General features: G+C 45.2%; 151 protein-coding genes and 6 non-coding genes across 157 annotated transcripts; 72 read left to right on the top strand and 85 right to left on the bottom strand.

Moving 5' to 3' along the window:
• Nucleotides 1-4,681: 4,681 nt before the first annotated feature.
• CLUP02_09772 (uncharacterized protein) lies at nt 4,682-5,125 on the bottom strand (the record flags this gene model as incomplete). Its single annotated transcript, XM_049288750.1, has 1 exon — nt 4,682-5,125. The coding sequence occupies one exon, from the start codon at nt 5,123-5,125 to the stop codon at nt 4,682-4,684; it is 444 nt and encodes a 147-aa protein (XP_049145894.1).
• Nucleotides 5,126-7,407: 2,282 nt separating this feature from the next.
• CLUP02_09771 (uncharacterized protein) lies at nt 7,408-8,283 on the top strand (the record flags this gene model as incomplete). Its single annotated transcript, XM_049288749.1, has 1 exon — nt 7,408-8,283. The coding sequence occupies one exon, from the start codon at nt 7,408-7,410 to the stop codon at nt 8,281-8,283; it is 876 nt and encodes a 291-aa protein (XP_049145893.1).
• A 1,006-nt stretch (nt 8,284-9,289) lies between these two features.
• Nucleotides 9,290-13,714, top strand: CLUP02_09770 (uncharacterized protein; the record flags this gene model as incomplete). The annotated part of the gene is made up of 7 exons (XM_049288748.1): nt 9,290-11,278; nt 11,430-11,609; nt 11,665-12,013; nt 12,069-12,421; nt 12,473-12,904; nt 13,149-13,233; nt 13,293-13,714. 7 exons carry the CDS (start codon nt 9,290-9,292, stop codon nt 13,712-13,714), a joined length of 3,810 nt encoding a protein of 1,269 aa, XP_049145892.1.
• A 7,449-nt stretch (nt 13,715-21,163) lies between these two features.
• On the top strand, nt 21,164-23,408 carry CLUP02_09769 (uncharacterized protein; the record flags this gene model as incomplete). Its single annotated transcript, XM_049288747.1, has 5 exons — nt 21,164-21,538; nt 21,598-21,854; nt 21,931-22,079; nt 22,142-22,476; nt 22,542-23,408. The coding sequence occupies 5 exons, from the start codon at nt 21,164-21,166 to the stop codon at nt 23,406-23,408; spliced, it is 1,983 nt and encodes a 660-aa protein (XP_049145891.1).
• A 7,665-nt stretch (nt 23,409-31,073) lies between these two features.
• On the top strand, nt 31,074-31,581 carry CLUP02_09768 (uncharacterized protein; the record flags this gene model as incomplete). The annotated part of the gene is made up of 2 exons (XM_049288746.1): nt 31,074-31,145; nt 31,249-31,581. 2 exons carry the CDS (start codon nt 31,074-31,076, stop codon nt 31,579-31,581), a joined length of 405 nt encoding a protein of 134 aa, XP_049145890.1.
• A 1,133-nt stretch (nt 31,582-32,714) lies between these two features.
• Nucleotides 32,715-34,369, top strand: CLUP02_09767 (FAD binding domain-containing protein; the record flags this gene model as incomplete). The annotated part of the gene is made up of 4 exons (XM_049288745.1): nt 32,715-32,895; nt 32,951-33,357; nt 33,411-34,013; nt 34,070-34,369. Coding segments are annotated over 4 exons (1,491 nt in total), but the record flags the coding sequence as incomplete, so codon positions are not given.
• A 931-nt stretch (nt 34,370-35,300) lies between these two features.
• Nucleotides 35,301-36,933, top strand: CLUP02_09766 (uncharacterized protein; the record flags this gene model as incomplete). Its single annotated transcript, XM_049288744.1, has 5 exons — nt 35,301-35,423; nt 35,489-35,530; nt 35,586-36,313; nt 36,365-36,543; nt 36,611-36,933. 5 exons carry the CDS (start codon nt 35,301-35,303, stop codon nt 36,931-36,933), a joined length of 1,395 nt encoding a protein of 464 aa, XP_049145888.1.
• A 1,114-nt stretch (nt 36,934-38,047) lies between these two features.
• On the bottom strand, nt 38,048-40,466 carry CLUP02_09765 (uncharacterized protein; the record flags this gene model as incomplete). The annotated part of the gene is made up of 3 exons (XM_049288743.1): nt 38,048-39,037; nt 39,115-39,991; nt 40,243-40,466. The coding sequence occupies 3 exons, from the start codon at nt 40,464-40,466 to the stop codon at nt 38,048-38,050; spliced, it is 2,091 nt and encodes a 696-aa protein (XP_049145887.1).
• A 1,235-nt stretch (nt 40,467-41,701) lies between these two features.
• CLUP02_09764 (uncharacterized protein) lies at nt 41,702-45,429 on the top strand (the record flags this gene model as incomplete). Its single annotated transcript, XM_049288742.1, has 9 exons — nt 41,702-43,162; nt 43,548-43,675; nt 43,892-44,209; nt 44,267-44,283; nt 44,405-44,640; nt 44,698-44,757; nt 44,826-44,958; nt 45,025-45,263; nt 45,397-45,429. The coding sequence occupies 9 exons, from the start codon at nt 41,702-41,704 to the stop codon at nt 45,427-45,429; spliced, it is 2,625 nt and encodes an 874-aa protein (XP_049145886.1).
• Nucleotides 45,430-46,074: 645 nt separating this feature from the next.
• Nucleotides 46,075-46,260, top strand: CLUP02_09763 (uncharacterized protein; the record flags this gene model as incomplete). Its single annotated transcript, XM_049288741.1, has 1 exon — nt 46,075-46,260. One exon carries the CDS (start codon nt 46,075-46,077, stop codon nt 46,258-46,260), a length of 186 nt encoding a protein of 61 aa, XP_049145885.1.
• A 116-nt stretch (nt 46,261-46,376) lies between these two features.
• Nucleotides 46,377-47,388, bottom strand: CLUP02_09762 (mitomycin radical oxidase; the record flags this gene model as incomplete). The annotated part of the gene is made up of 3 exons (XM_049288740.1): nt 46,377-46,654; nt 46,724-46,926; nt 46,985-47,388. The coding sequence occupies 3 exons, from the start codon at nt 47,386-47,388 to the stop codon at nt 46,377-46,379; spliced, it is 885 nt and encodes a 294-aa protein (XP_049145884.1).
• A 643-nt stretch (nt 47,389-48,031) lies between these two features.
• CLUP02_09761 (uncharacterized protein) lies at nt 48,032-49,287 on the bottom strand (the record flags this gene model as incomplete). Its single annotated transcript, XM_049288739.1, has 3 exons — nt 48,032-48,641; nt 48,710-48,850; nt 48,938-49,287. The coding sequence occupies 3 exons, from the start codon at nt 49,285-49,287 to the stop codon at nt 48,032-48,034; spliced, it is 1,101 nt and encodes a 366-aa protein (XP_049145883.1).
• A 286-nt stretch (nt 49,288-49,573) lies between these two features.
• Nucleotides 49,574-49,909, bottom strand: CLUP02_09760 (uncharacterized protein; the record flags this gene model as incomplete). The annotated part of the gene is made up of 3 exons (XM_049288738.1): nt 49,574-49,672; nt 49,741-49,762; nt 49,845-49,909. 3 exons carry the CDS (start codon nt 49,907-49,909, stop codon nt 49,574-49,576), a joined length of 186 nt encoding a protein of 61 aa, XP_049145882.1.
• A 238-nt stretch (nt 49,910-50,147) lies between these two features.
• CLUP02_09759 (uncharacterized protein) lies at nt 50,148-50,612 on the top strand (the record flags this gene model as incomplete). Its single annotated transcript, XM_049288737.1, has 3 exons — nt 50,148-50,184; nt 50,255-50,498; nt 50,558-50,612. 3 exons carry the CDS (start codon nt 50,148-50,150, stop codon nt 50,610-50,612), a joined length of 336 nt encoding a protein of 111 aa, XP_049145881.1.
• A 258-nt stretch (nt 50,613-50,870) lies between these two features.
• CLUP02_09758 (subtilase) lies at nt 50,871-54,079 on the bottom strand (the record flags this gene model as incomplete). The annotated part of the gene is made up of 9 exons (XM_049288736.1): nt 50,871-50,967; nt 51,040-51,284; nt 51,343-51,430; nt 51,493-51,601; nt 51,655-51,764; nt 51,823-53,138; nt 53,194-53,308; nt 53,362-53,519; nt 53,573-54,079. 9 exons carry the CDS (start codon nt 54,077-54,079, stop codon nt 50,871-50,873), a joined length of 2,745 nt encoding a protein of 914 aa, XP_049145880.1.
• Nucleotides 54,080-54,888: 809 nt separating this feature from the next.
• Nucleotides 54,889-65,250, bottom strand: CLUP02_09757 (uncharacterized protein; the record flags this gene model as incomplete). The annotated part of the gene is made up of 30 exons (XM_049288735.1): nt 54,889-55,369; nt 55,429-55,802; nt 55,890-55,930; nt 55,987-56,349; nt 56,422-56,555; nt 56,623-56,654; nt 56,704-56,741; nt 56,813-57,022; nt 57,077-57,215; nt 57,398-57,460; nt 57,867-58,056; nt 58,123-58,176; nt 58,255-58,633; nt 58,718-58,861; nt 58,897-59,037; nt 59,161-61,026; nt 61,137-61,578; nt 61,654-61,827; nt 61,878-61,945; nt 62,035-62,213; nt 62,396-62,468; nt 62,533-62,564; nt 62,620-63,015; nt 63,082-63,256; nt 63,322-63,698; nt 63,772-63,792; nt 63,852-63,972; nt 64,026-64,059; nt 64,112-64,892; nt 64,955-65,250. The coding sequence occupies 30 exons, from the start codon at nt 65,248-65,250 to the stop codon at nt 54,889-54,891; spliced, it is 7,818 nt and encodes a 2,605-aa protein (XP_049145879.1).
• Nucleotides 65,251-65,309: 59 nt separating this feature from the next.
• CLUP02_09756 (uncharacterized protein) lies at nt 65,310-66,441 on the bottom strand (the record flags this gene model as incomplete). Its single annotated transcript, XM_049288734.1, has 6 exons — nt 65,310-65,529; nt 65,627-65,680; nt 65,745-65,771; nt 65,864-66,056; nt 66,139-66,332; nt 66,398-66,441. The coding sequence occupies 6 exons, from the start codon at nt 66,439-66,441 to the stop codon at nt 65,310-65,312; spliced, it is 732 nt and encodes a 243-aa protein (XP_049145878.1).
• A 7,115-nt stretch (nt 66,442-73,556) lies between these two features.
• CLUP02_09755 (uncharacterized protein) lies at nt 73,557-75,323 on the bottom strand (the record flags this gene model as incomplete). Its single annotated transcript, XM_049288733.1, has 4 exons — nt 73,557-74,549; nt 74,618-74,960; nt 75,026-75,092; nt 75,149-75,323. The coding sequence occupies 4 exons, from the start codon at nt 75,321-75,323 to the stop codon at nt 73,557-73,559; spliced, it is 1,578 nt and encodes a 525-aa protein (XP_049145877.1).
• An 847-nt stretch (nt 75,324-76,170) lies between these two features.
• Nucleotides 76,171-77,587, bottom strand: CLUP02_09754 (uncharacterized protein; the record flags this gene model as incomplete). The annotated part of the gene is made up of 3 exons (XM_049288732.1): nt 76,171-76,725; nt 76,804-77,099; nt 77,182-77,587. The coding sequence occupies 3 exons, from the start codon at nt 77,585-77,587 to the stop codon at nt 76,171-76,173; spliced, it is 1,257 nt and encodes a 418-aa protein (XP_049145876.1).
• Nucleotides 77,588-78,002: 415 nt separating this feature from the next.
• CLUP02_09753 (cupin domain-containing protein) lies at nt 78,003-79,106 on the top strand (the record flags this gene model as incomplete). The annotated part of the gene is made up of 2 exons (XM_049288731.1): nt 78,003-78,305; nt 78,360-79,106. 2 exons carry the CDS (start codon nt 78,003-78,005, stop codon nt 79,104-79,106), a joined length of 1,050 nt encoding a protein of 349 aa, XP_049145875.1.
• A 3,509-nt stretch (nt 79,107-82,615) lies between these two features.
• CLUP02_09752 (uncharacterized protein) lies at nt 82,616-84,347 on the top strand (the record flags this gene model as incomplete). Its single annotated transcript, XM_049288730.1, has 3 exons — nt 82,616-83,132; nt 83,192-83,272; nt 83,341-84,347. 3 exons carry the CDS (start codon nt 82,616-82,618, stop codon nt 84,345-84,347), a joined length of 1,605 nt encoding a protein of 534 aa, XP_049145874.1.
• Nucleotides 84,348-84,479: 132 nt separating this feature from the next.
• Nucleotides 84,480-85,586, bottom strand: CLUP02_09751 (uncharacterized protein; the record flags this gene model as incomplete). The annotated part of the gene is made up of 1 exon (XM_049288729.1): nt 84,480-85,586. One exon carries the CDS (start codon nt 85,584-85,586, stop codon nt 84,480-84,482), a length of 1,107 nt encoding a protein of 368 aa, XP_049145873.1.
• A 2,031-nt stretch (nt 85,587-87,617) lies between these two features.
• Nucleotides 87,618-90,234, bottom strand: CLUP02_09750 (phenol hydroxylase; the record flags this gene model as incomplete). Its single annotated transcript, XM_049288728.1, has 8 exons — nt 87,618-88,691; nt 88,753-88,988; nt 89,049-89,571; nt 89,639-89,650; nt 89,709-89,883; nt 89,969-89,995; nt 90,064-90,127; nt 90,216-90,234. The coding sequence occupies 8 exons, from the start codon at nt 90,232-90,234 to the stop codon at nt 87,618-87,620; spliced, it is 2,130 nt and encodes a 709-aa protein (XP_049145872.1).
• Nucleotides 90,235-94,863: 4,629 nt separating this feature from the next.
• CLUP02_09749 (uncharacterized protein) lies at nt 94,864-96,466 on the top strand (the record flags this gene model as incomplete). The annotated part of the gene is made up of 6 exons (XM_049288727.1): nt 94,864-95,016; nt 95,069-95,295; nt 95,354-95,493; nt 95,543-95,595; nt 95,666-95,707; nt 95,774-96,466. 6 exons carry the CDS (start codon nt 94,864-94,866, stop codon nt 96,464-96,466), a joined length of 1,308 nt encoding a protein of 435 aa, XP_049145871.1.
• A 3,514-nt stretch (nt 96,467-99,980) lies between these two features.
• CLUP02_09748 (uncharacterized protein) lies at nt 99,981-103,731 on the bottom strand (the record flags this gene model as incomplete). The annotated part of the gene is made up of 8 exons (XM_049288726.1): nt 99,981-100,985; nt 101,059-101,214; nt 101,271-101,318; nt 101,392-101,451; nt 101,526-101,698; nt 101,758-102,188; nt 102,232-103,559; nt 103,684-103,731. 8 exons carry the CDS (start codon nt 103,729-103,731, stop codon nt 99,981-99,983), a joined length of 3,249 nt encoding a protein of 1,082 aa, XP_049145870.1.
• Nucleotides 103,732-103,993: 262 nt separating this feature from the next.
• CLUP02_09747 (uncharacterized protein) lies at nt 103,994-104,494 on the top strand (the record flags this gene model as incomplete). The annotated part of the gene is made up of 2 exons (XM_049288725.1): nt 103,994-104,136; nt 104,344-104,494. 2 exons carry the CDS (start codon nt 103,994-103,996, stop codon nt 104,492-104,494), a joined length of 294 nt encoding a protein of 97 aa, XP_049145869.1.
• A 189-nt stretch (nt 104,495-104,683) lies between these two features.
• Nucleotides 104,684-106,489, top strand: CLUP02_09746 (uncharacterized protein; the record flags this gene model as incomplete). The annotated part of the gene is made up of 4 exons (XM_049288724.1): nt 104,684-104,707; nt 104,892-105,108; nt 105,180-105,509; nt 105,564-106,489. The coding sequence occupies 4 exons, from the start codon at nt 104,684-104,686 to the stop codon at nt 106,487-106,489; spliced, it is 1,497 nt and encodes a 498-aa protein (XP_049145868.1).
• A 595-nt stretch (nt 106,490-107,084) lies between these two features.
• Nucleotides 107,085-107,522, bottom strand: CLUP02_09745 (uncharacterized protein; the record flags this gene model as incomplete). Its single annotated transcript, XM_049288723.1, has 2 exons — nt 107,085-107,393; nt 107,454-107,522. Coding segments are annotated over 2 exons (378 nt in total), but the record flags the coding sequence as incomplete, so codon positions are not given.
• A 2,249-nt stretch (nt 107,523-109,771) lies between these two features.
• Nucleotides 109,772-110,277, top strand: CLUP02_09744 (uncharacterized protein; the record flags this gene model as incomplete). The annotated part of the gene is made up of 3 exons (XM_049288722.1): nt 109,772-109,893; nt 110,020-110,087; nt 110,162-110,277. The coding sequence occupies 3 exons, from the start codon at nt 109,772-109,774 to the stop codon at nt 110,275-110,277; spliced, it is 306 nt and encodes a 101-aa protein (XP_049145866.1).
• Nucleotides 110,278-110,326: 49 nt separating this feature from the next.
• CLUP02_09743 (uncharacterized protein) lies at nt 110,327-111,620 on the bottom strand (the record flags this gene model as incomplete). The annotated part of the gene is made up of 6 exons (XM_049288721.1): nt 110,327-110,375; nt 110,433-110,555; nt 110,626-110,895; nt 110,954-111,020; nt 111,074-111,115; nt 111,224-111,620. 6 exons carry the CDS (start codon nt 111,618-111,620, stop codon nt 110,327-110,329), a joined length of 948 nt encoding a protein of 315 aa, XP_049145865.1.
• Nucleotides 111,621-112,465: 845 nt separating this feature from the next.
• On the top strand, nt 112,466-116,388 carry CLUP02_09742 (uncharacterized protein; the record flags this gene model as incomplete). Its single annotated transcript, XM_049288720.1, has 8 exons — nt 112,466-112,490; nt 112,559-113,044; nt 113,112-113,192; nt 113,317-114,154; nt 114,811-115,366; nt 115,428-115,576; nt 115,628-116,091; nt 116,168-116,388. 8 exons carry the CDS (start codon nt 112,466-112,468, stop codon nt 116,386-116,388), a joined length of 2,820 nt encoding a protein of 939 aa, XP_049145864.1.
• Nucleotides 116,389-116,643: 255 nt separating this feature from the next.
• Nucleotides 116,644-119,083, bottom strand: CLUP02_09741 (endoglucanase-6B; the record flags this gene model as incomplete). Its single annotated transcript, XM_049288719.1, has 6 exons — nt 116,644-117,107; nt 117,171-117,891; nt 117,976-118,072; nt 118,158-118,265; nt 118,391-118,444; nt 119,055-119,083. 6 exons carry the CDS (start codon nt 119,081-119,083, stop codon nt 116,644-116,646), a joined length of 1,473 nt encoding a protein of 490 aa, XP_049145863.1.
• A 1,062-nt stretch (nt 119,084-120,145) lies between these two features.
• CLUP02_09740 (uncharacterized protein) lies at nt 120,146-121,942 on the top strand (the record flags this gene model as incomplete). Its single annotated transcript, XM_049288718.1, has 5 exons — nt 120,146-120,301; nt 120,366-121,091; nt 121,147-121,339; nt 121,396-121,492; nt 121,573-121,942. 5 exons carry the CDS (start codon nt 120,146-120,148, stop codon nt 121,940-121,942), a joined length of 1,542 nt encoding a protein of 513 aa, XP_049145862.1.
• Nucleotides 121,943-122,211: 269 nt separating this feature from the next.
• CLUP02_tRNA157 lies at nt 122,212-122,276 on the bottom strand. Its single transcript has one exon. It is a non-coding gene; the product is annotated as a tRNA-Lys (tRNA).
• Nucleotides 122,277-122,487: 211 nt separating this feature from the next.
• Nucleotides 122,488-125,331, top strand: CLUP02_09739 (glycosyl hydrolase family 26; the record flags this gene model as incomplete). The annotated part of the gene is made up of 7 exons (XM_049288717.1): nt 122,488-122,559; nt 122,624-122,841; nt 122,991-123,211; nt 123,273-124,282; nt 124,340-124,531; nt 124,599-124,612; nt 124,641-125,331. 7 exons carry the CDS (start codon nt 122,488-122,490, stop codon nt 125,329-125,331), a joined length of 2,418 nt encoding a protein of 805 aa, XP_049145861.1.
• Nucleotides 125,332-125,985: 654 nt separating this feature from the next.
• On the top strand, nt 125,986-129,486 carry CLUP02_09738 (ADP-ribose pyrophosphatase; the record flags this gene model as incomplete). Its single annotated transcript, XM_049288716.1, has 10 exons — nt 125,986-127,776; nt 127,851-127,913; nt 128,055-128,189; nt 128,264-128,340; nt 128,373-128,683; nt 128,747-128,762; nt 128,818-129,025; nt 129,071-129,127; nt 129,186-129,386; nt 129,460-129,486. 10 exons carry the CDS (start codon nt 125,986-125,988, stop codon nt 129,484-129,486), a joined length of 2,886 nt encoding a protein of 961 aa, XP_049145860.1.
• Nucleotides 129,487-129,619: 133 nt separating this feature from the next.
• Nucleotides 129,620-131,313, bottom strand: CLUP02_09737 (amino acid permease; the record flags this gene model as incomplete). Its single annotated transcript, XM_049288715.1, has 3 exons — nt 129,620-130,494; nt 130,551-130,710; nt 130,774-131,313. 3 exons carry the CDS (start codon nt 131,311-131,313, stop codon nt 129,620-129,622), a joined length of 1,575 nt encoding a protein of 524 aa, XP_049145859.1.
• Nucleotides 131,314-134,691: 3,378 nt separating this feature from the next.
• On the bottom strand, nt 134,692-139,574 carry CLUP02_09736 (hsp90-like protein; the record flags this gene model as incomplete). The annotated part of the gene is made up of 11 exons (XM_049288714.1): nt 134,692-134,792; nt 134,868-134,985; nt 135,044-135,079; nt 135,144-135,213; nt 135,290-135,336; nt 135,572-135,741; nt 135,795-135,912; nt 135,964-136,399; nt 136,448-137,574; nt 137,629-139,438; nt 139,531-139,574. 11 exons carry the CDS (start codon nt 139,572-139,574, stop codon nt 134,692-134,694), a joined length of 4,077 nt encoding a protein of 1,358 aa, XP_049145858.1.
• A 180-nt stretch (nt 139,575-139,754) lies between these two features.
• CLUP02_09735 (uncharacterized protein) lies at nt 139,755-141,520 on the bottom strand (the record flags this gene model as incomplete). Its single annotated transcript, XM_049288713.1, has 8 exons — nt 139,755-140,144; nt 140,284-140,449; nt 140,510-140,553; nt 140,626-140,785; nt 140,856-140,992; nt 141,019-141,179; nt 141,224-141,339; nt 141,420-141,520. 8 exons carry the CDS (start codon nt 141,518-141,520, stop codon nt 139,755-139,757), a joined length of 1,275 nt encoding a protein of 424 aa, XP_049145857.1.
• Nucleotides 141,521-141,602: 82 nt separating this feature from the next.
• On the top strand, nt 141,603-143,173 carry CLUP02_09734 (uncharacterized protein; the record flags this gene model as incomplete). Its single annotated transcript, XM_049288712.1, has 7 exons — nt 141,603-141,664; nt 141,728-141,838; nt 141,902-142,067; nt 142,130-142,311; nt 142,370-142,739; nt 142,806-142,925; nt 143,003-143,173. 7 exons carry the CDS (start codon nt 141,603-141,605, stop codon nt 143,171-143,173), a joined length of 1,182 nt encoding a protein of 393 aa, XP_049145856.1.
• A 64-nt stretch (nt 143,174-143,237) lies between these two features.
• CLUP02_09733 (glycosyl hydrolase family 20) lies at nt 143,238-145,607 on the bottom strand (the record flags this gene model as incomplete). The annotated part of the gene is made up of 4 exons (XM_049288711.1): nt 143,238-144,107; nt 144,169-144,421; nt 144,478-144,971; nt 145,086-145,607. 4 exons carry the CDS (start codon nt 145,605-145,607, stop codon nt 143,238-143,240), a joined length of 2,139 nt encoding a protein of 712 aa, XP_049145855.1.
• An 82-nt stretch (nt 145,608-145,689) lies between these two features.
• CLUP02_09732 (uncharacterized protein) lies at nt 145,690-146,615 on the bottom strand (the record flags this gene model as incomplete). The annotated part of the gene is made up of 5 exons (XM_049288710.1): nt 145,690-145,717; nt 145,775-145,936; nt 145,999-146,096; nt 146,247-146,385; nt 146,476-146,615. 5 exons carry the CDS (start codon nt 146,613-146,615, stop codon nt 145,690-145,692), a joined length of 567 nt encoding a protein of 188 aa, XP_049145854.1.
• Nucleotides 146,616-146,800: 185 nt separating this feature from the next.
• Nucleotides 146,801-148,155, bottom strand: CLUP02_09731 (uncharacterized protein; the record flags this gene model as incomplete). Its single annotated transcript, XM_049288709.1, has 5 exons — nt 146,801-146,951; nt 147,160-147,275; nt 147,381-147,628; nt 147,772-147,807; nt 147,972-148,155. Coding segments are annotated over 5 exons (735 nt in total), but the record flags the coding sequence as incomplete, so codon positions are not given.
• Nucleotides 148,156-148,542: 387 nt separating this feature from the next.
• CLUP02_09730 (uncharacterized protein) lies at nt 148,543-149,383 on the top strand (the record flags this gene model as incomplete). The annotated part of the gene is made up of 3 exons (XM_049288708.1): nt 148,543-148,877; nt 148,935-149,114; nt 149,209-149,383. The coding sequence occupies 3 exons, from the start codon at nt 148,543-148,545 to the stop codon at nt 149,381-149,383; spliced, it is 690 nt and encodes a 229-aa protein (XP_049145852.1).
• A 261-nt stretch (nt 149,384-149,644) lies between these two features.
• CLUP02_09729 (uncharacterized protein) lies at nt 149,645-150,398 on the bottom strand (the record flags this gene model as incomplete). The annotated part of the gene is made up of 4 exons (XM_049288707.1): nt 149,645-149,774; nt 149,843-149,985; nt 150,042-150,106; nt 150,185-150,398. The coding sequence occupies 4 exons, from the start codon at nt 150,396-150,398 to the stop codon at nt 149,645-149,647; spliced, it is 552 nt and encodes a 183-aa protein (XP_049145851.1).
• An 8,825-nt stretch (nt 150,399-159,223) lies between these two features.
• Nucleotides 159,224-159,980, top strand: CLUP02_09728 (acetyltransferase; the record flags this gene model as incomplete). Its single annotated transcript, XM_049288706.1, has 2 exons — nt 159,224-159,756; nt 159,806-159,980. The coding sequence occupies 2 exons, from the start codon at nt 159,224-159,226 to the stop codon at nt 159,978-159,980; spliced, it is 708 nt and encodes a 235-aa protein (XP_049145850.1).
• A 602-nt stretch (nt 159,981-160,582) lies between these two features.
• CLUP02_09727 (beta-xylosidase) lies at nt 160,583-162,441 on the top strand (the record flags this gene model as incomplete). Its single annotated transcript, XM_049288705.1, has 2 exons — nt 160,583-162,239; nt 162,296-162,441. The coding sequence occupies 2 exons, from the start codon at nt 160,583-160,585 to the stop codon at nt 162,439-162,441; spliced, it is 1,803 nt and encodes a 600-aa protein (XP_049145849.1).
• A 709-nt stretch (nt 162,442-163,150) lies between these two features.
• Nucleotides 163,151-164,089, top strand: CLUP02_09726 (short chain dehydrogenase; the record flags this gene model as incomplete). Its single annotated transcript, XM_049288704.1, has 1 exon — nt 163,151-164,089. One exon carries the CDS (start codon nt 163,151-163,153, stop codon nt 164,087-164,089), a length of 939 nt encoding a protein of 312 aa, XP_049145848.1.
• Nucleotides 164,090-165,955: 1,866 nt separating this feature from the next.
• On the top strand, nt 165,956-167,103 carry CLUP02_09725 (endopolygalacturonase; the record flags this gene model as incomplete). Its single annotated transcript, XM_049288703.1, has 2 exons — nt 165,956-166,431; nt 166,491-167,103. The coding sequence occupies 2 exons, from the start codon at nt 165,956-165,958 to the stop codon at nt 167,101-167,103; spliced, it is 1,089 nt and encodes a 362-aa protein (XP_049145847.1).
• A 502-nt stretch (nt 167,104-167,605) lies between these two features.
• Nucleotides 167,606-167,880, bottom strand: CLUP02_09724 (uncharacterized protein; the record flags this gene model as incomplete). The annotated part of the gene is made up of 2 exons (XM_049288702.1): nt 167,606-167,704; nt 167,773-167,880. 2 exons carry the CDS (start codon nt 167,878-167,880, stop codon nt 167,606-167,608), a joined length of 207 nt encoding a protein of 68 aa, XP_049145846.1.
• Nucleotides 167,881-168,024: 144 nt separating this feature from the next.
• On the bottom strand, nt 168,025-173,008 carry CLUP02_09723 (SNF2 family domain-containing protein; the record flags this gene model as incomplete). The annotated part of the gene is made up of 3 exons (XM_049288701.1): nt 168,025-168,191; nt 168,243-172,824; nt 172,883-173,008. The coding sequence occupies 3 exons, from the start codon at nt 173,006-173,008 to the stop codon at nt 168,025-168,027; spliced, it is 4,875 nt and encodes a 1,624-aa protein (XP_049145845.1).
• A 290-nt stretch (nt 173,009-173,298) lies between these two features.
• Nucleotides 173,299-173,742, bottom strand: CLUP02_09722 (uncharacterized protein; the record flags this gene model as incomplete). Its single annotated transcript, XM_049288700.1, has 1 exon — nt 173,299-173,742. One exon carries the CDS (start codon nt 173,740-173,742, stop codon nt 173,299-173,301), a length of 444 nt encoding a protein of 147 aa, XP_049145844.1.
• A 356-nt stretch (nt 173,743-174,098) lies between these two features.
• On the bottom strand, nt 174,099-174,905 carry CLUP02_09721 (uncharacterized protein; the record flags this gene model as incomplete). Its single annotated transcript, XM_049288699.1, has 2 exons — nt 174,099-174,546; nt 174,577-174,905. The coding sequence occupies 2 exons, from the start codon at nt 174,903-174,905 to the stop codon at nt 174,099-174,101; spliced, it is 777 nt and encodes a 258-aa protein (XP_049145843.1).
• A 4,298-nt stretch (nt 174,906-179,203) lies between these two features.
• Nucleotides 179,204-181,189, bottom strand: CLUP02_09720 (ABC transporter; the record flags this gene model as incomplete). Its single annotated transcript, XM_049288698.1, has 3 exons — nt 179,204-179,330; nt 179,389-180,530; nt 180,623-181,189. The coding sequence occupies 3 exons, from the start codon at nt 181,187-181,189 to the stop codon at nt 179,204-179,206; spliced, it is 1,836 nt and encodes a 611-aa protein (XP_049145842.1).
• A 1,220-nt stretch (nt 181,190-182,409) lies between these two features.
• CLUP02_09719 (uncharacterized protein) lies at nt 182,410-183,592 on the bottom strand (the record flags this gene model as incomplete). The annotated part of the gene is made up of 4 exons (XM_049288697.1): nt 182,410-182,507; nt 182,672-182,678; nt 182,751-182,970; nt 183,066-183,592. The coding sequence occupies 4 exons, from the start codon at nt 183,590-183,592 to the stop codon at nt 182,410-182,412; spliced, it is 852 nt and encodes a 283-aa protein (XP_049145841.1).
• Nucleotides 183,593-183,646: 54 nt separating this feature from the next.
• CLUP02_09718 (uncharacterized protein) lies at nt 183,647-185,904 on the bottom strand (the record flags this gene model as incomplete). Its single annotated transcript, XM_049288696.1, has 8 exons — nt 183,647-183,815; nt 183,886-184,032; nt 184,143-184,223; nt 184,263-184,384; nt 184,530-184,584; nt 184,671-185,297; nt 185,350-185,579; nt 185,644-185,904. The coding sequence occupies 8 exons, from the start codon at nt 185,902-185,904 to the stop codon at nt 183,647-183,649; spliced, it is 1,692 nt and encodes a 563-aa protein (XP_049145840.1).
• Nucleotides 185,905-185,955: 51 nt separating this feature from the next.
• CLUP02_09717 (uncharacterized protein) lies at nt 185,956-186,448 on the bottom strand (the record flags this gene model as incomplete). Its single annotated transcript, XM_049288695.1, has 3 exons — nt 185,956-185,983; nt 186,039-186,329; nt 186,369-186,448. The coding sequence occupies 3 exons, from the start codon at nt 186,446-186,448 to the stop codon at nt 185,956-185,958; spliced, it is 399 nt and encodes a 132-aa protein (XP_049145839.1).
• Nucleotides 186,449-186,933: 485 nt separating this feature from the next.
• Nucleotides 186,934-187,026, bottom strand: CLUP02_tRNA156. The gene has a single exon. It is a non-coding gene; the product is annotated as a tRNA-Ala (tRNA).
• A 373-nt stretch (nt 187,027-187,399) lies between these two features.
• Nucleotides 187,400-187,995, bottom strand: CLUP02_09716 (uncharacterized protein; the record flags this gene model as incomplete). Its single annotated transcript, XM_049288694.1, has 2 exons — nt 187,400-187,873; nt 187,957-187,995. The coding sequence occupies 2 exons, from the start codon at nt 187,993-187,995 to the stop codon at nt 187,400-187,402; spliced, it is 513 nt and encodes a 170-aa protein (XP_049145838.1).
• Nucleotides 187,996-189,813: 1,818 nt separating this feature from the next.
• Nucleotides 189,814-190,478, top strand: CLUP02_09715 (uncharacterized protein; the record flags this gene model as incomplete). The annotated part of the gene is made up of 3 exons (XM_049288693.1): nt 189,814-189,891; nt 189,990-190,168; nt 190,232-190,478. 3 exons carry the CDS (start codon nt 189,814-189,816, stop codon nt 190,476-190,478), a joined length of 504 nt encoding a protein of 167 aa, XP_049145837.1.
• A 16-nt stretch (nt 190,479-190,494) lies between these two features.
• Nucleotides 190,495-190,819, bottom strand: CLUP02_09714 (uncharacterized protein; the record flags this gene model as incomplete). The annotated part of the gene is made up of 2 exons (XM_049288692.1): nt 190,495-190,660; nt 190,737-190,819. The coding sequence occupies 2 exons, from the start codon at nt 190,817-190,819 to the stop codon at nt 190,495-190,497; spliced, it is 249 nt and encodes an 82-aa protein (XP_049145836.1).
• Nucleotides 190,820-191,330: 511 nt separating this feature from the next.
• CLUP02_09713 (oxidoreductase) lies at nt 191,331-192,547 on the top strand (the record flags this gene model as incomplete). Its single annotated transcript, XM_049288691.1, has 2 exons — nt 191,331-191,374; nt 191,500-192,547. The coding sequence occupies 2 exons, from the start codon at nt 191,331-191,333 to the stop codon at nt 192,545-192,547; spliced, it is 1,092 nt and encodes a 363-aa protein (XP_049145835.1).
• An 821-nt stretch (nt 192,548-193,368) lies between these two features.
• On the top strand, nt 193,369-193,771 carry CLUP02_09712 (uncharacterized protein; the record flags this gene model as incomplete). The annotated part of the gene is made up of 2 exons (XM_049288690.1): nt 193,369-193,446; nt 193,511-193,771. The coding sequence occupies 2 exons, from the start codon at nt 193,369-193,371 to the stop codon at nt 193,769-193,771; spliced, it is 339 nt and encodes a 112-aa protein (XP_049145834.1).
• Nucleotides 193,772-199,314: 5,543 nt separating this feature from the next.
• Nucleotides 199,315-199,876, top strand: CLUP02_09711 (uncharacterized protein; the record flags this gene model as incomplete). Its single annotated transcript, XM_049288689.1, has 2 exons — nt 199,315-199,516; nt 199,587-199,876. The coding sequence occupies 2 exons, from the start codon at nt 199,315-199,317 to the stop codon at nt 199,874-199,876; spliced, it is 492 nt and encodes a 163-aa protein (XP_049145833.1).
• Nucleotides 199,877-200,072: 196 nt separating this feature from the next.
• CLUP02_09710 (tannase and feruloyl esterase) lies at nt 200,073-201,724 on the bottom strand (the record flags this gene model as incomplete). The annotated part of the gene is made up of 3 exons (XM_049288688.1): nt 200,073-200,408; nt 200,464-201,204; nt 201,260-201,724. The coding sequence occupies 3 exons, from the start codon at nt 201,722-201,724 to the stop codon at nt 200,073-200,075; spliced, it is 1,542 nt and encodes a 513-aa protein (XP_049145832.1).
• Nucleotides 201,725-202,277: 553 nt separating this feature from the next.
• CLUP02_09709 (uncharacterized protein) lies at nt 202,278-205,195 on the top strand (the record flags this gene model as incomplete). Its single annotated transcript, XM_049288687.1, has 11 exons — nt 202,278-202,380; nt 202,554-202,669; nt 202,771-202,837; nt 202,922-202,999; nt 203,054-203,182; nt 203,245-203,273; nt 203,351-203,381; nt 203,429-203,708; nt 203,759-203,885; nt 203,936-204,832; nt 205,007-205,195. 11 exons carry the CDS (start codon nt 202,278-202,280, stop codon nt 205,193-205,195), a joined length of 2,046 nt encoding a protein of 681 aa, XP_049145831.1.
• Nucleotides 205,196-205,238: 43 nt separating this feature from the next.
• CLUP02_09708 (ankyrin and HET domain-containing protein) lies at nt 205,239-210,373 on the bottom strand (the record flags this gene model as incomplete). The annotated part of the gene is made up of 16 exons (XM_049288686.1): nt 205,239-205,466; nt 205,554-205,938; nt 205,975-206,147; nt 206,223-206,277; nt 206,316-208,083; nt 208,152-208,569; nt 208,680-208,751; nt 208,809-208,881; nt 208,935-208,957; nt 209,019-209,106; nt 209,296-209,433; nt 209,507-209,740; nt 209,831-209,965; nt 210,068-210,103; nt 210,171-210,208; nt 210,275-210,373. 16 exons carry the CDS (start codon nt 210,371-210,373, stop codon nt 205,239-205,241), a joined length of 3,963 nt encoding a protein of 1,320 aa, XP_049145830.1.
• A 109-nt stretch (nt 210,374-210,482) lies between these two features.
• CLUP02_09707 (uncharacterized protein) lies at nt 210,483-211,089 on the top strand (the record flags this gene model as incomplete). Its single annotated transcript, XM_049288685.1, has 2 exons — nt 210,483-210,695; nt 210,733-211,089. The coding sequence occupies 2 exons, from the start codon at nt 210,483-210,485 to the stop codon at nt 211,087-211,089; spliced, it is 570 nt and encodes a 189-aa protein (XP_049145829.1).
• An 8,491-nt stretch (nt 211,090-219,580) lies between these two features.
• On the bottom strand, nt 219,581-221,404 carry CLUP02_09706 (uncharacterized protein; the record flags this gene model as incomplete). Its single annotated transcript, XM_049288684.1, has 2 exons — nt 219,581-220,531; nt 220,583-221,404. The coding sequence occupies 2 exons, from the start codon at nt 221,402-221,404 to the stop codon at nt 219,581-219,583; spliced, it is 1,773 nt and encodes a 590-aa protein (XP_049145828.1).
• Nucleotides 221,405-244,649: 23,245 nt separating this feature from the next.
• CLUP02_09705 (uncharacterized protein) lies at nt 244,650-244,844 on the top strand (the record flags this gene model as incomplete). Its single annotated transcript, XM_049288683.1, has 1 exon — nt 244,650-244,844. One exon carries the CDS (start codon nt 244,650-244,652, stop codon nt 244,842-244,844), a length of 195 nt encoding a protein of 64 aa, XP_049145827.1.
• A 63-nt stretch (nt 244,845-244,907) lies between these two features.
• Nucleotides 244,908-246,669, top strand: CLUP02_09704 (uncharacterized protein; the record flags this gene model as incomplete). Its single annotated transcript, XM_049288682.1, has 2 exons — nt 244,908-245,690; nt 245,743-246,669. 2 exons carry the CDS (start codon nt 244,908-244,910, stop codon nt 246,667-246,669), a joined length of 1,710 nt encoding a protein of 569 aa, XP_049145826.1.
• A 2,124-nt stretch (nt 246,670-248,793) lies between these two features.
• CLUP02_09703 (sugar transporter) lies at nt 248,794-250,801 on the bottom strand (the record flags this gene model as incomplete). The annotated part of the gene is made up of 7 exons (XM_049288681.1): nt 248,794-248,931; nt 248,982-249,172; nt 249,242-249,540; nt 249,610-249,888; nt 249,947-250,021; nt 250,105-250,495; nt 250,555-250,801. 7 exons carry the CDS (start codon nt 250,799-250,801, stop codon nt 248,794-248,796), a joined length of 1,620 nt encoding a protein of 539 aa, XP_049145825.1.
• Nucleotides 250,802-251,403: 602 nt separating this feature from the next.
• On the top strand, nt 251,404-252,967 carry CLUP02_09702 (uncharacterized protein; the record flags this gene model as incomplete). The annotated part of the gene is made up of 4 exons (XM_049288680.1): nt 251,404-251,735; nt 251,802-252,008; nt 252,063-252,306; nt 252,371-252,967. The coding sequence occupies 4 exons, from the start codon at nt 251,404-251,406 to the stop codon at nt 252,965-252,967; spliced, it is 1,380 nt and encodes a 459-aa protein (XP_049145824.1).
• A 2,682-nt stretch (nt 252,968-255,649) lies between these two features.
• CLUP02_09701 (uncharacterized protein) lies at nt 255,650-256,435 on the top strand (the record flags this gene model as incomplete). The annotated part of the gene is made up of 1 exon (XM_049288679.1): nt 255,650-256,435. One exon carries the CDS (start codon nt 255,650-255,652, stop codon nt 256,433-256,435), a length of 786 nt encoding a protein of 261 aa, XP_049145823.1.
• A 579-nt stretch (nt 256,436-257,014) lies between these two features.
• On the bottom strand, nt 257,015-258,820 carry CLUP02_09700 (isotrichodermin C-15 hydroxylase; the record flags this gene model as incomplete). Its single annotated transcript, XM_049288678.1, has 4 exons — nt 257,015-257,374; nt 257,479-257,767; nt 257,831-258,378; nt 258,434-258,820. 4 exons carry the CDS (start codon nt 258,818-258,820, stop codon nt 257,015-257,017), a joined length of 1,584 nt encoding a protein of 527 aa, XP_049145822.1.
• A 653-nt stretch (nt 258,821-259,473) lies between these two features.
• Nucleotides 259,474-259,558, bottom strand: CLUP02_tRNA155. Its single transcript has one exon. It is a non-coding gene; the product is annotated as a tRNA-Arg (tRNA).
• A 575-nt stretch (nt 259,559-260,133) lies between these two features.
• Nucleotides 260,134-261,141, top strand: CLUP02_09699 (zinc-binding dehydrogenase; the record flags this gene model as incomplete). The annotated part of the gene is made up of 1 exon (XM_049288677.1): nt 260,134-261,141. One exon carries the CDS (start codon nt 260,134-260,136, stop codon nt 261,139-261,141), a length of 1,008 nt encoding a protein of 335 aa, XP_049145821.1.
• Nucleotides 261,142-261,666: 525 nt separating this feature from the next.
• Nucleotides 261,667-263,004, top strand: CLUP02_09698 (uncharacterized protein; the record flags this gene model as incomplete). The annotated part of the gene is made up of 5 exons (XM_049288676.1): nt 261,667-261,834; nt 261,900-261,922; nt 261,975-262,091; nt 262,196-262,752; nt 262,802-263,004. The coding sequence occupies 5 exons, from the start codon at nt 261,667-261,669 to the stop codon at nt 263,002-263,004; spliced, it is 1,068 nt and encodes a 355-aa protein (XP_049145820.1).
• Nucleotides 263,005-266,297: 3,293 nt separating this feature from the next.
• On the bottom strand, nt 266,298-266,531 carry CLUP02_09697 (uncharacterized protein; the record flags this gene model as incomplete). Its single annotated transcript, XM_049288675.1, has 1 exon — nt 266,298-266,531. A coding segment is annotated over one exon (234 nt), but the record flags the coding sequence as incomplete, so codon positions are not given.
• Nucleotides 266,532-283,609: 17,078 nt separating this feature from the next.
• Nucleotides 283,610-286,050, top strand: CLUP02_09696 (acyltransferase; the record flags this gene model as incomplete). Its single annotated transcript, XM_049288674.1, has 11 exons — nt 283,610-283,661; nt 283,686-283,735; nt 283,790-283,911; nt 283,981-284,067; nt 284,144-284,170; nt 284,269-284,383; nt 284,417-284,468; nt 284,563-284,794; nt 284,863-285,106; nt 285,174-285,622; nt 285,690-286,050. 11 exons carry the CDS (start codon nt 283,610-283,612, stop codon nt 286,048-286,050), a joined length of 1,791 nt encoding a protein of 596 aa, XP_049145818.1.
• Nucleotides 286,051-288,661: 2,611 nt separating this feature from the next.
• On the bottom strand, nt 288,662-290,646 carry CLUP02_09695 (uncharacterized protein; the record flags this gene model as incomplete). The annotated part of the gene is made up of 5 exons (XM_049288673.1): nt 288,662-289,039; nt 289,302-289,321; nt 289,929-290,330; nt 290,464-290,521; nt 290,608-290,646. The coding sequence occupies 5 exons, from the start codon at nt 290,644-290,646 to the stop codon at nt 288,662-288,664; spliced, it is 897 nt and encodes a 298-aa protein (XP_049145817.1).
• Nucleotides 290,647-290,723: 77 nt separating this feature from the next.
• CLUP02_09694 (uncharacterized protein) lies at nt 290,724-295,628 on the top strand (the record flags this gene model as incomplete). The annotated part of the gene is made up of 25 exons (XM_049288672.1): nt 290,724-290,791; nt 290,848-290,893; nt 291,049-291,238; nt 291,332-291,372; nt 291,443-291,522; nt 291,588-291,624; nt 291,717-291,850; nt 292,040-292,094; nt 292,181-292,240; nt 292,385-292,407; nt 292,506-292,674; nt 292,739-292,994; nt 293,050-293,306; nt 293,471-293,614; nt 293,737-293,777; nt 293,803-293,928; nt 294,006-294,132; nt 294,172-294,252; nt 294,351-294,443; nt 294,502-294,573; nt 294,667-294,712; nt 294,913-295,017; nt 295,104-295,200; nt 295,249-295,416; nt 295,580-295,628. 25 exons carry the CDS (start codon nt 290,724-290,726, stop codon nt 295,626-295,628), a joined length of 2,565 nt encoding a protein of 854 aa, XP_049145816.1.
• A 1,126-nt stretch (nt 295,629-296,754) lies between these two features.
• Nucleotides 296,755-297,570, top strand: CLUP02_09693 (uncharacterized protein; the record flags this gene model as incomplete). Its single annotated transcript, XM_049288671.1, has 1 exon — nt 296,755-297,570. One exon carries the CDS (start codon nt 296,755-296,757, stop codon nt 297,568-297,570), a length of 816 nt encoding a protein of 271 aa, XP_049145815.1.
• A 1,074-nt stretch (nt 297,571-298,644) lies between these two features.
• On the bottom strand, nt 298,645-301,610 carry CLUP02_09692 (uncharacterized protein; the record flags this gene model as incomplete). The annotated part of the gene is made up of 8 exons (XM_049288670.1): nt 298,645-298,759; nt 298,807-299,696; nt 299,754-300,002; nt 300,059-300,316; nt 300,439-300,960; nt 301,033-301,375; nt 301,428-301,469; nt 301,510-301,610. 8 exons carry the CDS (start codon nt 301,608-301,610, stop codon nt 298,645-298,647), a joined length of 2,520 nt encoding a protein of 839 aa, XP_049145814.1.
• A 1,380-nt stretch (nt 301,611-302,990) lies between these two features.
• Nucleotides 302,991-304,688, top strand: CLUP02_09691 (uncharacterized protein; the record flags this gene model as incomplete). Its single annotated transcript, XM_049288669.1, has 3 exons — nt 302,991-303,010; nt 303,664-304,221; nt 304,400-304,688. 3 exons carry the CDS (start codon nt 302,991-302,993, stop codon nt 304,686-304,688), a joined length of 867 nt encoding a protein of 288 aa, XP_049145813.1.
• Nucleotides 304,689-307,929: 3,241 nt separating this feature from the next.
• On the bottom strand, nt 307,930-308,088 carry CLUP02_09690 (uncharacterized protein; the record flags this gene model as incomplete). The annotated part of the gene is made up of 1 exon (XM_049288668.1): nt 307,930-308,088. A coding segment is annotated over one exon (159 nt), but the record flags the coding sequence as incomplete, so codon positions are not given.
• Nucleotides 308,089-313,375: 5,287 nt separating this feature from the next.
• CLUP02_09689 (uncharacterized protein) lies at nt 313,376-313,570 on the top strand (the record flags this gene model as incomplete). Its single annotated transcript, XM_049288667.1, has 1 exon — nt 313,376-313,570. One exon carries the CDS (start codon nt 313,376-313,378, stop codon nt 313,568-313,570), a length of 195 nt encoding a protein of 64 aa, XP_049145811.1.
• Nucleotides 313,571-313,707: 137 nt separating this feature from the next.
• CLUP02_09688 (uncharacterized protein) lies at nt 313,708-313,905 on the top strand (the record flags this gene model as incomplete). The annotated part of the gene is made up of 1 exon (XM_049288666.1): nt 313,708-313,905. A coding segment is annotated over one exon (198 nt), but the record flags the coding sequence as incomplete, so codon positions are not given.
• Nucleotides 313,906-314,555: 650 nt separating this feature from the next.
• On the bottom strand, nt 314,556-316,328 carry CLUP02_09687 (5'-nucleotidase domain-containing protein; the record flags this gene model as incomplete). The annotated part of the gene is made up of 1 exon (XM_049288665.1): nt 314,556-316,328. One exon carries the CDS (start codon nt 316,326-316,328, stop codon nt 314,556-314,558), a length of 1,773 nt encoding a protein of 590 aa, XP_049145809.1.
• A 728-nt stretch (nt 316,329-317,056) lies between these two features.
• CLUP02_09686 (uncharacterized protein) lies at nt 317,057-326,902 on the top strand (the record flags this gene model as incomplete). Its single annotated transcript, XM_049288664.1, has 11 exons — nt 317,057-317,135; nt 317,177-317,411; nt 317,521-317,677; nt 317,743-317,840; nt 317,894-317,981; nt 318,107-318,209; nt 318,314-318,426; nt 318,489-318,626; nt 318,693-318,866; nt 326,498-326,621; nt 326,721-326,902. 11 exons carry the CDS (start codon nt 317,057-317,059, stop codon nt 326,900-326,902), a joined length of 1,491 nt encoding a protein of 496 aa, XP_049145808.1.
• A 37-nt stretch (nt 326,903-326,939) lies between these two features.
• CLUP02_09685 (uncharacterized protein) lies at nt 326,940-327,888 on the bottom strand (the record flags this gene model as incomplete). The annotated part of the gene is made up of 2 exons (XM_049288663.1): nt 326,940-326,987; nt 327,055-327,888. The coding sequence occupies 2 exons, from the start codon at nt 327,886-327,888 to the stop codon at nt 326,940-326,942; spliced, it is 882 nt and encodes a 293-aa protein (XP_049145807.1).
• A 670-nt stretch (nt 327,889-328,558) lies between these two features.
• On the bottom strand, nt 328,559-331,138 carry CLUP02_09684 (fungal specific transcription factor; the record flags this gene model as incomplete). The annotated part of the gene is made up of 6 exons (XM_049288662.1): nt 328,559-328,820; nt 328,856-329,715; nt 329,785-330,605; nt 330,669-330,775; nt 330,860-331,043; nt 331,102-331,138. 6 exons carry the CDS (start codon nt 331,136-331,138, stop codon nt 328,559-328,561), a joined length of 2,271 nt encoding a protein of 756 aa, XP_049145806.1.
• Nucleotides 331,139-331,714: 576 nt separating this feature from the next.
• Nucleotides 331,715-333,355, top strand: CLUP02_09683 (iron transporter; the record flags this gene model as incomplete). Its single annotated transcript, XM_049288661.1, has 4 exons — nt 331,715-332,060; nt 332,127-332,296; nt 332,350-333,066; nt 333,128-333,355. 4 exons carry the CDS (start codon nt 331,715-331,717, stop codon nt 333,353-333,355), a joined length of 1,461 nt encoding a protein of 486 aa, XP_049145805.1.
• Nucleotides 333,356-336,646: 3,291 nt separating this feature from the next.
• Nucleotides 336,647-336,880, bottom strand: CLUP02_09682 (uncharacterized protein; the record flags this gene model as incomplete). Its single annotated transcript, XM_049288660.1, has 1 exon — nt 336,647-336,880. A coding segment is annotated over one exon (234 nt), but the record flags the coding sequence as incomplete, so codon positions are not given.
• A 3,660-nt stretch (nt 336,881-340,540) lies between these two features.
• Nucleotides 340,541-340,750, bottom strand: CLUP02_09681 (uncharacterized protein; the record flags this gene model as incomplete). Its single annotated transcript, XM_049288659.1, has 1 exon — nt 340,541-340,750. One exon carries the CDS (start codon nt 340,748-340,750, stop codon nt 340,541-340,543), a length of 210 nt encoding a protein of 69 aa, XP_049145803.1.
• A 491-nt stretch (nt 340,751-341,241) lies between these two features.
• Nucleotides 341,242-343,735, bottom strand: CLUP02_09680 (uncharacterized protein; the record flags this gene model as incomplete). Its single annotated transcript, XM_049288658.1, has 7 exons — nt 341,242-341,275; nt 341,591-342,077; nt 342,185-342,284; nt 342,337-342,468; nt 343,138-343,320; nt 343,403-343,460; nt 343,533-343,735. 7 exons carry the CDS (start codon nt 343,733-343,735, stop codon nt 341,242-341,244), a joined length of 1,197 nt encoding a protein of 398 aa, XP_049145802.1.
• Nucleotides 343,736-344,351: 616 nt separating this feature from the next.
• CLUP02_09679 (endonuclease/Exonuclease/phosphatase) lies at nt 344,352-345,278 on the bottom strand (the record flags this gene model as incomplete). Its single annotated transcript, XM_049288657.1, has 1 exon — nt 344,352-345,278. The coding sequence occupies one exon, from the start codon at nt 345,276-345,278 to the stop codon at nt 344,352-344,354; it is 927 nt and encodes a 308-aa protein (XP_049145801.1).
• Nucleotides 345,279-346,008: 730 nt separating this feature from the next.
• On the bottom strand, nt 346,009-347,202 carry CLUP02_09678 (uncharacterized protein; the record flags this gene model as incomplete). The annotated part of the gene is made up of 6 exons (XM_049288656.1): nt 346,009-346,204; nt 346,275-346,399; nt 346,494-346,607; nt 346,775-346,827; nt 346,916-347,109; nt 347,171-347,202. 6 exons carry the CDS (start codon nt 347,200-347,202, stop codon nt 346,009-346,011), a joined length of 714 nt encoding a protein of 237 aa, XP_049145800.1.
• Nucleotides 347,203-347,317: 115 nt separating this feature from the next.
• Nucleotides 347,318-347,761, bottom strand: CLUP02_09677 (uncharacterized protein; the record flags this gene model as incomplete). The annotated part of the gene is made up of 2 exons (XM_049288655.1): nt 347,318-347,446; nt 347,510-347,761. The coding sequence occupies 2 exons, from the start codon at nt 347,759-347,761 to the stop codon at nt 347,318-347,320; spliced, it is 381 nt and encodes a 126-aa protein (XP_049145799.1).
• A 668-nt stretch (nt 347,762-348,429) lies between these two features.
• On the top strand, nt 348,430-348,828 carry CLUP02_09676 (uncharacterized protein; the record flags this gene model as incomplete). The annotated part of the gene is made up of 3 exons (XM_049288654.1): nt 348,430-348,464; nt 348,523-348,585; nt 348,651-348,828. The coding sequence occupies 3 exons, from the start codon at nt 348,430-348,432 to the stop codon at nt 348,826-348,828; spliced, it is 276 nt and encodes a 91-aa protein (XP_049145798.1).
• Nucleotides 348,829-348,860: 32 nt separating this feature from the next.
• CLUP02_09675 (uncharacterized protein) lies at nt 348,861-350,067 on the top strand (the record flags this gene model as incomplete). Its single annotated transcript, XM_049288653.1, has 2 exons — nt 348,861-349,222; nt 349,278-350,067. 2 exons carry the CDS (start codon nt 348,861-348,863, stop codon nt 350,065-350,067), a joined length of 1,152 nt encoding a protein of 383 aa, XP_049145797.1.
• A 153-nt stretch (nt 350,068-350,220) lies between these two features.
• Nucleotides 350,221-352,305, bottom strand: CLUP02_09674 (FAD binding domain-containing protein; the record flags this gene model as incomplete). The annotated part of the gene is made up of 4 exons (XM_049288652.1): nt 350,221-350,394; nt 350,453-351,355; nt 351,405-351,810; nt 351,875-352,305. 4 exons carry the CDS (start codon nt 352,303-352,305, stop codon nt 350,221-350,223), a joined length of 1,914 nt encoding a protein of 637 aa, XP_049145796.1.
• A 1,845-nt stretch (nt 352,306-354,150) lies between these two features.
• On the bottom strand, nt 354,151-354,701 carry CLUP02_09673 (uncharacterized protein; the record flags this gene model as incomplete). Its single annotated transcript, XM_049288651.1, has 3 exons — nt 354,151-354,278; nt 354,329-354,483; nt 354,532-354,701. The coding sequence occupies 3 exons, from the start codon at nt 354,699-354,701 to the stop codon at nt 354,151-354,153; spliced, it is 453 nt and encodes a 150-aa protein (XP_049145795.1).
• Nucleotides 354,702-356,182: 1,481 nt separating this feature from the next.
• CLUP02_09672 (polyketide synthase) lies at nt 356,183-365,863 on the bottom strand (the record flags this gene model as incomplete). Its single annotated transcript, XM_049288650.1, has 8 exons — nt 356,183-357,569; nt 357,775-357,874; nt 358,143-363,323; nt 363,513-363,830; nt 363,895-364,377; nt 364,605-364,728; nt 364,777-365,296; nt 365,433-365,863. The coding sequence occupies 8 exons, from the start codon at nt 365,861-365,863 to the stop codon at nt 356,183-356,185; spliced, it is 8,544 nt and encodes a 2,847-aa protein (XP_049145794.1).
• A 580-nt stretch (nt 365,864-366,443) lies between these two features.
• On the top strand, nt 366,444-367,646 carry CLUP02_09671 (uncharacterized protein; the record flags this gene model as incomplete). The annotated part of the gene is made up of 5 exons (XM_049288649.1): nt 366,444-366,735; nt 366,809-366,934; nt 366,993-367,132; nt 367,183-367,506; nt 367,560-367,646. 5 exons carry the CDS (start codon nt 366,444-366,446, stop codon nt 367,644-367,646), a joined length of 969 nt encoding a protein of 322 aa, XP_049145793.1.
• Nucleotides 367,647-367,954: 308 nt separating this feature from the next.
• Nucleotides 367,955-368,767, bottom strand: CLUP02_09670 (uncharacterized protein; the record flags this gene model as incomplete). Its single annotated transcript, XM_049288648.1, has 1 exon — nt 367,955-368,767. One exon carries the CDS (start codon nt 368,765-368,767, stop codon nt 367,955-367,957), a length of 813 nt encoding a protein of 270 aa, XP_049145792.1.
• A 273-nt stretch (nt 368,768-369,040) lies between these two features.
• On the top strand, nt 369,041-369,965 carry CLUP02_09669 (thioesterase; the record flags this gene model as incomplete). The annotated part of the gene is made up of 3 exons (XM_049288647.1): nt 369,041-369,302; nt 369,356-369,852; nt 369,912-369,965. The coding sequence occupies 3 exons, from the start codon at nt 369,041-369,043 to the stop codon at nt 369,963-369,965; spliced, it is 813 nt and encodes a 270-aa protein (XP_049145791.1).
• Nucleotides 369,966-370,198: 233 nt separating this feature from the next.
• On the bottom strand, nt 370,199-371,273 carry CLUP02_09668 (uncharacterized protein; the record flags this gene model as incomplete). The annotated part of the gene is made up of 4 exons (XM_049288646.1): nt 370,199-370,495; nt 370,553-370,689; nt 370,750-370,878; nt 370,931-371,273. 4 exons carry the CDS (start codon nt 371,271-371,273, stop codon nt 370,199-370,201), a joined length of 906 nt encoding a protein of 301 aa, XP_049145790.1.
• A 498-nt stretch (nt 371,274-371,771) lies between these two features.
• On the top strand, nt 371,772-373,687 carry CLUP02_09667 (uncharacterized protein; the record flags this gene model as incomplete). Its single annotated transcript, XM_049288645.1, has 6 exons — nt 371,772-371,882; nt 371,970-372,135; nt 372,248-372,347; nt 372,405-372,624; nt 372,686-373,383; nt 373,447-373,687. 6 exons carry the CDS (start codon nt 371,772-371,774, stop codon nt 373,685-373,687), a joined length of 1,536 nt encoding a protein of 511 aa, XP_049145789.1.
• A 442-nt stretch (nt 373,688-374,129) lies between these two features.
• CLUP02_09666 (uncharacterized protein) lies at nt 374,130-374,928 on the bottom strand (the record flags this gene model as incomplete). Its single annotated transcript, XM_049288644.1, has 2 exons — nt 374,130-374,761; nt 374,823-374,928. The coding sequence occupies 2 exons, from the start codon at nt 374,926-374,928 to the stop codon at nt 374,130-374,132; spliced, it is 738 nt and encodes a 245-aa protein (XP_049145788.1).
• A 902-nt stretch (nt 374,929-375,830) lies between these two features.
• CLUP02_09665 (uncharacterized protein) lies at nt 375,831-376,705 on the bottom strand (the record flags this gene model as incomplete). Its single annotated transcript, XM_049288643.1, has 2 exons — nt 375,831-376,498; nt 376,681-376,705. 2 exons carry the CDS (start codon nt 376,703-376,705, stop codon nt 375,831-375,833), a joined length of 693 nt encoding a protein of 230 aa, XP_049145787.1.
• A 629-nt stretch (nt 376,706-377,334) lies between these two features.
• CLUP02_09664 (uncharacterized protein) lies at nt 377,335-378,281 on the top strand (the record flags this gene model as incomplete). The annotated part of the gene is made up of 2 exons (XM_049288642.1): nt 377,335-378,092; nt 378,152-378,281. The coding sequence occupies 2 exons, from the start codon at nt 377,335-377,337 to the stop codon at nt 378,279-378,281; spliced, it is 888 nt and encodes a 295-aa protein (XP_049145786.1).
• Nucleotides 378,282-378,411: 130 nt separating this feature from the next.
• On the bottom strand, nt 378,412-380,256 carry CLUP02_09663 (uncharacterized protein; the record flags this gene model as incomplete). The annotated part of the gene is made up of 6 exons (XM_049288641.1): nt 378,412-378,660; nt 378,711-379,040; nt 379,093-379,341; nt 379,397-379,727; nt 379,789-379,914; nt 379,994-380,256. Coding segments are annotated over 6 exons (1,548 nt in total), but the record flags the coding sequence as incomplete, so codon positions are not given.
• An 867-nt stretch (nt 380,257-381,123) lies between these two features.
• On the bottom strand, nt 381,124-382,239 carry CLUP02_09662 (polyketide synthase; the record flags this gene model as incomplete). The annotated part of the gene is made up of 1 exon (XM_049288640.1): nt 381,124-382,239. The coding sequence occupies one exon, from the start codon at nt 382,237-382,239 to the stop codon at nt 381,124-381,126; it is 1,116 nt and encodes a 371-aa protein (XP_049145784.1).
• A 1,136-nt stretch (nt 382,240-383,375) lies between these two features.
• On the bottom strand, nt 383,376-384,541 carry CLUP02_09661 (TOXD; the record flags this gene model as incomplete). The annotated part of the gene is made up of 3 exons (XM_049288639.1): nt 383,376-384,035; nt 384,092-384,221; nt 384,276-384,541. 3 exons carry the CDS (start codon nt 384,539-384,541, stop codon nt 383,376-383,378), a joined length of 1,056 nt encoding a protein of 351 aa, XP_049145783.1.
• Nucleotides 384,542-385,168: 627 nt separating this feature from the next.
• Nucleotides 385,169-390,615, top strand: CLUP02_09660 (polyketide synthase; the record flags this gene model as incomplete). Its single annotated transcript, XM_049288638.1, has 5 exons — nt 385,169-385,716; nt 385,771-386,284; nt 386,340-386,463; nt 386,513-386,625; nt 386,677-390,615. 5 exons carry the CDS (start codon nt 385,169-385,171, stop codon nt 390,613-390,615), a joined length of 5,238 nt encoding a protein of 1,745 aa, XP_049145782.1.
• Nucleotides 390,616-397,905: 7,290 nt separating this feature from the next.
• Nucleotides 397,906-398,250, top strand: CLUP02_09659 (polyketide synthase; the record flags this gene model as incomplete). The annotated part of the gene is made up of 1 exon (XM_049288637.1): nt 397,906-398,250. The coding sequence occupies one exon, from the start codon at nt 397,906-397,908 to the stop codon at nt 398,248-398,250; it is 345 nt and encodes a 114-aa protein (XP_049145781.1).
• Nucleotides 398,251-398,606: 356 nt separating this feature from the next.
• CLUP02_09658 (uncharacterized protein) lies at nt 398,607-399,851 on the bottom strand (the record flags this gene model as incomplete). Its single annotated transcript, XM_049288636.1, has 4 exons — nt 398,607-398,903; nt 398,968-399,153; nt 399,205-399,488; nt 399,557-399,851. The coding sequence occupies 4 exons, from the start codon at nt 399,849-399,851 to the stop codon at nt 398,607-398,609; spliced, it is 1,062 nt and encodes a 353-aa protein (XP_049145780.1).
• Nucleotides 399,852-400,119: 268 nt separating this feature from the next.
• CLUP02_09657 (cytochrome P450) lies at nt 400,120-402,319 on the top strand (the record flags this gene model as incomplete). The annotated part of the gene is made up of 6 exons (XM_049288635.1): nt 400,120-400,306; nt 400,430-400,842; nt 400,910-401,009; nt 401,073-401,141; nt 401,207-401,800; nt 401,895-402,319. Coding segments are annotated over 6 exons (1,788 nt in total), but the record flags the coding sequence as incomplete, so codon positions are not given.
• An 8,279-nt stretch (nt 402,320-410,598) lies between these two features.
• CLUP02_09656 (uncharacterized protein) lies at nt 410,599-412,532 on the bottom strand (the record flags this gene model as incomplete). Its single annotated transcript, XM_049288634.1, has 7 exons — nt 410,599-411,075; nt 411,127-411,333; nt 411,401-411,540; nt 411,628-411,662; nt 411,734-411,755; nt 411,815-412,112; nt 412,170-412,532. 7 exons carry the CDS (start codon nt 412,530-412,532, stop codon nt 410,599-410,601), a joined length of 1,542 nt encoding a protein of 513 aa, XP_049145778.1.
• A 1,851-nt stretch (nt 412,533-414,383) lies between these two features.
• CLUP02_09655 (uncharacterized protein) lies at nt 414,384-415,364 on the top strand (the record flags this gene model as incomplete). The annotated part of the gene is made up of 1 exon (XM_049288633.1): nt 414,384-415,364. The coding sequence occupies one exon, from the start codon at nt 414,384-414,386 to the stop codon at nt 415,362-415,364; it is 981 nt and encodes a 326-aa protein (XP_049145777.1).
• Nucleotides 415,365-417,016: 1,652 nt separating this feature from the next.
• CLUP02_09654 (peptidase S41 family protein) lies at nt 417,017-419,657 on the bottom strand (the record flags this gene model as incomplete). Its single annotated transcript, XM_049288632.1, has 4 exons — nt 417,017-418,933; nt 419,001-419,144; nt 419,232-419,517; nt 419,584-419,657. 4 exons carry the CDS (start codon nt 419,655-419,657, stop codon nt 417,017-417,019), a joined length of 2,421 nt encoding a protein of 806 aa, XP_049145776.1.
• A 3,083-nt stretch (nt 419,658-422,740) lies between these two features.
• CLUP02_09653 (glucan 1,4-alpha-maltohexaosidase) lies at nt 422,741-423,787 on the bottom strand (the record flags this gene model as incomplete). The annotated part of the gene is made up of 1 exon (XM_049288631.1): nt 422,741-423,787. One exon carries the CDS (start codon nt 423,785-423,787, stop codon nt 422,741-422,743), a length of 1,047 nt encoding a protein of 348 aa, XP_049145775.1.
• A 42-nt stretch (nt 423,788-423,829) lies between these two features.
• Nucleotides 423,830-424,225, bottom strand: CLUP02_09652 (alpha-amylase; the record flags this gene model as incomplete). The annotated part of the gene is made up of 1 exon (XM_049288630.1): nt 423,830-424,225. One exon carries the CDS (start codon nt 424,223-424,225, stop codon nt 423,830-423,832), a length of 396 nt encoding a protein of 131 aa, XP_049145774.1.
• Nucleotides 424,226-425,584: 1,359 nt separating this feature from the next.
• On the top strand, nt 425,585-436,078 carry CLUP02_09651 (peptide synthetase; the record flags this gene model as incomplete). Its single annotated transcript, XM_049288629.1, has 6 exons — nt 425,585-425,714; nt 425,773-429,114; nt 429,847-432,500; nt 432,597-434,556; nt 434,622-434,675; nt 434,748-436,078. 6 exons carry the CDS (start codon nt 425,585-425,587, stop codon nt 436,076-436,078), a joined length of 9,471 nt encoding a protein of 3,156 aa, XP_049145773.1.
• Nucleotides 436,079-436,524: 446 nt separating this feature from the next.
• On the bottom strand, nt 436,525-437,757 carry CLUP02_09650 (uncharacterized protein; the record flags this gene model as incomplete). The annotated part of the gene is made up of 1 exon (XM_049288628.1): nt 436,525-437,757. One exon carries the CDS (start codon nt 437,755-437,757, stop codon nt 436,525-436,527), a length of 1,233 nt encoding a protein of 410 aa, XP_049145772.1.
• A 1,361-nt stretch (nt 437,758-439,118) lies between these two features.
• On the top strand, nt 439,119-439,844 carry CLUP02_09649 (uncharacterized protein; the record flags this gene model as incomplete). The annotated part of the gene is made up of 1 exon (XM_049288627.1): nt 439,119-439,844. One exon carries the CDS (start codon nt 439,119-439,121, stop codon nt 439,842-439,844), a length of 726 nt encoding a protein of 241 aa, XP_049145771.1.
• A 1,602-nt stretch (nt 439,845-441,446) lies between these two features.
• On the top strand, nt 441,447-442,217 carry CLUP02_09648 (uncharacterized protein; the record flags this gene model as incomplete). Its single annotated transcript, XM_049288626.1, has 2 exons — nt 441,447-441,773; nt 441,816-442,217. The coding sequence occupies 2 exons, from the start codon at nt 441,447-441,449 to the stop codon at nt 442,215-442,217; spliced, it is 729 nt and encodes a 242-aa protein (XP_049145770.1).
• A 333-nt stretch (nt 442,218-442,550) lies between these two features.
• Nucleotides 442,551-444,938, top strand: CLUP02_09647 (uncharacterized protein; the record flags this gene model as incomplete). The annotated part of the gene is made up of 1 exon (XM_049288625.1): nt 442,551-444,938. The coding sequence occupies one exon, from the start codon at nt 442,551-442,553 to the stop codon at nt 444,936-444,938; it is 2,388 nt and encodes a 795-aa protein (XP_049145769.1).
• A 35-nt stretch (nt 444,939-444,973) lies between these two features.
• Nucleotides 444,974-445,438, top strand: CLUP02_09646 (uncharacterized protein; the record flags this gene model as incomplete). The annotated part of the gene is made up of 3 exons (XM_049288624.1): nt 444,974-444,993; nt 445,165-445,224; nt 445,342-445,438. 3 exons carry the CDS (start codon nt 444,974-444,976, stop codon nt 445,436-445,438), a joined length of 177 nt encoding a protein of 58 aa, XP_049145768.1.
• A 100-nt stretch (nt 445,439-445,538) lies between these two features.
• On the bottom strand, nt 445,539-448,006 carry CLUP02_09645 (GMC oxidoreductase; the record flags this gene model as incomplete). Its single annotated transcript, XM_049288623.1, has 3 exons — nt 445,539-447,260; nt 447,425-447,629; nt 447,933-448,006. The coding sequence occupies 3 exons, from the start codon at nt 448,004-448,006 to the stop codon at nt 445,539-445,541; spliced, it is 2,001 nt and encodes a 666-aa protein (XP_049145767.1).
• A 1,194-nt stretch (nt 448,007-449,200) lies between these two features.
• CLUP02_09644 (uncharacterized protein) lies at nt 449,201-451,525 on the top strand (the record flags this gene model as incomplete). The annotated part of the gene is made up of 5 exons (XM_049288622.1): nt 449,201-449,257; nt 450,219-450,780; nt 450,842-450,959; nt 451,014-451,075; nt 451,131-451,525. 5 exons carry the CDS (start codon nt 449,201-449,203, stop codon nt 451,523-451,525), a joined length of 1,194 nt encoding a protein of 397 aa, XP_049145766.1.
• Nucleotides 451,526-453,397: 1,872 nt separating this feature from the next.
• Nucleotides 453,398-453,478, bottom strand: CLUP02_tRNA154. Its single transcript has one exon. It is a non-coding gene; the product is annotated as a tRNA-Gly (tRNA).
• A 785-nt stretch (nt 453,479-454,263) lies between these two features.
• Nucleotides 454,264-456,095, top strand: CLUP02_09643 (C6 zinc finger domain-containing protein; the record flags this gene model as incomplete). Its single annotated transcript, XM_049288621.1, has 4 exons — nt 454,264-454,714; nt 454,799-455,109; nt 455,201-455,337; nt 455,408-456,095. 4 exons carry the CDS (start codon nt 454,264-454,266, stop codon nt 456,093-456,095), a joined length of 1,587 nt encoding a protein of 528 aa, XP_049145765.1.
• A 141-nt stretch (nt 456,096-456,236) lies between these two features.
• On the bottom strand, nt 456,237-457,931 carry CLUP02_09642 (uncharacterized protein; the record flags this gene model as incomplete). The annotated part of the gene is made up of 1 exon (XM_049288620.1): nt 456,237-457,931. One exon carries the CDS (start codon nt 457,929-457,931, stop codon nt 456,237-456,239), a length of 1,695 nt encoding a protein of 564 aa, XP_049145764.1.
• Nucleotides 457,932-460,659: 2,728 nt separating this feature from the next.
• On the bottom strand, nt 460,660-461,504 carry CLUP02_09641 (uncharacterized protein; the record flags this gene model as incomplete). The annotated part of the gene is made up of 2 exons (XM_049288619.1): nt 460,660-460,899; nt 461,187-461,504. The coding sequence occupies 2 exons, from the start codon at nt 461,502-461,504 to the stop codon at nt 460,660-460,662; spliced, it is 558 nt and encodes a 185-aa protein (XP_049145763.1).
• Nucleotides 461,505-462,597: 1,093 nt separating this feature from the next.
• CLUP02_09640 (tubulin/FtsZ family protein) lies at nt 462,598-464,390 on the top strand (the record flags this gene model as incomplete). Its single annotated transcript, XM_049288618.1, has 7 exons — nt 462,598-462,609; nt 462,690-462,713; nt 462,787-462,812; nt 462,893-462,934; nt 463,003-463,057; nt 463,157-463,941; nt 463,997-464,390. 7 exons carry the CDS (start codon nt 462,598-462,600, stop codon nt 464,388-464,390), a joined length of 1,338 nt encoding a protein of 445 aa, XP_049145762.1.
• Nucleotides 464,391-464,623: 233 nt separating this feature from the next.
• Nucleotides 464,624-467,362, bottom strand: CLUP02_09639 (uncharacterized protein; the record flags this gene model as incomplete). Its single annotated transcript, XM_049288617.1, has 4 exons — nt 464,624-465,708; nt 465,949-466,513; nt 466,601-466,754; nt 466,884-467,362. 4 exons carry the CDS (start codon nt 467,360-467,362, stop codon nt 464,624-464,626), a joined length of 2,283 nt encoding a protein of 760 aa, XP_049145761.1.
• A 499-nt stretch (nt 467,363-467,861) lies between these two features.
• Nucleotides 467,862-467,933, top strand: CLUP02_tRNA199. The gene has a single exon. It is a non-coding gene; the product is annotated as a tRNA-Thr (tRNA).
• Nucleotides 467,934-468,400: 467 nt separating this feature from the next.
• Nucleotides 468,401-468,976, bottom strand: CLUP02_09638 (uncharacterized protein; the record flags this gene model as incomplete). The annotated part of the gene is made up of 2 exons (XM_049288616.1): nt 468,401-468,739; nt 468,809-468,976. The coding sequence occupies 2 exons, from the start codon at nt 468,974-468,976 to the stop codon at nt 468,401-468,403; spliced, it is 507 nt and encodes a 168-aa protein (XP_049145760.1).
• A 1,563-nt stretch (nt 468,977-470,539) lies between these two features.
• CLUP02_09637 (uncharacterized protein) lies at nt 470,540-472,322 on the top strand (the record flags this gene model as incomplete). The annotated part of the gene is made up of 4 exons (XM_049288615.1): nt 470,540-470,731; nt 470,858-471,349; nt 471,398-471,671; nt 471,721-472,322. The coding sequence occupies 4 exons, from the start codon at nt 470,540-470,542 to the stop codon at nt 472,320-472,322; spliced, it is 1,560 nt and encodes a 519-aa protein (XP_049145759.1).
• A 925-nt stretch (nt 472,323-473,247) lies between these two features.
• On the bottom strand, nt 473,248-473,354 carry CLUP02_tRNA153. The gene has a single exon. It is a non-coding gene; the product is annotated as a tRNA-Met (tRNA).
• Nucleotides 473,355-474,513: 1,159 nt separating this feature from the next.
• CLUP02_09636 (uncharacterized protein) lies at nt 474,514-475,893 on the top strand (the record flags this gene model as incomplete). The annotated part of the gene is made up of 1 exon (XM_049288614.1): nt 474,514-475,893. The coding sequence occupies one exon, from the start codon at nt 474,514-474,516 to the stop codon at nt 475,891-475,893; it is 1,380 nt and encodes a 459-aa protein (XP_049145758.1).
• A 900-nt stretch (nt 475,894-476,793) lies between these two features.
• Nucleotides 476,794-478,335, bottom strand: CLUP02_09635 (26S proteasome subunit P45 family protein; the record flags this gene model as incomplete). Its single annotated transcript, XM_049288613.1, has 4 exons — nt 476,794-477,300; nt 477,353-478,159; nt 478,223-478,282; nt 478,333-478,335. The coding sequence occupies 4 exons, from the start codon at nt 478,333-478,335 to the stop codon at nt 476,794-476,796; spliced, it is 1,377 nt and encodes a 458-aa protein (XP_049145757.1).
• A 1,246-nt stretch (nt 478,336-479,581) lies between these two features.
• Nucleotides 479,582-481,227, top strand: CLUP02_09634 (ubiquitin-conjugating enzyme; the record flags this gene model as incomplete). The annotated part of the gene is made up of 6 exons (XM_049288612.1): nt 479,582-479,637; nt 479,793-480,058; nt 480,145-480,473; nt 480,574-480,845; nt 480,931-481,094; nt 481,151-481,227. 6 exons carry the CDS (start codon nt 479,582-479,584, stop codon nt 481,225-481,227), a joined length of 1,164 nt encoding a protein of 387 aa, XP_049145756.1.
• A 1,149-nt stretch (nt 481,228-482,376) lies between these two features.
• Nucleotides 482,377-483,858, bottom strand: CLUP02_09633 (succinate-CoA ligase; the record flags this gene model as incomplete). The annotated part of the gene is made up of 5 exons (XM_049288611.1): nt 482,377-482,966; nt 483,084-483,172; nt 483,243-483,369; nt 483,480-483,508; nt 483,692-483,858. 5 exons carry the CDS (start codon nt 483,856-483,858, stop codon nt 482,377-482,379), a joined length of 1,002 nt encoding a protein of 333 aa, XP_049145755.1.
• Nucleotides 483,859-484,678: 820 nt separating this feature from the next.
• On the top strand, nt 484,679-484,926 carry CLUP02_09632 (uncharacterized protein; the record flags this gene model as incomplete). Its single annotated transcript, XM_049288610.1, has 2 exons — nt 484,679-484,860; nt 484,905-484,926. 2 exons carry the CDS (start codon nt 484,679-484,681, stop codon nt 484,924-484,926), a joined length of 204 nt encoding a protein of 67 aa, XP_049145754.1.
• A 1,826-nt stretch (nt 484,927-486,752) lies between these two features.
• CLUP02_09631 (peptidyl-tRNA hydrolase) lies at nt 486,753-487,355 on the bottom strand (the record flags this gene model as incomplete). Its single annotated transcript, XM_049288609.1, has 1 exon — nt 486,753-487,355. One exon carries the CDS (start codon nt 487,353-487,355, stop codon nt 486,753-486,755), a length of 603 nt encoding a protein of 200 aa, XP_049145753.1.
• An 800-nt stretch (nt 487,356-488,155) lies between these two features.
• Nucleotides 488,156-489,352, top strand: CLUP02_09630 (hob3; the record flags this gene model as incomplete). Its single annotated transcript, XM_049288608.1, has 7 exons — nt 488,156-488,168; nt 488,271-488,321; nt 488,381-488,426; nt 488,500-488,573; nt 488,645-488,792; nt 488,848-488,906; nt 488,958-489,352. 7 exons carry the CDS (start codon nt 488,156-488,158, stop codon nt 489,350-489,352), a joined length of 786 nt encoding a protein of 261 aa, XP_049145752.1.
• A 552-nt stretch (nt 489,353-489,904) lies between these two features.
• On the bottom strand, nt 489,905-490,642 carry CLUP02_09629 (Dcp1-like decapping family protein; the record flags this gene model as incomplete). Its single annotated transcript, XM_049288607.1, has 1 exon — nt 489,905-490,642. One exon carries the CDS (start codon nt 490,640-490,642, stop codon nt 489,905-489,907), a length of 738 nt encoding a protein of 245 aa, XP_049145751.1.
• Nucleotides 490,643-490,893: 251 nt separating this feature from the next.
• CLUP02_09628 (endonuclease/Exonuclease/phosphatase) lies at nt 490,894-496,888 on the top strand (the record flags this gene model as incomplete). Its single annotated transcript, XM_049288606.1, has 6 exons — nt 490,894-491,251; nt 491,327-491,430; nt 491,493-491,590; nt 491,742-494,841; nt 495,033-495,148; nt 495,214-496,888. The coding sequence occupies 6 exons, from the start codon at nt 490,894-490,896 to the stop codon at nt 496,886-496,888; spliced, it is 5,451 nt and encodes a 1,816-aa protein (XP_049145750.1).
• A 128-nt stretch (nt 496,889-497,016) lies between these two features.
• Nucleotides 497,017-498,679, bottom strand: CLUP02_09627 (methyltransferase domain-containing protein; the record flags this gene model as incomplete). Its single annotated transcript, XM_049288605.1, has 9 exons — nt 497,017-497,056; nt 497,120-497,539; nt 497,589-497,726; nt 497,809-497,846; nt 497,911-497,948; nt 498,010-498,139; nt 498,196-498,218; nt 498,297-498,477; nt 498,545-498,679. The coding sequence occupies 9 exons, from the start codon at nt 498,677-498,679 to the stop codon at nt 497,017-497,019; spliced, it is 1,143 nt and encodes a 380-aa protein (XP_049145749.1).
• Nucleotides 498,680-499,830: 1,151 nt separating this feature from the next.
• CLUP02_09626 (uncharacterized protein) lies at nt 499,831-501,210 on the bottom strand (the record flags this gene model as incomplete). The annotated part of the gene is made up of 1 exon (XM_049288604.1): nt 499,831-501,210. One exon carries the CDS (start codon nt 501,208-501,210, stop codon nt 499,831-499,833), a length of 1,380 nt encoding a protein of 459 aa, XP_049145748.1.
• Nucleotides 501,211-502,357: 1,147 nt separating this feature from the next.
• CLUP02_09625 (uncharacterized protein) lies at nt 502,358-503,824 on the bottom strand (the record flags this gene model as incomplete). Its single annotated transcript, XM_049288603.1, has 3 exons — nt 502,358-502,570; nt 502,841-503,098; nt 503,303-503,824. The coding sequence occupies 3 exons, from the start codon at nt 503,822-503,824 to the stop codon at nt 502,358-502,360; spliced, it is 993 nt and encodes a 330-aa protein (XP_049145747.1).
• A 1,815-nt stretch (nt 503,825-505,639) lies between these two features.
• Nucleotides 505,640-506,833, top strand: CLUP02_09624 (uncharacterized protein; the record flags this gene model as incomplete). The annotated part of the gene is made up of 2 exons (XM_049288602.1): nt 505,640-505,663; nt 505,763-506,833. The coding sequence occupies 2 exons, from the start codon at nt 505,640-505,642 to the stop codon at nt 506,831-506,833; spliced, it is 1,095 nt and encodes a 364-aa protein (XP_049145746.1).
• Nucleotides 506,834-507,255: 422 nt separating this feature from the next.
• On the bottom strand, nt 507,256-509,693 carry CLUP02_09623 (endoribonuclease L-PSP; the record flags this gene model as incomplete). Its single annotated transcript, XM_049288601.1, has 12 exons — nt 507,256-507,369; nt 507,433-507,554; nt 507,614-507,806; nt 507,909-507,998; nt 508,063-508,268; nt 508,375-508,512; nt 508,628-508,646; nt 508,701-508,771; nt 508,879-509,057; nt 509,121-509,215; nt 509,268-509,403; nt 509,494-509,693. The coding sequence occupies 12 exons, from the start codon at nt 509,691-509,693 to the stop codon at nt 507,256-507,258; spliced, it is 1,563 nt and encodes a 520-aa protein (XP_049145745.1).
• Nucleotides 509,694-509,877: 184 nt separating this feature from the next.
• CLUP02_09622 (adenosine/AMP deaminase) lies at nt 509,878-512,057 on the top strand (the record flags this gene model as incomplete). The annotated part of the gene is made up of 5 exons (XM_049288600.1): nt 509,878-510,055; nt 510,112-510,987; nt 511,057-511,574; nt 511,630-511,816; nt 511,939-512,057. The coding sequence occupies 5 exons, from the start codon at nt 509,878-509,880 to the stop codon at nt 512,055-512,057; spliced, it is 1,878 nt and encodes a 625-aa protein (XP_049145744.1).
• Between the last annotated feature and the right edge of the window lie 3,809 nt (nt 512,058-515,866).

The raw sequence follows: 515,866 nt of genomic DNA, 5'->3' as shown, positions 1-515,866 counted from the left end.
CCTCGCGTAGGCGCTCTATAACTACTTATAATTAGCATATTTAATACGTATTAAAATTAAAATACTATAGGCTAATATATAAAAGAACGGCCGTAAGTACGACTACGCCCTTATTATTACTAAATTTAAATAGGTAAATATCCTATTATTATAAGAGCTATAGTATAATACGAGTAAACCGCAAAATATTACTAAATCTTACCCTAGCTTTACCCTATACTCGCTAATTTAGAACTAAGCTACGATTATTAATAAACCCCGGGTCTTTATATACGTTTATTAAACCCTCTTATACCTAGTAGCGTTCGATATTATAAAGCTCTCTTACTAAGACTTATTTAAAATACGTATCTTAGGGTATTATATCTTTAATATTTACCGCGCCCTTAATAAAAAGTATATATTAATAATACTTAACTACTAAACCCCCCCGTAAAAGCTATTTATTATAGAGAATTTAAACTCTTATTATATTAATTAGTAACCGGGGACCCCCTTATATACCCCTAGGAACTACTTTATTAACTAGATAGACGGTTATTATTTTATTATACTAAACCCCGTAAAGGACCCTATTTATAAAGCGGGTAATATACTCAACCTAGCTATTTCTAACGTCCCCCTAGCCCGGACCTAGATTACTAGCTATATATATACTAAATCGGACTATAATACCCTTATTACGACTATCCCCCTTCCCGCTAGCTTAGGTAATACGTATTAACTAAGAAAGAAGAAGTAGAGGATTAAACTAAAGAATATATTATAGTTCGTAAAGAGGGTTAGAGAGCTAACTTAGGTAATATATACTATATACGATACTATATAAGACCTCGATTTAGTTACGGAGAGCCTTAACGACGTACTTCGGTATGCCTATACTTCCTCCTCTACCCCGTGCTATATAAGGAGTAGGGGGACGAAGTAGTAGGACGAATTATATACTAAGGCTAATAAACGCTTTAAAATAGCATACGTAGCCGACCCCTAATTTCCTATTATAATTTTAGCTAATTAGTAGCGTAATAATACTATATAGAGGGCTAAGGCCGCTATATAGGCTAGAATAGTCTCCTTTATTAAAAAGGATTTAGATATATACTAAATTATAAGTTAAAACTGGCCTAGGCCTTAGGTCTAATCCCCTCTTTTATAAAATAGTAAGAATATAGTTACTAAACTTACTAAGAAGGTAATGCTTTTTTAAAAAAAGCTCTTAGAGCGTATAATTATAGAGGACGACGTATATTTTAACCTTATAATACGCCCTCGTTAGCTATTACCTTAAGATCTTATTATTTATTAATACGAAGTAGACGATGCGGTACTTAGCGTAGGAAATACTACCCTTAGTATAAATAATATTACGGTCTTAATATTATAAGCTTACTAACCGTATATTAATAACTACGTCCGTTACTTTTACTAGGCCTATCTCGTACTTAGGTACTACCCTAAGGCCTAGCGAGACGCTAAAATAGTAATAATACCGAAGCTTAACTAGGATATACGTACTTATAAGGGCTAGCGCCCGATCTTACTCTTAGCGACCCTAAGGAAGGGGCTAGAGCGCCTTATAGCTAGGAAGATATCTTATCTTACTATTACTTAAGGCGTACTTAACTTATAAATAGCCGGGGCACTACCTAGGCAATCGGCTATAGATATAGCTAGGGTAATAGCTTATAATATATAGGCTATTTTTAATAAGAAGCTAGTTATTATTATTATTATAATAAATATTAAAAGAGCCTTCGACTTAGTATTATATAACCGGCTATATAATCGGCTCTGGGCATAGGGTTAGTTTAAAAATATTATTACCTAGGTATAGTACCTTAACTAGTTATACCGAGCCTCGGTCTACTATAAAAAATACTAAACTCCTATATCCCCCCTCTTTTACGGTTTATTATAAGGGTTACCGATCTTACCTATCCTCTTCTTATTATATACTAAGCAAATCTATTAAATTAGCCCGGAGTCCTTTAGATTCGGTTATACTAATAATTATATAATACTAAGTATTAAGAGGGACCTTACTAAGGCTACCTCCCGGGTATAGTAGATTCTAAACGATATTATTACTTAGGGTAGGGATAATACTATTCAGTTTAATCCTAAAAAAACTAAAGTCCTTTATTTTACGAAGCGGACCTCGCTAAGGGCCGGAGATATCGCCCCCCCCCCCTATTTACTATAGTAATAAGGAGATTAAACTATATAAAAAGGGTATTATAAAGTAACTAAGTATTACCTTTAATAAGAAGCTGCTTTTTTATAGCTATATTACTAACTACCGAAGTAAAGCTAGGTTTATAGTTAGTTATATTAAAGGTTTTAATAAAGTTTTTAATAGTATGCCCCCCGCTACTATATATAAGGCGATCTATATTATCGTTATCCCTAAGGCCCTATATAGCGCTAAGCTATAGTACCCTAGCCCGACCTAACCTACTTTTAAAGTTAGGGTTAACTCCGAGATACGTACTTAACTAGAAGTCTAATACGGGCTAAAGTTAGTTATTAGGACCCTCTAGACCCCTATTAATATCGCTTTAAGGGGCTCCCTTTTAATATAGTAGATTATATTAGTTATAGTACTACTACGTAAGGCGAGTACTTTATTAATAAAGCTTCTCTTAGAGACCGCTATATTATTAAGCTTTTTATACTAAACTATTTTTATTCCCTAGCTTAAAGGATTTGGGATTATAGGCTACTGCGTAACCGTAAGAACCCCTCTTACTTAACTATACTTATTTAAGTAGCTAGTTAAATTAAACGTCCCCTACGACTAGCCTTACTACCCCGCAACTTCTTAATTATAAGTAACTTTAGTAATACTTAAGAAGTAACTAAGACAGAGGAGATATAAAGCTATTATAAATAGTACGAATCTCTTTTTATTATATATATTATAGCTTATATAAATAGGTTATAAATAACTCTAGAGGCTATGGGCTTTAGGTATATTATTTACTAAGGACCGTAACTAATTTATTTTAGGTACTACCGCCTCTCCCGGGCCGAGGTCTTTAACGTTAAAATAAAAGGGGCTACTACGGGTCTTTGCGCGGCGCTAGGGCTTAGGAATAAGTCTACTATAACTATTATAGTCTACTTAAATAATTAGGCCGCTATTAAGTACCTAAATAATACCCCCCTCTTATCTTTTTAATATACTATTCTTAAGTTTAAAGAGCTTATTAAAAACGCTAGGGTCCCTGTTACTTCTTACTAAACGCTTAGTTATAAGGGTATTATAAGGAACGAGATAGCGGACCGGTTAGTTAAAAAGGGTATTATTATAAGTCCCCCTAACTTACTTATACGCCCCCTAACTATTACTTATATTAAGCGTCGTACCTAAGAGAGATAGTTAACTATACTTTAGGGCTAGTAAGAGGATTACTAACTAGACTCTTATAGGGCCCTCGCTTTACTTATTAATAGTATAGCGAGCCTCGAGCTAAAGTTATTTATATAACGCTAGCTTTACTAGCTCTTCTTAGCTAGGTCCGGCTATAAGGACTATGCTATATACTATTACTTATATAACTACGATAATACTAACCTCTACTATTTATATAAAAGGGAGAAGGTACCCGATTATATTTATTATTACCGTTTAGTCTCGCGTAGGGGTATATTATAGTTCGCCTAAGCTAACTTCGTCCGGTATTAACTTAGTAAAAACTAGTCTATTTATATTATACTACTATAGAGCTCCCGGTTCTTTACTAATATTTACTTAAAATAAACTAATATTTATTAAAATCGGGTTAGCGCGCGCGGAAGTGGTTACGATAATACTAAACTTATATTTATTATTAAATAGTACGGCTATAGTAGAGGTCTCGGGGTGCCCTCCTTAGCCCTTATATTAATAGACCGACGTAATAGGACGTATTATATAGTTCGTATCCTAACTAACTATTTAAAGCAGACCCTTTTAAGCTAAACCCCCCTACCGTAATAAGTTTACTAATACGGCCATTAGCTCCCCTAATAAATATTAATTTTATAAAGCGAGTACGTTAATATAGCTCGTTTAACTAAGATACGTAATAGGTTATATACCCCGTCGGCCTTACGAAGCTTATATCTATATATAGCGGTACTAATAATAATATTACTCTTTATCTACGTTATATTAACACTTTACCTTATTATATAATATATTATATTACTTTATAATACGATATATATTATATACCTCCTCCCCTTACTTTATTACTTTATACTATACTACTCTCCCTCTACTTACTAAAAGAACTAGACTCTTTATTTTAAATAGTAATACCTACTATAATACGATAACAGTCTTTTTATAAATATATAAAACACTACTTAGTTAGTTTATTATATTACTAGCATAATACTTAAACTTTGCTAAGTATATTTACCCTAGGTTATAAGATATTATAAGGGGCTATACTTAGGTAGAAGGGTTAATCTTAGAGTATATATTATATTATCTTATAAGAGGGTATTATATAGGCTCTACGGGGCACGGTATACGGTCTTATAATTTTAACGTAATATAGTCGCCTTTTGCCTCACTTAAGGACATCACGGCGTAAAATAGTACAAACAAACAAACAAACAATGGGTAGTCATAATCTCCAATCCCAGCCTCTATTGTTATCTGTTGTCTTCGTTGTCGTTCGTTAAGAATTTAGTTCGCCGTCGGGCCGTTGTTTGCAGTGTACGCCGGGGGCATCGCATCCGACGCGTTGTGGGCATCCTTGCCGGTGCCTGCAATTCCGTCGTTGGCAACATATCCTCCGCTAAACCCGTATCCGTTCATGTCCCCCCCGCTGGGCGCCGGGACGGTCGTGTTGCCCGCCGTTGCCGCATCGGTGACCGGAACTCCGCCCACGTACTTCTTCATCCCCAACTCGTTTTGCGCCCGTCTCTTCCTGCTGCGGCTGCATTTAATAATGGCGAAAATAACGCCGGCAATGGTAAGGACGATAACGACAACAATGGCTGCGATTACGCCACCCCCGATTGCTCTGGCCTTGTTCCGCGCGTCGTTGTAGTCGTCGTCGAAGTTGCGCGCCGAAAGGAAATGGTGGATGGCGCTGTTGGCTGTTTCTGAGAGCTGGACAGCAGGCATTTTGTGGAGATTGGAGTTTATCTTGGTGGAAGGGTGATCTTGTTTGGTGGAAAGACGTGAGTTGTTGTTTTGGGTGTACGCAGATATTTGACGAGGCAAGGCAAATCGAATTCGGATGTTATTAGGAACCAGAAAAAAACTGGCGATTTATCTTGGATGCAGTCAGCTTATAGACTGGTTTTCCCGTAGCTTCGCGGCGAAGGGACCGCGGCGACTCGCTGCATTTATCCCATGATAGCGGGAGGATTCCGGGCGCAGTCGGCGCAAGAGTTCGCAGGGCTCGCAGGGCTGGACCGCCTGGTTGAGAAATTCTCATGTTTTTGAGACACCTGAGTGAGAGCCGGAGCTGCGCCGTCGGCCGTTAATCTTACCTGGAAGCATTGAACGAATGAGAAACGTGCTGGTAATGCCAATTACGTCGATGTGCCTAGGCGAAGTTGTGTTAGCGTGAGAATTATTGTCTTACAAGGGCGACTTAAAAATAAGCACTGCCTCGATGTTACACTTGCTGCCTAACGTGATGTTGCCTAGATCTTTCAATACAGATCTCACCTTGAGCAGGTGCCTGAGCACCTGGGTGAAGGTAAATGCAGCACGATCAAGTCCCTCGCCATGAAGAAACCAAGACTATCTGCCTGTGAAGAGCATTTAACTACCTTATCCCAGCACAGGCTTCAAGTGACTTGATACAGCGGCGGCGCAAGTAAATGTTGGCAGGGATAAGTCTGGCCGCCCACTTAAATGAGTGTAATTGTTACCCACATCACGATTCGCTTGCCATAACTTTAATTGCCGTATGCTCACAATGTGACATGCGCTTTGATGACTGGACAATATCTTCGGAGACCTGTAGAACTAGATGCTCACTCAATGTGGAGTAAATATCGTCTAGTTGACGGCGGATTGTTTATTGTCTTCGGCCCCGATTGCGCAAATTGTAACTCCGAAACCACGATCTCTCCTGCTCCTACTCCTCAAACCTCGGTAGTCCCGGGGCTCCGTTCATGACCTCCGGTTAGCCTTAGTCGATTTCCGACAGTATTGAATTCATAGTATTACTCAATCACTAAAATCCCGTTCTTTCAAGATTATTTCTCCTTTCTATATCAATCGAATGTTCTATATTTCTTTCAGCGTGGAACTGGGGGTCCTTCCCCTTTTGACAGGTTAACGTCAACCGTGTTTTTGTTGGAGTCTTGAGCATGGCTAGGTATCCCATCAACTACGGGACATCGACAGTGTAAAGACAGAAGCAAATGTTGAAGATCAAAATGAACAGGGGTTAAGCTTATCTTTACTCCGACTACATCCCTAAGTTAAAAAAACGAGTGGTAGAGGAAATTTGGGCCAAATTCGGAGATAATCTGCCTTCGCCATATTGATGGGGTAAAACTTGATCGTCTTCAGGACAGCACTTGAGCTTAGGTATGTGCTGCAGATACAGACTGTGAGTATACTACACCTATGATAAATTATCAGCGCCAGGCGGCCAATGTTCAAGGGTTCTAATTTCAACTCAGTGCAATTATTTAGCTAATCAATATCACCTTGGGCACCGGACGTCCATTGAACATTGCTAGAGACTTATGAAGAATATTGTTCGAACAGTAGGCACTTATTTTCCTGGCCAGTTATATCTTAAGATAAGTATGATGTGTTGATAAAAGCTATCCGTGTATCTACAGTGTACCTAAGTATCTTGAGGGTGAGTATCTACAGGCACAAATATCCTATCTTGAGTAAGGCAAGAACACGAGTGGATGTTCGAACAAAACCATTCCCGTCCTTGGGTATTCCGCTGGATTCTTTGTTATCCACCTCAACAATGTGACGTGATATCATCGCTCTTGTGCAAACGCAGCAGTATTCAGGTAATTGTGCCTTCCCGTTTCAAAGAGCTTGTGTTTTCAGGTAGGAGCTACCTAGCCAGTGAAAAATGAGGAAAGAGCAAGAAAGAATAGTTGCATTCCTTGTCTACGTTCTCTGTTCTCTCTCGTCTTCCTCTCTTCCAAGCATAACCAATCTCAGCTGTTTCGATCCTTCGCCAGAAGGTTCGCGGTCCTTATCACCGGAGGGCTGGAACAAAGTACGCTCATTCTTTGCGCCTGTACCTCATGAGATTTACTGACTCTGAAATCTCCAGTTGAAAATCAATCGATGAGCGTTTAATCGCTTGAATTGCTCACATACGACGACCTTGGACAGCAACCTGGCCGACTGAACCTCTACGAACGCACCTTCGGCAGCAAATTTCACCACCACACATTCGAGACTTCCACATCATGGCGAACCAATCAATCAGCGACGTGAAGGAGGGATCAGTGGTGCTGTCTATGGACATCATATTGCTCATCGTCGACCATCTAATCGCCGACGCCAAAGAAGCCGACAAAGGCATCGTCTGGTGGCTCGCCTACGTTCACGAAACACCTTCAAAAGTCGTCTTCCTTGAGGATTTCGTCGAGAACGGACGCGAGAAGGTCAACCTCAGAGGCCGCTTTCGCAGACTTCAGCTTCCCTCACAAATCAATCGCATGAGTCGGTCGCTGGTCCATCGAGAATTCCTTCGTCATCCGATGGGCAAGATCTATCGTACTTACGTCTCTGAACGACTTCCAATTGACGCTTGGGTTCTCCCTACTATTGATCGCTTCATTCTGCTCGTGGCAGACAAGGACGAGGCAAACATGCAACTGGCTGCACTCTCGCTTCGACAGTCTCTTCATCTACCTACGCCCCAGGCACCACCGCTTATTGACTGCATCCGTCGGATTCATCTTCCCCTTCGGCAAGAATTCGGTGCGGCCCTTACTGTCCTCGCAGCACTTCCGAGTCTCACTGAACTTGCCATTGTGGTTGGCCAGTGGCATGACATTCATACGAAGACCACCCCTGACCCAAGTCACAAGAAAGCCCTCAGACGCATCAATCATGCCGCTTTTCCTGAATTAGCTGAGTGGGAGGAGGAACACGCCGACGATCTTCAGACCTTGTGGTTGCCTTTTCAGAAGAGAGGCGTGCGCTTCTTCGGCAAGATGATTGAGCGCAGTGGCTATGTGATGGAGCTTACTCTCAAGAAGAATCGCCTGTATATGAGATTGTGCCACCCTTTCAAGCGCCCTCGAGTCTGCTCACACTGTAAGGCCATCCGAACATGACCTTATTGCTACCGAATATTCCTCATAACTGCGCAACCGAGAAACGAGACATGCCTGAGCGATGGAGAGATGGGAGTTGGCTTCCTCTCGTCGGACTCTGCCTTGAGTCATCGGCAGATGACGGCAGGCTAGTGGAATTAAGAGATCATGCAGGATGGAGATTAGTGAGATAGGGAGGGATAGCTCACTTGTGTTTTACGACTTCCATGGCGAGTCCGATGTTAGCGACCTGTAGTTCCATGAGTTTCACCCCGACTTGTTGAAAAATACAACGACCTCACATTCTACACATTAGTTCCCTTCGTTGTGCAAGATTTATCTCGGAACTTATGATAACCCTCTATTTCTGTATGGAACACTGCTTGGGAGGTCCAGCCGCCGCAAAAGCCATGGTGGCTGTGCCAAGAACAACAGAACCAACAGCGATGACACCCAACGGCACGTCATCCTGTATTCATAACTTTCGGGAATTTTGCCATTCGGAGCCGAACTCCGTCCTTGCGCATGATTCAATCACTACAGCGGGTAGTAATGGCCTTTGATTGGTCGTTTCAAACTCTTTTTTGGTGAGAATGAGATCGCATCGGCCGTATTGATGACGAGTTATGCAGGTCAAGAAGTGATAGCCTAGCTTGGGGGTACCAGTGAATACCTCACACCCAGAGCGCAAGCACGTCCAACGGCTTCCTGCATGCTCGCAGGAAATGGATCCTCATTCTACAGGCTGTTTTCCGGTCTCGCCGGTGGGACGGCTTTTCAGCTCATGGCATGCTGCACCTTGGCAGGGATTCATAGAAATCTGGTCAAGTGCAACTGTGCAACCAACAACGCCGTAAAGGACTGCAGTGACATTTCATTTATCCGCAGGTAAATGACGGGGGGTCTTATGGGTCACGGTCTCCTGGAGCATAGCAGATATCATATTTGATGGCGATGTCCCGCGTCATTTCGACGGTTGCGCTCCCGCACCTGTGCTCCAGGAAACCTGTCAGCATCTGACAACGAAATGACGACCAGTGACAGGAAAAGCCCCGTCCCTGAGGACACGTTTATCAACCACCACTCTAAGCACAACGGCAACGACAGCCCTAAAGACAACCAAGAGCAGAACAGAAGCTCGTCCTCTAGCGATAACACTACGAATCCTGGAGTTGCGACCCCAGTAGCACCAATTATCAGTGAAGAGATTCAGGTGTTCCTCGATGATGGCGGGGAAGAGAAGACCACAAGTCCCAGTGCGTATGCAGCTGCGGTCAAACCTGATGAAAGTCCAGAGCAAGGCGATCACGACTTGATAACAAAGGATATGCATCAATTTCTCGATGACCGAGACATGTGGGATGGTGATATGGAGCATGTCGGCACGAAGAAACTCGATGAAATGTTGCGCGGGCCTTGGAGGGACCACATCAACGCCAAAGGAGACTCTGATATGACAGCCCTACATATTGTTGCCCGAAATGGACTTACGGAAGCAGTTCGAGTGCTCATCAGCGCCGGCGCAGAGCAAGAGGTCCGAGACGAATCGGGTCACACTCCCCTCCACACAGCATGCTTGAGAAATCAGCCCGGCGTTGTCAAAGCTTTACTCGAGAATGGAGTCTCAATTAAGATCTTAACCGAGGCAGAGAACTCGACTCTTTCGCTCGCAGTTTTGAGCGGCGCGGAGGATATCGTGGAGCTTCTCTTGGAAAACGACAGATCGATACTCCAGTTCTCCGAGGAACACTCGCATCTGAATCCACTTCATCTCGCAGCTTACCACCGCAACCCTGAGATTGCAGAAATCCTGCTAGCCAATGGCGCTAAACTCAATATTGTTGACGAGTTTGAGAACACTCCTTTGATGGTAGCAACGGATAGGAAGGTGGAGTCCATCATGCGAATGCTGCTTTGCCCACGAACAGAAGATGAAGATTTGCAGCTTGATGTTCCCGACCAATACGGATTGACGCCACTCATGCTTGCTGCTAGTTTGGGATATGAGGTAGGAGTTCGAGTCTTGTTGGACTCCGGTGCTGACTTGGGAGCAATATGCATAAAGAGCTGGGACTCCCATGAAAGCAATATGCGCACTGCCTTGGATTATGCCATCTTACACCTCCAGGACAACATCGTGGAGCTAATTCTAGCCGAAGAATATCGATTCAGAGTCTCAAGAAAGGCCGCATTCGCAGCGCTGAAATTAATAATTGAATGGGGCACCCGGCATATGGTGAAATCAATCATTCACTATTACGCCTCTGAAGGCATGAACGCAACCTCGGTGTTTAAGGCGGAAATTGCCCGCTTTGATCCAAAAGGTCAGCTTTTCGAAGCTTTAATGTGGACAGCTGGCAGATCAGGCGTATACGATGTTGGCCGGAAACTCATCATGGAAAGACTAAAGCTTTTCCATCACCCGGTCGGAAACTGGAACACAGCTCAGTGGACTACGCTCGAATGGGCAGCTTATGCTGGACTGCCCTCTGTCTTCTGGCTTGAATGTGCAGCCTCACCGCGAGAGGAATCAACGCACCGGGCACTGGAAACCTCGAAATTTATCATCGACAAGATACAGGCTCAGATCGACCGAGAAGAAGATAGAGACGCTTCAACAGACCACCCAGCTCACTGTCAGCAAGGTATAAGAAATACCTTCAATGACATCTTTCTTGACCCACCCATCGGGCTGATGTGTACAGACGATCCTACTTTCACTCGTCCGACTCTCTGGCACAAACTCCCTCCGTATGCGAAGGAGCTTGACGTTGCCATCGTTCAGGTTTACAAGAATGTGAACCAATCTGGGATAATTCGGAGGTATCGACCGTTGACAAAAGCCATTTACAGCCATGGTCCGCAACGTATCATGCTCGAGATGATACAAGAAGTAAAAGGGATTCTCGGTGTGCACTCCTTTGGCAGGGAGACAGGACCATTGTATGATGTTCCACGACCAATCTACGTCGACAACGAGCCCAAGTTTACTTGGATTCACTTACCATCTACCAACGTCAGTACTCAGACATGCAAAAAGGTCGGATTATTGTACGTTTGAGAATATGGCTGATAGGCTTGACAATAGGTTCGATGGATGAATGTAAAGCCATCATATTGTCCCTCTTCAATTACTGCCCGTAAAGTCCTGACTAACGATCTGCTAGGACCTGCTCCAACGAATCATGTATGATATGGAAAGCGATGCAAGTCAATTCTATCAGGTGAAGTCGTTTTTCAGAGACAGCTGGGTTGAAGTGCCGGACAAGATATCTGCCTCGCGTATGATGAGGCCTCGCTTTGTGGAAACAGTCCAAGAGAACGAAACACCTGCATCGGCGGTTTATGTAAGCCAGAACTTTGCCTGTGTTGAAACGGCTGTGTTCTGACCCATTCTTGAAGATGCCGTATCTCTCCTACGCCACTCAATGTCGCGAAGAAGAAGGAGAGGAACCTTTTAGTCCGACTCCGGATGTCGAAGATGATCCAAAGAACGTTTTGCAGGCTCTGCGTGCGGAGAAATACAAGTATGAACAACTGCTGAGCACATACAAACCAGGAGTTATCCACGGCTCTTCCACCCTTGACGAATGGTATTACCATTTTGCATCTGATCAGGAAGCTTCCAAAGACCGAAAGGCACGCAACGAATCCCAGGTTGTCACTAAGGGCTTACCAGGCAAGATTGAGGACAAAGACTTTTGGCCACTAATCCGAGTTAACCAGCTATGGATTTGGACAATCGCAGATAGTATGTCCGGAGGCGCTCTCCTCATTTCTCACTACCTCAGCTGACACGTTCTCAGAGTGGCTGATTACAGCCTCTTCTCATCCAATGGATGGGAAGAAAAATGTGCTCTTGGAGGGCGTGGTTGACCATCTTACAAAGCAAACGGAATCCGGTGGTAGTCGCTCCCTGCCGGGATCAACGGCTGAAATGAGTCGGCTCATCATCGACTTCTGCATATCATCCTATGAGACTCTGCCAAAAGCCTCACGTAAGAGTTCATCCACTACCCTTGGAGTCAATGGTACCGCCGAGGAGCCTGCGCTTCAATCCCCGACTTGGCAGTTCGCGCCTAACCCTCAGTCCTCTGTGGAGTACCCGCCAGAGCTCTTGTCCATGCGTCAAATGTTTTCGAACTCCATCAACAAAATCGTACGTGAAGAATCACGTTGGGATCAATTGAATTGGCTAAAGGTTAATTAGGGTATCGACGAAGCAAATCTGTTCGCAAAGTTTAGCTCAGAAGCTGGCGAAATACTAGCCACAATGAACGACGAAAATGAAATCAAAGAATTTCAGGTTGCTCTCGGAATAAAGAAACCTGGCGTGGAGAGCTGTCAGGCGGTCATTGACGACAAATCAACTCGAACAGATACCGACAATGAGCTGGAAAGAAAGAGGCAAGCACGCATAAAGAACAATTTAGTTGCCATAAGAAAGGCAGAGGATCTATCCAGCCGTATCAAAGACATTCGGGACGAACTGAACATACTCAAAGCGGTCGCACAATACCAACGAGATGTTCAGCGGGAGATGCAAAAGCTTCCAGGCTCTCAAGAAGCTGGTCTTAGTGCCTCCCACGTTGTTAATGACATAAAGGAAATGGACAAGGTGGCAGACCGAATTCAGACTTCGGTAAGCATGTTTGCAAATCACTTGACTCTATCCTAATGTCCAAACTTGCAGGTCAACAACACTCTATCACTTCAGCAGACGACTGTATCGCTCGAGATGAGTATGGCAGCTAATGACCAGTCAAAATTGTCAATGAAGCAAGGAAAAACGTTGATGGTTTTTACCGTAGTTACAATCCTTTTTGTACGACACACCACCAGAGTCGAGCTTTTCTAATTACATGTACTAACGTGTTCCATTCCAGCTCCCGCTCTCATTTCTGACTTCCCTGTTCGCGATCGATGCGAACTCTTTCATGGAGGCACTAGGCTGGATTTTCGTCGTTATTTGTAAGAAAATCTATGTCAATGAATGTCTGCTAGATTTTTCTAATAGGGTGAGAACCTAGTCTCCGTCTCGATTGCCTTCTTCATTCCCCTGGCAGGCTATGCTATCTACTCCGATCAAGTTGTCCAACATTTGTCCGCGGCTTTCCGGAAGGCTATCCGAAATACGAGTGATAGTGAAAGTTCAAAGTCAGCTATCCCAAAGCGGAGTCTTCCCAGTTCTGAACAAATATCAAGATCGGGCCATGATGGTACGATTCTTGAGCTTCAATATCCCCCATTGCAACGAGAACCAAGCCTCATACGGAACTTCAGAAGACAGGAGTCTGGAGAGATTGGTAGTGACGGGAGTTCATCTTGGGGGCTACGGGGAGAGGACTCGTGGCCTTCAAACCAGGAAAGACGCGATCCTGACTTGTTGTCCCGGAGCTGGAAACGTAGCGAGGGCAAACACGTGGAATCACGGGGTCTGTACACTGTGTAGGTAAATGAGAATCTTTTGACGCCCTGTAACTAAGGTCGTTGGGGCTTTATTGTCAAGTGATCTCGAGTCATATTGAAAACGTATTTGAAGAGTCTAAACTCTCACAGAAGGATCTGCCTCAGTGTACTTGTCAGACGTCAGTCCAACATGTAGGCTGAGCTATAATAAAATAGTGTTTGTTTGTTTGTTTGTTTGTACTATTATATGCCGTGATATCCTCAAGTGAGGTAAAAGGCGACTATATTATATTAAAATTATAAGACCGTATACTGTGCCCCGTAGAGCTTATATAATACCCTCTTATAAGATAATATAATATATACTCTAAGATTAACCTTTTTATTTAAGTATAGCCCCTTATAATATTTTATAACTTAAGGTAAATATACTTAGCGAGGTTTAAATATTATATTAGTAATATAATAAACTAACTAAGTAATATTTTATATATTTATAAAAAGACCGTTATTATATTATAATAAGTATTATTACCCAAAGTAGAGAGTTTAGTTCTTTTAGTAAGTAAAAGGAGAGTAGTATAGTATAAAGTAATAAGATAAGGGGAGGAGGTATATAATATATATCGTATTATAAAATAATATAATATATTATATAGTAAGGTAAAGTGTTAATATAACGTAAATAAAAAGTAATATTACTATTAGTGCCGCTATATATAGATATAAGCTTCGCAGGGCTTACGGGGTATATAGCCTATTACGTATCTTAATTAAACGAGCCGTATTAATATACTCGCTTTATAAAATTAATATCTACTAGGGGAGCTAATAGCCGTATTAATAAACTTATTATAATAAGGGGGTTTAGTTTAAAAAGGTCTATTTTAAATAGTTAGTTAGGATACGAACTATATAATACGTTTTATTACGTCGGTCTATTAGTATAAGGGCTAAAGGGGGTACCCCGAGACCTCTACTATAGCTATATTATTTAGTAATAAATACGGGTTTAATATTACTATAACTAATTCCGCGCGCGCTAACCCGATTTTAATAAATATCGGTTTATTTTAAGTAGATATTAGTAAAGAACTAGGAGCTTTATAATAGTATAATATAAGTAAATTAGTTTTTACTAAGTTAATACCGGACGAAGTTAACTCGGGCGAACTATAGTATACCCCTACGCAAGACTAAATAGTAATAATAAATATAGTTAAGTACTTTCTCTTTTTTATATAAGTAATAGAGGTTAGTATTATTATAGTTATATAAGTAGTAGTATATAGCGTAGTCTTTATAGCCGGACTTAGTTAAAAAGAGCTAATAAAACTAGCGTTACGTAAGTAACTTTAGCTCGGGGCTCGCTACGCTATTAATAAATAAAGCGAGGGCCCTATAGGAGTTTAGTTAGTAATCTTCTTATGAGCCCCGAAGTATAATTAGCTATCTTTTTTAAGTATAATACTTAATATAAGTAGTAGTTAGGGGGTATATAAATAAGTTAAGGGGATTTATAATAATACTTTTTTTAGTTAACTAGTCCGCTATCTCGTTCCCTATAATACCCTTATAGCTAGGTATTTAGCGAGAGGTAACAGGGATTTTAGCGTTTTTAATAAGCTTTTTAAACTCGAGAATAGTATATTAGGAGGATAAGGGGGGGGTATTATTTAAGTACTTAATAATAGCCTAGTTATTTAAGTAGACCGTAATAGTTATAATAGACTTATTTTTGAGCCTTAGCGCTGCGCAAAGACTTATAATAACCCTTTTTATTTTAATATTAAAAACCTCGGCTTAGAAGAGGTAGTAGTACTTAAAATAAATTAGTTATAGTCCTTAGTAAATAGTATACCCAAAGCCCGTAGCCTCTAGAGTTATTTATAACTTATTTATATAAGTTATAATATACGTAATAAAGAGAGATTTATATTATTTATAATAGTTTTATATCTCTTTTATTTTAGTTACTTCTTAAGTATTACTAAAGTTATTTATAATTAAGAAGTTATAGGGTAGTAAGGCTAGTTATAGGGGACGTTTAACTTAATTAGTTACTTAGGTAAGCGTAGTTAAGTAAAAGGGGTTTTTATAGTTATATAGTAGTTTATAATTACGGATCCTCTAGGCTAGGGAATAAGAGTAGTTTAGTATAAAAAGCTTAATAATATAGTAATTTTTAAGGGAGTCTAAGAGAAGCTTTATTAATAAAGTACTTACCTCGCGTAATAGCGCTATAATTAATATAGTCCGCTATATTAAGAGGGAGCCCCTTAAAGTAATATTAATAGGGGTCTAGAGGGTTTTAATAACTAACTTTAGCCCGTATTAAACTTCTAATTAAGTACGTATCTCGGAGTTAACCCTAACTTTAAAAATAAGTTAGGTCGGGCCGGGGTACTATAACTTAGTATTATATAGGGCCTTAAGGATAACGATAGTATAGATTGCTTTATATATAGTAGCGGGGGGTATATTATTAAAGACTTTATTAAAACCTTTAATATAACTAGCTATAGACCTAGCTTTACTTTAGTAATTAGTAATATAGCTATAGAAAAGTAGCTTCTTATTAAAGGTAATGCTTAGTTATTTTATAATACCCTTTTCGTAAGGTCTAATCTTCTTATTATTATAATAAATAGGGGGGGGGGGGTAATATCTCCAGCCCTCGGTAAGGTCCGCTTTATAAAATAAAGGACTTCGGTCTTTTTAAAATTAAACTAAATAATATTATCCTTACCCTAAGTAATAGTATTATTTAGAATTTATTATACTTAGGAAGTAGTTTTAATAAGGTCCCTCTTAATACTTAGTATTATATAATTATTAATATAACTAAATTTAGAGGACTCTAGGCTAATTTAATAGATCTACTTAGTATATAATAAGAAGAGAATAAGTAAGATTAATAACCTTTATAATAGATTATAAAAGAGGGGGGATATAGGAGTTTAGCATTTTTTATAATAAACTAAAGCTCGGCGCGACTAGTTAAAGTACTATACTTAAATAATAATATTCTTAAGCTAACCCTATACCTAGAGCCGATTATATAGCTAGTTATATAGTATTAAGTCAAAAGCTCTTTTAATATCTATTATAATAATAATAATAACTAGCTTTTTATTAAAAGTAGCCTATATATTATAAGCTACTACCCTAGCTATATTCGTAGCTAATTACTTAAGTAGTGCCCCGGCTATTTATAAGTTAAGTACGCTTTAAGTAATAGTAATATAAGATATTCTCTTAGTTATAAGGCGCTCTAGCCCCTTCCTTAGGGTCGCTAGGAATAAGATTAAGCACTAGCCCTTATAAGTACGTATATCCTAGTTAGGCTTTAGTATTATTACTACTTTAGTATTTTATTAAGCCTTAAGGTAGTACTTAAGTACGAAATAGGCTTAGTAAAAGTAATAGACGTAGTTATTAATATGCGGTTAGTAAGCCCGTAATATTAAAACCGTAATATTATTTACGCTAAGGGTAGTATTTTTAATATTAAATACTATATCGTTTACTTCGTACTAATAAATAATAAGATCTTAAAGTAATAACTAACGAGGGCATATCGTAAGGTGAAGATATACGTCGTCCTTTATAGTTATACGCTCTAAGAGCTTTTTTTAGAGGAGTATTGCTTTTTTAGTAAGTTCGGTAACTATATTTTTATTATTTTATAAAGGAGGGGATTAGACCTAAGGCCTAGGCCGGTTCTAACTTATAATTCGGTATATATCCGAATCTTTTTTAAAAAAGGAGATTATTCTAGCTTATATAGCGGCCTTAGCCCTTTATATAGTACTATCGCGCTACTAATTAGCTATAGTTATAATAAGAGATTAGGGGTTAATTACGTATATTATTTTAAAGCGTTTATTAGCCTTAGTATACGATTCGTCTTACTATTTCGTCCCTCTACTCTTTATATAATACGGGGTAGAGGAGGAAGTATAAGTATACTAAAGTACGTTATTAAGGCTCTTTATAACTAAATCGAGGTTTTATATAATATCGTATATAATATATATTACTTAAGTTAGCTCTCTAACCCTCTTTATAAACTATAATATATTCTTTAATTTAATCCTTTACTTCTTTTTTTTAATTAATATATATTACCTAAGCTAGCGGAAAGGGGGATAGTCGTAATAAGGGTATTATAATCCGATTTAGTATATATATAGTTAGTAATCTAGGTCCGGGCTAGGGGGACGTTAAAAATAACTAAGTTGAGTATATTACCCGCTTTATAAATAGGGACCCTTATAGGGTTTAGTATAGTAAGGTAATAGCCGTTTATTTAGTTAGTAAAGTAGTTCCTAGGAGTATATAAGGGGGTCCCCGGTTATTAATTGATATAATAAAAATTTAAATCCCTCGTAATAAATAGTTTTTATAGGGGGGTTTAGTAATTAAGTATTATTAATATATATTTTTTATTAAGGGCGCGGTAAATATTAAAAATATAATACCCTAAGATACGTATTTTAAGTAAGTCTTAGTAAGGGAGCTTTATAATATCGAACGTTATTAAGTACAGGAGGGTCCGGCGGACGTATATAAGGACCTGGGGTTTATTAATAATCGTAGCTTGGTTTTAAATTAGCGAGTATAGGGCAAAGCTAAGGTAAGATTTAGTAATATTTTACGGTTTACTTATATTATATTATAGCTCTTATAGTAATAAAATATCCGCTTATTTAAATTTAATAATAATAAAAGTATAGTCGTACTTACGGCCGTTTTTTTATATATTAATTTATAGTACTTTAATTTTAATACGTATTAAATACGCTAGTTATAGATAGTTATAGAGCGCCTATACGAGGCGCTTTTATATTTACTTTTATTCTTTTTTTTTAAAGTAGGCTCTTCGTATTCTAAACTATTTTTAGGGGGGAGTTTAGAGCCTTATTTTTTAGAGGGGAGGTGGTTATTACTTTTTAAAATAGAATTTATAATACTATTTAACTTTATAATAGTTAAATAGGTTTATTCTCGTCCGCTTAAGTAGTTTTTAATATTATATATAGTTATATTAATAATTATAGACCCCTAAATAATATCCTTAGTAAGTCTCTCTATTTTAATATTTATAATCTTATTTTAAAGCTAAGTACTTAGGGACTTTATAAGGTCTAACTTAGGGATAGGGCTTAGGGAGAGGTTAAGTTTTATAACTTACGTATAGAGTTCTTTACTTACCTTATATAAGAGTTTTTTTTATTAAAAAGTTTAGTAAATAATAATACTATTTTTTTTAAGGGCGTATAGGGTAGCTCGTATAGTTATTTATATATAGCCCTTAGTAATTTACGTACTAAGGGACGATTATAATATAATTACTATTATATCCTAGCTTTTTATAATAATAGTAGCGTTAAGTTTTAGTATAGTTTTTAGAGCTATACTAATTTAAGTAAACTTAGTACTACTTAAAAAGGGGTCGGTAAGTAAGTAGCTAAGTTATTACTAATCTAAAAATATTAAAGGGCCTTTTTATTAGTTTTAAAAAGGATATAATATAAGTTATATAGGGGCCGTTCGTTAGGCTAGAGGTCTAGTAATAGAGGGGGGTTATTCCCATTATTACTTTAACCTCGTTTTAAATATACGTATTAAAGTTAAGGGGTTACTTATTAAGGCCAGGGATCTAAGTCTTAATATTTTTAATAATATAAATAAACTAAATCTCGGATCCTTTAATAATAATTATATTAAAAAGTTTAAATAGCTAAGTATAGCGACTAAGTATAGCTTATTATATTCCTAGGGTTTTTAAAATAAGTATATAACTAGTTAGAACCTTAGTTACTAAGCTAATATTTTTATTTTTAAATAAGTAGTTTTTAATAACTTTTTTATAAATAAACCGTACTTTTACTTAGTAACGGGGATTTTTAAAGTCGAGGTAAATAAAAATACGGGTATTAGGGGAGGGAAGTGCGTTTTTAGCTCCCTCTCGTAAGTTACTTATTATACTTAAAACTCGAGCTATAAGCCCCTAGGGCTAGTAACTAATAAGACGCTAGGTATAGTAACTAGAGCTTTAAAAGAGTGCTTTAGTAAAAGAGAGGCCTATTATAATTTTATAATCTAGCTTATATTAAAAAGTTCTAATAAGTAGTATTTAAGGTTTTTTAAAAAGAGCCTCGAGCTTAGTAATATAATAGTTTATAATAATAGTATATTTAGAGTTTTTTAGTAACTAAAAGGACTCTTAAATAGCTATAAGGGTAATATTTTTTATAAAATAGAGGCTAGATAAATAGGTCCTAATCTTACTAATAATCGTAATTTTATTAAAACGCGCTTTATAATTAAGGGGGGGTTAAGTTATTATTATTAATCTAAGCTAAGTCGTAGTAATAAATACGTTTAGCCTAGGTCTCGTAGTTAGAACCTTCGTAATTTTAAGGGTTATAAGTATTACTTTAATAAAGTCCGGAATATAGCGTTTTTTAATTAAGGACCGAAGTAGTATAGACTAAACGATCGTAATAAAGCCTAAGAGAGTACTAAAAGTATTTAAAAAGGGTAGTAATTATAATAGTATATAGTAGCCGTTACTTAAGCTAGTTATAGTTAGTATAGGAGAAAAAGGGGGGTAGAATAGGCCTTATTAAGGAGGTTAGTGTAGTAGAGTGGCCCGCACTAACAGTGCGTGCTAAGAAAAAGTATATAGGAGGAAGGTTATGATAAAATAGTGCGTTAAGACTGAGGACATTGAAGATTGTAAAAGTGTTGTGTATAGCTTAAATCAAGTACAGGACCATTTAGTCAAAGCATGTTGAAAACAAAGATGCGCGATTCCTACGATGCAGAAGTTGTCCATGATACGATGGACGTGATGAACGGACACCGCGGTGACCCCAAGACCCCCACACACTAGCTCCGCAGTTCAAGAGACGAGAGTTTACGGCAGGGCTAGAGTTCAGGCGTGAACGGCTGCAGATGACTGATGCGTTTGATTCGAGAGTAGGGACGAATAGAGCATGTACACAACGCCTTGCGAAAGGTGAGGAAGGACAAGTCTCGGAGTCTAGGTCTAGCTGACGAGCGGCTTCTTCTCCGCACAGACAGCAGTGAAAGCTATGGAGAAGAAGGAATTCAGAGAACACCGAACACCGGTCGCTTCCGGTCGCTGCTTGTATTTATTACTCACTGTGATATTCTAGTGTGACGGCCGCGGAGAGACGTCAATTCCGCCAGGAAGCTCGCCGGCCACGATTGGCTAAGGCCGTTGGCGCGTTGGAACAGAATGGATCGGACGAATCTCTGCCCATTTTGAGATGGTAGTCACAAAGCTAAGAATGAGACACTTCCCCTCATTCATGCCACCTGGTCACCTACTTGCTAGCGGCAGTCCCAAGCTTCATCAACCAGGACAGAATCTTAGGGGTAAGAATTTGCGTCTCACCACTCTTCTTATCTGACCAGGTGAAGTTTGTGTCAAGCTGACAAAGTCTACAGAGAAATCATGGCTGAAGTGTATGAAGAATACCCGCTCAAGGCGGATATACGTACAATGATGGCCGAGACACCTCTTCCGATCATCCCCGAGGGGATGATAGACCCTGCCAACATGACCGGAAGCACGACTACCAGCATCGCCCTCGATCTCTTCGGGAAACTCACATCAGCACTGAAGGCTAATGATGTGACTGCTCTGGAAGACTGCTTCTTCGCGGAGCAGGCATACTGGAAGGATCAGCTAGCACTAACGTATCATCTTCGAACATTCCAACAGGCGGGCGTCATTGCAAGCAGCCTACTAGAGACAAAGATTCTCCGAGGAGTAGCAGATATTGAGATTGACGGAGTTGCAAGTTTCGCGCCGGTCACTCCTACCCTCGTGAGTCTTTATTCGAGCCATTTCGTTGGAAGACGGACTGACTGACCCATGACGCGAAGCAATTCATCGACTGTAATTTCACATTCAGCACAGCGTGCCCTGCTGCTCACTGCCATGGCAAAGTTATTCTTCTACCCCACAAGCGCCAGAGTGAAAACAAGAAGATAGTGAGCTGGAAAATTTGGGTATTGAGCACCAGACTTGAGAACTTTGTCCACTATCCCGAAAATTTGAGTTTGTTGCGGGGTCCTGCAAAGCAGCTGGGCATTCTCAAACAGTTCAAAACCGATGTGATCATCATCGGTGGCGGCAACAGGTAAGCTCGAACGAAATATCGATTCCATCAACGAATTCACATTAGCTAACGAGTACGTGTACTTGAAATGATGTAGCGCAGTGACAGTCGCTGCTCGGCTGAAGGCTTTGGGTGTCGAGAGCGTCATGCTCGATCGGAACCCCACCCCGGGAGACAACTGGGCTCTTCGCTACCACGCAATGAAGTTCCATATTCCAACAGCGATATGCACCATGGCGTACCTAGGTAAGCGTTGAGTCCGAACTGCGGAGTATTCCAGTCATACTCACGTTAAGCAATCTGGTTAGAATACGCAAAAGAGCAGCAATTTCCACACTTCCTCACTAGAGAGGAACTTGCAAATCAGGTGAAGCGATACGTGGAAATATTCAATCTGAACATTCTCAACTCGACCAAGGTTATTTCGACAACATACAGCCAGGCTTCAAAACTCTACACAGTGACATTTTTGTCACCCACCGGTCAGCGTGTTGCGGTGGCCAGGCACATAGTTCAAGCAACAGGGATAGGATCGCAGAAGCCTCATATGCCGCCTATGGCTGATGCTGATCTTTATCGGGGTGTCAGTGTTCACTCTACTGCCTATCGTAACGCCAAAGACTTGAAGATGCTTGGTGTCAAGGTCAGTCAAATGCTTCGAATCGGACGGCGATAAATTACTTGATTGACCCGTATTTTCTCACCTAGTCTGCTCTGGTCATAGGCTCAGCAAACACCGCGTTTGACATTCTCGAGGATTGCTACGCTGCCGGTCTGGCGACCACAATGGTTGTTCGCTCCCCGACTTACATCTTCCCAGTCGCGTACGTGTGCGATCCTGCAGCGCATGGAAATTACGAGAAGCTTGGCGTGGAAGCAGATAAGGATTCCATGGCGATGCCCACTAACATCGACGCTCACATGGTGCGGGGACACTTCTCCCACCTTGCCTCTCAAGAGCCGGATCGCTATGCCGCCCTTGCCAAAGCCGGATTCCCCGTCTTAGACAGCCGCTCACCGGAATGCTGCTTGATGGTCAATTTGTTTGAAAAGGCTGGAGGACACTACCTCGATGTGGGCGGCACGGCGCTGATAGCCGAGGGTAAAGCAGGTGTCAAAGCCAATGTCGAGCCCGTCGCCTTCACTACCACTGGACTCAAATTCTCTGACGGTAGCACACTTGATGCGGATGCCGTGGTGTGGTGTACGGGATTTGCTGACCGAGACGCGCGTACGACGGCGGCAAACATACTGGGGGCCTCGACAACGAATGACATTAACAATCCGTCAAGAGGAGACCAAGACGGAAACAGCGGAACCCTTGGACCTCGAGAGATCGCCGCTCGACTTGATGCAACCTGGGGTGTCGATTCGGAAGGAGAGGTTCGGGGAGTGTGGAAACGGCAGTCCCGGCTTGACAACTACTGGGTTATGGGTGGTGATACGAGGCTTCAGCGATGGCATTCACGGACTTTGGCATTGCAGATCAAAGCTGAACTCGCAGGTATTCTGCCACCAGCCTATCGGGATACACCTATTCCCAAGCGCCGTTCAGGTGTTTCCAGTCGTCTCTAGTGGCCCATCTTGTTTATAGGCTCATTCTGTTCCTGTTGTCGCATGAAAAGGTTGCTATTGGAAAGTCACGTCCAAACTAAGGGCAGTCGAGATGAAACTCGAGAACACTTTCTTTGACCGAAGAGCTTTCTACGTTTATGTCGGATTGGAAGTCTAATTCGACCGCGGCATATAGCCGACTGCGCAGGGGCCAATTGGGGGCCCTATTTACGATTATCGTAGCTAGCCTAACCTATAGTTAAAACCTCCTTTTTCTACCTACTACGTAGATATTTATATAGTTTAATTAATCTCTTCGTTAACTACGGTTCGAACTAACTACTTTATAATAGGGATACTAATACTAATTAGTAATTAAATTCTATTATCGTAAATTAGTAAGGTATCTCGCTATATAAAAAAGACGACCTCTTAATACCGCACGGGATAGGAGATTTATATTAATTAACCTTACGGAAGTAAATAAAAAAGGGGGTAATTCTTAAATACCGTACGGAATTAAGTAATTGTAGCCTTTTACTACCTACGAGAGGTCGACGTTTACTATATTAAACTACGTTAATTAACGGAACTACTTAAGTAACTAGCCTTTTACCGTCGCCCCGAGTAGCTTTTTTATTAAACGATTTTTTTATAGCCGGCCCGCAATTAGAAATTAACTAGTTAAATTAATAAAAGTATAATATAAAAAAGCACCGCGCGATCGAAAAAGGGGATTTTTAAATATAAACATTTTTACTTAGTAACGAAGGTAACCTTATAGGAGTTATTAAGCTAAGAGATTTATAATATATAGGAAAGTTTATTATTACGAGGACCTTACGAGTACGACCTTAAGCCCGCGATTTAAATAACCTCCTCGTAGCTCCCTTAACTACCCCCTAGGTATTACTTAAGAATATAATATAAGGGACGGTTTAACGAGGGAGGAGGGAATTTAGAGGTCTTAATAATATCGAACTAAGAGTATTACGGATCTTAGAGATTAACTTAAAAAAAAAGTAGCTACTCTAAAATAGTCCTACGACCTCTCGCTAAAGTTACTATTAGCTTAAAAAAAAGCTAAAAAAAACGAGGATCTAAGGGGAAAAGAAAAGAATCCTCTAGAGGGCCGCTAAAGGGCTTCTTTTTTATACTAGCTCCCGGCGTAAGATTACTAATTTTAAAAAATTAACTAAGGAAGCTATTTAGAGATTATAGAGAGCACGAGGCTTAGGAGGCTAGAAGTATACGGGATAGTAAAAATCGGTAACTAATAAAGATCCCGAGACTAATCACTATATCTTCTTATAGTAATATAAACGTTTACCGCTACTATTATTAAAAAGAACTACTAAAACCTACCCTTTTTTATTAAATAAAAAAGAGGATCTTAGTAAGTACGATAGCTAGCAATCTAAAAGAGTAGTAATAATTACTAAAAATAGTAGAAACGAGAATAATAACGAGACGGTAAGAGGAAGCGGGAATTTTTAAAACCTTAATAAATTCGTCGGGTAGTAAAAGTACGGATTTATTATAACCCGCGCGCGGATTAGATATATTTTTATTAAAATTAAACACGCTAGTAACTATTAATACGGGTATAAGCTAGAGTACGACCCTTAGCGAGTTAGGGTAAAGAAAAAGAGGATAAAACCCGATCTTAAATAGAATCCTAATCCCTTATAAGTAGGTAAATATTAACCCGGATTATTAGGGGACGTAGATATATAGAATCGCAGATTAGCCTAACGATAAGTAAATTAACGCAGTATTAATCTATTTAACTAAGGTTTATAAAAAAAAGGGGCTATAGGGGCAACCCCTATTCTATAAGATCGTAAACGACCTTAGTTACTAGCTAGACGAATAGTTCGTAAGCGCAAGCCTAAGAATTATAAAAGTAGTTAATAAATTCCTCTACGGGCGAGGGGTATTACTAGTATAATTATAATCGCGAGAGCTATATAAAATACTAGTAGCGATAATTATAGAAAAGGAATTCGTATTATAGAACTAGGTATAAGTTAATAGAGCGTATAATCGCTTTAATAAATTTAGAAAAAGGGTAAACGACCCAGATTTCCTCCCTATAATTACTAACGGAAATCTATCGTTATAAAAGGATATACCGGGGTAAAATATAGTACTAGAAGTACGATAATTAATAATTCTGCCTATTTTAATTTATAACTCGTTACTGCTATTAATACGAAATTCGGCGCCGATCGGTTAATAAGAAAGGAGGTAAACGACCTAAAATTACTAATAGTACGTAGCGACGTAGGGATCGTATATAAATACCGAAAATCTAATAGTAAATACGAGGCAATTTATAGACTTTAAAAAGATCTTTCTAAAAGAGAAATTATATTCTAGGGGGAAGTATAAGGTCTTATAAAAAACCCTAACGATGTTTTACGATTATTATAAAAAAGTCGGAATTAGGGAATACTAATATTATTCGGTAATTAATATCGTACTCATAAGCAAAGCCTCTAATTATTATTACGAAGCGGTACGTAATCTTAATTAAAACGACTTTTTTAGTATAATTAACGCAATCCGAAGCCGCTTCGAGACTTACGATAAGAACCTAGAGCTCCTATCTAAGCTACGAGCGATTTTTTTTATATTTATAGCTAGGATAATAGAGGGTAAATCGCGAGTAAAGATCCTCGAAGAGCTTATCGATCGAATCGATAAGCTAACGAAAACCTAGCTAAATAAGGGGATAAATAAGCAGAAAGTCGGATATTTTTATACCGTAGTTTAGTATATACTAGAGGTAAAAATCACCCTATACTAGGCACTTAAAGACTACGAAACGCTCTACTTAAGGCTAAGATCTAGCTTTAATATTAAAATAAAAATGCCGCGCTAAACCTACTTTTAAGTATACGACGGCCCTTATTAATAATATTAAGTTAATCGAACGTATAATAAGAAAGGAAAAGAGGCTAGATATAGCAATCGTTAATAAGGAGGCTTAGATTCGTTAAATAGGTAGAGATTTAACTTACGGGCAGGGTAATAAAAGAGGTAATACTATATTTATAAAAAAATAGATATTAGTTAAGTAACTACTCCGAAGAAGAGCGTACTAAATCGTACGAATAGTATAGAAAGTCGAGGGTAGTAAATAGTAAAACTAGCCCTCGTTAGTTTAACTAATTCTTTATTATATATAAAAGAAGATCTAGGGGTATAGAACCTAGCGACGGTAGCTAAAATAGCGACCTAAAGCATATACCCCCTATAGGAAATTCGGAAGATAAAGAAGATCTTACCCCCTATACTAACGAATTAGATTACGACGAAATCGACGATATTAACTACTCTTTTTTCGCCCCGTTAGCCTCTAGAGGATATATAAAGCTAAACGAATAGAGGGTAGTAGAAGTTTTTAATAAGTAAGCTTTTATTTATAAATAGTAAGGGAAGGTCCTTTAAACGACGGATACGGAGGCGGCCGAAAGGGCGAATTTAATAGGGCCGAAGCCTATTATCTTAACGATTAAAGAGAAGACGCTATCTCTCTTAATATTTAAAAAAAAAAAGAACATAGTACTAAGCATATCTAGGGGCAGCTAGAGGGGTCCTTTTTATACTACTTAGATCCCTTAAATACTAAGCTCGTATAAGTATTTTACGTAAGCGAAAAGTACGGCCTAGACGATTTTTATAAGATTATCTTAGATACTAAGGTATCGTAATAGTTAACTAAAAGAAAAGGGCAATTCTAAGCGCTATAAAAGATCGTATTAGTAACGCTTAATATGTTAACGGCGGGTATTATAAAGATTAGTTTCGGCCTAGGTAAGGAAATCGTCGCCCTAGGTATAGTAGAAGTAGAGATATATTTTAGAACGATAACTTTTTATATTTTACTTATTAATACCCTATTTCTCTTATATTTAAAAAATATATATCGACTAGGTATTATAGTCGATAATACGAGGAATAGAATCTCTAGCGGTAAGTACTTTAAAGTAGTCGAACGATAATAGGGGTATACGTTTATAAAGCTTATTAATAATACGAAGTTAATTAATTACCTAACGGAAAGTGAGCTTAGAAAACTATACCGGAGATTTAGGTACCCGTTAGTTACGAGGCTATATAACCTCCTAAAGTAATTAGGTAATAATAATATCGAAATAGGGGCGCTAGAGTAGTTAATAAAAGTATATTATTAATACTAAATAAATGCGCAGAGCCTACGCAGATTTAAGTTTAAATTACGTAATAAGCTCAACTTTAACTAGGAAATCGTCGTTAATATTTTCTATTTAAACAGTCGGCTAGTACTATATATAATCGACGTAGCTATATCTTTCTAAGTAGGGTAATTCCTCTAGGATCTATAAATAAAGATAGTATAGGCAGCCCTGCGAAAAAGCTAGATCGATATATACTAAGGGCCGCTAAACGGCATTAGAACCGACGCTAGTACTAGCTTTAAGTTAGTAAAATTTAGGGATAATACGACGGCCTATAGTATATAGCTAAAAGTCGTACTTATTAAAGCGTACTATAGTATTAGAAAGGTAGAAAGGGTATATTAATAGTTAAAAAAGGCGTTTAGAATTATTAAAAAGGAAAATCCGGATTCTATTAATAACGAATACCTCTAGATAGTACTTAAATACTATAACGATACTATAGGGCCTAACGGACTTATATTAACGCTATTAGTATTTAGAGTATATCTAAGAACGACCTTAGCCTCGCTACTATTACTAAGTATAAGCTAACGAGCCCGAGTAATTAAAAAAGTAATGCGGGTACTGTGCGAGGTAAGTATAAAAAGGTAAGTTAATAAGGTAATTATTATACGTAATGGGCCCGATATAGGGGATAATCTAAATATGCTACTAAATTTGGATATATAAGTATAGTGCGAAATTACTTAATAGTAAGCTAAGCTATATAAGTTAATTTCCGTTAACGAGCGCTCTTATATAGTCGCGAGAGATCGTAACTAGCTACTTAAAGTATTAATTACGGTAATTAGACCGTACTATATAGATCCTAACGAGGTAATTTCTAACTTATGAAAAGAAGAAGAGCTAGGGGAAACTATATAACCCGCGGTAGAGGCATAGGAAATTATCTTTAATAAAATCGTTATAGTAGTATTAATAAACGACGAGGAAGAGGAAATTGCTAAAAGGGTACTAATACTACCGGCGAGACGTTATAAAAGACTACGACGGTAAGCCCTAACGCGGTAATTTATTATTAGTAACGAGGTAATTAATACTTTTTATATAGTAAAAGAGAAAGCCGATTTCGAGCTAGCGGTTAAACTACGTAAAGAAGGCATAATTATAACTATTAGAAAGCCGTATAAGGGATTAGATTTTATTAAAGTAAATACTCTTTGCGATCGAGGGGTCTATCGATTTATCCTATACGACCTAGAAAAATATATAAACCTCTATATATTTAAATTACGAATAGTTCGTAAGATTAAAAGGAAAAGAATACCCTAGCCGTACGAGAAGTTTAGATACGTAATTTAGGGGTATAGCGACGTTAAAAAAGCGACGCTACTTATATAATTGCCTATTATATAGCGCTATAGCTAACGATTAATAATAGTACTAATAGTATTATTATAGAAGAAGGGATACGAGATTTAGAGCCGTAATATTACCTAGGCCTATACCTAATCGGCCATAGGGCTTATAAGGAAAATCCTAGCCTATTTACTAAAGGAAATAGTTAGTAAGTACTTAGAAAACACGATTATTAAAGTGCTTAAGCTACTATATAGGCTCACAGAATCGGGTACCTATTAATAAGCTACTTACTACAATTTTTATATTAATTAACTATTAATAGTTACCTCTATATATAACCCGTGCTTATTAGTCGCGGAGTACGAAGGCGACTAATTTAGGATCGTTAAAATATAGACCGACGATATATTAGGCCTATTCGATATTAATTTTATAAAAAAGGAAGATAAAGAGCTTTAAAAAGCGGGCTTCGTAATAAAGCTAAAAGAGGTCTTTATAATAAATACCCCCCTAGTATTTAACGGCGGGATTCTTATAATTAAAAGGGAAACCGTCGTTTTTTAGTAAAAGGGGTAGGGCGAGAAGATTAACCTTATTAATCTAAATATAACTAACGTTAAGAAGCGGTATAAGGCTAAGCTCGCGCGAGGGGTATATATTATAAGTATTTATTAGCCTAAAGCGACGTTTAATTATATTAAAATAACGTAGGCTATAGATCTAACCGAACGGGACGTCGAGGTACTTAATAAGCGGCTTAAGTAGTAGTAAACGAATCTCGATCGAGGTCTCGTTTACTACCTAATTAACCTTATGACTAGTAAGCTCTACGTCTTTATTAATAAGTTATTTACGAATAATAACGACCTTATTTTATAATTAGGGTATATTATTATCCTAGCTAACGAGAGTATAGGCGAGAGCGAATTTACTATATATAATAATATAATCTACTACTCGTTAATTAAAAATAAGCGGGTAATAAGAAGTGTGCTAGTATCGGAGGTTTATAGTATAGTTAACGACGTTAACCTCTCCTATACGATTTTAATAATACTAAAGAAGATTACCGATCGAATTAGCTTTTTACTTATTTTAACGGTTATCTATACCGATTCCTACTCGCTATACGAATACCTTATTAAATTAAGAACGACGAAAGAAAAGAGGCTTATAATCGATATTATAGCCCTTAGGTAATCGTATAAAAGGTGCGAAATACTTAAAATCTATTAAATTAATAATAAAAATAACCTCGTAGACGCTTTTATAAAAGTAGTACTAAATAAGGGATTAGAGTAATTCGTAAGTAATAGAAAAGTTACTATATAAATAGAGGGATAGGTTATATAAAAAGAGTAAAGAAAAGGGGGAAAAGGAGACGACTTAGTAAACGGGCCTAAGGTCGAATTATACCTCTAACCGTAGTAGTTAAATCGATAAAAAAAAGAGAAAGTTAGTATCGGATTAGAAGTCTAATTCGACCGCGGTATATAGCCGACTACGCAGGGGCTAATTAGGGGCCCTATTTATAATTATCGTAGCTAGCCTAACCTATAGTTAGAACCTCCTTTTTCTACTTACTACGCAGATATTTATATAGTTTAATTAATCTCTTCGTTAACTACGGTTCGAACTAACTACCCTATAATAGGGATACTAATAGTTTATATCTTCCTTATGTTGGTTTACATTGGGTTAAGTCACGGCGAAGATGTTTGATTACTTGAGAGAATAGTTTTCATTGGATATTGTAGGTTTTGAGAACGAGGCTCGTAATTCCAGGAAGTAAGAGATTGACAAAAGAACTTATGCATGGCCCATGATTGTGTGTTTCGAATCATGTGGGTTTCATCCTTGCTGAGGTGCCTTCTTTGATCACTGCCGCCAATCAAGTGGTGTCAAGACCCAACGAGAGCGAAGGATCTGCGGGGTTTGATTACAAGAAGTCAAGGTCGTCAGCTCAACATCGTGCATCTTCGTCGTGTCAGCAGCCACTACCAAGGCTTAATCATCATGTGCGTGCATAAATAGGATACTTGATGTATGCTTGAAATGGCACACACCACACCCCCAGATTCTTGTCACATACTCTACCACCATAGTTTAGCTTTTTTTCAAGTCCGAAGTCCCGATCGGAGCTCCAAGGTTGGCCATGTCGTCAACAAACGGAGGTATCACCGAACAACAGTGCGAACATCTCGTGGAGCTCCAAAATTCATTCATCGTAAGAGCTTGTTGCCGACTGCAGAAAGTTTCTCCACAAATCATTAATCATACGACAATAATGAATTGTTATTTCCCAGCGCTGACCTAAAATAACGAAGTAGACCGCACTACGAACGAAAGTCCCTTCGCATGCTGATGCCCTAGAGTGGAGGTACCGCCATACTATGACCGACTTCATGTGGCGCCAAGTACCCATTGAAGACACGCAGTGCTGCCTTAGACAGCTTGTGCAGACTGCCGATGAAGATAGAATCCGGAGTATCTTTGCCAAGTTTCTCACTGCGCCCACGGAATTACCGGATCAAAAGACCGAAGCTGCAGATACTCTCTGTGAAGTTTTTGGCATTGCACGACTCATTAAAACGAACGGGAGAAAGACGTATGAAGTATGGTGCGCCTCGAACAACATCATGCGGGAGGCAGAAGTATGTTGAATGAATTTGCTCTATACTTTACAACTCCGCCAGGTCAGACATATTGTAGAGGATGAGCGACTGGGCTGACAACTACACACTACAGATCTGTTTCGAGGAGGAAGTCATGGTTCTTGGCTGACAGTATTCCCAGTGGAATTGAAGTCGGAGAAGAGGCGATGGCCATGCGCAAGCAGGTGAAGATATTCGAAGCCTCGGAGCCAAAGTTGAGCGAGTTAGTTAGTGTCGTACAAAAACGGATCCGTAATTGCCGGCCAGCAATTACGCCTTATTCACCACAGTTAGTAAATACTATGAGCTCTGTGATATGTCTGAGGAAGAGGTTGAGGCATCAAGGCGTTGAGTGGGGGGTTTCCTCCCTGACATAGGTTATTCCTTAGCAGTACAGGGAGAATATGCAACCGTGACTTGGGTGATTAACTCATTCCCCTTGGATGAATAAGTCGATAGTTCGTGCTGTTGGATAAGTATGAGTGGTTCGCATGGGGCCATATCTGTCAAAACCGGAAATTCTAGGTCCACGATTACCTGCGCCATGATAATGGACCTCCGCGCATATGTCATAAAGACTTAATGCGGAAGCGGAAGTAATAGCGGGTTCGGAATCAAATAAAATCTCGAGGTATAACTCCGCAGACCTTGCTCGGGTTCAACCCGATGCCAAGTCCGCGGAATCTCGCCTTTGTTGTTCGCAACGGAGTCCGCAATGCGAATGCGCAACTGACATTGCGACCGTGCGGGAGAACTACACCAGAACAAGTCACTTCATATGCGCACATCGGCGCAGCTTTGTATGGTTGAAATGGAGATATATGGAGCTGAGACCCGGGATCTCAACGCACGCTCTCAAATCCGATGAACCGCTGGTAGCGATCGGGTTCGTAACGTTTCTACATGACTATAGGGTGCAACGTTAGCTTCATACTAACCACTGCAGAGAAAGACATACCAAGACATTTGGATATTAAGGCTGGTTCATGCATGTTTATTACACTTTCGTCAATTTCAAAATAGTAACCACACTATAGGCATCACTAGGGCATGTGAACTGTATAAATATGGAAGGCAACTCGCGATGCAAGAAGTTGGTTTGGAAGGATAATAGTCTCGACTGAAACTTTCAATCCCTACAGAAAATCTCGCTCCTGATAACACGATGCTTCTTTCTTTTTTTTTTTTTGCCGTTTCTAGCAGATGTCGGAACAGTGAATGCTCAACCAGCGTCGACCCAAGATGTCTGCAATACCTTGAGCAAGCTGTACTCTGATTCCACGATTCTTCCGAGCACAAGTCGATATGACTTTGAAAACACCTGTAAGAACCACTTCGACTCAGACGCTGGTAGTATTATGCTTACACTCGACTCTAGACTCGTGGACATCCACCGCATGGCTTGGGCCCGCTTGCGTATTTGCCCCGTCCTCTGCGGAAGACGTCTCGATTGCGGTAAAGCTGTTCACCCAAGTAAACGTACCGTTTGCAGTCAGAGCCGGTGGCGGCATGACTGTCGATAATGTGGCAAACATTGGTCCACAAGGCATCCTGATATCCAGCACGAACATGACTGTAATAGATATCAATGATGACCATAGCCTAGTGTCGGTGGGACCTGGTATCCGCTGGCCACAGTTCTATGCTTACCTCGACAACTTCAATCGGACCGTCGACGGCATTCGTCTTGGGAATGTTGGTGTTGTTGGCCTGCTACTCGGTGGCGGAATCGGATTCTTCTCTTACGAGCATGGCTCTGTGTCTACCGAGGTTCAGGCTTTCCAGGTACTACCTCCACCTTCAAATCTGATAAGAATCTAGAAGCTGACTTCTCAAAGTGTGTACTTGCAAATGGAAATATTGTCGAGGCTAGCCTCACGGAGAACTCGGATCTCTTCTGGGCGCTGCGAGGTGGTGGAAATAACTTCTGCATCGTGACAAGGGCCGACCTCCGTACCCTCAATGTTTCTGCTGTTGACATCGGCTCCGTTTCCTATGGAACAGAAAGTCAGAAAGAGTACTTGAAAAGTATGGTGGACTTTGCGCATTACGCAGACTTTGACCCCAAGACTGCCGTGGAGGGCCAGATTCGCTGGAGCCCTTCGACCAACCCGCAGAAGACTTTTGACGCCTTCATCTTCCACAGTGGAGAAGACCTTCAAGCCGGCCCTCAGAACTTCACTGCTCCCGGCCTGATTAATTTGACGGCACCAGTCCTCCCGGTCACTGGAGGAGAAGTAGTCCGCCAGACAATGGGAACATGGTCCAACGCCGTCGATTATGCCTCTGATGCCGGCAGGAGGCAGCTGTGGCACTCAGTCTCTATACCCGCAGATGCTGATCTCTTTAATATTTTCGTCGACTCGTACTTCAACGGCATCGCCGAGCTTGACAACATTCCGGGCTTTTCACAGCCCTGGCCATCATGCCTATCACCAAGAGTCTTCTAGAGAAGAGTGAGGACAACGGCGGGAACCCTCTCGTGACTCCAGGCCAGGAATACCAGCCTCAGATGTGGTTGGTCGAGAGCGCTTCATGGCCCGACGCCGAGGACGATAAGACGGTCTTCGATGCTCACCAGAAAGCAAACGAGGACATCAAAAAGAATATTCGCGCTGCCGGTTCCGAGCTTCTTCCTTTTGTTTTCCTCAGCGCCGCGCAGAAGACCCAGAGCAATGATGTCTTTCCTGGCCATGGTGAGGGAAACTGGCAGAAGATGAAGCAAATCAGGGCGAAGTATGACCCGAACCTTGTCTTCACAAAGCTGGTGCCTGGAGGTGCCAAGGTTGAGTATTAGGGATCTTAGGAACCATTTCAATGGCTCAGTCTTACATACTGACTTACGTTATGTAAATTATTGAGACATCTACCACATATGTGTACAACTAGACTTTCCTAGCTAATTACCCTAGGCCGGTGACAGGCATGCTCTTGACTTCTGTATAAAAATCTACTTAACTAAGAAATCACTGAATGCCGTATTGGCTATTCACTTATCGCATTCAAATAAATGCCGACTACTGATTTTGCCTGATATTATGCAGTCATATTAACAGGAAGACGTACAAGTACGAGAGCGGTCTCACCGAGGGCGATTACAAAGATCGAGGGTCGAACTTGGGGCAAGCGACCGAAAGATCAACTCAGTGAAGGGTAGAATCTATGCCATCCTTGTGTTGACAGTATGTCGCCGACAGGATCAGGGCAAAGGCGAAGGTCCCAACTGAAGCCGTCGGCTAGTCGCGAACAGCTTTCCAACTCAGAGTCAATACTGAGGTAGCCTGGACCAGTAGGCTGGTTCGAATTACTGATCACATAATCAACGTGCTTATTGGGTCCCACACCCGGGGATCAAGGCGGGGCATCTTGCGAGCCGAACAAAGCGCGAGAGTTGGAAACTACAATATTGTTTGACTTCAATCGAATCTGCTAGGGAAGATCATCGATCAAACAAACGGAAAGACAGGAAATGCGAGGAAATCCGAGATAATTCGATTTAGAAAACTGAATCAAGCCTCCGAGACCCCGTTCGAGACCGCTTGTGACTCATTGCATTCACCGAATGGGTGCCGATAGATGCTCTGATCTTAGTCTGGAATACATTTGTAAGCAGTCTGGTCGTCACTCATTTCTAGACTCGCTCATTTCTAGACACAATTTAGAGCGCACGCGTGATTAAACCTAACTCTGCATCGAACTTGATTGTATTACGATAATATCACTTGACAATGTCTACCAACCCAACTTCTACCCGCATCGTCATAACTCCCGAGAACACAGGTCTTTGGGCAATCCGGCAGAGCGATGAGGCAGCAAAGCGAACTAGTGAGCTACTAGAGAAAGACTTGAATGTAAGAGGGAGAGCTATTCAGACCCAAAAGAAGAGTTTGATCAACTGCTAACTCATCTCCACCAGCTTCATCATGTCTTCCTCAACCAATCCGGTTTCCATGACCACGTAAGTCGGGCCCGGGCAGAAAGAAGGAAGGCGAAGAGTCTAACAGCTCAACCAGATGCTTCACCATATTCTCGCGCTCTACGGTACCGGAGCCAACGAGGTTCAGATCCAGAAGGCATTCGACCTGCGCCACGACCTTCAACGCCCCGTCGAGCCTCGCCATGATGAGGTTGTCTCCGAACTCCTGACTGACTGGAGCTCCGCACACAAGTATCTTGGGAAGGATGAATATTACCCGGATTTCCTCGCATACTTCCAGAGTAAGATTGAAGCCGACGGTTACGAACAGGTCGTTCGTGAAACACTGCTCAAGCGCGACGCTGCGTCCAACAACATGTTCCTTCGCCTGCACGGCGGTGTTCTACACTCTCTGATACAGCTCATGCATGGTCTTGAATGGAAGCAGCCTACGATTGTCGCAGAGGGTCTTGCGCAGACTGCGGTCCACGGTACTAGTTCGCTTGACGACCTTCTGCTGCCAAGCGAAGCCGCTGTTGAGCAGAGCACGCAAACCACGAAGATGCCAACCATCCTTGATTTGTTCGAGGAAGTGCGGACGTCGTCTGCTTTGAAGGGTGCTGCGCGATTCCAAGATGATAGCAAGATCAGGGATGGAATTCTACAGAGAGCTAAGGAGCCAATGCTTGAGATTCTGCGCAAAGTGCGTGTCTTGGATGACGAGCTAGAGGAAAGGACGGCAGAGATGTTCCACGCCATCATTCTTGTCGCTTCTAGTGCGGCTATTCACCCGACTAAGCACGTCAAATACGACTTCTTCCTCATGTAAGTTTCCCCTCCAGTAGCAGTGGGTCGACAAGATCTGACGTTTCCTAGGCACCATGTAAACTCTGCAGTGTTTTACCTGACGACGCTGTCTCAACCATGGCTTTCACGCGAGGACAAGAGGCGCCTTCTTGAGTGGAAGATCCGCATGGACCTGATTGAATACACAGCCCGAGGACGAACCCCGATAGATATAGGACTTATCACATCGTATGAACCTAAGGTTCCAGGTGAAACCTCAATCAGAGGCAAGTTCATGAATCTTTTAATTTGGATTGAACACTGACACATATCCAGCGATCGGTAACCGATTGCAAGACTTTGGTGACGACGGGCATGGCATCAAGCAGGCGAGGGCAACAGCGCTTTGCCACGAGCTACTCAAGTCTTACGAGGACAAGGCCTGGAACCAACTGAAAGGTGATGATGTGTGGAGAAAGATTCAGCATATGGTTGTGGACGCCCTTGAGGCTCCTGGTGCACTTTATGCGCGGTCGACTGGGTATGAGGAGGCCTGGGTGGACATGCCACCCAAGTCGGCACTGCGCCGATCTGACGAAGAATTGCGTGCTCTGCAAACGGGGAGTGGTGCTTCAGCTGTTGCATTAGCGTCTTCGTGAGCTGGATATACACAATTTGATGAGACTCCGTGGGTATTTCTCCTTCCAAATATCCGAAGCGTCTTGGAGATAGCCACTACGGTAACTAGACAAACGAGCGTTGGATTCTTTACTTGATGATTGAAATGATTAACTATTCTTTCATGATGAGATCTTCAACCACAGGAGTCTAAGTGGAAAGGCGTCACTGTTGTAACTTCAGGGCAGCTCGAGTGACGGCTTCGAGATACGCCGTGGCGGGCATGTTGGCAGAGTCGCACATTACGCGAGACTTGATCAGGAAGTCTAAGCGCTAAGTACGTTCCACAGTTGAAATGGCTCGAACGGCAGTGTGTTTGGCCGCAATTGAATATCGACAAGCTGTATAGATCGTCATCGACAGTCCACCCCAGCCAAAGTGGTGACTGGTAGCATCACTGAGATAGGGTCTTCCAGTAACAGTAGTTGCATACGCTGTTGCAGGGTAGGAGCTAGGGTTCCCGGCGCATTTATTCATCACGGCACTAATGTAGCATCCGCGGGCTTGTACATCAGGTTTTGTTCGAGGGCTGAGTCGCCGTGATGATGAGACAGAAGACCTCCAGTAGCTTTCTCTGTTGTGAATCACAAGCAGTGGCTTCCGGCGTCGACTTGTTGAGGAACCTATGATAGAATGCGTCGTGATCCTCCAGCTAGTTCCCCACCGTTTCGTCTGCGATACATCTTCGGCAAATTAGTCGAGGCCAGATCGTTCAGAGTTAGGGATCAATGTTGATTGTCCTGTGAAAGTGAGTTCCCATAACTGGTTCACCGTTTCTACGCCAGGGAATGTGCCAGCTATCCCGACTACCACGACTCCATGTGATGGGAAGTCTGCAAAAATGCGGCTATCTTAGAGTTTGCACCAATTGGTATACATCCACTGACTTTATGACGCAGCCAATTTGACCATCAACCGAGGACCTCACTGAGGCGTACAGCTGGTCCGGGAGCCACAGATCTGGCGCATCATCATCGAGTAATTAAACAAGCTGTTCAACTTTGGCGATGTAAGTGGAAAAATGATACTATCCATGTATTGACGCATCAACAACGAGGCCGACTCGCGTATCTAACGACAAGTCTCAACTACGGTCTACGTCGTGAGGTATATCAAGGTCCCCAACTCGGTCGTGGTCTCCTCCCCTTCGAGGCTGAGGGAACTCACGAGTTGATATATACCGCCATAGTCGCCATCAAGACCTCGGAGAAGTCCCCGGTCAACCGCTCTTACCAGTCGTTTCATGAACAAGGCCATCGAGGTACCTTGAGGCGTCTTCCTGCCTTCTTCTGCTTCAAGTCCCTCCACAGACGAGAAGCAGCTTTGCGGAAGCGTGAGAACACCAGCCAAGTAATACCATGCCAGCGCGCGATCTCTGTAGAGTAGGGCCATGTCGCCTTTCTGCGGATCATGAATAGTATCACTTAGCGTCGCGCGCCACCCAGGGTAGAGGACCGCAAGCGCACTACGAATCTCCTGCGCCCGCCCATGGAAGAAAAGTTCTAGCGCAGTAGAATTGGCCATTTGGCGGCGTCCGAGTTCGTACTGCGTTTTTGCCTGCCACGCGTGGAGGAGAATCCCGTGCGTAACAGCGAACTTGCCCATGAGCGTCTGAGGCATATGCTCTTGATCGGCCAGGCCGCGGAGGACAAGTTCCATGACTACAGAGAAGACGGGTGTGCGTAGCTGCTGGTGCCCGCCGGCGTGCCTGAGGCGGCGCCATTCCGCTTCGTTGGGCGCTTGGAACAGCGCCTCGGGCTCGGGTAAGTGCAGCTGCATCTCGCACGTCGGGATATGGGGCACCCCCCCTTTTAAGACGCTTCGGAGACAATCCAGGGCATACAAGACGAAGGCCAGCCTACGGAAGTTCTCTGCATCTACCCAGTCTATCCACCGTGGGTCGGGACCAAGGTTTTTCAACCGGGAGCCGTCAAAGATGTGCGCGCGGCGAGCTAGAGAAACAATGTCCTCAAAGGGGATGGCACTGCCTGCGCAATGGGTAGCGTTCATTGGATTCTCGAGCATGATCAGAAGCCAACAGGCCTGTAGCGTAGATACCGACGGCTCTTTTGCATTTCCCAGGGCCTGATCATGCTTCAACTCAGCAGTTGGTCTCAACCATGAGAATGCATGGAGAGCAAGTTTGACGAGTCTTGACATACCTTGTCATTCTTGATTATAAAACGGTACGCCGCCACCAGCAAGCTTTGAAATTGTCGCGGCTGCAAGCCTAGGGACGGCGTATACGCCGCCGTAAAAAGGAACATTGCTAGCACGATAGACGTCGAGGCGGATGCAATACTGAAGGTTGGCAGGTGTGTGACCGGGGTCTTTTGGTGGTGACGAACAAAGTAGGAGTTCAAGATCATGCCCATGCTCCGCGTTTTGAAGAGATTGTGGATCCCCGGCACGTCCTCGCAAGCTGTAGAGAGGAAGTCAACGATCACCATGCGGTGGTGTTCTAACGGATCCAGCTGAAGGAGACTTAGTCCGAGAGGGGCTAGACCCGGATCGACAGATACCCGTCGCGGGTCAATAGATGCCAACTCATCATGGGGGCTTGTAGCAGCAACGCTGTCGATAGGAGGTTCGTTCGCCGTCACGTTTGGGCCGAGTGTGACCTCGCCGGGGGCCGTCCAAAGCATTTCTGGCCCACCCGTTGTCCATGAAAAGGTAGAAAGTACGTCGAACGGCTCGTCCGTCGCGGCGAATGGGTCAATGGTTGGTATCCAATGTTGTTCAGACATGTCATCCATAGGCAAGATGAGAGAAAAGAGGGTGCCTTGGCCATTGCTTGCCGGGCCCGGGCTTTGCGCTGAAAACGGCGCGGAGGCAGAGGCAGAGGAAGAGGCAGACCCCGCGCTCGTCTGCCCGACAGATGCGGATGTCTCTCTAGAAATCAACAGCTGATCAGAAGCTGGGGAACTTGCCGATGCCTTGCTGCTTGAGCATGCTGATAGAGAGCCGTTATCCTGGACCCTCGACTGAGCAGCGTCATCCGTAGCATGCCGAAGCATCCGACGATGCGCAAAGACGCACCTTGACGGGGTTTGAGAGCACCGGCTGCAAGGCTGTTGTCCATCGCATCTAGTCTTGCGATCCCTACATGGATTGCAGGCTCGGTTCAGGGGGCGAACAGCGGAACGGGCTCCCGGAACGGCCCGGCTGCAGGTGGTAAGATGCCGGATCAGAACGTCTCTTGGAGTTCGCTTTAGTTTGTGGCTTGATTGAACAGCTTGAAAGTAAGAGGGAGAGGTAGTAAAAGAATATGTCACGATGACTTGGCTTACCGGCGGCCAAACGAGGTACCGCAAAATTCGCACACCCATTGCTTGGTGCCTCCGTGTGAGGCGAGATGCCGCTGAAGGTGTGCTAAGCGAGTAAAGGTCTTGTTGCAGACGCGGCATTTATTTGAGGTCGGAATACGGTCGGCACAAAGACTGTTGCCCTTTTCACTGGCAAGCTCTGCCCTCTGAGCCACGACACTTGGAGCAAGGAGATCACGAGATGGCATGGCTCGAAATCGCCAACGGCCGGGGGAACTAGGAAGGCTTCTAGATGTTGGAACATAGAGAAGGGGTCGGCAGACGGGCTGGAGAAGGCAGCGGGACGGGTCACGGGCGGCCCTGCTCCAGGATCAAACGAAGATGATTCACAGGCGGCCAAAAAAGCGGCTATGAACCTCGGTGGGATGAATAATCATCACGCCAGTACGGCAAGCCCCAGTAGACATTTGCAGAGACATTTGGGGATTCACTGCTGGGTGGGCACTACACCGCTTTGTTTCACTGTCTTCTCATCAAAATGGCTCAAAGTCCACTTATCGGATGTCTGCAAGAGCAAGGTCTGGAGGTTACTTGGATTTGCTCGCGGTCGCAATCTGCAAGGGAGCCGGCCTGGTTCCGAGTGGACGAGTTGGCCAGTGGGGCAGTGAAAGCAGGGCAATCCGCGATTGTTCGATAATTGTGACCGAACTGAGGTCAGAGCGAGGCGATTACTCGCGCTGCATCAGATGTGCATCGTATGAAGAAGACCCAGGTAGCGACGGTTGTGGGTGGACAGCATCAAACATTCAGCTGCGGCGACATTGGAAATCATGGGGAGTGGCTTGGGAGCCCGGGCACGACCAGGCGAACGAAACCCTACTAATGTATAAATGGCCCGGCGTCGTCAGGCCGGGATTCAGGTTCGGGATCCGGAGCTGACTTACATCCTGCAGATCTCCCAGGCAAGATTTCCTCCCAGTGCCACTTTCATCATTCATGCTACCTCTAGATTCGAAATAATGATCAGAGCAATCATGTTAAATAGTGTACAAGTAGCCGTCACGAGGAAAAACAGGGGTGACTTGCGAAGTAATGTCTACCTTAACTTATGGAACCCCTGTAAATATATTGTCCGCCTTCACGGGACCGAGAGCTGTGTTCCGAGATACTACCATGTCCGTCGCGGGGGGTTCCGGACGGCGGGTAAGTGCTACGTCAAGACATTTGTCCTGTAGTACACATCAGCTATGTGACCTCCTAAGTTAAGTCAAGAATGTGGGTAACTTCCGAACGCACCTGACTGGCAATGGAATTCACCCACAACTCCACACAGGATTCTCATTATATACAGAGTAATCAATCGACGCTTCAGGGCGACGAGAATGGAAGGGGGCAACTCAGAAAAGCACATCTACAGCAGACTCATTGCAACTACTTTGGCAGGACGCCTTTACTTCCCAGTATTAACCCTCAACCCAAAATCATGGCGGAACCTATCAAAGTAGACTACCTCGTCGTCGGCGCAGGCGGAATGGGAATGGCCTTCGTTGATACTTTGCTCTCGGACACCAAAGCTACTGTGGCACTCGTCGATCGCTATAGCCGCCCCGGAGGTCACTGGACCACGGCCTACCCTTTTGTGAGGCTACACCAGCCCTCCGCCTTCTATGGTGTCAACTCAAAGAAGTTGGGCAGTGGATTCATCGACCAAGTCGGCTGGAACAAAGGCCTACATGAACTGGCTAGCAGCGATGAGGTCTTGGCATACTACGATCAGGTTTTGAACCAACGCTTCCTACCGTCTGGACGAGTCCAGTACTTCCCCAACTGCAATTATCAAAGCGGCGGCAAGTTCGTCTCCATGATATCGGGCAAGAGTTTCCACTTAACTAGCGGTTTCACCCGGATTGTGGACTCCACGTACATGCGCGTGAAGGTGCCATCTATGGGTCCTCCATCGTACCAGGTGGCTTCCGACGTCTCCTTTGTGACGCCAAACTCACTATCGAGGATTTCGCAGCCCTTCGCCAACTTTACCATCGTCGGCGCCGGCAAGACGGGCATCGACACTTGCCTATGGTTACTTTCGCGAGGAGTCGACGCCTCGAAGTTAACATGGATCATGCCACGAGACTCGTGGCTTTTTGACCGCAGCGAGAGTCAGCCAGGCGCCGACTTTGCCACGAGGACCCTCAGTTGTTTTCCCGCGCAGATGGAGGCCATCATGATGGCCGCATCTGTGAGCGATCTGTTGAAACGGCTGGAAGAAAAGGGACATCTCATGCGCATCAGCGACGACGTCTGGCCAACCATGTTCCGTTGTGCCTCCGTGTCTGTGACCGAGCTCGAGCAGCTCAAGAAGATCACGAACATTGTCCGCCAGGGCCGAGTCGTCAGCATCGGGCTTAACGAGGTGAAGTTCGACAATGGGGTCAGCTACCAGCCGCAGCCAAACACCCTCTTTGTCGACTGTACGGCGGACGGACTGGAGAAGCGTGAAGCAGTCCCTGTTTTCAACGGAAATTTGATCACTTTGCAGTCTGTCCGTAAATGCCAACAGGTCTTCAGCGCAGCCTTCATCGCCCATGTCGAGACAGCTTACAGCGATGATGAAACTAAGAACAAGCTCTGCCGCCCCATCCCGCATCCGGATCAGGATTTTGACTGGCTTCTTACCACATACCTCGATTTTCAGAACTCCCTGCTCTGGACTGCCCAGCCCAAAACCACAAAGTGGCTTTCCCAGGCTCGTCTGGACTGGATCGGCGCCTTACTAGCATTTCCCCGTACCGACGACGACCGTGACTCCGAATCGTCGATGAAACAGCAGGTCTCGAGCTGGGATATGGCTCCGCAGATCCATGCGGCGTGCGAGAAGCTCAAGGCTTTGCTTGCCCAGCTTCCGTCGAAGGACGCGGAACGAGTCAAGGAGCAGATCAATGGCGTTTAAATGTGAAACATATAAGGCAGGTCCTACGAGGCGCTGGGTGCCGCAGTCGCTTCCGTTCTCGTCTCAAGCCGGACAGCATGGTGTGCGTCGGTGGTAAATCTTCAAGTGTAAGCATTGTAGATTGTAGATTCAGCGTTGATCAAAAGCTTGTAATCGTAGCCCGAGTCACATGTAGATAAAGCCTCTCAAAACTGGCCAGTTGCGCTCTTAAGTAGAGTAGCCTAATACAGGGCAAGCTGAACTCGCTGCTTTCCTTTCCCACCAGCTTGCGCGACTACATAAAGCCCGTGTTTACAGGATCTCTGAAGCCTAAGAGTTCAAAGTTGCCACGCAACAGCAACAGATTCGGGACCCGTAACACCTCGTCCGTCGGTCCCAGGTCGGGTCTGAAACTTTCGAGAACAAGTCAGGGAATCTTAGTCCAGAGTTTCTCGATCCTGAGTTCAAGATAACCTTTGACGCCCAGCTGACACTGATAATTGAGCCAGGACACGACAGCAGACTTAAGTCAAGCTCATTATTACGCACATCAAGAGCTTTCCAAACTATCGACAACATCTTACTGACGGGATCCGAAGGACGCAAGACAACTAAAGACTTGCTGCTTTGACTTTCTTTCCCCCGGATTAGCAGTTACCGTTGCAGTAGCTCTTGCTCTTGGGGTTCTTGATGCAGGTCTCGTTATTTCCCGCCCACCGTATCATCACATCATTTGGGGGGCAGATCCGTCAAGAACCTTGCCGGCGCAGTCTCTCACCGCGGACTTGTACCAAAGAGCGGCGTCGGAGCAGGCGTCGAGGACGAAAAGAGACTTGAGCTGTGCGGCGACGTCCTCGTCGCCGGCCTCGAGGTAACATTCTATCTCGGAAACGACTTGGGCCCGGATCTTGTCGAGGAGGGTACGCCACTGCGCATCGGTGCCCGGGCCGTAGGCGGTGCGGTAGGTGGTGAAGCCCCAGCTACCGCAGAATTCGCTCACGTCGCCTCCGGCGGTCCAAGAGGTGCCCGCCGGGGGGCGGAAACAACTTTTGAGGATTGCGGGTAGTTTGGAGATAGCCCTGGTGTGTGTGTGTCTGACTGTGACTGATGTATATGTAGGGGTGTTGGATGGGATTGTGAGTCGGACAAGGCTTGGCCGATGGGGTTGTACACTAGAATCAGTAGATTGGTATGGCAGCCGATGCCTGGAGGGGAAATGAGTCCATGCGGTTGTGTTGGAAGTCGTCTTGTTGGAAGTCGTTGGGACAAAGATGCGTTCCACACTTGTTTCCTTTGCTATCGCCTCCCTGGCCACCGCCGCTGCCGCGCGGACTTCACGCCGCCACCCCGCCCACGTCCGCCGGCAGACCGGCCCCGTCGCTCCGAGGACCGCCTCAGACTGCGCCTACTACGACACCGCCGTCGACAGGTCCTACAACTGCGACTTTTTCCAGATCGAATGGGGTCTCTCGGCTCCTGACTTCCTGGACTATGTAAGTTTCCCCTACCTTAGACGCCAATGACCACCAACCGATGACAGCAAACTACAGAACCCCAGCGTCGGCGCCGACTGCTCCGGCATCGTCGTCGGAAACTCCTACTGTGTGGAGGTCAACTACGGTCTCCCCCGTCCAACAACAAGAGTCACAGCAACCTTGCCCGCGACCACCACCATCAGGCCGTCTCCGGCGACACGTGCCAGGGCATCGTCAACAAGTACGGTACCTTTGACCTGAACCAGTTCTACGGCTGGAACCCGGCAGTGGGCAACACATGCTCAGGACTCTGGCTCGGTTACTACTACTGCATTGGTAAGTCCATCTCTCTAGACAACGACTCTTTCACACAAGTTCACACGACTGAATCAGCCGTCACAGGCACCCTAACCACTACCAGCACGACCGCCGCCCCGGCCCCTCCCGCCGAAACCTGCAACCCATCCGCGCCTACGCCCACGCAGCCGTCCGCTATCTGCGGCTGCAAGAAATGGCACCTGATCGGCAGCGGCAACACGTGCGACGCCATCACCAAGCAGTACGGCGTCACTCTTTCCGACTTCACCAGTTGGACCCCCAGTGTGGGATCCACGTGTACCAGACTGTGGCTTGGATACTACGTATGCGTAGCCAAGGGATCGATTGCATTCGCTGGGATATTTAATGTAGTTCCCTTCTCTTCGTTTATATCCCTGTCGATATGCCTATTGTCTAGCGAATTCTGGTTGTGAGAGTTACATGGTGCAACTCTAGGCTTCTACACTAATGCTCTACTTTTGGTTCTGATCGGTTGTGGAGTGGAGGGTGGGTACTTACCGATTTGGCGGTTGTTATTGCGGTGGACTTTGAAGTATGGATGTTCATGAAGTGAAATGGGCATCGACTTTCACATCGTAGACACGATGGAGTTATGCACATTTGATAACACCCAAAAGAACCTCGCTTGGGAAAACGTGATGGTTGATCATCGAAGATTCGTTTGTAGCATTCTGGATTAACACGAGATGAGGATGGGCTATCAGAGCAAAAGCCTCAAGTCGTTTTTATTTCACCATTCACTCAAACCATGGAGTCATCCATGGGATATGATCAGAAATCTACAGGCCGGATGGAATAATTCATGAGTATGAAAGGGATGAATTCTCACCCTAGACGTCAAATTGAGCTAGGTATGTTGAGCCAAGTCAAGACAGCTCTCTGAGATTTCTCGACCTCCAAAAAGTCCATATAGAGGCGAGAACCGCGCCTAGCCTGGTGACTTAACCCATTGATATCCTTAGTTCCGATCTCCAAAGGTGAACGGGATTGGACCCTAGACCAAGTTCGCGCTTCGGACTCGCGTCTCAGGTTGTCTCTCCTCCCCAAACCACCACATACGACCATACCCATTGGAAAACTCGGGATCCCGTCCGCTCTCCCATAGATAAGCCAATGAGGGCCGGATTAGTAGTTGGGTCGGTGACGACCAGCGAATACCTGAGGTTGTATGTTTTTGATCTTTTTGTTATGGTTGGTGACGATGTGAGGCTCAGTGGAGATGTTTGTAGATTGGCGGCGTCGATGGTGCATTGCAGAGTCTGTGCGTTCTGTAGGTGGCTGAGAACTCTCAGTACTTGACTGAAATGTTAATCATTCTTTGTTCATAATTCGAAATAGATCGATAAGTCCAGAACGTTGATGAATTGTTTACATGAGATATGAAGCTAATGTCGTTCAACCTCTGGCAGATTATTCTAGGCGCCTAGCTTGTAACCGCCAGGCATAAGATGTTGAAACGTTCCCTCCTTGTCGTACTTCTGTGAGATAGCCTTCATCTTCTTGACGTTCTCCTCTCCGCAAGTGCTGATGACATCGGCGGTCTCGGCAGCGTTGTTCATCCACTGATTCAGCATCAGAGCATCGCGCTTCCGAGCCAGCTCTGTGGCCTTGGCCAAGAAGTCAGCGTCCATCTGAAGGGCCGTTGCATCATCGTCGGCGTTACCCCAGCTCGTTCTCAGGTTGAGCGCTGCGGCTGGTTGATTAGTTCACTATTTGCGTAATAGACAAGGCCCGCCATTGTCAAAAGTGTAGTTGCACTTACAGTTCTGGTTGACCTCCTGCCAGCCACCCGTGTTGCCGCCCTTTCTATTAGACTCTTGTACAGCGTGAGGAGTGACGGGGTTCCAAGAAAAGCCGATGATGTGGTCAGCAAGAGTCGAAGATGCGTAGTGAGAGAAGAATAGTTCAGAGACCTCCTTGTAGAGCTCCTGGTCCGCCTTCACGTTGATAATGCCGCGACCAATACTGCAGAAAGTGTACACGTAAGCATCTTTCTAATAAAGAGATTAGATCTACTACTAACCGCTGGGTATAAACTGCCAAAAACTCGGGTGTCACGGCCTTGGATGCCTCGGCGGTGAGAGTGTTGCGAGAAAAGTTTGTTGCAATGGGGCCCACATCAATCAGATGTTGAAGTGCTGTGGGATAAGAACTTGTGAAGTTGACTTTGCCAGTGAAAGAGTTGAGGTCAATGGTAGTGAGGTTGATTGCGGGGATGACCATCTCCATGCAGGTGACCATGAGCTGTGAGTCGTCGAGCAGCGCTCCAGTTTGGATCTCACAGAACGCATCCAGGGCAGCGTCGGCTTGGCTCAGGTTATACGAGATGGTGCCAGAGAAGATCCCGTTGGTAAGAGGGAAGGTCTTCGTATCAACACGCTTTGTGTAGATGACTTCTCTCCGCTGATTGTCAACTTTCCCGCGCATAAACTGACTCCATCGATCGAGCTTTCCAACCACTCATCATAGACTCAACACTGATGAATCGTAATGGGTCAGGGAAGCGATTTTGTCTACTCCCTCCCATGAGGGCTCGCCACACCTGATGGAACCAAGGTGCCCAGCTCTCCGGCGGCCAACATCAATAAATTGCGACTGCACGTGCTCTGATCCGCGACACTACGATCTTGCTCCTCGACGAGACGACCAGTGTCCTTGATACAGAGAGGTCCACGCTGCGCTGGCTGATGCTGCAGAGCGGATTGACAGGACCACTATTGCTATGGCTAAGTCCATCTAGAGTGTCTTGGTACTACTAAGGTCGCCGATTTGATCTACGTATTACACAGGGCCCAGGGGCCCCCTTCAGGAGATGGAAACACACTAGGAAATATTCTCAGCTGAGGGTTTGTACCACAAGATGTGCGAGACACAGTCATTGGATTAAAGAGTTGTAGTGGATGATTTCAGAATGGATGGTAATCTGGCCAACTTCATCGACTACGTTGCGCATCGAACGTGGTTTCCGTATCGTACTCAAGCTGTTCCCACCGACTAAGGTAGCGATCTTTAAAACTCTGCTTAGGTCGACTTGTGCTCTTCCCCTGGGGAAATTCCAACAGATCTGTGCTTAACTTCCTCGCGTCACGTCAGCCAAGCCGTTGAAGTCCTTCAAGAACGCCCATCGACCCTTCTCATGCCAACCCTTTGACTTCCATTCGTTGATGGTCTTTGGAAACATGTCGACTATCTCGGGAATAGAATCATCGTGTGCCATGGTAACAAACACATTGTCGTACCCGTCCATCTCTTGCACCTTGGCAATCGTTGCATCCGCAGCTCCGTGATCATGAGTGTACTCGGCATATCGAGGGTCTCGCGTAATTGTATAGAATGGAGCTCCACAAAGCCCGCCCTGAGGACCTTTGTGATCATCAGACGTCAGCCCACGACAAGGGGAAGATGGTCCTGAAGTCGGCGAGCCAAGACGAAAGTCGCTTGGGGTTTTGCGGCGTGCAGAAGGTCGGAACTCTCCACAGTGATGGCACGAGTCGGCACCCATGAAGACGAATGTGTCCGGGTTGCTTGTTGTCCGGGCTAGCGCTCCAACATGGCCGATGCTGTGTCCAGGAGCATCAACGATGTAGAACGAGCCGTCACCGAAGTAATCGAAAGCTGTGAACGGACCAAGAGGGACACAGCTGGCCTTTTCAAAGTTGACCTCGTCCACTGATTTCCCACTATATTGACCATTCTCAGCTCTCGATACGTTTTAAGTACCTTTTGGACATGTTATACATCAACTCACCTCAGATCGCTGGCTAGCAGTGGCGCCAGATCATCGTCGGGATAACCTAAACGGAAAGCATCCACGAACCCCGGGCCAACGACAACTCGTGTAGTATCGGGAAACAAACTGAGATCTCCGACATGATCCCAATGATGGTGACTATATCCAGCCCATATTAGGATGTCCTTGGCGGGAACAGAAAGAAGTACCGAATCAGGCACATGGGAAGTTATTAGGGATACACACCTCAATACCACAGCCTCTATGTCGCCTGGAGCGATTCTCTCGCGGTTCAGAATATCAACGATATCCTCTTTCAGTTTGATTTCAATCTCGTCGTTCTGAATCTCTGATAGCGAAACCGGGCTGAGTTTGTGCCAGTCCTTTCGTAGACCGAGGTCGAAGAGGACTTTCCTGCCGGTAGAACTCTCGATCAGGAAGACGAGACATGGAAGGTCGTTGAATGTTTCATGCTCAGGTATGATAGGCTCAACATAAGGCGCTGTAGGCACTCCGCGAAGGAAACAGTTGTTGAGGACGGACACCTTGACTGAGGCGCCGGACGGGCATGGGAGGTTATGCGGCAACGTTTCCATTCTGCCTCTTGCTATTTTGTCTCCGGGTGGCCTTCTCTTCTGAGTTGCTGCAAGAGGCTAGAAGCAAGAGTTAATGATCTATTGTCAAGGAGTGTGTGTTGCGTATAAGAGAAACAAACCGAGGAGAGGAAATCAATTATAGGTGATTTACGAGATCCGTTTCAAGACTGAGGTGAGCATACTACCTCGTACTTAAGTACCTTCGACGGTCCGCGAGTGCAGAGCCATTTCAGTAGCATTTTCCAATGAATGGAGGCCCACCGCTACAGATAAGCCCGCCACACGCTCAGAAGTACACGCTCAGAAGGTTCTTGTCTCGAGCACCCAGCTTCCACTCGCAAGGAGCCAGTAGATAAGGGTAACTGTGTTTCCGGCAATTGTCCCACTTAGAGCAGCATTTGATCCAATGAAAGGAGCGCTTTAAGTAGTCTTCAGCGCCGCCGAGGTCGGCACAGCCGAGTCAAGCATCCTCTTACTGGGGCGTCGTCAACTAATTCGGCATAGCACGCAGGTTGAAAACTACCCCACACAGCTTTGCCCCGCTATCCGTCGACTACATCGCCTGAACTTTCCCATAGGGGTCAGAATATGGCTTCACTTTCCCATAGGGGTTCGGGGACATGCTTCAGAATTTTCAACAAATTTGTTGAGATAAGGATGTTCCGGTGGCTCCCGGATAATGAAAATTTCACACAAGGTGGTTACGACCGAAAATTAGTCAGTTCTCAACAGAAAAGGGAGGGGTTGTCACGAATATCATCCTGATACCCAGCTCCATCATCGTTCCAATTTCATCTCCAGCTTGAGAAGTCACAACGCTTTCCACTCGCCAGTATACCGATATACGAAATTTCTCAATAATGGCGGATCGCTACAAGCTTGCATACTCCGTGCCACGTGAGTAGAGCCTTAAGGCCTAAAATACTTCGAGAATATGGCTCTTGCTGACATCGTCACGTATGCTCAGGTTCTCATTTAGATGCCACTAAGGCAGCCATCTTTGAAGCTGGTGGCGGTACCTACGATAACGGCAAATACATTCATGTCGCTTTCGAGAGCCCAGGCACATGCCAGTTCATACCTGTCTCTGCTGCGGGAGCTACCCCTCACACCGGTAACACCGATCAACTCGCGCAGGTACCCGAATACAAGGTCGAGATCCTGTGCGTCGGGCGCGATGTTACGAGAGAGGCAGTTTCTGCCTTGAAAAGGTACTTGAGCCCAGCCACGGGCGATTCAAGGGCGCACTGGATGCTGACAAAGGCTGCAGAACGCACCCATACGAGGTGCCGCCATATGAGGTGCATAAACTCGAAGACTTTTGAAGCACAACTTCATCATCGTACATCACGTCTAAAAGAAGCGGAAAATCAGCATGGAGACTCAAGATTAATGTAACCGATGCTTATGGTCGGGAAGCAGATCCTTTCTTGGTAGCAAAGTCGAAGGAATTTTGTTTGATGATAATTAGGTTTGAGGTTTATAGAATTGATTTCTTTGATGTTAAAGCTCCCAGAACCCGTACAATCGCAATCCACTGTTAGAGCATGAAGCTCTAGATGTTCGGCAGAGGCACATGTGGCCTAAAGAGGCAGCACAGTAATGGCGGGCGTCTGCCAAACGTCCCAGTCTTCTGCAACCTCGGGCTCTCCAAAGGGCCTCAAGGCAGCAATACGGAACCTGCGTGACAAGAATTAGGATTATGTGATAACAAAGGAATAGGTATGCCATCGACTAAGAATAGGCTCTTACTTGTATGATCCAGGCTGGATGTGTGAACCGTCGGCGAATCGTCCGAGCCAGTAGTAAATACCTCTTCTTGCACGAGGTTGCGAGTAGAGAGGAAGGGAGAAAATGTCGTCCTCGTTATCTTCACCTGGAATAAACCAAGCTGAGTTGGCAGTTCCGTTCCAAGCGGTTGCTGAGCCGACGAAACCCTTCTGACCAACAACAGGAGGGTATGACCATTGGGCTTCGCTGTAATTACCTGAGAAAATCTGTGCAAATCATTAGCTCGACATTCCCATACTAGCTACGGACATGATCTTGACTTACGTCCCAGCGGAACTCCTTGGTTCCCCAAACAAATTGAGTGAATAATTTAGGGAAGTCTTGTGCTTCTCGGGTGAGGTTGAAGGTGAAGCTAGCAGATGTATGTCAGCTCCCGTACCAGATGTAGACGTCCGTTGCTGTTTGGCAACTTACTTTGACTTTTGTTCGAGCTTGATTGCATTCACGCCAGAGGTGAGATAAGGATTGTTCCATCCGTAGTCCCAGACGTTTTCAATCGTTTCCTTTAAGTCGGAGGCAACGCCTACAGTTTCATTAGTTTAAGAAGATCAGGCACCTGTGGAGAAATAAACTGACCGAAGTAAGGAATACCAAGTTCCTCTCCGTTACTACCGCTGACAAGAATCTTGCCACTGTACACTGGCAACTTATTGGCATCTGCTCCCTCAGGAACGCTAAATGTGAACCTATTATTCCTCGTCAGCTGTCGTCTCATGGTGGCATATTGTGAGGATGAGATCATACTCTGTTGACTCGGTCTCTCCCGCTGCGATAGTAAACTCCTGGGGCAGAGAAACCTCGGGTGTAAGCTTGAAAGGATCAAGGTCCGCGTAAAGAGGAATCCCAGGAACCGCAAACTGAGTCTGCCCTGGTACAGAGGGGGTGTATGCCGTGTATCCACCAGCATCCTGCACCGAGAACTTGTACGTAACAGTCTCTGTGCCACGATTCGTGATCTCCACCGTGTGCGTGCCCTTGAAGTGGGCTGTATCATTGAGCTCGAACTTGCGGCCGTCGAAGCTGAGCTCGGTAGTGTACCCAAGAACCTTTTGCGCATCAACAAATCCTCCACCGACTTGTGTCGTTGGCGCCCAGAAACCATAGTCAGTCGAGGTAGTCGCCCAGTCAGCCCACGGTACGGCGTGCGCAGTCGACGTAATGCGCGCGACAAGGCGGCGCGCCCATTCCGGATCATCCTTGTGCGCGGCCCGACCGCCGAACTTGCCCACCCACAACGCGGCAACACCGCTGATATAGGGAGTCGCCATGCTCGTGCCGCTCAACACACGGTATTCGTTCGTAGGGTAGGTGCTGAGGATCTTTGTGCCCGGGCCAGCGACGTCGGGCTTGAGGGCGAGGTCGTAGGTGCTACCCCACGAGGAGAATAAGGATGGCCGTCCGCCTCCTGCGTTGCGGAGACCAACGTAGTGGGCAGTGGAGATGTCGAAGGAGGCGGTCACGTTGCCGCCGTCAAGGATAGCGGCAATGATGGCGTCACCAGCGTTTGCTTCGATGGCTCCGGTGAGACCTGTAAGGTTAGAGCTTACGGCGTTCTTGTATGGGCCGGCGTCATTGTAGAAGAGAACGTAGCGGGCACCGAAGGCCGCGACGTTAGTGTGCTTGACGGTGTTGGTGCAGCCGCCGGTTCTGACGAGAACTACAGTATTGTTGAGTGAGGTTGTGTTCGCTGGGAGAGGCAGGCATGCGTCATTAGTGATTGAAGAGTTGAGACTTATGGGTTTGATGGGCCAGTCGACGATGGTGTCTGGGAAGAAGCCGGATCCGGGTATGTAGGCGATCTCGGTCTTGTTGGAGTTGCCCTTCAAGTTGAACTTTGCGGAGAAGGCTTGGGCAGGGAACACTCCCGGGTCAGAAGATGCCACGGTCAAGACGTGCTCGCCAGATGCACCGTTTGCCATGTCGAAGGGGCCATCCTGTCCAGAGTTACCAGCAGCAAAGACGACAACGACGCCGTTGTCGACAATTCTGGACGCGACGACAGCGAGAGCATTGGTTGTGAAACCGCTGGTTTCTCCAACACTGGCACTGATGATATCGGCCTAGGCGCAGTGTTAGTCGATCTCCCATTGTAAAAGGTATGTCCCATCATCTTACACCAGAGTCGTACGCCTTGAGGAAACCTTCGATAACTGTCTCCTCGTTTGAGTAGCCACTGCTGCCAAATACCTTGAATGACAACAACTTGGCTCTGGGAGCTACGCCAACGAACCTGATCAGAGTTAGTTGTGCTTCTTGAGCAAGTAGGAACTTGGAGCTGCTTACTGGTCGCTTTTCCCAGCAATGATACCAGCAACATGAGTTCCGTGGCCATATCTATCCATGGGGTCGTCATCCGGCTGAGCTGGCGCATCAGGCCAAGCATCGCCAACAAGGTCGTAGCCTCCAGCAACGGTAAAGTTGGGACCAATGCCTCCTCCCAACTACATTCGATTAATCATCTGCAACCAAGCCTGGTTAAAGTCGAAGTACTTACTGCAGGATGGGTGTACTGAACACCACTGTCGACAATAGCAACAATAGCCCCTTCGCCCAAGACTCCATCCTCGTGAAGCTTCTCAACTCCAGTGAGTCCATGGACGGAGTAATTCAGCGCCGCCGCATCATCGCTGTACGATTCGCCCTCGACGGTCGGAAGGATTTGCATGACCTGAGACTTGTAGACCGTTGCAACAACAGGCTCGTCGCCGTCGTCAAGCGCACTCCTCACGGACTCGGGGCTGCATCCTCCATCGCACTCGACTGTGACGGCAGGGAAAATGTCTGAGTCGAACTGCTTCACGACACGGAGACCCGGAAATCCAGCAGCAACTTTCGCGGCGACGCGAGAACCGTGGGCGCGCGACTTGTACTCGACGATGTACCGCTTCGGCGCAGGATCGCTGGGACTGGTGGTGTCATTGAGAGACCGGGGTGTGAATTGATGAAGAGCATCTGCGGCTCCGAAGAGCAAAGCTGCGATGGCTATTCCTGCTGCGCGCATGGCTGCGATGGGAAACACGATCCAGAAACGAGTGTAAAAGTCGTGCAGATGCTACAACAGAGAGTGCACGACTACCTTGGGACGGCCATCGTGGAATGATTAAGTCTTTCCGCATCTCTTTGAAGTATCCATAGACCTTATTTGCCAAGGAGCACGGCATGTCGTTCATCCCACCTGCCCAATAAGGTCCGCCGCGCATCTTTAATCCTGTGGTGATTCTTGTCACATTGCAGCGGGAGTGATCCACTGAGGTGACATTGAACGACGCACCCATAGGGCGATTCGGTGTTTTTTTAAGGCAAGCAATATCGAGAAGCAGGGGATGTTGCTGGAATTTCGGGTCTAGCGGGATAGCGAGATGAGTGAATACGAGCTTTTAACGTTAAATCATGGTCGTGACCAGGGGCAGCTTCTGACCTTAACGCGGAATGCCGGATGGTGAAAGTCTTAGCCTATGTCATCGCTCTGGTATTGATTAAACACCATCTTGTCCAGAATGGCATTCTCTCACGATGTTAAGCGGACCAATCCGTCTCGATGTGGTACGAATAAGGTGCGGGCAGTTGAGGGGCTTGTCCAAGGAGGGATGGCAGACTTGCTGAAATCGCGATCAACGGACGCGGATCCCTGCAAGCCAAGAAACATCACGGCTCTCAATTGCAATCTCCAACGGCCAACATGAACAGGTACGAGAAGATCATCGCGAACTTCTCCACGGCCAGCTAGCGTCGGACAAATATGGTTATTACCGTTTCTTAAAATACAAAAGCGTAAAACAAAGTGGTATCTGGTTACAATGGTATGTTCAATCATGCTTTATCCGTTCGTATCGCCAAATCTCCTTCGAGTTCGACAGCCGACGCCTTCATCCCCTGCTCCAGATCTGACGTCCCCGCAGAACTATGTCGTGAGATTTCCGTATGCTGCGTATGCATCGCCGAATCCCCTCCAAAGGTATCGTGGTTTAGCTGGATGGTACTACCGTCAGACACCGCCCGCGCGTGGCCATGCTTCACGCCCCCGTTTCGCGCTTCCTTAGAACCTACGGTCGCGGGTATCTCTTCGGACCCGGGGCCACGCTGTCGGCCGACGTCGCCGCGGTTGGAGCCCAGCATGCGGGGGAAGAAGCGCATGGCGAGTGGTTTGAGAGTGATGAGACTAGCGCAGACGATGGCTGTGTTTAATTCTACGACGGACCATTTTGCTATGCCTGGGCTGTCTAATGTTGGGTCGCGAGAGTATTTCGCGACGATGAGGGATGGTATACGGAGGATGGAGACCACGCAGATGCTGAGATGGATGTTGGTCAGATGGATACGTTGACCGCACGAGTACTCGGAACCACTTACAAAAAGCCGAGCGCAAAGATGAGATATAGCCCAATCTTCTGCCGGCGAGACTGCTTGATCTTGGGCAGAATCGGTAATGGCAGGATAAGAATCGCAAAGTCGGTAAGGATATTCAGAGCGGCATTGACGAACCAGGCAATGCCCTGGCTGAAGCAGACGCCAGTGACGGCACGGTCCCAGTTCTTGGTAATGGGCACGCAGAAGAATATCGAGGATAAGACCGTCCATAGCGACACGCACACCACGAAAAATAGGACCACGTAGCATGCCTTACGGTAATTGAGGTCTCTAAGGATTCTCAGGTAGAGAAGGAGGATCGAGACTTTGACGCAGGCGAGGCCAGTGTTGTAGAATATTATAGTGAGGTATGCCCACTATGTTTCGGGGTGATTAGCTGGATTCTTTCGTACAAACTGATTTTAGAGTTATCATGCCTTGAAAAAGGTTTGTTGCTGATAAACGCTGAGAGTCGAGAACTCCTCGGCCATGCCCGTCTTGACCTCTGCGTTATGTCAGTCATACCATTACCATGCTGTTGGAGAGTGGGTATTGACTTACGAAGGCACATGCCAATAGAAGTCGCCGCTGAGAAAAGCTGTTTAACCAGAGTATTAGCCCAGTTCAAGTTATCGATGCCCAGGAACCCCAGATGCCTGGTATCTTGGTTGCCTTGGCACCTGCCCTTCACCTCGACATCAGGCCGTGATCTCGAGACTTGACATACCCATGCGATGAATATGCACCAGTCCTCCTTTCCTAGCAGTCGCGCGGGATATAATCGTGCGAAAAACCGCAGGCCGACGATGAGACCAGCGAGTCCGACCGAAATGGTCGCGCAAGCTATGACGGCCTTCCCATGGGGAGCGAACCCCGGCGCGCCTCCGTCCTCAATGATGTCCGATTCCACTTCCATATCCATGTCTACTTCGTGATGCGACCGAGCCGTGGCCGTCGCCGTGGGGCCGTGCGATCATCGCCGCGCGGGTCCGCCACGCTCGTCCGACAGGGGTGGCCGCTCGCGAGCCGGACTGATGTTTGCGTTGCGATCCAGTTCCTGTAGTCCCGTAGTCCCGTAGGGCTGCGTTATGATCGTGGGTCCTGGCCGTGAACTATTGTGGGACTCGTTTCTGTCTCTTGTGTTTGGGTGAATGAATGAAACCCAGGAACAGTAGGGGAAAAGGGGGCAGATGGCACGGCATATCAATCAAAGTCGCAAGATTGTCAGGCTAATCCGATGTTGGGAGTCTCTTTGGGTTAGTTCAAGTCATAGCGAACAGGTCCCGGAGGAGGCGTCCCATCCAGCCCTGAGAGAACTGCAAGGGCAGTGTAACACGCCACAGAAAGAAGGCGTCCCCATCCGTCTTCCAAGTTAGTACGAATTTACCGGTTACACCAAGAAAAGGTGGACTAAGACAGGCTTGAGCGGGACGAGACGAAACCAAAGTGACGATGAGGGTGGTGGGCTTTCCTGTTGGTATGAAGTGAGAGGCAACTAAACTCCGTTTCGATAGTGTAAAGCCGAAAATCCAAGTTGATGGGATGGAATAAGATTTGCCAATCGTGGATTGCTTGATTTGCTTAAGAACGCGAGTCTCTAGGATAGGAAGTCTATGGTGGAGGGGCAGAGTGGAAGACAAGAGTCACTCACCTGCAGCCAAAGCCAGGAAACATCCGTGCCTCTTCCAAGGTGATGCCACCAACTGCAGGACAAGATTAACGGGCATATACCAGGCGCGAACTCTCCGCCAACATTCAAGCTTCTCTGTGGTCGAGGACGTGCGAATCATCTGAAGTCTGTCTCCCCCCACCCATCCCCCTCCGTCTTGCCCCTCCCAGTATTGTACCTACTTCATCTACCGTGTTACCGCAAGAGGTTGCCTGGCGCGGTAGAATTGATAGCAATTGGATCGCAGATTGAAGGAGATTTAAACTCCCGTCATGCCTAAGATTTAAGAATCAAACAGGGCACTGGCCCCAAAGCGGTGGGATGGGGCGTCAACGCACAGGCTACGATGGAGGGAAACAGGCTAAGCTGTTTAATGATTAGTTGGAATAATCAGCCGAAATGGGATGAAGAGGTCTCGGATATTTAGTGGGAGCTTGTGGAACTAGGATCATTGCTGGTGTCTATTCTCGGAGTATGTGTGTTCCGCACCCACACGCTGGGTATCCCGCACCCATACTAGGCTCGTTCAGGCAAGTAGTGGGCAGCACGTGATTACATTGCCGAACGGCAGTCACGTGCTGCGCTCTCGGCGCGCCTTCCTTTTGTTTTTACTTCTATTTAGACGCGTATTTCCCTCGCCTAAACACCTCATTTTTAAACTATTTTCAACTCAAGAAAGGTACTTTTTCTAATACCAAAATATGGGCTCTAGAGACGTATTTCCTCTGAGCAAATCATGACTTTCAAAGTCGTCGTTTTGAGAAACGCGTACAGCCAGTATCGGAAAGAGGGTATAGCAGAGGAAGGTGCAGCAGAGGAAGGTACAGCAGAGGAAGGTGCAGCAGAGGAAGGTGCAGCAGAGGAAGGTGCAGCAGAGGAAGGTATAGGAGACCAAGGCGGGACGCACCTTCCATTCTCCAGAAATTTCCGGAATAATAGTAGCTCCGGGCCAGAAGTGGCTGCTGCGGCGGTGCAATCACGTGCTGCCCACCACTTGCCTGAACGAGCCTAGTATGGGTGCGGGATACCCAACGTGTGGGTGCGGAATACACATACTCCTATTCTCGAGGTCGGCGTCGATGCTTTAAGATTAGGTCATGTTTAGGTGCGGATTTCGCCTGAGTCGCCCGCGGTTCATTAGGTTCGTCTTTGCCAAAAACGTGTTTCTTCGCTGTGATGATGTGTGAATGAGACCGGACCAGAGCCTCCATGATCGCGAGCGGGCTGTGCTATCATAGAGCAGGTAGATCTGGCGCCCGCTCCGAGCATACAGGTCCCAAATCCGGGCCGGATGGTCTTGAGGATCATCTCTTGCTCTGTCCCGTTCACTGAGTGCACATATCAAAGCAAGCACTGACCCCTTGCCGCGCGTGGACTCTGGCGATGAAGTGGTGTGGTGTAGGGTTTCCCATGGCCGCATAGCTCTGAAGATGGGATCAAATACCTTACTCTGCGGTGATTGATGATGTCGTTCATTACTCGGTGATGGGGGGACCGATACCGAGTTGTTCGGGTACCGGTCGCAAGACGTCGGCCGAGCTTTCTTTTGTGTGTGAGTGCTAGTGGACAAAATCTCTCGATGAGTACTCCGTAAACGTTGATCAAATTGGATGATCTGCTGACTGATATCTTGATCACCAGTATCGCTGGTCATGTATTCAAGCTCCAATCCCACCACATCAGGTTGGGATGGCTGAGTGAGAATTCTGAGAATCATCACTTCGATCAGGATCGAGGGGAGCCGGCACGGCGCGTACGCAGCACCACCTACGTAGCGTCGCACTTGAGCTTTGGTGGTCTACGTTGGTCCGCCTCGAGACAATATCCTGCCGGAAGGGAAGATGAAAGACATTTAGCGCTAGACACTTTGAAGATTTGATGACAGATTACTGGTATCCGGTTAACATACAATGTCGCAGCACGCAAACTACAAATATCAATGGCTCATTGGACAGGGTCTAGAACCAGGGTCCGTCTCCTTCGTGTCACACGCCACATACCAGACAAACACTTCTTCACTCTTTACAGCCCACCCCAAGTCGTTCCCTCGCTGATCGAGAACTCACCCTGGAGATCTCCGACCCGGACGCCATATGTCCCCCGTTCCAGCCTCCAAGCCTTCTCCGCCTCATCCCAGTAGCTGCACGCGATCTTGGCGTCGACCTCAAGCTCCACCGCGACCGACTCGCCAGGTTGCACCAGAACCTTCTTGAAGGCCTTGAGCTCGCGCTCCGGTCGCCAGACGCCGGTCGGCGTCTCCTTTGCCGGGTTAACGTAGAGCTGTACGACCTCCTTTCCGGCGCGGTCTCCCGAGTTGGTCACCTTGACAGAAACCTTGAGCTTCGCGTCATTGTCTGCCCCAGTCACACTAGTCGTGAGATCAGAGTACTTGAAGGTGGTGTATGAAAGGCCGTATCCAAAGGGGAAGCGGGAGCGCTTCGCCGCCTCGGCGTGACGATATCCCATGCCCATACCCTCAGCGTAGCGGAACTTGTGGGTGCCGTCCTCCTGCTTGGTAGCGGGGAAATCACCATAGGTGGGGGCATCCTCGAGCGACTTGAACCACGTCGTCGCGAGGCGTCCGCTGGGGTTTGTTGCGCCGGTGAGGATATCCGCTGTCGCCTGCGCGCCCTCCTGGCCGGGGAAGTGGGCGTTGAGCACCGCGTCAACGTCGTCCACGACAGCGCTGATGTCGATGGGGTTGCCGCAGTGCAGCACCAGGACGGTCTTCTTTGATACGGCAGCGACGGCCTTGATCAACGCCGCTTGGTTTTCCGGAATGCGGATGTCTTCCAGATCGTAACCTTCCGACTCGTATTGCTCGTTGCGGCCGGCGTAGATGATGCTCACATCCGAGGCCTTGGCGAGTTCCACAGCCTCGGCAATGGCGGCCTCGTCGGAGCGGTGCTCCTCGAAGCCGATTGATGCCGCGTAGGGGGTGGGCTCGCCCTTGACCAGGTGATCCCAGGACTTGTTGACGAGCTTGACATCGTAAGCCTGACCAGCGTTCATCTGCAGCTGCACGCGCGTCTCGAGCTTGACGTGGTTGAAGATGAACTGCTCCGTGGCAATCTTCTTTTGAGGACCAGACAGAATCTCCTTGCCGTCAACGACAAGGGAGAAATCTCCGGTGGCCTGCACCGCGAGAGTGTGTTCGCCAGTCGTCTGGGGCGTCAGCTTGGTAAGAAGCTCGAAGCGAGAGCCAGGGACCTTAAGTCCGGCCTTGAACTCGCCCAGCATCCAGACGTTGGCCTTCTCCTGGAACTCGGTGAGGATCGGCTCCGGGGTGTCGTCGTTGTAGTACTTCACGTCGACGCCGTTGCGTCCGTCTTGTGCTGTGAGCTGCGCAGTGGGAGCAACGGGAATGACTCTGCGTGTGCGAACACCGGCGTGGTAGCGAACGCTCTCTTCCCCAGAGAAGGCCTCCTTCAAGACCTTGAACGGCGAGTGGCGGTACTGGGGCGTGCAAGACGCGCTTCCACCGCCAGTCACAACGGGAGATCCAGCAAACTCGCCAATGAGGGCAACCTTGGGCTTGTCTGCGGGGTTGATGGGCAGGGCCTGGTTATCGTTTTTGAGCAGGATGATGCCACTCGCCGCGAGCTCCCTGGAGATCTTGTTCGTCTCCTCGTTAATCTCGGATCTTTCAGGCTCGTCGCTGAAGCTGGTCCGCGTGCGGTTTCGCAGCTCCAGCATCTTGAGCGCCCTGGCATTGATCTCCGCCTCGGTTATTTGGCCCGATCGTACGGCCTCGGCGAGTCTCTTGCCTCGGAATACGGGGAAGGGCATCTCAAGATCGAGACCGGCCTTGACAGGCTCGACCACGTTGTGGACGGCGAACCAGTCGGACATGACGATGCCCTCGAAACCCCACTCCTTTCTCAAGACGCCTTCGATGAGGGGACCGTGTTCGCTGCAGAATGTGCCGTCGACTTTGTTGTACCTGTGCCAAATCGTTGTTAGTACAGACTTTCAAGCTCCGTAGATGGCGCAGATATGTATCCGTAGAAAGAGCAGAAAGAGCCTTACGCAGTCATGACACCAGTAGGGTTTGAAGTCCGCAACAAGTGCTGCCAAGCAGCAATGTAAATCTCCCTCAGCGGTCGGCTGTCAGGCGACGCGTCAACATCGTAAAAGTGTCTCAGCGTCTCCGAATCGTTGCAAACAAAGTGCTTGGGGCAGGCCCCGAGACCCTGGCTCTGAATACCGTTGACGATGGCACCCGCCAGCTGTCCAGACAGCAACGGGTCCTCGCTGAAGCACTCAAAGTTGCGTCCCGCGCGGGGGTCTCGGTGGATGTTGATCGTCGGGCCTAGGACGACTTGAGCGCTCTTCTCACGGCCTTGGTGAGCGAGGCGCTCGCCCAGGCGGCCGAGGAGCTCGGCGTCCCATGTCGATCCAAGGCAGGCTGTGTTGGGGAAGCACGCTGTTGTGAGGTCGGCTGTGATCCCTGAGGGGCGCACGCCGGCGATCGAATCTGCTACCTATGGGTGGGAATGTCAGCTCGCTTCTTCGTTTCTGCGCCGGGTTTGCGCCATAGGGTCTTGGGACAAACTCACTCTGATGGGAGGAAGGTTCAAGCGAGCGACGCCTGCTGCCGTGGAAAAGTCACGGCCAGACAGGAGAGTGATCTTCTCCTCAAGCGTGAGCTCAGACAGCAAAGTCGCGAAATCTCTGTCGTCAACCTGAGAACCCATGGTGGCGAATGTGAATGTGAATGGTAATTTGAAGATCTGACAAGGTGGTTTCGGGACCTTGAAGGTGACAGGTTAGAGAAGATTACTCGTTCGATCTGGAGGTCGCTAGAGAATGTGTTGCAGTTGCTGAAGAAAACCTCAATGGCAGCTCTGGCTTTTTAGATGAGAACTCTCAAGGATCGCAATTGTTATTGTCCCATGCTACAAAAGATCGTGAACCCCGGATTCCGACGTCTAGCTTACCACACTTCCCCATGTGATGATGTAAAAATGTCGGCCAAAGGCGACCGATCTCGCCGACCCCGGAATCTCCCCTCCTCCAAGAGTGCAAGGCTCCCCGCGAGATCAGATCGGTTTCTCCAAAACCCCCCACATACCGCCCCTCAGTTGTCAGCATTAGTGTGGTGTGCGGCGGCTTGCCCCTCGATGAGGCTCCGTGTCACCTTCGGCTTTTCCGGAGAGTCAAAGGGACCCCCCAATTATTGTCGGCTTTTCAGCGTTGTGGGAATCTCCGGGGTCATATGCACGCTATTTAAAGTCCAAAAGACGCGTTTGTGGCAATAAAGGCCGGCAGTTCTCCAAAACAACATCGCCGAGTTGTCACATTGGCCCAGTCTCGCTGGTAATAGCTGAGGCTTGGTCATTATGTGTATGATCATCTCGTAAACACGACCGGTCTATCGGCCGAACAGGGTCAAATGTCAACAAAGGCACCATATTGACTGAAGTAATTATGAGTACGCTCATGCGAGCCTTCAAGATGTTCGGAGTTTCTGGCTGTGAAGATGTGTCATCATTGTTCTATTTTTTCATTTCATCGGCATCTACTGCATTGATCTCGGATCATCGAGCGCCATAAACAGCGAATTTGTCCCCTCAAAGTCCGCGAACTGCATTGCGAACCCAAAGTCCATCTCGTTGTCGAGAATGTTCAACGGGCCCCAGTAATGATTGAGTTGGAGCATGGCATCAGCCGGTGGCATCGCGGGAATCTGTAGATCTGCGGGGGTCGACGCGGAAAACTTTTTCTCCGCCTTCTGGATGGCCTTGTGTAATAACTTGGCTGACCTCAGCGCGACAACGCACTCGTCCATGGTCTCGAGTATTTCAATGGCCATGCCAACTAACTTCAAGAGAGGCTGCACCTCGGGCTCTGTCGCTTCTTGTGTCACGTAAACTAGGATCATGGATGCTGCGAAGACAGTGTATGTTGTGTTGTAAAACCTGTGAGACCGTGGAATTAGCAGGGCGGCTCATTTACCGATCGCAAACAGTATGGAAAGTACTGACCATGTGCGGAAAAAGTCATGATGCTGATACGTCTGATAGATGATTTCAATGGTCTGCTTCGCAGACTCGAGGCAGAGGTGAATGCCTTCCTGCGAGCCCGGAATGGAGGCCCGCTCCGCCGAGGTTGACGTGAGAATAATCGACCCAAAGAGGAGTATCCTTATGTTGAGAAACCCTGCATGGCATTGTCAGATACAGCCCAAACCTCAACCGCAAGCGAAACCGGGGGGTAAAACTCACGCATAGTCAAGACAAGCCTCTGCCTCTTCATCCACTGAGCCTCCTTGACGCTCTTCAGCGAGCGCGGCTCGACGGATGTGGTAGGGCGGATAGGCTCAGACAGACTTTCCGCCCATCGCTGCAGATCCTGGCCGATTTGGTGCGCCAGGTGGACGGTTCGTGGTACCGTCGTCTCCGGGAGATAGATCCCCAAACAGATGCTTCGGATGATTTTGGAGTAGTCTACCATACTTTTGATGATGGCGCATGAGGGTGGGTCTACCAGCTCTAGACTGCCGGAATATTCTGTGTCTGCTTCGCCAATGACAGGGAATAGTCGGTTGTGATATAAATCTGCGCCAAGTGTATCTGGTCTACCCATCGAGAAAGACATTTCTCTGAGAGGGAAGTTAGCATGTCTTTCTGCCTTCTCGGCACGAGCCGAACTTTTACTCCGGCTAGTATTCTTACGTTTCTAATGAATAGAGACCCCTGTTCAGATTTGTCAGTCATCTGCAATTCTCTAGACTCTCATTGCTCGGCATCCTTACCACCACGTTCTTGACTCGGCTCTGAGCTCAGCCGGTTCCTTCTTGACGTCGGGTCCGGGTTCTCGATTTATGCCCATCGCAAGCGCCGTTCTCACGGCAAGACCGACGTACATGTATGCCCCTGTTCAGAAGTTAGTACAGCAGAACAAGTCTCCAACAGCTTCAAGCACTCACAGTGAGCATTCAGCTCGTTCTGGCACACTTTGGCCTTTCAACAACGTCAGCGTCGAGCATCCTCAGTCGTGAAGCCCTAGACTCACCAAGAAGACATAGCATTGAACCATTTCCAGGTCCGTAACCATCCCCAGCTGATCGCACCGCCTCTTCGCCTCGTCAAAGAACTTCCGGCTCCACTGCAGGTTCTCAATCCCATCAATCGGTTCATCTTCCCGGACGCCAATGAGTGCGCCCAGCGACAATATGCTGTAATAGAGTGCAATAAAGCTGGAAGGCTCCCGCGCAACGTCCGGCTTCGACCACAGCTCCTCGCACCGGTCGAAGAAGATCTTCTTGTCGAGAATCGGATGGACAAAGTGTATGCTGGAGAAGAAGCTCTGGAGAAAGTGCCGGCACTGCGGGTAATGCGTCACCGGTCTCGCGGCCGACCTCGGCTCGGTGGCGGCTGCGGGCGTCTGTGTTTGGTCTGCCGAAGGCGAAGAGAAGGCCGGGTTGTGCAGGCTTGAAAGAAGAGTCCCGGCGTCGGAGTCAAGATCCGGGGAGATGACTGGTTCATCTCCTGTCCGTTGGACGTGTGATAGGAGAGCGACGGAGGATGAGCTGCCGTAGAACTCAACGTTCCGCGTGTGCCGGTTGACGCCGGAGATCTCTTGGCCGGCCGCGTTCCGTGACCGGGCGTTCGATGGTGAGCCGGCGGCGGTGCTCCGCGATGGCCGTCTCCGGAGGCTGCAGTCCGGGGAGAATCCCTCTGATATCTCGGGGACGTTGGCGATGACTGAGGCATTGTCATCGACCGACTGAGCCTTGACGGACTCGGCGACTGCGGAAAGGCTCTTGACCTGCTCTTCTAGTTGTCTCACATATCTGATAGGTGCCGATGAGGTAAGCTAAAGAGATCAAAGTTAAGTTGCCAAGGGAGCGCATACTCTGGAGTGTAGAGCCTCCTTGACATATCCTGGCCTTTGTAGACACATGTGGCATTCCGATCTAGTTTCCCGCGGTTAGCCCTAGGAACTCTTCCTATTGAGGCATTTTTGCCGGCAGAGATTTCATCATCGTCGTGGACAAACCTACTCTTGCAGTAGGTGCAAGGATACAACTCATCGCACTTGTTCTTCTTCGCCCTGCAGAGATCGCATGCGCGGGCGGCCCGGGGGCGACGGACCTTGATCCCCGAGTTCTGCGTCGTCCGCTGGGTCTCTGCAGCAGCAGCAGCGTCCATTGAACCAAGAACAAATAAGTAAACAAGACTGAGGTAGAAAAAAAGGTATCAGGCCAGAATCAGATGTTCGATGACTTCAGAACCGGAACACCCGCCGTCTTTCGTTTGTCGATGGAGATCTTTTTGGTGGATGGGAAAGCTGGGTATGCGTTATGCAGGAAAAAGGTGTGAAAACAGCCCGCCTGCTGTGCTCGCCGCGCGCATCCGAAACGCTGCCGGTGCCGCAGGAACGTGGGAACGCGCGCTCCAAACGATCGACCTCCACCCCCGCACAAAGTGCTACGACGGACGGCAAGCAGATGCGGGGAATGTTCTGTGGGGTAGAGTAGTAACGCCGGGGAGAAGGTTCAGGGAGAGAGGGCAGCAAAGAGGCTACGGATAGAGACTAGGAGGAGGGGGCTTGGGGGTGAGGGAGACGGATCGAGGGAGACTGGGGGAGAGGTTCTTCAAGCAAATTACATGTGTCTCTATTGGTAAGCTTGGTCAGCCGACACCCTAGTCTCCCGATCTTCGGGGAGGTCCTGTTGAATCAAGCATTCTCAGCTTGGAACAGATTAAAACAAGAGCTTTGTCACTTTGTGATAGTATGGAGTTGACTCAGGAGCAACCTCACGTGGGATTGGGCTGTGATGACGGCAATGCGACTGAGTCGCGCACCAAAAAAAGGGGGAACCGATGGTCCAGGGAGACAAAGTCATAACTCGGCGTACTATCAATGAACCATTTCCATTCGATTTGGTCTCTCTCCTTCTCCTGGGTTGTATCAGACGAACATTGAGTATCAGTATTCACTGCTTCTCTGCTCCCTAGACTGACCCATCCATGCCTTCTATCCGGCCAATTCGAGTCAACTCTTTCTGCTATTCTCACTTTTTACTGCTTACTAACGTCGAGTTCCCCTCTGTGCGGGGTTACAGAATCTCCACTCGTAGCCGGGAATTCCGGTTTGTTTACGTCGGCTTTGCCGCCAGTGTTGCATCGATCGAGAAGGGCCGAAAACGTGCAGATGTCCAGAACTCACTGTCACAACAGAAGGTTGATCAACAAGCGATTGTGGATTCATGTTCAGCGATTGCAGTACACTTTTTTGAAGCAACTGCGGCGAGACCCGCTTAAAGAGTTTTTTTTCCTCATTTCCAGTTGTCACAAAAAGCGGGCCCACTCAATGTAGGCAGCATTAACCACATCCATATCTCGTGACATACCCCCTAGACGCCTAGAGCCGTCATCCGTGTAATGGACGTCTGTACTACGCCTTAGCCCTGTAGATGGCAGCCTCAGCCCCATAGGTAGCAGACTAGTTAGAAAACCTGGTATTTATACTACGCCTTAGCCCTGCAGGTAGTAGACTAGCTAGAAAAACTATGCCTATACGGAGACTCGAACGGTTGCCTCTCGCTTTTGGGGTACACGACCTGTAGATAATGCGGCACTTAACCATTATAGCAATAGTAGATAGGAGCTGGGCTTATAACTATTACGAGTTATAGTACGTAGTAATGGGCATACGGAGTATAGTAAAAGTAGCTTAATTATTAAAGTGGAAATAAATAAAAAGAAAAGGTCTATATATATAATATCTAAGATAGACACGTGATTTAGTACGTAACGGGCACTTTATAAGGTACGATTACTATCCTTATTACGTAATATACTCCCTAATTACTACCGCTAGGGAGCTATTATACTTAAAATAGAATCTTTAAATACCCTTATAAAGGCCTAATTTAGTTAAATATAAATAAAAGAAAATTAAGCATAAGGGATACGCGTTTTTTAAACCGCGTTTATTATAAATATATCTTTTTATTTAAAGTAAATAGAATCCTAACTTAGAATAGCGCGTATTTTATTACTTTTAGTATATAAATTATTAAGGGCGAGGCTACTTAGCTACCTTACGTATATCTAAATTCTCGCGGCGTTACTTAGCTATTATTTTTCTTTTTCTTTTTAACTTCTCATAATTATTATAAATACCCCCGTTTATTATACGCGCACGCCTACGCCGTCAAATCGTTTATTAATTTTATTTTAAATATAAATATTTAATATATTTAAAAATAATAATAAATTTCGCACAATTTTTATAATACCTCTTATATATATATTAAATAATTTACTAAGAGTTTAAATAAGTAATAATACTAACGAGCCCTTCTAAGTTATTACCCCCCCCTACGACCTTCTATTTACTTACTAAGGCCCGGCTACTAAGCTCTCTCTCCTTAGTTAAAAGGATATTAAAGTTATTAGTTAAGATACCGAGGACTTTATTAAGTTCGAGGCTCTCCTTAGTAACCGTAATAAGGGTAATAATAAAGTAAATAATAATAATAAGAGTTTTAACGGGCTTTTACCTATTCCCCCCTCGGAGTTTAAAAATAAGGATAAGACTAGTTCGGATAATAAGCCCTTTAAAAAGGGTATATTATATACTTATTATTTTAAAAGTTTATATTTAATATTATTTTAAAATTTAAAAAACACAAGGCTAGCTCTTTTTAAAAGGGTGGTAAAAAATAAAAAAAAACGCCGAGAGGCTAAGGTACCCCCCGTAATAAGTATAGTTCTTTTTACTATTCTAGGCCTATTTAACGTATACCTTTAGGTATTAAGTTTTTCTAAGCATAGCCTAAATTAATTATTTTTAACTATTTTAACTATTTATAATAGCTTCTTACGTATTATAAAAGTTAAGAAGTATACGGAAATATTCGAACTTAGCTCGTAAAAAGTTTTTAGTAAGTCTATTTATTAATATATTTTTTATTAATATATAAATAACTTCGAAGCTACCTTTAGTATGCTCTTATCTTAGCTATATATTTTATATATTAATATAGTAAAGTTAAATAGCTATTCTTTCTCCTTCCCCTACGATAAGTCGAATTATTTACTAATTATCGTAATTAACTAACTATACTTTTCTTAGGTTAAGGGTAATATCCTTAAAAAGGCGCTTTAGAGCTATAGTCTTTTTTATAGTTTCCTTAAAATAAAGAAGCTTAGCTTTAGTAATTAATATCGTAACCGTTACTTAGTATACTAATTTTTATTAAATTAGGCTACTAAAAAGGAATATTATATATTCTTAAAATAATTGTCGTATTACCTCGTTATTTATAAAGCTAGTATTTTTAGTTAGAAATAATAATTACGTACTTAGTATATTACCGTAATAGAGCATAAGATATTTTATTATATAAAGATATCGGATATAGTAGTCAATTACTTTAATATAGGTTATGCTTAGGTTAGTTAGGAACTATAATAATTACGAGTAAGTAAAAGCGACGTCTAATCTAATTATAATAGCTATATAAAGCACACTCCTAACCTTTTTTTAATAACTCTTTATTTCCTTTTTTATTACCTACCCCTCGTTTAGTTTAAACTCTTTTTAAAAAAGAGGAGTAGCTAGATATAATAAATCTATAAAGTCGAAGCGCTTAGTAACTCGCTTAATATATACGTCGTAAATAAAATAAACTTTATAAGTAGTACGGTTTTATAAAATCCGCACTCTAAAGAAGTAATTAATTAGTCTATTTTCTTTAAAGTTAATATATTTTTTTATACCGTTAACGATCCCCTAAGCCGCCTTTTAATTATCTTAATAATATAGAATAATAAAATTATTAACGTAGAATACTAGTATTACCTTCTTATTTACGGTTTAGTAAATATAGATCTCTTTATAATTATATATTATATTTATATTATAAAGTATAGAAGTAAAAGTTTAGAACTAGAGAATTAATAAGTTTCGGAGGCTATATAGAGCGCGTTAGAGTTTATTTATTTTATTAATAACCTTATGTCCCTCTAGGAGTTTAATAATTACTAGCTTCTCGCTCTTAAGAAGCGCGTTAAGGAATATATTAATAGTATTATATTAGTCTATTTTAAGGTCGAATTAAGTAGCTATTATTATTATAAGCCTAAAGGCCTTTGTAGCGAGCGTTAAAGCGTACGTATTTTATAAAGGGTTAAGTAGTTATATGTCCCCTCTTATATATATACATACTTTTACCTTACTAACCTCGTTATTAACGTCGTATTTATAAATATATACCTACTTTAATAAAAGTAAGATCCCTTATTTAAAATTATAGTCGACCTCTTCTTATATACTAATATCCCTTAGCTTTTTTATTTTTACGTTTATAGTATCCCTAAGTAACTTTTATAATTATAATAAGAGATATTTAATATTACTAAACTTCTTTAGTAAGCTCTAGAAGTTAATTTTAATAAGTCGTGGTTTTTAAACTCCTCTAGAGCGCTCTAAGTAAGTCCTATAAACTACTCTTTTTATTACTTAATAAAGTATTATATATCCTATACTACTTTCCTCTATAGCTTTTTATTAATTAAGTATAAAAATAGAGAAAAAGTAGTCCTAGAGACGGTTATAGTAATTATTATCTCCTATATTTAAATATAAGAGCGTTACGAAAATGTTATTATCGAAGCGTTATAGAGGTCTATAGGCCCGGTTTAAACGTCTAGGACCTAACGGAGCTTTACTTAGTACTTAATAAGGCAGTTTTTATAAGCTCTATTCTTATATAATAATAGAGGTTTATTATAAGGGTTCCTTACTAATATTAACTTTAGTATTAAGAATTACTTCTTTATAATTAGTACCTCGTTTACTGCGTACTTTAGCGTTTTATTAAGAGCTATTAAGAATTAAAGGCTTAAGAACCTTTATAATATATATAAGCGCTTATAAGGAGGACTATGGACTATATAAAGCCGTTTATAACCTAGTTATTATATCCCCTTCCTTACCCCTACCCCCGAGCTTGCGCAAGGGGGTTATTTTAGGGGTTAATAATAATAATAAGACTATATTAGCCTCTTTAGCCTTATTTACCGCACTTTAAAGTACGTCTATTTATTACTTAGCGTCCTAAATAGTTAAAAATTTAATAGTAATACTATCCTTAACTATAGAGTTATTTTAAGTATTAGTATTTTTAAAGTCTAGATCTACTTCCCCGAGTGCTCGAACTAACGTATTATTAGTATTAAAAAGTTCTTATATTTCTTAGATTATTAGATTTACTTACTCGCTTACGATAGCTTATTCCTCGTATATAGGATTATAAAAAACTTCTTTATTAAACTTAATATTTTTTATAATAAATACCTACTTAAGGGCGGGTACTTAGACCCTATATAGGTTATGCGTTTTTAGTATATATTTAACTAAGTATTTTATATACTCGTAGGGAAGTACTTTAAACTCCTTTTAATATATACCCCTCTTACGATCCTTATAAAAAGGGTATACTTAGTAACTATATATATAGAGGCTACTAAGATATAGGGTAATTAGTTTAGAATCTTATACTTAGTAACCCGTTTATTATTAGCGTTAATACTATTTTTACTAATTAATTTTTATTATAATAAGTAAATCTCCTTTATTAGCCTCCCGTAGGGTAATATTATAAATAAAGATTATTATTAGTACTATTTCGTCCTATAGATTTATAAAGAGGTTTATAAAAAGGTATATCTTACGAGCTTTAATAATTATAAGTTAACTTACTTTTTTAACATTACTTACGGGTTCTTTTATATATAAAAATAGAAGTTCTATTCTAATTCTTAGCTCGCTATATTACGTTTTATATTCGTATTTAACGTTTATAGTTAAGAGAGCGGTCTTATTATTATTTTTAAAGAAGTAAATTAGAGTCCTTTTTTAATAATAAATTACTACCTCGAGGCTCTATAGTATAAAAAGCACTTCCTCCTCTATTTTTATCCTTAAAAAGAACCCCCTAAGCTACTTACTATATTTATCAGAAGCTATAAATATATATTATTATTGATTAAAAAATAGTTCGAAATAGAAGAGATCTTAGTATATACGGTACTATAGCTATAAGGCTTTTTTTAAGGGTAGTCCTCTTAAGACTACTATCTTAGCTTTAGATAATATATATACTTTATACTTAACTTATAATAGAGGTTTAATACGTATACCTCGAGTCTTATATAATAATTAATAAAAAGCATTAGGTCTAAGATAACCTATTTTAAGGTACTAGAGGAGCGCGCTATTAAACCTCTTATAAGTATATTAATATAAGTAACGGAATTTTCTATAGCTAACTAGTAGTATAATACTAGCTAGGCTCTATAGGATACGCTTAAGGTTTATAAAAAAAGGATAGGATTAGAAAAGCTTATATTTAAAGAAGATTAGATTATTCTTTTAAATAAGCTACTTTTTAATAATACTCTTATAAAGCGTTTTTTATTATAAAGTATAATTTAAACCGTAATACTAGAGTACGCTTTTATTTAGTAAAGTTTCTAAGACTATATTAATATAAAATCCCTTAATATAAGCGACGTTCTAGAGCTTTAGATCGTAGGTTCCCTTTCCTTTAGGTCTATTTAAAATACCCTTTATAATACGAGTGCCGCATATAATAATAAGTAATATAATAGTTCTTAATTTAACGTAGTCTTTATTACTTAATAATACGTAACTCTCGGGTTTAAGTAGGCTCTTGTTATTAATTAAATATATTACTCTATAGCTATTTATTACCGTGCTCTAAAAAAGGGGGTAAGCGCTACTTATAGGGGTGCTAAAAATTGCGTTTATTTTTAAGTCCTAACTCTTTATAAGTATAGCGACTACGTAGCCCTCGTCCTAGTTTATTAATAAGCTCGTTATAAGTTAGTTAGAGGATCTTTTTAGAAACCTAGGTTTTTTAGGGGTTCTATCGTTCTTTAGTTAATTAGCTTTTTTAAGCTTATTATAGAGTAATTTTTACTTACTTAATTTAATAGCGGCGAGGACTTTTTCTATATAGCTCCTTAGTATTCGTATTAATAACTTACTAACGTTTCGGCTTATAAATACTTATTTTAATTTTTAATATACTATAGGGTGCTACGGGTGTGCGCGATTATAAGGGTATATAATGTTACCCTTATTATTTATATCGTTAACTAAGTTAGAGCGTTTAGTAAAAGTAGAGTAAGCCCTTTTTTAACCTAAAGGTCGTTTAGTATATACGTCCTAGGTTACTAAGCTAAATATATACGTAATCTCCTCGAGGGTCCTTATGTGCGTTCCGAAGGCTATTAATTTGCTAAAGGTTTTATATATACGTTAGCCCTATATAGGGTTAAGTTTAGACTTAATTATAATTAAGAAGTTAAGTACGGCGATCTCTTTATTAATTTTTAAAATATTATACGTTTTAGTTCGGAGGTAAGTAAACTATTACTCTTTATACTAATATTAGGGGTTAATTCTAGTCCTCGCTTTATTAAGAGCTTATTAATATTCCTCTCGAACCGCATTCCTTACTACTAGTTCGGGGGGCATAAATTCCTATTTTAAATACTTAATAATTCGCTATATATTAAACTTAGCGCCGTTCTTAATAACTTTTTAAAATACGTATTTATATAGTATAGCGTTAATTAATTTTACTAATTACTAAGCGAGGACTTTAATATACGTATTAATAATATTACGTTCGTAAGCTATAAGTTACTTATATTTAGTATCGAGCTCTTATTATTTTTAAATATTCTTAAGTATATAGATCCTTTTTATAAGTATGGTATAAGGATAGATTTATTTACGTAAAGTAAGTAGTATAGCTAGCTTTATAAAAAGAAACCCGGCTTAGTTCTATAGGTTACTTATATTTAAAAAAGTTAAAAGGTTCGTATTAAGAGTTATATTTAGAAGCTATTAATAGAGGATTTCTTAGTTTCTTTAGTCGTTTTTAAATACTTTATAACGGGCTTAGTAGGCTCGTAGTTCTTTTTTATTACGGGTTATAATTAATTATTTAAATTCTAAGGGCGAAGTAAGCACTATAGAGGGGTCGAGGAATATATTAGAATTTAGAGTATTTAGGTCGACGTACTTTTAAACCCCGATACCCTTACTTATAGCGCAAAGTACGTTAAACTATTTAATTTAATTATTATAGTTAGTTAGTTTAGCTTAGGCTAAAGTAGGTACGAATAAGTCGGTTATTTTAAAGAGATCGTAGGAATCGTGTTAATAAGTACGTTATCGTGGTATGGGGTTTTAACTAAGAGCTAGGCTCATAACTGTCACAAAAAGCGGGCCCACTCAATGTAGGCAGCATTAACCACATCCATATCTCGTAACACCAGTTCTCTACCAAAACAGTTTTCGATACTCAAAACAAAAGTCGTCCCAAAACAGGAGATAGGGCCCATAACTAAACGCACACACACGCGTCTGTTGGTAACATCCCGCGGGCCGCGGACACACATACAACTCACTTGGTGTCCATAGGACCCAGGTTGAGCTTGTGGCTTTCAAACTTGCGCGCCGAGATGCCCTGCTCAAACATGATATCCAACTCCTCAAACGTGCGTCCCTTGGTGCCCGGAACATCAAAGTAGAGAACCACCAACATGAGAATGCCCATGACAAAGAAGATCCACCCAATGTGACCGCCCATGTTGAGCTCGTCCTGGTTGAAGAGGTACGGCAGGATGATGGTCCAAATGGTGGACACGATGGAGGAGAAGGCGAAGCCGATACCAAGCGACTTGGCGCGGAGCTTTGAAGCGGAGACCTCACCGGCCACGGCCATGGAGGCACCCACTGCGGGTCCGTAGGAGATGGAGGTGAATACAAGCGAGACTCCAATCGTCAAGAGCGAGGCGTTTGTCTTGGGGAATGCGGCAGCGACACCCATGGTAAAATACATGGCCACGCAGATAGAGACGCCAAAGAACAGAAGTGGGCGGTGGCGGAGTCTGCCCATCATGATGGAGTTGACGATGGCAGAGACGACACCAGCCGCGATACCGACCTGGACGAGCAGGAGGACAGTCTTGCTAGAGAGGCCAGTCTGGTTGAGGAAGTAAGGGGCGTTGGAGGACAGCACGGCACCGGCAACCTGGGGGATGTAGAAGCAGATGAGGATGATGCGCGTGCGTCTCCAGTTGGTGCCCTTGAAGCAGTCTAGGTAGGAAGCGGCCTCCATCTGCAGGCGACGTTCGGTCTCGACGTTGTCGATGATCTGGCCAAGGCGCGCATCGATATCTTCGTTCGGGCCGGAAAGCCTCTCGAGGGCCTTGCGGGCAGCGTCGTGCTTGTTCTTGAAGACCAACCAGGTGGGCGATTCGGGAACGAAGGGGAGACCGAGGAGGATAAGGCCGGGGAATGTCCATGCGGCAGCGAAGACGACACGGAAGGCGGCCTTGTCCATAATAGCAACGCGGGAGAAGCTGGCAGCGATGGCACTGAGCATGCCAAGGTTCTGTTTGCGTTTTGGTTAGAGTTATGTTCCTCAGGTTATACTTATTGCAGGATGTTGATAAGACTTACGAGCATGATGGTGTTGATAGACAAGCAAATGCCTCTAACGGGTAGGGGTGCAATCTCGGAAACATAGGTTTGCGTGGTAGAAGTCAAGAGACCGACAGCAAATCCAGTGACAATCTTGCCGCCCAGGAATTCCGGTGGTGTCACGGAGACGTAGCTGATGGCAATGCCGGCAGAGGCGATGATTGATGCCAAAGCGAAGACGGAGCGACGACCGAACCAATCTTGCATGTAACCGGCGAAGAGAGAACCAAACAACATCATGACATTGTACATCGCACTCCAAGCAGATTGCCAGTAGGCGGGAATAATGAGTGTTCCATTGACTTCAGATGCAAAGGTCATCCTAAAGAAACACAGTAGTTAGTTTGTGATTACTCGTTGTAGTCTTCAGGGGTTTGAGGGGCTTACTGGAATGCCGGCATGGCCAAGCATACTGAGAGTGCCAAGTTTTCGAAACCAATCAAAGTTGAGCCAACTGAATTCCCAGAGTTAGTTAAGTTGACAAGTTTTCCATCAAGAACAATTACTTACAGTTGGCGTAAATAGTCCACAGCAACACCCTTGGGTTGTCCCAAAGACATTTCATGAGGCTCATGTGGCGATCAGCCTCACGCAAAGCCTCCTCATTGTGCTGAACGTCGACCTTGTCGATTATAACATCGCTTTTGCGAATGTCATCGCGAGGCGAAGTAGGTGATGAGTCCATTGTGAATTAGAACTCTACGACCGGTTGATCGTTGCTGGGTTGCTTCTGTCGGCGATGGAGTTACGCCGACCCGGAGTCTGGTTCGGAGATGTGCCTACGTTCCAGCGTAATGCACAGCGGCAGGGGTGGCAAAGAGGTCTGAAGTTGTCAAAGACGGGATGTCGGTGACTCGGATTGCCGATTTGAGGATGTTGATGGGATGGGATGTCTGTCAGTCGATGCCAGAACGCAGATGGGCTGATGGATAAAGTAGGCTCGGAGGGTTATATCAAACTTTGACCGACTTTGCAGTTGCACTGAGGACTCCTGGCGAACGCTGGAACCGGGATCGAACCGGGCAAGGGTCGGAGTTCCCGGCTGCACCCCAGACTTTCTTCAACACTTTAGGGTGGCGGGGACCCCGGATGGTGCTAACTCGTTTTGACCGGCACATGAAAGAGTGGGTGGCTTAGGTTTCTGTCACGCTTGACACGTAAGTGTGCAGCTGATGCACTATGTTATCCATAGTATTTCTCTTCTTGGTCGAGTATTGGATTTGCGTGTCAGGTTTTGCGTTGTTTACTACCCGCTGTCAATTCGACCGAGACACACTACAACTACAGACACACGTACGGATCATCCGAATTCACGATTGAGTTTCGTATAGTCTGAACTTCATGCATGAACTCGATGACTGACAGTTTGGATGATTTACGGCTCAAAGGAAGCTGTAAGTCTCACTTGGCGCAGCCAACCACATTTCTCAATCGAATTTGCAATTTTCACGTAGTTAGTTTTTGAGCCAGATGAGTCCATTTCATATTGACCACCTTAGCTTCCGCTAAACTAACTCCTTCTTGCCCCTGGCTCACTTTTTGACCAAGCTCTCCAAAAAGTCAAAGCCTTCTCTCTGAAGATTCCAAGTTTGGGATCCCACCTTCATCTTGGCGGCAAACGTATGTTCCTCGCCCGGAATTTCCCTCAATTCAGATTTGACCCCCTTTTCCTTCAGCACCTTGATCAAATCTTGGCTAAGCTCAAGGGGCACCATAGTATCCGCCTGTCCATGCACGATGAAGGTCGGCGGGAAAGACGGAGTGATGTTTCTGATGGGGTCGACCGCATCCCAGTTCTTGTCAGGAACAATGGTGTTCATGACATTGCCGGTGGCTATTTGTGTCATCGCAAACGCCTGTCTCGGGTCATCAAAGTTGGGCGGCCCTGGCGCCTGACCTTCCAGTGACACTCCTCCAAGAATTGGCACTGGGTCTTCGTCAAAGACTTTGTTCAAGAATTCCTGTGTGAGACCTTTGGGCAATTTTGCTGCTACGTGCGGCAATGGTTTCTCCCAGAACGCGTGGGTGAAGTTGCTAGGCCCGTACATGTCATAAATACCAGCAACGGGGCGGTCAACTCCAAAGCCCTGTAAAGTGACCATGGGTTAGCATGGACGAATCTGGTAACTGTAATGACTTGCAGACACTAAGTTGCATGAACTTACCAAGGCAAGGGATAGAGTGCCGCCAGACGACGTCCCAAATGCAAAGACATGGTCAGTGTCAACGGCATATGATCCATCAGCATTAGCGTCAAGGGCCTTCTGAAGACCACCATCATACACCCATCCCAGGAGGTCACGACAATCTCTCATCGGCCCATCCAGAAGCGTGACTTGAGGGCACAGACGGTGATTAGGGGCTATGACAATCCAGCCTCTGCTAAGGCAGTCAGCTACTTGGTCCTTGTTGACCATCTTGGAGGAGCCGAGATGGAATGCGCCTCCGTGGATATTGATGACTAGACACACGACTGTTAATCCGAAGTGACTCCATTGGACCTTTGGTGTGGCCCGCCATGCAAGGGTTGTGAGTATACATACCAACCGGACATTTTGCCTTGTTGGTTTCCCCAAGCGGCGGGGCATAGACATCCACATCGATCTCTTGTGACCCTATGGTCTTGTAGACTGCACGGAAAGAGGCTGGGCTTGCCATGACGAAAAAGTTGTTGGTTTGTCGTGTTCTTGGCTGGTAAGGTGGCTTTGTCTCAGTGGCCGTGACCTCAGGAGTGACAGCAGCAGTGACAGCGGCAGTGATAATTAGAGAGACGCAGAAAGTGCAATCAAAGAAAGTCCGGGGTAATGATGTGGCGGGGGACAACCTAGATAGCTTAACAATGGGAAGCAAACTGGAGACGCGGCCCACGAGGCTCGCTAGAATCTCCCACCGAGCCGGGCTTCCGGGCGGCGGAGACCGCGTGGCGACGTGAACGTTGGCTACGCCCATTGACGATTGTTCGAAACAGCGGAAATTCCGCTACTGTATCGGGGCTGTTCCGGATCTGTTCCCGGGATATCCGAACTCCCGCACTGACGAGCCGAACTGGGGGGCCTTTACGAGGGGCAGCAAAACGTGTGGTCCCGGTGGGCGGCGTCAAATAGTTTCCCGTCGAACTCGAAGTAGAGTTAGAATGCGGGGAAGCGAAGCTCTGTAAAAGGCTGGACTGGCGCCGCTTGCATCCCCGGAACGTGAAGAGAGCCCATCTTCAGCAAACCCCCTCAACAACTCCAAAGTCTCCAACTTGTGTGTCCACGATCCAGAGATCTAGACCCTTGACAAACGCCCCCACTCACATTCTCTTACCCAGCATCTTTCATTCTCTCTTCGTTGATTGGACAATCCCACAATCACTTTGCCCATCATGAGCATTCCCGTTCTCTCCACCCCTCCTGATGCCAGGACGAGCTACATTATCGACCAGCTCGAGGGTGAGCGCGTCACGATCCCCGGTAGCAAGGGTGTCTTCAGAATTTTGGCCTCGTCAAAACAGACCAACGGTGGCATCGCCGTCTTCTCAAGCGGTGCCGTCCTCTCTGATGCGCCTGGCTTCCACTGGCACGCCGAGGCGCACGACGTCTTCCTAGTGACCAAGGGATACCTGAAGCTATGGAACGGCGACAAGTGCAGAATCATGGGTCCTGGCGACTTCGCCTATGTTCCCCCTGTAAGTCTCGCCAACACTGCGCACTCGTGGCGTTCGCAGCTAATTCGATGACAGAAAGTTGTTCACAACCCCGAGCTTCTCGGGCCTCACACAGAAACCCTCGGGCTGGTTGCACCGGGTGACTGGGTTGATTTCTTCCGCTACGTCGCGGAGCAGTATGAGGGTATCATTGTGCCAGAAAATGACAACCGTGACCTGAAGAGCCTGTTGATTCCCAAGGTCATGGCCGCAAAGGATCGGTTCGACGTAAACTTTGAGCGCAACTACACCCCTCCTGAAGTCGCAGACTGGCAAGAGTCAGAAAATGTTCTCCCCGGCCCCTTGGAGCCGTACTTCCTCCGCGCCAACACCGGCCCCAGATACATCCTGGGTGGTGTGCTTTCCAGACCCTTCATCAATGCCTCCCAGTGCAGCGGCAAGTTCGCCATCACCAGCCTCGAGTCTTCCAAGCTATATGAGAAGTCCCCGCTTGCTCGGTGGTTGACGTTCCCGGAGGTGGACCACTGCTTCTGTGTCCAGGAGGGTCTCCTGAGAGTCAAGCTCAAGGAGTCTGGCTCATGGACAGAGGTCCGGGAGGGCCAGACCCTCCTGGTCTCTGCAGGACAAGCGTTCACATTGGAGTACGGCTCTCGGTTTGTGAGATCCACCGTCTTCACGAACGGCCCGGGTATCGAGACTCTCATTCAAAATGCTGGCGAGGCCTTCTCAAGTTTCGTCTTACCGGAGGAGAGTGCTGCTTGGCAGGAGGAGAAGATCAAGGAAGCCGGTGCGGCATTGGGTGTTGTGGTAGAATCATTGTAATTAGCTAGATGAATGTGCTTCCAATACTTACAGTTGGGAGACTTAGGAAAATGACTTATGAACGTTACCCTATGTACTTGTTACGCACCTTCGACAACTGCAAGTGTGACTTACATTGGAATACCCTGTGTTTATATAATCTTGGAATACACATGATCACCCTCATAAGTACTAAGTCGACCCACCCCCTTTTGGCCACCCCCCCCTTTTGGCCACCCCATCAAAACATAGTATCAAAACATCGCCACCAACTACACTTAATTAATTAACTATCTTCTATTGCTATAATAATATAGTTATTATTCTCCCTAGGTAATTCGACCCCTGCGAGTCGACTAGGACTAACTAGACGGTTACTAAAGTCCTCCTAAGCTCTCTATATATCCTAGATATTCGCAAACCTAGTATTTAGGTCTATTAATATACTCTTCTTTTTCCGCGGCCTTAATTAGTTAACTTTAGCTTCTAGAACTCGAATATAGTACTAAGATGTTATTAAATAGTAGGCCTGCTCGCTAAATACCTTTTTTACTTTTTTAAATAATAGTCGTTAAGTATTATAGTCTAGACTAAGCTCTATAAATAACTTTAACTAATCGTAGAGCTCGCTAGCCTTCCTAGGTATTAACTAGTTAATAATAAACGCCGCTAATACCTAGTTAATAGCTTTTCTAATATTACTAGTTACTTACCTAGTATCTGCGGTCTTTTTAGTTAGTATAACTAGGTTAGGTAGGACTATTAGATTAGTAAGTAGTCTGGCTATATTAGGGGGATATAGTCCAGTTACTTTCTACCTACTTTATATATTTAACGACGTTAGACTAGCTAAACGAGCTTTTTAATAATAACTTAAAAAGTACCGCTTTTTAACGATAATAGAATTATTTACTATGTCCTCCTTACTAAGCTCCTTCTTATACTTAGACTTAATAGGTCTAAAGATAGCTATATCTAACGGCTAGAGGATATAAGAAGTATATAATAATAAGAACAATAAGTAGACGTTATTTTTATAGTATTCCTATATAAATTCTATCGTCGTATAACTCCTATAGCTATTTAGAACTAATAGTTAAGGCTTATTAAGTATACTAAGCCCCCTAAGGAGGGGGGTCTTAGTCTATAATAAGAATACTATTTTTAACTACTTAAGAGCAGTCTTATTAGTCGTCTAGCTATTATCTATTACTATAAACTCCTAACTAATATAAGGGTTAAGTTTAAGTAGAAACTACTACTACTATACCGACTTTCCCTTATATATAACTAGTAGTTTAATAGCTCGACTATTAGTAAAAATACACTCGATTATAAACACCTAAGCACGCAAACTAGGCTCTTTTTTTCGTACTACTATAGTCTCTACCTTACTTAAAACTAGGCTATTAAATCCCTTGCCCTCTAGGATACTAGTCTTATTTATATTATACCTATTAGCCTATTTAATATCGCTAATCTCTAGTATATTAAGTAATCTAAACTATAACTTAATTATATTAGTAATAGCCCTATTTAGACGCCTCGAATCGATAGTACGACTTCTCTAGACCTTAATTAATAAGTTCCTCCTTAAGAAAGCGTCTATCTATTTCTTTTTAAAAGGATTTATATCCCCCTAGGATCTTAGAACTTGCTTAGCGAATTTTATAAGTTATTCGTAAGTTAGTATAACGCCTAGATTATGCTAAATACGAACTTACTAGGCTAGCTAGTCTTCTTATTATAGAAGAAGCCTTTAGAGGTCTACGAATACTATTACCCTCGTCTAGTAGCCTCTCTTACGGTTACGAAGAGTTGACCTTAGAACTCCGAACTTAATTAAGGCCCGATTAACTAAGAGACCTCTTCTAATAGCCTTAAGAGCCTAAATAACTTCATTTTCGGTATACGAGACTATTATATATCGATAAATAAGTATATAAAAAAGAATTGCATTTGGACGATTTTTGTAATTATTATGGTAGTTTAAAAATCGTAGGTAGGGTTTTAATGCGGTGGCTGGGATGGAGAAATGGGGTGGCCAAAAGGGGGTGGGTCGACTTAATTGAAATGTTAGCGACCTACTGTACTGGTCTTGTCCATACCATTCAAGACATTATTCCAATCCGTCCCATCCTACTCATTGTAACATAGCCTCGTTTCACCCGACGGCTTGGCATATTCAGCAGTACCTTTCTCGAAATCTTCATTGATCCTAATTGAATAGTAAGCTATAGTATTGTAAAATATTTCGAAAATCTTATAGGTCGGAACTCAACCCCTCCACGACGCGGGAGGCCGACCGACGAGGGTTTCATCGTTTCTCAGCTTGTGTGAGTGGGACATACTGTAATTCGTGCAGATGCAGGTTAAGAAGCAGGGGAGACTTTCTGGCATTTCTCGGTGTCATATCTCATGTTGGATGGCCCAAGATCTGCCGACATATGCGGCGAACTGTCAATGACGACAGTTGACATCGGCTGCCTGCCGGCTGCCTGCCAATCTGCATTTGAGTCGCGCCAGATTCGGTGAATCATCCCGTGACGCCATGTATGTGTATTTGGTTCAAGGTTAACTGGGTTTACCGTGAAAACGACCCCATATAGACCATATCAACTGAGTTCTTTTCATCAGCACAGCAGGCGCATTCCTAGGTTGGTTCCTCCGATCAAACTCTGGCTGGAGAGGGGAGAGAAGGTCAACACTCAATCAGCACAGCCTACTCGACGACAGGCTCCGAGTTCGACTTCCAGCATGAGCACCGAGAGATGTAGCCACACCGGTAGTGAACTTTTTTTTTCTTATTTGTAGGTCCATGCCAATACCATGTACATAGTACAATACCGGTGTTTCGAAGCCTTGCCAGGTGTTGGAGATAGACATCTGAATCTCTCTGCATTTAGTATATGCCCATATCTGTCCTTAAGCCAGGTGTGGATAGCCAAACCTCACATTTGAACTTCACGCTAATGCAGGAATAAGCGAATGGTTTCTCTGGTCAGTGGTAATGATGTTGAGCCTGTCACTGCGGATACTCCTGCGTGGCGACCCAAGTTCGACCGCCTCATTACCTCGGGTCGTGAAATGGGCGTGGCTCTGCTGTAGCAGGGGGCTCAGGCAGGCTCTCAGGACTAGTAGCCACTGACCTGATTTTGGGGCTTACACGCGATTGGATAATCTGAGTGTCCTTCCAACAGCATCATGCGATATCACGAAGCATGTAGATGTTCATGGAATCGATGTTGGTGCTGCGTCAGTGAAAGTAGAAAAATGTTGACATGTCGGGGGTATATTCCTTTCTCGTTGGTGTGTACTAATTCTTCAATGATTGGACATGCCCGTGATGATAAAATCGTGAATAGAGGCGTGTCCAAGATATAAAAGGCCCGGATTCTCGACCACTTCGGTCGTATATTTCGAAACTATCTTTCATCCATCAGCACACTGATCTCTTCCGGACAATTCGATTAGATCTTGTCAGTCCTATTTCCCTAAGCTACTCGTCTTACTTGAAGACCGTCGCAACAATGAACCAACAAGCCACTCCCGAGGTACAGCCCGCTGGCGTAGACCAGTGCCAACTCTTCTACGAACCCATCGTTCTTGAGCAGGCTTTACAAGTAGCTTGTCGTGCCGGTCAAGACGTCTTTAACGGTACTCCGAAGGTAGAGAACGATTCCCTTGCCAGTCAGGTCCAGGTCTTCCGCTCGTTTGTAGAAAAGTTGGCCCAGGCATGCGACAATGAACGTGGCGGTCAGACAGTCACTTCATTCACCGTCCTCGAGGGAGAAGACGGCCCAGAGTACGTCTTCGGTTCTAATCACAGAGACGCCGATGAGCTGTCTGAGACTCAGCAGTTCGCCGAAGACCTACTTACTTTGGTGGGAAAGAATCCTACTGGTCTCAAGCCCAAGCCTCTCGCCAAGCAGGTCCTTTGGAAGATACTATTGTTCAATCTGCCACGTCTCGATATCTACCTGAACAATGTTGGCAAATATCTGGACGCTTGCATTGACGACTGTGAAAGACGGGGGGCCCCGGAAGGTAAAAGACCTGTCTGTAATCGATTCCCTTCTATGAAACTGACGTTTAGTGCGTTATAGTCCTCAAGTCGGAACTCCTGGTCCTGAAGAACAAAACAGACTTTCCACGGGATCTTACATCTGGGAACGTTCAAGACAAGTGTAGGTCAATCAAGAGAGTGCGGTGAAATGATTCAGTCGAATGCATAGCATAGCTAAGCCGAGTACAGTTCTGAGTGATTGTGAAAAGCTCATCAAAGGAGTTGTGGCTATCAAGAACACTCAGATCGATCAGGCCATCATGAGAAACGCCAAGGATGGAGAAATTTCCGAGTCAAAATACTGGTCCGAGTTGCGCCACTATCTCGGACGACTGCTCTCCTTCCGCCGTGCGACAGATGCCATCATTGGCACTCATGAGCGCCTACCGAAGCTTTTTCAAGACTTCAAGTTCACAGCTGTTCCGTCAAGCGAAGATGCTCGAAGACCATTGACGAAGTCCATGTCCATCACCGCGGCATCCATAATCAAGAACATGATTCCAGATGATGATGAGGAGCAACAAGAGTTCCTTCAGCACGCCGTCGAGATGCAAAAGTTCGGTCTTGACAGCATCATCCAGAGGCAAATCGGCAAGCGCACCTTCAAGCCGCGTGTTCATGCTGAAGTACTCGTTCACAGCTATCTGTTGAGCCGAGATCTACAGCATCCAAGGGACTACTTCAACAGTTGGAAGTACATTGGCAGCAGCAAACCTACTTGCAGGCTCTGTGACTACTATTTTGACGCGCACCCCGATCGAATGCAAGTGAGGAAGACCCACGACAACCTGTATCCCAACTGGCGTATCCCAGGAGTCTTTGAGGGCGCGGACTCTGGCGTCCTCGACGCCAAGACGCAGCGATTGTTTGAAAAGATTATGGAGAGCGTGCATGATGATGTGAAGAGGACACTGGAACAGAAGCAGCCCAATGGAAGAAACCATGATTCGAACACTCTCACCACACTGCCGGAGGGCTTAGCAGGTTACCCGTACAGTGACACCACGAGCGTGAGCGAAGCTGCCTCTCAGATGGACGATATGCAACTGAACGCTCGTGCCGAAAGCGAGAAGGATCAGGTGGCTGACTATGGCGATGATGGATCCAGCCTGGTTGGAGATGCAGATGAAGAAGTTGTCGGTAACACAAGTGGAGGTGCACCATTGGAGGCCATGCGTACTCAGATTGCGGCTTGAGATGACTGCCTCGGCTGGAGCGGAAGCTCATAGAGATTGTTGATTTGTTCTTGTGTATTTCAGAAAAGGCTGTAACCCAAATTGAGAAGCATCAATAACTACCTAGGTCTACTAGTGTAAGTGCTCAAACAATTACCAATCCTCAGGGGCCGGGGTAGCAGTGGGAGCATTATAACCATCACCGCTGTCAGTGGTGGTGCGGATCCGGGTCTCGAAGCCGGAGGGAGAGCTGCCGCTTCCGCTGCCGCTGATTCCGGGAATGGGGAGGCCAGTGGGGATGATGCCGCCGATCCCCCCACTTCCTCCGTTACCGCTGCCTCCGATGCCGGGAATGGGGAGGCCGCCGCTTCCGCTTCCGCTTTCGCTACCACTGCCGCCAATACCCGGGATAGGAAGGCCGGTAGGAAGGGCACCGCCAATGCCGCCATTTCCACCACCAAGAAGGCCACCGATGCCTCCCTCGCCTCCGCCAGTAGGAAGAACGAGGCCCTTATCACCGCCACCTCCCAGGAGACCGCCAATACCGCCCTCACCACCACCAGGGAGGCCGGTGGGGAGAATGCCTCCAATGCCGCCGCTACCACTGCCACTGCCGCTTCCACCTGGGAGACCTCCAAGGCCGCTTCCGCCGCCAAGGGGAAGACCGGTAGGAAGAATACCTCCAATGCCGCCGCTGCCGCTGCCGCCGGCGCCAGGAAGACCACCGAGACCTCCTCCACCGCCACCGAGAAGGCCAGTAGGCAGGATACCACCAATACCGCCGGCGCCACTGCCACTGCCGCTGCCACCACCTCCGTATTCTCCATCGCTACCACCGCCGATCGGAAGCCCGGTAGGGAGGACATTTCCTTTGCCACCGCCAAGGATGTCACCAATGCCACCTGCGCTACCTCCTCCGCTACTTCCTCCGATGGGCAGTCCGGTGGGGAGAAGGCCACTGAGACCACCGCTACCACCGCTACCACCACCAATGCCGCCTGGGAGGCCGCCAATTCCACCTCCACTGCCGCCTCCGATGGGTAGCCCAGTGGGAAGAATGCCGCTGAGACCACCGCTGCCGCTGCGGCTGCCGCTGCCGGAGCCAGGGAGTCCGAATCCACCGCCGCCACCAGATTTGCCGCCGGTCTTTCCTCCGGATTGGCCACCAGTGGTTTCAGTAGGGCTATCATAGCCGCCTTTGTGGGCTAAGGCGCCAGCCGAGAAGGCGGCGAGAAAGGTTGCGAGAACTGTGCCCTTCATTTTGAAAGATTGTGGATATGACTTGGTGTCGCTGAAATATTGATCTGAAAATGATGGAGATAGTTGAAAGGAATGAGAGTGTAAATGAATGTTGAGCTTCGTGCCAAGAATAAAATGGAAGACTTGCTTCGGAATTGAGAAGAATGAAGGAATGTTTGAGGCTGTGTTGCGATGATGAGAAGAAGAATGGCAATGACAATAACTTGCGGAAGAAGTTCTCGACTTATATACATCTATCAACAGATCTGGCTGGCCACTGTCTTGCCACTCCCAGGTGGGATAAACATTTGTCAACACTCAGGGAAGACTGCAAATCACCGATGGAAAGGTAAGCTTACTGAGCTAAGAGTAATGCGACATGGTTGAACACTGAAAATAGCGTCATGTGGAAGTTGACCCTGGGCAGTTCAGCGAGACTCAACGTCCAAGTCGACATGGAATGAGCGCTCAGACAAACCGAGGTCGCAGCGTTTTCCTCATTTGCACATACTTGCGCTATTAGTGGGGGGCATGGTTGTTTGATGGATGTTGCTCAATTCTAGTGAATTCAGCTAGTAATCCTGGGGGTGGAGCGGGAAGCGGCACCAGGCTGGGATGTTGAACGGGAAGCGCCTCGTGTGGTGATGCTGGCGGCGGGAGAGGCAAGACTGCTCTAGATCCTAGCTCCCTCAAGTGCTCTGGATGAGTTCTACACCAGGGCCAGGCACGGGAATTCCCCTGGGAGTTGAGGGTGTGATGATTTCGGTCAGTGCGGGTGGCTTGAATCATCCATGCGCTGTGGCCAGTTCCAAGTTTCCCCCGATCTTAAGAGTAAGCTTTGTGATGAGGGTCGACTAAGAAGAAGATCGCCCACTGTTTCGAGTCGAAAGCGGCGTCTAATTCTCCGAACAATATCGAGGCGTTTCTTTTAAATGAGAAATGAGGCAATTGACCAAGGCTGTTTCAATATGATACTCTAGGGCGAGTGGGAAGCAGCGCACATCTCCCGCGAAGCATAGTCCTTTTGATTAAGGCTAAGGGTCTGTGATACTTTAGCGGCGTTCTGCAACAGGGGGAGTGCCGTCTTGGCCATCGGATGGCAGGCGTCGCGCTTGAATGACACCAGGGACATGAAGAGGTCTGAGTCTCAATATGAATTAGCATTTGAGTACTAATCCGGAGCATAGTTGCGACGAACATTGTGAAAGAACCGCTTTCCAGGGAGACTTCCTATGCTGTTAGCATTCCTTGGGTGACCATCACCGAAGCGCGTTATTGAGCGATACTCGCTACGGAGTACCTATGGTAGGTAGACTGACATGGTTTTCAACTGAGGTGACTTGTACAACAGCTCAACTAAACCACTGCCCACACACGAAGGATTGAACCCAGTTCAACGCCTTCTGGAGTACCGTTTGACATCTTCATTCTTCACTATTAGCCCAATAATCCCCACAGCGGGGAGCTTATAAGGTTCAATGTTAGAGTGAGGGGAGCGGCGCCTTGTAGTGAGACAAAGCTAACAGAGCTAGAGCCCCTGAAGCTGATCAGCCAACGCACGGGTAGCAGGCCCGGAACATTCCGAATGTTGGCCATTGTTGAATTTGGCACTGCTTACTTTTGTCACTCTTGTAGCATTTGTTCAAGATGGTTCCCAGTTATGGAAAAGAATAAGATTGAATTTAGTAATCATAAGATATCTGTAAGTAGGCATAGAAAGGCTTTGTTGCCGATTGAAAGTTGCATGTCAATTTGCAAGGTACCACTATGCGATGGCTTGTACCCAGACGTAGCATGAGGCCTGTATTCTTTCGACGGCGAACTAAGTTTGAAATTCTGTCCAGAAGCCAACCTGACATTTGATGATATTGTTTGGGCACGGGAGCAATGCGGTCTTTTCGGTCAAATTTCAGGAGCAAAAAGTTTATGTAGTCTGTTCACCAACGACTTATTATTGTCTCCGATGTAGGCATTTGTAGGTATTGGTGATACATTATCTAAACGACCTACTAACAGCCACTTGAATACAACTGTCGACGACTCTGAGCCAACTTACCGCACTGGCAATGAAGTTCCGTTCGTGCCATTCACCCCATTGGGAGCGGGCTGGCCCAGAACCAGACATCCCTCAAAGTACTTTTGCAAATCATCAAAGTCTTCGAGCTCACCAATCCACGCAACATACTGGTCAGGTCGTACAACCACAACGCAACCCCTCTGCTTGTCGACGCCATAGTTCTTGTAGGCATCTCCAAAGCCCTCATGGTAGCTCTCGTCATCGACGTACACTTTATTGTAGTCCCAGCCAGTATGCGAATTAAAAGGATGCAAGATATCGGGGAAGTCTCTCAGCAGTTCCGTATCGGTGCGCTTCGCAGAGTGAATGGTCAGAACCTCAATGACGCTATCGATAGGAGCCTTTGCAGGCGTAACCTTGCGGAGGAAGTTGTTGGGGGCGTCGAGAGCCACGCAGAAGTTGTCTACGCGGGCTTTTTGCGACGGATCAAGAATGTTGCCCGCAAAGAGCACGACGCGGAAACGACCGTCAGCCTTGAGAATCTCCTGGAAGTGCCAAGGGCGAGCGCAGGCTTGATTCAGGACCTTGAAGCTGTTGAAGCGCATACCGACGGGGAGACCAGTGGCCAGCGCCTGCTTCTTCTTGAAGTCCTCTTCAGAAATGGAGGCGACAGACTTGAGCACCTTGCTGCCATCACCCTGCTTCAGCGAATCGCCTGCCTTGACGACCAGGTTACTGGCACCGTAATCAACAGAGAGACCAGACGCAAATAAGTTGCCCTTGAGGAATGCATCCTTGAAGACCTCCATGCTGACGCCCTCCTCGTCCAAAACGTCCTTGGCGGGGCGGCCGGAGAAGAGACGGCTAAAGCGGTGGTCGAACTCGATGAGGTCTTGAGCAACGCGGCGTCGCTCGCTCTGGTAGGTATTTAAAATGTCGCGCTTCGCGATACCCTTGGCGGCCAGCGCAACTTTCCAGCCGAGATTGTATGTGTCTTGCATAGAGACGTTCATGCCTTGGCCGGCCTTGGGGGAGTGGGTGTGTACAGCGTCTCCGGCGAGGAAGACACGGCCGTGGGCATCGTACTCGGTACCGACTCTCTGGCCGATCTATTGCAACTAATCAGCAAAGGCCATGATGATAGTAAAATGCGCCCGGTAGGCAACTCACCTGGTATGCGGTCCACCAGTCGCAGTACTCATACTCAATCTTGTACGGGCTCAGAATCTTCTGCGCTGCGCCGAAGATGAGCTCGGGTGTGATTTTGGAGCGGTCTGCTCTTCCAGACGCATCGGGGGCGACCTCCTTCAACTGGATGTAGAGGCGGACAAGCTTATTCTCTCTGGGAATGACCATCAAACTGCCGTTCTCGGCGGAGTGAATGGCACAGCGCATGCGTATATCGGCTGCGTAGCTTCAGGTATCAGCCTCATATCCACGTCAAAATGTCTAGGGGAATAACACACGGAAGTCAGTGATGGGAATGATGTCCATGACACCCCAGATGAAATCAGTAGCCTCTCCATCCAGCTCAAACCCAAGAGCTCTCCGAGTCCAACTGCGGGCCCCATCACACCCAATGACATACTTGGCGTGGACAATCTCACTCGCGCCGGCTCTATCCTGGGCCTTCTTGATCAAGTCCGCCTCGTCATCGTCCCGGATCAAATTACTCCGGAACAGGCCGTCAGGGATCTTGCTCGCGTTGGCAGCTTGAGGAGGGGTAGACTCTTCCTCGTTAAGGGTCCGAAGCTTGACAGTCACCGGGTAAGCGGCGTCATCGTCCACTTTGGACAGGTCAATCTCCAGAGACTCGGGGAGGACCCCCCGCTCGACCTTGATCGCATCCTTGGAGTGCTTCTTGATGTTCTCCAGGAAAAAACGCTCGATGCGGCCTTGCTGGAGGACAATTTGCTGGAAGCGCGAGAGGCCAACAATGGTGTCTGGGATTCTGTCGCTGCGGCGAATTACACCATCATTGCCCGGGTTCTACGAATTGTGAGTATTTGTTCTTGCCAACTGCCTTGGGATGATGGTGATGATGATGGTCACATACCCACATGCAAATCTGATAGAACAAGTCAGCGTGAGACATTCAGTAACAGAGTGGTACTTAGCATCCATACCTCAATCATGTGATTGGCTTCCTTCCAGGCCCGATCCGCGAAGCCAAGCGAGTCAAAGATCTCCAGACTGCGACATTGGAGTCCATCGGCCTGGCCGCAAAAGATCTTTGTGTTTCTCTTGTCAACAATGCGAGCGTTGACGCCGCAGTGCGCCATCCAGGCGGCTGCCATCAACCTGTGCCGGCATTCACCCTCGTCAGTCCGCTAGGCATCAAGGGTTTAGAGAAAAGAAAGCGTCATGTCACGCTGTTTGAACTTACCCCGCAGGGCCGGCACCGATGATGAGCCTATGAGAAGTAACGTTAGTGAAATGTTGTTCATGCTTATGGATGATACTTTTGGTGAGGACGCTTACACATCTATGTTCGATTCTGGAGTGGCCATGTTTGCTTGGCTTGATCCGGCACGGCGTTTACAAACTTGAGTATTAAAGTTTGGCGTTTAGGGAGTGTAGGAATGCGAGGGAATCAAGACAAGAGAGTGTGAGCTGTGCGTTGAAGACAAGACGAAGCGGGATGGTTCGCATATGCTCAAGTCGCGGGGTCCGTCAGCATCTTGACTCGTCTTCGAGAGACCCCTTGATGAGCAGTCTTGGCTGGACCTCCACACTCCCATCTAATGAGCTCTTCCTCTCTGCCAGATCAGCCCAATGGGTGCAATGGTTGGTCGAACGATGGATTTGATGCGACAGAGGAGTAGGATGCTACCACCACCACCTCCAAAAAGACTGCGGGGGTCTTCAACGGCGCGCTGGTGGGACCTTGGGCAGCGGGCTCGTCACTCCAGCGCCCGGGAACGTCCCGCCGACAAGGGCTCGGTGTTGAAAGGGCCCTGGGGTCATGGGAGGGGGACGATCTGTTCCCCTTTCTGGCTCGAGTCAGGACCGAAATGGAAAAGCATGATGCTTGTCCGTGCGCCATTCATATGGACAATGGGGCCGGCCCTCTTCCAACGGTTGGAATGGCGCGCCGTTAAACGTGGGGGCTCGTTGATGATCCATCAAGACTACGACGACGAGGACCGGCGGGATGATACATGGCCTGAATCCAACAGAGCAAGGAGATTGTCTCTTTGCAAATTACCTAGGTGGGGAAATTACGCAGCGCTCAGCAAGCAAACATGATAAATGAGTTCATTCGAGTTCCAACGGCAAACCGAACCGTTGGATGGGAGACAAACTTGACTGCACTAACATTGCTGCAAAGGTCTCAGGGCCCGGCTCATGCCGGATTCCCCGGATAATTGATATCTGACATTTCATCTCGCCACCAGCTGGCTGGTAACATGTCTGCGCCAGGCAGTATTTCTTTTTGCCAATACCATGGTCGAGGAAATGGCTAAGCGATGTGCTTCAGGTGATATCGTCCCCAACGGCCAGCCTAGATGCGACTGGAGGAATGTGCGCTTCTCGCCGACGTTGGCGAGACGGATTCGCAACCCGTGGAGACCACGGAACGGCCCCCCCACTAGCCCGCCCGTTAGTGGTGAGTCCTTTGTTGGGCCAAGAAAAGCAAATGGTAACCATAAATTGTGGACGGTGATGCATCCTGGGCCCGCGGCGTATCGGCGATCCCACCGGCAGTTACGTTGAATGGCTGGTTGAGCCTTTGAGGCGATATCTCTGCATCGCAGAAACGAGATTATGGGACAGGCACATCGAAGGATGTCAGTGATTACTCTTCTAGCGATTCGATAACGGTCGGACTATTGCCGCGACAAGGCCCAGATTGACGGGCGTACTGTTGCGCGAGTTAAGAGTCCATTGTAACGCTTATTCGGGGGCAGACGATGTTGTCTCTCCATTAAATGGATCATCGAACCCTTGGGCAGTCGTTTCCACAATGGAGAACAAACCCTGGGCAGAATTATCTGCAGATTCTCGCATAAACAGTATCTTGATTCGTGCTATGCCACGTCTGTATCCACACAACTACCACCTTTTTACAGCTTAATTAAGTCGACCCACCCCCTTTTGGCCACCCCCCCCTTTTGGCCACCCCATTTCTCTATCCCAGCTACCGTATTAAAACCCTACCCACGATTTTCAAACTATTATAATAATTATAAAAATCGTCTAAATATAATTCTTTTTTATATACTTATTTATTAATATATAATAATCTCGTATATTAAAAATAAAGTTATTTAGGTTTTTAAGGCTATTAAAAGAGGTCTCTTAGTTAATCGGGCCTTAATTAAGTTCGGAGTTTTAAAGTTAACTCTTTATAATTATAAAAAAGGCTATTAAACGAGGGTAATAGTATTCGTAAACCTCTAGAGGCTTTTTTTATAATAAAAAGACTAGCTAGCTTAGTAAGTTCGTATTTAGTATAATCTAAGCATTATATTAATTTATAAATAGCTTATAAAATTCGCTAAGTAAGTTTTAAGATTTTAGGGGGATATAAATCTTTTTAAAAAAAGATAAATAGACGCTTTTTTAAGGAGGAACTTATTAATTAAGGTCTAAAAAAGTCGTATTATTAATTCGAGGTATTTAAATAGGGCTATTACTAATATAATTAAGTTATAGTTTAGATTACTTAATATACTAAAAATTAGTAATATTAAATAGGCTAATAAATATAATATAAATAAAACTAATATTTTAAAGGGTAAGGGATTTAATAGCCTAGTTTTAAGTAAAATAAAGACTATAATAATATAAAAAAAAGAGCTTAGTTTGCGTACTTAGGTATTTATAATTAAGTATATTTTTATTAATAATTAAGCTATTAAACTATTAGTTATATATAAAGGAAAGTCGGTATAATAATGATAGTTTCTATTTAAACTTAACCCTTATACTAGTTAGGAGTTTATAATAATAAATAATAGCTAGATAATTGATAAAACTATCCTTAAGTAGTTAAAAATAGTATTTTTATTATAAACTAAGACCCCCCCCCCTCAGAGGGCTTAGTATACTTAATAAGCTTTAACTATTAATTCTAAATAGCTATAAAAGTTATATAACAATAGAATTTATATAAGAATATTATAAAAATAATATTTACTTACTATTCTTATTACTATATACTTCTTATATCCTCTAGCCGTTAGATATAGCTATTTTTAAACTTATTAAGTTTAAGTATAAAAAAGAGCTTAATAAAGAGGATATAATAAATAATTCTATTATTATTAAAAAGCGGTACTTCTTAAGCTATTATTAAAAAGCTCGTTTAGCTAGTCTAATATTATTAAATATATAAAGTAAATAGAAAGTAATTAGACTATATCCCCCTAATATAGCTAGACTACTTATTAATTTAATAATCCTATTTAACCTAATTATACTAATTAAAAAGACCGTAAATACTAAGTAAGTAACTAGTAATATTAAAAAAGCTATTAACTAAGTATTAGTAATATTTATTATTAACTAGTTAATACCTAAGAAAACTAGCGAGCTTTGCGATTAGTTAAAGTTATTTATAAAGCTTAGTTTAGATTATAATACTTAACGACTACTATTTAAAAAAATAAAAAAAGTATTTAATAAGTAGGCCTATTATTTAGTAACATCTTAGTACTATATTCGAGTTTTAAAAGCTAAAGTTAACTAATTAAGGCTATAAAAAAAGAAAAGTATATTAATAAACTTAAATACTAAGTTCGTAAATATCTAAAATATATAAAGAGCTTAGGAGGACTTTAATAACTATTTAGTTAGTCCTAGTCGACTCATAGGGGTTAAATTACTTAGGGAAGATAATAACTATATTATTATAGTAATAGAAGATAGTTAATTAATTAAGTATAGTTAGTAGCGATGTTTTAATACTATGTTTTGATAGGGTGGCCAAAAGGGGGGGGTGGCCAAAAGGGGGTGGGTCGACTTACCACTCATTGCCGTCGTTGGAACTAGAAATGACTCGTCGCATTGTATTATCACAGTGGAGACACTCTGGCGAAAACACTCCAAATGGTAACCCAGCGTTACAAAAGGGGTGAATAGCTCCCGACATTACGAGGCGTTGATCAGTGCTCCTACGACCGGGGCTCCGAAAGAAGATGGATTGATATGCTGCACCTCAGGCATCCGAGCGACTGGGTTCCTGACAGGGTTTCGATGCGGCCAAGAAGTTGAGGTTGACATTCCTACAGTTCCATTGGCCCGCGAAGGAATACAGAATGTGACAGAACAGAAGTGCGGTATATCCTTCTTACACCGCAAGCGAAGTCGGCTGCAGACGCAGGAAGCGCGCAACGCGGGAAGACGGCTCCAAGTTCATGGGAACTTGTAGTATATCGTTTCATGCAATATACCAAGGACAACTGCAGGGGAGCCACATTGGATGTTGAAGACTATGCTAGTCCAGCCACCAGGGTTCAAGACATCACTAATGATGAATGACATTCTTCCGTCACAGTCCGCCAGTTTTGATGGAGAATTTCCATTGACGGGGCTCGATTAGTGAACTCTCTAAAACTTAGCTCCAGTATGGATTGGTTCAGAAATCGTGGTGGCGTAGCGCCACAGGTCATATCTTCGACCAACGGCATGGAGCGATTAACGTTTGAACTTGTTGCTCTGAGGAGGACCAATGTTCCCGGCTGGCTCTCCGGTTCCCCGAGCAAACCTTCGATCGGACGGTTTGGTCCTCATCGTGTGGTACTCAGAGTGGGAATCAACTGGGGTACTTCTCTTATGCCACTGTCGTTATCGAAAGCGGAGCTGGCTCCGTGACGAAAACCCCCTGATCCTTTGGGGGTGAGAGTAAACGGTTGACGGAGCAGTCCGTACATTGACGCCGTTCGTGCCTTGACCACCTTCAGTCCTATTGAAGAGGTGAAATGTTCATCATAAGCACCTAATTGAGACCTTCCCCTGCCATGGCCTCACGATCGGCATGGTCCTTGCTGGATATTGGGAACACTGAACCAGGAGCACCGGACAGGGAACAAGCACAAGGTCCTCAGGGAGAAAGAAGAGCAAGGGCACATGAGCGATTCAAGCTGCCAGACGCACGGGGCTACAAGTCCAGTTCCATCGATTCGGTTTCTGTTCAGAGTCTTCCTCGGGTAGTTATTTACACTTTGTGTTTCCCGCTTGATCTCCTTTCATCGACTTAGCTGCTGGTTCCGGCTATGCTTCCTCTGTTTCTACCTCAGGCGGTTCTTTTCATTAAGGTTATTGTTTGTTGACAAAATGTCCGCCGCCGAAGCAAATGCGTTCATTCAGGAGGTCTGGGGCTTGCAGGGTGCTGCCTATCTCGTGGTCGGATTACGATATTACAGCCGAGCCTCTACATTGGGGTGGCGGAAGTTTGCTTGGGATGATGCTCTGATGCTTCTGGCAATCGTAAGCATAATCGTCTCCAAGTTGACTAACATTTGACTAAGGCATCTACTAGCTGGTATATACTGCGGAATCAGTGGCGGCATATTTTGTCGTTGCGTACTGGAAAGGGTTTGCCAACAATGGCATGACCGACGACCAACGAGCTGCTCTAGATCCAACATCGCCAGAGTGGCTCTTGCGTGTCAACGGCTCCAAGACACATGTCATTGGCCTTCTACTATACACAACTCTGCTATGGTTACTGAAGGCTTGTTGGGTAGTTTACTACTCTCGTCTTACGTGAGCGAACCTGCAAACCCTTTTCTAGATCGTTCACTTTGGTGCTGACATCTGCCAGTGATGGGGTTCACAAGATGAAGCGAGTCATCTTCTGGGCTATGATTATCATGCCCATAACCTACGTTGCATGTCTGTTGGTCGCATTCATGAAATGCATTCCGTTTCAGAATCAATGGCAGATCAACCCTTCACCTGGGAGTAAGTGTCAAGCATCATATCGTAGATTAACTGAACTAACCAAAGAAAGACTCGTGTATGCCTGCCGTTTCTATATTGCAAACTACCTTTGTCATGGCCATGGTAAGTTCACTACACTTAAGGTGCCATCACGCCATATTTTCTCTACATGAGGTCGCTAATACTGCAGCAGAACACGGTAACAGACTTCTACCTCATGGCTATTCCTCTTCCGGTATGTTCTCAACTGAGACGTAGTTGATTAGATTAGCGAAGTGTGAGCTGACTCGACATTTCACAGATGGTGTGGAAGTCCCATCTTCCCTGGAGGAAGAAGGTCACTCTCATGATCATGTTCAGTGGTGGCTTCCTTGAGATGACGTTCGGTATCCTTCGTTGCGTCTCGATCCTTACAGTAAATGAACCCGATCCACGCTGGTTCCGAGAGTCACTAACCAAATTGCTTTCCCAGGTTGGCGACACCGATCCCGCTCAATCAGGCTACTGGTCTGTCCGAGAATCTTTCGTTTCCGTGGTCCTTACCAACATGCCCATGGTCTATCCCCTCTTCAAAAGCGTTATCGACAAGAGCCGTAATGCTAGTACCAACAAGAGCGGCGCTATGGGCGATAGCCAGGGGTACCGCTTGGGCAGCTACCCAGGCAAGCAGGGACCCCGAAGCCACCCTCTCTCCATCCCTAATGAGACTACATGGGGCTCAGACGAGCACATAGTCTCTAGCAGTGTGGAGAAGAACACTGCTGGTGGCGAGGAAGCCTCGATTGGCTCTACCGATAAGCCTCAGAGCCCTTACTTGCCTCAAGGATCGAACATTGCGGGAGTTGCAGCAGAGCCCGTCAACAGCAATCGGCAATCCATGAGAGCTAGGCGCCATCAACCTGATGTTGACCCCAACAAGATTGTCGTCACAACGGAATATACCATCTCGAGAGCAACACCTGACCCGCAGGGGCCTAGGATGGGGAGATACTAAAGAGACAGTGATAGGAAGCAAAGGAAAACCATCTGAGGTTATGGATTCCAAGTAGTAGCCACCAAACGTAATACGAGAATACCTAGTGCTATAATTCGCACATCTATACGGCTGAAGCGCATACTTTGCCCGAGCCCTATCCCCCTGCATGTCGGCTCGCCTCTTCTAGGTTGACAAGGCGCAGAGAAAAGCCACCTCTGATCACACGCTGCAGATCATCTTTGCATTGTGATGATTCATGAGACAGTTTATAATGGATTGGAAGTGCGCTTCGCGAGCTACTGATTTAGGTCTGCTTCCTGTTCTCCTTTTTTACGCGTATCTTACCTCAGCTTCCATCTCGCTACTCATGCAGGGTAAGGTCAAGGACCAAGATGGGATATCCCGTAACGCTTTGGCATGAGGTGAAAGGCAAGATTAGGTGACAAATCATCCAGAGGAATTTGACATTCTCAAAGGGTTCATTTCTTTAGTAAAATACTATGTCGACAGGCCGCGCAGTCATACGCGAACGTATTTCAAGAGTGTTCGCACAGTCGCCCTTTTCAGGCCATTGATCAAGTATGCTTTCTTGTAGAATTTTATAAGATAAATGATATTGTGGAAGGCCTGGCTACATTAACAATATTGAGCAGATGACCGCGTTCCCAGCTGGGAAAAACCTTCGTACGCAAATCTCGCGCTGCCGCCCATGGACTAAGTCAAAGCACCCACTTTTGGGCACCCCCCCCTTTTGGGCACCCCCAAAAATCCCTCCCAGCCACCACATTAAAACCCTACCTATTATTTCAATTCAACATAACAATTACAAAAATCGTCTAAATGCATTCCTTTTTAGCACAGTTACTAATTAATAAGTAATAGTATTATATACCGAAAATAAGCTCTAATAAGTACTTAATACTATTAGAAACGGTCTCTCTATTAAAAGGGCCTCGATTAAGTTCGGGGTTCCTAGGATAATACTTTAGGGTTAAAAAAGAGGCTACTAGACGAGGGCGAGGGTATTTATAGAGCTTTAGAGGCTTCTTCTATAGTAAGAAAACTAGCTAGCTTAGTAGATTTATATATAGTATTACCTAGGTATTATACTAACCTATAAATAGGTTAGGGAATTTACTAAGCAAGTTCTAAGGTCCTAGGGGGATAATAAACCACTTAATAAGAAATAGATTAACGCTTTTATTAAAAAGAATTTATTAATAAGGGTTTAAAAAAGTCGTTTAATTAATTCGCGCTACGTTAAGAAAGCTATTACTAATATAATTAAATAATAGTTTAGATTATTTAATATATTAGAAATTAGCGGTATTAAATAGGCTAATAAGTATAATATAAATAAGACTAGTATAATAGAGGGCAAGGGAGCTAATAGGCTAGTCTTAGGTATAGTAGAGGCCATAGTAGTGCGAAAAAAAAGCCTAGTTCGCGTACCTAGGTAACGATTGTTAAGTATATTTTTATTAATAGCAGAGCTATTAAACTACTAGTTATTTATAAAGGAAAGTTAGTTTAATAGTAATAGTTCCCTCTTTAACTTACTATTTATAATAATTAGAAGTTTATAATAATAGATAATAGCTAGATAACCGACGAGACTACCCTTTACTAACTAAAGGAAGTATTCTTATTATAAACTAAGACCCCCCTTATTAAGGGGCTTAATAAGCTAAACTAGCCTCGATTATTAGTACTAAATAGGTATAGGAGTTATATAACGATAGAATTTATATAAGAGTATTATAAAAATAACGTCTACTTATTATTCTTATTATTATACGCTTCTTATATCCTCTAGCTATTAAATATAGCTATTTTTAGGCCTATTAAGTCTATATATAAAAAGGAGCTTAGTAAGGAGGATATAGTAAATAATTCTATTATTATTAAAAAGCAGTACTTCTTAAGCTACTACTAGCTTACTCGTTTAGCTAGTCTAACGTCGTTAAATATACGAAGTAAGTAAAAAGTAACTAAACTATAGCTACTTGATATAACTAAGCCACTTCTTAACTTAATAATCCTACTTATATAAGTTATACTATCTAAAAAGGGCATAGAAGCTAAGTAAACGACTAGTAATACTAATAAACTACTTAACTAAGTATTAATAACCTCTATTATTAACTAGTTAACTTTTAACAAGGCTAGCGAGCTCTACGATTACTTAAAGCTATTTATAAAGCTTAGTCTAAATAATAATACTCTAGCACGTATAGCTTTAACGAGGTAATGCGGGATATTCTTATAAAGAATATAAAAATGAATATTCATATAGAAGCAAGAATATATGAGTATAGGGGATATAAGCGTATATAAAAGAGGTTTTTGTAGTAAAGAGAGTAATATAGTTGAATTACTATATGAGAAGTTGCTTGCTTAACGAAAGGTCTAGGTAGGCAAATACACGCCTATATATAGGCATAAAAACCTCCTACTAGAATATTCCATTGCTTATTAATTATGATATAATTAATAAGCGTATACGTAAGTGAATGCGTAATCGTAGTACGTAATTCCGCCTCGAGTAAATTCCAGATTATTCAGTTACCTTCCAGTACTTTCCATTGCTCACGTAAGCTTATATAAGCAGTATTGCTTACATAATCAATACCTATAATAATCTACAGAAATCGTAGATTAATATGGTATATAGTTTGCTTACGTAATATTGATAATAAGGCGAATAATAAGGTAAACAAAGTTACCTTCGTAACAAATACTTAATAACTACTATTTTAAAAAGTAAAAAAAGCTTTTAGAGAGTAGGCCTACTAATTAGCTATATCTTAGTACTAAGTTCGAGTTCTTAAGGCCAGGATTAAGCGCATAAGGCCTAAAAAAAAGAAGACTATATATTTAGACCTAAATACTAAGTTCGTAAATATTTAGAACGTATAAAAAGCTTAGGAGGACTTTAGTAACTATCTAATTAGTCCTAATCGACTCGTAGGGGTCGAATTACCTAAGGAGAATTTTAATTATATTATTATAGTAGTAGAAGGTAGTTAATTAATTGATTGTAGTTAGTATTAATATTTAGATACTATGTTTTGTTAGGGTGCCCAAAAGGGGGGGGTGCCCAAAAGTGGGTGCTTTGACTTACTTGCTGATCTTGGGTATATATTACTTATCTTATTTAGCCTTAGTCAAAACGATAATGATCGCGTGCTGAGATTGATTGTATGTTTCGATTGCCCCTATGTGTTTGATTTGATGCGGGAATGTGTTTTCATCATCTTGTATGTGAGGTATGTATGGTGCAAAGTCACCCGCAAAATACTCGGTACACGCGCTAGGATGACGCCAAGATGTAATGATTCAATACGTATAGTATAGGTGAAAGATACTTGTGAATGCTAAAGAAACTTGTGCTCTTGAGGCATTGAAATATCCGCGAATGAATGAAATCACTCGGGATCCTCGGACTATGCATTTCTGGACACGTCCCCCCTCAAACGGAGTCCAACGTTCAGCCCACCTCCTTCCAGTCTATCAGGCGCGATTAAGACATTTACCATGGCGATGAACCTGTGGGGCCCTGAAAATTGGGGTTGCCGGGCATCTGTGTATGAGAGGCTGGTTGATGGGTGGTGCCATACTCCGCCAGTTGAGGCAATGGCCGAGGCGTTTGCTGTTCATAGTTGTTGGGGACGGAACCCGCCACAAGGCCAGTTTGAGGATACGTCGGCTGTGACTGTTGATGTATTTGAGGCTGAACCCCTTGCTGCGGAGGGAACATCTGCTGGCTTGGGACCTGTATCTGCGCAGACGAAGGCTGTTGTTGTAGGAATCCTTGATGCGACTGTTGCTGATGCTGTTGCTGATGGGGCTGCGTTGTTGTTTGCCAAGGAGAGGCCGAGTACGCCGATTGATGAAAAGGGTCTTGCGCGACGGCCTGAATTCCTGCCGCTTGCGTCGATCCTCCAAACTGCACATTCGGTCTCTGCGGCTGGGGAGCAGAGTTGGCTGGTAAGAACGGATCAACAACTTGACTGTCTACCCAGGGAGCCGCTGGCCGTGTGCCCGGGTCACGCCCAAACTCGTCACGACGAATTCCAAAAGAGCGGTTGAGGTCTGCATCCGTCTGACTAAGCTTCGTCTTGTAGATATACCGACTGAACTGATCCGAAACCTCTCCGACGCGACGGAAGTTCTCCACTGTCAGATGAATTTGCTGCCCCGTCTGGGTGTGGTAGCCTGCAAGTGCAATAGCACTCTGGAAAGCGTTGCGAATCTGACGCCCGTTCCAAACAGGCCCTCGCTCTGGAAGTCCTTGGATGATCCATATTTGCTTCGCAAATTTCCGGACTTCTTGTTCATCAATCTGTACACCGTTCGCCTTCACCTTCCTGATGTGGCTAATCCAAATTCTTGCCGTTTGATGCTCTGAGAGTGGCGGATAATAGAGCGACATGTGGATACGAGATTTAAAGGCTTCGTCAAATGTCCCAACCCGATTGGTGGTCAAAAACAGAATACCCTCATAGTACTCTAGAACGCGAAGAAATACTTCGACCTAGTCAGCCGAGTAAAACTCCCTGGAAATTGCGCGTCTTGCGTTCATGTTTTGAATGGCTCAAAAATCTTACCGGATACCAGAGCATTCCGTTGCATGTCGGTGGTAGTTCTCTGGGCAAGGAATATATCTGCTTCATCGAGAAGTAGTACGCAATCCCAAGCGTGAGCCAGACGAAATATCTCTTGTAGTTTTGACTCAACTTCATATGGCTCGAGGCCCAGATCACCTGTTACGTTTTGTGAGTTTTCAAGGCCTCAATACTCAGGGACAGTTTGCGATTACCGCATGTAATAGGTAGCAGAGGCCGGTTGTAGGCCTGAGCAACGCATTCTGTAAACCAGATGTAAATATCAACCTCAGTACCGGTCAAATGTCCAGTCAATTTATCATGCTGTCAACTCACCGGCTGTCGAAGTCTTTCCCACACCAGGCACGCCATGTAGCAATATGATAACCCCCCGGCCTAGATACAGAAAAGAAATATGTTAGCGAAAGATTCGCCCCTCAAACATGGTTTAGCTAGCCTTTGTCCTTCACAAGGTCCAAGTGCATTCTGCGTGAAGTGTCTTGGGAAAAGTGTGAACTGATTAGAGATTGTACGAGCTCTTTGTGACCGGTAGGTAGCTCAAGATCGTCCCATGGTTCCGGAGGGTTTGAAATCGGTAGAAGGAGGTCGTTTCCACGGATATCATGGACAATTGGGAGACATGCTTGATGTTCAGGTTTAGCATTGCGTACCTATGATCTCTGGGAGCATGTTTACACTCACCCCACTTTCTGTTTCGTAAGATGAAAGCGAATACTCTATTGGGTAAGAGCAATTGATCATCACCAGATGGTGTATATATAACAGTTTCCCACTGTCTCCATTTGCGTCGTTCCGAGAAGATGAATGTCTGACTGCCTGTATCAGTATCCCTGAGAGCAGCCGATCCCCGTTTATTGAAAACCGGCGCCAGCTCGCCAGCTGTATTTGGCGCCTTCATTCGATGTTCTGGGACAGTAAGCCATGTCGGAACTTCCTCGAGGGCTTTTGCCATGTCGACGATGACTTCACTGTCGATCCTTTCTGCATGTTCAAACGCACTTTTAGGTGCTTCTCTTCCCATTGCAGCGAGCTTTTTGGCCTCTGAGCGTGAGATGGAGACTTCTTCCGGAGAAGTGACGATGCCGGGCTCCAGTAGAGGCAAGTTCCATGAACTTTTTGCCACGTGCCTGGACTGCCCCCCGGTCAAAAAGCGACTGATCTCTCTCGGCCACTTTGATTGGGACAACTAGCAAGTTCATGATATCCTGGACACCCTCGAAGTCAGAAATCGTGAAAGACTGCCAAACTGGAACAAACCGGTCTCCGTTGAAATCAAGGCAGAAGCATTCGATGAAGAAATGATTAAAGTCGTTGGTCAGGGGAATCTCAAAGCCGGGACGCGAACGCGACCAGCGGCCGCCACCGCGTCCCATGACCTTCCAGACCTTCTGTAGAACTCTGTGATCTCTTGAGATAATCAAAGAGCCTTCGGGGAAGATGTACCAAAGTTCAGAGAACCTGATAGGCTCAGTCATGTTGGTAATGCGTTCGACCTGGGGTTGTAGTGTCTTTTGCATAAATTCTTGCAAACATCGGAGATCTAGAATATAGGCTGTCAACTCCCGGATGTCTGTAGGAGGATCATGACTCGGATCCGCTGCCACAAGTTCGTCCAAGACTGTCTCGAGGCTATCATCATTGAGCTGTGCAAGATATTCTTCTTCAGATGCGTCTTGCTGTAGTTTGCGTGCACTCTCAAGAATATTGATAAGGTTTTGAAGCCTGCCCCCGAGTGTAAGCAGGACTTTGAAAGGCCGCAGAATATGTAGCGATTGCTTTGAGTTGATAGGCCGCGAGATGCCTTCTTCAGCTGCAGATAGAATGAATCTCATCAGACGATTAGAGTTCACTCGAATCCTCTCAGGGAGCTGAGCCTGATCAGGTACGATAGAAATAGCTTGTCGATGCAGATCATGCTGTTGACGCTGAAAATCTTTGGTGGCTTGGAGTTCAACCCTTGTTGGCTCATTAGAGGGAATGTCGATTGCAAAATACTCATGTCCTCGGGAGTCGCTTGCAATCTCCAGCCAGGGACCATAATTGAGCTTTGGGGTACAAATTCCACTCCGGTAATAGGAGTCTGTCGTAGAAACTGAGCCCCGGCTACTCTGAGAAGAGCTGCTCCGGATTGAACCTGAGCCTGGATGCCCTGATCTTCTCCTTGAACGGCCCCGCGTTGCTGGTGATTGTAATCTTCTGCCGTCGGCATTCTCGTCCTGAATGTTGGGGCGAAGGGTTTCAAGTGACACCTGGAGACGACTGTAGTCTTCTTGATGCTGCTGCATTGTCATTTCGATCGAGGCCATCTCATCTCCTGATTCGATTGATTCAACTTTTCGAGAGAGATTTCGAAGGCGGTTTTCCATTGCCTTCAGAGAACCTAAGCTCGATTCAATGCGTTCCTTGACTCGAGGCCTCAACAGCTCCGCATCCACTTGTTCGGGGCCATTAACATTGATGCCTGTCACATTTTCGACTGTCGACTGTTGGTTTGTTTGGATCGAGCTTCTTCTTGACTCTCTCTCGATATGCCTTGTTTCTCGTATGCCCTAATAATCATAAGAAACAGTCAGTGCGTGAATATTTGTACATTTCGCAAGCACAAACCTCCATGGTGTCACCAGTCCCATCGTGGTCTTCTCCGACAGCAGACATTGTTGCGCAGCCTTTGTGTCGGATCTCTTGCTCAACTTGTGAGACACTTGGTTCTCTGGATGAACGACAAACAAGTGGGGATGGCAAAGTATCCTCGATTTTCAACCAGCTCAAATGTAGGTGCAGCTACAGAAGTACGTATTGTGAGAACCACAAATAGACATAGCTCAGCCTGCTTGAGGTTACACAGAAGAACCAACTTGGCCTTGGGTGCATACGTTCGCGTCAGCTCATTCTTCATGTAGATAAGCAAGCCTGCATAATGACCCTGATAGGACAACCCTATCAGAAGTGGTACCGAGACGCCACTGGCACCCTCCTCGAATGCAATCCCCATCATGTAGCCAACCAGGCACTTACCCGACCGCCTTGCTACCAGTACGGCCCAGTCTTTGATGAAAACGCGTAAGCACCTAGGTCCTAATGCGTGGATGAGGACATCCCGACAAACGAAGAATCAGGCTACAACCTATACGAACGCTGGCAGGCCCAGAGGTTAATAAAGATAACATTACCTCAACGCGCCAGGCGCTTCCTGAATTGATCAGTGACATTCTATCGACTTCATTGATTTTTGAATATCGCCGCTTGTTAACCAGCTCGCTGGAGCAGAGTACATCATATGGCCGCCACTAATATGGCATCGACGGACGCTAAGGAGTATGGACTATGGATCAGACATCATGCATCTTCGGTAGACGCTGCATGGGCGTGGGAGGATGTTGTGAAGGATCGAGAAGTTACTCCAGCTTCAAAAAAGTAAGTCAATCAGTTTCTAAGTACCAACGGTTCAGTAATGCTATAATCTGAATTACCTTATCGTAATTGACGTATATCTGGGGTAGGCTTGAAGGTAGGAAAGCAAAGTTTGATCAATATATAGAAGGATACCTCCTGAGATCCTCTGACTCGGCTGCAAAAAGTATACTTCGAAACACAGCCTCTTGGGAGGATGTCCTCGTGGAAGCTAAGGCTGGTTGCGATAAGTACAAGAAGCAGAGAAACATATTCGGCTACAGAAATCGACTGTTTACGACCTCTGCACGTCGCATTGAGTTTTTGATAGAGTTGTTGCCAAGCGGAGACTATTCAGGGACACTATGCGGTGGTCTCAAGTTGATATGCAGTGCAAGTCATATGCCTTATGAATCTCCGCGCAGCCCTCTAATGTAACAAAGGCTGCGAAGCGTCATCACGAGCTTGTCGACATTGTTTTGAATGCCTTGGATACCTTGTCGCAAGAAATTGATGCGACGAAGATCTACGTTCGGCTTTACGCAAAGTCCCCCCTTCTTCAAAGTGCAGTTGAGACACTGTATGTTGCAGTCCTAGTGGCGATCGAAGAGATGATCAGATGGCTTGAAGATCTCATGAAGGGTACGTTGACGAAGTGACCATAATATTCTATTGTACTACTATCCTGATCATCTTCTGACGGACTGTCTTAGACTTTGGCGGGTTCAGGGCATGGCTCAAGTCGATCTTCGCCGGTGACGACTACGGTTCTGAACTCCGAGAAAAGATTACCACCAGCATTGAGGAAGCTTCGACACAATTTGACGATGCAGTCAGAGAATCCTTTCATCTTAAGTTTGACGGTGTTGCCGAGGACATAACTACACTTGGCAATTCCTTTGACAAATTTCATCAATTGCAGGGAGATGAGTCGAAGAGGAGGGCCGAAGAAGCTAAACGACAAGAAGCAGAGGCGCAAAAGTCCTTTGAGGCATTGAAATCAATCGAGAATTTCCTTCATGACAGGGCGCAGGAGTCTAAGTGTATGGCCCGCATTTCACAGCGTCGGATTGCTAGGAACTGACGTACGTCAACAGGGTGGATGAAAGAGATCGAATCCTTGCGGGCAGAACTCAATTTCCAACGTCAACAGCAGGTTCACCAGATCACACACCACTACCACCTATCGATCCCCAAAGTCACGATATCACAATTACTTTCGGCGCTTGGATTCGGGTTATTGGCGACTGCCGAGGCACATGCTGCCTTTGCTATACAGCGAGACTCGGAGTTCGTGTCCTTCATGGGCAAATCGCTGAACGCACAAAAGCAAGGCCGTATTACCTCCATCACGCAGGACTTCAGATTTCAAGATTGGTTCAAATCTATGAACTCTCAAGTCTTGACCGTTTGTGGCATGGATTTTGACGCATTACATACCGATGTTGTCTCGCCCTTGAGCTACATGTGTTCCATACTGGCTCGGACACTTTCCCGCATCAATTGTGCTCGCCCTCTGGCATTCTTCTGCCGTCTACACTGCGACCCAGACGGTGCTCTTTCTGGTCCCACTGGTTTGTTAAGGTCATTGATCTCACAAATTGTTCTTTCTTCATCGGATCAAATTGAGTTGGGGTTTCTAGCAGAGGCAGACTTGCAAACCATTCGAAGTCATGATCTGGAAATCCTATGGGGCGTATTCGAGAATATCGTAAACCAATTGGGATCCGGAGTTATTTTTTGTATGATTGATGGTGTGAACTTTCTGCAGAGTGAGTTGCACATCCGGGGAATGTATCTGGTCATGCAATGGCTAGGAATGCTAGTGAAGGACATACATGCGCGCAACAGCGGGCTTGTATTCAAGGTGATGGCGACGAGTCCAGTCGGGAGCGAGTATTTCCGCGTGTGGTTTCCAGGTGCCATGGAGATTTCCTTGTCGGGAAGCTTTTTGTCTGATGGGCTGGAACTTAACGAGCACAGGATGACATCGTTTGCGCAAGGCTCATTTTCATCTGCTTGAATCCTGAGCCGAGGAGGGGGTCTTGACGCTAACATGTCGCTTTACGTTCCCTCAATCTTTTGAAGTACTCTCATAAGCAAACACATTTGTCTAGTATCGAAATTTTGTCACCTAGCAAGCCGTAAATATGAGGAACTGTAACCTCGACTCAGTAATGGGTCATGTCTTCACGACCGCCGGCCATGCTGATCTATCATGTCTCAATGTATCGTAGGTCTCGTACTAATAAGTTTTGTTACAGCTGAGCATCGCTTAAAATCAGTCTGCTATCGGATTTGGGAACTGTATCAGGGACAGATGTCGCTTTGATCGTCAAGGCGTACGAAGATGTCAGCCCAGCGTTGCACTTAAAGTAGGTAGATGATTTGCCCCACGGCATTAACATCGCAGATTTGTCCCAGATAGGGTTGTAATCAAATAATCCCTCGTTCATTGTGAATCCAACTAATTACTGGTACTCAGTGGATTGATTGAATACTACAATTTCGACACTTTCTGCCGCTGGTCTTACTCTTAGACGATTCTTCGGATCTCCTCAGCCTTATGTTCCTGTCGCTTCGTGCTCAAGACCATGAAATAATCATCTTGACCATTTCTAGCAGCTCACGGCGGGCGTGTCTCCGCGATCGGCGTCGGTCGTAGCAGGGCATCCACTGATGCACTTCCGGCAGACCTGTCCGCTACCCTCGGGTTCCGAGCTGCTGCAACTTCCATCACAGCGGCCGGCGTCGAAAGACTTGTAGTGGCAGTCGTAGCAGTCGCGACGCATGAGGTTGTTCTTCTCAGAAGGGGTGGCAAGGACGCCCGAGGTAACCAAGGTGATTGCGGCGACGATGGTGGCGAACTTCATGGCTGCGGTTCGGAGGCAATATTTCGACAAGTGTATAGACAGGGTCTTCCTTTTCTATGACAAGGATAAGTTGGTCAAGTTCTCCGTCAGCTTTGCTTCAAGTTGGAAACCTACCTTAGAGCAGACGTCGGAAATGACAATCAAGGAGTAAAGGACGTGAAGGTTGTGATGTCGTGCCGTGTGACTATAAATTGAAAGTCTTGCCAGCTTGGAGATTTATAGTCCAACTATGATTGCTTCTTCAATTGAGGAAAGAGCAGTAAGCGATCGCCATTCCTGAAATAGCATCAGGTGATGGATCGAGTCAGTCCTCATGTTTTCCTCTAGAAGCTGTTCCACGATCGACAAACCTTATTCTGAAAAGTTGCCATTCATAGCTCTGCATGTGGATATTTTCTGCAATGAGTCTTTTCACTTTAATTGCCAATTCAAGCACAGTACCTTCAATACGCGTACTAAGTCGACCCACCCCCTTTTGGCCACCCCCCCCTTTTGGCCACCCCATTTCTCTATCCCAGCCACCGCATTAAAACCCTACCTACGATTTTTAAACTACTATAATAATTATAAAAATCGTCTAAATATAATTCTTTTTTATATACTTATTTATTAATATATAATAGTCTTATATACTAAAAATAAAGTTATTTAGGCTCTTAAGGCTATTAAAAAAGGTCTCTTAGTTAATTAGGCCTCGATTAAGTTTAGAGTTTTAAAGTTAACTCTTTATAACTATAAAAGAGGCTATTAAATAAGGGTAATAGTATTTATAAACCTCTAAAAGCTTTTTTTATAATAAGAAGACTAGCTAGCTTAGTAAGTTCGTATTTAATATAATTTAAGTATTATACTAATTTATAAATAACTTATAAAATTCGCTAAGTAAGTTTTAAAATCCTAAAAAGATATAAATCCTCTTAAGAAGAGATAAATAGACGCTTTTTTAAAAAGGAACTTATTAATTAAGGTCTAGAGAAGTCGTACTATTGATTCGAGGTATCTAAATAGGGCTATTATTAATATAATTAAGTTATAGTTTAGATTACTTAATATACTAAAGATTAATAATATTAAATAGGCTAATAAGTATAATATAAATAAGACTAGTATCCTAGAGGGTAAGGGATTTAATAGCCTAGTTTTAAATAAAATAGAGACTATAATAATATAAAAAAAAGAGCCTAGTTCGCATACTTAAGTATTTATAATCGAATATATTTTTATTAATAGTTAAGTTATTAAACTATTAATTATATATAAAAAAAAGTTAATATAATAGTAGTAATTTCTACTTAAACTTAACCCTTATACTAGTTAAGAGTTTATAATAATAAATAATAGCTAGATAATTAATAAAACTACCCTTAAGTAGTTAAAAATAGTATTCTTATTATAAACTAAGACCCCCCCCCTTAGGGGGCTTAGTATACTTAATAAGCCTCGATTATTAGTTCTAAATAACTATAAGAGTTATATAATAATAAAATTTATATAAGAATACTATAAAAATAACGTCTACTTACTATTCTTATTACTATATACTTCTTATATCCTCTAGCTATTAAATATAGCTATTTTTAGACTTATTAAGTCTAAGTATAAAAAGGAGCTTAGTAAGGAGGACATAGTAAACAATTCTACTATCGTTAAAAAGCGGTACTTTTTAAACTACGATTAAAAAGCTCGTTTAGCTAGTCTAACGTCGTTAAATATATAAAGTAAATAAAAAGTAATTAGACTATATCCCCCTAATATAGCTAAACTATTTACTAATCTAATAGTCCTATTTAACTTAGTTATACTAACTAAAAAGACTATAAATACTAAGTAAGTAATTAATAATATTAGAAAAGTTATTAATTAAGTATTAGCGGCGTTTATTATTAATTAGTTAATACTTAAAAAGGCTAGCGAGCTCTATAATTAGTTAAAGTTATTTATAAAGCTTAGTTTAGATTATAATACTTAATAATTACTATTTAAAAAGGTAAAAAAGGTATTTAACAAGTAGGCCTACTATTTAGTAATATCTTAGTACTATATTCGAGTTCTAAAAGCTAAAGTTAACTAATTAAAGCTATAAAAAAAAGAGTATATTAATAAATCTAAATACTAATTTTATAAATATTTAAAATATATAAAGAGCTTAAAAAGACTTTAGTAACTATTTAGTTAGTCCTAGTCGACTCGTAGGGGTCGAATTACTTAGGGAGAATAATAACTATATTATTATAATAGTAGAAGATAGTTAATTAATTAAGTGTAGTTAGTAGCGATGTTTTGATACTATGTTTTGATAGGGTGGCTAAAAGGGGGGGGTGGCCAAAAGGGGGTGGGTCGACTTAGTATGCTGCATCCCGCTCGTTGTTGAAGATCCGTTGAGGCTTAGCAGTCGACGTATGCCTCCCGCGATGAGATAGCTAGTCGTGACTATGAACTTCAAGCCTAGATTGAGTCATGGTTTGATAGTTGATGCTACAGATTATACATGCACTCAATACCAGAACTCAGGTGATACAGACTTTCCAACTTACCACTCATTTAGGTTGATAGGGTGACGATGCGGACGGGTCCGAAAGCTTTCGCTCATTCTTCTTGACCATTGGAACTTTCGTGATCAGTTATGTCTTGTGTCCGGACGTAGTAGCGGTCAAATGTGTATGAGAGAACAAGGTCCCAGCCTGACTACATTCGGTTTCGTGTTGCCGCTGCATCTGAGTCGTCGCCGGCAAGGAGCAACGGTGAATAGTGGGCTCGAAATACCGGTGTGCGGATACTGTCCCTAGGATTGTTAAGTAATCTTGCATGCCGTGGGATCCGAGGGTCCCCATTTGTGGTCTTTCCTCTCTACGGTACCGAGGTCACGGCGTTGTGGAATGAGCCATTTCCTACTTTAGTTGACTCGACAAAAAGACAACCGCGCAGATTGGAGATTTAAGACTCGGAATTCTCCCATGCTATTTGAAACAATCGTGTTTATCATTCCTCTATTCAGTCTTGTCCTGTTTTGCCTGGTTCCCAGCGAACGATGAGCTGCTGGTCCTTCTGCGTTACCTACTTATGCAAATCTTCAAGTCCGTACCTTAGCGAGACCGAGCCTTCGGATCCGGCACGGAACTCAGACCAACCGAACTGAGTAATTTCAGACCTATCCAGGGCCCAAGGTGGTCTTCAAAGCGAATGACACAAACCCCTACATGGATATACGTTTTCCAGCTTGTCGAAGGTCCAAGCTCCATAAGGGAAACTCCATATCAATACCCATCAATCGTTTTCGGAGTCAGACAGCATGAGAGTTTGATCCTTGGTGGGCAATCCTCCGAGGATTGCATTGCAGCCGGGAGATCGTTTTAAATGTCTCTTGATGTAGGACGCCTTTGACAATTTTGTTCGGCATACTTGGCAACGTCGCCTCGGATCAGGTATGTTATTCTCTTTAGACCACTTCTTGTGATAGCGATAAGAGTGCTCGTTCCGCTCCTTGGATGTTGCAAATGTCATGGAGCACTTTTCGCAACCGCATTTGACCCGTCGTCGGTGTCGTTTTTCATGTCGCCTGACGGAAGTTCAGATGTCTTGTGGGCTTGGCAAGGCATGCAGAGGGTCAAACCTACCGAAACTTTTCACCCGCCTCATACCACTTTTGGTGCTTGAGACAGAAGACACGTCCTGGGTGGGATACTACGAAGCCGTCAATTCAGTCCCGCCCAAATACAGCAGGAGGGGTTCAGTACCATCAACAACAAACAACAGGCTTGATTGCTCCCCGAAGGTACCTTGACAGAATTCAGCCGGCTCATGACTTGACGAGCGAAGGCCAGAAACATGTGTAAATTCCGACAACTAAGCCATCGGAGTAGGTCCATGGAGAGCATCCCAGATACTCGCGTCGGTATTGGAGATGTCGGATGGGTCTTCAGTAGAAGCAGAAATCTCTACCATGAAATGTTGCTGAGTGCTATAGGATGACTCGGTCTCCATAGCCGATATCTGGACCCTATCCCCGGCATGGTTGATATGGGCTTCATCCTCATCGTAATTTGGGTAGTGCGTAGGTTGAAACAAGTGATTGATCTCAAAACAATCGAGCAAATTGGGGTTGATGTCTTGAAGGGCTGTATCAACAAGGGCTGAAATCTGATCTGTCTCAATCAGCAGATCGACCGGAGGCCAGCCTAGCGGATCCCACGTGGACAAGTCCTCATTGCCTAAAAGCTCGGTGAGTACAGTACTAGGGCTCTCCGACTCCTCAAACGGCTCGGGAGGTGTCGGGGAGCTCATGGTCTGAGGCTTTCAAGGGTTACTTTCTGAGCGAGCGAAGGAATCGCCGGTTCCGATTGCGATCCGGACGGGGAAAATGCGATTAACAAATCAAAAGCTAGCTGACGACAGTCCGAACCGACAACTTATATGTACCTTCACATCATGTGTTCACAAAAAGATGGAAGCGGCGGGCGGGTGTAGTCGTTTCGGTAGGCTGGATTTCGAATCCCCAACCAAATTGACGTTCACTGCTCTCGAGCTGTTCAGGCCTATCGCTGCTTCAGACCTTATCGATGTCAGCCCAACTTCGGGCTTCGCGGAAAAACTCTCCAATGAGACGAAGAAGTGTATAAGCCTGTTCCTGGTCCAGGGTGTAAGTCCTGGTACAAAGCCTGAGCTTAAATCCGTTGGGACGAGCTAATCCTTCACGGGATGGTGGGCTGGCCTCCTGCAGCTGATGCACGAAGTAAAGCGACTAAGGATGACTACTTCCATAAGTTTGGTCAAATTATCCCATCGACTGCTACAAGGTGACAGTATATCCGAGTGCGGGGGAAGAACTAATCAGGCGTTATTCCGATTTATTTCCACTATATCCGCAAATTAAAAAATTCATATCTCAGAAAATTTAGAGAAAAGCTGGAGACCATTGTACTGTCGCCTTGTAGCAGTCGATGGGATAACGTAATTACATGTCGTCACGGTCATTTACTTGTCTCGTGATGTTGCGCAGACGTTTTTGAAGCTGTATATCTTGCGAATCTAGTGGGAGCAACAGCACAATGCTGAAGGACGTCGGCGCCTTTGATTTCCCTATGTAGCAGTCGCCATTCAAGGTGCAATTTTCAAATCACCACATCAACATGGTTCCAGTTGCGACCTCACCACGTTCGTATCATGTGCTTCCTGAAGCTACATACAGCTGTCTATCTCATCGCCGCTGACTACTGCTACAGCTGGACTTATCTCGATGAAGTCTCGAGTCATCAACAAGTTTTATGAGCCCCTGGTTCTTCTGAAGGCAATGAACGATGAGATGACAAACCTGGCCGAATTCGTCGACCCAGATGATCTCAACTATCGCGGAGATGTGAAGAGAATCTTCCAGGCCTTCATATACAAGCTAGCTCATGTTTGCGACAGTACCCCGGGCAACGGGGGCGGTACCGTTACCTCAATCATGTTGCTTCACGGTTCCGAGGCAACAAATGTTGAGTATCATCTTGCATCGAATCAGCGAATTGCAGATGATCTCAAGAACGTCAGGGCATACATCCAATATCTACTTGAGCGATTGAACAGAGCATCAACGTCAGAAAGGACCTCAGAGCTGCGTAAGGACTTGCTAAACGCAGTACTCTGGTTCAACAGACCCAGAATCAACTCCTACATCGTCAGACTTAAGAAAGAGATACAACGCTGCATCGATGATGCTCGAAATGGTAGGCCAAGCTGTTGAACGTTCGACGACTGATTTGAAAGTATAAATGACTTATAGCACGTTGATAGTTGAATCAGTCATTGAATCCCTAACAAGCACTCTCGGACTGCTTGAATTTCACGACGACAGGATGGCCACTCAATCTCATTGTGAGTTGAATACCGTTGATTATCAACGAAACTACATTTATCCAGGAGTGATTGACCTAATCAGATGATGCCACAGACCTTCACAAATGCAACGTTCTTCTACACAACCTGATAAACTTGAAAGCCTCCGAGGTCTGGGTATACATCGACCAACAAGCGACAGGAGTTCGTTTGAATGGAGTCACAAGCAACTCCTCTTCTTACTGGCCTGAGATACGGCATATGGTTAATCGTCTTCTGGCATATTGTAAGGACATCGAGTTCTTCCTTCTTGCGAAAGACAACTGGCCTGAGATATTTCGAAACTTCGAGATCTTGATTCACCCATCCAGTCACCCGCTCTCGCGACCAGGACGGAACAAAAGTATGACCGCCGAAGGCATTGTCGGTCGCATGACCCGCAAAGAAGACATCATCGAAAAGTTTAGGGAATTCGTTCAAGACCTGCAAATCATGCACTTGGACCAAAGAATTCAAACAGAATACCAAAAAGACAACTTTCATCCAATTGTCCACTCGGAGATTTTGCTGCTTAATCACCTCGAGAAAACAGCGGGAGGCGTTTCCCCTGACAGGTTCTTCAATAATTGGATGTACATTGGCAGCAGCAAGCCAACCTGCCGGCTCTGCGAGTACTACTTCGAGGAGCACCGGTCTGGCGTCGGGCATCGAAGCAGTCACAAGAACCTTTATATCAGCTGGCGCGTTCCTGATGTACTCCAATCCGAAGGTCACGGAGGCGAAGAGAAGCGACAAGTTATGGTCGATAGGTTGCTTTTGAGGATTCGCAAAGATGCCTTCAATCTCGTGGAGAAAAAGGTGAGGCCGACATTCAGGAACCACGATTCCATCACGTCATCCGTCAGCATGACTCTGCATGGGAAATGGAGCGAGGCTTCCGACATATCTGATGTCATGGCCTCAATGGGAAGTCTGCAATTGAACACCGAGGGAGATACTCAGTGAGCGGAGCCAAATTGGAGGGACCTGACCAAATTGGAAAGACACCGTCGCGAATTTTGGGTTTCACGTCAGAATAATTTTCACCAATACTTGACGCATGAAGACGAGATCCCACCGGCGAACTGCATGCCTATGGTAGGATTCGCATTGTTATCTCCCTACAGTTTAATTAGCGCAATAACAAAATTGAGCTCAATCATGTGATGCGGTACACTACACGTAAGCGCCGGGGTGCTTTGTTGGTGGCTGAATCCCTCAGGTTCATCTCATGGTCATAGACCCCGCACCTGTCGGTGGCGTGAAGAAGAGGCGTGATGTTTGCGTTCCACAACGTACGACCTCAACACCTGCCCATTAGTCAAATCAACGCTCTTCATGCTCGTAATGCCTTCAAAAGTATTGAGTATATTTGAGTGGACATCTCATCATCCTATAACGGCTGCCATCGCACTGTTAATACCCGTAATACTGCTGGTTTGCCTCCGCCGGCCAAGTCAAGATGAGCCACCGTCACTTCCCGAGGTCGTGCCTTTCATCAGCAATACCTATCAATACATGACGAATATCAGAAGACTGATGGAGCGTGCAAGGTTCGTCAAGATGAAATGGCAGGTCGTGCCGTATGCTGAGGCGTCGCTGACTTGTTGCTTGTAAGCCGTTCCATGAATCACAGCAACATCGTCAAATTCTACCTAGGACCAATGCGCGTATACTTTGTACAGGGGGGAGAAAGTGTGCAAGCCATGTTTCGATCATCTACCAGCATCAGCTCGAATAAGTTCATCCTACTGGTCATGAGAAACCTGCAAGGATCCGCCCAAAAAGATGTCGACAAGTTCGCAAACGACCTCTCGGGGCGGCAAAGAGTACCTGCACCCGGCTACGAAAACACACCGCAAGAGGAGCGATATTGGTACACTTTGCATCACATTACCGTTGAACATCTATCACGCGCAGAGCCCACCGCTCATTTGGCAGAGACTTACACAAACTTCTTTAACGAGGCTTTGGAAAAGCAGCCTGTGGGCCAGTGGGCGACTGTTCGTCTTTTGGAATTCTTGAAGAGGGAAATGTGTGCGAGCGCCATCAGGTCATTCTGCGGCACCGAGTTATTGGAGATGTTTCCGGACTACGTCGAGCAGTTCTGGCGTTTCGATAGCATCGCTTTTCAGGTTGTGTATGGGCTACCAAAGTGGATCAACAGCGGTCCGGTAAATGAACGCGATAAGTTGAACGGCATGACGCAGGAGTATCTGAGAAAGGCCTTTGCAGAATTTGATTGGGACGGTTCTGCGGTGGATTGATTCCATCTGGGAGCCCACGTTCGGATCAAGCTACGTTCGCAAGATGACCAAATGGCTTCACGACACAGATATGGCTCCGGAGACTCAAGCCGGTTTCTACATGATTGCGATCTTTGGGTACGTCCGAAAGCTTCGTGTTGACAAGGTGCACTGATGCTAATCTGTCAGAATAAACGCGAACACAATACCAATCACCACCTGGGCGATGATTGAGCTCTTGCGAGATCAGAAGCTGTTCCAAGCAGTTCGCAGCGAGGCCCTTGAGACCCTTAATGTGGATCCCGTTACCGGGAAGCGGTCCTTTAACGTATCCAAGCTCATCTCAATGCCGCTGATGCAGTCTATTTATACGGAGTGCATGCGTCTTCATGTCTCCATTGCGCTCTCCAGAGAAGTCGTCGAGACGACCACGCTCCACGGCTTCCGCTTAGAGAAAGGCTCAATAATTCAGGCCCCGACGCATTTTGTGCACTTGGACGAGCAGATATGGAGCCAGGAAGGACATTCTGCTTCTGAGTTTTGGGCAGAAAGACATCTAAAGCATGTGAAGAAAGTAGAAGAAGGTACTGATCGACTTACCACCGAAAAGCAGTTTGTATTGGCGGGAAAGACCAATGAGTTCATCCCGTTTGGTAAGTGGACTTTCCTGAGTTTCAATGACGAGGGGCATGTCACCACAATGACAGAGTAAACCAACATCATGCATAGGTGGTGGACCATCCATGTGTCCGGGGCGGTTCTTTGCCAAACAAGAGATTCTTCTCACAATCGCCATCCTTGTCACAAAGTTCGACATGGAGTTTGTTGAGTGGACAAATTTGGACGGGTCCAAGTCTGATCGACCCCCTGTGGATGATGAGCGGTACTTTGGTACAGCTGCTGTACCTCCGGATCGCGATGTCAAGGTACGGTGGAAGAAACTCTGGTGACTTCTCCAATTCCAAGCCTTCTTACGAGTTGGTACGTGAAGTCATGTGTGATAAGTGACCTCAATAGTCCCTAAAATCCAATCTTAACTTCGACTGTGGGTGTATGTTCGCAACTTTGCTCTTTAGTGAGCCATGATTTCTGGTTTAATATGTGCCTTATATACTTCTAATGATGGACTATGAACATGAAGGGAATCCCATGGTGACGGTTCACAACTGCGAAGTTGTCATCGGAAATGAGACGGACACTGTTCCTTAAGCGTCACTCGGAAGGATAGAAGGGTCAGCATTCTCGACCAGCATCTGTACATACTCATCGAACCAAGCACCAGCCCTAGGTGCACCCTCAAGACCACAGCGTCCGTCGCTCTCGCCACCTGGCTTCACCCACACGATGGAGTCAATATGGGTGTTGTTCACCGGCGTGCCGGGCTGCATACCGAACCCGGCTGGATGGACATTGCACCATTCACCCCACTCGGCTCTGCTGTTGGAGACACGGCCTTGGTCGATGATAAACCGGGATGGCAGACCTTCAGCCTCCAGGTAGGGAGAAAGGGATAGCGCGTAGTTGTTCTCGTCATACGAGTTGCTCCATTCTGTGTAGTTTGCGCGGGGGTTGGCGTGGAAGGGGTTGTAGTTTGAGACGTTGGTCGAGAAACCGCGGATCTTGGTGTTATTGCCGGCCTTCTGGACGACCTTGGCGAAGAGCTTCGCGGCTATGATCATTGTCAGTAACTCATGTCGTCGGAAAGTGAGTTTTTGTCAATCACGAGACTTACAAGGCTCTAGGTTGTCGTTCCAGCCTAGCCATCCACCATGAGCAGCATCAATGTAGAGATTGACGTGATCATACTGCAAGCTTGAAATAGCATACGCAATACCATCCTCGTACACCGGTTGCGCCTTGGCACAGAACTCGATTCCTAAGTTCGTTACAAGGTTCGCCAAGGAATCCGGCTCGAGAACAACGGCAAAGGTCAAGTCACTGGCAGCAGCCAGCTTCTCTGCGTATGGCTTGACAAAGGTCTCCTTGTACAACTCAAGCCCGTTGTTCTCGCTGCTAAACTCGCCAGCACTCTCTCCTGCACTGCAATCTCTGTCAGGGAGGTCGTAGAGTACCAGACCGACAATTTGCTGCTCGCCCGTCTTAGACTGAACGGCACGGGCTCGTTCGATAGCCGTGTCGATATTTGCTAGACCAGAAACGTCCGCAATCCAGACAAATGTACCGATATCTTGGATGGTTCGGACCTTGCCTGCGTTTACAGTGTCACCCTTGGCGACGAAGGCATCATGAGTCTGTTCAAGCTTATCGGCCCAGTCTGGGTTGGCGTAAAGCTTCTTCCCGTCGAAGGGGTTTGTTGTGTCGTTGCCGGTGCCTGCACGGCGGAAGTGATGTCCTCTCGTACCAAAGCGAGGTGATGCCGATACTGCTCCTAGGGTAGAAAGAAGAGTTAGAAGTGAAGCGAAATGCATTTTGACGATTGTCTGAATGAGCAGCTACTCGACCGGCGGGATTGCTTGCGTGGATGTCAACTCATTCGCAATATCTTCTCCGTGTAGCAAACTTGCTGCTTCTTATACCTCGAGAGCTGGTCCAGTGATCACGTTTGCTACGGCAGTGTCTCTCCCATACCGGAGTGAATGTCGCCAGGTCAAGAACGGAACCAAAGGCGCCTCGCTACAATGCGACGGTTATGATTTACCAAAGGGCCGTTAACACAGTTCTCCGTCCGAGTAGCCTAATTGAGAAAGGATCGACGCACAATCCAGGGCAAAGCGCCAGACTCGATGCATTATGCGATGGTGAAATGTGAGAAATAGATTGCAGGCCGAACAATCGTTGGGTTCCGGCTGCCGTCCCTGGCAGGTGGCTAAGATCTGATTTGTCGGAAAATAACAAGATGCTCGAATTGCCGAGCTAGGCCAAGATCCTTGATTGGAACCGACGGCTTCTCTTCCGAACTCCCAATTCGGAGCCACCAACCTGGTCGCTCACCTCTGGACAACTGGCCTTTTGGACTTTCTATTGTGAGCCTGTAACTCAACAGCACTAAAATTGATTGTTTCAAAAGCATACTTACTGGCTATGGAGAGTTATGCACGTGATTTTTAACACTCCTTGATTCGGGATATCGGGCTGGTGAACCGTCAACCCACAAGGCCTAAGGACAGTTACATACCGTGGTCTACCTATTAAGAAACACGAAGCTCTTCTGATTGTGTTACTGCTGTTCGTTTGTAATTGTCTTAATCAGTTTATCAGATGGCACCTTACCTACCTCAGTGCGCCAGGGTCTCCAACGTTGATGGAAGGGCTCACTCACACCATCTAGCGAATATTCTGCCAGTGGCTAACACTCATATTCGTGGGACTATTTGAACAGAATTGAGTCGATTATATGTGTAGAATCTTGGACTCTGTCAGATGTTTCTATTGCTAATAGCTCTCTCCATCTTGCAAAACCAGGATCTTTAGACCGAACAAGAATCTTTGAAACTAGAGCATAACAACACCGGGCCTTATACGCCCTTTTATTGCTTCTCATAATCTTCAATCTGTGTTTCATTCGGGTGCTTCAGTTGCGGCATGAAATTATACGACCGAAGGCATAAGAGCTCAACATGTTATGCCTTTGACATGTTATGCCTTCTTCGCCTACAAGTAGTCATCACCCGTGAGACGACCCATTGCTGGTGAGATTTTTCTCCGTAAGCGACAGTCTTGATCATACACACCCTTCTTGTTCTATGAAAAGATGATTAGTATACCAGGATCACTGCAAATCGCTTACCTATGTTGGGACAATAAGTATCTCACCTCTAAGAGTACTTACCTACAGTAGAGTGTCTGACAATCCATAGAGTCCTAGTACCTACTTGAAACGACGTGTACGACATCCCACTTGATCAAACATCAGGAGTAGAAGGAATGTCAGTCACCAGGGGGTCGTCATCCCAGCTGTATCTCGCGATGGTTTCAAAGCCTCCATTGTCGTTTTATGTCAATGGCTTCGGAGGGATAATTGATGTCAAGGTTTTGCCAGCAAGCGTCCCATGATCCGTTCAATCCTCCAACGGCGCCGACCAATTCGTTCTCTCCAGGTTGATTGTCACGCGAGCTAGAAGACGATCCTTGCAGGTGTCAGCATATTAGCGGGCATCCTACCAGCCAAATCGACGAGTTATATGCAGCCCAGCAGCCAACCATCTGACCGCTAGCTTAACGCGGAAATCCCATGAAACATAAGACGCGTTTTTTCAGCAGCTTATCTTCATCTAAGAAATGATTTGACAGTGAAGTGGTTCCACTGCCACTATGGTTCCTTTTTCCTTATACGCGAGAAAGAGGTTGCTAACGCCCTCGCGACACCCTAGTGGTTCTAGCGCTGATACGATCTGCCGAATACGGTCAGCATTTCGTACGCGAAGGATCCTAGGCGGCTGCGTAGCAGGGTCCCTCAGTAAGCTTTCCTCCGCCTCCGTCGGCGAATTTTTACTCCCTGATTGCACGTCACCGCTAAGGTTTGCGAAAACGATAGGACTGAAGGGCCCCAGAGACACGTGGGGAACGCGGAGAATGCGTTCGTGGAATCCGTAGTCCGTTCGAACTGTGTGACAGATTGCGACGTTCAGGGTTCAGCTGGGGTCGTACAGCGTACAAAGATCCGACTGCCCCGCAAGACAAACTTGAGACGTTTATCGATCTCGTCGAAGTCCATCATCAGTGTGTTCTCTTTGAAGCATCGATAATATGTTGTGGCTACTGTGGGCGCCAGTCGCTCTCGCGGCTGTAATCATCGCAGTGGATCGACTGCGTAAGAAGATGAAGCCGAATTACGGGCTTCCACTCGTTGGATCTCCTAATGAACGGAGCCTGTCTTCCGCTATTATGGATGGCTATCAAAAGGTGATTTTGCCGGGCTTCCTGTACTTCCTACTGAATCGTCAACTAACCGAGACCCGAATGACAGTATCCAGACACGGCGTTCGTGGTTCCAAGCGACCCCCCAAGGGTCATGCTTCCAATGAACCTATACCAAGAGGTTATCCAAGCACCAGACTCTGAGATGTCCTTCGCTGCTGAGATTTACGACATCTTCCTCGGCCGCTACACTCACGTCGGCGAGAGTCGATGGGAAGTAATCGAGGCCGTACGAATCGACTTGACAAGGAATATGTCTGGTGTTCTCCGGCCAATTCAGGAGGAAGCTAAATTCGGCTTGAGTCAGCTAATTGTAAATTCGGCAGAGTGGAAGACTCTCAATAGCTACCATCTAGTTCTCCGCATGATCGGGTTGATGACTGGCCGGGTCTTCGTTGGCATGCCCTTGAGTCGCGAGGAGGACTGGATTAGGGCTTCGATTACCTTCGCTACAGATGTGGGCAAAAGTCGTATGGCTGCCCTCCGATGGAACCCGTGGATCAGGCCTCTTGTCCTCCCGTTTATTCCTGAGGTGCGCCATACGCGCCGAGCGCTTCAAAAAGCAAACGAGCAGATGCGACCTTTAGTCAAGGAAGTTCTCCGAAGTGAGAGCTTGCCTGACGAAAAGCCGGCGAAACCAGGTGCTCCTGGAGCTTTCGTATCGTGGATGATGAAGTATCTAACTGCCGAGGAGAAGACTCCAGAGACAATGGGGACCAACCAGATGTTGCTTTCGTTTGCTGCCATTCACACAACTTCCGGCACAACCACATTAGTATGAATCTAGATTACATGCTGGATGGTCCAAAGTTCGAGTTAACGTTTCTCAGGCTCTTCACGACTTGCTTGGCCGCCCCGAGTACATCGAGCCTCTGCGTGAGGAGATCGAAGAAGTCATCAAAGAAGATGGTGTAGAGAAAGACGAAAATGGGCAAGTGTTTCTTTCAAAGTCTTCTATGGGCAAGTTGAAGAAGCTCGATAGCTTCATCAAGGAAAGTCAGCGCACCAGTCCATTGAGCTTTGGTAAGTTACTCCTATTCTAGTATCAACTTGAGTCCAAAACTCACCTAAGGGAAAAGCCGGCACATCCAGAAGGCTTCGCAAAGACCAAACCTTTTCCAATGGCATGAAGTTGCCAGCTGGAACCGCCATCTCCTTTCCATTATGGGCTGTATAGTAAGTCGTACACGCCATGAGGCTTCGATGCCAGAGCCCAGGTGAAACTCAAAATCAGAGCGAGGCTCACAAACTCCTAGTAATTCTACCACAACAAAGACCTTCAGCCCAGAGTATAATGCCGAGACTGGCAATGCACCACCAAGCGAGTTCGACGGTTTCCGTTTCGCACGCCTACGAGATCAACCAGGTCGTGAGATGAAGCACCAAGCTGCGACAACTGGACCAGATGCGTTCAACTTTGGGCATGGCCCGCACGCATGTCCGGGACGCTTCTTCGCTGTCTATGTGATCAAGTGCATATTCATTGAGTTGTTAATGAACTATGACATCCATCTGAAGGGAAGTGCCGGTAAGACGATGGAGAGACCACCGAACCAAATCAACAAAATGATCGTGCAACCGAATTTCGGGGCCGAGGTTGAGGTGCGAAAGCGTACGAAGGTTTGAACTCGGGGACTGGCTTTGAACATAAAGGGGGCCGACATGTTTTAAATAAGACTCATAATCTAGGCGAGACGAGCAGTCAATTTCACTAGCAGCAGAGCGATATTCAAGATTCTAAAGTTTGCAACCAAAAGGGTACCCGGGGCACGAGTCTTTGACTGCTTGGATCACTGATCGAAGGGCAAAAAGATAATGTCAATCGCTGACGGGAATTGAGCCCGACGTGGCTGGTAATGGTCAGTTATTGTGCTGATACTGATGATCGTGGATTGAAGCTTACGGGTCGAACCCACAACCTTGAGATTAAGAGTCTCACGCTCTACCGATTGAGCTAGCCGGGCAGTTGTGAACAACTGCTGGTTGTTGAAGCGGCGGCTTCGTCAGTGGGATCATGTGGATGGGGCACGATACTATCGAGACCCTAGACTCAGGGCACCAAATTTTTCGAATCTAAGTGAGGCCGAAGTGGATCGTGGAACCGGGCCAAACCATGTCAATGTAAAACCCTTGGCGGCGGACCATCGGCTGCGTGATCGACAAGCCCCATCATGAATAAGGAACCGTCAAGTTCGGATGAACCGCCCAACAATTGTGCCCAAGAGACTCTTCGGACGGCGAGAGTGCGAGAGGATGGAAATGGAGACCACTCTGCGTGGATTGACGCCATCTGGCATCTGAGCCAAGCAAGTGCCGAGTCGCGGGGCAGTCTCCCTTTTTGCAGCATACGGAGCGTCACACTCCGTCTTCAAATACATGAAGGCCAAGCCCCCTTCCGTCATCCCGGTTCGATGCTTTGAGGCCCCGGCAAACATGCTCAATCAAGAGAGACGGGATGGATGGTGGAGACGCAAAATTACCCTCCGTCACCCCTGGAATCTTAATGATCGCCATACCCTTCCCCGGTGAGCCCCCTACGGCACACGGCGAGATTGACACAACGAGGGGGACAGTTCGGGACGAAGGGAGAGTCGCCCGACTTTCGTTTATAACAAGCATTGATATCCCACCGGCGAAGCCAGTCCTTTAGGTTCTCGGGACGATGCCGTTTCAGCCAATCTTTTCGATTCTCTTCCTTTTCTTGTAACATCCCCGCGTTGATCTTCCGTGAAATCATGGCGAGATCCACGGCGCTTTCTCTCCGTGCCGTCCTCGCGTTTGCCGCTGGCGTGTATTCGCAGAACTGCATCGGCAGCACCGGAGCTAAGGTCTACGAGGCCGAAAATGGGGTTCTCAACGGAACCACCGTCGCGACGGAGCAAGCTGGCTTCACAGGTATGGCACGGTTATCATTTAATACTGATCGCATCGTTCGTTGACTTTTGGTGGTTCCCAGGCACCGGCTACGTAACTGGCTTCGAGGATGTCACCGACAAGGTCACCATCAACCTGGACTGCCAGGGCGAAGGACAGAAGCTTTTCGACCTCAATATCAGATACGCTGGTATCTACGGCGAGAAGCGCACGAATGTCATTCTCAATGGCGGTGCCGCTAGCGAGGTGCTCTTGGCCGCGACCGAGACCTGGGCCAACGTCTCCGCCGGTCAGGTGCTGCTCAACGAGGGCAACAACACGCTTGACATTGTAACGCACTGGGGATGGTACCTCATCGACTCCATCACGCTCACGCCCACCGAGGCCCGCGGACCTCACAATGTCAACACGGCTCTCGTCAACGCGAAGTCCAATGCTGATGCCAACGCCCTGTACACCTACCTTCGCTCCATCTATGGCAAGAACATCCTCTCCGGTCAGCAGGAACTCAACTACGCGAACTGGGTCAACGAGACCATCGGCAAGTCACCCGCTCTCGTCAGCGTCGACCTGATGGACTACTCTCCCAGCCGCGTCGAGCGGGGAACTGTCGGTACTGCCGTCGAGGAGGCCATCATCCACCACGAGCGCGGTGGTATCGTCTCCGTGCTCTGGCACTGGAACGCGCCTACTGGTCTGTACGACACGGAGGAGAACAAGTGGTGGAGCGGTTTCTACACTCGCGCCACCGACTTTGATGTCTCAACTGCCCTTGCTGACACCACCAACGCCAACTACACCCTCATTATCCGCGACATCGACGCCATCGCCGTCCAGCTCAAGAAGCTCCAGGATGCCGGAGTCCCCGTTCTTTGGCGCCCACTTCACGAGGCCGAGGGAGCGTGGTTCTGGTGGGGAGCTAAGGGCCCCGAGGCGTGCAAGAAGCTCTGGGCTCTGGTCTACGACCGTCTCACCAACCATCATGAGCTGAACAACCTCGTCTGGATCTGGAACTCGGTTGCTGCCGACTGGTATCCCGGCGATGATACCGTCGACGTCCTCAGCGCGGATGTCTACGCTCAAGGCCACGGCGTAAGCTTATTTTCATTTTCTTTCCTTTCCCAGAATCCGTTGTTCACATGACCACAGCCCATGACGACTCAATATAACGACCTCATCACGCTCGGACAGGACAAGAAGCTCATCGCGGCTACCGAGGTCGGCAGCGCTCCCTTCCCCGATCTTCTCCAGGCTTACGAGGCCCACTGGCTGTACTTCTGCGTCTGGAGCGATGGCTTCATCAACAACACCGAATGGAACAGTGTCGATGACTTGAAGAAAGTGAGTAGCATTGCCAACCCCTGTCTGCGCCGTGCTGGGCCTCTGGTACTAACATTTGAACTCAAAGATCTACAAGAGCGAGTATGTCCTCACTCTTGACGAGATTCAGGGATGGAGAGGTTGAGGATCGGGATATCGAGAAGAGCTTGCCTTCTTCTACTACCTTCTCTGTAAATACTTTTACCAAATCAGTGTATAAAAATCAAAGACTGCTGAGTCTTGTTTTCGAATTTCTCCGCGAGAACTCAGTTCGGTCTGTCCGGGGAAACGGCGCCAACCCTGGAGGTGCTGTCTTTGTCAACACACTGAACGAGCCGACGGATGGCCTGATCGGGACTAAGATGAGCGTCGATGAGCTGTTACGCGTCTTTCAACCGGGTCCTGGCCAGCCATCTAGCCCCGAAATTCTAGACCCGAGTTTAGCCCTGCAATACGTCAGGCGCACTTTGGGAGAAAATCCTATACCTTTGACGTCAGCAGCTTCTGTTATCAAGGCACCGACAAGCAGCGACCCTGTGAGCAGGGACTGGCCTAACGGGACCAACGGGGAATTTGACGAAGGGGATGACGAAGGGGACGACGAAGAGGATGACGAAGAAGACGATGAAGAGGACTACTCAGAGAGTGACATGGAATATTCCGATATCGAAGGGTTTGAGGAATGGGAGTTTGAAGAGAACCCCAGCGGGTATGTCCCTGGCGAAGAGCTCAGAGTCATGAACTTTTGGCGGAACCGTGGTGTCTATGGACGGCCAACCTGGAGAGACATAAAGGCTTATATGGATGGAGTGCGACTCTGATTCAGACTTCGATGGCGCGTTCTATAATAAAGAGGAACAAGAGTGGGAAATTCGATACAACCCGCGTCGGTTTAGGTAAGGAACAATAGGTGCGACAAAGTATTGGATGGACTGTCTACGTGTAATATCAATTGTATATCTTGATGGGCTTGGATTTGAACCTGCAAGTTTGCAGCTTGTTCTCGATTATGCTCAACGTAAACGGGAAAGCGACTCTCATCGCCCATTTATCTTGCAGATCTCAATGTCTGCCTTGCAGCCTGCTCTTCGCTAAGGTCGCTTGAGTAGATTTCTTTTAACCAAGTAGTCATCTGTGAATTGACCATCTTCGGTAGTCTCGGTTTTGATTTCCGACTTCTGGAGGTCATTACATCGCTTCTTGGCGAGAACCTTGCTCATAAAATGGCACAGTAATAGTAATTGCACGTGACGTCACGCGTCAAAGACGCGATGTGGTCCCGCCTTGCCCAGCCTCAGATTGCCGTTCCTTGTTCACAACTCCAAAGACATCCAAGTTGTCGAGACTATACCCCAAATACGGAAACCTTGACACGGGGTACTGAGTGAGTCTACCCCGCGTTACGCTCTTTCAAAGGCAAAGAGTAGATATCCGCAGGCAACGCAGGCAACGTTGGTAACGTAGAATGCCTGGGAATGGCGCCATTCACGATTGATGTGCGGAATGTTTCCGGAGCCATCAATAGGACCGAGATGGAAGAGACGAGCGATAACCCAAGCCAAGAGCTCGCTGCAGTTTACCGGCGGTTGATAGAGGTCGACTCGACCTTCAAAAAAATCATCAACCACAACCCAGAACTTAGCCTGGAGGACTGGAAAGCACGCAAGAAGGCAAATCCAAACGAGCTCGGCCCTTACTCGGACCTAATCGAACAAGGATTTGCTCTTCGAGCACACGTTCACGGCATTCTCAACCCGACGGACAGCAGGCTTCTCAACTTGCCCTTCGAGCTCCTAGATCTGATCTGTTCTCACGTCGACGCCGTCTCGGCAAAGGAAAACGATTTCACCTGGGCGCAGCCACACAAGAGGCGAAAAGTAGACATTGAAACTCTCCAGTCCCTTCGTCTGTCTTGCCGCCGTCTCTGCGAAGCAGCATCCCCTTACTTGGTTCCTACCATTACGGTCCACGTCACACGGAAATCCCTCGATCGTCTGAATGCAATTTCCCGGCATGCGACCATCGGACGAGGCGTGCGCTGTATCCGCATTCCCCTAGGCTTCTACGATGGACTCGCGGCATACGCACAAGAGAATTTCATTCTCTTGGCGAAGCACGAGCTCCGGAACTTGTTCCGTCGGGAACTCTCGCATGGGATGACGCGTCAGGACATGCTGTCTGACGGCGCAAAAGAGAATCTTCAGGCGATATTCGATCTTTTGGATCGGCTCACCGACGACGAGCCTTGGGATGAGGAGCTTTCAAATGCATTTCACGAAGGATTCATTGGTAAAGCATACGATAAATACGCGCGCCTTGAGGCCGAGCAAAAGCACCTTCACGACGATAGGTGGCACAGCTTCTCCGATATTGTGTCATTTGCAATGAAGCGGATGCCGAGTGCGACGAGACTGGAGATGAGCGATTCGTTTGAACCGCAGTGGACTCCGCCTGAAGGAGACGCCCTCGTCAACGAAGACGAACTTTACCAGTACCTGATAACTCCTCACCGATGGGAGCACGCAGCCACAGCGGTTACTCAACTCGAAGATGACCTCATGAGCGCTCGACGGCCGTTCGGATTCATCCCAGGCGTTCTCGGAGCTACCGGGGTTTTCCTGACACGGTTTGCTGTGCGAGTCACCCCGATGCACTTCTGGGCTGCATTTGAGACGGTCGGGGATGAGCCGACAATAGATGAATACAATTGGGTTACTGAACAGCTCCGTTGCTTCGAATTCACGAGCAAATACTTGCTCAGCGAAGGCCCTTCCAGAAGACCCCAGGTCACCTGGTCGAAGTTTCACGATGCGGCTGGCTTTGAAGGTTGTGGGAAGCTTCTCAGTGTTCTTACCGCGACGGACAGTCTAGAGCGCATCTCGATCGACTTGGAGGAGTTCAGCCACGATGCAGACACAATCGAAATCGGACCACAAAAACCGTGGCATTTCAACTGGTTTGTCCAAACGCAACCATGGCCCAATCTCCAACGACTTACACTTTCGAATGTGCGTCTCAACTCTCACGACTTTGGCGTGCTTCTTGGCGATAGAGAGATAGAACTCAGTCTGAGCTCTGCTGAGATGGTTCAAGGTACGTGGGAGGAGACATTGGATATGTTGCGGCGCAAAGCCGACGCGAAGCAGCGGGGAGAGCAGGGTCTCGCGCCGCTTAGAATTATGGCTTTGACAAGTCTGTCTGGGGCTGAGTGCAAGGAGATGGGCGAAGATGAGTACCGCGTCTTGAGTCTTGCGGCTCAGGGCTACGTGTGGCATCTTCAAGAGAATAATCCTTTCCGATGGCGTCCAGAGGACTGATGTTCCGCCATGATTCGAGGTAGATCTGGGGAGGACAGTGCTGCAAGCAATTGAAGCTTTTGATGAATCCAAATAGAGACATAATTGTTGGATTCCAGTCTCTCGAACCCTAGCAAATCGCATCCCTAAGTCAGAATCAACTAAACGTGTCTCATTGCTGTGACTTAAAATGCAACCCCGCACTTTTCGATTGCCCCTCTACCCCACCAGTTTTTACCCCTCCATAGTACTTGAACAGCGTGAATAGGAAAAGAGACAACATTGGAACCTTCAACCAATCTGGGTTTGTATACGTCAGATTCGATCAAGTACTCAGTATGGAGGACTCAACGAAGCCTCATGTAGTTTCATCGGAGCCACTGGTGAGTTGCAATAAGTTAAAATGACGCGTTGATTCAACAAGCACGGCTAATGCGTCTGGTGATTGAACACACAGGAGATTGGAGATGCTAAATGGATGACGTTGGTCAAGTCGGTTCCCCCTCAGATAATGATCTCATACGAAACTACACTGTAATGTTTAATAGACCTAACCGGACGTTTAGGATCAAGTACAGAGACGTGGATGGTAAAGACCGCGTCTGGGAAGGAGTTGAGAGGAAGACACGCGCAGCAGGCAGCTCAGTCGACGCGGTGCATATCGTTGCCGTGTTAAAGAAAGAAACTGGCCCAGAGCTTCTGCTTCAGCGACAGTTCCGCCCGGCTGTGGGCAAAATCTGTGTCGAACTTCCCGCTGGACTGCTGGACAAAGGCGAAACCATCGAACAGTGCGCGATCCGCGAACTCGCAGAAGAGACAGGCTACGTCGGTACCATCAAGCCGGATTCGTATGTGAACAGCCCAAAGCTTTTCGGCGGTAAGTGACCAGTTCGCAAATTAATCTATGTTTTGGAGACCTCCGACGCTAATACTTCTCAAGCCCCTGGCTTCTCCAAGTGTGTCACGCTCAGTCCCTGTCTTGGCTGGCCTTCGAAAGTTGACTCTCCCTAGTTCGTGCTCTGTTATGGTCCATGTTGATATAGACATGCAAGCAGAGGAAAATCGCAACCCCAAGCCGAGCTTGGAAGAAGGAGAGTTCATCGAGTGTTTCTCACTGCCCTTGACCAGCCTTTACGTCGAATGTAGGAGGCTAGAGGCCGAAGGTTATGCTATCGATGGAAAGCTCGGGTCTTTGATAGAGGGCTTTCAAATGTCCCAGGTGTGGCGGACCTAACACCGAATGATTGGACCATGTGGCTTTCAGGGCTCTCTGTCAAATAACAAAGATGACCAGGGTTCTAAAGTCGTCTTGATGGAAATGGTCCCTCTGACATAATCACGCGAATCCTTAGTCACGGGGTGAGAACAGGTTTTCTTAGGGAAAGCCTGAACAAGTCTCTCGGCGATACGAAGGCTACCCAACGGATGAGTTAGTGATGGTATCGGATCATGAGGGCGGTATTCACGATGTGCCGAACCATTTGTATCGAAAATCTGTCAAAGGTCTCCTGATACGAAGAGCCCTGTCCGGTTTACATGCTCGAAGGGGTTCGCCGTGGTCACACCAGGATCATAATCGCGTAGACTCATAATCATAGTTCAACCAAGTGCTACGCTCACAATTTGAGAAACGACTTAATGGGGACAACACAGGATGAAGAATTTTCAATGGATGAATGATTGTCAGGATGTGTGAGAGCCATCCCAAATTGGTATCATAACAAAAGGCAAATCAACTTCTACGTACACGAGACTGATCCACAAACCAATCAGCTTCTACTCAAATCTCAAAAACAAAGAAAGCCAAAAAGGATCATTTCTTTTCCGTACTCGCCGTCGTCTCCGAGTCAACGTTTCCCGGGATCTTTCCCTCCAGCGTGCCCTCCGGCCCAGGCTGGAACTCCTCCTTGGCAACCGGGGGTCCGTGGAAGTTCTTTCTCGCGTAGGCAAAGTACCAGGTGATGGCGATGAAGGCGAAACCGGCAAACACGACGGAGGCGTAGTTCATGGTCGAGGCGTCGACGGGCAAGCTGACGGGCATGCAGAAGATGATGACGGCGAAGCAGATCCAGACGATGCAGATGCAGTTGATGGCGGTGCCGAACTTGCCGAGCGGGTAGGGCGAGTTAGCGACGGCGCGGCGGCGCTGGATGAGGTTAACGAGGACGGGCACGCCGTAGCTGGTGGACAGGCAGATGGTAGCAACACCGGTGAAGGAGTTGAAGGCGGCGCTGGAGCCAAAGTAGATGCAGCCAAGAATCATGTCGACACCCGTAGACAGACCGAGGGCCCAGAGGGGCATGTCGAGCTTGTGGTTGACGCGGCTCCAGAGCTTGTAGCCGGGGATGGCGCCGTCGCGGGCGAAGGCGTAGGTGCAGCGGGAGGCGGCGGTCAGAGCGCCGATGCCGGCGAACATGAGGATGCCGAGGATGAGGAAGAGGAGGCCGAAGCCACCGGCGGCGGAGCCGGTGACGGTCTTGAAGAGGAGACCGATGGGCTGGGAGTTTGCGACCTCGAGGAGCATGGTGACGTCGGGGAGTACGAAGAGAATGGGGATGAGGTAGATGACACCGGTGACGCCGGCGGCGGCGACGGAGAGGACGATGGCGCGGGGGACTTCGCGTTCGGGGTTCTGGACTTCCTCGCACATGGAGGCGACCATGCCGTAGCCAGTGAGGGTGTAGGCGGCTAGTAGAAGTGTCAATTGGGGTGTATTCGTGAGCATAGGGTTATTGCGAACATACCTTGTAGCAAACCGACGAAGAATGACCAGCCAGGAGCCCATCCACTAGCGGAAGCGTCGTAGTGGGTGAAGACAAATTCGGCAGATCTCTTGCTGGGGGCCATGACCAGGATAGTGATCATGATGATGAGAACGGAAGCACCAGTCCAGTAGATGCAGACCTATAGAAACATTCGTCAGCATTTTCGTTCCGATGCTGATTTCTCATAGCATGCCAAACCCACCTTGTTGATCAGATCCAGGTACCGCGATCCAAACGCATTCACTCCAGCGCAAATCAACATAACAGCCCAGAAGCAGAGCACAGTCTGCCACGTATTGGCAACAAAGTCCTCGTTGAAAACACTAATCGCACTGAGAATCAACTGCGCACCGCTAAAGTTGATACTCAGGGTAACAGTCCAGTTGCCGACGAGGGTAAGCCACCCGTCCACGAAGCTGACGAGCGGCGCCCAGCCGGCGGGGGCGAGCATGGCGGACCAGTAGTATACGCCGCCGGCAGTCGGGTAGACGGCGCAGATCTCGGCGAGGGAGGCGGCGATGCAGAGGGAGATGATGGAGACGAGGACCCAGCCCCAGAGGACGGTGACGGCCTGGCCGTTGGTCAGGGTGATGTACATTGTGGTGCTGAGGCCGAAGGGGACGGCCATGATGGCGAAGGAGAGGCCGAGGATGGACATCATGGACAGGTTGCGCGGGAGCTCGGCCTTGTAGCCCAGCCTGGCGAGGGCCTGGTCGGCGGAGACGCGGGGAGGTGCTTCCATGTTTGCGGTCTCTAGTCGTTGGTGACTGTGAGGTTCTGAGTGTTGGTGGTTGAGGGTATCGTGTGGTGTCAGTCCACGGGTGGTAGACGACTCAATCGAATCGGTAGGACGTCGATTGGCGTCTGTAGATGACTTAATGGCTTTGTTGGTTGTTGTAGAACCCCGGATTCGGACAGCCTCGCTCGGTGACGTTTCTCGCCGGGGGGAACGGGGTAGACGGACGGGTTTGCGGGGGAGGAGTCTGGAGATGCGGCAATTGAGGAGCAGGAGTATTAAATGAACGTAATGGAAATGTTGAAAATGCTGGCACAGACACACACGCACTCCACGAAGAAATGGTAGGGGACCGCGTCTTTTTGGCAGTGAAGAAAAAAGACCGCGTGCGTTACATGGGAACCGAGGTGTGTGGTAAGAAAAAGGGGACTAAGCCATTCTTTAGTAGCCCAGACTTTCTCTCTCCCAATTGTCTCCATCAGCTTGTTCGTACGGGACTAGAACTAAACCACGTTCAACACACGCAAGAAGAGTGGTCTCGGTCCAGGGTACAGACTAGACTAGTCTATCCGGCAGTCAAGCTTGAAGCAAGCCAGGCCCGGCCCAGTACCATCTACGGGGACGGGGCGAGTCACACACACATTCAAATGACACAGAAGCGCGGCTACGTCCAATGCGACAAGAAACGGACGGGAGGGCCTGGCTGCGGCCGGGGGGTGGCACTGGTAGGATAGAAGGGAGGAGGGGGGACCCCGGCCTTGGGCATGGAGCTCTCTCGTTCAAGACGATGCGCTAATCTTTTGCTCCTCTTCTATTTGACAATTGCCAGGCTGTCAGTAGGAAAGCCGAGAGAAAGAGAGTCTGAAAGAGAGACGAACGAATTGTCCTCCTCGGGTCTCCTCTTTTCTTCCCCCACGCCCCGCAACGACCTGACGGAAGTGAGGAGAGAAAGTGGAAACTGGCCGAGATGCACAGCTCACGATCAGTGGATCTCTCAGCTTGCCCAAGCCTCTTAGGCTGAAGCCGAGTTGTCTGGGCTATTTGTGATGTTCAAATCCGTGAATACGTCAGGTCAATGGTTAAGCAACACTTGGAGTCTTCGACAACACCTGAACAGCTGGTTCCCAATCCGTCAATGGCATGAAATGATGCTTCACTCCAAATGATCGTCTTTATCTACGTACCCACCATCTAAAGTGGGAAACCCGATTGTGGCGCCTTGACAGACGGGGGCGGTTTTAGGTGCAGCCAGCCGGTAACGAGTCTCGAGGAGGGAGAACCTGGATCAGAGGACCACCCACCTCCGGGACCGCGATTATCTTTGGCAGGCTGGCAGCTTCGGGGGCGGCCTTTGATGATTGATTACGATGACAGGCCAGTTCAGGCGCCCCTGGGGCGTGGTAAGCGTATGCGTGTCAAGCCACCACCACCACAACCACAAACCACCCAGAAGGGCACCACCACTTCGGGGCGCCGCTTGGTTCGTTGGTTCGTGCGTATCAGGACGTTAACCCAGACAGCACCAGGACACACCCATTTCTGGTAGTCTCGCCTTGCCTGATGGCTGGGATGCTGAATCATGTTTAACCGCGGTGTGTAGACTCTGTGTATCAGTGACTTGGTCATCTCTATCTTCCTAGCGAGACTCTCTCTCTCGTTGACTTCATTTTGAGGATGAAGATAACCGAATGCTGTTTGCTCACGAAGGACCATCGTGACCAGATCTCGGGTAACTCGGAGAAGCATAGAGGGGGGTTAAACACTCCTCCTATCGGGACCGCGGTGTTGGCGTCCTCCAAAAGTGTCGAAACCCCATCGTCCACGTTCCAAGCAGTCCGTCTTTTCCCCAGGAATTGATCGGTTACAGGGAAACCACAGCCTACAGCGCGGTAAACCACAAGGCGAGAGAATGGTCACCTCGCCAAAAAGGCTTGTTTCTCCAGCTCGTGTAGCCCGTGATGTCATTGCCCACCCTATCATGCACCTTTCCCCCCTCCTCCTTCTAGGCTTCTCCTGGGTAAGCCCATTGAAAGCGTTGGCTGCAATGGAACACTCGCTGCAACAGAACGAAAGGGTCGATCACTTTGGGGAAACGAGCTTGGCGGCGCTCAATGGATGCTTGGGCTGAGGGAGCGCGCTGGAGATAGACGTGCTCACGTGGTCCAGCGTTGCTCATGCATTCCGCGTCCGCAGAAGAACGCCAGCAGTGAGGAGATGGAGGAGATGATGTCGTGCCACTCACTATCTCGTCCTATCACGACCCTTACCGCGTTGGCTTTCGTCTCGTCGTCTCTTCAATACCCCCAAAATCTTATCAGCTTGTCGAACCATGCCTTCGAATCGACGCCTCCCCCGGCAATAGAACGATGCCCCTTCTGGACAACGCAGGTCGGGCAACCCGGGCACATGGTTTAGATTGCCGTGGCTCCAGTGTTCCAATGCCGTCCTACCAGACTCCTAGACTCCCAGACCAGTCCCGAAACGCAAGCTGCTGTCCATTTGATCCAAAGAAGCTCACCTCGACTTCCTCGCGATGTCTACGGAGTACACCGGCAATGCTCCTCAACGTGGAAGTCCAACCCCGCAAGATTGGGCTCGCCCACAGCCCACAAGGGCCCCTTCCCCCTCCCCGCTGACACATACAATTGCAGTGGAGAAACGGATCCCGAATCCACACGTCTCAATGATAAGAGACGGCTCTTCTCGGAAGTGAGCTTCTCGGAAGCAGAATCTGGGTTTCGGAAGGGAGCGTGGCCTCGAATGAATACAGCAAACATGACGAAAACTTGGTGGTGATTGACATCGCAAGAGGTGAGCAGGAATCAAATCGTAAGAGGTGAGCTGACCAGCCAGCCTCTATACGTGCAATAACAGACTACTGCAGAATGCAGACTTGCAGAGAAGAGCCCGCGGGTAGCTATCTCTGCATCCCGGAACGACCGTTCATTATGCGCCCCTGACCACACCCACCAAAGATAACGAAAGAGACCCAACGTGGACGCGTAGGGGTCAGCCCGTGTCCCGGGCGAGTGAAGCCTTATCAGTGGACTCGCTCTTCCCCTTGCCATTGAATTTGATGGAGTGCGAACTGCGACGAGCATGGCAAATGGGAAGATTGGGAAAAGCACTCTTGAATTCGTTCGGCCCGATTCTGGTGTCGGACTCGAGTTAATCGATTCTTTAACGCCGATTGAAACTGTTCATCCCCTTTGAAGAGAGTACCTATTGCTCTGTCGTGCATTGAAGGCCCTTTCTCGAGTGTCTCTCTATTTGACAATCGATATCTTCATTCCATCCCTAACCACTCCCTACAATGAAGTGCCTTGGACCATTTAACCCCCCTTTTCAAACACATCGCAATGAAATAAATCACATCCAAGCTGCTCAATTCCAAAGTTCTAAACATGCCGGGCAAAAGCCGAGGTCCCACACGTTCACATCACCAACGCTCAGCCCCCTGTTCCTATTCTTATCTCTCCTGCTCGCTCGAGTAATCATTTTCATAATTAGACAGCAAGCTGTCAGAAAAAAACAGCCATCGGCACCTCCCGATGACTGACACAATCCTAGCAAATGCCAAAAAAACACCAGGCTAAAAGGAATCTTGGAAGAATACATTTTACATCTTGACGCAATCCTACGCAATCCTTCGCTTCTCAGACCAAGGGCAATTTGGCGCTATCTGATCATCTCTCCATTCAGAATGATACTTTATTAGTGGTTGTCAAATACCAACAATGTCGATAGGACGCCACTGTGCACGAATGCGATCCTGCAATATTGTTCACCCAGAGCCGCCAGACACACTGAAGTGCTCACGACTCCCAAGGTCACACAACGTTCAGAATATTCATGCCGACGCGCTGAGCCGGCGGTTGATTTCGACTACCTGCGTACCAAGCATTCCTGTCCCATCTTGGTACCAATCGTCAACTGTAATACCTCCAAACGGCGCCGTAACCCTCGTCAAACTTGTTCGTACCAGTAGCCGTGAAAGAGATATCCCCCCTTTTTGAGCGCTTCTAGGTCCTATGCAGGACCAATCCATCAAATCGTGCACCTCCTAAACGCCTTGCAAATCTTGACCAAACAACAAGAAAAAGAAATCCCATGCAACAGCGATACGACCGCCCCAATGCACCAGTCACGCCCGTCTACAACGCCTGAGGTACCTTTCCCCATTTTAAGATAGGACCTCTTTTTCCGCCGCCTCGTCCACTAATTTCCTCTGTTTCAATATTTTGACCAGTTCTGTCATGGTCACTGGTCGTGTCAAGAATAAATCCATTCCGCTTGCGAAGCCCTCCTGTCGGGCGCCCGCCGATCCCAGACTCGTGATGGCAATAACCGTCACGGGTGGGAGGTTGTGTGCCCGTTCAAACTTCCTGATGCGCCTTGTAGCTTCAAGCCCGTCCATTACAGGCATCGTTATATCTGTGCATTATTAGTGACCATTACTTCCTATCGTCCTCCGTATTGACTCATACCTATGAGAATACAGCAAAACCTCTGCGGGTTAGACGTGTAAGTCTGCAGGGCCTCAAGGCCGTTTGAAGCAGTGGCGTGTCGTTTTTGCAGCCTCTTCATATATGCCGATAGAATCTGCTACCATAAGCCTTTGAACGTACTAGCATCGTCCCCAATAGGTAGACAAACCTTAAGATTGATCGGATTATCGTCCACCAAAAGAAACTCTAGCGGCGACTTAACGGTTCCAGGAGACGGGCTGACGCTCGAGTTCATGTTGCCCCTAGCTGAAGCTGTCGAGGTAGCCGGCGCCGCTGCTGACGCAGCTGGGCGGAAGGGGAGCGTCAGAGTAAAGTTGGAATCACTGGTGTTGGCAATCCAGCTGTCTCCCGGTGACTGAGATACGATCTCGGTAGCTGGCGAGGCCACCCGTACCATTTTGACTGATTCGGATTGCGCTCGCGGTCTCGTCGACAGAGCGTCCGACTTGAGTGCCCGTGGTGATGGAGCAGGCCCTGGGAAGGCATCCGACAGTGGGCTGACGGGTATCGTCTTCGTGGGCTGTCTTTGCTTCCAGCGATCAAGTGCACAAGCCAAAGCCTTTGCAACCTTTCTAGGGCCAGTTCTGAATCACGGTCAGCTTGCGGTTCTTGGAAAGGACCAGATGACTTACGGCTGGGCGATGAACTCCATGACAGCGTCGTGTCGAAGGGAGCGTCTGTAGGAAGTCGCCAGCTTCTGGGCAGATTCGGCATTGCCACAGACTACGACGAGCGGGGTATCAACACCTCCAGTCTCAGACAGACCGAGACGTCTGAAAGCCTCCTCACTGCAAACCATCAAATCCGTCTTGGATGCAGTTCGGCTGTCCTCGTTGAGCTTAAGATCCATCCACTTGAATGGCAAGCTTTCCACGGGAAGATCTAGCCCTCCGGCGCGAAGCTCTTCCGAATCTTCAAGTCCTCTGCTGAACCCACACACCGAGAGTCGCGTTCCGGCCAGGGCATTCAGGTCGGCCGAAAACTTGCGTCCCCTACTGCTCGATTTGCGAGACAGCACCAGTGGCATCGATACCGTGATGCTCGTTCCATGGCCGACCTGACTCTCCACACTGATTGTGCCACCGAGACCTGCCACAATCTGTCTGACAAGGCTGAGACCCAAACCAGTACCCGGTGCGAGTGCGTCTTCCTGGGAGAACGGAGTAAAGAGCTTATTGTGCAAGAACTCTTCGGTAATCCCTTTGCCTGAGTCGGTGACGGTGAGCACAACCATCGATGCCGACCGAGATGTCTTATGTACGACCTCCTCTTGCCTAAGGTGGACTTTGATGAATCCCTTGGATGTGTACTTGAGGGCGTTTCCGAACAGATTCATGACTATCCGACGAATGGCGCCCGGATTCGTGTGGACTACCCACGCACAGTTCGGGTCGATGTCGACAAGAATCTTGACATCCTTCATAGCGGCAGCCGGCGCGTCTGAGGGTTTCCGCCTGTGGCCCAGCCCATCGGATGTCGCAATGGCATCCAGCTTCTCTTGAGCCGGTGTTGGAGGGCCTGAAGACGCACCGTGACGTGCCAGAGAGTTGGCAACCATGTGATGAAAGCTGTAGCCGATGAATACACTCTCAATGACCTCCTCTACGAGCAAGTCGAGGTGAACGTCAGAAACCAAGCTCATCATACCAGATTCGATCGATGCCGATGCTTCTTGTCGCAGCCCACGACCTGGGCCATTATTCTTCCGCTGGGACTTTGAAGCTCGGAGGTACGTGTTGACTTTGCTATAGTCAAGCAACTGTGTCGAGTTAGCACGTCAAGTGAGGCTTAGGAAGCGTCATTGTAAACCTACATGGTCAATTGTGTCGAGGAGAGTTTTGCCCGAAATCTCAATGGTGTGGATTACGTCGACCTGGAAAGCATCCAACTGGGTATCGTGAAGAAGTTCTGCAGCGGCGACTACACCATGGAGCGGCGACCGAAGCTCGTGGCTGAGGGAGCCCAAAATGTCTGTCTTTGCCTTCTCTGCCAGAACTGCATCCAGCCTAATGACCTCAGACATGGTGACCATACCGAATGCTCGCAAGAAAGGCAGGTCCGCCGCAGGCGTCAATATCCGAGCCGCGCTCTTGCTCCACACAAAGCCTCCGGCAAAGCATCGTTCTTTTGAAGGATCCCATAGCGGTACTACAGCTACACTCCTCGCACCCGGGAAGATGTCGATGATGGTCTTGGCCTCGTTCCGCCTCGTAAAGTACGAATGTGCTGCTTTTTGCTCAGGGCGCGTAACCGGGAGATCGTGTTCTTCCGTAGGGGTGATATCGGCATCATCGCTTTCGTAGTCGGCGGACAACCATTGGCCCATCTCATCAAAGCTGAAAACCTTGCCGTTGGGGTATCGACGGAGCAATTTCCTGAGAAACTTTTCGCGCAAAGTCAAACGGCTGAGCTGTGGTGCACTGACGCCATTGACAATGTCGTCCATCGTCGACGACCTTCCAAAGCTCTTACACCATTTGTCGTTGACGTCTTCGGACTTCTCGGACAGACTATCCTCACTGCTAGAAAATGTGTGGTCTGCTACTTCACTAGCCCTCCGTGGACCGGTCACAAGGCCTCCAAAAGAGCCGATGCTCGCATCCAGGAATAAGGCGCCGTCCACTTCGAGGGATTTCCTGATCACATTTGCGGCCCTGGAAAAGATCTTGATGGTCTCTGTCAAATGCGGGTCGGGCGGCGCCGTGCTTGAGGTAGTGGTGGCGACCGTCGCAGTCGTGGCCGTCGTCTCGACGGAGTCGCTCGATTCGACCTTGGCTGATGAATCACTTGAGTCTGCTCTGATAGGGTTGATGCCCGGGCGGACGGGCTCAGGGGATTCGGAAGATCTAGGTGACGGCGGATCCGCATCGGGCAGTGATACCGCCAGCCTAGGAAGCTCAAATCCGTTCAAAGATGCTCGAGGCGTAGTTCTTGTAGTCGGCACTGGGTCGTCTCTACCTTCGATGAAGTTTCCCAATCCTTGCACCATGCGCTCGCTTCGGCGGTAGCTTTCATTTACTCTTCTAGCGTCGAGATATTCCATTACTGTCTGAGAAATCTCGCGCATGAACTGTAACTCCTCGGTGTCGAGACCATTCCTGGGCTTGTCGGAAAAGATGCAGTACACGCCAATGTTGATACCTTTGGGAGACCGGATGGGAACGCCCGCATAAAAGCGGTTGTACGGCGCTGCGTCGATATAAGGTCGATTACAGAATCGTCGGTCAGTAGCAAGATCCGGGACTACAGACACGGGAAGTTCGTCCTCGTCAGTGGTGTGCGCTGTCGGGTGTAGGCTGTTGGAAGCCGCGTGAGTCGCTCCTATCAAAACATGCTCGCAAATTCCAAAGTCGCGAGGGATAGCTGTCCCGCAGAGCCAAAGATGGTTTTGCCTCGTGTACTTAGTATTCGACGCCAGGGGCATTGACTGAGTAGCCTCGGCGACGATGTATTGATGCTGACGATCGAATAGCGAGATCAAGGCACGCGATGCGTTTAGTCGCAAGGCACCTAGCTGCGCAAAGGAAGTGAGGCCTGTATCCGGAGACGACGAGATGGATGAGAAGGGGATCGGTCGGTCGGGACTGTTGAACACAGCGTTGGGAATGTGGAAAGAATCATATCTAGAGAGTCGAGTCTGTCAGTTGTTGAATAGCGAAAAGCATCGTGCCCCGAGCCTTTAGCTAAAGCTCGAGAAGATGAAAGGTATGCGCACTTGAATGTCTCCCATTCACGGGCACCTTCTGATATCTTGTTCATACTTCATGCAAGTTGTTGGAGAGTGGGATGATGAAGCTGGCCCTGCCCATGATACAAGGAGTTTTGATGCAGTGTACGGCAACGACAAACGATGGGAAATGTTGTTTGCCGTTGTCAACAACGCAGCCGTAGTCCGTCGTCGTCAACAACTCAGGTCGAGGTAAGGCAAGGTTGGCAAGGTCAGATCAAGTTCAGATCCAAGTCCTCAAAGCAAGGAGAAGAAGCATGCTTGCTTTCAAAGGTGAGGCGGCGGGCATGACTGAAATGCCGCCCCTCCCCGCTGAGGTGGAGCAGGGATCCCGGAAGCCGGGATGAGCATTGTTCGAGAGGGTTGGGGGGACCGCGGCGCAGTAGCGAGAAGACTTGAGGGTGACGGTAGTGCAGGCAGGGCCCCAGGGCCAGGCCAAGGCGGCGCATATCCTTGCCCTGGATGGGAAACCGGTTCTTTGGGCGGTTTGGAGATTGGCCATTGCAACCCACGGGAACCGGGGTTCCAGGCTTCTGCATCCTCCTCGAGGCGTTCTCCCAGAGGTCCTCCCACTGGCTCCCACAGGGCAGGCAACTGGAGACCTAGAGCCTGCCACGGTGCGTGTGTGTGTGAGTGTTGGTGGGCAGTTTTGGCGGTGGAATGTGGAATGGAGGGGCGTCCCTCGTTTGGCTCCGTTTTGCGTTGATGGGGGACCCTCGGAGATTCTGAGATGCGCTAGACTTTAGCGGCCGGCGAGGAAAGTGTGTAGTTTGTCTCTCTGCAGCAGAGGGGCAATAATTTGGCGACATTTGAGCCGGATTCCGCCGCATCAGCTAAGGTGCTAAGGTAGTTAGAGGGCAAGTTCAGATGCATGCCCAACCGGTGTGCGTGTCGCAATCCATCTAGACTGCTGTTCGGTTGCATGTTTTAGGGGTCTGGACGGCCTTAGCGCGATGCGACGCCGCACGTGGAAGGGAAATCCAAGGGCGGTGGTGTATTTCCGCGTGTGTTCTGGACAGTATTTGTGTGTGTGTGTGTCCCATCCGTCCGTTACCCTAAGCTCTAAGACCATCCGTACAAGACTCTAATGGTGGTGGTGGTTAGGTTGAGAAAAGTGTTTTGCACGTTGACGCCTGAAGAGAGATCGGAGGCTAACGAGGCGAGATGGTGGGACGGCGCAGATGGTTTTGGGATGGTGGCGGCGGCCAGACCGACCCTTGATCCTTTGTCCTTTTCTGAAAGACTATGGAAAACCTAGTCGGAAGAGACAGAGTTGAGCAGAGGGATCAGAGGGATCTGAGGGCGCCTGGAACGATGATGGGCAAAGTGTAATCGTCTGGTCTGCCAGGGCAAGATTGGAGTATGCGTAGACTACTGGCTGACTGGTTGGATTCGGGATTTCCAGTGTCGTGTGCCATGCAACACTGACGACGGGCCGATGAACTGATGTCTGAGTCTTGACTGTCATTGACCAACGGAGAATGGGTGGACGTTGCCTTGGCTGTTGCTGCCAGGACGCTCCCCTCGGTCACCGCTCATTACTGCCCTCTTTCTTCTCTTGATCGACTCGATTTCCTCCCTCTTGTCATCCATATCGCTATCACTCTCGCAGTCTCGTGGACCTTGAACCTCGCCCACTTGCTTCCATGTGAGCAGCAAACCGAGGCGGGGGAAGGCCAACCACAGCGAGGAGAGTCGATGACGGGACTGGCTCCGGGATCCTTGAGAACTTGGGCTGATCCTGGTCCCCACAAGTACAGGCCACTTTCAGAGTCGAGACTCAAGCCAATTCCACCTCTTGCCCCTGTCCAAGGTCCACGGGGGGGAGCAAATGGAATGGGCAGCTCGATCATCGACAAAAATCGGAGAGGGCAGACCGATGAACCATAGCCGTGGAAGATTTCGAGAGGGCCACCAGGTGAGCGGTGAAGAGCCAACAATAGGCGTTTTGCTGCACAGCATGCGACGAGATCTGCATGGCAAAAATGATGGTGGACTCTCTGAAGGAATGGGCAGAAAGGAGAAGACACTGTGAAGATACGGCAAAATTGTGCGCCTGGATGCGGACGACAGACAAGTACGTACAGTGCGAAATGCGGATCCGCCCGAAGCCCGTGGCTCGGTACGTACTCGGAGACCGGGGAAAGTAAGAGGCGGAAGAGTGGGGCATCAAGATGGTTTGCAGGGGACTCGAACCCAAACAAGGGAAAGAGCGGGGCTCCGAGTCAATCGCCCTGCTCCTTCTCAACTTGCTGCTGTCCCATTCCAAGTTTCCAACCGGCAGCTGCCCCGCTTGGTCCCGCTTATATGCTGTAATCCCGTACCGTGCACGTGAACGGCGCACACACAGTCAGGCAAGCACATGGAAGGACACTCGGTACGTACTCCAGCACTCCAGTGTCTCCGGACCTCCTATGCATCTTCCAAGTTCCAATCGCAGCTCTGACACGCCCTTCATTTTATCACCGACAAATCATGGCCTCACATGTTCGACGACCATCTCCCATGGCCCATCAGTCCTTGATGTCAGAGTCGAGACCAACGGTCCAACACGTAATCGATCTTGGCTTCGTCTCCTATCCCACAGCAGCAACAGCCTCCCATCAATACGAGACCATATGATCTGAGTCAACCTGAACCAGTTGCTCCAGACGACCTCCGCACTCATCCGTTCCCTTTCCGTCGCCCCAAATCATGCACATTCCGCATTTCAGCAGACAATGAGACGATGAAATCTCATCGTACATCGGCCGAAACCATCGTCATCCTGTGTCCTAGCCACTAAACCATCGCCCGCTTCAGGCTGTCCCACAAAGAGCAATGTCAGCATCGCCAGCGAGCCAAGTGTGCAAGGCACCAGGGGGAAGTGGGCATTGTCCAGTCCTTGGAGATTTCGAAAAGCCCTCGTTATTGAGAAAGAATCGATCGAAACCGTACGCCCTGCATCTGCACCTCTGTTAAACGGTTGGGCAGCTTTCCATCGACCAGCAACTGGAAACCCCGTCCTGGACCCTGATTCAGCCCCTGGCCCGTCGGTCATCCCTGCGGCGAGCATCCCGTTGCCGTTGCCGGGGCTTTCAACGCCCAAAACCTCTCAGTCCTACCCTCTGGCCCCTGGCAGTCACGCACGACGCAAGACCCCGAAGGACCCCGATCGGTCACCCGGGTCGGCCATGCCACTACATCGAGCCTCGAACGTGACATCGACCATATTAGATCGCTGACGCTATGGTGTTTTGGCCGGGGGTCAAACAACGACAGAGATCTGCACGCCAAAACAATCAAAAAACCGTTGCAAAAAAAGAACCTTCTGGCACAATCTGTCAAATGCCCGCAGGATCGCTGCCTTGACGCCGTTTACACGCCATCCGGACCGACATAACGTACGCTAAAACTAGCTAAATATGTTTTGGCACATGGTACGGACGACTGTGCCAAGTTTCACATCCACATTTGCTAGCACGCCCTGGGCCCTGCGACCACGGAGTGCAGAGTCTCAGCTTTGTTCGGATACAGATTGTGGACAGCGAGTGTGGGCAATATTCACGTCACGACGTACGACTCAGTCGTCCCCGTTCTGCATGACACCGAATTTCCATCTCCAAGGACCATAGCATCCAAAGCAGGTTAAGAGTCCGAAGCTGGTGAGGCTTAAAGAAAATGTCAGCATAAGCCTCTCCGACAATAAGGCTATTCTAGGCATGATCAACCAGCTTCATCCCGCTGATGACTCCCTCAAATCCACTGCCTCCGACTGTTGCCAACGGCGCCTCTACCGCAATGGGCTGCCAGACAAACCGGGCTCCGTTCCAGCCCATTATTGTCAAAAACTCCTTGGGCTCGCCGTCCCCAACGTCCAAGAACGTCTGCCTTCCCCTGCCAATGAGGCTCGCGTTTGTCCACGACCCCACGGGGAACGTGTAATTGAGCGCGTAAGTGCTCTCCCCTGAAAAGAGCATGACGGCGTCCACAGTCCCATTGCCAAACCATAATCCGCTGTCTCCACCGCTGAAGATGGCTCCCTTGGCGTCGGACGTGGGCTTGATCGAGAAAGAAAGAGTGTAATTCCTCCCCTTTTGCGTCAGCGGAGTCGTGATGCTACACGCAGACGCCAGAATGGCACCTTCATCGCCCTTCGCGCACGTCGAGGTTGCATGGTAGTTGTTGCCCGACAAATCTTCAATAGCTGTGCCGTTGCTACCTCGTCCCTGCTTGAAGTCGTATTCAACGATCGTCGATCCGGTGGATGCGATTCTTCGATCAAGGTTCTGCCCCGGCGCGAGAGGCTGCAACGCAGAGAAAAGGCCTTGGTAATCAGCCTCAGCAACTTCGCCTCCCCACTGCTTGTCCGCGAGAGCAGGCAGGCCATCCCTCCATTGGTAGTATCCCTCCGTCACCGTCGTTGCATTCGGGCCAAAATCGTTCCATTGCGGCGCAATATGGCCCAGGAGCGATGCACTGTCCCTTGCGGCATTGTTAGATGCATTCGTGCGATCAAAGATATTTGGCGAAAATGGTGATCCATCGGGCGAGCCATTAAAGATGAATTCTAAGCTGAGTTCATGCTGTTCGCCAGGTCAGTCCGGTCATCACATCAGCACAAACCCGCTCCGTTCGATTACTTACACCATACCACTCGCTCCACTTTCCAACCGTGTAGATGTAGTCGCCCGAGTTAAGTACCTCGTACTCGTTGTTGACAAAGTCGTAGAGTGGGTTCGCCTCAAAGTTGGCCCAGTGCTGAATCGAAACGGACTTGTTGACGGTTCCGCCGACTGACGGCGCAAAAGTTCCCCAGATTCTGACCTTCTTACAGGATGTGCTTGTGATGTAGTCGTTCATCTCGTCCACAAAGCGCGTGTACTCGGCAACCAGGGCGCTGAATGATGAGCACATGCTTGGAAACTGCCACTTTCCGGGGGCGACGTGACTTACTCTTCACTCAGCGTCGGATCGACATACTCATCGGCACCGATCGAGACCGTCTTGGTATGGAACCATGGCAGAAAAATCTCCCAGATTTTCTTCACCATCGGTATCGTCTCTGGATTGGAAATGTTCAGCAAGCTCAAGTCGCTCGATAACCCCAGCTCGGGTTTCCACTGCGAAATCACGAGAGCGTGCCCGGGAGCCTCGATCTCCGGCAGGATCGTCACACCGCGCGCTGCGCACTTAGCTTGGATATCGTCAAGGACGTCCCGCGTATAGCTCTCATTTGCGCGCCTATTAAGGCCCTCGAGGGCAGGATCGTCGGAATTCAACCGGAAGGCAGCGTAGAGAGAAAGCATACGCTCGCGTGAGTAGATGGCGACATTGTTGTACAGATTGTCTGAGAGGTGCAGCTGGAAAGTGTTTTGTTTGAAGAAGGACATGTAAGCGCACATTTCGATGAGGAATTCGGCTGGGTAGTAGTGTCTGGCGATATCGAGCTAACATAGTGCATAGGCAGTCAGCTTGCGGTTCTCTTCGCTTCGGCATCCGGCCGAGGGTCGGTCACGTTTCCCGCGAAACGCGCTCCGGCTCGGGCGGAAGGATTCTCTCACCATCATTCCCCGGGTTCCCCATCCGGGGCTATCTGTCCCGTACCCCAACTTCAGCTCCCCGTTTCCGAGGACGAGCTGCTGTAGGACCGTCCGAGTACCCCACCACACGCCCAGCGGGCTCGCACCTGTGATGAGCACGCCGTCGATCGTGACATTGAGAGAGTATCCCTCGGACGTCTCGCGCCCAGCAGCATCTTTGTAGAGGCTTGCATCGTCGGCCAGCGTCAGGAAAATTGAACCTTGCTCCGGGGCATCGCCTAGCTCGATCGGAATATCGAGTTTTAGCGACGAGGCGAGGTCTTCTCCGAAGGTTGCAGCAAAGGCATGCAGAGTTGGCGGGATGAGTGTTTGGCCTTTGCCGTCGACGGAGTCTGCGTAGGCTGACGAGACTATGATCTTGGAGAGAGAAGAGGCGGAGATGGTGCCGCCTGTTGTAGTGTAGGGTGCTGTTGGAAGGCCTGGGAGAAAGTCTGCTCCCGCTGTGGCCGCGAGAGAGATGAGGACGGTGGCGAGGAACCGCATCGTGAGGGTCGATCAATGGCTTTCGGTCACGATGTTTGGGTTGGGTTGCTATTCCCCTTCCCCAATTGCAGGATAAGACTTTCTATAAGTACGGCAGGACGAGGTCTTGGCTTCAATGGACATTTCAATCTTATCATCAGAGCATCGTGGGTATGACGCGACGGGACGTGACCTCGGCGCGCGGGGGCTCGGAGCCGGATGGGATGTTTGGTGAGGGGAACCCAGCTTGCGCGACACCCCCGGCGCGAACCATGGTGACATAACTTTGTGATGAGAGCTGTGCGATTGTAGAAGGTAGTAGCCGGATCTGCGTCGTTGGGATCTTACCCCTCAGGTGATGGAAACATTGCAAACATTTGAAGATACGAAAGGCATAGTGATAGGAACCAACATCGCAACGCGAGTGGAACTCGGTTCCTGGGCCACACGCTCGGAAGTTACGAGGCTAGCCAGATACTGCTTGCAGTTCCGTACAACAAATGGAACGAACTATGGCAGTGTGCTCGAGCTCATAACAGCTGTGATCTCTTGGTGTGATGGCAACGTTGCAATCAATTGTCTCTCCCTTTTTGCAGTTCCTCCCCCTCCCCCCCTGATTAAATGTTCTAATCTCTCTCCCCGCGCTTAATGAGTGGGGACCGGGAGAGGTAGACTGCTACTGCGGAGTCGTTGTTCCGGTGCTCCGTTGGACGGCGGCGGGGAAGTCGGACAGGGGCCGGGCCGGGGTTGATGACTGTGGACGACGTTGCGTGGTCTATGTATTGTGTATTTCAGTTTACTGGACCGTTGCACGCGTGCAATTGATAAAAGGGTCGTAAATGATGATTGGAGATGAGGTTATCCGACTCAGCAGAGACAGCTAGCTCACATTTCGATTGTGCTATTTACATCTTGTTCCAAACTCAAGAATGTGCTGTGTTCATGTTTTTGAAAGAGATTAGGCATGTAACACGTCTCGTCAGTGACATGTACGTGTCGTGCAGTCACATATAGGGCATCAAAATACATAATGAAAGTTGATTATCTATCGAGAATGGGAATAAACTCGAAGCCAGCTTCCCGGGAACCGGTTGGTATTCGTGATGAGTATTATGGGACACCCATATATAAGGTCACGTGTCGAGCGGTGAGGCCTGGGATCGTTGACTATATAATAACAAAAAGAGTTCACCCCCCCGGTGCCGAATTGGGGGCTACATCTCTTGGTGCTCACACTGGGAATCGAACTCGAACTCGTAGCCTGTCGTCGAGTAGGCTTTGGGCGTAATTTGATTGTTGACCGTAGACCACTCCACTACCCAGCCAGTTTGACCTGACCCGTCGACCAAGACGGGCGCCTCCTGGCTGGTGACAGGATTGGACTTGGGGGTCTCTAGATAGCCTTACACCCGGCCATCGTTCCTTCCCTACTGGTCGTCGAATGGTCTTGCAAAGTCGTACGGGTGCATATTCACACATTGCCCGACGTTTGGATCCGCCCTGGAAAGTCTCCATGGTCAGAAATCTATTGGATCTTTCTAGCAAAGATGCGAGCCCGTTTGGGAAAACTCACGAGTATTCCCAATTCCAATACTTCCTCCGGCCGCCGCGCTCGCAGCCGGCCTCTGCCTTCATGCCGCTATAGCATTCTTCTATATCGATGTCGCGTTGGTCACCATTCCCGATATACTAGCGCTACGTCAGCGATAAAATAGAGTCAGGAAGAATTCCTTCCATCATTCACCCGAGATGAAGATGCAGAAGGAACGAAACACGACTTGATCTCTGTCTTACCGAAAGCTCAAAATCCCACTTTCTACCCTTCGTATCCATGATGCAGATTCGGCGGAATTCATTCTTGACATAGCTGCCCGATAGCTGAGCGCACACGATTCTCAAGTCGACTGGGGTGTTGTTGTTAACGTTGTATTCGCCTGTCATGCCGCTCTTGTTACATTCGGCAAGTACCGTTGGATCAAAAGCGAAGATGGTCGCGATAAGTAGAGACTGGATGGTCTTCATGACGGGCAACGAGGGACCGACTGGATAAGTGAATAATTAGGAATTTGGGAAAGGGGAAGAGAACCAAGTACTAAGAGAGAGCAAGATGTTCGCTCTTTAGCATTTGCGTGCAATGCAGGCCATGCAACTTCTTTATATCAGTGATGAATTGAACTTGACTTACCCAAGGTGAGGTATAAAGGGTTAGAGGCAGTTGCCGCTTAAAGACGTCAGCATTTCGTGGTGCCATAGATGCTTTAGTGTCAAGTTACAAGGGAACTTGGGTGAGCCCCAAACTTAGAATGGTACAACAGCAATCAACGCTGGGCGGATGAGTCTCTTTACCCATAGGTAGCAAGGGAATAGGTTGTGTGACATACTTACACAGTACAGCACCTGACAACGGCTTAGTCCTCAAATGGCTTCCTTCAGCATTGCCTCGATTGGGCGGGTCGACGATGTCGGGGCCACCCCAGGGGCACTTCTCCGCCTCCTGAGTCGGGACTTTTTGTACATTTCTTAGGACCTCGGCGACGAGATCCTCGGATGACGCCGAGTATCCAGGTACGCCTATGTGCTACAAAGGCTTCCCTGCGATTTTGCTCCGCATAACACGGCTTTGGCACCGAGCGCCGTACATGGGAGATGAGGGCGCATGTGTTCTTTCAGGTGTTTCTCCCTTGACTCTCCCACTCGCACGATCGGGCCCTTGCCTCCTACCTACGTATGCTCTTTCAAGTTTGGAGGCTGAAGTGGAAACTCCAGATGCGGAGTGTGCACTCCAGTTGCATTAGCTTGTTCCTCGACGATATAAGTCTGCATAAGGATCCTGCGTAGGCATCTTTGATTAGTCTGAGAAACAGAGTCAGCCCATCTCGAAACTCATATGAAAGTTTACGTACTTGTGTGATGCATCTCTAGCTCTCCTAGCACCACCACCGCCAGACATCTCAAGATGAATTCCATATTCTCTCAACTAGCAGGACTCCTTTTACTCGTCGTAGCGATTGGCCTTGTAGAGGCAGCACCTGCCATAGCCGAATCACGAACCCTTACGTCCTACCCGGGCTCCAAATTGAGTTTCTACAGATTCGCGATGCCAATCAACCGGACCCTACTTACTGAAAAGTTTGGAAACCCTGTTCTCGTTACTGACACTCGAAAATCGTTTTCTCCTGAGACCCAAGAACTGCGCAAGGAACGAGTCGAAACTTTTGTTGCTAAAAACTCCACCGTAAGGCCGCATGTCGGCAACAAAGTGGATGGGAACAAGCCAAGGATTGCCTTCAGGTGAGTCACCTTTCTGAATATACGAGATAACACAGAAGAGGTACTGATGGATGACAGGGCACGCCAAACCTTTTCAAGTAGCATCCGCGCCAGATCAAAGCCTGGAGCATTCCCCTGGGCGGGTCTCAACCCCCAAGGAACATACCCTTGGACCAAATCAATTCTATGCATGGCGATCTGCGAAAGGAACACATATCACATGAGAGATATCCTGAAGGGAAAGGGAAGGTGGCAAGCGTGAGTGAAATCTCTTGGGTTTCGGACCTTTTTACTCAGTCATTCCCTTAGTAGGCCATCTTGATTTAGTTGGCTGACTTGACTCGCGATGAAGATGTTTACTGAAGTGCAAGTCTGATGGATCCATGACTGATGTTGTTGGCGAGATCTATGAGGCAAGTTTCAAGGAGGATTTCGCGCCCTTGGCTTATTACAAAGGGTATCTGGATTACGTCTCTGGCAAAACTGGCGTGGTGGAACAGAAGATGGAGTGGAGGGCAGCGTATTAAGCAACGAGTTACGTCCATCATCTCATGACCCAAAGGACCTGTGAAGTAAGTTCACTCAGACGACATAAAAGGGAACATGCTTCACACTAGCTTGGTATTGAATATCTTGTACGAGCACAGTAGGTGCTGGCGTAGTAGGTTGTGAGATTATGTCTATCAAACCCAGGAGGGAAAAGCCATTGGGGGCAGCCGAATTCCAAGATTTTGCCACATTCATATGCCATTGAAAGCACTCCCGTGGCCATCGCATCGATGTCTGAATCAAATCAGAGGAGCTGAGACGTAAACCCACATGGCGCCTTGTTCGTAAGCCGGCATGCCTCCCTGAACGGTGTTGTCGGATCTCCAGCAGCGATCCATGATGCGTCCAGCAGTGCGGGCAACGTTGTTACTGGATGGCGAACAGAGTTAGTCCCATCTATACGGATCTTTTGAACTAAGAGACTGAATTCAACATACCAGTTGGTGCTCACTTCTCCAGCACCACTGCCACTTCCAACAATTTGCGCATTACCAGCGGTACACATCGCCGTCGCTGTTCTAGTCCCGCAATTTGCGTTGAGACCGGCAAGGTAATTAATACACGTCACAGCATCAGGTGCCTATGGAGTGTTAGTCTTGACTTCCTGTTCAATGAAGGTCACCGAGCTTCGCATACCCAAGCGGAAGGCTTGCCATCGTTGCATACGAGAAACTGCTCCTGTCTCTTATCAAGTGAGCCATCTACAAATATAATGTTAGCATGCATACACCCAACATTGACATTCAGGTAGAGACAATTAATGGGGATAAAAGATTTACCTTCGTGAGCCGCTGCGGATATGGCCGCAGCTTCAAGGGCTTCGTCGACGGATAAAGCGCTTTCAGGGTCGGCAATGATTGTCTCAACCCAATGTTCCCAGGACCAGTCACCCACAGCAACTGCATCCCGAGAGTTTACAAGAGGAGCAGGAGAAGCAGCTGCGAGAGCCACCAGGAAGAGCAAAGTGACTGAATAAAGGGCGATTTGGACCATTGTGAAAGGATTGTCTGGAAGCTGTGTTTAGAGATCTGTGTGTGAAGGTGTTGGTATCCCTAATACAGGGTAGTTGGTTCGAACCGTAGTTAACGAAGAGATCAATTGAACTATATAAATATTTACGTAGTAGGTGTAAAAAGGAGGTTCTAACCGTAGGTTAGGCTAGTTATAATAATTATAAATAGGGCCCTTAATTAGCCCCTACGTAGTTAGCTATATACCGCGGTCGAATTAAACTTCTAATCTAATACTAACTTTCTCTTTTTTTTATTAATTTAACTACTACAGTTAGAAGTATAATTCGACCTCGGGCCCGTTTATTAAGTCGTCTCCTTTTCCCCCTTTTTTCTATTCTTTTTATATAACCTATCCCTCTATTTATATAATAACTTTTTTACTACTTACGAATTATTTTAATCCCTTATTTAGTACTACTTTTATAAAAGCGTTTACGAGGTTATTTTTATTATTAATCTAACGGATCTTAAGTATTTTATACTTTTTATATAATTACCTAAGGGCTATAATATCGATTATAAGCTTCTTTTCTTTTATCGTTCTTAATTTAATAAAGCATTCGTATAGCGAGTAAGAATTAGTATAAATAACTATTAAAATAAGTAAAAAGCTAATTCGATTAGTAATCTTCTTTAGCGTTATTAAAATTATATAAAAGAGGTTAACGCTATTAATTATATTATAAACCTCTAACACTAATATACTTCTCGTTACTTATTTATTTTTAATTAATGAATAATAGATTATATTACCGTATATAATAAATTCGCTCTCGCTTATACTCTCGTTAACTAGGATAATAATATACCCTAATTATAAAATAAGGTTGTTATTATTCGTAAATAACTTATTAATAAAAATATAAAGCTTATTAATCTTAAAGTCGATTAAGTAATAAACGAGACCTCGATCGAAATTTATTTATTATTACTTAAGCTACTTATTAAGTACTTTAACGTTTTATTTAGTTAAATTTATAGCTTATATTACCCTAGCATAGTTAAAAGTTACTTTAAGTTAATAAATATTTATAATATATACCCCTCGCGCGAGCTTAGTTTTATACCGCTTCTTAACGTTAGTTATATTTGAATTAATAAGGTTAATTTTCTCGCCCTACCCCTTTTATTAAAAAACGACGGTTTCCCTTTTAATTATAAAAATCCTATTATTAAATACTAAGGGGGTATTTATTATAAAAACCTCTTTTAGCTTCGTTATAAAGCCCGCTTTCTAAAGCTCCTTATCCTCTTTTTTTATAAAATTAATATCAGATAGGCTTAATATATTATTAGTTTATATTCTAACGATCCTAAATTAATTACCTTCGTACTCCGTAATTAATAAGTACGGGTCGTACGTAAAAATAACTATTAATAGTTAATTAATATAAAAATCGTAATAAGTAGCTTACTAATAAGTACCCGATTTTACGAGCCTATATAGTAGCTTAAGTACTTTAATAATCGTACTTTCTAAGTATTTACTAGCCATTTTTTTTAGTAAATAGGCTAGGATTTTCTTTATAAACTCTATAACCGATTAGGTATAGGCCTAGGTAATATTATAGCTCTAAATTTCGTATCCTTTTTTCCGTATTAATATTATTAGTACTATTATTAATCGTTAGTTATAGCGCTATATAATAAGTAATTATATAAGTAGCGCCGCTTTTTTAACGTCGCTATACCCCTAAATTATATATCTAAACTTCTCATATAACTAGGGTATTCTTTTCCTTTTAATTTTACGAACTATTCGTAATTTAAATATATAGAGGTTTATATATTTTTTTAAGTTATATAAAATAAATCGATAAACCCCTCGATTATAAAGAGTATCTATTTTAATAAGATTTAATCCCTTATATAGTTTTTTAGTAATTATAATTACGCCTTCTTTACGTAGTTTAACTACTAGCTCGAAATCGGCTTTCTTTTTTACTATATAAAAAGTATTAATTACCTCGTTATTAATAATAAATTACTACGTTAGGGCTTACCGTCGTGGTCTTTTATAACGTCTCGCTAGTAATATTAATACCCTTTTAGCAATTTCCTTTTCCTCGTTATTTATTAATACTATTACGACGATTTTATTAAAAATAATTTCTTATACCTCTACTGCGGGTTATATAGTTTCCCTTAGCTCTTTTTTTTTTTATAAGTTAGAAATTACCTCGTTAAGATCTATATAATATAGTTTAACTATTATAATTAATACTTTAAATAACTAGTTACGATCTCTTGTGACTATATAAGAGCGCTTATTAACGAAAATTAATTTATATAGCCTAGCTTATTATTAAATAATTTTGCGCTATACTTATATATCCGAATTTAGTAATATATTTAGATTATCCCCTATATCGGGCCTATTATATATAATAATTACCTCGTTAACTTACTTTTTTATACTTACCTCGCGTAGTACTCGTATTACTTTTTTAATTACTTAGGCTCGTTAGTTTATGCTTAGTAATAGTAATAAGGCTAAGGTCGTTCTTAAATATACTCTAAATACTAATAGCGTTAATATAAGTCCGTTAGGCCCTATAGTATTATTATAATATTTAAGTACTATCTAGAAGTATTCGTTATTAATAAAATCCGGATTTTCCTTTTTAATAATTCTAAACGCCCTTTTTAATTACTAATATACCCTCTTTACTTTTTTAATACTATAGTACGCTTTAATAAGTACGACTTTTAGTTATATACCGTAAGCCGTCGTATTATCCTTAAATTCTATTAACTTAAAGCTAGTATTAGTATCGGTTCTAATACCGTTTAGTAGTCCCTAGTATATATTAATTTAGCTTTTTTATAGGGCTACTTATACTATTTTTACTTATAAATCCTAGAGGAATTGCCCTATTTAGAAAAATATAGCTATGTCGATTATATATAGTACTAGCCGACTATTTAAATAGAAAATATCGATAACGATTTCCTAGTTAAAGTTAAGCTTATTACGTAATTTAAACTTAAATCTGCGTGGGCTCTGCGTATTTATTTAGTATTAGTAATATACTTTTATTAACTACTCTAGCGCCCCTATTTCGATATTATTATTACTTAATTATTTTAAAAGGTTATATAGCCTCGTAACTAACGGGTACCTAAATTTTTAATATAATTTTCTAAGCTCACTTTTTATTAAATAATTAATTAACTTCGTATTATTAGTAAGCTTTATAAACGCATACCCCTATCGTCGTTTAACTATTTTAAAGTACTTATTACTAGAGATTCTATTCTTTATATTATCGAATATAATACTTAGTTAATTTATATTCTTTAGATATAAGAGAAATGGGGTATTAATAAGTAAAATATAAAAAGTTATTATTCTAAAGTGCGTCTCTATTTTTATTATACTTAGGGCGACGATTTCTTTGCTTAGGCCGAAACTAATTTTTATAATATTTACTATTAACGTATTAAGCGTTATTAACGTAATTTTTTATAGCGCTTAGAATTACCCTTTTTTTTTAGTTAATTATTATAATACTTTAGTATTTAGGATAATTTTATAAAAATTGTTTAGGCCGTACTTTTTATTTATATAGAATACCTATATAAGTTTAGTATTTAAGGGATCTAAGTAGTATAAAAAGGACCCCTCTAGCTACCCCTAGATATGCTCGGTATTATATTCTTTTTTTTTAGATATTAAGAGAGATAGCGTCTTTTCCTTAATTATTAAGAGAATAAGCTTTAGCCTTATTAGATTTGCCCTTTTAGCCGCTTTTATATTCGTTATTTAAGGGACCTTTTCTTATTATTTATAAATAAAAGCCTACTTATTAAGAGCTTTTACTACTCTCTATTTGTTTAGCTTTATATATCCTCTAGAGGCTAACGGGGTAAAAAAAGAGTAGTTAATATTATTAATTTTATTATAATCTAATTTATTAGTATAGGGGGTAAGATTTGTTTTATTTTTTAAATCTTTTATAGAGGGTATATACTTTAGGCTACTACTTTAACTACCGTTACTAAGTTCTATACTTCTAGATTTACTCTTATATATAACGAGGAATTAGTTAAACTAACGAGGGCTAGTTTTACTATTTATTACCCTCGACTTTTTATACTATTTATATAATTTAGTACGCTCTTCTTTAGAGTAGTTACTTAACTAATATCTATCCTTTTTATAAATATAGTATTACTTTTTTTATTACCCTATTCGTAAGTTAAATCTCTATTTATTTAATAACTCTAGGCCTCTTTATTAGCGATTACTATATTTAGCTTCTTTTCTTTTCTTATTATACGTTTAATTAACTTAATATTATTAATAAGGGCCGTCGTATGCCTAGAAGTAGGTTTAGTATAATATTCTTACCTTAATATTAAAGTTAAATCTTAGCTTTGAGTAGAGCGTTTTATAATTTTTAGGTACTTAGTATAGGGTAATTTTTATTTTTAATATACGCTAGATTATAGTATAAAGATATTTAACTTTTTACTCGTTTATTTCCTTATTTAGTTAAGTTTTTATTAACTTATTAATTTAATTAATAAGCTTTTTAAAAATCTCTACTTATAATTTATTTTCTATTATCCTAGTTATAAATATAAAAAAAATCGCTCGTAGTTTAAATAAGAGCTCTAAGTTCTTATTATAAATCTCAAAGCGGCTTCGGATTACGTTAATTATACTAAAAAAGTCGTTTTAATTAAGATTACGTACCGCTTTATAATAGTAATTAAAGGCTTTGTTTATAAGTACGATATTAATTACTAAATAGTATTAATATTCCCTAATTCCGACTTTTTTATAATAATTATAAAATATCGTTAGGGTTTCTTATAAAACCTTATATTTCCCCTTAAAGTATAATTTCTTTTTTAAGAAGATCTTTTTAAGGTCTATAAATTACCTCGTATTTACTATTAGATTTTTAGTATTTATATACGATTCTTACGTCGTTACGTATTATTAATAACTTTAGGTCGTTTACTTCTTTTTTTATTAGCTAATCGGCGCTAAATTTCGTATTAATAATAGTAACGAGTTATAGATCGAAATAGGTAGAATTATTAATTATTATACTTCTAATATTATATTTTACCCCGGTATATCCTTTTATAACGATAGATTTCTATTAGTAATTATAAAGAAGAAATCTAAGTCGTTTACCCTTTTTTTAAATTTGTTAAAGCGATTATACGCTTTATTAACCTAGGCCTAGTTTTATAATACGAATTCCTTTTTTATAATTATCGTTATTAATATTTTATATAGCTCTCGCGATTATAATTACGCTAATAATACCCCTCGCTTATAAAAAAATCTATTAACTATTTTCATAATTCTTAAGTTTACGCTCGCGAACTATTTATTTAGCTAGTAGCTAAGGTCGTTTACGATTTTATAAAATAGGGGTTACCCCTATAGCCCCTTTTTTTTATAAACCTTAGTTAAATAGATTAATACCGTATTAATTTATTTACCGTTAAGCTAATCCGCGATTTTATATATTTACGTCCCCTAATAATCCGGGTTAATATTTATTTATTTATAAGGGATTAGGATTCTGTTTAAAATCGGGTTTTATCCTTTTTTTCCTTACCCTAACTTACTAAGGGTCATACTTTAGCTTATACTTATATTAGCGGTTATTAGCGTATTTAATTTTAATAAGGATATATTTAATCCGCGCGCTAGTTATAATAAATCCGTACTTTCGCTACTTAATAAATTTATTAAAGTTTAAAAGATTCCCGCTTTTTCTTACCGTTTTGCTATTACTCTCGTTTTTATTATTTTTAGCGATTATTATTACCTTTTTAAATTACTAGCTATTATACTTACTAAGATCTTCTTTTTTATTTAATATAAAAAAGTAAGTTATAGTAGTTCCTTTTTATAATAATAGTAGTAAACGTTTATATTACCGTAAGAAAATATAGTAATTAATTTCGGGATTTTTACTAATTACTAATTTCCGCTATCTTATATACTTCTAGCTTCCTAAGCCTCGTACTTTTTATAATTTCTAAATAGCTTCCTTAGTTAATTTCTTAAAATTAGTAATTTCGTGCCGGGGGCTAGTATAAAAAAAAAGCCCTTTAGTAGCCCTTTAAAAAATTCTTTTTTTTTCTCCTTAAATCCTCGTTTTTTTAGCCTTTTCTTAAGCTAATAATAACTTTAATAAGAGGTCGTAAGATTACTTTAAAGTAGCTGCCTTTTTTTAAGTTAATTTCCGAGATTTATAATACTTTTAACTTAATACTATTAGGACCCCTAAATCCCCTCCTCTTTTATTAAACCGTTCCTTATATTTTATTTTTAAATAATACCCGGGGGGTAGTTAAGGGAGTTACGAAGAGGATATTTAAATTGCGGGCTTAAAGTCGTACCTATAAGATCCTTATAATAATAAACTTTTTTATATATTATAAATCTCTTAGCTTAATAACTCCTATAGGGTTACCTTCGCTACTAAGTAAAAATATTTATATTTAGAGATCCCCTTTTTTAATTAAGTAGTACTTTTTTATACTATATTATTAAGCTCGTTCGTTATATTAATTAATTAGGTAGGTAGTTATTATATAAGTATTTTTTTTTTATTAATTTAACTAGTTAATTTTTAATTACGGGCTAGTTATAGAAAAGTCGTTTAGTAAAAAAGCTACTTAGGGCGACGGTAAAAGGCTAGTTACTTAAGTAGTTTTATTAATTAACGTAGTTTAATATAATAAACGTCGACCTCTTATAAGTAATAAAGGGCTACGATTACTTAATTCCGTATAATATTTAAGAATCGCCTCCTTTTTTATTTACTTTTATAAAGTTAATTAGTACGAATCTCTTATCCCGTATAATATTAAGAAGTCGTCTCTTTTACGTAGCGAGATACCTTATTAATTTATAATAATAGAATTTAATTACTAATTAGTATTAATATCCTTAATATAGGGTAGTTAGTTCGAACCGTAGTTAACGAAGAGATTAATTAAACTATATGAATATCTACGTAGTAAGTATAAAAAGGAGGTTCTAACTATAGGTTAGGCTGGCTACGATAATTGTAAATAGGGCCCCTAATTAGCCCCTGCGCAGTCGGCTGTATGCCGCGGTTGAATTAGACTTCTAATCCAACAGAAGGGTAGTTTATAATCAACTTTAGGCAGTAGGCGCCTAGGGTTTATGTAGTCGTTAGCTCCAGTATGGAATCAAAACATGTGGCAACACGAAAAACCTGCCATACTGAATACTCGTGTCTCTCGCCATGGTCTTCTCGATTGCTACATGGAGTTGGCATTGGCATTGGCACGATAACTCAATGTATCATCGCATGGATAGGCCGTGCCTACTCTGGTACTGGAGCTCAGTATGGGAAGCTTACGTCTCTGCACGATTCACTGTGCCATGACCTTGCGTAAACGAGGTCGTCAGACTGACCTGACTCTTTGATCGGCCGTCTTTACTATGCGTCAAATTTTCACTACTTAGGTGGCTGATCGGCCACGGAAAGTGATCCATGAAGTAATTTAGAAGTTGACGCCAAGAACCATTGAACCAAAGTCCCGTCGCTTACCTCTTAGTTTGAGCTAGCAGGCGGCCGACCGACGTTTTGATGGTATCCTGCGAGCTTCAAGAATGGTAGCATCCGCTGTGACGCTGACCGAATACGAGAATTGAGCTTCAAACAATTTGCCCATGATTCTTTCTGTTCCGAACTCTGGCACCCGCCATAACAACGCAAGTCAGTAGCCTGATCGAGCCTTGGTTCCTTCAATGGAACCAATTACGTTGGATCAGGTCTTTCTAGTCTTGCACTCGTCATGTTATCTGAGATTCAATTCGTCTGATCGGTTTAGGTGGAGGAAACAGGGCCCCCTTGCCCCTAAGCAAGGAAGAACAGAAAGTGAAAGCCACCCGGCCAAGACTCTTCAACCTTGCTTCTCGCCATCAATTGGAACCCACTTGTGATATCAAATAAGCATATCAAGAACTCTAGTCAGCATGTGCGGGAGCTTAGTGGCGTTGCATAGATGTAATTGGCGCATGAAGAGTGGCAGTACTTGGCAATATCGCCTGTTGCTGCGACGAATGACTTAGTCCCTTGGGTCCTAGAGCGTTACTGGCGTATGTGATGTTTCTGGGTGTTCCATCAACTTTTAATCTGAACTGGTTTCGACCTCTTGTATGCTTAGCAGTCACTCTCCATATGAACGAGGAGGGTGGAGGAATGAAAGTCCACAAATCGAGCGAAGACCACGGCGGAAGCTGACATGACACCTGGGGTTTCTAACAATTGGGCACTCCAAAACACGCAGTCAAGCAGACAACATCCATAAAGACACTTCGAGGTATTGCCGTAGTTCCATTGATCAATCGTCGAGCCGTGTCTGCTCCTATTGAACTGTCAACTTGATGAACTCAGGCCAGTCAAGTCGTCGAATTGCACTTTCTCAACTACCTATTCAAAGCCCGCAACAATCTTGTGGCGCCTCACAACTCTGTAGTTGCCAAATTGAGGGCAAAGTACCGTTTGACAGTCGACTTTCGTCAGTGCACTGGTCCTAGTATCACCGAGATCAGTAATCCTGCATTGAAGTTGCGCGTATCCGGCGTATCTGGCGTGTCTTCCCTGTGACCGGGCCGGTCGCCCCACTTCGCGCCGAAGTTGTCGTGCTTTGAAGGATCTCCATCCGTGACTCCCTGAGTCATCGGTCAGAGCACATATGTATATTTGAATCTTGATCTGAACATCGGAAACGTTGCAAACATTGACAAAAACTTGGCAAATTAGGCCTTCATTACCAAGACCTACCAGAACCATGGACCCTCCCGTTGGACCTCTCGTAGCCTCCGCCGACCCGGCAACGGCTCCGTCCCATACCCCGCTCCACGGCCGATACACCTCCGTGGTCCCGTTGCAACCATCGCATGCGCAGGCTATCTTCAAGCACCTCGGCCGAGAAGAAAACGCTTGGCGCTGGACATACCTTTTCAATGAGCCTTTTCTCGAGATCGAAGAATGTGAGGCAGCTTTCGAGGAGTGGAGCGTCTCCAAAGACCCGTTGTACTTCACTGTATTATCCGGCCCAGCATCGGATCCATCATCCGAGCCAGTGGGTGTAATGGCATATCTCTCCATTGTTCCGGCTCATAGACGTATCGAGATTGGATGCATAATTTTCAGTGAGCATCTGAAGCAGACGCGTGCCGCCACTGAGGCCCAGTACCTTCTCATGAAGAATGCTTTCGAGGGCCTGGGCAACTACAGACTCGAATGGAAGGCCAATCATTTGAACAAGCCGAGTCTCGCAGCTGCTGCGCGGTTAGGATATACTTATGAAGGCATTTTCAGGTAAGAGTTCTATGAAAACTATTCTCGGTCAAGGACTGACAACCGGCAGAAAGCACATGGTCGCCAAGGGAAGACGTAGAGATACAGCGTGGTTCAGCATCACAGATGATGAGTGGCCAGTAGTCAAAGCCGGCCTGGAAACGTGGTTGAGCGAAGAAAACTTTGACGAGAATGGTAAACAGCGCAAAGGTCTGAAGCAGTGCCGAGAAGCAGTGAAGACATAAAGAGGAGCTTTGCAGCTTGGTTTTCGGAAGTTCTAGTTAGGAGGTAAGAGAGGAGCCGTCAAGCGCAAGGTAGCATAGAAAGGGTGAACAGGTTATTAGACGCAGACAAATGATAACGTTGGTAATGCTTCCGGCGCAACCCATGCTGATTGAAAACTGCATCGGATATGCAAGTGCTATTTCGAACCAAGTAAATAGCTCGCTTCCACTGAGAGCGAAGGTGATGACGGAAATGCGTCATGGCTCCAACTCCCCCGGTCTTGGCCTTGGTGATCCTGCATCTCCCCCGCAGTTGACTTGGAGCTCAACATGACAAGATCGGTGCTTCGGGATTTTAGGCTAAAGCCACAATTCTCCATGCAGGGGCTTCCACGGCGCCGGTCTCTCGGAAAAGCGCCGCACCGTTGCCCGCGATCTTGTGAACGACTTTCGACCGCTGCTAGGATTTCTTCCGTGGTGTGGAAATCGACTCCAGAACGATGCAGGTTTTCCATGAGCGCTGCGGGGTTACCTGACTTACGGGCCCCTGAAAGTCATAATAACATGATTACCAGCTCATAATTACTTGCCAGAGAGCCTGGTAGTTTGCTAGCTTTTTCATCATGAAGTCCGGACTCCTAGCTTTAGCAATAGCCCTCTTCGGAGTTGTCCGAGCTGAGAACTCAACCTTTCAAAACCCCATCATTAGCGGCTTCAACCCTGACCCCAGCTGCATCTTTGTTCCAGATTTGAACAATACCTTCTTCTGTGTCACGTCCAGTTTCCTGGTTTTCCCTGGCCTACCCATCCACGCAAGTCGAGACCTGGTGCACTGGAAGCATGTTTCCAACGCATTCAGTCGAGCAGACCAGCTGCCAGGTCTAGCCTTTCTGCCAAAGGCAACCAGTGGCATCTACGCACCCACATTGCGATTCCATGAGGGCATCTTCTACCTTTTATGTACTCTTGTAAATCAGCAACTCCCGAGAACAAATGACAGTCGTTGGGACAACTTTATCCTCACATCAACAGACCCATACAGCTCAGATTCTTGGTCGGATCCCGTTCATTTCAGCTTCCCCGGGTTCGACCCTTCACCATTTTGGGACGATGACGGCAAGACGTACGTCTCGGGTGCTCACACAGCCGCGTACTACCCAGGTATAATGCACGCGCCGCTCGATCTGGAGACTGGAGAGATCGGAGACATCATCATGCCCTGGAATGGTACCGGCGGGCGGTCTCCCGAGGCACCTCACATCTGGAAGCGTGATGGGTGGTACTATCTACTCCTTGCTGAGGGTGGCACCCGTGAGAATCACATGGTCACAATGGCTCGATCAAAGAGCCTAGAGGGACCTTACGATCCAGCACCGGCAAACCCACTGTTGACTTCTGCAAACGATACTACCTCCTACTTCCAAGCTGTCGGGCACGCAGATTTGTTCCAAGATGCTGATGGAAATTGGTGGTCCGTCGCCCTAGCAGTTCGCGCTAGCGGCACCTATGGCCAGGACCCCGGAGCATACTTTGGCAACTTGCCGATGGGCAGAGAGACGGTACTTACGCCCGTCACCTGGGAGAGGGATGGGTTCCCAGTGTTTACGCCGGTCACTGGCAATGTCTCTGGCTGGCCGCTACCCGCAAAAGCTATCCCAGATGAGGGAGGAGGTCAACTCAGCGACGCAGACGATGTTATCACCTTTCCGCCGGGAAGCAGTCTGCCTATTCATTTTATCCATTGGCGCCTGCCAAAGGCTAGAAACTACGCGGTCTCGCCACCGGGTCACTGGAATACACTGGCGCTGAAGTCTTCGGTACTCAATCTCACGGCTTTCGACGCTGACTTTGCCTTGGGTCGTGGTCAGACTTTTGTCGGACGGCGGATGGCTCATTCGCTCTTCAAATTTCGTGTTGATGTCGACTGGGCAACGTCATTGACGAAGGAAGAGATGGAGGTCGGCGTCTCAATTGTCCAAGATCAAGCACAACACTTTGATCTTGGTATTTTCATGTTGAAGCCAGAGGGAAGTGAGGATCTTCGACCGCATCCTCGATATCGTGGTATCTCGGAAACACCGTATAGGGCGGTCGAACATCCGCCTAATGGGATTTACCCACTTCCTGGTGGTTGGGCTGGGCGGAAGATTTCGCTCCAGATTGAGGCTGTTAACAGCACTCATTTCGCATTTTCTGCCGGCCTTGCGGGTCTCAGGGAAGACTCCGATCTGAGAGTCTTCGGATATTGCAAGGGGACCGAGTTGGTTCCTTACTACTCTGGTAGGCTCACCCACCATGAGGACAATTGGAACCCATATTGACAATTATGATTTTAGGTTCCGTGGTTGGCGTGTACGCAACATCTAATGGGAAGCATGGAGAGCAGGCGTTTGAGACATACATCTCCAACTGGCGGTACAGGGGAATCCGACAGCTCAGAAGCCAGAAGGATGTCGACGATGCTGACAACTCTAGTGCTTAGGGTGGTATGGCCGAGGCCTTTCCACCATTTGCAATACCACTGTCATCCTACTTTATGAGACGATGTTCAAAATTCTCCTTGACCATGGGTCTTGCCAAGAGCTGCCCCGCAAGCTGTCTGTGTGGGAGCCGGAGCCCCCCTAAGACCCATTTCTCCGAAGCAACCCATCATCAAGTCGCAACATGTGAATTGGAGCAATTCCATCATCGGTTGTAGGCTCCAATCGTCTGCTAGCTTGAGGTAACATCGTGTCAGCTGCCAGGCTTCGGAGTCAAGATTCCACCGACGGCCCTGAGCCCAGCTTGCTGCGCTCGTAAATTGCCTGGCAGTTGGATAATCCTGCTTAAGACAAGGACTCTGAAGAACACGTTCAAATGCCGCCACACCTCGGTAGGTCCATGGATGGCGTCTATAAGACCCATCGGACTATGATCGCCCAAGCATTGAAGACTTCTGGAACTATCGGTCAAAGCGGGGGACCCTGAACCCTGAAACCACCAATACCACCTTGCGACCAATATCGTCGGTGCCAGTGTCGAGCCCGGGACGGTCGGACGCCAAGTTTGAAACGTGAAACTCTAAAGCATAGTATATAAGAAGTTTCGCTCTTGCGCGCCGCGAAGCTTTCTCGTCGTTTGTGCAATCACGATCAACAATAGACAGACTCAAACATCAAACGACGTAGGAATTGAAGTAATCAGACTAAAAGATGGCGACAGCGTTTTTGATGGGCGGCTACAACTTCAGGCCGGACTCTGATATCCCAGACTTGACAGGAAAGGTCGTTCTCGTCACCGGTGGAAATGCCGGCCTCGGACTGGAGACCATCCGACAGATTGCAAAGCACAACCCTAGGCATATCTATCTCGCAGGACGCTCAAAGGAGAAGGGTGAAGCCGCAATTGAAGCACTGAGGAAAGAAGGCTCCAGCGTCGCGCCAATTTCTCACCTGCCGCTTGAATTGTCCTCATTTGAAAGCATCAAAGCCGCCGCTAAACAGTTCAATGAGTCTTCTTCTCGGCTGGACCTTCTCGTCAATAATGCTGGAATCATGGCGACGCCAGAGGGCCTCACAAAGGAGGGTTACGAGATCCAATTTGGTACAAACCACATGGGTCATGCACTTTTCACGCAACTCCTGATACCTACCTTGAAGAAGACGGCGACCGAGAATCCCGACGTGAGGGTCGTGTTCCTCTCCTCGGGCGCGGAAGGCTGGGCGCCCAAAGATATTTACCAGTTCGACAAGCTCAAGACCCAGATGCCCGAAACCCCCAGCCGCTTTCGTTACGGCATTTCAAAGGTGGCGAACATTCACTACGCCGCTGCCCTCGCCGAGCGGCATCCGGAGCTCAAGATTGTCAGCGTGCACCCGGGTATCGTCGACACAAATCTGGCACAATCCATCATCAGCAAGTCCAACTTCGTCTTAGGCACGATTGTGTACCTCGGCACTAAGATCGTAGCCGTCAGTCCCCAGAAGGGCGCGCTCAACCAGCTCTGGGCATCCTTCAGTCCAGACGTCAAGAGCGGCACCTTTTACTTCCCAGTTGGTGTCACCGGTAAAGGTACGAGATTGAGCAAGGACAAAGACAAAAGGGAGGAGTTATGGAAATGGACCGAAGACGAACTCCGGAGTCATTTGTAGGGGGATATCCGCAACTGGCCGAGCAGAAAAGAGACAGCTCACAAAAGACCAAATCCACCACCATTCACCAAACAAGACTTCGTATTTTCTTTTTCCTTCTAGCGTAATGCGGAGACAGAAATAAAGTGTTCCAAGAACCGGCAGTTTCATGTATGTTGAATCTCCGTGGCCAGAATCCGGTGGCTAAAGTGTCTAAGTTTGAATGATGCTGCATGAACCACTACCAAGTCGGTTTTTGCTGCCGTTCGAAATTGCACCGTGAGTTGGCAAAAACTACTCGAGTCGGTTAGATCCAATCCATTAGCCCACTATGAATCAGCAGAATCCGACGCTAAAAGCAGGTGAGTCGCAAAGTTCGGAACCCGATTGAAAAGGGCCCAAGGGGCCCCCTGGTCCAAGTAGATGACGGAAATGTCCACCGTCGGATCAAGCCCGAAGTTCACCCAAGTTCATTCGTCTAAACCTGTCACTGATAACTTGCCCGTCTTCAAGTGAGCTTAATTCGGAGCCGAGAATAGGAGGCCTGCTCGCCCCTTACAGCTTCCCGTCGGCTGACAGGGAAAGTATACGCGCAAGTCCGTATCCGCCGAAAGGAGAGGCTCTGTCCCCACAAGGCAAGCGGCTTGTCGGTCGTCGGATGCTTGGATTGCAATCAGGGCTTTAAGGTTAATCGCACCACTTTAGGTAAAGCCCGGGCTCTCCGATGCTCGTTCGTCATCAAATTCTTAACGAGACGACCGCGGGATGAGCCTCATGTTATGAGAGGCAGGAGTACACTTTCAACAGGAATTGTTCTTGCAACCACCAGTGTCGTTGGCGGAGCAGAAACATGCCATTCTGGAGCAAGTTGGAAGATGCACAACGCCTTGTCACATTCTTGCAGAATCCTTACCTCACCTCCGTTCTTGGCATTTCTTTTCTGTGGGAACTTCCCCTTTTAAACAACTTTTACACAGGCACACAGGGAAACACTGGGTCAGCCGCAGCGACTGGTGGGTAAAATACCGTGATTTTCTGGGTCTTCTTGGATCCCAAGAGTTCCATGATCGGATCGATCGGCAAATCAAGCCTATGCCAAGATGAAGCCAAGATGCCACTGAGATTGGAAATCCTACCTGAAGAGGCAGTTTCTTCATTGCCGCCACGCGTCAGAAGTGGTTGAATCGACTCGGCCAGATGGTCTGGAAGTCTTGGAAGGTGATCTATGATCATGTCTCGGTATTCCGCTGGTAGGGCGGCTGACACCGGCTTGGGGCGTAGGTTCCCGTCAGCCCTGTTCGTCCCAAGTCCACAACGACCGGGTATGATCCCATCGTCAGACCTGGGTCATCGGATAGTGGGCGAGCACCTCTTCTAATATTCTGCTCCCCACGTGGCAGCTTCGTGCCGCGGGCTTGCAGCATTTGAAGCTTAGATAATTTAAGCCAGTGTGGAGAGTCGCCTCCTCTTTTCGGTCCTTCGGGGCAACACTCCGGCGCTGCAGGGTCAGATTAAAGGTGGTTTTGAAATCATGGGCTCCTCTTAGCTCCTTCCAGAGACCGGGGAGATAGACAACGGTGATGCCGACTATCCGGCGTGGGAGCCGCACCATACCCAGTTGCGGAAATCCAACGAGCTTCCAACAAGTAGCATCGAACGAAAGGGGAGGAGGAGGCCTAGAGTCTTGCATGTTCGACAATTTGATATAAGTATCATCTTTTCTGCCCACCTCTTTTGCTTCTGTTCTTGATACCCCATCGTGCTTCTTCACTCACACTCTTTTCAACCACATTCTTTTTTTCCAACTCTAGTCTCTCATTCGACAATTTTTGTACATACTCGAAGTATTCCACGTGTTGATCACATACCAAAACAAATCAAGAAACGATGAAGTTCCTCTCCGTTGTCGCGGGCCTCAGCGCCCTGGCTGCCGCCGCCCCCGCCGAGCTCGATACCCGTGCCTCGTGCACCTTCACCGACGCCAAGACGGCCATGTCCAAGAAGACCTCCTGCACCGACATCGTCCTCAACGGCATCAAGGTTCCCGCCGGCGAGACCCTCGACCTCACCGGCCTCAAGGACGGAACCAAGGTTACCTTCAAGGGCACCACCACCTTCGGCTACAAGGAGTGGGAGGGCCCTCTCATCGCCATCGGCGGTAAGAAGGTCAGCGTTGTCGGTGCTTCCGGCAACTCCATCTCCTGCCAGGGTGAGCGCTGGTGGGACGGCAAGGGAGGCAACGGTGGCAAGAAGAAGCCCAAGTTCTTCAAGGTCAAGATCAACGACGGTTCCATCTCTGGCCTGAACGTCAAGAACACCCCGGCCCACGGATTCTCCATCAGCGGCGTTTCTGGCCTCAAGGTGTAAGTCACAACTCAATGTTGGGTTTTTGGACAGTAATACTGACCCGACTATTCTCTAGCTCCAACATCCTTTTCGACAACAAGGATGGTGACTCCAAGGGTGGCCACAACACCGATGCCTTCGATGTCGGTACGTCTTCTGACGTGACCATCTCCGGCGCCAAGGTCTACAACCAGGACGACTGCCTGGCTATCAACTCTGGCACCGGTATCACTTTCGAGAACGGATACTGCTACGGCTCCCACGGCCTGTCCATCGGTTCCGTTGGTGGACGTAGCGACAACACCGTCCAGAACGTCATCATCCGTGACTCCACCATCGAGAAGGCCGACAACGGTATCCGCATCAAGACCATTGCCAACAAGACTGGCAAGGTCAACGGTATCACCTTCGAGAACATCACCCTCAAGAACATCAACAAGAAGGGCATTGTCATCCAGCAGGATTACGAGAACGGCAGCCCTACCGGCAAGCCCACCGCTGGTATTCCCATCACCGACGTCACCGTCAAGAACGTTAAGGGTACCGTCGCCGCGAAGGGCACCAACGTGTACATCCTTTGCGCCAAGGGTGCCTGCTCCAACTGGAAGTGGTCTGGCGTCTCCGTTACCGGTGGCAAGTCCTCTTCTGAGTGCTCTGGCATCCCTTCCGGCTCCGGTGCCAAGTGCTAAATGCTTGATGGTGGGAAGCTTAGGAGCGGTGCTCCTGAGTTGAAGTTGTTATGACTACAAAGATCAGGATCATGGTCGTAAGTGATGGCCTTGCGACTTGGGTGGAGGTAGTGCTACGGAACTCCCATTTGGGACCCCGTTCGACTGGTCATCGTTCAATTCTTAGATACCCTTCGCGGAATACAGTTCAATTAATTTTCAATCTCTGTAAAATTTCGGTACAATCATCCGGATAACTTGACTTCGTCAGCCTGATTAGCGTCGTGGTCACGAGAACTTTACATCATCCAATGTTCTTGTGTTAGGAAATGTGACATTCGTTCAAATAAAATGGACGCATCTATCAGGTGTGTCGAGTGACACATGCTAACCGCAGAGCCGTGGGCCATCACCAAGGCCTAAACATCACCATCACAAGCATCATTATACGAGATTCATCTCGGAATCGACTTCATTCGTCTAAAGGTAGTACTAATACACGCACCATCGAGCCCCAACGACCCTAGGCCTCGTACAACTCAATCTGAATGCCGCCATCCACCTTGTGTCTCCAGGGATTGACTGCCGTGATCAGGAACCCCCCATGTGAGACCAAGATCGTCTAGAGTCGACCACCAGACCCCAAAAACCATCCTAACCTCGCGGAAAATGGAAAGAATACAGACATACTGAAGCTTTTTTGTAAAGTCTAACAAACGAATCGCGGCATTCGTCCATAATAATAGCCACGACCGTCATCTTGATGCAAATCGCGTTGTCCACTCCGACGCCAGGCATATCTCACGCGCGCCCAGCGTGTCCTACCCATAAACCATATTGCTACAATCGAAACCTCCGTTTTCCGCTCATCTGTGCGCAACGAGTGACCTCTCGTTATCTATCGTCGTCTTCTATTCGAATCAGACGGCCTGTCGACGACAATTAGACTTGTCCGTCGGCAAGGGCAAGTCTCTGTTTCAGTGTCTTGGCCTTCTTGCCACCGCCTCTGCGTTGCTTCTTGGTTCCCTTCACTTCGGGCTCGGCTACAGGCGTGGCGGTACCCGAGGTTCCGTTGGCTCCATTGCGGTTGTCATCAAAGTTGCCCTCGCCTGTGAACATGTTAGTATGTCCGTGGGTAGCATGGACAGCAAACAACTTACCCTCGTGGTACATCTCGTCCAGGCTGACGTCCTCATTGACCACCCGCTTGCGCTTCGTCGTCTTCTTCTTCTTCTCGGGCTTGTCGAATTCGCCGGCCTGAAGCATCTCCTTCTCACGCTGCTCAATCATCTCCGCCTGCTCATCGTCGGCAAGCCACATGGCAATATCGCGGTTGCGGTTCTCGGGAGCGCGGCGACCAGAGAAGTCAACACTGGCACCACCTCCCTGGATGACGACGCGCTGCACCTCTTCCTTTTGCATGGCACGCTTCCGGATACGCTCCTCAATCGTTCCCTTAGTGATGAGACGGTACACGGTAACCTGTCGAGTCTGACCCAGTCTGTGAGCTCTGTCCATGGCCTGCGAATCGATCGTAGGGTTCCAGTCGGAGTCGTAGAAGATGACGGTGTCAGCAGAGGTAAGATTGATACCAAGACCACCAGCACGGGTCGACAGAAGGAAGATGAAGATCTCGGGACGAGTCTGGAAGTCGGCGACAGTATCTCTTCTGTCTTCGAGCTTGGTCGAACCATCGAGACGGCAATACTTGTAATTGCGGTACGTAAGGTACTCCTCCATGAGATCGATCATGCGTGTCATCTGGAAGTAGAGCAGCACACGATGACCCTCGGCCTTGAGCTTGGTCAACAGCTTGTCGAGAGTGGCCAGTTTGCCGCTGTCAGTAACAAAACGGCGCATTGACGGAGTCGCAATGTTGTTGAATTTCTTCTTGTCGTTATCCGGCGCAGGGAGCAACTTGCGGGGCGGGAATCGGTCAAAGGGAAGCTTCTCAGTAACCATGGCCCGTTCTTCCTGGATCGTGGGGCCAAACAAACTCTTGCGCATGGATCTGTTGAACAGGATACTTTCCGTCTCCAGACCGGTTCCACTGCTACAGCAGCTCACCTCAATGGGTGGAGCAGAGGCGCGCGGGCGACCGGCCTGCTCCAAGCGTCCCAAGCCGCTGTCGACATACTCCTCTCGGGCCACGTTCATGAGGTTAGCCATGATGCCCTCTTGAGTGATGTCTGCAAGGGGTTGTCTGTTGTTGCGGGCGGCGATCTTGAACAAGGCATGAGCGGGGGTGAAGTTGGCGTCTTCGGCGTCGTCGTAAGCAATCTTCATGAGGGGCAAGCGATCCTTCTTCTGAGACAATTCGACGGCACGAGAGAAGACGTCCTCGTGGCTAGCCTTATAGACCTCGGTCGGGCTGGTATCAGCGAAACGCAGGAAGGAAAACGCGTCGGATCCCTCGAGACTGTCGCGGATGTGCTCTGGAGTGAAGATGTTCATCATGTGCTGCAGAATCTTGTTGCGCCAGCCAGCCTTCAGGTTGCCGCGGTCGGCCTTGTAGAGCCTGCCATCTTGTCTCCAAAGGAGACGAGGCAACTCGTACTCAATCAAGTTTCGAGTAGAGTAGCCGACGGCGACGTTGTTGCCTTCTCTGACAAAGGAAGCCGTCTCCGCGAAGTAGCCGAAAGAGAAAGGAGAGGTCGTGTCGGCTCTCTCGAACAGGTCGGGATGGTTGCAAACCTTTCGGAATTGCATGACGAGGTTCATGAGAGTTCCAGAGTCGTCATTATCACCCGTCGTAGCCTTCTCAATGAGATCCATGATACTGATCTGGTTCCGCAGGTTGCTGTAAATGGCGCGCTGTCTGTAGGTGAGATCGCAGTAGACATCCTCCTCGATCTTGTCTCCAAGCTCCTTCTGGACATGCTTCTTGACACGACGCAACATGAACGGCTTCAGAATCATGTGCAGACGTTTGAGCTGATCTTCGTTGAGCTTCGTGTTACTTTGTGCGTGTGACTCAATATCCTTGGAGAACCACTCGCTGAACTCGTCGTGAGAATCGAAGAGCGACGGCATGATGAAATGGAGCAAGGCCCACAGTTCCTGCATGTTGTTCTGGATGGGGGTACCCGTGAGCAAGAGACGGTTACGGCAGTGGAAGTTGAGCAAGCTCTTCCATCTGGAACTCTGCGAGCTCTTGATGGCCTGCGCCTCGTCGAGAATCATGTACTGCCACTTCATCTTCTGGAAGTAGGCGACATCAGAGACGACGAGCTGGTACGACGTGACACAGACGTGGAACGATGCATCCTTCTTGTAGGTGGTGTGCTTGCGGTCCCAGAACTTTCGCAAGACCTTTCGGTCACCAGCAGAACCCCAGTAGGGAAGGATCTTGAACTCGGGGACGAACTTTCGGATTTCCTGTTCCCAGTTGTGAAGCGTAGACGCGGGCGCGACGACGAGGAACGGACCCCAGATATCGTACTTCTCAGCGAGGTAGGCCATGACGGAAATCGACTGAACAGTCTTTCCAAGACCCATCTCGTCGGCGAGAATGCCGTTGATACCTTGCTCGTACAGGTTAGCGAGCCAGTTAAGACCCTTGAGCTGGTACTCCTTGAGCTGCGCGTTGATGAGCTTGGGCTGCTCGATGGCAACGTCGCCCATGCCGGCAGGGTTCTGGAAGTTCATCTCGCCCTCCTCGTCCATATCGGGGCCCTCGGGCTCGTTGAAAGCTCTGGCCTTTCTCTGTGCCTCGGCGATGGCATTCTGAGCATTGGCCATGGCGGCTTGGCGCAGGTTCTCCTCGTCTTCCTCCTCAAAGGTGAGATTCTCAAAGTCAGTGACCTTGGCGCCCAAAGGTCCTGTCGGTTCAGCGATATCGAGATGCTTGTTGTGGGCAGTCTCGTCCTTGTTCTCGGCTGCAATCTCGGGGTTATCGGTACTGCGTTCGACCTCATCCGTCTTGATCTTCTTGCCGATGAAATGGGAGTACAGCTCAGTCTGCGAGATGAGGAAGTTGAGCTTTCTCTTCTGGCGGGCAGCTTCGCGCTCGGCTTCTTCCTTGCGGGCGTTCTCAATCTCCTGCTTCTCGGCAGCCTTTCTGAGATCACGCTCCTCACGCTCGTTGCGCTTCCAGAAGCCCATCATGTCACGCATAACACGCTTGGCACGGGCCTGCTGATCCTTGGTGCCCTTGTTCGTCCGCAGCTGCCACCTCTTGGCCTCTTTAGATGCGAGGATGGCTGTCTTCTTAAGGTTGGACGCCTTGGTCTGGTAGGACTCGGCCGCCATCTTGTAGGTCTTTGAGACATCCTTGCGGGCGAGATCGCGCCAAATCTGGTCGTAAATTTGGAGGAAACCCTTGGTCTCGAACTTGGCGTCCTTGTTGGGAGGCTCCTCGGGCTTCTCCTCCTTCTTCTCCTTCTTTTCTTTCTTGCTCTTGCGCTCCTTCTTCTCCTTGACGGGCTCGACGATGGTATCCTCGTCAATGTCGACGTCGCCGTCGCCTTCGACCTCGACGTCGGGCTCATCCTGATCCACATCCTTGTCCTTGTTCTTCTCTTTGTCCTTGTCTTTGGACTTCTTGTTGAACTTGATGCGGATCTTGCCCTCTTCCTTGATCGGGAGCTCCTCGCCAGCGTCGATGGCGGCTTGCGCAGCCTCTGCAGCGTCCTTCTCGGCCTGCTTCTGCTCCTTCGACTTCTTGGGCCGAGGACCGCTGCGACCCTTGCCCTTGGGCTTCGTGCCGGGTTCCATGTCAGACGCTTGGTAGGTGGCCATGGTGCCTCCGTCCAGGTTGAGCTCGGCGAGGTTGCGAGCGGGGCCCTTGATGCCCTTCTGGAGAATCAACTTCGTTTGCAGAGCCTTTTTGTTAGCACGCTCGGCATCCCGCAGGTGCTTCGCCTTTTCGGTCTCATCTTCGGCCAATCGTGCGCGCTCCAGCGCAAGCTTCTGTTGTTCCATGGTGACAGCCATGGACTTTTCACGACGACGCTTGCGCTGCATGTCCTTCTTGCGCTCCTTTTCGGCAAAGAGCTCACGTTCTCGGACCTCGTTCATGGCCTCCTCGTAGTAGATGTCGTCGTAGCGGCGTTTGCCGAGATCGGCGTGAGTGCCCAATCTGCGGCCCATCTCTCTCGAGAACTCGTCGCGTCGCTCGACATTGCGCTTGCTATCCTTATCTTGCAAGAGGCGACGTCGCTTGTTGCCGCTTTCTTGGTACTCGGCACGATCAGCTGTGAGTTCGGAGTCGGTAAGTTCGTCGGCATCGGCATCGAGCTGAGCAATCAGATCCGTAACCTTCTTTTCTTTATCGGCAGGCAGGGTTTTTTGCTTCGGCTGGCCATTGGCCTGGCGCTTGGAGGGGATGCGAGGTGTTGGTGTCTCGAGTTTGGACGAAGCACGGCGGCTGCTCTTGGGAGTCGATTCGGCATCTCTGATATCGGAAGCTCTCGACTTTGACTTTCTAGGTACTCGCTCTTTTCTCTCCTTACGGGCCAGGGGAGTGCTGGATCTCTCCTTGACGGGCTCCGGTCGGAGTTCAATCTCGGCTTCGCGCTCGCTGCGCTCGGTGCGCTCGGTCTTGACTGGAGGGTCGACAGAGCGGGGCTTCTCACGGTCGGTCTTGGGCTCAACAGCCTTCTCTTTTTCCTTTTCCTTTTCATTTTCCCTTTCCTTTTCTTTCTCTTCGACGGGTGGCGGTGATTTCGACTTTGGTTTTGAAACGGGTTCGGCACTCGAGAGAATGTTGGAGAAAGACATAGGGTCAGCGCGGCTGGGGGTCTGTGGCGGAAAAGTCAGTTCTTGGTCTATCAAGGTAGTCAATTGCAGTATTACTGACACTAGCAGGAGCTTTCAAGGGAGACGGCTCGGCCTTGCCTAGAGGAGGCAGAGACGCGACGGCGCCACCATTGGAAGATGCATGCACGCTGGGCGACGCAGCATGCCGCAGACTGGGGGACGTCATATGCGGCGTTGCCCTGATCGATGGGCTGATGGAACCGGTAGGTGGTTGATGAGAGTGGGAATGGGAGTTGGAGTGCGAATGTGAGTGGGATCGCGGACTCCTCGGGGGGAAGTTGGCTGCTGATGGCGACGTGTATCCTGCGCTGCCGTTCTTATAATACGCGTGCGAGTCTCGAGATGCCGGCTCAGGTTGGGAGTAGTTGCCGTAGGGATCGCCGCGTGTGGTCTGTTTGATGATGAAGAAAGGAAAAAATTAGCCAAGGCGAAGGAATGGAGGTGGCCGTGATGGAATTAAAATTTGGGTTGAGGTTTGGGTTGGTTGGGATTTTTCTGTCCCTCGGGTAAAGTTGGAGATGGACGAGAAAGTGGCTGCTGGTGCTGTGTGTGCAGGTGCCGATGCTTGTGCTTGGTGGTGCTTCCTCTAACGCGTGTCGGGGTTGGAAAGGGAACAAAAATCGTGTGAATGTGCAAGGGAAAACAGAAGAGTAAAAAGGAAAAAAAATAGGGAAAGGGATGGGAAATTGATGGATCGAGATAGACAGACGGGTGTACTGTGTATGGATACGGAACGTGAATGAGGTAGCGCCACGACACGGGCACGAAGCGAGGCGACGGACGACAAGAGAGACGGGGAAGGAAAGGCAAGGGACGAAAATGACGAGAAGGAGAGGAAGGGTGTAAAAAAAAAAAAGGTGCCAAAATTACAGGGAAAAAACTGGGGGACGCCGGTGTCATTGAAGCCGTGAACAATAGGGGATCCAAGCATTCCGCGGTGTTTCTTATCCAGCGGCACTGCTGCTGTTGCTGCTCTTCTCGCAATCTCTCACCCTCCTGTTCCCCCCCCATATCTCGCTCCTCTCGTCTGACTTCTGTGTGTGAGGTATCCTTACGCCTGAGGTGCTCCGCTGCATCCTCTCCACACCATCGTCTCCGAAAATCCGGATGGGGGAAAGGGAGCAAAGGGTACAAAGACGGCGTAAGCACAACCTCCAACACCAACACCAGCACCAACCAGTGTGGCCACTAAAAAGATCTAGAGCACAGACAGCAATCGAGCAGGGCCAAACAGAAACAAACCACCTGGATTGCTCCTATTGCTGTCTCTGCTGGTGCTGGATGCTACGGTACACGAGGAAGAGCAGCAGGGGAAGCCAAGGTTGGAATGATAGCATGGAGGAGCTTCTTGGGAGGTGACGATGGGTAAGGATGGTACAGAGCCAGGACAAGAAGCAGTAGCAAACACGGGAATACACCAGGCAGCATCGCATCGTATATACACCAATGCGATGCCACCGTGGTAGTTGAATCATGAATGACAAGATTACGGAATTATCTCTTACCTTGGGCGAGCCATTGGCCGCATTAATGTTCCAACCTGCGTCAGACACCCTCCTTTCTCTTGTAGTGTCAGTCAACGGATCGTAGTAGCTGCTCGTAGCAGGCTTCTCGCGCGTCTGATGCGACTCGGGTGGCGGGTAGTATCCGCTCGGGGGGTGCAACGGCGACAACGGCGGAGCTTGATGATGTCCAGCTCCCGAGCTGCTGCTGGCACCGCCGAGCGCGGGCAACGAGGGCGCAAGCGGACCGCCGGCAGCCGTCGAGGAGGAGTAAGGATTCGGATGCGACAGGCCGGACTGATGGGATCGCGGTGAGTGATGCGGGAGCGCATGGGACGTCGACGAGGCTGCTTTGGGCGACGAGTAGGAAGAGTGCGGGGGGTGATGGTACTCGGACTGGGTAGGCGATCGCAAGTTGAAGCCCGAATGGCGCGTGCTGCCGGGCGCGGGATTCATGATGTCGCGATGGCGGCGGCGGTCGCGATCACGGTCGTCGTCGCGATCATCGTGACGGGAGGGCGCCTGCAGGACCGTCGAGCGGAAGTCTTTAGGGTGGTCCATCGTGACGGGATGCGGCGATGGCGTCGTTGTCGCAGAACCCTACTCGACTTGTACGCGGATGGCGCTCGTAACTGGACGATGCAGTAGTGGGTGGGGGAGGGGGGTTTGGATGAGGAAAGAAAGGAGAGGGAAGAGAAGGGGAAAGGGAAGGGGGAGAGGGGATTGATGACTACAGCGAGGATCGCGGACCCATGTGCAGAGCAGAATGGGTGGTGGACAATCGAGGGGAGGTGATTGGGTTACGCGTTGGGGGTTTTGGACAGGAGTGAAGCAAGTGAGGCGGATCGCGAAAAAAGGACGTGGAGTCGGAAGTTGGCGTCGTGGGGAGGTGCAGGGGTGTGTGGTTCAAGAATTGGTGGTACCGTGGTATGGGGTTCGATGGGTAATGGTGATGGCGGGCGTCGGTGATGCTATTCGCGGTGCTCGCGGCAAGGTTGAAATGAGCGGTCGACCGAGAAACCTGAAGAACGGTGGAAGAAGTGGGTGGCGATGATGGAATTGTGTGTCGGATCGAGAGTTTTGGCGGTATGGAGTGCGAATGTCGGAGCTAAGGTCGGGGGGAACGTAGATGAGGATGGGGCGGAGGATGACCTGTCCCTCTGACACGAGAAGAGAGCGAGAGAGAGAAACGAGAAGAGGAGGCCAGACCAGCAGGACGGGTGGTGGATGTGGTAGTGGTGGTTATGGTGGTGGCCCAGGTTCGGCTTTGCAGACTGCGATGCGATGGATGGGCGCGCAAGCAGGGTTGAGTCTGCGCGGGTGTAGTATTGGAGATGCTTGAGCCTTGAGCCTTGAGCCTTGGGGAGGATGTCCAACTCCACAGTCCGTGTTGCTTTGCGGCTTTTGGCTTTGGCTGTTGTCTTGGGCCCTTGGCTGGGCGGTATCACCGGGTGTGTCTTGGAATGAAGCTAGCTGAGCTGGAGCTGGAGCTGGATCGGTGATGGGCTGCGCTGCTATGCTGGTATGACCTTGCCGGGGTATTCGTACGTGTGTGTGTGTGTTGTGGGTTGTGAGTGTGTACGGAGTATGTGTGGTGGTGAAGGCGTCGTGTGCTGGTGGCGACGATGTCTTTAGAGCTCTTTGTGGGTATAGTACTCCGTGTTGTGGTGATGATTGACGATGATTAGGAGAGGTAAGGAATACCGGATTGATGGTGTATCCGTCAATGTTGAATGGAAAGAAGAGGAAGCAAGGGAATTGTGAGTGCGTCTTGCCAATCGGGTGTGTGGGCGGGCGGACTTTGATGCACTTGGGACTCGGAGAAGAGCGAGAGCAACCTGGAAGTGAATGGATGAGTGAGCGATCAAGACGAGACTGGAGAGAAGGGGTGAACAACTTGAGCCAAGTGTGTGGGTGATCCAATGGTCCAAGGATGGATGGATGGGATGGGATGGGATGGGGGGTGGGTGAGGGCGATGCCGATGCAGTCGAGTGGAAGACCCCGTCCCCGTCCGTCCCTTCCAGTTCCAGACTTTCCAGACTTTCCAGGCGTGTCTCCAGTTGTTGGCCGTCGTAGTCCAAGATCGTCGGGGATGTGCGATGCGATGCAATGTGTGTGTGTGTGTGTGTGTATGTGTACTGGATGTCTTTTCTTGACAGTATGCAATGAACAGAATCATCGATTATGAACAACAACAAAAAAAATAAGATATCTATGAACATGTAGTATCAACATGGGAAAGAGCTACTGCAACGAAATGGAAGCCAAAGGAAGGAACGTCCTGGTGGTACATCGTGTGCCTGCCTCCACGTCCTCACCCAGATCCCAGGGAAGGCGCGACCTGTCAGTTCCTTCTCCCGTGAGGATCCCCCGATTTCATCAATTTTGGGTGGTTCGTCAGTCGTCACTTCCCTACCGTCAAAAACTCGCGAGTCGCAAAGGACAGGTGCGAGCAGGTGCACCTGCACCAGGCGCGCTCCACCGTCCAGGTACCTCACCACCGGGCTGCTAACTCGGGGCTAGCGCAGATGCTCCCGCCAATCCCGGGCCACCTCTGAGCCTCTTGGGTTGCTTCCTCCTGTTCGTGCCTTCCTTGCCCCCGGCCGCCCAGTCCCCCCCCCCCCTCCCCACTTCAGTCCAGACGACTTGTTCCCCTATGTATCCCTCACTGGGATGTTAGTTGGAAAATACAACACGACACATCCTCTACCTGTGAGGCATTTCAGCCGCCTTCCCCGTCCCACGCTTCGGCTGCTCTGGGCCACCACCCTCTGCCCTGACCAAGTCACCCAACACTCGTTGCTCCCGTTGTTTTCAGACGCCAGCCGCTGGAAGACTGTAAAACACGACCAGCAACCAGCGAGAATGAAAGAGATGCACCGCAAAGGATCTCGTCAGCTCTGCAATCATCAAAAGGGAAAGCCTCCAAAGAAGCCTGGGCTATACGGGAGTAGTAAGCCACCCATTTGTACTTGCTGCTGATACATCTCCCCAAATGACCGTCGGCTCACACAAAACCCTTCTGGGAATGGCCTCAATTGCTCCCACATGATCAGAAATCACCATCACCTCGGCAATCAGGTTGCGAAAAAAAAAAAAAGAAAAAAAACAATCCCATTCAGTGACGAAGCAGATATAACATTGACATTTCGCACCAAAAAAGTCCATCTTGTGGGATTATCTCAGTACATCATCCCTTCTACGCAACGAAGATGACGCACAGGACTACCTCACCTAAGATGATACCAGATGTTCTGGACCGAATCGCGTGGTGTGCACCGGCGATAATCGCCCTCTACCGTGGACGGCATCGGTACCTCATGATGGATCACGAAGTGGGTTTCCCAGCGACTTTTCAAGTCCCCGCCCTCCGAAACCTGCTGCAGCGTCAGCCCCCAATCGAAAACAAATTGAACCTTTTTCTCCCACTTTCCCCGTCAGCCTTTGGATTCAGGGTCGAACCGTCCTCCCCTTTTCGCCCTTCTTTTCCCCCGTCCCCGTCTCCCTCCCATCTCATTCTCGCGACCACGATGTTGCCTCAAATGTCAATCACGTTCCCCTTCACAGGTATCTCTACCAAGTCATCAAGAAAGAGACATCTACCGGCAATGCCAGGAACAAGGTAGCCTCTGTGCCTGGAAGTACCAAAAAAAGCCAACAACATGGTAAAGGTAATTAGGGGACTTGGAACATGGGCATCCATGATCCATCCATCCTGACAGAAATTGGTAGTGCATCGCACCCTCGGCCATGTACCTAATCAGCAAACTCGACCCCAATTCAATCACGCATGGAGATTCTCCAGCATCTCCGGCGAACGAAAGCCTGTGACCGTTACGAGCTCCTATTGATTTTCCTCTCCGCTTATCAAGTTTTCTCTGAATATCTGAGTAGCCAGCATCTATTGAAAATGTGATTGGGATATCTTCAGGACTTTGAACAGCAGAAACCTGATCACGTAAGATACCTAGACTCCCACCCAACAACGCCGACCCCGTCTTTGCTTACCTCATCCCACCAAATCCCCAGATGCATGATTGGCTGCCCCCTGGCCTAAAAGCACCCAGCTCCGATCTAGCCGTTGTATCCGGGTCAGAGCTCCCGTGCGATTTGGATCACGTGCAATCTTTGCCTTTCATTCATCTTCCTCTCCAACTCCTACTCTGTGATTCGCGAGCTTTTGCAGCCTCGTATGCCATACCCCTGGGGCATGGCTTGACCTTTCTCCCTCTAGTGTCACCATAACCCAGCCACGGTCATAGTATCTCTTATGTAGAATCTGGAAAATAATAATAATGAGAAAATTAATTTGACACATAAATAGCAGTCTACTTGATTCGAGGCATCTACAATGCCAGTTCATCTCTCTCCTATAGCCTTGCATTGTCGACCAGAGTGTGGAACACATCACAATCACCTCAACATCAGATGCTTCCTAAGTTGCTCAAATCAATGGCTCATGGCCTCTATTGTCCTCGTCATCTACACACAGACGATGGAAAACAAGAAAAAAAAAGTTCGCAGCTGCAGATATCTATCTATCCCATGCCGTGCCAGCAGCCGCCCTGATGGATGCTGATGATGTCTTCCCCCGATGCCGTCCCATGCCCGCTTCAATCTCTTTTCCCACCGTTTCCGCCGTCTCCAGAGAGGGAACGAGGGGGGTATAGGTTGTCCGTTTCCCTCATTTCCGCAGCAGCCCATCCGGCTTGGTCGTGACGGTCATGGCGGCACTTTTTTTTCATAAAAGTCATGAACAAACACTTTGTTGTTCTATTTTCCTCCCGGGGAGAAAGAAACCATACGCTGGAGAGGGAGATGCATCCGAAACCAAATATGTCGCGCCACCGAAACTGTTTTAGACAGCGCCGGTAGAAACCATCTTCTTGCGAAGGTAGTTCTTGTACGCTCCGATGGAGTCGCCCCAAGGCTTGATGGTCCGGTCCTCGCACACGAGAATCTGCTTGGCAATCTTGTCAAGAAGTCTATGGAAGAGTTAGTATCGAGAACATCTAAATACACAAGCAGAGGGTGGATTCTTACCTGAAGTCGTGGGAGACGACGATAACACCACCAGAGAAGGCGTTGATGGCCTCGGCCAGGGAGTCAATGGTGGGAATATCCAGACCGTTGGTAGGCTCGTCGAGCAACAGCATGTTGGGGGACTCGATGGCAAGCAGAGCGAAGACGATACGGGACTTCTGTCCGTCGGACAGGGTGCCGATCAGGGAGGTCTGGGCCTCACCGGTCAGACCGTAGCGGCCGAGTTGCTGGCGCCAGTACTGGTAGTCCTGGGACTTCTCTGCGTACTTCTCACGGACGAAGTCCAGGGCGGACTTGGTCAAGTCGAGCTGCTCAGCGCTGTGCTGGGAGTACAGACCAAGCTTCAAGTGGGTGTGGCGGGTGACGGAACCGGCGGTGGGGGAGAGCTTGCCGGTCATCAGGCGCAGCAGAGTAGACTTGCCAACACCGTTGGGTCCGACGAGCGCGGTACGGGAGTCCATGTCGAAACCGAGGTCAATGTTACGGTACAAGTCGTCCTTGGGGTCGCCAGAGTAAGAAAAGGTAACGTCGTCGAAAGACAGAACGGGAGGGGGGAGCTTCTCGACGTCGGCGAAACGGAAGGTGAAGACTTTATCGGGGATGACGGGCTGGATGAAACCGTCGGCCTCCATCTTGTCGAGAATCTTCTGACGGGACTTTGCCTGTCTGACCAAGTTGGCGTAGGTACCGGCGCTGGCAATGAACTTCTTGATGTGCACAATTTCGTCCTGTTGCTTCTGGTAGGCCTTCATCTGGTTCGTCTCCTGCTCGGTACGGGTTCTGTCGTAGATGTCGTAGTTACCTCCGTAGTAGAGGAGCTGCTTGCCACGCATGTCGATCATGGTGGTGCAAACACCATTAAGGAAATCCATGGAGTGGGAAACGAGGACCAAGGTACGATCCCACTTCTTCAGGTACTCCTCAAGCCACACACAGGCCTCGAGATCCAAATGGGCAGTAGGGTCGTCGAGCAACAGCAGCGAGGGCTTGACAAACAAAGCCTTGGCAAGGGCGACACGCATTCTCCAGCCACCAGACATGTCCTTTGTCTTCTTGTGGATGGTGACCTTATTGAAACCCAGACCGGTCAAGATAAGGGAGGCGCGGGTAGCGAAGGTAGAGGGGTCCATTTTCTCCATGTGCTACGAAGGCTGTTAGATCATGATCGGTTTCTAGAGGTCTTGGCCTAGGCTTTCAGGTCTAGGCAAGCAAGGGAAGCAGAAGCGGAACATACCTCGTACAGGTCCATGAGGACAGGTGACTCGGGACCCTCGTCCTCGAGAATCTTCTCGGCCAACTTGTCGAGACGCTCCATCTCGCGCTCGGCCTCAGTAACGACCCATTCAAGGGCACCGAGCTCGCTGGGAGGAGCACCCTCGTTCAAGAGGTAGATATCGACGTGCTCGGGAATGGGGAACTCGCGGGCGGCAATGGCCTTGAGAAGGGTGGACTTTCCGCAACCGTTCTCTCCCAAGAGACCGTATCGGCGGCCATAGGTCAGCTCGAGGGTGGTGTCGTTGAAGAGGACGCGGCCGTGGAAGACGAGGGAGGCACTGGTGATCTTGACGTCTCTGCTAGCCTGGGTGGAGGCCAGAACACCGGTGGTGACACGGTCAGAAATGCCGTGCTTGTCCATCTGGTCGGCGAGGCGCTTGACCTCTTCCGAGTCATTGTTGGCAGCGATTTCATCGCCGTTGACCGATGAGGCAGTCGTGCTGACATTCTTAGAGCCCTTCTTCTTATCGAGCTTGCCCTCGGCGGCCTTCTTGGCGAGTCTCTTCTCCTTGGATGAGGAAACCATGATGACGGTGGTTTGTGGTTGATGGCGGGGTTATTTTTTTTTTCCTCTAAGCGATGGCGGGGAACCTGTGGTCGCCCAAAAAGAAGACGGAGAAAAAAAGGAGGGGGGGATAAGGATACGAAGAAGACCTTTTCGTGTTTCCTAGTGATGCGTCGACGAGCGTAAAAGTGTCACGCAGGTATCAAGTCGGCGATGAAGTCGACTGGGAGAGAGAGAGGAGAATTGGGAGGATGAGGCGTGTAGGAGAAAAGAAAAAATTCAAAGGTTGACGTCTGGTGGCAGGGTGACCACACACACAGAGAAAGAGACAAAGAGCGGCGGTGCGAAACACACCCACCACCCCTCCCAGGCTGGAGAAAGGATGATTTTGGGTGGGGAGGGGCAACTGGACACACTTCACAGGCTCACACACAGCGCAGCGCTGAGAGCGGACAGCCCGCTCCATGCTGCGGCCAGGTTCCATGTTCGCAGAGTTGGTACCTTAGGTAGTGGGGCAAACGACCTCAAAATTTTGAAAAAGCTGATAAGCGATAGGGTAGCGAGGCGATAAGGCACCAACAAACGCAAAATGCATCTCCCGTGCACCGTGCTCTCTGCTCTTGCCCACCTCAGGAAACAGGTGTGATGCAAGCACGAGTAAGCGGTACGTACCCCGACCGCCTTCTCCGTTTGACTCCCGGACAGTGACTCTTGCGGCAAGAAGGAGGACCTTTTCTTCCTGCCATCCTCATGGTCTTAAAGTGCCGGATATTTTTCCTTGCCATTTCACGCAGGTGCTACATTGGCATGTTAAGGTAGTTCTTGGTGCCTTACCTAATAGAGTCTTGGTCACTCGCTTGCAGTTCGAGGCCACCTTTCACGCGGTGTTTCCTGGGACTATTCTTACACGGTTCACGATTAATTGGGCACCTATCCCCTCTCATCTATTTCTTATCTAATCGTAATCATTCCCTGGAACTGAGGGTGGAAATGGGAAAGCTCAGCTGTCCCGCCCAAGACCCTCAAAGACCCTCAAAAAGAGACCCTCCTCAAGGCTCAGAGACCCAGCCTGACGCCACTGTGCAGCAACACGGAGCCGCGGGGCTTGACGTCACGCGTCACGTGCTAATCCGCCTGACTTGATTGGCAGGGCCGAAACATGAGGCTGCCAACACCGAACCGGCTGACCAAGGGCAGGAAGGAGCTATTTATGATGGTTTGATGCTTTTTATTATTGTCCATTATCTGCTGCTAAATGATTGCCATACGTACTCCATATATCCCTGGGTATCAATCCAGCTGTTGTTAAAATCAAATGACGCTTGTTTCTGCGATGATCCTGCGGGGGATCCAGTGTTCCTTCTATCAATCCTTTCCGTTATACTTACTTTAGGTAAAGTAAGATGAATAGTGCCTCTTGAGCATCCATTCTCGATGTGTTCGAAAAATTACTCAAGTCTTTGAATCAGACTCGGAGCCTCTGTTTTGTTTCAGAGAGCCAACGTTGCGGCTTGTGTATGTGTTTGTAAATGGCCGGCCCTCTTCAAAACCTCGCCTGTCGACTACTATAGTCTCGAGCAACAGTAACCGTCCCGTCTGCTCCGGGCACAAAGCGAACATAGTGGTTCGCAAAGTAAGATAGAAGCAGCTTCCGCGGCGAGAACATCTCCCACGGCGTCGATGGCGGCACGGGCACCATCTCGCACAGCTCGCCCCTCGGGATGAAGACGACGTCAGAGTAATGCCGTCGCACATTGTCGACCTCGACAATGGCAAATATGAAGAGCGCAAAGTGGATCATCCTGCGAGTCTGTTGTTAGCCGCCATTCTCAAACTCAAAAAGGGGGGCCATCTCTCCAGGCTCGAGCCAGAGAGGCGACAAATGGGAAAGGCATACGTCAAGACAAACATGAAGAAAATTACCGCCGCCATGGTATGCGTCTGCCGCGGATCAACACCACCCAAGGACCCGCCCCCGTTTTGATAAAACAACCAATTCGAAATCACAATCCCCATAAACGCCGCCGTCGGCAACCAAATCAGCAAATGCGCAGCCACATGGGCGCCCGGCTTCCCCCAACTGAACTTTGTACTCCGCGGCAGCTTCGTCGGATCGTTCTTCGTCCATCGGAACCCGCGATCGCGCACCAGCATTGCGCCTACATCGCCCGCGCTCCACAGCAGCCCCAGAACTGCCGTGGGACACCCGAAAGACCAGTTGTCGGCGATGAAGGCGTCGTCTTCCTTTTGCGAGGCGAGCGAGGCGAGGATGATGACGGCGTCGAGCATGGAGGCGAGGCGGAGGAGGAGGGTGGTGCGGTACATTGATCGGTTGTAGGGGATCGCAGTGAGGAAGTCGCCGTGGCGTTGGCCTGTGTCGGGCGGCAGGGTCGTGATGTCTGGGTGGAGCGGCGTGTTGTCCATTTTGATAGAGTATTTTCGGAGGCGGAGAGGTAGGTCTGCATCGCTGGTGATCGTCTAGGTCCTCCCCTTGGCCCCTTGGCGAGGGGAGGGGGTGTGTTTCCTTTCGTCTCTTCGGAGCCCGCGGGATGGGCGATTCTTTGGGGGATGATCGCGTGGTTTATGATGGCGTTGCCATTGAGGCTGTGGGGGATGCTCGAAGGTGAGTGTGTCGGAGGAGTGTCGTCTAGATGGCGAACAGAAGAAATCTCGAATGGCGCTCGGCTTGTTGTTCTGCGTTAGAGGGGCTGGGTTACGCGGCGAGGTCGGCAGTGAGGAGAATGGGTGTCGGCGGCGGCATGTTCAGGTCGCATGCGTTTTGGACCGGGGATGGAAATCGAACGGCGGACGACAAGCAACTCGGGGGCCGATGGGCCAAGGGGGAGGAGCCAAAAGTTCGAACCCTGGGAAAAGATCAGAGGGCACCAACAGGGGGGCTACAGTACGTACCTTAGTACACTAGGTACCTTGCCATGATCCTTCAGGTACACTACCTCACACTACAGCGCACTACAGGGGGCACTCGTTCCCCAAAGCCCATCCATCTGTGGTACCGTAGCCAGTCAGATCTTTGTATTGTGGGCTCTCAGTGGGTCTGAGGCTCGTGTCGCTGGTCCTGGGTAGGGCCTGTCACGGCGCGACGAGCCCCTGACAGCCTGAGTATTGGCGACGAGCTAGTGCTGCGCCCTGCTTTGCGCTCAAGGGCTGGCACTTTTGATCGACGCCATCTGAGTTGAAATGCCCGAGGATTTGGGACTGGAGTGAGTGAATTGATTTCAATCCTAAGCTATTCCTATGATTGAGATTGATGATCTTGCGATTGCAAGATGACTTGTAGACGAAATTGAATGAAAAGAATGAATCAGAAGAATATCATGAGATGCTTATTCCTAAATGAGACTGTTCTACGCAGCCATGAGATACCCCCAAACGCCGTCCCACCTATCATGAAAATGCTACACATGAAATGAGTGAGAAATACACTCAAATGAGGTATCCCAAAGCAAGGTATACAGATGCCACGGAAGACAATTAGATAGACCTCGTCCTGCCGGCACTCCCACCCCTCGAAGACTCCCCCATCACCACCGGCATCTGCGTCATATTCACCCTATACTTGCCCTCCCTCGCGCTCGCATCAGCCGGTGTCATACCAGTCACGCTCGTAGCAAACTTGAAATCCACATCCCCCGGCAAAATAAGCTGAGGCTGCGCGTCACCCCGTCTCATCCGCTCCAGCTCCTCCGCAGAAGGCTCATAATCCGCCGGCGGGGGCCGCATATTCGGCCGGAGATGCCGGTCCCGACTATCACCGCCCGCCGGAATCGTGCGCGATGGGATACCTGCGCCCGGTAAAGGTTTCCGTTTGATAGATGACGCCGAAGACGGGGACTGATCGCCGGGCCGGTCGGGTAATGGCGGAGGCATCTCTTCTTGGAGTTGGGCAAAGTGGTGCCGTAGGGAATTGTTGAGAGGGCTCTGCGGTGAGCGCGGGAAGGATTGGGCGCGCGTGGATTGGGATTTCCAGGTAGGTAGTTTTGGAAAGGGTTTGGCGACGACGTAGACTGTTTGGCCTGTTTCTGGGATGTACATCACACGCGGTCTGCGCCGGCGGATTTCGCGGCTGCGTTCTATACAGGCGCGGATGAAGAGTGCCATGTGGATTGTTCTAGAGGAAGTGTGAGTATGGCGAGGGAAGGGCGAGAGAAAGGTGTGCTCACGCGCTGAGAAGCATAAAGATACACTCTACGAGAGCGAGGTTTAGCGGGTTGTTTCCTATCTGGTCATCCTCTTGGATGCCAAGCTGGAAAGCCAGCCAGCCTCCGCCAATGAAGCCTAGGATAGAGATGATGAGTTCCAGGCCAATGTGAGCCTTTGGGGTGATGCCGCGTCCGTGGCGGGCGCAGATGGTGAGGAATTCCCCCAAATCCCACATGAACGATGGCAAAGCCTAAATTTCGTCTCATGATGAGCTTCCTGCTGTATGAGATGAAAGGGCAAGTGACAGAACTTACTCCTGGCAGACACAGCCAAGGCCAGACACTATAGTTATCCCAAGGCGGGTACCCATACCACGCCATCATGATTATGAGGATGATGGCGCATAGCAGCGTCCCAACCAGACGGGTCACGATCTTGCAGACTTCCCATCGTCGGTCGCCCTGGTTCATCCACCGCACGTTGGCCGGGTCGATGGAGGCCGTCGGCGACGTTGGCTTGACGCCGTCCCCGTCCGAGGCGAGGGACTCGAGCTGGTACGACTCGGGCGCACTCATCTTGCGTCTACCGTAGGACGAGCATGGGTGAGATGTGTGTGTCCACGTCGCCTATCCTCCACCCTTTGCGTCGTCGTTGCTGGTGGTGTCGAATCGTCGTTGATCAATGAGTGAGGTGTAGTTCCACAGTTGACGTTCCCAGCTCCCGTGTCTCGGTTTCCCTGCTGTTCCGGGGCATCGGCAGCTCAACCACCCGCTGAATAATAGTAGAGACGTAGGAGAGAAGCGCTGAAGGAGAAAAAGAACAAGCTTCTTTGCGGTAAGGTTTGGCGTTCTTGTCCTGACTCGTCCCGTAACAAGGGGGGGCGGCGTCAACGGCTGCGCCTCTTGTGGCACGTTCTCGGGTGATAATGCCGAGTCTGATGTGTCCAGCGAGCAGGCCAAGACTTGAAAAGGCGTTGGACGGAAGAAATGTGAAAGTAGGTCTGATGTTGGAATAAGACTCGGATCAGCCCTTGTCGCACCTCTCTTCCATCGTTGCAATGGAAAATTCCATCGTCTCCAGCAGTGGGAAAATTCCCCGGGGAAGGGAACGGCGCGGCATCATGCAGTTAATTAGCACTGACAGATTTAGGCAACCGTATTCTTGACGGCTCCACTCGCCTTTCGGGGGCCGACCGAATCCGTCCCTCGCTCACTGCAACTGTCTGTCGCCCATTGCTGAACGGCTCAACAAAGTTTAATACGCCATATACATTCATTGACGTGAACGGAAAACGGCTCATGACGGAATGAATTGTAAGGTATCCTACACAAATTGCATGATGTGCAGATCAGGAACACTCACTCACCCATACATCTCACTCAAGTGGTACTTACTTACTTACTTACTACTTACACAGCTCAGTCATGAGGGTAGGTAGGTAGGTAATCAACCACCTTCATTCACCAACTGGTCCCTGCCGGTAGTGAAGCGTCCGTCACCACCATTCATCAAACGACCAAAGAAATGATGCAAATCGAAGCCGACTTGCTGCTCTATCTACAAAGCAAAAAACATGCGATAGAACATCAAAATTGCAAAACAATTGGACGCTGTGGGAATTGAACCCACGACCTTTCACAAAGGCGCGTTCCTGTCGGAAGTGCGAAGCGAAAATCATACCCCTAGACCAAGCGCCCGATGCCGTTGATAAGTAATGTCTGAGGTCGGCACAAGAAGCTCACGTGTCCCGTTCGCGCAAAACCTTCGCCTCGAGTGCGCTCGAGTGCGTCCTCAAGGGCCCGGATGCTCGACAGGACGATGTTGAAAAGCAATGGTGTTATTTCTGGTCCAAATCGCGCAGGCAGGAAATTTTGCGGAATTGTTTGTCACAATGGGTGGCGTAGAGTCTCAGGGCATCGTCAACCTCCTTTCAGTTTGATAATCCCCTCGCAATTCTCATCAATCACACTGTTGGGGAATGTTTTGGTATTCCATCGGTGCCAATAATCAGGTCATTCAACAACAGTATTCATACAGAGATCATTAATCATACGCTGTATCAAACACATCCTACGCCTGAACATCGCTCTTCAACTTCTCGTACACAGTCTCTCCCTCAACCTCAGTCTGTCGGGGCCCAGCATCCCTTCCAGCCTTAGTCTGGCTCTTCAGCAGCCCCTGCTCCGCCACACGGCCAGGGTCATTCTCGCTACCGACCTCGGCGTTGAAAGCAGCCTGCACTCCGTCCTTGGTATTCGCCGTGTCGAAGCCCTCGGTGATGTTCTTCCCGTGGGGCCCGTTGGGGTCGCGGTTGTATTGGTTGTTCACATATGTCGGCGCTGCGGCGGCCTGATCGGGGATCGATGCGGCGCTAGACCCGGGAGCACCGCCGGTGCCGGTTCGGGAAGAAGCGGCGGCGGTGTCGACGTTGCGGTTGGAGGCGAATTCGCCGCCTTTGTTGGCGGACTCGGCTGCGAGGGAGCCGGCGGGGACGGGACCGGTTGCTTCGGATCGGGTGGGACGGACGTCGGCGCTGGGCTCAACCTGTGGTTTGTGTCAGAGTTTGGGTTTCCGAGGAAAGGTTGTTGAAAATAGGCTTGCGTGACTCCAGGGATGTCAAGACATACCTTGGCGCCAGCACTAGGAGCCTTGTACTGAGCAGACATTTTGATAGGGTACTGTGGTGTTGCTTCGAGTAAAGATTCTAGGGGATGATGTTTTGCTGGGACAAAGCCGTCTTCAATGTTTTGAATGTAGCTGTGAGGGTTGATTATCCTTCTATTTCTTCATCTCGTCGAGGTTCCAAAGCTGCCATTTAAACATCTGTTGAGCGCATGACATCATGTTGAGCTCTTCTCACATCAACTCAAGCCGGAGATAAACCTCCTGTCAGATACGCCGCACCCACAGGGGGATGACTTCAGATCCCCACAACATCGCCCGCAAAATAACAGCATGTCGTGGGATGGCCACCAAAATTACATCATGCGGTCGCCTTATTCTCCTCTCAACTGCACGCATCGGTGATCGATATGACTGAGCGATAGAATAAGTCGTAATTATGACAGTTTTGAAACCTCGAATCGACGACTGCAATCTCATCGGAATACGGTTGATCAACTTGGGCCGATGCCTCGGTGGAGACCGGTGGACGTAGCGACGCAAGCTGGAGAACTTCAGTCAAGATGACGAGCCCTGCCCTTCCCGCGGCTATCAAGTGCCAGATTTCTGATGGAATATATAAAGTGTTCTATCGCATATCGCAATATTTTTATCAAATTTCTTCGTATCTGCTATTTCTTACTAGGTAGTACGGGAATATTCTCAAGCGATTTTGAACGTTTGGCCAAGTCAGAACCTGGGAGATGACCGTCGCCTTGTTCTACCTCTCAATAACTTTCAATATTAAGTCAGCTCTCTGCCTTCCCTCAAGACTCATAGATGTGACAAGGATAGTTGGATGCCTGGAGACTCCCTTCCTTGCATAAAACGTATGGCCATCCTTCTCAGATATTTTATCAACACCCAAATTGAAGAAGGGTTCCACGCCAATTTTGACCAGATTCAGAAAATCATCAAGTGTAAAAGCGAATCCCGAACTTGGCGTACAAAGTGGCTGGATCTTGGGTCACAAATCGTGATCAATTCTATCCCAACTGGTATTCGTCTCATACGGTAGTGAAAGCCTGACCCGGGGTCGGAGGACTGCACAAATGCCCCAGCATTGACACAAATGCATCGACAAAGATCACTTTTATTTGCGCTATTGAGATTGTACCAGGATTCTCGCTGATACTTGAAAGATAAAGGCTGGAGGAGAGCGGGGTGACGCACCGAATTGGGGCAGCCGGCGGCTAACAGCGAACTCAGTGAGGCATAATCTCAAACCAACAAAAGCATCTCAATGAGGCAAACCCTCCCTGAGTGCCTCTGGCGCAGGCTGAAGGTCCTGAGTCAGGGCTTCAAGGGCTCTTGTTTCGTCTTATTACCATAGAAACCAACGGATTTAATCCATTTTCTGCAGGCGGCCGATTTCTTCTCATTACAGCTTGGATCTACGACGCTGACGGCTTTCGGATGCATGTGTCATTTTGAGGCAGCTGTGTTTCCTTTTCGGTAGGAGGTGAAAAGAGGAGTGTGATTCTCTCTCGTGTGAAGAAATCTCGTATCCTTGGGGAGATTTGTCCCTCGGAAACCGTGAACTGAAACAGTAGTACTTTGTCTTTCTTTGTTGATATGGGTGGGATATTCCTCAAGAGCCTTGACTTTCCTGAAAGGTTTCCTATGGACGCGGAATAGCTGCATTGTCTGGTCAAGCATGGCTTTGTCGAGTTTCCTGATATAGAATCCATAAATATTGCAGAATGGAATACAGCTAATACTGTCTAAAGGTAGTCTCTAAACCCTACCGAAAGTCAAATTGGTTCTTTTAATTGACTTTCTCCAGACTCATCACTCTTTGGTAAGCCCTGTGGTTCTTCAACATGGTGATGGACCGTATCAGGAATGGACAGCCCATCACCGCTCTGGAACTAACGGCGCTAAACTTCACTTTCGCCATGGTTGCGATATTTATTTGCTGGTACCCGAAGCCGGCGATATCTATCCCCGGTAAATTGAAATCAAAGTCTTGAACGAGGGGCAAGTGACATTGGGCCAGATCCGAAGCTACGCCAGGTCTCATATGAGTGCCTTTCATTCACCCCAGTGTCCACGAAAATCAGCTGACTGGAGTTTCATAGACACATTCGCAGCTCCCGACAACATGGCACCGTACCCCACTAGACGATATCACCCCGAGCATCCTTTACATAGACGCAAACTGGCGCTTCTACAGAGGTTGGACGACATGATGCATGTTCCACCCTACGGACGACCAATCAAAAAGTAACTTTGCGACAGGTTTCCCTCCGAGTTGTGGCGGCCTATGGAACTGATGTACTACCCTCTTGGAGGTGTCTTCATCGTTGCACCCAGAGTTTCCTTCATGATCGGACTGAACTTTCAATTTTCTACGCCAACGCAGCAGCTCGTATGGAGGCTGACTGCGTCGTATCACGTGTTCTTCTGTATGTACGGGGCCTTGCACTGGCTCTACAAAGATCAGAAATGGTATCGTGCACAGAAGCGCCTCCATGGCGTCGTCTAGGTCGCGGATAAAGTTGTTAACGCGGATGCTGAAGCTCAGAATTACTCGTAAGAAGCCAGGACCTCGCCGATTCGGACAAAGGGTATTGTCCATCGGTCGATGACATTGGTTTGATCTTAAGTAAATAACTCTGCTGAAAAGGACCCAACCATGGCGGCACCGTTTTTTGTGATTCTCCATTCCTGGGTTATACGTATCATGTCAGATGTACTTCTACGTGAAAGACACTGTCTCCGGGAGTAACCCAAAGGGATATACCTGACTGGTAACCGGTTTCTCCCATTCATTGGGGAGACGTGGTAGTACGGCATTGCGACAACAAGTAGAAATAATGATAACATGGCTATAAGAAGACAGATTCTTTGGTCTCACCGAGGCTATGTTGAGTCAAGTCACTACATCAAAATGAATGGAGAACACATCCAATAGGCTCTGCCTCGGTGAAGAGGGGCAGCTCATCGAAACCCCAAGGTGACCTATTTAGGCAACTCTAACAGTCCTTCGCGGCCGGTAAACCCGGTGTGTCAAAGTGGGCGTTAGCGTCGCCGTCCGTGACCTGACAGACGCGCCGAAAATGGGGCAATTTTCTCCGTCGTCCATTGAGAAAAGCGCCGAGTCCTTCCTTAGTGACGCAATGGGGTAATCTTGGCCCGTCACTCCACCAAAGCTCCAGTTCCCTCCACGATTGCCCCCTCGTGCCCCTCATCGCCTTTCATGCTAAAGTGATCCAGCTCGACGATAGCTATATAAAGCTGTCAAGCTCACGACATTTTCTTTGAGTCTGTCGTACGAAGAAAGCTCACAGCTTCTCGGACTCATTATACAGTGTAATAAGAACCCACAAGAGACAAGATGGCAGCAGGCAAGACATTCAACGTTGGAATCATTGGATATGGGTAAGTGAGACCGTCTCTCAGTCCATGTCATCCTTGCTACAGACCCCCCCTTGCATGCTTTCGGAATAGACTCACTCTCGGCGCGACTCACCGAAGACGCCCACGTGTTGACCGACCATCTACAGACTATCCGCCAAGGTTTTCCACATCCCTTTCATCAACCTCACACCTCAGTTCAAGTTGCACAGCATCGTCCAACGGAAGCCCACAGCCTCCTCCTCAGCACCAAATGACTACCCTGAGCTGAAGCACCACACCTCCCTGGAGCCCATGCTCCAGGACCCCGATGTTGACATTATCAACATCCTCACACCACCCAACACTCACTTCAGCTTCTCCAAGCAGGCCCTGCAGGCCGGCAAGCACGTTCTAGTCGAGAAGCCCTTCGTGCCCACCATCGAGGAGGCCGAGGAACTCATCCAGATCGCTAGGGAGAATGAGCGCCTCATCTGCGTCTATCAGAACCGTCGCTGGGACAGTGACTTCCTCACGGTCAAGAAGATGATTGCCGATGGCGTCTTTGGCCGTGTCTACGAGTTCGACACCCACTTTGACCGCTTCCGCGCCGACCGCCCTACGTCATGGAAGGGTGAGCTGACCATGGCCGAGGGAGGCGGCGCCCTGTTCGACCTGGGATCCCACCTCATTGACCAGGCCTACAACCTCTTTGGCATGCCAGAGACCGTCTACGGCAAGCTCGTCAGACAACGCGACGGCAAGTTCGACCCCGAAGACCCCGACAGCGTGCACGCGCAGCTCTGCTACCAAGACGGCCTCATCGTCAGCATACGCATCGGCGTCATGAGCGTCGAGACAAGCCAGCCTCGCTTCTGGGTGCGCGGCACCAAGGCTAGCTACCACAAGACCTGCCTCGATCCGCAGGAGGACCAGTTGAAGGCCGGCGCGAAGCCCACCGATCCTGGTTTCGGTGTCGAAGACCCCATGAACGGCGGGAGGTTGCTGCTGGTCAAGGAGGGCGGCCAGGTCGAGGAGCGCATGAAGCCGACGCACAAGCCGGAGACGTACCTCAAGCTCTTCGAGGGATTCGCCAAGGCTGTTGAGACTGGAAGGGAGGAGTACGTTCCTGTGCCGGCGAGAGAGGCACGGGATGTCCTGCGTATCATCCACGCTGTCAAGGAGAGCGCAAAGTCGGGACGCGAGGTTCGGTTCTAAGACATTTGATAAACTCTGAGATGTCTCTACCGCATGGTCCGGGTTAGCCGCCGTCGATGGTCTCGGGGAGCCGATGCGATGAGGCGGCCGTGGCGTAGCGTGCCGAGCCGATGGGAGAAAATTAGAGCCCGTTGACGCAATACTAGCAAGTACTAGTAAGTCACGTACAAGTTTGTCTATTTTGGAAGGGAGAGGGCTCAGGTACTACTTACATGTAGCGAGTCTGTCTTATCATAGCGGTTGCGTCTTATAGTAATCGAAAACGTATTTCATGTCAGCTCGTTCCGGTATGCAGAGTTGCCGTTTATGGAAGTTGAGTCTCAGAGACACCGGAGGGCAAGGTCTTGGAGGTGCCCGCAACGGGGGACAAACACCGCCGATCTCCCGCAACGCGCGAAGCCAAGACCCCGACGACACCCGAAGGTGATGGCGCCTGCTGGCAAAAAGAGAGTTCTGTCCATTCGCGTGAGAGATTTGATCTGGGATGAGGGAGAAGTTGCGCAGGAATCTGGCTGAGCTTGCACTTTGACCGGGCTTGGGATGTCTCAAGGCAGGATCTTGGCACACGGTGATGGCGGCCCCTAGATTCCTTCTCGTCGCGATGACATCCGGTGAGCAATCGGAAGGTGTGATCGAAACCCCGCATGACGGAAGGAAATGTCTCGAGGTTATATCGAGTTGAGAAAGAGCGGTGGAGTATAAAAGGTAGTCGAGATGGCCAGTGGTTGCGTCTGTCCTGAGGTATCATCAGCAAACTTGCACTCAGGACCATCACAATATCCCTAATTCATCTCACCAATACCTAATAAATAATCTTTAAGATGCGCTTCAGCCTATTCACCCTCTTCTCTTATGTCGCCAGTGTCCTCGCTGGTCGATACATCGTCTTCCTTGCCCCGGTAAGACCCTCAGTCTGGACTAAGCTCCATCGTGTACCGTTCTGATACTGACTACCGAAAACAGGCAACCAACATTGACCAGTTCGTCGACAAGCTTCGCACCCGAGATAGCGATCTCAGGGTCATCACAAAGTGGACTGGCACGACTGCCGGTCTTTATGGTGTTGTCATCGACTCAAACGTGTGGAATGTCTGGACTCTGCGCAAGTTCCGCGAGGTCAGGCTGGCCGAAGAAGACAGGATTGTCACGCTTACCCCTCTGCCGACTGCAGGCTTGCCCGCGGAACCAGAAGACACCCCATTCCCTCTTCCTGGTTGGAGCTGAACGGGTTAATCAAGGGCGAGGATATCCTGCCAGCAGCTGCCGATATCCTGCCCCCAAGTGTGGCTGCGGCAGCCCCTGCCTCCGAGCCCGGAGGCCAGCTGCCCATACCTACCCACTTACCTACCTACCTACCTACCTACCTATAACTACTACTTTATCGACCTCGCCGTCGCTACCGCTATTGCTATTACTACCGCTACCGCTAATTAAAACTATTCCTAACGTAAATATACTATAAGAAGAGAATAATTACGAAGTTAACGATCCCTTTATTTATTAATACGACTACGTAGAGTACGGCTACTTATTTTATAGCTAGCGCTACCCTACCTAAGGCTAGGGTAGTACTTAACGAGGCTATTTACGAAATAATAGTTATAATCAAAAATAGTAATACCTCGCAAAGTTAACTTACCTAAATAAGTATTATAAATCCTTAACCTCGTTTATAAACTACTGCTAATAGATCGCTACTAGCTTTTTAAATAAGTTAATTAGGTAGTTAAGTAGTTAGTTAATTAAGTAGCTAGGTAATTAGCCTAATTTAACGGAATTATCGATTTAGGCTAACTTATTAACTTAGGCTAATTCGTTAACTTAGGCTAATTTGTTAATTACTATACTTTTTATTAAAATAATTAACGGCTTTTAATTAGCTTAAACTATTTAAATACTAACTATGTAAAGCCTAGCTTATATATATGCCCGAGACTAGCGGTCGTGTAGCGGCCGTAGCTATACTTAGGGGTAGAATAGCGGGAGCTGTTAGTAGGATATCCTCGCCCTTATGTAATAAAGTTTATTATAGAGTTTTGCTATTGGGGTAGTAATCTACTTTATTAGCTAATTAGAGCCTGCCTTCTGAACTCTAAATCTTTTAGCCCCGCTATACTTACTTATGGGCTACCCGGCGTAATTATTTACGGTTATAATTACTTATGGTCGCGCTTACCCACGGTCGTAATTACCTACGGTTATAATTATATAAAGTAACTATAGATATATACGGTCGTAATTACTTATTAAAAAAGATAATTAAATAGGTAATTAAGTAGGTAAATACGATTATAGGAAATTGCGACCGTAGGTAATTATAACCGTACGTACTCGTAGCTACTTTACGTAATTACGACTATAGGTAATAACGCCGGGTAGCCCGTGAGTAAGTATAGCGGGTATAGGTATGGGGTTATAGTCCGAGCCCTGTAGCTATAAGCCCCTATTAGTCTAAAAAGTGGATTATTGCCCTAATAGCTAATTAGTACTACCCTAATAGTAAAACTCTTATTATATAAATTGCGGGAACTTATATATCTACCGCACTTAAACTCTTGCGGGAACACCTGCCTAAGTCCGGCTATCCGTTAGCTTCTATTAGTCTAGGTAAGGGCGTATACGACGCATTACGACTAAAATATACGTCCTAAGTCTTATATTACCTATAAGCTATTAATCTCTACTTATACTAATATAAAATTTCGACGCTACCTAAGAGGCTTCGTCTATATAGTTCTCGAATAGCTAGATAAGAGATGTGCTCGGAATGAAATTTTTATAGCTAAAGTAGTTCTAACTACTCTATATTAATTAAGGGCGAAGATATTCTACTAGTAGCTCCCGCTATTCTATTACTAAGTATAATTATAGCCGCTATACGACCGCTAGTCTTAGGTATATATGTAAGCTAGGCTCTATATAGTTAGTATTTAAATAAATTAGATTAATTAGAGGCCGTTAATTAACTTATAGTTAATTAAATTATTTTAGTAAAAAGTACGGTAATTGACGAATTAGCCTAATTTAATATAATCAACGAAGTAGCCTAATTAACTACTTAATTAACTACCTAATTAATTATTAATTACTTTATATAGCCTATAGCCCATAATTTAGTAACTTCCTTTACTTTAGCCTCGTGCTCTGCTTTAGCCTCGTACTTATTAATAAGTCTATTTATTTCGCTTTTTATTATAAAATTAATATCGTAAGTATAATCTTCGTTAGTTAGATCTTATAATACGTCTAACTACGTAAGATTATTAGTTAATTAGGATTATAACTTTATAAGCATTAGTAGCTGAGGAGCCCTTATAAGATTAATCGTATTATTATTAACTACGTTAATTACCTCATTAGTAATAGCCCGCTAATACCTCCGCTATATCTCTATATTAGGCTCGTATATATTAAAATTATATATAATCTCGAGGCCTCGTTAAGTAGAAGTAGCCCTATTTAGCGCTAAAGGTATTATTAATAATAGCGGTGCTAATATAAGTATTATTTCTGCGCGTTTAGTAGCTTCCTCGTACTTAAATATAGAGGGCTCTCGTTTAGAGGAGGTATTTTAATTAACGGCTAGCTTTTTTAACTTACTTACTATAATTATTATAATACTCGCTATAGAGCCCTATAAGCGACCCTTACCTCGGACTTATAAGGGATTAAGTAGGGGGATAGAAGTATTATTATTAATAATAAGCTCTAAGTATCGCTAGAACTAGTATAAGTAGATCTTTTTTAATAGTATTAAGGTACCGTCCTTAATATATTACTAGAGGACGTAGTAGTAAAGTAGCCTATAAGTAGTTCGAATTAAGTAGTATGCGCACTCTTTTAATAGCTTCTTTAATAAACCTAAATTTAGCTATTTACTTAGCGTACTAAGTTCTTATAAGAGTTACTTAAACGTATCATAGTATATATATAGACGTACCTTTTTCTAAAATAACTCCGTAATAATATTTAATACCTTAGCTTAATAACGGGTCTAATAAGCATTAATTATAGCCGCTTAACCTACTTAAAAAATAACTAATTTATTAAATACGGCTTTAAAGTTACTTATATAATAATAAACTCGTACTTTAATACTCGTATATAAGGATTCGATAATTAACGTAGTTAGGTAACCGAAGTACTTAATTTAGTTAACCTAAGTAAGTACGAGTTTCTTATACTACGGCTTAAGCTAGGTATTAATAGTATAATCGATTACTACTATAGGGTACTTAGTAGTTTAAAATTTAAATAATTGGTTATAATATATAGCTATTAATTAGCTACGGAGGAGATTACCCTAATCCGTAAGGAATTATTAAAAGTAAAGGTTATATATAATTACGCTAGTCTCGTCCCTCGTAGCCGGGCTAAAGTAATGCCGGGTCTGGGTTAATATATTAAGGTTAACGTACTAATAGTAGAGTACGTACGGTATTACTTTAAATTAGGTATTATTATTAAGGGTATTAAGTAGAGTAATCTCGTAATCCGTATACGTAACTTATAAAAAGGGAATTTCGTAGGCCCGGAGTAATACTAATAACTAGTTAATAGCTTAACGGTAGTTAGCTTTTTTCTCGCTAAATAAAAAGTAGCTCGTAACTTAAAAAGCATAACTATCGTTAGTTACTCCGTAGATATTAAATAACGGTATATTAAATCGGTTAGTTTTATATATAAAATCTATTAATAAAATATCCGGGTATTATTAAAGTAGGGAAATTATAGTAGTAAGTACGATAAATAAGCTTATAATATAGCCCGCGTCGTTACGTTAAAAGCGGTACTAGTACTTTATCGAATTACGTAATTAGTTAAATAACTACTTAATAAGGGTCCTATTACCTAATTCGTTACGGTAGTAAATAGCTAATATATTAAGTATATTGCGGGCGACGATACTACTATAATCGCTACTTTTTAACTATAAGCTCGAAAGGATTTAAATAGGTCGAATGCCCTTATTCTATTAGTTAATAATTTAGTCCTTTTTACTACGTAGTAGCGCGCAGTAATAATATATAAAAGCGTTAATATTACTAAATAAGTAGTTATAGTAATTACGGAAGTCGTTAATAACGGGATAAAAGAGCTAATTACTGCTTAAAAAGCTAGTAGCAATTTACTAATAGTAGTTTATAAACGAGGTCGAGGATTTATAATACTTATTTAAGTAGGTTAACTTTGCGAGGTATTATTATTTTTAATTATAACGCGGGCTATAATTATAATAATAAGTAATAGTAGTTAGCGCCCTAGTAAAGGGCTTATATTAAATAATTCGGACTACAAAGCTAGCCTCGTAAATAGCCTCGTTAAGTACTACTCTAGTATCGGATAGGGTAAGGAATTACTAGTTATAAAATAAGTAATTATACTTTACGTAGCCGTAATCGTTATAATCGGCTATATATTAGTAAATAAAAAGATTATTAACTTCGTAATTATTCTCTTCTTATAGTATATTAACGTTAAGAATAGTTTTAATTAGTAATAGCGGTAGTAGTAGCGACGGTAAGGTCGACGAAGTAGTGGTTATAGGTGGGTAGGTAGGTAGGTAGGTAGGTAAGTGGGTAGGTATGGGCAGCTGGCCTCCGGGCTCGGAGGTAGGGCCTGCCGCAGCCACACTTGGGGGCGGGATAGCAGGAGCTGCTGGCAGAATATCCTCGCCCTTAATCAGTAGTGCGCGCGCCAGTGCCTGGATACGCGCGTACATGCACGGCAGATGAAACGCCCCCTGATGACTCGACGATGCCCCAACACCGGCGTATCCGGACCTCTGTCAAATGCCAACGGCCTTTTGTGGGTGAGGCTGCCGTTCAACCGGCTGGGCGAGTGGGGGACTCCTTGCCTTGTTTGACATGAACTGGAGTTCGGACTGAGTCGAAGTGTCGATCTTATCTATGCTTGACATCTAGCGAGGCTTTGCGAATTGAAGATTCGGGTTCGGTATGCCGGGTTATTGTGATTTGGGACGGGTGACGGCACGCCGCACGACATCCGTAACTTCAGAGACAAATGGAAGTCTTCGCCTAACTTGTCACTTTCGTCTGAGCCTGCCATCGAATGATGGCTCTGTTCTAATGTCGGTAGATGAGTGGGTATCCACTAACCGTGGGTAAGGTGATCTGGACCCGGCTCTACTAGGTAGATCAAGTGAATGACTTGTGAAGTCACTTACTACCATGGGCGCGGTAGGAACCACAACTCACCAATCTTGATTATGTCTAGTTCCGAGAATATTGACTGCCTCCTCCAATCGAGGCAGTACAAATACTCGATTTCCAGAACATTGACGAGTCTGACTTGGGGGCCCCTGACTCGCTCCATGGAGCCGCAAAGGTGACTGAGTATTCGAGGCTCGGGTAGGAGGAGGTTCCGCCGCCACGATTCGTGCTATGGCCATATGGGCAGATGAAGTGGGCGCACAGGCCGACGGATTCGGGGACACCGGCACTTAGCCTAAAGTCTAATAGAGATATCACATCGGCCGAGAGACTGAATGAACCACGATGAACCACTGATTGATACGGTGTAACCGTTGTACAAACTAAGTCGGGTATGCCCGTCTTGTCAAATTCCTTCGAGTAAGTGTCGTTAGTCCAATAATAGCAATCGAAAACGCATCTATAAGAGATGATTGTTACCCAGATTCTTTGCAGCTCGTGAACAGAGGATCAACAGATTCGTTCAGTACACTCTTTGGCTTGTAGAACCCATCACACTCTTTCGTTACATTCGTTACTTACACTCTTTCCAAAATGCCTTCGCTTTTCTCCGTGGTTCTTGCCAGCCTGATGGCCTCTCCTATCCTGGCCGCCATCTCTTCCCCCAACTATGTCCCTTTCGAACTGGAGAAGCGCGACTGCGGCTTCAGCTACTGCGATTGCCAGCGCGTCCAGTGCACACTTCACTTTTGCTTCAATGACCATGTTGATCCCTGGATTCTAGTCGACAGTGCCAGTAAGTCTTCATCATGCTCAATATTCGACCTTCCTTCCTTGAAGGTGTCGCTGACCTTCCCGTCTCACAGTGAACGGCTACTACGGGGTTGACTGCGGCCAATTCGACAACTGGGCGCGCAACGAGCCCGCCGAGTACTGCAACAACGGCCTGCGAAAGGGTAATGCCCTCTTCTACATCAACCGCAAGTTTGGATCCCTCGGAAAACCCTTCACCGTCAACTACAAGAACACCAACGCGGCGGACCCCCACCGTGGCTCTGTTTCTGGCAGCTGCAAACCTGTCCAGGACGTTCAGTGCAAATGCCACTCCAGATACAACGCTGAGAAGCACGACTGCTCGAACAGCTGCGGTGACTAGACAAACACTCCACAGTAAATGATGTAATATAACTTGGGGAAACTGCTGTATGGCTTGTTCGACTAAGTGAGTGCGCTTGAGATTTGGATGTGTGCTGCAAATACCACAAAGACATAGAACTAGAGGATCCAAATCCATGACAATGAACGGCCGATTGGCCAATTCATCCAACAAAAGAAATGATCTTGAGTGATACCTACGAACTGTCATCGCATGACCAGCATCGTGTTCCCAGATTCCTATCACAGTTCGAATCGACAACGCTCTTCTGCGGATATGGGCACAATATGCGGTCTTGAACGTTTCCGTCCGGAACTGTAACCCTGACTAGTGTATGGTCCGGTGCTGTACCATTCTCGACCCATGCACGGAGTTGACCAAATAGACTAGTTGGCTCTCCGCTCCTCCCTCCACCGCAATGGCCCATGCCGGGTACCTCGAAGTGGCGGTAGAAGTCATGAACTCCCGGGATGAGATCAGATACTCTGTTGTAGTACTTGGTACTCCCCTTTGGAGGGAGAAGCTCGTCAATCTGTGGGAATGTCAACCTTTTTCACTGCCCAGAGGTGGATAAGGGATTGACTTACGAGGCCGTGAAAAGTAATTAGCTTTCCTCCGCCATCACGAAAAGCAGAGAGATCAGGGTCATCAGTGCCAATAATCGAGTTGTACCTCTGCCGCCCCTGGTGTGCCATCCAGTCAAACTCAGCTTGACTGACGTGAGAAAGATCAAAATTTGGATCCCTTGCGACAAATAACGAAAGCCATTGCGTAGCAATGGGCAATGGCACACCTCTGCAAGACCCTGTAGAGCAGTTGGTGGCAGCGACGCCGACAGCCAGATCAGTACCGGGGTTTAGTCCTGGCCACAGCTGTACGCCTTGGGAGTTGCGCATCCCCTGCCACGTAGCATTGACTACAGCTGCTGCTGCACGACTAACTTCAGGTGCCTCAGAGCAGTTGATTGCTCGACCGACCATCTTGAAAGGATTGAATGCATCAAGGCACGCATCGACTTCACTAATGATCCCGTCTTTGACACCGTCTAATCCATCACAAGCAGACACTGCCGCGGCCGTGATCGCCGCGAGTTCACATGCATGAGGGTACTCCCCGACCATATTCATGTACTGCTGAGGCCAGAGCATGCTCGGGAAGAAATCGGTCCATTGAATCCCTGGAGCACCGGCCGCGATGCCATCATACTGAGTAGGATACCGCTGTGCTAGCATGAGTCCTTGTCGGCCTCCTTGAGAACAGCCATTCCAGTAGGAATAGTCTGGTCCGCGACCGTAGTAGGACCTGATGAGAGACTTTCCGATGATTGCCTGCATGCTTCAAGATTAGAAGAGTCACTTACGCCAAGGCGGTCTATCGACTTACGCCGTCCTCGAGTGACACAGACGCAAGGTTCTGCAGATTGTAGAAATTGACGTTTCCGGGGCTGAGAAGTGCCCAAGGACTCGCGTCCAAAGCGTTTCCCAACCCAGCGTCGGTCGTGGTCGTCGCATAGCCGTCAGCTACTGCTCCACCCATGGCGCTGTAAAACAGTTCACTGCGGCCTGCAACCCAACCGCCGCCTCCGACAGCCTGAAGGCGACCATTCCATCCTTCTGCGGGAAGCCACGCCTCGAAATTGACGATATCACCTTGACCCGGGTGGGTGTAGGTTACCGTGATGTTGCAAAAGCTCCCGTTCTGCACTTCGACTGACAGCTGGGTGAAGCGAACAGAAGAAGGAACAGTGATGGTGTAGTTGGTGACAAGATTTGTCTGCAGAGACAGAATCTCCGCCCCAAACAGTGAGATGTTCTCAAACGTTGCGGGGGCGCAAGAAAATGCTGACATTTCGGCTGGAGATAGTTTGGATAATAGATAGAGCGACGAGGAAGGACACGGCGATGCGAATCGCAGCACATCAAGAAAGTCACTCTTTTTAAAGTGCAGCTTGCTTATACAGACGTTGTACCCAGTTTCTTCCCCGTATCAAGGAATATGACGAAGTAATTCGGGTAGGATCGTTAAACCTCCCAAAGCTGCCAAGCGCGAGAATGTTGAGCTGATTTGCGCACATTAATCAAGACTTCAGCCATTCAACGCAGCTGTCATATCAGGACCGGCTAATTAGGCTCCTGAAAAACACTGACTGTCACCTAATTCCCTTGATGTTTTCAAACAGGATCCGAATCCTAGTCCCAAGCGCTCAAATGACTTCAAATTTGGTGTGGTAGAGAAAGGCTTTAGATTTCGGTGCTCGATGATTTTCGCCTTGACGGGCAGTTAACCCAAGCACAATAATAGTTATTAAGTGCATGAGAGGTGAGGTCAAGTGACGGCATTCAATTACGTCCAATGACTGCCACCGCTGATGTGCGGTGCATGTAGGTATTCAAGTAATGAAATGAGTCCTATACCAGCATTTTTCAAGCTCGACCAGATTCGGACGTATAAGCCCCAGCAGATAATGGGAAGCCTTTTCACCTTGAGCTGCTTATACCTACGTTGTATAATTACCTACTTGCTTGAAGAGTGACGAATGTAGATCGAAACATACGTTCTTCTACAATTCATGGACTACTCTGCTTCGGAGTTATTATCAAATACCAACGGCATGCAGCCCGCCAACCTCAAACAAGAAAAAAGAAAAAAAAAACTTTGGACTGAGCAATTTGAGCAGGCGAGGCCGGTCTCGGACCAACTTGTCATGCGAGCACTTGCATCTCGGAGAAGCTCATAAACCACGGACTTACGAGAAACGCAGGGCTTACCTTCCGAAGTCCATCAATGCTGACAGTAAGAAGTGAGATCAGAGACACCAATCAGGCGCTGCTCTCGTATCGCCTCGCTTATTTATGTCGTGGTTTCGCTGCTAGGTGCGCTTGGCTGGGTGCTAGTGGACGCCACAGCGGAACAGCGGAAGTAGTGGCATGACTTGCAGCCCTCAAGGTTTCAAGAGTTTAGGTGCCCGCATTCCATACCACGAGAATCGCCAAAGCCAAAATAACTAAATATGGCGCGTGGTTCCCTGGTGACTCCCGGCTTGAGAAACACTGTGTATTTTGAATGACTTCAATTGTGTCACAATGGACCTTTCAAGGAACAAAGTCGCAGTGATCGGACTCGGTAAGTGTAGTAAACCTGTCGATGAAACGAGTTGATTATTCTGACATAGAGTAGGTGCCTTTGGTATCGTGGCTCTGAAGAATCTTGCCGAAGAGGGTTTCGAAGTGACCGGATTTGAGCGCAACCCCTATGTTGGTGGTCTTTGGAAGTTTACTCGAGAGGACAAGACTTCTGTGTTGCCCAGTGAGTAGCACGATGCTCCGCCTGCCATTGCATTTGGATCACTGTTGACTTACGTACTACAGCAACTGTCGTTAATATTTCAAAAGAAAGAGTAAGATTTCTCTCTCTAAAATGTGCAGACGAGAGACTTGGGACTTGAAGTATTTAATGCGACTGACACTTCATCAGGGGTGTTTCACAGACTTCCCGTTTCCTGATGGTAAGTCTGTCAATTGGACTAAAAGCTAGCACTCTCACAAATCAAAGCGACGACCAGTCAACCTTCGGCCGAAGAGGTGGCGCAGTATCTGGAGGACTATGTCGATCACTTCAAGTTGCGATCAATGATGCGTCTCAACACAATTGTCACTCATGTATCGCATGATGATACTCTCAAAAAATGGATTATTGAAATTTCTGATTCGCCCAAAGAAATGTTCGACAGAGTCATCATCGCGACAGGAATGAACCAAACACCGAACTATCCGAATGTCAAAGGGATTGAGCAGTTCAAGGGCGAAACGCTCCACTCCAAATCTTACAAAAGGTCAACCACACTATTCCAGTCTGGTCTTTCTTTGCTAATGAGCAGTTTAGCCCAGAGAACTTCGCAGGGAAGAAAGTGTTGGTCTTCGGCTTGGGAAACACCGGCGCTGACACTGCAACATCACTTGTGGGCCATGCAAGCGAGATCTATGTTTCTCATCGAGAAGGCGCTCTCATCGTAAGTCATGGACCCCAATCTATCGAAAACCAGGTCTAATCTGCCATGAGCTTCCTCGAACCAACAAAGGCCGTCCGATCGACCACACACTTAATATTCGCTTGATCACTTTCCAAAGGCTCCTCGAGCGGTTCTTCCCTAATCTATCTGAACGCCTTTTCAATGGATTTGTTAAAAAGCTGCAGGATTCTGCATTCAATATCCGTCCTGAGTGGAATCTCTCACCAGCACCTTCGATCAAAACTAGCACCCCAGTCGTCTCAGACGAGATCGTCCCAGCGCTTGAGAGTGGCAAAGTCCACTCTGTCCTAGGTGTCAGCTGCGTAACCGGGCCGAATGAAGTTGAGTTGATTGATGGAAGGACTTTGAATGTAGATGCTATCATCTACTGCACTGGATACAAACCCAACTTTAGTCTGTTGGATCACGAAGCTGATCCAACGGCTGTTACCACCCCGAAGTGGACTGCGTCCCAGGGGTCTAGGGGCAAACCGCTGCCTCGTCTATATCAGAATGTTCTGTCTCTCAAGTACCCGGACTCACTCGCATTCATGGGGTGCGTGGCATTTGCAACGGGGGCATTCGTTCTATATGACCTGGCATCCATGGCTGTCGTGCAAATCTGGAAGGGGAATTCGGATCTTCCACCTCAGCACGAGATGGAGCGGGCGGTTGACGAGCACCATGATTGGCTGTGTAACCTTGCAAAGAAAAGTAATGTTCACCCACAGCTTGTCAATGGCCATTCTTGGTCAGCATGGGCGGACAAGATGGCTGGAACTGGGGTTGACGAATATTTGGGGTGGGGTTGGAAGGGATGGCGTTACTGGCTCAAGGATCGATCTTTCTGCAACCTTCTCATGGGTGGTATCTACAGTCCACATATCTACCGCTACTTCAAGGGCAAGCGAAGTCGGTGGGATCGAGCGAGGGAAGAGATTGAGAAGGTGAACGTCAACATCTCTAGAAACAGGCCCAAAACCGAATAGTATAGAGCCTGCTTTGTTGTTTTGGCTACCTAAGTTAGGTACGCTGGGAACATCTTGTAACTAGCCTTCCAAATCCCTATTCCAGTCATTGAATCTCTCCTAGCCTGGGATACTAAATTCCTGTTCACTGAGTCTGGCCTATCAAGAAGCTGCTTCAGCACGAGGTGCAGTAACTCTTGGTGCAAGTCGGGTCACAGCCAGGACACGCAGAGCGACCGCTTCGCCACTCCAGTATGCGGCAGTGGCAGTACCGAATGCAACTGCTTTATGGGTTCCATGGAAGGTTTATCACCTCTAATGCCGATATGTTTGGTAGACTAAACTTCTACTAATTAGTCTGTTGCTGTGGTTTGTCTCACCTGCATTATTCAGCGCCGATCCTACATTCAGCCGTGATGGACTTTCTGCATATCGACAGGGGATGGTAAGATAATTCCAAGAAGTTCTTCAATTCCAAGCGGCTATTACCAAATCTGATTTGACTATGACTGTCCTGCAATAAGGTATTCCAGCTAAACGGACTAAGATATAATCTCAAGACAAATGTATACATAGCAATGGCTGACGCGATATCGACCGGATACCCCTTTGTCTATCAACACTTCGATTTTGCCCCAACTAGCTAGGCCTCGGCAATCTCTTCGTTCTACTGAGAATTCTAAGATCTACAAGATCATACCAATATCATAGTGTCAATGTAGCCAGACTTGACTGAGAATATCCGGCAAGATGGGACTCGCTTGCGTTTCAGCTCGCGGATGAACAACGTACGATAGCGATCGAGCGTTCTTTGCTCCGATGCCCAAAGACTAGAGTAAATCTCGCCTAACATATCGACTTGCTCGATCCCAAGCCATATCGAAAAGGCCAGAACATCAGTTTCGGCTTCGGCTCCTGTAGAGTCTCCTTTGCACAACTTCTCAACATCTCGAACAAGACCGAGAAGGCGAAATAGTGAGACCTGAGAACCATGATCGGGTTGTCCTGAAATGCGTTTAGAGTTTTTAGCATCGCTATCCATGACGAGGACTTCAGCAAGTGCCTGAATTGCAGACTCGCAAGAGCTGTGCCTTGATCAGCCAATACCGAATGTTTGGTACAATTCCCAGCGACCAGCCTCGCTGACGTCAAGTGGATGCGTCATCAGGATTTCTCCAGCTAGAAGACCCTCAACGTCGAGACATTTGGCAGAGTATTGCTCGACCGCAGATTCTTCGAACGAAATTTGCTCAATAGAAAGTCTCCTGATCGGGGGTTCTCCGACCACAACTTCCTAAATGGAGTCTTGTTGAACAGGGAGTTGTTCGACAGCAATCTTTCCAATGATAAAATACCTCGATAATGATACATGCTCAGCTTCGTCTGCTGACATCTTCCTTACATCAATGGGATCTCCTGAACAGCTAAGTCATGACTCTCGCTGGTCATTAACTCCCCGTACATCATGCCGCTGATGTAACAAGCACCGACAAGCTCGAATCCCAACTCTTTCCGCCTCAAAATCACAGGAAAAGGACATCCGAAAAGTAAGGCAATGACATCACCGGATCGTGCAACGACGCTGCACCGACCGAGCTTGTTGTCGTTGGAGACGAACATGCTCGACGCCCGTCCTGCTTTCAACAAAAACTCCTTCATGAATGCTTTGTAATGAACATCGAGCTGGGAGGGATCAGTCCTTTTGATTGACTCGTAGAAGGTGACGTAGGGGAGATCGCTGCCTCCTTTAGAGCCGAAGAGGGCGTTGAAGTCAACATTGCCGTCTTTCTTTCTGGGAAGCTCGTTGCCCATGTATGTCTCCAAGTCTCGCATGAACCCAAGCATGTAATTCAATCGATGATGTTGCTTTGTGGTGGCGCGAGCTTCAGAGTCCTCTTCAGTGTGCCCATTGGTGTCGAAAATGAGACCCTCGAACAGTGCTTCGATCTGAGGCTTGCCTGAAACCATGGGCCGACTTTCAAGCTGTCCAAATCGCAGCACCGATAACAATTCCTTTGGAGTCCGCGCATCTTTCAAGACTGGGACTGTGGTTCGAATCGTGTCGAAAAGATATCCTTCGGCTACGAAGACCCCGTCGGCATCCCCCGTTGAGTGTTCTTTTGAGTACGCTCCCATGAAGCGTTTCCCTTTGGTGGCATTGAAGGTACCTGCATTTTCGATACCATAGCCAGTGTAGATATCGACCCCCGTCGAAGAGCGAAAGTCCGGAGTCCATGAAGGAAGACCAATATCGGTTTGATCCTCTGGATTTTGAGATCCGGCTAGGAGAAACAAGGCTAAACTTCCTGTCTTTTGAGCGTAATGCCTGGCGAACTCGACATAGATATCGCGGAGCGACTTGCTGTAGTCGACGGACAGATACGGGGCCATATCGCACGTACCCATGAGGGCGAAGAGCTTATCACGCGCCTCGGTCGCTTGTAATGGTCTTGTCAGAACAAGAATACGCTCTAGGTTGTTAAGAGCCTTTGGACTGATGGTAAATTGTGCTGTGTTGAAGAACGCTTTGCGAAGTCGGATAGTCCAGGGTGGAGGGTTCTTTCGGTCTTTCCACAGGGATGACTTGGAGGTTATCAAGTCTAGGTGCTTGAGGCTACCGAAGGATGTGCTGAATTGCCCACACTGAACCTGCGCCTTTCCTGACAGGAGGATTTCTTGGAACATCCAAATTCTGCTCCAGTATGGCCGCTCGAGGAGCTCTGCCAATCCAGTCGACCCACGACCATCGGCGCATATCTTTTTCACAACTTCTGCGGTGTCTGCACGTGTGCCGCCACAGCTGTTGGCGAGATTCATACCCTCTTCGGTATCGTGACCAGCCTCGCCAAGCCATATCTGTACACAGGCTGCCTTTGAGTAGATGGCCCCCATTAGAGTCACTTGGACCTGTCGCTCTTCTATGTCCATCTGATTGATGCAGATAGCGTCAGTCCAGATGACAAGCTCTCGGTCCCTGTGACGAAGATTCTGAAGGGCAATAGACAAATTCCTTGTCACCTTCAACTCTGCGTTGTTGACGATAATTGTAACGGTGTCGTTGGGGTCACCCCATCTGTAGGAGAGAGCGTCGTAAGAGGCCGAGACTCTCTTGGATTCGGGATCGTAGTCAACCACGGAGAGCCTGGCCACAACTTGCGACGAGAATGAAGCGGATGGCTCCACATGGAGAATGCGGAACTCATTGGGGCGAAGAGGAACGGTTTGATACACTTTATTTCGATTACGTATCAGCATTCATGTTGTGCACTTGTGAGAAGTCAATCTGGACCTAACGTACCTGGATGTACATTTGGGAGGGGTAACGCGGGGTGTTTGTCCGCATCAATAGAGGTTGTCTTTCTGATTCGAGTAGTCGCTGAGGTGCTTGCTGTTTTGAGCACTGTAATGGCTCGAAAAGCGAGCACAATGGCGTGAAGATTGGCGGCAGGGCTAGCTGGAGGCCTCGATACTGACGATACTGGCGATACCGGCGATACCGGCGCCGGTGTATTGTCGTGTGAAGCCACACCCTCTTTCCGCAAGTCTAGTGGCCGCAAAAGACCGATCATGATGGCGGATAAGGACAAGGAAGAGAATTTGGAAAGTGAGCGCTTGATGTTGAGATAGACGATAAGTAGGGCAACAATTGTACAAAGCTCCTTACAGCTTTGCCTCGAGTGGGAGATATGTGTCAACATATTCATCGGCAGAGGAAGCTACATGACCTCGAGGGGCTTCGGGGAGTTCTTATGAGAAAATCAGGTTTTGTATTGTCGGTAGATTGGCTCTCTTTAACAGACAAGTATTATTTGATGGCCAGGCGAACCGCACGGCTAGGAGAAGCGTTGAGAGTGTAGCCCGGCGATGTGTCGAAACCAGCCCAGCGTTTACACGGGGACTAAGCATCAAGAGTGTTCCTGAAAAGAGGTTCTAACTGGTCCTTGGATATTGGTACAGGAGCCTTTACGGCACATCCAACGCTGTTGGTAGCAGAATTGACATGGAAATGGGGCCACTTGATGAAGATCCTCGGGTGCCACTCTCTTGCATAATTACTTACTAGGGTCGTTGGACCCAACACAAGTGCCAAATGCTCCCATTTACCTAACTGTCATTGGAGCTAGAATCAAGTCTGCAAGACACAGATTTGGCAAATTGGACATACCTCCTTAGTTCGACGCATGCCATGCTGTACCATCTCTGTAGCAGCCAGACTATCGGGTGCGTGTTGTGACATTGAAGGAGAGGGTCGGCTAGGGCAGTGCACCAGTCGACAGGGACAGGTCAGTCTTTGACAAAGTGACCAGGCGTATCAGATATATATAGGTCATAAGAAAAGACTTCTGTATCTGTTCTAGATGTAGTCGCAATGCTCGTGAACGAAGATACGTCGTGACACATTTCGTTTGAATCAACCGGACCCAACCTTTCTTCAACGTGACTCTTTGGAGTGAAAATCAGTGAACATAATTCTCGGCCTAAGCGCCGCAATTTGATTACAACAATCAACGCAAAGTGGGAAGAACGAAGCAGTGTTCGACAGCGATTTTGACAGCTGGGCATGATGAAGCATATCAATGCTGTTGCATGCATCATCTCCCAGCGCGAGGGCGGACGTAAGCGCGCGCCAAGGTAGCCCGAAGTTCTGGATACGCCTCAACTGAGTATGCGACCCATACAGCAACCTGAGGTGGGGAAACGAGAAATGCAACACGGACTGCCAAATATGGAAGAGGTTGACCCAAATCTGGTTCATCCCAGCTGTTAAAGTGGTTCTCGGCCCTGTACAAGTAGAGGCCTGCTATGCCGGTTATGTTGCACGGAGGTGGACATGATTCGTTGTCGTGATTCTGCGCCGCCTCCTTACGACCATGAAGTGCGAGAAGACTGTATTAGGGGGTTTCCCACTGGAATTCGAGCTGCGTCGATGGGACATGGCTGCTTTGACATTCTGGGGAGATGACATTGGCGTCTCACTTCTGTATCATCCAGACCACCGGGTTGAGGTCTGCGAGGGGCGCAGTCTTCATCCCCGTCCAGTACCAATTGCTCAAGATGAAAAGGCAGCAGGTAAGCCCATGCAATAGACATCCCGCAGGCAAGCCCACAATGCTAGCTCACGTGCGTCATTTTTGCCGTGCTTGATCTTTCGTATTATATCCCGTCTTTGCCCGGATCAAAGTATAAATTCGAAATACTAGCATGACTGCAGACTCGGGTGAAGGTTGCGATTCCGAGATACTACCCCATCTGAGATATCCTCAGTAGTACATCGCCAGTCAAGTTGGGGTAGCGGCCAATTACACCAACCATTCACGCTGAGTTGAGAACATTGTCAAGTCTCTCCGTTATTCGCTTTGATGGTGTCAGATCAGACATGGTGATTGGTTACTTCTTTTTCGTCATCGTCAGCTCACACACGATACAAAATGTGTGAAGTGATGGAGGTAAATTTCTTTTTTCGCTGTCGACGACAGCACCAGACTCACCGGGACACAAGCTTGAGTTGGAGGGTATCATCGGTTGACGCCAGGGTTCTGTTCACTGGCTCTCCCAATTAATAACCTTACCGCACCTGCCACCGAGCACCGATCTTTTTTCCTATTCATCCATTGAGGCATGCCACAAAATGGGGTCGAATACTCAATCCTTGTCACCTTCACCACAGCCAAGCTGTCGAGATGAGATACTCATAGCGGGTGGTACAGCTCCGATGGGGTGCAATGAAGATCAGTCTGTCGAGAAACATGAGGAAGTAGAAAAACAACCCTACCGCCCAGGCTCCGACAGAGCGAAACAGCCGACCGAGTGTTCCACTACGTCCGCTCTCAGCGGACCGCAGGTCGCTAGGCGCTTGACCCTCGATGGCCTCATTCCAGGAAATCCAGTTGCAGGTCCTCCGCAATCTCTCGGACCTAGATAACCTCCACGCAGCCATCTGCGTCTCGCCCACTTTGCATAAATGTTATCTCTCAGCGAGGCGCGGACTGCTATATCACCACCTCGGCAAGACCTTCCACAGCCATCGCATATTCGTTGATGCCTTTGCGGCTCATAAGCTGGGCATTCTGCGCGAGTCGGCCAGTGAAGATGAACTTAAGCTTCTGGAGGAGTTCATGGATTCATATCTCAACTTGCAGTCCGATCCAGAGAATTTCAGAGCAGTATGTACTGTTGATGATCTGGCCGGCATCGCACGTTTCTACTCATCGACAGTAAGATCTGCTCTACCATAGCTTTGGCGTCAATGGGGTCGTCAGGACATGGAGGCGGAAGACTGTAGCGGATTAAGCGTTACAGAGAGAATTCGTATGATCCGTGGGCTCTACTATGTCGAGACATGGTATAGCTACCACAGCCTAGGGAGTATCACCGCTCGTCTACTATTAGTATCCCTATTACAGGGTATTTAGTTCGAACCGTATTTAACGAAGAGATTAATTAAACTATATAAATATTTACGTAATAAGTATAAAAAGGAGGTTCTAACTATAAGTTAAGCTAGCTACGATAATCCTAAATAGGGCCCCTTAATTAGCCCCTATATAGGTAGCTATATATTATAATCGAATTAGACTTCTAATTCGATACTAACTTTCTTTTTTTTTTATTAATTTTACTTATTATAATTAGAGGTATAATTCGACCTCGGGTCCGTTTATTAAATTATTTTTTTTTACCTCTTTTCTTTATTCTTTTTATATAACTTATCTTTTTATTTATATATTAACTTTTTTATTACTTATAAATTACTCTAACCCCTTATTAAATACTACTTTTATAAAAACGTCGGTAAAGTTATTGTTATTATTAATCTAACGGATCTCGAGTATTTTATACCTTTTATATAATTACCTAAGGGCTATAATATTAATTATAAACCTCTTTTCTTTTATTATCTATAATTTAATAAAATATTTGTATAATAAATAAAAATCTGTATAAATAACTATTAAAATCGGTAAAAGGTTAAGTTAATTAGTAATCTTCTTTAATATCGTTAAAATTATATAAAAAAAGTTAACGCTATTAACTATATTATAAACCTCTAACGCTAATATACTTCTTATTACTTACTTATTTTTAATTAATAAGTAATAAATTATATTACTATATATAGTAAATTTACTCTGGCTTATACTCTCGTTAACTAGGATAATAATATACCCTAATTACGAAATAAGGTCGTTATTATTTATAAATAACTTATTAATAAATATATAAAGCTTATTAATTATAAAATTAATTAAGTAATAAACAAGGCCTCGATCGAGATTTATTTACTATTATTTAAGTTATTTATTAAATATTTTAATATTTCGTTTAGTTAAGTCTATAGTTTATACTACTTTAATATAATTAAAAATTACCTTAGGCTAATATATATTTATAATATATACCCCTCGTACGAGCTTAGCTTTATATTATTTCTTAACGTTAATTATATTTAAATCGACGAGGTTAATTTTCTTACCCTACCCCTTTTACTAAAAAATAATAGTTTCTTTTTTAATAATAAGAATCCTATTATTAAATACTAAGGGGGCGTTTATTATAAAATTTTTTTTTTAATTTTATTATAAAACCCGCTTTTTAAAGCTCCTTATCCTCCTTTTTTATAAAATTAATATTAAATAGGCTTAATACATTATTAATTTATATTCTAACGATCCTAAATTAATTACTTTTATACTTAAATATTAATAAGTACGGGTTATACGTAAATATAACTATTAATAATTAATTAATATAAAAATCGTAGTATATAGCTTATTAATAAGTACTTAATTCTACGAGCTTATATAATAGCTTTAGTACTTTAATAATCGTACTTTTTAAGTACTTACTAACTATTTCTTTTAGTAAATAGGCTAGGATTTTCCTTATAAGCCCTATAGCTAATTAAGTATAGGCCTAGGTAATATTATAGCTCTAAATCTCGTATTCCTTTTTTTATAATAATATTATTAATACTATTATTAACTATTAGTTATAGCGCTATATAATAAGTAATTATATAAGTAGCGTCGCCTTTTTAATATTACTATACCCCTATATTATATACTTAGATTTTTTATATAGTTAGGGTATTCTTTTTTTTTTAATTTTACGAACTATTTATAATTTAAATATATAAAAATTTATATACTTCTCTAAGTTATAAATAATAAATTGATAAACCTCTCGATTATAAAAAGTATTTACTTCGATAAGATCTAATCCCTTAAATAGCTTTTTAATAATTATAATTATACCTTTCTTACGTAGTTTAACTACTAGCTCGAAATCGGCTTTTTCTTTTATTATATAAAAAGTGTTAATTACCTCGTTATTAATAATAAATTACTACGTTAGGGTTTATTATTATATCCTTTTATAACGTCTTATTAGTAATATTAATACTTTTTTAATAATTTCCTTTTCCTTATTATTTATTACTACTATTACGACGATCTTATTAAGGATAATTTCCTATACTTTTACTATAGGTTATATAGTTTCCTTTAGCTCTTTTTTTTTTTATAAATTAAAAATTATTTTATTAAGATTTATATAATATAGTCTAACTACCGTAATTAATATTTTAAGAGACTAGTTACGATCCCTTATAACTATATAAAATCGCTCGTTAACGGAAATTAATTTATATAACCTAGCCTACTATTAAGTAATTTCGTACTATATTCGTATATTTAAATTTAATAATATATTTAAATTACCCCTTATATTAGGCCTATTATACGTAGTAATTACCTCGTTAATTTACTTTTTTATGCTTATTTTATATAACATTCGTATTATTTTTTTAATTACTTAGGCTCGTTAGTTTATATTTAGTAATAGTAATAAGACTAAGGTCGTTTTTAAATATACTTTAAATACTAATAGTATTAATATAAGCCCGTTAGGCCCTATAGTATTATTATAATATTTAAGTACTATTTAGAAATATTCGTTATTAATAAAATCGGGATTTTCTTTTTTAATAATTCTAAACGCCCTTTTTAATTACTAATATACCCTTTTTACTTTTTTAATACTATAGTGCGCTTTAATAAGTACGACTTTTAGTTATATACCATAAGCTATTATATTTTTTCTAAATTTTATTAATTTAAAACTAGTATTAGTATTAGTTTTAATACTATCTAGCGGTCCTTAATATATATCTATCTATTCTTTTCGTAAGGTTATTTATACTATTTTTACTTATAAATCCTAAAAGAATTACCCTACTTAAAAGAATATAGCTATATTAATTATATATAGGACTAGCTAACTATTTAAATAAAGAATATTAATAACGATTTCCTAATTAAAGTTAAGCTTATTACGTAATTTAAATTTAAATTTACGTAAGTTCTACGTATTTATTTAGTATTAATAATATACTTTTACTAACTACTCTAGCGCCCTTATTTTAATATTATTATTACTTAATTATTTTAAGAGATTATATAGCCTCGTAACTAATAAGTACCTAAATCTCTAGTATAGTTATCTAAGTTTACTTTTTATTAAATAATTAATCGACTTCGTATTATTAATAAGCTTTATAAACGTATACCCCTATTATCGTTTAACTATTTTAAAATATTTATTATTAAAGATTCTATTTTTTATATTATTAAATATAATACTTAGTCGATCTATATTTTTTAAATATAAAAGAAATAGGGTATTAATAAGTAAAATATAGAAAGTTATCGTTCCGAAGTACGTCTCTATTTTTATTATACTTAGGGTAATAATTTCCTTACTTAGGCTAAAGCTAATCCTTATAATACCCGCTATTAATATATTAAGTATTATTAGCATAATCTTTTATAACGCTTAGAATTACCCTTTTCCTCTTATTAACTATTATAATACCTTAGTATTTAGGATAATCCTATAGAAATTATTTAAGCTATACTTTTTATTTATATAAAATACTTATACGAGCTTAGTATTTAATAAATCTAAGTAGTATAAAAAAGACCCCTCTAGCTATTTTTAAATTTACTTAGTACTATATTCTTTTTTTTTAAATATTAAGAGGGGTAACGTCTTTTCTTTAAGTATTAAGAAAATAGGTTTTTACCTTATTAAATTCGCCCTTTTAGCCGCCTCTATATTTATTATTTAAAAAACCTTTCTTTACTATTTATAAATAAAAGCCTATTTATTAAGAGCTTTTATTACTCTCTATTCGTTTAGCTTCGTATATATTTTAAAAATTAATAAAATAAAAAAAGAGTAATTAATATCGTCGATTTTATTATAATTTAATTCGTTAATATAAGGAGTAAGATCTTTTTTATTTTTTAAATTTCTTATAAAGGGCGAATATTCTAAGCTATTACTTTAGCTATTATTACTAAGTTCCGTACCCCCAGATCTACTTTTATATATAATAAAAAATTAGTTAAATTAATAAGGGTTAGTTTTATTATTTATTACCCTTAACTTTTTATATTATTTATATAATTTTATATACTCTTTTTTAAAGTAGTTATTTAATTAATATCTATTCTTTTTATAAATATAATATTACTTTTTCTATTACCCTATTTATAAATTAAATCTCTATTTATTTAATAAATCTAAGCCTCTTTATTAATAATTATTATATTTAGCCTCTTTTCTTTTTTTATTCTATTTCCGATCGACTTAATATTATTAATAAGGGCCGTCGTACGCTTAGAAATAGGTTTAGTATAGTATTTTTATTTTAATATTAAAACTTAATCTTAGCTTTAAATAGAGCGTCTCGTAGTTTTTAAATACTTAATATAAGGTTATTTTTATTTTTAATATATATTAAATTATAATATAAAAATATTTAACTTTCTGCTTATTAGTTCCCTTATTTAACTAAGTTTTTACTAGCTTATCGATTTAATTAATAAGCTCTTTAAAAATCTTTATTTATAATTTACTCTTTATTATCCTAACTATAAATATAAAAGAAATTACTTATAGTTTAAATAAGAGCTCTAAGTTTTTATTATAAGTCTCGAAATAGCTTCGGATTATATTAATAATACTAAAAAAGTCGTTTTAATCGAAATTACGTACTACTTTATAATAATAATTAGAGGCTTTATTTATAAAAACGATATTAATTACTAAATAGTATTAATATTCCCTAATCCCGACCTTTTTATAATAATCGTAAAATATTATTAAAGTTTTTTATAAAACCTTATACTTCCCCCTAGAGTATAGTTTCTTTTTTAAAAAGATCTTTTTGAAGTTTATAAATTACTTCGTATTTAGTATTATATTTTTAGTATTTATATACGATTCTTATATTATTATATATTATTAATAACTTCGGGTCGTTTATTTCTTTTTATATTAGCTAATTAGTACCGAATTTTATATTAATAATAATAACGAGCTATAAATTAAAATAAATAAAATCGTTAATTATTATACTTCTAGCACTATATTTTACCTCTATATATCCTTTTATAATTATAGATTATTATTAATAATTATAGGGAGGAAATCTACGTCGTTTACTCTTTTTTTAAATTTATTAAAGTAATTATACGCCCTATCGACTTATACCTAGTTTTATAATACGAATTCCTCCTCTATAATTATCGCTATTAAGATTTTATATAGTTCTCGTAACTATAATTATACTAATAATACCCCTTATATATGAAAAAATTTATTAATTACTTTTATAATTCCTAAGCTTATACTTATAAACTATTTATTTAGCTAATAACTAAGGTCGTTTACGATTTTATAAAATAAGAATTACTCTTATAGCCCCTTTTTTTTATAAACCTTAGTTAAATAAATTAATATTATATTAATTTACTTATTATTAAGCTAATTCGTAATTTTATATATTTATATCCCTTAATAATCTAAGTTAATATTTACTTACTTATAAGGGATTAGGATTTTATTTAAGATCGGGTTCTTCTTTCTCTTTCTTTACCCTAATTTACTAAGGGTCGTACTCTAGCTTATATTTATATTAATAATTATTAATATATTTAATTTTAATAAGGATATATTTAATCCGCGCGCTAATTATAATAAATCCGTACTTTTATTATTCAATAAATCTATTAAAGTTTAAAAAATTCTTATTTTCTCTTACTATTTTATTATTACTCTCGTTTTTACTATTTTTAATAATTACTATTACTTTTTTAAATCGCTAACTATTGTACTTATTAAAATCCTCTTTTTTATTTAATATAAAAAAGGTTAGTTTTAATAATTCCTTTTCTTAATAATAATAATAAACGTTTATATTACTATAAAAAGATATAATAATTAGTCTCGGGATCTTTATTAATAACCGATTTTTTACTATTCTATATACTTTTAGCTTTTTAAGCCTCGTACTCTCTATAATTTTTAAATAGCTTTTTTTTTAACTTATTTTTTTTAAAATAATATTCTATATAAATAGTTAAAAATAAATACTAAGCGGTTCGTAAAAGAGCCGTATAGGTTATTAAGTATAATTAATAAAGTTAAGCCCTCTTTTTTATAAAATTATAAATATTAAGGACTTATTAAAAATACCCCCTTATTACTTATATTTAATAGGGCTAAATAGTTTAAAAATCTTTTTTTTTATTACTTCTCTATACCCTATTTTATATTTTTTAAATAGTTTTTTTCGTAACTTAATTATAATTAAGTAATTATTACTTATTAATAATCCTTTTTATTACTTAGTTAATATTTTGAAATTAGTAATTTCGTACCGGGAGCTAATATAAAAAAAGCTCTTTAGCGGCTTTTTAAAAGATTCTTTTTTTTTTTTAGAGCTATATTTTTTTAGCCTTTTTTTAAGCTAATAATAATTATAATAAGAGGTTATAAAACTATTTTAAGATAGCCGCCTTTTTTTTAAATTAATTTTTAAGATTTATAATATTCTTAACTCGATATTATTAGGACCTCTAAATTCCCTCCTCTCTCGTTAAACCGTTCTTTATATTATATTCTTAAGTAATATTTAGGGGGTAACTAAGGGGGCTTTAAGGAGATTATTTAAATTATAAGCTTTGAAGTCGTATTTATAAAATCCTTATAATATTAAACCTTTTTATATACTATAAATTTCTTAATTTTATAATTTTTATATATATTCTTATTATACTTATTAAAAATATTTATATTAAGAGATCCTTTTTGTTTTTAATTATATAGTACTTTTTTATATTATATTAATAAGCTCGTCCGTTATACTAATTAATTAAATAAATAGTTACTTCGTAAGTATTTCTTTTTACTAATTCGACCGGTTAACTTTTAATTATAAACTAGTTATAAAAAAGTTATTTAATAAGAAAGCTATTTAAAATAATAATTAAAAGCTAGTTATTTAAGTAGTCTTATTAATTAACGTAGTTTAATATAATAAACGTCGACCTCTTATAAATAATAAAAAGCTACGATTACTTAATTCCGTATAATATTTAAAAATTACCCCTTTTTTTTTTTTTTATAAAATTAATTAATACGAATCTCCTATCTTATACGGTATTAAGAAGTTTTTTTTTTATATAGCGAGATACTTTACTAATTTATAATAATAAAATTTAATTACTAATTAGTATTAGTATTCTTATTATAGAGTATTTAGTTCGAACTATATTTAATAAAGAGATTAATTAAATTATATAAATATTTACGTAGTAGGTATAAAAAGGAGGTTCTAACTATAGGTTAGGCTAGCTACGATAATCCTAAATAGGGCCCCCTAATTAGCCCCTGCGCAGTTGGCTATATGCCGCGGTCGAATTAGACTTCTAATCCGACATCTACTACTAACGACGACGACGAATGCCGATATGCTGCGCTTTCTTAATAAGTACCTATAACCTTGGCAAATCGAAAAGCTGAGTTGCATCCACTGTGAGATCCGGACCACTACCGCATGATTCTTCGTAATCCTTCAGCTATTGTCAGTTGTACCAACCCCTATACACATTTTTCAAGCTTGTCTACCAAGATCTGTCAAGATCAAATGTTTTTGATGTTAGTGAAGGTACTTTCACTGTTATTCCCTCATCTGTGGCTTTTACTGACGCGAGCCTGATCTAGAGCCTCTCTCGCCCGCGTATGATTGTTTCTGCGAGGCGCTGGTGACACGTGGCCTGGAGCGCTTCTCTACAGTCCGGAATTGTGAGATGCTCAGTCCACAACTGATTCCACAACTGATTCCACAACTGCAGGATGAGGTGTCTGTTGTACTACAAAACCTAGCATTCCAAGGAAATATGGTTGAGGGAACCTCAGACGATGAAGATGCAATCATGGAACGCCAGCTTGATCGCGGAGGTTGCAATCGACTCGACCATGTATTTGAGGAGTCCACTCGAATTCGATATCAGCCTCAGCTCAACTGTCCACATTCACATATCTACATCTATTTAGGTGGAAAAGTGTATTTGAGTGTATCTGAACTGTCAAGAATGCCAAAGAATTGCTTGCAATCGAAGCCCGTCTCGATAGACACATGTGGGAATTCTACGTCCCGAGTAGAGTGGTCCATATCAACCACTAAGCCAGAGAGCCCGAGGTTTGGAGACCCCGTTCGCTTGATACTTCCCTTATGAGGCATAAGTGATGAGAGTCAATAGATGGCAAAAGACTTAGCTGCATGTTTATACAAAAATGATTATCAAAAAGAAAATTAGAGTTGCGATCATATTTAACTAATTACTAATGTTGGAAAGAACACTCGGAATGTGTCGACTAGAACCAGTGGAACTCTCCCAATGGAGGCAACATATACTCCACATCTCTGGAGTTAAGAATAGAGGTGCAGTTCTCCTTATCAGCCGGAATGGTTGGCTTACATGCCGACTCACAGACAGTACCACTCTCAGGCAGCTTGCCCTCGTAAAAGTAGTCCCTAACGATCTTGACAAGACAAGCGCTTGGGTTAGATGTCGCGCCATGTCCGGAAGTCTCTTGAATCACCACAGCCGAGCCAGGATGTCCCTTCTGAACGTGCAGGGCGTTTCTGAGAGGAGTGATTGGATCGTAACGGCTAGAGGTGATCAAGAGCGGTGCAGCGGGAGCCTTGGAGTCGTTGGCGTTGGCGGCAGGGCTTGTGAAAGGTCCCGTGAACGCGTACGGCGGGCGCATCTTACGCCCGGCACAGGAGATTGGGACTGCTCCGGTTACAGCAGTTCCAGTCGTCTCGGATTGGTTCTTCAACTCCTTAAGCAAGTTTTCGTAGAAGGAGATATTGCGATTAACCACGTCATCCACGATGTCTGTGCATAGAACGCTAGATAAGACATCGGAGTCCCAATTGTACTGAGGAAGCTCATCGTTCTCCAAGTCGCAGACAAGCTTGATGGACTCGGGGGTTAGGAAGTTTGCGAGAATAGATGAGTTGCCCTTCAGAAGTGCGCTGAGGCCCAGAGCAAGTGGCTCGAACGAGACCAAGGGAGTGTACATGGCTGAGAAGATTGCCTGGCGGATGACTGGGGATGTGAGAACACCCGGGCGGTCGTTGTAGGCGAAGGAGACGGGGCTGGTATCCATCTCATCGAGAAAGTCGGCGACACGGGCTTTGACATCTGAGCCGGACTTGTCAGATGACTGGAAAAGGGGACAGTCTTCCTTGGATTCAAAGCAAACAGCGTAGAATTGATCAACGATCTTCTCCACGTCGTTGATATTGTTTCGGAAGGTCTATGAGATTGATTAACATGGGGATACACTCAAGAGGTGAGATAAACTTACACCAGCAGCCCAGTCGTCGCCGTCAACGACAGCATCAATCCAAATCCTGCCAATGCGCTCAGGAAACATTGACGCAGAGGTCTTGCCCAGGTAGGTCCCGTATGAAATCCCAATGTACTGCAGGCGGGCTGCCTCAGCATCCTTTGGTTTGACCCTTCCCGACTCCTTCCAGCGCAGGTCGTCGATGCGGTCAATGATCTCCACCATATCACAGGCAACGGACGCGGTGTTCATGTGACCCCAGATACTATCAACGCCATTCTCTTCACAAAGAGCACTCTGAGCATTGGCGTCGGCCCAATGATAGCCAAGAGCGTCATCAATCGGGGGTAGAATGGAGTCGCGCTCCTGGGAAAGCCTGCGGGCGAACTGGTCTCCCTTGAAGCAGTCGGCGCGAGGCGTACTTGTGTTGACACCACGAGGATCAAATGAAATGATCTCATAGTTGCGGTCTTGACCAAGGACCTTTTGCAAGGTGGGTCCAAAGGAGTAAGCAAAACCGGTGCCAGAACCGCTTGGACCGCCGGGGTTGATAAGAATACTGCCAGCGAAGGACGGGCCGTCATTCGGAACTGTGGCCGGGAGCTTGAGGATGCCAATGGAAGCAGTGCTGTTCTTCGTTGGATTTGACCAGTCGAGTGGGACTTCGAGTCGCGCGCATTGAAAGCCATCACCACAGTCGTAGTATTGCAGGTCTCTCGTTGGTTTTGTGTCGACCCAGCTAAAGGCTTTGGTGGAATTTGTGCTTCTTGTAGCCAAGGGGAGAGTGACCGCTTGACTGAGGCCAAACAAAGATCTGGCCAAGAGGAGAGAAGACACCATCGTGACAAGAGTGACTGATCTTCTACTAGAGTTTTTCCACTGTATAGATGTCCGAAGTTCAGAAAGATATTGTTGGATTACGAGGCAGAAAAGGGGCCCTATTAGGTAGTTAGGTAGGGGTGGTAGGTAGGCAGTCTGGACCCGTGCAGACGGACCCTTCTACCTACCTATACCTACTAAGGGACCGCGGGCTCTGCCTACGATCTTCCCCTCCTATATAGACGTAATAAACCTATACTAACCTATTGACCTAGTTATAACCAAAAGGTCTAACCTACTTACGTATATATTAATACTAATTAGTAATTAAATTATATATATATTTCTATTATAAGTTAATAAGGATATAATTATAAAAAAGATAGCCTCGACTTATTTTACTAGCTATTTTAACTTATTAACTTAGTTCTATTTATTTAATTAATAATAAGTAGCTTAGTTTATATTACCTTAACTCTCTTTTATTATTACTAATTAATAACTAATTAACTAATTATAGGCTATTAAGGACGCGCTTTATTACGTACGATCTTTTTTATTAAGACTATTATTATAAAAAGATTAACTATTTTATTATTATTATTAACCTCGCCTCTATTATTAATATTATCTTTATTAGTTTTATTATTATTACTAACTTCCTTTTAATTAAGCTGCTTATAGAGGAATTTATTTTAAATATATTATAACTAAGCGCTATTTTAAACTAATAATAAGTAAGAGGAGATTAATTATTAAGAGATTAATCTAACGATCGCTAGCGTACTAACGCTTAGTAATAATAAGACTTTTAGAATTATAAATACGTTAATAATAAATCTCTTATTAATAGTAAAGTGTTTTAAAATATTAAAAAAAAAAGATCTTAATAATAATAGTAATAAGGATCTATTTTATATTATTAATAAATCTACTTCTTTTTAACCTAATAGAAGCTCTAAAACTAGATTAATAAAAATAAAGTACGAAAAGTATTAAAAGAAATTACTAATTAATAACTAACGGAATCCTTTATTTATTACTAGAAGTACGGTTATAAAAGGCTTTTTTTCCTTTTTTATAACCTTTTACTAATTTTAATAACCTTCTATTTATATACTTTATTAAAAGAGTAGAATTTTTTAATTAATAATAGTAGCCTGCTTATTATTATTAAAACGATCGCTATAACTAACCTATTACTCCTTTTAACCTAACTAACGTTATATTATAATTATAATATAATAATTACTTTTTATAGTAATTCTTTATTATATAACTTACTTTATAAATATATTATAATAACTACTAGCCCTAGTAATAAGTAAAAAGGGTCTAACGATTAGTTAATATTACTTCTAGCCTACTTATACTCTTAAATTATAAAACTATACCTAATTCTAATTTACTAATAGGACTACGTTAACTTAACTTAATAAGGCTTATTTAATATTATACTTATTTTTATAAATAATAAAAAGCTTAATACTTTTATTTTCTATATAATAAAATATTATTATCGAGATAGCTTAATAAGTAAGGAGCTATAAAAAGACTTTAAAACTAACTTTTAAAATTAAGAAGTAGGGGACTTTTTAAAAATAAAAAGTGCAATTCTTAAGAAGTTAAGAAACTTTTTTATAAATAACGGTATTAATTTAATAATTAAAGATCGTAGTTAAATAATAAAAAAGATCGCTAGTGCCCTTAATACTTAATACTTCCCTATTTAGACTTTTAAAAAGATCGTAGCTTATTATAGCCGTATTAAATATTTTAATATATTATATTATAATCCTTACTTCTTTTACTTACTACTCCCGTAGCTAATAAATACTAACAATTTCATTTAATAAGTTAAAAAGATAATAAGGGAATCTATATAACCCTAACTTACTTAATTTTAATAATTAAAATTCTAATTTTAGCCTTATTATTAACTAACTAACTTATTACTTTTTTAAGAAGAAGAAGAAAAAGAATTAAAAAATAAAGTTATTATTACTTAATAACGAAATCTATCCCGTTAAATATTATACTTCGATATAAAAACTAAAAAAGAAATTATACTTAATACCCGCTAATTAATTAATTTTACTAAGCTCTATAATAATAAGAATAAGTATAGTAGCGAGAAGTATAATATTTTTAATAAAAAGCTTCGGATTTTTAAAATATTATACTAACGGGTAAGAATTAGTAAATAATACTATTCTAATACTTTCTTAAATATACTTAAAAAAAGGGCGTTAACTTTTTATTTTAATTAACTTAGTAATACTTCTAACTTACTTAGTTTTAATATAATATACTAAAGGACTTAAAAATACTTCGAGCTACTTATAAGCTATTAAAACTACCTCGCTAAGCTCTATAACCTCTATTAATACTTTATAATTTATAAAAACTTAAGTAAGTTGAACTAATAAATTTTATAAGTATTAATTAACTATATTATAAACTTTTACGAGGTACTAGCTACTTAAAAATCTATTTTTAATATAAATAACTAACTCTTTTATTACGTAAGTAGTATATTAAAATATAAACTTACTATACTTAACCTAGTACTTATATTTACTAATATCTACTACTAGCTTAGTATTTTAATTAATATTATAAAAAGAGAGCATAACCGTAATAAGTAATAATAATATTTCTAAAATAGTACTTATAATAAAGAGGTCCATACTACTTATTAAACCGACCGTATTTATAATAGCTCTAGTAAAAAGACCCGATTTAATAAGTAGAATTAATATAGCTACGGTATTACTAGTAAAAAGTATTTTATCTATTATAAAACTAGCTATTAATTAACTAAGTACTTAGAAAAAGAGCGACGTTAAGTATATAAAAAGTAAAAAAATAATAATAAAAAAAATAAGAGATCTATACTAAGCTTATACCTATAGTTCCTCGCTTTTTATAAAAGAACCGCCCCTATTAATAATAATAATAATAATAATAATATTATAATTTAATATTTTAATAGCCTCGACTTTAATTATAAAGATAACTACGAGGACGAAGTCTAGATCTTAATAATATACTTTATAATTATTATTAGTAATAAAACCCTTATAAATATCCTTATTACTTAGGTAATAGAGCATAGCCTTATTAATATTACTTTTATTAACGAGTTAACTAAGCTTATAGAACTAGCGACCTCTTTTTTATTAAATAAGAGGTACTTATTAAAGGACTTTTAAAATATTATACTTAATACCGGCGCTACGGAATTCTTAACTACGGGCTACCCTTAACTCTTTATATTATAATAATAATAACCCGAAATTATTTTTAATATTGTTAAAACTAACGAGGTAAGTATTTAATTTAGTAATAATAAACCTATGAAGTTATTAGGATTTATAGTTATTAATACCCTATTTAGTAATATTACTTTTTATATTTTACTAACTAATACTCCTTTTTTATATTACTTAAGGGATATAAATAAGCTAGGAGTATACTTTAATAATATTAATAACCTACTAGTTAAGGGAGATATTATAGTACTTATTATTTATAAATAGGGATACCCTTAGCTTTTACTCTTTAATAATAAGAAAGCTATTATTAATTACTTAATAAAGGGCGAATTATATTACTTATATTAGTACTTTAGCTACCCTTTAGTTCCTTATTTCCTAAAGCTATTTTAGTAATTTAGTAATAAAATAGAAATTATAGCCCTCGAGAAGCTTACGAAGATTTATTAATAATACTAATTTAATACTATTACCCCTAGCCGATTTAAATTTACCTTATGAGATAATTACGATTTTAATTATAAAGTCGTAATTAACGTAATATATTTAATAAATTATAAGGGTACTAACTAACTAGTACTTTATATTATTAATATTACTATTTCTTTTTAAGTAGTAAGGTTCCTCGCGGATATAATTACGAAGTATACTTAGGAAGCTTTTTAACTATATTAGATCGACGTTTACCTCGGTCTACTAGACTAAATTATTATAAATACTAATAAGAACTTTAGTATTATAAAGTTTAAATCTTTTATTAAATTTATATTTATTAAAGTTAAGGAAGTACTTATTAAAGCTTATAATAGTATTAATAAGGTTAAAAAATATTATATAATATTTAAAAGGGTATACGATATTATTTAAAATAAGTACTTATTAATAAGTATAGAGGTTATACTTTAGGCCGTAATTAAAGTAGTTAATAATATAATTAGCCTAAATAGCCTCGTTCTTATACTCCTCGTCTTCAGAGCTTTTTTATATACTTTTAATAAATTTTTACTATTACTAAATATTACTTAACGTATAGAAGTAGTTAAGAAAGTAATACGAGAAGTTTATAGACTTTATATTAATAAGTAAGTAAGCGAGGTATTAGCTATTTAAAATAAACTAAATATGTTTTATATTATTAATTTATTACTATAGTTAAATATTAAAGTCTAGCGAGAAGGTAAGGGATAAAAAGGCCTATTTAAGCTCGTTTTAATAAATAATACTACTTATGCTTTTAGGACTAATAAAGAGAAGGGTAATTAAATTTACTTAGTTTAGCCTTAAATATAGGGATATAAGGATATTTAAGTCTCGATTTATTAATAAAATTAAGAACCTAAGACTTAACTTTATTAAAAAATCTTATTTAGTTATATAAGGGTATAATAATAAGGAAAAGAAAGAGATCCTTACGTAGTTATTAATAATTTAAAAAACTAGTTAATAACTAATCCTCGCCCTAGCCCCGACCCTAATCTAAGAAAGCTACGTCGTTTAGCTACGAGATATTACTTAAATATATATATAATTAAACTAACTTCTTTATTATAAGGTTTTTATTTAATTACTAGCTTAAACCCGTTATTTATACCCTAAGGGTACTATTTTATATATTATATAGCTACTATACGGTCTTATAAAATCTAGTACTTATTAATAAGTAATATATAATAAATATTATTTAAAAATACTCTAAATAATAATATTTACGTTCGATCTATACTTACTAATCTTAATAAGAAAAAGCGGATTATTTAGTATTATTAATATATAGACCGATAATACTATTAAACTATTAAATAAGACTTTTAATTAAAAAAAAAAAACCGAGCTTAAGTATATTAAGCTACTAACTAAACTAAAATAATAATTATTAACTAACGAGCCGCTTATTTTTAATAGTAGGATTATCTTACTAAAAGGTATTAATATAGTACTTAAATAAAAAAACTAAAGGAAAAAACTTAAATAAGTTAACCCTTTAGTATTAAACGCTAAATAATAATTCGTTAAGTAGCGAGCTTAAAGTATTTATATTATATTAACTTACTAATTAAAAATAGCTTTTAATATATTATTTACTACTTAATACTAAGCAAATCCGTCGTTTATTAACTATACTATACTAAACCGTTATATTAAATAATAAATAAATTACTTAGACCGAGGGCTTATATTCGTATTATTAAATCTAACTATAACTAAACTCTTCGTTTTTATGAATAGGTTATTTATAAATAACGCTAATTATACTTTATAACTAGGTTATATTATTATTTTTATAAATGAAAAATAGATTAACGAGAGCTTTATAATTAATAATAATATTATTTATTATAGCTTTATAAAAAGTAAAAGGATTACTTAGAGCGTATTAATATTCAAGGTTTATAGAATAGTTATAAGCGTTAACGTTACTTATTATTACGGAAGTAACTTTGTTTACCTTATTATTCGCCTTATTATCAATATTACGTAAGCAAACTATATACTATATTAATCTATGATTTCTGTAGATTATTATAGGTGTTGATTATGTAAGTAATACTGCTTATATAAGCTTACGTAAGCAATGGAAAGTACTGGAAGGTAACTGAATAATTTGGAATTTACTCGAGGCAGAATTACGTACTACGATTACGTATTTACTTACGTATACGCTTATTAATTATATTATAATTAATAAGCAATAGAATATTCTAGTAGGAGGGTTTTATGCCTATATATAGGCGTGTATTTACCTACCTAGACCTTTCGTTAAGTAAGTAACTTCTTATATAGTAATTTAACTATATTACTCTCTTTACTATAAAAACCTCTTTTATATACACTTATTTCCCCTATATTTATATATTCTTATTTCTATATAAATATTTACTTTTTATATTCTTTATAAGAATATCCCGTATTACCTTGTTAAAGTTATACGTACTAGAGGTTATAAGCCTAGTTATTATATAATTAAGGTTTTATTTACTTAAGTAAATACTATTTACTTATCCGAGCTCTTCTATTTTTATTTACCTATATTATACCTATTATTATTTAGGTATATGCCTTTACTTAATATATATATATTTATATATCGAGATACCTTACTCCGCTTAAAATCACTTTTTCAAATTAGAAAATTCAAAATCGACCTTTATATTTAATAAAGGATTTATATATATAAAAAAGTAAATAAAGTATAAGCCCTTTTTATACTATATACTTACTTTTATTAAATATTTATTTATAAAAAAAAGAAATCAAAATAGACTTCTTCTTATATATATTTTTAAACTTAAAATAAGTCTATTTTTAAGCTTAAAAACAAGCTCGAATTCTAAGCTTAAAGTAAGCTTATTTATACTAAGAATTATATTAATATATATTTATATTATATATATTCTAAAATATATATAATAGCGGATATTATTAAGGTAATTATAGGCTGCCTTATGCCTAAAAATCAACACCTAAAAAGTAGTTAAAATTAGACTACTTAGCTTTTTACTCTTTATATTTATCTTCGACTTTTAAAATTAAATACCTATTTCAAAGTTAGAAATAAATATAAAAATATTACTAAAGAGTAAAAAACCTAATCCTTATTATTAATAAGGTAAAATATTTAACCTAAGCCTTCTTTACTTATTTTTAATTAAATTAATTTAAAAGAGGCTCTTAATACTTTTAAAGCATCCTATAAGAGTATAGGACCAGTTCTACGTTACTAATTATACTTCGAATTCTACGCTATTAAATTAGAGCATTTTAATAGCTTAAATAAGTTTATTAGCTTATTTAAAAGCTATATTTCTAAATTAAAAAGCGTAGGAGCTATTATTAAGGATATAAACTAAAAAACGGTCTTTGTATTAGCCCTAACTAATATCTTTCCGATTTAGGCTAATTATTAAAAGTCTAATTTAAGATTTAAAGAGCCCCCTATTTTAAAAGCTCGTATTACGGATATATTAAATAAAAATAGGAGAGAAATCGATACTCTTATATTTAATAATATTATTAAGAGTAATAAATACTCTCGAAATAAGTATAATAAGTCTAAGACTTATTATAAGCAAAATACTAACTTAAATACTAACCTAAATAAGTCCTTAAATTACCTAAATAAGCCCTTAAATAAGCCCTTATATTAACCTAAACTAAACTAACCCCAAAACTAGCCCCGAAACTAACTAAACTAGCCTAACTTTTTTATAAAAAACTAACGTTTATATAGAGATTTAAACCCTTAGCCCTTATAATTAAGGAATTATATAGTTAGTAGTTCTAACTACTATACTATAGACCTACTTAATGAAAGTTATTAACCTTTTCTCCCTTATATATTACCTAACTTAACTCTAAATAATAATTTAAGCCTTTTAGGAAAAGATATTAATAATTCGGCTAATATAGGTATAAATATAACTAAAAAGTAGTTATATAATACGGGTTTAATAGTCTATATTACTAATAGTATGGATTTATTTAAAAATTTCGATAATAAGGACGATTTACCCCCTATTCGAACCGGAGCTAGCCTGGTATACCCACAGGGTATTAAGGACTTAATTTTACCTATCTATTTACAAAGTAAAATTATACTTATAAAATTAAAAAATACCTTATATATTCCAAAATTCCTACTTAATATCTTTTTTAATATATTATACTATAAAAATAGTAGATATATTGAAAAGAACTATTTAGTAGATTCTAAGGGTAATATATTTACTTATTTAGATTTTAAAAAGTATGGATCTTTCTTTAATATTACTTAGAAAAATCAAAGGCCTATTATAGGGTACTAATAAAATAATTTAGACCCTAAAAGTCAGTATTTAGATCTAAAAAATATTTTAGAATCCATTCAAAATTCTCTTTATAATATTATTATTAATAATAGTAATATAGAGAAAAATACTAATTATTTATCTAGAAATTCTCTAGCACGTATAGCTTTAACGAGGTAATGCGGGATATTCTTATAAAGAATATAAAAAGTGAATATTCATATAGAAGCAAGAATATATGAATATAGGGGAAATAAGCGTATATAAAAGAGGTTTTTGTAATAAAGAGAGTAATATAGTTGAATTACTATATGAGAAGTTGCTTGCTTAACGAAAGGTCTAGGTAGGCAAATACACGCCTATATATAGGCATAAAAACCTCCTACTAGAATATTCCATTGCTTATTAATTATGATATAATTAATAAGCGTATACGTAAGTGAATGCGTAATCGTAGTACGTAATTCCGCCTCGAGTAAATTCCAGATTATTCAGTTACCTTCCAGTACTTTCCATTGCTCACGTAAGCTTATATAAGCAGTATTGCTTACATAATCAATACCTATAATAATCTACAGAAATCGTAGATTAATATGGTATATAGTTTGCTTACGTAATATTGATAATAAGGCGAATAATAAGGTAAACAAAGTTACCTTCGTAACAAATTCAGATAATTAGGCCTATTTAATTACCTAGGAATAGCACAAAAAATTAGGTTATCCTTTTTACCCTTATTTATTAAAAACCGCAAAAATAACTAAGGGAATTCTTTTAAATAAATTAAAGGAAAAAGACCTAAATTACCCGAGCTGTACTATAGCTAAGTTAACTAGGTAATAGCTTAAAATTAACTATAATCGGGCATTATTTCCACTAGAAAGGGTCTATATTAATATAATTAAAATTACCCCTATTATTATTAGTAGAAATAATTACGCTATTCCGTTTAAAGATAATTTTACTAGTTTTCGAGATATTGAATTCTTAAAAACTAAAAAGAATATAATTAATATTCTCAAAAACAAACTAGAATTTTATTTTAACTAGTTTAATTCCTACCCTAAGTATATACGCTTAGATAATGGTACGGAATTTAATATAGGGGAATTATTACCCTATATTAACGAAAAAGGTATTATTTTAGAGCCTTTAACGCCCTATACGCCCGAGCAAAATAGTATAGCCAAAAGGACTAATAAGGCCCTTATCGAAAAGGCTAGAACTATTCTATTAGCGGAAAAATTACCCCTATATTTATAGGACGTAATTTTGAAAGAATTAACTAAATTAGTTAATTTTACCGCTAATATACGCCTTAAAAAGACCCCTATAGAGGCTTTTCTCGATTATTCCTTTTTAAAAAGAAATAATAAGCTAGATTTATCTAATCTAAAGAAAATCGGCTCTAGGGTACTTATTTATTACCCTACTCAAAAGCGAGTCACTTCGAATAAAATATATACCTATACTTAAAATAGTATATATTTAAGAAAAGAAGGTAATAATATATATATTATATATTGCCCTTTTAATCCTTTTTAATCTCGATTATTACGGACTTCGTATATTCGATTTATTTAAAATAATAAAATAGAGGGGGTAAAAAGCGTAAATGCTTTTTTATATTTTAAAAACTTTAATAAAATCGAAGATATTTAGGAAATACTTTCTAAAATAGAGGTATTAATTCCTAAATTATCTGAGGAAGAAAACTCTAAATATAAAGATTTTACTTAGAGTATTACCCTACCTCTAGAGCTTAATATACTAAAATAAGCTCTAAATAGCTTAGAAAATTAGAATAGTTAAAAGCTATATATTCTAAGCTAAAGGTTATTATTAAAAAGGGTATTGTATTACCTATAGACCCAAATAAGGTCTATAAAGCTAATAAAAATCCACTATTTACTAGATAGGTCTTTAAACGAAAAATCAATATTAATACTAGTAATATTAATAAATATAAGGCCCGATTAGTAGTTAGAGGCTTCGAATAATAATATAGAGTCGATTATTTCTAAACTTTTGCTTCGAGAAGTAATCTTACTACTTATAGAGTACTTATAGCCCTATTTACCCCTTTAAACTAATATATATACTAAATTAGCGTTATTAGTGCCTTTTTAAATAGGGATTTATTAGAAGAGGTATATATAGACCCTTTTAATATACTTTTAACTAAACTTTTTGAAAAATACCCTAATTTAAATACTATAAATTAGGATAAATTAAAAAATTAATTATTATAGCTTTTAAAAGCCTTATATAGGCTTAAATAAAGCCCTAGATAATGGTAACTAAAGCTGAAGTCTATTTTTAATAAAATAGGCTTTTTATTTCTAAGATCCGACGAGGCTACTTATTTTAACTAGGATTTCAAAAATCCTGCTTGTATTATTACCCATGTTAACGATTTCCTTATATTTAATAAAAATATTAAATATATAAAGGAAATTAAGGGTAAAATATCGAAATATATCGATATTAAAGACCTAGGCAAAGCCTCGAATTTCCTAAGCATCAAAATCACTAGAGATCGGTCTAATAAGACTATTTCTCTCTCTCAAAGTTATTATATTAAGGAAATTCTTAATAATAATAGTTTTTTAGAAACTAAAATTACTAATATACTTATAAATCCGGGTATATTAAATAGTGATTTAGGAAACGAAAAAGACGACTATTTACCTCTAAAAGAGCTATTAAAGACTTATTAATACTTAGTAAGATCTTAAATATATACTATAGTTATAACTAGGGCTAATTTAGCTTTTTTAGTCTCTTTTATCTCCTAATACCTCTATAAGCCTACTATTTACCTACTTAAGGTAGTAAAAGGTATTTATAGATACCTTAGTAGCACTATTTATTATAATATGACTTATAATAGTAATATTAGGCTTATAGAATTAGTAGGCTATATTAATTCTAACTAGGCCGGGTATAAAAGTACTAGAAAATTAACTTCTAAGTACTTATTTATATTAAATAGAGGTCCGATTAGCTAGAAGTTTAAAAAATAGTTTACTATAGTACTTTTTATTATAGAGGCTGAATTTAATAGACTTTAGGAAGCTATTTAGGAAGCTATTTAGCTTTAGAATTTATTATTAGAAATAGGTTATTAAATTAAACCTATTATTATTAAAACCGATAATAATAGGGTATTATCTTTTGCTTATAATCCTAAATATTACTAAAGGATTAAGCATACTGCCCTTTATTATTATTATACTCGATAGGAAGTAAAAAAAGGGAATATTAAAGTAGAATATCTCCCTTCTATTATAATACCTACCGATAGGTTAATAAAACCCTTACCTCGGGTTAAATATAAGGAATTCGTTAAGCTAATAGGCTTAAACGATCTTAATAACCCTATTTAACTTATATTATACCCCTAATATAAGTATTTATTTTCCTTATATTTTTATAAATGTTTTAAGGAAAATACTCTAGGGTACTAAAGAATTGTTCTAGGGTACCAAAAAGCTATTCTAGGGTACTAGAAATCTACTCTAGGGTACTTAGTTAGCTATTTTAACATAGCTAATAAGGCAAAAGAGGGAGTATTATGAAGGTAACTTTATTTACCTTATTATTCGCCTTATTATTAATACTACGTAAGCAAACTATATACTATATTAATCTACGATTTCTATAGATTATTATAAGTATTGATTATGTAAGCAATACTGCTTATATAAGCTTACGTAAGCAATAGAAAGTACTGGAAGGTAAATAAATAATTTAGAATTTACTTAAGGCAGAATTACGTACTACGATTACGTATTTATTTACGTATACGCTTATTAATTATATTATAATTAATAAGTAATAAAATATTCTAGTAAGAGGTTTTTATACTTATATATAGGCGTGTATTTACCTACCTAGACCTTTTTATAAGAGATTAGGCTATAAGTACTTAACTAGCGAGGCTATAATATAAGTATAAGTATATTATAAAACTAAAGCTTATAAAGTCCTTTATAAGGGCTCTACTTCTTAAAAAGTTCTTTTATAATACGATCTATATATTAGTCGCTAAGTTATTAGCGTCCTATTACTAATTATATCCCGAATTTATTATAATTACTCCCCCCTTACGTAACTTTAATCCCTAAAGTTATTACGTAATATTTTTTTTAACGCTAATAATAAAGCTATTAACGTCGTTATTCGTAATAAATTCCATAAGGCGTTAATAATATCCTTTCTTACCTAGGAATAAGGCATTACTCTTATTTCCTTATTTAATAAATACTTTATTATTATTATTTAGTAATAGCGCGCCGACTAGTTACTAAGTTAGTAATATATATTCGTAGTAAAGTATTCTAATTGTTGTAATATATAAGAGCCTACCTAACCTCGCGGTTATTATTATTATTAAGCTATTAAGTATAATAAAAGATTTTTCCCCCGTTACTAGTCGCATATATACTTTTTCTTCTCTCCTTTTATTTAGCAACCGTTTTATAAATTCTTTCCTATATAACTATACTTTTCTTTTTATAATATTCTAATTCCGTATTATTTCTTAATTACGACTCTCTCGTTATACTATTACTAAGTATCCGCTAAAATATTTACTATTCTTTTATCCCTATTAACTACGGCGAATAGTCGCCGAATCTTCCTTAGCTACTTATAGTAATCGATAAAAAAGAGCGTTAACTAGTAGGCTTTCCCCTAGCCTATAGCTTTACCTTAGAAGTCCCTTAATAAGGGAGCTATAGTAATAGCCGGGGTTAACCTTAAGTAGGTTACGAGCTTAGTATTAATAATATTTATCTTAGAGTATATATTTATATTAACTTCTACTAGCCTTTTAATAATACCTCGTAGAACTATTACCCTATTTTTTATAATTATTTTTATTAATACTCTCTTAATACTTAGTATAAGTATATTAAGTATATTACTTATATTTACTCGTTTTTTAATAAGTTAACTTTTATAACTCTTAGCTTAGTAATAACCCGTTAGATAGTTACTAACGTTAGCTTCGATTAGGGGTACGTTAGCTTATCGTTACCCCTACTTCTTAACTTATTCTTTTAGTACTTATTAAATATATAGCCTATTTTATTATATATAAAGTACTTAATATTATTATTATAACGCTTTTATAATAGCTCGGTATGAGTACTCTTATTATATAGCTTTTATAATATTACTTTTAGTAAGTCCCTAGAGCCTAGCCCCTTAGAGCTCTCCTTACTCTTTTCTTTATAAAAGGGGGATATTTAACGCAGTTATTTTAATAATAAATATAGCCTCTTTTTATTATCCTTTTATAATTAGTCGCTACCCTTTTATTAATTTAATAACTATAGTTTATTAACTTCGTAAGTTATATTACGTACTTTTTTAACTAAAACCCTATAATAAATTAAATCGTCCTATAACTAAGATAGTAATCTAAAAAAGAACTAGTATACCTCTATTTTTAAATTCTTTATATTTTTTATACTTAGGTTATAATAAATTACTAATTACTTAATAAAGAACTAAGTAGGGGTCTAGCCCTTTTTTAGCCTTTTTATCCTTAGCTTTTTATAATATTCCCGTTCTTAAGTCTCGGGGTCTATATATTATTAATAAATAAACGCTAAGAAGTTACCTTAAGAGAGGGGATCCTAGAGGCTCTTTTCGTAATTATATTATTACGTTTATAATAATAAGGATATTTTAAATAGGGCCTATTTAATATGCTATTTTATAGTGCTTTTTACGTAAAGCTTATTACTTATTTTTATAATAATAATTTAATTTATTACTTAGGTACTCGTAAACTCTTTTCTAATTAGTTTATAATTATAAAAAAGAGGCTTTTTATATTCTTATTAATTTAGATACGTTACTAGTTACTTAATAAGCTATTAAACGAGCTCTTTATATTAACGCCGTTTTTAATTTTAATTTTTAATTATTATTTTTATTATTTTATAAAAGTAGGTTATTATTAGGCTTATAAGGTCTATTAAACTAGCTATCTTAGTACTACTCGCGCTTTTATACGCACTTTAATTTTGTATATTTAGTAATTAGTTACTAATAAACGCCCTATTTATAACGGATAAGGTCTTTAGGGTATTAATAAAGTAATTAGCCCGTAAGGGTAATCTACTCCGATTATCTTTTTTATTTAGCTTTTTTATAAACGTTAGTATTTAAATAGGACTCGCTCTATAATAGGCTCGTTTTTTTAAATAGAATAGGGTTAAGTAGTTAATTTTAAATAGTTATAGCTCGTTAGCGCTAACGGCTCTTTACTAATAGCTAAGTATTATTTTATTAACGTTCTATTCGTTTTTATAATTTATTATTACTTATATTAATTATTTTATAAAAATAAAAGCTTTAGAATTATAAGAGATTAAGTTATAAATACTTAATTAGCGAGGCTATAATATAAGTATAAGTATATTATAAAACTAAAGCTTATAGAGTTTTTTATAAGGGCTCTACTTCTTAGAAAGTTCTTTTATAATACGATCCGTATATTAATTACTAAGTTATTAGTATCCTATTACTAGCCGCATCCCGAATCTATTATACTTTCGTTAAGTAAATAACTTCTTATATAGTAATTTAACTATATTACTCTCTTTATTATAAAAACCTCTTTTATATACGGTTATTTCCCTTATATTTATATATTCTTGCTTCTATATAAATATTTACTTTTTATATTCTTTATAAGAATATCCCGCATTACCTCGTTAAAGCTATACGTATTAAAATTACTTAATAAAAAGTAAGCTTAAATAGCTATACTAGAGATTTAAGTACTTATTAATTACGAAGCTATATAACTTTTTAAAATAATTAAGTAATAATAATATCGAAATAGGGGCGCTAGAGTAATTAATAAAAGTATATTATTAATACTAAATAAATACGCAGAGCCTATATAAATTTAAATTTAAATTATGCAATAAGCTTAATTTTAATTAAGAAATCGTTATTAATATTCTTTATTTAAATAGTTAGCTAGTCCTATATATAATTAATATAGCTATATTCTTTTAAGTAGGGTAATTCTTTTAGGATTTATAAATAAAAATAGTATAAGTAGCTCTATAAAGAGGATAGATCGAGATATATTAAGGACCGCTAAATAGTATTAAAACCGATATTAATATTAGTCTTAAATTAGTAAAGTTTAAAAAAAAAATTAGCTTATAGTATATAACTAAAAGTCGTACCCGTTAAAGCGTACTATAATATTTAAAAAGTAAAAAGGGTATATTAATAATTAAAAAGGGCGTTTAGAATTATTAAAGAGGAAGATCCTAATTTTATTAACGATAAATACCTCTAAATAGTACTTAAATACTATAATAATACTATAGGACCTAACGGGCTTATATTAATACTATTAATATTTAGAGTATATTTAAAAACGACCTTAGCCTCGTTATTATTACTAAATATAAGCTAACGAGCCTAAGTAGTTAAAAAAGTAATATAAGTACTACGCGAAGTAAGTATAAAAAAATAAGTTAATAAGGTAATTATTATATAAAATAAGCCTAATATAGGGGATAATTTAAATATATTACTAAATTTAGATATATAAATATAGTACGAAATTATTTAATAATAAGCTAGGTTATATAAATTAATTTTTATTAACGAGCGATTTTACGTAATTATAAAGGATCGTAACTAGCCCCTCGAGGTATTAATTACGGTAATTAAATCATATTATATAAATCTTAATAAGGTAATTTCTAATTTAAAAAAAAAAAGAGCTAAGGGAAACTATATAACTTATAATAAAAGTATAAGAAATTATTTTTAATAAGATCGTCGTAATAATATTAATAAATAATAAAAAAAAGGAAATTACTAAAAGAGTACTAGTATTACTAACGAGACGTTATAAAAAGCTATAATAATAAGCCTTAATACGGTAATTTATTATTAATAACGAAATAATTGATACTTTTTATATAATAAAAAAGAAAGCCGATTTCGAGCTAATAATTAAACTATATAAAAAAAGCGTAATTATAATTATTAAAAAGCTATATAAAAAGTTAAATCTTATCGAAATAAATACTTTTTATAATCGAGGGGTTTATTAATTTATCTTCTATAACTTAAAGAAGTATATAAACCTTTATATATTTAAATTATAAATAGTTCATAAGATTAAAAAGAAAAGAATACCCTAGTTATATAAGAAATCTAAGTATATAATCTAGGAGTACGATAACGTTAAAAAAATAACGCTATTTATATAATTACTTATTATATAATGCTATAGCTAACGGTTAATAATAATATTAATAATATTATTATAGAAAAAGGGATACGAGATTTAGAGCTATAATATTACCTAGGCTTATACTTAATTAGCTATAGGGCTTATAAAAAAGATCCTAGCTTATTTACTAAAAGAAATAGTTAATAAGTACTTAAAAAGTATAATTATTAAAGTACTTAAACTATTATATAGGCTCGTAAAATCGGGTACTTATTAATAAGCTATATACTACGATTTCTATATTAATTAATTATTAATAGTTATATTTATATACGACCCGTACTTACTAATCTCTAAATACGAAGGTAACTAATTTAAGATTATTAAAATATAAACTAATAATATATTAGGCCTATTTAATATTAATTTTATAAAAAAAGAGAATAAAAAGCTTTAAAAAGCGGGCTTTATAATAAAATTAAAAGAGGTCCTTATAACGAATACCCCCTTAGTATTTAATAATAAGATTTTTATTATTAAAAAGGAAACTATTATTTTTTAATAAAAGAGATAGGGTAAGAAAATTAATTTTATTAATCTACATATAATTAATATTAAAAAGTAATATAAAGCTAAGCTTGCGTAAAGGGTATATATTATAAGTATTTATTAACCTAAAGTAATATTTAATTATACTAAGGTAGCATAAGTTATAAATCTAATTAAATAACATATCGAGGTACTTAATAAGTAGCTTAAGTAATAATAAACAAATCTTAATTAAGGCCTTATTTACTATTTAATTAACTTTATAATTAATAAGCTCTACGTCTTTATTAATAAGTTATTTATAAATAATAACGACCTTATTTCGTAATTAAAGTATATTATTATCCTAGTTAATAAGAGTATAAATAAGAGCGAATTTACTATATATAATAATATAATTTACTACTCGTTAACTAAAAATAAGTAAATAACGAAAAGTATATTAGTATTAGAAGTTTATAATATAGTTAACGACGTTAACTTTTCTTATATAATTTTAATAATACTAAGGAAAATTACTAATTAACTTAGCTTTTTATTAATCCTAACGGTTATTTATACGGATTCTTATTTACTATATAAATATTTTATTAAATTAAGGATAATAAAAGAAAAGAGGTTTATAATTGATATTATAGCCCTTAGGTAATCGTACGAAAGGTATAAAATATTCAAAATCCGTTAAATTAATAATAATAATAACCTCGCTAACGCTTTTATAAAAGTAGTACTTAATAAGAGGTTAGAGTAATTTATAAGTAATAAAAAAGTTAATATATAAATAGAAAAATAGGTTATATAAAAGGAATAGAAAAAAGAGGTAAAAAGAGATAACTTAGTAAATAGACCCGAGGTTAAATTATATCTCTAATTATAATAAGTAAATTAATAAAAAAAAGAGAAAGTTAGTATTAAATTAGAAGTTTAATTTAATTACGGTATATAGTTAACTATATAGGGGCTAATTAGGGGCCTTATTTATAATTATTATAGCTAGCCTAACTTATAATTAGAACTTCCTTTTTATACCTACGTAAATATTTATATAGTTTAATTAATCTCTTCGTTAACTACGGTTCGAACTAACTACCTTATAATAGGGATACTAACACTAATACACCTATCGTAACAACTTAACATAGCCTCATTCCTCTCGTCTAAAGCTCGATGACAGTCATTAATTAGATCTACGGTCCAAAGGGAAGAGATTTAAGGCTGACAAGAGTCATGTAAAATGGAGCCAGGACATATCCCATTCGCGGGCCTAAGCCAGTGTCATCAGGTGATCAAGGCCCGCGTCCGTTGACGTTCAATCCTGTTGCCAGTACGACGTTGTCTTTCCCGTACCTGACGGCACAAGTAACGGTACGATTCTGGGATCAACGGGAACAATAACGGAGAACACTTCGTGGCTTATCACGTACAACTTGGGCTCCTCGGGTTAAGACATCATCCGAAAGCAAAACTTTGGCTGCTCATATCATAGCATAGCGTGTAATAATAGTAGAGTTTGCATCTTGCATTCAGCATGCTGTTTGAAATTTGGCGGATAGCTAAGACGAGGAAACCGACCGATAGATAGGCCAGAACGTTCTGTTATTAACACGAACTTTACGTATGCTGAAAACCCGTTTGCGATCCAATGAAAACTCTGGTACCGTACTTGATGACCACTTTACAAGAACTTCACTGTCGTCGGAAGCTTTCCGGATCTTTGCTAAAGTTACCACCACGTGGACACACGACACTGGCGCCGATTTGAAAGTAGTGTTGAGTTTAACTTCTCGTAGCTTTCGGTACGATCTCGAGTTTCACAAGATCCGCGTGGTTTTTAGTATAGGTAAGGTACTGAGGTAAGTCGGTTAAATACACGACAGCTTCGGCCCCCATCATCCTCGTCATAATCCTGAGGTAGGTGGACACATCGGCGATAACAATAAGCAGCGCTTATACCCATTCAAATTAATTAAACAAATAAATCAAACAAATAGTTAAATATAGGAATTTTAATAAGTTAAATAATTAAATATCGTAAGGCCCTATATTTAACGTATTTAATTAAATATAAGGTCGCTTAGAAAAAAGAAAATCCGGGGCCGGGCTAATTAAAAATCGATATTCCTAACTATACCCTATAAAAGTTTATAAATAAGAATATAAATACCTAGAGTAGGATTCGAACCCGTAACTCCTTATTTATAATTATAAGTTTAGTATTATACTACTTAACTAAATAGATTATTAGTAATTATTATAAAAAAAAGGGCCTAAGTATTATAGAGCCCTAAATTTAGTATCCTATTATATCTAAGAATCTAAAAAACCTCTAGTACCCCCTTTTCTTAATATTAATAAAACTAACGAAGTTACGTACTACTACTTCTAACCCTTTATAACTATTATAATTATTATTAATATTAATTAAATTATATATTAATTAATTCGTTATATTATAATTAATTAATTAGTAATAAGTTATACGATTTTCGGCGCATAGCCGCTATTTTAAATTACTTCGTAACTATAGACCCTAACTAACGCTAGCCTCGTATTATTAACTAATCTTAATAATCATAATAGCCTCCTCGCCCTTTTAAAAATAATTTAAAAAGGGAGGACTTTTATTAATAATAATTTAATATTATAAAAGGGCGTAAGGTTAAAAAAGTCGTAGATTTACTTAGAGGGGGTCTTTACTTAAGAGATTTATAATAAAAATATTCAAAATAAAGTCTTCTAGTTTTATCGTTATTATAATAAAATAAGTATCGTTACTTATTTTAAAATAATAGTTACGAGCTTAGTAACGGCTTATTTAAAGTTAAAATACTAAGTAATAAATCTAAGCTTTAGCGAGTCGTTATATTTATTAAAATCCTTTAAATACGACTTTATATTAAAAAAATAAAAACTTACTTCTAGTACTATTATAAAGGGCTAAATAACGAGAATTAAGGAATTAGTAATTAGGTATATTATTGATAATAATAGCCTATTTATAACTTTTTATAATCCTTACCTCCGGGCCCTCTTTTATTAATTAAATTATAATATTACTAACGAACTCTTATTATTATATAAAAATATAAGAAAAGAGCTAAGTAAGATTTTTATTAAGAAAAAAGATATAATTAAAATAAAGATCTAGAGGTTAATAACGAAAGTCTACTTATTATTTAATTTATAAACCTCGTTAATATAAAATATTATTATTACTATTTTTATTTATTTTCTAAACTATACTAAGTAATAAATATAATACCTTATTATTCTACGACAATAGTATAGTACTTCTAATAGGGCTAATATTACCTAAATTATAAAATCGGTAATAAATAACTAAGAATTAAGTAACTAAGTCGGAGTAGTTATTTATCATAATACTTTAAATAATAATACTTACTTAGGTTACTTATATCCTATATTATCTTATACTTATACTTAAGAAGATGTTCTTAACTAGAGGATAAGGTATTACGATTATATTCTTAACCTCGTTAATAGGGCCTTTTTATTTAGTAATAATAAAGAGGTATTCGAATAAGAATTAAATATATTAATTAATACTAAGTAACTTTAAAAACATCTTAACCTCTAGCGCACAAGGGGCCCTATTAATAAGCTTTAGAACGTTATTAAATTTATTTATTCGTTACTTTAATAATATAAAGCCTTTTTTAAGGTTAATAATAAGACTAATAAGAATAATATATTTACTCTCTTTAAGGAGTCGTTATAAGAGCTTATATAAACGCTTAATAATAATATAAAATAGAATTTAATATATTTTATAATATAGCGCTCTTTATAAAAAAGAAAGTAAATTTATACCTTTTTAATAACTAATTAAGCTTATAAAGATTTAAAATAACGGATCCTTATTAAGGACGTTTTTAATAATAATAATTAATAATTACTAACCGAACTAAAAATAATACTTAAGCTGCTTTATCTTTAAATAATAAGATATTAGGGTTAGGGTAAAAGAGATAGTTATAGCCGTTTATAAAAAGTAATAATAGATCTTAAGTACTTTATTAACCGTCTCGAGGAGTAAAAAAAGTTATATAATAAACTTTTTAAAAAAGAGATAGATCTTATAGCTTTTTAAATCGTAACGTCGTAATTATAATTAATATAAATAATACTACTTTATTAATAATTAACTCGTTATTAATTTATATCCTAACCTCTTTTTTAATTTCTAACTTTAAGTAATATCCCTCGTTATATTTAATCTAAGTATATACTTAGGGAGCGGGTAGAGCTACTTTTTAATAATAATTTTAACTCGCGAGGATACTTCTAACTATTAGTTATTAATATTTAATAAGTCCTTAATAAGTATTATACTAAGTTAAGTAACTCTCCGCTCTATACTATAATAATTATTTTTTACCTTAAGTAAGGATTAAAATAGTTAAAAAAGAAGTAAAATATGCCTAAGTAAAACTATTAATTATTTAATATAAAAAAGGGACTTTATAATTATTAATAAAAATAGTATATAAATAAGATAATAAGTTCTCCTCTTCTTTATTATTTAAGTCCTCTTTTTTTATTATAATAGTTATAAGCTACTTTTAATACCCTTATGATTTTAAAAAGTATTATAAAAAACTCGTAATACTAATAATAGTTAATATTTTAAATAATAAACATAATAATTAACTACGTACCTAAGCTTAATTAATATTACTTATAGATTATCCCTTAGCCGGTCCTTAACTTAATTTAATAATAAATTAATTATTAACTAACCTATTTAACGTTAAGTAAGCTTATGCTTAATATTTTTATAATCCTTATAATAATAATAAACTATAAAAGGATATTTAGTTTTATAAAATTAACTTTAACTTTATAATAATTATTAATAAGATCTTTTATACTAAAAAAGGTCTAATATCTTAAGAACTAGTTTTGTAATAATATTATAAAGTAAGAGGTTAATTTTTTAATTAGAAGAGCTAATTAAAGTAAAGTCTATAAATTAGTACTATAAGGACTTTCGTAATAGCTTTATTCAATTCCTAATTAGGAAATTAGTTAAATCTATTAATTGATTATTAAATAATTAAATATAGCACGAGAAATGAGCTAAATAATCAAATACGAACCTTATATTTAATTTGTTTGTATGGGTATAAGCGCTGATAATAAGTGGGTTTCCCCGGATTGATGCGCGCGGAACCGTCTTGGCGGCTGTTTAAAAATGCCCGAGCAGGAGGATTTTAGCCTAAAACTCCACTTCGGGGAAGATTATGAATTCCGGGGCGAACACCTCTTCACGACCGCTGAGGGAACGGGTGTATTACTGACCACTGCCGCGGCTCATGGAAGCCAAGGTCCCACTGCAAGGGGCAGTAATTCTTTCTGTCGATTCATCATCCGCTCCATCTCAGTCAGGGTCGCCTTGGCAAAGTCCAACCGTTCACGGGGTGTCTCAGCAGGAAAGGTGGAATCGGGGGCGGATACAAGTGCGATTTGCGGGAGACGCACGTCCAGACCAAGGCTCAACTCGTGGCATCACGTCGTGCTCGGACAATTGTAGGTCCAAAAGGGCATGTCGATGAGCCAATGAGAAATCTCCGAGTTATCAACCCCTGACCCATGAGTAGGGTTGTGCTTCAGAGACACACTTACTGTGTGAAGAGGCCAAGAGGAAGGAAGGCCTGAGTCATCCCGGTCCGCGGGACGCCGAAGCCCACGAGAGTCCGTCCCGTCGAAGACATACTTTAGCCTGGAACGATTTGGAACGGGGATGGAACATGCACACTTCTCTTTCGCTCCCACAGCGAATACTAGAGCTCGATGGCGGTACACACACATGGCGAACTCTAATCGCAAAATCTTAGGGAAGATCAGGTGTTTACCATAGCGCCGCGCGCGCGCGCGTACTGGATCCAATTTGTCTCGGAGAACTCTTGATTGTTTCCCGAGTAAATCCGGATTGGAAAGAAACGTTCGCTTCCCACCCCCTCATCGCAAACGGGCTGAGTCGTTTCTATGACTCGGATTATTTTCTCCATCTGGCTGGGATAACGGTTCTTGGCACTAGGAATGCATTGTCAGATGGTCTTTTGGATTTTTTTTTTTTGGATTTGCTGCTTGACGGCTGATGTTGAGGCTAGGGTGGGTTCTCTTTTAAGCTACAGATGATCCCTGGTCTGGACCTTCTGGGCCATGACCCCTCGACATTGAACTTTTGAGGCTCTGTGGGATGGTATAACACCGAAAGACGCCCAGTAATCAGCGCTTATACCCAAACAAACAAATCAAATATGAGGTTCATATTTGATTGTTTGGCTGATTTCTCGCGCCATATTTGATTGTTTGATAAATTTGACAAATATTTGATTGATTTGACTGATAAGTTATTATAGAGTGAAGCTGAATATTAGACGAGTAAATGGTATAGTTAGTGGATGCGGAGGCGTAGGCGACGAATTTTTTGGGGCGGCTCCACTTTAATTCCGGAGGTCCGGTGTTCGAATCCGGGTCCGGGCGGCCCCTTTTTTCCGTATTTTCTCGGTATATTATTAGTATATTCGGGTCCACCCTTAGATTCTAGATTTGATCAAATATATCAAATATACGGGCTAGAATATTTGATTGTTTGACTCGCTGAAATTCCTATATTTGACTGTTTGTTTGACTTATTTGTTTGATTGATTTGAATGGGTATGTGCGCTGCCAGTAATCGTAGTCTTGATGACATCCACACGCAGCTACGAACCGTCGTCGAACCCATCAACATTGCGGAGATGAACGAGTCGGAGGAGATAGTAGATCACTACGATTCGGACAGCTCACCTTACTCGGTCCGTCCGTTGCCACCAGTTCTTCGCCATGGCCTCGCCGCAGTGGCGACGATGGGGTTTCTCTCCTTCTTCACCAGCCTGGGTTTGTTGACGTTTCTCACGTACAAACTGATCCAATGGCAACACGGCCCGCCGACACCGAAGAAGGAGGATCTCATCATCAAAGTTGAGTCGCCGAGACCGACAGACGCGGCATTCATTATTCCAAGCAATTGGACTGCGGCAACTGAAGAAGAAGCTGCAAAGAAACAGAAGGAGACATGGTGGCAAAGAGCTATCAACGAGCCGCCGAATCAGTTCCTCGTTCTTATTTTCAACCTCCTACTTGCCGATATACAACAAGCGCTGGCCTTTCTCCTCAACGTAGAGTGGCTAACTAGAAACGCCATTGAAGTCGGCACAGGCACTTGTTGGACCCAAGGATGGTTTGTGTCGACCGGCGACCTGGCGTCTTCCGTGTTCATCACGGGTATCGCGATCCACACCTACATGTCTATTGTCTCGACAAAGAAAATCCCGACGTGGGCCTTTCATACCGCAATCGTCATGATGTGGGCTTTCGTGTACGGGACCGGGATCCTTGGTGTAATCATCACAGAGAATGGGAAGAGTGAGGGCGGCCTCTACGTGAGAGCCGGCGCTTGGGTGAGTCAGCCTGCTTCATGATTATCGCGGCAACAACATTAACACGCAACAGTGTTGGATCAACTCCAAATATCAGGATGTTCGCTTAACACTTCATTATCTCTGGATTTTCATTTCACTGGTTCTCACAAGTTTAATCTACTTCATAATATTCCTTCATTTACAGAAGCTGGCTCGGCAAAGCGGCGGGGTGATTCCTTGCTGTGGACACCCAGGGACTACCCCAACCCTATCAAGTTGCAGCGGATCAAGTTCAGGCACCACGTCGAGCTGCGATAACCACAGCACAATCCCGAGCACCTTCTGGCGTCCGATGTGCTTGACGACGATTCTTAGACGACTACCCGATATTCCAGATTATGCTAGGCAGCACACATTTCTTTTGTACCCTCTCGTCTACGTTGTCTGCACCATTCCTTTAGCTGCTGGCCGTCTTGCCTCCATGACAGGGCACGATGTATCTCTGGGATACTTCTGCTTCGCGGGAGCAATGATCGCTTGCAACGGCTGGATGGATGTTATTCTCTACTCTTCAACCCGACGATCCATCGTCTTCTCATGCGAAGGGCCTCCATCACAGGAGGTTGGCTTAGAGACATTCTCATTCATGTGTGGCACGCCTCCAAAATTCGGCAACACAACTATTGTCATGGGAGGTTCGACCTCTGAGCAAAAACGGCTGAGGCGATATAATAAGTGGTGCGAGAGAGTTGCCCGCAAAGGCCCAAAATCAGGCGGTTTGAAGGCGCTCAAAGTAGATGGCATCGAAAGTACAGAAAGCATGAAAGGAAGCATGAAAGGGTTTGGGATGGGAGAGGGTTCGGTCATGGGCATGGCGATTCAGTGCGAGACGACCACGACAGTCTCCGTTGAGGTCAACACACTAGCACCACCAACTCGGCCCAAGCTTGCGGCTAGGAAGTTGAGTGATGCAAGCAACTACAGTGCCGGCTCTTCTACAATTTGGGGAAAGGACTGAACTTTCAGACTCGGTAGAGTCTGGCTATGTCCAGCATTTGGGCTGGAAGATGATGACGCTTATTAGACGACTACATGAGGTACACATGTACCAGCTGGCCTAGCTACAGCTCACAGGGCTATGATGATATACCCAGATATGACTTACAACTGTACAGTAAAGTAACATCAAACGTAACATTTCTTTCCGAAGCTGAAACCTGCCGTCTCCTTCTGTTTACTCAAACCTGGACCATCACCAGCCCACCAAGCACAAAATTAGTACCTAACGAATGCTGCAACCATCTCAACCGAGATCGCGGAGCTAACCGATCGAGCCGAGAAGTGAGAAGACGCGTCTACCCGCAGTTGGATTGTGACAGAAAGTAAGTCTGTAATCGCCGGCCTTGACTTCGCCGGGTCTGCCGTAAATGGGCATTCATTCAAAGTCAAAATCTTTTCTCGACAGTTGAGATGACGGCAAAATCCAAACCCATACCTCTCCGTTTGAGAAATCACTCCATCAGTAGTCTGATTTCCAATACCCCATGAATCCACCTGAGGGTAGTGGGCTAGGTATCCCGGGCGAGGCCTGGTAGCTCTACCCGGGGTCAAGGATAGGCATTCACATTTGACCGCTGACAGCTGCGATGTGAAACTCTTGGCGTTTGGTAAACAGGGTAAGCTCCTCCAGTAGATTCTGACGTCAGAAGTTTTAAGAATAGAGTTTTTTGAAGGTGTTTCGAGATGTGGTAGTCTAGCTCCGGTCTCGTTCTCGTTGAGCCAAACGTGACGGACACGTGGACATCGGACTATCGCAGGCCGCGACATCGCCGAGGGGACAAAGGAATTAGTCCAGTTTTTGATATCGTAAGGGAAAATTACTGGGCCAATATCCAGGTGGAGGACCTAATTCATTTGAAGAAGTTTAGTGCATCAAAATAGTATTCCACCGGCAAGACAAGACTACTATTCACTCACAGATCACCTCAAGAATTGAGTTTTGCTATCCGGGCAGTAATCCATTTTTTAGACCAATAAGGGCTCACAGCTGCAGAGCTCGGGCCATGGCCGCACACCTGTACCCGCTATACCTGCCCACGGGCCACCCGGCGCAGTTACGTAAGGCAGCCGCAGGCACGTTCGGTCGCAATTGCCCACGGTCGCAATTACCCACGGTTGTAATTACCTAAAGAAATAGATAATTAAGTAGGTAATTAAGCAGGTGATTAAGTAGGTAATTGAGCAGGCAATTGCTACTATAGGTAATTGCGACCGTGGGCAATTGCGACCGTGGGTAATTGCGGCTGCCTTACGTAATTACGGCGCATATGCGCTAGGTGACCCGTGGGTAGGTGCAGCGGGGCAAAAAAGTTTAGAGCTTAGACGGCAGGCTCTGATTGGTCCAAAAAGTGGATTACTGCCCGGATAGCCAAACAGTACTGCCCGGATAGCAAAACTCCAAGAATTACTGCAGCACAGGAGCCGCTCTTTAGTAGCCGCGACCTGTGTAAGTTGCGACTGCCTAGCACACTTTCGATACTCTGAAATCAATTTGCCCTGGATCCAGAACCAGACAACCCAAACACATTGTATAGCAGATCTATTGACAAAGATCTTGGTGGCTGCTGCATGTTTCCACGGGTCTCGGCGTCTGGATGCGATTGGAAGCTCAACCAAGGAGGTTGGACGGTCAGGCCGCATCTGAACCATCACGCGATTAGTCCCCAATACAGACTGGTTGAACTCATGTGGGAGCCGGGTCTCCACGTGGATCACACGCCCGCTAGTTCTTGGCTGAAGGCAGTCACACTCTCAAGTGTGTCTTTTTAGTGTACGGAGTAGGTAACTGGTCTTTACGGAGTGCAGAGTCTGTGGGCTGAAGTTTGACCGCCGAAGCTTGGGTCGTACGGAGCACACGGAACCACTCGCTGAGTGCGGATGATTAACAAGCCTCCTTGGCAAAAAGCTCCGCCACGAAGCTTACAAGAAGAGTCACAATGATGTGACTCTGCGTAGTAGTCATACTAGCAAGTGAAGCTCTGTTACCACATCTGTAGGCTAAATTTGTCTTACACTCAAATGTGTAACAGATGAGCATACGGATTGGGTATGTAGTGAAAACGTAACAACAGCTCCAGTAACTCTACTGCTGTTGCTTTGTCTGGAACTCTACTCCGCCCTTCTCATCTAGCATCTCTTCTGCCACAACATTGACTCGGCCCATTTGAGCATCTCTACCATCGAAGAGCAGCGCAATCAGTTCCAAGCTAGGTCCCTTGGTCTAGGAAATGTTGATAAGCAGTTCTTTTTTATCATCGATCGAGAGCTTACCTCAGGGAAAAACAAGTATACAACAATGAACTGGACAATAATCCAGCCAACATAGAAGAAGTAGAACTTCCAGGACATGGCTGCAATGCCGAGAGGATTAAGGTAGGTATTGAAGGCTCCACAAATACCCGCGACAAGAGAAAACATGGCCATGCCCTTGGCGCGGATCGTGTAGGGAAGGATTTCGACAACTAAAGAGACACGGCGCGTCAGCGTTTCAAAGTCTAACCGCCCCTTTGGGGCTCTAGGCTTTGACTTACTGTAGAGCATTTGTGCGCCCGTCCAGCCTAGATTATGCACACCGCTGTAGAGGTAGATGAACGCCACGGTTGTGTAACTTGCGTGACGGTTCCCTGTCTCGACGTAGGCGCCGGACGTGGCCGTGATGACTGCGAATACCACCCACATTCCGGCCATACTTGTCAGCATGAGGGGCCGGCGGCCGACACGCGCCGGAAGGAAGGCGAAGGCAAAGGAACATGCGAAACTGAACATCTGAGATGTTGCGGTAATCAACGTTGTCTCGATCTGCTTGGTGATGCCTGCGCTTTTGAGCATGCTGAAATGTATCATGCTATATTAGCTCCATTCTCAGAATACAGAAGTCAACTATTTTGTAGAGACGGACCTTCCCAGGTAATATGATACCAACCCATTCCCGGACCACTGCTTGCATATCCCGCACCAGATGATGATGAACGATCGCCACCGGTTGCCTGGGGTTGCGAAAAGAGCCTTGAGGTGGAAGGGGTTCTTGTTCTGCGTGATTTCCGCCTCGATAGTCTCTTTGATCTCGGCGTATTCGTGCTGGACGACTGCATCGTCGGCATCCCCTGCACCGTGGTACTTTGTCAGGATATCAAGCGCTGTCTGCTCCTTGCCCTTGCTGCAAAGCCATCGAGGCGATCTAGAAGTTGTGGCTCAGCTACAGCTTCGAGTCAAGTACAGATTCTTGGCAAACTTACTCCGGCAAGAAGAAGAGTCCGCATAGCACCATCGCCGATGGAAACGCCTGAATCAGTGTCGGCGTTCTCCACGCCCTAGGGATGGTAAAGAACTATCAGTCAGTGCACATGTTTCTCGGGCCTCGTGTGGAAATTTTCCCCGATGAGTAAAAGCATACCATGAATCCGAAATTCGGAAACTTCCAAAGGCTACCCAGGCGGCCAAGATGGCCCCAACGCTGTATGTCGTGCTGCTCAATGCCGTCGCCGTCGCCCGGTGGGATGGGTACGCCAGCTCCGTCATCAAGACCGTCGAAACGGAAGAGCACATGACTCCTCCCATGCCAAGAAGAATTCGGCCAGCGATGAAGGCTCCGTGGCTCACCGTCGCTGCGCAAATTGCTGCACCTACGATGCAAAGGCCGGAACCCGTGGCGATTGCGATGCGTCGGCCGAGGCGATCTGCGACAAGGGGAATGAGGATGACTCCTAGGATGTTCCCGATCCAGTACGATGCGCTCATGGCACCTAGGAGACTTGCTCGGGGGTGGTCAAAGTCTGACCTCTTTCCTGTCAGCATGTCGAAAAGTGCACGCCGTGAGGACTCAGAGAAGTGATGCGCGACTGACCATCTTGCCATTTGTTAATCTGTTGGAGGTTGTTGATCAAAGATCCGTCGAAACCATGAGCAACATCACCAAATAGAAGGAAGAAGAGACCAAAATTGAGGGGGCGAAGTCCGGGATCTTTTAGCCACGATGTTGTCTTAGTGTTGAGAGGCGTCGTCGACTCTAGGGCCTGACGGTTGTCGCTATTCTTCAATCTGGAGTTCCAGCCCATCGTTTCGATTCTCCAGACAATTCGAGTTCTTATCATTGCTCACATGCGATCAAACGGAGATTGCGAGGAACGGACTTCGTCTCTATTGATATCAAAAAACTCAACTGCTTCATATTGGTTCAGGTTTCATCGCCACGAGCTGTTCGCTATCACGTTGATTGCTTGGCTGTCAACCTTTCTCTTGGCCTCTTGCTCTATTCCTTGGTTCGCGGGTATCGGTTGGTTGGCAAAATCGACTTGGAGTTTGCCAACGCGGGGCAATAAGCTGTGAAAAGATCGCAATTGCGGGGATGCCATGGCTGAATAACCTCTTTTTCGTCCAAATCGGGCATCATCCATGGCTTATTGGAGTGCGGGGCGTTGTATCGGCGCATCGGAGGTCGGGGGAAGATCCGGGGTTCACAGTCGTATCGGCTCATCGGGCGATTCATCGCGCGGGGAACCGTCCATCCTCCTCCACTCGGCTCAGTTTCCCCCGAACCTAACCGGAGGGACCCCGCGTACGTCACTGTGATAGATTATGAAAGTGATGGAGGGGGCACTTCCTCATACGAGTCTTTGATCTGTAGTGTTGCATGTGCTGAACGGCATCCAAAATTTTGAATTTGCATACACTTGGCAAGGTTCTCAGAAGCGACATGGGATCTCAGTTGAAGTTCCTCGCCAAGTCCGAGTTGGCCCTGGATGCGCGGCGAGAGCATCGGATCAACGCCAACTCTTTCCAGCAAGATGCCTTAACGACCTTTAATGGATGGCAGTATACCTGCTTTTACACTCACAAAGATGCAACAAGCAGCGTCCTTTTCGTCAGCCTTGCCCGGCGACCCATCCGCGACTCACTAGGCAGCTGGGAGATGTTGACGTTTGAGGACTACGAGCAGACGGCGGATGATGGGCACAACACTATCTCGATAGGAGTCTGTGCTGGAGATGGCACTATTCATGTCTCCTTCGACCACCATTGTGATCCGTAAGCCGTCCCACAGAGATCGTTTCTATTGCATGGAGCTTGGCTGGTGACTCTGACTTTGTGCAGCCTGCGCTACCGCATGTCAATACCAGGCGTGGCGACGAAGCCGGAAGCTCACGAGTGGAAGACCTCACTTTTCAGTCCTACTCACAATCAGCTCCCGGGATACACACGCACAGGCCAGTTGGGAGTCGAGAAACTCTTCTTGGAGACGACATACCCACGCTTCATCCGCATCGACGATGACCTTCTTCTGAGCTATCGCATTGGGATGTATGTAAATGGAAATTATGTGCAGCAACGAGCTTGAGACTGACCGAGATGCAGTGCGGGAGCGGGCTCCGATCACTTATTCAAGTACAGCAGCAAGGACCAGTCATACTCCTATGTCGGACAATTCCTTACCGGCGTCAATAACAACCCGTACATCAACGGCATCTCATATGCCAACGGGTGCATTCATGTATCTGGCACGTATCGCGGTTTTGTATGGTACGAAGGTGTGGATGACCCAGAGGCGCGGACGCACACTGTCCAAGCTGGACCGAATGGACCAGAAAACAACCACAATGTGCGTGGAACCTATCCTACCAGAGGACGAGTCTTGTGCAGAGCTCGACTGACTTTGGGTTTAGCTATTCTATGTGAACAGCGACGACGGCGGAAAAACATTCAACAACACAAAGGGCGAAAGGCTAGCGAACCTCGAAGTAGGCGAGACCGTATACCCGGACAGCGAAGGACTCATTGTCTTCGACATCCCAATGAACAACGGCATCCTAAACCAGGAGGCGCAAGCGGCAGATGACGAAGGCGGGTTCCACGTCCTGAACCGAGAAAACGAAGTCTGGATACACTATTACCGCAGCCCAGAGGGGCGATGGAGCCGCCACGCGTTGCCCGCGGACCTGCAGCCGACGCGGACTGGAGCGCGCGGGGATGTCATTGCTTTGCCGGGCAAGAAGACCGTCGTCTTTGCGCTTCCGGGGAATCGAGACGATAAGCTCACCGTTCTCGGCGCCAGGTTGCCCACTCAGGCTCAGACAGGGGCTGCGGATGAGGAGGTCCCGCTGGAATACCGCACGCTTTGGCAAGCGGATGGGTTCTCCGGAGAGCCGCAGGTCGAGACGTTTGAATCTGGGTCGCAGCAGGTGGTTTCGATTTACACACGAACCGAGGAAAAGGAAAGAAAAGTGGTGGTGCTGGACTTTGCTTTGGAGAAGGACTTGTGATTTTCCTCCATATTCTCCCAACCTATCAGGTTCTACTATTGTCAATAGGTAATCAAAACAAATCACAAACTGGGCCAATTCAAGTAACGGGAAATCGCATGAAATTTGTGCTGCTTGATTGTGTCTCTGAAACCGACAATCTAGACGCAACATGACGTTGGGTTGCACAGGCGAAAGAAGGAAACACCTGAAAAGTTGGGCGCCGTTTGCCCCGAAAGCGCAAACGGGCGAGGCGGTGTACTTTATTGGACTGAAGAAAGCAAACATGGTGGGCCAGCGCGCGATAGTACCTGCGTGGGTGAGACAATGGAGGAGATCGTCATGTCCGAGATCTCTCTTTATCTGCGCCAGGATAGTCAATAGTATTAAGTCTAAGTACCTTATTATTAAAGAAAGTTAATTCTTTCTAAGTTATAAATATAAAAATATAGTTTTAATAAAATAGTATAGTACTTACTTAGTACTTAAATTAAGATATTTTTTAAGCTTATTATAAAAAAAAGATAACTATATTATTAATTACTTATTATTAAGGTCCGTAAGTAGTATTATAGTTTTAATTATAATAGTTTTACTTATAATAAGTAAAAAGTCTAATTATAAGTCCTTTAAAAGCCTCTATTTAAAAGCTATAAGAGCTTTTAAATATATTAAGTTAAAATACTTGTTAAAATATTAATAACTAAACTAACTTTATAATAATAGCCTTAATAAAAGAACTAAGAGACGAATTAAAAAATAATACTAAAATTCTTATTAATATTAAGTACGATTTATAAAGCGTAATAACGCGGTTATAAAGTATTATTAATATATTTTATATTAAAAAGAGTATTATTAATATTAATAAAACGAATAAAGCTATATTAATATAGTACCTTAGCTTCTTTTTATAACTCGAGGATTATTACTTTAAATAATATTAAAAGTCTATTAAAAAGCTCTCTTAAATACTTTAATATATTTACTATTATTTTTATAATAATAAGACTCTTAGTACTTATATATAAATATAAGTTACTTATTTTTAAATAGTAATATTAACTTATTTATAAGCTATTAAAATTATAATTTTAGTAATTCTTTAACGAGGGAGAAGGTAAAATAAAAGAAAGGATAAATAAAAAAAGGGTTAAGGTTAAATAGTACGGAATTTAAGGGTAGGGTAGCGTCTATATATACTGCGGCAATCCTCTAGTAATGCAAAACGATAGAGTTAAACAGTGAATAGTATTGAGTCGAACTCTTTTTCTCCCAACTTGCAAGTTGCAAAGACTCTACAATGGGAGGCAGCCGGGAGGTATCTGGTGGCAACGTAATGGGGTGCTTCCCCCATGATTGAGCGTCGGACTCACCAACAAGTCCACCCTCATGTCGTGCTTGAAGAGACGCACATGAATGGGATACGGCACAGGCGAGGCGAGCTTGAAATCATGACCCAATGGCTGTGTTCCACGACCGATGGGCTTCCAATTCTTGGGCCAGAAATCTCATGCCCCTCAACTTCGACTGCAGTGGGCAGTGCAGACTGCCGTCCCCCGGCTTGGGAACAAATCGAAGAGAAGAACGAACAAAACCATCCGATCCTTGTCTTGCGCGGCTTGTTCGCTGGCCAGCCACCGGGAGTTTCAGAGACTCTGATAGGCCGCGGGTGGTGGGTTGCGCATCCCGCTCCCTCTCTCACTCTCCTCTTCGAGTCTCTTTTCCTATCAGCCACGGGCAACCCCCGGCACTCGTCCGGGATTTTACTTTTTGAGCCCCGTTCCGCCAATGCCGCGCTACTGTGCCTGACCTCGTGTTGGTGACCCGACAAGGCCAGGCCCGGGACCAATTATAGCGCACGAGTAGCCAGTCAAATCCCCTGGCAGCCCTAAGGTCCTCCTCGCTTGGTCTGGTTTGTTGGTTTGTATGGCTTTCCCAAGGGGAAAACACGCGCTCTCCAGTCCCAAGGTCCCCTGTTCCTGTTTTCTGTTGCGGATGTTGCCTGACACTCTTTGGCGAGGCGTTCGTGGACAGCCCCAACGGCCGAATCACCACAGAGACAGTTGTCCAGCCATCCTTTTCGAACGTTCAGTACCCTGGCTCTGGAATAGTGATCCCACCCCGATAGGCATGCCTACCACCTTGCTCTCTGCCCATGTTCGCTGCTTGGAGTTGGAGAGTCCCTTGACGAGTCCCGCATCCGAACTTTCTTTCCTCGCTTCTCATGCCAAGGGTGGCAGGCATGGCGTGCAGAAGAATCACCTGCAGGCCTTTTTTTTCCTGCGGGATACGGTGAGCGAATGCCGTGTTCCTGGCGTTCCTGCGCAATCATGGGACTAGCAACGTCTTGCGTCCTGAGCTGCCGACGTGGGTTATTGTCCTCTTGGGCAGCTGCGTGTTTTAAATAGAATACCGCCTCTTTTTTCGGCCGGCTTGCTATTGGTACCTAGTTGTTGCTGAGAGGGAAGAGGTAGGCTTGGTTTGCTACGTGTATATACAAAGCCTTCCGGTTCCCCCGCGAGCGATCGTCGCACACATATTTGAAGCGGTCAAGAATTTGCGCACTCTTCCCACTTATTCTCGCCCGTCCACACAGTCGTTTTCATGGACGTACCACGTTCGCTCTAATAACTAGAATATTAATTCTGTCACTCGCTATATCGCAACGGCGTACCGTCGTTTAAACAACCAGCACACAACATGATTATCCCTCTACTCAATACGAGATCCGGCGCAAAGACCGAATCCGATCCCGTAGCTGCCGACTTCACCGCCGGACCGACCACCGGCGGCGGCCCTAGCCAACAAACTCTCATCATCGTCTCCACAATCCTCGGCTCCGCGTTTCTCCTCGTCATCGCCATCGCAGTCTACTGCACGATAACTCGTCGCCGTCGCAAGAGGGAATTCGCAGAAGAGTACAAAAATGCCTGTCTACGGGACCCAGATCTCACGTGGGAGGAGTACACCCGACGAACAAAGCTCACGCAATCACGCATTATGCTGGCCGAGGAGGAGTTGAGGGACACGATCATCCGCAAGTCGCTGCAGAATAGGTCATCCGTCACCGTCACACCCGTCGCCGGCTTCACCGCCGCCACCCCGGACACACCCACCGAGCCCGTCTCACCACCCGCCAGGACGCGATCTAGGACGTGGCATGGGCGCAGCAGATCCAAGACGAGCATCGACGCGGAGGAAGGCGAAGGATTGCTCATGTCTCTTCGAGGCGACTGGACCGAGCACGAAGCGCGCGTCGAGAGGACGTGGCAGCTTCTTCACAAGAAGTACCCCACGAGGCGGGTGACGCTGCCGGTGGAAGAGGAGTCTGGCGGTCCGATACGGCCGCCTACGATCCGGTTGAAGACGCCGCCATTGCTTTCGCATCCCATGTTCCGGGGTTGGAATGCGGAGAACACGGTGAAGCACTCGAGTTTACCGACTTTACCGACTGAGTTGGAGAAGATGAGGCCAGCACAAATTTGATGGAGTAATGTATCAGGAGTAATGTTCATGTCTATAATGTCTATGACGTATTAACGAATAATGGAATTGGCCCGGAGTTGGTCGTGGCGTTTGGTCACGGTATATATGGAGGGTCTAGGTGACTGAGATATCAACAGAACTAGGCCGTAGACTACAAGGTTTGAGATCTTGTAAATTCAATCGCAACATTTATGGAACGGTGTCTGAGAACGGAACGATTGCACTGATGCATTATTCCAAATATCGATCATCAAATCGACAGTCATTATTATGTGGAATTAGAAGCAACAAACTGATGCTAGGAATTAAAGCCCCATTGATGGCCTAGTGGTAAGAATCGCGAACGCTATTACCAGTCAAATGACAGGCCTAGTCATAGTCCAGGCTTTGGACGAGGACTGCTGTCGTAAGAAAGTGCCAGTAATAGAGTCATAATGCCCCTCACTGCGGCAAATGCGATTGAAAATCAGCAGAAGGTTCGAGGTTCGAGAAAATTGTATTCGTATTCCCATCCACGGTTGCCTCGTCGCTAAAGCTCGAGCTAGCGTACTAGAGGTCTCCCGAATTTGATGACTCCAATCACATTTGAGTCCTGGCACTAGCAGTGACCATCAGAGGTCCTGCGAGATCACTCACCCCCACGCTTATCAGTTCCGGCAAGACCCCGTGGAAGCTCTTATTCGCAGCAAGTTCTCTCTCCATAGGATCAGCTAGCTGAAAGTGAAACTCGCGCAGCAAGGTGCTGGTCAGCTTGTAGATATTGGATTGTGCCAACGTCTTGCCAAGACACTGGCGACCACCCAGGCCGAAATGCATCAGGTAACGGGCGCGCGCAGCTGTCTCTGGTTGATCCCACCGTGACGGGGCGAAGACGCCGTGGTCGTCGCCCCATACTTGTGGATTGTGATGGAATGCGTGGTTGCATACTGCCACGGATGTCTATGACTCACAATATTAGCTCGATAAATTCACCACTGTGAGTAGCTCGTTAGGCAGAGTAAGTTTCTTTCGGCGAAGTCTAAAGAACATTAGTTCGATCTTACCCCTTGTTTGATGTGACGGCCCGCGACCATGATCCCTTCGGGAGCTGTCACACGTCTCGCCAGCGGCATCGTGAAGACAGGGGTTATACGATAGTTCTCCTTGACACATGTCCGAAGGAATGGTAGGGAGCTTTCTACTTCTGTGATTGAGTAGGCATCTTTCCCGTTGTCTAGAGAAGTCAGGTTCTCGTCCACTTCCTGTACACACTTGCTAAGTGCCTCTGGGTTGTGTAGCAAGTTCCAAAAGAGAAGCGTCGTGGTTGCGCTGGTTGTGTGCGTTCCGGCAATGCTATGAGATGGAGTCAGCATGAGCTGTTTGTGCAAACTCCCGCGTGCCTGAAGTTGGACCTACATCATTCCGAATGCCTCGGCCTCCAGATCAACTCTTGCAATCTTCTCTCCTGTGTCGGGATGTCGAGCTAAGATGAGACTGGTCAAAATGTCTTTCCTCTGCACCTTACCCTTGTTCTCGTCTTCTTCAACCTCCGCCACTCGTCTATGAACACACTCAGCCGCTAGCCCTGCACACTTGGCTCGTCCCGCGAACAAATTCTGCAGACCGGCGCTAGGTATTCGTGGTAGCCATTGCTTGAGGGTTTGCGTCATGGCCGGCCACGCTCCCAAAGTCGAGCCCAGAAGCGTATGTGGGATGACGGGCGGTACACGAGACTCGTCGCCAGAGGCCTGGACCCCGAAGGAGCGACTAAAAGCTAGCTCGCCTAACACATCAATGGTGTAGAAGTGCAGGAGCTTCTTGAGATCAAAAGCCTCTCCGGTCTTTGCGAATCGTGCGATCTTATCACGCAGGATCTTGACGTTCTGGTCCAAATACTGCTCCATGCCCTTCACGCTGGTGATGGAGAAGCTATGTGACATGTGGCGTCGCCTGATTGAGTGGAGCTAAGTACACATTAGTCCAAAGCTTGTTGATTGTATAGAGGCGTTTCATCCGTACCTCTGTGGATCTCATGCCAAAGATATTTGGGGTCTTGGAGCCGAAGGCATCGTAGTACTCCGTCTTTGGCATCCGCTGGCCACCCTTCTGATACACCAAAGGGACGACCTCTTCGGCAGTGATGCTCAACTTGTCCGGTCCATATCTGACGAACTCACCGTACTTCTCGTGAAGCTCGGTCAAGTTGTACGGTTGCTTTAAAGACAGGAACTGATTGACCTGCCACAGATCCGTGACAGATGCCCAGAATGGGCCTGGATAGCCAGCTAAGGGGTGAAGGAATCTCTGATAGGCAACATAGATCACGGCGCTAGTTATCGCGAGACCCAAAAGGAATCCTGAAAAGGTAATCTGAACATAGTCTGAATCAAGTATGGAGGATCTCATCTTGTACTCAGCGTGCCCAATCGTGATCTTGTAATTTGCAATGAAAATGATTGAAAACGGGTGTGAGGAAGTTGTGCTTATGATGTAGCTCCGGCCCCGCGTTGACGGAGGATAAATACCGTCCGAACCGCATCTGCCGAACTCTCCCCGCACCAATACTCCCGATCAATCCGAAAATCGCGGAGGGAGAGCACTCACTGAAAGCCTTACAATTGAGTGAGTCCAAAGTCGGGGTAGGTTGATGAGGGGAAGACAAGGATATTGCTTCAAAGATCGAGCATAGACCCATGCTTCGCTAGTTCTGGTCGACGGGTAAAGGAGGCGGCTTCTCCTTGCTAGCTGAGTATTGTCAACTAAAGCAGTGTTTGGTCTATACTAAATCCATCTGTAAGTTGAAACTACCTTATGAAAATTCCCAACACCATGCACGCTCATATCTGTCAGTAATGTGGTTGTCGTTGAGCAATACCCACATTTGACCAACATTGAACGTTAAGTTTAGCTAGCATTGAACAGCGTTTCGATCACGGGAGGAAAAGGATAAACTTTCCACCCCAAATCAAACCCGACAACTCAATGAGACTCGTTCCATCATACCACTGCATATTGACCTTGGGTTGAAAGTGAAGCTCTAAAAACTCCAAAAATGAAACCGACCTGCGTAGGGATCGAACCTACAATCTTCACGGTGTGACTAGGGAGCCGAAATGTGACGCGATGCCATTTCGCCAGCAGGCCTGGTCGATGTAATCTCGGCTGAAACAGACGCTTATATACCCCATTTAATCGACGAGCTTGGACCAGTCCTGTCCCTGGATCTCTGAAGACAGCTGCATGTAAGTGGGTTAGCGAGCAGTTGGGGCTTCATAGCTGTAACCTTGTCATGTAAGTTACGATGATGCAGCAGCTCTAAAAGAAGAAAGAGACTAATCGTTGAGGCTGACAATCTCCTTGGAGTATCGGCGAAGGAGCGAGATCTACACCGGCAGTGCGCATGCGGGTGTAAGACAAATCATGCGGACCGCTCCGTGTGCCGACGGACACCCACTGACTGCCGCTGTTCGGTTGGTGTTGAAGCCTGCCGGCATGCCGTCGTCTCCGTTCCGCATCGCAGAACATGAGAATGGTATTTGTCTAAGTGCATCCGAGTCTAGCAATGTTATGTTCATAAGTAAAGTAAGCCCTGGGTATTCTTACATGTCTTAAAAAGTCTCCCGCTGTTCTCTTTACCTTGGCTCAGGCGTGTGTTTCTCCAACTCTCCAGATTCTAGTCTCGTCAAATCACCACCACCATCTCTTTTCTGACCGCCACAATGACGAGCATCCGTAAAGTCATCATCTCACAGTACGGCGACGTCGACGTGATCAAAGTAGTCACAGATGTCTGCCCTCCACCGCCCCCCGGCGAAATCCAAATCGCCACAGAATACTCAGGCTTCTCCGGCGCAGACGTCAACATGCGCAAGGGCATCTACCCCTTCATGAAGAAAGCGCCCCTCACACCAGGCTACTGCCTCGTCGGCACCGTCCGGGCTCTCGGCGAAGGCTCCAAGAACTTTCAAATAGGCGACGTCGTTGCCGTCCTGACCAAATACGACTCCGAGGCGGAGCTCGTCAACCAGCCGGAGAAGTACTGCATCCGCGTGCCCGACGGCGTGGATCACCGCCAGGCGACGGCGCTCATTTGCGACTGGAATACCGCGTACGGCATGGTGATGCACTCGGCGAGGGTGTCCAAGGGCCAGCGGGTGTTTGTGCACGGGATGAGCGGCGCGGTGGGGTTCGCGCTTATGAAGCTTGCGCAGCTGCAGGGGGCCACGGTCTACGGTACCGCAAGCCAGCGGAACCACATTGACGTTCGGCGCGAGGGCGGTATCCCGTTCGTATACAGCGACAAGAACTGGATGAAGGAGATGAACGCCCTGGGCGGCGCGCATGCCGTGTTTGACCCGCTTGGGTTTGAGAGCTTTGACGAGAGCTACTCCATTCTCGCGGAGGACGGCACGCTTGTTGGGTTCGGGAACAACAAGGCTTCGCTGAACGAGGGCGCGCCTCCTCGGAACCCGACGGGTGCGCTGTTGAAGCTGTTCGCGAGAAACTTGAACTTGCTGACCAAGAGGAGCACGACTTTCTACGCTTTGAACAGGGACTCTGCAACGTATGTGCCTAATGTCTCGGCGTTATTGGATATGTTGAGGACGGGGACGATTACCGTGCCAATCAAGTGTGTCTGGGACATGGAGGATATCCAGACTGCGCATCGGCAATGGGGTGGTGGAAGTGGTGTTGGATCTTTGTTGATCAAGGTAGCCAAGAACTAGGGTCTGGCAAGAGGTTATCAGGAGATCTTGTCTTTGTTCACGACTCGGAGTGCGTTTTTGATATTGGGGAGTTTGGGTAGAATCTACAGCCGTAGGTGCGTAAATGACCTCGTTCTTACACAAATTGTGTCTACTTTTATCGGAGAGACCCGTAGAAGCAATTGGATGGGATGGATACTTCTGTACTATGAAAACCATCATGAAGCTTCTCAAAATGGAAATATTCGCCTCCATTCGCAACCTTCCGTTGGGAGAAGGTTTCGGCGCACCCACGTAGTGCCCGGCCCTCCACTATCCGGATTTCGGCCCCGCCATCTTGGTTTACGTTCGACTGATGTCGCAATTCAAAACAGTCAAGATAGGCAAGATCCGATGGAGCCGGTGTTGGACTTATAATACAAGTTCTGGTATTTGTAGAAGGCTCCTGAAGGGAAAAACTAAAGTGAACATTGAAGGTCTGAGATCATCATCTTCAAGTGCACTGGTTCTCGGGAAGAACTTCCGAGGTCTGCCAGATTGCAGCCAATGTATTATGACATCCGCATAGCTTACTCTGATCCCCAAGTTACGATGTCCAGGAACAAGGCTGCTTGGCTCACACGTGCAAAGACCTACCCACTCAAAGTCGACGATGCCCCATTCCCGACTGCCGGACCCGGTGAGGTTGTCATCAAAAACGTCGTGACTGCTCTGGTAAGCAATATGTCTCACTTACGTCTATTACTACTAAGGATCTTTCTCTGACGCCCTAGCAATAGAATCCTGCCGAATGGAAGATCCAGTAGGTAATCCGTACGATTCAAATTAGGATAATGATGCCTGACATGGCTCAGAGATATGGGCATCATTGTGCAGAATTATCCCACCATTCTTGGGGCAGACGCGGCAGGCTTCATCGAAGAGGTTGGCGACGGCGTGACACATGTCAAGAGAGGACAGCGGGTCACAGGGTGCGCCATCATCCCCTGTCTATGAATGCGTTGCCCCCGGCGAGACTAACCTACCTAAATCATTTGGTCTACTGTCAGTCAATTTTCACTAACACCATGGGTAGGTACTGTACCGGGCTAGGCAAGCAGAACCACGAATTTGGAACATTTCAGCTCTACAGTAAAGCAGACGCGAACCTCATCTCACCCATCCCAGATGACATGAGCTTCGAAAGCGCCTCAGCCCTACCTCTCGCCATCGCAACAGCCGCGGTAGGACTCTATAAGAAGCAGCATCTCGGCCTACCCCTGCCATCTCTCAACACTCGCCGAACGGGCAAGACGATTCTCATATGGGGCGGTGCATCGTCCGTAGGAGGCACCGCAGTGCAGTTGGCCGTCGCATCAGGGCTCAGAGTCGTTACCACGGCTTCACAGCGCAACTTTGACAAGGTATTGGAGCTGGGCGCCGAGGTGGTTCTGGATTACCACTCTGATACTCTTGTCCACGACGCGCTGAAGGCGTTGTCTGGGGCAGATCTTGTCGGCGTGTACGACGCGATATCGGGCCCAGAGTCGTTGAGCCCCATTGGTGCTATCTTGGATCAAATTGGGCGACGCAGGGTCACTGTTGTGTTACCAACGGAGGGCGACTATGGGAAGAACGTGGAGATTAGCATGAGTAAGTTGGCTCCGAATGCCATGGTGAACGAATGCTGATCTTTTTGCAGTGACTGCCTATCAGATAACACAGGATCCAGAGGAAGTGCAGAATCCCGTGTGGGGAGACTTTGTCCCTGGTGCTCTTAGGAATGGCCAGCTGAAGCCGAAGCCGGACGCCGAGGTCGTTGGCAAGGGACTCGAGTCGATCCAAGCGGGACTTGATGTGTTGAAGCAGGGCGTATCTGCTACGAAGTTGGTGATCCAGCTCTGAGACTACTCACATGCAAAAGTAGTTATTGGCCTGTTCTTGTTCTACTTATCTGCATGAAGAGCTTTGGCGGCCACAAGCAGCTTCATGCAAGATGCAATTGAGTTGATCTCTGTTAGTATCCCTATTACAGGGTAGTTAGTTCGAACCGTAGTTAACGAAGAGATCAATTGAACTATATGAATATCTACGTAGTAAGTATAAAAAGGAGGTTCTAACCGTAGGTTAGGCTAGCTACGATAATCGTAAATAGGGCCCCTAATTAGCCCCTATGTAGTCGGCTATATACCGCGGTCGAATTAGACTTCTAATCCGATACTAACTTTCTCTTTTTTTTATCGATTTAACCGCTACGGTTAGAGGTATAATTTAACCTCGGGCCCGTTTACTAAGTCGTCTCCTTTTCTTCCTTTTCTCTACTCTTTTTATATAACCTATCCCTTTATTTATATAATAACTTTTTTACTACTTACGAATTACTCTAATCCCTTATTTAGTACTACTTTTATAAAAGCGTTTACGAGGTTATCTTTATTATTAATCTAATAAATCTAAAGTATCTCGCGCCTTTCGTACGATTACCTAAGGGCTATAATATCGATTATAAACCTCTTTTCCTTCGTCGTTCTTAATTTAACGAGGTATTTATATAGTGAGTAAGAATTTATATAAATAACCGTTAGAATAAGTAAAAGGCTAATTCGATTAGTAATTTTCTTTAGCGTCGTTAAAATTATATAAGAGAGGTTAACGCCGTTAACTATACTATAAACCTCTAATACTAGTATACTTCTCGTTACCCGCTTACTTTTAGTTAACGAGTAATAGATTATATTACTATATATAATAAATTCGCTCTTACTTATACTCTTATTAGCTAGGATAATAATATACCCTAATTACGAAATAAGGTCGTTATTATTTATAAATAACTTATTAATAAAAACGTAAAGCTTATTAGTCGTAAGGTCGATCGGGTAATAAACGAGACCTCGATCGAGATTTATTTATTACTACTTAAGCTATTTATTAAGTACCTCGACGTCTCGTTCGGTTAGATCTATAGTTTACGCTACCTTAGCGTAGTTAAAAATCGCCTCGGGCTAATAAATACTTATAATATATACCCCTCGCGCGAGCTTAGTCTTATACTACTTTTTAATATTAGTTATGTTCGGATTAACGAGGTTAATCTTTTTACCCTACCCCTTTTATTAAAAAACGACGGTTTCCCCTTCGATTATAAAAATCCCGCCGTTAAATACTAAGGGGGTATTTATTATAAGAACCTCTTTTAGCTTCGCTACGAAGCCCGCTTTTTAGAGCTCCTTATCCTCCTTTTTTATAAAGTTAATATTAAATAGGCCTAATATATCGTCGGTCTATATTCCGACGATCCTAAATTAGTCGCCTTCGTACTCCGCGACTAGTAGGCACGGGTCGTATATAAAAGTAACTATTAATAGTTAATTAATATAAAAATCGTAGTAAGTAGCCTACTAATAAGTGCCCGATTCTACGAGCCTATATAGTAGCTTAAGCACTTTAATAATTATACTTTCTAAGTACTTACTAGCTATTTCTTTTAGTAAATAGGCTAGGATTTTCTTTATAAGCCCTGTAGCCGATTAGGTATAGGCCTAGGTAATATCACGGCTCTAAATCTCATATCCCTTTTTTTATAGCGATGCTATTAGTACTATTATTAATCGTTAGCTATAGCGCTATATAGTAGGCAATTATATAAGTAGCGTCGCTTTTTTAATATCGCCGTACCCCTAAATTACGTATCTAGATTTCTTATACGGCTAGGGTGTTCCTTTCTTTTTAATCTTACGAACTATTCGTAATTTAAATATATAGAGGTTTATATATTTTTCTAGGTCGTATAGGATAAATCGATAGACCCCTCGATTGCGAAGAGTGTTTATTTTAATAAAATCTGATCCCTTATACGGCTTTTTAGTAGTTATAATTACGCCTTCCTTACGTAGTTTAACTATTAGCTCGAAATTGGCTTTTTTTATTATTATATAAAAGGTATTAATTACCTCGTCGCTAGTAATAAATTACCGCGTTAGGGCTTGCTATTATGGTCTTTTATAACGTCTCGCTAGTAGTATTAGTACCCTTTTAGCAATATTCTCTTCCTCGTCGTCTATTAGTACTACTACGACGATTTTATTAAGGATAATTTCCTATGCCTCTGCCGCGGGTTATATAGTTTCCCCTAGCTCTTCTTTTTTTTATAAGTTAGAAATCACCTCGTTAGGATCTATATAATACGGTCTAACTATTATAATTAATACTTCGAGTAGCTAGTCGCAATCTCTTATAACTATATAAGAGCGCTCGTTAATAGAAATTAACTTATATAGCCTAGTCTATTATTAAGTAATTTCGCGCTATACTTATATATCCGAATTTAGTAGTATATTTAGATTATCCTCTATATCGGGCCTATTGCGCGTAATAATTACCTCGTTAACTTACTTTTTTATACTTACCTCGCGCAGTGCCTATATTACTTTTTTAACTACTCGGGCTCGTTAACTTATACTTAGTAACGGTAGCGAGGCTAAGGTCGTTTTTAGATATGCTCTAAATACTAATAGTATTAATATAAGTCCGTTAGGCCCCATAGTATCGTTATAGTATTTAAGTACTATCTAGAGGCATTCGTCGTTAATAAAATCCGGATTTTCCTTTTTAATAATTCTAAACGCCCTTTTTAACTACTAGTATACCCTCTTTACCTTTCTAATACTATAGTGCGCTTTAATGGGTACGACTTTTAGTTATATACTATAGGCCGTCGCATTATCCCTAAATTTTACCGACTTAAAGCTAGTACCGGCGTCGGTTTTAATACTATCTAGCGGTCCTTAGTATATATCGATCTAGCTTTTTCGTAGGGCTACTTATACTATCTTTACTTATAGATCCTAGAGGAATTACCCTACCTAAAAGGATATAGCTACGTCGATTATATATAGTACTAGCCGACTATTTAAGTAGAAGATATTAACGACGATTTCCTAGTTAAAGTTAAGCTTATTACGCAATTTAAACTTAAATCTGCGTAGGCTCTGCGTATTTATTTAGTATTAGTAGTATACTTTTATTAACTACTCTAGCGCCCCTATTTCGATATTATTATTACTTAATTACTTTAGGAGGTTATATAGCCTCGTAACCGACGGGTGCCCGAATCTTTAGTATAGTCTTTTAAGCTTACTTTCTATTAGGTAATTAATCAACTTCGTATCGTTAATAAGCTTTATAAACGTATACCCCTATCGTCGTTCGACTACCTCGAAGTGCTTATTATTAAAGATTTTGTTCTTTATATTATCGAACATAATACCCAGTCGATCTATATTTTTTAGATATAAGAGAAATAGGGTATTAATAGGTAAAATATAAAAAGTTATCGTTCCGAAGTACGTCTCTACTTTTACTATACTTAGGGCGACGATTTCCTTACCTAAATTAAAACTAATCCTCGTAATACCCGCCGTTAACGTATTAAGTATTATTAGCGCGATCTTTTATAGTACCTAAAATTACCCTTTTCTTTTAGTTAATTATTACGATGCCCTAGTATTTAGGATAATCTTATAGAAATTATCTAGGCCGTACCTTTTGCTCGCATAAAATGCCTATACGAGCTTAGTATTTAAGGGATCTAAGTAATATAAAAAGGACCCCTCTAGCTACCCCTAGATTTATTTAGTACTATGTTCCTTTTTTTTAAATATTGAGAGAGATAGCGTCTTCTCCTTAATCGTTAAGAGAATAGGCTTCGGCCCTATTAAATTCGCCCTTTTAGCCGCCTCTATATCCGTTATCTAAGGGACCTTCCCTTACTATTTATAAATAAAAGCCTACTTATTAAGAGCTTCCGCTACCCTCTATTTATTTAGCCTCGTATATCTTCTAGAGGCTAACGGGGTAAAAAAAAAGTAGTTAATATTATCGATTTTATTATAATCTAATTCGTTAATATAGGAGGTAAGATCTTCCTTATTTTCTAAATCTCTTATAGGGGGTATATGCTTTAGGCCGCTATTTTAGCTACCGTCGCTAGGTTCCGTACCCCTAGATCTACCCTTATATATAATAAGGAATTAGTTAAACCGACGAGGGCTAGTTTTACTATTTACTACCCTCGACTTTCTATACTATTTATACGATTTAGTACGCTCTTTTTTAAAGTAGTTACTTAACTAATATCTATCCTTTTTATAAATATAGTATTACTTTTTCTATTACCCTACCCATAAGTTAAATCTCTACCTATTTAACGAATCTAGGCCTCCTTATTAGTAATTACTATATCTAGCCTCTTTTCTTTTCTTATTATACGTTCGATCGACCTAATATTACTAATAAGGGCCGTTATATACCTAAAAATAAGTTTAGCGCGGTATTCTTACCTTAATATTAAAACTAGATCTTAGCCTCGAGCAGAGCGTCTCGTAGTCTTCGGGTACCTAGTACGGGGTAATCTTTACTTCTAGTATACGCTAGACTATAATATAAAAATATCCGACTTTCCGCTCGTTTATCCCCTTATTTAGCTAGGCTTTCGCTAGCTTATTAATTCGATTAATAAGCTCTTCGAGGATCTCTACTTATAATTTACCCTCTATTATCCTAGCTATAAATATAAAAGAAATCGCTCGTAGCTTAGATAGGAGCTCTAGGTTCTTATTATAGGTCTCGAAGCGGCTTCGGATTGCGTTAATTATACTAAAAAAGTCGTTTCGATCGAGATTACGTACCGCTTCGTAATAGTAATTAGAGGCTTTACTTATGAGTACGATATTAATTACTAAATAGTACTAGTGTTCCCTAATTCTGACTTTTTCGTAGTAATCGTAAAATATCGTTAGGGTTTTTTATAAGACCTTATACTTCCCCCCAGAGTATAATTTCTCTTTCGGAAAGATCTTTTTAAGGTCTATAAATTGCCTCGTATTCGCTATTAGATTTTTAGTATTTATATACGAACCCTGCGTTACTATATACTATTAGTAACTTCGGGTTATTTACTTCCTTTTTTATTAGCTAATCGGCGCCGAATTTCGTATTAGTAGCGGTAACGAGTTATAGATCAAAATAGGCGGAATTATTAATTATCGTACTTCTAGTACTATATTTTGCCCCGGTATATCCTTTTGCGACGATAGATTTCTATTAGTAATTATAAGAAGGAAATCTAGGTCGTTTACCCTTTTTCTAAATTCGTTAAAGCGATTATACGCTCTATCGACCTATACCTAGTTCTATAGTACGAATTCCTTTTTTATAATTATCGCTATTAGTATTTTATATAGCTCTTACGATTATAATTGCGCTAATAATACCCCTCGCCCATAGAAGAATTTATTAACTACTTTTATAATTCCTAGGCTTACGCTCGCGAACTATTTATCTAGCTAGTAGCTAAGGTTATTTATAATCTCGTAAAATAGGGGTTACCCCTATAGCCCCTTTTTTTTATAAACCTTAGTTAAATAGATTAATACTGCGTTAATTTACTCACCGTTAGGCTAATCCGCAATTTTATATATCCACGTCCCTTAATAGTCCGGGTTAATATTTACCTACTTATAAGGGATTAGGATTCTATTTAGGATCGGGTTTTGTCCTCTTTTTTTTTACCCTAACTCGCTAAGGGTCGTGCTCTAGCTTATGCCCGTATTAATAGTTACTAGCGTATTTAATTTTAATAAGGATATATTTAATCTGTGCGTAGGTCGTAGTAAATCCGTGCTTTTATTACTTAACGAATTTATTAAGGTCTAGGAGATTCCCACTTCTTTTTACTATCTCGCTATTATTTTTATTTTTATTATTTCTAGCGATTACTATTACCCTTCTAAATCGCTAGCTATTATACTTACTAGGATCCTCCTTTTTATTTAATAAAAAAGGGTAGGTTTTAGTAGTTCTTTTTAATAATAGTAGCGGTAGACGTTTATATTACTATAAGAAGATATAGTAATTAGTCTCGGGATCTTTATTAGTTACCGATTTCCGCTATCCCGTATACTTCTAGCTTCTTAAGCCTCGTACTCTTTATAATCTCTAAATAGCTTCCTTAGTTAATTTCCGAGATCCGTAATACTCTTAGCTCGATGCTATTAGGACCTCTAAATCCCCTCCTCCTTTATTAAACCGTCCCTTATATTATATTCCTAAATAATACCTAGAAAGTAGTTAAGGGAGCTATAAAGAGGTCGTTTAAATCGCGGGCTTAAGGTCGTACCTATAAGATCTTCGTAATAATAGACTTTTTTATATATTATAAATCTCTTAGCTTAATAACTCTTATAGGGTTACTTTCGCTACTAAGTAAGAATATTTACGTTTAGAGATCCCCTTTTTTAATCGCGCGGTACTCTTTTATACTATATTTTTACTAATTTAACTAGTTAATTTCTAATTGCGGGCCGGCCGTAGAAAAATCGTTTAGTAAAAAAGCTGCTCGGGGCGACGGTAAAAGGCTAGTTACTTAAGTAGTTCTATTAATTAACGTAGTTTAACGTAGTAAACGTCGACCTTTCGTAAGTAATAAAGGGCTATAATTACTCGATTTCGTGCGGTATTTAAAAATCGCCTCTTTTTTTTATCTACTTCCGTAAGGTTAATTAATACGAATCTCCTATCCCGTATAGTATTAAGAAGTCGTCTCTTTTACGTAACGAGATACCTTACTAATTTATAATAATAGAGTTTAATTACTAATTAGTATTAGTATCCCTATTATAGGGTAGTTAGTTCGAACCGTAGTTAACGAAGAGATTAATTAAACTATATAAATATCTACGTAGTAAGTATAAAAAGGAGGTTCTAACCGTAGGTTAGGCTAGCTACGATAATCGTAAATAGGGCCCCTAATTGGCCCCTGCGCAGTCGGCTGTATGCCGCGGTCGAATTGGACTTCCAATCCGACAATCTCATCTTTCTCCCCTGAAACATGAAGGTTGGCACTAGTGCAAAGGCATGAAATTGTTCAGAGGAAAGAAACATGTATCCATTTGAATTCCTGGTTTCACATGTGAATAAGCAACGCAGAAGATGAATCAGTTGGTGTTCCGATCTGCTTTTGTTGTGGATGAAAAGAGACCTTGATGACTTTCCTCATCGTGCTCACCTTGATTCCCGCCCTCGGTGAGGGTCAGGTGAACAGGTGTGTCAGATGGGAATAGCGACGGCGGGATTGGCTCGGTCGACGCCGATCTTAAAGACAAGCTATGAAAACAAGTGGAGACGGAGCGGAGGGACGGACTTCGGCGTGGGTGATGATCCATGTCATTAGTACCGTAGAAACTCACGCCGTTCGAACTTGCGTTAGCCCGTGCTAACCCTGCTAGTGTTGCGTACCTAGCCCTTTTAAGAAGTCAGATTTCGTGATTATTTAGCGGCGCTATACCTAATACAGAAGGTAGTAAAGGGTCATTTTTTTATTTTCTACTCCTTTTTAATTACCTATTTATTACTACTTACTACCTACTACCTACTACTTATTACTACTTACTAACTATACCTCTACTTATTTTTATTACCCCTATTTTTTTACGAATTATATTACTAAATCTATTATTAATTATATTATTAATTATACTTCTATTATAAACTTTATAATACCCTTATAACGGGCCCTTATTAAAAAAAGCTTGAATATTACAAAAGAGCTAGAGCTAATTATATTTTTAATAACTAAGCGCTACGGGCTAGCTCCTACCCCTATTAAAAACTAAAAATATATGTTATAAAATAGCCTAGTTAAGCGCCGCTATTATTATTATACTTCCTAAACTAAAATCGACTTTTTAATATTTATAAAATATTACTATATAAAAAAGCTTAATAAAGAGGTAATTAACTTATTAAGGCTATATTAAAGCAAAACCGAGCTTTTAAAAATTTATAAACGTTTTATATATTAAGAAGCTATAGATTAGTTTAAAGTCCTTCGAAGTATAGTTAGTACTTAGTATTAAAACCGTAATTCCATTATTAATTAATCCTCTAATTGTACCTATTATTTATAGTAGCCTAAGCTCGAAATAGCTCTCTATATTTCTTTTTACTAGCGGCATAATAAAAAGAAACTTATTATTATTAATTAGTTTAAAAAGAACGCTAAGTAGATTTTTACTTAATAAAATTTAAATAATAAATATACTTTTATTTTCTTTCTTAGTTAGTTCTATAGCTTTTAAAATTATATAAGAATTACTTAACGTTAACTTACTAAGTAAGTATTAAAACTACTTACGGAATATTATAAAGTTATTAATAACTTTTTTTTTCAATAAGTTAATTAAATAGGCCTAGCTAAAATAAAGTAGTTAAACTTTAAAAATTTATTTAGAAGTCTAACCCGTCGATTTCTTAATTCGCAAATTCTTGACCTTAATAAGACCTTAGTTCTATTTAAGTACCTCGATAGCTATATATATAATAATATTAAGGCTAAGACTATAATTAATAAAAATAACCATAGCAGCTAGAGTAAATAGTAGGCTATATTTATGAGGACGGCTATCCCGCACCCACATGAAGGCTATCCCGCACCTATACTAGGCCTATTTAAGAAAATAATGGGCTAAACGTGACTGCACGTGACTGCATCGCCAAAAAGCAGTCGTAGGCCAGGGCGCGCCTTCCTGTTGTTCCTGTTTCGACGCGTCTTTTCTATCCAATACCTCCTTTTTTAGTTACTTTTGAAGCAGGATAGGTACCTTTTTGAGCACTAACATATGAGCTCTAGAGAAGTATTTCCCCTGAGCAAAGACTGGCTTCTGAAGTCGTGGTTCTGACTCCGAAAAGCGCGCATAGGCGACATTGTAAAAGAGGGCAAAGTGGAAGGTGTAGCAGTGGAAGGTGCAGCAGTGGAAGGTGCGCCTTCCAATCCTCTCGAAACTGCCGGAATGATAGAAATTCCGGGTCAAATGTGGCTGCTGCGGCGGTGCAGTCACGTGCAGCCCATTATTTGCTTAAATAGGCCTAGTATGGGTGCGGGATAGCCTTTATGTAGGTGCGGGATAGCCGTCCCTATATTTATACTCTATATATTTACTAATAATATATAGCGGATTAAACTAAAGATTATTTTCTATAATAAGCCCATAAAAAAAAGGTTAATTATAAGAAAAAGAGGGCTAATTATATATTAAAAGGAGTAATAGTTAAGTTTAATAAGACTATTTATAATAATAAGTACTATTACGAAAGTAACTTTGTTTACCTTATTATTCGCCTTATTATTAATATTACGTAAGCAAACTATATACCATATTAATCTACGATTTCTATAAATTATTATAAGTATTAATTATATTAGCAATACTACTTATATAAGCTTACGTAAGCAATGGAAAGTATTAGAAGGTAACTAAATAAGCTAGAATTCTCTTGAGACGGAATTACGTATTACGATTACGTATTTATTTACGTATATGCTTATTAATTATATTATAATTAATAAGTAATGGAATATTTTAGTAAGAGGTTTTTATACCTATATATAAGCGTATATTTCCCCCCGACAGAGTAATCCGCCGGGGCCGTACCGTATATTACGTATTAAGGAAAACTAAGTATAATGCGCTCTATACTTAATTACTAACTAAAACTCCTAACTTTTTACCGCAGTCTTCCTAAGTTCTAGCTACTTATAGGGCGAGCTTTACCTATTTTAATATATATAGAACCTCTTAGTCCTAGCCCGCGTAAATAGCTAGGTTTAATATAATCTGTTTTTTTATACAAGTATTATTATTACCCGGGGGGTCCTATAAGAGCTATTTAAAACGCCGGCTTATTATTTTAATTTTATATACCTCTAGCTCGTTTATTATAATTATTATAACTAAGTTAATATTAATATACCAGATCTTAACGTTTATATTAGCCCGGCTATTTATAGTATTTATATTATTATTTAGCTAAATTCCGTATTATTAAAAAGTACTTTACTAATCCTTAAGTATATTTACGTTAATTATAATAGTTATAATATTAAGCTAGCTAAAGAGGACGCTTAGCCCGAGAGGGGTAGACTTATTAACGGGCATTTTTAGCTTATTAATTACTAATTATATACTAAGAATAGAGTAGGTTCTTATTGAAATAGTATTTTAACTAGCTAATTTCTCAATTAGTTATCTAACCAGCTATTTAAGTAGTAGTTTATATATTAATAAGTTTATTTAATAAATTTGTTTAGTAGATTTATTTAGTAAATTTATTTAGTAAATTTATTTAGTAAGTTTATTTAGTTTAAATAAAAAGTAGCTTTAGGTAATATTAAAAATAATAAGGATAAAAAGAATCTTTACGAGCTTTAAAAAGTAGTAAATATTAGCCTATTTAGCCCTTTTTTTAAAAACCTCTACGTTATTATTAAAGTTTAGAACCTCTATAGTTAAGGGCCGCCTCTAACTATTATAGCTAACTATTATAGCTAACTATTATAGCCGACCTTTATTATTAACCTTTTTAACTAGCGCCGCCGTAAAATAGCTTACTTATCCTAAATTAAATAGCGGTTTTCGTATTAAAATTACTATATTATATTAAGCGCGTACTTAGGATATATTACGCGTATTATATAATTAAAAAGTATATTATATTATATAATTTCCTTTAAAAACGTAATCCCGTTAAGGTCGATCTTTTATACTTATAAAGCTAGAAAAAAACCACTATATAAGCGTATATTTACCTACTTAGACCTTTCGTGAAGTAAGTAACTTCTTATATAGTAATTTAACTATATTACTCTCTTTATTATAAAAACCTCTTTTATATACGCTTATTTCCCTTATATTTATATATTCTTGCTTTTATATAAATATTTAGTTTTTATATTCTTCATAAGAATATCCTATATTACTTCGTTAAAGCTATACGTACGAGAAGTACTTATTTAAATAATAAATTAAAAAAGAATTAGTAACGCTAACTAAGGGTAATAAGTACTTTTTAGTTATATATTACGACTTAATATATATAACTAAGACTAGGGCCCGCCCCGTAGGCTTATAGTAGCTATAATATACTATATATATATAAATATAAAAATATAAAATAACTCTTATAAAATAAAAGAACTATAGATAAGTTATATATAAATAAAAAGTAATAATTATATAATAAGGTAATTATTATAATTACTCTAAGTAATTACTTATTAATATTTATTAAGCAATTACTTAATAAATAAGAGTAATTATTAATAAAGAATATGTCCATAAGCGGATTTATATATAGTATAGATTTAAGCCAGGCTTAAAAATAGACTTCTTATAGCTTTTTTAGTAATTAACTTAGCATTAAATTTTATAATCAGTTTTAGCTATTTTTATTAAAAATCTTTTTTAATAAAATTATAATTAAGTATTAAAGTTTTATTTATTTTATAACTTATAAATATAGTTTTAAGGAAGCTATTTATAACTATAATATTACTTACTTAGTACTCGTAGCCTTAATTTTTATTAATATACTTATTATAACTAGCCAGCTATAATATTTTAATTACTCTTATTTAGTAAGTTAGCCTTACGAAACTTATTAAGTAATAAAAAGAATAACGATATTTTTTTAAAACCCCAAGTACTTTTTTATTTAATTTTAGAAAACTTATTAACTTAGCTAGCGAGCTAGTTAAGGCTAAGGATAACGAGATACTTAACGTTATTTAAAACTCCGATAGTAATATAATTTTTAAAAAAGTAAACTATAGAAAAATACGACGTATTATTAAAGAAAAAGTAATGAGTAAAATAAAGAACTTATGGAGCTTTTTAATAATAACTTTATTTAAATAGCCATAACTTTAATTAAAAATAATAAAAATATTATTATTTTTTAAAATATAGTTAACGAAGATATAATTAACTTAGGAATTAAAAAAAGAAAAATAAACGATTTAAAATAAGAAGTTAAAACCCTCCGAGCTATTATTAGTATTATTAAAACTCTTATAAATAAATAAGAAAAACTTAAACTTAATATACTTATCATTTTTAATAAAACTACTAAACGTTTTAAAGAATTTCTAATTTAGATTAGAATTTATTAAACGTTTTATATTACTAATTTTTATAATAAAACTAAACGAGTTATTTATACAATAACCTTTTTTAAAAAACGAGCTCTAGAATAGTTCGAGCCTTTTTAAAAAGAATTCTTTAATAATAACGGTTATTTACTATATTATAAAAAAGAAACTATAAGTATTTTTAATAATATAGTAGGATTTTAAAGTACCCTTAAATCCTTATTTTAGGACCTTAATAAAAAATAATAAGCCGAGAGAGACCTAGTTAATTTTTAATAAACTAAGTTTATTTTATACTACGTTACTAAGTTTAAAAAACTTATAGTACGACTTAATTTTACTAAGGAAACCCGTATTCTTTTATTTTATTAAGGACTAAAGGATAAAGTTAAGGACGAATTTAGTAAAACAAAAATATTAATAAATTCTTTATATTATATCGAGCTTATTATTAAAATTAATACTTAATTATACGAACGACGTAAAGAAAAGGGAGAGGTACGGCGCCCTTAAGCTAATTTTAATAAAAAATACTAAAGCTATAGTAAATTACTAAGTAATTATTAAAATAACTTAAAAGATTAATAATAATAAAGTATATTTTATAAATAATATAAAGGACCTATAGACCTTAGTATTACTAAACATAAAAAGCCTTATTAAAAAACGGATTTTAAGTATTATAACTACGATAAGATAGGATATATAGCTAGAAATTGCTAATAATTCAAACGTATTTAATACTAACATATCTTAGAAAAACGAGCTAATATTATAAGTAAGGAAGTTCTTTATAAATAATTTTTATAAATAGCTTATTATAATAATAGCTATTTTATTTATTAAAATAATAAAAAGTAAATAGGAAAGTACTTTAAATAACTTAAAAATAATAAACGATTTACTTTACTATTTATTAAAACTTTAATAATAGTAATAAAGAAAAAAGAGATATTTACTTATTAACCTTATGTTTTTAAAGAGAATAATATTAAATATATTATTATACTTTTTTAAATTTATAAAAATATAGAAAAGAAGAGTAAAACGGACCCTATTATAAAAAATACGCTTAACCTCTTTAAAGAACGAATTAAATAAAGACTCTTAGTTAATATAAAAAAGTAGCTTTTTAAGTTTAAAAAAAGAGGACTTAATATAGGAAAAATTATAAGTAATCTCGTATATATAGTATAATAAAATAATATAAATTAGAAATAACTTAATAAGTTTTAAAAAAACTTAATTTAGATAAAATACTAACTAAGTTTATTTATATAATATAATAAGTAAATATTAATAAAAAAAGTATTTATAAAGTTAAAGAATAGTTTAAGGACTTTATATATAAAAATAAGATCGAAGTACTTAAGAAACTAACTTTTAACTTTAGAATTATTCATAAAAGAAGAATCGATTTTAAAAAAAAAAAAAAGATATCGAAATAAGAACTAGTTCTTTTTATTTTAATAAAATAGAATTATTTTATAATTTAAATAAACTCGCAACGTTACTTAATAACATACTTAAATAGAAATTAATTATAAAGTATTACTTAGTATTAATAATACTAGCTCTAAAGAAGACGAGAATAAATTATAGTATAAATATATTTATCTATTTAAAAATAATTAAGTTATTTAGTTTTATAGAACTAAAAAACGTAAGAAAGTTATAATAATCCCCTATATAAATAAAGATTATTTTTTATTTAACCCCAAGGACCCCTTTTATAAGGAATTATTTTAAATAGAATACCTAAATAATAAATACTTTTAGTATTTTATATTTAAGTAAGATAATCGTTTTTATTTATAAAAACGTAATAATAGAATTATTAAAAATATTTATATAAAAGATTAACTACTTAGTTAGATATTACTAAGCTTTAATAATAGTAATAGAGCTATATTTAGTCTAGACCCTAACTTTTTTTATAAATTGCTTTAATAGTAAATATATAGAGTAAGAAGATTATAAATATAATTAATACTAGATTTATTATATTAAAAAGGCTAAGGCTTAGAGAGAGTATTAAAATAAATATGACTAAAAAACCTATCTAAAGAAATAAATAATAAAAAACTAAAAAAGCTAATTATAAAAGAATAACGAGAGGTAAAAATAAAAAAAAAAGTTCTTATATATAACTATATAATATAATAATATATATTTATAAGTTAACTTCGATATTTATAAATAAAACTTAAACGCTATTATTAATAGCGGTGCGTAAGAAACTTATATTTTATTAAGAATAATAAATAAACTTAACTTATTATAAATATACAAGGATAAATTATACTAATTATAAATATTAAAAAGAGAACAAGTTAATTATAACTATAAATATATTAATTAAAGGACCGTATATTTCTTAATATATATTAACAATTAATAAGAATAACTATAATATAATATTATAAAAATCGGAAATATCGACGTTATTTTAGGACTTTTATAATTATAAAAGTATAACTTACGAATAGATTAGATTATTAGCTAAATCCTCTAGGAAAATCTAGTTATTAAACGACTTAAAAAGAAAAAGGGTTTAAACAGATTTCTAAGAACTTTGAAAAAACGAAAATAAATATAATATATAGCTTTTATTAAAATAATAAGAAGTTTTAAGAAGTTTATAACTAATATTAATAATTAGGGATCGTAACGACTTTAAACTATATTTAAAAAGTACTAAATATATATAAAACTATTTATAAAACCTAAAGAAATAGGATTATTAGAATATAATAACTAGGATATAAAAATCGAATTTAAAAAAGGAACGTAACTTAGGTTCTATTTAATATATTTAATAAATTAAGAAGAATAAGAGTATTTTAATAAATATATTAATAAGAAAGTTAAAAAAAGATATATTTAACTATTGAATTCTTTTATAGGATTCTCCTTATTTTTTATATTAGAAAAGGGAGGCAAATTAAGACTTATTATCGATTATAAGAGATTTAATAAAATTATAAAAAAGAATTATTATTCCTTATTACTTATTACTAAACTTAGAGATCTATTTTATAAAGCTAATTAGTTTATTATTATAAATCTTAAAGAAGTATTTAACTAAATTCGAATTAAAAAAGGGGATAAATAAAAAACGGTATTTTAAACTCGTAGAGGACTTTTTAAGTACCTTATTATACCTTTTAAACTTATTAATATTTTAATGACTTTTTAAATAATAATTAACTACGTATTTTAAAAATACGTCGATATTTTTATTATTATCTATATTAATAATATTTTTATTTTCTCCTCTAATTCTAAAATATATAAAAAGTATATTTATATTGGGCGATGTTGGAAGCGATGAGGATGGAAAGAATCTTTGCGAGCTCTGGTACGATATTGGCCCATTTGGCCCTTTCTCCGGAAACCTCTACGTCGCCATTAAAGTTTAGAACCTCTGCGGTTGAGGGCCGCCTCTGACCATTGCGGCCGACCATGGCGGCCGACCATTGCGGCTAACCATTACGGCCAACCTCTGCCGTCGACCTTTCCGGCCGGCGCCGCCGCAGGGCAGCTTGCCCATCCCGAATTGAATGGCGGTTTTCGTATTGAAATCACTATATTGCGTTGAGCGCGTGCTTAGGATACATTGCGCGTATTATATAGTTAAAAAGTGTACTGTATCGTGTGATTTCCCTTGAAAGCGTGATCCCGTTAAGGTCGATCTTTTGTGCCTGTAAAGCCGGAAAAAAAACCACCACATAGTATTTTAAAAACTTTAAAATACTAAATTATACGCTGAACTCTCTAAGTACGAATTTTATATATAAAAAGTAGACTTCTTTAAATATATTATTATACTAAAATGAATCTATATATAAGTATCGAAAGTAGAAGTAGTTAGGGACTAGTTTATATTATAAAACGTTAAAGACGTATAAGGATTTTGAAGATTTATTAATCTTTATTAACGATTTTTTAAAAACTATATTAATATAATTAAACTTTTTAATAACTTAATATAAAAAGATACCCTATTCGTTTAGGATTTTAAGTATAAAAAGGCTTTTATTAAAATTAAAAATATAATTATTTTTAAACTAATTATTATAATCCCGGATTTTTAAAAACCTTTTAAAATTAAGATTAATATTTTAAATTTTATTATAAGAGCGGTCCTAGTATAATAAAAAAAATAGAAAAAGCTTTATTTATATTATTTTTATTTTAAAGTATTTTACGGAGTAGAATTAAATTAGTAAATTTATAATAAGGAACTAATAATAATTATTAAAGTATTTTAAAAATAGAGATTATAGTTATTTAAAACTAAATATAAAATTATAGTTTATATAAACCATAAGAACTTTATAAACTTTATAATAAATAATAAGTTAAATAGAGCGAATTCTTATTTAAATATAGCTTTTAAATTATTTATGAAAAAGATTTAGAAAATAATAAAGTAAACGCTCTTAATAAGAATCCTAACTATAAAGTCGCGGTTTTAAAAAAATATAAATTATTTTTAAATAAGAAAAGAATAGTAGCTTTATATTAATTACAAAACTCTTTATAATAACTAAAAGGATTAATACTAGCCTAATTAGAAAAATAACCCCTAAGCTTATTATAGAAATTTATAATATATTAATATATAGTTATTAAGGAATTATTAAAACGTAAAAACGGATTTATTAATATTATAATAAATTTATTATATATTCTAGCACGTATAGCTTTAACGAGGTAATGCGGGACATTCTTATAAAGAATATAAAAAGTGAATATTCATATAGAAGCAAGAATATATGAATATAGGGGAAATAAGCGTATATAAAAGAGGTTTTTGTAATAAAGAGAGTAATATAGTTGAATTACTATATGAGAAGTTGCTTGCTTAACGAAAGGTCTAGGTAGGCAAATACACGCCTATATATAAGCATAAAAACCTCCTACTAGAAGATTCCATTGCTTATTAATTATGATATAATTAATAAGCGTATACGTAAGTGAATGCGTAATCGTAGTACGTAATTCCGCCTCGAGTAAATTCCAGATTATTCAGTTACCTTCCAGTACTTTCCATTGCTCACGTAAGCTTATATAAGCAGTATTGCTTACATAATCAATACCTATAATAATCTACAGAAATCGTAGATTAATATGGTATATAGTTTGCTTACGTAATATTGATAATAAGGCGAATAATAAGGTAAACAAAGTTACCTTCGTAACATATATATTAAAATTATAGAAGTAATTAAGGATTACGTAACTTATAAAAAAAGTAAGAATAGCTTATATAAACTATACGGTAAGTTATAATTATTATAATTATTAATAAAAGTATAGTAATTAATTATATAGGACTTTATTATTAAACTACTAAAGTCTAGAGAACTAATTATTAAAGTATAATATAATAATATCTTAGTTATAGTTAACCGACTTACTAAGTTTACTTATTTTATTCTTTATAAAGAATTTAGTACTATAAAAGACTTAGTATACGTATTTATTAAAGTTATATTCTTAAACTACGGTTTACTAAAAGAAATTATTTTTAATAAAGATAAGCTATTTACTTTAAAGTTTTAGAAATTCTTAATTTTATAACTTAGTATAGACTATAAACTATTGATATTATTTTATTTATAAACTAATAAATAAATAAAAAAGATTAATTAGATTTTTAAAATATACCTTCGTTATTATATAAACTATAACTAGGATAATTAGGTAGTACTTTTATTAATAGCTTAGTTCGTATATAATAGTATAGTTAATAAAAGTATAAAAGAATCTTTATTTTATTTTAATTATATATTTTAATTAATAATATATAGAGAAGTATAATAAGGACTATAAGCTATAAAAGCTATGATAAACGTAAGTAAATTTAAAAAGATTTATAAATAAGCCTTATTAAACCTCGAGTTTATATAGTAATATATAAAGAGGAATATGAATAGATTAAGGATTAAATAACTATTTTTTAAAAAAGGGGGTAGTACTTATCTCTTTTATTATAATATTAAAACAAAATAAGTAAGGAATAAATTAGATTATAAAAAACTTAGACTTTTTAAAATTACTAAAAAAGTCTTATTAATTAATTACGAATTAAGATTACTAAATATAATATAATACAATCCTATTTTTTATATTTTATTACTCGAACTTATATTAAGAGGTTTATATATAGAAAATTATATTATTATTAAACTAAACTAATTAAGATACGAAGCTAAATAAATTATTGATTATAGAGTTAGGAACGAGATATAAGAATTTTTAATTAAATAAAAAAACTATAGATATAAAGAAAATAAATAGGAACTTATTACGAACCTTTAGAACTCTTAGGAATCTTTTTTAAAATATTAAAGTTAAAATTAAAACTAGAATTCTTAGTTATTATAATATCTTAATTAATTATTTTAAAAATATTATTAAACTATACCTCTTATATAATAACTAACTTATCCTCGTTAATAATATTAAGAAGATTAGGGATTACTTTCCTTTTTTTAAATATTATCTTTTTTCTTTTAAAAACGATTTAATTTTAATAGAGACTAATCTATTTTAGCTTATATATAATATAAAGCCTCTACCCGTTTTTAAAAAAGAAGCTCTTTTACTTTTTTTTCTATATTCTAACTTATTAGTTTTAAAGCTTTAGCAATTTATTATAAATATAATTAATATAGAGAATATTAATAAAAGAAAAAGAAACTTATAATCGTATATAGTATTAGTAATTATGTTATAAGAACGACTATAACGTATATACTTATAATACTTTAATTTACTTTTTAATATTTTATATTTTTACTCTAATAAATAATAAAAAGAATAAAGTATTTCGATTTTAAATTCTCGCTCTTTAATTTTAAAAATAAGTTTTAATTAACGATATATTAAAAATCTAGTAAATATTTTAGTATTTTTAAAAGAATTATTTAATAAAGCCCTAACCTAGGTCATAACGACTTATTTATAAGTCTATAGGGATAAGACTTTCAAAAAAGAGACCTAATATTATAACTTAATATATATAACTAAGACTAAGGCCCGCCCCGTAGGCTTATAATAGCTATAATATATCATATATATAAAAATATAAGAATATAAGGTAATTTTTATAAAACGGAAGAATTATAAATAAGTTATATATAAATAAGAAATAGTAATTACGTAATAAAGTAATTATTAAAATTACTCTAAGTAATTATTTATTAGTATTTACTAAGTAATTATTTAATAAATAAGAGTAATTATTAATAAAAAATATATTTATAAAAAGATTTATATATAGTATAAACTTAAGCTAGGCTTAAAGATAGACTTTCTATAGCTTTTTTAATAATTAACTTAGTATTAAATCTTATAATCGTTTTTAGTTATTTTTATTAAAAATCCCTTTTAACGAGATTATAATTAATTACTAAAGCCTTACTTATTTTACGACTTATAGATATAGCTTTAGGGAAGCTATTTATAATTACGATACTACTTACTTAGTACTTATAGCCTTAACTTTTATTAATATACTTATTATAACTAGCTAGCCGTAATATTATAAACGTCGCTACTTTTTATAAAATAAATTCTATTCTTATATAATTATATTAGTATAATATTACGCCCTACCTTATTTTATTAAGAACTACTTCTCTTTTTTAACTTCTCAATACCGTAGTTAATAAGCCCTTTAAATAGTAGTTTTTAAAAATAACCGACGCTTACGTACTAAAAAAAAAAAAAAGTAGTTAGTTAGTAAAAAGAGCTTAAGTAGGAGATTAGTATAAAAAAGATAATAATTACCTAAATAGTTATTATAATAGCTACGTAATTAACTAATAAAAAGGGCTTAATAATTAACTAGGCCTTTTTATAATATAAAATATTTATTTAGCCTAATAGTAACTAAGTTAATAAGATCCGGATTAAAAACGTACTAACCGAGGCTATTAATTATACTAAATAAGAATTATATAATATAAAAACTTATATTAAGTAAGAGACGCTATAAAAAGAGATTCTAAACTATACTATTTAAAATAATAGGCTAGAGTATATTTTTATAATAAAGGACGTCCGTAATAATATTAATAAGTAGTATATCGACCTAATAGTCTAACTACTTAGTAATTAAGCTATTAAAGATTAGGGGCGGGCTAGAGGCTAGGGGCTACTTACGTATACACGGCTTTTAATTAACCCTTTTACCTATTTCTATTAATTTAACGTAAAAAGCCCAAATCCGTTAAGTTTATTAAAATAATTACTAAATTAAATTAATTATAAGTCTAGCCTCGACGGTAAGCTCTTATTAATCCGATTACTTAAAATATTAGTCTATATTAAAATTACGTAGCGGCCGTATTTACCTAAATTAGGTAGTATTATAGTTCTACTAAACCGCTAGCAGGGTTAGCACGGGCTAACGCAAGTTCGAACGGCGTGAGTTTCTACGGTACATGGCACGTGCCTGTACCAAATGCAGCCAATTGTGGAGGGGGAGCCGTGCGTGCTTGCCCCGCCATGGAGCCATTCCGCATGTCGCAGCTGCAGCAGGCAGGCAGCTCCCACTTTGGTGCTTTCCCATGCTGATAGTCAGGTTCCAAGCGCAGGCGCACTTTCTCCGAAGCAGCCGGCACACCGCACACCGTCAGACGATGACATACCACCGCAGTACGTACCGTGAACCCCTCCATCCTCCAGATTCGGCCCAAAACCAAGGCCAAGGCCGTGAGCTGGCTGCGCTCGGCCGATGCTGCAGACTCAAACCAGTTACCAGACCAGACCAGACAAGACACCGGACCATGTCTCTACCGCAACTCTGAGTCTGTACTGTGTAGATTCTTTCCCTGCTGTTCGTTGTGTTACCTCATGCCCTCCTCCACTTTGAGCAGGGTACATACTCCTTTGACGCCTCACCAAGCCTGTTCGGATAGCTTCAAAGGCAACACTCTGCCGCCCATTTACCGCCTCATACCCTCGTACGCGACCTTACCTTGCTCGACCTAACTATCTGGCCATCCCTACCCCGACCTAACTCTGCTGGCCGAACCACAGCTTGACACCTTCAACCGCGATGACGCCGTATGCATAGCAGCTTCAAACTCCTACAAGGCACCCAAGCTCACCTAACCCGTCCTACGAACATCGACACTCCTACCCTCGGCTTCCTTTTCTTCCAGCCTACATGCTGACGAACTTCGAACATTTCTCCGTTGCCCTGCCCTCTCGGTGGCACTGATCGACCGTCTCCTCCCCCGACCCTCCGACCCCGCCGCGCCAGGCATCACCCTGGCTGTCGACTGTCCAGCTGCTCGTCTCACATGCTAGGTCGCACGCGACGTCACGGCCAACTCTTTCACCACCGCGCAACGAGGGCCTCGTCCCTAAGAAGCCCTGAAGCGATATCCCATACGTTTCGGGTGGTTTCCATCCTTCCGACGCCATCCTCATGCCTCTTGAATCTCCCCTTCAAGGCTACGACCGAACGAATAATCCCATAACCGCCATCATGGCGACCGACGTCCACAAAACCGATGCGAAAGGCGATGCGAAGAGCGATATCAAGGTTCCTGCGCCAGCTCCCAACGCGGGCTTGGTCAGAAAACCAAGCGATCCTCATCCGGCTGGTCGCGTCAAACACAGCCTAGTAGTGCAGGTCCTTCGGGGCTTCTCGTTCGGCGTTTACTTTGCTGCTTGTTGCCTTGCGTACGTTCCCCACAGAGCTGCTTGGTCAACCTTTGCGACAGCGTTTTTCTAACATGTTTCGCGCGCAGCATCATCACGACCCAAATCTTGGGCGTTCCACTATACTGGGCGAATCGCGACATGTTCTACTCCTACATGGCACTCACGAAGCAGTCCTTTGGCCTGACTATCACCGCCATGACCCATATTTGGAGCAGTACTACCATCAGAATAAGCGGCGATGCGTCGATGAACGGGCAGATCCAGAAGACGGCGGACGGAAGGGTCCAGTTCAACTTTCCAGAGCGTGTGGTGCTCATCGCGAACCATCAGGTACGATGCACCTCGTCTTTACCACAATTGTGATGTGGAATATGGGGATACTGATGGTGCTGGATAGATCTACACCGATTGGCTCTACCTATGGTGGGTGGCCTACGCGAACTCTCCGAGCATGCATGGCCACATCTACATCATTCTCAAGGAATCTCTCAAGTACATCCCCGGAGTTGGCGCCGGCATGATGTTCTACGGCTTCATCTTCATGTCGCGCAAGATGTCGACCGACCAGCCGCGACTCGCGCACCGACTTCAGAAGCTGAAGAAGCAACACGTTGGCGCCAACGGGAACAAGTATCTTGATCCCATGTGGCTCTTACTCTTCCCCGAGGGTACGAACTTGTCCACCAATGGTCGCAGGAAATCGGCGGCTTGGGCCAAGAAGAACGACCTTAAGGATCCCGAACACGTCCTGCTGCCCCGGAGCACAGGCACGTTCTTCTGCTTGAACGAGCTGAAAGGTTCGCTTGACTACGTTTACGACTGCACAGTCGCGTACGAAGGAGTTCCGTAAGTGAAGGCTTCTCCACGCATTCGTTTGCAACATTGTACGCGACACGTACTGACAGCATTCCAGCCGTGGCAAGTTTGGCGACCAGTTCTTTACTCTCACTAGCACCTACTTCCAAGGTCGCCCCCCCAAGTCGGTCAACTTCCACTGGCGTCGCTTCCGCCTCGCCGATATCCCTCTGGACGACGCCAAAGTTTTTGACACTTGGCTGCGCGAGCGGTGGTACGAGAAGGACGCCATCATGGAAGAGTACCTGTCCACGGGACGCTTCCCCGCGAGCCAGGACCTCAAGGGTGGCTTCGTCGAGACGGAGGTCCGCTTGAAGAGCTGGATCGAACTCGGACAGATCTTCGTCGTGGTCGGCATTGCCGGCCTCGTTTTGCGCATTGTCGCCAACTCTATCACTAGATTCGCTTCGGTTCTCTAGAGCAGAGGAGCATAGTTGCCTCGAAAGACCCAGAGAATCAGTCCGTGTTTGGGGGCTATCTTTTGTCCATTGGCGATTGGTTACAGGTACATGAGCTGCGGGAAGGTTATCATCAGAAAGGCTATGACGTATGGTAGCGACTGAACTTTGGGACATGGGAGCTTCGGCTTGAGTTTGACGGCGTCCTTGGAGTATCCGGCGTTGAGCTCTTCAGATTCCTTCTTTGATACGAGATACAAGCTACAGCGCATCATCTCCATCGGGCTTTACCCTCATTGTGATCGTTGTCCCTTTCCATCCACATCTTTTGGTAAACTCGAAAGACTGATGCTGGAGGGCGGATTCACGCCGGGGCAGATATCCTAGCTTTTGGTCAGTACGTGTTCAGGTCTGCTGGTCCCCCGCCCTACCGAACTGATGCGATAGGCCATGTCGGCCGCCGTACTCATGGCGCTACGCGGCATCTTCATGCCCGATCTACGACGTATCACTCCAATAGTTACGATGGGAGCAGTTTTCTTGGCATCTTTCGCCGTAGAAAGTCGATGAGGTGGAGTTTTGGGGTTGGGTCGGTCTGACAACAAATACGAGAGCTATTTGTTGATAATTTGCGGTGGGTTTGAGAAGCTCGAGATGTCCACCAGCCTTGAGGGACTCATGGGTACGGAGAGGCTCCCTCTTGAAGCTGGGCTAGAGCCTAGGCGCGCTCGGTCTATCATAGTAGGGTCTTATTCAGTTGGATTTAAGGTACCATGAGACGAAGATCATGTATCGGACGGTGACGGCCTTCTTGTGCATGTGGTACGGGTGGCACACGAGGATGATGAGGTAGGCGGTTGGAAACCTACGTTTGGATATTAGGCTGTTGCTCTCTTTCAATACACCCTAGGCCGAATACATAGTACTAGATGATCAGACTTTTCAATGACTGTTGGGGAAGAGTGTCTGAGCGCGAGGCAATGCGTCTCTCTAGGTATCTGGTAAGTCCATAATGAAGCCGCGCTATCGGTCGGGAATTTCGAGGCTGATGGACTGGAGGGCTGTAACCTGCTGGTGAATGCTATTTCAGACGGAAGCAAGGCCGTTCCGGCGTACCCGTGCCTCTAGCAGTCAAGTTAATAGTCCGAATGTTACCTCGCTCAGTGAAAGGTGCGGTCTGTCGCTTGAAGTAGTGGAAGCTGTAAAGGGGGGCTCATTAGGACTGCCTGCACACCACTCACTTGTAAAGAGCTGGCCTGTTCCGTGGGCAGTGATGGCAATGCCTTCCAATCGGGCTAAAGAGGACAATGCCATGTTGCTCACAAATGATACCTGTCAAACATCCTGATCTTCAGCTTGGTTATACAGAAGTAGCTAGGCCCTACCCAGGTGACCTTTCCTAAGTACTGCTCAAGTTACATGGGCCTCTTGTTTCACGCAGTCGCTGGTCGAGGTACACTCAAATAAGTTTCTGGAGGACACCATACCAGCGAATACTTTAACGAGTACACCTACGAGCTTTCATGTGCAGAGTCTCAATAGCTTGGCAGCTGATCAGTGATCTGAGATGATTATGGGTGATAGATTCGTTGAGCTGACGGCCCAACAAGTGTCAGGGGTCTCAATGCTACCCAGGCTCCATTGTGGACTTGAGGCATAAGCCTGATAGTCTACTGATTGCGGCTGTTAACCATGCCGCTTGGACACTGAGTCCTTGATAATGGGTCAATTTTTGCGGAGAGAAGTGCATACTTTACTGAAGTCTCACGCCCACACCGTCCCGCGTCGGCATGTGGGCAACGGCGGCAAGACGCACCCTGGCCTGAATGGAAGCCTCTTCCAACACCAACCTGGTGGTATTCACGGACCTTGTCCGTGAATACAACAATTCTCCGACTCACACTTCGGGTGCCCTTACATGTAAATACATCTTCTGGGGACTTGCAGGCTGGACCTCACAGTACTTGGTTGCTTCAGACCAAACACACAATAGCAGGCTGGGCTCTTGGTTTCAGTTGGCAGGCCTGCGCTGCCCACTCAGCAGGCCAGACCTTCGCAGGAAGCCCAAGGTGACCACGATACGTCCAGCCTGAGTATGGACGCACATCAAATATGACGCTCCCGTGCCGTCAAAGTCGGTCTGCCCCCGTGGGCGGTAATGAAAGGGCTGCATGACTCGACTTTCTCGGTGAGATCTTGCCGATCTGGGAAGTATTTTAACGAAACCTGTGGGTTTTTGACATGGGGCAACTACCGAGAGGGACTTTGAGTCTGAATGGAGATAGCAGATCATAGACTGGTGGGGAAGCCGGACATGAGCCGTCACTCTTGATGCGGACAGTGGATGGATGTGGCTGGAGGCACGTGGACTTGATCAGGAATTGTGAGGTGATTTGCTACTTTCACGGCAGGCAATTGAAGTCATTATGGTTTCCGTATCATTTGCACTGTTGATTCGCATCATTTCCCCAAAAATGATGTTGTCAATCACTCCAGTCCACTTCCTGTTTCCCACGCTGTAAAGTATAGTCCCCCGTCCTCAAGGAACGCTACGACTTGAGGTAGTTCGAACATCACGCGAGGCCTTTGTCCTGATACCTCTTGCCAGCCTCTTCCTGTCCGTCATATTTCATCATTCCTTGCCTGTCTCTCGTGTTGCATCGTTTTGTGAACTGAGGGGAGATGACTGAGAATTCGCCCGTCTTGGCCGAGGACCGCCGCTGTGTTGGGCCGTCTTCAGTCTTTTGTACTCGGCGACTATTCTGATGAAAGTTTGCTGCGGTATTGAAATGTCCTCTTCTAGTTCGATGACGATATTTTGGCCGTCTTGAAACATGTACACCCCTGGCCGTTCGCGAAGCTCCTGTTTGACTGCTGGGTATAGGCGGCTTAGCGCATTCTCCTCGTCTTCGGTCAGTCTTCGATACTCGCGTTGAGTGTTGCTCATGTTTCTGTGATTCCGTGATTGGACGAAGGACGGTTGTTCTGGAGTTGAGGTCGAAGTGGCGGGCTGTTTTGGGAAATGACATTTGCATCCACCGAAATGCCGTGTACTTTCGGCTTCATTTATTCATTTCCTGGCCCTGAATTGAAGATCTCCCTCATGATAGATGGTAGCTCATCGCGATGTTCTCGCGAGTCAACTTGCGAACGGGCACTTTTCAGCTCTCGAGCAATGTTGAAGATTGCAAATAAGCAACATTCCTCGTTCAGCGAATGCCAGTGAAGGATGAGAGTTCAGACAAAACCGGTGAACAAGCGTCAGAACTTACGGTCAATCCGCCGGGCGATGCTGGTCCGAGACCCTGTCAGTGGCTTGCAAGGGCGGCCAGCCATCCCATGCTTCTAAGGCGCTCCGGGGCACGGCCAGTTGGGCAGAATTAATACCCGCCCAACAGGGCGTCCACGAGACCCTTGCTAGGGTAATTCCTGGATGTTAAAGTGCTTCGATTGGCAACCGGTGGGAGAAGAATGATCTTCGTGGCGCGCATCTCGGTGAGCTCCCTGGCCTACTCGTGTTTCTATCCATGCCTGTCATTTGTCCCACGGCCTATGCTCATGTCTATCCAACGCGGATTGATACCTCGTGATAACAGGATTGACTTGTTATATCCGGTGGCGAACCTTACCGATTCATGATACTTCCGACTTCAAGTTGTCTCGTGTCATGTTGCTGGGGATCTGGTGCTACTTCAGCCTTCGCCCTATCCTGGGATTCAGGCATGGATCGAGATCCAGCTGCTTACACGCAGGTAGGCTACGAGAGTCCGTAATGCTTCTAGTGAATCCTCCAATCGGGGCAAACTTTTACGGCTGGGTTCGAAGTTTCTAGTGAATTTCTATCGTAGTATTCACAAACCTCCAGCTGAGCCATCCCTATTGCCGGTCTTCATCCGTACATGTCGTTGCCGTACACCACGATGGAACGTTCCAGTCTGGAAATTCGTCGGCAACTTCCCGTATTGCAGCCCCAATCAGCGCCTGAAGGTCTCTGCAATAATTCTCAGTCTCTCGAAACACGGACACAGCTTTACTGCGCACAAACACAATTCCCTTCAGCCCCGGCATACGCCGTGGAAGTTGACGAATGGTACGCGTAACCAGGTCAGAGACGAAGCCCCTGTCGAGTCCGTTTCCGAAAACGGAATCGTCGATGGCCAAGTAGCGGACGTCCATCAGGTCTGACGCATCGCACAAAGACATGGCTGTAAAGTACTGTGCGGATGCCGCCATGAAACCTTTTAGTGGACCAAAGTGTAAGACGTCGACTTCGGGGTTGAAGTAAATCTTTGGTACTCCAGCTATTCCGAATTTCAAGTTACCATAGAATCGTATGGCTTCTTGTCTTGATTCGCGGCAAGCGTGTAAGATGGCCGGGACTTTTGCTGGAGAAGTCCCCCAGGTTGAATGGGATGTGTCGCATCGAATCGAAACTGTTCGGGTGTTTGGTAAGCTTAAGAGCCATATTCTCATCCGAAGCTTGGTCGGCAGCCTGGGGAATGGATGCTTCATGTTGTAAGTTAGTGAGTCCCAAGATCCCAAAGGTCGTGTGGTGCGCAAAGTGTGTACTTGACTTACAAACACCATATCTGCCACACTGTGATGATTTTCGGCCATGTCTGTTGATGCAAGTTGTGTACCGAAAGGAGTCATGTTACTCATGTGGAATGCAAGTAATGGAGGGCACGCTCATCATGGCCAAGAGTTGGAACGCTGTCATGTATTACAGACATCTTCAATGCACACGTTACCGCGATATTGGGTATTGATCCTCGCAAATCTGTTGATGTTTTATCTCATCTTGAGAGACACCTTTAGCTCAAGCTTGAGTCGTGTGATCGCAGCCCTACGGCGAGCTGAGTCTGTCTTGCGAAGGGATTACGAACTTCGTCGATAACGCGGCTCGGTAGCTGTTCTAGGAATATTGAATCTTGATTTGCCTGTCAAGCTGAAGCTAACATCGAGATGAAATACAAGAAAAAGAAATGAGAAACGATAATCAGTTTCTGAGAGGACCAGTTACAGAAACAACTGGGCAAATCACCGTTCTGTGCCGCCATGTCAAATTCACCGGTAGGAGATGACTTGCAGTTTCCCCCCAACCAACAGTCTCTTGATCGTAACTACAATCATAAATCATATTGCACTTCATGCGAAGTCGCTTACTCGGAGCCACGATTGGGCTGCGATGAGGCACTTATCCTTGATCGTCTCTAGGGCCCTTGATTCTGGACGGTTGGTATCACCGTATTACGATAGCAGCCAACTTGTCTGAACGGATCGGACTTCGAATCCAAGTCAGAGAAGAGGCCTCATAAGACCAACGACAGAAACAGACACGCAGTCTGACATGCCATTGGGCAGCGTGACCGGGGTCAGTCGGACCCGCAGTTTTGCGCTCAGGCAAAAGTAGCAAATAGCATACCGACATTTCTTCGGGTCTGTCCAAATCAAGACGGCGGCAGAACGGCAGAGAAGTTACAGGGACATTAAGTGATAATCGCCCCATTTCTGTCACCTGTCAGAATATAAGCCGTAACGGGCTGAACTCTACGTAGCACCACGTACATGGGTCCATCTTGTGGCGTTGAATCGGTGAGCTAGAACCCTCTATCCTGGGCATTAGATTGGAAGGCATCTCCGGGTCCCGAGCGCCTGGTCAAAGGATCCATGGACGATCTGCCTAGCTTGGGCTTACAAACCTTGATTTTAGCCCTCGAGCAGAAATCCGTGGATTTTGCCCGGTGATTGAGGAGGGCGCTGTCGGAAATGGCGTGATTTTTCTCATGTGGGAAAGGTTGGTTTCAAATCAGCCCGGCAGGTGAAATTCTTAAGAGCTCTACATATGCCTGAACGCCGACTCCAACGCTCGGGTTCTTGAGAAAAAGGGAAAACAACACTACTAGGCACGAGGTGGCTGGCTAAGAACCCCTAAATTATTGAAACGATTCAGAGTAGTGCCAGCCACACCGTCACAAAACGTCATTTCTTGGGCAATGTCAGCCCATAGTCTTGTCTACTACATCTATTTCAAATTATCTATTGATTGGCAGTGCTCCCTGTGTGTATGGCCTTAGGTAGGCTTGGGAGAAAGGTCGAAAGAACAATTGCAGCAACTCGAGAAGTTTGAGGGATGGACACAACATCGGAGAAACATCTCTCGTCGCCTCAGAATGATTTCGGTACCTACTTGCCTTACTTGGAGGAGCAAGTCGCGTACTAAGTTTCGTGAAGTTTAGGCTCGCCATATCGTCTACGCCCGACCGATCCCGACGTAACCGGCTTATGCTATCAAATGATGCGTATCATGGTGGATGTAGCTTGACGGGAAATTTTCGTCACGAGTCGTGCATAGGTCCACCGCCTCTTGACGGATATGTAGTCGGATTCAACGGATAACAGATTAAGGTACTGGGCGATTTTTAAGAGCATATAACATAGAGCAATTTCCCTCTGCCACTTCCAACATTACTAAGACTGACGGAACTCGTTTGCGCATCGGCTGACTTGAAGTCAAATTCGGACCAAATTCCGCTGCGAGTCCAGGGCGCGTGGGACACGAGGGGCTGGCAGGTTGGCCTACACTTCTCCACAGGCGGAACATGGGTTAGGATTGGAGATAGCACCCCCAGTCTCTTCTCAAAGGTTTGACTTGCCCAACGTGGCAAAACTTTTCAAAAAATATTCCACAAGTAGAAACAGGCGTGAGCTTGGCGTGACTGCTACGGTGTTCACGCCCAAGAGGTTCAGACTTACGACCACAGCAGCAACAGGCAGTAAGCCCGTACCGATTATCTCTCAACCATCTGTACGCTCAGGGAATTATCCTCGCCAAGAAGACCTGGATCAAAGCCCGAGCATGTTCCCGTTCAAGTGCAGAGTAGTGAAGATCAGAGAACGAGCTGGGACATGCGTACCAGTTGCTAGATCTAACTCGAGCCTTACTTTGCCTGATATTCTCATGAGTAGAGACAGCGCAGTCCGCCATGGATGGGTGATATGACTCTCGCGCCAGTCCAGTCGGGGACCATCGCGGCCGATTGGACTTCAATTCCAGCCCAATTCCTGGGCTTGACCTGTTGATCAGCCCCTCTTCTTCCGGTCGTCATAGAAAAGTTATAAATGAAATAACTGTCGCTCTACAATTCTTCCGACATAATACGCAATTCACCACTTTCCTACTGCGGCTTCACGCATATGAGCCTAGCATGGTTGAACAAATCGCAACCGGAAAGAAGCCCGGGAGCCACTTTGTTCATGTCCACATTAAGGACCAAGTATGGCGTGTCTCGTAGAAGTCGCAGATAAAGAATGATGCCAATGTCACGAAAAGCTACGAGGATATAAGCCATACCGGCTCCGATCATCCTCGCCAATGAGGGCAAAGCCATCTAAAAATCGTTACTAATCATATTGACCGAACTTTCGAAGCTCAAACAAGAAGTCTGCACGATTTAACAACGCGCCACACCGACTTTACACATCCGCCATGGATCGCTATCCGTGTATCAACAGATACAAGTACACCGTCAACTGCCCATCTTGGGTCTGGGTATATCGTACTCGTTGCGAAAACTGCGTTCTGGTAAGCAATCACTTCCAGACAGCGAGGTATTATGGAAAAAGTCTTGACATCGAGTAGTACGATCTTTAAGAACATCGGGCCCCAGGATTTGGTTATGGGGAAAAAAGCCATATCCGGAATAGGCGGTAGCAAAGTTCACCAAGGAATCATACGCGCTGATTAGGTGATTGAAATGCCCAACACTACAGACATCAAACCATGATATCAAACAATGAAGCCTGTATCTACGTACGGACGAACCTTGTGTACCTTGTAGCGGAGTCTTGGGCATACAAGTACGCAATGAGCGCTTTCAAGGAGCTAAGGAGCTATGCGTACGCAAGAACCAAGGCACGACTTGACCATTCTCCACTGCTGCCTTGCTGCCGCCGCCGATCCGTCTTAAAACGAGTCCTTGCCGTGGAGCCGATGAGATACTCGATGCAGCATGGCGCATTGATCAGTACCTTCAGTCAAGGCTAGACGTGTTTTGCCAGCCTCAAGATGAACTTCCACCGGGCCAGACCCTCCGGCAGAGCGTTCAGGAGCAAGGTTATACGCTTACACCGCTCAGGTAGCCCGTAGAGAAGGCCCGGAGCGAGGTTGAAAACCTTGACATAGGGGGTCTTACAAGGGGTAAGCAAGCGCACCGCATGGATGTAACGTAGCCATGTGGGTTAGGCCCAGCCGAGCTGTCTCCGTCCCCTGTCTCCATGTCTTGTGATGATTGCTCAACGCTTTGGCTCACTACAAGAAGTTCTGTATGTCGATGCGTCTCAACAAGTTCGACTACAGCCTGATCAACGCACCAAAGCCTTGTAATTCGTCATTGCCTGCGATCGGCACTATTGTTCGTAACTCGGGTTCGGAACGACCGTAGATTCGAGGGTTATGCCCTCTTTGGGAAGACCAAAGGGGTGTCCGAAAGCTCATCTTCTGGAAATGAAGACATGCGGAACCTGCAAGATGCCGGTCTGAATGTGCATCTTCCACCCAAAATACGAGTGGTTTGCCACCAAATAATTTGAGGGAATGTCCGTTCGCGACGTACGACTACAGCCGACACACCACAGTCGACAAGCTATCCCATCGACTGCTGCAAGGCAACAGTACATCCGAGTGCGGGGGAAGAACTAATCAGGCGTTATTCCGATTTATTTCTATTATATCCGCAAATTAAAAGATTTATATCTCGGAGAATTTGGAGAAAAGCTGGAGACTATTGTACTGTCGCCTTATAGCAGTCGATGGGATAACATACTCATTGTAGTTATCCCCATATGTAACGACCGTCAAGAATCGTTCACTGCACATGCAAGAACTCTCAGCGGCTGATATCAGTCTCCTGAAACTGTCAAACAGTCGACAAAGCGGGCTTGGAACCTGTGCCTCTTGCCCTTCTGACTGGCCCCTAGTGAAGATGAGTAAGTAGCGATCATGTGTTGCCCAGCCTTTTCGTAATGCTTTTGCTGGAATTTGGAATTTCTCACTTCACAGCTACTGCTTCAAGGACTATGTTCTGGCAAGATTCCCAAGTCTTTGTCAGAGAAAGGCCTAGCATTTGACCTCAACAGGTATTTACACACCGTGTCTTCATGCCGAACCCCGTATGTGAACACCCGCTTCCTTCAAGCCTTCAACACACCATTATAAAGAAACACGATCCTTGCTCGTATGCACAATCAAGCGACATTTTACCACACATATCTCTCTCTCGTCCACACCCTTTGTCCGTCTCATATCACGTCTTCTGGGACCAAGGCCACACCGTCCTTCCTCATGGACATACACCTTGTCGTAGGCATATCACACGCCTCATTCAGGTGGGCTTCTTTCTTCTGAGTGAGCTCAAAAGAGCTAGATGAAGTGTCCTCTATGATAAAGATCTAGTTGGTTGTGACAACACACTCTATTTGCGGACATCTCGAACGCCATATCAGTCTAGTCGAAGCCCGGAGGTACTAGGCAGTGACGAAGAATCACTAGGGATACTCAAATCACGTTGAAGTCAGACATTCTTGCCAAGGAGAATTGAGTCGAATTCAATTAAATACAGCTATCCAACTTTTGGCAACTTTGAAGATCAATTATAAAAACCTCCTAGCCATCCCGATACCGATTCATTACCATGGCAAAGAGCGAATCCCGCGAACTCGAACTAAATCTTGACTAACATTCCGGCGAGAGAAAGAACCTGCCGGGTGTCAATAGCAAGGGATGGACCTATATTTATGGTTACCGATGCGTAGATTGCATCACAATATGTGCTTTACTTAGAGAGAGAGGTGCCGAAGATAGAATGCGAGGTAGAATTCTCACATTGAGACCTCTAGAACGGTATAGGTAAACTATCAAACTTATAAGAGAGTCATAGACTTGTCAGTGATGTGGATAGTGATCCATTGATACTCATCTGGCTGCAATGATAACGTCTCGCGATTACGAGACCGATGTTGGTTCATGGCTCATGTAGGAGATTGGGATGGGCTGTGTGACGTTGATCCCACCTACTGATCGTTCAAAGAAGCCGATGAGCCGTCGTAAATCATCTGTTTCTACCTGCCACTAGTAACCACCATATGAAAAATCACAAAAAACAGAAACATAAGCATCTTACATTGGGGGCCAACAATGTTTTGATGACTCGACTTATCGTGGCCATACTAGGTACGGCAGGAGGAAACACTTTTTGCACCGTCTCAATTCGAGCGTTATCGTCATCGGCATACAGGGACGAGTTGTCCATGTCCAGGGACTTCATTTTCCCAGAACCAGGGTTGCGATCTGATCGGATTCCGCTGCTGCCTATTGCAACTCGTCGCTAATTACTGTGGGACTGAATATAACTCGAACAAAGCTCGAGTAGCGTTGGAGGCCGCTTGATCTGGGTTGTCTGCAGTACGTGCAAGACGCTCTGTCGTGGATGATTGGGTCATCGCCGTCAGGTCGGAAGACAGCGTGGCGCCAACGCTGAATCTTTGTTAGCGGCATGAATTAAGATGCTTTAGTGCGTGGCCAGTACGGCACTTATTTGTACTGTGACAATGACACGTTGCTCTGTTGGCTACATGCAAGGCTGAACTGCCTACTTCCAACCGTCAGTCTGCAATCTCTGACTTTCTCCTCTACACCAACCTGTTGGGCGCTTAGCCTTTTCGAAGATGTCATCACCGAGTCCCACCGAGAGCAGCCAGCTGGGGCTTACGAAGCCTACGATAAAATCACTTCAAGACCTCACTCTTATCGAAGCCTGGGACAACAATGCGAATGCGCCAAAATACGTCACCTTCTACCACATAACGGACGAAGCGGAACTATGGTTTGGTCAAAGCTCCAAGAACAAGCGGGAGATACCTCTTGAAGAATACCAAGAGGCACTGGAACTCGTACCCGACGAAGAGATCTATCCCGAAATTCCAACTGGCGCCAAGCTCACCATCGCACCAGACAACATCGATGACCCAGTGTTCATAAAACGGCCCGGCCTCAACTGCTATGAGTCGATGAAGGGAACACCCTATGTGTGGAAATCCGTCCTTAATGAGACCTTGATCATGGAAAAGGTCTCCAAGAATCCACATCCGTATATCATCAAGTACTATGGCTGCCGAACCGCACGCGATCGCATCACGTCTCTCGTTCTCAAGTCGTACGACTGCACGCTCAACCAGTTTGCCCGGCAGCCAGATTTCAAAGACCTCGACAAGGAAAAGTTTCTGGACGGCCTGGAGTCAGCAGTGTCGTATGTACACTCGTTGGGCCTGGCACATAACGACATCAATCCGGATAACATCATGATAGGAAAGGACGGCATGCCTGTTCTTATTGATTTTGGGTCTTGTGCTCCGTACGGGCAAAATCTCCAGTCCTTGGGCACCGATGGATGGTACGAGGAGGTATTCTTCACTTCAGAGAAGTCACACGATGATTTCGCCATGAAGAAGATGAGAGTTTGGATACAAGATCCGCAAGTATGATGGGTCAAGTCCGATCCGAAGGCTGATGCAGGTTCTCCGGCATTGTTGGCGCATAAGATGGACCTCCACTGAATGGAGAACTACAGTGGTTGAAAGGGAGGCGGATCAGGGAAGATCTTGTCTCTCTCATGTCGCAATGCTACACGTTATGCTGCCCACTGATTACTGCCCGACGATACTGCTCACCTCCATGCGAGAACTCGATACTGGGTTATTATATGCAGGAATGTGAGAGTAGAAAAGGGCAACTGGAAAATGATAAGGGCCGTTAGCAGCGTACTTGAACTTTAATATAGAGCGAAGTTTGCAATTCAAAGAAAGACTCGACAGATAAGAGTTGATATTGTGATCCTGAATCAGTGGTGTGGTGACGGTGATTGTGGTATCGAAGACTCGTGATGGCTTTCTGGATGAAATGCAACTGCGTCAGATACCGTGCCCAACCTGAAAGTACCTGGATTTTACCTCTTCCGAGCTAAGGTAAAACAAAAGAATGCAAGTTTGATGAACATGTTCGAAGAAAGAACTCACCTGTATTTTGTTGTCTCGAAAATTCCTCCGGGCCATCCTTGTTAACCCCCCCCCCTGGTGCTGGATGTTTTTCTCGCCTCCTGTTCCCCCCTAGAAAGCCCCGCATTAACGTGAACCTCTTCATAATTTCTCCTCTTCTGTTATGTCAGGCCTTGCTCCCTTCATCTCACCGGACCTTTCCCTCTTCATCCAAATATGAACCTCGCTCATCTTTGAACCTTGCCTTACCTCAGCGTCATCTGCAGAAGGCACACATAGGATTCAGAAGATCAAAGCTACGGCGAAGCCTCTCTAGCGGTAGCAGATCGTGGGGTCTTTTACCTTGACATAAGGCATGGTTATAACGCTCAAGATTCAAAACAGGAAAGCAACTGAGGCAAAACACGAAAGACCTGAATCACAGATCCTCAATCAGCGAGTGCCTATTGTCTTTGTAGTAGTAAACACATCATCATTTTCACCGCCAGGAATCACCATTCAATATTGAACATTAGTCGTTGCGTATCATTAAACGCTATCTACGCGGAAAGATATTCTATCATGCTATCGTACTGGGATAGATGGTCCCCAGAAGATGACCGAGGAGCTTGCAGTCCGGGAGCTAGATGTCTCCATGGAGCAATCCAGGTCATCTATTTCTCTTCCCGATCTGAAGGCCCTAGGTGTGGAGTCTGCACCTCTTGTTCAACCAAACAAATCTTTTACTCGTTATCCGTAACCTTGATAACAGTAGACTTGAACTGGCGCGCAGGGATCTTGCGGTTGAAGAGAATATCGGCCTCACGGTAAGAGCGGTGCTTGAGCTCAGGCAAGAAGAAGAAGGCCATGATCCAGCACACACAAGCGGTACCGCCCCAAACGAAACCGCACTTTCCAGCAACGTTCCATCCCGTGGGGTTGAGGAGCTGTGAGGCGAGGTAGATCATGGGGATCTCGGCGACGTAGTACGCGGCGCGACCGACGGCGGTGCTGAGGGCACGAAGACGGACGGCAGAGGTCTCGGCGATGATGGTATAGGAGATGGGGCCGAGAGTACCAGCGAAGACGAAGGAGATCAATATTCCCAGGACGGCTTGGGCATAGTTGGTGGCGCTGTTCTGGGGGATCGAGGCGCAGACGCCCAGGAGCATGAGGAAGGTGATGTTCACGGCCGTACCCCAAAGGTAGATTGTGCGGCGGCCGAACCAGGCGGTCAAGGGCCAGGACAGAGCGTTTGCGACGAACTGGAGGCAAGAGTTGATGAGATTGAGGTTGAAGGCCATGTCGTGGGCCATGCCGGCTTGCTCGAAGAAGAAGGTAGCCTGGTTGGCGATGAGGTTACCGGCGAAGTTCTGCGAGGCGTACATCAGGCAGGTAACTGTTGTACGGCGGAGATCGACGCCCTTGAAGAGGTCGAGGAGAGTCGGGGTTCCACCGATGTTGGCCTCGATCTGGACGGTACGCTCGATCATGGCGAGCTTGCGCTGAGCTTGGCCGGCGGTGCCGTGGGTGGGGCCGAGACGCTGGACAGAGCGGAGGGCTTCCTCCTTGCGGCCGCGGCGGATGAGCCACCAAGGGGACTCAGGAGCAAACCAGAGGATTACCATGAGGGGAAGCTGGAGATCGGGTCAGTCTATGATCATGCGAAGTACACGGGTGGTGAGTAAACTCACGGGGAAGATCCACTGGAGAGCAAGGGGCGCGCGCCACGCCCACTCGTCGGTACGGCTGTTGAAGCCAAGAGTTGCGCCGGCGACGATGATGGAACCGATGGACCAAGACATCTGCAGAGTGGCCGTGCAGGCACCACGCAGGGCGAGGGGGACAATCTCAGAGGCGTAGGCGGGGCCGATGGCGATGAAGAAACCCCAGGGAATACCCTCGAATGCCTGTCCGATGGTGAGGACTTCAAGCGAGTTGGCCTAAATTAGGGTCAGTACATATTCTGATGCGCAACACTGCGATCGGGATTGCCTACAAAAAAGGAGATGAAAATGGTGGCGTTCATCATGATCAAGGCAACCATGGTGGCCAGGCGATACCCGAGCTTGTTGACAACGGGGCCGGCGAGGAAGACACCGACAAAGGCACCGCACTGGCCGGCCTGGAAGAGAGCGGACTGCCACTTTGTCTCGATGGCCTTTGCCCCGCCAGCAACTTCAACACCGTATCTATCCTGGAAGGCCTTCTGGGCAACAAAGTTGCCGTTCAAGAACATGTCGAAAGATTCCATGACCTATTGGACAAGTACCCCAATTAGTAACTGACTCGCGAGCTTAAAGACGGAATGGCGGCCCGAAAAGCCGCCAACATACGCAGGGGTCGATACCCAAACACGAATAATGGAGAGAAACTTACAATGGTGAAGCACATGATAAAGGCCCAGAAACAAGCTTTGGGGTGCGTCTTGACGGCCTGCCACAGGCCCTGGTTGTGCTCTTCGTTCTCGCCGTCAAAGGCATCGTTCATGAGGTCCGCGTCGGCCAGCGTCTTGTTGCCTGCCGCGTCAATGTGGTGGGCATCGCCGACCTTTTCGTCGACAAAGACGTTGTCATCCCTGCTGGAGGCGTCGTGCCCGTCCTGGGCGAGACCTGTCGACATCTTGGGCTGAGTTTGTGTGAGAGTTCCGAGGGTGGTCGTGGTCGGTGGTGGCTGCAAAATCGGAGGATTTTTGGCCAACAGCAAATTGCAACTAGCAAAAGCCAAGAGAGAACAAGCAACGGCCAAGAGACAACAAGCAAAAAAGCCAAGAGAAATTTGGAGTCGCCCTGGTGGCCAAGATTTATTCCTAGGAAAGGGGGACTCGGGAGCATCCGGTCTTATACCATCCACCTGCCCCCAACGCCGGGGACGGGAGCGGCCTTCAAAGGCTTCCTGCTCCTGACGAGATGGGCTTGACGAGAGACTGGAAAATGCGAAATCTCATGCTGTCATTGGTGCGCGTAAGAATACGGGTAGGACGGGGCTCTGCGGAGCTTTGGAGTAAGCATCGTGTCCTGACCATGTCCCTGAGGGCGTCTGGGGTGTCTGGGGGACAAGAAGACTGGTGATAGGTGGGAGAACTCTAGTGACTCTTCGTGCGGGGGGATCGTGCGGGGAGCGGGGAGTCTCGAGGTCCAGTTCTCCAAAGGCCAGCCGAGGTGACGGAGTTGTTGGACAGTATGGGCATGGTGTTGGACTGGAAGAGCTTAGGAGGTGGGTGAAGTGGATGAGCAAGATGATGTGGATGAAGAGGTGGAGGAGAATGGATGGAGAGGAGAAGTTTGGAGAAAAGTTGGAGAGACCCAGTTGTGTCCTGATCCAAGACTAAACCAAACCTTGCCTAGCTGTGTTATCCTGGCTCACACCCTTGCTTGAGGCAACTTGAAGCCGCATCGTGCAAATTGCAACTGGTTGCATTCCAGACGGGCTTCGGATGGCTTCGGGCACTAGTCAAAGGCCCGATGCCGTTTCATGCGCCGATGCGCTCGCTTCAGCAGCCAGCGTTTGCATATCTGTACCGGTAGATTCGCGTGGCCTGATAATGACATTTCATCCTTCCATCCGGTATCCGGTCCTGTAGAGAGAGTAGCATTTTACTATAGCCAAAGGTCGTTGCAGAAAGCGGCCCCGATTTCCCCAGGAAACTTTGACGCGGGTACGAATATTCGTACTCCGTACTCACCCGCTCGACCCCGTTTGATTCCCACTCAACTTAGCCTATGACGTTTGTCGACGTGGTTGGGCGTCTTTCCTAACCTGGGCTTAGAAAAAGTTCGTTCTGGTCGGCCCGTATTCAAGGGGCAGTGTGGAGACAAAGAATTGCTTTTGGGCAGGGTTCAGCCAGTGATGTTCTCGAGGAATCAGACGAAAACTAATCGCCCCCTCCTGGACATGCCATGTCGATTGGCATGTCAAGTTGAGAACACTGGAGACCGGACGAGTAGACCGCTTTAAGCTTGGGTTCGCTCTTCTCCCCCAGAAAGGCCCGCTGAACTCCAGACTCCAGAATATGATGGACAAATGGAAGAAATGACGACTATCAGTTCCCCACGGGTGCCGCGGGGAGTCAAACCTTGATTCTTTGAAAGGCATCAGTATCACGAGGGTAGCCCATACCCACCATTCACACCAGAGAACTTTCGACTCACCTCATAGCATGTGACTTGGTGATTTAAATCTTTAGCCGAACTTTTACTAGCCGGCCCACCGCTGCTCACAATCTCTGGGAGCCTCCAGAAAACGGTGTGCCTAACCCTATGCGTGCGAATCAGACGTAGTCGCCGTTGGCCCGTTGATGGTATTCACAACTCTTTCCCCACAACCTCAACCACGGCCCCATACCCCGCAACAACAAAGTCTCAACCGCTAGGTTTCGAACCACGATCAAATTATAACCGTGATCAAGCCAGCCGCTCGGTGAGCCGGACAGTCGGTAATCTTGCACGCCGTCCATGGCCCTGTCACTCTTTTGACACTTCGATAGCTGGGTGCCGCGGCCGTGGTCGTGGTCCCTCGGTACGTGTGCAGCTGCAAAAACGACACGGGTCTCCCTCGCCCTCGGCAGCGAGCTCCGAGGGCGTCGTCTATCGCCGCTGCCCAGCAGCAAGCCAACCGGCTTGGCGTTGATCCTTTGACAGCCGCCAGCGTCAGCGGCTGATTTCGGTCTTCCGAATCAATGAAATCGCTTCCCGGCTACCGACGCGGCAACTGATTGGTTGCACCTGGCAAGGTTCATCTGCAGTGCAGTTCAGCCGCTTTCGCCAAAGTGTTTAACCGTTCGGGTTGTTTTATTCTCTCGGCTTTTAAACATACACGGCGTTTCCTTACGAAAAGGATTCAATGACTTATTTGATCCAACCTGGATTCCGCATGGTAATTGCTCAAACTGCTCATAGTTTTGGAGAAGAATACGATCGTAACCAAGTTTCATGCACTACTACATCACTACGTGCGTTCCATGCCTGTCTTCAACTTTGCCTCTTTCGACATTGACAAAGGGCGGATATGGGAGGATTTTCGGCAAAATAACACGCACTAGTCATTGGTTAGTTTGAGAAAGTCTATCACTGACGCCAATTACCAGCCGAAGAAATCTCGAAGCACAGAATGAGCAACTTGATGAAGAGTTCAGACCACGCCACAGTGCGCTGACCATCCGCCCACAGCGTTGCAACACCTACCAACAGCTTTGGAGAGCGAGTCGGCCTAGAAGCAAGATGATGTAGACACATCGGCGCAGTTGGCTCTTTGGGTTGAGGCAATTTCTGTTATGGAGAATTGAACAACAACGAAATGGTAGTGTTCGGATCCTGGAAATCTAGGTCCCGAGATTCTATTTCGAATGATCTAGGATATGACTGGTAATCCTCTAGGAGCTCGTGACTCGGAAGCATTCGACCCTGAGACATCGCGTCTTCGACCTGATCTTGCGGTCGTCTGCCGCAAATTTCAGCTGGGCATCGAACGGGCAACCTTTCGCTCACTCGTAATCACAAGTGACGACTTCAAATTCATCTGAGATGCCTTCAAACGGTGCTGCAACCGCCAGACTTCACTACGCGAGCTGCATGTGAACATTGTGACACCCGAATACCGGCACAGCTCAGGGCCCTCGGATATCGTCGAGAACATGGCACACTGCGATATTGCCCACACGGAGATCCTGAGAGAGTTGATGCTAATCCTGTCCGAATGGCCAGACGACACGCGAGTATCATTGTCCATCGATCTCAATGATAAACACTACAGAAAATCGAAAATCACCGAGCTTCACCATTTCAATGTGGTGAATCCTCAACTCCTTCCGATCGTGCTATGCGTCCGTAGCTTGAAGTTCTCGTTCTTCTACCAACTCTCGTCTCTGAGACGGAATGTCGAGGGCGACTTCCTCCTTATGCAAAAGTTTCCTAACTTGGAGTCTTTCGACCTCGATGCTTCGGAGTTTCCCTTCTTTATGGAACCTCGACGAGAAATGCGAAAGTCTTTGATCAACGCCCTGTCATCATATCAGTCCCCGACATTGGCAAGGCACGGAAAGCTTATCATCCTACCCAACAGATACGGTCCCTTCCAGCAGCTACCGCAGATGTCCAAAGACGGAGAGAGCGATCCTCTCTTCGTAGGCCTGCGCCGAGCAATTGATGGCTTTTCAGAATTTGAGTACGGGGGCCATCTCAGCTCTTCTTTTTTCTGGTCGCCACCCCCTAGTCTGAGCGATGCAGTCCCGTATTATTGGCAGAACATGACCAAGCTCAAGGTTGATTGCGACCATGGTTTTGCCCAGCGGAGAGTGATACCTGAAGCACTATAACACGCGCATTGTCGAGTTTCTGAGCAGCACCGGCAAAATAGTGCCAGGCGCAATCCGAGAAGGAGATGCTGAGGAGCCGGTGTGGAAAGCTGATGTTTCGGAACTCGTCAAACGCAGAAACATCGAACGTTCCTACTTAGAGGATAACCCCCCAGACAGGCAGTATAGCGTCAGCGGCGACGACAAAGTAGCCGCCTGGACCGTCAACGAGAAGGTCATGGTGCCAATGCTCACATCCATTGCCAAGGCAGCGGGCCAGATGATCTCCCTCAAGGAACTCCGGTTCAAAGTCATCTTGGCTAAGTACGATTGTTAGTATCCTTATTATAGGGTAGTTAGTTCGAACCGTAGTTAATAAAGAGATTAATTAAACTATATAAATATCTACGTAATAAGTATAAAAAAGAGGTTTTAACCATAAGTTAAGCTAGCTATAATAATTATAAATAGGGCCCTTAATTAGCCCCTACGTAGTTAGTTATATACTATAACTAAATTAGACTTCTAATCTAATACTAACTTTCTTTTTTTTTATCGATTTAATTATTATAATTCAAAGTATAATTTAACCTCAGGCCCGTTTATTAAGTCGTCTTTTTTTTCCCTTTTTTTTTATTTTCTTTATATAACTTATTTTTTTATTTATATATTAACTTTTTTATTACTTACGAATTACTTTAACCCCTTATTAAGAGTTATTTTTATAAAAGCGTTAGTGAGGTTATTATTATTATTAATTTAACGGATTTTAAATATCTTACGCCTTTTATATAATTACCTAAGGGCTATAATATTAATTATAAGCCTCTTTTCTTTTATTATTTTTAATTTAATAAGGTATTTATATAGTAAGTAAAAATCTATATAAATAACCGTTAGGATTAGTAAAAGGCTAAGTTAATTAGTAATCTTTTTTAATATTATTAAAATTACGTAAAACAGGTTAACGTTATTAATTATACTATAAACCTCTAATATTAATATACTTCTTATTACCCGCTTATTTTTAATTAATAAGTAATAGATTATATTATTATATATAGTAAATTTACTCTTACTTATACTTTTATTAACTAGGATAATAATATACCCTAATTATAAAATAAAGTTATTATTATTTATAAATAACTTATTAATCAAAATATAGAGCTTATTAGTTATAAAGTCGATTAGGTAGTAAATGAGGCCTTAATTAAGATTTGTTTATTATTATTTAAGCTACTTATTAAGTACCTTAACGTCTCGTTTAGTTAGATCTATAACTTATACTATTTTAATATAATTAAATATTACTTTAAGTTAATAAATACTTATAATATATACCCCTCGTACGAGCTTAGTTTTATATTACTTTTTAATATTAGTTACGTTTAGATTAACGAAGTTAATCTTTTTACCCTACCCCTTTTACTAAAAAATAATAGTTTTTTTTTTAATAATAAAAATCCCGCTATTAAATACTAGGGGGGTATTTATTATAAAAACCTCTTTTAGCTTTATTACGAAGCCCGCTTTTTAAAGCTCCTTATTCTCTTTTTTTATAAAATTAATATTAAATAGGCCTAATATATTATTAGTTTATATTCTAACGATTTTAAATTAATTATTTTTATTTTAAAAGTTAATAAGTATAGGTTATACGTAAATATAACTATTAATAGTTAATTAATATAAAAATCGTAGTAAGTAGCTTATTAATAAGTACCCGATTCTATAAGCTTATATAATAGCTTAAGTACTTTAATAATCGTGCTTTTTAAGTACTTACTAACTATTTTTTTTTAATAAATAGGCTAGGATTTTCTTTATAAGCCCTATAGCTAATTAAGTATAGGCTTAGGTAACATTACGGCTCTAAATTTCGTATCCCTTTTTCCGTAATAATATTATTAATATTATTATTAACTATTAGCTATAGTATTATATAGTAAATAATTATATAAATAGCGTTACTTTTTTAACGTTACCGTATCCTTAGATTATATACTTAGACTTTTTATATAATTAGGGTATTCTTTTTTTTTTTAATTTTATAAACTATTTATAATTTAAATATATAGAGGTTTATATACTTCTTTAGGTTATAAAAGATAAATTAATAGACCCCTTAATTATAAAAAATATTTATTTTAATAAGATTTAATCCCTTAAACGGCTTTTTAATAATTATAATTACGCTTTTTTTATATAATTTAATTATTAGCTCGAAATTAGCTTTTTTTTATTATATAAAAAGTATTAATTACTTTATTATTAGTAATAAATTACTATATTAGGGCTTCCCGTTATATCCTTTTATAACGTCTCGTTAGTAGTATTAATACTCTTTTAATAAACTTTTTTTTTATTAATACTATTACGACGATCTCGTTAAGGATAATTTCTTATACCTTTTATTACGGGTTATATGATTTCTCTTAACTCTTTTCTTTTTATAAATTAAAAATTACTTCGCTAGGATTTATATAATATAGTTTAACTATTATAATTAATATTTCGAAGGGCTAATTACGATCTTTTATAACTACGTAAAATCGCTCGTTAACGAAAATTAATTTATATAGCCTAGCCTATTATTAAGTAATTTTATATTATATTTATATATCCGAATTTAGTAATATATTTAAATTATCCCCTATATTAGGCCTATTATATATAGTAATTACCTCGTTAACTTACTTTTTTATACTTATTTTATATAGTATTTATATTATTTTTTTAATTACTCGGGCTCGTTCGCTTATATTTAATAATAATAGCAAGGCTAAGGTTATTTTTAAATATATTTTAAATATTAATAGTATTAGTATAAGCCCGTTAAGCCCTATAATATCGTTATAGTATTTAAGTACTATTTAAAAATATTCGTTATTAATAAAATTAGGATTTTCTTTTTTAATAATTCTAAACGCCCTTTTTAATTATTTATATACCCTTTTTATTTTTCTAATACTATAATTTACTTCAATAAGTACGACTTTTAGTTATATACCGTAAGCCGTTATATTCTTTTTAAATTTTATTAATTTAAAACTAGTATTAGCGTTAGTTTTAATATTATTTAGCGGTTCTTAGTATATATCGATTTATCCCTTTCGTAAAGTTACTTATACTATTTTTATTTATAAATCCCGAAGGAATTATCCTATTTAAAAGGATATAGCTACGTTAATTATATATAGGACTAGCTAACTATTTAAATAGAAAATATTAACGACGATTTTTTAGTTAAAGTTAAGCTTATTACGTAATTTAAATTTAAATTTATATAGGCTCTATATATTTATTTAGTATTAGTAATATAGTTTTATTAACTACTCTAGCGCCCCTATTTTAATATTATTATTACTTAATTACTTTAAGAAGTTATATAGCTTTATAACTAACGAGTACCCGAATTTTTAATATAACTATCTAAGCTTATTTTCTATTAAATAATTAATTAACTTCGTATCATTAATAAGCCTTATAAACGTATACCCCTATTATTATTTAATTATTTTAAAATACTTATTATTAGAGATTTTATTTCTTATATTATTAAATATAATACTTAGTTAATTTATATCTTTTGAATATAAGAGAAATGGGGTATTAATAAGTAAAATATAGAAAGTTATTATTCTAAAGTGCGTTTTTATTTTTATTATACCTAAAGCGACGATTTCTTTACTTAGGCCAAAGCTAATTTTTATAATACCCGCCGTTAACGTATTAAGTATTATTAGTGCGATTTTTTATAGTACCTAAAATTACCTTTTTCTTCTTATTAATTATTATAATACCTTAGTATTTAGGATAATCCTATAAAAGTTATCTAGGCCATGCTTTTTACTTATATAGAATACTTATATAAGCTTATTATTTAAGGGATCTAAGTAGTATAAAAAGGACCCTTTTAGCTACTTTTAAATTTACTTAGTACTATGTTCTTTTTTTTAAAATATTAAAAAGAATAGTATTTCTTTTTAAGTATTAAGAGAATAGGCTTTTATCTTATTAAATTTACCTTTTTAACTACCTCTGTATCCGTTATTGAAAGGACCTTTTTTTATTATTTATAAATAAAAGCCTACTTATTAAAAGCTTTTATTATTTTTTATTTATTTAGCTTCGTATATTTTCTAAACGTTAATAAGATAAAAAAAGAGTAATTAACGTCGTCGATTTTATTATAATTTAATTTATTAATATAAGGGGTAAGATTTTCTTTATTTTTTAAATTCTTTATAAGGGATAGATACTCTAGGCCGCTATTTTAATTACTATTATTAAGTTCTATACTCCTAAATCTATCCTTATATATAATAAGGAATTAATTAAACTAATAAAAACTAGTTTTACTATTTACTACCCTCGACTTTTTATATTATTTATATAATTTTATATACTCTTCCTTAAAGTAATTGCTTAATTAATATCTATTCTTTTTATAAATATAATATTACTTTTTTTATTACCCTATTTATAAATTAAATTTTTATTTACTTAATAAATCTAGGCCCCTTTATTAATAATTACTATATCTAGCCTCTTTTTTTATATATTATATATTTAATTAATTTAATATTATTAATAAGGGCCGTTATACGCTTGAAAATAGGTTTAGCGTAGTATTTTTATTTCAATATTAAAGCTAAATCTTAGCTTTAAATAAAGCGTCTCGTAGTTTTTAGGTACTTAATATAGGGTTATTTTTACTTTTAATATGCGCTATATTATAATATAAAAATATTTAATTTTTTATTTATTAGTTCCCTTATTTAGCTAGGTTTTTATTAATTTATTAATTTAATTAATAAGCTTTTTAAAGATTTTTATTTATAATTTACTTTTTATTATCCTAGTTATAAATATATAAAAAATTACTTATAGCTTAAATAAGAGCTCTAGGTTTTTATTATAAGTTTTAAAGCGGTTTTAAATTATATTAATAATACTAAGAAAGTCGTTTTAATTAAAATAATATACTACTTCGTAATAATAATTAAAAGCTTTACTTATAAGAATAATATTAATTACTAAATAGTATTAATATTCTCTAATCTTAACCTTTCTATAATAATTATAAAATATTATTAAAGCTTTTTATAAGACCTTATACTTCCCCTTAGAATATAATTTCTTTTTTAAAAAGATCTTTTTAAAGTTTATAAATTATTTTATATTTATTATTATATTTTTAATATTTATATACGATCTTTATGTTATTACGTATTATTAATAATTTTAAGTCGTTTATTTCTTTTTATATTAGCCGATTGGTACCGAATTTCGTATTAATAATAATAACGAGCTATAGATTAAAATAAGTAAAATCGTTAATTATTATACTTCTAATATTATATTTTACCTCTATATATTTTTTTATAACGATAGACTACTATTAATAATTATAAAAAGAAAATTTATATCGTTTACTTTTTTTTAAATTCGTTAAAGTAATTATATACCTTATTAATTTATACTTAGCTTTATAATACGAATTCCTTTTTTATAATCGTTATTATTAGAATTTTATATAGTTTTTACGATTATAACTACGCTAATAATACCCCTCGTAAGTAGAGGAATTTATTAATTACTTTTATAATTTTTAAGTTTATACTTATAAACTATTTATTTAGTTAGTAATTAAAGTCGTTTACGAATTTATAAAATAGGGGTTACCCTTATAGCCCCTTTCTTTTATAAACTTTAGTTAAATAAATTAATACTACGTTAATTTACTTATTATTAAGCTAATTTACGATTTTATATATTTACGTTTTTTAACAATCCGGGTTAAAATTTATTTATTTATAAAAGATTAGGATTCTATTTAAGATCGGGGTCTTTTTCTTTTTTTTTACTTTAACTTACTAAGGGTCGTACTCTAGCTCGTACTTATATTAATAATTATTAACGTATTTAATTTTAATAAAAATATATTTAATTTACGTACTAGCCGTAATAAATCTATACTTTTACTATTTAATAAATTTATTAAAGTTTAAGAAATTCCTACTTCTTCTTACCGTCTTTTTATTACTCTCGTTTTTATTATTTTTAGTAATTATTATTACCTTTTTAAATTACTAACTATTATACTTATTAAGATCTTCTTTTTTATTTAATATAAAAAGGTCGGTTTTAATAGTTCTTTTTTTTAATAATACTAATAAACGTTTATATTACTATAAGAAGATATAATAATTAGTCTTAGGATTTTTATTAATAACTAACTTTTTATTATATTATATATTTTTAGGTTTTTAAGCCTCGTACTTTTTATAATTTTTAAATAGCTTCTTTCTTTAACTTACTTCTTTTAGGGTAGGATTTTATAAAAATAGTTAAAAATAGATACTAAACGGCCCGTAAAAAAGCTATATAAGCTATTAAGTATAATTAATAAAATTAAGCTCTTTTTTTTATAAAGTTATAAATGTTAAGGAATTATTAAAAATACTTACTTATTATTTATATTTAGTAAAGCTAAATACTTTAGAGATTTTTTTTATTACTTCTTTATACTCTATTTTATACTTTTTAAGTAGTCTTTTTTATAATTTAATTATAGTTAAATAATTATTACTTATTAATAATCCCTTTCATTACTTAGTTAATTTTTTAAAATTAATAATCTCGCGCCGGGAGTAGTATAAAAAAAAGCCCTTTAGTAATATTTTAAAAGATTTCTTTTTCTTCTCTTTAAATCCTTATTTTCTTAGCCTTTTTTTAAATTAATAATAACTATAATAGGAGGTTATAAGACTATTTTAAAGTAGCTACTTTTTTTTTAAATTAATTTTTAATATTTATAATACTCTTAACTCGATATTATTAAAAATTTTAAATCCCCTTTTCCCTTATTAAACTATTTTTTATATTATATTCTTAAATAATACTTAGGAAGTAATTAAGGGGGTTGTATAATAGTTTTTTTTTCTAGCTTTATAAGTATAAAAATTAACCTTAACGGAATTACGCTTTTAAAAAAATAATAATAATATAGTATACTTTTTAATTATATAATATACGTAATATACCCTAAGTACGCGCTTAATATAATATAATAATTTTAATACGAAAACTACTATATAATTCGGGATAAGTAAGCTACTCTTTATATAGTAGTACCAGTTAGAAAGGTTAATAATAAAAGTCGGCCGTAATAATTAGCTATAATAATCGGCCGTAATAATTAAAAATAGCCCTTAACTATAGAGGTTCTAAACTTTAATAACGACGTAGAGGTTTTTTAAAAAAGGGCTAAATAAGCTAATATTTATTACTCGTACTAAAACTTATAAAGATTTTTTTATCCTTATCGCTTGTAATATTACCTAAAGCTACTCTCTATTTAAACTAAATAAATTTACTAAATAAACTTATTAATATATAAACTACTACTCTAAGTTAATAATTAGTAAGCTAAAGATGCCCGTCGATAAGTCTACCCCTCTCGGGCTAGGCGCCCTCTTTAACTAGCTTAATACTATAGCTATTATAACTAATATAAGTACGCTTAAGGATTAGTAAAGTACTTTTTAATAGTACGGAATTTAACTAAGTAATAGTACGAACGCTATAAATAACTAAGCTAATACGGATATTAAAATCTATTATATTAACGCTAGCTAGAAATCCCTTTAATACGGGCTATATTATAAATATAAAGGAATATATAAAGGGCCCCTTAACTCTTAATAAAAAAGAGTATATAATATAAGATCTAGCTACTTACGTGGGCTAGTACTAAGAGGTCTTATATATATTAAAATAAGTATAGCTCGCCCTTTAGATAGGCGGGGGAAGGTTAGGAGTTAATAAAAGGAAGATAACGGTCGAGTTAGTTAAGTTTAATTAATAATTAGGTATAGAGCGTAATATACCTAGTTTTCCTTAATACGTAATATATAGTACGGCCCTAGCGGATTACTCCGTTAGGGGGATTAAGGGGGTTATAAAGAGATCGTTTAGATCGTAAGCTTAAGGTTATATTTATAAAATCTTCGTAATAATAAACTTTTTTATATATTATAAATTTCTTAGCTTTATAACTCTTATATAGGTTCTTATTATACGTATTAAAAATATTTATATTTAAAAAATCCTTTTTTTTAATTACGTAGTATTTTGTATATTATATTAATAAGCTCGTCCGTTATATTAATTAATTAAGTAAGTAGTTACTTCGGAAGTATTTTTTTTTATTAATTTAACCAGTTAATTTTTAATTACGGGTCGGTTATAAAAAAGTTATTTAATAAAAAAGCTACTTAAAATAATAATAAAAAGCTAGTTATTTAAATAGTTTTATTAATTAATATAATTTAATATAATAAACGTTAACCTCTTATAAATAATAAAGGGCTATAATTATTTAATTCCGTATAGTATTTAAGGATCGCCCCTTTTTGTTTATTTTTATAAAGGTAATTAATACGAATTTCTTATCCTATATAATATTAAGAAGTTGTTTTTTTTATATAGCGAGATACTTTACTAATTTATAATAATAAAATTTAATTATTAATTAATATTAGTATTTTTATTATAGAATAATTAGGTCGAACCGTAGTTAATAAAAAGATTAATTAAACTATATAAATATTTACGTAGTAAGTATAAAAAGGAGGTTCTAATTATAGGTTAGGCTAGTTATAATAATCGTAAATAGGGCCCCTAATTGGCCCCTGCGTAGTCGGCCGTATGCCGTGGTTAAATTAGACTTCTAATCCGATAACAATAAATACCAGGGCTCCGAATGATTCCATCGCTTCTACGTTAATTATCTCGCTCCTGGGGTGATGCCAGACGTGGACGACGAAAGGTCCCCGCGGTGCAAATGCTATTCTAAGGACTGGATACCGGAGCTTATGGCACGCCAGGCCGGCGACTTGGAGAAGGCTCGTTTGCTACTTAGAATCAAAACTGAGAATTAGAAGCGTGGAGGGACAAAGGACTCCTGTCCGGACAGCCCAAGATGGCCTTTGAATATGGATCAGTGGCAGCCGAATGAAGAATTGCTCGACTTGTTTAGGCAAGCAGGGAGAAAGGCTCATTCAAAGGACGCGGTCATCATTCGACACGTACACCATCATAGACAGGACTATATCATGGAGGAGGACTAGCTGTGGCATCTGTGGAGTCGAGTCACTTGCGACCATGAGACGGGCAGCGCTTATACCCAAACAAACAAATCAAATATGAGGTTCATATTTGATTGTTTGGCTGATTTCTCGCGCCATAGTTGATTGTTTGATAAATTTGACAAATATTTGATTGATTTGACTAATAAGTTATCATAGAGTAAAGCTGAATATTAGACGAGTAAATGGTATAGTTAGTGGAAGCGGCACCGTAGGCGACGAATTTTTTGGGGCGGCTCCACTTTGATTCCGGAGGTCCGGTGTTCGAATCCGGGTCCGGGCGGCCCCTTTTTTCCGTATTTTCTCGGTATATTATTAGTATATTCGGGTCTACCCTTAGATTCTAGATTTGATCAAATATATCAAATATACGGGCTAGAATATTTGATTGTTTGACTCGCTGAAATTCCTATATTTGACTGTTTGTTTGACTTATTTGTTTGATTGATTTGAATGGGTATGTGCGCTGGAGACGGGACCACTGTTTTGAGATGTCAACTTTGTGATATTACTCCAGGCTACTTATGTGTCGTTAGCATCAAGATCCACCAAACTGGACGACAGTTTGAACAGACATTTGGAGCTGAGAAATCGTTTCGTCGTCTACCGGCCCATCGGCCCTTGATGAGGTAGAAAGTGACGTACTAAGAGTCAGGATCTAACAGCCAGGCTGGACTGAACTTTGGACCCAAGTAGCCTTGCCTACCTACGAACCCGACTGCCACTCCGTAATACCTACCTGCCACTGTGACAGCTTGATAAGACAATGGAGATTACGGCTGTAACTCAAGATACATTAATACATGTACGTGTCGAGGACACACGGTCTTGAAGATATCTCATCCCTCATAGTACCTCATAAGAGATTAGACAAAAGAACCCAGTCTTATGATTGGAGGAGCTTGCCCTTGGCAATAGTGTAGCAAGATTCACACAATCATGAATGCATGGCAAAGATTAATTGGCGGAGAACTTTTGATTATTTTTACTCATACATCTACATCATCCGCATCATTACAACATTACGCATTTGTCGAATCTCAGCTTTACATCGCCAGCAGGGCCAACAGGGAAAGACCCACGGCGCCAATGCTGACGGAAACCATGCTAGCGCCGCTAGAGCCAGAGGTAGAAGTCGGGGTGGCACCGGTACCGGTGGCAGTGCCGGAAGGAGTGGACGCAGTGCCGTTGGTTGCGACAATACGGCCCTCGATCTTGGCCTCGACGGGGCTCTTGGCCTCAACATACTGAACGAGGACCTCGTCCTGGGTATCAAGGGTCACGAAGTCAGTGGTAGCGACAAAGATGTTGTCACCGCCACCGGCCAAGAAGTCGAGCGTGACGACCTTGTAGTCCTTGGCGTCATCAAGGGCCTCGCCGCCGACCTCGACAGAGACGAGCTTGGAGCCGTTGTTGCCGGCCGGGTTGTATTCGATGATGATGTTCTTAGAGACCTGGAAGAAAGAGGTGATGGCCTCCTGGTTGAACTGGTTGACCTTTGTGACTGCACCCTCGAGGATCTTGCGCAGGTCGGAGCCCTTGTAGGTGATCTCGACAATGGAGTTGCCAAAGGGGAAGGAGGTGAGCACCTCGCCGCGGGTAATGTTGCCCTCGTCAATGGTGGCGCGGATGCCGCCGGCGTTGATGAGCGCAAAGTCGGGCGGGCTGTCGGCGGAGGAGTTGAGGCGGTACTCGTACATGGCGTCGGTCATGACGTTGCCGAGAATGCACTCCTGCTTCTGGCAGAGGGACTGGTCGAGCTCGACGTTGGAGACGCCGACGACTTCGGCAGCAAAGGCCTCGAAGGGTCCGCGCCACGACTCGATCTGGGCCTGTAGGGCGGCGTCCTGCTCGGTGGTGTTGGTGAGGTGGATAGGGCCGCCGTGGTAGGCGAGGATCTTGCCCTCGGCATCGTAGGTGACGTCGATGTAGCCGACGTACTCGCCCCAGCGGTATGCAGTGACGATGAAGACGTCGTCGCCGTCCTTGTTCTGCTTCACAGTCGGGTAGGGGCCCTCTGCGTCCTCCATCGAGCCGAGGAGGGTGTGAGAGTGGCCGCCCATGATGAGGTAGAGGCCGGTGGTCTGCTCGGCGAGCTTCTGGTCCTCCTCGTAACCGATGTGAGTGATGGCGGCGATGCGGGTGATGTTGGTGGTGGACTTGATGTGGTCGATAGTGGACTGCACAGTGCTCACGACATCGAGGAACTTTGTGCCCTCGCCAGGGGAGGAGATGCCCGGAGTGGTGGTGGTGGTGACACCGATGACGGCTAGGCTTTGGTCCTCGAAGATGTGGTAAGGCTTGATGGTCTTGTTAAGCTTCTCGTTGTCGGAGACAATGTTGGCCGAGATAATGGGGAACGTGAGGTTCAGCAAGAAGTCACCGAGCTGGTCGTCGCCGCCGTCGAACTCATGGTTGCCGAGGGTCATGGCATCGAAGCCGAGCTGATTGATGGTCTCCGCAATCTTCTCGCCCTTGTAGAAAGAGTAGAAGAGCGTGCCCTGGAACTCATCGCCAACGTTGAGCCACAAAGAGTCGTTGTACTGGGGGCGCAGCTCGTCGACGGTGTGCTTGATGCGCGCGTAGCCTCCGTAGCAGCCGCGCTCGGGACGGGTGCAGTCGGTGCCCGAGGAGGAGAACTCGTCGAGATGGGCGTGCACATCGTTAACATGGAAGAAGGAGATGTTGTAGTTGCCCTCGGCGTCGATGCCACGCTTGGAGAGGCGAGACGAGTAAAGGTGGTCACCGTCTTCCTTCTCGGGAACTGCAAAAGCGGCGCCGGCCAAGGCCAGAGCCAGCGTCGGGAGAGACTGGCGCATTGTGAGTGAGGGGATTGCGAGTTTCGGAAGGTGGGAGGCAAAAGAGAGAGCTCAAGAGGCCGCAAACAAGCTCGACCTGATGTCAAGGTTGCGCGAGAAGTCAATTAAGCCTTCACGATGCCACGGCTGAGTATGCGCCACGCAGAGTTCTTGGAGGGGAAGAGGAGGAAAACTTTCTTCTACTGACGATCGCAATTCTCCTCTTTCCGGGTTCCTGGAGCTACCCGCGCGAATATATACAAATTTTTGCTTCTGCCCAGAGCTTGCGGGCAGCAATTGGAGAGTGGAACAAACAAGAACCACATGCGATCAATTGTGACGGCGGTGGCACAGGCAACGCAGCGCGACAGCTTCGAACGGGGGGTCTGCATCTCGGAAAGCATCTCTCTCTGAACGCTGAGTGGCTGGATAGACACGACAAGACACCAAAGAACCCCCGTTGTAGGTTCTTCTGGCCGCATGCCAAGACATTGGCAAAGTGGTTGATGCCGGGAAAGACAGCTTCTTCGGTGATGAAGTAGCATTTGCCAAGAGACGCGGACAGATGAGGGGTGAGATACACGTTGCGGTGGTGGTTTGGATGATTGGCTTATCAGCGGTCCCTTTGCCTCTTCTGGAGCACGCGTTGGCCCGGCGGAGGCCCTTTGACTTCTGTCATGGAGGGACGGGTCTGGGGGACCTGAACCGGGGTTCATGATTTGGTAGGTCGTGTAGTGTTCCTCCGGACGATGCCATGCGACTCGCGGCCAATGTACGGTCAGTTACGCATCACGGTCTCTCTTCAGCTCGTTGGGCTTTCCACAAAGGGTGACCGAGAAAGGGCTTGTCTGACCTGTGGACGGATGCAGCCGAACCTGTGTTGGCAACTGGTGTGGCGGGCAGAGTTCATCGAGCTTTGCTTCTCTATCCGGTCCCGTGTCATCACTTGCTTGCATGGGTACCGCATGGCGAGAAGCCTCAACTGGTTCGGTGTGAAAAGAACACCCTGATGAACATCTGCGGAGCAACTAGACGCTCATCATGGAGACCAATTGATGCACTCCAGAGTGCCTGCAGAGCGAGACAGTCCCTCGGTAACACGACGTGACCTTGATCCAGGTCTAGGGTGGCAATTGTACCCATGGCAAACTCACCATCATGTTGTGCCAGGCCGGCTTGGCCCCCGTCTCCCTTGACTCTGACTGTCTGACAGTTCGTCCGTCCTTCTGCATCCATCCAAGCTTCAGGCAGCGTGCGTCTCGTCGCGTGGAGTGACTACCTGGAAAAGAAACTTGACGATTCCCAAAATCTTTCCCACCATCGCTTCACCCCCGCCGGCTTGGGATGGACAAGGACTTCTGGGCTGGGCTGTGGGGTTCGGAGGAGCAACAAATAACGTTAATCCAGTCACTGTCCAATCCCACAACGCGCTTAGGAACTTTCTCTGATAACGTTGGGGAGACACCTAGGCCGAAGACGGAAGGTCAATGTTATTGCGCTGACCTCCGCTCCGCCTGTCGAGAACTCGCGTGCGTGTGTTCAGCTGCGATCCCGGCGAACGAGGCTGGGCCAGCTGCTGCTCCGAGCTTGCGCAATGTTGTGGGTTATTGGTTCCTGAACTCGGAATCGCAGAAGAGAGCCAATATTCCCAGCGATAAGAAGGCCTTCGATATTGTGGCTGCTTCTTCCCCGGGGATGAGCTACCCTTTCAGGGCAAGAGAGCACGCGAGCCTATCTCTCTCGCTCAATATTCCGATAGGAAGCTTTTAAGACAGGAACGGATGATGGCTGTGAAGCAGACGGATGTCGCCGAGGAGCGGCCCTACAGCTGGGGTTTTGCTGTGCCTAGTCGATGCAGCAGTATGGCGCAGCGAGAGCTTGGAAGTAGATATCAAATGTGTAGTGAGACGGCGCATGCTATACGCAATTGAACAAGTATCACAGTATTCGTACGAATTGATGTCGCGTTGATATGCGGTATCTCATGACATGGGTACTCCGTACAGCTCTAGAGGATAAGAGGGCGGGCAACCGGCGGGAATGTGGGGGAGGTCCGGAGATGCCAGCGGAAGTCCCGACTTATCGGGATCGCCCGATGCAATATTTGGCCATACTCCATGTGAATAAGGTAGTAACATATCCAATGGATGATAATCTGGAGGTGATGCTCAAGATTAAGAGCGAACCCAATCCACAATTCTGCTTTGGAAACTGTCGCATGAAGCCGCCCGCTCTAGTGACAAGAAAGACGGTGTGAACAGACAACGTATCAATGACAGACCAGGGAAGCTCAGATTCATAACCACATACGACAGAGGAGTGAGATAACAACTCCATTACTCAAGTGACTAAACATCAAACCAAAAACAAATACACACTCTGTAGAGTCTCAAAGTGATATCTGACCCTAATTCTTCCTACTCTTGCGCACTTCATGCTCGTCTAACCGCTGTTGCACTGCACTCTTCCATCGCCATTCACCTAAAGGCTCGAGCACGAAGAGCACGAGAAGCACGTGCTATCCTTCGCTCCCGCATCACGACACCGTCTATTGAAGTCGTCTTTATCGATCTTCCACTTCTTCGTTATATTTTAAAGCTAGTGCTATTAGTATCGGATTAGAAGTCTAATTCGACCGCGGCATATAGCCGACTGCGCAGGGGCTAATTAGGGGCCCTATTTAGGATTATCGTAACTAGCCTAACTTATAATTAAAACCTCTTTTTTATACTTATTATATAAATATTTATATAGTTTAATTAATCTCTTTATTAACTATAGTTCGAACTAATTACTTTATAATAAAGATATTAATACTAATTAGTAATTAAATTCTATTATTATAAATCGGTAAGGTATTTCGTTATATAAAAGAGACGACTTTTTAATATTATATAGAATAAGAGATTCGTATTAATGAATTTTATAAAAATAAATAAAAAGGGGCGATCCTTAAATACTATACGGAATTAAGTAATTATAGCCTTTTATTATTTATAAGAGGTTAATATTTATTATATTAAACTACGTTAATTAACGGGACTGCTTAAGTAATTAGCTTTTTATTATTATTCTAAATAGCTTTTTTATTAAATAACCTTTTTATAACCGGCTTATAATTAGAAATTAACTAGTTAAATTAGTAAAAAGAAATACTTATAAAGTAATTACTTACTTAATTAATTAGTATAACGGACGAGCTCGTTAGTATAATATAAAAAAGTACTACGTAATTAAAAAAAAGGATCTCTAAATATAAATACTTTTAATAAGTATAATAAGAACTTATATAAAAGTTATAAAACTAAGAGATTTAGAATATATAAAAAGGTTTATTATTATAAGGATTTTATAAATATAACCTTAAGCTTATAATCTAAATAATCTCCTTATAGCCCCCTTAATTACTCCCTAAGTATTATTTAAAAATATAATATAAAGGACGGTTTAATAAAAAAAGAGGGGATTTAGAGGTCCTAATAATATTAAATTAAAAGTATTATAAATCTTAGAGATTAATTTAAAAAAAAGGTAGCTATTTTAAAGTAGTCTTATAACTTTTTATTATAATTATTATCAACTTAAAAAAAAGCTAGGAAGATTAGGATTTAAAAAGAAAAGAAAAGAATCCTCTAGAATATTATTAAAAAGCTTTTTTTTATATTAGCTCCTAGTACGAGATTATTAATTTTAAAAATTAACTAAATAATAAAAAGGATTATTCATAAGTAATAATTACCTAATTATAATTAAGTTATAAAAAAAACTACTTAAAGAATATAAAATAAAATATAGAAAAGTAATAAAAAAAAAGATCTCTAAAGTATTTAGCCTTACTAAGTACGAGTAATAAGGGAGTATTTTTAATAAGTCCTTAACGTTTACGATTTTATAAAAAAAAGGGCTTAACTTTATTAATTATACTTAATAACTTATATAGCTCTTTTATAAGCTACTTAGCGTCTATTTTTAACTATTTTTATAAAATACTACCCTAAAAGAAGTAAGTTAAAAAAAGAAGCTATTTAAAAATTATAAAAAGTACGAGGCTTAAAAAGCTAAAAATATAAAAAATAATAAAAGATTAGTAATTAATAAAGATCCTAAGACTAATTATTATATTTTTTTATAATAATATAAACGTTTACTATTATTATTAAGAAAAAGAACTATTAAAACCTACTTTTTTATACTAAATAAAAAAGAAAATCTCAATAAGTACGATAGTTAGTAAGTTAAAAAGGTAGTAATAATTATTAAAAATAGTAAAAACGAAAGTAGTAGCGAGACGATAAGAAGAAGTAGGAATTTTTTAAACTTTAATAAATTTATTAAGTAATACAAGTACGGATTTACTATAGCTAGTACGTAAATTAAATATATCCTTATTAAAATTAAATACGTTAGTAATTATTAATATAGGTACGAGCTAGAGTATAACCTTTAGTAGATTAGAATAAAAAAGAAAAAAAAAGAACCCGATTTTAAATAGAATCCTAATTCCTTATAAATAAATAAATATTAACTTAAATTATTAGGGAACGTAAATATATAAAATTATAAATTAGCTTAATAATAAGTAAATTAATACGGTATTAATCTATTTAACTAAAGTTTATAAAAAAAAGGGCTATAGGGGTAACTCCTATTTTATAAAATCGTAAACGACTTTAGCTATTAACTAAATAAATAGTTTATAAATATAAGCTTAGGAATTATAAAAGTAATTAATAAATTCTTTTATAAATAAGGGGTATCATTAGCGTAGTTATAGTTATAAGAACTATATAAAATCTTAATAATAATGATTATAAAGGAGGAATTCGTATTATAAAACTAAGTATAAGTTAATAAGGCGTATAATCGCTTGAATAAATTAAAAAAAAAAGGTAAATAATATAAACCTCCTCCCTATAATTATTAATAATAATCTATTATTATAAAAGAATACATAAAAATAAAACATAATACTAAAAGTACGATAATTAATAATTCTACTTATTTCGATTTATAGTTCGTTATTATTATTAATATAGAATTTAGTACCAATTAGCTAATATAAAAAGAAATAAACGACTTAAAATTATTAATAATACGTAATAACATGAAAATCGTATATAAATATTAAAAATATAATAATAAATATAAAATAATTTATAAACTTTAAAAAGATCTTTTTAAAAAAGAAATTATATTCTAAGGGGAAATATAAGGTTTTATTAAAAACCTTAATAATATTTTATAATTATTATAAAAAGGTCGGGATTAGGGAATATTAGTATTATTTAGTAATTAATATCGTCCTTATAAGTAAAGCCTCTAATTACTATTATAAAACGGTACGTAATCTTAATTAAAACGACTTTTTTAGTATTATTAACGTAATTTAAAGCCGCTTTAAGACTTATAATAAGAACTTAGAGCTCTTATCTAAACTACGAGCGATTTTCTTTATATTTATAACTAGAATAATAAAAAGTAAATTGCGAGTAAAGAGTTTTGAAAAGCTTATTAATCGAATTAATAAACTAATAAAAACCTAACTAAATAAGGGAATTAATAAATAAAAAATTAAATATTTTTATATTATAATTTAGTATATATTAAAAATAAAAATAACCCTATATTAAGTACTTAAAAACTACGAGACGCTCTATTTAAAGCTAAGATCTAGCTTTAATATTAAAATAGAAATACCGTACTAAACCTATTTCTAAGTATATAATAGCCCTTGTTAATAATATTAAGTTCATTAAATATAAAAAAAAAAAAGGCTAAATACGGTAATTATTAATAAAGAGGCCTAGATTTATTAAATAAATAGAAATTCAACTCGTAAATAAAGTAATAAAAGAAATAATATTATATTTATAAAAAGGATAAATATTAATTAAATAATTATTTTAAAAAAGAGCGTACGAAATTATATAAATAATATAAAGAGTTAAGGGTAATAAATAATAAAACTAGCCCTTATTAATTTAGCTAATTTTTTATTATATATAAGAGTAGATCTAGGGGTATAAAACTTAGTAAAAGTAATTAAAATAATAATTTAAAGTATCCGCCCCTTATAAAAAATTTAAAAAATAAAAAAGATCTTATCCCTTATACTAACGAATTAAATTATAATAAAATTAACGATATTAACTACTCTTTTTTTACCCTATTAGCTTTTGAAAAATATACGAAGCTAAATAAATAAAAAGTAATAAAAGTTTTTATTAAGTAGGCTTTTATTTACGGATAGTAAAAGAAGGTTTTTTAAATAATAAATATAGAAGTAGTTAAAAGGGCGAATTTAATAGGGCTAAAGCCTATTTTTTTAATACTTAAAGAGAAGACGTTACTTTTTAAAATATTTAAAAAAAAAAGAATATAGTACTAAGTAAATCTAAGGATAGCTAGAGGGGTCCTTTTTATATTACTTAGATTACTTAACTACTAAGCTCGTATAAGTGTTTTATATAAATAAAAAGTACGGCTTAGATAACTTTTAAAGGATTATTTTAAATATTAAGGTATTATAATAGTTAATAAAAAGAAAAGGGTAATTCTAAGTGCTATAGAAGATCGTATTAGTAATATTTAATATATTAATAGTAAGTATTACGAAAATTAGTTTTAGCCTAAGTAAGGAAATCGTTACCCTAAGTATAATAAAAATAGAGTCGTATTTTAAAACGATAACTTTTTATATTTTACTTATTAATACCCTATTTCTTTTATATTTAAAGAATATAGATTAACTAGGTATTATATTTAATAATACAAGGAATAGAATTTTTAATAATAAGTATTTTAAAATAGTTAAACGACGATAGGGGTATACGTTTATAAGGCTTATTAACGATACGAAATTAATTAATTATTTTATAAAAAGTAAGTTTAAATAACTATACTAGAGATTTAGGTACTTATTAGTTACGAGGCTATATAACTTTTTAAAATAATTAAGTAATAATAATATTAAAATAGGGGCGCTAGAGTAGTTAACGAAAATATATTATTAATACTAAATAAATGCGCAGAGCCTATATAAATTTAAGTTTAAATTACGTAATAAGCTTAATTTTAACTAGGAAATCGTTGTTAATATTCTCTATTTAAATAGTTAGTTAGTATTATATATAATTAACGTAGTTATATTTTTTTAAGTAGGGTAACTTTTTTAGGATTTATAAATAAAAATAGTATAGATAGCCCTATAAAAAAGCTAAATTAATATATACTAAGGACTATTAAATAGTATTAGAACCGCCGCTAATATTAGTTTTAAATTAGTAGAATTTAAAGAAAATATAATAGCTTATAATATATAACTAAAAGTCGTACTTATTAAAGCGTATTATAGTATTAGAAAAGTAAAAAGGGTATACTAATAATTAAAAAAGGCGTTTAGAATTATTAAAAAGGAAAATCCCGATTTTACTAATAATAAATATTTCTAAATAATACTTAAATATTATAATAATATTATAGGGCCTAACGGGCTTATATTAACGCTATTAGTATTTAAAATATATTTAAAAACGACCTCGGCTTTATTATTATTATTAAATATAAATTAACAAGCCTAAGTAATTAAAAAAGTAATACGGGTACTACGCGAATTAAGTATAAAAAGGTAAGTTAACGAGGTAATTATTATATATAATAGGCCCGATATAAAGGGTAATTTAGATATATTACTAAATTCGGATATATAAATATAATACGAAATTACTTAATAATAAGCTAGGCTATATAAATTCAATTTTATTAACGAGTGCTCTTATATAGTTATAAGGGATCGTAATTAGCTTCTTAAAATATTAATTACGGTAATTAAATTATATTATAAAAATCTTAGCAAAGTAATTTTTAAATTATAAAAAAGAAAAAGCTAGGGAAAACTATATAACTTATAATAAAGGCTTAGGGAATTATTCTTGATAAAATCGTCGTAGTAGTATTAATAAATAATAATAAAAAAATTATTATTAAAAGGGTACTAATATTACTAATAAGACGTTATAAAAAGCTATAATAATAAGCCCTAATATAGTAATTTATTATTAATAACGAGGTAATTAATACTTTTTATATAGTAAAAAAGAAAGCTAATTTTAAATTAGTAATTAAATTACGTAAAGAAAGCGTAATTATAATTATTAAAAAGCTATATAAGGGATTAGATCTTATTAAAATAAATACTCTTTATAATTAAGGGGTCTATTAATTTATCCTTTATAACCTAAAAAAGTATATAAACCTCTATATATTTAAATTATAAATAGTTCGTAAGATTAAAAATAAAGGAATACCCTAGCTATATAAGAAGTTTAAATACGTAATTTAGGGGTACGATAATATTAAAAAGGCGACGTTACTTATATAATTGCCTACTATATAGCGCTATAGCTAACGATTAATAATAATATTAATAGTATTATTATAGAAAAAGGGATATAAGATTTAAAACTATAATATTACCTAGGCCTATACCTAATTAGCTATAGGGCTTATAAGGAAAATCCTAGCCTATTTACTAAAGAAAATAGCTAATAAGTATTTAAAAAGTATAATTATTAAAGTACTTAAGCTATTATATAGGCTCGTAGAATTAGGTACTTATTAATAAGCTACTTATTACTATTTTTATATCAATTAATTATTAATAGTTATATTTATATACGACCCATATTTATTAGTTTCTAAATATAAAAGTAATTAATTTAAGATCGTTAAAATATAGATTAATAATATATTAGGTCTATTTAATATTAACTTTATAAAGAAAGAGGATAAAAAGCTTTAAAAAGCGGGCTTTATAATAAAACTAAAAGAGGTCCTTATAATAAATACCCCCCTAGTATTTAATAATAAGATTTTTATTATTAAAAAAGAAACCGTCGTTTTTTAATAAAAAGAATAAGGTAAAAAAATTAACTTCGTTAATTTAAATATAACTAACGTTAAGAAGTAGTATAAGGCTAAGCTTATATAAGGGGTATATATTATAAATATATATTAGCCTAAAGTAACTTTTAATTACGTTAGGGTAGTATAAGCTATAAATCTAACTAAACGAGATATTAAAATACTTAATAAGCAGCTTAAATAATAATAAATAAATCTCGATCGAGGCCTTATTTATTACTTAATTAACTTAGTAATTAATAAGCTTTATATTTTTATTAATAAGTTATTTACGAATAATAATAACTTTGTTTCGTAATTAGGGTATATTATTATTTTAATTAACGAGAGTATAAATAAAAGCGAATTTACTATATATAATAATATAATTTACTACTTATTAACTAAAAAGAAGTAAGTAACGAGAAGTATACTTATATTAAAAGTTTATAATATAGTTAATAGCGTTAACTTTACTTATATAATTTCTATAATACTAAAGAAGATTATTAATTAACTTAGCCTTTTATTAATCCTAACGGTTATTTATACTAATTTTTACTGATTATACGAATACCTTATTAAATTAAAAAAAAAAAAAAAAGAGGCTTATAATTAATATTATAGCCCTTAAGTAATTATATAAAAAGCACGAGATACTTAAGATCCGTTAAATTAATAAAAATAATAGCCTTATTAACGCTTTTATAAAAATAGTACTTAATAAGGGGTTAAAGTAATTTATAAGTAATAAAAAAGTTAATATATAAATAGAAAAATAAGTTATATAAAAAGAATAGAGAAAAAGAATAAAAAGAGATAATTTAATAAACGGACCCGAGGTCGAATTATACTTCTAATTATAATAAATAAATTAAAAAAAAAAAGAGAAAGTTAATATTAAATTAAAAGTTTAATTTAATTATAATATATAGCTAACTATATAGGGGCTAATTAGGGGCCCTATTTATAATTATCGTAACTAGCCTAACCTATAATTAGAACCTCCTTTTTATATTTACGTAGATATTTATATAGTTTAATTAATCTCTTTGTTAACTACGGTTCGAACTAACTACCCTGTTATAGGGATACTAATAGTTCGGGACGGTTGGGATTCCCGTCTTGGCCCTACTAGCTATACCAACGCCACATTTCACATGGTATGATCTTCGCGAGTTTACTATTTCGCAACGAAAACGAGCAGCAAACTTCCAATAATTTGGCATACTGCAAGTTGCGCCACACCATATGACGTGTGAGAGGCCGTAGCTGTGAACTGTTCACAGGGGCGGTGTAAATTCCAGTGGGGTTTTCTTGAGACTGCGCCCTGGCCTCTGGGCGCCTACCGGCTTGGCAGTGATGATGATGACTGCAGCCTGCAAGGGACTAGCCTGATTGGGGAAAAGATTGGTAAGACTTTGAGAAGGAATTGATCTTTTGTCTACTAGGTACTCCAGTTTTGCAACGGGGTTGTTTGAGAGGTTACGATAGAGACTCTTGAAACATAAGGTCAGGTGGTTTCGCCAGCAGTCAAAATGGTATCAACCATCGTGAGCCCCCATGCCACACTTGAGAATGCGACATCGCGGCGGCCGCTCACCACCTGTCCGGAGATCAATTTTGGACAGAGTGAAAGTCCATTTGAATGGGTATTTGTTAATACAAGGCTTCACTGGAAGCCTAATAGCTGAGGCTTCACCCCTGTCTGTTACCCTTCAAGTTCCGTGATCAATAGTTCTCGGCCTTCAAAACAGCCTCGAGGCGCGGTATATCAAACTGTTTCGATGTAAGCTTTGCGGCCGAGGGGTGATTATCGGACTATCGATAGCCCGCAACGACTTACCTCGATACCGGCTTTAGTATTCCATATCGTTACCTCTTTGGAAAAGAGCATGTACGATAGATTCTCATCCAGGTTGAGTGCCGCGCTATCCAGTTTTGTTTGCGAAGCCCGAAGGTGTGTGATGGCTGACCCGCTGTCATTGAGCCACAATTTGATGACAGTATTGACGATCGGCATGTCCGCTCCACCAAAGTAAGGCCTCACATCGGCGCCTGGAATAGGGACGTGGATACTGGCATTATAAATCGTTCCGGCGGGTAAGGGTTTGATCAGTGCATCCGCCAGATTCCTCGCAAACGTCTCGTTCGATGTAGCATTCTTCGTAGCCATGGCCCAGAAGAAGGCGACCGGAGGCTCGTTGCCGGGTTTCGCCGGAGGTTTCGGGGCACCCGCCGTGATATTGGTCAGGAAAGTCTCCGTCGCAATCATCGACATGGCAACTGGGAAGTCGTTGAAGTTGGCTCCATCAGGACCGATCACCGTCTCGGTGTAATTCGTGGAGGGTGGGCCCAAGAAGGACGTCGGGGAGCTACTGTATAGCTCGGCGATGTCGTCGCGGCCGACGTAGACTTGGTTCGCTACGCTATTGTTTGCACCGAAGACTCCGTCAAAGACATGGCTTTGGATGTAGGCTGCGGGGAAGGAATCGTCTCGAGGTGCGTTCCATGACTTCTGCCCGTGAACTAGTGTATGGTAGTACAGATACTCTTTGTGCGTGAGACCAGAGCGGCGACGGACTACGGCGAGTTGCTTTGGGAGAGACTGCGCCTGAGCGGAGATGATCTGACTCGCAACTAGGCCAAGCAGGAGGCCGATGGGTGAGACTTGAACCATCTTAGCAACTCCGGAGAACGAGATTGAAGGTTGGTTTGATGTGATATCGATACAAGAAGAAAGAAGAATACTGGCGACTTCCAATCTCAAGTACTTACCCTTAAGGTCGAGCTTAGGTTGCTGAACCCCTCAGCCGATCGCTCATCCCTCCCGGTGGGGCCGGGCAGCCGAGGCCATAGGAACACCACCTGCCTTGAATGAAAGCAATCATTTGTATAATACGATCGTTATGACCCATACAGAACAGATCGATTCCTGGGTCTCTAGAAGAAGCCTCGCTACCGAATTGATCAGTAACCACATGGAAACCGCTTAGGAGCGAGACTCCGGCCGCATTACTCGGGTTCCGGAAAGTGGGTGGAATGACACTGCATCGCGACTAAACTTAATTAACTCCTGCACGTATTTGATCTGGTGTATCGTTGAGCATGGTCCCGTCCGCCAGTAAGAGCGAAGCTTTCGGGAACGTATGTTCTGCAGTATAAATACGCTTAATTATTCGGATTGCAACCTCTGTTGAGACGAGAGCCAGGGGAGCTCTAACATCTTGGCTCGCTAAGCCGCTCCTTACGAATTTGTTCACCGCTTTGTCAGCGGGAGCCGCTTCTTATGAGCTCGGCATCTTGTCAATCGCGTCTTTCCTTAAAACCGCCACGGGTATGCTCGACTCTCACAGTTCGTGTTGTAATCCCTCTTCCTGCGACTTGGTGATGGCGCATGAGCCGAGCCACATGAGCCACATCATGAAGTCGGACGTTCTCTGAATGCGCGCACTTTCTTCACGTGTTGAGGCCCGCGGTATTGATACACGGATTGCGTTAGCGGCCGAAATTAGAAGCTCGAGATCGAGCTGGCCGTCTGCATCTTCTGGGTGTATGATCATATTGAGAAACAGAGCAATGGCCGCATTGGTGGCGTAAAATATCAGCAGCCTAGGAACTTCATTAGTTGCTAGACATCCACCCACACAAGAATATTGGCTGCGGGTATGGGTTCAATGATGCTTGAGGAAGCCGAAGGGAATATGATGACTAACCAGAAGCCTTCATAGGAGAAGGTATTCATACACACCCGCAGGCATCGAAGCGTCGATCTGCCGGCTTCCATTGATAAGTCATAGCTTGAGTGAATGACCCTGTGAAGGTCTTGGCCCCCGTCGCCAATTATCGTATGTGCATCATATCGTCTGACTGTGGTATGAACGTAGATCATCAGGTACCAATACTCTAGAAGAAGGTGAAAATATCGTCGTGCATGAGGTGGTTTTGTTTCCGGCGTTATTAGAAGAGTATTTGACGAGACTGAGAGAGCTGGCCGAAAGTCCACCGGAACTGACAGACGCCAGCATTCAATCTCGTCATCTAGTTCCCGAATTGAAATCAAGAGACGATTGTCTTTGTTCCTCAGGGCTTGTGCCGAGTAAAGTAGCCGATATACCTTCTCTTTGAGATACCCTAATTGAGCGTCTCCCGAGAAGTGCGGTGTGCGGGCCTCATCGCTTGATGCATCTGAATGGTGGAGATACTCATTAAGACCACGTAGATAGGTGTAAGAGCTCAGGTAAGTTTCTGGGACGGTGAGATCACAGTAGATGTCAGCAAGTAGTGGAGGCTGTCCTGTCCGTAGGGACAAGTCTTTATCCGACATGTAGCAAACCCAGAAGAGGTTCCTAATATGGCATTGTCTTCTCTCAGACAGCGGGATCTCTCCTGTAAGGGTTTTCAAGGGCTGATAATGGTGCCCGCCGAGTGCACCCACTGTACGGCAGGCTCCTGGCAGTAGCGAATCGGCGTCTTGCCAATAACCGCATAAGAGACGTTGCACATGCTTGACTCTAGATTTAGTTTGCTGATCATTGCATGAACTACTGAAAGCCAATGTCTAGGATCGACTCACTAGTAACAGGGTTGTTTGCAACGTTGTGAGGCTTGCATATCCGACAAGTTGACTGAGAAGATAGCTGGCTCTGGCTGCGCTCTCATTGCCGTCTAGCCCTAAGGAACCAGGCTGAGCGTCTGGTAGTAACGTCATGAGACTGACGACTCCGAAGACGCAGGCCCGGGCAGCCAGGCGAATTGGTAGAGGTGAAATATTGTCGGGGTCTCCGTAAGCCTCGTTGATTGTCTCTTCGAAGAGAACTTTGTCAATGAGTGGGTATCTTAAGCGGAAAGATGAAATGAAGTACGAAGACAGAAGCTCTCTTAAAGAAGCTCGATCCGGAAGTTGACAAAGATCTGACGAAAGTTGCGCGTGTCTCCTCGCGAAAGGTGATGGCTTTGGTGTGAATATTTGAAGTTTACTCCAATCGATGGTTTGACCAGTCTTGGAGGAAATCCATCTACGCCCATCTTCGGAGAATGCGTGGATGCCTCTGAAGAACCAATTGGGACCGACATAGCTGCCGGGCCCATCTACTAGTGGTGTTGTGTAAGTATCATCCACACTGGTGGGGGTTTGAGAGAAGACCAGTGGAGAGAGTGATTGATCGGAAAACGCAATAGAGTTCTGAATAGTTGCTTGAATTGGACTTTGGACAGATGCTGAGTTTGAAATCTCCTCAGATACGGATATCGCTGGAGTTGGTTGGCCTTGATTAGGGGTGTCTGCCTGAGTTGGTTGCTGAGAGTTCGCCTTGGCTAGCGCATCTTCGAGCTGCTGTATGCGATTGTTGAGGCCTTGGACGTCGCCCAACGTTACCCTAAGAGAAAGAGCCGTTACTGGTCAGCAAAGGCGCATTATAGGGACATTCTTGCTTTGGAGAGTGGTTGAGAGTTACTGACTTGGCTTTCCTCTTCCTCCGTGGCGCATCGCGGTGAAAAGTGCATTCGGAATCATGATGGCTGCACCAGTCGCACGGAGGGCCCTCTGCAGGGATAAGACATTGGATCTGGGATAACAAAGCACATAGATCAGCAACTGAGTTTGTTCTCCCTTTGAAATACAGGTGACTTCAGTGACCTCACTTTTCTACGATAGCAGATATCGCATGCTCGCTTTGGTGGCATTTTGGCATTGATCAGCGTTCCCCAGGAGCCGGTACTTCTGGCAAAGCTGCTGGGGCTTGTTGGTGCAAGACAGCATCGAATTGGACACACGGAGCAAACTCAGCTCCGTCGGCGGCCATGCCCCAGGTTTTGAAAGATCTCGTATCATGACTAAGCGGGCACAGCATGGAGTTTGGCTCCGATTACAAACGGTTTACCTTCATCTGACATAGAGGCTGGGCACTAGACCAAAATGGGACGGACATGATTCAAGAAACGGGTTGATGGCCATGTTCTCCATTTCAAAGCTTTGGGGACACATCCATCTTCCGAAAGAATTGGTATAAGAGGCATCTGCATATATTAAGAATCGGCCGCTTAGAGACTGTGTTGGAAAAGCAGCTCAGATCTGAGAGATGACTTGCTAGAGCAGAATCTGGGTACATACAGATGTGTGCCATAAAGTAGCAATTAAAGGCACGGACGCGGAACCTGTGTTACCTCCGTCGCCTCGACCCACTCTCCAGACTCATCAATCAGGGCAAAGCTCCCTGTTCGGAACCTCAACCATTCCGTACCCAAATGCTTGCAACGCAGAGCTTCGGGAATGTATTCACCTCCCCCCGTCTTCGCGTAGCTATTAGATAATAATTCCTGCTCACCGTTCATCTGAAGTCACGCCACGTCAAGGTTAAGATGTCTATCCGTACATTATCTGATGCGGCCCTGCCCGGGCCTATAGCTATCAAGCTTTCTCCGGTTCCTACGCAGTCAACTATTTAGTTCTCTCATCCTTATCTGATCCTCGAATCCGAGGCTTTGGGCAATTCTCCTTTTGAACGATGACGCACACTAAGTCTCTCCCCGATGAAGAGGCCATCCGGCCCGACGAGCAGACGCCGCTTCTCGGCAATGGAGCAGGCCAAGGAGATCGCTCGGTCTCCGAAACCCACCGGGTGGATCCCCGAATCGCACGCCGGCTCTACTTATCGCACTTCCTCTCGACTTGGAATTCTCGGATGTTCGAGTTTGGCGCTGTGCTGTACCTGGCGACCATATTTCCGGGTACACTGTTGCCCATGTCGCTTTATGCGCTTGCCAGGGGATTATCGGCTCTCGTTTTCGCGCCTACAGTTGGACAGTACATTGATAACAATGACCGGTTGAAAGTTGTCCGCGCATCCATTGGTGAGTCTCGGCGCATGTAGATGGACGACTCATCAGGCTGTTGAATATTGACATGATTTTGCCCAGTCTTCCAACGACTTGCAGTATCAGCATCATGTGTCTTATTTTACGTCCTCTTCATTAGGCTACCGTTGGGCGACTGTGGACGTTCGGCTTTGCTTGCGCTCCTCTCATTGATGGCGTGTGCCGAAAAGCTTTACTCCATCGTGAACATGGTTTCAGTGGAGAAAGACTGGGTGAGTTTGAGCTGATTGCACCGGACAACTCAATGTCTCTAATGGGCCACTAGGTTGTTATCATCGCCAAAGGTGACATCGAAGCTCTAGCAGTTCTCAATGCGCAGATGCGCCGCATCGATCTTCTCTGCAAACTACTCGGGCCACTGTTCATCGCTCTTATTGACGGATTATCCACAAAGGCAGCGATTATCGTCAACTTCTCCATGAATACCGCTTCTGTTGCTGTCGAGTACTATGCCATTGCCAAGATCTATGACGAGGACCCTGATTTGCAGGAGCCTAAGTCTAAGCCAACGTCTACCTCCGAAACAACGGCAGCATCGGCGAATCCTGGCATAAAGCTCCTGAGCCATATCAAGAAGTCCGCATCCGACTTCAATTTCTACTTTGGCCATCGCGCATTCTTGCCATCGTTTGCCTGCTCTCTACTATACCTCACGGTACTGAGCTTTGGAGGCCAGATGGTCACGTACTTGGCCGCATCAGGTTTCAACACAACATACATCGGCATTGCAAGAACAATCAGTGTGGTTTTCGAGGTGTTGGCGACTTGGGTTGCGCCTTGGCTCGTGGGTCGAATTGGACAAGTACGCGCTGGCCTTTGGATGAGCAATTGCCAGGTTCTTCCTCTGATAGGCGGCTTGGTGGCTTTCTGGGCCTTTATGCCGAACCCCCTCATACCGGCAAGCAGCCTCGTGATCGGAGTCATTATTAGCCGTCTTGGTCTTCGCGGTTTTGACCTTTGTACTCAAATCATCGTCCAAGAGGTGAGAAGCTCCCGGCCTATGAAAAGTCATTGGTGTAAAATCGTCTGACACGAGAATTCAGGAAGTCGAAGCCGAGAGCCGTGGCAGATTCTCGACAGTCGAGGCAGCCTGGCAAAATGCGTTTGAGCTACTTTCATACATGGCGACAATAATCTTCTTCCGGCCTTCGCAATTTAATTGGCCGGCGCTGGTTTCTGTTGCGGCCGTGACTTCTGCAAGTCTAGCGTACACGCTCTTCGTGTGGAAGAGGAGAGGGCATCTAATTCATTTTGAGAAATTTGGACTGTAGCCTTGGCTCCCTTTACTTTGACTAAACATATTACTGCATTATGAAGAGAATTTTATGTGTAATTGCAATAGATATGGACAGAACAGGGATGTTCTCCGGTGGACTTTTACTTGTTTTTATTAGTATCCCTATTATAGGGTAGTTAGTTCGAACCGTAGTTGACGAAGAGATTAATTGAACTATATGAATATCTGCGTAGGTATAAAAAGGAGGTTCTAACCGTAAGTTAGGCTAGCTACGATAATCGTAAATAGGGCCCCTAATTAGCCCCTGCGCAGTTAGCTATATACCGCGGTCGAATTAGACTTCTAATCCGATACTAACTTTCTCTTTTTTTTATCGATTTAACCGCTGCGGTTAGAGGTATAATTCGACCTCGGGCCCGTTTACTAAGTCGTCTCTTTTTCCCCCTTTTCTCTATTCTTTTTATATAACCCATCCCTCTATTTGTATAATGACTTTTCTACTACCTACGAATTACTCTAATCCCTTATTTAGTACTACTTTCGTAAAAATATCTGCGAGGTTATTTTTACTATTAATCTAATAGATCTTAAGTATCTCGCGCCTTTCGTACGATTACCTAAGGGCTATAATATCGATTATAAGCCTCTTTTCCTTCGTCGTTCCTAATTTAACAAGGCATTCGTATAGCGAGTAGGAATCGGTATAGATAACCGTTAGAATAGGTAGAAGGCTAATTCAATTAGTAATCTTCCTTAGCGTCGTTAAAATCGTATAAAAGAGGTTAATGCTATTAACTATATTATAAACCTCCGACGCTAGTACACTTCTTATTACCTACTTACTTTTAGTTAACGAGTAGTAAATTATATTACTATATATAGTAAATTCGCTCTCGCCTATACTCTTATTAGCTAGGATAATAATATACCCTAATTAAGAAGTAAGGTCGTTATTATTTATAAATAACTTATCGACGAAGACGTAGAGCTTACTAGTTATAAGGTTAATCGAGTAGTAAACGAGACCTCGATTGAGATTCGTCTACTACTACTTAAGCCGCTTATTAAATACCTCGACGTCTCGTTTAGTTAGATTTATAGCTTGCGCTACCCTAGTATAGTTAAAAGTTACTTCGGGCTAATAAATACTCGTAATATATACCCCTCGCGCAAGCTTAGCCTTATACCGCTTCTTAATATTAATTACGTTCGGGTCGACGAGGTTAATCTTCTTGCCCTACCCCTTTTACTAAAAAACGACGGTTTCCCTTTCGATTATAAGAATCCCGCTATTAAATACTAGGGGGGTGTTTATTATAAGGACCTCTTTTAGCTTTATTACGAAGCCCGCTTTCTAAAGCTCCTTATCCTCCTTCTTTATAAAGTTAATATTGGATAGGCCCAATATATCGTCGGTTTATATTCTAACGATCCTAAATTAGTTACCTTTATACTCCGCGACTAGTAAGTACGGGTCGTATATAGAGGTAACTATTAATAGTTAATTAATATAAAAATCGTAGTAAGTGGCCTATTAATAAGTGCCCGATTTTGCGAGCCTATATAGTAGCTTAAGCACTTTAATAATCGTGCCTTCTGGGTACTTACTAGCTATTTCCTTTAGTAAATAGGCTAGGATTTTCCTTATGAGCCCTGTGGCCGATTAGGTATATGCTTAGGTAATATCACGGCTCTAAATCTCGTATCCCTTCTTCCGTAGCGATGCTATTAGTACTATTATTAATCGTTAGCTATAGCGTTATATAGTGGGCGATTATATAAGTAGCGTCGCCTTTTTAACGTCGCCGTACCCCTAAATTACGTATCTAAACTTCTTATACGGTTGGGGTGTTCTTTTTTTTTTAATTTTACGAACTATTCGCAATTTAAATATGCGGAGGTTTGTATACTTTTCTAAATCGTAAAAGATAAATCGATAGACCCCTCGATCGCGCAGAGTGTCTACTTCGATAAGATCTAATCCCTTATACGGCTTTCTAATAGTTATAATTACGCCTTCCTTACGTAGTTTAACTACTAGCTCGAAATCGGCTTTCTCTTTTACTATATAAAAGGTATTAATTACCTCGTCGCTAATAATAAATTGCCGCGTTAGTACTTGCCGTCGTAGTCTCCCGCGACGTATTAGTACCCTTTTAGTAATTTCCTCTTCCTCGTCGTTTATTAGTACTACTACGACGATTTCGTCGAGGATAATTTCCTATACCTCTACTGCGGGTTATATAACTTCCCCTAGCTCTTCTTCTTTTTATAGGCTAGAAATTACTTCGATAGGATCTATATAATATAGTCTAACTACTATAATTAATACCTCGAGTAGCTAGTCGCGATCTCTCGTAACTACGTAAGAACGCTCGTCGACGGAAATTAATTTATATAGCCTAGCTTATTATTAAGTAATTTCGCGCTATACTCGTATATCTAAATTTAGGGGCATATTTAAATTAACCCCTATATTAGGCCTATTGCGCGTAGTAATTACCTTATTAACTTACCTTCTTATACTTACCTTGCACAGTGCCCGTATTACTTTTTTAACTACTTAAGCTCGCTAGCTTATATTTAGTAACGGTAGCGAGGCTAAGGTCGTTCTTAAATATACTCTAAATACTAAAAGCGTCGGTATAAGCCCGTTAGGCCCTATAGTATTATTATAGTATTTAAGTACCGTTTAGAAGCATTCGTCGTCGTTAGAATCGGGATTTTCCTCTTTAATAATTTTAAACGCTCTTTTTAACTACTAGTGCGCCCTTTCTACTTTTCTAATACTATAGTACGCTTCGACGGGTACGACTTTTAACTATATACTATAAGCCGTTATATTTTCTTTAAATTCTATTAACTTAAAACTAGTACTAGCGTCGGTTCTAATACCGTCTAGCGGTCCCTAGTATATATTAATCTAGCTTTTTTATAGAGCTACCTATACTATTTTTGCTTATAAATCCCGTAGGAATTGCCCTGCTTAGAATAATATAGCCTCGTCGATTATATATAGGACCGGTCGACTATTTAAGTAGAAAATATTAATAACGATCTCCTAATTAAAGTTGAGCTTATTACGCAATTTGAATTTAAATCTGCGTGGGCTCTGCGCATTTATTTAGTATTAGTAGCATACTTTTATTAACTACTTTAGCGCCCCTATTTCGATATTATTATTACCTAAATACTTTAGGAGGTTATATAGCCTCGCGACCGATAGGTAGCTAAATCTCTAGTATAGTTATCTAAGCTCACTTTCCGTTAGGTAATTAATTAACTTCGTGTCGTTAGTAAGCCTTATGAACGCGTGCCCCTATCGTTATTCGACTATTTCGAAGTGCTTATAGCTAGAGATTCTGTTCCTCGTATTATTAAATATAATGCCTAGTCGATCTATGTCTTTTAGATATAAGAGAAATGGGGTATTAATAGGTAGGATATAGAAAGTTATCGTTCTAAAGTACGTCTCTATTTTTACCGTACTTAGGGCGACGATTTCCTTACTTAGGCCGAAGCTAATCTTCGCAATGCCCGCTATTAACGTATTAAGCGTTACTAGCGCGATTTTCTATAGCGCTTAGAATTACCCTTTTCCTCTTATTAACTATTGCGATGCCCTAGTGTCTAGGATAATCTTATAGAAATTATCTGGGCCGTACCTTTCGTTCGTATAGAATGCCTATACGAGCTTAGTATTCGAGTAATCTAGGTAGTATAAAAAGGACCCCTCTAGCTACCCCTAGAATTGCTTAGTACCTTATCTCTTTTCTTTAGATATTAAAAGAGTAGAATTCTGTGCTATTAGATTTGTCCTTTTGCCTACCTCCGTATCCTTTATCTAAGGGACCTTCTCTTACTATCCGTAAATAAAAGCCTACTTATTAAGGGCTTCTACTACCTTTTATTCGTTTAGCCTCGTATATCCTCCCGAGGCTAACGGGGCGAAGAAAGAGTGGTTAATATCGTCGACTTCGTCGTAATCTAATTCGTCGGTATAGGGGGTAAGATCTTCTTTATTTTCTAAATCTCTTATAGGGTACGGGTGCTTTAGGCCGCTAAATTAGCTACTTTTACTAGGTTCCGTACCCCCGGATCTGCCTTTATATATAACGAGGAATTAGTTAAATCGATAAGGGCTAGTTTTACTATCTACTACCCTCGATTTTCTATATTATTCGTACGATTTAGTACGCTCTTCCTCGGAGTAGTTACTTAACTAATATCTATCCTTTTTATAAATAAAATACTGCTTCTTTCGTTACCCTACTCGCGAGTTAAATCTCTACTTATTTAATAAATCTAGGATTCCTTATTAGCGATTACCATACTTAGCTTCCTTTCCTTTCCTATTATACGTTCGGTCGACTTAATACTATTAGTAAGGGCCGTTATATACCTAGAGGTAGGTTTAGTACGGTATTCTCGCCTTAATATTAAAGCTAGATCTTAGCCTCGAGTAGAGCGTCTCGTAGTTTTCGGGTACTTAGTATAGAGTTATTTTTGTTTTTAAAACGCGCTAGACTATAGTATAGAGATATCCGACTTTCCGCTCGTTAGTCCCTTTATTTAGCTAGGTTTTCGCTAGCTTATTAATTCAATCGATAAGCTCTTCGAGGATTTCTACTCGCGATTTGCCCTCTATTATCCTAGCTATAGATATAAAAGAAATCGCTCGTAGCTTAGATAGGAGCTCTAGGTTCTTATTATAGGTCTCGAAGCGGCTTCGGATTGCGTTAATTATACTAAGAAAGTCGTTTCGATCGAAATTACGCACCGCTTCGTAGTAGTAATTAGAGGCTTTGCCTACGAGTACGATATTAATTACCGAATAGTACTAGTGTTCCTTAATTCCGACTTTTTCGTAGTAATCGTAAAATATCGTTAGGGTTTCTTATAAGACCTCATACTTCCCCCCAGAGTATAATTTCTCTTTCGAGAAGATCTTTTTAAGGTCTGTGAATTACTTCGTATTTGTTATTAGATTTTCGGTATCTATATGCGATCCCTACGTCGCTACGTATTATTAGTAACTTCGGGTAGTCTACCTCCTTTTTTACTAGCCGATTAGTACCGAATTTCGTATTAGTAGCGGCGACGAGCTATAGATCGAAATAGGCGGAATTATTAATTATCGTACTTTTAGTACTATATTTTGCCTCTATATATCCTTTTGCGACGATAGATTGCCGTTAGTAATTATAAAAAGGAAATCTGGGTCGTTTACCCTTTTTCTGAATTCGTTAAAGCGATTATACGCCCTATCGACTTATACCTAGGTCTATGTTACGAATTCCTCCTCTATAATCGTCGCTATTAGGATTTCGTAAGGTTCTCGCGATTATAATTACGCTAGTAGTACCCCTCGCTTATAGAGGAATTTATTAACCGCTTTTATAATTCCTAGGCTTGTGCTTACGAACTATTTGTTTAGCTAATAGCTAAGGTCGTTTACGATCTCGTAAAATAGGGGTTACCCCTATAGCCCCTTTTTCTCGTAGACCTTAGTTAAATAGATTAATACCGCGTTAATTTACTCGCCGTTAGGCTAATCCGCAATTCTATATATCTACGTCCCCTAATAGTCCGGGTTAATATTTACCTACTTATAAAGGATTAGGATTCTATCTAGGATCGGGTTTCGTCCTCTTTTTCTTTACCCTAACTCGCTAAGAGTCGTGCTCTAGCTTATGCCTATATTAGCGGTCGCTAGCGTATTTAATTTTAATAAGGATATATCTAATCCGCGCGCTAGTCGTAGCAAATCCGTACTTTCGCTACCCGACGAATTTATCGGGGTCTAGGAGATTCCCGCTTCCTCTTACTATCTCGCTACTACTCTCGTTTTTACTATTTCTAGCGATTACTACTACCCTTCTAAATCGCTAACTATCGTACTTACTAAGATCCTCCTTTTTATTTAATATAAAAGGGTAGGTTCTAGTAGTTTCTTTTAATAATAGTAGCGGCAGACGTTTATATTACCGTAATAAGATATAGTAATTAGTCTCGGGATTTTTACTAGTTACCGATTTCTCGAAATTAGTAATCTTACGCCGTGAGCTAGTATAAAAAGAAGCCCTTTAGCGGCCCTCTAGAGGATTCTTTTTTTTTCCCTTAGATCCTCGTCTTTTTAGCCTTTTTTTAGGCTAATAGTGACTTTAATAAGAGGTCGTAGGACTACTTTAGGGTAGCCGCCTTCTTCTTAAGTTAATCTCTAAGATCCGTAATACTCTTAACTCGATACTATTAGGACCTCTAAATCCCCTCCTCCCTCGTTAGACCGTCCCCTATACTATATTCCTAAGTAATACCTAGGGGGTAGTTAAGGGAGCTACGAAGAGGTCGTTTAGATCGCGGGCTTAAGGGCGTACCCGTAAGATCCCCGTAATAATAGACTTTTCTATATACTATAAATCTCTTAGCTTAATAACTCCTATAGGGTTACCTTCGTCGCTAAGTAAAAATATTTACGTTTAGAGATCCCCTTTTTTAATCGCGTAGTGCTCTTTTATACCGTACTATTAAGCCCGTTCGTCGTACTAGTTAATTAGGCAAGTAGTCGTTATATAGGGAATTCCTTTTGCTAATTTAGCTAGTTAATTTCTGATCGCGGGCCGGCTATAGAAAAGTTATTTAGTAAAAAGGCTACTTAAGGCGACGGCGAAAAACTAGTTACTTAAGCGGTTCCGTTAATTAACGTAGTTTAACGTAATAGACGTCGACCTCTCGTAGGTAGTAAAGGGCTACGATTACTCAATTCCGTGCGGCATTCGAGAATCGCCCCCTTTTTCGTCTACTTCCGTAAAGTTAATTAGCACGAATCTCCTATCCCGTATAGTATTAAGAGGTTATCTCTTCTACGTAGCGAGATGCCTTATTAATTTATAATAGTGGAATTTAACTACTAATTAGTATTAGTATCCCTATTATAGGGTAGTTAGTTCGAACCGTAGTTAACGAAGAGATTAATTAAACTATATAAATATCTGCGTAGGTGTAAAAAGGAGGTTCTAACCGTAGGTTAGGCTGGCTACGATAATCGTAAATAGGGCCCCTAATTAGCCCCTGCGCAGTCGGCTGTATGCCGCGGTCGAATTGGACTTCCAATCCGACAGTTTTAGAAACCTAGACTTCCGAATGTTGAGAGACTTTAAAGTGTCTTTGCCAGTCACATGTGATGCCGCAGCAGAACTACACGGTTCTGTTGGACACCTCAGACATAACTTCCAGGCTCCTTCCCCTGCCCAAAAACGTCAAACAGGGCACAAAACGGGTCCTGCGAGGGTTTGAGTGCAGGACTCTCCGACCTTGCCGATACAACTTCTGGAGGTTCAGTCTTTGATAACTCCGTTCTGAGAGGAGACACCAAACGCCGCGCAGACACCAGCCTATTCGATGTTAGTTGGGCAGACTCACGACGCATCACTAACAAAATCCTTGACGGGAATCACGTAGAGAAATGGGCATGGCGAAGGCCAACGCAGCAGCAGCAAAGGCAATGACACGCATGTTAGGCGGCTATCGGGTTTGACTTCAAGTTGAGCTTGTGAAAACGAAATTGGAAAATGAGAGATTGGTGCGTTTCCGAAGCGAGAAGAAAGGCGAGAAGAGTTGATGAGACTACAGGAGGAGATGTTCATCAACTCAGGGGGACCAACGTTGCCTTGAATCCTATTTCAGATGGCCGTAGGCTGTTAGAATGATTTGCATTGTTCCTACAGATATTACAACTCGGCCGGAAGTTGCTCTTTTCGCAAAGCTCATACCGAGAAACAACGGCAATGAGTCGAACTGCAAGACCCAAGTCGCTTGACTAGTCATGACATTAATGTCTTTAGGTTCTCGCCAAGATAGTACAAAATCATGATATGTGGGCTTCCATTCAAGTTGAGTAGAATCATAAGCTGCTTGACTCTACTGGCTCTTGTACACGCGCGTAAAGCCGGACCTGAAATAGGATAATGCCGTCTTCCACGATCGTTCCAAGCGAGCCCATCAGCCAAGGGAGGCTGGTAAGCAAATACTCTCTGTCTTGCTTGTACGCAATGACACTCATTCCATACGTCAGATTTCCGGTAATGGACAGCAGCAGGAACAGCGGCGCAAGACCTGTTGAGTTTAAGATCATATGGAATCACAAGCAGTAGGGGGGTAAACTTACCTTCACATGACTTTCCCCTGTAATTCTTAATGATTTGAGGGATCCGGGCACTGCATGCCTAGGTCAGTCGGTGCAACATTTTGCAAGCTCACCACCACATACCACAGATAGCAGATCGCGCCGATGACTCCTAATGCTGAGCCAACCGATTCAGAAATGCCTGGCAACTCCGTAACGCTCACTGCTCCAGGAGGACTCTCGTCGCCAAGCAAACCAAACTGGCGAAGCACGAACCATCCCGAGATTCCCAGAACAGCGACCATAGCAAGGCATGCCGCGTTAAACCGCCAGTCGTGCAGAGTGCGTACAGTGCTAATGTCGGTCTCCTCATCCTTGTCCACTACTTGATTCGAACCGGGAGAGGCAATTTGGTAGTGGCCTGTTGAGTTCACGTCTTCAGAAGAGTCTGCGGGTTCAAGAAGAGGTCGTCGCTCGGGAGATTGCGATCTCGGCGTCCCAGGCTGTACGAAGTTTTGAATCCGACGTTTTGAGTTGTAGTACAGGCACTGGCAAATGAGTGTAGAGTACGAAAAGCAGAGATATGTTGTCACGGCTATGCTTGCGGGCGCGATGCCGTTCGCCAAACCACCTGTATCGTGCCAGGTGAGTCCATGTGGTCTGCACATGCATCTGAAAGACTGCTCGGAAGAACATATCCCGAGATCAGGTTGGCTGGGCTTGCGCGTGTGGTCTTACCTAGTAAATTGGTAACATCCCCCAAAAGCCAGATGAACAGAAATGCCATAGATAAGCTGTCTGCGCTCTTCAACTTGTAGTTTGCGGCAAGTTGTGGAATCTAAAAACTGTTAGTATATTTTCCCAGAACTGTTGTGAACAGCGAGATATACCAAGAGGCAGAGAAAGGCAGCCATGCTAATGCTGCCGAGTATCTCGGATGCGTCATCCCGCGAGATAGGGCTCTGCGATAGTGACGCAGGCCGTCCCAAATTGACGGCGGCCATGGTGAAGAACGAGAGGCGCTAAGTCAAGTTGTCAGACCGAAGAATACATCGGTATACATCGAAGCAAGTAGCAAACCCACCAAGAAAATATCAACCCCAAGAGAGACAAGTTTGCAGAGTGTCGCGAGCAGCAGCAGGGCGCATAGTTATCCATGACGATAACAAAACTGTTCCGTTATCTTCCGCTGAGTCATCTCGTGTGACTGTGTTCAGACGGCGGCGCTTTGAGCGGTCATCGGCATGCGGGTAACTCGGTTAGGCTTTCTGCGCTTTTAGTGGGAGCGTAGTTGGTCACAGGGTCCAAATAGCGGTGTCTCATGCGCTTATCCTCTGCGCCCGACAACTATTGAAGGCCTTTATTGATGGGGCCATGTCGGATTTTGCTTCTCAAAACAAGCGAAAATAGGTAGTTGGCTTTCCAACCTAAACGAACGTGTCTTTGGGCTGCTTCTCAGCTTGCTAAGTAAATTGCGTATTTGAGAACTTAGTTGCCAAATTTGTAGAAGACTGACAGGTAGCATATGAGTCGCTGAGTGAGGTGTCACATGCATGGTGTATACAAAGGATCCGCCACAGGGGGTTGGATAGACGACTAGGAGCTCAAAGTGGAGAGACCAAGCGTACCAGACTCTTGGTAACGACCTAGTTCCAAGGATAAGTCGTCCCCCGAGCTCTTTTAGCTTGAACCTCCGCTTCAGATTGATCGTATAATTCATAGTATTGGGACAGAAGTTCTGTCAATTTCCCCGTGGTCTCGGATGCTGCGAGATCCATAGTTCTAGCGCGACCACTTTCAGCGTAGTTATCTCCCTTATCCTGCAGGCTGGTGGCGAGCTGTAACACCTTCTCGGGCGAGTCTTTCCAATAAGACTGTCGTGATTGTGGGTCAGTTTGAGCTTCCATTATCAACATAATACAACAATGTCTGACTCTGAGAACTTCAGAAACTCACATCTGCTTGCAACGCAATGAATGGTGCTGCCCTGACCAGCTCCCAATCTTTCCTTGGTCTGTAAGATGTTGTGGAAATGCCATGGGCCTGGCAGAGCAAATCTCTAGCCCTAGCTTCTTCTTTTTCAGACCCAAGAGGGGCGTTAAGAAATTCTTCATATATGTTGCTGAATTTCCTGTCGTTGGCTAGATGAATTGCCTCACCTAGAGCTCTCTGGGTGTCTGCCAATGGCACCTGCTCCCAAGCAAACTCAGAGATCGCCACATCAAATCTCTTTACGGTAACTCCAGCTTCGGCGCCTGCCTTGCTTCGCAAGATGTCCTTGATGACCATATGTCCTGTCAGCTGCATAGAGCACTACGTGTATGTTAGGCATGGAGATAGACTTGACCAACTTTGAGCTCACGATGCTGATCATCGAAAACGTCTCTCTGTTCCTTACTGAAGTCATGCACAGCCATTTCGGCAAATTTCTGCTAATGCAAAAGCTGTCGAGGGCTGAATTGCCTGTAGATCAACAAGGTCTAATTGATGTATTGAAATCCAAAAGTATTTTGTTCAAGAATGAGAAATGCCACACACGCCACAAGCGGGGAAGTGAGACCTTATGAGCTCAAGTGTTATTGTTTGAAGCTAGTTCTCGACTGAGCCATCGCTCAAGGCACTATGACGTACTATGCACTGACATGATCGTATTTTGCGGCATGGATGTTCCGCGACAGCTAGGCACAAAGCATCGAATGACTGCTTTTGTGCTGTTTCTTGGAGACCGCCCTCCCTACGCACATCAGGGACACAGGCTGGCGTCAAGCTGAGTACGGTTGCCGCAACGAGCACTCGATGGAGTATTGCAATTTCATGACAGTCGGCGATCCAGATATAGAAACATTTGGTAGGATTTGGGTATCGAGACTCAATTACTGCGTAAAGCTAAGCATTGCCTGAGAGACTAGGATAACAAGGTGACATCTCCAACTACGGGTCTGTGGTCGCTGATGAGCATGCCATTGACCAGGTTGTTCTGGATCTCGTATCGCTGGACCGAGTACTTCTTCGCATCTTTAGGCCCAAGCCAGACAAAGTCGATGCGGCTTCCCTGCTTGGTCGTATCGAAGGTTGTGTACGTCAACTGATTGGGGCCGATGCGCTGTTCAGGCGTAGCCATGTTATACAACTCCTCCATGAAACCGGTTCCTGTCAACGCCTTATACCCATCGCCGTTGGGGTCAGAGTTGAAGTCGCCGGTAAGCGAAACACCCAAGGGACCGTATGTTGTCTGCACAGCTTGAATCTTGGACACAGCGACCTTGATTCCCTCGCTTCGAGCCTGGGAGCTGACGTTATCCAAGTGCGTATTGGCGTGGATGAACTTCTTTCCGCTGGCAGTATGCTCGAAGACAGCAATGGTGACGATGCGCTTACTGCCGGCTCCCCAGCCAGACGAGACAGTATCGGGTGTCGGTGAAAGCCACTTTGTCTCTTCGTGGAGCAGCTTGAGCGCGTCGGTGCGGTAGAAGATGGGGTTGTACTCGCCGCTCTTCTTGCCGTCGTCGCGGGCGACGCCGACATGTGCCCAGCCGGAGCCGAGTCCGTCCTGGATGTCGTTGAGCTGGTTATCGAGTACCTCTTGCAGGCCGATGACGGTGACGGCGCCTGTGGGTGCATTGGTGACTATACTCTTGATTGCGTCGATGACATGGGGCTGGCGGCAGCGGTCCTTGGAAATTCCGCAGAGGAGATCCCACCAAGGCTTTTCGCCGGATTCGTGTGAACCGGCGTCGTATCGAATGTTGAAAGAGGCAACACGAATGGGGAGACCCTGAGCCAGAGCTAATCTCGCCAGGAAAATGGGTGCGAGAATGGTCTTGATCTGCATCTTGAAGCAAGAAACGAATGACTGGGGTAAGAGCAACAAGACTCGGTGCTGATCACAAATCTCGAACCACAACACCTACCACTGCCTCTTATATACTTCAATGATGTTTCCCTGTCCATCGCGAGAAAGACGACCGAAGCTACGAAGCACAGCCCAATAAGGCAGTTGAATACAGGATTGACAGGGGTCCCCTCCAAGACGTTAACGTCCCGCGGGGTGCAGTGCCCCTCGCGAACGCCAAATCGACACGTGGGTAGCATCCACGCTGAATTTGATCTTGAGACGCGGATAATTATGCGAATAAGGATCAATAGCCGCTGCTTGCCCAGCGGCGCGATGTCATATTGGGCGGGATCTGCCAGATACATGCCCCTCCCTTGCAAAGAGAGGGGTCGCAAGCAACCTTAATGGCAAGCCTATTAAGAGCCAAGCCATACGGCCTCCCACGCCAGTCTGGTTTTGATGGTGGCCGTCTCAGAGTCTTCTTTTTAAAGAGCGCCGAAAGTAGAAATAAATAGACGCCTGCAAGAAAAGACCGGACGAACTACTGCGCTAGCAATACAGGACTCATTACATGAACCTCGACTAAGTAGAACATTCCCTAGTTTTGCCTATAGTGGTGGCCTTCCTCTCATCTGTCCACTCGGTATTACCGCCCGTACCGTATATGCAAGGTATTTTTCTCCTGAACAAACCAAAATTGAACAAAACTCAAAGTATCAGGCCGGCCTTATGCTCCGATGAAAGGAAATAACGAAAAATCTTCTCTGAATAAACCGCGGGCTTGATGTTTTTGCAGCCTCCCGAAGTTCTTGCCCCCAATACATCCTGTGGACCTCTTCCTACGGTGTGCGTATGACGAAGAGCCGGCGGAAGCCTCAATGACAAGTGAACTGATGGATCTCAACTTGAAGATACCAGTCAGTCTCCAGGGGCTTGTCAACTAGGTACCGGGAGTTCATAAATGACTTCATCTGTTCGTTTGCCAATTGCTACTTGATAGTCTCCTCTAGTGCGCGCAAGCTGTTATTCTCAGCATTGCCAGCCCTTCGACTGGCCTTTGTGTGGGTTTCTATTTCATTGAGAGCCTGAATGTTCTCACATTTCTGTGTGTTCTCGAGCTACTCGGTGGTGTGCGAGATTGTCAGACGGCCCCCCAATATCTACAGCAGTTGGTGAAGGGTCGCTTGTAAACCTGACCGTTGTCCGTCAAACCCTCCTTTCAAGTTTTCGAAGCGCGGTGTGATGGATTATGGCATGTTCAGATCCTAAGTAGACATCTTGTATTTCACCCATCCCCCGGAGCTGCTTGCAGCTGACCACAGACTTCTGTACATCCCGTGTGCAGTCAGGTAGTCGCTTGCTTTAGGGCCGCAAGACTTGAATCATTACTTGGAGATAGCGCCCTAGCTCTACTTCCTTGGTTGAAGATCGAAACTATATTCTTTGGAAGAGTCCGAAAGCTTCCATCTTGCTAGTATCTGCCCATTCTCTACCAGAATCTGACGCAGCAACTCACCCCTATTCTCTTCAACGTCAGACTGTCCATCTTTCATACACAAGTATGGCTTCATGACCATCAGCACTTCTCGAATCCACTGCTCGGCCCTGCTCTCATCAATCCTGCCCGCAGCAACCAAGCCGACGCTCAACCTCTTCCACCTGCTGTCCCTTGTCGACATCAAAAGCAGAGCACATCACTCCAAGAAGAATGTGCGATCGCACTCCAAGATCCAAGCCTTTCATGTCGATTCCTTCTGTCTCCTTCATCATAACAGCCGCCAGAAACGCAACCTCCTCTTCGCTCCCTACCTCCGGCTCCCACCCTCTGCTGCGCCCCTGTTCACCCACCCCGCCGCCCGGCCACACACACCAGCTGATCTTGCTCTCACGCGTCGTTCAAGTCTTGCTCAAGATACGGCATGTGGACAGTTTCCCATCGCTTACGCGAGTAGTGTCTTTCCCAAGCCTAAGTACATGTCAAAACGTCCCTGTGTGACGGAGATACCGAATTCGTTGTGGTTCCATGTCTCCTTCAATTAATTTCCGGGGCATCCTATGTTCATGTAGTTGAGCCAGAAGCGAGCTTGAGTCTCCGAGTACGGCTGGACGCTTCCATAGTCCTCTCGCAAGCGTGCGATGGTCTGCTCGAGAGTAGCTAGGGCTATCTGAGTGATGGTCTCGACGGGAAGGGATGGCTAACGTCGATGGGTGCGCACAATGTTATGTACCCACCGCGGAAGCTTGGTCAGGTGGCCATTTCCCTTGTGCCGTGGCTGCGCAAGAGGGTCACTTGAATCTGGTAGATCCTGCAAGTCGGGAAGCCGGTAGAAGTGAGCTGATATTAGCTGCGCGAGGAGAGCAAGTGAGTAGTACTTTCGCCAGACATTCCCGTCGAGAAGCCCGTGATGCTCTGCATAGAATCCGTCAAAGTCATCTGCCGTCGCGAACTCGCCCTCGCCCTTGTCTGAGGAGCGGTACATGGCGGCTGCTAGCGGAGCGAGATAATATATGTCTGGGGTTCTTTTCATTCTTAGCTCATCTTCTCAACCACATACTTTCTCGTAGTTGATGACCTTACCGGTTGAAGCTCAAGTCTCCGTGGCCAAATGACCAACCTCGGATGTGAAGTTGCTCTACAACATCGAACACGCCTCTGTCATCCCGTAATGCTTCATCCAGGTAAATGAATGCTATTCGCCAGGATTAGAAGTGACAGCCTGTGGTCAGGATAAGCATTTTGGTGATCCCATTTGGTAGGGAGGTGGTTTCTAATGCGATCTTGATGGGTACCTAGTGTCAGGCTCAAATGGTAAGGCCGTTGAGAAGCGGAACGAAATTGAAGGAGGCGACTTTCTGTTCTCGCGATTAATAAACAACACCAGCCGACATAGACGTCTGAAAAACCATTACTCCGGTGTCTGCGACATACCAGCTTATGAGGCACCTTGATACGGGGAAAGTGCGGCTCCCGGAACTTTGAAAGTTTGATGTGTTTTAGTGACTCACATTGTTTAGGTAGGCTGCTTGGTAAATGAGGTTGATTCGGCCGGGAATAGATGGCCCAGGTGAATCTAGTCACCTGAAGTTTCATTGGCAAAGCCTCGCTTCATGTTTACAGAAGTCAAGCGATGTCTGCGGCTCGGACGCAATGAAGGTTGGCATCATAATGCCTTGTAAGCCTTCGTGCCGTTATGCTATTGTGTTTTGAACATAGTGAAAAAGAACTGTGATCTGCAATTAGCCGCTTTTTGGCTATGATCAATTCACCTCAACTCGTTGTCCTGGCACCCCGGTACTGGGCTCCGTGACATTACCTTATTAGGCATCTCGGAGGATGCGCTAGTCGGGTTTGTCTCTGGATGGAACAAGTACCAACGCTTTTGGGCTTCACACTGTTGCATTGTCGCGGCTGCTTGTGTCGGGTAAATTTGCAAACGCGAGTTTGCAAGACCTTCGGAACTGGGCCGGCAGTGGCGCTCGTCGATGGTCGGGAGACTCAAGACAGTCAAGAACCGAAGCCCACCACAATGTGAACGCCAAGGACTGAGTTCTCCCAACCATAACTTGAAACTTAGCACAATGGGAAACACATCGGGTCTCCTCGTCTGTCTCACAATTCTCCGAGGAGCTCTTGGGGCGACCCTGATTGCCTCGCACTATAGCGGGCAACTCTACACACTGAACTTATCGTCAACAAACCAACTCACTATTGCGAGTACAGTCAGCTCTGGGAACCGCATGCCAGCATGGCTTGACTTTGACCCCGCGTCGAAAATTGTCTATATCCCGGATGAAGTACAATGGGGCCAGCCACTTCTGAAAAGCTTCTCTGTCGCAGGCGATGGAAGTTTGATATCGAAGGCGCAAGTTCAGACAGCCGGAGGCGAGCTTCATAGTACGCTCTATGGATCTGGCAATGGCTACATCGCAACAGCACAGTAGTATGATTACTAGATCATTTCTCACGAGACATACTCTAGACTAACTATGTTGTAGCGATGCATCGACAATATCTACCTATGGACTCCCGTTGGGTGGTACAGGTCAACCCCTACAGAAACTGACATTCAACATGTCTCAACCAGGGCCAGTGCCATCTCGACAGGATAGACCTCACCCTCACTCTGTCTTCACAGATCCCAGCGAAAAATATCTTCTTTCTGCGGACTTGGGAGCCGATTTTATCCGTGTCTTCAGCATCGGATCGTCAGGCATTCTGACTCAATGTCCCTCTTTCTCGACTGGACCCGGAGACGGACCTCGCCATGGAGCGTTTAGAACACAAGGCAATACGACATTCCTGTTCACCGTCAATGAGTTATCCAACTCTGTGACGTCTTGGTCGGTTACCTACCCGGCAACCGGTTGCCTTGTTCTTGCGAAGAAGCAGACCCTGTCGACATTTCCTCCCGGAAAGGCTGCACCAGTTGGTTCGAAGGCTGCCGAAGTTCACATCAGAGATAACTCTGTGTACACCTCGAACAGGAATGATCAATCTTTCGGAACACAACAAGATTCCATCACGGCCTACGCAATCGACCCTTCGACAGGCCTGATCACATATCTTGAGACAACAAGTGCTTATTCATTCTTCCCTCGAACCTTCGCAATCAACAATGCCGGAACTATGGTGGCTATCGGTGGACAGACAAGTGCCAACGTTGCGGTTGTGGAAAGAAACGCCACTTCGGGTAGACTGGGGAAGCTTTTTGCAACTCTCAAGGTCGGCAATCCAGGGACTGTGAATCAAGAGGATGGACTCAGCGCTGTCATCTGGAACGAGTGAGCCTCGCGTCATAAAGAGAGAGATCGACGGACACAACGATGTCATTCCGTTCATTACATGTATCATCATGAGATCTAAGAATCTAGTATCCTCATCCAATATCATCATAAGTGGTATCTCCAAGTTCAAGTCGCTTCTTCAAAAACGCTTCAATCATTTCGCTTTACAAAGTCGGTTCGCGTAGTCAACAACACTCCAATCTTCACTGCCCGGTGTAGACCAAGAGAAGAACACGCCGTTGGGGTCCCACTTCTTCTTGATTGACGCCAGCTTAGGGTAGATCGGGCCCCAAAAGGCGTCTTGCCAGTTCTTCATGAAGGCATAGTTCTGTCCACGCACATTAGTACTTATTGTATTATGTAGTACAGGGGGGTGACTAGCTTACCTCATTCACGTATGCAAGGCCGTTAGGACCAGCCTGCTTGAACTTTTCGGTGATGGTGTTGACCATCAGATCATTGAGAGCCAGCTTCGTCGCCCAGGTGGCATCCAGGGCCTGCGGCAGGATAGCCATGGTTCGCATGGTCGCGCCTCTCCACTTAGGGTGTGTTGCGCTTTCGGACTTCTTCTCATTACTTCCCGGATCGAAAAAGTGGCTAATAACGATGCCGAACTGGTTCGGGGCCGGTGCCAGCGCAAGTTGAATGGCCTCAGCGATGGCTGGCTGGTTGCTCGCCATGTCGTCGTGGGTAAAGACCCAGCCACCCGTCAGACCGTTCTGGGCCGCGCGTTCGGGTTCGAAGATGTCGTGGAAGAGAGTGTAGTAGTTGGGATACTCTTTCACTCCAAAGTCGTACGGGATCTTTTCGGTATTGAGGTACGTGAGAAGCGGCTGGACGACAGCTGTGAGCTGCTTGGCAGTCTTGTTCATTCCCATGATTGGCTGCACGTGCAGTGCTGGTCCGATCGCTGGCGGGTATAGCTCATAGATGCCGTAGAGTCCGTTGTCAACCATTTGGTTTCCGAGCGCGTTGAGCTTGTTGACAGCCTTGGTGACTTGGTCGAAGTTGGCGCCAGTAGTAGCGTTGACGTTCAAGAAGAGCGCTGCTCCGGGAATGGTGTCGGGGTATGTCTTGACTGTGACGGATAAGACAACCGCGTAGTTTCCCGGGCCGCCTCCCCTGAGAGCATAGTATAGATCAGAGTTCAACTTGGCGTTGGCTGTGACAAAGTCTCCGGCTGCGGTGAGGACTTCAAAGGAGAGCGCCTGGTCCGCGCCGAAGCCATAGTTGCCGCTCAAGGGACCGTGACCACCACCTCCCATGAAACCACCCGCAACTCCTACAGTCTTGAGAATCGTTAGTCAAATAACGGAAGATGGGTTATTCCAGGCTTACCTCGCATTCGCCGGTAACTACATTCTGGGGTGGGTTTCTAGCATGAGCTGCGTTCGAGATCTCGTAGCCTTGAACTCCGGCACCGATAGTCATGGCAGGCCCCTTGTAATCTCCGGGGCCTTTGTATGAATCAACGAAGGAGATGTCCTTGAAGTTATGAGTGTTGATAGCCAAGGATCCAGCACCAGCACTTCTTCCCTCAAAATCGTGGCCCGTGTTGCGGATGACGAGGCGCAAGTTGTTCGACTTCGCAAAGTCCACGCCAGCCTTGACCTGAGCTTTCGTCTTGGCGATGATGACGAACTCAGGGTAGTTGCCGAGAGCGCAAGTCTTTGTGGGATCTGTGGTCAGTTCGCAAGTGTTGTTGCTTCCCCACGTCCACAGCTGCGATGCAGGTTGAGAGATTCTGATAGTTCGCCATTAGTTTTGGGCTTGACTCTCGACAGCTCTGCGCCATAGATGAGACTCACTGCCATCTCTCATCCGTCCACTTTGCAGTGGCCTCGGCGCACTTGGCAGCATCGTAAGTCGCGATGCCACGATACGTGTTGTAGCAGACTGCAGCAGGCGGGATATGCTGAAGGAGAGCTCCTCCCACGGTCTTGTTCAGTTTACTCCAAGCATCGGCCTTGGGCCAGCAAATGTCGGCAGGAGAACATCTGCACTCGTACTTTTTCCCATTCTCTTCGTACGCGACGAGCTTGGGCGTTGAAATCGCACTGACAACCCAAGAAAGGCACGCCAGAAGCAAAACGTTGGCCATCGAAGTCCGGGTCATCTTGCTGGAAGACTTTTGCGGTTCCGTCCGATCGTAGTCGTCATTGCTGTTGCTGCTGTCGACTAATGGTCGCTGGCCTGCTTCGAAAGCAAGCTGCTCCAAGGTCGTGCTCCTCTTGGACATTTTGTATTCGGATTCGAGCTTGACACTAATTTACTCGGTGTGGTCGCCGAGACGCAAGACACCGGCGCGAAGCTCTCTCCCTCGCTGTGTGAGAGGCGAATATCACCTAGCTGCATGGCCTGCGTTGTACTGCAGCGAAGCTAGTTGTTAGTCTCGTGGGAGGGAGGATCGGTAGTGAGATCTAAGTTGTTTCTCCGAGTGAAAGACAGAGTAAAGAAGGCCCATCCCCGAACCTCAAGTTCTCAAGTTCTTAGTAGCCGAGCAGTCAAACGGGTGGTGGGGAAGGGTAAGGTGTCAGCAGGGGAGGGGGGGTCTTGGTATTAGCCGCCATCTGATTGCTGTGTCAGCCACATCGGCGGCACGGGAGACTCAAAGGAGGAAGAAATGTGTCGCGACAAGTGAATCGAAACGACAACTGAGTGTGGATAGCTAGCACGTATAGTAGCATCGACGGCGTGGTGCGAGTTAAGATCATGCGATTAGTCGGGGTCCAGTGCCATGACTTGGAGCAACGCCAGTGGCTGTGGCAACCTGCCGAGAGACGTTGGGGTAAGAATTAGCGTTCTATGACGGATACCTGCAAGTCTGCCAATGGACATTAATCCGTAGAATGCGAGCTTCTCGTCTCTCCAGGGAGGCGTCAGAGCCAAACTCTCCAGATATGTTTTCACTAAAATATTGCTTAGACAAGGGGTATACGACGAGGGAGAGAAGCGCGGATCGTGAACGCAGGGGTCGAGCTGGACTCAATCAAACTTCAGTCAGTTCCGAAAGTTGTGGGGGTAAGACACGGGCAAATCCCGAATTCCACAAACGTCACCACGGCTTTAGCGATGCTTAGAGAAGCTTCAAGTCTGTATCCGTTCAGTGGGACTTCCGGCAGGCAATTTTCTTAATCTAGTGTATGTAAGTTGCGCGGAAGCTGGGGGTCGCATCATCCGAAGTCCACTCCCAAATTTGGGTCGATAACTGGATGGCACAGGTCCCCATGTCCTGGTACAGTATGCCGAGCAGCTCGGCACAACCTTTTCCATATTAGCGGCGCCAACCAGCGCACGGCACAATGCCGAGTCGGAGGGACCAGGAAGTCGGCAGACCCTTGACAGCGCAGCATTGCAGCATGCTTCGAGAAGCTCTCGAGTCGAGAAGCTTGATCGTTACACTCAATTCCAAACAGCAACTCGCGAAGACAGAAGAATACGATATTGTTGTTATCTGCCCAATTTCGAAATTACATGTTTTGCGCGTCGAGGATCGACATTACGGGTGTCAATAGAGTGCTGGACGGCCTTTGTTAGTTAATTAGAGCGTTGGAGCGGGCCGAGTCATTTCATGTTACCTAGCGCAAGTGCGACGAGTCCAACGGCTGACGGACAAAGGATAAGGAACGGAACAAAGAATTGCGGGATGGCTTACAGCGGGCACGCACTTCTCGAGGGATGGTCCGTAGTCTCAGTCGGGATAACAAACTAGATAGTTTAGCTGGCTCTGGCGACCCTGAAGGCTTGCCGTAAGGCCTCATGTTCGCATGGTGTATTAGTTTAACGGCCGAAGAGGACTCAGCGGAGAGACCGAAGCAAGTGACGCCGAAGGCTGAAGTCAAGCCTTCGGCCGGTACAGTTCAGAATCAAGCTCGAATAAACTTCGCCAAGAGTATTCGGGTTCGGGTCATAATCCTGACTCGGGGTTCCGAATAGACAGCTAGGCTAACATGAGGCAAATGAGAGGTTGGGGCAAATATGGGACCAGGCGCCCTAGAAAAGGCTGTGGCTGACGAAGGGAAGATCCGAATCTTACGTCCGTATACTAGACTATCCGTAGACCTCGATATAGTCATTAGGAAGTTCATAGCTCCGCTGCTCCGTTCGACGCCGCTGCCGCTGACACCACGTCGTCGTCGGCGGCGGGGTCAGGCGAGCTATGTTGTGGATGCCTGCTGGAAAGCGTGGGGTAGAGTCGGCGGCGACAGCGACCTTTACATCCGGAAGTCGTATGTGGACATATAAAGTCACGGTCCGGATACCCGTCCCTTGCTGGCGGAGGGAACTAGGGACCTTCCGACGAGGTTCTTGCATGTCAGGCCTTTCCCCGCCGGCATCTGGAGCTGAGATGCGAGGTTGAGGTGAATTAGACTCATGACCCACGTTCGGGGAGTCCCAGGCTGTCTTGCCCTCTAGGCTTCGGCGCAAGTAGACATCTGCCTACAGTAGCCATAAGAACCGCTACGGGGCGGCACCAAGGCCGACACAGTTCAAGTATTGGGCAAAGGACCGCCGGTTGTCTTCGAGGATGCCGAACTCATCATGCCGACGGCCTAGATCATAATCGCATGGGTACGTTAGGTGAGAGTTTAGGCAGCGTTTCAACATCACAGTAGCCGGCTTATGACTGCCCATGACCAAGTGCTGTTGAACCCAACAGTTGAAAATTCAGCAAACTTTGCCATAAGATCTTGAGGTAATACTGGGATTTGCATCAAGGTATGGGACAATTCATCCAGAACGTAGCTCTTAAAAGATATCACCTTGCCGGTCCTTAGGCTATCTCGTGCTTAAGATCAAAGTCCTATATCCTAAGTCCTAAGTCCTAATTCGACTTGACGAAGGTAACCAAATCGTCCTCCGAACAATATCCCGGCCAGGTCTTCACTATGGTGGCGAGCCAATCCAACCTAGGTCTCTCAATTGACTTGCAAAAGAGGCAACTTTCACATGGATGCCCAAATCTTAGGATAGCACAGCGCCACTTTTGCCCTGCATCTAGGCCTATATTCTGATTGGAACTTTGAGTCTTGGATCTGTAGCCATAGCCTTGTCTTGGAGTTCTCGTGACAGATCGTCCCATGGTATTCGCGCTGATAGCCTGTTTGAGCGTGTGAAGGGAGAGATCTCGATGGAGAGGGAATCCCGTAGAGTGCACACGCGTTGACCACCACATACTCCCGAGACCCTGGATGTGATAATTGATGGCAATGTGATACCTAGCCTCAACGCATAGCTGCCATGAGTTGCCATCGCTGGGCGACCTCGGTGGCCGACCTGGTCACTCACAAGCCTGGCCAATTTCTTGGCCGACTTAAGGTAATGCAAGGAGGTCACATCGAAAACATTCAACTAAATCGGCTAAGGCTATACGTGAGGATGCTCAAGGGGCTAATACATGAGATAATGTAGTGATTTCGCATGTATCTCTAATAGTCACACGACGGTGACAAGTGTCAGCTAGTCTTTTGGCCGGCGAGGGATCGTCCATCGGGGGGCTGATCAAATGTATCGACTCTATTGACATGGAGGGTACATCAGGGCAAAGAGCATAGACCAGGTTGTATGTTATAGCACAACTAATTAGCAAATAGCGACATCGTGATCATTGAACAAATCTCCTGGCTTTCCAATCTTTTGGTCATTATCAACAGCTTTAGTCCAGGCTGGAACTGCCATGTTCACGATGATCGTTTTAGGCTGCTATTTTACGACTTTTAGCTGCGCCTTGAACACAAACACATGTACCTACCTTGACCGGAGCCTAGAGTCACAATGCACAAAATGGTGGCTGTGGCTCTCCCAGGGTTATTGGTCGTAGCATCTTGCGCAGCCTCAAGATACCGTTCCGGCCTTCTCGAACACTTAGTCAAGGGGCATACACCAGGACTAGAGGTATTACTCAATCCGCCGATGTTTTATGGACCGCTACTCAGAGCAATCGAAATTGTAGCCGATGATGATGATTGATGTGCTATTCTGAAATCTCAACCCCTTGAGGAGTAACAGAACTATTCAAAGATGAGAAAAGGCCTGACCAAAGTGCCCCCCAGTACCACCAACTCCGTAGAAAGACTTTTGTAGTTTACATTCGGGTATCATGATAAGTTTCAATTTCACCTCCCGATGGGGTAGTTGAACATGAGGAGGCCATTCAGACCCCCAACCCAGCCATCGTCGTCATAGTCCGACGCGTCGCCCTTGCCTGGTCCGCAGATGACACACGGCACACCTCCCTTCCAGTCACCGTTGCTGGACTCGCCGACCATCTCTCCTTCGACGCGGATTTCAGTGCCGATACCTGCGCCGGCACTTCGCTTGCCGTCGATACTGACCTCGAGCTCGCCATCGCGGTTCTTGCTGCTGACTTTGAGTGTGACCTTGGTATTAAGGGGGAGGACCAAGGGTCGGAAGCTTAAACTTCGTGGGCAGATTGGTGTAATGAGGAGCGATTTCACGAGGGGGTGTATGATGGAACCGCCGGCGCTCAGGCTATAAGCAGTAGAGCCCGTAGGGGTGCTCAGTAGTATGCCATCTGCGACAGCTTCCGTCAGGAATCGGTTGTTAAGGTAAATGTCAATGTGGGCAAGGTGAGGCTTTGGCCCGCGGTGAATGAGGAGTTCGTTAAGAGCATGGATCGGTTGAGGAATGTCACGTTTCGAAAGTATTGTGTCCTCGGGGTGTTCGGCTGGTAGGTGTGCTTGTGACTTCGTCGTTGGGAGTAATTGGCTGCTGATGTTCTGGCCATTGTTGTCGTATACGCCGACGCGTAGTCGGTGTCTCAGCAAGATTTTGGCTGCCCGACTCTGTCCCATGCTCTTGCCAGGAGACGCATGCCATCCAGACTGAGCCCCATCCTTGACGTCGTGTTCCTTCTCTCCGCTTGCGACTCTCGTGTGTGGCGTCAATAGATCATCCACGGCGACGCCACTCCCACTCATGTAAGCCTCTCTCCAGGCCCTTTTGTATTCCTCAAACTTCCACTCTGCCAGGAACCCTATTGTACCAAAGTTGAATGCGAGAATGGGGGGCACGGCTTGGTACATGCTGAAATGGCTTGCAGCGCGCAAAATGGTTCCGTCGCCTCCAAGCGTCGTGATCATGTCGATTCTGTCCGGGAATGCAGATGGGTCGCATGTGTAGATGGGGAAGTTAAAGGACTCGTGCACCATCTGAGCGACTCTCGGCTCAAATATTAGGTTCAGACCAGAATATGTACTTTGTAGGTGCTTCGCAAAGTCGATGGTCGCTCGTAGGACTTGAGGGGATCGCAGCTTCGGCATCAAGAGGATATTCCTCGGAGGCGTCGGCCAGTGTAGAGATAGCAAGCCAGAGGTCGAGTTCGGAGGGTCGCGGTATTTCGGAATAACTCTAGGCGGGAGAGAGGAGACATCGCGAATCTCGGCAGCTCGAACAGACGCGGTCGTCGAAAAGTTCAACGGTCGGAAAGCTCGAATCTGCGCCGCAGCCCGCGGCCTGGCGAACAGGCGGAAGGCTCCTGACCTAGACATTGTCGCGAAACTGGATTCAGATAGAGTAAGGCAAGAAGAAGAGGGCGTCACTCATGGCCGAGCGGCGTGCTCTAGGCCGCTGGTAATCAGTTGACTGAGCGCGAGATGTGGTGGTGGAAATAGGCGCGCCTCGATGAATTGCCAATGACGACAATTCCGTTGGAGAGCCCCACTCGAGCTTTTCTTCCATGCTTCACCGAGCTGAGTCATCCCTCCGCATGGAGCTGACCGAATATGTCGACTCGGTGAAGACCCCACCTCGGAACATGGCTCCGATCATATCGGCCCCATACTCCGCTTCCGGGCCGGCACCGCACCGTCAACTGCAGTTCAAGATGGAGAGAAGATTATGGCAGTCTGGGAGAATGATTGCACAAGAAAGTAGTAGCGATATGTTTTTAGTGACATTATGATTTTTTTCCGCGCATCTGTCTCACACTACCCACCCTTCGCGTTTACGTTTATTCCTATTTCTTTGAGAGCGCCGTCATCCTGTCTTTCAGTTGCCTTCCCGCAAGTTGCCCGAGCTGATCGAAGCTCTGCGCGCTTGTCAGCTGCAACACACTTATTTCTACACCAAGAGTGTGTTTCCACCAATTACGAATCTCAATGGTCATGAGAGAGTCGACTCCAAGCGCTGAAGGTGACAGAGTAATGTCAACCCCGCCTCCATCCACCTCCCGCATGAGAAACCCAAATATCCGGCGTGCGATTTCTTGCGCGAGATATGTTGTTGACGCCGGCGTTTCAATCTCTTCCGGTCGCGACTGCAGACTTGATAGAAATTCGGCTAAGCCGGATGACCCAGCCTCTTTCCGAGAGGCCACCTCATTCTCCGCAATATCTGGGTAAAGGTTCATGCGAGGATCGTGCTTCCACGCAACTCGATTACCAGGATCGTTGATAGACGTGCTGCAGTCAAGACCAAGTATCAGTTGCCCATTGGAGGCTGACCAGTGTGCTCCAGTGTTTGCGCTCGTGGCCACTGGTCGACTTTCAGCGATGGCGAGCTGAAGACCTCGTAGCATGTCGGCTTCGGAAACAAGTTTGGATCCAGATCTCGTCATGGCGTCTTCAACGTCTCGTGTACGACTGACATAGCCCACATCCTCGACGCCTCCTAGGTGAATCACTGAACAAGGCAGACCCAGACCCCGGCGATACTGGGAAAACGCATCGAGGAAGGTGTTGGCAGCAGCGTAGTTTGCTTGACCTGGATACCCATGCACACCAGACGTGCTACCAAAGAGCACGAAGAAGTCAATGTCACGAGGCAGCGTGCGGTGAAGGTTCCATGTCCCGCGTATCTTGGGCGATGTCGCCGTTTGCCACTGTGACAGTGTAAGGTCAGAGACTGCACCATCGGCAAGCACCATTGCTAGATTTAGTACGCCCGCGATCCGTTTGGATGAAGCATGTCTCGAAATGACCGCTTGCATGGACGTCTCGTCCGCTATATCGCATGGTATGGCATTGACCTCGCAACCTGCATAACGAAGTTCTGAAAGCAGAGCTTGATCGTCGTTACTGCGTCCTGCGGACCTCGAGATGAAAAGCAGACTTTTGGCACCGTGGGAGGCCATCCATCGCGCTATCGTTGCTCCCAGACCACCCATGCCGCCGGCAAGTACATAGGTAGCTTGCTCACGGAAGCTGGGAGGCAAAGGCACTTGAGATACCTTCAATGCCGCGTCATCTTTCTCGGTCATGTCGACGGCCACCTTTCCAATGTGGGTACCCTGATACAAGTATCGGAAGGCATCTTCAGTCTTACTGCACGTGAATGCCTTTGCAGGCTTCACGGGATGGATGTAACCTTGCTGATACAAGTCCACACATTTCTGTAGCAAGCGGGAGATGATGGCAGGGTTCTCAGCAGCCAAGTTCGCCATCTCGACGCCAATGAAGGACCGATTCCCATCGAAAGCTGCCATAGCAAGTTTACCGCCCGCTAAGGTATCTTTCTTCCCTAGCTCGATGAAGGTGCCATGAGGGGCGACACAATCCCATGATGCATGTAAAAGCTCTCCAGACAGAGAGTTCAACACGACGTCAACACCGAGACCACCTGTCGCTGCTTTCACACCCTCCACAAAACTGAAGTCTCGAGATGAGAAAATCTGTTCTGTAGGAACACCCCACTCTCTGACAAGGAAATCTGCCTTCTCGTCGCTGCCCACAGTTACGTAAACTCTGGCCCCAATCCATCGAGCTACTTGCACGGCCGCAATGCCAACACCACCAGCGGCGCTGTGGATGAGCACAGTTTGACCAGCCCTAAGGCCGGCTTTATCTACAAGGGCTCGAAGAACCGTGGTGAAAATGCAGGGCATTCCAGCCGCGTCAGCAAAGGCAAGTGTATCGGGAATGCGGATGCAAAGCTGTGCTGGGACCAGTATCTCCGTAGAGAAGCAGGCCGCCTCGGGCGCGAAAACCATGACGCGATCACCAACCCGAGCGTTCGTCACAGAACCTCCTATGGCCGTCACGATACCGCTGGCTTCACATCCGAGTCCTCTTGGAGCCGAAGGCTTGATCAGGCCCATTGCAGTGACGACGTCTTTGAAGTTGAGACCTGCTGCGTGGACATCAACCTTGACGTGGTCGGACGGTATATCGTCGGGCAATTGACGAGAAACCCATTTTAGAGTCTGTAGGGCCCCAGGCCTCGAGACCTGCAGCATCTTTGTTGAAGAGATTGAAGTTTGGGACGCAAGAGCGCGAGAGATTGGAGCCCACTTGCATCGCGGAATCAGGATGCGACCCGTAGAGTAGGAGAACTCCATATCTTCACCCATATTCGGAATCAAGGTCCCGTGTTGAGAGCAAAGTCGGCTTGCGACCTGGGAGACAGCCTTTAGAGAATCTGCAGTAATGCTGTCAAGCTCCATAGTGGCAAAATGTACTCCAACCTCAACTCTTGCTGTTCTCGCGATGCCGAGCACTGGAGCGAAGGTCGGATCGACCGACCCGAGCTGGCAGGGTCGTGAAAGCCAGAGTAGGCTCGAGTTGGTGTCTCGGAGAGTCTTCAGTAGGCTCTTGAGGTTATCTAGCTTGACTTTTGTCATGTCGTGGAAATAGCCGTCGCCGCGGCACAGATCAATAACGGATACCACGATGCTGCTAGCAGGTGAGCCGTCATAACTAGGATTTGAAATGGTGATAGAGTGACCTAGACGCCGCAAGGTTTGTTCAATTTCAGCTACCACTGGGTGTGACTCCTCTTCGCACAGCAAGGTTATTTGCTGTGAAGTGAGACTGACACCTTCGTTCGGCGCAGCAGAACGAGCAATGATCGTGGCGTTAAGCTTGTATTGTGGCCCGGCATCGTAGACAACTTCCGGGGATGAGAAGCCAGCTTGGAGTAGACGCTCCTCCCACTGCTCTGGAGAAATGTAAGGCTCCTCTGGGCGGTTGTCAGAGTCGCCGAGCCACCATCCCGAAAGGTAACCCATGATGAAATTAATCCATTTTGTGTTGCAGCACAGCTCATGCATCAAGAGTGTTCCGTCAGGCTTCAACAATGACCTGACATGCTGCAAGGTCTCGTTCAGCTTCGGAGTAGCATGGAGCACATTGCTTGCAACGATGAGGTCGTACTCTTCACCGCTGAACCCCTGATCAGCTGGATCGCGACTGATATCCAAGACGCGATAGTCCAGGAACCCGGGACTAACGTCACGGAAACGCTCCTTCGCTGCCGGGAAGAACCCAGCAGAGACATCAGTGAAGACATAGGTCCCGAGGACTTTGCCATCTTCAGAGCAGTCCGCCAAATCTTTGAGAATGCGGGAAGTCAACCCCCCAGTTCCGGCGCCGATCTCGAGAATTTTGAGATGGCGACCTCGTTTGTGAGACAAATGTCGTAACAGAGGCTTATAGGTAAAGAGGGTGTTCATCCAGTCATAGAGTTCGTGGAGGGCGTTGCTTTTCAGGAAAACCTCGAGCGGGCTACCTTTGCCGTCGAAGAGTGCTTGGGCATGTGTATAGCAACGTTTGATAAGAACGCCCACAGCAGATGCAGTTGTCTTCTCAAGCTTCGAGGTGATGTCTTCGATTTTCGCACGAATCTCTATAGTATCTTTTTGAAGCAGCTGTGGGTCACATTTAGTGATCTGGGTTCGGAGCCAGCTGTAGTGCTTTGCTAAATGTGTTTGGGCCTCGGTGATCGGTATGTCTGCTTCGTCTACCTCCTTGAGTACCAATGCGCCGCAAAGAACAAAAAGCTCTTCGAGTAGCTGATGTGTCTCTGGGAATGAGGAGTCGGATGCCGCTGACACCAAGTCAGTGGCATGCGCCAGACTAATATCTTGTTCCCAAGACATGACTGCAACCTTTGAACTATCCGTGGCACCTGCAGTAGCATGGTCCAGGTCAATCGGAGAGAGTCGGAGACCTTTCATGAAGACGACTGGTTCATCTCCGGGACTATCGCGCAATTTGCCAGAGCAATCCCCCTGGAAGTCTCCCTCACTACCAGACTTGACGCTCTGGAGCAGAAGGCCCACCTTTGAGGCCTCCGAACTGACGAATAGCTCATCAATATGAGTCGGCAGATACAGCCTTTGAAGTAAGCGAGGTTCCCCGGAGTGGTTCGCGACGATGAGGGACTGAAGCATCAGATCAATCGTGACTGGGTGTAGGACATAGCCGTAATGATGCTCTGGCGTTTCTCGTTCATCAGAAACTTCGACCGATACAGCTGGCGACTTGACGCTGGCGCGAACCTTCCTCATGCCTCGGAATTTTGGGCCATATCTGTAACCCACCCGTGACATGGCTTTGTACCATTGTGCAGGCTCAACAGAACGGAGGAAAGACTTTGGATCAAGTCCGGGGAAACCCGGTTCCTTAGAGACGCGACCATCTCTGACACGACATCTGCAGTGCGTTGTCCATGTGCCGGCTGGAGTACGACTTTGGATAATGAGCTCCCACCACTCCGAAGTCTCCTCACGGGTGAGCTCTTCTTTTCTCACAGAAGTGAAAAGCTCGATCTTGTTCCCCCGAGGAAGAACAAGAGCATTGGCGATTCGTAAGTCACGAATGGTGTAGGGCGCCTGCCCAGAAAGCTGCCGGACGACCTCACCAGCCATCACGATGTACCCGGCAGCTGGGAAAACAACATCCGAGCCGACGCAATGGTCCGCAATCCAAGGAACGTTGTCCAGTGACAGAAGACATCTCCAACTCGGGGCTGTACTTGTACTATCTAAAGAGCGTGATCCGAGCAGCTCGTGTGGCGAGTGTTCGGGATACTGCCAGGACTGGGTAACCCGTGAGTCCGGCCAGAAGGTCCTGCTCAAATGCCACGGGTACGGTGGCAGGTCTGTCAACGGCCGCGCCCCATCAGGTAAAGGAAATTTGACGGGGACGCCTCGGCAGTGCATCTCGCCGATGGCAGCAAGGAAGGCTGCTGCGCTATTTGAGCCTCGTTTTTGCACGGCTAAGTAAGACGGAGTGATGGCCATCTCCGTGTAAATCTGCTTTAAGGGACCGGCCAGCGCTGAGTGTGGGCCGACTTCTAGATGTAATGTGGTTGACGAAGTTTGGAGAAGTCGTACCACAGCCTGTCGGAAGAGAACTGGTGATTCCAAGTTTCGCTGCCAATACTCGGCGCCAAAGTCGGAGGCTCGTTCGAGTGTTTGGGATGAGACGCTGGAGTAGAAAGGCACTTTTGGCGATTTGGGCCTCAAGTATGTCTTGAGAAGGGATTGATACCCGATGCCAACTGCACGCATGTGATCTAGAAGAAGAGGTAGTTAGTAAAGACTCAAGAAACAGGCTCTCTGTTTGGACTTACGAGAATGGTATGCCTTGTCAACCTTTAGCAAACGAACTAAAACCTCTGGTCGAGCAGACCTGATTGCACTACAGACTACCTCAAGGGCGTCCGTATCCCCGGACAAAGTCACACTAGAGTTGCTGTTCTCACAAGCGATGACGACTCGAGTCGTCAAGAATGACGTGACTTGCTCTCTTCCAAGTCCAATGGCAGCCATAGAACCTTGAACTTTGGATTCCTTGACCATGAACCCTCGGTAGTAGGCGACAATAATCGCTTCCTTCAGGGTGAGGACACCGGCCGCGTACGCAGCTGCAATTTCACCGCTGGAATGACCAACGACAGCCTTAGGGGCGATTCCATATCTAGCAAGGTGCCTGGTCAGGGCAATCTGGATTGCAGTGCAAATGGGCTGGGCGAATTCCGCTTCCCCGAGGCGGGAGGTAGACTCCAATTTCATGAGCTCATCTGGTACATGTCACCGTTGATTAGTCTTCCTCATTGGTGATTTTTGTGGAAGGGATGCACTGACTTCTGATATCCCAACTTGGACGGTGCTCTCGCGGAAGACTCTTCAAGACCGCGTCCATTTCCCTGATATCCTGCAGGAAGTCTCTACTACCTTTCATTAGATGCGATCCCATCCGGGCCCATTGAGCGCCTTGGCCGGTGAAAATGAAAGCAATCCCCTCAATTTGTGAGCCTGGGCGGAAACTAGGCACGGGGGGAAGGGTGAAAGCCAATTGGTCGCAGTCATCGGTGACGACCGCAAAAGTGCGATGCGATAGGTGAGAGCGACGATGCATCAACGTGTATGAAAGATCTTCCAACTTTGCAGGCCTGGCTCGGAGGAACTCCTGGTAGTCGTGTGCGGTCCTCTTGAGTGACTTCTCGTGCCCCGCGGAGAATAGTAGCAGAGTCGCTGGCTCTCTCCTCAGAGGTGGTGAAGGAGGTGGCGTCTCGACATTGCCATGGCTTCGAACCGTTGCCGAACTTCCTACTGTTGCAGCAGATTCTAAGATAATCTGGTCATATCAGCTTTCGAGCCCGAAGGCTATTGATGAAGTGACATACATGGACATTGGTGCCGCCGATTCCAAAGCTATTGACACCTATTCTTTCTGCCCTTTCCTCAGGCCAGGGCTGTGGTTCTGTTGGCACCTTTAGGCCTGTTGATGTGAAGGGAACTATTGGTACTGATTAGGCCCCCGTTACTGCCATAGAGAAACGCAACGAACTTACTGCTGACACTAGGAGTATCGAATTTAATGTTGGGCATGATTGTTCTCGTTTCCAAAGACACTACTGCCTTAATTATGCTTGAAATTGCCGAAGCTGCTTCTGAATGACCTAGGTTGGGCTTGATCTAAGGGAATGTCAACAGCTATTCGTGAAAGGAAGCCTTGGCACACACTGATCCAATAAGCATCCCCTTGTCTCCGAATAGAGCGCCAACGGTGCACGCCTCAATGGTATCGCCCACAGCCGTGCCGGTGCCGTGGCATTCGACCATGGCAGTCTGCCACATCTGATTTTCTGGTATACCGGCGTGTCGATATGCATCACGAATCAATTGCTGCTGTGCCTGTGCACTGGGTGTTGTCAAGCCAAGGGTCCTCCCGTCAGAGTTCGTTGCTGACCCTCTAATAATAGCACGAATCGGATTCCCGTCGCGGATCGCGCAGTCGAGCTTTTTGATGTAGAGGCAATTGATGGCTTCTGCACGGGCATAGCCATTCGCACTGGCGTCGAACGTCATGCACGAAGCATCGGGCGAAAGTACGCTCTGCTCGGCCATGAGCTTGGTGAAGCCTGGCGAGAGTATCAAATTCGCCCCGGCAACGATCGCGGAATCGCATTCGCCGGCACGTATTGCCTGGCAGGCTAGGTGGACTGCTAGACCGGCAGCTGAGCATGCTGTGCGGACGGTCATGCTGTTGATAAAAATGATCAGTTCACGCGGAAATGTTCAAATCGACACAAGCAGAGAATCACCTTGGGCCTCTAAGATCGAATGCATGAGAAATGCGGTTTGCCTGCACAAAATCCATGTATCCTGTCAAGCGATACATGCCATCGTCTTGAGCATCAATGGCGTGCATTTCTCGCCAGTCATCTCCAAAACTGCCCACGTAACACCCAATCCTCTGCCCTTGCCAATCTGTTTCTGCAGCACTCTCCAGCGCCTCCCAGACGACTTGCAGAAGCAGCCGCTGCTGAGGGTCTAGTTTCAGCAACTCCTTGGGGTTCATAGAAAACATTGACGGGTCGAATTTGAATACATCGTCGTGTGAGAGCCAGTATCCTTCCTCTGTCGGTAAAGGTCCTGATTTGCCGCTCGCTGTGAAGTGGTGGTCTTGCGAGTGGTATCGCGGACGATCTGGTTTGGAGCGCGCATCTTTGCGGTTGATGAGGAAATTGTACAGTGAAGTTGGGGTATTGATGCCGCCAGGTAACCGCAGACCAATGCCGCAAATCGCTATGGGCTCGGGCTTTGACATTGCTAATGCTTGACTTGGAAAACAGCTTCCTGTGGCAGTGATTGTGAGTGTGATGATCGGTAGTTCAATGGAATAGGTAAAGTACCAGACAGACACCTTGGCTTTCCTTCTTTTGGCGAACCTTCAGCTTCAGGTTCAGCTTCTCTATTCCTGTGACGAAAGCTCACTCTTACCCTTAGCGTGATCTACTTCGAGTGGGGAAATGGAAAGAGACCGACTCGTAGTGTGAGCGGGATTTCCACATGGCTACTGCCCTGGCGAACCCCTCCAAGCTCCTGGATAGAGGTTCGGACCGCAAGAAGCGCCATGTTGTAATTCGGACCGGATCCGACTAGCGGATACGATCGCTGCGGGCAAGCCTTCTTACCATCATACCCAACCGAAATTTCAGTTGACTTGCTGTAGCATGACAGTTTTGCACATGGATTATCCGACTAGCTAAAGTTCACGCTCTTTCAGCATCAAGTGAAGTCATCAGTCACCCCGGCCATCATAGAGAGGTGTTCGTAAATTCCATGCCCGTAGAGTGATAATCGATTGTTGACATGGTCTTGTAGCATACCCAGATGAACTGGGAGCCATGGAGAAGCTGAGATCGGTCTTCTGGCAGGCTACGCCAAAATACAACGCTGTACGCACAAGCCAGTCTGACGACGATGACCAGCAAGAAGGCATGGAAGAAAAGCTACGCAGTGAACTGGCGGCGCTGGAGAGCAACGTCTGGTGTCTGCGCGCAAGTCTACTGATCACCATTGTAGCGCTCCTTCTTGTGACCATCTTTGCAGTGGTAGATCGAGTTTCGTATGACAAAGCGTCACTCAATTGTGGAAAGGGACACATAGGTAGCGACCCGAATGGATTCGTGCCCCCTGGTGAGTTGTCTCTTCCCTTAGTACTTTGTCGTCAAGTCGCGCTGGAATAGCTTAGCTTACAAAGGGGCTCTAGGGATCGGTGAGCCCCCGAGGTGGACACTATTCGACAGCACGTCGCCATATTATATCGAGGAGGACACTTTCTATGATTTAAATAAGACTAAAATGATGGCGAAAAGACTGAAGAGCCTCCACAATTGTAAGTCCTTGCGTCTATCTTCTCTGCAATCTGAAGCACACTGCTAATACGTTGCCAGCCTCAAATGTCCTCGCGAACGGGAACTTTGCGGATTGGAAGAAGCCGGATGGCACTGTGGCTAAGCTGCCAGCCTATTATTCTACAGTATCATATCGACAAACGTACATCATCCGGTCCTTCCACCAGATGCATTGTCTCGTGAGTTTCGGCATTACTTGTGAGCCTCAACCTTTCTAACGTTGTGGTAGATCTCAATTGCAGAGGAGTATGGACATAGGGCAAACAACGTGTCGTCACAGTGGGCTCCTAAGCATATAGCCCACTGTCTCAATGCGATCCGCGAAGCCATCATGTGTCTAGCCGATGCGACGCCGATGACCTACGTGAATGGCTTTGCCGTCGGGCATGTAACGGATGACCAGCAATTCATGTGCAGGGACTGGTCAGCGCTGCGCAAGTGGGCGAACGATCCGGTGAGGGGAATTCGCTATAAGAACATCGCGCCTGAGGGGGCGGGCTACGACAACAACACTGAGATTCGTCCTTTCCCAGAACTCTCTGAGTTGGAGAAGGTCGGTCTAGCATGAGCTGAGGCGCATATCTACGAACTGAGGCCTTGAGTTAGTGCACCAGGTCTAGCAGAGACCACACTGAGATATGGCGGGCAACGGCGAGAGTGCATGGGAAGGATAGCGGTATTCATACCACTTGAAGGAGAACCGTGACACAGTACCTACTTCAGATATGGAAGTAGCTAGAATGGATCGCATCACTTTGGAAGACTTCCTTTTAGCGTCAAATGTCATTGTCTAAACGCTCCTTTCCACGTCTTCTCAATCGCCTTAGCTCAAGTACCTTAGGCGTCCTGATTTAACGTGACATTTGCATCCGCTCAACTTCAATACTGTTGTAGATGCTGGGCTATCTGAGTGAGGTAGAAGCCCCTTGTATGCGCTGTATAGATAAAATGACGCATCACAGCCTCCGACCAGACCCTGCTCTTTCCACACCTCTCAAAACCTAACCGACCAAGCAGTCCACCTCGTGAGGTTCATTGTATACCCTAGTGATGTTTGGCAAGTCGATTTCCCACGACTGCGGGATTCCGTTGTACAAGATGCAGTGCTCAACATGCTTCGGGTCTCGGCAAAGAGAGTCCAGAACTCGAGGCTTGAAATGCGACGCATACGTTATCCTATCCCAGACATAGCTGCAATGCATGTGATGGATGGTGCCGTCTGTAAAAATTTCGCCGTGCTCACCACTGGCAGCCACATCAAATGGAACCTCGTTGATACGTTCTCGTTCGTACCAATACGTCGTGTTCCTCCACTTCATATAACCCAAGTATTTCTCGTGCATCTCTTCATTGAAGCACTTAGGGTGCATCCATGTGGAGAGCATGAAATCGTAGACACAGCCTCGGGCTTTGGACTCTTTCCAGTCCGGGGAGCATTTGCCTAGCGAAACAGGCTCTGCTGGTCGTGCGGGAGTCATGTCGTGAGTTATTCGCCCCAGGTAAAATATCCCAACTGCTAGGGGTATGAAGGCGAGTTTTCCGGCTATTGTCCACATACCGCTGCGCCGTGCTTTTCGTTTCTGCGGGACAGCAGCGCTATAATCCACTGAATCGGTTTCATCGTGGTAGCTGGTTCGTTCTGAGCTTGAACCCTCGCTCTGCGGTTGTGGCGGGAGGAAGGCCTGTTTCTCCATATCGAGAGACGAGTTGGTTGAATGTGCGTTGTCGAGCAGCGATCGCTGGATGATACTGAATATCGAGGCCCCAGTACCTGTGAACAGCACTGTTGATAAGTCAAGATGGTTCTTTGGCATGGATGTGGTGGGTAACCTTAGCTGGAACATTGAAGAAGCTCGGATACAACTGCGGATAAGGTTGGAGCCATATTTCGGACCGCAGGGAGAGTGGGCCAACACACCAGCCTGGCTGTCGATTCATGGGGAGCAAACACTTGGTCTGAAGGCTACAGTCTTCTTTGGAGAGATTATTACGTTCAATTCTGTGAAGTTCCCCTCGAACTGGCGTAGCAACATCATCGATTCTCAAATCGCCCACCTGCCCATCATTAGTACACCACTTTTGCCACAATGCCCGCCGCCAACCCGGTGTTGATCCAAGACATCCCAAGATCTCGGAATGAGTCGCCACCGGTATTCTTGATTCACGATGCCAGTGGGCTTCTCACCAGCTACTTCAAGGTTGGAACTCTAGGACGCAAGGTCTATGGGATATGGGACCCCAAGTTCGATGCGGACGGTATTGGCGGATGGCAGAGCGTCAAGGAAATAGCTGAAGCATACATCCGCCTCATCAAAAGAGTCATGCTGAGAGGAGAAATCGTTCTCGGTGGTATGTGGCACTGAGCCCTAAACCAATCACTCCGGGCGCTGACCAGAATATAGGATGGTCATTCGGGGGCGTTCTAGCAGTGCAAATCGCCCATATGCTAGCGATGTCAGGCCGTGGCTTGCGCGTATCGCGAATCATCCTCATAGACTCAGTCTACCCTCGCTGCCCTCGACCTGAAGCTCAAAAGGAGCCGGCAAAGTTGCATCACGCCCCAGCTCTTCCTGGTATCAACCAAGAAACCCGCGACAAGCTTATGACTGCTCTCATGCGAGCGACTTGTCTCTCTGACCAGTGGGACCCTCCGTCGTGGGCGTTGCCGAGGACCGGTGTTCTTGGTACAGCCCGCTCCCGAGATGTCGACCCGACTCCGCCACATGCGGTGCTAATCCGAGCCAAAGACTTGGTGCCTATGGCGGACCCGGCTGAGAAGTGTCCTCTTGATAGAACTCGGTTTCTACCTCAACTTGGTTGGGAGGATATGCTAGAAGGGTTTGTGGAGCAGGTTATTGAGACGACAGGTAATCATTATAGCGTCTTTGATTCAGAACATGTAAGTGGTCACTGAAGCGAGGCTACCGTGCAAAAACATCTACTTACCCGACGAGAAAGATCGATACTATCACCTCTCACATTCGGAAGAGTTTAGACATGAACCTTGGTTGATGGGATGAGGGATTTCTGGATTGGTGTTAAGCACTTTACACGTGGTATTCCTGTTCTTACTGTAGTGGCGCAACGGCTCGCTGAATCGATATTTGCTGCCATCTTATGTTGCGAAGGCTCGCCGTTCTTACTGTAAACTCCAACCTCAAGAATGGTTTAGCACATCTCTCAACAGCTACAATGATCTTCTATCCATCACCCACCCACCTGGTCTCAAATCACATACTGTGACTCTAGTCTACAATCTCCTCATATTTATCCTTCTCATCCTCTGGTGCAAAATTGACCCATTTCACTGCCCGTGCCGGGTCGTGGGCCCACTCCCTCAGCGCAAAGAAGTCCCTGCAATGACTCTGCTGATCGTCTGTAGTGTGGCCAACACCCATACCATGAACGTAAGAAATTGGCGTCGCGTCCGCTAGGCATGTTATGGCTGACCTCACCGTGTTCAAACAGTGTATGACATGGCCCGTTTCCCACTTTGACGTTTTGTTATTAACCCTGTAGCCGATATCCTCAAAAATGATTGACTGGTCTCGTGTTAGAAGTTTAACTCTTTCAACACTTCTGCATTTCTATATACTTACAATGCAGTGCATCTGGTGAAAAGCGCGTATGCTGTAGAGCTCTGAACCCTTGCGGGTGACATACGCAGGGAGCGGTTGCTGCTTGTTATCGAAATCCATGTGCGTGCTGTATTTTCCGTTGATTCTCACGTTTGATGCTGTGCAACGAATCAGTTGGACTGGAAACCATTCAGTAAAGCATCGTAGTGTCAACGAACCGTTGTGCAGCATCTTGAAATCCCTCGCAGCAGCTTGCACATTTTCGAGGCTCTCGAAAACGTCGGGCTTGAAATAGTGCGGATCGCTCTCATCATCGTACTTAGCCCACTTGACAGGCTGTCCGATTTCTGTGCCGCCAGTTAGGGCCGCATTTTAGCGTCAAGAAAGGGTTTGGCTCACCTGGCGGGACAAAACCACTGGGGTCAACTCCCAACGGGGTGACTTCTTCTCGAGGCCAGGCGGTACCAATATTGAGCAAAACGATGTATCCGAGAAGAACAATTAGCAGTATACCCTCGGCCCAGGCTACTCGTCGAATCTTGCGGAGACGCTGATCCCATAAGACACGATCACGATTCCACTCGTCTGGGAAGGTCGGGGAGTTACCGCATGGGCCACTGTGATCTAGGTCCATGCCCCCGAGGCTTTCCAACTCATCATCGTCCAGATTTTCGCCCCCTTCAAGGACGTCGTACTTGGCCGCTTTCCTCATATTGCTCGCAAAAGTCACGTTCTTGCCCATTCCTATTGACTAGAGTTGAATGCAGATCAAACGGATTCCATGTGTGACTGAATTGCAACCCAACTGAAGCAGTGAGGTTTACCTCGCTCAACTATCCTAGGGCGGCCTATCGATCGAAACCCGCAGCCACCACAACAGACACCTCTTGTCCTGACGATTAGAGCTAAGTAGCGGACCGAGGTGGCCTGCGTGAAGGTTTAGTAGCACTGTTTCAATCTGACCGTCTCCACTGCGGACCGAAGCTTGCACGGAGCTACCCCGCCGCCGTCGGGTTCAACTCGGAGCTCTGATTTTCCTAATTGGGATGCAGCCGGATGCAACTGATGTGTTGGGAGATGTCCCGCCAGTGGTTGAGCTCAATCAAGGTGAGCAAAGCGAAGAACGCAAGGCATTGAGATCTCTGGCTTGTCTACGGCACGTTTGACCTGGAAGAGACGACCAAAACGTTTACCGAAGCTTTGCTTGAGATATTTGACTATTATCAAGAATTCAATTGATATGGAAGCCAAGAAAGACGAAGTGACTTGGCGGTCCCTGCCGCGAAAGGACCAGCTCGCCATTTTATGTTTCCTACGGTTTGCCGAGCCGGTAGTGAGCATCTCACTGCTCGTGAGTAGACTCTTTCCACCACGACGATGTGCAGATGTGGGGGTCGCTGACAAGGCGTCTTAGACTTATTTGTTTTATCAATTGCAGTCTTTAGATGCGACCCTAGACTCGGGAGCGATCGTCCGACAAGTCGCTTACTTACAAACAAGTTTTATGCTATCACAATGCTTTTCGTCAATGTTCTTGGGGAAACTGGCCGATTCTCCCAGAGGCGGTAGAAAGCTTGTTCTAATGGGGGGAATAGCTGGATCATGTGAGTCCGGCCATCACATGCACTGGATGTAAGATGAGAGACGGCGTTCGGCCGCTAACGTTCAAGTCCTTAAATGTAGTTATCGGATGTGTTGCTTTTGGATTCATCACAGATTTCAAGCAGGCACTGGCGTTGCGGATCCTCGAAGGTCTAGTCAACGGAAATGTGGCGACAGTGAGGACGATGGTCTCCGAGGTTGTCGTGGAGAAACGGTCAGTCATTGCTCAGGTTGATTAGAATTCGCTAGCAATAGCTAACAATCCGGGAAGATTTCAGCCTCATGCTTTCTTGTTGCTTCCGATCTCTTTCAACGTTGCTGCCATGGCTAGTCCCCTCATGGCCGGGCAGCTGGCTGACCTAGCGGGGAAATACCCGGATAAGTTTGGGAATAATGCATTTCTGAAAGCGTGGCCGTATGCACCACCAGCTATCCTCAGCGGATCTATCATGCTGTTGGCCTTCTTCGCGGTCTTGCTTTTCCTAGAAGAAGTGAGCTCGTTGCTTTCCACTCGTAATTGTTGAATCAGGCTTACAGCTTCCGTTTCTACAGACTCTAGAGCCCCTGAAAGATAGATACGATCCTGGCGTCGCCTTCACCCGAAGAGTTCGATACCTTTTGTTTGGAACCAAGATCTCGACAGTAACCAGAGCAGGCCATGAGGATGCCACTGACGAAGAGATGTCACATATGATCACGGAATACTCTGACCCATCTGAAAGGGATTCCGAAGAGCAAAGATCACCAATGAAGGCAGTCAAGACAACTCCCATGATCTTACCAACTAGGCGCATGTTCACTAAAAATATGTGTCTCACGCTTGTTTCATACGCCATCCAAGAGTATCACATCACGACCTACAACACTCTGTGGACGAGTTTCCTCAGCGACCCGGTTGACAAAGAAGGCAAACTCAAGCTCCCTTTCTTCTTTTCTGGCGGAGCCGGGATGAAGCCAGACCAAATTATGTGGTCTCTCTTCATCGTCGGAATGATGGGATTACCCACACAACTTTTTATCTATCCCCGCATCAGCCGTCGTCTTGGGACTCTGAAGATGTGGCGCAAGTTCATGCTTGGGATGCCGCTACTCTACTTCATCGTGCCTTACATCGCAGCTATGCCCTCGACTACACCACCACCAGCTGGTAAAACTGGGTTCGTCGTTTGGTTCCTCATCATCCTGGTTCAAATTATGATGGTGGGGACGTCCACATTTGTCGTACCAGCGCAACTTGTTCTGACCAATTTGTAAGCTGCTTTTGATACCATTCTTGTTGTGAATGCTCACATTGGCTTACATCCTTTGGTCAGGTCTTCGCCGCATCCGTCTGCTTTAGCACGAACGCATAGCAGCGCATTCTTGTTGTCTGGTTTGATGAGGTCAGCGACTTCATCCATAGCGGGAATCGTGTATAGCTACGGGTCGTCCCATAACATCACAGGCTTGGTCTGGTGGATTGCAAGTGGTGTTGCAGTCTTAGGGTGTCTGAATAGCCGCATCGTAAATGAAGGAAACGGCCACGAAATCTGGCTGACTGGTGACACTGAGTAGGGCAGAATCTAGGGTTGCTTTAGCTTTCGGTTGATTGGCAGCAATGCCTCAATCAAATACATGCAACGTGCAGAAAGAAAATGGCCTCGTTAAACAACACCCCTTGTAGCTTTTGTCAGTGGAATAGCTCTCAATGCCATACAAGCTTCATAGCTTTCAATTCCTCCTTCGTTCAATATATTGTTAATCCCTAGCTTATCAGTTCCATTGATGACACACCGTTGACACACAGTCTTTCCGTCATCGCAGTAGAACCAATGTAAAGCGAGAGACAAGATTTTTGATTTCAGTGACCAGTCTGCTGTTGAAGCTACCTTGTCTAACGTAATCAAGAAAAACTACAGCAAGTACCGCCTCCCGAGAGGACAATCTGTACCATTTACCACCACTTGTCTGTTCCATCGTCTCCATTATTCTCAAAGTACCGAAGATCATATGAGTTTTACTCCATGTCCTCGTCAGTAACGAAGGCACGCTTGTCCTCGGTGACAAAGCCTCTCTTGTGGGGCTCAGTGATGAAAGAGCGCTTCTCCTCAGTGACAAATCCACGCTTCTCAGGCTCGGTAACAAAGCCGCGCTTGTCTTCAGTGACGAAAGATCTCTTCTCAGGCTCCGTAACAAAGCTACGCTTGTCCTCGGTGACAAAGCCACGCTTCTCTGTAATGAAGGATCTCTTCTCAGGCTCAGTGACGAAGCCCCTCTTCTCTTCAGTGACGAAACCGCGCTTCTCGGGCTCCGTGACAAAGCTTCTCTTGTCCTCAGTGACGAAGGCGCGCTTCTCGGGTTCGGTCACGAAGCTGCGCTTACCCTCAGTGACGAAGGCGCGCTTCTCGGGTTCGGTCACGAAGCTGCGCTTGTCCTCAGTGACAAAAGATCTCTTCTCTGGCTCCGTCACGAAGCCACGCTTGCTCATATCGGGCTCGGTGACGAAACCTCTCTTCCCCATTTCATCTTCGGTGACGAAACCACGCTTCTCCTCAGTGACAAATCCTCGCTTGTCCTCTGTAACAAAGGAGCGTCTCTCTGGCTCAGTCACAAACTCGCGTTTGTCTTCGGTGACAAACGCGCGAGGATCTTTACTCGTCAGTTAGACCACTCAATTGTCTACGGAATCTTAAGTGCTTCAAACACGTACCAAGCTCGTCAGTGACGAAAGCCCGTTTCTCCTCTCTCTGGATGGTCGGTGCCGCAAGAGCAGTGGCTGCAAGGATTGCAACGGAAGTAAGGGCGGTGAATCTCATTGTGAGTTGTTGGATAATGATAACAGATATAGTTGGTGTATTGTAGTTGTCTGATTTGTTAGATGCTCGAACACCAAGGTAGACAGCGTGGGATGTAACGTGGTCATATATGGCGTTCCTACTCCCTTTTACAGCTTGTCTTCCGACACCCTCGTGGCAGACGAGCAGACCTAGTCACGTTATCTGCGGTAGTTGATTACCTCAAGGTTTGTTGGAATATCTCCATTTGCATATACTAGCTTATAGAATAATGATTAATGTTCCGGCTCGAGCCGTACATCCGCGGAACCGTGTATCACCAAGAGCATAGCTAGCAACAATGACTCAATTTGGAAAGGTTTCCTAGTCGATTCGCGTTACTTTCTTGCTCCAATGACCCCAAAGAGGATCCCCGGCGCGTTTGAGTCCCCTTATGCAGCTTTGGCAAGGCCAAGTTGATAGTTTGGGCACGCACACAAAAGGCTTCCAACCTTGAGCTTGCTGGGTGGGATGACGGAAGCTTAAACGGCGGAAAGTGGGATACTTTCGAGAACAAGTAGTTGCCCTGCTTTGTTTTTACTAAAAAACCCTGATCCTTATTGTGAACCTAGTCGTAAGGTGAAATTCTGAAGACACTGTCTCTCTCGGTTATCGACAATAGTGTGTAGCTTACTTTGTCTGCCCAATGATGGATCAGTTCCCGGTAGTCTAGACTGTGATTTCCACCATGTTCAGGGTATTGAACCTTGACTTGAAACGAACTTGGTTACCCACGTATGAGGATCAGAGGACTTTACGTTAATCGTCACGATATGTGGGATTTATGGTAGGAATGGTGACTATACTATTGCATGGCGAGCCCGAGAACGAAGACATTGGCTAATCAGTCTGCTACAACATTTGCCTCCAGTGACGAAAATGGTCTATTCCCTTGGCTTGTGATCAAATTCCTTATTCGCCCCGTGAATATGAGAATGGCCATGCACTTCAGCCAGTTGTCCATCAATACCAAGCCCCTTTTCCACACCAGGTTTCAAATCGAATTGGTGAACGGATATGTCGCTAGGCGGTCGACAAGAAGTAAAGCGAGGCCAGTAAGGGATACTCACATGGTCCTTGGGCCTCGCGTAGTCGTGCATCAACGCATGGTCTAGGCACTGGTGGTAGTCGATGGTACCAGAGACCAATCCGTGCGCGATCTTGACCTCTTTCTTCCACAGAAACGCGCAAGAGTAGAGATGGAACTCCCATGTCGTCCACGCCTGTCCTGGTTTGATCTTCTCCACGTCAGACCAGGATAACTCGGTGGTTGAATTCCGAGACGTAAAGAACTTCCATGGGCGAGTCTGGCGGAACTCGGCATCTAGAGCCGAGTCAAAACATTGCGGAGGTTGCCATGTCGCCGTGTATGACTCAAACTTGCACCCACGTGACAATGCAGTGGGAGTATCTCTGCCGCAAGGGAATTTGTCCTTGAGCAGGCCGGTGATGAGCCCGAGGTTGGTATCAGAGTGACCGTGATTCCCGTGATCAGTTCCGTAAAATGGAGAGAAGGGAACCAGAAGAGTGAAAAGGGTGCATATTGATGCGCCTAGAAGAAAGAAAAGAAGTCGTAGACAAGGTGAAAGGCTATTGTCCATATTTTTCTCGAATCTTGTGACCTTTTCGCGGTGGTTTGCCATGATTGCACGGTGACAGCGGTGGTGACTGGAAGTACGTGATAGGCAGTCTTGTTGAGAGGGCGATAGATAACATATGTCGGCACTACATGACATTTGTTTCTGCCTAGGCCAACCATGCGGGGATGATATCTTCCGCGTCATCATCTCCGAGTCAGCTTGTAGCTAGGATATGACGGTCGCTTATAGTAAGAGCTGGGCGATCAAGAAGAAAGTCTCCGTGTCGTCTGCCCAGCTCCTCCTTCAAGTCGATTAACTTCCGAAACTGACGTCCATATATCGTTAGTGCAGTCATAGTACCGTTTACAGTAGGTGGTTCCACTTGTTTTCTCGAGAGGATCCCGGTAAGAAGGGACAAGCTCTTCGTTTACGTTCTGTGCTCGGTTAGTCCTGTGGATGTTCTCGACTTTGTGTTTAAGCTTTGAATTGTGACACACTTCATAAGGGTCCTAGCGGGAGCTTGGAGAATTTCTCGGGTTCCGCACTCATGCTTTACAACTGAACCTTGAGTACCTTGTCTTGTTAGTGCATTTTGTCGGGTAGTTGTCGTAAAAATCCGAGGCAGAACTCTCACTCAAGCAAGTCCGCCTCACATATTCTGTAGCCACCTGGGCAGGTTGTAGTCCTACTCAAACATGGAATAGAGGATGCCACGGTCTTGTCGTACAGCGGATACATGTAAAGCAACTTTTTTTTACACTACCCTACTGTTTTTACGCAACTTTTCTGCCTAAGTCAGTAGCAAATAATGTCAACTACCACAGACCATAGCAACGAAGCGGAAGAGAGGCTCTTATCCTCTCAGTCCAGCAGCTATGACGACGACATACTGGAGGAAATTGCGTCGAAGCAGGTGTTGAATCATTATCCAAGACGATTCCCTTGGAGGAAGATCTTTCAAGGCATTGGCTACTCCACATCCGGAGCCATCTTGGTCTTTTCATTTGCTTTGGCAGCATACTTCGTAGACTCACCCACGAAAATGTCTACCATCGTCCCAGAATGGAGTGTCGTAGACGGTGGACAGACCTTTCGCGCCTGGGAGCCGTCCTCAGCATGCGGGAATACGCCCAACGAAGCCCGCGCAGCAGGTTGCATCTACGATGACGTTCTGCTCCACTGGATGCCGACACAATGCTCTTCTCCCGAACTCATTGACGAATTTGAGCACGTATGGCCGTGGGAGTTCTTTGAGGACCAAAATGCGACAAAGGCCATCACTCTACCCCAAGTTATGAAGGGCACGCAAGACATAAAATGGGTGTCTATGGATCTTCATCGTTGGCATTGTGTTGCAACATGGAAAATTCTCAGCAGCGCCGCACGATGGAAAACGACAGTTCCGGCTTATGCTATCAACTGGAATCACTCAACACACTGTGCCGATCATGTGTTGATAAATATGCACGTCGAAGACCCGTTCGCTATCAACTCACATCTCGACATTGAGTACACACCATGTGTGACTCTGGCAGAGGACAGATCACTAGGAAGGGCAAGAGAGTGGTGAGAATTTCGTGACACAGGCATCTCTATTACTAAGTCAAGGTTATGATCACTGTAAGGCCGCAAATCTTTAGTGTGAATTTGGTCAAGCCAGATATTAATCACGGAAGAAACATGTTCAATCCAGAAAATGGATTCATAATCCATATTAATGTCTTTATGGCTCAGAATAAGAGTTTAAACCTGTAATCCGCCACCAACAATAGCAAAACGATTCTTAGTAGCTAGATAAGACATATTCTTGAATAGAAACCATCGCCCTTCTACTCCCTGGTGATCGGTCTGTGAACTATGGTAATTACGTGTGTCATGGAGTGATTTAGAATGTGACAGCAAACCTCTCTCTAGCTGCCTGGCCATATTTTTGAAGTAGCCACGGAACCGGACAGAGCAAAAGTGAGACAAATCCTAAAAGACTACTTCCCCAGCCGAGCCCTAGCCGATTGAACAATGACTCCCCTGCGAGTGGCAGAAATGCACCAACGATGCAGCGGAAGATGGTAGATGCCGCTATCGCAGAAGCAGCGTACTTCGTAAACGCGTCGATGAGGTATGTGTGCAACGGCATCTGGTCGCTTGATTAGTATCTGGAATGTATGAAGATGTTAGAGCACCCACCATGATAAGGATTAGTCCGGCTCCGAGAAGGGCTGAGCCAATGATTGGGAGTATCCAGTGCAAGTGGTACTGCGCGGTCCAGCCGTAGAATAATAGTCCCAAGGGTGTAAGCAAGATCGACCTGGCCATGATAGGCAGTCGAAACTCAGGCTCACGATGTCCATCGTTGCGTGCAGTTCGTCGATTGGCCATGCGGTCGTTGAAGATCGCATTGCAAATTGCTCCCACGCTGAAACCTACGCCCAGGCCAAGGTAGACTAAACCGACTGTGCCCAACGAAAAGCCGTACTCCGAGGTGAAGACCGGAGTGAATGTCGTCAATAGTATGTACTGCTTGCTATCAGCCTCACGCCACATTGTGTAGAAACCTCGTGGGGCTTACCATATACCCGTATGCTAAAGCAAGTATTGTTGAGAGAACAAGCACAATTGGGCTCAAGAAAAACATCTTGACTGGCCGAACCAGTGCATTGAGAAGGAGCGTACTTGGACTCAACGCCGACTTTTCACCCGGCGCTACGAAAGTGCTTTCGGGATGAGCTTTCCGTAAAGCCACTGCACGCTGGTGCAGCAGTCTTGGAGGATATGTCTCCCGCAGACAGAGGAAGCAAATCAACGTGAAGGCACCGGACTGTGGCTCTTGATCAGCAATGGGAATCAGACCACTGTACCCGACAAGCACTCACAGGGATTGCAGTGACCCAAAAAATCCATCGCCAGCCTAGATCCTGTGAAATATAGCCGGCCGCGACCGGTCCCAGTGCTGGTCCAAGGATGGGACCAACGAAGTAGACGCTCACCACCAAGCCTCGTCGCTCGGGTCGGATGAGATCAGCTATGGTGCCACCGCCGATGGCTAGGGGGGCTGCACCCGAGGCGCCAGAGAGGAAACGGAAGATAATGATGGCCGGCAGGTTTGGTGATACAGCGCTCAAAATGCTGAACAGAGTGAAGAGGATGTTTGAGCTGTGGTAAATGGGCAGTCTCCCATACAGCTCGGATAAAGGAGCAAAGAAGCTGACGAGCATAAGTTGATTATTACTTGAGGCTTCATTACCTTGAGGCGAACAGAACTTACATTGGACCAATTGCATATCCTAAGACAAAAATAGAGACGATGAAGGATGAGAGGACTTTGCTCTCGCTATGGAATTCCGCCATCATGTCTGGGACTCCAGGTGCACACATGGCGGAGGCGATGGACCTATAGAGCCACATCATTCGTAGTCAGTCAGCTATTCCAGCTTCGCTCTCGTGTCGTATTGGGACGCAGGATGACTTACGCAATGAAAGTTAAGGCGCTGACAAGTCCAACGTTGATGCACTTTCGAGTAGTTGACCAGTTCAGGGGCTTACTCTCGTCGTCTTCCCCATTCCAGTCCACAACGATGTCACCATCCTCATCCTGCCGCTCGGCGCCAATCTCAACCTGCTTCTCAGTAGCCATACTAGAATTTGCGATATTGCCAGCAATTGTTCTCAGCGTCAACTGAGCGCACGCATAGGTACGAATTCTTGGCCAGCCAAGTGTAGGGAAAAGTTCCGTAGCTACATACTTACTCAGAATTCAACTTAGAGATCCCGCGTATTGTCAACTAACTTGGGGTACCATGTAGGTTCGAACTATCGAGAACCCTGAAGCCTTATCCCAAGTGCAGCATCGTCGGGGAACAGGAAAAGTACCCCGAAACTTTCCTTCTCACCCGAAGTTGCGACGAAGCCCCCCACATCTTGACTCGCGATACTTCAGCTCATCTTAGAAGTCCTTTCCCCGTCTTGCTTCATCTCGACCAACAGACGTAAGATTGGTACGAGCCAGCGGCAAGGGTCGTGCCGCCACCCAGATAGAGTTGCCTTTTTTCCGCTGCTACAAGTCTACTGTGTAAGTCTTGTAAAGACGTGCTTACGCGCCCCATTTGGAGTAGACTTTGAGTGTTCTCGGGGCAGCCTGCAGGAAAGTATCCCCTCAGAGGTGCAGTTAGGCAAAAGAAGACTCGTTACCAAACTCCTAAACAGAAACATCTGTACCGAATGATAAACAAACCACGTGGATAATTTCTGCCTACAAGTTGCCAATTAGCCGTATAGTCGAGTGCCTACCATTCCAGCCTCGCTTTAGGTTACAGGTAGCCTCGAAACCTCATTGCGGACGTTTCACCGGGGATCCGCCTCGATTTTAGCTATGCTATCTAGCAGATATGGAAATCTAGTTCCGAGGATTCGGTTTGATCACCTATGTGTCTATACAATATCACAAGGAAGAAGCAACAGTATCCGCGGTTAGGTCGGCTATCAAGTGGCGTGATCTGATCTCATCAGATTTGGTGTACCATACATGAAGAGGAAGATTCGTCATGTGCAACTGAAACCGAAGTTACGGGCACTGTACCAACAACTACAACCACGAGCTACCCTATTCGGCCACCGTCGCCAGGAAAACTCTCTGCAGGCCGGAATCCCTCAATTTCCCTTTAGTCCAATCAATATGATCGAACCCAGATGCCTTGAAAGCATCCCGCCATACCGTCTCGTCAGCCGTCGCATGCTTTCTCCCGTCGCTGAACAACCACCATCCCTCAAACAGCCCAAACACAAAGTCAGCCCAGCACAAACGCTCCTGCACCTCCATCACCAGTGCAAACCCGCCAGGTCGTAAGAATTGGCGCGTATTGGTAAGTGATTTTACCATGTCGGGGGTGGCGTGAACTGCGTTTACAGCAATGACTATGTCCTGGGCGTGCGCGAGATCTACAGGTGGTGGCTTCTCGATGTCCTGTGTTCGATAGTTCATAAAGGGGTAGTCTTGGAACTTCCGCGCAGCCTGAGCAATGAAGCCGTGTGCCAGATCGGTGAAGGTGTACTCGACAGGGACTCCCGATTTAGCGAGCAACGGGGCAAGCCATTTGGCTGTGCCCCCTGTTCCAGCGCCAAGCTCCAGGATCTTGAGTTGAGAACCGTGAGGGATGGTGACGCTCTTTGTGAAGCGGGTCATGAAGTCTTCCATGAGCTTGTGAAAGGCCTTGCTCGGATGCGCTGCGCCATAGATATCTTCCAGATACTCGCGCCCTTCTGGGGACCCGAAAATCGATCGGACGCCATCGGTACGTCCCACATAAATTTCGGCGAGGTTGTTACCCGCGTGAGCCACAAGCTTGTTCAGAGATGTGTATGTCGGAAAGTCGTTGAGAATATGTTGAAGAGCATCTTTTGGATTTCCAGGTGGTGTGGGTGTGTCTGTCCTGATGAACGAATCTCCTTCTTGGCGCACAAGTCCTGCATCTGAAAGCATTTCATAGCAGAAGTCGAGCTGTTTCCGTAGGTTGGCGGTGCATTTGATCGGTCTCAGCTTCTGGCCCGGTTTTGTACGCGCAATATCGCATCGCAATTTTTGGAACGATTTCATGATCAGCTGAACGATGAGCAATTTCTGTCGTGAGTGGACGTTTTCATAGTAGCCCGCAAATCCACAATCGGTGACAATCCTGTCCGTACTGTCTCTCGTTTCGTTGAAGGCTTCCACGGCCGCCATTCTGCCATCTGATGCTGGTCGACTCTGAATTATGACTACGTCTTTGATGCGGCAGATTATACTATGGCGTCCTTGATGTCACAACTGAGGCAACTACACGTAGTGCATGAGTACTTTAACCATAAGCCCGACGATTCTACAGTACCGGAGCTGTCAATCCGTCGCTCATGTGGAGAGGGGGGGACCATCGGTCCGGCGCGGAGGTCACTTAATCGCGCGGAACCCCTTCTATGTGCCTCGGACAGCGATGAACGAGTCGCAATTTCATCACTAAACCAACTCATTAGTGAAATACATTTCGCGCAATCTCCATTAGTACGGTTCTGTTTCAATATCTTGGGAATCTCATAAATGTCGAATGTAAGGAGTAACATAGTGACGGATTTTGATCAAGTAATTATGGCGTTAATGAGTTAGTACAACTGTAGCTAATCCGTGCATCGTAGTTTTCTGGTATCAACCCTCCCACGACGACTTCTATTTTGAGGATTATTCCCGCTAATTTCCTTCATTCAATGGAATACCTTACGAGATTAAGAGGATGTTTGTTTGATTCATTTGAACATGAACACTATTGATACTGAAATGTAAGCTTTCTACTCTGTTGTTCACGCCTTCATCTAAACGGAGGGGGACAAAGCCACGGCCTGTTGCACTATGATTCTGTGTCGAGGCCTGGATTAGGCTCACCATCAAGATGCGAGTCGCTCGGGGCCGCTGTCTTGAATCTCCCATACATTTCAGGCTCGCTACTTCATTTCGGATTATTTGAGCCTTGCCCTATTCCTTAGAGACTCCCGAATCCGGAGTAACACTGATATGTGAGTGGCTTCATCGTTGCCGAGTTGACGGACCGCACGGGGTCGGATTTTGGCAGGCCTGTGCCAGGACTCAGTGAAAGTTACTTCAGGTGGTTTAATGCGCGAGTCATCCATCGCCGCCCTGTTCGACCACTAACTCTCGCGCAGCTCATGCCTCAGAGACCTGTTGAACCCAGGGACAATGAAGGCCACCAAAATGTCCAGACTTGGGATACTCCGTGTCGGAAACTTGCCTTCTAAGATCGATGCATCTTTCTCATGATATTACATGATTGGCCATAACGAAGTCTGAAATTGAAGCTACGTGTATCTACTTTATGAAGCAATCGTGTAGACGAGCTTTGCAGCACTCACGTTCGCTTGCTTCAGGTACTGTATGCCATGAAGAACACCTTCCAAGCCATCGCCGCCTTCATTTACAATTTGCCTGGCAGGCCGAAACTTGTCCTCCTGCAGTAGCTTCTCACTCACATCCCAGAACATCTTCCCAAACTCGTAGTCGTCAAGTCTAGGTTCAATGACCGTCTCCTTCTCTATCGTCTCTCCTAGAATCGTGTAACCCAAGGTTGTAGAGCACTCGATCTTTGGATTGATCTTCTTGACAATGGAGGGAACCAAGTACAAGAGGCTGCTGTAGTGCCCGCCTCTTATCGACATCGCCGCGGCGCATATCCGTGCAGACTGGGCTGTCGCAATGCAATCCCAAGCGTGCCTCAATCTTCCCTTTGTGAAAGCCTTGACTTGCTCTGAACAGTCCTCTGCTTTGTAGTCAACGCAGAAATCAGCTCCCAAGGCCTTCATGTAGTCGAAGTTCTTGGGCGAACAGGTTACGATGACCGTGCAATTGGACATTTTGGCGAACTGAATGCCCATGATTCCTGACGCCGTGCTTCCGCCGTAAATCAGAAGGGGAATCGGCTCTGGTGACGGCTTAGTGGGAAGTGGAAGTGCCAGAGACTGGTAGAGTCCTTGACCCTAGATCTGATTTTTAGCGATGATCTGTTAGGAGCAAGTGTGAATGAAGCACCAACCACCGCTACTAGGCCAGACGTGATTGCCGCCGCCTCAGTGTCATCAACGTGGTCAGGTATCTTCATCTGTAGGCTCGCCTTTGCGATGAGATACTCTGCAAAGGCCCCATCTTCCTTCTGTCTCACATTTCTGTGCAAATATGATTAGAGTCATTCTGTAATCTGGAGAGATCGTGTCACTTACGAGCCATTCACAATCCCGAAGACTCTGTCGCCAACTTTGAAGTGCTTATCCACTCCATTGCCGACCTCGAGAACAACGCCCGAGTACTCGAGACCTGGTCGCGTACCAGTGGGGTTACCCACCCACATGAAGTCAATGTGCTTCCAGTCAGAAGGATTGATAGCGACGGCAGTCGTTTTCACGAGGATATATCCATCACGTAACTTAGGAATGGGCGATGTGGCTATTGCCGCTTTACCGCGACCTTCAATGATGACAGCCTTCATAGTGTTGGGCAGAGTAGAAGCCATAATTGTATAAGAACCAAGCTGATGAGTGATGCCAATCGCCAGCCGCAGCAGTGCTGTAGTAGAGCTGTAGACGGAATATCTCTCAAGTCGTTCAGTAGAATTTCTTTGTTGACACGACCGTTACATGACACCACGTGCACTCCTGATGTGAAATTAAATTTCGTCCATCCAAGTTACTTGCCTGGTCCATTGGCTGGTGTCTTTCGGAGTGTTGAACTTCATGTTGTGACACATCTCGGACCGCAAGCTGTGCAGGGACCGGGTCATCATGAGGTGTTCGCAAGTCGATTCTCGCAGCCAATCACATTAGACGGAAAAAATATGGCTCTCGGAATTCGAGCAATAGACTTTCGCAAAACTCGGACTCACCTATTCTGCCAACATAGGGGATGTCTTCTGGAATACCGAGATCAACTCCGTTGCAACATTGTTCATCTCTTGTTAAGAAGCTCTACATTAGTGTCGAAGTAATCTCGTTGGCTTTTTAACCCAAACCATAATACACAGCCAAAACTACACGATATCCTTTGCTAGGCTGGCATTTGACTCTCACTCAGCAGGCGTTTGCGGGCTTTTACCATCTTTTGTACCACGCTTTAGACAATGTCATCAAAGTCGGGCGCCGCCACGCCTTCATCCGAGATGGGCACCTCTGACCCCATCGCCATCGTGGGAATGGCCGTGAGGCTTCCCGGTGGCGTGAAGAACACGGAAGACTTCTGGAACCTGATGATGAATAAGCAAAGCGGTCTGATCCCCATCCCTAAAGAGAGATGGAATAGCGAAGGCTTCTACAGTCCCGTTGCAAAGTGGGGAACGGTTCAGAACAAGGAGGCATACATGTTCACCCAAGCCGATAATGACCTTACCAAATTTGACGCCTCTTACTTCACATGTGGTGAGAAGGAAATCGAGCGCATGGACCCCATGCAAAGGCAATTGCTGGAGATTGCGCGAGAATGTCTTGACAATGCCGGCGAGGTCAGCTGGCGCGGCCAAGAGATCGGCTGTTATGTTGGCAACTTCTCGTCAGATTGGCAAGATGACTTGTCAATGGACCCGCACGCTTCTGGACTATACCGAGGATCTGGCTACCTCGACTTCTTACAGCCTAACCGTGTATCATATGAGTACGGCTGGACTGGCCCGAGGTAAGTGGCGCAGCCTGTGTGAGTGACGATTCGCAGTGACTAACATCCTTCAAGTATGCTTGTCAAGACTGGATGCTCTTCATCCATGGTTGCTTTACACCTGGCTGCTGAAGCTGTTCAAAATGGTACATGCAAGTCGGCAATGGCTCTGGGATGCAACCTCATCACATCAGTCATCACATCCATTGTCTTCACAGAAACCGGTGTCTTGTCTCCAAGCGGCAAATGTAAAACCTTTGATCTGCTTGCCGATGGTTACGGCCGCGGTGAAGCTGTCAACGCTGTCTATGTCAAGAGATTAAGCGATGCTCTCAGAGACGGTAACCCAGTCAGAGCCATTCTTCGAGCAAGCGGCACCAACAACGATGGTCGGTCTAACGGCATCATGAGTCCAAACACTTACTTGCAGGAGGCCTTGATTCGAAAGACCTACGAGAAGGCTGGTCTTCCGTTCAATAAGACGGCCTTCTTCGAGTGCCATGGCACTGGTACTCCGACTGGCGATCCACTTGAGGTGGCGGCAGTTGCTCGAATCTGGAAGGATCATGATGGCGTGATGATTGGCGCTGTAAGTTCACCATGTTTTCAATGCAAGGTTGAGGTTTTCTAACATGAGTACTCAGGTTAAACCTAACGTCGGTCACTCAGAAGGTGCGGCAGGCCTGACAAGTGTCATTAAGGCAGTCCTCGCATTAGAAAATCGAGTTATTCCGCCGAACATCTACATGGAAAACCCCAATCCAAGGAGTGAGTTCATCGTAAGTAACCTGATTGTCAGATACTAACATCAGCACAGTTCCATGGGATGAGGCCAAGCTTTCGGTCCCGACGGAGCCAACTTTCTGGCCTGCAGACAGAGATGAGCGCATCAGTGTCAATTCCTTTGGTGTGGCTGGCTCCAATGCTCATGTAAGAACTCTGCCCTTATCCTGACGAAAGCTCCCCGCTAATAATTTGAAGGTCATTCTTGAGTCTTATGATGGTTGGCAAAAGCTGCAAGATGATGCTAGCTCTATCAGCTCAGACTCAGGCGTCAGCGTTCGCTCTCCTGGACAGCGACTCTTGTTGTTCTCCGCTGCGCACTTGACTTCTCTCGAAAAGCAAGTGGACCAACACAAGCAGTACATTGAGACTAAGAGCGCTGATCTTGATGATCTTGCTTACACTCTGGGTCATCATCGCGATCACCTCAGCTGCAGAGCCTATGCTATTGCCAACGAGGAGGGTGTCTTTGACCTGAGCAGCTTCAAGCGCAAGCCAACCACCTCCCGGCGACTCATTCTGACCTTTACTGGACAGGGTGTGCACTGGGCCGGGATGGGCAAGTCACTGATCGAAACCAACGAGGTGTTCCGAGACTCCATCAAGAAGCTGGACGTATGGCTCCAGTCGCTTCCCGAAGAACACAGGCCAACCTGGTCCTTGGAGAAGGAGCTGTCTATCGACGATGACTCTAGCAGGGTTGGCCAGCGGGGATACTCTCACCCATGCGCAACAGCTGTTCAGATCGCGTTGGTCGATGTTCTCGCTAGCCTTGGCGTTCGTCCTGATGCTGTTACTGGCCACTCTGGAGGAGAGGCTGCTGCTGCGTACGCTGCCGGTAGTGTCACCGCCGAAGCCGCCATGGCTGTTGCCTACTTCCGCGGCTGGCTCTTGGTCAACGGCACTGTCCCGCCTGGTACTATGGCTGCTGTCAGTCTTGGCCCGAAGGAGGTTGAGCCCTTCTTGATTCCAGGTGTCGTCATTGGCTGTGAGAACAGTCATCTCAACTCCACCTTGTCAGGCGATCCCGTCTGCATCCAACACTGCATTGACCAGATCATGCGTCGCCATCCTGATGTCAAGGCTAAGGTTTTGAACTTGGAGACATCTTTCCACTCTCCCTGGATCGAGCCTTTGGGTGGGCCATACGAGGAGCTCCTGAAGCCATACCTTGTCAATGCTAAGGCTCCGACCGTGCCTCACTTCTCGAGCGTCACTGGTCTTGAGATGACCGAAGCTGACTTTGGAGCCAACTACTGGCGCCGAAACTTCGTCCAGCCTGTGCTATTCAATACGGCGATGAGAGCGATCTTGAAGAGCAATAACAACAATCTCTTCGTGGAGGTCGGCCCCCATCCGGCTCTCCAACGTCCCATCAGTGAGATCCTTCGGAGCGTGCCTGACTCTTCCTGCGAGTACATCACTACCCTCCGCCGTGCTGAAGATACCAACCTATCCATGCTCCGTCTGGCTGGTGAGCTCTTCGTACAAGGAGCCCCGGCCGACATGGCCACCATCATCCCCAAGGGCAGAGTTTTGACCGATCTGCCGACCTACCCTTGGCTACACGATGTAACCTATATGGATGAACCTCGCAATCCTTCCCGTTACAAGCAAAGAAAGCATACCAGACATGTGCTTCTCGGCGCTAGGGTTCTTGAGGGCAATGATATTGAGCCTGCCTGGCGAAACATGCTTGATCTCAAGGAAGTTCCTTGGTTGATGGACCACATCGTCAACGGTCAGATCGTATTCCCTGGAGCCGGCTACATGGCCATGGCTGGAGAGGCCATGCGTCAGGTAGCCAACGGCTCAGATGCGTACACCATTAGGGATATGTCAATCATCACCGGCATGACAATCCCCAAGGAGAAGAAGATGGAACTATACACGCGCATGATTCCGGAAGACAAGCTTAGTGACGAAGGCCAATGGTACAACTTCAAAATCATGTCCTACGATGGACACGCATGGGTCACGCACTGCTCTGGTTACATCCGCTCAGGAGCTGAGGCAGAGAAGACCTCAATCGCAAGCGCTCAGGCTGAGCAAGAATTTGCTCGCGAGATCGACGCTGAAGGCTGGTACAAAGCTGTCAAGGCCGTTGGCATTGACTGGCAGACCGCTTTCCAAGGCCTTGAGCAGATCACCGCGAACACAGTCAAGAGGGAGGCCACAGCGACAGTTTATGACTTTGAAGACACGACGCACTACGCTGCTCATCCGACACTTTTGGATCAAATGCTTCAGATTAACCTCGTGGCGCAAACACATGGCCAGAAGCGGCGTCTAGACAGCATCCTGCTTCCCACCTTCATCTCGCGACTGGGTGTCCTCGGGAACCAGGACTTATGTATGAGAGCTTACGGCAGTATCCAGGAAGATGCTAAAGGCATGACCGCAAACGCTTCCATCTACACAGATGAAGGTCGTCCTACGGTGTATCTGGAAGGTCTCTCTTACTCTGAGCTACCTGTCGCCAAGCGTGAAGAAGTTCTCCTCGGAAGCACCTTTGAATGGAGAGACGATATCACTATGCTGGACTCCCTTGCCGAAGTCGGGACTGCCAACTCGGATCTTGTCAAGGACACTACCGAAGTAATTTCTCTCCTCGGCTTCAAGTCTCCTGACTCGAAAGTATTGGAGATTGGATCAGGATCAACCGACATTACTCGACTTGCTCTAGATGCTCTGCAGCCTACCCAACATAAGCGCCTTTACTCTGAGTACACCTATGTATGCACCTCTGGGGAACAGGTTGACCAAGTCACCGAGGCAGTTGCAAGTCTGGATCGCGAAAGCGTCTCGGTCGTTGATCTCGAGCAGCTTTGCATGTGCAACACGACTGACATTATCCTCTTGTCGATTTCGACCTTGTTGTCGGATGATCGCCACCTACTTGATGATTTGACGGAATTGAAGTCACTTCAGACTGCTGGAAGCCGACTGATCGTTCACGATGACGGTATTGCAACCGGTGGTGCTTCTGATTGTGAAAAGATTAGCCAGAGACTGAAATGCCTTGGCTTCGTCTTTCATTCACAGACACCGACTGGCTTGATACTCGCTGAGCCAATGAAGGTTACCGAGATGGACAAGAGCACAATTATCACCATTCTAGCACACAATTCGAAGGAAGGACTTGAGCTTGCTAGTGGCGTCAGGTCTCAATGTGAGTCTAAGGGGTTCACTACACGAGTATCCCACCAGAACACAGTTCCTTCTGATGGGTCTGTGGTCATCTCACTTCTGGACCTTACTGGAAACACAATCTACGACCTTAGCTCTGAGACTTTCCGGCCGTTCATCGACAGCCTATGCAACTTGAGTGATTCACTCATTTGGGTCATCCCCGCCGTTCATGGCGCTTGCAAGGATGCCAAGCCAGCCATGATTCAGGGTACTGCTAGAACCGTTCGGATGGAGAACAAGGCAGACATTACTCTTGTCGATGTCGATGACATCTCAATATCTAGCAACGGTATGTCCAAAGCTCTATTGAATATTGTACAGAGTCTTCCAAACCGTCGCAAAGGCGGAGAGTTGGACGCGGACTTCGATTACGCCATCGTGGATGGCAAGGTTCAAATACCTCGCATGTCCTGGTTCGGCTTCTCTGAGCCCGAAGTCAGTCAGGCTATTCCATCAACTAAGGAAGCTTCCATGTTCCGAAACGATGCCTCATACCTTCTCATTGGCGGTTTCGGCGGCCTTGGTCGATCTGTGGCCACTTGGTTGCTCGAGCATGGAGCCCGTAACCTTGTGTTCCTGTCGAGATCCGCTGGAAGTGCCGATAATGAGCCTTTCGTGAAGGAGCTCGAAAGCTATCCTGGATCCGTCATCAAGACGATCTCCGGAGACGTTAGCAATCCCGGTGACGTACTCAAGGCAATCAACGAAGCTCCCGAGCCCGTCGCTGGTGTGATGCAACTGTCCCTCGTGCTCAAGGATAATTCTACTGCTGAGATGACTTGGGAGGAGTGGAGTGGAGTGGTTGATCCTAGGGTCCGTGGGACTTGGAACGTCCATCAAGCACTTCTAGACGCGAATGTTCCGTTGGACTTCTTCGTCATATTCGGCTCTGGTGGTGGGCACACAGGTTACTATGGCCATGTTGGTATCCCTATTATAGGGTAGTTAGTTCGAACCGTAGTTGACGAAGAGATTAATTGAACTATCTGGATATCTGCGTAGGTATAAAAAGGAGGTTCTAACCGTAGGTTAGGCTAGCTACGATAATCGTAAATAGGGCCCCTAATTAGCCCCTGCGCAGTCGGCTATATGCCGCGGTCGAATTAGACTTCTAATCTAATACTAACTTTCTCTTTTTTTTATCAATTTAACCGCTACGGTTAGAGGTATAATTCGACCTCGGGCCCGTTTACTAAGTCGTCTCCTTTTCCCCCTTTTTTCTATTCTTTTTATATAACCTATCCCTCTATTCGTATAGTAACTTTTTTACTACTTACGAATTACTCTAATCCCTTATTTAGTACTACTTTTATAAAAGCGTCTACGAAGTTATTTTTATTATTAATCTAACGGATCTTAAGTATTTTGCGCCTTTCGTACGATTACCTAAGGGCTATAATATCGATCATAAGCCTCTTTTCCTTCGTCGTTCCTAATTTAACGAGGTATTTATATAGCGAGTAGGAATTAGTATAAATAACCGTTAGAATAAGTAGAAGGCTAATTCGATTAGTAATCTTCCTTAGCGTTATTAAAATCGCGTAGGAGAGGTTAACGCCGTTAACTATATTATAGACCTTTAATACTAATATACTTCTCGTTACCCACTTATTTTTAATTAACGAGTAATAGATTATATTACTATATATAGTAAATTCGCTCTCGCTTATACTCTCGTTAGCTAGGATAATAATATACCCTAATTACGAAATAAGGTCGTTATTATTCGTAAATAACCTATTGATAAAGACGTAGAGCTTACTAATTATAAGGTCGATTAGGTAATAAACGAGACCTCGATCGAGATTCGTTTATTACTACTTAAGCCGCTTATTAAGTACCTTAACGTCTCGTTCGGTTAGATCTATAGCTTATGCTACCCTAGCGTAGTTAAAAATTACCTCGGGCTAATAAATACTCGTAATATATACCCCTCGTATAAGCTTAGCCTTATACCGCTTTTTAATATTAGTTACGTTCGGGTCGACGAGGTTAATCTTCTCGCCCTACCCCTTTTACTAAAAAACGACGGTTTCCTTTTTAATTATAAGAATCCCGCCGTTAAATACTAGGGGGGTATTTATTATAAGGACCTCTTTTAGCTTCGTTACGAAGCCCGCTTTTTAGAGCTCCTTATCCTCTTTTTTTATAAAGTTAATATCGGATAGGCCTAATATATCGTCGGTCTGTATTCTAACGATCCTAAATTAGTCGCCTTCGTGCTCCGTAACTAGTAAGCACGGGTCGTACGTAGAGGTAATTATTAATAATTAATTAATATAAAAATCGTAATAGGTAGCCTACTAATAAGTACCCGATTCTACGAGCCTATATAGTAGCTTAAGCACTTTAATAATCGTACTTTCTAGGTACTTACTAGCCATTTCCTTCGGTAAATGGGCTAGGATTTTCCTTATGAGCCCTGTGGCCGATTGGGTATATACCTAGGTAATATCACGGCTCTAAATCTCGTATCCCTTCTTCCGTAACGATACTATTAGTACTATTATTAATCGTTAGCTATAGCGCTATATAGTAGGCGATTATATAAGTAGCGTCGCCTTTTTAATATTACCGTACCCCTAAATTACGTATCTAGACTTCTCGTACGGTTAGGGTATTCCTTTTTTTTTAATTTTACGAACTATTCGCAATTTAAATATGTAAAGGTTTATATACTTTTCTAAATCGTAGAGGATAAATCGATAGACCCCTCGATCGCGCAGAGTATCTACTTTAATAAGATCTAATCCCTTATACGGCTTTTTAATAATTATAATTACGCCTTCCTTGCGTAGTTTAATTACTAGCTCAAAATCGGCTTTCTCTTTTATTATATAAAAAGTATTAATTACCTCGTCGCTAGTAATAAATTGCCGCGTTAGTGCTTACTATTATAATCTCCCGCGACATATTAGTACTCTTTTAGCAATTTCCTCTTCCTCGTCGTCTATTAATACTACTATAACGATTTCGTTAAAAATAATTTCCTATACCTCTACTACGGGTTATATAGCTTCCCCTAGCTCTTCTTCTTCTTATAGGCTAGAAATCACTTCGATAGGATCTATATAATATAGTCTAACTACTATAATTAATACCTCGAGTAGCTAGTCGCGATCTCTCGCAACTATATAAGAACGCTCGTCGACGGAAATTAATTTATATAGCCTAGCCTATTATTAAGTAATTTCGCGCTATACTCGTATATTTAAATTTAGGGGTATATCTAAATTAACCCCTATATCGGGCCTATTGCGCGTAGTAATTACCTTATTAACTTACTTTCTTACGCTTACTTTGCGTAGTATTCGTATTATTTTTTTAACTACTTAAGCTCGCTAGCTTATGTCTAGCGACGGTAGCGAGGCTAAGGTCGTTCTTAAATATGCTCTAAATACTAAAAGCGTTAATATAAGCCCGTTAGGCCCCATAATATCGTTATAATATTTAAGTACCGTCTAGAGGCATTCGTCGTCGTTAGAATCGGGATTTTCCTTTTTAATAATTTTAAACGCTCTTTTTAATTACTAGTACGCCCTTTCTACCTTTCTAATACTATAATACGCTTCGACGGGCACGACTTTTAACTATATACCGTAGGCCGTCGCATTTTCCTTAAATTTTACTAATTTAAAACTAGTGCTAGCGTCGGTTCTAATACCGTCTAGCGGTCCTTAGTATATATCGATCTAGCTTTTTCGTAGAGCTACCTATACTATTTTTGCTTATAAGTCCCGTAGGAATTGCCCTACTTAGAATAATATAGCCTCGTCGATTATATATAGGACCGGTCGACTATTTAAGTAGAAGATATCGATAACGATCTCCTAATTAAAGTTAAGCTTATTACGCAATTTAAATTTAAATCTACGTAGGCTCTGCGTATTTATTTAGTATTAGTAATATACTTTCGTTAACTACTCTAGCGCCCCTATTTCGATATTATTATTACCTAAATACTTTAGGAGGTTATATAGCCTCGCGACTAACGAATAGCTAAATCTTTAGTATAGTTATCTAAGCTCACTTTCCGTTAAGTAATTAATCGACTTTGTGTCGTTAGTAAGCCTTATAAACGCGTACCCCCATCGTCGTTTAACTATTTTAAAGTACTTATGGCTAGAGATTCTATTCCTCGTATTATCGAATATAATACTTAGTCGATCTATATTTTTTAAATATAAGAGAAATAGGGTATTAACGAGTAGGATATAGAAAGTTATCGTTCCGAAGTGCGTCTCTATTTCTACCGTACCTAGGGCGACGATTTCCTTACCTAGGCCGAAGCTAATCCTCGTAATACCTACTATTAACGTATTAAGCGTTACTAATACGATTTTCTATAGCGCCTAGAATTACCCTTTTCTTCTTATTAACTATTATAATACCCTAGTATCTAGGATAATCCTATAAAAATTATCTAGGCCGTACCTTTCGTTCGCGTAGAATGCCTATACGAGCTTAGTATTTAAGTAATCTAAGTAGTATAAAAAGGACCCCTCTAGCTACCCCTAGAATTACTTAGCACCCTATCTCTTTTCTTTAGATATTAAAAAAGTAAAATTCTGCGCTATTAAATTCGTCCTTTTACCTACCTCCATATCCGTTATCTAAGGGACCTTCCCTTACTATCTATAGATAAAAGCCTATTTATTAAGGGCTTCTACTACTTTTTATTTATTTAGCCTCGTATATCCTCCCGAGGCTAACAGGGCGAAGAAAGAGTAGTTAATATCGTCGACTTCGTCGTAATCTAATTCGTCGGTATAGGGGGTAAGATCTTCCTTATCTTCCGAATCTCCTATAGGGTGCGGGTGCTTTAGGCCGCTAAATTAGCTACTTTCGCTAAGTTCCGTACCCCCGGATCTGCCTTTATATATAACGAGGAATTAGTTAAATCGATAAGGGCTAGTTTTACTATCTACTACCCTCGATTTTCTATATTATTCGTACGATTTAGCACGCTCTTCTTTAGAGTAGTTACTTAACTAATATCTATCCTTTTTATAAATAAAATACTACTTCTTTTATTACCCTGCTCGCGAGTTAAATCTCTACCTATTTAACGAATTTAGGATTCCCTACTAACGATTACCGTACCTAGCTTCCTTTCCTTTTTTATTATACGTTCAGTCGACCTAATACTATTAATAAGGGCCGTTATACGCTTAGAAATAGGTTTAGCACGGTATTCTTACCTTAATATTAAAGCTAAATCTTAGCCTCGAGCAGAGCGTCTCGTAGTCTTTAGGTACTTAGTATAGAGTTATTTTCGCCTCTAAAACGCGCTAAACTACGGTATAAAAATATCCGACTTTCCGCTCGTTAGTCCCCTTATTTAGCTAGGTTTTCGCTAGCTTATTAATTCGATTAATAAGCTCTTCGAGGATTTCTACTTACGATTTACCTTCTATTATCCTAGCTATAAATATAAAAGAAATCGCTCGTAGCTTAGATAGGAGCTCTAGGTTCTTATTATAAGTCTTAAAGCGGCTTCGGATTACGTTAATTATACTAAGAAAGTCGTTTCGATCGAGATTACGCACCGCTTCGTAGTAGTAATTAGAGGCTTTGCCTACGAGTACGATATTAACTACCGAATAGTACTAGTATTCCCTAATTCCGACTTTTTCGTAATAATTATAAAATATCGTTAGGGTTTCTTATAAGACCTTATACTTCCCCCCAGAGTATAATTTCTTTTTTAGGAAGATCTTTTTAAAGTCTATAAACTACCTCGTATTTATTACTAGATTTTTAGTATTTATATACGATCCTTGCGTTGCTACGTACTATTAGTAACTTCGGGTAGTCTACCTCCTTTCTTACTAACCGATTAGTACCGAATTTCGTATTAGTAGCGGCGACGAGCTATAGATCGAAATAGGCAGAATTATCGATTATCGTACTTCTAGTACTATATTTTACCTCTATATATCCTTTTATAACGATAGATTGCCGTTAGTAATTATAGGAAGGAAATCTGGGTCGTTTACCCTTTTTCTAAATTTGTTAAAGTAATTGTACGCCCTATCGACTTATGCCTAGGTCTATATTACGAATTCCTCCTCTATAATCGTCGCTACTAGGATTTCGTAAGGTTCTCGTAATTATAATTACGCTAATAGTACCCCTCGCTTATAAAAGAATTTATTAACCGCTTTTGCGATTCCTAAGCTTACGCTTGCGAACTATTTATCTAGCTAATAGCTAAGGTCGTTTACGATCTTATAAAATAGGGGTTACCCCTATAGCCCCTTTTTCTCATAGACCTTAGTTAAATAGATTAATGCCGCGTTAATTTACTTGCCGTTAGGCTAATCTACGATTCTATATATCCACGTCCCCTAATAGTCCGGGTTAATATTTACTTACTTATAAAGGATTAGGATTCTATTTAAGATCGGGTTTCGTCCTCTTCTTCTTTACCCTAACTCGCTAAGGGTCGTACTCTAGCTTATACTTATATTAGCGGTTATTAACGTATTTAATTTTAATAGGGATATATCTAATCCGCGCGCTAGTTATAGTAAATCCGTGCTTTTACTACCTAACGAATTTATCGGGGTCTAGGAAATTCCCGCTTCTTCTCGCCGTCTCGCTACTACTCTCGTTTTTACTATTTCTAGTAATTACTACTACCTTTCTAAATCGCTAGCTATTGTACTTACTAAGATCCTCCTTTTTATCTAATATAAAAAGGTAGGTTCTAGTAGTTCCTTTTAATAATAGTAGCAGTAGACGTTTATATTACCGTAATAAGATATAGTAATTAGTCTCGGGATCTTTACTAGTTACCGATTTCTCGAAATTAGTAATTTTACGCCGTAAGCTAGTATAAAAAAAAGCCCTTTAGCGGCCCTCTAAAGGATTCTTTTCTTTTTCCTTAGATCCTCGTTTTTTTAGCCTTTTTTTAAGTTAATAGTAACTCTAGTGGGAGGTCGTAGGACTACTTTAGGGTAGCTACTTTTTTTTTAAGTTAATCTCCGAGATCCGTAATACTCTTAACTCGATATTATTAGGACCTCTAAATCCCCTCCTCCCTCGTTAAACCGTCCCCTATACTATATTCCTAAGTAATACCCGGGGGGTAGTTAAGGGAGCTACGAAGAGGTCGTTTAGATCGCGGGCTTAAGGGTATACCTATAAGATCCCTATAATAATAGACTTTTCCGTATACTATAGATCTCTTAGCTTAATAACTCCTATAGGGTTACTTTCGTCGCTAAATAAGAATGTCTACGTTTAGAAATTCCCTTTTTTAATTACGTAGTGCTCTTTTATACTATATTATTAAGCCCGTTCGTCGCGCTAATTAATTAGGTAAGTAGTCGTCGTATAGGGAATTCCTTTTACTAATTTAGCTAGTTAATTTCTAATCGCGGGCCGGCCGCGGGGAAGTTATTTAATAAAAAAAGCTACTTAAAGCGACGGCGAAATACTAATTACCTAAGTAGTTTTATTAACTAGCGTAGTTTAATATAATAAACGTCGACCTCTCGTAAGTAATAAAAAGCTACGATTACTTAATTCTATACGGTATTTAAGAATCGCCTCCTTTTTTATCTACTTCCGTAAGGTTAATTAGTACGAATCTCCTATCCCGTACGGTATTAAGAGGTCGTCTCTTTTACGTAGCAAGATACCTTACCGATCTATAATAATAAAATTTAACTACTAATTAGTATTAGTATCCCTATTATAAGGTAGTTAGTTCGAACCGTAGTTAACAAAGAGATTAATTAAACTATTTAAATATCTGCGTAAGTATAAAAAGGAGGTTCTAATTATAGGTTAGGCTAGCTACGATAATCGTAAATAGGGCCCCTAATTAGCCCCTGCGCAGTCGGCTGTATGCCGCGGTCGAATTAGACTTCCAATCCGACAGGCCAAGCCAACTACAGTGCGGCAAACACCTACCTCGATGCTTTTGTTAAGTATCGCCATCACCTCGGTCTTCCTGCCTCTATTATCGACCTTGGGGTGGTTGGTGACGTCGGATACCTTCTCGAGCGGGATGATCTCTACGAGGGCTTTAAGAACGGTGGCTTCTTCTTTCTGAAGGAGCAGGATGTTCTCGACTCTGCGGCCATTGCTGTGGCCAACTCCTCTGGAGGGCCGTTCAGCAGCTTCTGCCTTGGAGGTCTCTCTGAGAAGCCTCTTTCTGATCCATCTAATCGTGTCAACTGGAAGAGAGATGTTCGTTTCGCTCAGTCTCACTATTTCCACAAAATGAACGCCGCAGGCTCTGGGGAGACCAAGGAGAATGATGAGGCCGAGACATTCATCTCGCTTGCCAGATCCGATCCCGCTACTCTCCGAGACAGCGCGACAGCCGCCAGCCTCGCTCGCTTCATCAGTGCCAATCTCAGTCATCTTATGCTGAGGCCAATTGAGGATTTTCCCCTTACTGAGAATTTGACCTCGATTGGTTTGGACTCCATCATTTCGATTGAGTTGGTGGACTGGATTCATCAACAGTTCCACATTGGTTTAACCTCTATGGAAGTCACTCAGTGTACTTCTCTGATCCATCTCGCTGAGAAGATCATCGAAGAAGTCATTGCATCCGTGTGATTAGCTAAAATTGTCATCTGAACTCTGTGTAACTGTGCGATTCTCAAGGGTAGCAACGTTATTATTTTCATCAGGCTAGTGGCATAGGTCATAAGAAATTTCGGAGAATGTTTGGCTTGTTTTCAATTAGAAATTTGCAATGGCTGTGAAAGTACAATCTTTCCACTTTACTAAGGCTTTCTATCATGTCCGCAGCCCGAATCTCATCAAAGGTAGAAGCTGTCACCTTCACGTTTGTAAAGGGCTCAGTATCTCACACAAGTTGCTAGTTTACTTGCACCAAGGTGAGCCCGCATCCTGAGATATAATATGTATAATGTTTCTAAATCGCTATTCCTGAAGTCTACAAGTACGCATCATGCCACTGAGCTGTTTGGTCTCATCTCTACTCTCTCTTCGTCTGGCTCTCTTTCATTAAGGGAATCTTGTTCCACCACTTCATATCGACCTTTCCGCAGCCATTTCCACTCCTTGGCTGAAGAAACAACGACCAAGCTAGTTACAACACCGCCTATGCCGACCAGCGTCAAGAGATTAACTTGAGACTGGAACACAATCCAATCCAGTAGCAACGCCCATCCGACCTGAGAATAAATCATGATCGTAGCAGCTGATGAGACATCGTTGGCTATTCCTGCAGTGAGAAGAAATTCCTAGAAGAGCATGTGGTGTTAGTCGAGGACGTGGAATAGTATACCGGACAGGTCGAATACTAACCATTACAAAGCCGAAGATGCCAAGGGGTATCAACTTTATCCACGACAGAACTGTTGTTGTGAGATGAACGCTGTCTATGAGAAGGAATGCCACAGTAGATACAATGACAATTGTCCAAGCAAAGTACATGATACTCATCAAAGGGTGCTCGCGTGTACCGATGGAGCGAATCGCCGTAAGCGCCACCTTTAGATATATTCAGTAAAGGTTGTCACCAGTGACTCATCGTTGACTTACCGCTCCACCACACACACTAATCAACCCGAATCCGAAACCCATCATTCTGCCTTTCGGGGTCCCATCGTTAATTGACTGAGCAGCGGTTGCAAGTGTTGGATTAGAGCCAAATAGCGCGTCTGGCTGGACGACGAGGATCACACCAACCAGCGCGACAAAGGCCCCGATCCGATCAATAACCTCGAAGGTTCCATAATCTAGGTACCGAATCAAGATCATGGCAGTGAGCGGCCCAAGGAAATTCAAGGCCGTTGCTTCACTAAGCTTAAGGTACATGATAGAAACTAGTAGATAACGTGTTAACAAGGTCAATTCACCAAAACCTCATGTCACGACGCGATATTCATCTTACAATAGAAACCAAAGGCTCCAAAAACACCGGCCGCTGCCCTCAGAGCTAGTAGCCATCTCAATTCTGGTGATCCTAACGGGAAATTTGGAGCTTTCGTGAACCAGAGGTAGACGGTGCATGCCGTACCCGTGATAAGGAACCGGACGAATAGAACTTGGAATGGGTGTACTGGGTCTTCGCCCGTCTCGAAAAACTTGGCAAAGCCGTTTAGTGCCGCGGCAGAGAGTTGGGATGCCAGCACCAGCATCGACGGCCTGTGCCGGTCCAAGAATGAGTGACTCAGGCCTTTGTCCATCTCGCGAAGCCTGAGTGAGAATAGCAGATTGTGGTTCGTAGAAACATTTCACCTGCCTCGCAACGTCTAGCCAGAAGGCTTTTCCCACAGACTTGCTTACCGTAACTCAAAGGGTTCCTTGTTCTTCCTGCTCCGAAAAGGCAGATGGAAACAACCCCGGAAAGTCTGGAACAAAGGGGTTGGTGGCATCAAGTGGCACAAGGTTTCGGAAACTGCTTTATGAAACCCTAAACGGGACATCGGCGCGACGCTATCCCTGGGCTGTCAGCACCGTGCGTTGACTCGCGAACTCCCTCTCGCTACACCCGGCTCCGCCCGCTCGGACCGAACTACCCCAGTCAACTTTACCTCTCGATCCGGTGGGAAACGGAGGGACGGCAAGGCGCCGGTAGCTCGGAGCCGAACACGAAAGGTAGCGCGTTGGGTTCCCAAGATGCGAATCGCCATGGGTGGAAGTATGTGGTGAGCTGAATGCTGAAGGGGTCGTTAGGTCCTCATCGTCCCACCCGCGTAGAGCTCACGCTAGTTTAACAAAGTCTGAAACCAATCACCCACGTATGCCTCTTAGAGCTTCACAGTGAGAAAGTGGCTCTTCAATCAATCAACGATGGCCAGTTACCTCAACACCAACACACAAACCACACTTAGTCCTCCCCGGCCATCATGGGTCGACTTAACCAACTTCGGGCTTCCAAGCTCGATGGAGACCAGCGGCTATGTGCCCTTTCTGATGGCTATCATATTGATAGCCTCAGTGATGACCGTTTCGCTGCGTAAGAATAAGTTGTCTGCATTCCCGGTGATTAATGCCTCGAAAAATGAGTATCTCATGAGTGGAAGGGCGATGTTGGCCCGGGGTTTGAAAGAATTTGGTGGGAAGCCTTTCAGAGTCAATACCGGTCTTGGCGGTGGTGTCATCATTCTCGACCACAGCGTCATGCCAGAGGTTCGAAATGATGCCCGTTTTGACTCAACGAAGTTTCTGCTCCAGGTATGGCAAGCTCTAAATGAAATTCGTTATTAGAGCTCGGTTGTTGACTTTTGCGCTGTTCTTGTAGTACTGGCAAGCTGGCATCCCTGGGTTCGAGCCTTACATTGCTCTTGGAACTGAGATACTACACAATGTCATCAAATGGAATCTCACGCCTGCTGGTATTGGTATGTCGTCTTGGGGACTCGGTGATAGTCAATTTTCGTTTACTGATCTAATCATGATTCTAGCCAAGCTGAACAAGCCATTGTCTGATGAGGCAAACGCTGCTCTTAGTGATATCTTGACCGATAACGAAGGTCAGTCATTAACACAAACCCCGCACGACAGCATCGAATTCTGACAGCCCCTACCCTCTCTTCAGAATGGCATGAGGTTCTTCTTGGCGACGTCATCATTCGAATTGTTGCCCGGGTGTCCTCCGTCATTTTTCTTGGCCCAGAGCTGTGCCGAAATCCCGACTGGCTGAAAATCACAGTGAATTACACCAACAAAGCAACAAATGCTGCCAAAGTCTTAAGGCGTTGGCCAGTGATTCTCTATCGCACTATTCATTGGTTTCTTACAGAATGCCGAGAAGTTCGTACGATGCTAATTGAAGCGCGGCAAATCATCGCGCCTATTCTAGAGAAGCGCCGTGTAGAGAAGGCAGCAGATCCAAGCCTCGAGTATCATGACGCTCTGGACTGGTATGAGACGGCAGCGAAAAGAATGGGCGTTGAGTATGATCCTGCCGATCAGCAGCTGGCCCTCAGCATCTCTGCAATTCTGACCAGTAACGATCTTATGTCCCAGAGCATCATGGATCTTTGCAAGAACCCAGAGATGTTCGAGCCACTCAGGAACGAAATCCGGTCTGTTCTCGGGGACGGGCAATGGAAACCTACGAGTCTTTACAACACGAAGCTCCTCGACAGTGTTCTCAAGGAAACTCTGCGCCTTAAGCCCGTTGCAGCTGGTGCGTTTGTTCCATTCTTTTATCAACTATTCTACTGTACATCACTCAGGCACTTTTTGCCACTTTTGGCAGGCTCAACTAACGTGCTTTACAGTGGGTCTAGGCCGCAGAGTCATGGAAGATGTCCGCCTCAAGGATGGCACAGTTCTTCCCCAAGATTCTGGCATCGCTATTAATGCGGAAAAGATGTGGGACCCGGAGATCTATAAGAACCCGCGAGCCTATGATGGATACCGTTTTTTGAGACTGCGGGAAGCTTCTGAGCAAGGCGAAAAGACGTCCCAGCTAGTCAGCACTTCGCCCGAACATCTAGGTTTCGGCCTCGGCATTCACGCCTGTCCTGGCCGCTTCTTCGGCGCCAATACTGTGAAGCTGGTCATGTGCCACCTCTTGCTCAAGTACGATATCAAGCTGGCGGAAAACACAAATATCAGTCCTCTAGAGTTTGGGTTTTCCATGCTTGCAAACCCCACCACCAAGGTCCTTGTCAGGCGGAGAAAGGAGGAGGTGAACTTCTAAGACAGAGGCCCTGCCATCCATATTATCTATCCCTGATATCTACTTTAGTATCCACAATGGCCCGAACAGTTCTAGTTAGAATGGAGCTTCGATGAAGAGTTACAAGGATTACCCGACCCGCCGGCTCCACAGCGACGGCAATCATACTTTGGTAACTTGAAAGTCTATATCAACTCATGTTGCGAAACATAGCCATCAATGAACTTTGTTTGATTTCCGCCCGCCGGCGTCAATTCGTGATCATATTCCCCGTATTCAGGCAAATGCCATTCCCAAGCGGGTAAAATACAACTGACCAGGACACTTATTTGCCGCTAGGCCCTGCCGATGTTCCCTTTCCTACAGCTGGGTATCTAGTTCGTGCCAAGAGCCAAGATTGTCTTGACAGCCCACAGGTTACCAATCGGTTAGCTGAGCGGGCCGCTCCTGAACCTTGATTTACACTTGATTATGTACGTATTTCCAGCCTGAAGATTTGTCATTTTCGGTTAAGGCGCTATTCTGGAAGACGTCATGGGTCTGAAGTCTTCCTTGCTCTCGCTATGAGTCCTTCGAAATATGTCAACTTGCCCGCACTACTTGAATGAGCTCTAGGTAATGATCCATCAAAGAACCCTCATCACTATCCAGGCTCAATCTTCCAAACAAGCCTCCACAAATGGCCAAGTAAGGCATTGCTGTCTTGCGATTCGCCTTCTCACCGTTAATGAGGTAGTAAACAATGAAGCAAAGTGATACTAGGAGAAGCTGTCCCATATTGCCCCATTTCATGCTTGACGATCCTATGTCCCTTTACACATGCAACGTTAACAACTATATCTCAATTCACGGTCGCACAACGTACCTTTCAAGTCCCTTTTCCCAAAACAGTCCACTGTTTGTGTTGGTATCCCTATTACAGGGTAGTTAGTTCGAACCGTAGTTAACGAAGAGATTAATTAAACTATATAAATATCTGCGTAGTAGGTATAAAAAGGAGGTTCTAACTATAGGTTAGGCTAGCTATAATAATCGTAAATAGGGCCCCTAATTAGCCCCTGCGCAGTCGGCTATATACCGCGGTTAAATTAGATTTCTAATTTAATACTAACTTTCTCTTTTTTTTATCAATTTAATTACTATAATTAAAAGTATAATTCGACCTCGGGCCCGTTTACTAAGTCGTCTCCCTTTCCCTCTTTTTTTTATTCTTTTTATATAACCTATCTTTTTATTTATATAGTAGCTTTTTTACTACTTATAAATTACTCTAATCTCTTATTTAATATTATTTTTATAAAAGCGTTTATAAGGTTATTTTTATTATTAATCTAACGGATCTTAAGTATCTCGCGCCTTTTATATAATTACTTAAAGGCTATAATATCGATTATAAGCTTTTTTTCTTTTATCGTTCTTAATTTAATAAGGTATTTATATAACGAGTAAGAATCGGTATAAATAACCGTTAAAATAAGTAAAAGGCTAATTTAATTAGTAATTTTCTTTAGCGTTATTAAAATTGCATAAGAAAAGTTAACGCCGTTAATTATATTATATACCTCCGATATTAGTATACTTCTTATTATTTACTTATTTTTAGTTAATAAGTAGTAAATTATATTACCGTATATAATAAATTCGCTCTTACTTATACTCTTATTAACTAAGATAATAATATACCCTAATTATAAAATAAGGTCGTTATTATTTATAAATAACTTATTAATAAAAATATAAAGCTTATTAATTATAAAGTTAATTAGGTAATAAACAAGACTTTAATTAAAATTTATTTACTACTACTTAAGCTACTTATTAAGTATTTTAATATTTTATTTAGTTAGATTTATAGCCTATACTACCTTAGCGTAGTTAAAAGTTATTTTAGGCTAATAAATACTTATAATATATATCTCTTATACGAGCTTAGCTTTATACTACTTCTTAACGTTAATTACGTTCGGATCGACGAGGTTAATTTTTTCGCCTTACCCCTTTTATTAAAAAATAATAGTTTCCCCTTTAATTATAAGAATCCCGCCGTTAAATACTAAGGGGGTATTTATTATAAGGACCTTTTTTAGCTTTATTATAAAGCCCGCTTTTTAAAGCTCTTTATCCTCTTTTTTTATGAAGTTAATATCAGATAGGCCTAATATATCGTTAGTCTATATTTTAATAATCCTAAATTAGTCGCCTTCGTACTCCGTAACTAATAAGTACGGGTCGTATATAAAAATAACTATTAATAGTTAATTAATATAAAAATCGTAATAAGTAGCTTACTAATAAGTACCTAATTTTATAAGCCTATATAGTAGCTTAAGTACTTTAATAATTGTACTTTCTAGGTACTTACTAGCTATTTCCTTTAGTAAATAGGCTAGGATTTTCCTTATAAGCCCTATAGCTAATTAAGTATAGGCCTAGGTAATATTATAGCTCTAAATCTCGTATCCCTTCTTCCGTAGTAATGCTATTAGTACTATTATTAATCGTTAGCTATAGCGCTATATAATAAGTAATTATATAAGTAGCGTTACCTTTTTAACGTTACTATACCCCTAAATTACGTATTTAAACTTCTCGTACGGCTAGGGTATTCCTTTCCCTTTAATCTTACGAACTATTCGTAATTTAAATATAGAGAGGTTTAAATATTTTTCTAAGTTATATAAAATAAATCGATAGACCCCTCGATTACGAAAAGTGTTTATTTTAATAAGATCTAATCCTTTATATAGTTTTTTAATAGTTATAATTACGCTTTCTTTACGTAGTTTAACTACTAGCTCGAAATCGGCTTTCTTTTTTATTATATAAAAAGTATTAATTACCTCGTTACTAATAATAAATTACTACATTAGGGCTTACTATCGTAGTTTTTTATAACGTCTCGCTAGTAATATTAGTACCCTTTTAATAATTTCCTTTTCCTCGTTATTTATTAATATTATTATAACGATTTTATTAAGGATAATTTTTTATACCTTTACTACGGGTTATATAGTTTCCCCTAGCTCTTCTTTTTTTATAAGTTGGAAATTACCTCGTTAAGATTTATATAATACGGTTTAATTACCGTAATTAATACTTCGAGTAGCTAGTTATAATTTCTCATAACTATATAAGAGCGCTTATTAATAAAAATTAACTTATATAGCCTAGCCTATTATTAAGTAATTTCGTATTATACTTATATATCCGAATTTAGTAATATATTTAAATTATTTCTTATATCGGGTCTATTATGCATAATAATTACCTTATTAACTTATTTTTTTATACTTACTTCGCGTAGTACTTATATTACTTTTTTAATTACTCGGGCTCGTTAGTTTATACTTAGTAACGGTAGCGAGGCTAAGGTCGTTTTTAAATATATTTTAAATATTAATAGCGTTAGTATAAGTCCGTTAGGCCCTATAATATCGTTATAGTATTTAAGTACTATTTAGAGGTATTCGTCGTTAGTAAAATCCGGATTTTCTTTTTTAATAATTCTAAACGCCCTTTTTAACTACTAGTATACCCTCTTTACTTTTTTAATATTATAGTACGCTTTAACGGGTACGACTTTTAACTATATACTATAGGCCGTCGTATTATCCCTAAATTCTACTAACTTAAAGCTAGTACTAGTATCGGTTTTAATACTATTTAGCGGTCCTTAGTATATATTAATTTAGCTTTTTTATAGGGCTATTTATACTATTTTTATTTATAAATCCCGGAGGAATTACCCTATTTAGAAGGATATAACTATATTAATTATATATAGTACTAGCTGACTATTTAAATAAAAGATATTAATAATAATTTCTTAGTTAAAGTTAAGCTTATTACGCAATTTAAACTTAAATTTGCGTGGGCTCTGCGTATTTATTTAGTATTAATAATATACTTTTATTAATTATTTTAGCGCCCCTATTTCGATATTATTATTACCTAATTACTTTAAGAGGTTATATAGCTTCGTAACTAACGGGTACCCGAATCTTTAGTATAGTTTTTTAAGCTTATTTTCCGTTAAGTAATTAATCGATTTCGTATTATTAATAAGCTTTATAAATATATACCCCTATCGTTATTCGACTATCTCGAAGTACTTATTACTAAAGATTTTATTCCTCGTATTATTAAATATAATACCTAGTTAATCTATATTTTTTAGATATAAGAGAAATAGGGTATTAATAAGTAAAATATAAAAAGTTATTGTTTTAAAGTACGTCTCTATTTTTATTATACTTAGGGCGACGATTTCCTTACTTAGGCCGAAACTAATCTTTATAATACTTACTATCGACGTATTAAGTATTACTAACGCAATCTTTTATAATACTTAGAATTGCCCTTTTTTTTTAATTAACTATTATAATACCCTAGTATTTAAAATAATCTTATAGAAATTGTCTAGGCCGTATTTTTTACTTATATAGAATACTTATACGAGCTTAGTATTCGAGGGATCTAAGTAATATAAAAAGGACCCCTCTAGCTACCCTTAGATATGCTTAGTATTATATTCTTTTTTCTTAAATATTAAGAGAGATAGCGTCTTTTTTTTAATTATTAAGAAAATAGGCTTTAGCCCTATTAAATTCGCCTTTTCGGCCGCCTTTATATCCGTTATCTAAGGGACCTTCCTTTATTATTTATAAATAAAAGCCTACTTATTAAAAGCTTTTACTACCCTCTATTTATTTAGCCTCATATATTTTTTAAAAGCTAACGGGGTAAAAAAAGAGTAGTTAATATCGTCGATTTTATTATAATCTAATTTATTAATATAGGGGGTAAGATCTTCCTTATTTTCTAAATCTCTTATAAGGGGTATATACTTTAAGCTACTATTTTAGCTACTATTACTAAGTTTTATACCCCTAGATCTTCCCTTATATATAATAAGGAATTAGTTAAACTAACGAGGGCTAGTTTTGCCGTTTATTACCCTCGACTTTTTATATTATTTATATAATTTAGTACGCTCTTTTTTAAATTAGTTACTTAACTAATATCTATCCTTTTTATAAATATAATATTACCTCTTTTATTACCCTATTTATAAGTTAAATCTCTACTTATTTAATAAATCTAGGCCTCTTTACTAGCGATTATCGTATTTAGCTTTTTTTTTTTTTTATTATACGTTCGATCGACTTAATATTATTAATAAGGGCCGTCGTATATTTAGAAATAGGTTTAGTACGGTATTCTTATTTTAATATTAAAACTAGATCTTAGCTTTAAGTACAGCGTCTCGTAGTCTTCGGGTACTTAGTATAGGGTTATTTTTATTTTTAATATACGCTAAATTATAGTATAGAAATATCCGACTTTCTGTTTATTTATCCCCTTATTTAGCTAGGTTTTTATTAGCTTATTAATTCGATTAATAAGCTTTTTAAGGATTTTTACTCGCAATTTACTTTTTATTATCTTAGTTATAAATATAAAAGAAATCGCTCGTAGCTTAGATAAGAGCTCTAGGTTTTTATTATAAGTCTTAAAGCGGCTTTAGATTACGTTAATTATATTAAAAAAGTCGTTTTAATCGAGATTACGTACTGCTTCGTAATAGTAATTAGAGGCTTTACTTATGAGTACGATATTAATTACTAAATAGTACTAATATTCCTTAATTCCGACTTTTTTATAATAATTATAAAATATCATTAGGGTTTTTTATAAGACCTTATACTTCCCCCTAGAATATAATTTCTTTTTTAGGAAGATCTTTTCAAGGTTTATAAATTACTTTATATTTATTACTAAATTTTTAGTATTTATATATAATCCTTACGTTACTACGTATTATTAATAACTTTAGGTCGTTTACTTTTCTTTTTATTAACTAATTAGCGCTGAATTTTGCGTTAGTAGCGGTAATAAGTTATAAATTAAAATAAGTAAAATTATCGATTATCGTACTTTTAGTACTATATTTTGCCCCGGTATATCCTTTTATAACAATAGATTTTTATTAATAATTATAAAGAGGAAATCTAGGTCGTTTACCTTTTTTTTAAATTTATTAAAATAATTATACGCTCTATCGACCTATACTTAGTTCTATAGTACGAATTCCTCTTTTATAATTATTATTATTAGTATTTTATATAACTCTTATAATTATAATTACGTTAGTAATACTCCTTACTTATAGAGGAATTTATTAATTATTTTTATAATTCTTAGGCTTATATTTATAAACTATTTATTTAGTTAGTAACTAAGGTCGTTTATAATCTCGTAAAATAGGGGTTACTCCTATAGCCCCTTTTTTTTATAGACCTTAGTTAAATAGATTAATATTATATTAATTTACTTACTATTAAGCTAATCCGCGATTTTATATATTTATGTCCCCTAATAATCCGGGTTAATATTTACCTATTTATAAAAGATTAGGATTCTATTTAAAATTGGGTTTTATCCTCTTTTTCCTTACCCTAACTTACTAAGGGTCGTGCTCTAGCTTATACTTATATTAGTAGTTATTAGCGTATTTAATTTTAATAAGGATATATTTAATCCGCGCACTAGTTATAATAAATCCGTGCTTTTACTATTTAACGAATTTATTAAGATTTAGGAGATTCTTATTTCCTCTTACTATCTCGCTACTACTCTCGTTTTTATTATTTTTAATAATTACTATTACCCTTTTAAATCGCTAGCTATAATACTTACTAAAATCCTCTTTTTTATTTAATATAAAAGGGTAGGTTTTAGTAATTCTTTTTAATAATAATAATAATAAACGTTTATATTACTATAAGAAGATATAATAATTAGTCTTAAGATCTTTATTAGTTACTAATTTCCGCTATCCCGTATATTTCTAACTTCTTAAGCCTCGTACTCTTTATAATCTCTAAATAGCTTCTTTTCTTAACTTACTTCTTTTAGAGTAGTATTTTATAAAAATAGTTAAAAATAGATGCCGTATAGCTCGTAAAAGAGCTATATAAGCTATTAAGAACTATATAAGTTATTAAGTATAGTTAATAAAGTTAAGCCCTCTTTTTTATAAAATCGTAAATTTTAAGGACTTATTAAAAATGCTTATTTATTACTTATACGCGGTAGGGTTAAATATTTTAGAGATTTTATTTTTTATAGCCTCTTAATACCCTATTTTATATTTTTTGAGTAGTCTTTTTTATAGCTTAATTATAGTTAAGTAATTATTACTTATTAATAATCCTTTTTATTACTTAGTTAATTTTTTAAAATTAGTAATCTTATACTAAGAGTTAGTATAAAAAGAAGCCTTTAAGTAGCCCTTTAGAAGATTCTTTTTTTTTTCCCTTTAGATCCTTATTTTTTTAGCCTTTTTTTAAGTTAATAATAGCTTTAATAAGAGGTTATAAGACTATTTTAAAATAGCTACCTTTTTTTTAAGTTAATTTCTAAGATTTGTAATATTTTTAACTCGATATTATTAAAACTTTTAAATCCCCTCCTCCCTCGTTAAACCGTCCCTTATATTTTATTTTTAAATAATACCCGGGGGGTAGTTAAGGGAGCTATAAAGAGGTTATTTAAATTACGGGCTTAAGGTCGTACTTATAAGATCTTCGTAATAATAAACTTTTTTATATACTATAAATCTCTTAGCTTAATAACTCTTATAAGGTTACCTTCGCTACTAAGTAAAAATATTTATATTTAAAAATCCCCTTTTTTAATTATATAGTACTTTTTTATATTATATTATTAAGCTCGTTCGTTATACTAATTAATTAAGTAAGTAGTCGTTACGTAAGTATTTTTTTTTACTAATTTAACTAGTTAATTTTTAATTACGGGCCGGTTATAAAAAAGTCGTTTAATAAAAAAGCTACTCGGGGTAATAATAAAAAGCTAGTTACTTAAGTAGTTCCGTTAATTAACGTAGTTTAACGTAATAAACATTAACTTCTTATAAGTAGTAAAGGGCTATAATTATTTAATTCTATATAGTATTTAAAAATCGCTTCTTTTTTTATCTATTTTTATAAAGTTAATTAATATAAATCTCTTATCCCGTGCGGTATTAAGAGGTCGTCTTTTTTACGTAATAAGATATTTTACCGATTTACAATAATAAAATTTAACTACTAATTAGTATTAGTATTCCTATTATAAAGTAGTTAGTTCGAACCGTAATTAATAAAGAGATTAATTAAACTATATAAATATTTACGTAGTAAGTATAAAAAGGAGGTTCTAACTATAGGTTAGGCTAGCTACGATAATCGTAAATAGGGCCCCTAATTGGCCCCTGCGCAGTCGGCTATATGCCGCGGTCAAATTGGACTTCTAATCCGACAGTTTGCGAGCTTAACAACTGTAAATGCCGACTCGACACAGCGCTCAACACACCTCTCCCTGGTCTGCCCGGCAACACCGTACACATCCGCGTCATCTGTGGCGATGGGTGTTATCCATGGGCAATGGATAAAAAACACAGCCCGATGATACATGCAGAAGACACGGAATGCCTTCCGTAGCTGCCGGTCGTCCTTTACACTTTGGAGAACCCCGGCATCGTTCGCCTCATTGAGAGGTGTCGGCAGGCCACTAAGCCATTCATTGAGGACATGGCAGCTGGCCTGCAGCCGATCGCGACGATCATATGCCGATGCAGACTTGTTCAGAGCTCTCGGACTATACTGAAATTTGAGTACCGAGTGTAGAAGCTCGGAGAAGGTGTATGACACGGCAATCATGTCGTCTCCTTTGTCGAACGACGGAAACTGGATCCCCCAACCCAGATCTAGTATCTAACTAGCCGTTAGTTGCCTTGACCGAAATGACCCAATTGGTGGACTCACTGGGAGCATCCCATGATGGATAGCGTAGTCTGTCTCGAGGCTGTAGAGAAACCAAACTCCCCGTTGAGCCAGCTCTTGATCTTGATCGCTCATGCTGGTTTGCTGACCTCTTGCCGCGTGAACGAGACGAAGGTCACGCGCACAACATACTGCCGCAGTGATTTTCTCCCAAATCAAGGACTCTTCGCATACGTATGCAATCACTGCCTGCTCTTCAAGTTAGGGTCTACAGCCATATTTATGACGAATATGTCGCAATTCGGATCATAATTACCATGATCAGAGTGACCTGAAATTTCAGTAGCGTGCTCGGGCAGTTTTGGATGTCTTTGTAGCTCCACAAGGCTGATGCAAGGCGCTTCTGTGCTTCGTGGGACTCTCCAACGCTTCGGGTTTGCCGATCTCGTAGGCAAGCTGTGTGAAAGCCCACGGCTACGATGGCTTCAGCAAAAACTAGAACTAATCTGTCGGGCTCAGGTTCTCTGGACTACCTGATGATACTCTCGACTGCAGATTTCGTCATAAAGTCACCAATACTATTCGTGTGAAGATGATGTCAGTGTCGTGCGATTCTGCTCGTCTTCCCCGTGTCATATTAATCACTTACGGGCAGCAATCTTCAAAGCATGCTGAGTGGAGAATGTCAGCTACCTCGACTTGGTTGGGTCAATAGTGGAACAATGCTTACCATCGCAGTATCTTGAAAGAGTACTGTCGGTTCCAGGAAACTTTTTCGTCCTGTCAAGTGGTCCATCTTCGCCAGACGCCACTGTACTCTCGCACAGAACTCGCCGTAGACCGTTCACAATCTTGATCGTCTCATGTCTTGGGCTATCTCTAACTCCCTGAGAGATGAACTCAGGGAGGCCATAGACATTTGCGGCAGAAAAGTCGACGTGGACTGTACCATTATTCGAAATCGGTAATTTCTCTTTCGGGTTGAAAGCAGGCGGCGGAACATCCGTTGCTTCGTCAAAGTCAAATAACTGTGCGGTGTCCGAGTCATTAACGTTCTTCTAGTAAGCGTGCCCAATCTCACTTACCGTATTATAGTCTGGAGGGCTTGTCGTTTCCGGCCTGGTGCGAGGCTGGCTATCATTCGGCAATGACGGTGCAGCGGTTGGCGACTGCGGAAACTGCTCTGTGTTCGAAGTCGTAAAGTCAAAGTTGAATCCACCACCGGAATTACAATCAGATGGCGTCGTTTCCAGTAGCTCCATAAGCTCGTCTTCACCCGGCAATGGTAGATCGAGTAAGTCCAACGAGCCATCATGCCCCAAGTCCGGGTAAGCCTCCGAGAGCGATAGCTGGAGCATACAGGTAAAGTCTTCACCATCGACCTTACCGCCATTGGTCGTAGTTCCCTCGGTTGAGTTCGGTGTCAAAAGGGTTGTATCACAGGGCATTTGTTGCCAAGCATCGTATACGGGGCAGTTCTGGTCGGTGTTGATTCCCAATCTTCGGATGTTGGGGGCAGTTCGATTGTTCGCTCCCGGTGCGCTTGTTCTTCTTGGTCGAGGAGCTAATGGCGGATAGTAACAAGCCTGCCCGTTTCGCTAATAATCATTAGCGTAGGCCTGAGTTGGACATTCTGGGAAATCTACTCTTACCTCACAATTGAGGCACGGGTCGGCCCCGTCGCCTGAAAACTGTCATGACGAGTTCAACATTCTGACCAGTCTGGATACTCACAGCGGACTTTCCTGGACCTGCAAGCCTGACAAGCTCCTCTTCGACGTGTGATTCGACGCATGTTGATAGCTTGAGTTACTTAGGTTTCGCGTGAGAAATGTGCACTCAAGCTTCGAAGTATTCTAGAAAGAACACCGGACGGCAGTGTTCCAAGTTGAGAAAAGCGTCGGCACTTGTTGTAAAGAGAATGGCGAGCTGAATGCAAGATAAGCTTGGTCTAAGTAAGTAGTGTTGCGATATCACCAACGGACGAATCCAAACACTCACACAGGGTTTTGGCTAAATGAGCAAGGTTTCCCCAATAAGTACCTCGTGGAATACGCCAGTCAAGAATGTTACAGCTCCCTGGTCTGAAGCTCTGTTAGAAATGACTGTGACCCAGCGCATCCCAAGTTAAAAGATTCAGACTTCCCAAGATTCTCTAGCTTGACAGCAGATCCTAAAGAATAAGACTGTTTCGTCAAGGAACCAGCTCTATCAAAGTCTCACAACATGAAAAACATAATAGAAAACAGCATGGGATGCTTGCTTATTCTGAGGAGTCAGCCAATCAGAGTTGTCAATGCGACTACTTTGTTTGACTTTCCTTTCCCCTCGCCACGTAACCCACAGGCAATGTTGCACCATTTGCTCTGGGTGGGATGTGTTCATCACATCAGACGGGCTTAGGCTTTGTGGATGACTCGCCCCGTCTTGGGAGAGATGGCAAGGGTAATCAAACCAGAATGATGGGCTTGACCCCTCTTGCAGCTGGTACATGAAGCTCCATCAAAGATGGTGTGAAATCGTGCCCGGGGCATCTTGATCCGCGTGCCCCGAGTCCACTTACTTCGCGAGTTTCCGCTCACACCTTGCAAGCTGAGGTGCATGTCTACAAGTAGATGAGCCTTGTTTTGAGGCGGAGGCTACAGCCTCTTCAGCCAGCTTCCAAGAGCTTCCAGGCCACAGGAACCTAATCACGCTTCCGCTATAAATCAGTGTTTTTCTATGAACCATCTGTCAATCTTGCAGGCAGTGCCGTTGGTAAGGCAGGGGTTGAAAACATGATCAGAGACTAACTTCCGCTAATTCCAGTGTTGTCAAAACTTATTTCAAGTAGTGCGTGGCTGTTTGTTTAAGAGCCAAGAAGCTTTGAAAGACTCGATAGACGCGCCTATCTACTACCACCTAGTTATCAGAAATGTCAAAGTTTAAGCAATGCAACCGTGGATTGAGTCAGTCGCCTGCACCCCATCATCCCCATCCGACTCGGACCAGAAAGTGTTTAGCTCTACGAAGTACCGTCGCAACCCGTCGGTTACGGAAAGAACCACAGACCATGCAAACCCAAGAATTGCTCCCTTTCTGCCCAGCCAGTCCGATGGGATTCTCTCGGTACCACGTTCAAGTCCGAAAATCAGGACTACAAGGCCAACCACCATTGTCAAGGATAAGAAAAAGCGGTGGGCCCAGAATTGTACGCGGATCGACCATTTGGCCTTCATATCGTATCATTCTCGGGTGGCCATTATAAGGAGACCCATCAACAGAGAAACAGAACAGCGCCCGTTTGAACCCTGTCGAAAATGAGTCCCCCCTCCACTGCCCCTCAGCTAGATGCCGGCCATCGACCCAATGTGGCCATCGCCAAGGAAGCAAAACACTACGTCGATCACCGGCCTCCCTATCCAAGGTCTATGTGGAAACTCTGGACAAACTACCATGAAGGCCCTCTGGATGCCATTCACGATATCGGCTCCGGCAGCGGCAATGCCGCCGAAGGCCTATTGATGCACGTACCCTCGGCTCCCAAGCATGTCGTCCTGACTGAACCGCAAGCCAAGAACATCGAAGACTGCCGCGCACGCTTCAGGGACCGGTTCACTGGGACCGATTTCTCATACCGGAACTGTCGCGGGGAAGACCCCTGGGAAGCCCTGGTGGATGGAGACCGCGTTGACTTCGTAATGGCTTGCGAGTCACTGCACTGGACTATCCTGGAACCCACGCTTGACAATGTCGCAAAGAGTCTGCGGGGAAACGGAACCTTTGCGGCCGTCATTTACGGCCCTTTCCCGGGAATCACCAACAACACGAGTGCAAACACAGCATTCAAAGCTTTCATTGGCGAGCATGCCGCCCACCTCTTGAAGCAAGAGTGGATGACCGAGAATTGGAAGCGAGCTGCTCGCCAAATGTTTCACGGCATGGACTGTGTGCCGCTTAGAGACGAAGTTTGGAAGGATGTCAAGCGCATTGAGATCAACTGTGGGGATGAATGGTATGCCAAAGACTACCAGCCTCTCGATGGGACAGCAGATCCGGTGGGTCATCTGGGTGTATCTGAGCGTGTTGCCATAGATGATAGCGAGGACTGGAGGATCTCAGCCTCGGTCGAGTGGCTGAAGCAATCGCTCGAGTCTATGCATTTTGGTTTTACTGAAGCTTCATGGAAGTCGCCCAAATGGCAAGAGATTACAGAGGAGATTGGAAACGGGCCGTTGGAACTCAAATGGCAGGTTCACATGATACTCGCTCGGAAAAGGGATGAGGCTCCGGGTAACTAGACCTAACTTAGTGGCAAAGAGTCGTGTCAGCATAGTGTTGTGTGACAAGAGTTCCTGGCATCAAGCCCAGGCGTGATGAAGCAGCGACATTTTCGCAAAATAGAGACATAAATATTGAGCTTTACTTGGGCCAAATAAACTCGGTTCAACTGCGCATGTTGATACAAAGTTTCGTTGTTCCGCACTTACACGTGGCTGTTTTGGTTGGTGGGAGTCTCTGTCAACGTAACGTCCCAAGGACATGGGCAGAAGTTCAGGCTGTATTCACATTAAGCTTTTTTAACGTTCTCAGGATCGGACGCTCAACACGTACTGCTACCAAATAAGGTCAAATGTTGTGAACTCGCATTGGAGCAAAATCGTCAAACTTGCTCAATGAGACGAAACACGTGAAGCCAGTTCGATGTCAAGCAGAGAAAGTGTACTCACTGTATGGCCGGGATCTCTCTCAAGTAAGGATGTCACTTTCTTAGTCGGTTGTGTGTGCCGAGGCTCGAAAAGCTTAATTGCAGTTCCACAGCCCGAGCCATTATGTTCGCTCGAAAAAGACCTCGTCGTGTCAGGTTACGAGAGGTTAGCATGAGTCGCGTTCTTGAGCCCGGCGGGGATTCCTTAACACAGAAGTCACAGCCCGATTTGGACTTTGCCGAGATACGTAGAGCTCCATGGGAATTGTAGAGATCATGCCAGTCCTTGACCTGGACATCAGTGGTAAGATGGACACCATACTTGCAATGAGACCCCACGGTGCAATGAGTTATATATGATGGAACTTTAAGAACGCAAAGTTAGGAATGAGCAGCAAGAGAAAGCCGCGTGACAGGCCAAGATTTTTATGGGTTTCATTACGATCTTGTAGTTTTACAGAGTAAAAGTTTGTCGAGATACGCGTACCTCAATTCACATCAGATAGTTAGTCGAAGACCGAGAGCGATGGCTTCGTCGAAAGTGAATCCATTCCTAGGTCGCTCACGCCGGTAAGGTGCGTAACTCAGAAAGATAACGACAAAGATTTGAGAGGGAACTTGATCCGACTAAGAGCTTACTTAGTTGTATCACAATTGAAGCTGTCGACAATTAGACCCCGAGCCGTGGAACTGGCTCGCTGCCCGAGCAGTGTTTCTACATGTCGCACATGATACGAATATGGACTATGCCATTGTAAGTTTTGACTAGTCCTTAGCGGCATACTTGAACAGAGCATGTGTAGATATGTGACTTAAGCTGCTTTTCGCTGAACTCATGCCATGTTGGGCTATTGAAAGCTCTTATTCAGCACTGCGACTCGGTAGACATTTTCGGCAACGTTGGACTCTAGAGCTTCGACTACCCTCAAACAAGCCAAATGCAGGAACGGCGATAATTCTGTGAGAATGTTTGCGTTGATTTGGGTTCAGCGCCTGGGCAAACTTTTATGGAACTTCGAATCCGGAGTATCTTCGGACACGCGGTTCATAGATTCGTCTCGCAGGATTTGCAATGATTTCACGGGTTAAAGTCTCTGGCACATTGATCAGGGGACTCTGATCTCAACGGGACGTTCAATCCATTGGGTATCAACGAGTGGCTAAATAGGTACAAAAGTAGCGGATTGACGACCATCCTCCTGCAGCATTCATTCATAATCATTTCCCTCCAAACCCTCGACTCAATTATGCCCGGTCAAGGTGAGTGTGGCTGATCGCAATCTTATCCTTCTGCTCGTATTTGAAGTCTTCCGGCATGTTCTGAGCAAGATACTCCTTCAGATCACCAATCTTGTGCTTGGTGGGTTCATAGACAAAGTTCTCGGGAACATTGAGCTGCTCGACAATGGAACGCTTGCTGTTGGTGTGTTTCTGGACATAAGGAGAAGGAGGCTCGTAGGGGCCCTTGTACGACAGGCTACCAGGTCCCTTGTACTCCAAGTTCATGCCAATTACCTTGTCACTGTAAGGCAGAATGTCGTTGCTGATGATACCGTCATTGCTGACAGTCGATCCGGCGACGCACTTGGCCTTGTTCCATGCAGAGTCGGCGGAGCGGGTCCAGATCTCGGTAATGTTGGTAAGCATATCCGAAGTGTAGAACAAACGACAGTTGGCAGCCTCATAAATGAACTGCTCTGGGAACCCATCCGGACGCTTACGAGCGTAAGCGTTACGGTAGTTAAAACTGCCACCTGACTTGGCGAGAGTGGGAAGCAGAGGAGGGTCGCCCAGGTCAGGGAGGACATCAAATGCTGCCTCGAGAATATCGGTCTCGTTAGCAGCAATGGCGTCGCTGGCAACCTGCATGATAGCAGCCTGCAAAGACGGCCAGTCGAGGACTTCTGAACCCTCGACACCGCCGATGGCTTGCATCGGAGCCTCCGATGGGCGACCTCCCAAGGCAATCGTTCGGACGCCCTGTTCTCTAACCAAGAGACCCGTGAAGATGGTGCAAGTAGAGGCGCAGATGCCGTCGGTGATGACAACAATGTTTTCTGGCAGGAAGACCTGGTCCCCGGTGCTCTTGGGGTACCCAATGCGAGTCTGGTTGTAGCGCAATAGATTTGTGACATTCTGTCCGGCAATCACTTCCGGGCCGTAGAGGTCTTCCCAAGTATTGAAGGGCTCAAGCTTATCGTTGAGTACGTTCGAAACCAAGTCTGCCAGAGTATCGGGAGAAGCTTCTTGGGCGGTCAGTCCAATAGCGTCAAAGGCCTCGTGAGCACGAATACGGTTTCCATCCCAGATATCTGTGGTCTTAGGGAAAAGCTGGTTGTAGAGCTGGAAACCCGCGGCAATGAATCCACCACCATTGGCCTGGAGGTCGATGACGAGCTTCTTCTTGCCTGCCTCCTTAGCCTTCTTTAGGAAGACATCAACAACACGTCTAGCCTCAGCAATTTCAAAGGTACTGTTTGCAGTGTCGATATCGGACGGAGCGAAAGAAGACACGGCTAGGACGGCGGTGTCCCCATAGGAACCGTTGAGGAAGTACGTAGAGATCCAGTCACTGGCGTGCTTGGACACTGGCAACGGGTATCCCGGGATCTGGGTCGTGGTAGGTGTTGCGCTGGAGGTGGATGAGGACGTAGCGGACGAGGAGGACGCAACAGAGCTGGTGCTGGTTGGGGGCAGCTCCACCTTGGAGTGAATGGCCTCGGCACTGCTGAGATACTCGACCAACGATTCACCGACAATGGCTACGAGCTGATCAACGTACTCGGTGCCGTTGGTGAACTTGATCACCTGCTTGTCCGGGCAATGCCCAGGGAAGCGTAAAACAAATTCGTTGCCAACACCTTGGAACTCCGTGGCAGGGTTGGTGTTGAAGAGGGAGTTGTATTTGGCGTCAGGATCCTGGGTGAGGACTCGGGCAGACTGCGCCTCAAGCCACTCAGTGATTGGGACATCATCGATGCTCTTGATATCATAGACATCAGTGTCATTGACATAAGACTTGAGGAAGTCACTGATGAGATACACTCTCGGAACGCTGAGACCGTCATCAGAAACGGAAACAAGGTTGTTCAGACTGCGGAACGTGAAGAGGTTGAGAAGGGCCGGGTTGTAGTTGAAGTGGCCATCAGAAGCTTGGGTAAACTAGTGAATGTCAGAGCTTGTTGAAAAGGCAGCCAAGACTGCGGATTTCATGACGATCAAGACCTACCAGCCGCTTGATATCGAGCGCAAACTCGATCTGGCTCTTGTACTTGTCTTTCATCACACGGGCTCGGATCTGGCCGAGTCCCTCAATAACATCCACACCGGGAACAGATAGCCTTTCGGAGGATTCGCCAGGGGCTCCAAGGTGCTTTGGAAGTCGATGTATGGCTCGATGTAGTTGAGAAGATCCAGGTCATTCTGCTTATCAACAGGGATTGACTTAAGACACTCGTACGCGATTGAAGGCTTTATCGCAGCTGCTGTTGCGCTGGGTCTGGATGAGAGGAACGACTCTGCGGCTGCTTGTGCAACGGCACATGCGTTTGCGGGTGTTGAAGTCGCATGGTGTCCGGTATGTGTTGCCTGCGAGGTTGTCTGCGTAGGCTTTGCGGAAGCAGCTCCTGCGAGGGCTAGTGCCCAGGTGAACGATGATCGCATCTCGACAACCGGTAACAAATAGTTTTACGAACAAGTAAGTAGGATGATAATCCGGGACGCTGTAGATGCTATTCAGATTCTCGCTGGCTTGGAATAAAGTCTGGAAGAAGCGCCGGGTCTTATATCAAACCCCCGGTCGCCATGATGACCGTCGATTTGAGCGACAGCTAGGTCTCCTCCTTTCCCCAGCCTCGACATCAGACAAGCGTGTTCGGGGATTCATAATGGAATAACTAGTAGCCTAAACAGGCGAGGTGAGGCTGTGTGTTAGGCACGACGGGACGGGCTCAGCTTTGGAGTAAGAAAACAGGGCTTGCCGGGGTCTGAGCTAAGAAGACTAGCCTGCATGCTGGCGCCGGCGCGGCGTTCCTCACAGCCCCCCCAACCCGGTCACCTTGTTCTTCGGTTTCCTGGAATAGCGATAGTGGTTGAACGGCTTCTTTGATGGATGATACTTCATTGAATCCTTCGGCGGACGACGCTTCACTCCATGTATCCCGACGGGGCCATGGTGGTTAAATCATAAGGTCCCGAGACTTAAGGAACCACGGTGACTGTGTGCTTTAATCACTGAATGATGCGGGTATCGTTCTTACGGTAAGTACGGATACTTGTGGACAGAAGCCATCGAATTACAGAGAAATGATTCTTTCTTCAGATGAATTGCTCGCAGTGCCCGTAGAAGATGCGCCGCAAACGTCTGCGTGCGAGCTCCTAACCGAATCTTCGCTTCGCCATTGCGCCAGCCGTACGGAGTACACAGGGTAAACATAGAAGGAATGCAACAGACGCGTTGGGGTACCGAAGCGCGGTGCGCTAACACGTGGAGCCATAATCCTCCAGGATCGCCGCAACGGCATTAGCTGAACAAGCATCAGCAAGCAAAGGCGTCCCACCGTCAACAGTATGGGGTCCATAGCAAAGTCATCGTTGATTTGTCCACCACGAAGAACTCCAGTCATGCCAATTTCCCAGAAATTGAATGACTGTGGAATTGGCTCAAAGGATGTGAGAATTCATCATTGAAAGTCCAGGTCTGTGGTTAGTCGGCTCAAAACTGATGCTAAAGTACTGTTGGTTTCGTCCGAGGTAGATTGCCGCCCAATGCTTATTTCCGTCCAAACATCGAGAGCTAAACAGCCAGTCGGCGTACACAGAAGTTGAAGGGATTTCATCCCGATGGTGTAGACAGTCGATATTACGATTACCTGTGGTTGAATAAGGTACTCGAGTCAGTGGCAGGACTAGGGCCTCATTTTACTGACCAAGAGCTTCATGGCTGTTAAGGTAGGGAGGCACAATGAAGATCACGTAACTTGAAGTGACATCATGGTCTCTTTCGCAGCCGACGTCTAGATAATCCTCAAAGGCTAAGTAGGCCATCTGTCGCGAAAGATGAACACGCGCCGGTGCGGGTGTCAGAACCGGAGATTCAGAGATCCGGCTGCAGGGAAAACCTGAACTTCGGTAGCAACATTGGATCAACAGCAAGATCCTCGCACACAGGGCCTCATAGGGCAAAGCCGTATCCCCACACTCCCAAACAGCTCATCAAAATTGAACAACAACGAAGCTCTCTCGAGGGCGCCATCGTCGGGTTTTTCACGGGGATGTCAGTGCCCTAGACCGCTTTAGGCTCCCCATCAACCATGGTGGCTTGGCTTACGACTAACAGGGGGGCGCGCAGGCTTCCATCTGGGTGCCTTGCTGGCGCTGTCTGGTCACTCTGATGTGCTATTTTTTGACATTTTGTGTTTGTCATGGCGCACTGCCGGCAGCCTCCCCATGCTCCCGTCCCTCCAGTCAGGGTCAAGCTTCTTGAGCAGGAGGCTGAGAAAGGATCTTAGATGCTTATGTCTTTTACGATCGCCCGAATCGGATATATTTTTCGGCAATAATTGGCCAGGGCTCAGCTTCCTTACGCTGTAAATGAATTGGGGGTTATTGGTCGTGATTCGACTCATGTTTCACCCATGATTCCTCCAAAGCTTGCGATGTGGTAAAAGTTGAATTTCTTGACAACTTTCGCCTGAATTATCCTGCCACCTTAGAAGCGTCCAGGTACTTTCTAGCCACACTTGATCTCGATTCGGTGATGCTGGTTCCTGGCAAAATCTTGAGCTAGGCATTTGTGTAGTTTAGCCTTGACACATGGCCAACTTGATTGGCGTTTCTCCAGCACAATTGCCTCCAACATCTAGACCTAAGACGAGCCCCACGCTGGGCTACGCCGGTCTGGGCATAAGCCAGCACAACCGACCTCACCAACACTGAATCTGGAAAGGACCAAGACCTTCAACACCAATTAGGCAAAGAATTCGGCTCGGAGTCAGTCGCTTTAATCCCCATGAGTGTCAAGACTGATGCAAGCGGCGCCTCGGTTGAGGCGGTGGCTGTCGAACGTCCCAGAAGCCGGGCCCGAATGACATCACGTTGATCTTCCGCTGTTTGTCGGACTGTCCGTCGCTCTTCGCATTACCACATGTAGCAAGCCGAAAAGTATGTCAGAGTTTAGTCACAGATTTAGGAATCAAAGTAAGGAACGGGATCTACTGACCAACTCAAACTATGCTGGATTCCAGAGAGGCTTGAACGTCAACTGACGGAGTGTATTCCGGCCTCCACACAGCTTGGGGGATGGAGGCCAGAATGGCCTGCGGGCTCGGATTGTGTCCGGCGGATTTACCTCTTAACCTTTACTTGCCGAAATACGATGTCACGGAAAGTTTGACCAATCCGAACCAAGATGAGAATTCATCAGGGTGCCTGTGGTGGCGTGATCTAAGGCGGTGGTTGTTAACGGAATCCGGGATGAGTTTCCCTCGCGAGCGACGCGTGGGCCAAAAATGTGCGCGGCCTCCGAGTCCGAATGCAGAATCTGGTGAAGCCGCAACGTTGTATTTTCTCCACTGTGAAGGAAAGTTGATGAGTTAGGTGGTTAGGTGAGTGGTCATGACCAAGTGCCTCAATATATTTTGAGATGTCACGCAGATGGACATTGTTGAGAGGGACTACACCCGGAGCCAACCCGTTCTGTGAACTCACGCTTGCGAGCTCCTACTATTCCACCCAAGTTTATGAGATGTTGTTCTCGCATCATAGATGTCTTCGCGTCGCATGAAGACTTACTCCATATGCAATAGCTGACTTCACAGGCTCACATATGAAGCATGAATTTAACAGGAGTCTGAAGATTTTATTAATGAAGCTGTTTAAAGGGAGTTTGCTGTCATCGAAACTGGAACATCTTTCTAACATCTGACTGCTTCAGTAAATACCTTACCTATACAACTACGATTCGTCCATCTATTCCTGATAGATGTTCGAATCAAAGTTGGTAGGAAACCTTGCACGACCTTGAGCATCTTTGTTAACCCATACAGATACCGAGATGCCTGGACACTTGAAGATGCCAAATCCCTCATCGTCAATGACCACCTCGCCGGCCTCCCAGCCTAGCAAATCGGTCCATCTCTCACCGATGTGTTCCTGGCCAACCGCCATGCGAATCTCGCCAGGGCCCTTATTGCTCATCACACAGGCAAGCCCGTCAGGTTTATCCCAGGTTGCACGCCTCACGAAACCAATACAATTCGCATCATCCCAGTAATCCTCCTGAGAACCGTATGCATAAAGCTTACGAGCAAGCATCAAGTCAGCAAGTTTTCCCCCGCAGGATGGCGGCTCCGCGTCCTTCTTCATCCCGTATAGATCCCCATAAAAGGGACAGGGATAGCCCTCCTGACGGAGCAAGATGAGAGAGTACGCGAGGGGTTTGAAGAAGCCTTCAATCTTCGTGTCCATGGTTTGACCTGGTTGTGTGTCGTGGTTCATTACCACAGTGACCGCATTGATGGGCTTCTCTTGTACAAGACTGCCATCGAAGACTTTTCTCAAATCACCGCCTTCGCTGGTGCTGATTTGACTGAAGTTGTAGACGAGAGGCGCGTCGTAAAGGGAGAATTTGTGGTCCATCGTTTCCAGCCACTCCTTCATCGGCTCGGTCTCCGCGGTCCAGAACTCGCCGACGATGAACATGTCTTTGCCGTACTCATCTCGCAAGTTATCGATCCACTCGTTCGTGAACCGCTGACTGAAGTGTTGCACAGCGTCGAGACGGAAGCCCTTGAGACCCAATTCCTTGGTGATCCATGTCCCCCAGTTCTTGACGTCGTGTTGGACCTCAGGGTGTGAGTAGTCAATGTCGGCAAACATCATGTAGTCGGCATTACCCTGCTCGTCGCCAACAGACCGAGACCATTCTTTGTGGTCACCCATAATCTTATAGATGGACTTGCGCTCATTCTCCTGGTTCCAATCGGTGCCACCAAAGTGCTCCCAGTGCCACTTCATGCTGGAGTATCTGTCTCCTCGACCCGGAAAGTCAAAACCCAACTATCCTTCGATCTCGTAGGGCTCGGATGTCTCTTTGTTGCGATCGTTCTCGTCAACCTCGACAACGCGGCACCGCTCCGTCTTGTCAGCTCCAGCCTTGTGGTTCAGTACTGCGTCCCAGTAGACCCCGATTCCGTTCTCTTTGGCCGCCTTGCAAAGCTCAATCAAGTCCTCTTTTGGTCCCCATTTCGTCGACTTGCCGCCTTTTTGGTCGAACTCGCCCAGATCGTAAAGATCGTAAATATCATATCCGTTGCCCTCCGCTGACTGTGCTTTGCAACCCGGCGGAAGCCAAATGTTGTCGACTCCGATGGCCTTGAGCTTCGGTACTGCCTCTTTCAGGCGTTTCCAGTGCTGTTGATCTGCTGGAATATTCCATTCGAAAGCCTGGAACATGATGTCATTTTCGCGAGTCGCCTGCTGTTCATGTCCTGAGGAGTCGTCAGTGGGCAGTTGAGACGTATGAAGTACGTTACAAGTTACCTAGATCGCCCATATTACCGACTTTATTAGTATTGTCGCACCTTAACCTGTGGCCTTCGGATTGCTGTAATTGACGGCAATATCACCACTTAGGCAGTTAAAGGGTTTAGTGAGGCTCCAGTCGTCGGATGAAAAACAATTGATGTACGAAAGACTACAAATGCCATCGTGGGAAGTCAAGAGTGTACTCGCTATTAATATGAAATCAAAGTCATTTCGTCATACGTCAAAACGCGAGCCGCAGAATGTCAGTGTCTGTGGGTGGACGCGTGGGCAAGCAGGTTTATCTCGTGGCACCCTGGCAGTTTCAAGACACTAGAGATAAGAAGCGCAAACGATATCGAGGATGAAGCGCCCTTATTTGCTTGTCGTTCTTGATTGCCTTGACCCCCTGCTAGCATCAGATGTGCTTGGGTGACGTCGCTGTGCGCTGATGCGATGCGTGGTTTAAGAACCGGAGCTTTTCATCCTTGAAGTCTTGGTAGTAAAGCGTCGGCTGCCGGTCAACTCACTTTATTGCGAAGTATCGAGTATGAGCTTCAGTCCAAGAAGCAGTCAAGCATGGTTGCGTGTGGTCAAATCTGGGGTTGTCGCGTTACAGAAGCATGCACGTCTAGCCCAAGTGCCGATCGCTGCCACTAATTCGAGTCACAAGGAGAGTCCTTCAGTTCACAATTTGATTCTGTCAATTATGTCGGTGCGCACACTGTGGTCACCCAAGATGCTCCGAATCGCCTTGTCTACGCCAGGAAATAGTGGTGAGAAACATCACCGCTGGGCTCTCCACACCTCACTGCACGTACTTTATCGGCTCTCAGAATCTCTCAGGCCAGCCAACAGCCGATGTTTGTGGTGCTTGCTTCACACTTTTATGGAGGATCCTTTGCTGTGAGCCAGTTACATGTAGTTGGCGTTTAAAGCTGCTTCGGAATAGAGTTGGGGTTCGGACCGAAACATGTTCACGCCAGTCCGGCGTGGCAGGCCAGGTGGATGCTGAGAACGACTCGAAGTTTGCGAGCGGCATTTCAGCATAGAGCCATGCATACTAGGTAGACACTGGACAGTCAGCTCTTCGAAGCTTTTAGGGCATTTCATCGTTTCTAGCTATAGTGTTAACCTTGGATAGTCTGATATAGATCATTCTAGCTGCGATTGTATTTGACGAGTGACTCAGTACTTGACTAGAGGTACTGTACCAGTGAAGTGCAAGTACTCAACCTCAGCTAAGTCTGTTGCGTTACAATCCAGATCGAGATCTCACGTTTGCCCGTCATGGCTGCCACCGCCGTTCCGGAAGGCACGACGCAAGTCGTCTTCAGTCAGCTCAGAACTTTTATTTCCAACATTTTGACGATTCCGGTTGAAAATATTGAAGATACGTCTTCATTTGTTACCCTTGGAGGTGAGCCCCGCAAGATTTTCTCAATTCTATCCTCATGGAGGTGCTCATCCTTTTCTAGGAGACTCGTTCAAAGCAGTTCACCTGTACCAAAAATGCGCTGAGCAAGGCCTGGGCGTCCGGTTCCAAGATCTACTCCACAGGTCCCTGAAAGAAGTCGCCTCGCTAGCTTTCAGCAATCAAGCAGGGTGTTCTTCGACCGAACAACTGAGGCAGGGAGATGGTATATTCCCGCAGATGCCTCCCGACTATGATTTTGCCAGGATTTTTCACGAGTTGCGAGAGAAACACAACGTGAGCGATGATGCTGTCGAAGACGTTTATCCTTGCAGCCCAATGCAAGAGAGCATGTATATTGGTCAGAAGATGGTCTCTAAGCGACTGTACCGGACGCTTGGGCTCTTTGAGACTGAGGCTGAGTTTGATCTGGATCACTTCCAAACCTGTTGGAACGACATTATTCACCGTCACCAAACTCTCCGAACTGTCTACGTCGAAACCTCGGATACCACATCTGGCCGTCTCTTAGATGCAGTTGTTCTCAAGTCTAAACCGGAACCTTTGGTCATCAACCATGTGAAGGATCTGGAGGAGATACGACGTCAATTCGCAAACGGGGATCTTGGGACAGTCAATGCAGATGAAGAGAGACATCAGCACCAAATCATCGCTTACGTCGATATCCAAAATCCAGGTCGAGTTTTATTTCAGATGGACTTAAACCATTTGACCGTTGACGGTAGCTCCTTGATGATAATCGTAGGTGAGTTGGTCAAAGGGTTGCAAGGCTCTCGGCTTCTTAGCCAAGCACCTGGATACGAGAGATACATCGACTACTTACAGACCCAGACGGATGAAGACGGCGCGCTCGACTACTGGGTTGACTATCTGGACGGGACAGAGCCATGTTCTTTCCCTGTTATGAACGACAACCAAGCAGGCGGTGCCGGTTCTTTCCACGTCTCGGAGATGCCTCTTGCTGTTGGTCTAGACGACATTCGCGTCTTCTGCCAAAAGCATAATGTGACCATATCGAATGTGCTGCAAGCTGTCTGGGCTCTTGTTCTTCACGCTTATACGGGCGACCCGGATATCTGCTTCGGTTACCTCTCTTCCGGGCGAAGTCTACCGATTCCTGGAGTATCTCAAATCGTTGGGCCGATGATGAACTTGCTAGTCTGCCGCGTCGGCGGAATCGACAACATGTCGCTCCAAGGTCTTCTCCATACTATCAGAGAAGACTTTTTAAACGCGCTACCACACCAATGCTTCTCTATTGGCAAGGTGCAGCGGATACTCGGAACCAACGAAACCAAGCTATTCAACACCATCGTAACCTCGTATTACTCGCCTTCCATGTCCCACGCCACCGGCAGCACGTTTTTCAGGCTACTCTCGTCCCATAATGCCTCCGATTTCGATATTGTGCTAAAGGTTGTCTACTCGGACTCGGAGATTCAAGTGCGACTCGCTTATTCGACCGCCACGTTATCGTCGGCAATGGCAAGCAACGTATCGCATACGTTTTCAAGCGTCTTATCAAGGTTGATTGACATGGACGATGGGCAAGCTACCATCGCTACAACAACCGCGATTAGCAGGTGGGACATGCAGCAAGTCGCAACGTGGAACTCACGTATGCATGCTCCGCTGCCTGGTCCTCGATTGACCTGCATTCATCGCCTGATCGAGAATCAAGTGCGGCTTCAGCCTGATGCGCAGGCAGTCCACGCGTGGGATGGACACATGACCTATAAAGAGCTCAATGAAGCTGCTTCCATTGTCGCTCAAGAGATTTTGCAGCGGGGTATTGGACCTGGAGCTTTTATCGCGCTTTGCTTCGAGAAGTCAAAATGGTATTCCGTCGCCCTTCTCGGCGTCTTGAAGAGTGGTAATGCCTTCGCGCCTGTTGACATCTCGAATCCCGAAAATCGGCGACAGGAGATCCTGCAGCAGTTGGCAATCTCCACAGAAACTGGACTTGCCATCTGCTCGAAGCAACAAGCGCCATCAATCAAGCATTTGGTCGGTCAGGTCCTTCAATTGGATCTAGACCAGGCCACTCCGAAGAAAGACCACACTATTCCGCTACCATCTATTTCTCCCGACAGTCCAGCCTACGTCATCTTCACCTCCGGTTCTACGGGCAAGCCAAAGGGGGTCGTTGTGGAACATCGAGCATATGCATATGCGGCTCAAGCTCATAGCGATGGAATACACATCAATTCCACTTCGAGAGTCCTTCAGTTTGCTTCCTATGGGTTTGACACGAGTATGGAAGATCATCTGACAACTTTCGCCGTCGGTGCCTGTCTTTGTGTTCCACGTGAGAACGACCGGTTGAGCTGCCCAGACTTAGCCAGGTTTGCATCAGCGTCAGGGGCAAATTGGGCACATCTCACGCCTTCATTCGCCGAGATGTTCACGCCGGTTACACTACCGACGATGAGAACCATGGTTCTTGGTGGAGAGGCAATGACTGCGAAGAACATTCAGAGCTGGGCCTGTCGACCACACACAGAACTCATCCAGGTTTACGGCCCATCGGAGTGCAGCGTGACTAGCACAATCAGTCCGCCATTCACAAAAGACATCAGCCCTACTGCCATTGGGTTCGCCGTTCCCGGGTGCGCAGCATATGTTGCTAGGCCTAATGACTCAAGCATCCTTCAAGCTATCGGTGCAGTAGGTGAGCTCCTGGTGGAAGGTCCAATTCTTGCAAGGGGTTACCTGGGCGATCCTGCACAAACATCAACCTCGTTCGTTGAGGGCCTTGATTGGGCACTTGGTAGAAGACTTTACAAGACCGGCGATCTAGTCAAATACGACTCTGCTGGTCAACTTCATTTTGTCGGGCGAAGAGATGGGCAGGTCAAGCTCAGGGGTCAGAGAATTGAACTGGGAGAAATTGAGCGACAGTTGATCCTTGAGCCCAGAGTGCAGCATTGTCTCGCCGTTGTTCCGAAGTCTGGGCCTTGTGCGAAGAGATTGGTGGCCGTCGTCATGCTCAATGGCTCAATTGTAGCGCCGCCCTCAAGCATGTCTGCATCACCTATCAAGATCCTGAACGCACCTTGGCTTGAGCATATCAACTGCATGAGAGGGTTTCTTCTTGACAAGCTACCGCCCTATATGAACCCAGAGCTATGGTTCATTCTAGAATCCCTGCCAAGGAATTCTTCGGGGAAACTCGATCGAAAGGGGGTGATTCAGTATCTTGAAAGACTTACTCCAGATGAGTTCGCCGGCTTGTTGCCACGTATGGACGACGACAGCACTAAAAGAGATGGTACGGAGCTTGAGACGAGGTTAAGGAGCATCTGGAGTGAGGCTCTGAATGTCAGCGAGGACGAAATTCGCTGGAACACCTCATTTTATGTCACAAAAAGCGGGCCCACTCAATGTGGGCAGCATTAACCACATCTATATCTCGTAATATACCCCCTAGATGCCTAGAGCTATTATTTATATAATAAGCGTCTATACTACGCCTTAGCCTTATAAATAATAGCCTTAGCCCTATAAATAATAGACTAGTTAAAAAAACCTTTATTTATATAGAGACTTGAACGGCCGCCTCTCACTTTTTAAGTATACGACTTATAAATAATATGGTACTTAACTATTATAATAATAGCGGATAGGAGCTAGGCTTATAACTATTATAAAAAGCGGGCCCACTCAATGTGGGTAGTATTAACTATATCCATATCTCGTAATATATTATAAAAAGCGGGCCTACTTAATATAAGTAGTATTAACTATATCTATATCTCATAATATACCCCCCAGATACCTAGAGCCGTTATTTATATAATAAATATTTATATTACGCCTTAGCTTTATAAATAATAGCCTTAGCCCTATAAGTAATAAACTAATTAAAAAAACCTCTACTTATATAAAGACTCGAACGGCCGCTTCTCGCTTTTTAAATATATAACTTATAAATAATGCGGTACTTAACTATTATAGTAATAGCGGATAGGAGCTGGGCTTATAACTGTTATAAAAAGCGGGCCTACTTAATGTGGGCAGCATTAACCACATCCATATCTCGTGACATTTTACCACCTCGGTGAGTTTGTCAGTATCAATATCGCGCGTTTCTCACGAGGCTCACCAAACAATCCAGGTGGAGATTCCATCTCGGCCATGACCATTAGCAGTATGGCGAGACAGACTGGGATGAACATATCGGCTGCAGATATCCTTCGGTACCGGTCAATTGAGCGCCTAGCCATATCAATTGGAGCAGCTGCCTCGCCAGTTCAAGCTCAGATTACCACGTCTATGGATCCAGCAGGACCGCAAGCTTTTGTCCTTTCTCCCATTCAGAAACTTCACTTCCATACGTCGCCCAAGGGAGACAATCTTGATCAGCAGACCATGGTCGTTGAAGTCACCCAGGCCGTAGACCAGCAAGAACTGCTGGCGGCCCTGGAATCCCTCTTCAAGGCTCATCCAATGCTCTGCGCGCAGTTCAAGTGTCGCGATGGCGAATGGACGCAATATCTACCTGTTGGATCTGCCATTAGCGTCGTTGACTACTGTCGCATAAGGTTCCACAGTCGGAAACAGCTCAACTACGTTGTCGAGTGCATCAGCGAGGCCAAGAGGTCAATCCATCTCTCCAACGGTCCTCTCGTGGCCGTGGACTTATTTGAGTCTCAGGGTCGGACCCTCCTATCTATGACAATCCATCACCTTGTCGTAGATGCAGTGTCGTGGCGGATACTCTTGCGCGAGTTGGAGTCATACCTCCTCTTCGAGACGCCGATCGCAGACGAAGCAACATCATTCCAACATTGGACATTAGAGCAACATCGCTTCTCATCGAACTTACTACCACACAGCGTTTTGCCTCCGTCGGCTCATGCACTTGCCACTGATTTGTCATTCTGGGGCATGGCAGATGAGAGGAACTGTTTCGGGGACTGTGTTTCTCATACCATCACTCTCGACTCATATATCTCTGAACAACTGGTTTCAGCGCAGGGAGTGCCTGCACGGGGAGCTCATGATTTGTTGTTGGCCTCTGTTATTGACTCGTTTGTTGAGATTTTCGATCGCTCCCCTGGTTTGTTCATTGAGCGTCATGGACGAGAAATCTTCGTCCCTGAGGTGGACCCGTCTACCACTGTTGGCTGGTTCACAACTTTCTCTCCCATCATCGCAAACGGCCACGGCAACATTCTCAACGATGTCAGCGAGTTCCGTAACAATGTTTCACTCAATGGCTTAGCCTACTTCGCATCACGTTTCCTGAGCACAGCTGGCAAGGAGGCGTTCGAGCACCATCATCCCATGGAGGTAACTCTCAACTATCTCGGGGTTTTCCAGCAATTCGAGAAAGACGGCTCTTTGTTCAAGAGATGTAGCGACGAGATCCAGGAGAGGATCTCGGGCCTCAGAAACCAGCAACGTGCAGGGTCATCGAGATATGCCCTGATTTCAATCTTGGCATCCATCAAAGATAATCAGCTGTCTCTGCAGGTTGAGTGGAACTCTCGGATGCACCACCAAGATCTATTGGTAGGTTGGCTCCATCAATTTGAACAAAGTCTGAGGACATTTGCTAGCGGCCTCGCGGACGAACACCAGCGCTTGCCTCCATCCCCTTCGGAGCCTCTGGTTACCTCAGTTGGACTTCAACGCAAGGACCTCAACGCCGTCCTCAATCTCGCTCAATCCCGTCTCGGCATCACGCGTACCGAGATAGAATCAGTCCTTCCTTGCTCTCCAATTCAAGTTAGCCTCATACTGTCGCAGCTGAAGGGTACAAGCAATCAGTACAGCCAGCACTTCCTTTTCAAGCTGTCTGGGTCAATGCCACTCAATCCTAATGACCTCATAGCAGCCTGGAAGCAAATTATTGCGACGCATCAAATATTGAGAACTGTCTTCATTGAAGATGCGTTTGGGAGGTTTCTTCAGCTCGTGTTGAAGGCTGTCGACATCGAAATTCAGGTCCACAGGCTTCGGAGCGAGAGCGATTTGCCAACCCTGTGGGCGGAGCAGTCTTCCTCGGTCGCAACTAAACCTTTGAGCGGCAAGATACTCCATGAGCTTCAGTTGTACACCGCAGATGACGATTCTGTATACTGTCTTTTGGACAAAAAGCATATCATCACTGACGGAACGACTTCTCGCCTCTTGATTCGAAATTTCCTGGCTATTTTGAACAATTGCCCGCAACACGAGACCTACCCGTATTCCAATTACATCGACTATGTCGAGAAGCAAGATACCTATGAGATCGCACAATATTGGTGCCGCTACTTGGATGGGGCACCGTCATGTCTGTTTCCAGTACTACGTCAACATCGATCGTCATCAGCTCAAACTCTCGAGTTTACCCGCACATCTTCCACTTTCCCCAAGCGCGATTTAAGCTCAGCATGTCGAAAGTTAGATCTCACAATTTCCATCATATTCCAGGCCGCGTGGTCAATGGTTTTGTCCACATATTTAAACTCAGACGACGTAGTCTTTGGTCTCCTCGGCCACGGTAGAGACATCCCGATTCAGGGGGCGTCAGAGATCGTGGGCCCGATGGCCAATGTCGTGCCCGTCAGAGTACAACTAAGTCCGAGGACGACGATCTCGAAGATCTTGACTAGATTGCAAGAGGATAATATTGATCATCTCACCAAACAGGCAGTTTCTTTGGCCCGGATCCAACATGCAGCCCGACGCAGTGGAGATGCCTTATTCAACACGATTTTCAACTTCCAAAAGACGACCGCAACGCCAGAATCGGAGAGGATCAAATCGGAGCTACTATTTGTGCATGACACAAGCGAGGTAATTCGCTGTCTCCAGTCTCAATTTTCTGCAGTTGTGGCATCATGAACCAAGAGAATGCTAACTCGCCTTGAATAGTTCGACATCGCCTTGTGTATCACCGAAGATCCAGGGCAGTTTCATGTGTCCATTGAGACTGCAACATACTTCATGTCTGAACTTCAAGCGGAGCGCATTCTAGCTGTCTACTTGAACGCCGTGCAAGCTATAATCGACGACCCAGAGGCTCAGATCTCGAAGATATGCCTCACCAGCGCACTGGATGAGAAGCAGATGCAGGAATGGAACTCATCTCAGCTCGAGATCAATGGGCGTTGTGTCCACGACATGATCTCAGAGACAGTCAACAGACAACCCTCGAGGCCAGCCATCTGTGCCTGGGACGGCGATTTGTCCTACGCCGAAGTGGACTCCCTATCCACTAATCTCGCGTCGCGACTCCAGGCTATGGGAGTTGTGCCAGAAGATATCGTCGTTCTTTGTTTCGAAAAGTCATTGTGGGCAGTGGTGTCAATGCTTGCGGTGGCAAAGTCCGGGGCGGCATTCGTACACATTGATCCAAATGGTGCTGCTAAGAGGAATAAGTCTGTGGTCGAGCAGACTGGGGCCAGGATTGGGCTGTCTTCGTCAGAACAATACAACAAGCTGACAAGTCTCGTGGAAACACTTGTTGTCGTCGACAAGACTTCCATGGAGAATTCTTCAAACTTTGCGATTTCGCTTACCCATTCTGTTACTCCTCTCAACACACTTTACGTCATCTTCACCTCAGGAACAACAGGCACACCAAAGGGAGTGGTGATCCAGCACAAGTCATTTTGCTCAGCCGTGGCATACAACACCTCCTGGCTGCAAATCAAGCCCGAGTCCCGCGTCTTACAGTTCACAAACTTCTGTTTCGACGCCTCTCTCGAAGAGATTTTCACCGTTCTTGCCGCGGGTGGTTGCATCTGCATTCCGTCCGAGGAAGAGCGCATGTCCGACATCCCCGGATTTGTCGCGCGTAAGTGGGTGAATTGGGCTGCTTTCACGCCATCTTTCCTCCGTACTCTTGATCCCGATGATTTGGAATCCGTCAAGTTCATCACCGTCCATGCGGAGCCGATGGGCCAGGATCTTGTGGCTCGTTGGGCTGGGAAGATCCACATGAGGCCTAGCTACGGGCCGACGGAGTGCTCGGTGACCAGCACCATTGGAGCTCCGTTCAAGGTAGACACAGTCGCTACGAACATCGGTTGGCCGGTTGGGTGTCGCGCTTGGGTTGTACATCCGGAGAACCACCACATCTTGATGCCCGTTGGGGCTGTTGGCGAACTACTTCTTGACGGGCCCATTGTGGGCAAAGGCTACCTCAACGACGAGACCAAAACCGCGACCGCGTTTATTGAGCCTCCTGCATGGGCATCTAACAAGAGATTCTCACTAAAAGGTAATAGAGGCACTCGAAGATTGTATAAGACGGGTGATTTGGTGAGGTATGCCGAAGATGGAAGCCTCTTCATCCAACGCAGGAAAGATCACTCGCAAGTCAAAATTCGTGGCCAGCGAGTTGAGCTTGGAGAAATTCAATATCATCTCAACAATCTCTCTGGAATCATTGTGCACAGTATGGTCCTGGTGCCGGAATTGGGTAAACTCAAAGAACGCCTTGTGGCTGTCGTGAGCCTGACAGCTTTATCATCGGATCTCGAAACACGCGCTTACAACCAGGACATTGCCATCGTCGAAAAAGAGAATCTCAGTCAGGAGATGCGCCAGAAGCTGACAGATGCGCTGAATACAATGACTTCGGCGCTTGAGAGGGAGTTGCCTCAGTACATGATCCCGGAAACATGGCTCATTGTCAAGAGCCTCCCAGTCCAGCTATCACTCAAGCTAGATCGGCAACGAGTCATGAGCTGGGTAGGACAGATTGACCATCGAACCCTTTCGGCCGCACTTGATCTTCATCAAGATGGTGACTCAGATCATAAAAGTGGCTCTTCCACGGAAGAAACTTTGAGGGACATATGGGCGGAAATCCTTGGGCTTGAACCTCGTAAGTGAAGAAGCTCCTCAACCGGCAATCGGCAACGTGAGACACACCTGACTTTCCATTTCCAGATCGAATTGGCCTTGAGCAGTCGTTCTTCAGACTTGGAGGAGATTCTATCTACGGTGAGTATCTGCAGAGAATCCAATCGCTTCTCTGAATCATTGGCAAGTGGCTGATGTTGTTTTATCTTCTAGCGATGCAAGCAATGAGACTCTGCAAAGCAGTTGGCTTCGAGGTGACAACACAGGATGTTCTCGCGAACCCAACAATCAGGCTTTTGGCATGCAAAGTTACGAAGCGAGCCACCAGGCCCGAAATGGACCACGCCCTGCCTAGGGTAACAAGCAATTCTGCCCCTGTACCGCACTCTGTCCTAGCTCACGACAATGTCGAGACCGTGTCACCCTGCTCGCCGTTCCAGAACAGGATGTATCAAGCGTTCCTTAGCAAGCCTCAGAGACCATACTTATTCAACAGTCTTGTTTTGTTGAATGCCATTCAAGGTTCTCCGTCTGTCGACACCGGCGCGCTTCTGGGGGCGTGGCAACAAACCATCATTCGGCATGCGATACTGAGGACTGTCTTTATCCGCGACCTTGCCTCGGGAGCTATCTTCCAGAGGGTGCTCAAAGAGCACAAGGCTGACATCGCCGTCCTAAAAGTCAGCTCAGTGGAAGAAGCCACGAAAGGAGCTGGGCTCCATCTCGACACCGTTCGCTCGAATTTATTCAAGGACGACTCACCTCCAGTTTCGGTGCGCCTTTTTGTTAGTTCTTATGGAGAGATATTCGTCCACTTCGTCATGGGACACATCTTGATTGATCATGTGAGCTTAGCACACGTCTTCTGCGACTTTGTCACGCTCTATTGTGGTCAGAGCCCAGGGGCAAAGCCTCTGACGGGTTTTCATGATTACATCGAGCACATCAACTCTCAGCGAGATGTCCACGCAAGCAGTGAATACTGGATCGACAAGCTACAGGGCGTAAAGCCATACATGGTCCCAATCGAGACTATGGTGAGAAGCGGCCCAGACCCTCATACCATGGGTTCCATCAACTTCGTAGTTGATATCACAGTCGAGATGAAGCAGTTTCTCTGCGAGGTCGGGGTGACTCTTTCGAACGTTCTTCAATTCGCATGGGCTATGCTCCTCCATGTTTACACTGGTCATTCTACCGTTTGTTTTGGGCATCTAGTCTCTGATCGAGATATTAACTTGCCGCACGCGGATGAGGTTGTCGGACCAATGCTATCAATGATGATAGCCTGTGCTAGCTTTGACGATTCGACGATGATTATTCAGGCCCTGCAGGCCTTCCAAGATGAGAACATCCGCAGCCTGAACCACAAGACCTTTGACTTGACCGAAGTCGAGCGTCAGCTAGGGTGCGAAGGTACTGGACTTTTCAATACGCTAGTCAACCACCGAAAGGTCAAGTACTCGGATGATGATATCGAGATTGGGTTCCGATCAATCTGGAAGCAGGATCCCCACGAGGCAAGTCAAAAGCCATGCTCTTGAACAAGAGTGCATGAACTAATCCGGCAAATTGGCAGCAACTCCTGGTACTGGCATTCAACGAAGGACCATCCCGACTTGACGCTACGCTTGCCTATTACGAGTCCCTGTTTTCTGAGACTACCATGAAGACCTTGACGCAGACATATCGACGGCTACTTGATCTGTTGATTGATCAGCACAGCCAGACGGTGGGCGACATCAAAATAAGGCTCACTTCCTAGTGCGATTCGCCAACCACGTTGCAGGGAACTTGGAACTCGGAGTTGAATTTCGTTTTGTGGTATTAGACGTGCTCTTGCTTTTGCTTTTCTACTTTGATAATGCTAGAGTCTTTCTACATGTATTTTGATGCCTGTCAAAACTTATACACATGCTGGTATCTATGCTTTCATTATCCATCCATACGATGTCGCTGTCCCAATTCTTTCCGGGAAGCCGAAATGGCCTTATGGCCACAGGCCATAAACAAAGGGGTCGACATATGGGTAGTCGGCCTCCATGCCCATAATGATGCTGTACTCGTCTCTCAGTAGATCTGAGCCTTCGTTGCCGAATTTCGAATATTTACTCAGCTCGTGCCGCCGCAGGGCAATGGTCCACGGGAAACTGGAATGAGCGACGCCCATGAATGCGCTCGCTCTGAACATGACCAGAAAATCCACTAGGGCATGCTGGTCAAATGTAAGGGCATCAAGTTGCTCGCGATCGGCCCCGAGAAGCAGGTCGTTTTTGGTCACCACCGTAATATTCCTCCTTGGTGTACCAGTCTCTATTGAGAGATACTTGTTGAGCCTTTCCGCAAAAATGTCGACCACAGTCTGGTTTCCAGATGCCACGTAGACAACGTTCAACCCCGTGCGCTCGAGATAACGGAATTGTTCTTCGAATTGGTCATCCATCCGCGAGAACCGCCACTCGTCAGGCCCCCAGGCAGAAGTGGCATCCTTCTCCAGTCGTAGATGCGCCCCAAAATAAGCATTGGGGTTGATGGCTTTTCTCGGATCGAAAGGAAGCGCGAATTTCTCCTTGAGCAGGTAGAGAGTCTTTGCCGCAAGAGCGCGAGTGTCATTCCTGAAGGACAGGATTTTGCCGAACTCGTGTACGAAGGCGTCACCGTCGTCGCGCACGGGATACTCGAGGAAGGACTGCTCCATCTTGATGTGTACTGGAGCTTCTGGACCCATATGTTCTCGAACTCCCTGCTCTTCGAGCCAGTTGTCGAAGAAGTATCGCCATTTTCGCGGATGTCTCAGCCCCTCCCGTGGATGGTCTGGCTCGAAATGGTCTCCCACCAGAGACAAAGGCTCCCCTAAACGGTGTTCGTAGAAGGGAAAGTCCGTCGCCTTTTCGTACACGATCATCCCCGGACACCCCTCTGTCAGGCGTGTTATAAATGCCTCGCGGTCCAATAGGTAGTCGAGAGGCACCTCGTTTCCCGTCTCGATATCGGTAATGTCTTTCGCGTTACGCAGGGACATTGAAGGCAAAACGAGTGCACCTCCGCCGTGGATCGCATACCGGACGCACTTCAGTATTTGGTTTCGCACCATGCCAATGCCGCCGTGCTGTTCTTCGCAGCTGAAGAGCAGCCCAGGGCGAAACCGAGTGCGAGAGCATGTTTCCCGAATGGGCGCGTAGTCGATCGGAGTTGGAAATTCGACATCAATGGCTTGTCGCATGAACCCGCTCTCGGTCGTCGCTTCTTCGTTCGATTCATCAGGAAAAAATGTTGAAACTGTATCTGCGATCGCGTCGTGAACGCCTAGTAATCGGAGGCTCCAGACAAAAATAAGAAATAGCGCCAAGAAGGACCACACCAGTGGACGATTTTCGGAGAGCATGGCTGTTGTTTAACCAAACAAACAAGATCATCAAAGGAAGAACGCCGCCACGATAGCCGATTGGGAGGCCAAGAACACCAAGAATTTGCCAAGAGATGAACTCCAGTTGTATTTCTTCATCGAGAAGAATGGAGGGCAACGGATGGTCGAAAGACCCCCAACGGGCCCATCGGGACATTCGCGAACATGGGAGCTTCAAGGATCCTTGGTGGTGAGGTTTCAGCCATGTTTCAAGCGACCGTAAGATCTACTCGTCCTTTTCAGAGGCGCTAACTCCTCGAGGTTTCCAAGCTGGCTTACATAATTGAACTTTCACAATTGAAATGGGGAGATGATAAATCACGCATGTCATTGCCATGTCTCGTAAATTATCTAGAGGTTAGTCTTCTGGCTAGTTCAACTAAGCATTGCGCGGAAAGGATTGTCGTCTTGAGCTATTGTTGACGCTTCATGTTTCCAGCACGGCCCTTGGATCAAGGTTTTGCAACCACGGCAAAGACCACGTTTCCTTCAGACCAGGAAGTAGAGCTGACGAAAGGTATAGTAGGCTTCGGTGGTACAAATCCCGTAATTCTGGTTGAATTACTACTAGTATTTCGTAGTTTGACTCATCGATATAGACTCCAGTGGTCATAGGGGTGTTGCTGCTTGAGTGTACAAGAACTGAGACTGAGACTTGGAAAGATACCTATGCGAGCTCAACTCTCTTCGAGTCACACAATACGCTACCAACTCTGCCAATTTTTGCTTACAATGATCAACGCTGATAGCGTCTGCGAGTTGATCGGAGCAGTGCATTTTTGTCGGACCGATGGTGGATCGGCGCTTCGGTCCGGAAATGTGGGCCTTTCGGTCCGCCAATCCCGATCTGAAAGCGAGCTATGCTCCGCACGAGGATATGTATTCCGGAGCCGATGTACCAGCGTTTGCCTAAGTCAACGAAGAGGAGAATCTTCAGCTGTGTGATTATCATCAAACCTTTTGTGTTCACCGTCGTAGTAGTGTCTGGGGTCTGATGCGGCACATTCGTGTCATTACTTGATGTGTCTTGCTCTGTACCTGGGCCTTTTAGTACTACACAACCAGACTGGTGCCACATCGTCAAGTCGCCTCCGAATTGATCAGAAAGCCTTCCTGCACCATTAAACGACTGCAGCTCAGCATTGAATAGGTGGGGTCGGCCACTTGTCAAGCACAACATGTTACCAAAGTCGGGCAAACGCGAAGAGAAGTACTCTCTCCTCAAAGACGAGACTGAGGGAGAGTCTTGCGAAGAAGGCGCGTCGAGAGATTCCTCCGTCTATCAAGAAGCTGGGTTCGCCAGAGTCAGGAAACACCTTCCATGGCAAAAGTTCGACCCAGCTTGGAGATCTTGGTATCTCTTCGTTCCACCCATCCTTGTCTTCTCAATACTGGCGTATCTCGCCTTCTTTCCATCATGCGAAACCTGCCAGAAGATGGACCTCGACCTATCAGGGTACGTCTGCGCTCCCAACGGCGCTCTACCCAAAATCGCGCGCGACAGGGGCTGCGAGTTCGACACCATGTCGTTTAAATGGTGGCCCAAAGAGCCTATGGCGCACAAAGACAACGTGGCCCTACTCAAAGAATTTCACAATGAAGGGCCATGGCATCGATACTATGATAAGGGCGGAAAACATGAGATACCACCGACGAGCGAAGTCTTGACCGCCGGCTGGGTCACGAGGAAGGAACACACATATCACTGCATGTACACTCTGCGGCAGACGCACCTGTGGATTTCTCTGGGCTACGATCCCCCTTTCAATTACAGCCATACGATACATTGCACCAAATATCTGATGGACGCGATACTGGAGAATCCGCCGAAAGACTTTGAAGAGCTCAATGTCCATGGCACCCCATGGCCGGAACATCCTGATGTTGTAAGTGTTGCTCCCTGACTCTTCACCAATGGCACCCAAAGCTCACAATGCATCAGGTTAAGCCATATTATCCTTGCAAACATGAGGGACTTAGTTGTGAGTCTTGGTGATACTAGGTATACATGAACACTACGTACAAGATAAGCCAAGCGGGTTCGAATGAAGACAAAAGAGAGGATGGAAGCCATTCGCGCTTTTTGCATCATGTTTGGCCCCCTCGCTTGAGTAAGACAATTAAAAGAATGTGCTATCTAAGTCAAAAGATTAGGCTGCGAAGGGACTGTTATATGACTTAAGTAAGTACGCTTAAGAGGGCTTAGAAACGTAGGGATTGAAAATCGCACATACTCGGCCGAGTCAAGTTTCTTGTATGAATTTTTCATCGGGCAACATGAAAGGTCTTAATTAGGACCAACACGGTGATATTGATGATCGCAATGAATCAGAGTTTCATCCGGCCAGAAATTGCCGAAGACAAAGGGAGAGTCCATGAAAACGAAACGATCCTTGGTGAGTTTGCTCACTAATGAGGTCGTCGTCACTCGACAAATTATGGGCAGGATCTCGGCAATGGCTAATAATCAGGCTTGCTCCACTAGTGGCTATGTCTATCAATCTGGCAAGGATCGATTCCGACATTTGAAAGTTTCCCCTGAAGAAGCAGCCTGTGGGATTTTGCACTGTTAATCGCGAGAAATTCATCCGTCACCTTCCGTTTGTCCATGGACAAGGCTCCCGCGTGGAAGCTAGTCGGAAAGCTTGGCATGACAGTTGATTAACGCGCCATGGAGTTGGCTTGATCAACAGATCAGCAGCGCTCCCGTCTGCGAGTCAAGTGCTGATCAAGCAATATCTTGTGTAACATCCAAACAGCCCCTGAGAGACAGACATCTGGGCGCTAACTTTCGGGTGAATTCTGTCCTGTCACTTCAAGGTTAGTCCCTGTTGTGTTCCCGCGTCCCCGGATTACTTGGGTATTCTCTGACTCGTCCACCACCAAATGCCACAAATAACCGTCCGGATAAATAGACGGCATCTATACGCGTAGTAGCCTCACATTGCGCGGTAGAGATGAGTTTTGTCTCCCGCAGCAAGTCCAAATATGTTCGGCCGAAAGAAAAGGGGAAATGCCAAATGGCCAAACATGCCCAATCTTACGGCGCCAAAGGAAAAGAGGGAACAAACCTTCGCGTCCACTATTCGCGGCGGAGCAAATATGAGCAACTTTTACCGAGGAGCTCGGTAAAATTGGACGAGAATCCACCGAGTATGGTTCAATTGATTCATATCCATCGACTCCAATTATTAAACGCAAACAAATTCCGCCAATTGAGAAGGTGGCATTCCAGCTTATGAGGGGTAATTGTGGACTACAAACATGGGGGACCTTCCACCTGAGGCTGATGGAGACATTGGAGAGTCTCGAGTAAAGCAACTCGATCTTGTCAAAGTTCTGGTCCAGAAGATCAGCGTTGCAGTAAAAGCTAGTTGTTACTGGTTAGTCTCGGCTCTTGATCCCGATGGTCTGGCCTAGCCAGCAAAGTGTCTTCGATTTGGCATGTCTTGGTGAGCAGAAGTCACATCATGGCGGTAGTGTAGGCGCTAGGTAGACAGGAGTGCATGAGATTAAAGGTAGCTGCAGGGAGGCTCTTTCGACATCCCGCGTCCTGGAAGGATTGTTTGCTCACTCACTATCATGTCCAATTCCCAAAGGCCCTTCTCGATCGCCTCAACGTTGCATTATTCCCGCTATCCACTGCGGCCGCCGCCCCCTTCGGTCAGTTCATCCGAAGATTTCGAAGTGGCTGGAGCTGGTTGGCCGCAGAGGCGCTGAAGGTCGGTCCATTTCACCGTTGGACACCAACGAGAGGGGGACGAAAGGGGGCGGCACTGTGCGCCCAGATCACCTGCGGGCTTCGCGATTACGGTAAGTGGGACACCTCACATGTAAGTAAAACAAGCCAGCTCAAATTACACGGCACGTCATAGGGACAAGTCGCCTGTGTTGCCTGCATCTACCTGCAAGTGCGGCGATGGCCTCGTTTGGGAGTTCTGCCAATGATGGTGTTCTTATTTGAAACAAAGCGCGAGCTGGCTCAGTTGGCGCGCTTGGCACCAGATAGCAGACAAGTTTATATCAAACATTCTAGCGGCCCCAAGGATGCACATCCCGGGGTTCACCAACTTCAGCGGGTCTGCCGACGACCGAGACCAACACGGAGAATCTCTGCGACCCCCTGGTCTGGCGCTACGGACCCCGGACTGCGCAGTATGCAAGCAGCAGCCATCCTTGGGCAAGATGAGATTAAGGAAACCTGCTTCAGTGGGGGTCCTTCCCGTCTTGTACAGTTCCTCCAGGGACGGATACTAAGTGGCACGGTGGGCACTTAGTTGTTGGATGACGGATCGTTGGATAGGAGAGAAGCCTGGAAGGCATGGAGAGATATAATATCAACGCCAGAGGACCGCCTCCAACCTCAACACGACTTGACTCTTCTTTCTGATTGTTGAGCCGCATCTTTCGTGCATTCCTTCTTTTTCGAGTCACCGCTAGTACGGTGTTTTCATTCATTTTTCACTTGTTGACCCTAGAGGTTACGTTCATTCACTCCCATTTTGAGACTTGTTCCCTTTTTTGAACAATTTCCAAATCCACTCCTTATCCCCCAAAACGAAACCGAACAAACTCGAGATATTGAGAAGAACTTGCAAACGATCGCCATCATGCGCTCTACATTCTCAGGAGTAGCGGCCCTTCTCGGGCTCGCTGGATCTGCCACTGCGCAACTGCGAGCCTCGGCTTACTCAGACCCCCAGACCGGTATCGACTTCCAACGCTACCTGCCTTCCGCCTACCCCTACAGCTTCGGTATCGCGGTCCCCGAGACCATCGGAACGGACTTCATTGGTCAGATGGTTGTACCTATCTCAACAAAGGGTAACTGGGGTGCCGTCTCGTTGAAGGGTGGCATGTTGAACGGCCTCCTATTCGTCGCTTGGGCCGATGGCGAGGATATCAAGACATCTTTCCGTATGGGAAGTGCCTACGCCAACCCCGACGTCTACACTGCCACCGAGGTCTCCGCTGTTCCCATCGCCAACGGTACCTTTGTCAACAGCACTCACTTCTCGTACACCTTCTTGTGCCAGAACTGTATCAACGACAAGACCAGCTTGGCTGGCGACTCCCCTATCCTCGGCTGGGCCTACTCCGACACCAGCCCGTCACCCGTCTCCGACTCGGCTGCTGCCCTGAACTACCACTCCGCTGGCTTCGGTCAGTTCGGTCTTGACATTGCTTCTGCCAAGTCCGCCAAGTTCGATACCTGGTCCAAGTACGCAAAGGCCGTTGAGACTACGCCCGTTCCCGGCAACGGCACCACCACTCCCGTTCCTGGCAACAGCACCATCCCCGCTCCCACCACCTCCAACACCACCTACGATGTCATCGTCGTCGGTGGTGGCCCTGCTGGTATCATCGCCGCTGAGCGTCTCGCCGAGAAGGGCTCTAGCGTTCTCCTCATCGAGCGTGGCCCTGCCAACACTGTCGCCTTGGGCTCCGACATGGCTCTGCCCTGGAACGACACCCTTACCCCCTACGACATTCCTGCGCTCGGCAGCTCCATGACCAGTCTCTCCGGAACTTCCCTCTGCAGTGACACTGCCTCCACCGCCGGCTGCTTGTTGGGAGGATCCAGTTCCATCAACGGCCTCAACTTCATCCACCCTCCCGAGCACGACTGGCAGCGCTGGCCCGCGGGCTGGAACTGGGCTGACGTCTCCGACGCCGCTTCCCGCCTCTACGAGCGCAACCCCGGTACCACTGAGCCTTCTGACGACGGCAAGTACTACGATGACTTGACCTTCCGTGTCCTTTCCGGCCTCCTGAGCGCCAAGGGCTGGAACGAGGTTGACTCCATCGAGTCTCCCAACGAGAAGTCCTCCGTCTTCTCCCGCCCTTCGTGGTCCATCAAGGACAACCTCCGTGCTGGCCCTGCCCGTACCTACATGCCCTTCGCCCAGCAGCTGCCCAACTTCACCCTCAAGCTCGAGACCAAGGTGATTCAGGTCCTCCGCACCGGTAGCAAGATGACCGGTGTTCTTACCCAGGCCGCCGACGGCACCACCCAGATCATCAAGGTCAACGCTGGCGGCAAGGTCGTCCTCGCCGCCGGTGCCATGTCTTCTCCCCGTCTCCTGTGGAACTCTGGTATCGGCCGCTCTGACGCCCTGGAGATCGTCAAGTCCGGAGCCGCCAGCACTGGCGTCACCCTCCCCGACCAGGCCGACTGGATCGACCTCCCCGTCGGACACCACCTCCAGGACCACGCCCAGGTCATGCTCCAGTTCAACTCCAAGACCAACTTCAGCGCCTACGCCTTCAACGCCATCGCCTCCAACCCCGTCACCAGCGATCTGAACCTCTACAAGGAGGGCTCCGGTCCCATCACCCAGGCCGCTCAGCGTATGCACCTCTGGACCTCCGCCGAGGGCTCCGACGGCCGCACCCGTTACCTACAGGGTACTGCCAGCGCCATGCAGAACGGCATCATCACCGTCCGCACGTTCCTGACTCACGGCACCTCCACCCTCGGCGAGCTCGGCATCACCGCCTCCGGCAACACCGTCCTCAACACCAAGCCCTGGTTGATCGACGCCGCTGATAAGAAGGCCATGTCCGACTTTGTCCAGTACTGGCTCGACCTCACCAGCGGCAGCAACTCCACCCTCAGCTACGTCACCCCCGGTGCCACTCCCGACGACATCATCAGCACCAAGATGATCTCTGGTGACCACTGGGTCGGTAGCGCCAAGATGGGCACCGACGATGGCCGCAAGACGGACGGTACCGCCGTTGTCGACCTCGACACCAAGGTCTACGGCACCGACAACCTCTTCGTCGTCGACGCCTCCATCCACCCTGACTTGCCCACCGGTAACACCCAATCCATCATCATGATCACCGCCGAGCACGCCGCCGAGAAGATTGCCGCCGTCACTGTCACCGGGTCTTCGAACTCTACTGCCCCCGAGACTAGCAAGTGTAACGGTGTCACCAAGCGCGCCCAGCGCCAGGCCATGCGCTTCAGACGCCATGCTCACCTGCACTAGATGATCGAGCCCTCAAGTGCTGAGTGGATGTGATCATGCCAGGTACCGGCTACGGGTGACGATGAACTCCTGAGCCACTTCAACGTACATGTTTCGTTCTAGATTATCTTATGTATAAAATTTCTTTCCGTAAATAAATCACTTCAGGCTATTGAATAATCTCTGGTTCAAGCATGCTATAACTGTGACGGTTGTTCTTGTCTATACTCACTGAATCTCCCATCAGCATGGTTGGACTATTCAACCCTGAGTCAACTCATTCTACAAGAGTTCAAGTTCAGTCTGTGTGATGTTTGTATGATTTTCAAACGCTACAACCTGCAAGATGGCATCAACGGCCCAAGAGGCTCAATAGCTTTAAAGCTGTGGCATCACTAGAAGGTAATTCTCAAGCATGATACAGCTTCATCGAAGGGAAGCCCCTGGTCTCGTCATCTTCTCATCAGATATTGCAACAAAGCGCAACGTATCACACGAGAGCTTTCAGCAAATTGTGCTGATATTGGTGAAAAATTATCATTAAAATTATGAAAAGAATCCTCCGACGCTAGTCTATGCTGTCATCAATCATGTCATAGACCCTTGTCCGCACGATCACTTCTAAGCATCTGCGATGATGCGCTCAGCCGCGATCTCTGCGATACCATAGACGGCAGTTTGCACATGTGCAGAGATAAGCAGAGGAATGACACTAGCATCGACGACGCGCAGATTGGAGGTGCCGTACACCTTCAGGTCGCTGTCAACAACACCGCCATCCTCCTTGGGGAGCATGGAACAGGTTCCGACGGGGTGGAAGATGCTCAACGTCGTGTTGAGAGCAAACTGTTTCCACTGCTCGTCGGTCTGGACAGCATCCAATCCAGGTTCGTACTCGTTCTCCCAGATAGATCTCATTGGTTCGGTGTTTGCGATCTTGCGGCAGTACTTGATGGCCTGGATCGCTGCTTCCAGATCATGTTCGTGTGCAAAGTAGTTCGGGTTGATGACAGGCTTTCCGGTGGTGTTGGCAGGGTTGATGTGAATATCGCCCCGGCTCAAGGGGTGCATGATCGCGGCGATGAGGGTGAAGAACCCTTCGCCAAAGAGAGGAGATGTTGACGCGGGGTACCCCTTGACGCCGGTGTAGCCATCCGAGAAGATGACCTCAAGCTGGGGGATGGAAGGATCGGTCATAAACTCTAGCTTTTTCTTATCAACGACACTGGGGTCTTCGCCGGCGGCTTCCTTGGCGAGGGTTACCAGGCGCGAGTCGTTGCCGATGGCTTGCGCCCAGGTCGTGAAGGTGTAGCCGCTGCCGGTGTAGTCGTAAAGCGAGACTTGTCCGGCGTTCCAGAGGGCCAGCTGCTCAGCGGCGTAGGTGTCATTGCTGCGGAGAATGTCAAAGGAGGTGTAATTGTCCTTGAGCTGGTAGGAACTTTGAATTCGAAGATGATCTTGAAGGTTCTCGCCAACACCAGGAAGTTCAATGAATTGTTCGATACCGGAGGCGTTGAGAACGGAGCACTGGCTAATGCCTGACAACTCCAGCAAGCCTGGGCTTTGGATGGAGCCAGCAGATAGGATAACCTCCTTCTGGGCTAAGACGATGGTTCCGTCTGAAAGGGTGACTCCTGTGGCCGTCTGAAGAGTCGAGTCACCCGTTGCCTTTCCGAGATTGACTTTGAGGACCGTGGTATCAGAAAGGATTTCCAAGTTCGAGCCGGCAATGGGAACGTAGGCGTTGGCGCTGTAAGACCTATTGTAGTGAGTCGGATCAATGCTGCTGGGCTGATACATCACTCCGAGAGGGTCTCCGCCGAGCGACTCCAAGTTGCTCTCAATGCCGAGGGCATTCATCGTCGGGATCCACGTCTTCTGATGCTCGGGGATGATGCGGTTGATGACAGCCTTAACCGGGCCGCTCTCGCCGACACCCTCGGACCCGTACGTATCGGTATTAATGCCAGTAAAGTTCTCCGACTTCTTCATGGCGGCAATCATCGTCTCCCAATTCCATCCCGGGTTGCCGAGAGCCTCCCAGCTGTCATACTCGGCCACCGCAGCCCTATCGTACGACATGAGGTTGAGGGCGGAGCTGCCGCCGAGGACCTTGCCTCGGTTGACCGTGAAAGTTCGGCTATTGACATTGGACTGCGGCACGGTGGTGAAGTTCCAGTCGTACTTTGTGGCCAGCGTCGAGCCCTTCATGCCGGGGACGTTGATTTTAGGCTCATCCCACACCGCGGGTCCCGCCTCAATGAGGAGAATCTTGCAGGCAGGGAGTCCCTCGCTGATACGAGCCGCCACGGCTACTCCAGCAGTGCCACCGCCGACGACGATCTGAGAGGGGAAAAGACGAAGTGTTAGTGTATCAGGTAATCAAACCTCCCCCGGGCCGCGTCAAACGCAAAATACTAAAGAGGGCACAAGCGAATACGTCCGACAGAGAGACCCCGTAAATGAAGCAACGCAAACGTCCGAGAGCAGAGCTGGGCACAACTTACATAATCGTAGGCATCCTCATAGGGCTGTGACGAGGAGGAGGAAGTGGCACCCGAAACAAGGGCCGCGAAGGCGAGAGCGAGACTCGACTTGACAAGCATGGCTAAGACGATGCAGCGATCTTTTTCCACGCGCTCGAGAAAATAAAGTTTAGGAACCCTCGGCTCGGCGATCTGAGAAACGCGCTTCTCCAAGTTCTGCCAGAGCCTAGATCAAAAGAGAAGCAAACGCTCGAGCTTTCAAATACAATAAGCGTGATATCTGCACATCAAGTCTAGGTTCGGGAAACCTCGTCAATGGTACCAAACGACACGAAGTGGAGGGCGTGCTGTGGCGTGCCATGTTCCATGCGGCAGCAGGATCGTGTCTCTTTTTGTATGCAGCCCCCAAAATTGCCTCAAGTGAAAGTCGAATGTCAATAATGCGGTTATTAATCCCCTTACAAGCTTCTTTAGCAAGTTAGCAGGGCTTCTTATCCGTAGTCCAAGAAAACGGCGCCAGTAATCATACACGCGGCCCAAAGAAATATCCTTGTTCTCCGCCCCAGGTCGCCCGTCCTTCAAGGTCTGGAGGGACGGGAACATGATGGTAGCTTAGTGGGGTGCCGAGAATCCTCATATGCTATACCTAAACTATTCGTAGGTACCGCTGAAGAAGTCCCGGGAGAGGAGGAAATGGTGGCGGTATGTTGCGGTGGTGTCACACGGCAGCGTAAGCACTTATAAATGCGCGTGTAAGCTACCAGCGCGCCGGTCCAACAACACGACTTGTTGGACAATTGCCAAACTGTCTACCCCAACCTTGAAGAGAGGGGAAAAAGAATGGATGACGAGGGAATGTCAGACACTTATGCAGGTTCGGTTGCGTTCTGCTCTACCAGAGACGAACGGCACAGCAAATTCCCCCTACTACGCCGCGAAGCAACATCAACCGTCCCACGGTTCAACGTGTTCGCCGACGGGGATGGCTGTGTACCCGGGCAAATGTTACCGTGCCATCAACGTGCCTATCCGGCGAAGCACCGTTGACAATTGCGGAGCTGCGCCGGCCGGTCGCTTCCAGGGTTAGGTTCACGACTCAAGGATAGGCCTGTCAGGCCCATTTGGACAAGTCGACGTGACCCTGTCTGAACAAATCATCCGTCTCGGTCAGTTATGAACAATTCCATAATAACTCCACGTCTATCGAAGCATTGACGGGTTAACAACTGCGTTTCCCGGCTCTTCCCCGTCTCCCCGTTTCTCTCTCTCCCGAGTTGCCCCTCGGGGGCTCAACGGTTTGGATCTTCTTCGGTATCTGTGTTTAGAAAGCTCGTCCCTCGCCGCGCAGCCTGCTGACGGAGTGCCCAGGATACCCCTGACAGTCGTACCAATACCCTCCATTAATTAAACTCGGGCACCACCCTTTCGCACGACCGAAACCCTCGCCAGCGTCCGCCCCTCGTTTCTCGAGCAGGAAGAGCAGAAAAGCTGCCGCGCGCCGCTCGGCTACCCGTTATGCTTTCTGGTCTGTGTCCGAATCTGTCTCATGGCCTCCAACTACATGTCTTGTGTGCATTGAGACGTCAAGAGATAAGGAGGAGAAAGATAGGATGGGAAAGTCAAAAATTGAACGTAAGAAGACGATCGTCATCAACTTACTCCATTTGCTCAACTCTGCTGCGGGTGTTTGCTTGGTAAACCATTGGCAAGAAGAGCCCACACAAGTCTGTGTACGTAAATCATATGTACCCCTTGGGAGACCTGCGGCACATTGCGCAACATCCCACAACCTGTCAGATGCGCAGGCACTGCAGGTCGCAGCATGAGAAGAATCCACACATGCCCAGGGTCTATGTACTTTGATCCCTCCTTCGGGCGCGGCGTGCCCTCGTCAACAACCGAGAGAGATACGCAGGGGAATGAAGGCCGCTCAAACTCAATTTGTATCCAAGCAACGAGACAGGAGCTCGCAGAAGCTGGGCAGGAATCGAAGAAGGAGAAAAGAGGAGAGGATGCTCGTCCAACCTGGCCTTCCACAATACGAGACTCCCAGTCATTCCCGGCCAAGACCCTTCTTCTTTTGGGGAAGGGGTCCCCGTCTTTGCCATGCAGGACACAGCGATCCCTCGAATGGACGTAGTTGAGAGAATTAGGTCTTGGACATTTGCGTTTAGCTCCTGTCCTTTGGCATGCAGCCTCTCTGCTCGGGGCAACGAAATAAATTACCAATTGCCTATTATCCGTATCTTGAAAGAATCGAACCAAAGGCTGGGCAATCTTGCATCCTACCAAACCAACACAACACCACCTCGGCGTCGTCGGCGTCCAAGGCATCAAATCATTACCATTTACCACCCTCCTCCCGACACAACCGCGGGATGGGTAGATTGGGTCTCGCCCATCTGAGACATATGCGCCGTGGTGCCTTGACCTCCTTGCATCTCATATTTCCTCCGTCCGCGCATGCAGGGCTGGCTACTGCGGAATTGCATGTAGCTTGTTCTCCTCCTCCTCCTTCTCAGCTTCGTCGCAGCTCTTAAGACAACCAACGTCCCCTTTTCCCCCCTCAAGGGCGCACGTCGAGTGGGACGTTTAAAAGTCCGGGGGTAAATGAGCTGCCATCCAAAAGCAGATCTTGGCGATCGTCCTCGTCTTTGCCTTGTGCAGAGACTATCCCGTGGGTCGATTACCCGCTGGCCGTCTTGTTCTCTTCCACACATTTATCCAGCCCATGGCCTAGTATTTCCTGGTGTGCTGCACCCTCGTTCCTTGTCCTGGCGTCTTCTTCCACGCTATCCAGGCTTGAGTCCACTAGACTCCTACGTACGCGCTCGCGATGGCGCCAGTCACCCCTCCGAATCCGCTGCCGCCGGACGAGAACGTCAACCCGATCCTCCTTGGTGTCTCCGGCGCGCTAATCTTCTTTGTCATCTTCACGACGTCGATCCGCCTCTACGTTCGCTTCGCATTACGGCATCTGGGATGGGATGATTATCTTATGGGAATCGTTGCCAGTCTCGGCGTCATCAGATATGGCGTTCAGTGCGCGCAAGGGAACTCGGGCAATGGGAGGCATCGATGGTACATTTCGACAGAGGAATACGTCAACAACAGCATGCTTGGATGGTTCGCGCAAATCCTTCTATTCGCCAGTATCTGCTTGCTCAAGTGCTCCATCATGCTACTGCTGCTCCGCATCAAAGACTCCAGCCGGCTCAAGTACTTTCTGTGGTCCGTCATGGCTGGTCTGGTTATCACCAACTTTGGCGTCATCATCATCCTGCTCGCCGAGTGCGATCCCGTCGACGCTTACTGGACAGGAAACGGAGTGTGCTGGGACGCCAAGATTCGGATATACTCGATTTACTTGACTATCTGTAAGTCAGGCGCAGGGACGTGGCATCTTTGTGGCTTGCGACTGACATATTTACCCATTAGCATACTCCGTTGCGACAGACTTGTTATGCTCCTTGTTGCCTCTCGTTGTAGTCTGGCAAGTACGCATACCACTGTCGACCAAACTCTCGGTCGGCGCATTAATGAGTCTCGGTTTGATGTGAGCAACCTCTGAACCCCCAAACCGAACTAGTAAACTGACATTACCTGACAGCGCCACTGGCTTCGGTATTGCAAGAGCAGCCTCTCTTGGCCTGGTGACTAACGACTTGAGTTGTAAGGACATGTCTTGGTCGGGCGTCCAAAAGGATTCAGCTAACAACATCCTTAGACGTATACGCAGTAACCGCAATTTGGTCCAACTTGGAGCTTTACCTCGGAATCATTGCTGGAAACCTGACACTCTCCAGATCCCTCTGGTTCTACTTCTTTGGAGAAAAACAGCTCCCCAGTTCCCATCCCTCAGCATACGGAAATTCGTCACATCGCTCTCGATCTGCGTACAACAACGGCAGCAGATTACACGGCGACAACGGCGGTACCACCGACATTTTTATACGCTCGGAGCGCAGGCCCTCCCTATCAAAGAGCGACCACAGCGACATCCCGCTTGAACCAGGTATCCAGAAGCGAACAGAATTCTGGATCTCGGAAGAGGACGTCGACGGCAATGACAGTCACGATGCGGCGGCGACAAGAAGGACGACAAGGCAGGCGTCGTTATGAATGACAGTGAACAGCAAGCACACGCAGCCTCAAATAGGCTTACTTACGCATTTACGGTGTTGGTGGAGAATGGGGAGCCTCTTGAAAGCGTCGTCAGATACCCGGCAGGGAAGACCAAAGTGGGCGCGTGAAGTCGTATCATGCACACGATTCATGAAGCTATTACCGCTCAGCTTCCCTGCCCTGCGATTGTTCCTTTTCACGCGTATCGTTTGCAAAGTGGCTTATACATAGTATGATGGGATATGAAATGATGAAGATTTCACACGCCAAACAGCAGTGGCGCGCAATCCTCTTTGCCTTCTTCTGTTGAGCTCCAAATGTGATGTTAGACCAGATGATGAGAAGACTCGGACCCGAAATCTTAGCTACGAAACTTTGGCTGGATTATTATTACCTCTAGTCAAGGCGTACATGGAATATCCGCAATACGGCGCAGGACGACTTGCGTAATTTCAAAGTTCCAACATCCCAGTCTCTTTTTATCGGGGCCAGTGGGTTCGTCGACGGCTTTTTTTTCAGCTTCCACTTGTAGATGCAGGCGAAGCGCCCATGGCCTGCAGCGGCTGGTGTTACGGCGCTTCCGGTAGGATCGCTAAGCCTTCACGACGTGCCTAGGGGTCGATGAGCTATCCCGTTTGAAGCCTGTGCAAACCCTCTCAGCGAACATTCTTCTCGGACTGGTAGGCAGTCTTTGCCCTGGAGAAACTCGGGAGCGAGGAAAGAGAATGCCCCCCGCCTCACCGTTCGACAACTTGCAAGGATCCACGGAGCCAGGGCAGGGCTGCAGGGGACAAGGCTCATGTCGGACTTTGCGACAGAGCACGGTCCTCAATTTGACCAAAACCAGTCCCTGGGGATCACTGGTTAAGTACGGTGATCAAGTGATGATGACTGCACTCAGGCGCGTGGGGAGATGAATGGATGGGGGAGGTTCAGGAGTCTTGAGACTCAGAGTTCATCTCAACTTTGACTATGCTCCAGCCTCAAGGCCTTTGCACACCCTCGGTGGGAGTGGCCATTTTCCAACGATGTGTAAGTGATTACCTTTCGTCCCGCATCCTTACATTGTGGTTGCACTGATGTGGCCTTGAACATGAACCCAAAGTCTAATCGACGGATAGTCAAGGCACGCGGAACCTTCAGCGTTGTTTGTGCGTAGTGATGCACGGAGTACGGAAGAGTCTCGGATGGTTTTCTTACTCCAGTCACAAATGTGAGAAATGAGAGCGTCTACCGACATGAAGCTAGGGTGGGTTCACAACGCGTTCATATCGCGAGTCTCCGACGTGTCCGGCTACCGGTGCAACCCCCCATGTTTACAGGGTTGCAGTTGTAAATCTCTGCTCGATCAGGAGTTGGACCCTGACGCTGAGCAGCTATTTGCGACGTGTAAAGTCAACTTCTAGACGCAAAGCAAGCTGGCCCCAAAGTAACGTTTGAAATTGGGGTGGTTCACAACATTTGACATCGGTCTCTCGGACGATAGCATGATAGAAGCTGTCGAGAATCATTCGCTGGGCACTTCACAGAACCGATACCAAGAAAAGTGCCTCACCGGTATCCTCTTCAACGTCTGAAGTCCGGAGGTCGACATGAAATCCAATAAACACTACACACTTTATTGAGCCTGTCTGTGGTTGGTGGACAAGTATGTTCATTCACCTAGGATTGTCTGCCCATGGGATGCCCACCTCAGTCAAGTGTGCAAAGTAGATGTTTCAATCGTCCAGCTGATTGACAATCAACTCACTAACGATTTCTACCCCTCGATTTACGCAACTCTACCTAAATCTCGTTGAGGAGAGATTGTCGGGTGCAAAAAACTGCCAGGGTCCCAGTCGATAGCGAAAATTCCCAAAAGCAAAAAAGTGCGTCGAGGGGGAATCGAACCCCCGGCTCCCCGACGCTGCTGTATGGCAACGGAGAATTTTACCACTAAACCATCGACGCAAGTGATCCGGAAGTAGGTATTTCCGGCTTCCGGTGTTTACGCCGGCGAGTTGTAATTCTATCAATCTACCCAATATGAAACAGTAGTAGAAGAACCCAGATTCGAGAACCATATTGTGAAGTTGTCCAAGAACAGCCCAGAACAAAAATTCGTGATAATGAAGCTTGAACGCTGATGAAATCTTGTTGCTATCATCTCTATGTGTTGAATGGCTTGAACGTTTTTCACAGCTTCACCTCACCTGCTACGTGTTCCTGAGTTTCATTCGGCTACTTACGATGAATGCCTATGGCTCTCGTGGTCTGATTGGCTTGGTAGAAGTTATCCAAAATTCTAGCGCCGTGCGATCGTTCAGCAGGCCTCATAGCTCATAGCTTTAAGGCCAGAAACCATGAAGATCATTCAATGATATCATCAGACTCATCCATTGGCGCACCGCTCGCTTATCATCGCCCTCTCGTCTCTCGTAGGGCCGTCTTGCTGACGCGCTAGAGAAGCGATGATCTCGAAGGAATGCCCCGCGCTTTACCTCATTAGGCTATTGAAGTGGCCAAGACATGCACTGCGCCCCTGGTCAGGCACTGCTCGCCGTCGCCGGTTAGCCGTACCTAGTTGACCTCCTAGGTGACTGCAGCTCAACTCCGCACCACATGTATTAAACTCGACCCGAGCCAGCGGGTGGCAGGATGGATGTGCCATCCCGTCACTCCGTCTACTTCCAATAGCCCAAAACGTAAAGCCGTTTGATGAGCCGTTGAGATAGGGTGTTTCCCTTAATCAAACGATGACTTCCACTTCTAGACAATTGGCGCTCGCAGTAGGTGGACCGCCGCAAACAGAGGCACAAGCACATTCACAGACAGGACCCAGTAATCGGAGAAGGCAATGCTGGGAATGTCAACGGCGCCGACTAGTCTGCGACTCGGCACGCCCCGTCTGCGCAAAGTGCAAGACTAGCGGCGTCGTGTGTCCCGGTTACGAGGACAAGAAGCCGTTGGTATGGCTTGCCCCTGGCAAGGTCAAGACCCGGACGTGGAAACGGAAAAGCCCGCCTGCCAACAAGACTAAAGACGACAATTCATCGAAAGGTGACAACAAAGAGCAGAGCGGGTCAGAACTTGCAAAGGCAGTAAGATCCGAGGTATCAGGTACTCGTACCGACCACCTTATGCACCTTTTTCCAGGTTACGAATTGAGAGATGAAACTTGTGATGTTATTGAGGCTACACTTTACTGTAAGTCACCATATTCCGTTACTAAATCGGAGCTTTGTCTTGTTCAAGCAACCAAGAAACTGATGTAGTCTCGATCTGCAACAGGGAACGAACAGGTCTACCCATTCTTTGCAGCGAATCAGTTGACCAACAGCCCCTGGCTTGTACCCGTATCGTACATTCAGTACATGGGAGTTACCATCCAACACACTCTCGTTGCCATGGCCATTAACCACCGCTTGCTGAGCTTGTCTTCGAGGAAGAACGACTTGCATCACGCAGAAGTTCGGGCCCGATTCCATCAGCATCGATGTACGGCAATTCAGGCCTTGAATGGAGAGATCAGCCACCAAAATGAGAAGAGGAGAATCTCTGACTACACGATGGCGGCGGTGATTGTGTTCTTATACGCAGATGTGCGTGTCTTGGCCCCTTCCATCTCACACCCTCTCCTTCCATACCCCCTCGCCAGCCGAGAAACCTTGGCCCTAATCCGTTTGTGTGTAGCTTATGGGATCAGTGACAGCCTCCAACTGGCGGCATCATCTCAACGGCTTCATGGCTATCATCGAGATGCGAGGTGGTCTGAGAAGTGTTTGCGACGCCGCGCCAGGTTACAAGACTGTAATCCTATTCTGCAAGATGTGAGTACCTCTCACAACATAAACCGCTACTACTATAGGTGCAGAGCACTGATAAAACTTACACCCACAGCATCGAGAACTTGGCAAATTCAACAAGCCCTGCATACGACCAAGTTTCACCGCTAGTCAATTTCGAAATGAGAGGTCTCACCCAAGAAATCTACGAAACAGGATACTACCCCTTCCTCCCTTGCCCTGTTCAACTATTCATCGATATCATCTGCGTCAACCGCCTCCGATACCTCGCAACGCAACCAGAGTCGTCAGACACACTGGACTCTCTCCAGACAGAAGCTGAAGACCTCCTCGAGCGCATCATAGACTTCTCCCCCGAAACTTGGTCCGCCGCCAAGACCGAATCGCAAGAGCAATTCTTGACAATGGCGCAAGTGTATCAGTCCGCCGTCGTGGTCTTCGCCATCGCCTCCCTGCAGAGCGTCTGTGTGATACCCGCATCCGCGGGCTGGCGGGCCGTGAAGACAATACACGGCAGCAAGCTCATGGCCCTCCTCGAGAAGGCTGCCGGGTCTCAGGTTCTGAGGAGCTGCGTCATGTGGCCGATGATTGTTGCTGGGTTCGAGGCTAAGACGGGGACCGCGGCGGTAAGGTCGTTCGTTGCTAAGCGTTTAGCCGAAGAGAGTGTACACCTTGGTGCGTATTTGCCTCTAGCAACGAAGGATATTCTAGAGAAGTTTTGGTCGTCTGGAAAGAAAGACTGGGATGAGTGTTTCGATACCCCTTATGCTCTGGTTACTTGATGTATGATGGTGTTGGAATCCTGTCCATAAACGAATCATTATAAATAGGGTCCCTGGCCAACGAGTTCGACTCTTGCATTACCCTGGCGGATTCATTCCCTTTGTGTCCTTTTTGTTTTCAAAACGAGGATTCAAATGCTTTCATGGCACATTTGCACCGCCATAGTCGTCACCACCTTCGAACCCTCTGATCATACTGTCAAAAAAAGCAGCATCAACCCCCTGAAACGGCCAATCCTCTAACCCAGCGGCGATTCCATTGCCCAGAAGATTGGGATTTCCGAGTTCAAAGAGCCATCTAGGATCGACATTAGGATCGAGCTGCAGATTCTCACCCTGACCACTCAAGCCTGGCATCACACTAGCCCCCCCGCCTGGACATACTCCTGCCATGGGACCTGCAACAAAGGGGCTCGCAGCACTGAGATTTCCCGGAGCACGACTGTCCGGAACCATACCCTGCTGGTTACGACTGACAGGCATCCAAGGTTCGCGAGAAGGAGGAGCATCAGGCGAGATGATGACCGTCCCATAACAAGGAATCTTAAGCTGCAGCACATTCCTGGCATCACCTGTGCTCCGACCTTCACCGGCAGGACATGAAGCCGAAGCCGGCGTCGACGCAGAACTGAGACTCGCAGTGAACGTCGAACCCCCGGCAGCATCAGCTTCGATCGCAAGTAAGCTCTTCAAGACATCGGCGCTCTTCATGGAAAGCATATCCGTATTCTTGGAGCTCCCGTCACGCATGTGCTCCAACGTCTGCTCGACCTTGTCGCGGTCCGTATGCCTCTGGTGCGCGAGGATATCTCTCCCCCTGTCGCGTCTGCGGGCGTCGATGTGCGCGAGCATAAGCGTCATGGCCGCAATGAGCGCGAAGAAGTCAGCGGCGTCGGGGATACTGCATATTCCCTCCGGGTTACGGATCGCGATGAACCTGGAGAGGACTTCCCTGCTCGCGTCGACACAAGCCATTCTGCTGCTGCTGGCCGCGCCGTTCTTGGAGTGGCGGAGCATGAATGGTAGGTGGATTTCGATGATGAGGAAGAAGTGGAAGAGCTGGTTGGCTAGGTTGAGGCTGTTGCGAACGATTGTCATGGGGTCTTTGTACGGCTTGGTGAAGTTGGGAATAGTCCACCATCGCGGGGGCATGGTTGTTGCTATAACTTGGAGCTCCTGGTCTAGTGCGTGAGTGGTTTCCATATCGAATAGATATGACCCCGACTCGTTTCGTTGTATGATCTTAGCGGCGATAGAGGAGTGAACTTGTTCGAGCCTGTCAATGTGATGGCTGTTGATGTACGTCTGCGTCTTTTCGTCGTTGATGACCTTTGCATCATGGGTGCTGCTGGGAAGCCCTAGAAGTAGGCAGATGAAGCGTTCTAAGTATACCAGACGAAACCACACGAAGCCAGGCACGGCTGTCGAATTCGGGTCCACGGTCTCAATGGTAGCCGGGTCGTGTGGGCGGTGCAGGCCCATCAACTGGGCCACAGTAATCGCGCGGCGGCAGGTCAGCAATGATAATCTTGGATTGCCTCCATTGGCATGATAGACAGTTTGTAGAATGAGACATTCGAGGCCATCGAGCGTGCCCAGGAGCACGTTGTTCTCGCACACCACAGAGATGGCCGTCTCCGCGAGCTTGTCCACGAGACGATAGGTTTCTTCGGACGCATCCTCTCCGGCGTGGGTCGGAACGCGCTGAAGCATCGTACCCAACATGAGCATCTTTTTGGCCAGTAGAGTGGGATGCATTGGTGTTCTGAGAGATTCCAAGTAGTGCTCGACAGACTCTGGCTTCAGCTGCTCCAATAGGCAGTGGGGCGTGAACATGAGCTGAAAGACAATGTCAGCTTCGGAGTAGAGCTTGTAGATAACCCTGCAATCTTCTATGGCGGGTATCGCGGCGGCAAGCTGTCTTGTGTAGGCAGCTAGTTTTGCGTTTACTGCTGGACGGATAGTTGCCGTGGTCTCATAATGAGAGGGGGCATTCGGACGTGATGAGTCTTCGTTAGATTGTGCATTATTGCTTTCACGTTGTGATTGAATCTTGATCAATAGAAAGACGTTCGTCAGTGAGAATCCTTTTGAATGTTCGACCCGATCCTACCGTTGATGAGTCTGCGTTCTGAGTTGATGAAGGGCTGCGGACAGCCTCAGAACACGCTTCTCTAGTTGGGCCTATGGTGGCTGATTCTTCTGCTCCGGAGCTACAGCCTTCTGCTGCCTTCTCCTGCGGCGAAGTGGGAAAAGGGACATCAAGATCGTCCACCCGGTGGTACAGTTGCTCGACCAGTCGCTCAACCCGGTTCAGCCGGTCCCCGAGACTGCCCACCGGGGCCGGAGCCGTCTGGGCATCCTCTTCGGGGAACTCCTGACTAACACACGGCGTCCCCTTCTGCCAGCACGTTTTACATGTGTCTCGAGGTCCCTTATCGTCAAAGATGCAGCGGATCTTGCGTCGGCGACACTCCCAGCAGCTCTTGGTGCCCCTGCGGACGAAGCGGCGCTTAGCAGCTGCAGCTCGCCGTTCCGAGGCAGCGGTGCGGACTGTGATGGTACCTCGCTCAGTGCCTGCCATTATGTTAGTACGAGGCGCGGAGAAATTGATGCTGTGTACGACTTGTGTACTCTTCGGACGGACGAGATTGGGAGTCAGTGGTGTTGGAGGTGGGAGTATGAGCTGAGTGCACGTCCAGTTCGTCCGCCGAGTTTCGGACGGCGGTCTTGGTTTGGTGGGGCGGGGACACTCGGCGAAGATGAGACGGCGTTGTCAAGTCAGAACCTTACCTTGCACCCTTTTCCGGATCCGGCATTTTGTTTTCTTTGCAAGTGTGGGAGAGGTTGATTCATTGATTGCTCGGCATTGTGTCTAAGCTCTTTTTCATTTCTCTCGAATTGTTGAAGATTCTGAACGGAAACTGTACAATCTATGTGCAGTGAAGTAGTCCAAGGCATGAAAGTCTTGCCATGAGCATAAGCAACTTAGTGAATGAGAAGCGGTCTAGAATCGAAAGAAAAGTCAAGCCCAGCCAACAGCGTTGATTAGAACATCTCAAACAACACTGGCAATCCATCCTTCCATGCTTAGTAGGGCAGCTGGCCGATGCTGGAAGAGAACAGTTAGACTTGTGAAGTTGATGAGTGCGAGATGAGATACTTACTAGTTTCCAGGAGGCAAGTAACGTCCGACCACGAATGTGGTACCCTTGGAGTCGGTGACCATGGCCAAGCCGACCTTCTGGGTGTTCTTCCAAATGGCTTGAGCTGTCAACTTGTTAGTTGCAACGTTCCTCTCAATCAAGGCCCAAAGTACTCACTGTAGTGACCATAGTTCAAGTAGTTGGGCGACCCAGTGGTGCGGATGGGCTGTCCATCATACAGCGGCTTCTCATCCAACCACAGCTGAACACCGTTGGTGAAATAGGTGGTGGTGCCGCCCGACTGCGAAGCCAAGTTCTCTCCCTGGCCGCCGGGGTTCGAGTCGTGAACCAGGCTGCCGACAGTCGTCAAGTGGTTGGCCCAGACCTGAGCGCTCGCGGCCAAGTCGTCATCCCAGGTCAAGTTGGCGTTGCCAACGGCAGCGCGGTAGATGTTGTGGAGTTCAAGGGCTCTCTGCAGGTCGGCGCTCAGGGTCGAGTTGGAGGAGGCAGTTGGGGTGGCAGTCGCCGAGGACGAGGTCGATGACGAGGTCACCGACGGCTGCGCGTAGATCGTGGGAAAGGTCGTCGTGGGGGCGGCGAGAGTGATCGTGTAGGTCGGGGTTCCGGCTGCTGCGTAGTACTTTGGCACCTTGACGATGCCCCTCGCCGCGGCTTGCGTGGCCATCAGCCCCAAGGCGAAGGTTGCGCTGGCTGAGAAGTGCATGGTGGTGGCTTGAGATGTGGGAATTGGGGGCTTCGGATATGTCGAAATCACCGGGATCTTTCTGGTCGAAGTAAAGTCGTCGTAAGGAGTGACTGACTGAATGGGAGGATGGTTCCTGCCACTGAGCTGAAGACTGAAGTTGATGATGCCCGGGAAAATAGGAGTGTTGAGAAGCTGAAGAAGAGCAGAAAAGGATGCAATCAAGGAGAGTGTTCCAAGTGGTAACTTGAAGATGGGAGAGTAAGAAGGAAACCCGTTCAGACGAGGGTTTTGAGGATGTAGATATATCTCATTCCATTCTCATTCTTCAGGAGTCTCCCTCAGAAGTCGGTACCATGGGGATTGCACTGTTACAGTCGAGTCCCGGTAGGTTTACCGCATTCAGCAACACGGGGCTTTGGGGTGAAAACTCCTCAGTTTCTTTGAAGCGCAAGCCACATCCTCCGGTTCATTTAACTTCAAGACACCATGTCTCAGTCTGAAAGAGAACTTACGAGTCCCCCTAAACCAGATTCTATCGTCTCCCGCTGGCTAGCCAGACTAGGAGCCGCTGTCACCGATCGCTTTTGGTAAACGGTCGGGTACTCTGATCGGATTCGAGTAAAGGGTCCAGACCATATCGGTGTCTAGATCTAACCAAGACGTATGAGGGGTTTACTGCAAGAGGCTGAAGGAGACGACGACGACGACGCTTTCATGCAAACTTTTTCTTGAGGCTCCACGGGACGACGGTCGAGTTGAGAGAAGGCTGAGAGAAAGAGGAAGAAAGAGGAAAACACGCTGCCACTCCCGCTGCCCAGCCGCCAACACCCTTCGTTTTGCCCCTCTGCCCCTGATCGCCCAAAACATCTGCATTCCAGATCATCTTGAGCCCCTCGTCAGTGGCTGGGTCACCACCTTCCGTGTCAAAGGTTGCTTGGTTGATGTGCTGAAGCTGGCAAAGCAGGCCCTCGTCGAATGTGAATGATCAGCACTCGCACAGCATGTCTCTGATATCATTGGCATGTCAGGGGCGCAGACATGCAAACTCTTCTTTACCTGTCGTGCAATGGCAGCAATGCTCGCTTGGCGATAAACTTTTAAGAATGAATAACCTTATCTTTCATTAACAACTCTTCTCGGCTTTCGCTGCAATGGGCTTGGATGGCAGGCCCCGTCCAGAATCAGCAGCCTTTTCAAGACCCATACATACGCGTTCCACCACGGCCGGGCAGGTCTGCCTCCTGCGTTTGGTTCGCGGCTCCGCGCTGTTACGACGACTTGGCTGTCTGCAGCAAGCTTAGGTCCTATGCAGCATTTGGCCTTTGAAAGACTCCGTGGCTCCGGGATGTGGGAGAGGCCACATCCGTCAGCAACGACGTCGGTATAGTCCGTCTTTGCAGACCGTGGGTGCTGCAGACAGCCAAGCCGTCGTGAGACGCGAAACTCAACGCTGCAAATGTAAAATCTAGGCCACCGGGGGGACTCGAGGGAGCGGGGGAGCTGAGCTTTCCATTTTCCCGGATTTTCCTCAGCTGTACCTTTCCTAACTTCTTCCATGTTTGGATCGTCCCACGTGGGTGCGCGCTGGAATGTTGGCGGAGCCATGGGGGAATTTCAAGCGCGCGCCGAACTCTCTTCGTCCGCCGAGAGCGAGGAGCAGTGAGCACGGACTGGACGGGGGAAGGGGAGGGGGCATTCGGACTCTCTGATCCGGCTCGTCCGGCCAAGCGGCGGCGGCGGCACCGGTCGGTTGATGGGGTGTGGTGGTGTGACACACGCAGGCAGACACCTAGCAACCGTGAATCAACATGGCGACGGACAACAACCGGCTTGTTTCGAGGGAGTACAGGCAGCTGTATATCCCAAAGAGTCATTGGTCGGGCGGTTGGAACGGCGTCACGGCGTTAGGCAACGCTCTTCAACAAGAAGTACGAGTTTGGTGACACCACACCTTTTGGGTCTTGATGATGCGCCTATCGCCGAACATGGAGACATGGAGACTCTTTGGGGATTTTGAACACATCCACAAGACTTCTAAGTGGCACAGAGCAACATTTACCAATCGTTTCTACGGGTCATGGGCCCAACATGGTCTAGCTTGCGTCTCTTCCCGGGTGATACCTCCGCTCGAATCGTTGGTTGGGCAGCCAAAGTTCTTTTTTGTCTTTATTTTAGTTTTATTTCTTAATTTTTCTCTCTTTTTCCCACACAGATTCCCCCCGAAAAGTGCCCCAAAAAGCTCTGACCGCTCACCGTCTGTTCTGTCTTCCCACATCAAAGTGTGACAGCCCGGGAAGTCCATGTCTCTGCCATGCCAGAGAAACACATCATAAACCAGGCAGCTATCAAACTCCAAAAAGGCAGCAGTTTAACAAGATGCATGTACCAACATGTGGGGGAAGTTTTTCGAGTCCAGACCGAGTGTCCACGGCCGGGCCTATCCGGGGCGAACAAGCGCACAGCGCAAGCGAGACGAGCGTGCGATACGGACAGGATAGGGGTTTGTTGTGAAATAAGGAATCCCGCTATAAGATGACCACCTGTCGTGATTTCAACAATTCGATAGCGGGGTAAAAATCTGCGTCCTGCGTCTTGCGTCCTTCAACCATCGTAATATACCACAACCCCGTCTTATCCTCGAACCAGCATCATGCGTGAAATTGTGAGTTGCGCGCACATGGCCGAGTACCTTACTTTGTAAAGTCCCTCTTGACAAACTAACGCTTCTGTGATCCACTCTAGATTCACCTCCAAACCGGCCAATGTGTACGTCTCCCCATGCCCCTGTCCAGCGCCCAACGCGTCACAACGCGCCTTTACTGATGATAAGTCTTTGTAGGGCAACCAAGTCGGAACGGCTTTCTGGTATGAATGTGCCAATCTCGACATTGAGATCAATGTGCAGAGGGCTTATTTGAACTTGTGGTTAATGTTCGCGACAACAGGCAAACCATTCACCCTGAGCATGGCTTGGATCAGGATGGACAGTGAGTTTTCCAGCTGCTCAGTCACCATGACGCAAATCTATGAGCATAGTATGCTGACTTTTCTATAGGTTCACTGGAACTGATGAGCAACAATCCGAGCGATTGAACGTCTACTTCACCGAGGTACTACCTTCATCTCACACGCGCCTCGTGATCTCATATGCGCCTCACCCCCTCTCATGATGTCTCTCAAAATTCTAACCGCAAACTCATGCAACGTAGGCCGGTAGACAAAAGTATGTCCCTCGCGCTGTCCTGGTCGATCTCGAGCCCGCCACGATGGAGGCAATCCGCTCCGGCCCGCTGGGCAACCTCTTCCGCCCGGACAACATGGTCAACGGCCAATCCGGCGCCGGTAACAACTGGGCAAAGGGCCACTACACCGAGGGCGCCGAGCTCGTCGACTCCGTCCTGGACGTCGTGCGCCGCGAGGCCGAGGCCTGCGACAGCCTTCAGGGTTTCCAAATCACCCACTCGCTCGGTGGCGGCACGGGATCCGGTATGGGCACTCTGCTCATTGCAAAGGTCCGCGAAGAATTCCCCGATCGTATGATGGCCACCTTCTCCGTCCTCCCGTCCGCCAAGGTCTCCGAGGTCGTCGTCGAGCCGTACAATGCTACCCTGTCGATTCACCAGCTCGTTGAAAACTCGGACGAGACGTTCTGTATCGACAACGAGGCGCTGTACGATATTTGCAGACGCACACTTAAGCAGGCTCACCCCTCGTACGGACACTTGAACCACCTTGTGTCGAGAGTCATGTCCGGCCTGACGACTGGTTTCCGCTTCCCCGGCCAGCTCAACGCCGATCTCCGCAAGTTGGCCGTCAACCTCGTGCCCTTCCCGAGATTGCACTTCTTCACCGTCGGATTCGCGCCCCTCACCTCCTCCGCGTCCTTCTCGAACCTTGGCGTCGCCGAGCTCACCCAGCAAATGTTCGACCCCAAGAACGTCATGTTGGCGTCCGACTTCAGAGACGGACGCTTCTTGACTTGCTCCACCATGTTGTAAGTTGCGCTCTCGTGCCCCCGTTTCTCGAGCTACGTCTAACCCCCTCAACAGCCGCGGAAAGGTGTCCATGAAGCAGGTCGAAGACCAAATTCACGCCATCAAGACCAAGAACTCCACCAACTTTGTTGAGTGGATTCCCAACAACATTCAAACTGCCCACTGCTCCGTCCCGCCCAAGGGTCTCGACGTCTCGTCCACGTTCATCGGCAACTCCACTGCGATTCAGAACAGTTTCCGCAGAGTTGGCGAGCAGTTCAGCGTCATGTTCCGCAGAAAGGCCTTCTTGCACTGGTACACTGGCGAGGGCATGGACGAGATGGAGTTCACAGAGGCCGAGTCCAACATGAACGACTTGGTGTCCGAGTACCAGCAGTACCAGGACGCGGGCATGGATGACGAGTATGCCGAGGAGTACGAGGATGAGGTTCCCGCCGAGGAGGAGTAGAGAGTTGCGGTCTCGTCATGGCAAGGTCATAATCACGTTGCCGATTATAGTTCCAATTGTATCCAGTCACTGAATGCTATTATCATTTAGCGCCACGATTCCCCTTCAAAGACATTAGACTACTAATTATACATGTAATTGTGTTGGTCAGCGTGCATAACAAATTTAGTTTGTAGCGTTGGATACGAACATTGATATAGTCTCGTACACAAGCACTTGATCACTGAGACTACCTAGACAATGCAGACTCGGTAGGTGCCGCCGTCCAACCCTGCAAACTCGTCAGGCCTTAGACTCTTCCCGCTTCGCCCGAAACCTGGATTAGGAACCAAAAAGTCCTCTTCCGTCACCTCGCTTCGCATGTTTTTCTCAAAGGCCTCAAGAGTATCTCCGAACATTCGAGACTCCCATAGCGCCGTAATGCCCAATAGCTGTGCCTCGGTAGCAATGACTTTCCTAACCGCTTCCAGTCGACACCTCAGGTGAATTCGCATCATTCCACCCGGAAGCCCTAGATCCTCATGGGTGTCGTTGCTCTCATATCTCAATTGTGGAAGTCTCCGCCAAAGCAGCCTATTTTCCTCCCCGGGTTTGCGCCATTCCCACTCCATATATGAACGGAAGGTACGCCATGCATTCTCCGCCTGGCATTTACCTTTCTTCATGTCGCTCGGCCGATATCCAAAATCAATCCCGAACTCAAACTCAAGGTAGTCTCCTATAACTTTTTGTCCACGCGCAGCGCAAACCTCGTTCTCTTGCAACCGTCCAAAACGTTCATGACCGGTCAGGATTGGTAAGATGTGGCCTACGGTTGTGTTTTCATTGCCGGGGAAAACCAGCGGGAAAATGTAGATGTTGTCATCGAGCCTCCACCTCGATCTCTCATCCACGTCGTACACTGATTTATCCAACTCGGCTTGAACATATAGTTTTTGCCGGGCTACATAAAAGTTCTCATGGATCTCCGTGAGATATCGATTGTTTGCAAACATTGGCGATGACGCAGGGCACAAACACAAGTATGAGATCCCCGTCACTAATCTGTACCTTCCGTCACCCGTTTTTCTTAGGACCATGTAAACAAGGCGTTTGAGCTTGGAACTGCTGAGACCCAATCCAGGATCCAGGGCGAAAAGCTCGTCGTCTTGTTCTAGCAACCTATCGAGTGGGTGCTGACTCCCAACCAAGAACCACTGGCCTGGGCCAAAGTGAATTCTGTACAGAGTCAGGTCGTCAAAGACCCCTCTGAGGGCCTCCGTGGGGGTTGAGCTGATAGATGCTAGTCTTGTCAGCCACATCGAGATGGATGCAGTGTCTGTGTCGACAGTAAAGTCCCGATCCCAAGCACGTATCAGGCAAAGGTCTCTTGTAGTACAGCGCGGGCGTCTCTTCAGTTCATCTGATCGTGTTTTATACGGAGGTTCTGCGTGTCGGCTCTTGCTTATGAACACAATTCCTCTGCTTCGAAAATAATCGTGCTTCAGAGCCGCGTGAGGACGAGAATGCTTAGACGTTCCTTTTCTATGTTTACGATCAGGTTTTCCCCGTTTGGTACCATCGTTATACGCCAGGTCGGGCAGCTCCACGAATGATTGTTCCCAAGACGTTTGGGTCTCCCAGGCAGGAAGCCAAGACGGATTCTTCTGCGCAGAATAGCCTTGGGCTGCCAACAAGAGCTGAGGTTTTCCCTCGTTGATAATGCAGTGCGCAACAAACCCAATAACCATCTGGCGGGCCGAGATAGCGTAATTGGGTTGCAGCAGATTGTTGTCACTTTCAAAGGACAGGAGGCCGAGAATACCGTATAGCTTGTCCCGAAAGTCTGAAGCATGCGACTTTGAGGTCAGTGCCATCATATCCCAGAGACCCAAGCCGCCGATATGTCCTTGAGCAACGTGCTCGAACCAAGGGGCTTCCGTTTTCTTCCAAGAAACCTTGCTCTTGTTTTCTGAGTCGTTTTCCGACTGTGTCAGCTTGCGAGCCGTTGTATGATCCGCTGCGAAGATCACATTCCCAATCGGAATGAGAACGCGCGGGGCGAGCACCAACTCTTGTATGACCCAAACCCGGCGGAAGTATCTCCTCTGCAATAGTTTCCAAATATCCCGGATAGAGCGGCTCTGTGAGAACGTTCCAACACAACTTGACGTTGTTCCAAGCTCGTGAAGCCATCGTCGCTCCGGCAAACCTTGCAGATCATTTGATACCAAATCATCGCCCATCCAAGCCCATACTTGCGAGCATCTGGAATAGATCTGGCCCATCTTGGCTACTTGCGTAGCTCTTTCCTCCGCATTATTCTGGTCGATACAGATTGCGTCGATCCAAATCAGCTTCAAGCCTCGAGATGGTCGCAGATATCTGAGCACGTCGCAACAGTTTTTGGTTTGAAAGACGATGTCCCAGTGATGACCAACGTAAATTGGATGACATCTATGGTGATGATTAGTGTGTTTGGACTCCGTCGAGATAGAACAGTTGCTCAACTACCGTTCGGAGTTGCCATTGTCATCGCCCCATGTGTATGACACGGCATCATAGTCAGAGAAGTGCGTATCCTTGTATGGCTCCAAGTCCACATGTATGGGATACGATTTGCCTTTGTCTCCGACCGCGTGGAGAACAGCAAGGCGGAATTCATCCGATGAAAGCGCAGTAACAGCACCATGACCCACGACAGCCGAATCAAAGGAGTGGCATGGAGCCGGCTGGGCATCTTGATCATTCTTGCTCTTATCGGCGGGTGGATGTATTACGTTTTCTCCAGAGGTGAATGTGACTGTAGGCGGCCAGCTGAGGTTGAGGCTCCCGTATTCTTCGTCCTTTGGTGCTACAAGTACAGGATCTGACCGGTTCGTCCTCTTGAGTCGGGCGTGAGCTGAGGTTAGACATTTCTCGCATCGAGGGATTTGATCGTCGCCGACTTGGATGATAGGTGACGTGCACCAGTCCGCATGCCAGCGGCTCATATTGATGGCAGTGGCAGCGATTTCCCGCAGACTTGGTGAATTGATGGAGGTGGTTGTTGAGAACAAGAATGAGATTAACGGAGGTTGGCAAATCGAGGAACCCATCCCGCTCCTTCTCTACATACGTGAGATTTGGGTCAAGTCTGCCTCGACGGGTGCAAAGCCAATAGAACTTGGGCATTGCGGCAGCCTGCGTTGGCGAAGCCTTCTTCTGCATCAACCAACCCAGCCACTCACAACCGGGCACGTAGGTTCTACCCACTCTTCTAGCATCAACTTGGAAGTCGTGATGGCAACCTGAGCAGGGGATCATCGCTGAGGTACGTCAGTTTTTCACATTTCGATTATAAGCTGTGAACTGGCAAACGCACATACGTGTATGAGATAAGATGCTTCGAGATTGAACGGATGTTCGAGCTGTTACCGTTACTATTACTGAACAGAAAAGGTGGTGAATAGATACATATTGATAGTTTTGACCATGCTGATCACGCAATTCGCCAGCATGGCCAAGTGGTAAGGCATCGCACTTGTAATGCGGGGATCCTGTGTTCGATCCACAGTGTTGGCACCAATATTACGTTTTACATTTTTGATCTACGTTGATATGTGCATAAAGTGCAGGTATATCTATCTTTGAAGCAGAATGTGTTCGAATGTCGTTGTTGGCGAATTTGTCTTCACTTTGTCTTCAAGGTTATGCACAGACTGCGTGGTTGGGGAAATATTGCGACATACTTTCTAGCTGTGGGGTCACAGCATATACCCAACTATAGTGAACATAGTGATGAGTTGCCATTACCGCTTGAAACAGGCACCGGCGAGTAATTTGTGGTCACGATGTATCGATTCGATGAGCGAAAGAAGTGTTAACGTTGAATATCAATCCTATGGGAAGTGTGCTCATCCGTTTTGCAAGACCCCATTTTCCCAGACTCATTCCTGATATCCGTACCTTTCATAACGCCAAAGCGGCCGTTAATCATCACTGTTTGATGATACATAGTACATATATGGTTTGCACACAACTGACCCAATTTAGTTGTGGGCATGTGTGTGAATGCCATCCTCCCGCTTGGTGACTGCGTACGTCTTCTCATTGGGGGCATCTACCTCGAGATCACCCCTGGCCCGGATCGGCGACATTTCATATAAACGCTTCGCGACGACGAAGCTACCAGCAGCCCAGATCCACACGAGAACACCAATCGAGCAGGTAAAGAAGAGGATCGGGACGAGGACGAGGAGTGCAATACCGATCCAGAAAAGGGAGAAAACGACAGCGGCACCGAGAGCAAAGGCGATGGTTGAGGCGGAGAAGGACACGAAGACGAGGATTGGGAGGAAGGAGAAGATGAATTGGCAAAGAATAAAAGCCTGTAATGAATTCGTTAGCAAAAAAGATGTCCGACATTAGGGAGGCGAGTATCATTGGGGGTCGCATACAAAGAGGAATGGCTGCTCCTGGGCAAAGTTGTAGGCATTGCCGTACGCTCTTTGTCTGGTGTCGGAGCTGACGACCCGATTGATCTGTCGCTGGCCGTAGGCATAAACGCCGGCGGCGTTCTCCTTGGCCGAGGTCTTGATGTCGTTGTAGTCGCTGTGCGATGCCATGGTGGGCAATTGCTCTAGGAATTTTGTGGTAGCGGACGGACGACGTTCGTTGATCGTAAATGGGCGTCAGGGGTGTTGAAGATGGAGGGATAGCCGATCGTGACTTCGGAGGAGGTTCGTCGGGGCAGCCTCCTTTTTCTTCAATCTGCAGTTCGACGCCTCTTCTTAGCTTCCCAGGGATGGACGGGAGGCTGCAATTCGAGAGGGGTCGGTCGAATGATTGGAGTGGGCGCTCGCAGGGAGACACGGGAGAGACACTGGCGCAGCTCAACGATTATGCGACGGAATACTTGGTACAAGTGAGGTAGCTCGGGAACGGCAAGCGGTAGGCCCGTGAGTGTGACGGACGAGTGACGGAGGCACTTGAGTCTGGATGGATGCAAGAAGCTAAGAGGCTACAGCCAGCGATGGACAATTGGATTTGCAGCTGATGCTGACATTGACACTTCTGACGTCGTCTCTCTGTGGCATTTGACAGAGAAGGGAGCGGGAGGAAAGGTAAAGGTACAAACAGCTCCAAGCTGACCTCACCACCCTCAGGAAAGGACGGCAAGTCGCGTTCCGCCGGGGCGCGTCATGCAGGTCGTAATTTAGCACTGCGTGCCTGCGTTCAGCTGGTCCCTGGGCTCTTGAGAAGTACCTGCCCCGCAGAGGGAGGAGGAGGAAAATGGTGCAAAAGCCACATATCACAGCATCAGCCACATCTACCCTGATGGATGAAGCTAGCTATTCGGTACGTTCTCACTGCTCCCCCCCCCCCCCGGGGGAAGAAGGAGCTTGGGCCACCCATCGCGAAAGTATGTACCTGTGCGCAGATCTGTACGAAACGGAAGGACCTTTCTCTCCGTCCGTTCTTTGCCGTTTCGAAAGTCATGGTCACGTGCTGTTTCGGCCGGTACGGAACAGCGGGGCAACTACCCAGCTAGAGGGCCACCTGCCAGCAGTTCTAATTTCCAGGAGAGCAGGAGCCAGGAGCAACTCGGGAAGGTTGCCGGTCTCCAAGTCCCTGCTCGACAGCCTCGACTCTCGCGACCTTTTCATCTGTGACATCTGCAAGGTTTTTAATCTGTCAAGAAAATCTGTTAGGCTGTCAACTCCATCATTCTTCTATTTTAAGCCCCGCCCTCGCATTATCTTGATTGCATCTGTGATATTCGTCATCGACGCACTCCAGATCAGATCCCATCAACCGTGTTGCGCATCTGCGAGTGCATGGGTCCCGGTCCATTAGCCGCACCGTGTAGGGCCCTGGGCCGCGGGACTCTCTCACACTTGGAACTGGGCTGGCAGTTGGCGTTGGTTTAGTTGCGTCCTGCAGCCCGGCAGTGTGAAAAGCGGCGCCACCGAGCTGGGGATCAGACAATAGTCCATCTTCGGACTGCATCTCTTTTGTCCAAGCGTCAAAACAGCCTTTGAGACATCTCATCACAGTCCCCGGGAACATAGGAGGAAGAGAGGAAGAAAGGATCAAACTCTTCTTACTTATCAGTTAAACGGTAACTCCCCGGCGGTGCTCGTCATCCTGAAAGGTGTACGAATACTCCGTACTCGTACTCCATCCGTATGGAGACCGAGTCAAATGCCATGAACGGCGCGCCGGAAAGGAAAGGGTCCACCACCTCGCTCAAGGACGAAGTGACGGCTCTGGAGAACGGCGCCGAACGGTCAAAGATGGGCACCGCGATCCGCGGAACACGCATAGGTCACAAGAAGTCGAGAAATGGGTGCCAGCAGTGCAAGAAACGGCGTGTCAAGGTCAGTCCAGTTCCCTATAGTAAGGGCTCTGTTCTCTGCAGCAAGCCACGCCAAGCCATCCTCTTATGGAGACTGGAGACTGGTGAGGTTCATAGTGACTTCAATCGGTAACTAACAAACATCCAGTGTGATGAGAGTCGGCCATGTCGCAATTGTGTACGGCACGATGTCAAGTGCAGCCTTGTCCTGACGCCATTCGCACCTCAGCTTCCTGCCGTGACCGAGTCGCCAAAACCAACTCAAGATACCGCGAGTACAGCAACACCAGGTAGTATCGGGGACGCCTCGACGACCAGTCGCCCGGCCAGCCGCCGCGAGAGACCATCGCCTCAATTGTCTTCCTTGAAAGACAAAGTCGCCGCCATCCAGGGGCTGTTGTCAGAGTTTACGGCTGAAGTAGATGCCCTCAACCAAAACGGTCATGATAACTACTCCAGCCCGGCCAATGGCTCAAGTCATGGAGACTCGGGAGACTCTCAGAGTATTTCACAAGCTGACTGGCTCACCGACATGCAACTCGTCCATCACTTTACCTCCAACACAGCTCATACTCTTTCTGAGAATCCAGACTTTGTACACTTGTGGACTACGACTGTTCCTCAAATTGCCTTCGCCAACGTAAGAATTCCCCTTTATCCATCTTTACACTCCCACTAAGCCATTCAGGACTTCCTTCTCCACGGCATCCTCGCCGTCTCAGCTATACATAGAGCGCACATCAATCCCGAGAAAAGGGACGAGTATGCCAACTTATCAGCACGCCATCAGAACATCGCTCTGAGCCAATTCTCGCCAGGACTGAGCGAGATTGGCGAGAACAACGCAGACGCCTACGTACTCCACGCAATATGCATCTTTCTGCTCAACACCTACTCCATCGCGAACCCCCACGGGCCCATCACATCCAAGGACGTCGCCCAGTCCTTCATTTTACTACAAGGTCGGTGCTTCGCCCATCTCACGTCTCCGCCCATGCTGACCCGTCGCAGGCATCAAGAGCATTCTCACCCTCCCCTTTGCCCACCGATACATCTCCAACGGCCCGTTGGCCCGCTGGCTCTACCAAGGCGGCGTCGAGCCCGCCGTCGGAGGCAACTTTGCCTCGAAAATCGACGATCTCCTCACTCTCACGCGAAGCATGGCCCCTTCAGATGATACAACAACCTGCCAATCCGCGCTCGAGGGCCTCAAAATCACCTTTGCCGCAGTTTCTGCTCCGCAGCATAGGTCCGGTCTCGTCTGGCGCTGGGCTGTCTCCCTCCCCCAGCCCTTCCTCGAGCTGATGATCCAGAACCATCCCATGGCCCTCGTCATACTCATGCACTACGCGGCACTGGTGCACGCATTTGAGCGGAATATGTGGTACCTCGTCGGCTGGGGCAATAATGTGGCATCGGCTTTAGACCAGGCTATCCAGGAACCATGGAGGGAGTGGATCCAGTGGCCTCTGAGGTGTATTCGAGAGGGTGTTGATATTCGGCAGGTTGAGCCGTTCAAGCCGGTTCCGATTGAGAGCGTCCCGAGGACGCAGCCTCCCACTGCTGCCAATTTCAAGCTGGACCTTTTCAGGTTGGGCGAGCCACCAGCATGACGCGCTCGAGGATTCGATTCAGATTAGACTTCTCTGGGAGATTGATCAGTCGTCTATCGGAATGGTACGAACCGATTCTCTGAGAGAAAAGCGGTCCACTCGCAGGAGGCCCCTTTCAGAGACTGTATCTACAAACCATCACCCAATGACGCAGCGTGAGATTCTGGGAATGCAACTACCCCACGCCGGCTCAAGTCGGGCAGGAATACGCTTCGGTCGCCTGCACAGCATAGGCACACGCCGAGCTTCGGCTGTGGCCCAGCTGTGTTCCGGCAAGAATGATGTGGCCGCCTGGGTGTCCGCGAGATAACATGGCCTGGTTCGGACTGAGAGGTCGACCTGGTCAGAGTACCAGCTGCATATGCGGCACCACGCAGTAAAGGATTCGTTGATTCATATAATGGGCCATTTACAGCCATCGAGCGATGCAACGCGCAACGCTCGAGGCGCCAAAGAATTCATCAGTATGATGGCATTGTAAAGAGGGAGGTATAGAGGGAGCCTGGAAAGCATGGGCAACCTAGGCCAGCATATCGCCAACAAGAGAGAGCTGGGCAAATGAGGAAACATATATCAACCGTGTGGACCTACAAAAACTGTGTCAACGGAAGTATCATCTGGCAGTACGTACATATGACACCAATTAAGATATCGGGCTCGGCCCATCAATTCACATCCATCAACTTTACATGCAGTATTAAATTACGCCATCAATGGGCCCCATACGCAACGGCATGTCCCATGTTCATGTTGAGGACCTTTGCGACTGGCTCTGACTTGGTTCTTGGTGTGTTAGTACCGAAAGATCAGGAATGGGGTGGGATGCCACCGCGGCGCAGCAACAACGCAAAAAGTGCTAAAAATGAGTTCAATTGAGTAGCAACTTGAAACCCATACGAAAGAAGGCCAAAAAGTAGAAAATAATTGTCCCTAGCAAGGCTCGAACTTGCGACCTTTGGATAACCCCTAGATGATCTAGAGTCATATGTATTGGATATGAGACCAACGCTCTACCGACTGAGCCATAGAGACTGATTGATGGACAGCGGAGGGCAGCTAGGGCTTTACATAGGTATCGTAGTGGAGTCAGCGTGCAGCCTCTGCGCCATCCCGCGCCCCCCCACAGCCCCCGCGCCCCACCTCGCTCTTCCGCCGCGTTTCGGCCTCCCGCCGTTAACTTCGGCCACCTCGAATCGCCGCGAGGACTTGAAAGTTCCACCGAACCGCGCGCCTCTCGTCTTACCATTACCAGAAACTCGACCAACGTAGAATAAGACCATCTTGGATCTCTTAGCCAAGCTTCCCATTGAGACCTAATTATCAAGCAGTTTCCCAAGACCGCGAGGACACTTGCGCGTTCTGACAGTAACACACCAGTAGACGCTGCCAAACTCTCCGTCTCACTCTTGCTGCGCCTCCACTATGTTTTGGTTCTCTTCCTGCCGAGATGGTGCGAGCTGTAGTAAGGCACCGCATTCCATCTCATCTAGAGTCCATCTCTGAGAGGTTTGAGGGGCTGGACTGGTAGAACCAGTCACATGAAACGAATTACACGAACCCAAGCTTTCTCCCTCCTTGGTAACTATACTGCGTGAGAAGTAGTCTTGGATATGGGATGATTAATGACCCCGCGTTCTCATCCTGCCCTTCACAATGCCGATCTGTGGCTTGCTATGTTCTCTACGACTACGCATCCTATCCGTCTTGTCCTCCCTTCACTCCGTGCCCAAGTTCCTCCGCCTCCGAGTGATCCCTATCCTGGCCTTAACCTACCTACACTTCTTGCCCGTAGACATCTCTCGCCCAGCCGGACGCCCAGACGCCAAGAAGCATGAACCATCACCAAGCACTCACCACCTCCTCTTCCAACGGACAAACTCCCATTGGCCCGTCGGTCTCATTCTCTCCTCTACTCACCACCACCCCTGGTCATCGTCTCACCTCTCGCCGTCTTGGAATCCTTCCTCGCGAGGCGAGACCTCCTTCTCGGCCCCTCCCCTTTGCGTCTATCACACGTTTCTCGTCGGCAGACTTGGCGAGAGCTCAGAGCTACGCGAGAGTGCGGTGTCATCCCGGCTTCCGACCTGGAGGTTGTTGGTCCGGTTGAGGGGCGATCCCTGACGACGCCTCCTGCTCGTCCACGCCTCAAGTGAGGTGTGTTGATGAGACGAAGAATGTATATATCATGCTCATGAGCACCGTCAAGTTGAGACTGTTTCCTATTCTCTCTATCAAACACAGCAGACAAGCAAACACTTGTAGTAGATCAGAGCTTGCAGAACAATACCCAGCACACCCGATATCACGATATCGACTTACACCACCACCCACCAACACCATCATGACACTCGCCACAGACTCCAAGCCCTCCCAGGCTCCCTCCCAAACCCACGAAGCCGAAGCGGACACCCACTCCCTCCACTCAACCCCCTCCTCCTCCTCAGCCCGCTCAACAACCTCCCGCCGCCTCACCCTAACCCGCACCCTCTCCTCCCTCCACCGAACCCGCACCAACAGCACCACGGCCACCGAAAGGGCTCCTCCCGCCGTAAAACCCCCCAACAAGGGCTTCGGCGCAAACCTCCACAAGATAACGACAACAGCCGGCATCCCCTTCAACAAAGCCGCAAACCTCGTCGGCGCAGAAGGCTGGTTCCCGCAAACCATGCCCCGCGAGTGCGCAAAAGCAGCACGCATCCTCCACGCCTTCACAGACCTCGGCCCCGAACCCCCCAAGGCCCAGGGTCCCCTCCACCCGCTCGGCATCACCCGCCGCTCCATGGTCACCATCCCCCACCAGGTCCTCGCCCACTGCGCCGGCCTCGCCATCTTCAACACCCTCCGCGCGGGGGCGTACATGGGTTCCCTCGCCGCCGGCTCCGGTATCGTCGTCGCGCGCAGACCGGACGGGACGTGGTCCCCCCCTTCGTCGTTTGTCGTGTCCACCCTCGGCGCGGGCTTCATGTTCGGCCTCGACATATACGACTGCGTCCTCGTCCTCAACACCGCAGCCCAAGTCGCAGCCTTCACGCACCCGCGCGTCTCCCTAGGCACAGAAGCCTCCGTGGCAATCGGGCCCGTCGGCACAGGCGGCGCAGTGGAAGCCGCGGTGTCAAAGACGGCGAGGCCAATGTACAGCTACATGAAGTCCCGCGGCCTCTGGGCGGGCGTGCAGATCGACGGGACAATCATCCTCGCGAGACAAGACTGCAACGGCGTGGCCTACGCGGACCGCCGCATCTCGGCCAAGAAGATTCTGCAGACGCAGGCCGAGTGGCCCGAGGGGTCGATGCCGCTTTGGCAGACACTAATGGCGCTGGAGGGGCGGTATACGATGGATCCTGCTATTGCGAGGGAGGTGGCGATGATGGGGCCGCCGGGGGATACTACGCCGCCGCCGCCGCCGATGGAGGATGATGTGCCTGCGCCGGCGTATACGCCTTCCATTGCGTCGCAGTTGAATTTGAACACTTATGGTGGTGGAGAGGAGGGGATCACGAACGCGCCCAAGGATGTTGAAGAGGAGCCTGTCTTGGATGAAAAGGAGAGGCTTAGGCGGGCGGGATACTAAGCTGTGATTTGCAGTTTTTGTCCTCATAACGGTTTGTCTTTGTAACAGATGTCTCTAACGAATGCCCCTTGGCTTGAATGATCTATCTTAGATTGAGCATCATTTCTTTTAAATTTGGGATTACGGATTATGGCGCGCAACATTAGACTATCACATTAATTTCCTATAGCACGATATCAAGACAATATGAATTCCCGTTTAAAGTTCTCATTTACAAACTTCCTCTCAACAACCCTAAATTCAGCGGGGAATCGAATTAGAATATGCTTCCGGTACCTCGCCTCATCGGCCAGGAACTTCCTTGGCACTCGCCAGCCGGACACGTCAGGGATGCTGTCCCTTCGGAGTAGAGGCTGTGAAGTCTAGACCTCACCTCACTCAATGCAAAAAAGAGCCTGGCCGAGGCTGTGAAGCTGCACAATCACACCTTGGGTTCAGAGTGACATGAAGAAAATTCCTCTGGACATCACGCTTTCGCTGACATTCAGATTGCCACTCTGTGAGCTGGCGGTCAATTTCACCGTCGAGACCCTGGCACCCTTCCGTTAGTATGCGGAGAGATATTGGCGTCTTACTAAGGGCCTCTGTTCGACCAAACCGCTTCATATCGGTAGATGGCGTTTCGTCTAGGTCGAATTAGGGTTGTTGTTCGATGCTTATGACATGTAGTTCGCCTGGGAGTCGAGAAGTCGTCGTTGGACAAGGAGATTAAACACTTTCTAATTACCGGTTGTTGCTTCACTGCATGTCACATGGTCATCATTTCACGCTGCAACATTATCAACCCATGTCATGTCGTTAATCAATGCCAAGTCAACGTCAAGTAACGTCAAGGCATGCCTTGCCATTATCTCTATCGTAGCCCCGTCTAGCCTTAGTCCCGTACCCTCGTCATACAAACTACAAGTACAAGCCCTCAGGCTCACTCTCCTGCTTGGTGCGAAGTACTCTCTCTCTGGCCGACCGGAAGTCTGCCATCTGGACGCGCATACGGCGTTCACGGAGAGCCAAGAGACCAGCCTCTGAGCAAATGGCCTTGATGTCGGCACCAGAAAGGTCGTCCTTTTGCGAGATGAACTCCTCCAGGTCGACATCGTCGTTGAGCGACATCTTGGATGTGTGAAGCGTAAAGATCTTGCGCTTGGTGTTCTGATCGGGGTTCTCAAAGAGAATCTTTCTGTCGATACGTCCGGGACGAATCAGGGCAGGGTCGAGAGTCTCGATCTTGTTGGTGGCCATGATGACCTTGACGTCACCGCGGTCGTCGAAACCGTCAAGCTGGTTGAGAAGTTCCAGCATGGTTCTCTGGACTTCGCGCTCACCACCAGACGTTGAGTCGTAACGTTTCGTGCCGATGGCATCGATTTCATCAATGAAGACAATCGAGGGAGCATTCTCGCCAGCAACCTAAACTTGTCAGTGACCATCGCATTGGCAAAAATAATCAAGACAAACGTACCTGGAACAACTGGCGGACAAGACGGGGACCGTCTCCGAGGTACTTCTGAATAAGTTCACTTCCCACTATACGCAGGAAAGTGGCAGACGTCTGGTTGGCGACAGCCTTGGCGAGCAGCGTCTTTCCGGTACCGGGAGCACCGTAGAGAATGACACCTTTCGGCGGCTTGATACCCATCTCCTCGTACAGCTCCGGATGCAGCAGAGGAAGCTCGACTGACTCTCTGACTTCCTGGATCTGCTGCTCCAAACCACCAATGTCGGCGTATGACTCCGTCGGAGCCTTGTCCAGCTTCATCACACTGACCAGGGGATCAGCATCGTCGGTCAGAACACCGACAATGCTGACGCTCTTGTGATGGAGAAGGACACTGGCGCCAGGTTCCAGCAAGTCCTTGTCGACGAAGCTCATGATGCTGACATAGTACTCGGGACCAGTCGTGCTACTGACAATCGCGTGGTCATCGTCAATCATCTCCTCCAGCGTGCCGACGCCCATGGGGCTGCCACGCATATCGTCGACACGACCGCGCTCGTCTGCCATGCGGTCGACATCACCCTCGGGGCCAACGGCAGCACCCTCCTTGACGGCCTTGGCCTTGCGAAGGCGCTCTTGGTTCTCGACGTATTCCTCTTCCAGGATCAAGTGATCGTGGATTCGCTGCATTCGTAGTAGGCGGAGTTTGCATCGACTGGTGGGGAAGACGGCGGGAAGCTTCGCAGCGGCGCTGGTGCCGGCCGCCTTTCTCTTCTTGCGACCGACTCTGGTGGTAGGGCGTGGGGGAGGCTCGTACTTGGGCTTCTCCTTCTGTATTGCCAGTCAGTCAGTATTCATCTTCTTCTTTATTGTTTCCAAACTCGATTAACATACCTTCTTATCCTTCTCGTCCTTTCCATCGCCTCCACCACCCATTCCTGACTGGTTTTGACCCTACGAAGCTGTTAGATTGTGACTGCCACGTTTCGGACAGTGATGCTCACCATCTTGTGCCACGGGGAGCTCCAAGAGCTCAGTGGAAGTGTGCAGACGGCTTTTCTGTGTTGATGAGAAGAGAAACGGGCGATCCTCTGATTCGGGGAGGTGTTGGGGTGTCGTCAATGAGCTTGTGATGATGATGGGTGTAGGTGGGTTCCGGAAATGGAGATGGAAGCGCAGGGGAGCAATGGAAGGCAAGGCTGCTGCTGCTTGCGTAGGTAATCAGTGCGTAGCAACACCGGGAGCCACTGCAGGCGGCAGGAAACGCGACGCTCAGCTTCCCTGGCACACTTGGGCCGGATGAGGAAAGGGCGATTATTCGGTCACGTGCCGTGTATCGAGTGATTACCTAAGACACGATGCTGAGTCAGTCTCCCCAACCAGATGGGACTGGATGGTCTCCTTCCAACCTTTTAGGATTGAAGCTGCCAGGAAATAACAGTTAAAGAGCAAGACTACAGACCTCGTCTTACCTAGAATCGCATGCCTCTAATTCGGTGTTTGCGAATCCCTTCTGAGAGAAGATGATAACGGGCGGCTTGTTCCACGGGCTTGTTCCTCGGATTCTAAGCAGTCTTTGCCTTGCTTTCTCGTGCTTCTTTACACTAAATAAAGCCCAGCTTGATAACGATCTGAATACTCCTTTGATGAATCTACGAGAGGAGCTCGCCAGCATCTTTCAACACTGATAACCTATACAGAGCCGTCCCCGGCTGGTATGATGTGCTGTATTTCAGGAATAGCTTGTAAGACGTATGGGGGCCATGTAGACGATCCTCAGTTCAGTAGATGAGTAACGGACGCCTTCCTAGCATTTGCGAATATGCTGCTAGTTTTCTTTGCCTCGAATCATGACAGTAAAAGTCAATTCAACCAGTCATGGATTGAAAAAAGGCATATGACGGAAGTTTGGGACTGGCTCTCATGCATTGCTTTTGCTGCTAGACGTTGAACTGAGTGCTCGAATAGTCAATTACACAAAAGCATGATTAAAAAGGCTGACGAAAGACTGGTTAGGAGACACTGACGGATTGTCATTAATTCTTTTAGAATTGTATCCACTCTTCAAAAAATCTAGGGCCTACTCGCTAGCAAAGCTGGGCCAAAGCCCAGCTCCCTGACACAGAGTTTGGCTGATGGCTGTCTGTCACAGCTGTGTAAGTGAAGCCCTGGTGACACCGAGGGCCATGGCGTCTGGTTGGGTTGCCAAGGTCAGCATCAGTTCCTACTTCTCCATATGTACAGATCTTCGCGATGGATACGACTTTCTTTGTATGCAGCAAGCTGTTCATCTGCTTTGACTACCTTGGGTACTCGGAACTCGAGAAATATTGAATGAGAATCGTTGGTGTAACCAGACGGTAAAAGTGACAGGTCCGGTGCTGCTTACCTTGCCTTACCTAAGCTTCGAGGTACGTCTTGTGCTCTTGCACCGTTCCCAACCCCGCCTTCTCCCGCACCTCAGCTCCTCCAGCGGGCCACACAGCTCCCTGGAGGCTGACGGCCCTGACAATCCGAGGGCGCTAAGGTGCTGTAGTGGGCTTGCACGGACCCTTCCAGCATCATCTGTCGCTGAAGGGGGGAGGGGCACGTCCACCGGCTCTCCTTCTCCTCTCAGACGAGGCAAGCTGCGACTGAAAGTTGGGTTCCGACACCGAACGGTCTTTTGCCAGCATCACCACCACCAACGCCAACACAACCTTGCCTCGCTTTCTTCCCGAGAAACACCAAGTAACGACGCATCACCGACTTGAATCACACAGCTCGAAACTTAACTACGTTACATACTCTATAAATAACACGTCTCGGATCTTCAGCACCACCTACCCTACTGCTAAGGAATACACATCGACAACCCCCATCGAATCCGCAACGCATCTGCAACATGTCCACCCCCAAGGAGCGACGCATCACCAAGGAGTTGCATGACATTCGCAATGACAAGGACAACTCTGGAGTATTTGCTCAGCCGCTCGACGAGGCCAACTTGCTGCATCTGAAGGGCTCCTTTCCCGCACCTCCCGATACACCATACGCCGGCGGCTTGTATGAAGTCGACATTAAGATTCCCGACAGCTACCCCTTCAAATCTCCCACCATTAAGTTCATCACCAAGATCTGGCATCCTAATGTCAGCAGTCAAACCGTGAGTCTTTCTCCCATCGCCTCGTTGTGGTTGTTTCGCCATCCTTCACAACATATATGCCCTCCAAGACCACTAGCACCAGAGATGCTAACTGGAATAGGGAGCCATATGTCTCGACACACTGGGCAGTGGTTGGTCCCCCGTGCAGACGATAAAGACGGCGCTGCTTTCCCTCCGCATGCTGCTCGAGTTCCCGAATCCCAAGGATCCCCAAGACGCAGAGGTGGCCAAGATGATGCTGGAGAACCCCGAGGGGTTTGCGAAAAAGGCACACGAGTGGGCCGTTAAGCACGCTGGTGCACCGTCAAAGGATTTTGACACAACAAAGTACAAGCAAGTTGCTTCCGAAGTAAAGCAAGATGACGCAAACAGGTGTGTTTTCAAGAGTCGGCTGCACGCTGGACGAGTCTACAGCACAGGAAATTTGCATACAGAAACAAGGCTGACAGGTTTTTAGGTATGCCGGCTACAATAAGGATCTTATTGACCGCTTTGTCGGCATGGGATTCGAGCTCGATGCTGTCGTCGAGGCCTTCACCTTTATTGGAATCGACCGCAATGGTGGCATGGACTATGAGCTGGAGGAGGCGTACCTTGGCGACATCACCGCCCACCTCCTCGGTGAGCAATGATTCGACTATCCGAAGAAAGGTCGCTCGACGGAACGGTCGATCGAGGTCGACGGCCACCCGGCTATCACCTCATTCGCTCCGAGGCGATAGGAGTACAAAGTCACGAACACGGTAAATCATGAGACGACAGGCAGCATTGCATCGAGTATGGAGTTGGTCTACTTCTAGAGTTGGGCATCAGTGGAATTCTGGCTTTCGTGGCGAGTGGTTCGTTGGCGATGCGGTATAGGGAACTCGGAGCAATCCTGGCTTGAAAAGCTCAGGATGCCGCCTTCGAGAACTCACTGCTTGCGCGCTCGTATGGACCATTTTGCTTTGACGGCAACGTGTCGCATGTCTGGTATCCAGGCGGGAATAAGGACGGTTGGTTTGAACGGGGCACGGAGTATTTGCCTGCCTGAGCGTTTGGCTCTAGCAGTTCCGCATCGCGGACTTTTGGCGTTTTGGGCACGCGGGACGTTTTTGGTTTCTTCTACTCTTCTTCCATCACTGCTTTCCAGCAGCTTTCTAGCAAAGAGTGTTTTCTGTAAGATACACAGGTAGCCCTAGCTTATGTATGCTTGTTCGCATACCAAGGTCGCATTGGCTTCTTTAGTAAGTAGATTGGCGACTCAAAATCCACATCATCCAACATGAAAGCCGCATCCTTTCCTCCGGATACTGGTCCCCAGTTTTTTTGGGCCGAAGCCGCTTTCCCCTCGGGGTTCGGGGACGGGACCCTTGTTGGTTTTACTCGGGGGTTGTATGTTGTATGGGGAGTCGTACGACGGCAAGGGCCCTACATGCCGAGATGGCGCGAAGCGCAACGAATGAGGTCAGAGAAATGAGATAGCGGGTAGCATTGCATATATCTCGCGGGAATAAAAATGTTTATAAAGCTTGGGGAATTGGAGATACAAAACTGGAGATGGAGAGGGATGGGAGAGAGGATCCGCAATGTTTCTCACTTCGTGAAGTCTCGAGGAACTTGTTCAAACTTTCCCATTTCTTCCACTTTCCTTCATATGCTTGCCCTATTGTTCCTTGCCCAACCTCCAGTCTATATCAAGTTATTTGGGGCAACATGTTCAAACACACACACGCACACGCATTTAGCGCAACCCGCGCGATGCAAACGGGGTAGCGCCGTCCGTTATCCTCCGCAACGACACGAAGGGACCATCCCGGTGACTACGCTCTCAACACAAAAATCTCTTCTTTAACATGTTACACACACAGCTGAAGCTTTCCCCTTCAACGTCTGGAAGATATGATGTGGTTCAGGTTTTTTTTTACAAGAGGTCGCGGCGGACGAACTCGTCGTAGAGGGCCTTGCCGAGGCCGGCGGGGGAGGGCTCGACAATGACACCGGCGGACTTGAGCGCGGAGATCTTGGAGTCGGCACCGCCCTTGCCGCCAGAGACGATGGCACCGGCGTGACCCATGCGGCGGCCGGGGGGCGCGGAGATACCGGCGATGAAGGAGACAACGGGCTTGCCGCCGTTGACGGTGTTGTTGGCGCGGAGGAAGTCAGCGGCGTCCTCCTCGGCGGAACCACCAATCTCGCCAATCATGATGATGCCGTCCGTCTCCTCGTCCTTGAGGAAGACGTTGAGGCAGTCGATGAAGTTGGTGCCGCTGAAGGGGTCACCGCCGATACCGACGACGAGGGACTGGCCGAGACCGGCCTGGGTGGTCTGGTTGACGGCCTCGTAGGTGAGGGTACCGGAACGGGAGACGATACCGATGCGGCCGCGCTTGTGGATGAAGCCGGGCATGATGCCGATCTTGCACTGGCCGGGGGCGATGATACCGGGGCAGTTGGGGCCGACGAGGCGGGTCTTGGATTGCGTCTTCAGCATGTTGGTGATGCGGACCATGTCTGGGGGATGGTGAGTATTCGAGCTGCGAGATTGCTTCAAGGTTCAAGCCACTCTAAAGCTTCACTTCAGAGCTTTGAAGCTTTAGAGGAACTTGGAGAGGGCAAAGGGGAGCATACCATGCTGGGGGATACCCTCAGTAATGCAGACGACGAGGGGGATCTCAGCGGCAATGGCCTCCTCGATACCGGCGGCGGCCAGAGGGGGGCTGTTTGAATTCTAGGTCAACATCCTATTCTCCCAGGGATTTTCTTTACGATATTGTATAGTTAACGTACGGGACGAAGATGGCAGTGGCATCGGCGCCAGTCTCCTTGACGGCTTCGCTGACGTTGCCGAAGACGGGGAGACCGAGGTGCTCCTGGCCAGCCTTCTTGGGGTTCGTTCCACCGACGACCTTGGTGCCTGTACATGTCCATTGATATCAGCCTCGGAGTGTTTCCAAAGTAAGGTTTTTGCGATGCGCGAGAGAGAGATATGGGTCGCGCAATTGCTTCGGAGTTATTATCGCGTACCGTAGTCGATGGCCTGTTGCGCGTGGAAGCTGTGTCGCAAATTGTCGTTAGCTGAGACTAATCTTCTTTCATGCCTATCAATCTGCGCAGGCGCGGACAAAGTAAATATCGCCAGATATGCCTCTCCCCAAAACACCTCAATAGGGGTGGGAAAACATGTGCTACTGAGGTAGTCGGCCCCTCGGGCATCGGAGGAAGATAACACCACTTACGTTCCCTGCTTGCCAGTGAAGCCCTGGAAAAGCACCTTGGTCTCGGAGTTGATGCGCAGGTTGTCGATGGTCTTGGTGTAAGGGCCAGCTGCCGAGGCGCTGTATGCACGCTTCGCGGCTTGGTTCAGGAGCTTGCCTGCCGGCCGCATCTGTCTCAGGGACTGCATCTTGGGCGATGTGTGTGTATGTGTGTGTTAAAATACGTAGAACAGCGCAGCTTCGAAAGAACCGCGGCGCCAATTAAGGAGAGGAAGTAATGGAATTCGGAGGAGGATCTCGTTGGTGAGAGAGGATGGCAGATGGCGGCTATCGTGGGGGAAGGGAAAAAGAGAAGATAGCTGTGGCTGCAATGCAAATTCACGTCACTTTCCGAAAGAAGGGTCAAACTCGCAGTAGGGGAAGGCCAGCAGCAAAACTTGAACCGAGCTCTTTCGCTTCTTTTGCGAGACAACCGGGTCTGCAGCAGGCGAGCCACGACTCCACGAGGCAAGCACGGGACCCGAACGCCCGGGAAAACCCGTGGCCCATTTCGGCGGTTCGGTGAAGGAGATGATCCGACCGGACCAATGAAGGCCGCGGCAATCAGCACGGCTCCAAGATGGGAACATTGGGAAGGCACCAAAGGGCACCCTGCCAGCTGTGCCTGCCAAACCCCTCCTGCATTGAACGGTACGTGCGGTACGTACCGACTTCAACATCCAGATTTGACGTGTGGCGTCTCCAAATGCGTGAAGCTGTGGCTGATCTACCCCACCATCCAGCAACTTGCATTTGACGGGTTCCTCCAAAATTTCAAAGAGATCGGGCAGTCAACTCTCCAACCCCTAACGACACTCCGACTTCATGACTCTGACGACTTGACGCTACGGGGGCGAAATCACGGCAAACACGCGACTGACCTCGACTTGAAAATATCCCGCCGTAATAAGACGAACGACCAAAGAGACGAGCGCCCACCAAACTCGAACTACCCACATACCCCTCAGGATGGCGACCACCACCGTCACCGTCACCAAGGGGCGGTCCAAGAACGATAACCTCCCACCAGAGAACGAGCGCTTCCTACGATGCTGCGCAGATGTCGCCAACGCCCTTATCGAAGACCACGAGGCTATCAGGGACCCCAAGAACCCGCCAAAGGACCTCAACCTCAATTCTTTACGCAACAAGTTTTCGAGAAAGCACAAGCTCGCCAATATCCCGCCTCTGACAGCCATTATTGCTGCGATCCCTGAGCATTACAAGAAATACATCTTGCCGAAGCTCATCGCAAAGCCAATCCGTATGCCGTCTCCCTGATTCTCCGCACAAACGGACGCATGCTTACTAGATCGGCTAGGAACATCATCGGGTATCGCTGTAGTGGCCGTAATGTGCAAGCCTCACAGATGTCCGCACATTGCTTACACGGGTAACATTTGCGTATACTGCCCCGGCGGTCCAGACTCCGATTTCGAATACAGCACACAATCCTACACCGGATACGAACCCACATCGATGCGAGCGATTCGCGCACGTTACGATCCTTTTGAGCAGGCCCGCGGACGTGTTGACCAGCTCAAGTCTCTTGGTCACTCAGTCGACAAGGTGGAGTACATCATCATGGGTGGCACATTCATGTCACTGCCGGTACCGTACAGGGAGGACTTTATCGCCCAATTACATAATGCGCTCAGCGGATATCAGACATCGAACGTGGACGAGGCAGTGGAGGCTAGTGAGATGAGCAACATCAAGTGCGTTGGTATCACAATCGAGACGAGACCGGATTACTGTTGGCAGCCGCATCTGACGGATATGTTGCGTTATGGCTGCACGAGGTTGGAGATTGGAGTCCAGTCGCTATACGAAGACGTCGCAAGAGACACAAATCGTGGTCACACCGTTGCCGCCGTCGCCGAGACGTTCTGCCTGGCCAAGGACGCTGGTTTCAAGGTGGTCAGTCACATGATGCCTGATTTGCCTAACGTGGGCATGGAGAGAGATCTGGACCAGTTCCGGGAGTACTTTGAGAGCCCTGCGTTCCGTACGGACGGTCTAAAAATTTACCCGACTCTCGTCATCAGAGGCACTGGCCTCTACGAGCTGTGGCGCACAGGCCGATACCAGAATTACACCCCCAACGGCTTGATCGATCTGGTTGCGCGAATTCTGGCGCTTATCCCGCCATGGACACGTATTTACCGAGTCCAGAGAGATATCCCCATGCCTTTGGTCACGTCTGGTGTGGAGAATGGCAACTTGCGTGAACTGGCACTGGCAAGAATGAAGGATTTCGGCACAACATGTCGAGATGTGCGGACGCGCGAGGTCGGTGTCAACGAGGTCAAAAACAAGATTAGGCCGAACCAGATCGAGCTAGTGCGACGAGACTACACAGCCAACGGCGGATGGGAAACGTTCCTTGCATACGAGGACCCGAAGCAGGACATTCTCGTTGCCCTGTTGCGTCTACGAAAGTGCACCGAAAAGTACACGTACCGAGAGGAGCTCGTTGGACAGCCAACGAGTCTGGTCAGAGAATTGCACGTTTACGGTACCGCGGTGCCGGTACACGCCAGAGACCCGAAGAAGTTCCAGCACCAGGGTTTCGGCACGCTCCTGATGGAGGAGGCAGAGAGAATTGCAAGGGACGAGCATGGCAGCGAAAAGATTAGTGTTATTTCTGGAGTAGGTGTGAGAAGCTATTACGCTAAGCTCGGGTACTGGCTCGATGGGCCGTACATGAGCAAGTGGCTTGATGGGCGGCCTGGGCCCGATGAGGCTACATGAAGTAAGGAATGAGACGTTCACTGATGGCGGATTAATTCGCCCCGTGGCTTCTTCAAAGCCTCGAGCTCCGACGACGTCAGGCTTTGCTTTGCGCGCCCGGCACCAGGCACAGACTCAGCCTTGTCCTAGGTCTTTCGAGAGGCGCATTCACAACGACCGTCTTCTCAAGCTACATTCTTGATGCCTTGATTCATGTTGAAGGCTCAGAATGGATGCAGGGTAGGGTGTGGGCTACCGTGCGCCGCAGGTGTGAGGTAGAGGATGGGAACTGAGTGAAGCCTCGGGTGCTTCACTTCCCAGCTGCAGCGTCAAGCTTCTCCTCAAATGCGAGAAGGCACTCAAGCACGCCAGGACCTCCGTTGGTCTCGAGGGCAGACCATTGGTCCTTGGTCATGCGCTTCAGGACGTAGTTAGATACCGTAGAGTGATCGCGCTGATCGGGCCGCCCAATGCCAACTGCTATCCTCGCCCATTTTGACTCTGGGTAATCTGCCTCGCGGAGACAGTTGTTGACGCTCTTGATACCATTGTGGCCTCTGTGACTGCTCTTCCACTTTCTTGTTTTGACGAAGCCCAGGTCCTCTTCCAGATCGTCGTGGACAAGGATGAGACTTAGGTCTGCTGGGTTCCGGGTGCCGAGGGTTTCCTTCCATGCTTTTGCCAACCATTTCCCGGTTACATTCATGACGGAGGGGCTCTGGATCATTGCGTATTTGGGCCCGATTGAGGCCAGGCAGGAGCTGCCACCGAAGCGGCCTCTATGGAAGGCGGGTTGAGAGGGACCCAGGAGTTTTTGTAGAGAGTTGAGAGCATGGTGACCAGCGGAGTGAAGGGTGTTGTAGTGTGGTTCTGGATTTCCCAGGCTGATGAGTAGAAAACGAGGTGCGCTCATTTTTATTTCTTTTCTTTGGTGCTGTCTGTAATGTAATGAGATAAATGAATTAAGAGAGAGTGGTGGTGTTGAGATTTATCATGAGAGGCTATGAAAACCAGGGACTTGTAACATTATTAAAGGCTGGACTGAACATATATATCTTCGTCAGCATAAAGAATTTGAGGCCATTCTCCTGGTCTAACAAGGTGTGCATAAAAAGTCGTATTAGCAGCTTGTGTTTGCACAAGAAAGCTTCTGGGCCAAATTGGCCTCATGCACGGCTGCACAAATATCTCCTTACCTAATCACCAACGCTGAGTCACCGGGGAGTGAACAATCGGAAAACGGCACTTGCGCCCACCGCCTTGGCTCTAGCTGCCTTAGGTAAGCACCGCAATACAGGCCTACAGGGCTGAGCCACAGAGCTACCCGGCGCTAAGAGGAGCTAGTACCAACAAGGCCGTGGCGCAGCTCCAAAGCCTCTGTTTGCTGACGTCGGTTTCCGTTTCTGGGCGCTGCCCAGGTGCAGTTGGGTCTCCCCAGCATGTTCAGGTGCTGTGCTCCAGGTGCATTGAGTGATTCGTCCGCGCAATCAAAACCGCATTTCCTTTCTCCCCCTCCACCAGCCAGTGCACCACCCCCCCCATCAATTCAACTCGGGACGACGAAACGGCCTTCCTACGAACAACGATACCTGCCGAAACCACCGAGTGATCAGTTCACATACACTACCCACTCGAGCATTCTAGTGCCTTTGAATTCTTATTCCGAACCTTAGCACCGAGTACTAAGAGGAAACACACAGCAAGACAGCCAAGATGTCGTGGGCAGGTACGACTTGAGAGTCTCGGACCCTCCTCGGGCGCAACCTGAGCAAAAGGAAATGGAGGACACCAACAACGAAGGATCTGAACTGATGGTATTTGGCTACAGGATTCAAGAAAAATGTCAACCGCGCGACGACGCAGGTGATGATGAAGACGGGTGAGCCCTCTCTGCCCAACTTACAGTCATGAAATACGAAGAGGTTCTGATCTTGGCAGGCCATGTGGAGAAGACCAACGACCGCGACTACGAGGTGGAAGAGAGGTGGGCTACACCCTATCCCCAAGGCCGAGACGCCCGACGGAACGAAACACAATACTGAGACTTCTTTTGGCAGACGATTCAGAACCATGGAGACGGCTTCCTTGCGGTTGCAGAAGGAGGCAAAGGGTTACTTGGATTCATTGCGAGGTGGGTTTGGCGGTCTACGACTATGCACCTCCCTTTGCCAAGGATGACTGTGGGCTAACTTTGTGCAACAGCCATGACTGCTTCCCAAATGCGCATTGCCGAGACGATAGACGCCTTTTACGGAGACTCTGGCGCGAAGGACGGCGTGAGCAGAAGTTACAAGCAGGCAGTGGAGGACCTTGATGCCGAGACCATTAAGGCGCTGGATGGTCCTTACCAGTATGATCACTGGCGACGACTCGGGTATCAGCATAATGGCTAATATGTCGTTTAGGCAAACCGTTCTCGAGCCCATCTCACGCTTCTGCGCTTATTTCCCAGACGTAAACGAATGTCGGTATAACCCAGGCTGCACTCCTATGTCATTTTGCTGACCCTTCCCAGGCATCAAGAAGCGCGGCCACAAGCTCCTCGACTACGATGCGCTACGTGCCAAGGTCAAGAAGCTCGTCGAGAAGCCCGACAAGGACGTGACCAAGCTGCCCCGCGCCGAGAAGGAGATGGAAATGGCAAAGGCCGCCTACGAGCAGCTCAACGAGCAGCTGTCGTCAGAACTTCCCCAGCTCATCGACCTCCGCGTGCCGTATCTCGACCCCACCTTCGAGGCCCTCGTCAAGATCCAGCTACGCTTCTGCGCTGAGGCGTACAGTCGTATGGCGCAGGTGCAGCAGTATTTGGACGCGGATACGAGAGAACAGTATGCGCAGGGCCAGCTGGATCAGCGTGTCGAGCAAGTGCTGCAGGAGATTCGCGAGCTCAGCATCAGTGGCACCGTATGAGCGAGACCCTCGTATCTTTTGTTTACTTTCCGCGTCTTAGTCTGGGCGATGGGTTTCACTCAAGAGTCTGCTGGTAATGGTAGGGGAGTTTTTTTACGCGAGCATGGTCTAGGAAGGGTCAAGGCTTTTGGGGATTGTAATAGAGAAAAAGAAACGCAGCCCCCTAGACTTTGCGAGTCACGACTGGAGGGACTTTGGCAGAATTGCCGAGTCCCATGACGACTTTGCATTCATGTATGAAAAATGACTTTTTTCTTTCTCTCTTAATCAAGGGTATCATTGGTTCAACCGTTACGCTCTCCGGAGCGTTCCCCTTTCCTCCCAAGGACATGTATCGTGCAGTTCGTTCCTCTCCACGCTGTTCTGTCTTCAGCCCCAGCTTCAACACTAACACCAACTTCAACTTCAACTTCAACGTCTCTGAAGGTTCTTCATCTCAGTTCCAAGCAGGCAAATCTTTGCCATTCCCCACACATCAGACGCCTCCGCAATACCCCATCCCCTCACCGAAGACTCTCGCGCCTTGATCCCCGCAGCATAAACCGCGGGCTCCTAACCCTGGAGGCCATTCTGCGCGCCAAACAGGTCGCTCAAGCTCAGCTTCCGGCCAATGGCCTGCATCGCGGGGCCCAGCTCCTCTTCGCCGCCTGGCCCACCGGGGCCGCCGAAACCAGCCACGGCGTTCTGCTCCTGGGCGAGGCGGACGTGTTTCAGCGTCTCGGAGATGAGGGCGGCGTTCATAACGCGCGTGTCCTCCTTGTCTGCGTGGATCCAGATGCCCATAACTTTGTTGGTTCCTTCTGCCGCCTCCTCGCTGGTTCCGCGTAGGCGAAAGATGTAGATCTCGTCCATGACTTCAAAGTCGTCTACCTCGCTCAGGTCGAGAATCACATTCTCCAGGCCGCGACGGTTCAACACAAAGATGCATGCTCTCGGATTTGGTGCCGCGCCGGGGACGGGGTCCTGCATGCACAGGAAATAGGTCCCCTCGATGCCCGTCTTGTCCCAGCCCGGGAGGGTGGGATTGAAGGTGTAGACAACGGCGTTGGCGGCGATGGAGAGGGTTGAGTTTATGGAGGGGAGGTAACGGCGGAGGACGGAGAGGTTGAGGTCCGTGTTTGTGCGGTTGAGGAGGGCTGGGTTCGGGTCCGGGACGGGGTGGGAGTCGATGTAGTGCGCCGCGTCGGATTCGTAGTCGGATTGGACGGGGCGGGGACCGGAGATTGGGTTTCCTTGGGAGGAGTGGCGGGCGTGGCCGCCGCCGCGTCGACGGGGGGTTGATCGGGACATTATGGTGGTGTTGGTGTTGGTGATGTGTGTGTGTGTGTTTGTGTGTTTGTGGTGTTGCTGTAGCAATGGGAGCCCAGGGTCGGGTGGGTGTTTGTGTGTGGATCGTAAAGTCGATTAGCAAGTCCTTGGGGCCGGCGAGTGTTGTCGGAAAGAAAGTGAGAAGGTATCGTGTAGTTGGAGGTTGTGGTGTTGGCAACTTGTAAGGTGTAAGGTGAGCAAGGTGAAGCTTGGTTGCTTCGGAAGAGGTGCGGATGAGGTCAGTGTGCGAGGTGGATCTCCCCCGTCTCCAGGCCGTAGGTGCCTTATCGGCTTATCGACATCTTATCGCGATAAAGCACGCGAGTCTACCCCGCCAATCCCAGCGCTGTGGCAGTGCAGAAATGCAGAGGGGTCCCCTAGCAAACCCCCTGTCATTCCAGCGCAGCGCTGTCAGTGACTGTGAGGTGCGACCCCCCGGGAAAAGATGCACGTCACCGGTCCTGCGACCCAGAAACGAGGCGTCCAACGACGGGAATCTGTGGATGAGAGATCCCGGCGATAATCTTCCCTTCCCCAGTCTCTTTCCCTCTCCCTTTCTCTACTCCATATACCTGGTAGCGGGATACTTCTGTAACATCTTATTGAACAAACGCCTTTAACGACTTCAAGACTGTTCAGATTCTTGTTCATCTTCTTCCCCTCCAGCCTCCTCTCTGCTCCGGCTCGTCCGTACATTTCTAGGGCATCCAAGTTTCATCCAACATCCAGGCCATCCCGCTGACTACTACTTCGGCCCCCTCTCGCGCCTGGTCGACTCCTGCGCATAACTGAAGCCATCCTGGTCCGTGACCTCACTTACGACGACTCGTAGCCACGCCTAGAATACGAACATCATGCGCCGGGCCACGCCGGACTGATCGACGACCAACAACAAACACACCAAAGCAGAGGACCCTGGACCGGCCTCTTGTCTCACCCCTCTTAGCCGCCGCCGACGCCGCCGCCAGCGCCGTCCCCCGACCCCGTCAAATAATACCCCCTTAGACCCCTAGAGCTCCCTTTCTCTGGGACCTCTCGAAACTACCACTCCTGCACGCTCCCTCGCTCGCTTGCATCTCAGCAGCAACCAGCGCATGGCTTCGGCTCCCGCGATGGCGCCCCCCTCCGAGACCATCCCCTCCACGACCTCAGACCCCGTCGACCTCTCGTCCACGCCGCAGTCCCTTGCCCGTGCCGTCTACGCTCGTCGGGCAGAGTACGTACGGCCACACCGGATCCGGGTCAAGATTGGAACATGGAACGTGGCTGCGTGTCCTGGCACCGACAAGGACCTGGCGAGCTGGTTCGTTGACGGATATGGCCTTGACACAACACTCTCGAGGCTCAACGTTGCCGATCACGATACGGTAGAGACGGATCCTCCGCCAGCCGCCAAGGACGGAACCAAGGAACCGGCCAAGGATGCGACTGAAGAGCAAGATCCGAATGCCTCGGTACACTTGGTCGGAGGCGACAAGGTCGGACTGTACGTCTTGGGCTTGCAGGAGATTGTCGACCTGAATATGGCAAGGGACTACATGAACCGCATGGCATCCGATCAAGGACCTATGAAGAAGTGGAAAGAAGCCCTGGAAGAAGCCATGCCGGATGGATACGAGCTCGTTGCCGCAGAGCAAATGTCTGGTCTGTTGCTGCTGGCCTATGCTTCCCCTGAGGTAGCACCCACAGTCAGCAACGTGAGCACAGTCTCTGTCGGAACGGGCCTCTTTGGATACTTGGGGAACAAGGGAGCTGTAACTACGCGACTACTGCTCGGGGAGACAACCCGCATGGTCTTTGTCAACTGCCACCTGGCTAGCGGCGCAGAGCAGACATACCTGGACCGGAGATTGTGGGACGTCGGGCAGATTTTGACAAGGACGCAGTTTGACCCGATCAATCTGGCAGGAGAAAATGAAGCCGAGCCGGAGAAGATTGGCGACGAGGACTTTGCCTTCTGGGTGGGTGACTTGAATTTCCGTGTGGATGGACTGCCCGGTAATGATATCCGGCGCCTGCTTCAACTACACACCCGTGGCGAGTACGACTTGGACAAAAGGGGGCGCAAAGTTATCGCCGGCGAGGAGGTTCTAGTGGTCAAGAGCGCAAAGAAGAGTGACTACACGGATGACGACACCTCAACGATCGAAACGACTCTATCATCAGAGGCTAGTTTTGATGATTCCTCAAGCTCCCTGCCAGATCCCGACGACTTTTTGCCTGACCCAAGTGACGATCCTGCGTCGTTGCAAGCAACCCTGGACTCTCTTCTGCCGCATGACCAGCTAAGGAGGATAATCAAGGAGAGGAAGGCCTTCCACGACGGCTGGCGCGAAGGACAAATCACTTTCCTGCCCTCGTACAAATACGACGTCGGGACTATTAGTCTCTTTGACTCGAGCGAGAAACAAAGAGCCCCGAGTTGGTGCGATCGTATTTTGTACAGAACAAGAAAGGACAGGGAGGAATATGAGCAAAGGGTCAAGGAGGCCGAGGAGGCAAAGAAGAAGGACGAGGAGATGACGGCGCGGGGTATCGACCATGCGACCGATGACGACGACGTCCTGTTCAGCTACGACCCGGATGCGGACGGCGAGGAGGTGCCTACGGGCGAAGCTGGCCTCGACTACGACGAATATGAAGAAGATGATAACGAACCAGAGGAAGTTGTCACCAAGGAAGGATTCACGGACAGAATACAGCTCGATATCTACACTTCACACCAGCGGATCATTTCCTCAGACCACAAGCCTATCATCTCCATCTTCACGCTCGACTACGACGCCGTGGTGCCGGATCTCAAGGCTAAAGTCCATGCCGAAGTTGCAAAGGAGCTGGATCGTGCCGAGAACGAGGGACGGCCTCTCGTCACCGTCATCCTTGACAACCCAGACATGCAAGCCAAGGGTGAGGATGGGGTGGACCTTGGTGAAGCCGTCGACTTTGGAGATGTTGCCTACCGCTGCAAACATACGGCAACGTTGACAATTGCAAACACTGGACGAGTGCCGGCCAAGTTTGCTTTTGTTGAGAAACCCACGATTGAGGAGGATTCCGAGGCTTCGAGCCCACCAGCCTGGCTAAGATCATCATTCAAACGCACAGCCGCTGACGAAAGCGCAGAGGAGTCGCCAGATCTGGGCGACGAGGTCACCTTGGAACCCGGCGAGACGGTCAGTGGTGTTTTGGAGATATACGTTAGCGACATTTCCCATGTCCGAGCCCTCAACGACGGCCGGTCAACTCTTGAGGACATCTTGGTTCTGCGTGTTGAAGACGGCAGAGACCATTTCATTCCAGTCCGCGCCTCGTGGCTTCCGACGTGTTTCGGACGCTCGATAGACGAGCTCATCCGTATTCCCGACGGAGGCATTCGGGCTTTCATGAAGTCGAGAGATGGCAAGAGCTCCGGTTCCATCCCATACGATCTCGACGTCCGCTGCGCTGCTCCTAAGGAGCTCTTCAAGCTTACAGAAGCTGTCGAGGTGATGATGCTCCGCGCCATCGCGGAAGCAAACATGATTGAGGAACATGTCATCCCGGCTGACAAGCCCGGCTGGCCCTTTGACGAGACCGCATGGCTGTTCAAAGATAAAGACTCCCGTGACAGCCAGATTATCGCTTTAATCGAGGCACTGGACAATGACCAACCCCTTGTCGAAGCGCTTCCCGTTGAAGTCCCATCACTATACCGCCTCGAAGTACTCGCCGAGGTCCTGCTTCTCTTCCTTAGCGGCCTGACTGACGGCATCATCACCGCAGCCCTCTGGGCCAAGATCGAAGTTGCCATCCCTCACCTGGGAGCGGCCGCAGCACGGTCACCACCCGAAGTCGAAGACGATAAGACTGCGGTGTTGGACATCCTCGCCACGGCGCCCAATCACAATATCGCCTTTGTCTTCCTCACGGCGACGCTGTCCAAAGTGGTCGCGGAGATGGCTCCCATCTCGCGGTCAGAGGTCGAGGCGCTGACCATGCAGAAGCCCAACAGGCGGAGTCTCAGCTTTAGACGGCTTACGGGCGGCAACGCGGCGGCTGAGGCTGCGTTGGCGAGGCGGCGTCTTCGAGAGAGGAGGGTCGGTGAGGTGTTTGGCAAGGCTGTGTGCCGGGTGGGGTTGCCTGCCAAAGATAAGGAGAGGAAAGCTGTTGAGGAGAAGATGAGAGGGGCTTTGGAGATCTTTGTGAGGAGGCCGCTTGAGGATGGCTAGACAAAGAGGTGTTGATGGCGTTATTTTACATTTGTGAATGATAGACGTAGAGGAATGATACCTGTTGGCATGCCACCATCTTCTCACCGTGTTTTACATACAAACTACTTTGCAAGGTAAAGCTCTGTTTTGCTCGTACCTACTGGCAACCTCCAACGGAATAGTCCGTAGACGATCGTCAACAGGGATTTATGGTGCTACATAGTCGGACTCTGCGCGGACCCCGCGACTCCACAGTCAACGTAGTCTGCTCCTCATCGCTTAAGCATACGAGTACGATGTACGAACTAAGCGAGCTATCCTTCATATATCTAGTATCGCTCTTCATGATCACAATCCATGAAGCTTAGCCTTCACCAGAACGACAGTTTCCAGACTCAACATGGCCGGTTCACTCATCCTAGCCGGCTTGGCCTTAGCCACCTCAGCCCACGTTGCCGCAAAACCCTGTTCACCAACTTCCTTCTCATTCCCTCAAGTCGCAGACCTCATATATCACTCCACCACCGCCAACCCCTTCACAGACTTCACCCAAAACTCAGGATGGAAACCTGAAGCAGCACTCGTGCCCCCGGAAGGCGTGACGGCGTGCAACGTCACCGTCTCATACACCCGCCCCAATTCGCACTCTGTCGTCACAGTTCACGTCTGGTTGCCTCTCCAGGATGCTTATAATTCCCGCTTCTTGGGCATTGGTGGCGGCGGGTGGTTGGCGGGTGAGATTGGTGACGATGTGATGGCGGGGTATACCGCTTTAGGATACGCTGTTGCTGCTACGAATGGTGGCTATGAACATGATCCATACGGTACAGCAGATTCCTGGCTGTTTAAAGATGGAAAACCGAATCTTGAAGCGTTGGAGAACTTCGCGTATAGGGGGTTGCATGAGATGACGCTCATTGGAAAACACATTGCTTCGGAGTATTACGGCCGGAAACCCAATTTCTCCTACTGGAGCGGGTGTTCTACCGGCGGGAGGCAGGGTCTCGCGATGGCGCAGCGATTTCCGGGGGCCTATGACGGGATTCTCGTCGGGTGTCCAGCAGTCAGTTTTCCCGCGTTGCTGATGGGGATGTTTTGGCCACAGGTCGTGATGAACGAGGTGAGCATGTATCCTTCCGCTTGCGAGATGGAAGCTATACAGAAGGCTGCGGTCGAGGCCTGTGACGAGAAGGATGGAGTCAAGGACGGGGTTATTGCGAGGGATGATCTTTGTTCGTTTGAGCCGAGGGTGGTGCTTAGGAGGGAGATCGAGTGTGAGGGGGTTAAGGGGAGGGTTTCTGAGGGAGCGGTTGTTGTTGCTGAGGCTTTGATGAGGGGGCCTGTTGATGAGGAAGGGGGGAGTTTGTTTCCAGGCTCGACGGCGGGGACTGCTGCGACGGGGTTGATGGCGTTGGCGAATACTGTTTGTGAGGGAGGGAGGTGTCGTGGGCGGCCGTTTACGATTGCTACGGATTGGATTAGGCTGTTGGTGAAGAAGGATGCTGGGTATGATCCGGCGAGTATGACGAGACGGGAGGCTGTCCGGCTATTCAGGGAGACGGTGGAGGAGTTTGGGGATATGATTGGGAGCGATGAACCTGATCTCAGGGGATTCAGGGAGGCTGGGGGGAAGATGATTGCGTGGCATTCTATCAACGATGAAGCTATCACCATCAATGCCATGAGGCGGTATTATGGCAAGGTCCTGGAGGTTGATGGAGGGAGAGAGGAACAAGTTGAGACCGAGGGGTACTTCAGGTTTTTTGAGGTTCCTGGGACTACGCATTGTTCTGCGCCTAGAGGGGCTGGGTTTCCTTTGAGGGCTTTGGATGCTTTGAGGCGGTGGGTTGAGGAGGGGGTCGCGCCGGAGCAGTTGGATGCTGTTGTTATGGGACTGGCTGAAGGTGAGGTGGTGGAGAGCAAGGCTCCTTTCTGTAAGTTCCCTCTGGTCGTGAAGGCGGTTAGAAGTGAGTGGACTTGTGTGGATCGTCAGAAGACCGCGAAGACTGAGGAAAAGAGGGTGAAGGATGAGTTGTGATCTAGATGCCGCGCCGAGAGGATACTTTGTACTGTCATCTGTTACCATCACCTGCAAATCCTAAAGATATGCCCTTGCATTTGCCACATGAGGAAGCTGAACACTTTATGCAACACATCATCTGGCCCTTATTCTTCCTTCTCAGGCTTCTGTCCATAAACAACGTCACTGCGCATAGAGTCAGCAGGCAGCCCAGGTGCTTGAGTATCTCATCTCATGGCGATAACTTACTAATGATACCACGCATGTACCTTGCCCGATTTCAACTCCTCACGAACTTGGGCGCACAGGACCAGTACTTCCTCCTTCGTCCAAGCAAGACCTCCACAGAGCAACTTGAGCGAGAATCCCTCGAGCCCTTCCAGGAGTTGAATCAAGTTACACATCCCAAGGTCCCTGAGATGTGCGTCCTTGGGCCAGGGTCCATTGGGGATCTTGAACGGCACGTGGTGGACGTTGATAAGGTCGGTGTTATCTTGTACCAGGTCTTTGAGCTTGGGACCGATCTGGGCGTCGCGTCCAAATACCTTGCAGGCGTCCATGAAGGTGTCGGCCCAGCGCTGGATGGCGGTGTCCTTGAGCGTGCCGTCGTCGCTTTGGAGCATGAAGCTCCAGTCCTGGAATTCGGCCCAACCGCCAGGATTGAGATTTCTGGACGCGCTGTTAGAAAGGACGGGAAGTCTAGAATCCGGGAACTTACTGAGAGACCCTGTTGACGTAGGTTGGCCAGTCTGCTAGCGAGCCGGACAGGTATCGACTGAAGATGAAGTCGTACTTGTTCTGCCCAACCCACTCGCTCTCGACATCATCGATTTCGAACTTGACATTCGTCGGAACCCTGTTGCGATGGACTCTTAGCGAATCACCATTTTGCCGGTTCTGGCATGTTTAATTCAATGCCTTGGTGCTGGTGGACATACCACTTTGACTGGATGGCACTCAGATCATTGCCGATGATCTAACACACTCTTAGTACTCTTCCCCATACGGGCAGGTCACAGCTGAGGTCAAGTCCACCGTACCTCGGCTCCAGGGAACAGGTCTCCCATCTCGATGGACCCTATAGGTATGAGAACTCAGAAGACGACGGAGAGATTGCAAAGCAGCGCATTGCAACGTACAAATGCCAGTGCCGGTACCAACATCCAGAACGCGATGCAGTTTTGCTTCCTTGATAGGCGCAAGGAATAGTTTATTTCCAATGGTCTTGACCATCAACGTGTGCACCAAATCGAGGCGGTCCATTTCGTCCTACACCCGAATCTTCAGCCCGCGCATCATTTCCAGCGACAAGGAAGGGCCCAGACCTCGTCATTGGGAAAGTTGTACGCTACTTTCCGTTAGCCGTGATGAAGACCAGAGCGTTCGTGGAGCTCTACATAGTGGCCCCAAGGCTCCTGTGACATACCTCCAGCGCGGAAAGCGTGGTACCGACGGCCGTACTCTGTTGGGTAATCCACGACTGAAGACGTGAGCGAGGCTGTGTATGAGGACCTGCGACGGTTAGCTCCTCGTCCCCAAGAGCCCAGAACTTGGAAGGCAGCAGTGAAGCATGCGTACATTTGATCATCAATCGTGGACGCATTGTCCTAGCCGCCCGTAAGACCTGGTCATTAGTTTTCATGATTAATGTTCCAGAGTATCGTGCAGACATACGCTTGCTCCATCATCGACGTCGATCGCTGCAGGCTCGATCGTAACGGCAACGGGCTCAGTGGCCGCAAGGGCTACCGGTGAACCTTGCAATTCGTTCCTTGGGCTCGCCGAAGCGTGCGATGATAAATTTGACATTCTGAATACAGCACCTCCTGTTATTGATGATGAGGAACAACACTTCGGCCAAGAATAGCTTCCAAGAGTGCTCGTTGATGCTGAGAACAGCTGCGAGATATTTGTAGCGAGATTTCCTGGATGAGAAACCCCCGCAGCTTGGCGACTTACCCACCGTCACTTGGAATATAATGGTTGGTTCCTCTTTCCCAAGTTCCAACTGCATACTGTGCGGCGCGTATCAGACCATTGTGCGTCCGTGTTCATCCTTCCTTGCCGGTGATCCCTGCCCGCCCGAGATGTTACGTCTAGAGCCCTTTCGTGTCTTCAGCCCTCTGATAGTGCCGAGTTTGCCTGTAGCCTGCGAGAGTAACAGAGAGAAGCGCTACTAAGCTCTCTTGTTTCAGACCTACTTATTTAAGGCTCACTCTGACCAGACTTGAGAATATTGCTATAGAAGGGCGGTGTTGTAAACTACCGGAAATCGTAATTCTTCATTGGAGAGTTGTATCCTAGCAGATGGCAGGGTTTGTTTGGCGAAGAGCCCACCAATTGGACAATCGGTTGCAGAACCCCTACCTACCTAAGTATGCACGAGTCCCGTGTCCTATGCTCCTCTAGTCGATAATTTCCCTAAAAGTCTACCACACGGCAATCTTCGTTGTAAGTTGTGCATTGCTAAACGCTTTCAACGCCCATCTGGAAGTCCCATTTTGAGCTAACGCTCGTTCTCTCACACCGCGCCCGTGTGACGAAGCATGTCTCGGAACATGTAGGTCACAAACCCGAAGTTGACTATGACGGCAGTGGACTACATGTAGACTTCTGCAAGACTGCAGTGGTGTTTGAAAACAAGCAAAAACGTGTTTGATGACTCTGAAGAAGCGAAAGTATTATACACTGACAACTCTGAAAGCATGGAATTGTTCCTGGAATGGGGGAACGCTCTGTGGCAATGGCATGCTTTGTTTTCTGATACCCTCAGCTTGGACCTTGGCCCAAAGCCGCAACGCCTCTGTCCGTCGTTTGTATCAGCCACGCATCGTCCCTGCCACTCGACTCCCCCTCCCATCCATACCCTGAAGAAAAGCAAAAGCCAAACCCGAACCAAAGTTATTGTTCCTGTCTCGTCCCAAAAGCGTCTTGATCGTCATCGTCTGATTCGCAACTCTTTACCAGAGGAAAGGTTGAGGATCTAAATCGGCTGTCGGGATGTGTTCATAGTCGTTGCGATAATCCCACAGCTTGAACATGTCGCCATCCAGATAGCCTCCATCAAGCGCGAACTCTGCCGGAACGTGGCGGGGTTCGTGGTTGCCAGGTCTGGTCAGCCAAAGAACCTCATCGAAGATAAAGTCATTCATGGAACCGGATATGTGCAGCTTTCGGAGTGAAGGCGGCAAGGTTCGGATCAGAGGACTGCCCTCCACAACGGCCGGGTTGAGTGGATCAGAGCTTACGTCTGTAAAGTTGGCCTTGTTCGATTCAAAGACGCTGATGTCCACCCAGGCTGCCTCTAGTCTTGTGAAGGTGCTGAGCTCGAAGGCGGGGCTCTGCAAGTCAGTCTCACAGGTTCCGTTGAAGTCGATGACCAGAGTGCGGAGGGTGGCCCGACGTATTCCCAGAGCCCCAAGAATTAGCCACGGGTGGACGGCGTAGGGATGCATATCTCTCCGTATCGGCTTCTTCCAAAAGAACCGTTCCAGTCTAGGACAGGCTCGAATGGCACTGGCAAGAACGGGGAGCGGCATTGAACTGTCGTTAAAGGCAAGGGTTGTCAGATGCGTCGATGACCAGTTGTGGAACTGGAGAGCTGTGCCCACGATGTAAGACTCTTTCAGGTTTTTCGCTCCGTCAATGAACCTGGCGTTGAACAGCCTCTCGCGAGGCCAAGCCCAATGGCTTTCCGCATCGGTATAAGTCTTCCTCATAGAGAAAGACTTCAAGGAGGAAATTGTTGACTTGTTGGTTTGTTGGGTTGAGACAATCTCGTCCATGTCGTGGATGGCATCCAAGATTCCGGAAAGAGACAGCGGCTCTGCAGATAGAACGAAGTCTTGGGCATTGTTGACGAGAGTGAAGAGAAAAGCGGACGATAGCTCAAAGACATTGAAGGAGTGCATCACGACAGGCAAAGAAGCCTTCTTCAGCCAAGCCTCCAGTGTGATCAAGTCCCTGAAATACTCATAATCGGCAACATCAGCGGACGACAGCGCATGCTCGCCGTCAAGGTGGATGTACAACTGCTTGACTAGCCGACAAAGATCCTCGTTTTGTGAGAGGGTCTTCATCAGCGACAGCCACTGCCGAGGGGCTTTGAGCCCGCTATGAACACTGACAGATTCATATAGGAACGAGGTGAATAGTTTGTAGTGGCGACGGGATGTACGTGTCAAGGACACAAGCGCCTGACGTTGACCGCAAAGCTCCCTTTGGATGAGCCGGTCGTTGTTGAAGTTATGAAGGAGTTTCTTGCCAGGCGTATATTTCGGGCAAAGGTAAGAACCAATGTGTAGAACCACCTCAGTGGGAAGGTTTTGTAGCCCAGCCATGTTGAAGTGAGCCGCCAGAGGGACAGTTGAAGAATCAAGGGTGACTGTGGCAGCCCAACCGGCGGCGGCACCTGGGAAAGGTTAGCCCAAATTGAAGAAATCGTCTCAAACAGTCGTGAGCATTACGAACGATAGAAGAATGAGAGGGTAGAGAGCGTACTGCGTGAGGAGTCACTGCGTGAAAGAGAAGATGCTGGTAAGTGCGAGCGTCGAGTCGTGGGTAGCGACCACTAGCAAGAACCAGAGAGTAATGGGAAAGAAAAGTCTTACAGTTTCCTGGCTTGAGGAGAAGGCCCCCCTTCTGTGAACACCTCAAGGGAAGAAATTGGTAGTTGAAGTGAGGAAATAAAAAGGCTGGAAGAGGTAGGGTGGCGTGAAGAAGCAGTGGAGCTGGGTGGGTGGAAGAAGAGTGGTGAGTTGGGCAAGAGAGAAAAAGACGACTGGGGGAAAAAAAGAAGAAAAAGCACAAAAAGACCAATTTGTGACTGGGAAGGAACGCAGACGAGGAATTACGTTCAAGGAAGGAACGACAGAAGAATTTTCCACATCGCTATCTTATTGCTTCCTTCTCTATTTCTTTTTCCCCAAACGTGTGGTTTGCTTGAATATCACGCAGAATCAACTATCCCTCTAAAATATCATCCTTCCACTTGAAAGAACAGAGCAGTTTGTTTTCGTACAAGGGTCCAAAATCATACGTAGGTAGGTAGCCAGCTAATACTCCACGACTGCCCTGATGCCAAAGCGCGCTTTCCCTAAAGCAAGTGTGCCTCGAAGTCGAGCCGATGTTATTCTTTCTGTACTAAAGATCTACAGTGCCTCACTCATGGATCAGTTGTGTTATTGGAACAAGGTAATAGAGAATCACCTTGAGCAAAGTGACAAGGTCATTGTAGTGATATCAAGTGAAGTCAGGGCATAAAAAGGGCTTTATAAGCAGGCCGGAGCATTGAGAATTCGCCAAAAGCCTCTTTGTTTATCTATGGTGTCTATGAGGAGATTCCAAATGCCCGGGACGGTATAATTAATGTCCACTTCTTGGCTTGCATCTCTGAATGCAGCTGGGATTGTGCCATGTTCTATAGTCCATCGGAATGCATAGCTGTGAAAGGGCGATTGTTTTCTTGCCCCCTCAAAGGGAATTCCTTTACCACAACTCTCCAAGCGTGCACAGGGTGCTCGGAGATTCGATACCCGCCCTAATGAATCGTTCCTGGTATGACAAAGTGGTGTCTTTGTTGGTCTCGCCAATGTCTTCCTCCTTAGCATCACCATCTTGCAGGTAGCTTCCGCCGCCATAGCCGTCACCATCATTCATAATCGAGAAAGTCCAGTCGTCACCATTATCGCCGAGATCGTTCTGGTCCGTGTCATCTCCGTCGCTGTCGTCCTCATTTGGATCCCAAAGTTCTGGGAATCTCCGAACGAAGTCCTCCAGCTCAACCAAACTCATATTGGGGAATTTCTCGCGATCTGTCAACACCTCGCACATGTTATGACGAACTTGATGCTCGTTACCTGCCAAGTGAAGACGCTTGATTGAGGCGGGCAAAGAAGTGCTGAGCTTGTGTGTCAGTCGCTTGTGCTTTTCTGAACGACTGGAGGAGCCATATTTGACTTTCTTCAATACACTCGAGGCATCGACCCAGAGATTCTCCAGATTACTGAAGTCCGAAAGACTTCTGATAGCCTCATACTCTCCACGATACCAGTCATTGAGATCAAGGCAGAGAGTGAGGAGGGTAGTCGTCGTGTTCTGGTGCTCCCGGAGTATGGTAACAACCTCTTCGGGTGACACAGGCCAGTGTGGAACGTATGCATCTGCCCGGGAGTTCAGATACTTGAAAGAGACAAGGGAGGAGCAGCCTTGGATCATTCCTCGGATCTTCTGCTCATCCAAAAATGTCTCGGTGATGGTGAGACAAGTAACATTGGACCATTGTGAGTGGGTATCGAGAGGAGAGGCTGGTTGTCCATCCCGACTTGCAATGAAAATCGATCTGGCGTTCGGAGCGAAATGAAGTAAATGGTTCAGATCAAGAGGCGTAATAGTTGCGTCTGGATGACTCTTTGGAAGGCAACTCGGACGTACAGCGAGCATCTTGATATTCGGAAGTGGTCGCTGAACACCCCGAAAGGTCTGAATCTTGAGGGGATCTGAAGGGCCTGGCTCCCCTGTCCATAGTAGGCCATCGAGCTCGGTTCTGGACCATGGGCCGTACTGATCGCAAAACAGGCCTCCCGGCACTGCGAGACCTAGCTCTTGTACTCCGTGTACACGCGAAAGAATGATCTCGAGAAGAATGCCAAGGTGTAAGATCCGAGTTCTGGAGCATCGAGATTCCGACATTTGGAGAAGCTGTCCATCTTCCGAGTGCCAGAGGTAGTACGGTGACGGGGCGCCCGACTGTCTAGCAGCCCAGTGACTCCATTCGAGATCTGCCTCTGTAAAATCCTTGGTCTCCATGTTGCTAGGATCTAAGTGTAGATACAGTCTTCGGATGTTGACGGCAACATCTTTGTTGTCAATCAGAAACTGAATGAAGCACTTGAGCTTTTGGAAGCTGTTGGATCCATGGATGCTGATATTTCGGTAGAGCTCGGGAACCAGCATGTGCCGATACTTTCTGCAGGTACGTGAAAGATTCAAGGCTGAGGACCAAGCTGGTTGAATCCTTTTGGCCAGATCTGCATCCGTGTTGGTGACAGAGAACTGTTCCCGTAAAGAGGATGATGGGAACATCTGATATATGATTTCTGGAGGGAGATCATTTAGGGTCGCCATCATCAATGATTTGATCGTGAGTATCTGAGTGCAATGTGAACGGTGGACTGTGTGAGTTTCGAGTGATCTCTTTACTCTGAGGGGGGATTCTGGTACTAGATGACAGTCAATAGTTGTTCGCCAGGCTGAATACAAGAGATGGAACAACGTGATCGGGTTTAGGTACCTGGCAGATTATCGGCTGTGCCCTCAGAGGCCAAATGCAAGACCGTTCACGCAAGAGAGACCGCCTTGATAAGGGCCTTTGTGATCCTCGAGGGAGACAAGAAAGTTGTTGTGATTTTGATCAACTTCTGTCCGTGAAGCAATCAAACCGAAGTTGACGGAGAAGACCGACTTCAGATCGACGGAGTAGAGTATGAAAGGCAGAAAAAGGTGGCGAGGTGAATGTTGGGACTGGAAGTTTTTGCCTTCCTCGCCGGCCGCTTTGAAAAGCCAGAAAAGGTGAATGAAGGGGGGGAGAAAGGAGAAACGCGGTCAAGGTCGTGCTTTCCGCCGGGAGGACAACAAAATCTGGTAGGCAAAAACAAATCTCGATATTCACCACTACTAGCCTGAAAGGCGGAAAGGTGAAGTATTCAATGCACCTGGTCTCAAGCCCCACAGCTACCACGCCCTCGGGTCATAGGTATCTGTGTATTCTCATTGATGTCTGGGTGTATTCTCGCCAACATGTCTTTGCCAAAGCGGAAGGAACGACAGCGTTGTAGATTCTTTGGGCAGATCACTACCATTGCACCATCTACCTACCCCAGCCAGTCGACTTTCTTCCGATTTTGTACGATGATCAGTCACTATGAGGGCCTGTTAGAAGTATTTGGGATCGATATACCATATTTAGTCTACCCCTGGGACATACGGTAGTCTGAATAACAGCAGAACTTGCATTGCCAATGATGGGACTTAGGTTATTCAAACGATACTCATGAGTTTCTGCCTCTTCTACTTCTTTGGTCCTACATCAGATAACATAACAAAAAGTCATCCAATATAAGAGGATCAAGCTGGTCTTAGATGGGACTTGTAATGGGTATCAGGCCATCGATACAGCACCCGTAGTACCCAAACATTGAACAATGAGTATTGTTCAGACACATACTGGCTTTCATAAGGATGTGAACGTGAGGTTCTCGGTTTATAGCACAGCATCGTAACCGCGAAATAGCAGTCATCTCTATGAGTATAGTTCGCAATATTGAACTGATTGCCATTTGAAGTAATTGCCTGCTTAGTCGTTCCGCCGACGCTGTCGCGTTGGGATGAAGGAAGAAGTAGCAATAAACCAGATGTGTTTTTCTCTTTACCACTGCTATCTGAGGTTGAGCAACATCTTAAGTCACCTCGGCTTCACGTTTGGACGTCAATGTGTAGTTGCTGTGGGTATCGCCTTCGCAGTATAATTAAGGTAGGACCTGGACAATCTGGAAACACCTTTAGGCGAGTAGTCCCAATGCCCGAAAACGGGTTTAACGGGCCGCAATATCCGCGAGTTTAACTGACGTCGATTATTAATTGGCAAGCCAAGTCTTATGACCGTACCATTGAGCTGTTATTACTGGTGACGGAGTTCAAATGAAACCTTAATAATTGGAGAGACAAAAGATACGCCGGACTACTATGCGTCCGTATGCCCGTTAGCCAGCAATGACTGGCGCCTATATAATATCAGTATGTCCCGAGATAGTGATGGAGCGACTATTTATTAAGATAGCAGATAGACTTACGTTGTTTGCTTCTCGAATAATCCGTCTGAACTTCATCCCACAGGACACAATAATTGTGACACTCTCATCGCTCTCCGTCCGAAACCAACGTCCCGAGCAGTCCCTTTCAACAACAAAGGTTGAACCATGGGAAGACTCCCTGAGAACCGACCCTTCTCAACCCGGTGTATTCGAATGGTGGTACTTCGACTCTCACTTGGCCAATGGCGGAAAGCTCATGGTGGTATTCCATACCAAGCTCTTCACCAGCCCTCAAGTCGGACTCGAACCCAAGATTCAGATCCAACTCGAGACACCCGATGGCCGAGTCTGCAATGTCTTGCAAGCCTACAACCCAGATGAGTTCCACTCCAGCAGAGATGAGTGCGATGTCACCATCACTAGAGATGGCGTTGTCAACTTCTTCCGTGGCACGGGGCTCAAGGAGTATCACATTCGCGTGACGGTCGAGAGCCTTGATATCGACATCCAAATGACCAACACGACCTCGCCCTGGCGCCCTGGCAAAGGCCACGTTTGGTCCAAGGACAACGAATATTTTGATTGGTTCGTGGCGGTGCCCCAAGGGAAAGTCACCGCTACTTATACCATTGCTGGCGAGTCGCCAGTCACGGTGGACGGCGATGGATACCACGACAAGAACTGGGGCAACGCGCCGCTCGCTCAGACGATCAACCATTGGTACTGGGGCCGAGGAACACTCGGGCCTTACACTGTCATCTCATCCGCAAATGTTTTCTCCGAGAAGCACGACTCTGTTCTGGTCAAGACCTTTATGATCCAGCACAAGGATACTGTCGTGGCTGATGATGGATCCAAGGTTAGCTTCAATGCTGAAGGCATCGAATATGATGACAAGGTTGACCGCCCTGTTGCCGACACACTTCACTTTGAATACCAGAATGAAGGCACAGTCTTCGTCATTGAGTACCTCAGAGAAGAGACCACATTGCGCCAGCAGATGAGCGGGGCATGGTATCTCCGTTTTGCCGGCGGGATGAAACTCAAAAAGTACCAAAACAACGAGCTGGTTGAAGAGCATGTGGGCCACACTCAATGGGACTCGATGTGGTTTGGACAAGGGCGTAAAGAAGCCCTTCCTTACAGGAAATGATGAGTGTGAGGATGGCCACGACCTGCGAGGCAGTTTGGGTGGAGCTTCAGCGAGCTGTCTCAATCAACAGTCTCGACGCGGAACAAGAGAAGGATCAAAAAGGCCGCTGGAGAGGACGAGAGTCTCTAGATGAAATATGACTGGCGATGTCTCTATACACGTGCTATTGCTTGTGTTGATTTTAGAATAATAAGAAGGGTCAAGACTACAGTTCCTTCTCGGTAGGCTCTTGTATGCGTATTGAAGCCTAGCTCGACTTGTATCTCCCCCGCCAGCTTGCCATAAGAAATACTAACTCCCCAAAGCTCAACTTTATTGATTATGTCGGACATACACTTCAGCGTCATCCTCAGCAATTCCCCTCCACGTGCTTCATGGGTGCCGATAGATGGACGCCAAGTGAACGTATTCACTTAGAAGCATCAGGCAACCAGGAAAGTCCCTTCCACCTCTACAATATCATCGTCGTTCAGTCTCTGGACTTCAATGATCGACCGAGGGGGTTGTCTATTGGGGTCGTTCCCCCAAAGCTCCGTCTGTGCCTGATTGCACAGAGGCCTATACCGATACATATCGGTCACATACACAACAAGACGTACTGCCGAGAACCGATCAGTGCCAGCAAGCTCGGCAAGTTGGATCATGTTGGCGTAAGCTTGGCGGATCCGGTCAATACCCACCGGAGCAAGGGTATTGTTAGATGGGTAAATGCCGCGCATGCCTGCTCCCGCGCATTTGTCAGTGGCTATGGTGGGTAACGCGAGGCAAGTGGTTATGTACCGGCGACGTAAACAGTACTTCCTGCCTTTGACATCAGACTCCATGGACCAGTAGGTGGGAACATAATTGAGGGATTGAAGATCTCTACCCCTGCAGATGAGGTGTAGTTGGGTTCCAGGCGAAGCGAAGTCGCCGCTGATATTATGGATAGAATGCCGAGGAGCTTCATTATAGAGTGAATTGATACAAACACCTGCGGAATGCGAACGTTGAAAATTTAATCGTGAGCGCTTCAGGGGAGGACTCGGAACCCCTTTAATTGGGTTTATTTTCCACGCGCTGCTCAGTTCATGACATCATACCAAGCTGGCTTTGCATGCTTGGCGCCGATCAAGTCCCTCGCGTCTGTTTTCTTCTGTAATATGACACAAACTAGAAACTTTGGCTAGAGGTAACATTATTATGAGTCCGAGGGAACTACCTGCTACTGCCTTTTTAAGATCCGATACTTGATAGCGCAACGTGTGTGACCTATCGCTCGCATAGGTTTCACTTTTCCAAGCGGGATCACGAAGAAACCTGGGAGCAAGATTGAACTCTGGAACCTGGAGCAACCTTCCAATTTGCGAAAGTGAAGGCAGAGCATGTTTGGAAGTGAAAGGGCTGACTCTCCAGTTGCTAAAGATGGAAGCTGGGCCACGGGGGCGAGAAAAGGCTGCAGTGAATGACCTTTCCTATCTTGTGCCCTACTAATGCATAGAATCATGTACTTTCAGAGTAGTCACTCTACCTTACTGAGATTTAGATTATTATAATGCAACTAAACCGATCAATCTTAGAGATAGAGGCGAATAGACTGTTGAAGTCAAAAACTCCGACTATCTCAGTCAACCGGACGGACTCGTTCAATCCATAGCCACATGCCTGAGTGGTCTCAAGGATGCGCGGAGTCTGGTTCACTATAACATGACATTAGTATACGAATATGTAACGTTCCTGAAGTCTTCATGATTCATTCCTATCTCTACATTCTGGCAAGTCGTGAGGAAAGCCTCTTCATCGCCGGCGCATTACGTTTGTAACATATTGACTCCTAAGGTCTGAGTACACAACTCGGTTTCTGATGTACTTTCAAATGCCTTCTTACTGATTCGGCTTTTCCCATCTGATTCTTGATCAGCTTTTGCATATTACTGAGTAAGGCAATCGGATTGCCATCTCATCTCAAGACGTCGTCCGAATACAGTATTAAGCATTGTGAATCAAGTGTTCCACGTGAGTCTCTTGTACCGTGTTCGGTGTGTCTCAAACGCTAGTTCAAAAACGGAGGCTTCCAGCGATTATCATCGAAGACGCGCCGGATCCGAAACTTGGCGGGTCTAGTGTCTGACCAATACCGTCTGGTTCAAATAAGATATCCACGTGTTGAATTTTTAGGCACTTTGGGACATATGTTAGTTTCAACCCTAATGTCATGAACTTGCTGCACTGCCTGGCATTAAGACTAGGAAGACGGCTCAGAGCGGCTCCGCTACGAACCGGGACGAATCGCCGCTAAGCTGGACACTGAGCACTCCAGAAGAACAAGAACGAGAAAAATACTGAGTCGGAAGTCTCAATTAAGTAGAGCAAGTGCAAGACAGCGTTTGGTCTGGAGAATGCCTACAACGCCAGCAACTTGTGGTTTCTCTTTCCTAGAACATCCACTAAACACCAAGCTGCGTGCCTTGCCGCGATAACGCGTGGCCGAGGCGGGAGTCTCAGCTCGATAATCGCAAGCCCCCAACGAAAGCGTCTCGATTTTCCCGCAGAATGAACGAGGCTTGAAATATTGTTGGTCGAAAAACGACCTAGTGACTGAGACTTGTCAAATTTCGGCAGTGTCTCAGTCGGACTTTGAATCAGTGACACAGCTGAAATAAGCATCGAGCGGATGAGACTCTGTATGGCAGAATGCGATGGGCCTACGGAAGGAAATTGCTGCAAAGGAGCACTGCACCAAATGAACGGCCCTCTGCATGACGGTTCGGACTCTGGAGATTGAAGTTGCACTAAGCAGGCGAGCTACAGGAAATGGCATGATTCTAAAGAAACGGAGGGGTCGGCCCGTGACACGGTGCTTCCGTTGACTCTGGGTCATTCCGTGTGCAGTCCGGGAGATCATGAACTGTCTCAAGACTCACGTCTCGGAGTAAAATGGAGATCTATAAAACAGCTTGCAAGACAGCCTGAAAGGGACCGCTAATGGGATTTTCGCATCATTGTCAATCGCATCTCGGGCAGGCAGCACTAGGACTACCTTACCTCGGGATCTTTAGTCCATCATGAACCTCTCAAAGTTCCTCACGACTTTTCTCCTTTCTGCCCTGGCGGCGTCTCATCCCCTTCTCGAGAGAGATGAGCTCCAGGAAAGAGCTCAATTCCAAAAGACAGGCTTCATCATAGACCAGCACAACCGGGCGAGGGATCTCATGATTGCGTTAGAGAAGACAGAGCGACAAGGTATGTCTCAAGGCTGGTGCCTGCCAACGAATCTTTAACTAATCGATGCGAAACAGACGCCAAATTTAGAGAGAGTCTGTCTGCGGATTGCGCCCACGCAGATAGGATCGTTCAGAATATTCGACAGAAGGAGATGAAGACAGTTTGGAATCTGAACAACGGAAGCTTTGCTGGCGAGATGTTCGCCTTGGCCCGCCCAAAGATCGCAAACACGACCTTGTGGAAAGTCGTCCAACGTATGCCGAAAGGCGCTTTACTTCATGCGCATCTCTCAGCCATGCTCCCTTACAACACTTTGCTTTCTTCCGTCATCTCCGTGGAAGGGATGCTATTCAAGACCACAAAGACTATTGGCACCGCGGAAGGGCGCATTGCATCTCAGCCTGCATTCTTACCGCCAAACTCTGCCACCGTCAGCCAGTGGGCCGACATCGCCTCCGCAAACTACACAGGCCAGGTTGTGACTGTCGCAACTGCCATCGAGCAGTTTCCCGGGGGAGAGCCTGCGTTCCGCGATTTCATCATGAGCAAGTTGGTGCTTGCTCCCGACGTGGCGATACAGCACGAATTAGGAGTCGATGAGATTTGGCGTCGCTTCCAGCCCTTGTTTGGCACAGCAGGGACTATGCTGATCTACGAGCCCGTTGTACGAAGTTTCTGGAGGAATCTCTTTGACGAACTCGCGAGAGATAGGATCAGCTGGGTTGAGATCCGTTCTGGAGGCGCGGCGGGCAAGCTGGTAGAGACTGGGGCATCAGCATCGGATGACAGTGACGGTAAGAAATGGTGGGGTCTCATGGAGGAAGAGCTTGCCTACTTCAAGGGTCAGCATAACGATACCTTACAAACCGACGCTACTCTAGCTCCCTTTTACGGTGCTCGGGTTATCTGGGCAGACCAGCGATCTAAGCCGACGGATCAGATCCTAGCAAGTGAGTCAAACCTCTACATAGACGCAATATTACACACAATGATTACAGAGGCTAATGACTGTTGTGTAGGCATGAAAAGTGCATTGGAGCTGAAGGGCCACTTTTCAGAGCTATTCAGCGGATACGATTTAGTCTCCCAGGAAGACCTGGGCCGTACGCTGCTCGATCTTGCGCCGGAGCTATTGTGGTTTCAGCAGGAGGCGAAAGAGAAAAATCTCACCATGCCCTTCTTCTTCCACGCAGGGGAGACACTCGGCGATGGTAATTCGACCGATCTCAATCTGTTCGACGCTGTTCTTCTGGGGACACGAAGGATCGGCCACGGATTCTCGCTCTACAAGCATCCCGAGTTGATCCATGCTGTGAAGAAGAATAACATCATGGTTGAGGTGTGTCCCATCTCCAATGAGGTACTTCAGCTGGCTACGGATATTCTGCATCATCCCTTGCCAGCTATGATTGCGCACGGCGTCACGACGGCTATCAGCAACGATGATCCTGCAATGCTGGGACAGGACGCCGCCGGGCTGAGCTACGACTTCTATCAGGTCATTCAAGGGTTTGATAACGTTGGCCTCGCTGGACTGGTAGGATTCCTTTTACAAGCTTTGGTGCTTTTCCGTTGTTAACACATTATGACAGGGCGCCCTTGCGCAAAACAGCCTGCGGTGGTCCAATTTTGAAGACCAAGATGACAAGCAATGGGCGTTGGATATCGACCTGGGTGAAATAGGAAAAGGAACTAAGGGCCAGCGCATTCAGGAGTGGAATGTTCAGTTTGATTCCTATTGCCAGGAGATTGTCAAGGATTATGGCGCGGCATATGGAGGTTAGCGGACAACTGAATATGTGCCGAGTGGCGTGCACGGTCGGTAAGAACTCCGGGCTGAAGAGGTAATTACCGGATGCTTCTTTGATCCGGAAAGCGTGGGAGCGAGGACAAAAGTTGAGCCTCATCACTCAAGGTTTCTAAGCCTACAGTCATATTTTTGCCGGGAGGCGGCGGTACCTGGAATGTAAGCATGCTTACCATGCTTAAGCGCGAAATCTGCTGCAGTGCAAGGCCTTGAACCTATTGGAATGCAATTTCTTTCATCACTGCCCAAATGAAGCTATCCAAAAACACAACCGGATTAAACATGAACATTGATGTTGCCTTTCAAAGGTTTGCTAGCACGTATAATACCCAGGTGATAGGTTCTGGTTGATAATTTCAAGGCGATAACGGTGAGATAGAATATGGCTTCAACAAATTGACTTATTGCCGGTAAGACCCTGTGTGTTGAATGAAGTTATTTATGACTTCTTTGTAACGACTTATATAAGATACGGGGGTAGCAGGGTTTTGTGAAGAACAAATCTGGCGCAAGTCTTCTGAGACAAGAATAAGAGTTTGACATCACGAGACCCGGAAAGATGGCCATACAGTACCACTAACCACAGCGCCATGTTATAGAGGAAGGTCTGAAGTTCGTTCAAATTTCCACCACTGTTTGTCATATCAGTTCCTCCCCGTTTGATATGGAAACAATTAAAATGGTCCCTGAAATCGTCGACATAGCGCATACGCCTTTGCTCCAGGATCGGTTGAGTAATAAGGATACATTCAACATGCTGAAGCTTCGCTTTGGCTCATATTGCCCTCATTAAATGCTTCCACGGGGCCACGTTTCTGAGGTAGTAGCCGGTTAAAGATATCTAGACACTTTCACAGATCACTAACTAAACGTTGGGGCCACGATCGACAAAGATCATAGGAGGCAGCAGAGACCTTTCTAAAACAACAATAGTTAAGGAACTCGAGACTAGAACGAGGAGTATTAGAGGACGAAAGCTAGTTACCTCATAAGTAAAGCTCAGGGGTTATTAGTATCCCTATTATAGGGTAGTTAGTTCGAACCGTATTTTAATAAAAAGATTAATTAAACTATATAAATATCTACGTAATAAGTATAAAAAAGAGGTTTTAACCGTAGGTTAGGCTAGTTATGATAATTATAAATAGGGCCCTTAATTAGCCCCTACGTAGTTAGCTATATATTACGGTTAAATTAGACTTTTAATTTAATATTAACTTTTTCTTTTTTTTATTAATTTAATTATTATAATTAGAAATATAATTCAACTTTAGGCCCGTTTACTAAGTCGTTTCCTTTTCCCTCTTTTTTTTATTTTTTTTATATAACCTATCTTTTTATTTATATATTAACTGTTTTACTACTTACGAATTATTTTAACCCCTTATTAAGTACTACTTTTATAAAAGCGTTAATAAGGTTATTATTATTATTAATTTAATAAATCTTAAGTATTTCGCGCTTTTTATATAGTTACTTAAGGGCTATAATATTAATTATAAGCCTTTTTTTTTATTATCCCTAATTTAACGAGGTACTTATATAATAAATAAAAATGGGTATAAATAACCATTAAAATAAATAAAAAGCTAAGTTAATTATTAATCTTTTTTAGTATTATTAAAATTATATAAGAGAAGTTAACGCTATTAACTATATTATAGACCTCTAATATTAATATACTTCTTATTATTTATTTATTTTTAATTAACGAGTAATAAAATATATTATTATATATAATAAATTCGCTCTTATTTATATTCTTATTAATTAAGATAATAATATACCCTAATTACGAAATAAGGTCGTTATTATTTATAAATAACTTATTAATAAAAATATAAAGCTTATTAATTATAAGATCGATTAGATAGTAAACGAGGCCTCGATTAAGATTTGTTTATTACTACTTAAGCTACTTATTAAGTACTTTAACGTCTCGTTTAGTTAAATCTATAGCTTATATTACTTTAATATAATTAAAAATTACCTTAGGTTAATAAATACTTATAATATATACTTTTTATATAAACTTAGTTTTATATTACTTTTTAATATTAGTTACGTTCGGATTAACGAGGTTAATCTTCTTATTTTACCCTTTGTATTAAAAAATAATAGTTTCTTTTTTAATAATAAGAATCCTATTATTAAATATTAAGGGGGTATTTATTATAAAGACCTCTTTTAGCTTCGCTATAAAGCCCGCTTTTTAAAGCTCCTTATTCTTTTTTTTTATAAAATTAATATTAAATAGACTTAATATATCGTTAGTCTATATTCTAATAATCCTAAATTAATTACTTTTATATTTAAAAACTAATAAGTATAAGTTATACGTAAATATAACTATTAATAATTAATTAATATAAAAATTATAATAAGTAGCTTATTAATAAGTACCCGATTTTACGAGCTTATATAATAGCTTAAGTATTTTAATAATTATACTTTCTAAGTACTTACTAACTATTTCTTTTAGTAAATAGGCTAGGATTCTTTTTATAAGCCCTATAGCCGATTAAGTATAGGCTTAGGTAATATTATAGTTCTAAATCTTATATCCCTTTTTTTATAATAATATTATTAATATTATTATTAATCGTTAGTTATAGCGCTATATAATAAGCGATTATATAAATAGCATTACTTTTTTAACGTTACCGTACTCCTAAATTACGTATTTAGACTTCTTCTATAGCTAGGGTATTCTTTTTTTTTAAATCTTACGAACTATTCGTAATTTAAATATATAAAGGTTCGTATATTTCTTTAAGTTATAGAGGATAAATTAATAAACCCTTTAATTATAAAGAGTATTTATTTTAATAAAATCTAATCCCTTATATAGCTTTTTAATAATTATAATTACGCTTTTTTTATATAATTTAATTATTAATTTAAAATCGGCTTTTTTTATTATTATATAAAAAGTATTAATTACCTTATTATTAATAATAAATTATTATATTAGGGCTTATTATTATAGTCTTTTATAACGTCTCGTTAGTAATATTAATACCCTTTTAATAATTTCCTTTTCCTCGTTATTTATTAATACTATTATAACGATCTCGTTAAAAGTAATTTCTTAAGCTTTTATTATAAGTTATATAGTTTCCCCTAGCTCTTTTTCTTTTTATAAATTAAAAATTACTTTATTAAAATTTATATAATATAGTCTAATTACTATAATTAATACTTCGAGGGGCTAGTTACGATCCTTTATAACTATATAAGAGCGCTCGTTAATAAAAGTTAATTTATATAGCCTAGCTTATTATTAAGTAACTTCGTATTATATTTATATATCTAAATTTAGTAATATATCTAAATTAACTCTTATATTAGGCTTATTATATATAGTAATTACCTCGTTAATTTACTTTTTTATACTTATTTTATATAATACTTATATCGCTTTTTTAATTACTTAAGCTCGTTAATTTACGTTTAGTAATAATAATAAGGCTAAAGTCGTTTTTAAATATATTCTAAATATTAATAGCGTTAGTATAAGCCCGTTAGGCCTTATAATATCGTTATAGTATTTAAGTACTATTTAAAAATATTCGTTATTAATAAAATCTAAATTTTCTTTTTTTATAATTCTAAATACCCTTTTTAATTATTAGTATACTCTTTTTACCTTTTTAATATTATAATACGCTTTAATAAGTACGATTTTTAGTTATATATTATAAACCGTCGCATTTTCTTTAAATTCTACTAATTTAAAACTAATACTAGCGTTAGTTCTAATACTATTTAGTAATCCTTAGTATATATCGATCTATCCTCTTTATAGGGCTACTTATAATATTTTTATTTATAAATCCTAAAAGAATTACCTTATTTAAAAAGATATAGCTACGTCGATTATATATTAGACCGGCCGACTATTTAAGTAAAAGATATTAATAACGATTTCTTAGTTAAAGTTAAGCTTATTATATAATTTAAATTTAAATTTATATAAGCTTTACGTATTTATTTAATATTAATAATATACTTTTATTAAT

This window comes from Colletotrichum lupini, chromosome 5, assembly GCF_023278565.1.
Source record: "Colletotrichum lupini chromosome 5, complete sequence".
NCBI classification, from domain to species: Eukaryota; Fungi; Ascomycota; class Sordariomycetes; order Glomerellales; family Glomerellaceae; genus Colletotrichum; species Colletotrichum lupini.
Note: the sequence above shows the minus strand (reverse complement) of the source record. Positions and strands in the feature narration are given on the sequence as shown.